Source organism: Petromyzon marinus, chromosome 17, assembly GCF_048934315.1.
Source record: "Petromyzon marinus isolate PM22_M1 ecotype Great Lakes invasive population chromosome 17, UKy_Petmar_22M1.pri1.0, whole genome shotgun sequence".
In the NCBI taxonomy this organism is placed as follows: domain Eukaryota; kingdom Metazoa; phylum Chordata; class Hyperoartia; order Petromyzontiformes; family Petromyzontidae; genus Petromyzon; species Petromyzon marinus.
Genome location: NC_133683.1, coordinates 18,377,894 through 18,954,609, shown reverse-complemented (window position 1 = coordinate 18,954,609; position 576,716 = coordinate 18,377,894). Strand labels below are relative to the sequence as shown.

Here is a 576,716-nt window from a genome sequence, read left to right as displayed (position 1 = left end):
ATACCAAACGTAAACTTTTTTGCAAGGAATCAGGTCTGCATTAACCACACGTTCTTGTGGTGAACATGCAAACAAACATGATCTGATAATATATGGCATTGTCTTCGAAACTGATTGGCCTACACCAGAGACAGCTTTCATGATGGGCTTGTCTCACCAGTGTCAGACTAGAGAATGCCAAAAAGCGAACAGCACAAAGACAATGCACGATAGCTCGGAGTTGTGCAGCTGCACCTGTGACCATAGCCTGTGTTCAATGGTCTGAGAACAAAGATGTCTCTTGACAGTCTTGAGTTTGTCTGAAAGAATCAATACGGTACTCTTTAATTGTACGTCTGAAGTAGTGTTGAATCGTAATGTGCGATTCCTGGAAAGACCCACTTCTCTATAATTACTGTCAATCTTATCTATATATGTTTTCTCCCAACTCCTTAATTCTGAAAAAATGTGGTTATCATCTTCATACTAGTTACAAACTCTAATAGGAGCTATCATCTCTCTCATTATCTCTCCCTCTTTCGCTGATGCCACACTTACCATTTATTCTCTGTTCACCGCTCGATATACCTGCGTTGAAGTCTCCCATCATGATGCCGCGGTGTTTTTTGCTCTCATTTTTAAAAAGTTTATTCACGTCTTCATACATTTATCCCACTTATTCTTCTGCCGTATGATTTTGCTGCAGAATAGCAGACATTGTAGGGGAGCAGCAAGTTGTCCAAGGGTTTGTTTGGCAGTTCTTTAGACAGTACAGGGTCTCTGGGATGAGGTTGTGGACGACTTCTATACATCCTCCGAATGAGGCGAGAGGCGCACGAATTGACGAGTTTGTAACGCTTTTCGCAGCCACAAAGAGAGGGGCTGCTTTTAATCTTCCACTTATGAAGGAGATCAGCGCACTTGCACCATAACGTCTCCATGGCATGCACGTAGTTTAATTACACACAGTGGTTTGAGAGAATTAATATTAGCCTGGTTAACGTCGTGCAAAGTTGCCCTTAAGTGCAACAATGCATTCTCCCTCTTGTACTTTGCTTTGTGCCGAGTGACACAGAGGCAGTGGCTCCGCTCCCAAGTCTCCACGTTGCCTTGCTTGGGCCATCCTCCTGCCTGAGACCCACGCTTGCCGCATCCTCCTTGGCCTTGGTCTCTCCATCTCGTCGTCGCTTGATTTTGCAGAACTCTCCTTCCCACACCCTTGTGATGTGTCCCAACCACCTCGGCCACGCACTTCTCCCGTCTTGTTATTCATTGCTGCGAACCTTCGTTGTTTCTCCAATCTTCTCGTACCTAATTATGGCACGCTCTTGTTCGTCTTGTGGGCCGCCTTAATAATTCCGTGCAGCGTCTGTTCCTCGAGGTTTTTTTTTTGTTAGGTGCACAGCGGTGCGCCGCGCAATGCATTTTCAGGTGGTGTGGTTCCCCCTTCTTCCAGTTAGTTAGTCCTCTTCATCCCCTTTGGGACAAAATGCCGCAGTAAGTTCCCTCCATTTCTTGCTGTCCTTGCCAACTTGTTGAGCCTCGCCCCTTGAGAGGTTAATCGCCGCTGCCAGCTCATCCTTCACGGTCTTGCGCCACGTGGTCTCGGGTTTTGCCAGGTTTCCTTTTTGCCTTCGTGTTGTAAGGTATTCCAGTACCGTGAGATATTATTTTGAGTACGATGGGTCCTGGTTGATTTGCACTTCCGAGGTGGCAACCGTAGCCACAACCACCACCAACCCCCCCCCAACCCCTCCTGTAAATTTGCGACCGTCATTATATATCATTCACAAACAAGTCCATGTCAGTCCATGATAGGCATGCAGTGCGTGCACGGGGAAATGGACATTGGCTTTATGTAGAAATCTCAGAAGAAAAATAAAGCATCCATTACCGAGGTTCTTGGTCGTGTGAAGTGCAGTACATGTTTCCCATGGAAGTTGTGCACAAATGTAGAAATTGTGTCCAAGCTACATATTTGTCTGCTCATTGCGTACGTATGTTGAACGTCTTTCGCACCGTATGTAGCCAAGCGCGCTAATCGGAGGTGCGGGGGAAAGACCACAGCCGACGATCTGACCACCCAAAGTTTGATTCCTTGGCTATGAAAAACGTCAGTGGAAAATTGGTATCTGACCCTGTATCGGGCTTCCCTTTGGCTGAATCAGCCTACAATGAGTTCCTCGTGTGTGTTCATGTCGGCAATACATTGGTAAAAAAAACGTAGGGCAGCCGGGCCTGGTGTGGCCATACTAACAAAAATGCTTCTCGTTAACAACGTGTGTGCATACACGTGGTTTTTTTAACGCTACATTTAGCTACATTTTACACGTCATTATTCTCGAGGAAACAGCTCTGCCTGCTACCGCGAGTTCAAGTTCCATAGCTGTTGAGAGAAAAACATATACAAACATTATTATAGGTAATTTAAAGCTTTCGTGACTGCAGGAATCCATACTCTTTGGTTCTTTCGGTAAAGTCACGTAGGTAGAAATAAAATACATCACTACGTTTCGGGTGCGACACAACCTGATGACGGCAATTTCTTTCCCACCTGATGACGGACGCTTGTGTGTGCGCCCGAAACGTCGTGATTTATTTTATTTTGTACCTACGTGACTTTACCGAAAGAACCAAAGAGTATTATTATTATACTCTTTGGTTCTATTGGGTAAAGTCACTTGACTTTACCCTATAGAACCAAAGAGTATGGATCCTTGCAGTCACGAAAGCTTTAAATCTAGAAGTATTTCGATTTAAAGCTTTCGTGACTGCAATGATTCATCTTCTTTGGTTCTTTCGGTAAAGTAAAGTCACGTAGAATGAGAATAAAATAATAAATTAATAAAATAAAATAACACAATAATATTCTCACGACGTTTTGGCCACAACACAAGCGGCCTTCATCAGGTGAAGGGACGAGACTGTCTGGTAGGACAGCGCTGGAGTGAAAGAGCCACGTTCAGATCACGGCCTTTAAGCTGTGTGAGAGGAACAAAGCGCCTTGACAAAGGAATTAGCATATAATTTAGCATTGAAATGGCTGAATGATTAGCTTGTGACTGATAACATGAAGGTAATTTATATTTTAGTTTTTATTGGTTCACTATATAGTACTGTGAATAGCTCAGATGTGTAGGCCTTGACTTCAACATAGTCATTTCTGTGACCAGTCACTAGCTAATCACTCAGTTATTTCAATGGTAAATTCGCCTAGTTATTTCAATGCTAAATTCTCCTGTTTGATTTGTACTAAGTGCCTCGGTGAATGTGTATGGTCTGACTTTAACGTAGCTATTTCTGTGAGCAGTTACAAGCTAATCACTCAGCTATTTCAATGCTAAATTCTATGCTAATTCCATTGTCAAGGGGTGCCTCTGCGGATGTGTATGCTTTAACTTAGCTATTTCAATGCTAAATTCTATGCTAATTCCATTGTCAAGGGGTGCCTCTGCGGATGTGTATGCTTTAACTTTTAACATAACTATTTCTGTGACCAGTCACAAGCTAATCATTCAGCCATTTCAATGCTAAATTATATGCTAATTCCTTTGTCAAGGCGCTTTGTTCCTCTCACACAGCTTAAAGGCCGTGATCTGAACGTGGCTCTTTCACTCCAGCGCTGTCCTACCAGACAGTCTCGTCCCTTCACCTGATGAAGGCCGCTTGTGTTGTGGCCGAAACGTCGTGAGAATATTATTGTGTTATTTTATTTTATCAATTTATTATTTTATTCTCATTCTACGTGACTTTACCGAAAGAACCAAAGAAGATCTAGAAGTATTATTATAGGTATCGCGGGAAATGGGCTGTGTTTGGTCAATGAAGCAGGCGCACTTAGAGACCATAAAGATTTCGTGGCTTAACAGGTCCCACTTGACAAAGCAATACACGGTGATATCACCGCAGTTATTTTTCTCCCGGCCAATAGTAAATGTTCACAGCCACCCGCGCATTACATCACGCACGGTAATGACTCACCCACAAGCCTCCCGCCGTACCTTTGCCAAGTACAACTCTCATCCGAATTACATCGGTTTAAACCCCACGCGTGTTATGTTTCATTTGATTCCCACGCAATTCAAATTGCCGGACGGTAAGTCGGCAAGAGCCAGCACCTTCGAATTGGTCTGAAGTCTTTTGATGGCAGTTGGCACTGCCGTCGAGTGTGCAGGCGGTGCAACTGCAACGGCAGCAACAAGGACCGGAGGGGCCTAGGTGCCGTCCAAAGCAGAGGGACCCACCAGGACTTCATGCCAACCGCAGGTTTTATGGGACAGTAGCGCAGTGGTAACGTCCGTGCCTCACAGCAAGAAGGGGGCCCTGGGGTTCGATCCCCGACTGCGGGCACCTTTCTGTGTGGAGTGTGAATGCTCTCCCTCTCTTCTGCATGGGTTTTCTCCGGGTTCTCCGATTTCTTCCCATAGATGAACAAACCCCCCCCCCCCCCCCCCCATGGCGATTTAACTGGTATTGTTAAAAATATCCCAATGCCGCACACATAACCTGCACATGGTTCAATTTGGGATCGCACCCAGCTGGACTATCCTGAAAAAAAGAGACGTGAGAATCGATTATGCTTTCCTGGGTGAACGGGCGCAATAATATTAATCATGTTTAACATATAGGCTTTGTTTTGTTTATGTTACAAACATGGCTAATTGGCTGTGTCGGTGGTGGCGGGTTTAACGACACATTTATAGATTTACGCAATCTATCCCGAAACAGCCTGTATTATCGATAATATTAATAATAAATAATAATCACGACAGCCAGAGCCACGTGTATGGTGACACCAAAATATATATATCCCTTTTGTCAAGCCACTGCTGGATGAGCATCTCCACTAGAGGTCATACCGACCATACTTCATCACGCTGATCAGTGTGGGTCAGTGAAGGTGTATTCCGGGTGATATGGTCACACGTGACACCAAAAATCCAGGCGCACTCTGAATATTATCCAGCAGCTTGGAGGTCCCGCTCCCAGCAACCCATGGGGCTTCAGACCAGACAGCAAGCAAGTAGCTAAATACATTAATAAAGAGCGTATATTTAATTGCCAATTAAAAAAAACTGTAAGAGCCAGCATCGAAAATAATTTTCGGATCAATGTATTCGAGGACACCATTTGTTTAACCTGATCAGGTAACCTGGAATCAGCTTAGATCAATTATGCCCCTAGATCTGCATGCCTTTTATGGGGGGGGGGGAGGGTGGGTAAGATATGCAATGAAATATATTCATGATAGAAAATAATGAGGTTACGCTGTGTTAACCAGAGCAATATGCGTGCGGGAGCATGAGAAGCAACGTGCCCTCGGAGTTACAGCGTCGCGTCGTGGCGCGTGTGCCCGTTGTTCGCGTCGCGCTCACCGCTACACTACCGCTCCCCAAAAACAGAGACAAAATATGCCCCGTCTCGCCTGCTGGGGCAAGTGCTGTCAGAAAGCACCGATGAAGGCCGGAACGGCATACTTGCTGTACTGCCATCTCCTGGCCACCCTTTTGCCCCACAAACCTCGAGAATCCGGTTTGCTCTCGTCGTTTACCATCCAAGCACTAACCAGGTTACCACATCTACGCCTCTATGTAAGGAGCGAAACAGGTGGACTTCTCCACAAATCTGGCTGTCGCCTGATGAAGCTAGTTGTAGTTAGTAGCGAAACGTCGTACTCAGATTGTAAATGTTGTGGCTTGGCTCTTCAACACACCGGTGTGCTGTACTCGTAACGAATTGGCCACGTTCTGTTTACGTGACAACCCTTACTCGTTGGCTGTCGGGTGGTGGCGGGTTTCAACGACACATTTATATACTTACGTGATATAACCCCCCAGCAAACTCTATTATGGATGGTATTGGTCTCGAAATCCTCCGACGTGTTAAACTGTTTTGTTTGTTGTTGAGCAAATTGAGTTGCGGTGGGATGTGACTTTGCTTTTTGGCGTTGTGCCGGCTTGTCACAGCCATGGACAACCACGCGGTCCAAGTTCACACCTTCCGCTGGAGCAGTCTTCTTCATTGTTAGAGCAGTCTTCTTTATTTTGTTAGAGCAGTCTTCTTCATTGTTAGAGCAGTCTTCTTCATTGTTAGAGCAGTCTTCTTCATTGTTAGAGCAGTCTTCTTCATTGTTAGAGCAGTCTTCTTCATTGTTAGAGCAGTCTTCTTCATTGTTAGAGAGGTCTTCTTCATTGTTAGAGCAGTCTTCTTCATTGTTAGAGCAGTCTTCTTCATTGTTAGAGCAGTCTTCTTCATTGTTACAGCAGTCTTCTTCATTGTTAGAGCAGTCTTCTTCATTGTTAGAGCAGTCTTCTTCATTGTTAGAGCAGTCTTCTTCATTGTTAGAGCAGTGTTCTTCATTGTTAGAGCAATCTTCGCAATTGTTAGAGCAGTCTTCTTCATTGTTAGAGCAGTCTTCTTCATTGTTAGAGCAGTCTTCTTCACTGTTAGAGCAGTCTTCTTCATTGTTAGAGCAGTCTTCTTCATTGTTAGAGCAGTCTTCTTCATTGTTAGAGCAGTCTTCTTCATTGTTAGAGCAGTCTTCTTCATTGTTAGAGCAGTCTTCTTCATTGTTAGAGCAGTCTTCTTCATTGTTAGAGCAGTCTTCTTCATTGTTAGAGCAGTCTTATTCATTGTTAGAGCAGTCTTCTTCATTGTTAGAGCAGTCTTCTTCATTGTTAGAGCAGTCTTATTCATTATTAGAGCAGCCTTCTTCATTGTTTGAGCAGTCTTCTTCACTGTTAGAGCAGTCTTCTTCATTGTTAGAGCAGTCTTCTTCATTGTTAGAGCAGTCTTCTTCATTGTTAGAGCAGTCTTCTTCATTGTTAGAGCAGTCTTCTTCATTGTTAGAGCAGTGTTCTTCATTGTTAGAGCAGTCTTCTTCATTGTTAGAGCAGTCTTCTTCATTGTTAGAGCAGTCTTCTTCATTGTTAGAGCAGTCTTCTTCATTGTTAGAGCAGTCTTCGTCATTGTTAGAGCAGTCTTCTTCATTGTTAGAGCAGTCTTCTTCATTGTTAGAGCAGTCTTCTTCATTGTTAGAGCAGTCTTCGTCATTGTTAGAGCAGTCTTCTTCATTGTTAGAGCAGTCTTCTTCATTGTTAGAGCAGTCTTCTTCATTGTTAGAGCAGTCTTCTTCATTGTTAGAGCAGTCTTCTTCATTGTTAGAGCAGTCTTCTTCATTGTTAGAGCAGTCTTCTTCATTGTTAGAGCAGTCTTCTTCATTGTTAGAGCAGTCTTCTTCATTGTTAGAGCAGTCTTCTTCATTGTTAGAGCAGTCTTCTTCATTGTTAGAGCAGTGTTCTTCATTGTTAGAGCAGTCTTCTTCAATGTTAGAGCAGTCTTCTTCATTGCTAGAGCAGTCTTCTTCATTGTTAGAGCAGTCTTCTTCATTGTTAGAGCAGCCTTCTTCATTGTTAGAGCAGTCTCCTTCATTGTTAGAGCAGTCTTCTTCATTGTTAGAGCAGTCTTCTTCATTATTAGAGCAGTCTTCTTCATTGTTAGAGCAGTCTTCTTCATTGTTAGAGCAGTCTTCTTCATTGTTAGAGCAGTCTTCTTCATTGTTAGAGCAGTCTTCTTCATTGTTAGAGCAGTCTTCTTCATTGTTAGAGCAGTCTTCTTCATTGTTAGAGCAGTCTTCGTCATTGTTAGAGCAGTCTTCTTCAATGTTAGAGCAGCCTTCTTCATTGTTAGAGCAGTCTTCTTCATTGTTAGAGCAGTCTTCTTCATTGTTAGAGCAGTCTTCGTCATTGTTAGAGCAGTCTTCTTCAATGTTAGAGCAGCCTTCTTCATTGTTAGAGCAGTCTTCTTCATTGTTAGAGCAGTGTTCTTCAATGTTAGAGCAGTCTTCTTCATTGTTAGAGCAGTCTTCTTCATTGTTAGAGCAGTCTTCTTCATTGTTAGAGCAGTCTTCTTAATTGTTAGAGCAGTCTTCGTCATTGTTAGAGCAGTCTTCTTCATTGGTAGAGCAGTCTTCTTCATTGTTAGAGCAGTCTTCTTTATTTTGTTAGAGCAGTCTTCGTCATTGTTAGAGCAGTATTCTTCATTGTTAGAGCAGTCTTCTTCATTGTTAGAGCAGTCTTCTTCATTGTTAGAGCAATCTTCTTCATTGTTAGAGCAGTCTCCTTCATTGTTAGAGCAGTCTTCTTCATTGTTAGAGCAGTCTTCTTCATTGTTAGAGCAGTCTTCTTCATTGTTAGAGCAGTCTTCTTCATTGCTAGAGCAGTCTTCTTCATTGTTAGAGCAGTCTTCTTCATTGTTAGAGCAGTCTTCGTCATTGTTAGAGCAGTCTTCTTCATTGTTAGAGCAGTCTTCTTCATTGTTAGAGCAGTCTTCTTCATTGTTAGAGCAGTCTTCTTCATTGTTAGAGCAGTCTTCTTCATTGTTAGAGCAGTCTTCTTCATTGTTAGAGCAGTCTTCTTCATTGTTAGAGCAGTGTTCTTCATTGTTAGAGCAGTCTTCTTCAATGTTAGAGCAGTCTTCTTCATTGCTAGAGCAGTCTTCTTCATTGTTAGAGCAGTCTTCTTCATTGTTAGAGCAGCCTTCTTCATTGTTAGAGCAGTCTCCTTCATTGTTAGAGCAGTCTTCTTCATTGTTAGAGCAGTCTTCTTCATTGTTAGAGCAGTCTTCTTCATTGTTAGAGCAGTCTTCTTCATTGTTAGAGCAGTCTTCTTCATTGTTAGAGCAGTCTTCTTCATTGTTAGAGCAGTCTTCTTCATTGTTAGAGCAGTCTTCTTCATTGTTAGAGCAGTCTTCTTCATTGTTAGAGCAGTCTTCGTCATTGTTAGAGCAGTCTTCTTCAATGTTAGAGCAGCCTTCTTCATTGTTAGAGCAGTCTTCTTCATTGTTAGAGCAGTCTTCTTCATTGTTAGAGCAGTCTTCGTCATTGTTAGAGCAGTCTTCTTCAATGTTAGAGCAGCCTTCTTCATTGTTAGAGCAGTCTTCTTCATTGTTAGAGCAGTGTTCTTCAATGTTAGAGCAGTCTTCTTCATTGTTAGAGCAGTCTTCTTCATTGTTAGAGCAGTCTTCTTCATTGTTAGAGCAGTCTTCTTAATTGTTAGAGCAGTCTTCGTCATTGTTAGAGCAGTCTTCTTCATTGTTAGAGCAGTCTTCTTCATTGTTAGAGCAGTCTTCTTTATTTTGTTAGAGCAGTCTTCGTCATTGTTAGAGCAGTATTCTTCATTGTTAGAGCAGTCTTCTTCATTGTTAGAGCAGTCTTCTTCATTGTTAGAGCAATCTTCTTCATTGTTAGAGCAGTCTCCTTCATTGTTAGAGCAGTCTTCTTCATTGTTAGAGCAGTCTTCTTCATTGTTAGAGCAGTCTTCTTCATTGTTAGAGCAGTCTCCTTCATTGTTAGAGCAGTCTTCTTCATTGTTAGAGCAGTCTTCTTCATTGTTAGAGCAGTCTTCTTCATTGTTAGAGCAGTCTTCTTCATTGTTAGAGCAGTCTTCTTCATTGTTAGAGCAGTCTTCTTCATTGTTAGAGCAGTCTTCTTCATTGTTAGAGCAGTCTTCTTCATTGTTAGAGCAGTCTTCTTCATTGTTAGAGCAGTCTTCTTCATTGTTAGAGCAGTCTTCTTCATTGTTAGAGCAGTCTTCTTCATTGCTAGAGCAGTCTTCTTCATTGTTAGAGCAGTCTTCTTCATTGTTAGAGCAGTCTTCTTCATTGTTAGAGCAGTCTTCTTTATTTTGTTAGAGCAGTCTTCTTCATTGTTAGAGCAGTCTTCTTCATTGTTAGAGCAGTCTTCTTCATTGTTAGAGCAGTCTTCTTCATTGTTAGAGCAGTCTTCTTCAATGTTAGAGCCACTGGCTGCCCCTTGTGGCCTTTAGTGCGGCCCCTGACGTGCGACCCGACAATACACAACAACAACAACACGTGACAACACCACCCCCCATCATCATCATCATCGTGCTGCTGTCAAACCCCCCCCTCCCCCCCCCCCGATGGTTTCAAATGTGTGGCGGCATTCACACACTGAAGTCTTATCGGTGAAAGGTGCTGCACTGGGGGATCGCAAATGGCATGCCACCTGCTCCACCGCTGTCCCCTCACATGTTTATGTGCGTAGCCGACCGTGCCAATCGGATGCGCGGGGGAAGGAATACAAACTGAACGTAAAAAGTGGTTCCAAAGAAGTGAGTTTCCAATTTCGATTTCAAAGCGCATAGCTCTAGTCGGCTTCCGAATATCGGAAGCAAGGGCGTTCCAGACGGACGCAGAAGCCCATTTGAAAGGCGTGCGAAGCCGTGGCCGTCTTTGTTCGATGGCTGAGCCAAACGCAGCTGCGAGGATCACCCGAGTAGGCGTGATGGACTTCACCCCGACGTTTCAAAACTTTTTTTTTTACATTGAGATATTGACTCAGGAAAACCGCAATTGAGTCGCATCTGCTTATGTGTTCGATTCCCGCTCACGGCCACCAACATCGGTGACATGTTATCCGAACCGGTCCTGGGCCTCTCTGAGGTTGACTCAGCCTCAATTGAGTACCCGGTGGGCTGTGTAAATATCGTCACTCGGGAGACAAAGGCGGTCGGGCGTGTTGCTGGTCACCCACCCCCTCATGTACCGTGCCGTTTTTCATACGTGAGAACTAAAAGCACGTGCGCTAAACGGTTATTTGAGCTATAAGGGGGGTGGGTCGTCTTTATTTGTGTACACACACACACACACATCTGGGTGGATTTATCATTCACGCGTACACACACACACACACGTGGCCCTGCTATGCACAGGCAGGAAACCCGCAGGACTGGCCAGGTGAGCTCTCTCAACACAGTTTCCGACCTCACCAACCGGGACGGACCCGCCTCAAAGCACTGGGGTCTCGGTTCAAATCCAGACTAGGGTGAGAGGTTACGGAGAAGATGGGAAGTTTCCCAGACCGCAGAGTGTCAACACACCCGTTTAGACTCCAGGATGTGGTGCATCTCGGACGTCTGCAGGTGAAGGTGACGTGAGCAGGTGAAGTGGAGAGCAGTCAACTGCGAGGTGAAGCCACGCAGATGGGAGATTTAAATACACGCGGTGCGGGGAGGCATTGCATTCAATGAAGAGCCACAGCCAGGGCCAGGCAGCTCCCTGCGTATAGCACGCAGAGACACTGCACCTGGCGCGCGGAGACCCTGCACGTGGAGCCAGGAGACCCTGCACGTGGAGCCAGGAGACCCTGCACGTGGAGCGCAGAGACCCTGCATTTGGAGCCAGGAGACCCTACACCTGGAGCCATTGAAACCTTGCACATGGAGCCTTCCGAAGCGTAAGTTGCCCCTGGTTTTGGTGATGGCTCCGTGCTAAGTGACGCTTCGATGCCGGGATGAAAATGAATGGGAGAGGAGGGGAGGATGCGTGAAGCTCTGCACTGGGTTTTCATGTTGATTCGGGAAGATTTTATTTCACCCCTTGTAGTCTGGAAGCCACGTGAATGCGCTCTCTATGTCCAGAGACAGCTCAGTAAGAGCCATGGTACCTGAATCTAGTTACTCAGTGCAGAGCAAGTGGAGGTGTTGCTGGGTATGTGTTTACGTATAGAGGGAATTCAATATACTTTCAACGTTAAACACAGGAATCTGTCTTTCATCATAATAAGTACATAATCACCCTTTTGTATCAGTCCACTTCTGGATGAGGTTCTCGCCTTAATGAGCGTTTTTTAAACCATACTTCACCAAAGCTGACCAGTGGCGGTTGGTGAAGACGCACGGAGACAAGCTTAGAGCGCAATGGATCTTCGGCCCATCAAAGCCAAGCAGCCTATAACGCCTGGTGGTCGCCCAGTCAAGGAATATCCAAGCTCGGATTCTGCCTGGATGTATCAGTGCCGATGTCGCAGGGTCTTTAAGGTCCCCCTTGGCAGCCACGCAGACCCACGGGCTCTGGCGATGAATTCCCCAGCGCGGATGAGCTGCGCCCGGGAGGGAGTGAATCCCATGAAGTTGGAAGCAGGCGCGGGCAGTGAAGAGACTCCGGGGAGGGTGAGACTCGGGTGACCACATCCGGAGTTTTGTCGCCACAGCCAGGCGACGCTGGGCTCTCAAGGCGGGCGGGCGGGCGAGGTTCGATGAGATGCAGGGCACCTCAAATCGAGAGGAGCTTCACTCGGGGTTTGGGAGAGGAAGCCACTGGCTGCAAGGGCGGAGGGCACGGCGAGGGGAGTGGAGCTAAGAGGGTTGGGAGAGAGCACGGGGAGTGGGAGTAAAGTGAGAGGAGAAAGGTTAGGAGAGGTGGGAGAGAATGCTATCTTATTGCTGGTTGCTCAATGTGATTTTAAACATTGAGATGTCACATTTCGAGTCACGTGTTCAATTGTGATTTTAAACATTGAGATGTCACATTTCTAGTCACGTGTTCAATTGTGCTCACCAATGTTTTGCTGGGAGATTGTGCTTCTAGTCATATTTTGCTGAGAAAACCACGTGACCAGTAATTGTAAATCGTGTTAAAAGATTTCCGCAGCCTAGATTTGGTCGGTTGGGTAATGTTTCCCTCTGTTTAAACCCGTGCCTGGTTGGTTGCTGCTTGTACAGCTGCTGGTCTTTTGTTAATCCACTGCTGGATGAAGGCCATTTGCAGTCTGTGCGGATTATTGGCGTAACTTGGCCATACATCAAGCACCTGATTACCGTTTTGTTGGTTTTTAAGCTTTAAACATCTATATTTAGATGGTTTCGTTATATTTCGCGGTATTTGTCGTAGATAGATCGTGTATAAGTTTGTATTTTGTCGTAAAAAAAGAAACAAAACACGTTGTTTGTCTTGAAAACAGAAATTTCATGCAAACTTCCAGCAATCAAACGTGCCCCCTGATGGACGTAAATTACTCTTTTTTCAGTTATCAACGTTATTGTTTGAGATTGTGGAAGATTTTACCGCGATTTAGCAAAAATATTAGCTTACAGCTGCAATATACTAAAAATCCTGTACAAATGTATTTATTTGCAAGGAAATGACACTTTTAATGGGTATGGCCATAGAACAACGCCCCCTACTGGTAGACCAGCGCCCCCTACTGGTAGAACAGCACCCCCTAGTGGTCACAACTGGTTTGTGTTAATGCAAAAAATATAAATGTCTTCTCTCTCTTCTTTCCCCTTCCCAGCTGGTGCACGTCTCCGTCTCTGCACCTTGGGCTCCATCTCCTCTCCCCAGCTCCGCCTGCATTTTGTACACAGAGACACACGTTAGCACATACACATACGTTGGTTAGAACATACACACATGTTGGCTAGAACATTGACATACTTTGCACTGCGTGTTTATTCAGCACTCACCTTTGCCAGGGCTCGAACCTCAGTCCTCCAGACTCCAGGGCTGCCTCTCATCCCCGTGAGCCACCGAGTGCTTACACAGATACACGGGACACCGCGTGGTGTAGTGATTGCACTGCGTGCACCTGGCTGGAGAAATACAGGCGGTGACGTCATCACACACTTTGTATATCAGCAAAAGTGTAAAGTGGGATTTGAACCCGGGTCAGCAGCTTCAGAGGCAGTCAAAACATCCCTTACACCACACGGGCTCACAATTGTTTCTCATGTCCAGGTTATTACATCTTCGACATTTTACAAACCTTTTCAGTTGCATATTTAAAAATATGAAAAAAATAAAATTAACGTTTTTTTCTCGTTTGTTGGAATAAAAAAAAATTCGTGAAAAGATGTGAACCCCACGAATTCTAAAACTTAAACCAACAAGCTCGATGATGTCCTCGTATATTTTGTAAAATAACTAAAATATAAGCCGTGATTTGAACCTGGGTTGCCAGCTTCTAGGGGTAGCCATGCTACCCTTTACACTACGAGAACCCTGTGGGAGTTTTCCCTCTTCTGGTTGTTAGATCATTGTCACTTTTATTTAAGCGTATTGTAAAAAAATACAGGATTAAACCATATTCCCACGACAGTTTTTGATCGCTATGGAATCATTGCACTACGACTTCCCAGCTACGCATGCTCGCTGCTTGACCACCAAACGGTTCTGCATGCAGCCAGTCGCCGCTTTGCAGAGTAACACCGCTTACAGACTTCGCACAAACTACCTTCGTTTTTAATGTTCACCTCTGACGGTTCGATCATGCGCCAAAGCTGCCTCCAGGCGGGAGAAGGAGGGAGTCGGCGGGTATAAAAGTGGTGTTGTTGTGTTTGTTATATATGAAACGAACCTATGTGTAGGGAGCCCACTGAGCTCTGTCGCTCTTTTTCAGAGGCGACCTGACCACACACGACAGCTCATCGAAGTGGCTTCTAACACATGTGGGTATAATAATATAAAAAAATCACATGATCTCAACGCACGTTTCTAATTTTGGAGGGCAAAACCGGAGGAACCCAGAAGGCGAAAACAAATCCATGCGGCCACCACGATGGTGCGAACTTGCAAGCCTCATGCGTCTCAGGCGAGGGAGATAATGTCTAACTTCGCCACCGTGACGCCCTCTCGTGTTGCTGGTCACCTACCCCCTCATGTACCGTGCCGTTTTTCATACGTGAGAACTAAAAGCACGTGCGCTAAACGGTTATCTGAGCTATAAGGGGGGTGGGTCGTCTTTATTTGTGTACACACACACACACACATCTGGGTGGATTTATCATTCACGCGTACACACACACACACGTGGCCCTGCCATGCACAGGCAGGAAACCCGCAGGACTGGCCAGGTGAGCTCTCTCAACACAGTTTCCGACCTCACCAACCGGGACGGACCCGCCTCAAAGCACTGGGGTCTCGGTTCAAATCCAGACTAGGGTGAGAGGTTACGGAGAAGATGGGAAGTTTCCCAGACCGCAGAGTGTCAACACACCCGTTTAGACTCCAGGATGTGGTGCATCTCGGACGTCTGCAGGTGAAGGTGACGTGAGCAGGTGAAGTGGAGAGCAGTCAACTGCGAGGTGAAGCCACGGAGATGGGAGATTTAAATACACGCGGTGCGGGGAGGCATTGCATTCAATGAAGAGCCACAGCCAGGGCCAGGCAGCTCCCTGCGTATAGCACGCAGAGACCCTGCATTTGGAGCCAGGAGACCCTACACCTGGAGCCATTGAAACCCTGCACATGGAGCCTTCCGAAGCGTAAGTTGCCCCTGGTTTTGGTGATGGCTCCGTGCTAAGTGACGCTTCGATGCCGGGATGAGAATGAATGGGAGAGGAGGGGAGGAGGCGTGAAGCTCTGCACTGGGTTTTCATGTTGATTCTGTAAGATTTAATTTCACCCCTTGTAGTCTGGAAGCCACATGAATGCGCTCTCTATGTCCAGAGACAGCTCAGTAAGAGCCATGGTACCTGAATCTAGTTACTCAGTGCAGAGCAAGTGGAGGTGTTGCTGGGTATGTGTTTACATATAGAGGGAATTCTATATACTTTCAACGTTAAACACAGGAATTTGTCTTTCATCATAATGAGTACATAATCACCCTTTTGTGTCAGTCCATTTCTAGATGAGGTTCTCCCCTTAATGAGCGTTTTTTTAAACCATACTTCACCAAAGCTGACCAGTGCCGGTTGGTGAAGATGCAAGGAGACAAGCTTAGAGCGCAATGGATCTTCTGCCCATCAAAGCCAAGCAGCTTATAACGCCTGGTGGTCGCCCAATCAAGGAATATCCAAGCTCGGATTCTGCCTGGATGTATCAGTTCCGATGTCGCAGGGTCTTTAAGGTCCCCCTTGGCAGCCACGCAGACCCACGAGCTCTGGCGATGAATTCCCCAGCGCGGATGAGCTGCGCCCGGGAGGGAGTGAATCCCATGAAGTTGGAAGCAGGCGCGGGCAGTGAAGAGACTCCGGGGAAGGTGAGACTCGGGTGACCACATCCGTAGTTTTGTCGCCACAGCCAGGCGACGCTGGGCTCTCAAGGCGGGCGGGCGAGGGCGATGAGATGCAAGGGACCTCAAATCGAGAGGAGCTTCACTCGGGGTTTGGGAGAGGAAGCCGCTGGCTGCAAGGGCGGAGGGCACGGCGAGGGGGGGTGGAGCTAAGAGGGTTGGGAGAGAGCACGGGGAGTGGGAGTAAAGTGAGTGGAGAGAAGTTAGGAGAGGTGGGAGAGAATGCTATCTTATTGCTGGTCGCTCAATGTGATTTTAAACATTGAGATGTCACATTTCGAGTCACGTGCTCAATTGTGCTCACCAATGTTTTGCTGGGAGATTGTGCTTCTAGTCATGTTTTGCTGAGAAAACCACGTGACCAGTAATTGTAAATCGTGTTAAAAGATTTCCGCAGCCTAGATTTGGTCGGTTTGGTAATGTTTCCCTCTGTTTAAACCCGTGACTGGTTGGTTGCTGCTCGTACAGCTGCAGGTCTTTTGTTAATCCACTGCTGGATGAAGGCCATTTGCAGTCTGTGCGGATTATTGGCGTAATTTGGCCATACTTCAAGCACCTGATTACGGTTTTGTTGGTTTTTAAGCTTTACACATCTAGATTTAGATGGTTTCGTTATATTTCGCGGTATTTGTCGTAGATAGATCGTGTATACGTTTGTATTTTGTCGTAAAAAAGGAACAAAACACGTTTTTTGTCTTGAAAACAGCAATTTCATGCAAACTTCCAGCAATCAAACGTGCCCCCTGATGGACGTAAATTACTCTTTTTTCAGTTATCAACGTTACTGTTTGAGATTGTGGAAGATTTTACCGCGATTTAGCCAAAATATAAGCTTACAGCTGCAATATACTAAAAATCCTGTATAAATGTATTTATTTGCAAGGAAATGACACTTTTAATGGGTATGGCCATAGAACAACGCCCCCTACTGGTAGAACAGCGCCCCCTACTGGTAGAACAGCGCCCCCTAGTGGTCACAACTGGTTAGTGTTAATGCAAAAAAATGTCTTCTCTCTCTTCTTTCCCCTTCCCAGCTGGTCCACGTCTCCCCCACGTCTACGTCTCTGCACCTTGGGCTCCATCTCCTCTCCACAGCTCCGCCTGCATTTTGTACACAGAGACACACCTTAGCACATACACACATGTTGGTTAGAACATACACACATGTTGGTTAGAACATACACACATGTTGGTGATACATTGACATACTTTGCACTGTGGTTATTCAGCACTCACCTTTGCCAGGGCTCGAACCTCAGTCCTCCAGACTCCAGGGCTGCCTCTCATCCCCGTGAGCCACCGAGTGCTTACACAGATACACGGGACTCCGCGTGGTGTAGTGATTGCACTGCGTGCACCTGGCTGGAGAAATACAGGCGGTGACGTCATCACACACTTTGTATATCAGCAAAAGTATTTAATGGGATTTGAACCCGGGTCAGCAGCTTCAGAGGCAGTCAAAACAACCATTACACCACACGGGCTCCCAATTGGTTCGCATGTCCAGGTTATTACATCTTCGACATTTTACAAACCTTTTCAGTTGCATATTTTAAAATATGAAAAAAATAAAATTAACGTTTTTTTCTCGTTTGTTTGAATAAAAAAAAATTCGTGAAAAGATGTGAACCCCACGAATTCTAAAACTTAAACCAACAAGCTCGATGATGTCCTCGTATAATTTGTAAAATAACTAAAATGTAAGCCGTGATTTGAACCTGGGTTGCCAGCTTCTAGGGATAGCCATGCTACCCTTTACACTACGAGAACCCTGTGGGAATTTTCCCTCTTCTGGTTGTTAGATCATTGTCACTTTTATTTAAGCGTATTGTAAAAAACTATAGTATTAAGCCATATTCCCACGACAGTTTTTGATCGCTATGGAATCATTGCACTACGACTTCCCAGCTACGCATGCTCGCTGCTTGACCACCAAACGGTTCTGCATGCAGCCAGTCGCCGCTTTGCAGAGTAACACCGCTTACAGACTTCGCACAAACTACCTTCGTTTTTAATGTTCACCTCTGACGGTTCGATCATGCGCCAAAGCTGCCTCCAGGCGGGACAAGGAGGGAGTCGGCGGGTATAAAAGTGGTGATTTTGTGTTTGTTATATATAAAACGAACCTATGTATAGGGAGCCCACTGAGCTCTGTCGCTCTTTTTCAGAGGCGACCTGACCACACACGACAGCTCATCGAAGTGGCTTCTATCACATGTGGGTATAATAATAAAAAAACACATGATCTCAATGCACGTTTCTAATTTTGGAGGGCAAAACCGGAGGAACCCAGAAGGAGAAAACGATGGTGCGAACTTGCAAGCCTCATGCGTCCCAGGCGAGGGAGATAATGTCTAACTTCGCCACCGTGACGCCCTCTCGTGTTGCTGGTCACCCACCCCCTCATGTACCGTGCCGTTTTTCATACGTGAGAACTAAAAGCACGTGCGCTAAACGGTTATTTGAGCTATAAGGGGGGTGGGTCCTCTTAAATCTGTGTACACACACACACACATCTGGGTGGATTTATCATTCACGCGTACACACACACACACGTGGCCCTGCCATGCACAGGCAGGGAACCCGCAGGACTGGCCAGGTGAGCTCTCTCAACACAGTTTCCGACCTCACCAACCGGGACGGACCCGCCTCAAAGCACTGGGGTCTCGGTTCAAATCCAGACTAGGGTGAGAGGTTACGGAGAAGATGGGACGTTTCCCAGACCTCAGAGTGTCAACACACCCGTTTAGACTCCAGGATGTGGTGCATCTCGGACGTCTGCAGGTGAAGGTGACGTGAGCAGGTGAAGTGGAGAGCAGTCAACTGCGAGGTGAAGCCACGCAGATGGGAGATTTAAATACACGCGGTGCGGGGAGGCATTGCATTCAATGAAGAGCCACAGCCAGGGCCAGGCAGCTCCCTGCGTATAGCACGGAGAGACACTGCACCTGGAGCCCGGAGACCCTGCACATGGAGCCCGGAGACCCTGCACCTGGAGCCCGGAGACCCTGCACGTGGAGCGCGGAGACCCTGCATTTGGAGCCAGGAGACCCTACACATGGAGCCTTCCGAAGCGTAAGTTGCCCCTGGTTTTGGTGATGGCTCCGTGCTAAGTGACGCTTCGATGCCGGGATGAGAATGAATGGGAGAGGAGGGGAGGAGGCGTGAAGCTCTGCACTGGGTTTTCATGTTGATTCGGTAAGATTTAATTTCACCCCTTGTAGTCTGGAAGCCACGTGAATGCGCTCTCTATGTCCAGAGACAGCTCAGTAAGAGCCATGGTACCTGAATCTAGTTACTCAGTGCAGAGCAAGTGGAGGTGTTGCTGGGTATGTGTTTACGTATAGAGGGAATTCAATATACTTTCAACGTTAAACACAGGAATCTGTCTTTCATCATAATAAGTACATAATCACCCTTTTGTATCAGTCCACTTCTGGATGAGGTTCTCGCCTTAATGAGCGTTTTTTAAACCATACTTCACCAAAGCTGACCAGTGGCGGTTGGTGAAGACGCACGGAGACAAGCTTAGAGCGCAATGGATCTTCGGCCCATCAAAGCCAAGCAGCCTATAACGCCTGGTGGTCGCCCAGTCAAGGAATATCCAAGCTCGGATTCTGCCTGGATGTATCAGTGCCGATGTCGCAGGGTCTTTAAGGTCCCCCTTGGCAGCCACGCAGACCCACGGGCTCTGGCGATGAATTCCCCAGCGCGGATGAGCTGCGCCCGGGAGGGAGTGAATCCCATGAAGTTGGAAGCAGGCGCGGGCAGTGAAGAGACTCCGGGGAGGGTGAGACTCGGGTGACCACATCCGGAGTTTTGTCGCCACAGCCAGGCGACGCTGGGCTCTCAAGGCGGGCGGGCGGGCGAGGTTCGATGAGATGCAGGGCACCTCAAATCGAGAGGAGCTTCACTCGGGGTTTGGGAGAGGAAGCCACTGGCTGCAAGGGCGGAGGGCACGGCGAGGGGAGTGGAGCTAAGAGGGTTGGGAGAGAGCACGGGGAGTGGGAGTAAAGTGAGAGGAGAAAGGTTAGGAGAGGTGGGAGAGAATGCTATCTTATTGCTGGTTGCTCAATGTGATTTTAAACATTGAGATGTCACATTTCGAGTCACGTGTTCAATTGTGATTTTAAACATTGAGATGTCACATTTCTAGTCACGTGTTCAATTGTGCTCACCAATGTTTTGCTGGGAGATTGTGCTTCTAGTCATATTTTGCTGAGAAAACCACGTGACCAGTAATTGTAAATCGTGTTAAAAGATTTCCGCAGCCTAGATTTGGTCGGTTGGGTAATGTTTCCCTCTGTTTAAACCCGTGCCTGGTTGGTTGCTGCTTGTACAGCTGCTGGTCTTTTGTTAATCCACTGCTGGATGAAGGCCATTTGCAGTCTGTGCGGATTATTGGCGTAACTTGGCCATACATCAAGCACCTGATTACCGTTTTGTTGGTTTTTAAGCTTTAAACATCTATATTTAGATGGTTTCGTTATATTTCGCGGTATTTGTCGTAGATAGATCGTGTATAAGTTTGTATTTTGTCGTAAAAAAAGAAACAAAACACGTTGTTTGTCTTGAAAACAGAAATTTCATGCAAACTTCCAGCAATCAAACGTGCCCCCTGATGGACGTAAATTACTCTTTTTTCAGTTATCAACGTTATTGTTTGAGATTGTGGAAGATTTTACCGCGATTTAGCAAAAATATTAGCTTACAGCTGCAATATACTAAAAATCCTGTACAAATGTATTTATTTGCAAGGAAATGACACTTTTAATGGGTATGGCCATAGAACAACGCCCCCTACTGGTAGACCAGCGCCCCCTACTGGTAGAACAGCACCCCCTAGTGGTCACAACTGGTTTGTGTTAATGCAAAAAATATAAATGTCTTCTCTCTCTTCTTTCCCCTTCCCAGCTGGTGCACGTCTCCGTCTCTGCACCTTGGGCTCCATCTCCTCTCCCCAGCTCCGCCTGCATTTTGTACACAGAGACACACGTTAGCACATACACATACGTTGGTTAGAACATACACACATGTTGGCTAGAACATTGACATACTTTGCACTGCGTGTTTATTCAGCACTCACCTTTGCCAGGGCTCGAACCTCAGTCCTCCAGACTCCAGGGCTGCCTCTCATCCCCGTGAGCCACCGAGTGCTTACACAGATACACGGGACACCGCGTGGTGTAGTGATTGCACTGCGTGCACCTGGCTGGAGAAATACAGGCGGTGACGTCATCACACACTTTGTATATCAGCAAAAGTGTAAAGTGGGATTTGAACCCGGGTCAGCAGCTTCAGAGGCAGTCAAAACATCCCTTACACCACACGGGCTCACAATTGTTTCTCATGTCCAGGTTATTACATCTTCGACATTTTACAAACCTTTTCAGTTGCATATTTAAAAATATGAAAAAAATAAAATTAACGTTTTTTTCTCGTTTGTTGGAATAAAAAAAAATTCGTGAAAAGATGTGAACCCCACGAATTCTAAAACTTAAACCAACAAGCTCGATGATGTCCTCGTATATTTTGTAAAATAACTAAAATATAAGCCGTGATTTGAACCTGGGTTGCCAGCTTCTAGGGGTAGCCATGCTACCCTTTACACTACGAGAACCCTGTGGGAGTTTTCCCTCTTCTGGTTGTTAGATCATTGTCACTTTTATTTAAGCGTATTGTAAAAAAATACAGGATTAAACCATATTCCCACGACAGTTTTTGATCGCTATGGAATCATTGCACTACGACTTCCCAGCTACGCATGCTCGCTGCTTGACCACCAAACGGTTCTGCATGCAGCCAGTCGCCGCTTTGCAGAGTAACACCGCTTACAGACTTCGCACAAACTACCTTCGTTTTTAATGTTCACCTCTGACGGTTCGATCATGCGCCAAAGCTGCCTCCAGGCGGGAGAAGGAGGGAGTCGGCGGGTATAAAAGTGGTGTTGTTGTGTTTGTTATATATGAAACGAACCTATGTGTAGGGAGCCCACTGAGCTCTGTCGCTCTTTTTCAGAGGCGACCTGACCACACACGACAGCTCATCGAAGTGGCTTCTAACACATGTGGGTATAATAATATAAAAAAATCACATGATCTCAACGCACGTTTCTAATTTTGGAGGGCAAAACCGGAGGAACCCAGAAGGCGAAAACAAATCCATGCGGCCACCACGATGGTGCGAACTTGCAAGCCTCATGCGTCTCAGGCGAGGGAGATAATGTCTAACTTCGCCACCGTGACGCCCTCTCGTGTTGCTGGTCACCTACCCCCTCATGTACCGTGCCGTTTTTCATACGTGAGAACTAAAAGCACGTGCGCTAAACGGTTATCTGAGCTATAAGGGGGGTGGGTCGTCTTTATTTGTGTACACACACACACACACATCTGGGTGGATTTATCATTCACGCGTACACACACACACACGTGGCCCTGCCATGCACAGGCAGGAAACCCGCAGGACTGGCCAGGTGAGCTCTCTCAACACAGTTTCCGACCTCACCAACCGGGACGGACCCGCCTCAAAGCACTGGGGTCTCGGTTCAAATCCAGACTAGGGTGAGAGGTTACGGAGAAGATGGGAAGTTTCCCAGACCGCAGAGTGTCAACACACCCGTTTAGACTCCAGGATGTGGTGCATCTCGGACGTCTGCAGGTGAAGGTGACGTGAGCAGGTGAAGTGGAGAGCAGTCAACTGCGAGGTGAAGCCACGGAGATGGGAGATTTAAATACACGCGGTGCGGGGAGGCATTGCATTCAATGAAGAGCCACAGCCAGGGCCAGGCAGCTCCCTGCGTATAGCACGCAGAGACCCTGCATTTGGAGCCAGGAGACCCTACACCTGGAGCCATTGAAACCCTGCACATGGAGCCTTCCGAAGCGTAAGTTGCCCCTGGTTTTGGTGATGGCTCCGTGCTAAGTGACGCTTCGATGCCGGGATGAGAATGAATGGGAGAGGAGGGGAGGAGGCGTGAAGCTCTGCACTGGGTTTTCATGTTGATTCTGTAAGATTTAATTTCACCCCTTGTAGTCTGGAAGCCACATGAATGCGCTCTCTATGTCCAGAGACAGCTCAGTAAGAGCCATGGTACCTGAATCTAGTTACTCAGTGCAGAGCAAGTGGAGGTGTTGCTGGGTATGTGTTTACATATAGAGGGAATTCTATATACTTTCAACGTTAAACACAGGAATTTGTCTTTCATCATAATGAGTACATAATCACCCTTTTGTGTCAGTCCATTTCTAGATGAGGTTCTCCCCTTAATGAGCGTTTTTTTAAACCATACTTCACCAAAGCTGACCAGTGCCGGTTGGTGAAGATGCAAGGAGACAAGCTTAGAGCGCAATGGATCTTCTGCCCATCAAAGCCAAGCAGCTTATAACGCCTGGTGGTCGCCCAATCAAGGAATATCCAAGCTCGGATTCTGCCTGGATGTATCAGTTCCGATGTCGCAGGGTCTTTAAGGTCCCCCTTGGCAGCCACGCAGACCCACGAGCTCTGGCGATGAATTCCCCAGCGCGGATGAGCTGCGCCCGGGAGGGAGTGAATCCCATGAAGTTGGAAGCAGGCGCGGGCAGTGAAGAGACTCCGGGGAAGGTGAGACTCGGGTGACCACATCCGTAGTTTTGTCGCCACAGCCAGGCGACGCTGGGCTCTCAAGGCGGGCGGGCGAGGGCGATGAGATGCAAGGGACCTCAAATCGAGAGGAGCTTCACTCGGGGTTTGGGAGAGGAAGCCGCTGGCTGCAAGGGCGGAGGGCACGGCGAGGGGGGGTGGAGCTAAGAGGGTTGGGAGAGAGCACGGGGAGTGGGAGTAAAGTGAGTGGAGAGAAGTTAGGAGAGGTGGGAGAGAATGCTATCTTATTGCTGGTCGCTCAATGTGATTTTAAACATTGAGATGTCACATTTCGAGTCACGTGCTCAATTGTGCTCACCAATGTTTTGCTGGGAGATTGTGCTTCTAGTCATGTTTTGCTGAGAAAACCACGTGACCAGTAATTGTAAATCGTGTTAAAAGATTTCCGCAGCCTAGATTTGGTCGGTTGGGTAATGTTTCCCTCTGTTTAAACCCGTGACTGGTTGGTTGCTGCTCGTACAGCTGCAGGTCTTTTGTTAATCCACTGCTGGATGAAGGCCATTTGCAGTCTGTGCGGATTATTGGCGTAACTTGGCCATACTTCAAGCACCTGATTACCGTTTTGTTGGTTTTTAAGCTTTAAACATCTAGATTTAGTTGGTTTCGTTATATTTCGCGGTATTTGTCGTAGATAGATCGTGTATAAGTTTGTATTTTGTCGTAAAAAAAGAAACAAAACACGTTGTTTGTCTTGAAAACAGAAATTTCATGCAAACTTCCAGCAATCAAACGTGCCCCCTGATGGACGTAAATTACTCTTTTTTCAGTTATCAACGTTATTGTTTGAGATTGTGGAAGATTTTACCGCGATTAAGCAAAAATATTAGCTTACAGCTGCAATATACTAAAAATCCTGTACAAATGTATTTATTTGCAAGGAAATGACACTTTTAATGGGTATGGCCATAGAACAACGCCCCCTACTGGTAGACCAGCGCCCCCTACTGGTAGAACAGCGCCCCCTAGTGGTCACAACTGGTTAGTGTTAATGCAAAAAATATAAATGTCTTCTCTCTCTTCTTTCCCCTTCCCAGCTGGTCCACGTCTCCGTCTCTGCACCTTGGGCTCCATCTCCTCTCCACAGCTCCGCCTGCATTTTGTACACAGAGACACACGTTAGCACATACACACATGTTGGTTAGAACATACACACATGTTGGTGAAACATTGACATACTTTGCACTGTGTGTTTATTCAGCACTCACCTTTGCCAAGGCTCGAACCTCAGTCCTCCAGACTCCAGGGCTGCCTTTCATCCCCGTGAGCCACCGAGTGCTTACACAGATACACGGGACTCCGCGTGGTGTAGTGATTGCACTGCGTGCACCTGGCTGGAGAAATACAGGCGGTGACGTCATCACACACTTTGTATATCAGCAAAAGTGTTAAGTGGGATTTGAACCCGGGTCAGCAGCTTCAGAGGCATTCAAAACATCCATTACACCACACGGGCTCACAATTGTTTCCCATGTCCAGGTTATTACATCTTCGACATTTTACAAACCTTTTCAGTTGCAAATTTTAAAATATGAAAAAAATAAAATTAACGTTTTTTTCTCGTTTGTTTGAATAAAAAAAAAATTCGTGAAAAGATGTGAACCCCACGAATTCTAAAACTTAAACCAACAAGCTCGATGATGTCCGCGTATAATTTGTAAAATAACTAAAATATAAGCCGTGATTTGAACCTGGGTTGCCAGCTTCTAGGGGTAGCCATGCTACCCTTTACACTACGAGAGCCATGTGGGAGTTTCAGCTCTTCTAGTTGTTAGATCATTGTCACTTTTATTTAAACGTATTGTAAAAAACTATAGTGTTAAGCCATATTCCCACGACAGTTTTTGATCGCCATGGAATCATTGCACTACGACTTCCCAGCTACGCATGCTCGCTGCTTGACCACCAAACGGTTCTGCATGCAGCCAGTCGCCGCTTTGCAGAGTAACACCGCTTACAGACATCGCACAAACTGCCTTCGTTTTTAATGTTCACCTCTGACGGTTCGATCATGCGCCAAAGCTGCCTCCAGGCGGGACAAGGAGGGAGTCGGCGGGTATAAAAGTGGTGTTTTTGTCTTTGTTATATATGAAACTACCTATGTGTAGGGAGCCCACTGAGCTCTGTCGCTCTTTTTCAGAGGCGACCTGACCACACACGACAGCTCATCGAAGTGGTTTCTATCACATGTGGGTATAATAATATAAAAAAATCACATGATCTCAACGCACGTTTCTAATTTTGGAGGGCAAAACCGGAGGAACCCAGAAGGCGAAAACAAATCCATGCGGCCACCACGATGGTGCGAACTTGCAAGCCTCATGCGTCTCAGGCGAGGGAGATAATGTCTAACTTCGCCACCGTGACGCCCTCTCGTGTTGCTGGTCACCTACCCCCTCATGTACCGTGCCGTTTTTCATACGTGAGAACTAAAAGCACGTGCGCTAAACGGTTATCTGAGCTATAAGGGGGGTGGGTCGTCTTTATTTGTGTACACACACACACACACATCTGGGTGGATTTATCATTCACGCGTACACACACACACGTGGCCCTGCCATGCACAGGCAGGAAACCCGCAGGACTGGCCAGGTGAGCTCTCTCAACACAGTTTCCGACCTCACCAACCGGGACGGACCCGCCTCAAAGCACTGGGGTCTCGGTTCAAATCCAGACTAGGGTGAGAGGTTACGGAGAAGATGGGAAGTTTCCCAGACCGCAGAGTGTCAACACACCTGTTTAGACTCCAGGATGTGGTGCATCTCGGACGTCTGCAGGTGAAGGTGACGTGAGCAGGTGAAGTGGAGAGCAGTCAACTGCGAGGTGAAGCCACGGAGATGGGAGATTTAAATACACGCGGTGCGGGGAGGCATTGCATTCAATGAAGAGCCACAGCCAAGGCCAGGCAGCTCCCTGCGTATAGCACGCAGAGACCCTGCACCGGGAGACCGGAGACCCTGCACATGGAGCCCGGAGACCCTGCACCTGGAGACCGGAGACCCTGCACATGGAGCGCAGAGACCCTGCACTTGGAGCCAGAAGACCCTGCACATGGAGCCAGGAGACCCTGCACTTGGAGCCAGGAGACCCTGCACCTGAAGCGCGGAGACCCGGCACGTGGAGCCAGGAGACCCTGCACATGGAGCCCGGAGACCCTGCACTTGGAGCCAGGAGGCCCTGCACATGGAGCCCGGAGACCCTGCACATGGAGCGCGGAGACCCTGCACGTGGAGCGCGGAGACCCTGCACCTGGAGCCAGGAGACCCTGCACCTGGAGCCAGGAGACCCTGCACTTGGAGCCTTCTGAAGCGTAAGTTGCCGCTGGTTTTGGTGATGGCTCCGTGCTAAGTGACGCTTCGATGCCGGGATGAGAATGAATGGGAGAGGAGGGGAGGAGGCGTGAAGCTCCGGACTGGGTTTTCATGTTGATTTGGGAAGATGTTATTTCACCCCTTGTAGTCTTGAAGCCACATGAATCTGCTCTATATGTCCAGAGACAGCTCAGTAAGAGCCATGGTACCTGAATCTAGTTACTCAGTGCAGAGCAAGTGGAGGTGTTGCTGGGAATGTGTTTACGTATAGAGGGAATTCTATATACTTTCAACGTTAAACACAGGAATCTGTCTTTCATCATAATAAGTACACAATCACCCTTTTGTGTCAGTCCACTTCTGGATGAGGTTCTCCCCTTAATGAGCGTTTCTTAAACCATACTTCACCAAAGCTGACCAGTGGCGGTTGATGAAGACGCACGGAGACAAGCTTAGAGCGCAATGGATCTTCTGCCCATCAAAGCCAAGCAGCCTATAACGCCTGGTGGTCACCCATTCAAGGAATATCCAAGCTCGGATTCTGCCTGGATGTATCAGTGACGATGTCGCGGGGTCTTTAAGGTCCCCCTTTCCAGCCACGCAGACCCACCGAGCTCTGGCGATGAATTCCCCAGCGCGGATGAGCTGCGCCCGGGAGGGAGTGAATCCCATGAAGTTGGAAGCAGGCGCGGGCAGTGAAGAGACTCCGGGGAGGGTGAGACTCGGGTGACCACATCCGGAGTTTTGTCGCCACAGCCAGGCGACGCCGGGCTCTCAAGGCGGGCGGGCGGGCGAGGTTCGATGAGATGCAGGGGACCTCAAATCGAGGGGAGCTTCACTCGGGGTTTGGGAGAGGAAGCCGCTGGCTGCAAGGTCTTAGGGCACGGCGAGGGGGAGTGGAGTTAATGGGTAGAGGTGCGGGAGAGAGCACGGGGAGTGGGAGTAAAGTGAGAGGAGATAGGTTAGGAGAGGTGGGAGAGAATGCTATCTTATTGCTGGTCGCTAAATGTGATTTTAAACATTGAGATGTCACATTTCGAGTCACGTGTTCAATTGTGATTTTAAACATTGAGATGTCACATTTCTAGTCACGTGTTCAATTGTGCTCACCAATGTTTTGCTGGGAGATTGTGCTTCTAGTCATATTTTGCTGAGAAAACCACGTGACCAGTAATTGTAAATCGTGTTAAAAGATTTCCGCAGCCTAGATTTGGTCGGTTGGGTAATGTTTCCCTCTGTTTAAACCCGTGACTGGTTGGTTGCTGCTCGTACAGCTGCAGGTCTTTTGTTAATCCACTGCTGGATGAAGGCCATTTGCAGTCTGTGCGGATTATTGGCGTAACTTGGCCATACTTCAAGCACCTGATTACCGTTTTGTTGGTTTATAAGCTTTAAACATCTAGATTTAGATGGTTTCGTTATATTTCGCGGTATTTGTCGTAGATAGATCGTGTGTAAGTTTGTATTTTGTCGTAAAAAAAAGAAACAAAACACGTTTTGTGTCTTGAAAACAGAAATTTCATGCAAACTTCCAGCAATCAACGTGCCCCCTGATGGACGTAAATTACTCTTTTTTCAGTTATCAACGTTACTGTTTGAGATTGTGGAAGATTTTACCGCGATTTAGCAAAAATATCAGCTTACAGCTGCAATATACTAAAAATCATGTACAAATGTATTTATTTGCAAGGAAATGACACTTTTAATGGGTATGGCCAAAGAACAACGCCCCCTACTGGTAGAACAGCGCCCCCTACTGGTAGAACAGCGCCCCCTAGTGGTCACAACTGGTTTGTGTTCATGCAAAAAATATAAATGTCTTCTCTCTCTTCTTTCCCCTTCCCAGCTGGTCCACGTCTCCGTCTCTGCACCTTTGGCTCCATCTCCTCTCCACAGCTCCGCCTGCATTTTGTACACAGAGACACACGTTAGCACATACACACATGTTGGTTAGAACATACACACATGTTGGTTAGAACATACACACATGTTGGTGATGCATTGACATACTTCGCACTGCATGTTTGTTCAGCACTCACCTTTGCCAGGGCTCGAACCTCAGTCCTCCAGGCTCCAGGGCTGCCTCTCATCCCCGTGAGCCACCGAGTGCTTACAGAGATACACGGGACTCCGCATGATGTAGTGATTGCACTGCGTGCACCTGGCTGGAGAAATACAGGCGGTGACGTCATCACACACTTTGTATATCAGCAAAAGTGTTAAGTGGGATTTGAACCCGGGTCAGCAGCTTCAGAGGCAGTCAAAACATCCATTACACCACACGGGCTCACAATTGTTTTGCATGTCCAGGTTATTACATCTTCAACATTTTACAAACCTTTTCAGTTGCATATTTTAAAATATGAAAAAAATGAACGTTTTTTTCTCGTTTGTTTGAATAAAAAAAAGATTCGTAAAAAGATGTGAACCCCACGAACTCTTAAACCAACAAGCTCGATGATGTCCTCGTATAATTTGTAAAATAACTAAAATATAAGCCGTGATTTGAACCTGGGTTGCCAGCTTCTAGGAGTAGCCATGCTACTCTTTACACTACGAGAACCCTGTGGGAGTTTTCCCTCTTCTGGTTGTTAGATAATTGTCACTTTTATTTAAGCGTATTGTAAAAAAATATAGGATTAAACCATATTCCCACGACAGTTTTTGATCGCTATGGAATCATTGCACTACGACTTCCCAGCTACGCATGCTCGCTGCTTGACCACCAAACGGTTCTGCATGCAGCCAGTCGCCGCTTTGCAGAGTAACACCGCTTACAGACTTCGCACAAACTACCTTCGTTTTTAATGTTCACCTCTGACGGTTCGATCATGCGCCAAAGCTGCCTCCAGGCGGGACAAGGAGGGAGTCGGCGGGTATAAAAGTGGTGTTTTTGTGTTTGTTATATATAAAACGAACCTATGTGTAGGGAGCCCACTGAGCTCTGTCGCTCTTTTTCAGAGGCGACCTGACCACACACGACAGCTCATCGAAGTGGCTTCTATCACATGTGGGTATAATAATAAAAAAAATCACATGATCTCAACGCACGTTTCTAATTTTGGAGGGCAAAACCGGAGGAACCCAGAAGGAGAAAACGATGGTGCGAACTTGCAAGCCTCATGCGTCCCAGGCGAGGGAGATAATGTCTAACTTCGCCACCGTGACGCCCTCTCGTGTTGCTGGTCACCCACCCCCTCATGTACCGTGCCGTTTTTCATACGTGAGAACTAAAAGCACGTGCGCTAAACGGTTATCTGAGCTATAAGGGGGGTGGGTCGTCTTTATTTGTGTACACACACACACACACATCTGGGTGGATTTATCATTCACGCGTACACACACACACACGTGGCCCTGCCATGCACAGGCAGGGAACCCGCAGGACTGGCCAGGTGAGCTCTCTCAACACAGTTTCCGACCTCAGCAACCGGGACGGACCCGCCTCAAAGCACTGGGGTCTCGGTTCAAATCCAGACTAGGGTGAGAGGTTACGGAGAAGATGGGAAGTTTCCGAGACCGCAGAGTGTCAACACACCCGTTTGGACTCCAGGATGTGGTGCATCTCGGACGTCTGCAGGTGAAGGTGACGTGAGCAGGTGAAGTGGAGAGCAGTCAACTGCGAGGTGAAGCCACGCAGATGGGAGATTTAAATACACGCGGTGCGGGGAGGCATTGCATTCAATGAAGAGCCACAGCCAAGGCCAGGCAGCTCCCTGCGTATAGCACGCAGAGACCCTGCACCTGGGGCCCGGAGACCCTGCACATGGAGCCCGGAGACCCTGCACCTGGAGCCCGGAGACCCTGCACGTGGAGCGCGGAGACCCTGCATTTGGAGCCAGGAGACCCTACACATGGAGCCTTCCGAAGCGTAAGTTGCCCCTGGTTTTGGTGATGGCTCCGTGCTAAGTGACGCTTCGATGCCGGGATGAGAATGAATGGGAGAGGAGGGGAGGAGGCGTGAAGCTCTGCACTGGGTTTTCATGTTGATTCGGTAAGATTTAATTCCACCCCTTGTAGTCTGGAAGCCACGTGAATGCGCTCTCTATGTCCAGAGACAGCTCAGTAAGAGCCATGGTACCTGAATCTAGTTACTCAGTGCAGAGCAAGTGGAGGTGTTGCTGGGTATGTGTTTACATATAGAGGGAATTCTATATACTTTCAACGTTAAACACAGGAATTTGTCTTTCATCATAATGAGTACATAATCACCCTTTTGTATCAGTCCATTTCTAGATGAGGTTCTCCCCTTAATGAGCGTTTTTTTAAACCATACTTCACCAAAGCTGACCAGTGCCGGTTGGTGAAGACGCAAGGAGACAAGCTTAGAGCGCAATGGATCTTCTGCCCATCAAAGCCAAGCAGCCTATAACGCCTGGTGGTCGCCCAATCAAGGAATATCCAAGCTCGGATTCTGCCTGGATGTATCAGTGACGATGTCGCAGGGTCTTTAAGGTCCCCCTTGGCAGCCACGCAGACCCACGAGCTCTGGCGATGAATTCCCCAGCGCGGATGAGCTGCGCCCGGGAGGGAGTGAATCCCATGAAGTTGGAAGCAGGCGCGGGCAGTGAAGAGACTCCGGGGAGGGTGAGACTCGGGTGACCACATCCGTAGTTTTGTCGCCACAGCCAGGCGACGCTGGGCTCTCAAGGCGGGCGGGCGGGCGAGGTTCGATGAGATGCAAGGGACCTCAAATCGAGGGGAGCTTCACTCGGGGTTTGGGAGAGGAAGCCGCTGGCTGCAAGGGCGGAGGGCACGGCGAGGGGGGGTGGAGCTAAGAGGGTTGGGAGAGAGCACGGGGAGTGGGAGTAAAGTGAGTGGAGAGAAGTTAGGAGAGGTGGGAGAGAATGCTATCTTATTGCTGGTCGCTCAATGTGATTTTAAACATTGAGATGTCACATTTCGAGTCACGTGCTCAATTGTGCTCACCAATGTTTTGCTGGGAGATTGTGCTTCTAGTCATATTTTGCTAAGAAAACCACGTGACCAGTAATTGTAAATCGTGTTAAAAGATTTCCGCAGCCTAGATTTGGTCGGTTGGGTAATGTTTCCCTCTGTTTAAACCCGTGACTGGTTGGTTGCTGCTCGTACAGCTGCAGGTCTTTTGTTAATCCACTGCTGGATGAAGGCCATTTGCAGTCTGTGCGGATTATTGGCGTAACTTGGCCATACTTCAAGCACCTGATTACCGTTTTGTTGGTTTTTAAGCTTTAAACATCTAGATTTAGTTGGTTTCGTTATATTTCGCGGTATTTGTCGTAGATAGATCGTGTATAAGTTTGTATTTTGTCGTAAAAAAAGAAACAAAACACGTTGTTTGTCTTGAAAACAGAAATTTCATGCAAACTTCCAGCAATCAAACGTGCCCCCTGATGGACGTAAATTACTCTTTTTTCAGTTATCAACGTTATTGTTTGAGATTGTGGAAGATTTTACCGCGATTAAGCAAAAATATTAGCTTACAGCTGCAATATACTAAAAATCCTGTACAAATGTATTTATTTGCAAGGAAATTACACTTTTAATGGGTATGGCCATAGAACAACGCCCCCTACTGGTAGACCAGCGCCCCCTACTGGTAGAACAGCGCCCCCTAGTGGTCACAACTGGTTAGTGTTAAAGCAAAAAATATAAATGTCTTCTCTCTCTTCTTTCCCCTTCCCAGCTGGTCCACGTCTCCGTCTCTGCACCTTGGGCTCCATCTCCTCTCCACAGCTCCGCCTGCATTTTGTACACAGAGACACACGTTAGCACATACACACATGTTGGTTAGAACATACACACATGTTGGCTAGAACATTCACACATGTTGGTGAAACATTGACATACTTTGCACTGCGTGTTTATTCAGCACTCACCTTTGCCAGGGCTCGAACCTCAGTCCTCCAGACTCCAGGGCTGCCTCTCATCCCCGTGAGCCACCGAGTGCTTACACAGATACACGGGACTCCGCGTGGTGTAGTGATTGCACTGCGTGCACCTGGCTGGAGAAATACAGGCGGTGACGTCATCACACACTTTGTATATCAGCAAAAGTGTTAAGTGGGATTTGAACCCGGGTCAGCAGCTTCAGAGGCAGTCAAAACATCCATTACACCACACGGGCTCACAATTGTTTCGCGTGTCCAGGTTATTACATCTTCGACATTTTACAAACCTTTTCAGTTGCATATTTTAAAATATGAAAAAAAATGAACGTTTTTTTCTCGTTTGTTTGCATAAAAAAAATTCGTGAAAAAATGTGTACCCCATGAACTCTAAAACTTAAACCAACAAGCTCGATGATGTCCTCGTATAATTTGTAAAATAACTAAAATATAAGCCGTGATTTGAACCTGGGTTGCCAGCTTCTAGGGGTAGCCATGCTACCCTTTACACTACGAGAGCCCTGTGGGAATTTTTGCTCTTCTAGTTGTTAGATCATTGTCACTTTTATCTAAACGTATTGTAAAAAACTATAGTATTAAGCCATATTCCCACGACAGTTTTTGATCGCTATGGAATCATTGCACTACGACTTCCCAGCTACGCATGCTCGCTGCTTGACCACCAAACGGTTCTGCATGCAGCCAGTCGCCGCTTTGCAGAGTAACACCGCTTACAGACTTCGCACAAACTACCTTCGTTTTTAATGTTCACCTCTGACGGTTCGATCATGCGCCAAAGATGCCTCCAGGCGGGAGAAGGAGGGAGTCGGCGGGTATAAAAGTGGTGTTTTTGTGTTTGTTATATATGAAACGAACCTATGTGTAGGGAGCCCACTGAGCTCTGTCGCTCTTTTTCAGAGGCGACCTGACCACACACGACAGCTCATCGAAGTGGCTTCTATCACATGTGGGTATAATAATAAAAAAAAATCACATGATCTCAACGCACGTTTCTAATTTTGGAGGGCAAAACCGGAGGAACCCAGAAGGAGAAAACAAATCCATGCGGCCACCACGATGGTGCGAACTTGCAAGCTTCATGCGTCCCAGGCGAGCGAGATAATGCCTAACTTTGCCACCGTGACGCCCTCTAAACACATTCCTGCGGAGGGAGCTGGTACGAACGTTGGGTTGCTCGGTCAATGGCCAGGGTCAACAACGGCGGCACCACGTGGTGTATGCAGCACAATATGCCCGAATCTGAGGGCGGGCACAAGCCGGCGTGAGTAGGTTACACGTTGAGTTTTATAAGGGCACCACGGGGTAACGAGCCCCTCCCCACCCAGCCCCACCCCTCCCACCCCCCATCCAGCCCCTCCCCACCATCCCCACCCAGCCCCTCCCCTCCCCACCCAGCCCCACCCTCCCCTCCCCAGCCTCTCCCTCCCCACCCAGCCCCTCCCCACCCTCCCCTCTCCACCCAGCCCCACCCCTCCCATTTTTGGATGCACGACAGATGGACGGACACAATAATCCCCTGTGGGCTGGTGGTGTAACCAGGAGGTTCCTGCCAGTATAATGGATTACTAATCAGAAGATCTAGGACCATCACATCAACACGGTTGAGAACCACTGAGTCACGTGTTACGTTGTTGGTCAGTCTGTGTGAAAGTGTGTACTGGACATATGCTGTCATTCACGAGCCGCAATGCACTGTTGGTGAATCCGAGACGGCTCACGTCGAGGGGCAGTCCTCTTAACAAGGCGCTTTCAGCACCGTAGAAGCAGCTTTGCCGAGTCCTTGTTATAGGCCGTCGAGGTAGCTTGCATCTTGATCGTTTTAACTGCAAACATTCCAAAACTTATTTCCTTAATGTTTCAACCCCGAATAATAATACGGCCTCGAGGCTGATTGGTTTCACTCACAGGGCAGACAAGCTCACTTAAAATGTTTTATTTATCATTCTTGCCTTCCTTAAAGGTGCTCGTTCACAACGTGGTATGACGATGTTTATTATGCACGCTACATTTAGCTACATTTTACACGTCATTATTGTCGAGGCAGCAGCTCTGCTACCGCAAAGTTCAAGTCCCAAAGCTGTTTAGAGAAATAATGATACCAACATCACGGGGTGGACACGGACCCATTATTCTAGGTATCGCGTTAAATGGGCTGCGTTTGGTCATTAAAGCATGCTGCACTTAAGAGACCCTAACAAAAATCATGGCTTAACAGGTCCCACTTGACAAAGCAATTCAGGGAAAGATCACCGCGGTCATTTTCCTCCTGGCCAATAGGAAATGTTCACATTTTTTGGGGAGTTAACGGAAACGCTCTCTGAGAAGAGTTGCGGTATTTAAAAAAACACCTCCACTCCCGCGTTACATCACGCACGGTAATGACTCACCCACCGGCCCATGTGCCATTGCCAAGTACAACTCTCATCCTAATTACATCGGTTTACTCCACGCGTGAGTAAAGCGAAATACTGAGGCATCATGCATCTTACGTTTTCTGCCACTTGAGAGAAAACAAGCACCATCCTCATGTTGAACTTCTTTCGCACCGTACGTAGCCAACCGTGCTAAATCGGAGGTGGGCAAGCAACGTGCATTTCTTCACGCAAGCACGATGATATCACGAACAACCCCCCCCAACTCCCCCCCCCCCTACTAAAGAACACGTAAACGTGTGTTTTCTTTACAAGAATAATGACCTTCCAATTACACAAATTGGCCACTCTCCATGTTATTTTTTACATTTTGTACATACGCCTATGGCAAACAGTGTCCAATATCAGCCTCCAATAACCTATACCCCCACATCCCCGCCGATTAAAGTATCCCGTCACGAAAATAAAAAATACAGCAACACCAGCTTGGCTGCAAGCCCCACGGCGCAGCCTTGCGACACACACCCTCCCTCCAAGTTGAAGTTCAAAACACAACGACTATAGCAGACAACTAAAACCCGGCAGATATATTGGCGACTATTTATAGCCACCAGTTGCTGGCGAGGAGAGAGACGACTCGTGCTCAATTTTAGTTGTGTAACGAGCTACGATTTAGGGGGTGAGCGCGACTGCAGAATTTTTTAAAGGGGCCCGCGTCACCCCGCGCGTGCGATTCATTTGTTCCACGAGCCTCTGGAGAAACAGCCGCAGCTTTGGGCGAGCGAGTTTTGATGGCGGGCTAGCGACAGCTCCAGCCAAGGGCAGGATAATCTGCACCTTCATCGGGAGAGGGGAGTGGGAGGCTTGACACGTCTTTGTCGCCGGCGATCTACTTGATGTTAACCACCTCGCCTGGTATACACGAGGTCGTGGCGTTCGATCCCACCCCCTGACTTACGCCTGCTGTATATTTGGAGTTTGCGTGTCTCTCTCTCCGGGTCCCCCCGGTTCCTTTCCCTCCACATGCGTTTAGAGTGTTGTTTCTGCTATACATTTCCACACGATGAGCGACTTCCGTTGAGCTATCATTTGTGGCCAGGTCGCTTCTGAAAAAGAGCTATATAGCTCAGTGGGCTTTCTTTACTTGGTAAAAATTAAAAATAAACATAGTTTAGATTTAGTTTACTGAAGTGGCCGCACGCAGACCCACCTGGTTGCAATTCTTATTTTTTTTCATCTTCTTAAAGCGCAGAGGTTTTAATGGCCGAGTTGCCAAGCCAAACTCCGTTTGCACAACAATACTAAACCGCCTGTGGTAATTATTCGAATCCTCACTTCTCCGAGATCAAATGCTCAATGATGTGGCTGGGCTGAGTCAAAGAGGGTCAGTTGTATTCTTGTTTCCTTTCTTTTTTGTTATAAACCACTGAAGGATGGTTAAGGAGTGGTACAAAAGCCAGAAGGCAAGCCTCTCACGAGCATACACACATTCATGGTCAAGATCTCGTGACTTGAAATAGCAACTAAAACGCGCGTTTGTTTGCGCTGTCAATGGGAAATTAAAAGTGACGAATGGATAGTTCTAATGGCACGAACCAGCAATTGTAAACTGCTGCCAAGTGAAAGATACGCGATAGGAAATGGACAATCACATGATCCATTCTAGATTTGAAGCTTTCGTGACTGCAAGGATCCATACTCTTTGGGTCTATTCGGTAAAGTCACGTAGGTAAAAAAATAAAATAAAACAATAAAAAAGTAAAAAAATAATCATATGATCGTGAGCACTTCTCAAGCAGCCATTGATCATCCACACAATCTACAGGGCTTAATGCGAAGCGATGTGCACGATGCTGATCACCCATTGGCAGAAGACGTTCGCGTAAACAGGCCGATCGTCGGAGATGGAAAAAGCGCACGAGAAAAACGAGGGGCGCTCCCGTCTGTTTAAAAAAAGATGAAATAAACACTCTTTCATTTGAGATTAACGTAGCAAATGTGAACAAATGGTTTGGGCTCTTATCACGGAGGCTATTTAAACACGTTGGGTGATGGCACCGCATGCACATTTTTTACCGAAACAAGTGGTCCGCTCCCAACCGTGTCCGTGCAACACGTCGAAGAAAAGGTTGTTGATGTCTCCTCTATAAACCAGAGATCGAGAACTCTACCAAATTGTGAATGCGACGAGGTGCAAGCCGTCAAACGCACGCCACTGATGACTACCCCAATACAGCACGCGTGCTCTGGTGGAACTAGCGGACTCCACTCAGCTACCCCAATACAGCACGTGTACTCTGGTGGAACAAGTCCACTCCACCCAGCTACCCCAATACAGCACGCGTACTCTGCTGTAACTAGCGGACTCCACTCAGCTACCCCAATACAACACGCGTACTCTGGTGGAATTAGCGGACTCCACTCAGCTACCCAAATACAGCACGCATACTCGTGGAACAAGTGGACGACTCCACTCAGCTACCACCATGGATGCTGACGTGGAATGGCTTACAACGTGAAACTTACAGTTGCAGCCCTATTGTTGTTTTTTTTTCACACGGCATACGAACAAAATTACTAAACGAAGTATTATTGAGCTTGCTAGAAGAGATAGGTCAACTAGCAAAACTAGCCGAACCAGCAAAAACGATCCGGTAACGCTTTGTAATTTAAAGCTGTGCATAAACCGATACAGAGGCAATGGCTGTGTCCGCTCAGCGCGTACTGCGTGCGGACGTTCCTTAAGATCCCTTAAACAGAATCAGCACAGACAGGCCACCATTTATTCAGAAATCGTTCAACGCCGCAGCTCCGCGCAACTGCGGGCCGGCTTGTTTACACGACGGCGCTGTTTTGCTTCACAGAACATTGCTGCGTTTATTTTAATGTGGATGTCAGCTTGACCATGGCATTACACGCCTCGCGAGATCTGCAAAGTTCCGAAGCGAATGAGGCGCAACTTCATGTTGCCTAGCCAGCATGGTGCCACTTTTTTTACTTTCCTTTTTACGAATCAAAGAACTGAAGGCTGGGGGGGGGGGATGACTTAAATGTCTTGATCGCCAGGTGTCCGGATTAGAGAGTTGTAAACTATTTAAGCGAAAATGCAGGGTGCTTAAAAAAAAAGCTAACACTTCTGAGAATTTGCAACAAGACCACGTGACATGTGCTGCTGCCTCCGGGTTCTGGAAACCACGTGGAGAAGATCCAGGCCACGTGTTGACAACGATGGTGGAGACTCTTTGACTTTGTAAAGCTATTAACATACATTTGTCAACATGTTACAGTGCTATATTATCCGTTCTCTTTCCATTAAAAACGATAGTCCCATATAAGAGTTTAAATACATTTGTGAAGCACCCTGTACAATCCTGGCCGATGACGTCCGATGCACACGTCATCGGCAAGGGAAGGGGTTTCTCGATTTCGCGCTTAATTGCCGACTTTTTCCACCGCGCTCGCATGCCGAGGAGTCGACGACGTTTCTCGCGCCGAGCGCAGTCCAGTGACCTCGAACAGATTGGCAACGTGGGCGCCGAGCATCAGCTGGGGGCAATGATGAGGGCCCCCCCCCCCCAACCGCCTCTCTCTCTTCCCCTCCCCTCCAAAGACCGGCAACGTTTCGTGGCCGGTGGAAACACAGCGCATGCCTGAGCATCCTTTGGGTGGAAAAAAAGTAAGTAATGGTAACATTCAAGAAAATAAATATCGAGGACAATTCATAGCCTGCTTGATTGATAACGACACCATGAGGCCAAGCACAGCAAGCTACAATAATGACCATGTTAAAAGCGTCCAGCACAAATTAAAACAAACTACGGCTTTTTATCATGCTCTCTCGTGGCTACAACAGATGTCAAAATATTCTGCGTAATTTCCCTCAATATGCAGCCTTTGTAAATTGTTTATCGTTCTCTTTTTAAAAGATCATTCCCCCCCCCCCGTCTACGACTCTCCCCCACAGCAATCGACAAAAGGTTACCATATATGGACCAACAATCGCTGCGCTTTGCAAAGCACGCCACACATATTGCACCAGCAAAGTCTCATTTAACCTCCCAGAAAAGCAACTTATAACGAGGGGTTTTCAATTATTCTCATACATGTACTACACACCAGCTCGGTTATGGCACGGTATTGTGCCAACAGATGTCGTTTTACTTTGGTCTAACTTTGTTTTATCAAGTGCACCGAGTGCCAACAATTAGTTTAAAAGAAGGAAAGGGTGACAGAGATATTAATTTTATGTTCATCAGATATTTTGTTAGGTTAGATCGCTAAATATAAATGCGTCGTTAAACCCACCACCACCCGACACAGCCAATTAGTAATGTTTGCAACGTAAACAAAACATGCCAATTCCTTACTCGTTCAGCACACCGGTGTGTTGGAGAGTGACTCTCATCTGATCTATACTTAGATTATTATTATTCGCAACCTCTAATGCATTTTGAAAACTTCTGTTTTCCACGTTGTTGCATGGATAAGGGGATTTGATGCATTGTCACGCGTTTTGACAAAACAAATAATCCACTGCATGCTGATTGCAAGGCATTCAACAGGAACGTTCATTCTCAAAGTACCATCGAGGTCACGTTTCCTGAGCCTCGTGCCCAGACATCCATCTGTGGATAAAAGCCGCACATGGAAGTGGTTGTTTTGCTTTGCAGGTAAAATTAGTTTCGTGACAAATAATGATTCCATCGTCCGCGTTGTTCACGACAAAACCATTTTCTGCAGGCATTATACTCACCATCATCATAATACGGGGGTCACGGGGCCACCGTTGATGCTCTGACAATCTCTCACCCTTGGCGATCTTTTGCGACGTGCACACCGTGTGCCGCTGACCTCCCTCTCTCAAGATGCTGCCTTCATTGTCCAGCCACTCCTTCGCTGGACCTCTCCTGCTCGTCGCATCGACTGGGCCATGCCGGATGGTACTATAAAAAGCCCCCTGTGCTTTTCGAGTAACCGCAGTCAAAGCACCGCAAATGATCTCTGCTACCTTCTCTTAAGCAGCGGTCCGTGTGGCTCAATCTTTTTAGTCTACTATGCACGAATTGGCTGATTTGCAATGATAGGTCTATTTATTTGCAATGTTTTTGATCAGCATTTTTGCAGAATAAAGAGGAGTCGTGCAGTAAAGTCATCCTGATTCGCGAATGTATACATTGTGTTAAATGTTGAATAATATCATTGGTCATTTTCATAGGTAATGCGGATCATACGATAGGTAATAGTGCCCCTGACATTAATGCCGATAGCAAGGCATCAACTGTATCGATACAGATTGCTTTTAATGGAAATTTCCGCGTGATGGAAAGCAACGGTTATTTCTGTCGCTTAATTTTGTGATTGTGCTGTGACCTGTCTAATATAATCTGCCCGAGCCGACCTACACGAAAGGAAATGCATTTATTCAACATGGATTTATGTTCGTGCAATATTTTTGCTTCTCACGTGACACAGTTGTTCTTGTGCTGATTTATATTTGCTTTGCTGCTGTTTATTTATGTATTTGGTTCGATTCTGTCGTTGTGGTGACCCCCCCCCCGCCGCCGCCCCGGGGTCACTCTTGCAAACGAGACGATCCGGAGGCTTTCGCGACCAATATCATCCATAATAGAGGTTTCTTTTGGATTAGATCGCGTAAATATTCACTGCTGGTTTCTCATCTGTGTAAGCATTTACGCAATTTAACCGCCCAAAAAAAACCTGTATTTTGGAGACGATCAAGCCTCCCAAGTTCTTACCTGCTCCAACAAAATAAACTTGAAACTCTTCAACACCGTGTTATGAAAATCTACACGGCGCAAAGTTTCCCACGTCCGTAAGCCCTAATAGCTAATTCATTTTTAATTGTAGGCATTTCCAAAAAATATCCACGGTAAGCTGATTCTGAGGACTGTCAACGTTCTCGTGACCCTTACCGAGATCACGTTTCCTGCACCCCACCGTGCCAAGACATTTCAAATATGCACTCTTTATTTTCTGGAATGTGTTTATATAATATCCCGAGAAATTGATCTTCGGGAAATTCGTTGTAAGCCGTGCGAGAGACCTGCGGATTGCAGTGAAGATCAGTGCTTGTTTCCCATGTGGAGACAACACAGCAGATGGATATTCCTGTTTCATCTTGTATACTGTCAGGGCAAGGGCTGCTACTGAGGGCCTATTATGGCTGTGGCGGATAGGTAGTTCAGAGGTCAGAGCACTGAGCTGGTCACACTGAGATCCTGGGTTCAAAATGCAGGCAGCCACACGTGATTAAACGGGGTTCTCAAGGGCAGTGAGTGAATGATCTCAACCTGGTCACCAATAAAAAAAAATAAGTTCCAGCTATGGTAAATACAAATATTGAACTAGCACGTGACAATCATTACTCTCAATGGTGGCAGGATAGGTAGGAAAGCGTTGTGTGTGGTCCATAGGCAACTTGAAGTGACATCTGCTTCTATGACCCAATCTCCAACGCAAAGGGTTGCACTGCTTCGATAGAGTTACAAATAGCTACTCTGTCTCATGTCGTGATGTACACATCACGCTTTGTATAAAAATAGGCATGCAAATACAAAGATCCCCCATAGAGTTTTGCAAACACTATTGGAGTAAGTGTTGATGGCGAGCACCCATGAAGGAAGCACGGCACGGCAGGGGCTGAGTGGACAACACCACGCCCAGCCGCCTTCATCTTCGCAGCGCTGATGTTTACACACTGCACCAGGTACTAATTTACACAAAAAATTCCGTGCCGAGCCGGAACCAAACCGTGCTACCTTTGGGGCTAAGCAAGGCCACGGGCAAAGTAAATGGGGTGTTTATTGTGTGCGATGTCAGTCAGCAACAATTCAAACAACACCGTCACCGCGCCACGTGCATGTGTCTTGATGTCACGCGTCGTGCATAGCGCCAGCGGCACATCTTGGCTTCTGCAGTGGTAAAAACACAACAAAAATCCAGGGCCTCCTGACCCATCACAGCCTGGCTCGGCTTTCCAGCGCGGCTCGGATGTGCCAGTGGAAAGAGGTATATGTTTCTATGGCCATGGCCTGTCTCACCATGGACACCAAGTGATCATCTTTAATCACTTTGTTATCGAGCTAGTGTTGGTGGTGCACGCCTGCGATCCAGCGAGGCGGTCAGGAGATGGCAGTACACAAAGTGGATTTGTGAACCCGTTTGTGCGATACGTTACGTATCTTGCATATGAGACATTTCTCGGAAAAACCGAAAAAAAGCACACACAACACTCCTCAGTTGAATTTTCCAAACATCCGAATGCAGGACAACTCCTTAAAAAAAGTCAGCGTTGAGATTCAGTGAAGCGTTCCCTGAATAAAAATAAGATTCCATCAATCTCAGAGTGACGAAAGACCAACTCACCTGCGGGTGATTGCGAGTTGAGCACTTTCAACAGAGCGCCGTCAGGGCCGAATATCGGAGCGAACCCATAAATAATCTACAAGCGGCGATTACATTACTTTAAAGGGAATTGCCACAGTGCCCGGTCTACGCTTTATAGCCCTTCATCACACAACCCCTTTTCAATGGTCTCCGCTCTCTCTTTTGTTGTTATCATTGTTTACTGGCACCGTAAAGCTGTCAGCATGCCGAGCCTCTGGACTGCACAGCACAAGCCACTGCTTATCAACTCGGGTCCGAGCGGGCCGTGCAAACTACGGAAAGAGCCGCGAATTGTGGAGTCTTTAAAACGACGACACAGATTTCTACAGCGTACACACGTGTGTGTTCCTCCTCCCCCCCCCTAACTTTGGAGATGTGTTTCTTGAACGAATTTGTACAGTCTCGTAACATTGCAATATCCATGATTATCTGCGAACAAAAATAAATGATACGGTTTGTTTGCATTGTATTATTTACACCAGACAAACTGAGGTTATTATCACGAGTCAGGAGCTAGACGTTATTGTGTGACACTTGGGCTACACTTTCACTACAACTTAAATAAATAACCTGTTGGCATTTAAGCATAGGCGTTTGAGATATATGAGACCATAGCAGGTAAGTCCTGTTGGTATGATTCAGTATATATAAATATATGTGCTGGGTGGAACATGTATGTATGTTGAGCTTATTTCGCACCATACGCTAGCCAAACATGCTAACGAGAGGTGCGGGGGAAGGGCAACACACTGGGACGCAGTAGTAATAGGTTTTACCCTTTTAACTGGCACAAAAACTGACACCTTTATTCAAGGCATCATGTTTGCAATAACCACAACACAAGCAGTCAAAATGCAAACAAAAGAGACAACTCTGATAATGATATGCACTGTCGTTGAATTTGATTGGTCCACACCCGAGACGGCTTTTCTTAGAGCCTAGTCTCCACTGGTGTTGGACCAGAAGACGCCACTGGGACGCTCTTCCTGCGTGTGTCCAGGATGGAGAATGGTCAGGTGCAGAGACTGGTGTCGGAGTGCTCTCCACGAGCGACCTCGGGGAAGACCTCAGGCCCAGAGTGGCGTAGTGACGACATTATAAATAACTTAGTGACGACATCAGTGGCGTAGTGACGACATTATCAGTGGCGTAGTGACGACATCAGTGGCGTAGTGACGACATTATCAGTGGCGTAGTGACGACATTATCAATGGCTTCGTGACGACATCAGTGGCGTAGTGACGACATTATCAATGGCGCAGTCACGACATTATCAGTGGTGTAGTGACGACATATCAATGGCGTAGTGACGACATTATCAGTGGCGTAGTGACGACATTATCAATGGCGTAGTCACGACATCAGTGGCGTAGTGACGACATTATCAGCTAGAGGGGGGGGGGGGGGGGCGGCGGGGAACGTTCGCACCTAGGGTCATGTAAATAAATTCAAAGCGCGTTTTAAATAAGTTATTTTACACCGTCGTTGAAACCATATCTCATGGCAGTTCCATAAACGGAAAATGAAAGATTCACCAATTTGCGACTGTGGTAAAGCCCAAACCATGAAACACATCACCGACGAGTGCACCATCCGCACACACCCTTTGTGGAATCGCTGCAATCCACACAGCATCTACTGCCGCCTTGGATTGGTCGAAGGACCTCAACATGCAACAATGACATCGTCTATACGAACTGTTGCTTACACGCCATACGAAAGAAGAAGAATAATGTTAGCCATCAAGGGGGTCCCAACTCGAAGCTTTGGCCACCATGGTGTGGTGTGGGGGGCAAGGCACCCCCTGCCCTTCACGCTCGTTACGCTACTGCTAAGGTCAGATGTTGCGATACTGTTAGGGCAGATCTTGCAGGTCGCGGCGTCGACTGTACAGCAGCTGGTCGGGACCTGGTTAAAAAGCGTGAGCGAGGCGTTGGTGGCATCAATGGCTTTGGTCGTGGTGACACCTTCACCTTGACTGAGCCGCGTTGTGCTGAGTGTTTCACGGCACCATGGCATTGTGCACAGGATGCACAAGTCTCTCCTGATGCAAATGTACCGTGGCTTTGTAAAATAATACGAATTTGGTCAAATGTTATGGTGTTTTAACGTGTTTTTTTATTTTAATGTGTCATCATGGATTTATTATCATGTGGCCTTCAAACTAAAAACTATCACAAACAGCGGAACTACATTCGTATTATAACCTTCCATACAAACAATCTTTATATATTTCAAGTTTCTACATATCGCATTATTGTATTTTCAGTACATGGGCAGTGAAAATAAATATTTCGTAGATTCTAAAACCCGATTTTTTCAGTGCTAATGTAGTATTTTCACGTAACAAAACAAATATATAAAAAATGCCTTTCAGGACTCGAACATGAACAAAATAATTTAAATTTAAGAGCAGGCAGATGTGACCAGATGCTTGTAAACCACTCCAAAGTACGAATCCTACTCACTCATTACACACAAAGTGCCTGCCACAAATGAACCACAATACCTTGCCGATCTCGTCAAGGACCATAAACCATCATCACGCGAACCCCGGTCATCCTGCCAGAGACAGCCAGGTGCTCTTCTGCGTCTGGAACGCTCTTCCTTCCGATATTAGGACGCCACTGGAGCTTTGCGCTTTTAAATAATCATCTAGTTCACAACTTATTTCTTTCGCACTCCTCTTTTGTGTTTAGTTTGTTGTCCTTCCCCCGCACCTCCGATGATCATGGTTGGCTTTGTATGGTGCGAAAGAAGTCCAACATACACGTACACACACACACGCACTCTGCTGACACCTGCCCAACCTCTCTGCGGCCGTAAGTCAAAGCGGAGCCCGAGCTCTCGACAGGGTCAGACCTCACCCCCTACCACCCCCCCCCCATCGTGGCCATGTACGTCCAGTCGCCAGGGCCGTGTGTCTCGGCGGCTTTCCAGACGAGTCCCCCCCCTCCACACCCCACCAACCCCAAGGCTCCACCGCCGTTCGGCATTGGAGCGCCGCGGCACGCGGCGCTTCTCCGCCGGCTCGCTCCACAGTATCGGTGACGCCCGGCGGAGGGGAGGGGGGTTACGGGGCCCGCACGCATGAGGGGGCCAGGTGGGGCCCCCAAATATTAACTGTGGCGGTGGCGGGGGGGGGGTGTTTACAATCTACCAAAATCAATACACGCTTTGAAGGCCTCAATTCAACCACGTCAAGCATATGGTTCACATTTGGCGTCGGGTAAATAAAGGGGTTTCTTTGTCCCGAGCCAAAGTAATTTCCCCAGCCCATGCATACGGAAAAGCCCGTAATGTCGGCACTTGACACCTGTACATTACGGTTCAGCTAATTTGCCCATATCTGCGCGTAAATGTGTGCATCACAAAGGTTCGCAGTCTTTTGCGGCAGGCTCGAGTTGTGCAGAGGGAATCGGGCCAGGGGCAAGGAGTGTGGGTCTAACGTCAAGAAAGCACGCCCATTCACGTTGCCCAAAGTATCTTTGTTTTACTTTTTCCGTGGCTAAAATTATGTCCCGGTAATACGAGCATAAATTTTGCTTGGGTGCCCCCCCTTTCTCCATACTTAGCTAAGTCATTTTTTTAAAACAAAGTATTACACCATATTTCATTTTTTTTTGCCACGGTCCAAGTAAAGCCAAGGAAGTCAACAGTTTTTCCAGCACATGCTAATCCTGCCGTGTTGCCAGTTTGGCTGTGGCTATTCACTGCGACATTCGGCTGGAGCACAGCCATCCCTTCTCTCTTCCACCCCCACCTCCCCCCCCCCGCCACAAGCCAACCCGACGGAAGAAAAAAACACAACAGGCGCGCAGCATGATGCATCAAGCGACCTTTGCTCCGTAAGCACATTTTTTTTTATATAATTCAACAATGGTCTAAAAGTCACCTAGATTATTTTGAGAAAGACAGAGGAATGGTGCAATAATGTTCGGGAAATGTTGAATCTGATGTCATTTTTAAATGAGATGTAAATCGAAGTGGATTTTATGTTTGTGGATTTTACTTTAAAGAATTCTTAATTGACGCGCACTAAACACCATGATTTATAATAAAGGGTCAAGTACATATTCAATAACATGATAGTCAGATATGGTGGTGGCTTTTGGAGGTCTTCATTCAACAGTTGATTGAACATGGCTGATGATCATTATTACTGTCATCAAGTCCAAACTAATCTGATACTTCCATTCTCCACTCATTAATCATTAAGTAACAACAATGTCTCAAATGATTAGAATCAACAGGTATTAAATATATTTTGTAAATTGCCATTTGTGATTAGCACTACAGTATCATTGGATAGAGTCCATCGCATGCCGCTGATCTAATCTCAAACGTATTCACGACATCCCGAATGCATTCTTTTTCGACAAAATATTCAGGATGTATCTTCTTGGTTCTTTCGGTAAAGTCACGAATGGGGCAAATTTTGTTAGAACAATTTCTTTGCGTCACCTATTAATTATGTAATTCGTGATCAATTAAAGCAATAAATGGTGCTTTTATAAACGGACTAATGACGTGATGAACAAGAATAGGCTTTAGCCTTTCCCGCAATAACACAGATGTTAAAACGTTCAAACACCTGCGTTATTGCCAGATATGGTAGAGCATATTATTCCTTTTCTTCATAATTTAGATTCGGGTAAAACCATATGTCCGTAGATAAACTAAGAACAATAACACGGTCCAGTGCTATACATTGTAAACCCATCCATCACCGTCAGCCGCGATCAGTCCACTGCTGGTTGAAAGCCCCCACCAAACACTTCGCCATCTCTCACAGTGCTGCAATCTAACGATATCGTGACATCAGAGGGTCAAACATGTAAATGATTACTTCAGATATCACTCGATCATTTCTGATGTTAGCCATGGCCGGGAATCGAACTGAGGTTTAGCCAGTTCTCACAGAGCCGTCAGTGATTTAACCACTGCGTCACTGCTTCACCCCTCACAAGTGCTTCCAATCGGCTACACGGTTACAAACAATGTAATGTATAAATTGTGTTTAATTTATTTTACATGTAAAATAATATACTGCAACGCAAGCAACTAGAGCAATGTATTATTGTTGTCCACTGGTAGTGATGAAAGAGATTTATAATAATAAGATTTAAGCAGAAATATTAAATGACCAACGGCGCTCTCTAGTGGCCAAGAGTGGCACGTTTTTATTGCCAAAAAATAAAAAAATTCTGAATCAAATGAACAGTGAAAATCGACTTACTCCATCTGGGAAACAGATTACCGGAAAACATAAAATATAGATTACGACAAACATAACAAACGTAATTGTTATTACTGAATAAAAAAAGAAAATACACTTTGTACAAGTTAACATTGGCTTTTAAAGATTACTCATCAGGATCCAAACTTTATCTGCCGATAGATGAGAGCCTTTCACCTACGCAACTTGCGCTGATCTCATGCAAAATTACTAGCCCAGGGTGAAACGAGGGGGCATTTTGACGCCGCGAGTCTTAATTTCACGTCTAAAAATAACCAGGCACGTTGTAGCAAACATCACTCGACTCTATTTAATTGCACTAATCGCACAAAATGGCACCGTATAAAATCCACTCACATCTCTCCGAGTAACAATAATTATTTTTGTACATATTTCAGATACGGGTTGAAGTGGGGAGTATAGCAGAGTGCACAGCACCATGAACTCGGCGATCTGAGTGCGACTCCAGGCCGTGGCGATGATATTACTGCCGAGTGATGTCTGAACCGGTCCTCGGCCACCCACCCCTCTCACCAACCCGCATTGACCAGCGTGGGGAAGTATGGTCAAGCAACCCCCCCCCCCCCCCCCCACTACTGACATGGTTTGTTGAGGCCTTCATTCAGCAGTGAATTGGGACGGTGCTGTAAATTAGTATCTGTATATCCATAATCAGAATCAAATGATGTATTTATACTGGAGGAATACGTTGAGATATAACGCCATTTTTCAAACATGTCTAGTAGGGGCATTTGAAACCACAACATCTTTTTCACCTATCAAAGTTGCAGAGGCCAGGCCCAAAACACCTAGGGACCGGAAACAAACAGCATTCTTGAATGAAACAAAAATAAACAAGTTTCTTGAACTGAGCAAGGTTACCGTACGAACTTGGCAACCGAGATGATATGAGGGAATTCCAAAGAGGAGCAGTGCCAGGGAAGTGGCAGAGAAAGAAGCGTTGCGACCTGCAGTGTGGTTGGTTGTACACAGCACTGAGAATACGAAACAGCATAGGTCTTCTTCTTCTTCTTAGGGGCAGATGCAGAGCAACAACTAGAATTTTACATTCAGGTGGTTGAGCCGGATGGATGCGTCAGGGAGTAGCGGAGTGTGTCATTGTGATGCCTCCGTCGTATTTGTGAACGGAGCATTCAGTCGTTATTTGTTCCATGGCAGACCAAGTCTTCAACTCATGAGTGGACGAATCAACATTTCCTGAGCAGCAGAGCATATTTTTTCCCTCCCTCAAACCTAAACCAAACTATAAAATATAGATATTTTTTTTATTTTACCAGGAAAGGCCCACTGAACTATATAGCTATTTTTTTTAGAAGCAACCTGCCCACAACTAATAGCTCAATGAAGTGGATTATCACGTGGGAATTTATAGCAGCCGAATACTCTAAATGCACGTTGATTCTAATTGTGCAGGGAAAAACCGGAGGACCGGTAAAAAAAAAACCCCACTCTACCACGGAGAGAGAGAGAGAGACACACGCAAACTTCAAATCGGCAGGCGTCAGTGTCGGGGATCGAACCCTACGGGCTCCTGTATCCCAGGCCAGGTAGTTCACGTCTTGTCACACGTGGCGGCCCCTGGACACGCGGGGCGGGGGGGGGGTGGCGGGCGGCTTCGAGCGTGCGTGGAGAATGAGGCGCGAGTGAAAAACATTGCCGGTCGCTGCCACGAGGAGGGAGAGGAGTCTGGAGTGGATTCGTAGTTTACACAGCGGCGTGCCTGCAGAGCCGTGGAATCCTCGGGGGGCTCCCCATTACGCGCCCAAACACAGGTTCGTGCGGCGGCTTTCCGCAGCGGCCTAATAGGAAAATGGTGTTTAACGCCTCTTTGATTTATTACGCTTAGCACCTTGTAAACATTTTTTTTCTTCTGTTGAGCATTGAGATTTAACTCAAGATGAAGCAAGGGAATGAGCGTCGTCGATACTACGCGGTGGAAAATGAGAGTGAAAGTCTAAAATCGAGGTGCTTCATTGAAGTTGTTACTGGCGACAAGTCGCGCATATCGACGGAGCGCTCAAAACAAAAACATCTCCAGCGCGTGTTGTTGCACGGAGCGTGTGTGCACACAATGCGCCCCAGCTCCAGAGATGCGGACGTGGGAGGAAATTCAGGTGGAAACAATTCTTGATTTTTTAAAGCGCATTCTTAACAACAATCATAATAACAGCCATTTCGATTTTACCAAGAGCCTTTCATATCGAAATATTTCAAAGCGCTGTAAATGAAAAATAATAGACAATCTATGTAAGTGAAATACAAACCTGATAATAACAAAAACAATAATGACATCTACGCTCGAATTACGTAGAAAATGAAGAACAATCTACGATGAAAGTGAATACTAATTACTCAGTGATCCAATCAGACAACAGGAAAAGCCAATGACTGACAATTGGTTTTCAAACTGGATTTGAAAGTGCTGCTGACAGTCGAAATTCCTGATGTTGGGAGGGGGAGGGGGCAGTGTCACAGGCTGTGGATGTATCGCAGCAGATTGACCATCACCCAGAATTCACCTCTTTAGGATCGGTATGGAGAGTAGCGGTCCAGATCTTTATTTGGATTTTCACATCAAGTACACGACGTTCTGATGTCAAATTATCTTCGTGCTCAGAGAAGTGACATTGTCTAATGCCACCACGGTGCCATCATTCTTGGCAGGGAAGAAATAGCGGATATTTTTGGTCACTCCGAAGCAAAATATATATTTTTAAACCGTCAGAAATGTTCATATCTGGTCCTGATTTTGGGGATTTTTTATTCATACAAAATCAGGAGCATGTATGTTGAACTACGTAGTTAACTGTGCCAATCGGAGGTGCGGGGAAATCGCCAGCATCACCATACAGAATTCACATCCCGAATGTGTAAGCAAGTCCAATTGCACGTGCTCTGAAGGATACGGTTACCTGAATTGACAAATGTGAATGCAATGTTACCGCTATCAATTGTGCAATGAGGAAGAAATCTTACGCGTGACTCTATTACCCGCAACTCCTATTATTCGCGGGAGCTGTGTCATCCGAAAAAGAAAAAAAAACTATTACCCGCCGCGGTTCTATTCATCACCGCCCGCGATTTATCCACGATTATTCCCTCACAGTCAAGTGGAGCAAAATGACGAATAATATGATCTGTGTAATTCGTTCCCTAATTCACCTTGATGTAGAGGGCCTTTTTGGGCGGCAGGGCGGTGCAGTGGTAACTTGTGCTTCTCACAGAGAGAACCGCCTGGCTTCAACTCCCCGACTCGGTCACCTTCCCTGTGATGTCATTTGTATGCCCTTTTCACCACGAGTTTTCTCCAGGTTCTTCTCTTTCCTCCCATATATAAATGAATAGATAAAGAGCTAAATAAATAGGTAAATAATCAAATAAGTAAACACACAAACGAACAAACAAATAAATAGATGAACAGATAAACAAATAGAGGCATAAATATATAAGCAAATACACAAATAAATAGGTAAATATATATAGACCCCTCCACAATGTAACTGGTGTTGGCCGAACATCTCAATGCTTAAAAATTCCCTTAAAATTAATCAACTGTGGTTACACATAACAACAACGTGACCCCCAACTGCAGCAAAACGCTTGACCGGACCCCCCCTCCCCCCCCCCGCAAATGAGTCCTGAGACTCTGCTTGGTCCTGCTGGGTAAACGAGCGTATTAATTAGTGTAACTACAATAGTAATATTCTTGGTTCTTTCGGTAAAGTCACGTAGAAGGGAAATAATACAATAATAACAATAAAACATAATAAAATAAAAAATATTTTTTATTATTATTTTTTATTCTTTTATTATTTCCCTTCTACGTGACTTTACCGAAAGAACCGAGAAGATGAATCTCTGCAGTCACGAAAGCTTTAAATCGAAAAACAATGGTAATCTTGACTTAAAGCTTTCGTGACTGCAGGAATTCATATTCTTGTATCTTAATATCTGAAACACAATAATAATAATAACAACGATAACAGCCTTTTGTTTTTGACTCACACAGGATATTGTAATATACCCACTGGAGAAGCACGTTCATTGAGATGATCGATGTTTATGGACACTTACATTTTTGTATTCCGTTTTCATTTTAACAAAAAATTTCTGCGCTTTGCAATAGGTTTGAAAATGTATTTGAATTCGGAATCGTTTGGACAAACACGGACAAGTGCCATGAAATATCTGTTAATAAGGCACAATATCCAATAACGTGTCTGACCTTCAGACAACTCGAACCTCCGCTAAGTAATCTGTGACCTCCGCAGCCACCGATCTGCTTTCGGTTTGTGTTTCAGATATTATGATACAAGTTGTGGTGTAAGTGTCAGAGGCACAACGGAAGCCTGGGGTCGTTTGCTTTCACATTGTACACACAACAGCATTCAATATTAAACAAATTATTCAATGATGGTGCTGCCGCTGCTGCGTTGGCAGCAGTGTACAAGCACAAATAACGAATACAAATGAACACATTCGTCAATAACACCGTGGTCTGAAATTGAAAATAAGTATATAATAGGCAACGTTTCAGCCAGTGGTGTTCCCTCACAGAATATAGGACCATTATATGCGCCATGAAGAAGGTAAATTTCTCAAAATGTCAACAATTTTATATTTTCTATCAAGGCCTCAATGTTATTGGGGAATGTGTTGATTTGTTGTTGTTGATATTTGTGCCTGTGCGCCACTGCCAAAGCGGCATCACCAAATCATGTCCAAAAGTGCATGTGGTGTTGTCAAAACTCAGAAGATTGGCAAATTTGAGGCTGGTTAGTACTCGTATGGCTAACCACTAGCGCTTGCCAAGATGTCACCCCTAATATGTGCGAGTTGTATGCATGCATATTGAACTTCTATCGCACCGTACGTAGCCAATCGTGCTAATCGGACGTGCAGGGGAAGGGAAGCAAGCTAACCACAAAAATAGTTGCATCCAGGTTATCTGGCTTCCTCTCGTTATAAAGCAAACAACAACAATAAAATATCTCATCAAAGGAACTTGTATAAAACATCCCAATGCGGGAGGATGCCCGTGACAGAGACTCCTTTCATTTAGTGTGATGAGGCCTTCTTGGGTAAATCATTTGCACGAATACTGTGACTGCGTTCATTTGAAATATTTTGGCCACAGATCGATGCCAAGGTTCGTGTTTTTTCTCATTTTAAATTCCTCAAGTAGCACAAGTCTACAGTTAAGGTGTATTTTCGAAAATAAACTATTTCTAAGTTACGCTAAAAAAGGAACGCAGCCCTTGTCGAGAGAACGTTAAAGCAACATCAGCTGCCGAGTGGAGATTTTTGCTCGATACATCAGCGTGACAACGCAACAACCGAGTGCCTCACGATTACCAAGCGCAGCCAGTTGCTCGTGCTAATTGTTATTAATGAACTAGCGTGGATTTGAAATATGCATCGGGGAAAACCTTTAAATGAATGCCTGCATTTAAAATTCTGTTTATGTTTTAAAATATTATTCTCCCTCTTCTTCTTCGGGAATGTAAATTGTTTGCAAAATATGTTTACGTAAATAAACTGCTTAGTGTATTGCGAGGTGGTTGGGGCGGCGGTGGCGCGGTGGTTAATACGCGGCACCATGGACCACATTGACCTAGGTTTGATTCCCGACCACAGCTAACATCGGTGGCGAGCGATATTTAAACTGGCTGGCATTGTGTCAGTAAGTTCGTACAACTCCCCATGACTACTGACATGGTATGGGGAGTCCCGCATACAGCAATGGCTAGACAAAAGGTTGTAAGACCATCAATATTATTATTTAAATTATCCTTCACACATCCCGTGCCACTGCTGTGCAGCTCTCCCACGTGTTTTTGGGTTTGCATCGCCTGCCGTTCGGCACGATGTCCGATGTTCTACTCGATATGCCGGGAGCACGTGGAGCGAATCTGAAGCTAGCACGCGGGGGGCGAAACGTCAGACAATCATGTCGTACAACACGTGATCCAACCCCCCCCCCCCCCCGCCACCGCCCCCTTCCCATTTTGATCCAACTCAACTGAACGCGGATGCGGAATGTCTGTTCAGATTCTGCATAAGAGTTGATGGAATGAACGCGCAGTGTTTTTTTTTTAAATCTGTTTGTTTGCACCAAACGCACAAAAAAGCCTGAACGCCGCTCTTGAGCAGTCACTGGAGAACACTGGAACCCATTCTCAGCAACCGGCTTAATTCGTATCACTTATTCACAAAGCAGGATTTTTTTTTTAGCTGTCACATTTAATCTAGAAAAAAGGGGGGGGGCAGCCTCACAGGATAGCAATGCAGAGCATGAGCTCCTGATCTCAAGGGCAACCACGAGGCAAGGAGGCGACTCCGACTGCATGCTAACGACAACACCCTTAAATGGGACGCATCGGGCACGTATAAAATGAGGAATGCAAACGATTAGCGAGACATTCACGAATAGAAATTAAGTGCGCGAATTAGCATGCTTGAGGGAGACAGGGAGGAAGGGAATACAAAGGAGCTGAACGTATACACCGCTGACGCCGCTGACGCCGCTGACGCTTTTGCAAACAAAAATGTACCGCGAAAAGCAGATTTCTCGTTTTAATAGATGCGGGCCTGGACAGGCTGGCAAACTCGAACGGATGGAGTCGTCACGACTCCTCGCGGTCCCTCGATTCCGCGAACCATCTCGCTCCCGCGCGCGAAGCTGACGGCGGAGCGACGTGAGACATCACCGCTCCATCTCCGCTATGGTGGTCTCATTCTTTCAGATGTGTTCCTTCATATGGCTGCCAGGTCAGAGGGGAGGGGGGCTGAGCCTTCAGCAGCAGCCCCTCCTCAAATTCTCACAGTCAAGTAATAATAAAACTGTTGCTACTAAATAAACATTGGGGTTGAGAGCTTGAGCAGCGAATCACATCGTTTATTCTCCCCCTCGTGACTGCCACAAATTGCTTTTCCCTCTTCATATTTTCGTGATATGGCTTTCACTCATTCCCCATTAAATTCAATCCATTCGTCATCATTTACTGGCATCAATTTCGCTTTCACCGAATTCACGCGTCATCATCATCATCATCATCACCACCACAGAATTTCCCCCATTGCTTCCTCTCATCAATTCCATTCACCTCATCTCCATTATTACATTCACATGTACCATTGTTAATTCTGTGCAAAGCGCCGTGGTTAAGGAGCTATATAAATAATTTTAAGATAATATTCTGGCACGCGTTCAACATTTTTTTAAGTGTAACATTGGCCGTTTCATGCCCCCCCCCCTGTTATGTATGTGCCCCCCTTTAAAGAAAGCCACGCTACAGGGTTGACACAGGGACATGTGACGCATTCTGAGCGGTTGTACACTTGCCATGGAAAAGTGCAGACGTTGCAGCCTTCCCCATTGCGAATAACTCGCGCGCAGTTTATACATACAGTGAGGGAAAAAAAGTATTTGATCCCCTGCTGATTTTGTACGTTTGCCCACTGACAAAGAAATGATCAGTCTATAATTTTATTGGTAGGTTTATTTGAACAGTGAGAGACAGAATAACAACAAAAAAATCCGGAAAAACGCATGTCAAAATGTCATAAATTGATTTGCATTTTAATGAGAGAAATAAGTATTCGACCCCCTCTCAATCAGAAAGATTTCTGGCTCCCAGGTGTCTTTTATACAGGTAACGAGCTGAGATTAGGAGCACACTCTTAAAGGGAGTGCTCCCAATCTCAGCTTGTTACCTGAAAGACACCTGTCCACAGAAGCAATCAATCAATCAGATTCCAAACTCTCCACCATGGCCAAGACCAAAGAGCTCTCCAAGGACGTCAGGGACAAGATTGTAGACCTACACAAGGCTGGAATGGGCTACAAGACCATTGCCAAGCAACTTGGTGAGAAGGTGACAACATTTAGTGCGATTATTCGCAAATGGAAGAAACACAAAAGAACTGTCAATCTCCCTCGGCCTGGGGCTCCATGCAAGATCTCACCTCATGGAGTTGCAATGATCATGAGAACGGTGAGGAATCTGCCCAGAACTACACGGGAAGGATCTTGTCAATGATCTCAAGGCAGCTGGGACCATAGTCACGAAGAAAACAATTGGTAACACACTACGCCGTGAAGGACTGAAATCCTGCAGCGCCCGCAAGATCCCCCTGCTTAAGAAAGCACATATACATGCCCGTCTGAAGTTTGCCAATGAACATCTGAGTGATTTAGAGGACAACTGGGTGAAAGTGTTGTGGTCAGATGAGACCAAAATGGAGCTCTTTGGCATCAACTCAACTCGCCGTGTTTGGAGAAGGAGGAATGCTGCCTATGACCCCAAGAACACCATCCCCACCGTCAAACATGGAGGTGGAAACATTATGCTTTGGGGGTGTTTTTCTGCTAAGGGGACAGGACAACATCACCGCATCAAAGGGACGATGGACGGGGTCATGTACCGTCAAATCTTGGGTGAGAACCTCCTTCCCTCAACCAGCGAATTGAAAATGGGTCGTGGATGGGTATTCCAGCATGGCAATGACCCAAAACACACGGCCAAGGCAACAAAGTAGTGGCTCAAGAAGAAGCACATTAAGGTCCTGGAGTGGCCTAGCCAGTCTCCAGACCTTAATCCCATAGAAAATCTGTGGAGGGAGCTGAAGGTCGAGTTGCCAAACGTCAGCCTCGAAACCTTAATGACTTGGAGAAGATCTGCAAAGAGGAGTGGGACAAAATCCCTCCTGAGACGTGTGCAAACCTGGTGGCCAACTACAAGAAACGTCTGACCTCTGTGATTGCCAACAAGGGGTTTGCCACCAAGTACTAAGTGATGTTTGCAGAGGGGTCAAATACTTATTTCACTCATTAAAATGCAAATCAATTTATAACATTTTTGACATGCGTTTTTCTGGATTTTGTTGTTGTTATTCTGTCTCTCACTGTTCAAATAAACTTACCATTAAAATTATAGACTGATCATTTCTTTGTCAGTGGGCAAACGTACAAAATCAGCAGGGGATCAAATACTGTTTCCCTCACTGTAGTACCATAAGGGATGCTCAAAAGTGGTTCATTAATTTTTCCTCCACGAGACACATTTTCACGTGGTGTATTTCAAACGTATCACGGCTCTTAAATCAAACCGAGCAGCAACGAACAAAGGACTCGCGTGTATTAAAATAAAAACGTGTGACGCAAACTTGAAAGGAAGGAAGAAAAAAAAAGAGCCGATGACAAATTTGGAAATGTGCTCTGTGTGTCTGAACATCTGTCTTCATGTCTTGCGCACACGCAAAGAAAAGTCATAAATAATCAATAAATAAATTTAGAGCCTTTATTCCCAAGCACCTGAGTGTGACATTTTATTTGAAAGGACCCGAATTTCCAACTCGCAGTGGACATTTTACAAACAGGAAAAGTGAAGTTGTTGACGTTGAGAAAATTAGGGGCGATAAAAATCAATATTTCAACTCCATTTTCGTTAAAAAAAATTTTTTACCACAATCACGACCTACTTTCTGAACAAGAAACGAAAGAAACAACCCTCAATGCTGTGTTTGTCACAAATTTGATCTTGGCGAGTGTGCCCGTACCGTGTAACCCCCTGACCAGGGAGGGCTTCCACCTCTGAGCCACAACATAAATGGTATTGTGAGATGTCCCTCGTCCCACGATATGCCCCCATGAAATAGCCCATGATACGTTCCATTTACATGCGGTTCAAATATTTAACAGTACATAATGCCGAAACAATTTTTTTAAAAAATAAATCGCGATAATCGTCACGTGTTTTGTTGGGACACTTTGGTAAACACACAGTTCGTGTAAAAACTGAAAAAAATCCGCACACATGCATCCAACGAACGAAACACAAAGACAAAGATCCACCGTGTAGCCTTAACAGGCCGATGAGGCAAGTGCTGTTTACGAGCACCTAATGAAGGCCAGAATGGCACACGAGGGGGTGGGTGGACAGCACCACGCCCGACCGCCTTTGCCTCCCTCGTGGCGATATTGATACACCGCACCAGGTACTCATTTGAGTCAACCTAAGGGTGGCCCAGGACCGGTTCAGACATTCGTCACTGCTGTTGCCCGTGAGCAGGATTCGGACTCGGGTCGCCGTGTCCGTAGCGCAGTGAGCACTCTCTCTGTTTGTGTTTCTTAGCGTGGTGAGTGGTTACTCACCACGCTACGAACCACAAACGCCACAAACACCGAAACGGCGGACTCCAGAAGGGGTCTCATCCGCGACGGAGCCTCCCGTGCTTTGATTTTAAACAGGCACCGTCAGCCGGGCACCCCGCTCGCCTCCGCGATGGGGGAACGATCGCGTTACGCTGCCCCTCCTTCCTCTGCGGGGCCCCTCGCCCGTCCAGAGCGGACAGCATTGATCACGGCAGACCCGCGGCCTCACGAGGCCTCCGCGTGGGCCGTCGTGAAAGCACAAACTGTGGCTGGTTTTTTTTTGTGTGTGCGGCGGCTTTGGGGTCAGGCGCGCAACGATGGCGCCGGCGGTCGTGGGCAAAGTTCGGGAACTTTTGTTTAGGGGGCGATGAACGGTTGAGGTACGGATCCTCACCACCCCCCCTCGCCGCGATCTCTTGTTCGGTTCAGGTCTCACCGGTCGGGTCCATGCAAAGGGCTTTAGGGGTTACAGCTATCGGCCACGGATTTTGAAGGGTGCCTTCCCTCCCTCCCCACACAAAGCTCGATAATGGTCGATACTCAATAGTGCGGTATTACGATAATTAAAACCATAGCATGGCTACGTGTGGGGATACCGATCGCGTGCCAAAATTAAAACAGTTGCTTTCGTTTTGACTTTTGATTTCGCTTCACAATTTGTGCAGCACATTGGGGGGGGAAAACTACTATAACTGAAATAACTCATATTCTTGGTTCTTTCGGTAAAGTCACGTAGAAGGGAAACAATAAAATAAAAAAACTATAAAATAATAAAAATATATTTATAATTTTATTGTAGAAGGGAAACAATACAATTTAAAATAATTAAAAAAAAATTAATTATTATATTATTGTTTTCCTTCTATGTGACTTTACCGAAAGAACCAAGAATATGAATCCCTGCAGTTACGAAAGCTTTAAATTGAAATAACTCAGGTTAAAGCAGCGAGGGAGTGTTTTGGTATGAGGCCATGGATTGTATTGATGAAAGCAGTCGAGAGACGGAATTAAATATACAAAGAGGAACCCCCTAAAAACTACAATAGCCTCAGGTCCCCATCAAATGCGGCCCCGCATCCCCCAGCATGTCAAACACGGCAACCCACCAGCAATAACCTTCATTAATCCAGGTGTGAGAGACCAGAGGTGAATTGTCTGTGTTTACACGCGAGATGCGTCTCTTTGGAGATATGTAGGACATCTGTTACTTTTCATAGTATTACAAGTCGCGATGTTGTATGTTGGCATTTTGGCTGAAACGCAGAATAATTTTACCGACACTCGCCAATGAAGACACGGGCTCTTTAATATCCACTATTCAGGACTGAAATGACTCCTTGCACAGATGACTCAGTGACAGACTGCCTTAGTGCTCAGTGCCCAAACCACTGGGAAAGTCAGCTGCCAGTGAGGCTTAAATCTCTGCGGCATATATATACTATATATAATATATACTATATAGTATATATAATATATATAATATATACTATATATAATATATACTATATATAGTATATATTATATATACTATATATAGTATATATTATATATACATTTTGATTTAAAGCTTTCGTGACTGCAGGGATTCATATTCTTGGTTCTTTCGGTAAAGTCACATAGAAGGGAAACAATTAAAAAACCGCCACTTTTTTCAAGTTTTCTTGCTGTGGTTTTCACACCTGATGATTGCTTGTGTTGCAGTCGAACCGTCGTGATAATGTTATTGTTTTATATTTGTATTATTTTATTGTTTCCCTTCTACGTGACTTTACCGAAAGAACCAAGAATATATATAGTTATTGTATAAAACACGGGAGGGAATGCGGCTCAGGTGGACATCCACCGCGGAGATGGAGAATTTCAATCAGGTCATGTGCAGGTGCTAGGTGGATTGACAACATCGCAGGACGTTGAGAGATGGTGACAACACGGAGAGGCCTTCATCCAGCAGTGGAGAGATCATTGCTGACGATGACGTGATTCCTCGTATGGACATTGTAACTCCCGTTTAAAATCACATGCATTCGCGTTTAGCCTCAGCAATGTTTAGCCTCAGACATTTTTAAGCGATTGAGCGTGCCAGAGTGCCAATTAATTTGGAATTAATAATCCAAAACATCTGCGGATTGGGATTGAGCGATACATCACCGTCATAATCACACACCTGGTTCACACCCAGGCCACGCACCACGGGGGCAATCATGCACAAAGGAGGCTGTTATGAATTACCCATCGCGAGCTCGGCTTAGGGGGCGGAAATTTTCCACAGCGGCACCGCAAGGACGCCGAGAGGCACGCGCAGCAAACGCGGCACAAGTGACAATGCTCAGCTTTGTCGAGGATGAGCTCATCGATCCCTGTTACCTGTTAAGAACGTTCTGCCCCACTCAGAGCCATGCCAGGGGAGTTTAAGTAATGTGGAATCAGTCAGGGCTGACCTGGTTGTGCCCTCGAAACAATGTCTCGACAACCCACTGATTGGTAATAACTCCAGAGGCCGGCAATCTTAAGTGCAGGCGTTGGACTCGGCCCTGCTCGTGTAGCACCTCGCTTGCAGCGGCCTCAAAACGAGGGTCCGGACCTTTCACCTGATGCACGAACCCTCACTAGCATTGCCACCTCTGAGGTACAAACAACCGGGGTGCATCATGGGAAAAATAATACAGAGTCCCGCAATATCGCAATAACGGACAACTACATATAAAGGATTGCGTTGAGTGGTTGATTATTATGAATAACAATATTACGAATAATAATGTAGATGCTTGCACTTATATTTCCCCATAATGTTATGGGATCTCTCAGAATGTAGTGTTATGGCCTATGGCAGCCTGTGTCTAGCAGCTGACAAAAATCTGGACCTGTAACATCCTGCGAACTTTAGAGATTTTCCAAGACAGCTTCCTCAAAAAAAAAAGAGACGATCCTGGGAAACCCAGGACAGGAGACAGATTTAACCCTCACCCAAGAGCGATGATAATAACTCCCTGCCAATTCCCGTTGGCCTTGTTGGCTAAATGCCCTCGCCGCTGCACTATAGGCCAAACTGGGCCCTCTCGTGAGACGCGACACCGAACGGCAGGGTCCTAACGGGGTGGGAGAACACGTGCGTACGTTGCCAGCGGGCGTGAAAGTAGTGCTCTTGCATTGCACACTCGGATGGCGTCGGAGCTGGTGGAGAAAATGAGAGCGGTATTGTTTGCATTCGCTGGTGTAACTTCCCAGCGAGAATTTACCCAGCGAAGATTGGTTCAAATCAAACAGGCGTTCGCTGTGCAATAGAGCGCAACTGTTTGAAATGGTACCATTTCACATTTTCAATCAGTGGTGTTTGCATAAGGTAATTTATGAAACTAGGTGCCACCGTACTAATGAGTTAAAATTATATTAAATTACTTCTATCTTCAGCTGCTATCCAATTACAATGAGAATCGTGACAGCAATTTGAAAAGTTTAACATTCGGGTTTGCCTTCTGCCTACGTAGTAATTATGGGTCCTATGACAAAGATCACCCGTACAGTCTGTACAAACTGTTGGGGAAAGTGCTGTTAGCGAGCACCTATGAAGGCGGCACGGGACACGAGGCGGTGGGTAGCCAACACCACGCCCGGCCGCCTTTGTTTCCCTAGTGGCGATGTTTACACACTGCACCAGGTACTCATTTGAGGTTGAGTCGACGTTGGGGTGATCCAGGACCGGTTCAGATAATCGTCACTGTTGTTGGCCGTGAGCGGAGAATCAAACTCGGGTCGTTGGGTTCGTAGCGCAGCGCGCTTACCGCTACACTACAGCTCCTATGAGCAGCATAATGCTCAAATATCATGTTTTGCACTGTGATGTTCCCTTGGCTTCTGCAATGTGCCACATCTATAGGGTAATCAATAGTGTTTCTAATCAAACGATTGCTCTATCAACTACAAAGGACATGTCGGACCATGACTATATTTTATGGAAAGCAATTAAATTTAAACGCGAATTTAAAAGTAATAGCCGCAATTAAACGTTGGCATGGGCTCTGGGGTGTAATCGATCCAGATTGAATGGCAAATGTACGCAAAAAGTGTGAATATTTCCCAAATGAACACGCGTGATGCACTGCACCCATCTTAAACGCCTCATCGCAATGCATATCTCAAGGAAACGAGGAGCATTGTAATTGATGTGGCTCTGTACAAGTAAACCGCTCTGTCGCGGTGTAGTGGTCCGAACACCGAACTCGCAAACCAGAGGTCGCACGGTTTGATTTTGATCTCCCAGCGGCGGCAGTTGAAACAATGGTGCAAATTTCTTTATAATTCCACCCTGGTTTGGTCCACGCGTGGGTACGCTCAGAGTTCGTCGATCGGCCGGTCACGTGTGTTTGCGATGCATTGTGGGTGCTCCCCACCTCTTCCAAGACATCTGGCCCGTGTGGAAGGGGAGGCTGAATTCCCTCTAAATAGCTCCGTGTCGATGTTGTGTGTCTCTCTCTCTCTCTGTGTCTCTGTGTTGTCTCTCTCTGCTTGTGTGTCTGTCTGTGTGTCTCCGTGTCTGTGTTTTGTCTCTCTCTCTCTCAAATTTAGTTCTACCTCATGACGATTGCTTGTGTTGCTATCTAAACGTCGTATTCTATTTAATTTATTTTCTTTCTACGTGACTTTACCGAAATAACCAAAGAGTAGCTCTCTAGAGCTCCCTATATTGGAGGCCGTTCAACCAGCCCTGGCCTGAAAATGAAATTGCAGGGCAGCTTTAGCATCCCACTTCACGGAATGGGAATTTATTTGGTTAAGTGGTGACCGGGATGGTATATTGTACTTCACACGAGAATTTAGAACTTTAGGCTGATCCTGCCCTATGCGTGGAACCAGTCGACCTCCAGAGCCATAACTTTTTGGTACCAAAATATGAAAATGTTGATTATCAAATGTTTACAGTTATGAGCATATACTCGAGTAGATATGTGCCAAATGTCAGCTGTCGAGTACCTTCTGCAGCATTGTTGCAATTTACATCAGACACCGAGTCGCGATTGTCTTCCATTCTCTGGCCAGGCTCATCATCGGTCGGCCATCATGTCGGCTCGCAATGTGCCCTGGCCAAGACCGCTTACTTTCCTTAGTTAAACAAACACACATTTTGTGATGCTGCTTTGGCAGTGGTGCACAAGCACAAATAATAATAACAAAATCAACACATTCATCAATAATACTGCCCTAAAAACAAAAACATACTGCAATCGGGCAGTGTTTTCAGGCAATGGGCCAAATGCATCGCACATCTGTTGCACGTGACATGTTTTTTGCTCACATTTGTCTTGAGCCCACTTCTGCAGCCTACTTTTTCAAGTTCTTCAATAAAATCCTGCAGTTCATTCTCCTTCGGTTGTTCTGGTAGCTATGTTGCCAAAAGGGAGTGAGCTCTCAATTCATGTCCCCCCCCCCCACCATACCTAACCACGGCCGTCAGTGCGGGTTGGTGACCCGGGAGGCTCAGTACTGGTTCAGACTTCACCACATCCCTTACGTTAGCCATACGCCGGCAATTCAACTCAGGCAACCGGCATCATAGGGTAGTGTGCTAACCAATGCGCAACTACCCTGCCTCTTTATATACATACCGTACGCTTAATGTAATCAGCAGAATATTTATTACGTTAGATTATAACATAATTTTCATAACGATGGCACTTAAAACTAAGGCTGACCTTTGGTACGTCTTTTTTCTTTCGTAATTTGTGTTCGTATAACATTTCTACCGCCTGTTGTGTGCTCCACACTACCAGTAATCGATAACAGGCGTCACGTGCTTTCTATCAGCTTTGGCGTCACATGCTTTCGTTATTGAAAATCCCCATTCACATTCGGCTTAATCAGCCTCATTTCTTCTTCCCGTCCAGCCCCCACTGGGTCCACAAACTTAGCAGCAAGCAGCAGCAGCAATATTTGTGATCATCATCACCTCCCATCTGTTGCTGACGTTTCCGTGTCATTTTTAATTTTCAGGATCCCACCATTTAAACATTCTGGCTTTCAGGTGTTTCCAATTATAAAGCACACAGATGGCTATTTTTGTGCCAACTTTCAGCTTTCCTTTACTTGGGGAACTTAATTAGAATGTGCATCACTCACTCGTTCAGTCAGTCATGATCAGTGGTAATATTATCTGTGACAGAATTATGTATGAGTGTGTGTGCGCGCATGTAAAATGCACAACAATAATTAACATAAGTAGGCATGCAATACTGTGTAAAAATGCAATCATTGCACAAAACTATATCTGGCTTTTGATTCTCAAAATGTCCATGTAATATCCATGTGCGACCGAGACGTGACACAAGGCACTTCTTATGAAAACTTGTTCCGAGAATCCTACTTAAGCTTCAAACAAAAATAATATATTTTTGGCATCGGTTGAAAACTGTACATTCGTGAATAACCGTCGAATGTAGAAGCAGAAATGCCACCATTGCCAACATGTATGCATAAATATAGCTGATTGCAAGGTCACAGGTGTGGAATTCTTCATCATAGGGTTGCCGCGGTGACGAGATGTTAACTACCTTGCCTGGTATACAGGTGGTCGGAAGTTCGATTCTGACCCTGACGCCTGTATATTAAAAGTTTATATTTGGATTTTGCGTGTCTCTTTCCCCGTGGTTGCGTGGATTTTTTTCCAGGTCCTCCGGGGTTTCCCTCCACATTTATAATTAACATAAATTTATATTTGGCTGCTATACATTTCCACATGAGCCACTTCGTTGAGATATAACATGTGGCCAGGTCGCTTCCGAAAACGAGCTACATAACTCATTTGACCTTAGCTGGTAAAATAAAACATAATTTAATAGCTTAGTTTTTAAAAGCAGCGTTGAAGATATTCGCCACGAGGCTACTCCTGAAGCCTTCCACGGGCTCACTCATCGACCCCTTACTCAATCTGCTGCTGGATGAAGGCCTCCCAACGCCGTGTCAGTCATGGAGATTGTTTGACCATACTTCACCAAGATGGTCAGTGTGGGTCGTTGAAGGAAGAGGGTTTGGGGGGGAGGGGGATAAATGGGAGCAAATATAATCAATTTGACTTCTCTTGTCCGTGGAAAGATGTGGAATAATAGGAATACATTCGAGAAACCACTTGCAGACATGATAACAGGTGTTAAGATTTTGATTTAAAGCTTTCGTGACTACAGGATTCATATTCTTGGTTCTTTCGGTAAAGTCACGTAGAAGGAAAACAATAAAATAATAAAAATATTATTTTACCGAAAGAACCAAGAATAGGTGTTAAGATGTTAAAACACCAAACTGAAACCTTTGACAAGGAATCATGTCTGCATTAACCACAATGCTTGTGGTCAAAATGCAAAAAAAAAATACTCTGATAATATATGCATTGTCCTTGAAACTGATTGGTCCACACCAGAGACAGCTTTCTTTTGAGCCTTGTCTCAAACGGTGTTAGACCAGAGGACGCCAAAAGGCAGACAATTCATACACACGGATCAATACGAATTGATTAAATTCGACACCACTTCCAGATCACTCCTCTTATCCGCAAAAAAGACGCATATAATAGGATAATTTAAAGCAGCGATAGCAGAAGTTTCTAGTAATTGTTAGGAGGCACGGATAATAGGAGTAGCATGCAATCGGGCCTCGGGACAAAAGGTGTTCCCATGTCAATAAAAAGGAAGAGGAATATAAGTGTTGCAGTACAACACTACGGCCAGCAAGTGGCGCCCTGCGTTAAGATATGCTCACGCGCTTATCACGCTTGTGTTCTTCGGGTCCAAACAAGTAACAGTTGAAGCCCAGAAGTTCAGTTAGTTCCATAGCAGCGAGAAGTGTAAACAAATAGCGCGGCTCGTAAAAACGCAGTAAACAAATCACACCAGCCCAACATGATTTCCTTCAGCAGTTTCCTCGTACGTGGCTTCATTTCAGTCGGTGCTGTCCAGGGCTGTCGGAGCTGTCTCACTCCAAGGGGTTTAGACATTTTTATTGGAGGGGGGGCTTCCGAATAATATTCCATGAAAAATGAATCCCAACTTGTACACTGTTTGTAAAGTGTGAACGGAGTGTAAATATGTAGTGGATAGAAGAGATACACGTATTGGGGTTTTTACAATTGACATGCAAGTTCGTAAGATGATAAGCGTGACCTTTGAACAAAAATATCATCAGCGGAATCAAGAACCAGTCCGCAATTATTCACCATCAGGTTTCTGCCGATCTTTTATTTAAGATTTATTAAAGTTATTTTTCCTTCTGCTCTGAGGGGAAAAAATGACATTTCTTATTTCTCAACGTTTTGATCAGGACATTCAGTGGCAGGTTTAAATAATTGCTCTGGGGATTAGGGGCCTCCGTGACAAATACAGTGTACTCAGCAGGTTAGGTTTGGCTCACCTTTAATCTGCCTTCTCAGCCAAGTGAGGTAATACGCAGTCCTCAAATGCACTGGGGCCAAGGCACACGAAACATAAAATGTGCTTCTATGCTGTAGAGTTTATTATCCGCTTTATTATTATTATTATTTTGCATCTACTTGCAGTGCACTGTCCATTACAATGCTAGTTGGTTCATTATTTTATAGTGAAGACACACACAGTGTCATTCAATAATAAATGCAATATGTAGATTTATATCGCTCGAGACGAATTGTAAAGACAAAACAGCGGCGTTGAAATTGCGTTAAGAGAGCAACAGCATTAAAATAATAATAATCTGGGTCAGACAACGAGAGCCACGCTCTCTCAACAAGGCCCTTCGCAGTGACTCAGAATGCTATTTTACAAAACAAAAAACTTACAAGCGAAAAAAAATGGACAGAGTACAAAACTCACCACCTCGTGTAAAATTATACTACGGTAACTATAACATCTCATGGAAATGAAGAGCAGGCGATGTTAGAATAACTTAATGGAGACGAAGGCTGCAATTTTGGGCTCAGGACAAATATGCTTTGTGTGTTTAGTTTGTTGTCCTTCCCCCATGTGTCCGATTAACACGTTTGGCTACGTACAGTACGAAGGAAGTTCAACACACATACTCCACGGTGACCAAATGTTAACTACCTCGCCCGGTATGCAGAAGGCATGGGTTCGATCCCGACCCTGACGCTTGTATATGTGGAAGTTGCGTGTCTCTCTCCCCGTGGTCGTGTGGATTGTTCTCCGGGTCCTCTAGTTTTTCTTTCCACATTTAGAAACATGCGTTTAGAGTATTTGGTTAAGTCACGTAGAAGGGAAACAATAAAATAATAAAAATATAAAACAATAAAATTCTCAAGACGTTTGGACTGCAACACAAGCAATCATCATCTACGTGACTTTACCGAAAGAACCAAGAATATGAATCCCTGCAGTCACGAAAGCTTTAAATCAAAATTTAGTATTTGGTTAATATACATTTCCACGTGATTAGCCATTTCTTTGAGCTATCATTTGTGGCCAGGTCGCTTCTGAAAAAGAGCTATATAGTTACGTGGGCCTTACTTGGTAAAATAAAAACAAATAATTAGTTAAAATAAATACAAATATGAGCAAGTCTAAGGTCACATGCAACTATTTTGCTAAATATTCTGGGAGATATCTATACCTCACCGATTAATATGAAGCATAATTTAATATTGTTTTCGTTTGACAAATTATTCTCTCAGTATTTTCTGCTGTCACTACTTTAATTTCCTTTATATATAACAAAAATAAATAAATCCAAGTGTTTTTATTCCTGAACTGATTTTGTATTTCTGCCTCTCTATTCGCTTTATTTTCACCCAGGTCTCCCATGAAAGAAAGAATACCACTTGCAATGGGGAGGGTCTCATATGGTTATGAACAATTCAATTCAAATTTGAAATCCTCGCACCATCCTCGCACTCGAAATAACATATGCAGACCTAAATAAACACAAGTGCCCTCGATCACGTCATGATTTCCTAAGTGTTCCAACGCACGCAACACAGCAGCCTCATTCGGCTTTCTGTTGCGGAGCGTGCAATTTGTTTACAAATCCCACCAGGGTCAATACATATCAGCAGATGCCTCGTCTATAGCACGCTGCCGCAGTGTTTAGTCCAGTGACTGGCTGGTGTCTGCACGAGCCTCCTTAAGTCAAGCACCACGTCCTGCTGTGCACGGAGAGAAACACATCTTGACATGAGGGAGGGGGGGGGGGCGATCGGAATGGGAGGAAGGGATCTGTAATAAACCACTGCAAGACAGTGATTTATTAAGAATATGTACCGCATATACTGTGTGCCAACCGTGTGTGTGTGTGAATGATTGCCCAGGCTCAATCCGGGGTCTATAGCTGCGATGCATCGGTCGCGACGGTCTTGACGCGGGATCCCGAAAGAACTAATGTCCTGAAACGTCGGTTCTTTCGTTCCACGTGAGCGTAAAGAATCTTACAGTAAACACATTCGCCGACGCGTTGTAGCGACAGACGAAGGCCCACTTCCCACGATGAACGCTAACGCGAACGCCGTCCATCGAGCAACTTCTGATGCCATCAGCAGACTCAACGCGCGGTCACGACGCTCCGCCAGTCGCCTTTTCAAATGCCACGCGAGAGATGGAAGGAGTTAGCGGCAATAGGTGTGCATTTACATCGCGGTACCAACATACACACACATATATATAAATAAAACGTGGCATCGAACGAATCGAGACACTTCATGCCATTCTAACGAAACGAAACAAGACGAGTGGAATGAAAAAAAAACACACACACAAACACACGTAAAAGGCCCAAACATTGGACGAAGCGCCGATGAACGTGGAAAAAATCAGGAGCAAATGAAAGAGTTTATTGGGAGGTCCATTGGCAGGTGAGCGAGGCTGGCAAGACGAATGGAGCTGTCGTTTAGAGACGCAGTGAGCAAGGGTAGAGACGACGACGCCCTCACACAGGGGAGGGGAGGGAGGTGGTAATTAAGTTTACTGAGGCGGGGAACCGGGGCTGAGGGGCTCCAGGAAAAGCGCAGGGGGCCCGTGGCTCCCCCTACCCCGACCCCCCCTTAACCAGCATCTCCTCCCCCTCCACCCACCCCCCTCGAGGGCCCGGCAGGCAGGCCCAGACCGGACCCTGCCATCCCAGCTCGTTATTACCTAATGATTTCCCGCCAAGAGCAAGATTAATGAGCGGCCACTGAGCCGCACGCGCGCCATCCATTCTTGCCTCCCTCAGGCTGTGAAAAAAGCATTCGCGAGATCGCTCGCGCACACACACACACACACCAGTCACACACACACACACACCCCGGTCACACACACACACACCCCGGTCACACACACACACACCCCGGTCACACACACACACACACCAGTCACACACACACACACCCCGGTCACACACACACCCCGGTCACACACACACACACCCCGGTCACACACACACACCAGTCACACACACACACACACCCCGGTCACACACACACACACCAGTCACACACACACCCCGGTCACACACACACACACACACCCCGGTCACACACACACACACACACCAGTCACACACACACCCCGGTCACACACACACACCCCGGTCACACACACACACACCAGTCACACACACACACACCCCGGTCACACACACACACCCCGGTCACAAACACACACACCGGTCACACACACACACACCCCGGTCACACACACACACACCCCGGTCACACACACACCCCGGTCACACACACACACACCCCGGTCACACACACACCCCGGTCACACACACACACACCCCGGTCACACACACACATACCCCGGTCACAAACACACACACACCCCGGTCACACACACACACACCAGTCACACACACACACACCCCGGTCACACACACACACCCCGGTCACACACACACACACCCCGGTCACACACACACACCCCGGTCACAAACACACACACCGGTCACACACACACACCCCGGTCACACACACACCAGTCACACACACACACCCAGGTCACACACACACACACACCCCGGTCACACACGCACACCCCGGTCACACACACACACCCCGGTCACACACACACACCGGTCACACACACACCCCGGTCACACACACACACACTCACACCCCGGTCACAAACACACACACACCCCGGCCACACACACACACACACCCCGGTCACAAACACACACCCCGGTCACACACACACACACACACACCCCGGTCACACACACACACACACACCCCGGTCACACACTCACACCCCGGTCACACACACACACCCAGGTCACACACACACACATACCCCGGTCACACACACACACACACACCCCGGTTACACACACACACACCCCGGTCACACACACACACACACACCCCGGTCACTCACACACACACCAGTCATACACACACACACACCCCGGTCACACACACGGACATCGATGTTGCCTGGCATCGCTGCCCGGGTTTCTTTGTCGAAGTTGTTGCGAGACTATTTTCGCCCGTCGGTCCTCGGCGCAAAGCTTAACTCGGTTTGGGTGGCGGAGAGCGCGAGTTTGTTTTGAGAATCATCGGTGGATTACCCTGGGGGGTTTGGGGGGGAGTCAATCGTGGGTCCGTCTCAACATTTTTGCCTGTTGACCTGGGGGTACCTGTGCAAGGTGAGCTGTAATGAGCATCAGCGCCAGCAGGGGACGAGCGAGGATCACGCGTGACATCGTTGCTTGACGCGTTCATTATTTTGACAGGGCGAGAGAAGAGAGAGAGGGGAGAGAGAGAGAGAGGAGATATTCCTGCAAGCTATTTACAATTAGCGTTTGTGCCACGCAATCAAAATTGAGCAAAAACATATTTTTATCACTGAGATACGCCGCAGAAGCACGCATTTCACTATGACCTCCCCCCCCCCTTTTGATCGGTCTGTTTACACGGGGGCACGCGTGTAATTTTATTCATAATGGTGTTACAGACCCCTGTAATTACATGATGCTCTGCGCCCTTTCAAGCATATCGCAAGTAATAACAGCATGTCCACTAGAGAAAGGATCCTCTCCATCCCTCCCTATCTCTCTCTCCCTCTCGCATGCAAAACAACACACACACTAAAAAAAAATCCTGCGCGGACGGACTGCGCACCGAGAGTAAACCTCGCCAAAAGCTCCGGCTCTTGTGGGTTCAAAGAATCGTCACATCCACGGTTGCCACCAGTCTCGGGTTTACCAGGACCGTCCCATTTTAGTTTTGTTTCGTGGTAGCTGTCCATGGAAATATCCCAAGAGTGCTCAGTAGGCCTGTGGCAGAGGCGAGAGAGGACTTCCAGCAGACCAAGCCAACGGGAACGGCAAGGGAGTGCTCAGCCCCCTTGGGCGAGGGTTTTGGTTAGGGGCTAGCCACCTATCCTGGTATTCTCAGGATTGTCCTCTTGTTGAGGTAGTTGCCCTGGGAAATCTGTAAGTTGACTGATTGCTTCTGTGAACAGGTGCCTTTTATACAGGTAACAAGCTGAGATTATGAGCACTCCCTTTAAGAGTGTGATCCTAATCTCAGCTCGTTACCTGTATAAAAGACACCTGGGAGCCAGAAATCTTACTGATTGAGAGGGGGTCAAATACTTATTTCCCTCATTAAAATGCAAATCAATTTATAACATTTTTGACATGCGTTTTTCTGGATTTTGTTGTTGTTATTCTGTCTCTCACTGTTCAAATAAACCTACCATTAAAATTATAGACTGATCATTTCTTTGTCAGTGGGCAAACGTACAAAATCTGCAGGGGATCAAATACTGTTTCCCTCACTCTATATGGGGTTTCTTCGCACTTCCGTGTTTTGAGATAGTCTTCTTCCCACGACACGTCCAGTTTTTTGTTTGTTTCTTTCTTTTGCACCCCCACGATTGGCAATACGAGCAGCATGCCCAACACTGGCCACCCCCTGGCATCAAAACCGTGTGCACCAGGTGCAAGCAAAACGGAGGCGGTGAGCCGGATGCGGTCGTGGCAAGGCGACGCAGCCTCAAGTCCCCACGCAGCCTCTGATGAGAACCTCTGTTTAATTGGCTCCCTCTCCAGACCAAGTGTCCGTCTCTCGAAGGGCCACACCTCACAGGGCTCTGCGCAATAACACTCGGGCCTTGTCACGTGCAGGTTTTCTTTTTGTGTGTGCCACTCACAACAAGAACGACAACTGCCATTCGATTACAAATGGGGGGGGGGGGGGGGGGGGTGATGAGTGACATTGCCAAAGGCACTTGCGCCGGGTTAGGTGCACCTCGCGGCCATGTGGGCTAAGTGGAGGCTCGCTGGCAGGAGGTGACGGGTCAGACCCAGCCGCAATGGGTCACCAGATGCGCCGCAACTGCGCTCCACGCCGCTGCGAAGCGGCCGTTTGTTTTAGCAGCCCGACGCTCCGCCCGCCGTTGTGATCGTCGCTCCCCGATTCCCGTTGTTCCTGAAGGGCAGCTGTCATCAGATGTCCGATAGCATCATTCATAAGTCTCCGACACACCGCTCACACGGGCAAGAGGCGAGATAAAAGAGCAACCCACCCAGCACCCCCGCTGCGCGTTGCTATATCACAACGGCGAGCTCCTGCAGGGACATCTCGCAATCAAGCTCGGAGAACTGAGCAAACCAATCCAAGGCTTTGTCTATTGACCTCTGCGATACTTCCCTTCGACCGGAGTTTACTGTTGACGGATCAGTTCTGACGCTGGCTTCACCACGCACATTTTGACAGTTGAAGGACCTTATGAATTCAATTCATATTCTGGGCATGTTAACCTGCATCATGAATGCGGATTTATATTGTTCTCAAGCTTTGCAGAGGTTACATTTTTTTATAGGCTATAAGAGACTATTGTGCTGTACTTCAATGCGCCCATGTATAAGCTGCCCAATTTTCACCTACTCAAACTGATCAGCTGGATGAAGTACGGGTAAATAACGTCCATGGCCCACAGAGCACGATAATGACATCATCCAGCTGTAGATAGACAAAAAGTAAGTGAGCACAGCACATGAGAGAGATCATCATATGCGTACAGTGGTGGCGAAGTAGGTTGGGCACTGCACTACAATCCTGGCCGCCTGGGTTCGATTCCCAGCAATGGTTAAGGTCGTAGCAAATTAAAATCGTAACTTGCCCTGGGCTTTTTTTTAGGTCAATTCGGCTTTAAACGAGTGTGCAAATAGAGATATCAGCTCGTGATACAGGCCACACCACATCCTTTATGAGCCACGGACTCTACGCATGCTTAATAGGTGCGCACTAATCCCCTTGTGCCGAAGGTCTGTTTTTACTAAATGGGGATCGTTGGTTTCCGTGGGCGTGATTGTACGCGTGCTGGATGAAGTGGTGGCGTGGCGGCTCGCGGGCTTCACTATAAACCCGGCAACCTGAGTTCAATTCTCGACCACACTTAGCAACGTCACGAGTGAATATCTTGAACAGGTCCTGGACCTCTGCTAGATCCACTCAGCCTTGCATGAATAATAACATGGTCGCGGTATGCAAACATCTTCGCTGAGGAGAGAGGCAGCCGGGCGTGATTTGCTGTCCACACCACTCCCTTGTGCATCACGCTGGCCTTAATAGGTCAACAACACTGCCTTAAAATAAAAAAAATGAAACCTCGTAGAATAGGCAACATTTTTGGGAATTTCTGTATATTTTTTTTCTTCATTAATTTTGCTTGTGCACGACTGCAAACGCACCAAATAATTGCCCCGAATAGGTGCTCGCGAACTGCACTTGCCCCAACAGCCTATGTAAGCTATACAGGAGGTGCGTGCTGATTCGCTGGATAGGAACAGAAGGCGAGGCGGGGAAGGAGAAGGGTAGATGGGCGAGAAGGTCGTGGGGAGCAGGGGAGGCAAGAAACAGTTTGATGTTGATTAAGCGGGACAAACTATGAAGGCCGGGGTAGTGGACTCCTCCAAGGGGAAGGATGCTGTGTGCCGGAGAGAGAAGTGAGGTAGGGGTAGGGGTCAGTGATGTGGGGTCAACCTTCCGCAGGATAAAAAAGGGTTAAGAGAGGAGAAAGGATCAGAGGGCAGGTGCTGTAAATGAATAAGTCACTATGGCATTAGGCAATCAGAAAAAACGTCTTTTGACGGGCGGCTTATTATAGGCACGGCATTGGCCAATCACAACATTACAGATACAAGCTTGTTACGGTCTACTATTAGGCAATCAGCAGGGTGTATCAAGAGGTTCCTTGTAGGTAATCACACATTACAGCAACGTTGTTTTTTGTTGTTGAGATTTTAAGAGTCAGAAGATGGACACTAATGATTGGACACGTTTGACTGCAGCTCCGCAATCGAGCTGCTAAGCGATATATGAAGCTAAATAATAAAATACCATGGTACCTTGAAAGACTATATCTTCTAATCAAAACATGGGGCAATAATTGCACGATATTTTCCTTGCTGAACATCCGTTATATGTAAGGACACAGTCTCCGTAAAGAAAGAACGACAACGTGGCCAGTGGGACGCAGGATAAACTCCAACGACGCTCGCCACGTGCGCAATTAGCGCCGCTGCCTTACGTTATAAATTACGATCACTAACTACAATCCAGTCAACCTCTCTGCGATCTCTCTCTCTCGCTCTGCTCTGCTCTGAAGCAGGGCCATTGGCCAAAACGTTGGCCTATTATATATATTTACCCCCATGATACGCCATTGTTAATGCTGAAGTGGTGAGTGTCGTTTGAGTTGTAACAATAACAATTATGCGAATGATCAATAGCTATGAGTAAATGCACTGTTCTATGAAAAGTCTCCTCATACAGTGTCAGTAATGGGGGTGGGGGGTGGGGGGGGCTGTTTAACCATGCTTCACCATGCTGGTGAGTGTGGGTTGTTAAAGGTTTGCCTTATAGGACTGATTCGCACGTAGCTTGTCAATGATTTTGGCCAGTGCTCAGTCTCACTTAGGTCCCCACGGTCATAGCTGATCACCACACCTTTTCTGGTTGAGTTGTATATCTAGGCTAGGAGTACACCGAATATATTTCTTGTTACTATTTCGCCAAATACGAAAGAAATAATTATGTTTTTGAATATAATTGAAAGCTGAATTGTATTATTTCTATATTGTTTCAATAAACTGGCAAAGTCTCTTCCAATGTTCCTCCATATGCCCCGATGTATCTGTCTGTGTGTGTCTCTCCTTATGTCTCTTTGTTTCTCTCTTGCTACTTCTCTGTCTCCCTTTTTTCTCTTTCCCTCCGTGTCTCTAAGGTCTCTCGCCCCTCTTTGTCCCTGTGCATCGCTTGCAGTCTTCCTGTTGTTTTCCTGGTGTGCCTCCCTCTGCCTCTGTGTCTATGTTTCTACTCTCTACTCTCCAACCTCACCTCTCCCTTTGTCTCGCCTCTCGTCTCGCTCTCTCTCCCGATTTCTTTCTCTTCCTTTGTCTCATCTCTCATTGTGTCTTCCCATTACCATGTTCTCGTGGTGAAGGTTGTTCTTGGCAACGAGTCTCCAACCCCCCACCCTCCTCTCCTTCCTTAATGTCCCCTCCAGCCCCCCCGCCCCCCGTCGCAACCCCCTGTGATGTGAGCTGTTCCAATGACTGGCCTTCACAATCCACAATATTGTCCGACCCCCCCCCTTCCCCCTCCGTTACAATTCGGTAAAAATACGAATCGTAAAGCCGCGGCTGGTATTCGCCCGGATTCGCGAGCGACGCGAGCACACCACGCAACGTCGGCATCTCGGCACAAACCGCACGTTCATTACATTGTACCCCCTGCAACACACACACACGCACACAATCTAAAGCGCACGAATACAAAACGGTCACAGATCACCTATGAAGGCTCATTTACTGCAAGGGGATGCTGCCGTGGTGTCACGGTTAGCACACAAGTCTTGCGACCTCAAGGTTGCCGGTTCGATCTACCGATGCGGCAGTTTAAACAATGAATCCCTTTCCCTGCCCTCACCCTCCAACCCAGCAGTGCAAATGGTTCTACCAATCGGCAGGTTGCGGTGTCTGGCCAGCTTGGGAATAGTTTGGCACGTAAGTGGGCTTTCGCGACCAATGTTATTCATAATAATGTTTTTTTTTATTTGGGGTGAGATCGCGTAAATATAAATGTGTCGTTAAACCCGCCGCCACCCAACGCAGCCAATTAGTAAGTTACGTCACGTCAACAAAACGTGCCAATTAGTTACTTTCCAACACACCGGTGTGCTGCAGTAACTAATTGGCACATTTTGTCTACGCAACAACCCTTAGTAATTGACTGTGTCAGGTGGCGGCGGGTTTAACGACACATTTATATTTACGCGATCTCACCAACCCCCCCCCCCTTATCACAGCTTAAAATAGCCGCCAAAATATTCCTCTTAGTCGAGGCACTCGGGAGCTCCCTCCTATTGGCAGTTGAATAAAAGCGAGGAATTTGCAGGGCTGCAACTTTACCAACACTGGAGGCGAATTTGCTATCAGCGTGCATCTGTTAAGCACTCCGAGTTGCATTGCATGGCCATACTCTTTCCTGGCCACCTGTAATCGCACCTCTGATTAGCACGATGATTAGCTTCGTACGGTGCGAAAGAAGTTCAACATGCGCACATACATACCCTGAGTTGCATTGTACAGCACTACCCTTGCCTGGCCACCTATAATCGCACCTCCGATTAGCACGGTGATTGGCTACGTATGGTGCGAAGGAAGTTAAACGTACAGTACATACATTTCTTCACTGTGGATGTGGACACATCTCAGAAAGTACAGTACGCATTTTAGGCTACGTTGACCTGGGGGGGGGGGGGGGGGGGCTGAACATGGCTTCAGATACAAGCAGCCATCAGTGAATGGTTTGTGCACGGCCATGGGTTGAAACTGGTTCACTGGGAATCGCCAATGCAGTGAGTGCGAACAGTCCACGGATCCGCTTCCTGCAATTGCGATTGCTTAAAGCAATGCAAAACTGAAGTGAATATTACAAAAAATCAAGGCATTCGCTTCCGACGTCCGCCCCTTTGAACTTTGAGAACGTCAGCAACCGACGACATTTCCATCAACCGCTTGAACTTTGACAACGGCGGGGAGGAATCTCAGAGCGGGAAAGATTTACGCTACTGAACGCGTTGCGTCTTAAGGTGCACAGCCACACTCGAAACTTTGCTCGTAAAGTAATGCGGTTGACGAACAATATCTGACAGTCCCGTCACATTGTGTTTTTGTAACCAAACGTTTGATTCGATGTGGTTTAATCAAATCCGATTCAACACATCATTGTAATATTGTAAGCACAGCAGGAGGCAAAACACCTCTCCCTTAGCTCAGATGAATGAAACTTTCAAAATAAATGTGTTGCTGCTCGACTTGTGGTTCTGAATTGGCATCGATGACATACGCTTTCGGGCTCCATGGGTGATGAGCAAAATCAATTCATATTATTATCTTGACATAATTTGTTTTCATATCGTTGGGGGCAGAGAGTTGGGGGGTGATACTATATTGAAGTTAGTAAGCTGGTCGATGGCTTTGGGAGTAGCCTCATAAACATCTTAAATGTTGAGAAGAAAATCCAGCCGTTTATTACAATTCAGAGGTTTCAACTGATGATGATTATGTTGGTGACGACTCATTTCCTTACATTAGTCACAGTGTCTCCCACCTGTTAAATAAAAAGGCAAGTGTGCCCTAAGTTGTTGTCATGATGATTCACGTTGAAAGCGTGGGTGTATTTGGCCAGGACACGGACTGCAAGGTGGCCAGGAGATGGGTTGCAAGGTGGCCAGGAGACGGGTTGCAAGGTGGCCAGGAGACGGGTTGCAAGGTGGCCAGGAGACGGGTTGCAAGGTGGCCAGGAGACGGGTTGCAAGGTGGCCAGGAGATGGGCTGCAAGGTGGCCAGGAGATGGGTTGCAAGGTGGCCAGGAGATGGGTTGCAAGGTGGCCAGGAGATGGGCTGCAAGGTTGCCAGGAGATGGGTTGCAAGGTGGCCAGTAGACGGGTTGCAAGGTGGCCAGGAGATGGGTTGCAAGGTGGCCAGGAGATGGGTTGCAAGGTGGCCAGGAGATGGGTTGCAAGGTGGCCAGGACACGGGCTGCAAGGTGGCCAGGAGATGGGTTGCAAGGTGGCCAGGAGATGGGTTGCAAGGTGGCCAGGAGACGGGTTGCAAGGTGGCCAGGAGATGGGTTGCAAGGTGGCCAGGAGACGGGTTGCAAGATGGTCAGGAGATGGGTTGCAAGGTGGTCAGGGAATGGAAGTACAAAAACGGGATGCTCGAATACATCTGTGCAAAGCCCTTTGAGTATCATCTCCCCTTGCATGCGTGGGTTTTCTCTCGGATCTCTGGTTTCCCAAGACACGTCAAACACTCATTCATGGAAGTGGCCAAGCATCCGAATGCCACAGGACCCTCAATGAAAAGAGTATTGGGAATAAAGGGCATTATTATTAAGAGTACTGAAGTATGGGATATCTTGCTGCTCTACGTGTAATCACGTCGATAACATTTTATGACTGCTTCTCAGATCAGCTGTCAAAAAACTGACAACATTTGTTACATATAATTGCAGTTGTGCTGAAGTAGAATACACTGAACTTTACAAGCACAAAACGTGTGATAACTTGCAAATGTGTAAAACGCAGTGTCTTAGCAATTCGGGAACTTGGCAATGCTGCTTGGGGGAAAAAATGTGCATGACTCAAGGCCCTGCGAGCGTGGCACATGACACGAAGAGCTGTGGCATGGGAACCGTATCTGTCATGCGGAGTGCGAGAAAAACCACTTAGAATATTTAATGAGGAATTGTTCAATTACTGTTCCCTCGGGAGACACCACAGCAATAAGGCAAACAACAAAGACTACGTGTGGCTTAAGCAAATTAGAGACCGGGTGCCAACGACTGCTCGCCCACTTACGATAGTTGGCTGGGAAACAAATGTCTACATTATCAGAATTTCAAAGCTGTTCAAAATCAATGTAACTGTTATCTTCATGAAGACGTTCAAAAAGCCACCACATAGGCAGCTGGCATAATGCACGTTTGTTAGCCGAATACAGTGTTCTTTATTGCAAGGCCCGCGAGCCACTGGCCGCCCCTGGTGGCCTTTTGTGCGGCCCCTTACGTACGCCCCCGCCCCCCCCCCCCCGACAATACACAGATAGTGAAAACACCCCATCGTGCTGTCAAACCCCAATGGTTTCAAATGTGTGGCGGACCCTCACACTTATCATGTCTTATCTGCGAAAGTGCCCCCCCCCCCTGTGAAAATTAGTGAAGAACACTGGCATAATATTTGCCCCCCCCCCCCCCATGGCTCTAGCCCAGGGCCACCTGGAAAGCCAGCTCGACATTGGCCTACTTGCCATGCTTTACATGCCAGCCAAACACGGACAGCATTCGCAGTTCCTTTTGCTGCAGCACTCGGCCACTGTCTCCGTGCAATCCCTGGGTTGGTCCAACCATTGTTGGCCCAACAAATGCCACCCACGGCTCTGACCCAGGGCCACCTGGAAAGCCAGCTCGACATCGCATCACCAGCCCTTGCCTTACCAACTGGCCAAATGAGGACAAATCTGCAGTTATCCGTGTGGTCTGTGCGGAGACATCTTGCGTGCAAGTGGTCAGGATTACGAGACGAAGCCTCAAGAGGGCCCATGGACGGCAGCTGTAAATGTGCTGAAACAGCGAGCGCTGTAATCCCATGAGGCGGCTCACTCTGACAGCTCGCTGTCCACACCGGTTAACAACCATCGCTCGGGCGACCCGCGTAAGTGCTTGCCTGATGTGGTGTAGTGGGAAACATTGCTCGTCTTTGGGTGGGAATATCTGCTTTATTACTATGCAATTGCTGTTACAAAGTGATTATTATTCTGCACGTTTAATCTCATTTGGCTTTAAATTAAGGATTTAAAATGGTTATTGATGTTGTTGTTTTAGTGCCTATTTTATTGTTTCCTTCGGTTATATAAACATAGTGCACTATTCATGGCGAAAACATTTTTTTTATAGTTTATGTGGAATATACACATTGCTAATAATCAAGTGAAGGTCAAAAGGTTATCCCGGCTGTAAATGCCACCACACTTTGATATCACTCGCTACCTTCCTTCCAGTCCATTATTATGACGTAATTATTAATTCACGTGACATTATACATCGGTATATTTGAATTTGAACAGCTGAGGATTTCACCACGGTGCTTGTTGTCGTCCGTATTCCGAATACGGCTGTCCTGAGCCTGCAGAGTGGCAGAGTTGGTGGAGTCGCTGTCAATGACAGCATCACCAAGCGTGACCGTGTACCTCACCGCAGCTTTCACGCATCGCTCATAACAGGTACCGCGTGTGTGCCAACACCTAAGCCTCCAAAGCACATGGCTCTAATCACTTACAGCCACTGTCCTACATGCCCAGTTGTCTGTCAGCAGTCCCTAGGTGGTCTCACAAAGACAAGTGTGATCAACCTGAAATCGTTCCAGGCAAGCCTGCACGTATTGAGCATCATATCCGGGGCCGCTTGACTCTTCCCACTGAAACAATGGCTGCGCGATGCGTGGGTTGGTGCAGCAGGTGCCCAACTTGAACGTCAGAATCAGCGCCGGTTGCTGGGACCCACAGTGCGGGTGATGTGAGTGTGATGTCACCGCAGAACGTCTGTGAATTCCCCTGATGCATCCCTGTGCCTCCAGGAAGGTGAACTGCCAACTGGCCAAAACTAAGAGGGAGCAGCTAATTACAGACTATACTGCACGTACTTTTTTTTTAAATTGGTGACTGAGCCATAAAAAAATACATAAACTCAGAAATGTAAAATAGGTTATGGTCAACTTGCAAAAAAAAGATTAATCCTGAAAGTTCCTCGGTTTTTTGTAGAGGCCAAGGGGTCATAAATGCACGGCAGATTCCAAAATAATTGTAGCAGTGGAAATTTTAATATTCATAAAGGTGAATTCTTTATTTTGTAAAAAAAAAAAACCTCTGTACTGTACAGCAGGATTCATCTGCTCAATTCAAAGGAGTGCTGCCACCGATGCTCCTGCTGCGTCACACAAATGCCAGTGGGCACATTGCAACCACCATCCCATGTGCAGCCCTTAACTCACCGACTCCAGAGATGTTTAAATATGGCATTATAATTGTGCATCTGTTCATGCTGGTGAGAGTTCTTTTTTTTATTTATTTTAGATTTTTAGGTCAAGAGCCAACAGCATTTGGTGTAGTGTACAGGGCTTAATTTACCGTGGTATATTTTCTGGGACCACCAAACCACCAACCCCCCACCTCCTGGACAGCTCTAGCTGAAATTAGACCTCCGAGTGTATACATACAATGAGGGAAAAAAGTATTTGATCCCCTGCTGATTTTGTACGTTTACCCACTGACAAAGAAATGATGAGTCTATAATTTTAATGGTAGGTTTATTTGAACAGAGAGAGACAGAATAACAACAAAAAATCCAGAAAAACGCATGTCAAAAATTTAATAAATTGATTTGCATTTTAATGAGGGAAATAAGCATTTGACCCCTCTGCAAAACATGACTTAGTACTTGGTGGCAAAACCCTTATTGGCAATTACAGAGGTCAGACGTTTCTTGTAGTTGGCGACGAGGTTTGCACACATCTCAGGAGGGATTTTGTCCCACTCCTCTTTGCAGATCTTCTCCAAGTCATTATGGTTTCGTGGCTGACGTTTGGCAACTCGAACCTTCAGCTCCCTCCACAGATTTTCTATGGGATTAAGGTCTGGAGACTGGCTAGGCCACTCCAGGACCTTAATGTGCTCCTTCTTGAGCCACTCCTTTGTTGCCTTGGCCGTGTGTTTTGGGTCATTGTCATGCTGGAATACCCATCAACGACCCATTTTAAATGCCCTGGCTGAGGGAAGGAGGTTCTCACCCAAGATTTGACGGTACATGGCCCCGTCCATCGCCCCTTTGATGCGGTGAAGTTGTCCTGTCCCCTTAGCAGAAAAACACCCCCAAAGCATCATTCCACCTCTATGTTTGACGGTGGGGATGGTGTTCTTGGGGTCATAGGCAGCATTCCTCCTTCTCCAAACACGGCGAGTTGAATTGATGCCAAAGAGCTCCATTTTGGTCTCATTTGATCACAACACTTTCACCCAGTTATCCTCTGAATCATTCAGATGTTCATTGGCAAACTTCAGACGGGCATGTATATGTGATTTCTTGAGCAGGGAGACCTTGCGGGCGCTGCAGGATTTCAGTCCTTCACGGCGGAGTGTGTTACCAAATGTTTTCTTGGTGACTATGGTCCCAGCAGCCTTGAGATAATTGACAAGATCCTCCCGTGTAGTTCTGGGCTGATTCCTCACCGTTCTCATGATCATTGCAACTCCACGAGGTGAGATCTTGCATGGAGCCCCAGGCCGAGGGAGATTGACAGTTCTTTTGTGTTTCTTCCATTTTCGAATAATCGCACCAACTGTTGTCACCTTCTCACCAAGTTGCTTGGCAATGGTCTTGTAGCCCATTCCAGCCTTGTGTAGGTCTACAATCTTGTCCCTGACATCCTTGGAGAGCTCTTTGGTCTTGGCCATGGTGGAGAGTTTGGAATCTGATTGATTGATTGCTTCTGTGACAGGTGTCTTTTATACAGGTAATAAGCTAAGATTAGGAGCACTCCCTTTAAGAATGTGCTCCTAATCTCAGCACGTTACCTGTATAAAAGACACCTGGGAGCCAGAAAACTTTCTGATTGAGAGGGGGTCAAATGCTTATTTCCCTCATTAAAATGCAAATCAATTTATAACATTTTTGACATGCGTTTTTCTGGATTTAGTTGTTGTTATTCTGTCTCTCACTGTTCAAATAAACCTACCATTAAAATTATAGACTGATCATTTCTTTGTCAGTGGGCAAACGTACAAAATCAGCAGGGGATCAAATACTTTTTTGCCTCACTGTATACACTATAGTGACGGTGGCAGTGATGCAGAGATTAGCACACTGCACTATGATTCCGCCTATACACCCGAAAATAGTTAACATCAGTGGTGAGCGATATCTGAACAAAACCCGGTCCTCACCCACTCCATCTACCCTCACTGACCAGGTGAAGTATGGTTAAACATTCCCCATGCCTGGCACAGCATTAGGAGGCCTTCATCCAGCATTGGAGTAACAAAGGCCTGCAAATTATTATACAGTTTCAACATTAATCTTGTTCATTTTATTATTTTAATTAAAATATTGTACACAATGTTGGTGGCATTCCTTTTTTCTTGCTTGCACTGCTGTTTTCTTGCTTAGAAATGACCACCGCGATGAGTTTGCAGTCTAATAATATCGGAAACAATGGTGCGGCAATGAAGGGCACAGAAATACAATTGGTACGCGTGATTTAACTTTCGGGATATGCACGTGTATTTTTTGTTCTAAGGCTATTCTAATTATCACTACACAGCATTATCGATTAAGAGCGTGGGATTCCCCCCCCCCCGCTGCCACCATCTCCCTACCATCGCACCTCACCCAGCGTCGCGATGAAGTCAAGCGCGTTCATAAAATATAAATGGCTCTTCATTAAGAATCCGTGCGATGCAGCATCGCTTCGGTCCCAATTAATGGGAATCTACTGCCTTCGAGAACTTTGTTAGCACAGCCTTGATCAACACTAAATTATTAGTGAGGCAGATTTTAGGCCACATGGTGTTCTATACATATTTCATTATAGTATGCAACCCAGAAAGCTGACTGGACTCATTCGCTTGTTGGATGTCTGGCTGAATGGCCGGCCAGCTGGTTAGAGAGTTGGCCAATTTTCCAGGCGCTTAGTTGGCTCGTAGTCTCAGTGGCCTTATGGCGGATGCCTAAGCGACACGGCAGCTGAGGGCCCAGGTCAGCTTCCCCGAGAGGCTAGGGAAAGGCGAGACACGGGCGCGCGAAAGGAGCAAAAATGCGCGCGTTTTGCAGAGTTATTGGTGACGGGGTTGTGGCCATCAACTCGCTGCACCTGAGAACCAGACTTAACCACAGCCAGGTGGTCGAAACACAGCTTTAAGAAACGCAACATTTCGTTGGCGCTGGGTGAAACGTGGAGGGCATTCCTTTATTTATTCCTGCTGGTATTTTTCACGGGCAGAAGAGTCGACCTTGAGTTTGAAATGCAATCCGAATGTTCCAAACTCTCTGTGTTCTTTGAGATATCAGTGGGGGCGGGGCGGGGAGGGAGGGTTGTACTTTTACAAGCAAATGCTTGTCATGTTGGCATTTCTCTGGAGAAGCACAAAAAGATATAAATAAGTGTCATAGAAGAGCATCGCACGGGATAAGCTCACCACAGAGCACAAACTACTGTTCACTGCAGTTTCATTTGCTAAGCATCACACGCATCTTCTGGGCATGACAAGCCCACTACATCTTACGACTGAAGGACAGGGCACTCAGCAAGGGATTTTTGTTTGTTTGTTTTAAATACTGCAGAGGCTTGCATTCAACGAGCATTTGAAATAAAACGCATGTGCTGGGGCGCTCAGCGGGGGTTGTACCCAGATGCTGACTTGTCACCCCGCTGTGGCACGGTCGAGGTGTCGGCTCAGCATGACCCAGGCACCCGGCACAGCCCGTCCGCACGAGGCTGCTTGGACCGTGGCCATCGCTGCTGCCAACACTCCGCTTGTCGCCGCTGCAACCGCGGTGGTGGGATTGGGGGCGGCCCGGGGCAGAGAAACGTCATGTAAAAGTGCAGCCCTGCAATTCCTTGCTCACGCCACCGCTGCCGGATTGGTCTCTATATTAGAGGGAGCCTTAGAGAGCACCCCGAGGTAGAGGGTATTTGGCCTACTCTTCCACACTGGACAAATGTCTTGGAAGACGTGGGAACTCTTAGAGAGGCGGGATCTCAAAATGTAGATATGTTGAACTTCTTTCGCACCTTACGTAGCCAGCCGTGCTCGTCGGAGGTGCGGCTATGTATCCTTCTCTTTCACACTGATCAGGCATTCTGAAAGAAGTGGAAGTACCCACATTTTACCCCACCACACGTGACCTGTCGATCGACCTAAGCATTGCTCGTCCTAGGTGGACAGAGGCGGGGGATTAAGAAGCAAGTCCATTGAAACTGCCGCACAAGGCAATCGAATTGATCCGGTGATCTCTGGATTACGAGTCCAGTCTGCTCACCATTTCACATCGCCAGCATCCCAGGCATGAGGGGAAACCAAATCTAAAACGTCAGCACAGCAGCTTAACAGCAGTGCTGCTTAGCCAGTACACATTAAGTGCAAACCAATAGCAATCGATGGTTGTGCCGCTGATATTTCACACACTGGGTAAGTTTTTGGAGTTTCCTGTAATTCCGCCCAGCAGCGCGTGTGATTTTCAGTGAGGATATTCAACAGGGCGTCTGAGCGTACCATCTGGTGAAACATCTGGGAGTGTTTCCACCTTTGCTCACAAACCTCAGATGTTAAGGTTACGTGCATGCGCATGACACACAGTGTACATGTGCACGTGTGTGTGTGTGTTTGTCTTTGTCGGTCTGTACCTGTTAAAGTAAATTGTTGCCACTTCAACGATTTTTACACAGGTTAATTAAGGGAAAATTAAGTGAACTTTTTTCGTGGGGGAGAGATGGAAATAGTCAATATTTCAACCAGATGGCCTTCATCAGGATGCCTCTATTTGTTTCTGCATTGTAGCCAGTTCGTTCTCTTTAACGAATACAACTTCAAGTATTCAATTGCATCTCCAAATATAACAGTTGGGTGTCTTCATTAGGAGTGGAATGATTCATCCTCCAACTCCAGAGATTCGATAAATGCTCGCGATTCGTTAAAAACGAACAGTTTCAACCACTGCGGTGGCTGGTAGCTCCGCTAGTTGGTGCAAGGGGTCACGTGAGCCAATTATATGCAACACATGCTGATAATAATATACAGACCATTGACAATCCAGTGTTGGATGGAGGTCAGTGTGGGTTGGTGAAATTAAGGGCCATATAATGAATGTCGAGGCCTGCTAGCCGTGACGGGGGTTCAGGAGAGAGAGTTTGTGTCATTTTGCAGTTTTGCGTACGAGCTCCCGAACCAGACAGGGCGTTTCTCGATTTGGTTATTTGGTATTTGAAGGCCAGGCTTCTATTTATGATAACCCCTAGATATGTTAAAGTGGAGTCGTAGCGCACTGGACCACCACAGAAGAACACATCAAGAGTGACATCTGCTGCATGATAGTTCAAGTGGAAAGCACTCGTTGTGGTTTTGGAGGGATCTGTTCGGTGTCTCTGGCGACGGAATAATAAAGTTAGATTAGCTGTTGAGAGCATTGACAATGTTCTCGAGGTTTGTAACCTGTGTAGCAAGGGTTACGTTACCTGCATATATTGAATATGTGAGACGATGTATATGGCAGGTCACCTATATATACATTAAATAGTGGCGGTGCTCATACCAAGCCTTGAGGGACGTCATTGTTCATAATTCTCTTGCGACCGTGTTCACCAGCGAGGAGTTCACCCTGAGAGGTGCTGAGCCTCGCGTCGAATCTGATGATTTTGGCCAACTTCAGCAGCAGGCCATGATGCCAAACAGTGTCATAGTGAGCAGCAGAGAGGTCAATCATTGCGGTGCCAGTTTTCTGTGGGCGCTGGACAACAGCTTCTATGAGGGTGGTGAAGGCAACGATCTGCCCGCATCAGCTACGGCCAGTTCGAAATCCGGCTCGTTCGGGAGGCAGTTGTGGGTCGATAATGGGGGAAAGTCTGGCAAGCATGCCACATTGCATCAGCTTCGAGGTGGAGCACCAGAGGGACATCGGGGAGAGAGTCTCGCAGTTTTCTGCGTTCCAGAATGGCAATAACTTGAGTTGGCTTTAATTCTTTAGGGAGTTTGCCTGTGCTGTGCATGACAGTGAAGAGGTTTGCAAGCCAACGTTGTCCTTTTATCCCCAGGGTATTTAGGAATTCAGAACATAGTCCATCATATCCCCATGCCTCGTTGGACTCAGTGGCCCTGATGGTTACTTCCACCTCAACGACAGCGTATGGTCTGGTTAGATCTGTTGCTTTCGGTGGTTGGCTCAAGGCGACTGTTGATTCAGGGTATCAAGGTGATAGGTGTTTCACGACAGCTTGGTGCGCCGCGTTGGTGGGATCTTAACTACCTCACCTGGTATACAGTAAGTTGTGGGTTCGATCCCGACCCTGATACCTACTGTATATTTGGATTTTGCGTGTCTCTTTCCCCGTGGTCGCGTGGATTTTTCTCCGGGTCCTCCGGGTTTTCCCTCCACATTTAGAATCAAAATGCGTTTAGAGTATTTGGCTCCTGCTATACATTTCCACGTGATAAACCGCTTCGTTGAGCTATCATTGTGTGGCCAGATCGCTTCTGAAAAAGAGCCACAGAGCTCAGTGCACCTTACTTAAAAATAAAAGCACTTTAGGTTTATTTAAAAGCACAGTCGACACTTCTGCATCGCGGGGGTTAGGGGCGCAGGCCTCCGGCGATCTGGAAAAACCGTGTAACATGTGCTGGTCCCCTTGGTCCCCTTGGAGAGCGAAGCAAGCACCTCCAGTTACTAAACTTTTTAAGTTATCTCTACATTTCCAGCCTTTGCGTGTCGTCTGCTGGCTTTCGCAAAACTCCCAAAACCCCCCAAAAATTCCCATTCAATTTCTTATGCCGACCCCGCGATATAGTGAAACCGCGATGGGGAAAGTCGCGATTCAGAAGGGTCAACTGTCGTCTGTTTCGTGAGCTTGCTTCATTGGTGCCTTTTCGACGGGACGGCAACGTGTGGGAATCCACAGCACTCGCCGTGGCTGTTGGCGTTCCGTGTTCTGTTGGTTTAAGGGCACCTACGATATGTTCCGGAAGGGCTGCCAGGCTTCACGGCCCAAGTGAGTGAAGTCCAAGCCTACAGTGCCACCTTCCCAATGTTTCCTTCGTGCCCAGTTCAGGGACTCTAGCGGTTGCGGTTCCTTGATCTCGGTCTCCAGTTCTGAAGCACGCTGTTCTGTTTCTGGCTGCCAACATGGCGTATCGCTTTTTTCCGATACCCCCACGGGATGTTGTTTTTTTCAGCAGATGTCAGAATTTTAATTAATTTATCGAAGTTTTCAGGCTTTGCCTCCAGGTTTTTCAATTAGACTTCAATTTCATTGTTGTAGCCGGGACAGTTGGCCTCTGAACGTCCCAATGTGGCCGTGATTTTGAGGTTGTGACCGGTATCGGTAATTCAAAGTGCATCACTGCCGGTCATTGTTGGCTCGATCGACAATTGCCTGCAATTGTTCGTGAAGGAATCAGTGGCTTTCCATTCTTGTCCTTTGCGATGAAGCATAAGTCTGGGTTATAGTTATTTTTTTCAATCGGGCTGATTCAAATGTACTCTTGTGCCGACGACTATTCCTGAAGTTTCTCTTCGGCTTCATAATTTTTTGAGTAGCCTCATTGTGTCGTGGCTATTGAAGTCACATATATATATAGCCGGGTGAGTGGCTTTTGGCATACGTGGCGATGGTCATTCCTTATTCAGGGGCTTATATGCATTGATGGCAGTCACGTGACCAACTGTGACAGTGATTGTCGGCGTGCCTTCCCTTGTGGTGGTGAACTTTCTGACCCCCACCCCTGTACCTCTCTCACCCCCACCCCGGTCACTCTCTGACCTGCCTCTACTTGGACATCCGTGACTAACAGTGGTGTAGCTCATCGCTGTCCTCCTGCAGTGTTAACAACTCGAAAGCGTTGCAGCGTTTTGGGCCTTGCCTGATGAAGGTGGCGAGGTGGCCACGTTGAGAGCGGTCGATGGCAGCCATAATAAAGCAGAGGCCATCTTCATCCGTAGCTTTGCCATCTGAGTGCTGCCCTGAGCGTGCGTCTCCCGTGAGGCATCGATGTTATTTGTTTTTTATCGTCGTCCGTGACAATGGGTTTTTCTCCAACCCCTCAGGTTTCTGGCCAGGCAGTCACGTCCAGGTCACGAGAGTCCTTCAACGTTCAGTTGGTACACTCAGTTGGTACACTCAATGGTCTGGTCTGTTTGGTTTCTTGCCCGTAACAGGGCCTTCACCCCCCTCCCCCCCCCCCCCCCAAAGCATTTAGATCTACAGATCATACGTGGATTGTAACGATCACCTAGGTGACGGTATCAGTTGTGTTTAAGGTAACATGAAAACGCATAACAGGCGGTCGCGCGAGAAGGCTCCCATCTCCCACTCTCGCTTCACCCCTACTATAGGCATATTGACGGCCAGTGCATGCAATCAATGATATACGTGCGGCAACTTAAATATATACGTCCACGCGCTATCCGCACACACACAGCTCACACTGTACATAACTGGGGTTATGATGATTATTATTCTTTAAACATACAACTGAAAACCCTATCCCAAATGGAAAGGGCTGTTGCCATGGGGAAATCTGATGTCAGGGGGAGACTTCTCACAAAAACAAGACAGAGGACCTAATTCTCACTCAGTGCCCCCCCCCCCACACACACATACAATCTGTACCTGTGCACACAAACAGCGCATGCCGAGGGAGGGAGCCACACTGTGTCCGGCACACATTAATTCGTACGAAGCAGGCCCTTTCTGCATGTTTTATGCATCTCTTTTCTCTTCATATCGACCCCCCCGCCGCCCCCTGCCATAAGCAGAAAGACCAACACCACCAACACCAACACCACCACCACCAAAAGACCACGCCGCAAAATAAAGTGCCCAGAAGCCACTCTGGGCCGCGAAGCCAACGGTGCGTACCGCTGCATCAGGACGAAATGAGTAAATGGATAATTAGTATGCAATATTAACTACATTTACCACGAGACGCATGAAAATGTGGCGGAGAGGAAGGGGGGCGGGGGCAGTGTGATGTAATATTGATTTGTGTCAAGGAGCACTCCTTTGGTTTATGAATCTTTAACGGCCGTTTCTGCGTTCCCGGTGCACCAATGTTTAATGAACGCAATAATAATAATAAAAACATCTCGCTTGTTCGTTCTGTTTTGGATGCGAAAACCGTTGGACGAAGCAACAAACAATATTCACGGCCAAGCTGATAATGCCTGCTGTGTGTGAATGGGTTTGTAAACATCGCCACGAGGGAGACAAAGGCGGCCGGGCGTGGGTGCTGGTCACCCACCCCGTCGTGTGTCGTGCCGGCCTTCATAGGTGCTAGCGAACAGCACTTGCCCCAACAGTCGGTTAAGGCTATATGTGTGTGTCGGGGGGGGGGATCATTGTCTCTTGTAAGCACGTCTACAATGCACTTCACTCGCGAAGCTACGCGAGATTGGATCCGCTGCAAGGTTCGGTGAGCTCGTGCCAGCTCGCGCGGCCGGATAATCACGCGCGAATGTTTACAACGGTGCAGGTCCGCAACGTCGGTGCCGGCCCGACACGTCGGTGTCGGCCCGCAACGTTGGTGCCGGCCCGCAACGACGGTGCAGGCCCGCAACGTCGGTGCCGGCCCGACACGTCGGTGCCGGCCCGTAACGTCGGTGCCGGCCCGTAACGTCGTCGAGCAGCAGGGATGGGGCCCAGCCAGAGGTGGGAGATGGGCATCAGCAAAGTAAATAAAACGCGTATGGCAGCCCAAGGGGGCACATGATAGTTGGTCCCCCCTGCAACCAAATATCAGCTCGAGTTCAGAGCCTAATAAACATAAAAAGTCAATTGATGTAACAAAGTGATTTGGTCGCCATCATCAATGCTTTTTTCTCCTCTCACTGACATGAATGCCGCTTGTCTCTATCGCTCTCTCGTTTTGTTATATTTCCGTCTCATGCGTATCTCCCTTCCTTCATCCGATTACATTTTGTACATATTTCTCAAGTTTCGCGACATCCGCATCTCTAGCTCATCTCTATATCTCTTCTGTCATCACACTGAGAGTTTACAAATGCAGAGACGGGGTCCCTCAATCGGTCAGAACCACCACCGGGCATAACAGAGCCTAATAATAATAATAAAAAAGCTTTCTATCTTTCGAGACAATTATGGTGTTCATCTTTCTTGACTGGTAAACCTCCAGCGCTGTCCTCCAGACAGTCTCGTCCCCTTCACCTGATGAAGGCCGCTTGTGTTGTGGCCGAAACGTCGTGAGAATATGATTGTGTTATTTTATTTTATCAATTTATTATTTTATTCTCATTCCACGTGACTTTACCGAAAGAACCAAAGAAGATGGTAAACCGTATTTTGGTGTTTTTACACGTAAAGAAAAACAGTTTTCACCACTTTATTGCATCGTATTTTCTGGCGGTCCTGAGTCCCGTGCCTGGTGAGTTTGTTGTTTTTTTGGCTCTGCGTTTCTGGCTGCCTGGCACGGATCCTTCGCTCGGCACCCTGCTGGTGGTGCACAACAGAAAGTTTCCGGCTTCACCTGTGGTGAAACGAAAGTAACGCAAATGACCACAATTTTCGTCTCGAAAGTAATGAATAGACTCGTGAATTAATCACTCAATGAATCGTGGTTTGAGTTATTCAGTCAGTAGATGAGTGACTAATTATAATTGTATCGATGATAACAGGGACCGAAGTGTAATAAGAATGGTCGGTAACCCGGCGTACCCGTTGGGGTGGGGGGGCATGGACGATGTCTGCGATTTTGATTGAGATCTCGCCCTGGCTCGTGAGAAGACGTGGACTGGATATCACGCCCCATGTGGAATCAAAGTAAAGACAATGGTGACAAAAGCACTTGTTTTCTTTACGATCTTCCTGAAAACATATATACTTCTGGTTTCATTAAGCTCTGGTTATAAAGGACATGTACAATGCATTTGTATTGGCTGTTGTATTCATAAGATATAATAATAACTGCTCTTTTAATTCGTCCAAATTTTCTGAACGGACATTCAACGTTTGAGTGCAGCCTGGAAGTGCTTTCCCCGGGTCAGATAACCTCAGAAAGCTCCAAAAACCCTAAAAAGGCTCTTGGAAAAAAACACAAACAGGTGCCACATTCACGTGCTTCCTGATGGCAGGCGACTGGATGCTACCGTATCTGTGAATTTAGCTAGGCGCATCTGTGATTCAGCACCGGGGAGGTGTAGGCGTCGAGGTGTCATACGCTGGCTTGCCAGGAGAAGGCTGTACAGCACAAATGTGGACTCCACGTGTTCTCTCTGGGGATAGCGTGTTTCTCCCTCGCACTCGTGGGGTTTCTCCATGTGCTCTGGTTTCCTCCCACATATGGACACTCATTAATCGACCAATAACACCTTAATATATAGAGGACTGCAGAGTTTGGGCAATTGTTCAATTGTTGGTGCCGGATCATCGCATGGCTGCCTTCCCACTTACATCTGTAATTCCTTGTGCCTCTCAGTCGTTCTCTCTCTACGAGAGCGAGCGAATGCTGTGCGCGTTACGAGTTCAAATAATTTTTAGTGGAGGTAGAGGCCCACATGGCGGGAGCTGCTGCGGATAATCGACGACAGGCTGAAAAATGTCCTTGACTTTGTGATAACCAACAGGTTGAGGATACGAGCTGTGTGAGAATGGGGTGGTTTCAGAGGGCAGAATGTTGAGCAGGTTGATCCGAGCTAGTACTTGGATGGGTGGCCACCGTGCATAAGAGGTGCTATAGGCTCTGAGGTTCGGGGCTACATTGAGCAGCAGAGGGGAATGAAAAAAAATACATTGTTGTACTGTATCTCTTTGCTCCCCTGTCTATGCTCCCCACCTTCACAAACCGACACTGACTAGCACGGTGAAGTATAGTCAAATAACCCCAATGACCCACACAGCACGGGGAGGCATTAATCCGTCCAGTGAATTGATGACATGGGCTGTGTGTGTACATGTCATGGAAAGCATTTGTGTGCATGGGTAAATTTATACAATTACTAGCGGAATATTAAAAAAATTGTGATAGAGTGTACGTAACACGAGCATATATACGGTCATTATGCGGTGACAACAATATGAAATGAGGTAACATTTACAAACTGTGTTGAACGGCTGCAAAGAGGCAAACATGCATTGACTTCACGTAGGAGTCTGGCCGATAAGGCACGACAAGCATGAATCCTCTTTGCTTTATGGTTTACCATTAACATTTTTTGGCACCCAACAGGTACACACTTTCCGGAAATTCAACTTGTCATGGAATTATTGAATGAACTGGTCCCGCACTTATCCCTACAACCGCTGATGTGTGCTTAACTCCGACGTTGCCTGCCATCCGGTTTGCTCCTCTCACTGCGAGCCACGGTGGCTGGAGTTGAAGGTTCCAACTTGCCCCTCCAGTTCAGCCACCATCACGAGCTGATCGCAGCCTTCTCGCCCATTTGTAAACGTTGTCTAAATTCGTACAAGTGTTACAACGCTGTAGGTTATTTCTTTGATAATTGCACTTGGCTTTCCCCCCTCCTCCGGGAGGAGCGAAAACAAAACAGATATTCGCTTGCCGCTCTTCCGACATGCGATGGCGTGATACATCTGTTATTGCGCAGCAGAATCTGTCACATTAACTATGCGATAAAAAAAAATGTATACTCATATATGTGACAGATTTAGTCGAAGGCTCTCGTCATGTAAGCACGCCTACATTGATACGGTTAATTTCAGAAATTGCACAGAAAGCATATTTCGTGTACACACGGTATACATACACGCCGCTTTTGATTTACTGTGTTGTGTGTGTATATATAGAAAAATATTATTTTACAACTTTCAATTGTCACTTAATCTTTAAAGAGGGGAAAAACAATAAAGATAGTCCTTTCATATGACAAATTATGCTTACAAGGACACCCTACCAATGCAGTTACTCATTACACCAATGTCTCCCGCTGAATGTGCTATCTGACAGCATTCCATCCACCCCACTCCCCCACTCATAAATCCACTGCTCGCAGAGCAAAGCAAATGTACGCGCGCATTATCTGACGTGAACTTCAAACAGGATCTACGCTCACTTCGGATTGCATTGTCCTGCTGTGTGTTTGGAGAAAAATAAATAAATACAGTTTTCACTGACATCTGAATTTGCGTACACCCAGCACAGCACCGCGTGTTATTTGCGGGCAATTGGTGAAGGTGTGGGGTGACACCCGACACAGTAGTCATGAAAAATAGCAGTCTGTATTTCTTCCAGCACGAAACACGGTCTTCAAAGATTCCCTTCACTCGAAACGTCCCAAACTCTCTCGCCCCCCCCCCGCCCCCCTTTCTAAATCCCTCAAGTCCCTTTCCCGAAGGTTCCTTGACCTTCCGCTTTCCCTCCAGCCATTAACCTTCCCACTTTTCCTAAGGGATTCCAATCGTCCCTTCCTGTCAATCATCCTCCGTTTCCCGCTCTTTTCACTTTTGTATTTCTCTTCCAATCCCTTTGCCTCTAACCAATCACCCTTTCAGGCCCGTTAAGTACCCATCAGATGGGGCCATGTTTTTTCCTTCCCGACTGTCCGCGTCGTGCACGCCGTGTCCAGAACGTCGGGTTGAGTCTTTTCGGTTGCCATTTTAATCCCTACAGGTGGACGATCGCATTGCCGGATTGGTGATAGGTGGTGGCGACTTGTGTAGGCCTTCAGCCAGCAGTGGATCAACCATGGCTAATGCTGATGGTGGTGGTGGTGGAGGCACGGGACACATCAGCGTGGTGTTGTGTCAGAAGCCTACTACGAGCACCCGCAATCACAGGTTTAAGAGCAATGGGCAACAATGTTACCCTTCATTTAAAAAGAGCCCCATTGCATCCCAATCCATATGTTGTGGCATGTTCTTGCAATGGATACTAATATAATATGGCAGCCCCCAGTCACAAACCCACAACTAGGTTACATCAGACGGGAGCTGTCATTTTTTTATCACTGAACATTAGGAGAGGAATGTGAAGTTTAAATATTGTACTTTCATTTGCCGAGCAAATTAGACGTAAAAATATCATTTTAAGGAAATATCAAATGTGCATAAATATTTAATCTTGAAAAAATGCTTTCAACTTTTTATATTAAATAATTGAATATATAACATTTCTCATACCAAGGATAACGAGTTTTTGCATACAACAAAACACTACATTTGCCCATGTTTCAAATGTTGATGATTTTTAGCCGAATTCAAATGTTAAAATATGAATGCTTGACTCCATCGCTAAGACCTCGCTAATCTTTGACGCTCTCCCCAAAAGTAAATCACTGCTTATATGTCCCCCCCCCCCCCCCCTTTAACTTTGCAACCCACCTCCAAATGTATCTTTTTTAAATATAGCTGGCACCCTTTACTGGACGAAAATGATGAAAAAATGTGTTTATCATTGTAACTGTTGACATTGACAAAATGCAATTTGTCACAAATCTGAATACTTGTGGAACTTTACAATGTGTACAAAAACAACAGCAACAAAAGCTTTAAAGAAATCGCCCACCGTGTGTTGCCTCGATCGTGCAGCACCTGCCACCCTTTTACCGGACACCTGTGAAAAAGAGCTTCATAGCTCATCAGATTAATCCAGAATAAATACAATATTCTGATTCTGATCGGCCACACTCCTTCCCCTTCTCATGATAGCCACCCCGAGCTTTCGAAAAGTGGATCTCGGTGTGCGCACACAGCAATCCATAATAGAAGTCCGATCGAAAGTACAGTGGTATAAGCCGCGGTATAATAATACCAGATGCTGATGCAGTGGGCCCCTCGCCCTCCACACTCCAGATGATCCAAACTGCCATAGTAGCTGACTCCCTGCTGCCCCTGTTCAAGTCCAAGCTCAACACCTCCCAGCCTCTCTCGGATACGCCCCATGTTGCCGTGCTGTGGCGAGACACGTGGCCACATTTTCACCGCGATGTAAATATGGCCCGTTGCATTGTAATTACTGGACCGAGTGAGGCTCGTTATCCCGTTCTGCAGATCGCACTGCTGCGTTTTCTGACATTAATTCATGAAGTTCACGTGAGCATGCGATACAAACAAAGTTCTCGATCTCTTTAACTCGGTTTTATGTACGTAACACATCTTGCTATTAAAGTCATCCAGCCCCCCCCCCCCCCCATGCATTCTAAATTCACGTTCAAGACGGAAATAGCTTCTCCATGCTACATTTCCTATTCGGAGGCGTACTTTCACAACACATCGTACCGTAGCATCACCATTCTCTGGGACACATAAACACAACGCTTAACATTTCAGCATTGCTTATGCGGCTGAAATCAGGATTTGCGATTGCTTTTAAGAGTACAATTTCACACGCAATAGGGTATTCATTAGGCCCCGTCCACTAAGGGAGCGGTTTATGGATAATTCTCAGAGCGCCTCCCTTGGCGGAGCAGATCCCCAATAAAATCCTGGGCTCCTTCTCAGGAGGAATCATGGCTGATATTGCCACTGATAAAGGCTGGAAGACTCATCGGTGTCTGTAAACAGAAACATATAAACCCCTAAATCTTCCCAATGAAGCAATTATAGAGTACAGTGTCGGGTTTCACTGTTGTGCTATCGAGGAAAAGTAGTGTAGCGGTTGGTGCACGGTGCTACGAACCGGCAACCCGAGTTCGATTTCCAATCACAGCAAACGCAAGAGACCGATTATCCTCCCCTAGGTCGACTCAGCCTCAAATGAATGCGTTGTGCGATGTGTAAACATCGCCAAAAGCAGCCGGGTGTGTTGCTGGCATCCTACTTACTCGTGTGCCGTACCGGTCTCCACGTGTTTCCTAACAGCATTTGACTTAATAGTCTTTTAAAGGTTATATAGGCGGATATTTGTCTTTGCTGTACAGCTCTCCAATGTGTTTAAGAGTCGGCACCATGTCCGACATTCACTTCCTGACGAGGCTCTCAGCACTGAAGCGAAACGTCGGACATCCTGCTTAGCATTGCTAAATGAAGCCTCCCCACACGATGGTGATCGTGGGGGGGGGGGGGGTTGTCCATACTTCACCACGCTGGTTAGTACGGGTTGGTGGAGGAACCCAGGGACTGCTTCCTACACGGTTCACTGCTTGATGTTGGTTGTGGCCAGGAATTGAAATCAGGTCGCTGGGCTCACAGCGCAGTGCGCTAACCATTTGCACCATCGCTTCAGCCCATTAATAATATAGCCATGCAAGATGTAGACAAAAAAAACCGAGCAGGGTTTGATGTACTGTCATGATTATGGTGACAGGGATAATTTTGCTGCCAAAATAGAAATTCAGTGCAAATGACTTCACGGAAGCCATCTTCCCTTTGCCATCTTCCCTTTCTCTTCCTCCTCCTCCTCCTCCTCGCCAAAGCATCAATGTAGTTGCGACTAATGCTTTTCCTTTCAGCGTCAACCTAATTCCACTGCACTTTTCCGATTGCCAAGAGTCTCGCTGTGCTGGTGCAGCAACTCGAAATATCAGCATTTTTTGGGGGGGGGGATTTGCGAAAGGTTTTGGCTGCTGCCACGTGCGCGTCCACCACCCCCCCCCCCCCACCACCACCTTCCCCCGCTGGCTTTCCTCTCGGTGGGTGAACGCAGCCGGGGGAGATCATCGCTGTGCGAAAACACGAAGCTTACGATGGGTTTCGTTTTGTTTCAGCGACTCACGCCTCAACGTTGGGCCACACACAAACAATTAAAACAAATATCTGTGCACGGTTTTCGTGATGCTCGGCGAGAGCCCGTCACAGTCGTTACCAAGAGAAAAATATGATGAGGTGGCATCAAAGTATGCATTAACCACACACGCTTGTGGTCGAACATGCAAATAAACATGCTATGATAATAGCAACAATAATAATAATAATAAATGCATTGTCCGTGAAACGGACTGGCCTACACCGGAGACATCCTACTTGATGGCGTTGTCTCAGCAGCGTTCGACCAAAGAACACAAAAAGGCGAACGGCACAAAAACAAGGCAAGTATCAAAGCCTTAACAGCTGGGGTTCAGCAGTTACCACAAGCACGTGTGGTTCATGCGAACCTGACGCCTTGTGATGAGTGTCTCTATGCGGTGTTAGAACACCTCAACGTCTGTGTTCTTGACACTGGCAAACAAAAAAGGGTCCCATAGAAATGGATGAGGGTTGCACGGAACCCTTGGTCAGATCGACCACTGATGGACAGAACTAACAGCGGCGCGACAGTTCAAAAGAGAAGAACGCACGTGGAGGTATGACCAAGTGTGCGTCATGGTGGTGAGGTCAGGCCAAATTGTAACAACTACGTAGGACCAATGGAGACGGTCTTCAGCCAGACATATATTTAGAATGGTGGATGACGCTGAACGTGATACAATTCACAATATCCATGACTTTTGGGAGTTTATTGTGAATAAAATGAATGACATGGTCAATCTACTGCTGGATGAAGGCCTCCCCCTGCCAATTGGAGGCGCAGGGGAAGGGCAACAAACTAAACAGAAAAAAAAAACATCACAATGTATTCACCCTTTACTGTTGTGCAGCCCGAACGAAGAACTGTCAGGTCACATTCTCATGCGGACGGAAAAGTCATATGGGATGGACCTCCAACGCAAGGTTAGGTTGGAAATATAGATTGTAGATTTGACCTCCATGAAAGCCAATTTGGCTTGCTATCTGTTGCGTTCTCATTCAGCTCGGCCGCATTATTACCAGAGGTGACCGCCGGTCAGCTCATTAGGTCAGCTCACAGGCCAACATATATATTTTAACCTTGATCTTCTTTCACGAGGCTCTGGGAGCAAATATGCAGTCGAGGGATGCCCTAACCCTTAATAAGGAAACCGAGGAAGCTACGGCAAGATAAACTTTACTTTGTCAGCACGATGTCCTTTTTTCTCCTCCCAGGCATAATTTGTCACGTGGCTGGCCACGCTTGATTAATGACGTAGCGTAATTCATATCGTACGTTGTACGCATAATTGTGCACAATAAGGCAGTTTTTTTCTTGGTAATTGTTTTCGAGGGTGTGCAGGTTCCCCTATGTGTTAGCATCGCGCATCCGCACCAGACAATTACAGCACCCCCGCAGGCGATGCGGCTGCAAGCACCAAATGCATAATTTAAGAACGTGTGCGTAGATGCACAGAGACAAACGCACACAGCGACAAACGGACGGGGTTTGGAATGTTCAGCCGGCTGGTGGACTCATGTGTGCCCGCGTAGCTGCAGGTAGGCGAGGGACGACTCCCTTCAGCTGCCCCCCTCCCCCCGCCCACGGTTCAGGATCGGAATCAGCGGCGTCTCCCACCTCACTACTCTACGGGCTCCAGCCCCGCTCTGTGCGCCCATCGTTTGACTGCGACACCGCGCACGCACGCGCAGGCCCAGGCATGCAGAGTTCAGGATTCATCTTGCTACGTACCACCCACGAGGGTGGGCCGTGTAGCAGGGCTGGAGATATTTTAAACTTAGGCGTGCAAAGCTTCGCAGCTTCGAGCAATAATTAGGAATTAAGTTTATTTTTTGTTGAGATCACGGTTTGACTTGTTTTTGGTCCAACCACCCCTTGCTCGTCGTAGGTAAATTCCGACAATGCACTTAGCAACCGCAGTCAGATGCGCTCAGCAGTCACTCACCACCCCTCACCAACAAACACCGTCCGTAACCACCTCCTCCGCACTTAAATAATTGTACTGCACAGATCCACGTTTGTTTAACACTCGCGGCAACCCTTAACCTCCCAATTCCTCTCGCACCGTCCTGCCCTCTCTTCGTCTGCGCTAATTAAAGCATCAGCCGATTTCAACATCAGAGGGAAAATGTTGTGATGAATTACTCAGCAGGTATCATGCGGGGTGCACCCAAGAGCTCTACCATGACATGGGGTCACCGTTTATCTCGATCTGACTGCCAAAAAAAACCCCCAACCGATCACGTGTGAAGCTCGCTCCGTGATTCCAATGATGCCTGCATCCAACCTGGCCGTTGCATAGAACGACAGAGCTGGTACTGGAGCAAACACTGTGGGATGGCAGGAGTTGAATAAAGTGTACTTCCATCAAGGGCCCTCTCTGGCCCACGGTAAGCCATGCAGACACACACGGCAGTCACGTAAGAAAGTCGCTCGCGCTTGGTTAATAACAACAATAAGACAGCGTTGCAAGTGACGCCGTATTGTACTCAATTTGGTCACAGGCACCCTGTCCCGACAGATCTCAGGCGCTAGTAGGAAGGAGCCCAGATCGCGCTTGGATGGATGCCCGCCACGCGTACAATCGGTGACATCGCCAGTTGTGGTGCTATGTCCTGAGCAGCAGAGGGACATTGCAGAAATATCCACTGTGGCGCTGTATTTATACGCTCCCACATCTACGCAGCCCACCTTCACCAACCCACACTGAGCAGCATGGTGAAGTATGGTCAAATAGCCCCTGTGACCCGCATGGCGTAAGGAGGCCCTCACCCAGCAGCGGACTGATAAAAGGGCCGTGAATTTAAAAGCGCATGGACTCAAGGCAATTATGGCACAGCTCAATGTTGGCAAACCAATTGTGCCCCCGATTCACGTGTTACTTAATGCTTTTCATGAATTAACATGACCATATGCGACACAAGAACACCTCTTCGCGGCCACAAGCAATCCAAATTTTTCCGCATGACGCAGGATGGGCTGGTTAATGGAGCCAACAGAGCTCCCGCTGTTTTTTTCCCCGATGCCTCTGCCTGCACACAGTCACCAGAGAACCACGCCCGACAACATCGCGAAAAACCACGCGCCACATTGTTCCCCTCCCAAATCTATAGCAGAATCAGAATCTTTATTTAGACCGCCTGAGGAATCCGATGAGCTGTGAAGCTCTTCACAAATGTCCAGTATCGGCGGATCAGCGAGTTACAACAGCAAACAATACAAGAAAACGATAGGAGTGCGAAATAGAGATGGTTAGAAAGTCACTAAATATAAATTTAAAAAAATATTTTTTTTTACATAAGTCCGATTTATCAAGCTTGGGCAATGCGGCAAAAACAACAACAAACCAGTCCCAGACCACACCAAGATAACACCACACAGCAGTAGCAGTCATTCAATAGAATGGCACATTAACATTGAACCATCGATACACAGGTAAGGATCAACGTTACAAATCAGGTGTGGCTAACAAGTCAACCCCCCCCCACTCCCCAACGCTCCTCTCCACTTCGACAGAGGGCGAGGACATTTCTTTTCATGGAGCTCAGGCCCGGGACACCTCTGAATGAAAATAATAATCGACTCTCTTTGTTCGACTTGATTTTAATGTCTCAGTCGCAATGTTTCGCAAGTGCTCTCTTTCCGTGTGTCGAGAGCTGCATTCACCAAATTAACGTGAATGTTATATTTTTTACATTCTGCTAAGCCACCAAAGGTAAATGGTAAAATAAAATGTTGTTGATACGGTTACCGCCGTGATTTATAAACCACGCATATTTCAAAGTATAATTCATTGTTTTGTTAACAGGGTCATTTATTGAATTTCTGTATTTCGCATATGTACTTGTAATGTTTATCCGTGCGTTATTTTTCCCACCGATATATCACACTTGCCAAACAGATGTAACGTTACAGTGTGGTCTTACCAGCTTGTAAACATAGCAATATGCCGACTGCATAATAGTTTGTTTACGTACGGAAAAGTTAATGAAAAAATACAAAAAAGCATCATGTCTGCCAGGAAAGCTAATGGACTGTTCAGTGGTGAGAATTACTTTTGGTAGAGCCATGCTGAAGTGAAATATTTTAAAATTGCACCTTTTTTTGTCAACAACACCTTTAAAGGGTTACGAATATTTAATTTGTAGAGATTAAGTGCCACCCCATCGAGATGTATCCCAGTGGGCCTTAACTAATATTGTGCTGACTACACAAACCTGCTTAATAACGTCGACAAATCCACAATTGTAAAATATACCAAAAGAAAAGAGCGTGTGACATAATGTAGAATCGATTGCGTGACCATGCCGATTCTAAATTTGTTTTTAAACGCAAGCATGACTCTCCGCAGCATTGCAATGAGCATTGAGAATGTTTATTTTCCACCTAATACTGCGCATGCTCTTACGTGCATCGTCACTGAAGCAGCCCATCATATATAATGTATGTATATACATTTATTTTATTGCATACCAGCTGTGTTGAGGAATGGCTCATTGGACTTGCGAGCAGAGTGCTGGGCTCCTCATCATACATTCATGAGTTGGAATCCTGCTCAGGATCAACTAAGCTTAACATTCTTATGCAGTGGCAGAGTAACCACTGCATGCTGAGACGCAACTGCGGTAATGTGAACTAAATCGTACACCGCGCGGTACTTGGTTCTCCAATTCAAAGCTGAACCCTATTGTCAAAATGTGGATATTTATAGGTGGCCGGGTTGCTCAATGATCAGGGACGTGGATACGGCTTTCTGCCACACGGTGATTCCACTGTGTTCTCAAGCGTAGCGAGTCGATCATTCCAGGCTCGTCCAATATAAACTGAACAGAAAACACGTGTCAAATTAAATTAGTTTTCCACATTCATTTAGCAGATTTCCAGTTCTTACATAAAAATATATAGAATGGAAGGTATAGTGCTTCGAGTTTGTATGAGAGATAAATGAAACGGATTTCGTAAGTCGCTCCGTGATATTTTCTTCCACAGGCCGTTCTGCAACCTGGGCTAAGGAAGTGTTCCGTGAAAGTTCCAAATGCGCACTTTGTCTTATGACGCACGCTTGTGTTGCATGCGAAACGTCGTGATTTAATTTAATTTACGTGACTTTACCGAAAGAGCCAAAGAGTGCACCCTGTCTCAGGCCATTCGTTTTGTATACAGTGCAATTGAATTAAAATTGGGAAACCAACAAAGGCATAAAACAAAAGAGACTGTGATCTTTCAATGAATGATGAGGCTCAGCACCACCAACTGGGGTGAGCTATACCCGATGTTCATTTGCACATTGACAAACTGTATTTGCTATGCACACGTTAATGCAATGAGTACAGTAAAAAGATAACATATACTGGACTTTAAAAAAATATATATTGTATCTTATGGACTAATAAAGAATAAGGTCATTTTCTGCATGAAATATCCAAATATTTTTTTTACAGTCTAATATTCATGCAGAGAAGCCTCAGTAATTCGTCAAGACCATTTGTTTTTTTATGAAAGGGGGTTTAGCAGTTTTGCAAGTGGGAGAAAACCCACGCATAGAGGAAAACTCCTCGAACTCCGCACAGATCATTTTCACCAACCTACTAGCTGTACTGGATATTGCTGCTCTTGCAAGAGCTCAACTTGATCAGCCAAACCTGATCCTCAAGTAACCACATTGACTGAGAAGGGGCGGCTTTTATACAACATTGGTGCCAATATTATTCACCACTGATGTTAGCCGTGGCCGACAATCTAACTCAGGTCACAGTATTGATAGTACACCACGCTGCACTAACCCATTACATTATAAGGTCGCACTCATTACACGCAAAGTGCTTGCCACAAATGAACCACAATGCCTTGCCGATCTCGTCAAAGACCACAAACCGTCACGTGAACTCCGGTCATCATCGCAGCAGCGGCTTTTGGCTCAACCATCGAAACAAAGACGGTCACCGCATCGCACGCTTGCAGATGAACTTCTGTGGTCGTCTGGAACGCTCTTCCTTCCGATATCAGAAGTCACTGGAGCTATGCACTTTTCAATCTAGATTGAAAACTCACTTATTTAGAACTGCTTATTGTGTTTAGTTTGTGGTCCTTCCCCCCGCACCTCTGATTAGCGCGGTTGGCTGTATACGGTGCGAAATACTTTTTTTTTTAAATATCCCACCTTCACCTCCTCAAATACTGCACACACACAGGTGTATGTACAGTACACATGATCTCACAGGTGTATGTACAGTACGCATGATCTCGACGCGGATCTCAATTTCCTGCGGCTCGTCGCTGGCGGCAACGTCGCTGCATAAGTGATGACATCAAATTCATCATCGTCGCTTCGAGGAAATATTTCAGTGCCCCCCCGGCAAAATGATGAAAAAAAAAACAGAGCTGTAAATCGCGTGCAACTTATCCGGGGTACGATTTGTCTGGGCAGCGGTGGGGGAGGGGATGTGAACACCAAATGGAGAAATTGTGAAAACGCGAATGTCCAAAAGACAGAATGTTTTGTTTCTGTAATTGTGGATGGGTCGTGTTGTGGCCGCGTATTGCTAACAAAACCCATAGGGCAGTCGTAGTGATTCATTACTTACCCATCTGAGCTTAATACTTTTTTTAAAAAGAAAGATGCTATAGTGCTTTTGAATGAAATATTTGTGCAATTATTATTTTTCATTTTTTTTGAGCGTGCAAGAAAAACAAGTGCCCCCGAAAAACCTCCCCATGTGTATGAGGCTAAATCACTCAGCCTATACTTGACAGATAACTTTACTTAAATCCAGATGAGAGTCCATTCTTTTTTCCAAGTGAGACCCAGGTCAAACAAAGCAATGCAGTATACCTGTTAACAAATAAAGAACGATTGTATTTTAATATACAACAAATATTTTTTCACTGCCTTCTTTGTTAACTCCACTGCTGGATGACGTCCTCCACCATGCCGTATCAGTCCTAGAGGTTGTGTGACGACCAACGGGGACGTCTGCTAGAGAGACGGAGCGATGCGATCATCTCACGTGTAGGGACTGAATGCACCGCTGCATCACAATCCCGTGAGTGATGGCAATAGCTTGGCAGGGCCTTCACCCCGCGGGTGGATTAATTATGGCTGATGTTGATAATAATGATTTCCCATCCTCTCCTTTGCTGATTACATCTCGCCCAATACTGCACGATCTTCCTCTCTCCATCTCCAATACAGGAGATTTGCTGTATGCCCTCCCTGGGGCGGGCGAAGAGGCTGCAGGCAAAAGTCACATCACCTGGGGAGTGACCTCTGCCCTCCGTGCCCGACGCCGTTTAGTTCACAGTGATCAGTGGACAATCGGCTGCATAAATGGTGACACCCATTTAAACATCACACGCAGAGCTAAAAATCCGTATGGACCCGATAACGATCGATGCAACGGCGACGTCAATACGCTTTTTTCCCCCGCTTTGTAATTGTTTTCTGGCAGGGTCGAACGGAGGGCGATGGTGACCTTTCACAACTTAACTTTCAACATGCAGCTCATGAATTATGGAACAAAGTGAAACTCCGAGCCACTGTACAAGAGGGTTAGGAAAAACAAGTGGACCTGGTAAAGCAAAATCAATGCGAACTCGTGGTGTGGTAACCAAGCCTCTGAAGCTCCTTGCCTCGATCTGAGCGTGATACCTTCTCATCCGGTGTGCAATCATGCACAAAGTGATTAGGCTGTGCTTGCAAAAATAGCACAACAAATACGAGCCTCCATAATTACTGTAAGCTTCAATTGGCCAATGATGAAATTGTTCCTTGTTGGGTAAAGCCACTCAAACATAGGCAGTGTTTCCCTATAAAAGTAAAAAAAGTAAAAGTAGAGCTCTGAAATATCTTCTTCATGCCACTGCAGGTGGGCATCCACTAGAGAGAGCTGTAGAACCCTTGAATAAGGTATATTTGGCCTACTCTTCCACGATGGCCAGACGTCTTGTAAGAGGTGAAAGTACCGGCCCTTTACCCAACCACACGTGACCTGTCAATCGACCCTGCAAAGAAAACCCCATCACATTCTTTTTTTTTGCAATTTGGCCAATTTCCAGCTCAGTTTGAACATCATGCGATGAATGTTGTAGTGCAGGTTGCCAAGTGCTGTCCTCTGCTATGTGGACCAGAGGCCAATTGAAGGGCACTCAGAAGTAGTTCTGCGATATCCGCTTCCACATTCTTTGATATCCGCTTCTGTGGACCGTTCTCGAGCACGGAGTGGCCATACCGCTCTTCTGCGCACTGTTCTGCTCCGTGAGAGATCGGGAAAAGATTCGTACTCTCGTAAAATTACTCCGATAGCACAATCTGGATGGGTAAAATATAGGGTGGGGGGGGGGGGGAGATGCAAAAAATGAAAACACAAAAACTGCTTGAAGCTCCAAAGAACATGATTGTATGCATGAAAACCCAGGCACGGTGACTTTGGGGCCAAAATTCACACGCTCGCCCAACAGAGGTCGCCGCAGACTGTGACTCGTGGCGTCACGCACCGGCACACACGCCCCGGGGGGGGGGGGGGTCCTGTGTGCTGGTTGTGGTGCACGGGTGGGGGGGAGAACAGGAGGAGATAGGTGGGGGTTGTTGGCGAGGATGAGATGAAGGGTAGCGGGGGTGGGGTGGGTGTTATCACCGATGCTTGAGCCTCAATCTTGCCCCGAGCGCTCGCCTTTAATTTGGAAACGATTTATTAAGAGGGTCAGCAGTAATAAAAGGGCCCAACGATTATTTTGCTCAGAACGATGGGATTGATTGCGATTGCCGAGCAACGGGGGGGCTGGGAAGGTGTGGCTGATGACACGTGGAGAGGACACTGCTTCTCCATCCATTCCTTGTTGCTCCTCTTCCATCCACCCGTTTCCCTTCGCCTCTCCCCCTCTCCATCCCTCCCTCCCTCATCCACTGCTGGCTCACCACCGAACCCCGGGCATGCTCTGGTAATGGTAATAACTGTCCCCATGGTGCAGGACTAAATAATTAAGCGCATCTGTCTGGTGCGCCGAATGGCCTGCGTGGGGGAGGCTGATGTATAATATCGGTGGGGTTTGGAAGGCTGGAGAGATCGACACGAGAGAGAGAGAGAGATGGTGTTTACAAGACTCGCGGTTGGGCGACGGGCTCACTAAGGCTCCATACATGTACGTATGTTGAACTTCTTTCACACCGTACGTAGCCAACCGTGCTCATCGGAGGTGCGGGGGAAGGACGACAAACGAAACGCAAAAAGCAGATCGAGAGAAGTGCAAAGCTCCAGGGGCTTTCTAATATAGGAGGAAAGAGCGTTCCAGACGGCTGCGGAAGCGCATCTGAAAGAGCGTGGTGCAGTAGCCGTCCTCGTGATGCTTTAAAGACGCAATTAAATAACAAACAATTAGAATTATGTCTGGATGTTGAACTTATTTCGCACCGTACACAACCAAGTGCGCTAATCGGAGGTGCGAAAAAAACCTAGACCACTTGTTCTCAGCTGATGGACACAAATGATGGCACGCTAATGAGGAGAGAAAAACAAACCGCTTAAATTTACAGGCAAGCACGTTGCTAGAAACTGGTATAGGTTTCAACACACCGCGAATGCAGCCTCTCTGTTTCATATGGTGTTTGAAGAGCAACTGACAAAATATTACAGCTGTGTGTTGGGTTTGGCGATGAGAAGGGGAAGGCATTGGGAGTTCGCTCGGGTTCATCGCATCTGTAGCTCATGTGCAAGCTTGTACACAGCAATGGGACAGTGGTCGGTTATGTGATGAACAGATTGCACTTCACCGTAATCGCAATTATAACGCTATGTTACACATAGACGATGCAGCCGCGCGGCGTCATCCAAAAAAATAAGTAAAATTGGAGATGAGCTTCAAATTTGGACCATGGTGCAGGCACACAATGGCCTACTGAGGATTGTTAACGTCCACCGTGCAGCAGATGGCGCGTATATTACGGTTAATGATACACTCGCGGTATTAACCTGGGTGGCCTGCCAGGATCGAACCACGAACCTCTGCCGTATCTGGCTCATGCGCTCTACCCCATAAGAGCGACCCTTTAATTTCCCAACGCAGTGATATTTAACTACAGTGCTACAGCCACGCGCCTGGGCCTAATTTTAAAGGCCCTTTTCTCATTAATGAGCATTCAAAATTGTGTTAAATAGCTCAGGACACAGAGCCCAGATACGCATCTACAAGATAAGGACCACTTTGTTGTTGTTTTCCCTTCGGGTTGCACCTCCTTTAACATTGAGCTCACGTGCGGCGCTGCCACGCGGGGAGAACCTATACCACGGCTTTAACATATCAAAGTTCTACCCCGACGAAAAATAAAATGTCAAGAAAATAAATGCTCACTTAAGCAACATAAGGCTGCGGTGAGTCACAGCAGCATTGGCAACACAAAAGGTATCGAGGGTTTATTTTTCTGCGGAGAGCGAGAGAGCGCAGTGGTTTTGAGACGCTTGCCCGCTGGCATAAATACCGCATCAAAGCTGGCAGATCCATTTTGAGAGCCAGACTTACACACACACAGATCATGTCTGTGCAGCCACACAGACTGTTGGGGACAAGTGTGGTTATCGAACACCTATTAATTCTGGCAAGGTGTGCGATGGTGTGTGTGTGTGTCCCAATTGCTGATTATTACGTACCACACCAGATACTCATTTTAAGGATGAGATGACCTTGGGGTAGGACAAGCTCTGAAATCATTTTTCAATGACGATCATTCTCCGCCCCCCCCCCCCCCCCAGCATTTCAACGATGATTGATACCAAAAACAATTCCGGGTCAAGATTTGATTCATTAATTGTGTTTTGGTCAAATGTGTTTTATTTTTGTGAAGACAATTTAGTTTACTGCCATTGTCCTACATTCACCACGACCATTAATTAGCAAAAAATAATAATCATGAAGCATTTCTCATGGGTACGATTTGATGCATATATTGCGAGGGTCATTATCAACATCACTGCCTGATGAAAGCCTTGCCACACCATCACCAACTATCACGGTCCTGCGATGTAACAATTGTGAGCGTTAAAAAATGAATCGGGCTTTAATCGATGATTCGGTCAATCATTACGTGCCTAGCCACGGATATTACGAACGGTTGCAAATCAACCCCAAGATGCCGGAATTATAGGTCGACTACTAAAATTACTGTGCCACTGTTCTTCCCAAACACATACACGCACACACGTACACAAATATGTCACCCCCCCCTAGCCTTAACATACTGACTGCCATTGTCTCCCCAGTGGCAATGTTTAAAACACACCGCCCCAGGTACTCATTAAGGCTGAGTCGACCCACAGGAGTCCCAGGACCGGTTCAGATAATCGCCACCTCGCGTTGGCCATGCGCTGGAATCGAACTCGCGTGGCCGGGTGCCCATCGCAGCGCGCTAACCGCTGCACTACCGCTCCCCGCACGTACACACACGCTGACACACACACACAAATCTGGTCACTGGCGGTCCCATGTGGATAATGTGCGCAGACCCGAATAATATTGCATGCTGCCCGCGCCGCACTGCACAACCCACGTTTCCCTCTGCCCGCCTATCCACAAGCACTCGTCGACAGCACCCGACAGCGCCCCGCCCCGCCCCGCGATGCCACTCCACGGCACCCACTCTCGTCCTCCCCCCTCCCCTCGGCACCCGACCTTCCTCCCATAGCACCCACCAGCTCCCGATGTGCACCTCCGTCTGTCACACCTTGCGAACATGGTAAATTGCCATGGCGACAGTCCATCCAACTTAACTACCCCCCCCCCCATAACACGTAATTGCGCACGCCCGCACACACACCTACACGATGTGGAGAATTGTCATCATTATTAACGCCATTATCGTCTTCTTCATCAAAAGCTCCGCGCGTTTACCGGTGGCGGCGGCACCTTCAGCGGCATTAGCATCCAAGCGAGTGGCCTCACCGACGTGATTGTGGCGATGGTAACTCGGGCGGTGACCGACGCATAAAAAAAAAACCTGACACCTCCGTCCCACCGGGCACGTTCTCAGGCTTTGGCCAGAGCTGGTCCCTGCTTCCGGCCTGAAGTGAACATGCCCCAGTTAACGTAGGTTCTTTTCGTTTTATAATCACGTGCTTTTTTTTTAGTCATCTGCCTACCCTTGAGTACTGTCCGATCTTGTGGTCGATCTTGTGGTCGATCTTGTCGAATGTTGAGCGAGCATCGTGCTGATCATCGCCCCCCCGCCCCCCCCTTTCTTCAAGTCATCGAGTGGCACCTCACCTTGTCTTACTAATGTATTGCCTCAAACATTCTTCCTTGTCAGAGTTTCCTGAAGGTTCCTTCGGCAAGCCTTCCTCCTCCTCCTCCTCTGACAATATTCCCAATCCAGATCGTTTGCCATCTGTGCATTGCTTGAATCAAGACTTATCTGCCTCCGAAGCCTGTTTGTTCTAACACTTCCCCGTCACTTTTTCTTTCCATACAACTGACGTTCTCTCTTTGACGCCATACCTACATCTTAAAGCAAAATCTTATCTTCCAACATATTCTCTCAGTGCCCATGTTACATAAAGGATACATTTTTTTGTGTTTGGTAAAAAGTATACATTTCAGTGGATGTAAAGATGCATTGCTTAACCCATTAAAATAGATCCTTTGTGCTCACGATATATGCATTGAATAATGCGTGCAAGAATGAATTATTTGTAAAAAGTCATAATTAGCCAAATTACATGCAATTGTTACAATTAGGCGAATGGTGCAAAAAAACGGGACAAACAGGGATAAAACAATACCAATGAGAAAGCAAGGACTAAATAAAAAATATAATTTACTTTTTAAAATTAGAATCACTTCCACGTAACTGTGACTCTTCACTGCAACATGGCAGCAGGTGGGCGGGATGGGGGAAATAATTACAAGTCTAAATATTACCCAACCGATCGATTGAAGTAAAATCAGATTTTTGTTCAAATATATATTTCAAAAAATACATTTAGGAAAATAGTCCCCGTGGCTTATCTCAAGCGTTCTCTTCTCTCTCTCGATGGTAAACGAATGAAAGTGAGAGATGAAACATTGTCAAGAGATGCACTGTGCGCCTGGACTAGCTATCCCACGGCTAGAAGCATGTCTTCCCAGAAACATCCGATTCATGCCGTGTGGGGGGAAAAAAATCCAAGTATAATTAATGATGTATCAAACATTACTCAGCACTTTGTGAGGTCGTGATCCTGAGAGGTGGTAGAAAAATGTAATGTTCTTGTTATTATTACATCGCAAAAGTTATCTTGCTCAAAGATGTGGCTAAAATTAATCAATTTTTCAAACAATGGATTTAGTCTGCTTTGACTATAGCAAAGAAAATCATTTTTAAACACTGAAAATATCTCCCTACCTCCCTCGTCTGTGATGTTTGATATTATACATATTATCATTAAAGCTGGTCTTGGCATACAGTGAGGGAAAAAAGTATTTGATCCCCTGCTGATGTTGTACGTTTGCCCACTGACAAAGAAATGATCAATATATAATTTTAATGGTAGGTTTATTTGAACAGTGAGAGACAGAATAACAACAAAAAAATCCAGAAAAACGCATGTTAAAAATGTTATAAATTGATTTGCATTTTAATGAGGGAAATAAGTATTTGACCCCCTCTCAATCAGAAAGATTTCTAGCTCCCTGGTGTCTTTTATACAGGTAACGAGCTGAGATTAGGAGCACACTCTTAAAGGGAGTGTTCCTAATCTCAGCTTGTTATCTGTATAAAAGACACCTGTCCACAGAAGCAATCAATCAATCAGATTCCAAACTCTCCACCATGGCCAAGACCAAAGAGCTCTCCAAGGATGTCAGGGACAAGATTGTAGACCTACACAAGGCTGGAATGGGCTACAAGACCATTGCCAGGCAGCTTGGTGAGAAGGTGACAACAGTTGGTGCGATTATTCGCAAATGGAAGAAACACAAAATAACTGTCAATCTCCCTCGGCCTGGGGCTCCATGCAAGATCTCACCTCGTGGAGTTGCAATGATCATGAAAACGGTGAGGAATCAGCCCAGAACTACACGGGAGGATCTTGTCAATGATCTCAAGGCAGCTGGGACCATAGTCACCAAGAAAACAATTGGTAACACACTACGCCGTGAAGGACTGAAATTCTGCAGCGCCCGCAAGGTCTCCCTGCTCAAGAAAGCACATATACATGCCCGTCTGAAGTTTTCCAATGAACATCTGAATGATTCAGAGGACAACTGGGTGAAAGTGTTGTGATCAGATGAGACCAAAATAGAGCTCTTTGGCATCAACTCAACTCGCCGTGTTTGGAGGAGGAGGAGGAGGAATGCTGCCTATGACCCCAAGAACACCATCCCCACCGTCAAACATGGAGGTGGAAACATTATGCTTTGGGGATGTTTTTCTGCTAAGGGGACAGGACAACTTCACCGCATCAAAGGGACGATTGACGGGGCCATGTACCGTCAAATCTTGGGTGAGAACCTCTTTCCCTCAGCCAGGGCATTGAAAATGGGTCGTGGATGGGTATTTCAGCATGAAAATAACCCAAAACACACGACCAAGGTAACAAAGGAGTGGCTCAAGAAGGAGCACATTAAGGTCCTGGAGTGGCCTAGCCAGTCTCCAGACCTTAATCCCATAGAAAATCTGTGGAGAGAGCTGAAGGTTCGAGTTGCCAAACGTCAGTCTCGAAACCTTAATGACTTGGAGAAGATCTGCAAAGAGGAGTGGGACAAAATCCCTCCTGAGATGTGTGCAAACCTGGTGGCCAACTACAAGAAACGTCTGACCTCTGTGATTGCCAACAATGGTTTTGCCACCAAGTACTAAGTCATGTTTTGCAGAGGGGTCGAATACTTATTTCCCTCATTAAAATGTAAATCAATTTATAACATTTTTGACATGCGTTTTTCTGGATTTAATTGTTGTTATAAACCTACCATTAAAATTATAGACTGATCATTTCTTTGTCAGTGGGCAAACGTACAAAATCAGCAGGGGATCAAATACTTTTTTCCCTCACTGTACATAGCGGCCTGGGCGAAAATATATATATGTATATGCTGCACCCCAAAGAGCTGCTTCCCGGCAATGGGATGGGGAGGTGGCGGTAGCCGAAATCTGTGTCAAGCTACAAACATTTATCCCTCTATTTAAGACCGAAAAAGGAGGATTTCTCCACAACTCTGACTGTCGCCTGATGGTGCTGGTTGTAATTCCTGGCGAAACGTCGTACTCCTATTGTACATTTCGTGGGTTTACTCTCCAACACACCGGTGTGCAGTACTAGTAACGAATTGGCACGTTCTGTTTACGTGACAAATCTTGCCAACTAGCTGCGTCGGGTGGTGACGGGTTTAACGACACATTTATATTTACGTGATCTAACCCCCAAAAAACGATTTCATGGATAATATTAGTCGCGAAAGCCCTACGTGTTATAAAAAAAATTCTAGCGGGGGGCCATCCACGCCACACACACCGTGGCGACGTTTCTGCAATCCACACAGCGTCTACTGTCGCATTGAACATGTATGAAGGACCTTAAACATTCAACCATGACATCATCTAAACAAACTGTAGCAAACATGCCATGCGAAAAACGAAGAAGAATGTAGGCATGGCATTCACGTCGGTTGTTTCGCCCGTCTCGTATAATAATTCCCGCATGCCATAGCCCGCATTTACGCTGAAATTAATCATCAATTAGACCCTGTGAACAAGGATCTGGCTCTAATAATAAGATAATAACAAGATGCCTTGTTGGAATGATTTGGCTTTTTGATGTTCATTGTTACAAAAAAATAAGTTATGAATTTGGTGGAGCCGTTTCACGTTTGCTGTTATGTATTTTTAAAGGGCAGCCGACTTTTCCATGGAAATACAATTTAGATGCACTGGCTGGACGCAAATAACTCACGTGGCGAGCATAATAAGTCCACGGTGGTTGGGACCTTGTCGTGTGCACGTGTGCGTGTAACTCCTGCAGAGAAGTGTGTATGGGTGGGTGGTGGCGAGATGGTTAGCGCACTCAACTACGAAACTCGTAACTCCTGCAGAGTAGTGTGTATGGGTGGGTGGTGGCGAGATGGTTAGCGCACTCAACTACGAAACTCTGCGACCTATTCCCGCTCACGACCAAACACAGTGGTGGATATTTGAACCCGTCCTGGGCCTCCCCTAGGTCGACTCAGCCTTAAATAAGTACGCGATGTCGTGAGTACACATAAGCAGCCGGGCATGGTGTTGCCCACCCACACCACCTCGTGTGCCGTGTCGTTCTTCGAAAATGCTCACTCACAGCACTTGCCCCAACAGTCTGTTAACGGCATAACGGGCGGGGGGGGGGGGAATCTATGTTTTTAAGTACTGCAGCAGTGGCGTAAAGCGGTTAGCATACTGCGCTTTCAACCCGTTGACCCGAGTTTGACTCTCAGGCATGGCTAACATCAAGAGGGAAATATCTGAACCAGTCCTAAGCCTCCCCTAGGTCAAATCAGCATCGATTGGTGAGGTGGGTATGCACTTTAGCACTGGGGAGACAAGGGCAGCTGTGCGTCAAGCTAGCCACATCACCCCCTTGAGTGCTGTGCCAGCCCTCGTAATTGTTCACTAACAGCACTTTCCCCAATCGTCTGTGTCGGCTATATGAAAATCTTTTTTCGTAACGGAGGTTTTTCAGTTGATTGGACTTGCTGACGGCTGGTATCATTTGTGTCAAAATCGGCCTCTCTTCACTTGATTAACTGGGCTTGTGAAGGATTCTGTAAGGCAGCTGACGTCAGCCAACCTTCCACAACAACGGACGGCAGATGAGCCATGCTCACAACAACAGGTGGATTGTCGGAAGCCTAAAATGCAGCAATTTGACAGAGCGGGCATTGCGCGCGATGCATCTGCCAGTGACTATGGCGGTACCTGCCCTGCCGCGCCGTGTGAGACGTAACTTACATCCCAGGCTCACCAGCAGCGAAATTGCATTATCAGTGAAAAAAAATAAACAGCAAAACCCCAAGCGGTGGCCTTTGCAGTGGGTGCTTCAAGATATACATCACTCTGTGGGGTCACCCGCTTAAGAGATGGACTTATCAGGGACGGCCACCAGCTAGCTCTATGCTGTGTGTACGCCACTGCCCCCGTCGTTCTCCCTCCCCAATCCCTCGCACCGACACAAACGAAAGTGCGGAGTGGAGTGCAGCCGGTGCCACAGGCGCCTTCGCAAACCGCAGGCGACGCACTGCCGGACATCGTGCGGACAAACATTGCCTTCCCTTCACCACTCGCCCCTCCCTCCCTCCCCGGCCTCCCAACCACCCGCCCACCCTCCTTGTGGTCCACGAACACAGGGCAAGCTGTTAAGCTAGCTCCGACAGGGAGTTATCTCCGTCGCGCACATGAATGAGTCTGCATAAACCGCTCCATTCAGCCGCGCGGCGTGCACGCGTCTTTTTTTTTTTACATTCGGGATGGGGCAGAACCCGAACGCAATCCACCACCTCGTTCCTTTGGTCGAGTAAGTAAAAAAAAAAAACTGCCGAGACTTTTATCCTTAAAATAATATATATGTGTATTAATTACGCAGCATAAAATCGAAACAACGGGGAATCTCTTTGGTTCAGCGCAGCGGGTAATTATTTATGAAAAAGGTCATTTCCATGCAAACTAATGAACGCCACGATCAGATGTGGCCACATGCAGAAATGCCAAACTCATTTGCACGCTCTCTTTCTCCTTTCCCCACCCTCTCTCACTTCCATCTCCCTTCTCTCTCCCTCTCTGTCTCCTCTCTCTCTTCATCTTCCACGTCTTGGTCCCAAGTCTGCGCGTGCATGCGCGCACAAGCGAGCTTTTTTCGGTGGTGAAAATGTAAAACCAGGGGCTAATTAATTCGCGCTAATTAACGCAAACGCCGTGGCACGGTGGCTGCTACTTGGGGTCAGTCCACATCACACTGGTCGTTATCTGTGACTAACGATGGCGATGCTTCATCGCAAGAGTTAGACGTAGGAGGGCGGTGTTTGCGGGATGCTCAAACAAAGTGACTGACGTTTCCCGCAGGGAGACCCAAGGGACGGCTTACATGTTCATAGGCCAGGGCCAAGAAAATCCAAAGTACAGGCCAGGTGCAATGACGAGAATTGATAGCAGTATATGACGAACTGGTGAGAAAACTATAGTTTGGTCGCTTTACTTCATGACACACTATAAACATCCTTATTATGGTTGTAATAAACTAAACTTTAAACTAAACTGGTTTTTTTTTATTTTACCAAGCTCCACTGAGCTGTAGAGCTATTTTTCTGAAGCGACTTGACCACAAATGAAAGCTCAACGAAGTGGCTTATCACGTGGAAATGTATAGCAGCCACATACTCTAAACGCACGCTGATTCTAAATGTGGAGGGAAAAACCAGAGGACCCGGAGACAAATCCACTCGACCACAGGGATAGAGATACGCAAACTCCAAATATACAAACGACGCGGTCGGGGTCGAACTTACGACCTTCTGTGAGCCAGGCGAGGGAGTTAACATCTCGCCCCCGCGGCGCCCGTAATGGTTCGCACACTGCACTTAGCGCTGCAATAGTAATTATCAATCCGCCGGTCGACGGTTCAATTCACGCTCCCAGCGCAACAGGTCAACCAATGGTGAAAGTGTATTACAATCCGCCCCCGTTACCTCCACCCCACCTCTGTCCAGCGAGCAGTATAATAATGAGCACACCACAGACAGTAGATGGGCAGGTCGTGTGTGTGGTGCAGTGGAGTGTGAGAGCTGTCAGCTGTTCCAATACGTTTGACCAGCGTCGAGGAAGAGGCTAAATGCTCTCTACGATGGCTCTCTCGTGGAGGCGCTTCCCAACAGCAGTTGTTAGGAATAAATGTACCTGTTAATTATTATTATTATACTGTAAACATTTTACACCAAAATTGACAACCGACCAAAAAGTGAAAAGAGGGACAGACGTCGCGATAAATAGTTAGGGACAAGGACACAAGCTGGCCGACTCGATTTTTTTAAAATGATATGTTAGGAATAGTGTTGGGTTAGCTGGCCCAGTCACCAACGACTGTACAAAGGACCACGGCCGTGTAACATTTGGGTTGTCGTCACTTTATGTCATAATATAGCTCCGACGATGAAAATGTAAAGTTTGACTGACGTGCGAAAACATTCCGCACGGCATAGAATAGGCGTGCTCCGAGTGTGCATAAATACAACTAACTTCACCGGCTTCAGAAATGATTCCGTGACATCATCTGTCAGAGCCGTTCTCTCACTCAAGGTCACTGCGCTCGCTGCGAGCATTAAGACGTGGAGGTCCTTCATCTAGTGGCACGATGCCTACAGCGCAATTAAATACAAACTGTGGGGTGAGGTGTGGGGGGGGAGTAGCATTCTCAATCGAGGAGGAGGAGAAGGAGGTTGGGAGAAGGTGCGCAGGTGAGAGACGGAATTCGAACTGTTGAGGATAAGTACGTGGCCTTGTGTAGGATGTGTCGTGGCTAGAAGGGGTTTGATGGACGACGGTTAAGAATAGCAACGGACTGGCAGCCAAGGAATGCTACGCATCCAAGAGGGCCATAAAACGAGGAGACGGAGCGATGACATCAGCTGGGGTGTGCAGACGCTAGGTGGATTGTTGTTATATGACAGGACCGTGAGAGATGGCGGCAACGTCGTGAGATATGGCCAATAACCACCCAGAATCACACATGATGGGGGCCGACCTTCATCCAGCAGTGGATTTAGAAAGAGTTGTACATATGTCACTGGAAACACTCCTTACAGCTTCCGTTACCGATAATCGAGAGGGGGGAGGGGGGGGGGGGGGTGAAATGCCCCAGCAGGAGCACAGTTGCAGCTTGTTGCAAAGATTCGCGGTTGAAGTCCAGCGGCTACCCTGGTTAACACTGCGGGCAAATTAATAAAAAAAATATAGTACGTACAATCTGCGTCACAGCGTGTTCGTCAAAAATCAGTGCACCGGTCGTCACGGGCCTAATTTGCCAAAATAGAAAATGACTCGCAGATTACCAAATTGGAACGAGCCGCAAAGCAGTATCGTCCCTTACTGTGAAACAACTGCAGACGAAAGTCACCTGAGAAATATAGCGTCTATGAGATCGCCTTGCGCTGTTAGAAAAATGAAAGGGGAGGACAAGAGGAGGGATATTCAGAGTCGTTTCCTCCAGAATGCGAACCCCTTGCAAGTGAAACGCGAAAGGGAGAGAGAGAGAGCCAAACGTGGCGACAAATTGGCCGCGCTGTTGCCACAAAAGAGGCTGCGGCGAAAACTAACTTGAGTTTTTTTTTGTGGGCATCAACTTTGCACCTACGCCTAAGTGAACTGGACGCTGCAGGTTGGCGGCACGGACCCCCTCGCACACACAAACACACAGAGTGATACACACACAGAGTGACACACACAGAGTGACACACACAGAGTGATACACACACAGAGTGACACACACACAGAGTGATACACACACAGAGTGACACACACAGAGTGACACACACACAGAGTGATACACATACACACAGAGTGACACACACACACAGAGTGATACACACACACAGAGTGACACACACAGAGTGACACACACAGAGTGATACACACACACAGAGAGTGATACACACACTGACACACACACAGAGTGACACACACAGAGTAACACACACAGAGTGATACACACACACAGAGTGACACACACACAGAGTGACACACACACAGAGTGATACACATACACACAGAGTGACACACACACACAGAGTGATACACACACACAGAGTGACACACACACACAGAGTGACACACACACAGAGTGATACACACACACAGAGTGATACACACACAGTGACACACACACAGAGTGACACACACAGAGTGACACACACACAGAGTGATACATACACACACAGAGTGACACACACCTACACACAGAGTGATACACACACACACAGAGTGATACACACACACAGAGTGACACACACACAGAGTGATACACACAGAGTGATACACACACACAGAGTGATACACACACACACACACAGAGTGACACACACACAGAGTGACACACACACAGAGTGACACACACACACAGAGTGACACACACACAGAGTGACACACACAGAGTGACACACACACACAGAGTGACACACACACACAGAGTGATACATGATAAGGCGACCAAAGGGAACACGAACCATCCCATCGCGGAAGACCCCGGGTGCAGGTGTCGCCATGAAACGCACAGAGGACATCCGACCGCGTCTCCCAAGCAACAAGCCTCACATGGATTCAGGGCAGCATCCGCACGGGGATGTATTTTTTGTTTAGCGGAGGGGGCAGGGGGTGAGAGGAAGGGGAGGGTGGGGAGGGGGCGAGAGGAGGCCACGTGGGAGGAGAGAAGAGTGGGGAACGTCGCACGAGAGGCTGATGGGCAACAAAATATCGAGCGGGCGTCTCGCCATGTGCTCATTAGGCAGATTGCGTCGCCATGGCGACTGGGCGGCGCGGTGATGATGAATGTGCGCTACATGAGCCTCGCAGATTTCGTGAGGGGAGCCGGCTTGGAATGGGGGAAGTAGTGGGAGATAGGGGGGGGGGGGTGGGTCGAGCGAAGCACGGAGGGACTGTGGATAAATGAGAGATGTGTGTATTTTAAATAGAGACGTGTTTTTTTGTTGTTGTTGTTGCATTCGGAAAAAACGAGGGAGCGAGTGGATGAGTGGCGGAGAAGGGGCAGAAAGGTGCGTCGGGGTGTGCCAATGGTGACAACTGGCACGCACGCACGCGCGCGCGCGCGCGCGTCAGCAGCACGGGAACACGCGGGGCTTACTCAAAAAATAAATTGCAGCCAACAAACCCCGCATCCCCCCCCCCCTCTCCACCAGCGTGCATTTTGAGGATTTCCTAACGTTGGGAGATGTGTTTTTGTTTTTAATCGGCGCACGATTTTGCGGCGATAAATGATGCACGGCGCATCCGCGAGCCCCGCGCGCAATATCGTCGGGTGCGGATACAAATAAAGCGAGAGTCGGTTCTCGTTTGCTCACCACAAGCGCACCGCACCGCACAAAACGCGACCTTGGGCGGAGCACCTCACCGGCTGATTGACGTCATCGCAAAGAATTCCCCAGGGAGCTCGCAGAGACAGAGAGAGAGAGAGGCCAGTGCCACTGTATGCTGCTGCTGCTGCTGCCGCTACTGCGTGCATCAAACATGTCAGAGATGATACGCAGCGTGCGCTGTAGGGTGCAAAGGGAGGGAGGGGGGGGGGAGGTGGTGGGAGGGAGGCGTCCTACGATAGATTGTTAAATAATGTGCACCCGCCGCCTTGGACACGAGTTAATTGCTTAACCCTTTTGTTAAGTTGGCGCCAATCACGCACCCCCTCGTCAACTGAATGAGCGCATGGATCCTTCATCAGTCTTAATGGATCCCTCCTGCACGCTCTCCCTTTTTTCCACCTCCTCCCCCCCCCCCCCCCCAAATGTCCACCGATACCGCAGCTGCTCATTCCTTTCCTCGGGAAAATGGGTGTGGATATGCAGAGGTCGGAGAGTGCAGCTCCGTGGTTAATTAATTTGGCGCTCGTTCCATTCCTGCCCCACAGTGTTCAAGATCTTTTCTCTACCCCCCCCCATCGCCCCGCCCCCTTCCCTCTCCCTTCGACCAAGCCCTCCATCCCCAACACCCAACATCACCGCCCACCACCATCAAGCATCACCCGTCCAGCCCCACGCCGCACTGCCTCCCTCCCTCCCTCGCCAACTTCGCGCCTCTGCGCTTTAATTATAACTTTGCATTAAAGTGGCATTTTGCGCAACCCACGCCACGTGCGGGCAGATCGATGGTTTCCACTTCTGAAAAATAATGTTGGTGAACCGCCAGGCAGCCAACGCGCTCTCCCTCCCTCCCTCCCGGCTCACCTCAAAGACAAAGATCTTCCCGCAGAGCCACTGAAGTTGGTGAGGCAGGGAGGTGATAGCCAACCACGATTATGGTTCGCATGGCCCAGCGAGGAGTTGGTGTGGCCAGCGCTATGCCAGGCCACCTTGGTGTCTCCAATGACGATGTTTAAGCATGGTACCTGTTAAGGTTTGAGTTCACCTCGGGTAGGCCCAGTTGGCCGGTTCGTTAATCACTTGCTACTGATTTTATCCGTGGCCAGGAATCGTACTCGGGATGCCAGGTTTGCAGTGTGGTGCATGAAGGCGCTGCAGCGCTTCTCCCATTGCACACAACGATAATGATACCCGTACGGGGTTGACTGTTGGGGAAAGTGCTGTTAGCGAGTAACTATTAAGGCCGACACAGTGCACAGGGAGGTGGTGCGGCCAACACTGCGCTCGGCTGCCTTTGTCTCCCCAGTGGTGGTGAGTACACACTGCTGCAGGTACTCATTGCAGGTGCAGCCCACCAAGGTTTGAGACCCATTACCAGGAACGGAGCCAGGGTCACCGGTCTCACAGCGCAGTGCCGCTAACAAATGCGCCACTGCTCCCTGTATGTTCACACCTAGATATACGAACATGTATAACGGAGTATGGTACAACAATGCTTTTTAATGCGCTGCCCTCTGCTGACAATGCAGACCCGCGGCAGCCTATGGCAACCTATTGTATGTTTGTAGTCATCCAAGCACTATCCAGGCTCATTTATGCATAGCCACTGATATCCGATGAGATCAGGCGCATTGTGGGTGATTTGGTCATAGGCACTTCATTTTTATGCGCATACATTTAATGTTAACGAGTTTCTGTACATAAAAGCAAACACGTGACCCCATAATTTTTGTCAAATAATGCTTGTCAAAATTTTATTATCCCATAACAGCTAATTTGATTCGCTGTGTCAATGTGAGAACATAGCAATAGATCAAGAGGCTCCCGTTCCTCTGGAGTAGTACATTATATCTCCATAGGGCATCCACATATATAATAATTGCAATTATATGTATCCATAAAGTAAGGAAACGACTCAGAACGCATTTTTCTTTTTGCCTAGGCCCCCCTTAATGACAGTTTGTCCCTATGCGGAACAAGATGCCTAATTTTTCTCAAATTCGGTAAATTTGGACCATGACATCAGCACACAATTGGCTTAATTTTTTTGAATGATGTCCCAGGATCTTTAACATCCATTGCTGACGGAGTGTTTCTTCTTATTATTTTCTTCAGCTAATACACCCGCAGTATTAACTAGGACAGCCTGCCGGATTTGAATCGCGAACCTCTAGAACCGGAGGCGAACGTACTTCCGCTGGGCCATGTCACCGCCGCAAGCCAAATGTGGTCGAAAGGTGTAATTGGTGAGCAGTAGTATATACATATATGTCTCATTATCATGATCAACCATGGTCAGTCCACTGCTGGATAAAGACCTCCCTAAGCTGTCGCCACCAGTGCGTGTCTATATGGTAACAATAGCCCGATAACCGCGCAAACGTGAGGCTTTTGGGATCACATCACTGATAGGCGATGGTGAGATGTTAACTACCTCGCCTGGTATACAGGAGGTCGTGGGTTCAATGCCGACCCTGACGCCTGTATATTTGGAGTTTGTATGTTCTCCCCGTAGTAGCGTGGATTTTTCTCCGGGTCCTCCGATTTTTTCCCTTCACTTTTAGAACATGCGTGTTGATTATTTGGCTGATGTCAATTTCCACACGATAAGTCACCTCGTTGAGCTATCATCTGTGGCCAGGTGGTTTCTTTTTTTTTTTTTAAAAGAGCTACATAGCTCAGTGGGCCTTACCTGGTAAAATAAAAAAATAGTAGCTATCGTAGTAGCAACTGCTCTAAAAGAGAAGACATCTTTTTGGCAGACAAGTATTTCGGTAGGAGACGCACGCCTCTTTGTTTTACCACCGGGTTAAGGCCGGCATTCGAGTTCGCAGACTCTGCGGACATCTCCACCTCCCCACGGCCCAACTTTCCGTGATTACCGATCAACATCCGCGAGGTGCACGGGAGCGATGCGCTGAATCTTGATCACACCTCGTTCGCATTTGGATTGAGAATATTGATGAGCGTGGCGATTGTGGTGACGCCGGGGGGTGCTTTTCGCGAGCACAACTGACGACGACGCCGCCGCGTTACACGGGAGCCGAAAACGCAACAAAAGTACGAAGGCGTTTAACGAGACTCTCACAGGAAGAAGGTGCTGGGGTAGTGGTGGTCGTGGTGGTCGTGGTGGTGGGGAGGTCTCGCACTAGCCCGGAATGGGCCGACCTCATGCGTTTTTTTTCGTGTGTTTTACCCGGGGACTGCGTTGAGTGTATCTAGGAAGGAGGAAGGGGGGGGGGAGGGAATCGTCACGCTACACGCGGGGTCTCGGCTGCGCTCCCAGATGACTCGTTTATGCATATTAATACACGCGAGTGTCAACAGACACCGACAGCACCGGCCGGGCGGGCGGGCGGGGGTCTAGCGCCGGAGCAGGCGCACGATTCAGTCGGGAGACACTTACAAAAAAAACAACACTAAGTAAAACAAATAGCGACGCGATAATAAACACATAAACCATCTATATTTACGCACGCTATAGTGCCCGCGTGTCTCTCTCTCTGCAGCCTCGCGGCGCGCCTCCCGCGGGGGGCATTCGGCTCCCCTAGATGGAAATGAGAGCGGGGACACAGGGAGGCTGTGGCGGGGTAACTTTCAAACGCAGCCAAGCATCGACTAAGTGCGTGCGCTCCGTCCATAATCATTTTAGTCCATGGGCCACGGTATAAGTTGGTACGGACGATGGTGGAAAATATTTACGAGTACCAGATTGTTTTCTTTGTATACCATGGATTTTTACGGGTCCCCCGATTTTTGTCTCCACATTTAGAATCAACGTGCGTTTCGGGTATTTGACTGCTGCTTTCAATTTCCACGTGATAAGCCACTTCGTTGAGCTATCTCTGTGGGGCATGTCGCTTCTAAAAAACTGCTATATAGCTCAGTAGGCTTTGCTTGGTTATTTTTTTAGCTTTTTATCGTTTATAAACGTAAATTATGTGATAACAGATATGTTATATTGCACAAGATTACTGTATTATTCGCATTTATTGGCGAATTTAAATATGTTAAAAGAAGACATGACGTCGTACGTGGTACAGTAACAACACGTGGAATATTTGGTCTGGACTAAAGGGCTGGTGCTTGCGGCCTTAACGGAGCTATGATCATAAAAATAATGAGAATAGTATTTATTAATTCAGGACAAAAAACCTTTCCCAGTCTCGAGACTACATTGGGATGTCTGGCCGATTCCATTTTAACGAGTCAGAGAATACCCAGCACACATACACACAGCTGAGATATAACACTTCACGGTCCACAAGCTTGAAACTCACGGATGAACCCACTTGCTGTACTAGCCCCTCCACCCACGCCCCACCAGCCACCTCGCATCCAAGCAGGGTTGGGAGTTTCACAGCCTGTCTGATGTAACACCCAAACTCGCATCCATAGCTGGTGGATCGCAGGCGTGGGAAACCACTCCAGGCGACTGCGATGGCGGGCGTACATGTATGTGAAGACGTACACTGTTGTACAGCCGCATCGGGGCTGCGCGGGGGATAGCCCCCGGCGCTGTTTACTGCCTAACGACCCGGCGCTTTTTGCTGTAATGCAACGCCAGTTGATGGGCAAACGTGGAGTTGTGGCTTTTTTTTTTGCCGACGCGAGAGAGCACGAACGTCTCGACGGGCATCGCTCGGGACAGCTGCAGCGCACAGACGCCCGGGCAACGTACATCACAGAGCGGAGGCGGCGAAATCGAAGGCAATAAAAATTAAACTTTTAAGGTCTCAGGAACCACATAGGATCAGATAGCTCCAGCTCTTAATTGTCCACATATATAGCAAAAGGTGGGGGGGGGGGGGGGGGGGGGTGAGGAGCGGTGGGGCAGTGGTTAGCGCACAGTGCTTTGAACCCGGCAACTTGAGTCGTATTCTCGGCCACGGCTGACATCAGCGGCGAGTAATATCTCAACAATCCGTGCTGACCGGCGTGGGGAAGTATGATCAAACAGCCCCTATGACCAACAAGGTGGAGGACACCATCATCCAGCAGTGGATTGAAAATGTTATTACTGTACAGTATAGAGAAGTGTTACCATTTCATACATGACACTGTTCAGTTTTTATGATATATTATTAAAGAATGCCATCTATCGACATGGACAAAATGCCATGGATTTATTTTTTACCCATGGCAACACCAAACATATTTGTTTTTTTATGTAAATCACGTACAGGTGATACAATGTCCGCTGTCACCTGACACGTATAGTAAGCCAATGCGTATCTAGTACATACATCCGTGATTGCGACTTAATGGATGACCGATGTATATTCTCATAATGTTCGGAAAGCCTACAAATATGACATTTCTCACATATAGGCAAGCTATGCTTCTAACTAGAAACAAAAACACCCAAAACGTTCAAATGTGGGAGAATCAAACTACAGTACATATCTACGTTGCTTTATGTATCCTGCTTAAATACTTACAAATCTGTGATCTCCATCAATAACCTAGGGTTATGAGGGTTGTGCATTCATAAACAGACTGACTTCAGTTATGTGATTTGACTCTCATGACGCCAAAGCAGATAGAAAGTGGTAAAATATATCTCTTGGTTTACTCGGAGGGTATATAGCCACATCTGTAGACCTCCCTACATCTCGTCGTGTTACTATTAAAGACAAGCCACAGTGCAAATTGTGGCAATGCAACACAAGCTATGGACCAATATAGCAAACAAACCACTGAAGTCTGCGTTCCTTCAATGGAGGAACAGCAAAAAAACGATACAAACTCTCTCCCGAAATCCTCCCGTCGTGGCTAACCGACCTCGACATTGGCATTTAGCGCCTGAACGTATTTGCCAACATACGTGAGAATATAAAAGTGCAGTACTGTACCAGATTGTCTAAATGAACATCTCTTTAGAAACACTTTCTCCAGAGCTGAGCCAGAGGATCACCTTCTTATGCAAAACTGCCACGCATGCGCCACATCCACTTTTGTAAGAAGACAAAAAAAAATCCAATCCTGAGTGAAGTGGATCTGTGATATTGCGTGTAAATAAATGGCAAACATTAGATAATCCGCTGCCTCATGGCAAATTTGTCATGTGCGGTGCGATACAAGAGAGAGGGGGGTGGGACTATGCATACGTATCGACCTATTCTTTGGGTCTTTCGGTAAACTCAGGTAGATAGCTTCAAATAAAATAAACAAAAAACTACGACGTTTCGATCACAACACAAGCGACCGTCATCAGGAGGAAGAAAGAGGGGGACAGCTGCTGAGGCAGACTGTTTTACGTATTGACCTTCCACCAATCTAAAAAGCAATTCAAAGCCAATGGAGGCGCGGCCGATTTCTGATTCTTGAATCCTAAGGGCGACGTATTTGAGTGGTTGTGGTGATTATGATGGTGGTGGTGCTTGTGGTGGTAGTCGTGCTGGTGTTCGCATAGCTGTCAACCCCTTATCAGTGCCCTACCTTATTACAGACCAATTCTGATCTCATTGGTCACCCCGTGCCGCTTATAAATCTCAACGTTCATCCTACAAAGTCCCATAAAGGGAGAAACACAAACAAATAGACCAAACATATTTTGTGACCTTATTGAAACGGCTGTACGCCGTATGGACCTGAAAACTAAATTTCCCTGTACAAGAATACGGGGTAAACCCTATGGGTTGCCAGATATGTGTTCGTGGTGTAGTCGTGGTCGCATCAGCCTTGAATGAGTACATTGTGCGATGTGCAAACATCAGCACGGCGAACAAACAAGTGGCCGTGCGCAATGCGGGCAACCCCATCGCCGTGTGCATCGTTCTCCCACGAATCCGAGCTCGCAAACAGCCTACACAGCGTCGACTATTGGAGGCTGTACGGGAGATATGTCTTTGGTTTTTTTCGTGTGGCAGCGGTTACCGGTGATGGTAGCGATACCGGTGGTTGATTATGGTAGTTTTGCTGGTGGTGGTGTTTACCGCAGTGGTTGTGGTGGTGGTGCTGATGGTGCAAACAGTGATAGCAGCGATGTTTATGTAGAAGCTGGTGCTCGTGGGTTGTGATGGCGGTCATTGTGATGGTGATCACGTTCACAGTGATGATGGAGCGGCAGTGGCACCAGTGGTGACGGCTGTTCTGAGAGTGTGCCTCCGGTGGTAACCGTGGTGATCGTAGTGGTGCTGGCCCCGGCGTTTATGTCGCTGGCGGTGGCAGCGACGCTGCTCAGGACGCTGCTGCTGCTGCTGCTGCACGTGTGATACTGCGTGCAGCCGAATAGCGATTGCGGAAGCGACACACATCAGCGGGACGTCTCCTACGGGTGACAGCTTAACAGCGGACTTCAAATGTCCAGCACGGAGGAGGCAGACACGGGGAGGCGAGACTTATGCCCCGCTGCCCTGGCGCTGTGTGCACCCTTGGGCATATCCGACTGGTGGAGGACGGGAGTGGCTGTTACACCGCACAGGCGAACACAACGTCAGCGCCGTCTTTGTGGGGCCGTGGCCATTTGGGCTGCCCGGGTGGCAAGTCTCGACACGACCCTCTCCTGGCGCTTAGACAACAATAATAGCCGGCGCCTCGGGTCGTAATGGGACTCGTCGCGGGTTGGGGTAGAAGAGAGGGGGGGAGGTTAGTGCAGAAGAGGAGAGATGACTCGTTATGGATGGGACAATTAGCCCTATTGAATGCTCTTTGCACATTGCAGTTTGACTGTAGACGTGGCGCGCATCGCCTTTTGACATTCTTGTCATAATGCACCTCACGGTACAATCGAGTCCAGCGCATTCTAATGATTATTTAATCGCATGCGCGTTGATGTTGTTCACGGTCATTATGCGTGATAAATGATGATGGCGAGTCCGTGATGACTTTTGGTGCCCCATTGTCACGATTGTGAGCATTAGTAATATTATAACGATGAGAGATGCACAGCATCAATATATCAAGTTTAAACCATAGCAAGTGAAATCACAGTGATTTTTTAGTCGTTTTATTTTTTACCTACGTGACTTTACCGAATAGAACCAAAGAGTATGGATCCTTGCAGTCACGAAAGCTTCAAATCTAGCAAGATAATTCTAACTCGGCTGTGTGAAGCAAAGCGGAGAAATAGTTCAGACTGCAGTTGCATTTTTGCCACGTGAAACATTTTGCAAGCAAAACAGATTTTCTCCTTTGCTTATTTGTGCATTATTTAAGCAGGTGAATGTGAAAGGACTTTATAAGCTTTTTTGACAGGAAGGATAACATGATTTGTTACATATATACAATGCACCTAACCTCCCAGTTAGGTGTATAGACTTTGTACAGACTGTATGTAAAATAGACCTCCGGCAAAATGATGTAAGCGAGCACCTATCAAGTCAAGAACGGTGGTGTACAGCCAGCACCACGCCTGTCCACCTTTCTTTCGACAATGATGTTGACACAGGCCACCTAAGGGAGGCCCAGAACCGGTTGAGATATCACTCGCCACTGACGTTAGCCGCGCGAGTAGTGCCATGCAACTAAGTTACCGCTCAAAACGCGCACATTCAAGACAAAGATCCCCCGTGTATTCCTAACGGACTATTGGGACAATAGCTGTTAACGAGCACCTATGAAGGCTGACCACTGCACACGAGGGGGTGGGTGGCCAGCACCACGCCCGGCCACCTTTGTCTCCCCAGTGGCGATGTTTACACACACCACCAACATCAACAACAGCCGCAATTCGCGGTGATGGTGACGTTCCCACGGCGCCTGTGCCAGGCCAGGTGCACTTTGAGGACACGTGAAGTGTCGAAGGTTCACTTCCAGGAAGTCACGGGACAGACCTCGGTGTCATGGGTTTACTTACTCAGAGGATTCAGTCGGTTAACCCAGCTACACATCACACACATTCACACGAAGACAGAGATCCCCCTTATGGCCTTCACAGACTGCAGGAGCAAGTGCTGTTAGCGAGCGCCTACGAAGACCGGCATGGCACACCAGGGAGTGGGTGGCCAGCACCACGCCCAGCCGCCTTTGTCTCCCCAGTAGCGGTGCTTAACACACCGCGCCAGGTACTCATTTGAGGCTAAGTCGACCTAGGGGAAACCCAGGACTGGTTCAGATAATTGTCACTAGTGTCGGCCGTGCGCGGGAATCGAACTCGGGTAAGCGGGTTTATAGTGCAGCGTGCTAACACGTTGCACTACCGTTCCCCACATTTACACACATACACACATTCACACACACATACACACACGCCTACATGATAACGTCGCACTGAAACCACGCACGCTTATAACGGATAATGGCAGCCTCAGCATGCCATCGACATTCATTCACGGTGTCTTATTTGGCCTTTCATATAACTCGATCATGTAAAATAGACCTACAGCAAACGACAAATCACTTTGGGAAAATCAAATCACGTGCTGAGCGGGATTATCCCGCACAGCGTTTGCACGTACGAGAAATCAGTATTTGAATAACGGTAATTCGCAAAGCCCTACGAAATAATAATAATATATATAGTGCTCATGTGCACAGCCTTAAAACTTATGTCACCGCGTAGGACGCCATTAAAACATTATATCACAGACTCAGGACCTGCTCTTGCTCAGACAATCCTCTCTCCGACACAACAATACGCCAATTTCAAGTGTAACAGCTCGTTTGGAATCATCTACCCCGCTTCACCTACAGGGCACTCTGGGGTCAATAAATGTTTCCATACCCATACTACATGTGTACATACATCGGGCAGACACATACACAATGTCTAGCACACACAGGGCACTGGGCAAATAGACAAACGCAGAGATACATTGCATACACTCAAAGTCACGGAGGGGTATTTACCCTGCATAGCGCATTAAACAACAGCAGCAGAAGACACCATTTCCCACCAAGTAGTGGTGACCTCCCCGTGGCATTTGTGCAAGACTAAGTGAATTCTGGAGCACACATAAACGTGGCAGAAAGGGCACGACTATCGAGTGTTCGGGGGATGCAGTGGCATAGTTGGCGAGTGTGCAGGCGGTGCAACTGCACGCTCTGCCTTCGGGAGAAGGGGTGGGGGGGGAGCAGGGTGCAGATATACTAAAAAAAGAAGGGACATTTTACAGGGAGAGGAGCCCGTTTAATTTATTGCAGCAGGCCCTATGCCAACCATGAGTTGGAAAATTGTGCATACATATCCATTGAATGCACAAGACACACATACAAATACGGGGCAAAGGCCGTGCATGTATTAGACAGTTATACATAAATACATGTGGCACGCAACGGGCTTATGTAGCCTACACAAAACATGCACGTACAGCATACATAGCCTGCATAGGACATACATAAGCAGGTATTTACAATTCAATTTTCCATACGTACTAGGCTAGGTACAACCTGGACTATGCATCGGATATCACGTTACATCTAAGAAAGTATATACAGAGGTTATACCCAAAGTGCATATACATATGTACAAAACATAGAGGTGTGTAAATCTGTGCAAAGAGTGAACATTAGAGTTGTCACAATTCACTGCCCAGAGATATGACGGCTGGTCAGAACCCATAGTCACAATTTGATTCAAGAATGTATTACCTTTTTTCACTTTGCTGTTATAGTTTTATTAGCATCTCTTGTGGCTGCAGGGGAGACATGAATCCATTACAGACAACTGAAATATATTGGGGAAAACCCATTGATTCTTAAACAATGCGTGTAGCGTGAGAATGCGGATCAATATTAAACAATGAATCAATGCTTAGATCCAAAGCCTGCCTCGAACAAGAGTAGCCTACACCGAGATATACGCAAAACATGTATGTTGTTGAACTTCTTTCGCACCGTACGTAGAAAACCGTGCTAATCGTACTTGTGACAGTTTAGGTGCGCTCCGAGACATCCCTACATACTACAGCACAAATGGCATACACACACGCACACAGGAGGCATCACGCCTGCAAATAGAGAGCCCACAAAAAACCTATATTATAGTGTACACGGACATACACAAAGGACATGCATACGTACATAGAGGCGTACGCACATCTGCAACAGACATAGTCTGCATAGGACATACACAACGCTTTGCATACGTACAGACATAAAACACTAATGTGCGTACATTATCGCATTGGCCCAGACATCAACGCAGCATGGAAAATGGCATTCCTTCGACAAGAAGTAGCCTACATATGACATTCAGCGGACACACGTGTAAATAGCCTACGTAGGACACCGCGCAACAACAGCGGCCACCATTCGGTGATGTCACCGAAACACTTGTGCCAGGCTAGGTGCACCCTGAAACATACAGCCCAAGGGGCGCACAACACACACGCACACACACGCACGGAGTGCAGACATCAAGTCCGCCTAGAACACACGTGCACAAGGCGTGTCGATACAGAGAAAAAGACGTGGTGTGTGTTGCATACAGAGGACATGCATAGGGTGTACATAGCACAACGCGTGCACAGCGCGTAGCGTATACGGCTGCCAGTGAAGCGCTCTCTGTGCCTGGGGCCCCGTGATACGAGTCAGCTGCAAACCGTCCCCACGGCTGACTGTGCCGCTCCCACGTGCTCACTTGGTGCGACGTTATCGTGAGACGTATCGCAAGGAAATCGTGATTTCCATCCCAATACAAAAAAAAACGTGAAGCACCACCCCTCTCCCATCTCCCGCCACCACCCCCCCCTCCTCCCCACAGCACCCGGACACAATAGCTCGGAGGATAACACAATGCAACCACCGTCCCTTGACCACCCAAGCCCCTTGCGACTGGCGATTTATATTTATTTATGTGTTGCCCGAAGCGCCACTGAAATGATACTTTCTCGGCGTCGCGAATGGACGAATCGCCCTCGATAAACCCCGCCATGACGGCTCGAGGGGCCCAGGAGCCGCGATCAAAATGTGTCCCTCTCTCGTCTACCCGCCATCCCGCCTCTCTTCTATACCCAGTGCCCGATTATCCTCATAGCAAAAGTATCTACATTTATAGCTACGCACTTTCAAGGGCCCCGCTCTAAATAATTTCAAGCTATCAATTCCGGTTCAGTGATTCTGCACTTGCTCTATTACGATAGTACTATACTGCCTTCAACTTTTATGAACAACTGGGTGTTTAAGGAAAGCGATTTGTCGTATTATCTGGCTGTATAGCAAATGAAAAAATACAATTACTTTACGATGCAAGTTAAAAATGTCTTTTAATATTTGTGTTTTTTTTAGGGCCTCTTTATAACATGCTAGAAACCCCGCACGAGCTTAATCCGGCACTGTCTCTACGCCCATCCCGCCTCTCTTCTCTACCCTCCATCCCGTCTTTCGTCTCTAGCAATGGGTGTGAAAACAAATAAAAAAAAGTATAAGGGGGGGGGAGTCAATTAATGGGGGGTCCCAGGAAGTTTGGACCATCCAGTGCCATATTACTGAGACCACGACTGGATTTAGGAACGCAAGTCCGGCAGATGTTGTCTTTTAAAACAAAGTCCCCGCATCGTTAACAGCGGTGGCAATGCTATAGAGGTGGCTGGGGGGACACATGCCCCCCCCCCTCACCGAGTGAGCATAAGTAACCACTCCCAATCATAGGCAGCTCTTCAGAGTGGCCGGAGATAAGTTCCAGAGTTCATCATGGCCAATGCCATTGATATCGCCACACTTAGACATCGCTTGCTTACTTTCTTCTGCAGGATCTTGCACAGTCAACACCTAACCGCCAAGATATGTCCTGACAGCCTCCTAGTTCAGGAACGTTCTACAGGGGATGCGGATACGTGTGCCATCTCGCCCCCAATCGTTAGGTGGTGCTCTACTTACTGACGTCGGTTCACTGCGTTTTAGAATCGACAGCACATCACAGTTTCTATTAACTACCAGGTAAGGCCCACTGAGCTATATAGCTCGTTTTCAGAAACGAAGTGGTGTATCGCGTGGGAATGTATAGCGGCCAAATTTTACTCTAAACGCGCGTTCTCTACGTGGTGCTCTGCCAACGTCGGTTTTGCTGTGGCACCTCCACTCCAAATGTACCATTGGTGTCACGTGCCACGAGACGGTGTCACGAGACGGCGTGCGAAGTCTACACATGGGCAGCGGACCGCCTTGTGATATCGTGCAACCAATGCCGGAGGTCCTCTCCCCATGCCACGACGCTGAAAGAACAAACTGGGATAAATGGGAATTCCCCAAAGGAACAAAAATAAAACGACGTGAAAAATCAACTCGAGCGAGGAGGTGATCACGGGAGGAGAGGCGGCGCGGAAGGCGAGCGAGCGAGCAGGCCTCTCGCCGGAGTCTTATCGTTCGCACGAGGCTCCCCACGCTCATTAAATCGCGTGCTTAATTTAATTTAAACCCCTTTCCCTCAAAATAAATGTAATTCGGTTGTGCGCTCCGAGCGGGACACTGCGGTACGAGGTTGCCCCGATGTGAATAAACGATAAGCAGATGTGTAATGTGTTTGTGCTGTGGCGCTATTTTATTCACCCCCCCCCCCCCCCCGCTCAATGATAATTATCAATATTGCCCTGTACAAGGCATAACAGCGCTGTCACACAGCTTACAAAGGACTTGATCAATACAACAGGTTCAAACCATTCGTTAAACCCCAGGTCAGGGTTCATCATCTGCCCTGGATCAATACAACTGGATCAGCTTGGTGGGGGAAATCCAACAAGGATTTATTTATTTTATTCGATATAGATATAAACATGCCCTCACCACAGGAACGTGGAATCTCCAGCTAGTCAAAGCCTTCAGATGTATTATTGTATAAACCATGAGTTGCCTCTTGGACGTATGCCAATGACTGCCCACGGAGCCAGACTTATTTTCTGTCAATCGGATGTAGAGTAATTGAATGATAAATCGGTGGAAGACTTCATCATTTACCGAGCACTCATTAAGTCTGCCTGTCTCATCCCTTCCATAGCTAAGACCAAGCGAGCCCTGTACACAATAGACCTATGCCCAAACCCTCCAGACAATTCCAGGCAGGAACTCTAAGCCCGACCTTTCTTTAATCTCTCTACTTGCCCCGCAGTCTGACTCTCATTACTAATCTACACCGATAATTTAATGAAACGATGTGAGCGTATACAGCGCGCATGGATCGCAGGGTGGCGAGGGCGTGCGTCTCGCAACTGAAAAGTCGCGAGTCCAAATCCCCGCAGTGGGGTACAACTCAGTCCTTCACTTTGACGCGTAGCAGGATTTCGCGTCCAATATTCACAATCGCGGGACAGCATGAATCTAAATGCTTCGTTATACCCGCCACCACCCGACACAGCCAATAAGTAAGGTGTTTGTCACGCAAACAAAACATGCCAATTCTTTACTTGTTCAGCACACCGGTGTGTTGGAGAGTAAAACCCACTCGAAGTGTAAATGTCGTGGGTTTTACTCTCCAACACAACGGTGTGCTGTACGAGTTACGAATCGGAATGTTTGTTTACGTAACAAACCTTACCAATCGGCTGTGTCGGGTGGTGGCGGGTTTAACGACATATTCACACGATCTAACCCAAACAACTCAGTCCTTATTCTTTGGGGCTTTCGGTAAAGTCACGTAGATATTTTTTTGTTATTTTCTTTGAACCTATCTACGTGTGACTTTACCGAAATACCCAAAGAATATGAATTCCTGCAGTCACGAAAGCTTTAAGTCAAGATTTAACTTAGTCCTTCATCCCTTAGGAGGGTCAATAAAACATGTATCACCTTGTGGGGAAGTCAAGTTTGGTTGTCCGATGGATATGCTCACCCCTGTCGTAGGAATGTGGAATTTCTACTCCTCTGAGTGGCAAATCGCTCTTGTTTTTGTTTAGGTGGGCAGCAGAGGGCTGTGTAGCTAAATGGTTGTCCTGTACTTCTTTGCTCCTACGTCTATGCTCCCCACCTTGGTCAACCCGCACTGAGCAGGGTGGTGATGTTTGGACAAATAACTTCACACAATTCTCATTCGCCAGTGGATTGACCAAGAGTGATGTGGATGTGCGGGATTGACCATGCAACCTCGCATCTTCATATTCTTGCAGGCAACACAGATTTAAAGGATTTCAATTACAAAAAAACACGGTTGTCTGGACCTTGCTTTATGGAACGATAATTAATCTTCTAGTTAAAATCAGTCAACGATCATAAGTGTGAGAGAGACATCATTACATTGACATCGTGTTAAAACGTAGACGTAATGACGTGGTAGAGTTTTTTTCTTCTCCGATTATGAAGTTGTGAACTCGCGTCACGCAATTCTTGGAAACAGAGCCTAGACCAGGAGTGGTTCTTAACCTGGGGTGCACCACGAACCCCTAGGGGTTGCGAGATGCCCTTTCTCGGGGTGCGAGACACGGCCAGATTTTTGTTCTCGAAAGTAAATAATCGAAACACAAATTATGCACGGGCACGCAAGTACAACTACTTTGTTTCGTCAAACCTATGTATTTATTAACATTCTACATTTTGTTTTCCAATTGAGATCCAAAGGGGTGCAAGGTTGCAGTCAATATTAAGAACCACTGGCTTAGATAAGAACAGGTTTTTTCCCCCTTTTTTTGGCAACAAAACTGAAACCTTTTTACAAGGTTCCGATTTTGATTTAAAGCTTTCGTGACAGCAGGGATTCATATTATTGGTTCTTTCGGTAAAGTCACGTAGAAGGGAAACAATAAAATAATAAAAAAATATAAAACAATTAAATTATCACGACGTTTCGACTGCAATACAAGCAATCATCATCAGGTGTGAAAACCACATCAAGAAAACTTTTTTAAAATTTTCTTACCGTGGTTTTCACACCTTATGATGATTGCTTGTGTTGCAGTCGAAACGTCGTGATAATTGTATTGTTTTTTTATTTTATTGTTTCCCTTCTACGTGACTTTACCGAAAGAACCAAGAATATAAGGTTCCTATTCTTATATTTTGGGTACTGGCAAAGGAAGTCCCATAATGCACCGGCTTAGATGCATGTCTACGCGTGGACACGTACATCCCTTTCTTCAACCCACCGGTGGCTAGGCTTCCGCAAGCCGTGTGCGTCATGAAGATTGTCTGACCGTACTTCTCACGACGCCGGCTTATTGAGGGTAGGTAACAGTGAGCTGGCATAGCCGTTGGAGAAGAGTACAGCACAACACCAGACTTCACTGGGCTGCCCTCTGCTGACAACGTATCCCCGCTACAGCCAACGACCACTGCCATATTAATTTGCGTTGTTTGGTGATGCTGCTGCTGCTGCTGCTCCTGCCACAACGCGTGCACAAGCACAGTAAACAACACGAAATGGTCGTTGCCCGAAATGCCGCCTATTACGTTTTTCATTTAAAGGCCACAACACCTTGCTTATCTCTCGTCGAGGAGCATAAGACCATCGCGCAAACTCCGATCATCTTCGCAGCCGTTTTTTGGCTGCCTATAGAACAAAGACGGTCACGGCGCCGCGCGCTTTCAGATTCCTCATCCCACACTCCCAACTGCAATAAACCACAATACATTAGTCAACGAGTGTAGTTATTGTTAATTGTGCCCGCGCAGCGCCACTGCAGTTGACGCATCAACATAATCTGCACCCCGCAAGAGCTGGTTGTGCGCGTGTGCGCCTTAGCGCGTATCTCCATATTTGGTGAGGTCAACTGACACATCGTGGGGGTTCACATAGTTGCCGATTTGTCCGCTTGTTTGTTTGGCCAATCTCTGCGGAACATCCTAAACTCCCGGTGGCCGCAGCAGTGCATTAGGCGCGCGCGTGGGCATTGATTTCAGCTCAACGTGGACATTTTAGGGAGGAGGAGGGGGTGGGGGAGTAAAAAAGAATCCCGAGTCCACGAGGGACTCTCCCTAAAGGGGCATGACCGTAACAGAACATTAAAGAGACGCAGCTCTTTAATGTTTCATCCGTTGTGCGCACAAGTTCAGTGGCAAACGTGCTGTTAGCGAGCACCTATCATATGGCATCTGTAACCCACATAGGACCGTGTGTCGGGGCATGTGCTGCTGTTCATGAAACTGCCTCCCTGAAACACATTGTCGGCGAAATCACCGATTCTGGTCTCCAGGCCTTCAAATGCCGAGCACGTGGTCATCTTCTAGCTTCACCACACGCCTTGTCGGAGTGAGTCTTTAAGCTGCAGTGGACCAATGATTATGCCGATTAGTTGCGTTCATGTCTGATGTGGCTTTTGTTCACAATTGCGCCAAAAAAAAAAGGGCCAGCATCCTTGACTCGGCAAGTTGGCGTTTTGCAGATTGCGTTACAGGTACTAATTTAGAGGAGACCCAAGACTAGTTAAGATAACGATCACCCCACTGATGGTTCGTTATCCATGGCTGGGGTTCGAATCCAGGCGATCGGGAATCGTTGCGCAATACGCGACACAGTGTGCCACTGCTCATGAAACAGGCACACGTATACACCATATACATTGTGTATACACCATATAAATTGTGTATACACCATATACATTGTGTATATTGTGTATACACCATATACATTGTGTATACACCATATACATTGTGTATATTGTGTATACACCATATACATTGTGTATACACCATATACATTGTGTATACACCATATAAATTGTGTATACACCATATACATTGTGTATATTGTACATACACAATATACATTGTGTATACACCATATACATTGTGTATATTGTGTATACACCATATACATTGTGTATACACCATATGCATTGTGTATATTGTGTATACACCATATACATTGTGTATATTGTGTATACACCATATACATTGTGTATACACCATATACATTGTGTATATTGTGTATACACCATATACATTGTGTATATTGTGTATACACCATATACATTGTGTAGGCACCATACACATTGTGTATATTGTGTATAAACCATATACATTGTGTATACACCATATACATTGTGTATACACAATATACATTGCGTATATTGTGTATACACCATATACATTGTGTATACACCATATACATTGTGTATATTGTGTATACACCATATACATTGTGTATATTGTGTATACATCATATAAATTGTGTATATTGTGTGTACACCATATACATCGTGTATACACAATATACATTGTGTATACACCATATACATTGTGTATATTGTGTATACACCATATACATTGTGTATATTGTGCATACACCATATACATTGTGTAGGCACCATACACATTGTGTATATTGTGTATACACCATATACATTGTGTATACACCATATACATTGTGTATACACCATATACATTGTGTATATTGTGTATACACCTTATACATTGTATATACACCATATACATTGTGTATACAGCATATACATTGTGTATATTGTGTATACACCGTATACGTTGTGTTTACATCATATACATTGTGTATATTGTGCATACACCATATACATTGTGTATATTGTGTATACACCATATACATTGTGTATACACCATATACATTGTGTATACACCATATGCATTGTGTATATTGTGTATACACCATATACATTGTGTATATTGTGTATACACCATAAACATTGTGTAGGCACCATATACATTGTGTATATTGTGTATACACCTTATACATTGTGTATACACCATATACATTGTGTATACAGCATATACATTGTGTATATTGTGTATACACCATATACATAGTGTATACACCATATACATTGTGTTTACATCATATACATTGTGTATATATTGTGTTTACATCATATACATTGTGTATATATTGTGTATACACCATATACATTGTGTCTACACCATATCCATTGTGTATACACCATATACATTGTGTATATACATTGTGTATACACCATACACATTGTGTATACACCATATACATTGTGTATACACCATATACATTGTGTATATATTGTGTATACACCATATACATTGTATATACATTGTGTATACACCATATACTTTTTGTATACTCTATACACATTCTGTATACACCATTTAAATTGTGTATACACCAAATAAATTGTATATACATTGTGTATACACCATATACATTGTATATACATTGTGTATACACCATATACATTCTGTATACACCATATACATTCTGTATACACCATATACATTGTATATATTGTGTATACACCATACACATTATGTATACACCATATACATTGTGTATATTGTGTATACACCATATACATTTTGTATACACCATATACATTGTGTATACACATATACATTGTGTATATTGTGTATACACATATACATTGTGTGTACACCATATACATTGTGTATACACCATATACATTGTGTATACACCATCTCTCCGTCTACTCGGCGAATGTCATCTGGTACACGTTGTCATCCGGTACACGCCGTCATCTGGCACACGGTGTCATCTGGTACATATTGCCATCTGGTACACGTCGTCTGGTACACGTTGTCATCCAGTACACGTCATCTCGTACACGACGTCATCCGGTACATGTCGTCCGGTACACGACGTCATCTGGTACACGTTATCACCTGCTACACGTTTCCATTCCTTGACTGCCAACCCGTCATTATTCTTGACCAGCGGCCAAATTTGCTGCTTCCGAAGATCGGAGTAGATGTACACGACTAACCGATCCGTCGTTTGTCATCAGTTGAAAATGCTGCGTGGAATCGCGTGTTTAAGAGTCGACGCTGTTTCGATTCATGTAAACTGTATGCAAATGAAGGTGATGTTATGAGTAGTCAATAATCAATCGAAACAAAACTGTGAAAGGGGCGCAGGATTTATATACACAAGATGGACAAAAACTGTACAAAAAACTTCTCGATTATTTCATAGAATCACCACCACCAGCAGCAGCTGTTTTCAATCCACTGATGGATGAAGGCCTCCCAACATCGTCGCCATCCCTCACGGTCCCGATCTGCTACCATCCATCTCGCTCGAGCATGTGAACTGATCTCATGGCTCCATATAGTGTAACATACACAAATGAAAATGTATTCTCTGAAATGAGACAATCATGACCCCCAAGGTTGAAAGGTCTTCAAGGACATTGGCATTCGTAAACCTCAATCGAATTGCACCACTTTTTTTTGCTGTTGTTGCTCCGAGCTACACTCATCAGCGAGCCACGTGGGGTTGTGTGGATTATTGACCATACGATGACTAACCTTATAAATAAAACCGGGTGTCTATAGCATTCGTTCTCTATTGGCTTCATCCACAAGTTGGTATTAATGTAAAAAGGAATCGAACTTTCTTTACACTGAGCAAGGAAATTAAGCACGCATTCAAGACCATTACACCCCCAAGGTATTATGAGCATGCTGTGAATGGTATCCTTCGTATCCGTCATCCAAGGCCGCGTGGAGGGCTTTTGTCGATACACACCTTGACTAGGAACTGCATGTCCCGCAGGCCGTCCGGGTTAGTTTACCGTAATCGAGAAGCACAGCCGTTGTTGGATCATAGTACAGTACAACAATAGATTTTGCCGCAATGCACTCTGGCGCCAAAGTAGCACCGCAGCAGCCTACAAAACCAGTTCTGTGCACAGGTTTCTTTAATGGGTTATGAAGAAGGGCCATTGCCCGAAATGTCACCTGTTGCATATTGTTCTGGTTATTTGTGCACCACTGCCAACGCAGCATCGTAAAATAATGTGTTTTATACACTATTTGTTTCGAATCACGATCATTTGTTTTTTTATTTCACCAGGTAAGGCCCACTGAGCTATGTAGCTCTTTTTCAGGAGCCAGCTGGTCACAAACGATAGCCCAACGAAGTGGCTTCTCACGTGGACATTTAAAGCAGCCAAATACTGTAACAGTACGTTTCTATACGTGGAGGGACAAACCGGAGGACCGGAGAAAAATCCATGCGAGCACGGAAAGAGAGACACCGCAAACTCCAAATATACAGCTGGCGCCAGGGCCGCGATGGTCACCCATCCACACACTGGCCAGGTGTAAAACATTCCTGCTGAGCTTCCGAGATCTGATGAGGACGTGTGGCATGCCGAGTGATTGGTTCGGGAGGCATACATGCACACAAGAGCAACGGTGAATGTCATGCATCGTCGTCACGCGAGTAGAGCCGGTGTCTTCCACCACATATTACACCAGTCCCCGAGAATCCTTGCACGTAGTCTGTCACACACAGCGCATCTATAGCAGCAATGATGGAAAAGCTTTAAGAAGCGAGACCCGATATCTATAAACTTTACCACCCCTTCACGGAAAACCTACCTCCCATAAGCCGACACATGCACAACCCGTAATCACTGCATCACGCACGGACCTAGCATCCATGCTGCAGACAAACTGCATTCATCTTCTGGAGTAGTAGCACTCACGCAAACATAGAAACCACATTCAACTATGAACATTTTTTTTTATTTTACCAGGTAAGTCCCACTGATCTTTTTTCAGAAGCGACCTGGCCACAAATGATAGCTCAACGAAGTGGCTTATCATGTGGAAATTTATATCAGCCGAATGCTCGAACGCATGTTTCTAAATGTGGAGGAAAAAAACCGGAAGACCCGGAGAAAAATCCACGTGACACTGGGTCAGCATACAAACTCCAAATATACAGCAGGCGTCTGGGTCGGGATCAAACCCACGAATCTCCTGTATAACAAGCAAGGTTGTTAACACCTCGCCACCGCAGCATCCATAAATTAAACAATGCGCATATGTTGTGTGTATATATACACAACACAATACATAAATTGCAGGCATTCATACATCATAATTGAATTAAGACCTCCCCACACCACGTCGATCTTGGGGGATTGTTGACCATACTTCACCACGCTGGTCAGTGCTTGTTGGGTATATAAAGTGCATGTAAAACATATGTATACTCGAGGAGCCAGGAGGAATTAGCTGTGTGTGGTGCATTGCCTCTATGTGGGTGTTTCTACATGTCACAACAAATTAATAGGTCCTTGCTAATTACGTTCGTCTATAATATCTAAGCCAACTGTAATATTCATTCACGCTCCTTTGTTTCAAGCAGGTGAGAGCGCATTGAGACCACAGGGTTATTTATAAAGGAAGGCTGAGGTTACAGTACAATACCGCGGTAAAAATGATATTTGTTAACATTGTAAATGATGCCTAAATTACGATAACCAAAACTCTGGAGTTTGTAAAACAAAACAATAGCTTAGGCGAAATTGTAACGCAAAGCAAAATGCAATGTACTGGCTAAATGAGATCAGAAACAAATGTATCACAATCATTTTCACGAAAAATTTTAAACCAATGAATGATGCAGCTTATCATAGAACAACACCCATTGAGATGGAACAGATGTTAGATACAAAATACACTCCATACTGTTACAGGTTCGTAGGTGATTGTGTGTGTATGTATGTGTGTGTATGTGTGCTTAATTTCATCCAGACGAGTCCGGAACGCTGTCCCGGGAATTATTTTGTTTGGCATGGAACATCCATCTCGCTGTACATTGTCCTCATTTTACCCTATATTCCTATAAACCTGTTCGTAGGAATATGCAATATGCAGTATATGTACAAAATAGGGTAGACTAATATAGGCTTATAACACATAGCCGTGGTGCTGGCCATCCACACTTTCGTGTGCCATGCCGGCCTTCATAGGTGCTCGCTAACAGCACTTGTCCCAACAGTCTAAGGCTATACGGGGAATCTTTGTCTTTCTAGTGTGTGTAACATGTGTACATGTGTCTGTACGCTCCAGTTCCCCGAGCCCGACGACCGCTGATTGCTTGCTGCGGATCAATTTGCGCGCCGCCCTGAAATCTTCTGTGGGTGGGGGGGCATAAGGCGATCCGTAAAACCACGGCAAGCCGCCAATTAAAAAACACAAACTGTAATTGGCCTATACCTTCAAAGCACGCCAATATGTAATTGCTAATTGCGCTTACAATGCAGCACCTGCGTGTGGTCTAGATCACCTTCCAGCAAACGTGTGCGGAAACTGTGTAACAGTTTCTCTTCAAATGATAATAAAATACGTAATAATAAAATGTTGGCTATGCGTGTGGGTTCAAAGGGAGTTCGTAGCCGCGATGCAATATGCATGTTCTTGTGTGTGTGTGTATATATGCAGTGCCATTATTTTGCTTAGTTCTTGGTCATTGGGTTCTTTCTACTCGAGTGGCTGAATTAAGTTGATGAAGCTGATGGCTCGCTTCTTGCCATGGTCTTCACATTTCACGAATTCACGTTTGAGCGCTCTGGGCCAAGGGATTAAAGAGCATTAGTGTCTCTCGCGCGATCAGCACCACGGACAGCTCCCACTTATATTTACCGCACCGACTTGAACGCACCTCGCCGAACGAAACGCCCGCACTGCACGTTGCCAGTTATCATGGTCTGAAAAAAAATACATTATTTACTCATGACCGCGGGTGGTGGTCAGCGCCTGGGGTTTGTGGATCACGCTGAGATGATGAATCTAAGACACCCACCTGCAGGGCAGCTAGATGGTTTAAAGAAGTACAGCAAGTAGGTCAATGACCTATCAATGTGAACTTTGCGTGCCATTGCCAGCGAATGATTTTTTTTCTCTCTCTCTCTCTACAGGCACTCCGGTTTCCTCCCACGTGAAATATATTTTTTCTAGAAAGATATTGACCAAATACGTCAAGTAAGACCTTAAAAAGACAGGAGTTTTGAGACTCAGTGATACATTTGTTGTCATACCACATTGCTATCTCAACATAGTCTGCACTGTGTGTTTCGCATCATAGCCCACTTGATACGCTGATAAATCTCCCACGTTTGGCTGAAATCGGCTCAGTGGGTTCTGCACGGAGATCTATTTTTAAACGTAACGTGGAGACAAACAGAAAGTAATCGCCGATAGATGTGGTGGGAATGAAGGCAAACAGATGCCTCCGTGGGACAATGAGCGAGTGGGGGACCTGAGGAGGTGGCCAAAGCAGCGACAGGCGGCATTTCTCGTTGGCTCTTGTCTCCCACGACGAAGGCAACTGACGTGGAATTGACGACGGTCAAAAATCTTAAAAGGAAAAGCGTTTCCATAATAGAACGAGTGTGAGACAAGTGCTCATGCCTGTCATTGGCGCTAAACTAACCATGAAAAATCCACAGTTCTATCAGTGGAGTCATTATCGCCAAAGGATAACCACTGGCGTTTTCCTAAAACAGCTATGCGTTTGATCAACCCCATACATTTGATGCAACTAAGCCGAGCCCCTGGCTCGGAATTAAATTCTAGATTTTAAAATAGAGTCCAGTGCACCGTAGCAGCATATTCCTCTATAATATAATAATTTAAGTACCTGCCATAAATATACTGTCGAGGTATCGCAGTCACAGTGCAAATTGCATCTCTGCGGTACATCCCCAACCCATCTTAGGTGGCAAACCAGATTACAAAGCAAAGGTGCGAAACATAACAACCAGAAACTTTGCTCACTCCTCAAGAGACAGCAGTGTCACAGAAAAGTGCAGCTCAATATCGCAGATTGAACGATGGCCATGAGGACTCTGCATTGTGTAAAGGCAGCTGGATCTCATGAACTCATCACACAGTTTTGGATGAGAGCACCAGAAGTGGGCACTTGACTTCTTCAGACAGCGCGGGAGGCAATGCAGAAACCGAGGCAGTGGAGACAGACCCAAGTGGTTGCACTACTCGAACCACAGAGATCCAAACTGTGCCAAGAGTCACCACCAAACATCTTGACTGCTTAACCTGCAAAGCTATATGAGTGGATAATAAAGTGAAAAACAGCACCTTGAGTGGATGAACGTTTGACGAAGTCGGCTTCTGCCGGGGACTCTTGTATTATGGCCAAGTGAAATCTGACCCAATACATTGATGAATATGGCTTAAAATATTGTCAGGTCTTCTGTAATAATTTTGAGGGAAGCAATTGTATATCTAGGGAAATTATTAAAGGCAGACTGGGGGTAAAACCGATGACAAACAAACAGTGAGAGCAAGATGGATTCGTTTTGGGAAGTAAAATTGGATCGTGAAAGCCACACATCAATATTTCTGAAGTTTTAAAGCAAGACATTACCTGCAATGACATATGGATCGCAAATATAAAGTCTGACAAAGTATATGGACGTAAAGCTAACAAATACACAAATAAGCATGGTGAGATGCATGCTGGGGATTACGAAGAGGCACAATAAATGGAGAACAAGCACAAAACGGAAAAAAAACATATTGTCAGCTAACAAACTTAAGTGGGCTTGGGAAGGGCACGTTGCAGTAAGGGATGACAACAGACGGACAAGATTGGTGATGGAATGGCAGGCTAAGGAGGGAATGTACCCAAAAGCACGTCCATCGTGGAGAGTGGACAACTACAGTGGAGTTGAAGTAATGAGTGAGATGTATTGTGGCCCTATATGGCCGTGGTTGATAATGATTAAACGTTTTGCCAAGATAAAGTGAAAGGACATTTAAAATATTCCATCCATCCACAACACCTTTGCGCAAGACCAATGCTGCTATAGCCATTTTTATGCTCATGAGCGAATCCGTTTTCGGCTGAGAATAGTTATTTTCAGTTTCCAAATGTAAACGCAAGCGACACTCTCCAGAAAGTGGAAATGATTTAATGTCAAACGTTTTCGTGTGCGGGCACTGTGTGTAAGATGACAGTTAAAAAAATCTGCAAGCATACTGCAATTTTTTAAAAAACGTTTCAAACATTAGTCTGTGAAAAGCTGCTCTTGAGATGTAAACTCGAAAGTGCTGCTTCCAACAAAGATGTGTAGCTCCGATCAATTGAAGGGAGAGGATCTGCTTTTGCTGTTTTAACTTTTTTTCAGTTTTTAACCTCTGGCGCCATGGACGTGGCAGATATATTCTACTGAAGCAGGGCTGAAAAAACCCACAACCTATGGCTGTGGGCTGGATACGACTCGTGACTTCATTCCATGAGACCCGGGACTTAATTGAAGGTAAGGCCCACTGAACTATTAGTTGTTTTTTTGTTATTTTTTAGAAGCGACCTGGCCACAAAGTATACTCTAAACGCAAATTAATCAATGTGGAGGGGAAACCCAGAAAACCCAGATAAAAATCCATGCGACCACGGGGAGAACAAACAACCTCCAAATATACAGGCGTCAGGTCAGGATCGAACCCACGACCTTCCTGTATACCAGGTGAGAGAGTTAACATCTCGCAACCGCGGCCCGTGACTTCATTCCGTACGGCTCGTGACTGCATGCCATGCGACCCATAACTTCCTTTTATTCAGCTCTCTAAGAAACTAAGCTGTACTCATCGGGTACGAGAAGGTAATGTTTTCGATTTGGTAACAACACTGTGCTATATAATTGTAACGAACTGTCACTTCAGCCACTACAAGGGCCTCTTGCTGTGACTAAAGTGACAGAGGCGTGTGTGTGTGTTCATGTGTAGTTAACCACGAAATATGTGAAAGTCACCTTCGTACGTATATATGTACCTTGGACTTCTTTCGCCCCGTACGTGGCCAACCATGCTAATCAGATGTGCAGTGGAAGGACAACAGCCCCATTTAAATAAAAGTTGACCCATCCCGACACAAGAGGACTCTCCTCACTTGCTACTGAGACACCGAGGTGAGAGAGCTGTAGCTGCTTAGCTCACGGCATTCATTACACGTGTCAACCCATCCTCGCGATCACTGCTGTGCTCTAATGGTCTTCCACCATTGCATTTGGCAGTGGCACGGTCGAAATGATACCTGTCATTCAGGCGGTGTGTAGAGGATGCAAGGCAAGTAAAGGTTGTTTGTTACGCTGCCGAGTTAAAAAAAAAGATGCCACGCACGGAAGAAATTTGTAACGTTGTAAAGTCGCGTAACCCACTCCACTGCTGGATGATGGCGACGCCACACCACGTGGATCGTGGCCGATATTTAGTCACTAGCCTTTTGCCCCTCCAAGGACGGGTGTATTGCAGTAAATCTGAAACTTGCAAGCGAAAAGCAGACCGCGACGTGATATTCATTGCATTTATTCGTGTGCAATTTCTAAGGACGCGGTGACACAGAGCTATTTCATTTAAAGGTTATAATCCCTTGTTCATCATGACGTCCTTTTTAGTTCGATGTCTCAACAATAGCGTGACGGAGATCACGTGACGTGAGGGTTCTGCCTTTGAAGTGAGGGTTGTAAGTTGACGCCGAGGAGGGGGGAGGAGGCGCCTCGCCCCCCATGTGGAGTGACGTCACCCGCTAATTATTATGAATGGAGGGAGGTGTCCATTTGGAGGACGTCACCTTATAATGATTATTAATGAGGGGAGCTGTTCTATGTGGAGTGACGTCACCTGTTCATGATTATTGATGAGGGGGGAGGGTGCTCCATGTGGAGTAACGTCACCTGCTTTTGACTATTAATGAGGGGGAGGGGTCCATGTGGAGGACGTAACCTGTTCATGATTATTAATGAGGGTGCTGTTCGATGTGGTGTGACGTCACTTGCGCATGATTATTAGTGAGGGGGGAGTACTCCATATTGAGTGACGTCACCCGCTCATGATTATTAATGAGGGGTGGGGGCGGGGGTGTCCATTCTGAGGACGTCACCTGCTCATGGATATTAATGAGGGGGGCTGGTCTATGTGGTCGACGTCACGAGCGTTAAGGACAGACATTCCTGGGTGATTATAGTAGGTATACTTCACCGCGCTGGTCAATATGGGTTGAAGGCGATGGACCAAGAAATATAAGTTCAAGAATTGATTTTGTCCGCAGTGCCCTCTCCTGTTCACCACGTTGCCGCACAGCAGCCTATAGCAACCTGCCATGCACTGTGCTCGCCCTGAGCAGCACCGTCCATGCACAGCTCCGCTTATTTTCTGAGACCTGACGAGACAGGGCACATTCTGGCTTTTTTTTTATCATGTTTACCCGTGACGAAACCTGCGTTTGAGATGGCGTTGATTACTCTAGGTGTGTACATCATTCGTGTCCCCTGGCATTCTCCCACCCTCACGAATCAATATCGATAAATTTTTGGTATAGTGGTTAGTGGCCTCTCATGGATGGAGGGAATATTGTGAAACCTTATACACACATTCGACCGACGCTCACGGCATCGCTAATCTAAGACACTATTTTACTGTGTAACATCACTTATATCCATCACTGACATCATCACCACCACCGTCATCATCATCATCACCACCGTCGTATGCTGCTATTACTGCAAGGGTGGAACGGGTGATACATCGATTAATCAATTCACATCGATTTTTAACTCTCACGGCAACACGCGTGTAATCCGCGTGCGTTTCAATAAAAGATTTCTCCGTTCGTGCAAATTGAATTGCACTGAGAAACGGGGAGAGAGCAAAACATCGATGAAAGAATATACTACACAAGACGTCATATTGGCCGTAACGAAAAGTGAGCTTGGGCAGGACGCGTCGTGAGAAGCGACGACGGCCGATGACGAAGACTGCGCCCTTGATTGGACAGCCACCACGTGTGGGTGCTAGATCCACGGGTCGGCAACCGGAAGTCGCAATGCACTGTGGTTAAATACGAGACGGCGGTCCTATGATAAAGAACTGTCACGAAGCGGTCCTTGAGGAGCCGCATGCTGCTCCAGAGCTGCAGGTTGCCGACTCCTGCCAATGGTAAACTGGGCTCACGTGGTAAACTGGACTCCCGTGGTAAACTGGACTCCCGTGGTAAACTGGACTCCCACGGTAAACTGGACTCCCACGGTAAACTGGACTCCCGTGGTAAACTGGACTCCCGTGGTAAACTGGACTCCCGTGGTAAACTGGACTCCCATGTTAAACTGGACTTCCATGGTAAACTGAACTCCCATGTTAAACTGGACTTCCATGGTAAACTGGACTTCCATGGTAAACTGGACTTCCATGGTAAACTGGACTCCCATGGTAAACTTGGCTCCCGTGGTAAACTGGACTCCCATGGTAAACTGGGCTCCCATAGTAAACTTGGCTCTCGTGGTAAACTGAACTCCCATGGTAAACTGGACTCCCATGGTAAACTGGACTCCCATGGTAAACTGAACTCACATGGTAAACTGGGCTCCCATAGTAAACTTGGCTCCCATGGTAAACTGGACCCCCATGGTAAACTGGGCTCCCATGGTAAACTTGGCTCCCGTGGTAAACTGAACTCCCATGGTAATCTGGACTCCCATGGTAAACTGAACTCCCATGGTAAACTGGACTCCCGTGGTAAACTGGACTTCCATGGTAAACTGAACTCCCATGTTAAACTGGACTTCCATGTTAAACTGGACTCCCATGGTAAACTGGACTTCCATGGTAAACTGGACTCCCACGGTAAACTGGACTCCCATGGTAAACTGGACTCCCGTGGTAAACTGGACTCCCACGGTAAACTGAACTCCCACGGTAAACTGGACTTCCATGGTAAACTGGACTTCCATGGTAAACTGGACTCCCATGGTAAACTTGGCTCCCGTGGTAAACTGGACTCCCATGGTAAACTGGGCTCCCATAGTAAACTTGGCTCCCGTGGTAAACTGAACTCCCATGGTAAACTGGACTCCCATGGTAAACTGGACTCCCATGGTAAACTGAACTCACATGGTAAACTGGGCTCCCATAGTAAACTTGGCTCCCATGGTAAACTGGACTCCCATGGTAAACTGGGCTCCCATGGTAAACTGAACTCACGTGGTAAACTGGACTCCCATGGTAAACTGGACTCCCATGGTAAACTTGGCTCCCGTGGTAAACTGGACTCCCGTGGTAAACTGGACTTCCATGGTAAACTGAACTCCCATGTTAAACTGGACTTCCATGTTAAACTGGACTCCCATGGTAAACTGGACTTCCATGGTAAACTGGACTTCCATGGTAAACTGGACTCCTATGGTAAACTTGGCTCCCGTGGTAAACTGGACTCCCATGGTAAACGGGACTCCCATGGTAAACTGGACTCCCATGGTAAACTGAACTCACATGGTAAACTGGGCTCCCATAGTAAACTTGGCTCCCATGGTAAACTGGACTCCTATGGTAAACTGGGCTCCCATGGTAAACTTGGCTCCCGTGGTAAACTGGACTCCCATGGTAAACTGGACTCCAATGGTAAACTGAACTCCCACGGTAAACTGGACTCCCATGGTAAACTGGACTCCCATGGTAAACTGAACTCACATGGTAAACTTGGTTCCCGTGGTAAACTGAACTCCCATGGTAAACTGGACTCACATGGTAAACGTGGCTCCCGTGGTAAACTGAACTCCCATGGTAAACTGGACTCCCATGGTAAACTGAACTCCCACGGTAAACTGGACTCCCGTTGTAAACTGGACTCCCGTGGTAAACTGTACTTCCATGCTAAACTGAACTCCCATGTTAAACTAGACTTCCATGTTAAACTGGACTCCCATGGTAAACTGGACTTCCATGGTAAACTGGACTTCCATGGAAAACTGGACTTCCATAGTAAACTTGGCTCCCGTGGTAAACTGGACTCCCATGGTAAACTGGGCTCCCATGGTAAACTGGACTCACGTGGTAAACTTGGCTCCCGTGGTAAACTGAACTCCCATGGTAAACTGGGCTCCCATGGTAAACTTGGCTCCCGTGGTAAACTGAACTCCCAAGGTAAACTTGGCTCCCGTGGTACACTGGACTTCCATGTTAAACTGGACTCCCATGGTAAACTGGACTTCCATGGTAAACTGGTCTTCCATGGAAAACTCGACTCCCATGGTAAACTTGGCTCCCGTGGTAAACTGGACTCCCATGGTAAACAAGGCTCCCATGGTAAACTGAACTCACGTGGTAAACTGGACTCCCATGGTAAACTGGACTCCCATGGTAAACTTGGCTCCCGTGGTAAACTGGACTCCCGTGGAAAACTGGACTTCCATGGTAAACTGAACTCCCATGTTAAACTGGACTTCCATGTTAAACTGGACTCCCATGGTAAACTGGACTTCCATGGTAAACTGGACTTCCATGGTAAACTGGACTCCTATGGTAAACTTGGCTCCCGTGGTAAACTGGACTCCCATGGTAAACTGGGCTCCCATGGTAAACTTGGCTCCCGTGGTAAACTGGACTCCCATGGTAAACGGGACTCCCATGGTAAACTGGACTCCCATGGTAAACTGACCTCACATGGTAAACTGGGGTCCCATAGTAAACTTGGCTCCCATGGTAAACTGGACTCCTATGGTAAACTGGGCTCCCATGGTAAACTTGGCTCCCGTGGTAAACTGGACTCCCATGGTAAACTGGACTCCAATGGTAAACTGAACTCCCACGGTAAACTGGACTCCCATGGTAAACTGGACTCCCATGGTAAACTTGGCTCCCGTGGTAAACTGAACTCCCATGGTAAACTGGACTCCCATGGTAAACTGAACTCCCATGGTAAACTGGACTCCCGTTGTAAACTGGACTCCCGTGGTAAACTGTACTTCCATGGTAAACTGAACTCCCATGGTAAACTTGGCTCCCGTGGTAAACTGAACTCCCATGGTAAACTGGACTCCCATGGTAAACTGTACTCCCATGGTAAACTGAACTCCCACGGTAAACTGGACTCCCATGGTAAACTGGACTCCCATGGTAAATTGAACTCACATGGTAAACTTGGCTCCCGTGGCAAACTGAACTCCCATGGTAAACTGGACTCCCATGGTAAACTGGACTCCCATGGTAAACTGAACTCCCACGGTAAACTGGACTCCCGTTGTAAACTGGACTCCCGTGGTAAACTGGACTTCCATGGTAAACTGGACTTCCATGGAAAACTGGACTCCCATGGTAAACTGGGCTCCCATGGTAAACTGGACTCACGTGGTAAACTGGACTCCGATGGTAAACTTGGCTCCCGTGGTAAACTGAACTCCCATGGTAAACTGGGCTCCCATGGTAAACTTGGCTCCCGTGGTAAACTGAACTCCCAAGGTAAACTTGGCTCCCGTGGTAAACTGGACTCCCATGGTAAACTTTCGCTCCTATGGTAAACTTCGCTCCCAACTGCTATGGTAAATTGGACTCCCATGGTAAACTGGGCTCCCATGGTCAGGGGTCGGCAACAAAAAACAAGTAGAAGAGCCGTTTTTTTTTTTCGAATTCGGTAAAAAGGACACAATATTCAAGAGCCGCAATGCAGTCCTTAAAGACCGCTGTGCTAGACGAACGATCGCATTGCAAGACCGTGAGAGGTAGCGACCCACTTTGACGAGAGGCCTTCATCCACTAGTGGGCAGATCACGGCTGAAGTTGACGAAATGCAAAATGGGAGTGCCTATCGGACTGGAAACAACTGCGCAACGAAACATCGGGGAGAAAAATCTCCACAACAACAACAACTACAATTCTCGTCCAGTCGAATCGCCGACAATTCATGGTAACACCACCGTGGACTGCTGTTGCTGGCTGGCTGGCTGGCTGACTGGAGCAGAGCAGCAGCAATAGCCGTAAGCAGGAGCGAGCCAACGCCGCTTGCCCATTTAGGCAGCGCTGTCTTCAAAGCCACCGTGGCGAAGCGCATTAAGCGGGAGCTTCGCCGCACATCAAACAGGGCTTGCCCGGGGAATTACACACAGCCACGTCTTATCGTGGAGATGCAGCGCGCGAAATAGCGCCCATAGGTGAAGACCCGAGCACTCGCGCGCGCGCGCCATGCAAATGACGGTGGCAATAATGGGGCGCCGCTCGCCCGAGTCACGTTTTTGATCACGGAAGCGTGCACGAGACGGCCACGTCGTGAAGAGTACAAGCCGCGACCCACCAGCACACCCATACACGCGCGACCGTGTTATATCAGTCGGTTCCTCGGGATTTATTTCCGATAGTGTGCAGTATTTCTGGACCCCCCCCCCCCATGCCCCCCCCCCCCCCCCAGCTCGCGACACTCACCTGCCACTAACCCGTAGGGACATCCACAACAGGGTTTGGTGGGAGGATATTATCCGGGGCTCAGCAGTAGACAGCTCCAAGTGAAATAACACTGCTTTTCCTAGATTTGAAGCTTTCGTGACTGCAAGGATCCATACTCTTTGGTTCAGTTTCTTGGCTTTGCCCCCCCCCGCACCTCCGATGAGCACGGTTTGGCAACGCAGGGTGCGAAGTAAGTCCAACGTACACACACACACACATTAAACGCGGGTCAGTACAGCCGACTTTTCAACACGCTGCTGGATACGCAGGTCGAGGTGGACATTTGACCACGCTGGACGGTGCGGGTTGCAATCAGAGGAGCATAGAACGCTGGAGCATGGTAGAGTACAATAGATTTAGCTGCATGGCCCTCTGCTGGCAACGTGAACATTGGCCATTACACGATTTGAGATCCGTACACAGCGGATATTCCACGCGAATTATTTCTTGTTGATATGAGTAGGTCCCCCATGGGGGTTTTGAGGATGGCTTTCTCTTACTATGACAGCCGGAGTACTCAGCGTTACAAAAAAAAGCCATGGTTTTATCATATTATTAAAATCGATACCGATGAATGTAGGCCGCCCCATTGGGGCTGTTTGACCAAAACGTTACTCCGCTGGGCAGTGCATGTTGGTTAAGACGGGGGGCATAGAAGGTGGTGGGAGCATTGTGGTCACAGTCCTGTACAACAATTGAGTTTGATCTCACTCGGATATACTACTACTGTATTAGTTCCAGCCACAGTTACAAACCAAGATCAACGGTATGGCAATAGGCGGCCAGCTTTGTGGCCAACAAAAGACAAAGACCCCCCGTGTAGCCTACAGAGACTGTTGAGGTAAGTGCTGTTAGCGAGTACCTACAGAGGGCAAGCCACACGAGGGGATGGGTAAGCCAACAACACCGCACGGTCGCCTTTATCTCCCAAGTGCTGATGTTTACACACCACACCAGGTACTCATTTAAGACCTGGTCGACCAAAGACCCGTTCAGATATTCGTCACGGATGTTGACCGTGAGCGGGAATCGAACTCGGGTGGCCAGGTTCGTAGCGCAGTGCGCTAACCCCTACAGGATGACTCCCTCCCCGCATACTCACAGAGCCCAACACACATTAGCGTAAACTTTGAGCGAAAAATAATAATACATCTTCAATTGCTAATCCCGTTTTGTCTCAGGTATGTTTTGTTTTCCATACGGGTGGGCGATAGCAAAACGCCAAACGAACCTGTGAATAATGCAGAATAATTTAGCGGAATTAATGTGAAAAATATGCAAATAGTGTAAAATTACACAGAGTTACCACCTGCGGTTTTTTGTTCACGCATACATTTCACAGGCGGCGCAGCTGTAAGACGATAACATCAATGCACTGACAAAAATCACCGATCAGAGATTTGCCCATATATGGTCATTGTTGACCGTTAATCGAGATCAATTGTATCGATTCCGCTGAAGTAGATCCATTATAAACAAACATCAAAAATAAATGTTGACTTAAAGCTTTCGTGACTGCAGGAATTCATATTCTTTGGGTCTTTCGGTAAAGTCACGTCGATAGGTTCAAAATAAAAAACAAAAAACTACGACGTTTCGATCGCAACACAAGCGTTCGTCATCAGGATGATCAGGATGATTACGTAGTTTTATTGTTCTTTTCTTTGAACCCATCTACGTGACTTTACCGAAAGACCCAAAGAATATAAACATCAAAAATTACCGGGGTTAATCATAATTTGCGGGTTAATCGCTGCGTCGATTGATTGCCAATAGATCCACGGATCGAGTAATGATGTCACCCCCCACCCCCCACACTTAATTTGATTGGCTAATATCAGAAATATCGATGATTCCGTGGCGGCAGTCCGCTGTTATTGTATCGTGCAGGCTCACGACTGCTCCCAGAGAGCACACGGCGTTTCATCCGCGAGGATTTAATTTTCTCACCTTCAAAGTTGCTTAAGTCTATGCAGGGCGACGCCTTTAACCATTCCGTACGTGCACACTCAAAATAGAACGCACACACGCACACACACCACAGACGACGCAGCGACGCCGCGCTTATCCGCAGTATGTACAGGGAGCTTTGAAAAAAAATCTTAACACTTCTGAGAATTTGCAACAATTCCACGAGAAATGTGCCTCCAGGCTCTGGAGACCACCTGGAGAATATTCCAGGCATGCGTCGACAATGATCGCGAACAAGTGGAGACTCTTTGACTTTTCCAAGCTATTAACATACATTTGTTACCATGTTACAGTGCATTCGTTATTTTTCCCATTAAAAACGATAGTCCCATATAAGTGTTAAAACATTTTGAAGCAGCCTGTATCTACACACAAATCACGGCAACTGTGTTTTTAGCGAGCAAATATGGCTTGACTAACACCTAGTTGCTGCGCTACCTACCTCTGGCTCCATCTGTACGCAATTTTACCAATTTTTTTTAAGGTACCGGTCTCCACAAAAGAATCACACAACCGTGTTCCCATTGATTTAAAACACGATTATACCACGCAACGCATTCCATTGCATTTTAAATACATGCTACACTACATGGTGTAGTGAATGTAATACGCGGTACATACTGAATAGCAGCATTGTAATGTATGCATTACACATGTTACTGGTAGGAAGCTCCTGGTTACACCACCAGCCCACAGGGGATTATTGTGTCCGTCCGTCGTGCATCCAAAAATGGGAGGGGTGGGGCTGGGTGGAGAGGGGAGGGTGGGGAGGGGCTGGGTGGGGAGGGTGGGGAGGGTGGGGAGGGGAGGGTGGGGAGGGGCTGGGTGGGGAGGGGCTGGGTGGGGAGGGTGGGGTGGGGCTGGGTGGGAGGGGTAGGGCTGGGTGGGGGGTGGGAGGGGTGGGGCTTGGTGGGGAGGGGCTGGTCACCCCGTGGTGCCCTTATAAAACTCAATGTTTAACCTACTCACGCCGGCTTGTGCCCGCCCTCACAGTCGGGCATATTTGCGGAATACACCACGAGGTGCCGCCGTTGACCCTGGCCATTGACGGAGCAACCCAACGTTCCTACCAGCTCCCTCCGCAGGAATGTGTTAAACGTAATACTCAACTTCACCGATATACCGGAGTTACGTCTCAGTTTTCCCGGTACGTCATATTCCGCATAGGTATGCATGTTGCCCCACTTAAACAATTTTCCTGACGCGATCCACTAACCCCGCCTGAAGCTCGTTGGATTACAGTACTCGTTACGTGACAAACCTTACTGGCTGTGTCGGCTGTGTCGGTGGTGGAGGGTGACGGCACATTTACACTTACACGACCTAACCTCAAAAACCTTCATTGTGAATACTCACGCGCCACACTGAAGTCTCAAAACTAGGAGCTGGAACGATTCGTTTGATTAACCAACGACAATTTGGAATTAACTAATGCACTCATTTTGTCAATAACACATCCTTATAAAAAGAATAGTATGCAACGTCAAGTACTCTGAGGAAGGATCATTGCCCGACACGTCATGTGTGTGTGTTTTTAAAGGCAGCGTTTAAAAAAAACACGTGTCTATTTTTTTGTTACATTTTGATCGTGCACCACTGCCAACGCAGAATCACTAATTATTGTACTTACACTACAAGTACTCATAGTTTCGTAAAATGTATTGGGCTCCTTTTATGTATCTCTCTACACACCGTATGCCGGTCACCTCCACTTCCCGTCTCGCGAAGGTGGGAAACCCCCTCTCCACACCCCCTCCCAGCGGCACACGTGGGCATCGAGGCGACATATGTATTTCCTTCCCATATTATTGTGTTATCCGAATAATTTAATGGGATAATCAGTATCCATGATAAAGTTGTGTTTTTTTTTTGCATTCGAGCATGTCAGTGTGTCGTAACACCCACCTCCACCCGACACAGCCAATCAGTAAGGTTTGTCACGGGAAACAAAACGTGCCAATTTGTTGTGATTTCAGTGCGCCGGTTTGCGTGTCAGAGAGCAAACCCACAACATTTACAACTGAATACAACGCTGCGTTGATAGATTACAAACAGCATCGTCAGGCGATTGAAGAATAGCCAATATATCTTCGTGTTTTTTTTCCAGGAGGGGTAGGGATATATTAATATAAATAGTAGTAAATGATGTTAATATGAAATGATACACTTTTTTTCCGGCTAGGTTAGTCACAGTTAAACCACATACTGTGCTGAAGTGATTAATTACATTGAATGGTGGGCAGTGTTGCATAAAGGGTGTTTGTGTTGCGTGCAGCAACTGCAGTGTGCCTGTTGGTGTGGTGCTGGGTGCTGGGCACGGTATTCCGTCTGGGTTTTGTGCGCGTGTTTATTTCAGTGTAGTCGATAAACAAATAATCGGATTTCTCACCTCTGCTGCAAAACCGCAATTCGCTGGAAGTCGTCTTTTAAGCGCCCATTTGCCGTAACTTTGGCGTTAAAAGACCAAGCGACGAAGACGCATCTGTCGCTCGTGTATAACTCACTGAACCACCGACAAAGCCCGTAACGTGAGCGTCCGTAATAGGCGCATAGTATCAACAGACCATCACTCATCTGGGGCCAATAACACCGACACCACTGTAAAGTCAACGGTGGTCGTCCTACCCTAATACTGATGTAAATGTCCCCCTCCCCCCATAGGAATATGACATGTGGTATAATGCACCACAGTATAAGCGAAATCAAGCCCAAAGCTTGGTTGACTGTTTCGGAAATAAAGTAAATAAATACAAACGGGTTTTTGTTCGCCTCCGATTGGATTCCAATTGCGTTCGAGGTATCGTGCACCTGCTTCTTATCAATTATTATCAAAGAAAGGCCCCTGGCAAGGATGTAACATTTAATTCACATCAGTCGGCCTCTTTATCCCCAATAGTTTCACACATTTAATATTAATTGCAGGCTAATCAAACAGATATTTTTTTCTCCTTTTCTCAAAAATTACTTCAAAAAACATTTGTACCGTGATTGGTGAGTGCGCCGAGACCATTAACGCGCTCGTGAGAAGCCCCGGCTTAATCACTGGTGGAGTGTCAGCGGTGCCCCATCCGTGTTTACTGACCTGGTCGTTAGTCCACTGAGTCAACAGCTGAAGTCAACTATGAAGATGCGCATTGACTTACAAGCGAAATTGTCCACGTTGTAAGAAGCGCGTGTTGAGTTTATCCGCGGGCTCTAGACACGTTTGTGTACACGTACACATTTACGGCAGGCCCGTGTCCACTGCTCGATGATTCGCGAGGGTTATTTTGACCATACTTCACCACACGATGGGCAGTGCCGGTTGGTGAATGTGGGGGAAAGGACCGGTTCAGCCACCACTCGCCTACTGATATTAGCAGTGGGGCGAGAATCGAACTCGGATTACCTACCAGATGTAAGTAACCCGGGTGCAACGCGCTAGCCACCGCGCCACCGCTCCACACCCATCATTAACAGTGAACTGCGTTGCGCTGCGTGAGTCGCTGACGGGTCTCGCTGCGATAGCGAGGGTCTCGGGATCTTTCGCGGGGGGGTTTGGGGGGGGGGGAGACCCGGCAAGCGGAGAGGAGCGGCAGGCAAAGGTGAGGGGCAGACTCGGGAGATGTCACGCTGCGGGGAGCACGGGACCAACCCACGACACCATTAACGTCATGATACACGGAGCCTGCCTTGTCCGCTCGGCGGGGGTGTGGGTGGGGAACGGCAGGTCCGGCGTGAACGACTCCCACCACCCCCCCTCCCCCCCCGTCATCCCCTTGTGTGTGCAGCCCAAGAGTTTTTGACCCGCGCATGAAACGCGCGACAAAGTTGTTCCACCAACGGCATCGCACGCGCCAAAGCACGCGCCCACCCACGCGCGTACACACAGATCCGCGTGTACACACAGATCCGCGTGTACACACAGATCCGCGCGTACACACAGATCCGCGCGTACACACAGATCCGCGCGTACACACAGATCCGCGCGTACACACAGATCCGCGCGTACACACAGATCCGCGCGTACACACAGATCCGCACAAACACCCCACCGCCCACCGCATGGAATTTAACAGACTGTTGGGGCAAGTGCTGTTAGCGAAAGTCATAACCCGGTCAAAGCCATGACCTGACCATGGATATTTAAGGTATAAGCGCGAATGTTCGACCAATTCCACGAACGGGTGGTGCTTTGACGTGTGGGAGACAAACCGGAGTAATTCATAAAACAATTAAATGCAAGAGAATTTCGTGACACTCAAATAGACATTGCCGGTTGCACATGCATTCAATAGGACATTCGTAATATGAGTTTACCTTGCGGGCCCAGCGGCCTTGCGAGTTTCACAGATCTGCGTATGAATGACCAAACCCACCACACTCTTCGCATCCGCGTCCTTTAGTCAATGCCACCGCGGTATAACTCACACACACACACACGTGGTGGCAGAGTGGTCAGAACGCCGCACTTTGAACTCGCCAATCTGAGTTCGATTCCCAATCACAGCTAATTACAGCGGAGAGTGATATCCGAAACAAACGCGGGGGAAACTCCACCCGTCCCTGGAACCCTTTGCGAAACCCGCACTGACTACTGGAAATGTGTGGGGAAAAAAGAGCTTCAGGATAGGATGGTGGTCAATGCGTTATACTCAATTACGAAGTGGCAGCTAAGGGAAGAAACCCATCCGAACGGAAATGGAGCAATGAAGTCATCTTGCGCGCAGATTTCTATGTGGATGATTGCATCACGCGCAGTGCCGGAGTCCTGAATCGAGTAGTGGATTTAAATTACAATTATCCGTATTATTAATGTGAATCTCAAGATAAAGTGTACGATATGTTAAGCGTGGCCGCTTAACATATCGCACATGAATGGCGTGGTTGAATTCGGATGAAGGAAAACAAAATACGTGCCAGATGATGATGATGATGTATTAACAGCTTTCACTCGAGCCGTATCGTAACCGTGTGCATGCCGCACGCGTAGCCAGCTCTTGGTAGTCCGCGCTGTTATCTATTTACACGGCAGACGAATTTCGAGTGTTGCATACACAGCGTGTGGCCACCACCACCACCACCACGCACTCTCTCTATAATTACGTCCTCTATAATCAGTACGTGTTTTGTCAATCCACTGCTGGACGAGCGCCTCCCCGTGGCGTGCGTGTCGTGCGGGCTGATTGAACATACTTCACCACTCACGGGTCATTGCGGGTTGGCGAAGGAGGAGGTCGCATAGACGTGCGTTCACCGGCATAGACAAATTACGGTACAACAATGAGAGACTTTTGCTCCACTGCCCTCTGTGCTTTCCACGACGAAAACCGAAAATAGCCTCGTTGTTGAATGGTGGTCGCCCATCCAAGTACTAGCCTGGCTCAAACCTGCTTAGCTGGCATGAGCCTGCATTTCTTCATAGGCGTAATAATTAATAGCGCAGTACTGTATGTATTGCCCTTTGCCTGAAATGGCTTCATTGACCATCTGTGAACAAGAGCTTTATAGCTCATCGGATTCCACAGGTATATACATGCGATATTCTGATGATGAGTGTCAGTACACTCCATTGTCAAACATCGCCATCTTCGTTCGGCAGCTCATGACAACCACCCGATGGCTTTGCACACTCGGATGGCGAGTATTGGACCTCGAGGCTTCGCGGTGAGCGGTCCACCGGCCTGGAACTCATCTATCCACTAACTCACCTACTCACCCACCCACTCACCTACTCAGCGGTCCATCGGCCTGGAACTCATCTACCCACCCACTCACCTACTCACCCACCAACTCACCGGTCCGTCGGCCTGGAACTCACCTACCCACATACTTACTAACTCACCCACCCACTGACCTACTCAGCGGTCCAACGGCCTGGAACTCACCCACCCACCCACTCACCTATTCACCCACCCACTCACCTACTCAGCGGTCCATTGGCCTGGAACTCACATAACCACTAACTCACATACTCACTCACCTACTCACCCACCCACTCACCTACTCAGCGGTCAATCGGCGTGGAACTTACCTACCCACCCACTCACCCACCCGCTCACCTACTCAGTAGTCCATCGGCCTGGAACTCACCTGCCCACCCACTCACCTACTCACCTACCCGCTCACCTACTCAGCGGTCAATTGGCCTGGAACTCACATAACCACTCACTCACCTACTTACCCACCCACTCACCTACTCACCCACCCACTCACCTACTCAGCGGTCCATCGGCCTAGAACTTACCTGCCCACCTACTTACCTACTCACCCACCCGCTCACCTACTCAGCGGTCTATCGGACTGGAACTCACATAACCACTCACTCACATACTCACCCACCCGCTCACCTACTCACCCACCTACTCATATACTCAGCGGTCTATTGGCCTGGAACTCACCTACCCACCAACTCACCTACTCAGCGGTCCATCAGCTTGAAACTCAATGCAGCTACGCGATGTTCGAGACTGTTCACAGAAATGTAACAAATTCAGTAGAAAAAGCGAGACTGAAATGTTAAATAGAGCTCACAATGTTCTTTGGGTCTTTCGGTAAAGTCACGTAGATAGGTTAAAAAAACTACGACGTTTCGATCACAACACAAGCGATCGTCATCTTTTTTTCCTCCTGATGACGATCGCTTGTGTTGTGATCGAAACGCCGTAGTTTTATTTTTTATTTTAACCTATCTACGTGACTTTACAGAAATACCCAAAGAATATGAATTCCTGCAGTCACGAAAGCTTTAAGTCAAGAGCCCACAATGCATGAATATTGCGCACGTGTGATAACCTAGGCTAGAGGAGTCTCGGCGTTTGTAAATGTACATCGTTCTGGAGGACATGGATTTCGATGTTTGGCCGGTTCCATTCGTGAGTGTTTGGCTTGTGAGAGGAAAACGTGTCCTTAGGGAAAACACACTACGCGCATAGCTCGCAGCCCAAGGCTGTGGCACAGCTGGTATTCATAGATCGTCTCCTATCCAACCAAGTGCTTATAATGCTCAACTATACTTAACTTCAAACTTGATTTGAAGCTTTCGTGACTGCAGGATTTGCTCTTTGGTTCTATCGGTAAAGTCACGTAGAAAGAAAATAAATGTGAATAATAGAATTCGACGTTTCGATTGCAACACAAGCAATCGTCATCAGGTAGAAAACAAACCTAGTGAACTTATAAATACAATGCAACCTAACAAAAAGAGTCGGCTAACACAACTACTTAACTTCCAACTTAGCTTCTACTTCACTTCCAAAATCTGACGCATTTATGGTGGTTTTGGCCTTCAAGAAAATGTTGTCTCTGTACGAACTGTAACACAGATTACGTACAAAAAACTTTACTTACAGTCGGATGAGAGGCAATTGATATAAAACAAATCTTTAGACAGGTCCTGCGGTGCAAAGAAATAAAACGTACTCTACAATTAGCAGTACGGGGACACTAACAGGGCAATCGCAAAAATAAAGATTTAAAAAACGTGGAAGTTTGAATTTTTTTTTTCATTTATTTTAAATCTAGGCTGAAAACTCTTTTCTTTAAAACAGTTTTTTTTTTGGTGTTCAGTTTGTTGTTTAGATTCTGGCCTTTCACTCGCACCTCCCTTTAGCACGGTTGGTTACGTACGGTGTGAAAGAAGTTCAACATAACACATACTCGTTGCAGAGGTTCGTGGTTCGAATCGAAGCAGCCGCCCCGATTAATACCGCCGGCGTTGTCTGTAAACATTTATAAACCGTCTGCGCCGCTTCGCAGTGGGGCGTCAATAGATCCCCTTGATGTCGTTCGCGAGACGACGCCAATGTGTGCGTCGCGTCTGGGTTGACGTTGTCTAAATAAACAACAAAAATGACAACGCACTCGACTCATTTGAGATTATACGTAGCAACCATCGCCCCCCACCCCCCACCACTGGTTAAGACATTCCCCAGGTCACGCCCGCCAATGACACTCCCTCGACTTCACACCTGCTCATACAAAAATCAACTTCGCGATTGCTCAAAAGGGTCACGTCATCTGATAAAAGTCAACCCACCATGAGTGAATCGGACACCCTACACACTCAACAGGGTACGCAGTGCTCAACCATTCATTCTGTGGCTATCAAATCAACTTCCTTGAGGTCATGGAGGAAGCGTGCTCGTTACAGATCTTGCCAGATTAGCCGTAATCTACAATTCTTCTAATGCCGTCATCAATACCAAGAGCAACTGTCACTGTAATACTGCAATTTCAGTATTACAATGGCAGTATTACATAATATGCATGGGGATGATCCATTAGATTTCAATGCCTCGACATGTCGCCCACCAATCTAAATACGCTAATAACATCTTTGAAACACTCCGCTTTGTAATACGGGGAGCCGACACTCTTTTTTTTCCCTTCACAAAATTCAATCACCTGTTGAGATGAATGTAAGAGTGTCATTAGAAATCAGTGGGGTGTCTATGAATTGATCACCTTGTATTATAACACATGTCGACTTTAGCCTGATTTCAGTGCAACGTTGCTGCTTAAAATGCCGCCGATGATGTTGGTTGGTCTCGAGTCTAGATTGTATTGCATGCTCATTTTTCTTTTTGATAGGATATTTCACATCAATCGTTCACTATTCCCTGCGCACATGCACACTGTTGTGATGGCTTTTGTTTGCTTCTTTTAATTTCATGTGTTTCTCCCCACCCACCCCTACACCGACCCACGATAATTATCCCACAAGACAAATGATCCACTCGAAGGCAGTGAGCAGTGTAACACATTCGTGTTAGAGAATGGCCCACGGAATAGGATATCACAGCGCTACCTCTGATATCCCTACTGGACATCTGTGAAACTACTGGACATCTGTGAAACTACTGGACATGTGAAACTACTGGACATCTGTGAAACTACTGGACATCTGTGAAACTACTGGACATGTGAAACTACTGGACATATGTGAAACTACTGGACATCTGTGAAACTACTGGACATCTGTGAAACTACTGGACATATGTGAAAAAATGCTTTATAGGTAATCGGATTCCTCCAGTATAAGTATATATTCTTCTTCGTCAAGTGATCTCTGGTCCACACAAAAGTGGGTAGAACTTTCCCTCTAACCCGCTCTGCATATGAGAGTAATGCTCGTCGCATAATAGTCGATGGGTATTAAAATTTATAGAGATTGAATTTAGGCAAAATGAAATTACAAATTTTAATGTGATTAGTTGTTGTGTAGTTAGTCATTTGGTGACCGGGTAAAGACCGTCGGACTCGCTACAATTGAAGCAGAATATGTATTTATACTGGAGGAATCTGATGAGCTATGAAGCTCTTTTACACAGATGTCTAGTAGGGTCGGGTCATAATGTTACTACAACAACAAACAATTCACGATAGGAGTGCTCAGTATAGGAAAGGTAAACAAATCACGTAAAAAAAGATACAAATTAAACTAAACAATTTTTTTCATCTTGCCGGGTAAAGGCCATTGAGCTATTAGCTTCTTTTTCAGAAGCGACATGGCCACAAATGAGAGCTCAACAAAGTGGCTTATCACGTGGACATTTATAGCAGCCAACTAATCCAGTTCAAACACAGCGGGCTGCATGGATCGATCCAAGGATTCCAGCGGTGCCAGCTCAGCGCTCTGACCTCCAAAGCCACCGCGTCAACCCTCTCTGACGCGTGGCTCTATGCCGTCACGTCTCTCTCTCTCTCTCTTTTAACATCTCGCGATGAACTCGAACCCGAAGCCAAGGGGCCCTTGGGCGCTATGCTCGAGTCGGGGACCCTTGCTCGGCAATCATAGCATATCGAGGGGCGGGTGGAGGAGGTTTAAGGGTGAGAGGGGATGGAGGTTGAAGCATTGTGGCCGGTGACTGATCTTTTATTCCGATAAAAAAAATGGTTCTGCTCAGGTGTTTGTGCTTGCGTGTTGTGTTTCCTCAAAGTCTACAGAAGCCTCGCGCCGTGGTGACGTCACCGCCGCTTAGTGCTTGAAGGCGACAAACAAAAACACGTATTTTTATTTTAGCAGGTAAGGCCCACTGATCTCTATTGCTCTTTTTCAGAAGCGACCTGGCCACAACTGATAGCTCAACGAAGTGGCTTATCACGTGGACATGTATGTCAGCCCAGTACTCTAACGCATGTGTTTGTAAATGTGGAGGGAAAAACCAGAGGAGCCGGAGAAGAATCCACGCGACCACCGGGAGAGAGAGAGACACGCAAACTCCAAAAAAAAACCCAGCAGGCGTCAGGGTCGGGTTCGAACCCACCACCTCCTGCATACCGGACGAGGTAGTTATTTATCATATCACTGCACTATGAACATAGCGGGCACAGTTCCGATTCCTGATCATGGCAAATACCAGTGGCATGTGAACATAGGTCGACCTTAGCTTGAAATGCGGTGTAAAAAAATACACACACATCAATGGGGATACAAAAAGGCGCCCCGGGAGTGGTTCTCGCCACATCACTCCCTTGTGCGTCCAGCACTGGTTTAATATTTGCTCGCTAGCATCAATTGCCGCGACCCACTGAGTGGCTAAATGGGTTATCTTTGTGGCCTTTTTCTTTCTTAATACTGCACGACCACGGCGTCTCTGGCATTGGAGCTGCGTGTCCGCCATTGAAAGCTAATTTAAAAGTCATACACTACGAGATCAATCTCAACTACGGTTCCAGGAAAGCATTGCTGAGCCTTAAGACGTTCTCTTTTATTTTCAGGAGGGTGCCGTATTGGGATGTTTGACCGAATTCCCTTTGAAACATACCAACAAAGTCCGTAGAGACGTGTCCATGAACCCTAGCTTATGTGCAGTGCAGGCTCCTATGCCATCTCCTGGCTACCTCGCAGTCCAGAGGGGGCAACGAGAACTTCACACAAAATAAACCTGTGCGGGGTTTTCGTTTTTATTTTTTTGGTGAGGTTCGCGCGTTTCAACGCAGAATTTACATGTGATCCACCAACCCTTGCCTGCCGAAGCGCCGGATCACAGGTTGTGCACAACCACCACGCCCCGACCCGACAAAACAACTACATTGAGTCTTGACTTAAAGCTTTCGTGACTGCAGGAATTCATACTCTTTGGGTCTTTCGGAAAAGTCACGTAGGTAGAAAAATAATAAAGTAATAAAAAAACACGACGTTTCGATCGCTATATTTATTCCTGCCTTAGCAGTCCGCCTGCTCTATTTCTTCATCTGAAGTCGATCGCTCGCTTTATTATTTTTCTATCTACGTGACTTTAACGAAAGACCCAAAGAGTAATTACATCGAGTTCAATTAATGTACACAGCACGCTGTACGTAATCCATACGGTTAGTGGTGGCGATGATGATGATGATGATGACGATGATGCTCGAGGGACACATTAACAACTCTTCTTTGTTTCACACCAGGCGCCACCTCGAGGCGAACATAATGCGTTCACGTCGTCAGCACCCACGGAGCTGATGGGAGAGGGTACGGCGAGCACGAAAGAAGAAGAAGACTGGGACAGAATCGCGCCGGGGCGAACAAGAGCAGACGGCGCGCCCCAAAGCGTGGACGGGTAGATGGACGCGTGGGTCACAGGGGCTGCATTGCCTGGCCTGCGGTTAGCGAGTGAGAGGAGGGAGGGAGGAGGGCACCGGGTATGGGTGAATGGAGAGATCCGAGTGTAGATGGATAGATGGATGGGAAGAATTGGGTCTGGTTGACAAGGGAAAGAGGGATGGATGAATGGGAGGGAGGATTTGCGGAGTGTATGTGGGGGGGGGGGGGCTGGGGGTACGGGCGGGACGGGCTGGAGGTAGAGAGAGGGAGGGTGGGAGGAGGAATATAGTCTTAATAATTCATGAGCGCTTTTTGACGTCACTACAAGCGCTGCAGCGCAGAGGCGCTCGGCGTGCTGACAACATCGAGGGCTGTGGAGCGAGCTCAAGAGTGGGAGTGAGGGAGGGAGGGAGGAGAGAGAGGGGGAGAGAGCGAGGACTAAAGGAGAGAGAGGGAGACTCCGGACATCTGCCTCACCGCAAACGCTCTCGTAGTCGGGCAGCCTCGCCGCTGCTCCCCTTCCTCCACTGACGCCCGCGTCTCGCAGATGTCGCTCCAGTCAGAAGCGGGGCTTTTCCTCCTCTGCCCCCTTTGTTCGCCGAATTGATATCCTGTTGTTTTGCTATCCGAGTGTATATTTATTAGTTTGATTATTATTGTTTAGACGTCCCTTCTTCATATTGGGGGGGGGGGGGGGCGAGGGGGGGGCAGCTGTAGTGGGGTTGGCGAGGAGAGGAGGTGAAACGCACGCGGGAGCGACGGAGAAAACGAGAGGATCTCTGACCCCAAGGTGAGATGATTTAATGGCAGCAGTCAATTAAAGGCACGCAACAGTACTTAAGTGTGAATATTGATCAATGCGCGAATGTACTTCTGAGTTTTGTGAATGAAACACACACAAAAAGCACGCACGAGGCTGTCGTTGAGAGCAGCTGTTGATGTGTTACAATGCGCGCGGATTTCTCATTTCTCACGTTGCTGTTATTTATTTCGTCAAACGAAGAAAGTGAATATTGTACCGCCTTTATGTAAATAAGCATTGGTTGCGAACGACTAATTCGCGGTGTTTCGGCGCACTCTTTGGCAGTAAAATAACATTTCGAGGTTTTAAGCTTCGCGTTCGGGAAGAATATGCGTAAAAGGGGACATTATTTGCGTAAAACCACGGGGAGAGTGCGCGAGAGAGGTCGAGAGAGAGATGCGGCTCCGTACGTGTGAACCTGTGAGACCATTCCCTGGCGTGGTTCTCGCCACTCCCGGTGCGAAAGGCGTGAATAACTCAAACCCCACACGCGGGGTAAGTGTACTCTGCCTACAAGTGTATACTTGTAGGCAGAGTATACTTGTAGGCAGAGTACACTTACCCCACACGCGGGGTAAGTGTACTCTGCCTACAAGTGTATACTTGTGCCGCCGTAGCGCAAGACGGTGGGCACGAGTTCTGAAACGGCGAGCATACGCGCCACTCACACCCTGTGTCTCACCACACCACCAGCAGGCATACGCGCCACTCACACCCTGTGTCTCACACCACACCACCAGCAGGCATACGCGCCACTCACACCCTGTGTCTCACCACACCACCAGCAGGCATACGCGCCACTCACACCCTGTGTCTCACCACACCACCAGCAGGCATACGCGCCACTCACACCCTGTGTCTCACCACACCACCAGCAGGCATACGCGCCACTCAAACCCTGTGTCAGTGGGCCACGCACGGGAAAACGAGACGCGAGCGAGGTGGCCGGCTGAGTGATTTGTGGACACGAGTTCAGTGCCGTCTCGCCCCACCCGCAGATGGTGACGAGCGCGACAGGTCCAGTGGTTGGTGTTTGAATGTTCGTTCGAATGTCGGTTCGAGCATATTTGCCAGAAGTGTCCCTTGTTGTTTACACATCGTGCGCAGACATTGAGAGCAAGTGAAGCTTCAGCCTACTGCTACAATAGCGGTGCGTAATTTAAGTCGAGGGTAGCGACAAACTATCACCGTTTCTTGGTATCTTCTCGCTCGCTTTCCCCCTCTCGCTGGGAGTGACAGCTGCCTGTCACAGCTGCCTGTCACTCCCTGCACCGCTCTCCACAAATACCATAAAGTGATCCTATTGTATACACACAATGCATAGGCACGATTACGGCAACTGTGCGTTTCGGACAAAGATTCCCCATATTGCGTTCAACAGACTGTTGGGGCGAGTGCTGTTAGTGAACACCACGGAACAAGAGTAAGTGGGTGGCCAGCACCACGGCCAGCTGCCTTTGTCTCCCCGGTGCTGATGTTTACACACCGCACAAGAAACAGGGCTCATTCAAGGATAAGTCCACCTAGAGGAGTCCCAGGCACAGTTCGGGTTAGCGGGAATCAAACTCTTGCGACTAGGCCACACACAATCACACCCCAGTTGTATTCTCCGTGCTTCCTTCAACTCATTATTTTCACAGTAAATGTACAGGTGTTCGCACTAACCTTCATACAGTACTCCATTAAAACAAGCAGCGAGCACGTAACACCGCGGGGATATGGAAGCGATGGAATCAGCTCCCTGTACAGGGGTTGTAGATTGAGTGGATTGTGAACATCGTTATCACTGACGGTTGATCATGGCCGATGAAGATGAAAGAACAGCATATGCACTCGGCGGCAGAGAAGTGGATGTTCTAGCCCCATCGTGTGCCGTGCCGGACTTCATAGGTGCTCGCTAACAGCACTATTGAGGCTATCGGTGGTGGGTGGGTCGGGCTGTGTGTCGAGTGAGGAGGGTGTTGCGCCGTGCGTGCTGGACTATGGGGGTCTCTGCATCTCGTGCCAGGCACTCCATCACGGCAGTAATTTTCGAGTTGTCACCGTCGCCTTTCCCTTGCGCGAACATTTTTCGTCTTTGTCCCCAGCAAGAGCCTCGCGCATTATTCCTGGCTGATGTTGTGGGGCGGGTTTTTTTTTTTCCCTTTCACGGGTCTGCCTGTATTGGCGTTAGGCTGGACAAGATGCACAAAGATCCCCCCGTATAGCCTGAAAATACTGTTAGGGCAAATGCTATAAAGGTGCTCGCACACGCGGGGGTGGGTGGCCAACATCATGCCCGGCCGCCTTTGTCTCCCCAGTGACCCCAGTGGCGGTGTTAACACACCGTACCAGGTACTAATAGGGATGCCCAGGACCGGTTCAGATAATCGCCACTGGTGTTGGCCGTGAGCGGGAATCGAACTCGGGACGCCGGGTTCGTAGCGCAGCACGCTAACTGCTACACTACCGCTCCCCACAATATGCACAGACACACACACATATATGTGTACACATATATTTACAAATGCAATGCATGCATACACATACAAAAAATCCCCCCCCCCGCCCTCCCCCGTATAGCCTACACAGCAAACTACATAGACCGCTGTTAGGGGAGCTTCTGTTAAAAGGCCAGAACGTGTTGGCATCACCGCGTCTGGCCGCCTTTGTCTCCCTCTCCCTCCACACACACCACACACCAGCTAGCTGCTCATTTGCAACTTGAGTCCACCTGGAGGAGATGCGGGAATTGTTCCGTGGCAGGGACGAGGCACGGGGTTTTGTTGCCAGTGGACTAAACAGTACAAAGACAAAGATCCCCCGTAAAGCTTGTGACAGACTGTTGCTGTGAGCGAGTATCTACGAGAGGCCGCCACGGCACACGAGGGTGTGGTAGGTGGGCCAGCATCACACACGGCCGCCTTTGTCTCCCCTAGTAACGATGTTTACACATTCGCACCAGGCACTAATTTGAGGCTGAGTCAACCTAGGGTAAGCGCAGGATTGGTTCGGATATTCGTCACTTGTGTTGACCGCGAGCGGGAATCGAACTCGGGTGAGCAGGGTTCGTAGCGCAATGCACTAACCACTGCGCCACCGCTCCCCATAGAGCTACAGTATACACTCACACACGCGAACTATATGATGCAGGCTTTCGCCGACTTGTATAGCGTGATACTTTCTCTTTAATATTTTATTTGCTACATTCACAGGCAACATACACTTAGCTTTCAGTTGTACGTTGTCTCAGCCGAGCTATAAATTGTGATATAAACCTCACTGGTCCTCCACGCGGACAGCCCAAATTGTGAGACCGTGTCGGGAAATTGTTATTGGCGAGCACCTATTAAGGTGGAGGGGATGCGATCACCACCACCACGCCAACTCGACCTGTGTCTGCCTTACTCGCAATAAGCCGTTCACACCAACCCACTAGTTCATAATTTAAGGCTGAGTCGACTTAGGGCGGAGACGCAGAACAAATACAGATGCCATGGCAGGGAGTCGAACTTAGGTTACAGGCATCCTAGAGCATATCACTCAGCCACCACTGTACGTGTGTAAACTCACACACACATATATAGTGCAAAAACAAATTTTTCAAGTCGGGTATTGCAGACTGTGAGCGAACATCCATTGAGGTCGGCAACGTCGCACGAGGTTGGTGTCGCTACCATAACGCCCGGCCGCCTTTGTCTCACCAGTGCTGGTGTCTAACACGTCGCACCAGGTACTGTCCTCATTCGAGGCTCAGTCGATCGCTTTTAAAAATGATCACTCGCCACCGACGCCGAGTGATAATTTAACTCGGCCTTTTTTTCTCCGGGTTTCGTAGTGGTTAGTGCGCGAACCGCTGCGCCACCGCTCCCCACTATAAAACACGCACACTGGTATATGACGAGTTATCTGTTCGTTCAGTCACACGGACGCGGCACACAGCCTCAAGGTAACACGCTCCATTCATTTGACAAGTGGCGCGCACACACGCACACACACCGCGCGCGTGATGTCGCCGTCTTTGTGTTGCTTCGCCACGGAGACCGGGCAACTGCCGCAACCCCCAGGCCAGGTCATCATCCTTCTGCCACGCAGCATCCCTCGAACGTCAATTAATACCGCTCTCTGTTCTCGCAAACAACCCAGGCAGACGCCGCCGCACCAGTGGCGGCCTTAAGCGTGGTTGGCACCACGGGGACCCCGGTGCAACAATTGGGAATGAAATGGGGGTCAACTTTTCAGTGCACCACCCCCCAACCCCCACCCAACCACCACCTCTTCGTAGCCTCGTGGATCCCGTTGCAATTGCACCGCCTGCACACTCGACAATACAGCCACCGGCTACCACAAATTTATTAGCTAAACGAGGTGTAGGTCACAACGAGTGCGTTGCAGCCAGCGATGAATTTACTCGAGCCGACCTTATTTATTGCTTCACGTTGGTTCAGCGTGTGCGTCTTGCATAGCGACGCACACGCGCCGTGTAATGAAAGGTTATGGGGCTATGCTCATGGGCTACGTGACCCTGACCAAGGAATAACGTGAGGCCTTCACATCTCTCATCACCACCGGACGGTAATGATCATCCCCTCGCTTCTCGTGCTCCCCACCCCCCTTGCGCCCTTCATATCATGGCCACGGAAGACAGAGGTGGCTTACCCCCTGTAAACCCAATAGTGCTGTGAAATACCATAACGAAAGATCACCGAAGGGGTGATACACTGTTGTATTGTGAGCAGAGCACACTCGCCAACCAAACGCTCGCTCTAACCTACCCAACACGCACTTTGGTTCACGCATTGATCCTAAATAATGAGCCAACCAGCCACTCGTGTTAGAACTCTCACTGATGTAATCTTAACCAAATGACCAACAAGCCTCGAGTACGAGCCTAATCAGTGACCCCAATGCTAACAAACTAGCCAGCCAAACACGAGTGCCGCCTATCACTCACCCGAACAATAATAAATGAGCCAAACCAGCCGCCTAGTACGGTCCTAGCCCTTCGTCCCCGCTGACCCTAAGCCTGTCTCTAACCCTATCTCCAAGACTTCGCGAGGGCTCTCTTTCATTTAGCGTCTGCCTTTCAGTTTTGTGTTTTCAGCCGCCTGGGTAAATGGAGCGAATGCTCAAATGTCCTGGGTTGCCCCCATGGACAGACCCAGGGGACCCACAGGGCACGAGAGAAAGGGCCCTCTCTGATACAAGCGTGTATGAAAACCGATGTTTTTTTAATATACTTTCACAGACAGTTATTTCAAGTTATGAATTCCTTTCATTTAGAACCAGGCAAAAGACCATTACACTGAATGATAACTGCTCTTCATATGGTATGTGTACTGTATATGCATATAATTATGCTCACACCAGAAATATGTTTTTGGTATCAGTGATATAGAGCGTAAAAACAAATGTTGCTGGTGCAATGAGCTAAAACAATGCATACCAGTTCTAGATTTGAAGCTTTCGTGGCTGCAAGGATCCATACTCTTTGGTTCTATTCGGTAAAGTCACGTAGGTGAAAAATAAAACAACAAAAATCACGACGTTTCGGCCACAACACAAGCGGCCTTCATCAGGGGAAGGGACCAGACTGTCTCGAGGACAGTCTGGTCCCTTCAAAGGTGCACACAGACAGCGCTGTCCTCGAGACAGCCTGGTCCCTTCACCTGATGAAGGCCGCTTGTTGTGGCCGAAACGTCGTGATTTTTGTTGTTTTATTTTTTACCTACGTGACTTTACCGAATAGAACCAAAGAGAATGCATACCAGCATACGTTATCATCAAATGATTTCTTACCACCACTGGGAGATAAAGAACATCTCTACCTTTCTGGCTACTGGCCTATTTCAGAAATAATTGTTTGTGTAATCGCTAACAGCACTTGCTCCAACAGTCAGTTTAGGCAATGTTGGGGATCTCTGTCTTGGGGAGCGGTAGTGTAGTGGTTTGCACGCTGCGCTACGAACCCAGCGACCCGAGTTCGATTCCCGCTAATGGCCACCAACAGTCACGATTATCTGAACCTGTCCTGGGCCTCCTCCCCTAGGTCGACTCAGCCTCAAATGAGTACCTGGTGCGATGTGCAAACATCGCCACTGGGGAGACGAAGGCGGTCGGGCGTGGTGCTGGCCACCCACCCCCTCGTGTGCCGTGCCGGCCGTCATAGGTGCTCGCTAACAGCACTTGCCCCAACAGCCTGTTAAGGCTACACGGGGGATCTTTGTCTTTGAATCCACCCACAATTCATCTTTGCTTTTCGACTGTGTTGACATGAAACGTCAATGGCAATTAAGATTAGGCAAAGGAAGAGAAAAAAAACAGGGCATTTAAGCCATCACACCACCCAAAACAATAAGCATATTTCACAACGCTTTATCGCCAGTCACACCAGATGAGGCCTGTACGACGCCCACGGCCAAATATGCGGGTTCGATAAGAACAGGATTTGATCATAAAAGCCTGAGAGAGTATCAAAACTTCCTTTCTGCGGGATTACGCAATTAACAATGTTTGCCAACTTGTTATAAAATTTATATTTGTTTTTCGTAATGTGCGTGTCACCCAGACAACGCATGGGAAGGGATATCGCTCAAAGGTGCACACAGACAGATTCGCAAATCCATTGGCTGTGCTACCATCTCCTGGCCACCTCACGGCACCAGAGGGTTTTGGGAGAAAAAAAACAATTCCACTTGATCCACCATCCCTTGCCTGGGAGAAAAACAATTCCACTTGATCCACCATCGCTTGCCTCCAAATGCAAGTGCTGTATGTTGCGAACTTCTTTTTACGCCACACGTAGCCAACCGCGCTAATCGGAGGTGCGTGAAGTCAAAGGCATGCGCAGCCACCACGCCCGGCTTCCGTCACTGCGCCAGCGGACACACACGAGGGCGAGCATCTCGCAGCGTCCCAAAAACATCCATGGGGGCCCACGATCGCAATCCGCCGTGCCACCGCGCGATCGGGCACCGGTGCCCTTCGCCCTCGGACCCTCGTACTCGTAAACCTTTGCCAGCACTATCTGACCCCGTCTGCGACTCGTGACTCACATAAAGCTGTGGAAATCGCATTAAACTAGGGAGGCGCTTAAGTGGAAAGTGAACTCCGGGCATCATCATCGCAGCAGCAGCAGCAGCGGGTTTTGGCTGGCCATCGAAGAAGGTCGCTGCATCGCGCACTTTCAAATGCGCTTCTGCGGCCGTCTGGAACGCTCCTTGTTCCAATATTAGGAAGCCACAGGAGCTATGCACTTTGAAATCTAGATTGAAAACTCACTTATTTAGAACTGCTTTCTGTGTTTAGTTTGTTGTCCTTCCCGCGCACCTCTGATGAGCACGGTTGGCAACGTACGGTGCAAAAGAAGTTCAACATACAGACACGTCGTCGGAAGCGCCACGTGTCTGTGTGCATGGTCCTCGAAATTGCATTTTCCTACATGCCATTGAAAACTGCCTCAGCAAATAAACCTGCAGAAAGTCACAGCCCGACAATTTGCTCTTGATAACAGCAAACCAGAGATGAAAAACGTGAAGGACAAAACAAAAGTTGCACACTGTGTAACCAAAGTGTGCTCTTTTCACGTACCATTCTTTTTGATCATGTTACGATACGCTTTTTTTTGCGGGCATTCTTTTCTTAGCAGATGAGAATATGCTCATTGAATCTCGACATACAGCATCGCGAACACATCAAGGTGCCACACTGATTGTACATTTAAAGGTTGTTGTGATCACGATTGCTCCAATGATGCTCGTCCACAAACTATCTTCTTAAAAGAGGAATGGGAACGTTGTCATTTTTGTTCCCCCTACCGTAAAGAATATTTGGCAATGATACATGTTGAAAAGTCTACAGCGATTTCGAGCGTACGAGAACTGGTGAAATAAATGTTTAGGCGTCTTTAAATAAACACAAAACACCGTGTACTACCAGTTGCATATGAATTAACACGTCACCATCGTTAGGCGATGTAAGGAAATGGCTGTAAAGGTCAGAGTTGCCTCGCTGAGGCCTATGCAGGTTTATGTAGAATTCACAGGCTGGTCCGAGATGTTAACCCTTAATATCCGACACATTCTGATGTTTTTGCAGCATTGCACGCAACCTCGCCGGATGTGTGGCAAGATGCCAAATACACAAATACATAGAAAATGTTCAATTTGGAAATAATGTTTTACAAAAAAAGGGTGCTTTTTTGTAAGTGAAGCTCTTTGTATCACTTGGTATGATAACGTAACATCTCCCGCAATTCTTTTGTGCGGTCGAGGGGATTTTTTTTCTTCATAATCAGATCACAATAACGCTAATATGAACTTGACATTTGTTTGTTAATGCTGAGAGTAAACTCATTAATTAAAGTGATTCAAACATCCCTACTGTGGTTCAATGTAACTTCACTGCATAATTACTTTTCTTTGGCTGGTTCTGAATACAATTCGAAAATGGAAGGAGCAATGTCACATTCAAATGAATGTACGTATGTGTTGAACTTCTTTTGCACCGTACGTAGCCAACCGTGCTCATCGGAGATGCGGGGGGAAAGACAACAAACTAAACACAAAAAGCAGTCCTAAACAAATGAGTTTTCAATCTATATTTAAAAGTTCATGGCTCCAGTGGATTCCTGCCTGATGGTTTATGGTCCTTGGCGAGATCGGCAAGGTATTGTGGCTTATTTGTGTCAAGCACTGTGTGTGTAATGAGTGTAACCTTAGAATGCATTCGTTCGGCAATGCAGCTCAGCGAGCACTGGACGAACATTGTCAAATCTTGCAGTACCCATCGCGACATGTGCCAAATAATTGTGTATATGCTGCGGCTTGCTGATATATATTTTTTATTTTTTTGCCAGATATCCCGCAGAGAAGCGAGTTGCAATAACCGAGCCCTGTCGACACTATGCTACATAAGATAGGATGATTGTAAATCATCTTGTGGCTTTTCCATTATTTAGGCAGAATATGCATTTGCGGTGCCCTAAGTGGGCATGGGCAGTGACATATGTGACGCAGGTGAGCTTTGCCCAGGTTTTAAATAAACAAATAAACCCTGCGTCTTCCCGCAATGTCAGGTCGCAAAATGTGACGCGTGCACTCGCATTTAGAAACCTTGCAGCGTAATTGTGCAACGGATCGCAAGGGCGTATTCGAAACAGGGTATATACATACAGTGAGGGAAAAAAAGTATTTGATCCCCTGCTGATTTTGTACGTTTGCCCACTGACGAAGAAATGATCAGTCTATAATTTTAATGGTAGGTTTATTTGAACAGTGAGAGACAGAATAACAAGAAAATCCAGAAAAAAGCATGTCAAAAATGTTATAAATTGATTTGCATTTTAATGCGGGAAATAAGTATTTGACCCCCTCTCAATCAGAAAGATTTCTGGCTCCCAGGTGTCTTTTATACAGGTAACGAGCTGAGATGAGGAACACACTCTTAAAGGGAGTGCTCCTAATCTCAGCTTGTTACCTGTATAAAAGACACCTGTCCACAGAAGCAATCAATCAGATTCCAAACTCTCCACCATGGCCAAGACCACAGAGCTCTCCAAGGATGTCAGGGACAAGATTGTAGACCTACACAAGGCTGGAATGGGCTACAAGACCATTGCCAAGCAGCTTGGTGAGGTGACAACAGTTGGTGCGATTATTCGCAAATGGAAGAAACACAAAAGAACTGTCAATCTCCCTCGGCCTGGGGCTCCATGCAAGATCTCACCTCGTGGAGTTGCAATGATCATGAGAACGGTGAGGAATCAGCCCAGAACTACACGGGAGGATCTTGTCAATGATCTTAAGGCAGCTGGGACCATAGTCACCAAGAAAACAATTGGTAACACACTACGCCGTGAAGGACTGAAATCCTGCAGCGCCCGCAAGGTCCCCCTGCTCAAGAAAGCACATATACATGCCCGTCTGAAGTTTGCCAATGAACATCTGAATGATTCAGAGAACAACTGGGTGAAAGTGTTGTGGTCAGATGAGACCAAAATGGAGCTCTTTGGCATCAACTCCACTCGCCGTGTTTGGAGAAGGAGGAATGCTGCCTATTACCCCAAGAACACCATCCCCACCGTCAAACATGGAGGTGGAAACATTATGCTTTGGGGATATTCTTCTGCTAAGGAGACAGGACAACTTTACTGCATCAAAGGGACGATGGACGGGGCCATGTACCGTCAAATCTTGGGTGAAAACCTCCTTCCCTCAGCCAGGGCATTGAAAATGGGTCGTGGATGACAATGACCCAAAACACACGGCCAAGGCAACAAAGGAGTGGCTCAAGAAGAAGCACATTAAGGTTCTGGAGTGGCCTATCCAGTCCCCAGACCTTAATCCCATATAAAATCTGTGGAGGGAGCTGAAGATTCGAGTTGCCAAACGTCAGCCTCGAAACCTTAATTACTTGGAGAAGACCTGCAAAGAGGAGTGGGACAAAATCCCTCCTGAGATGTGTGCAAACCTGGTGGCCAACTACAAGAAACGTCTGACCTCTGTGATTGCCAACAATGGTTTTGCCACCAAGTACTAGGTCATGTTTTGCAGAGGGGTCAAATACTTATTTCCCTCATTAAAATGCAAATCAATTTTTAACATTTTTGACATGCGTTTTTCTGGATTTTTGTTGTTGTTGTTATTCTGTCTCTCACTGTTCAAATAAACCTACCATTAAAATTATAGACTGATCATTTCTTTGTCAGTGGGCAAACGTACAAAATCAGCAGGGGATCAAATACTTTTTTCCCTCACTGTATGTATCATTGCTAGAGTTCGATGGCAATTGCCTCATGAAAACGGTGCTTGCGAATTGGCCTTCCTTTAAGTCACTGTTGTCTGTCCATCACGTAGGATTTTCTTCATAAGTGAAAGAACACAGATCAGTAGACAACCAAATGAGATAGAATATTTTTTCTCACATTGAAGAGCGATAAGCAAAATCATTTCTGGTGGTGTCTTAAGTGGATAAAATTTTTTAGCTGACACTGGTATTGCATTTCAATAGGTGAACGGGCAGTTAAGGGATCTTGCTATGAATAACCTTTCATAAACCTGGGAGTTTGTAATGCATGTGGGAAATTAAAAATAGCATTTGCTCATAACAAAAATAGCTGTAGCTAAATATGGAGAGAGAGAAAAACGTACCTTGAGATGGGCCGACATTAAGTGGCAAGGTAACGTCACAAGCCACGGGATATTTTGCTCTTCTCCAGCGTACATCTCATCGGATGTCAGTGACCAGCAGAGCTGAGGATGTTTCAGTAAAATCTTATGGCTAGTCCAATGCAGAATTTGTAAAATGGAGAAATACAAAACATATTACGGATAGACATGTTCGTAGTGATGGCATATGTGCACACAGCTCATAAGTTTGCTACTAAATCATTTAAAGGTTCAAACGTGAAGAGGCATGTGAAGAAATACAATCATCACAGTTGTATTTTGAATCTACAAAGAAAACTTACTTCAATATTTCATCATGTTTTGGTCTGTGAAAGTCCAGATATACCACAGCAGAAAAAAATCAGTCAGAAAATGTCATTTAAGGGGATGAAATTAATGTGTACGAATTGATCATACAAAATGCTTTAAATATATGTGCATTCGTTTAAATCGTGGCTCATGATCCGTGAGACAACACAACACGATTCCAAGTGATTTGTAATAATTTCAAACCACGTAATCCATGAATGGCACAAAACACACTGCAATTAAATTTAGATTTAAAGCTTTCGTGACTGCAGGGATTCATATTCTTGGTTCTTTCGGTAAAGTCACCGCGTAGAAGGGAAACAATAAAATAATAAAAAATATAAAACAATAAAATTATCACGACGTTTCGACTGCAACACAAGCAATCATCATCAGGTGTGAAAACCACAACAAGAAAATTTGAAAAAAAGTGGCGGTTATTTTTAACGTCAGCACCAGGGAGAGCGATTTGACAGTTTGTTCAGATGGACGAGTCCATCTATTTTGATTTAAAGCGTTCGTGACTGCAGGGATTCATATTCTTGGTTCTTTCGGTAAAATCACCGCGTAGAAGGGAAACAATAAACTAATAAAAAATATAAAACAATAAAATTATCACGACGTTTCGACTGCGACACAAGCAATCATCATCATCAGGTGTGAAAGCCACAACAAGAAAATGTAACGTTAAAAATAACCGCCGCTTTTTTCAAATGTTCTTGTTGTGGTTTTCACACCTGATGATGATTGCTTGTGTTGCACGTCGTGAGAATTGTATTGTTTTATATTTTTATTATTTTATTGTTTCCCTTCTACGTGACTTTACTGATAGAACCAAGAATACACTGCAATTAAATAATAATAATGTTCACATTGCTGATATCACTCTCTGGCACCTGCAGAAGCAGGGTACATGACAGAAGTTTGCCTTTTTAGTTTGATCAAATCACTTTTCTCCTTCTTTGCCATTGCTTTAGGCTGATTTTGATCAAACGAGTTATTTTTTGTCTTTGTGTGGCAGGCCGAGATGCAGATCAAAGAAATAAAACGTCTCTCCACAATTTTAAATGCAATTCCCAACCGAAACATTGCATTTATCGATTGACATTTTTAAAACGGAGACGACGAAGCTCCTTTCCCGAAACAGTCTCGGGAATTAACGACGCCAAGGTGTGAGGATTGGGTGCCAGATGGACGTGCGAAGAATTTACATAATTCCGGGCCGTGACCAACGCTGCCGGTATCTCAATGCGCTTCGGAAACCAGTTGCAGGTTTATCCCCCGTAGCATCTCCCGCAGAATGCGCCGGCCAAGGCAGCGCCGTTGAAGAGTTTCCAGTTTCAGGGAGGTGGCCAGGTTGCTCAGGGGGCCCAGAGCACCTGAGCCGACACCCGTTGAGATCCTGCGTCCGAATCCGGGCTTCAGATCCTCCTTCCGACATTGGGAAGTCTACCGTAGCTGAAGCGAATTCAAGTCTCGGTTGAAAACTCATTTCTTGAGAATCGATTTTTTTTGTGTCCTTCCCTCCACCGCGCACCTCCGATCAGCACAGTTGGCTGTATACGATGCGAAAAAAGTTAAACGTACATACGTGCAAACAGTGATTAAACTGCGTTGGAAAATTGGTGGTCTTTATCTGGTTACCAATGACTGCGCCAAAAAAAAAACACACACCCATCGCATTAATTATTTTTATTAATTTAAATTGGAAAGAAGTCCGACGAAAACGTTGGTTTGTGACCGGTGCGTGGGAAAGTCCAGCGCACCCAGTGAGGAGAAACGCTGCGTTGCGTTGTCGGCAATGCACGCGGCCGGTAATCCAGCGACTGGGCAGGCAGCGAGAGTTGGCGCATCACCGCACAAATGTTTGCGAAACTCCTTTCTCGTGCACGTCGAGGTGCCATCCCCCGGTTTGTCTGGAGAGGGCAGTACAGCGAGTGGACCGATCGCTATCCGACTCCATCCGTAGGGGGGTAGAGCGTTGCCTCCTCGCGCGTGTGGGTTTTCTCCGGGTGCTTGCGTTTCCTCCCACTCGTATAATAAACACGTATCATTGTCTCAAAACATTTTAGGACGAAAGGGCAGTGCTGGACCCTCCTGAAAGAGAGTCCTACAATTCCTGATGGCTCTTCTGTATGCAATAATGCGTAAATATTTGCTTGAAGAGCTCTCAACAATAGTTCTGTGATATCCACCTCCACAGGCTGCTCGCAAACCGCAAGAATCATGCACTTCTCTGCGAAAGTTCCGAACGCATATTTTGTCACGTGTCTCCACACCGAGAGTACGATTGGAATAAGAAAAAAAAAGGTGCTCAGTTTGTTGCACCACATCAAAGTACACGCATTGTCCCACGGCTGCCGTGGAGAATTTGTAAAACTGGAGGACATTCGGCACGCCTTGGAGCCAGAGTGATGCTCGTGTCTGCCCGTCGTTGAGTTTGTCTCTTTCCCTCCTTGTTGGGACGGCTCCTTTCAGGGCTGCCGGAGCCAGCAGGTGCTCGTGAAAGAGGAGGCCTGTGACCAGCCACTCAGCGAGTGCATTGTCCACGCTGAGTGGCTGAAATGCGCCTTTGTGTGCGTCTTGTACTTTAGGAGCAATCGGGTGGTTCTCGGTAATTAGATGAAGTCCACTCCATGGGCTGTCATTTTCTAAATGAATGGTAGAACACACAATAGTCCAAACGAAAATTTTATAGTATTAAAAAGATAATTCTTCATTCCGACCAACGTTTCATGCACCGTGGCGGCAAACGTACGGCAATCGACGAATGAGATCTTGGAGCGATGACGAAAGGTAAATTGCTCCTTGCCGTTTTCTGCTTGAGCAAAACTTTGGACGGAAGCCCCAGACGTGAACCCAGGGGAAGGCTCTGACTGGAATCGTACAGTCATACAACCGACATGACAAGCAATAATTTTCGTCTCTCGCGCGTACGGCGGGTGAGGCAAGCGATTTTCTGACATTCTACAATCTCTTCGCACACCCGCGGGGAGAATACGCCAAGTCTTAACACGGGCCGGTAAAAGCTGCAGTCTATTGCCACGTTAAATTTGTCCCGGACTGGTTCACAAGTGATCCAAAGCCCGAATCTGGTCACATTATGGAGCACGGGCTTAACCAATTGGAAATAAATGTAAGCTCTCTCCCAGGCGCTTGTGAGAGTCAGAGCCATTTCACGGAGATGAGATATAGATTAAGGTGAACAATCATCTTTTCAGGAAGAAAAAAATACCCCAACACAAATACAGGTAACCCTGCCTCAGCATGGCAGAAGAATATAGCAGCTTTCTCATCTCTATCACCTCCACCTCCACGCCACCACAATCCAGTCAGTCCCATCATATTCACTGTATGTGAATGACGTTTAAATAATCAGTTAATTCATGTATGTATGTTGAACTTCTTTCGCACCGTACACAGCCATCCGTGCTGATCGGAGGTGCGGATTGATGGGGTAATGACAAGCTATTGCTGTCCTGCCCCCCACCCCCGCACTCCCGACTAAATCCCAGGCAGGTGCATGTGGTCCTTATGTTGACACCTTTTCCTCCATCCACCATCCCTGGTGACGAAAACATTATTACCCTGCTACAAGCAGGGCCCAGTCTGAGATTGATGTGAGCCCAGGGCTGTTACAATGTTTTGGGGCGATCCTGTCTATTCAATCTCATCCCTTTACCATTTTACCAGCATCCATAACCGATGCCAAACACGTTATTTATTTTTGGGTCATTTAAGTTCAAGTTTGTTGTTGTTGTTAATGCAATACACAAATGGTAAAGGTAAGCCCAAGTTATGATGAGTGAAATTATTTTTTTCCAGCTCGTAACTGCTAGTAAAGGCAACAAAACAACGCTACGGCTTTTATGATCAAATTGCCTGTTGGATTTATCATGGACATTTCGGTCATTATGAAGCAGTGCAGGAAAACCACACACATACACAGCTCCTAAAATTAGTGAAAGCTTCTATATTCCGTATAGGCATAACTAATTTATCCAAAAATGGGCAAATTTTTGCACGAATTTGAGCAGCTGCATGGCTAAAAAACGCCTCTCCTTTATTATTTTCCTTTAAAATGTTTTGCTTTGTTTTTCGTGAACGAGAATAGCCTCGGCCCTGACCACAAGCCTCCATTTCACATCCTGCATTGGGCCTGCGCGCTCCGCGGTGTGAACTAGAAGAGGCGTTGTTCTCTATCCGCGTCCGAGTTGTGAACGTGCGATGTTGAACTCTTCATTTGAGGCCCTGTATGCAGTGCCCATAACATCCTCGTAGCAAAAGTAGCACATGCTACGGGCCCCGCACTTTCAAGGGCCCCACGCTAAATGCTTTCAAGCTATCAATTCCGGTTCAGTGATTCTGCACTTGCTCTATTACTATAGTACTATACCGCCTTCAACTTTTATGAATGACTGGGTGTTTAAGGTTAGCGATTTGTCGTATTATCTGGCTGTATAGCAAGTAAAAAAATACAAATACTTTACATTTCAAGTAAAACATTTGCGTTTTAATATTAATGTGTTTTGTTTTTATTTAGGACCCCTTTATAATATCACATGCTACAGGCCCCGCACTAGCTTAATCCGACACTGCCTGTATGTATGTTGAAGAGGGTAAAATAGGAGTTGGCGGTGGGCGATGGTGGGACTGGTGGGATAGGGTGGCGGTCGCAGCAGAGCCTGGGAGAGATGAGAGGTTCGGAGGCTTTGGGCAGTTGGCAGCTCAGCTATGTGTGCATGTTGAACTTCTTTCGCACCGTACGTGGCCAACCGTGCTAATCTGAGGTGCGGGGAAAGGAGAACAAACTCAGCACTAAAAGCAGTTCTAAAGAAATGAGTTTTCAATCGAGATGATTTAAAAGTACACTGCTCCAGTGGCTCCCTGATATCGGAAGGAAGAGCGTTCCAGACGGCCGCAGAAGCGCATCTGAAGGCGCGGCACAATGATGCGGTGACCGCCGTCTTTGTTCGATGTGCCTCGAGTGAGGCCGCGCAGCAGTGGCCGATCATCGACTGAGACGCCGGGTTGGCTGCCTCGTCCGTTCGTGCCGTGAACAAAAAAAAAGATTCGCGAACGCTTCCTAGGAATTACAGCGCAATAGGTTTGTCGTCGCCACCGCTTGCACCGACAGAGCACGGGAGGGTAAAGCGTCGGCCGTATATCCCCGCTCTTCAATAGCATTATCTTGGGTTATGGGGAAAAAAACGCCAGGCATGCATTGAACAAAGTGTTTTGTATAGTTTAAAATAAAATCCTGAATAAACATTCACCCGAGGAATGAGATAGATTCCTTGCAAAACCTGCAATTAATTGCACATTTTCCAATAAAAGCTTGGATTTAAAAAAACGTGTAAAGTGCAGCTGTAGTGTAAACGATTACGCAATATATATTTTCGTAACTACATTTCCACCGACGTTAATGCGGCGTAGCGGCACTTATTTATTTAATAATAAAAAAAACTAATACCTTCGTAAATTATACGCGACGTAAACGGCGTCGTCGCGTGGCACGCCGTGGCGCTTCTGCAGCAGGGCACAGAAGCGGTGCCGAGTTCAACGAGAGTGCCGGGAACACGACACCCAGGTGTGGCCTCGGGGCGCGCCCTGGTCTGAGAGGGGGCTCACAGAGATCAACTTCTCCACACGACGGATTCACAAAAGGACTTTCTACCGCAGCAGCAGCAGCAGCAGTAGCAGAAACTCGGAGGATTTTCTCAGCTTTTTTTTTGCTCGATGCAAGCGTGCTCTCTCGGTGGTTATTTTGTATGTATATGTTGCCACATCAGGAGGCAGAGGTTGTGCATCGGCCAGTCATCTCAGTCAGTCAACCCATGGCACTTGGGTCTGTCCCTGTGACCTCCTGCCAGCCGGCGTTCGACACTTCACACGGCCTTAAAGTGCACATAGCTTGGCACGAGCGCCGTGGTGACATCACCGCCACTTAGTGGCGAATGGCGGTTGTTTTGTTGCTATGTATGTTGTACTTATTTTGCACCGTAGGTAGCCAGCCATGATAATCGGAAATGCGGAGGAAAGACAACAGAGTCAGGCCAGTTCTAAATAGACCTGATTATTATTGTTTTTTTTAAATGTTGCGTGCAAGTAGAGCCATTTTCTCAATCCACTGCGGAGATGAGGGAGGGCTTCGCTATGCCGTGCGGGTCACGATGGGGTTATTTGGAGGAGGGGAGTAGCATAAGTTGGAGCACGGAGGTAGAGTACAGCAATGGATTTGTGGTACAAGCCCTTTGCTGCCCATCATATAGCCCTACGGGGACCGTCTGTCTGTGCATGGGTGGTCACCCATCCAAGTACTATCCAGGGTCAAGCCTGCTTAGATCCCTATCTCTGACAAGATCGGGTACACACGGAATGATTTGGTCATTGCCTTTCGTAATATTCTTAAACCAAATATGTAATAATAAAAACACACACATTGTGCAGCTGTATCGGCCCGTCTTTTCTCCCTCTTTTATTCTTTTGACTCTTTACAGGGGTTTCCGGGTCCATAAACTTCCGGTGTCAGTCGGAGCACCCATTAGCCGATGAGAATTGCACAGGCCACTGTCTAAACTGTCAAAAATGTAATGGGTCCCTACCTGGTTGAGCAAATGAAATTATCTTTGAAGTTCAATGGGTTGGTGTTGGACACTGCGCGAGTGGAGTGGGGTAGCGACGTCCTATCAAAGGACCATTGCAAACAATGGGGACTTGTGGTATATGAAGTTGCCTTTGTCGTGGTGGGAGGTGTTTCGCACTCGTTCCTGTGTGGAGCTCTGCCAGTTTCACTTCTCCATAGCTACGGAGGCTGAATTACTAATTGGGCTTCTATTGCATTATGCCCCTCTCTTTATCTCTCTCTCTCTCTGTGCCTCTCTTTGTCTCTTGTCCTCCACAGAAGTTGTCTACGGCGGTCGAGTCAGAATTTTATGACAAGTCTACTTGCGAGGGAGAAAAATCCTACATGTGCTTGGAAACATCACAAATCAATCTGTTCTGGCTCGGTACTTTATGCCTCGTGGGATCGTGACAACTCTAGCTGTCTGGGATATTCCCAATTCCTAACAAGAAGCCTTCTGCAGGACATAAATCAGAAAGAATATTTTTTTTCCGCGAGCATCTAATCTCATCTGTGGCTCTCTTCCTCCCAAACTGGGCGGTTAAACTATCACATTTTTTCAACCCTGCAATCCTTCAACTGCTTTAAGGTCTCCGATCGTGTGCACTTTTTTTTCATGGGAGCTTACATTAAATGCATTTCTACCAGTCCAAAATAAGGAGAAGATAATCTTTTTTTGCGGATTAGAATTTCACCAACAGCTCCCATTACTGATTTTGTCAGTACCTTGTTAAAGCCTGTCCTTGCAGTTTCACCGTAATGGGTCATACTCTTTAGTGATGGTATCAAATGACTCGTCTGCCAGATCGATCCGCAAAACACCGAGCAGCCGGCGATTACAACAAGACAAAAACCTATGCAACTAATTAATGAAACGACCACTGCTGTCTCGGCTAAGGCAACGGCAGAGCCGCGCCGCAAACAATCGCGCAAACTGCATTGACATTCTCCTCTATGGAAGATAGCAACGCCGAGTGGAGCTGTACCAATGAACGCCGGGCTCATAAGATTAAAGCACGCTGAGACTCCTAGAGAAGCTCAACTGCCGAAAAGCGAGCACAAGTGAGGTGGTCAATATCCCCGGCCAACAATTCTGAAGCACAAACCGGCTGGCAGCGGGCAAGGAAGGTCAGTGTTTGTTTCACCCGCTGCTCCGGCGACGATGGGTTCGGCTTCGGTGACACTGCAACTCCTGCTGGCAACGCTGGCGGCCTCCCGGAGTCACGGCCTGGAGTTTAGCGGCTCAAGCGGACAGTGGGCCCGCTTTGAGCGCTGGGAATCCGGCTCCGCGGGGGCGTCGTCCAAAACGGCCCCCGCTGGCGGAGAGCTGAGCTTCCAGATGCGCACCAACCAGAGCCGGGGCATGGTGCTGTACCAAGACGATGGCGGCGGCGGCGGCAGAGACCGGGGAGCGTGCGGCTTCCTGGCGACGTCCCTCTCCGACGGCCGCCTGCGGCTGCGCGCGGGCCTCTCGTGCAGCGTGGAGGCGCTGGTGCTGAGCGGAAGCCGCGTGGACGACGGCCGCTGGCACCGGGTACAGGTGCGGCGCGACGGGCGGCGCGTCGAGCTCTCTGTGGATGGGGAAAACCAGGTGGCGCGGGCCGTGTCGCTCGACCGCGCGCAGCTCGGCCACAGCTTTGGCCACGGGCACGGCCACGGGCACGGGCAGGGCCACGGGCAGGGCCACGGCTTGGTCGCCTCTACCGGCAGGCGCCGGCCTCCTAGCGACCTGTTCGTGGGCGGCGTCCCCGCGGACGTCCCCGCGCACGCGGCGGCCGACAGGGAGTTCCCGTTCAGCGGCACGCTGCTGGACCTGCGCTACAGCGCCGATGAGGGCCACTGGCCGGGTGGCGGCGGCGGCGGCTTCTTTTCGGTGCCGGAGCTGGTGGGGAGCCAGGGAGTGGGCACGGAGGCGGAGAGGGTGTGCACCGAGCGCAACCCGTGCGAGAACGGAGGCCTTTGCTCCGTGCTGGACGGCGAGGCCTTCTGCGACTGCGCCGGCACGGGATTCGAGGGGCGGTACTGCGACGAAGGTAACGAAGCAGTGGTGGCCGCCGTGTGATGATTATCGGCTTGGTGATTTAACTGCCGATTCTACGGATGGCACGTTGAACTTCTTTCGCACCGTAAAGAGCCGACCGGGAAGGACAACAAACTCAATACAAAATGCAGTTCTTAATAAATGAGTTTTCAATATAGATTTAAAAATGTATATTCTCTACCCACGTGTCCCCCCCAAACTGATCCCCCTACAGCTCCCAAAACTCCCATCCCCCCCCCCCCCCCCGCTCTAACCCATACCCATTCCTCACCCATTAATTAAGCAGACTGAAATCCACTAAACATTGTAATTATACCCATTTATAATCTGTTATAATCACAGTACGGTCGGATTTAGCCTGACTCTGCGCCCGTTTAATAACGTTTGCCGTTTGTTTTCGGTATAAATGTATCATCCAGTGCCCTTATCTGGATTGGAGGCCAGGCCGTGCGTGCCTGTGCTTGTCAAATTTCAAAAATCATCTGCTGGAAAGAGCTCATTAATCTCTGTCCACTCGTCGCTGTTTAGGGGATTGTTTTCCACACGTCCATTTTTATTCAGCGGCGAGTCGGCCCCAGCGTGGTTTATTCCGCGCGGAAATCTCAAATCCGTGGACGGTGCGAAAGGTGGCGTCAACGTTGCAGAATAAGCCAGACAGAATATTAACATGCTGGCCTCTTCAGTCGACGTCTCGAGAAAATCGAAGCGTACAAATGGCACCTCGTCACCCCTGCTATCGGACTCCTGGCCAGTGGCTGCCATGGGGAGTCGAGCCCGTTTTGTCTAATTTAACGAGGGTGATTTTATAGACATACTTCAAGAAGAGTAGTGCTGAGTGTGTGCGTGTGTGCTCTCTGAAAATTTGGAACGCCGTTCCTTCCGATGTTAGGAAGCCACTGGAGCTATGCACTTGTAAATCTAGATTGAAAACTAATTTGTTTAGAACTGCTTTTTGTTGCTAGTTTGTTGTCCTTCCCCACGCATCCGATTATCGCGGTTGGCTATGTACGATGAGAAAGAAGTCCAACATGCATGCATACATTATGACCTGTCTGTGTCACTGGTTGTGTTCATGATGTCATTTGTTTCGTGTGTCTGTGGATACCGCGTGTCATCGTCGTCGTGTTCACGTTCACCAGAAACCCTGCAACTTGCCCGACCCGTTCACGTTGCCAAAGGCGTCGCGTTGAACTGACCTTCTTCCATTACACGTCACCCGATCGCTTGCTTTATCAAATAATATACACGTCTCCAAATGTGAAATTGTACATTTATTTTCAAGCATATTTATTTACGTAAGACTTTGAAGTGCGCTTTATTGCACGCACACGTCCCCTAAGGCAACAGCATGCAGTTGTACAAGTTGTACTTGTAATGTAAACAAATATAAGGTAATAACTCCCTTTATTAAAGACCTATTGTACAAACCCATCACCACCATCACCGGCCACCACCACCACCACCACAACCTCCAACCAGCACCCACAACAACGTCTCACCCCTCCCAACCAACCCCACAGGGTTCCATGAAACCGAGTGGACAAACTGTTAGAACGGAGGCCAAGCCCAGCCGGGCTTCGTCTGAGCGTGGCCCACCCCACGTGCTCCAGTTCCATGAAGCGGCTTTTCCAGAGCTGTTTTTTCTTTTCTTGACGTCGCTGAGCGGCAGTAAAACGACGCCTTTGCGCAGCCGTGTAACAAATACGCGTGGTGAGACGGCACAGCAGTCGGTGGTGCGAGAGCGCTCGCGGTGTATTATTAATGTCCCCAACAGCTCCGCCGGTCCCCGTCTAGCCAACTGCCTGCCTGCCTCCCTCCCTCGGAGCGATTCCCTTTCTTCCCAGCGTCTGTCCCTCGCTCCGCCTAGACAGTGATATTTATTTAATTTAAGAGCTTAAAAAAAAGAGTCGTTCTCTATTTGTTTAGAAGGAACGGTAAAATATTTGCTTTCTCTTTCGGTGTTGAATTATTGTTTGATTTTTATTGTTGGTTGTGATTTGTTGGTTTGCTTCCCCCCCCCCCGCCGCCGCCCACAAATATGTTTTTGTTTACTTACATCTGTGGATCTCGAAAAGAAATGTCGTCTACTTCTGTGGCTTGGGAATACTATTCGATAGTTTGTGTTCATATTGCTGATAACGTGACATTGCTGGGTCAAGAAGATGTTGGTAAATTCTGCGGATAGCCTGCAGAACATGCCCGCAAATGTTGTGTGTGTGTGTGTGTTAAAAGGTTGATATTAACAGTGTTTTCACACTCATCATTGAGCACATAATTATGGATTTTGCACGGCTGCCTTTTTGATTTACCACTCCACCAAGAAAAATCCACTCACAGGTGAAAGTGGTTAACGCTGGCATTCGGAAATGAAATTGCCTCTTTACGCATTTCTTTTATTTATATATATAAAAAGAGTTTGGCCAAACTACAAGTGTGTTTTACAATTGTTCACATATAACATTTCTCTCTCTCTGTTTTCATTGCAGACGCTCTAATGTCACGGTGATTTTTTTTTCCAAAACTGTATTTGATGTTTAAAGATGAAACGATGAACACGCAGAAGAGAGTCCTAATTAAGTTTGAGATAACGCTGGTGACTGCTTTAGCCTCGCCGTCATGTTCACTGGTCGCAGGTTGCACACGTGCGCACGTATGCACTCGTCCTGTTACATGCACGACATAAAAGTATACAATGCCTCGGGTTTGGTGAAAATGCTACGGTGATTTTATCGATAACTTTTATGGCGTTTCCCTCCCCCTCCCCCCACTTGGTGGCATACGTGGTGAGAGTGATTTTCGCTACGCCATGCAGACGACTTTTAAAAATGTATTTACTCATTCACCGACCGCCTAATATTGCGATGCGTCAGTGCTCATTCTCAGATTAACGGGACGATCCTAATTTTAATATCAGCCCTTTAAGTAATGGACACATTACTCGGAGTAAATGGAATTGAGTAGTTAATTTGGCAATAACGCGGCACACAGAGGCCCACAATTGCTAATAGTGTCACGATCTTTAACTTCGGCAAGTCAATGGAACCGACGTTAATGTTTCCACCATGTGGGTAAGTGGTGTCAATTTTACTGCTGGTTCCACTGCAGCACTTTACACGTGTTAAATGTGGCTAACGAAAAAAAAGGTTAAGTCTTTTTTTTGTTTCGGGCCTGCGCCAAACGTATAAATAAATATATTTTTTTCCCACTTTGTCCGTTGATTGAAATGCACAAATCTGACGAGTACACTCCATCCGCAGCTTTAGCCGCTGTCGTTTACTGCATCCCATTCACCCCTTTTTTTTACAGCGGGGATGCACAAAACTGTGCAGCGGCGATTTCAATCAAGCGGTGATTCACTGCCTCTCGCTGTGCGACGGTGCCATTACGATGTCACCAGGAGGAATTGCACTTCCATTATCCACGATGTTTGTTGTGATATCAAACCGAAGAAATATCGCCCAGTCTTAAAAGCACGCAATCATATAAGTTCACGCCGGATCTAATGAAATTGGATTGGCAAATACCTTCGAAAAAATTGGACTGCAATGTACAGAATGGCAATTCAGTATTATTACGAGCATATGTTCCATCGTACGTTTATTTAACGTGCGGCGTTATATAAAAGTAATGTCATGCTAATCCTCGTAATTAATAGTTTTCAGTGGTATAGCCTTGCACCGGAGGCCCTGGTGCAAAGAGTTAAATGAGGTCCCCATGTTTTATTTCCCTGTGCTTTGCAGCTTAGCAACTGGGCCCCTCCAGCCTATACGAGCCCCGGTCCAGTTGCACAGCCTGCGCACGGGGTAGCTACGCCACCACGCTATACCTTCGCCTAACAGTGTCACTTGAAACTCTAAAAAAAACCCAACTCCATTCACCATAGAAATACGACTCAAGCAAAGACGCTGATAACTATGCGCTGGTTAGAAGGCGGTTGGGGGAATAGATTGGGGGACAGGGCTTGGCCCCCCTGAAAACATCGCTTATGTGTGGAAATTAAATATTCATAATTTAATTTCCAAAGTGGTTTGCCATTTCATTTGTTTGCGAAAATCCAAAAGCATTGCAAGCAGTGAAATGACATCGGTGCCCCCTTCAGCATAACGGGCATATCTGCAGCTATGTAGATGATGTTGCGGGGAAGTGATGCATTGTGCAAATGTACGCTTATCTCAAGAGTAACAGCGGCAGAGCAATGAGGGAAGGCAGATGGCTGTGGCAGCGCATGACACGTCGCGTGAAACTGCATTCCTTAAAAAAATACATACATTTAAATAAAGAAGCATATGGATTCTGTGACAACTGAATAATTAGCAGCGTTTAAGCAGCGACTCCTATAGGATAATTTTTATATAGAAAATACACTCTAGTATTCACGGTGTATTTAATTAAAAGTAATAATTTACAATACAGGAGAACCCCTCTTAACGACCACCCCTGTTAACAACTAATCACCTAACGACGGGCCTCCATAAAGCCCAATATGTAGTATATAGTAGTGTAGTGTATAGTGTAGTGTATAGTGCAGTGTATAGTAGTGTATAGTAGTAGTGTATAGTAGTGTATAGTAGTGTGTAGTAGTGTAGTGTATAGTGTAGTGTATAGTGTAGTGCATAGTGTAGTGCATAGTAGTGTAAAGTAGTGTATAGTAGTGTAGTGTATAGTAGTGTATAGTGTAGTGTATAGTAGTGTAGTGTATAGTAGTGTATAGTAGTGTAGTGTATAGTGTAGTGTATAGTGTAGTGTATAGTGTAGTGTATAGTGGTGTATAGTAGTGTACAGTGTAGTGTATAGTAGTGTAGTGTATAGTAGTGTAGTGTATAGTATAGTCTATAGTAGTGTAGTGTATAGTAGTGTAGTGTATCGTGTAGTGTATAGTAGTGTAGTGTATAGTAGTGTATAGTAGTGTATAGTGCAGTGTATAGTAGTGTATAGTGTAGTGTATAGTGTAGTGTATAGTAGTGTAGTGTATAGTAGTGTATAGTGTAGTGTATAGTAGTGTATAGTGTAGTGTATAGTAGTGTTGTGCATAGTAGTGTAGTGTATAGTGTAGTGTATAGTAGTGTAGTGTATAGTAGTGTATAGTAGTGCAGTGTATAGTAGTGTATAGTAGTGTAGTGTATAGTAGTGTAGTGAATAGTAGTGTAGTGTATAATAGTGTAGTGTATAGTAGTATAGTGTGGTGTATAGTAGTGGTGTATAGTAGTGTAGTGTATAGTAGTGTAGTGTATAGTAGTGTAGTGTATAGTGTAGTGTATAGTAGTGTATGGTAGTGTATAGTAGTGTTGTGTATAGTAGTGTAGTGTATAGTGTAGTGTATAGTAGTGTAGTGTATAGTAGTGTAGTGTATAGTAGTGTAGTGTATCGTGTAGTGTATAGTAGTGTAGTGTATAGTAGTGCAGTGTATAGTAGTGTAGTGTATAGTAGTGTAGTGTATAGTAGTGTATAGTAGTGTAGTGTATAGTAGTGTAGTGTATAGTAGTGTAGTGTAAAGTGTAGTGTATAGTAGTGTAGTGTATAGTAGTGTAGTGTATAGTATACTGTATAGTAGTGTATAGTGTAGTGTATAGTGTAGTGTATAGTAGTGTAGTGTATAGTAGTGTAGTGTATAGTAGTATAGTCTATAGTAGTGTATAGTGTAGTGTAGTGTATAGTAGTGTAGTGTATAGTAATGTAGTGTATACGGTAGTGTATAGTAGTGTATAGTAGTGTAGTGTATAGTAGTGTAGTGTATAGTAGTGTAGTGTATAGTGTACTGTATAGTAGTGTATAGTATAGTGTATAGTGTAGTGTATAGTAGTGTAGTGTATAGTAGTGTAGTGTATAGTAGTGTAGTGTATAGTAGTGTAGTGTATAGTAGTGTATTGTATAGTGTACTGTATAGTAGTGTATAGTGTAGTGTATAGTGTAGTGTATAGTAGTGTAGTGTATAGTAGTGTAGTGTATAGTAGTGTAGTGTATAGTAGTGTAGTGTATAGTAGTGTATAGTAGTGTAGTGTATAGTAGTGTAGTGTATAGTAGTGTAGTGTATAGTAGTGTATAGTAGTGTAGTGTATAGTGTACTGTATAGTAGTGTAGTGCCTCCATAGAGCCCAATGTGTTCACTTAGCGACCATTCCTCTGTTAAAGACAGGCTGTTGTAGGTACAGTGAATATTAATGCATGCATTGATTAACCATGTTTCTTTTAATATTGTGTTTTTAACGTTGTTAGTATCTTTATGTATTTATATCCATTGTTTAAGTATTATAAAGTACGTTTATTGGGTGAAAAAGGGTACCTTTTGATGCTATGGGAACGAATTAAGCCTGTAACGTGCATTTCCTATAATCACTTGACGGCCGGCTTCGCGGAACCAAATTACCGTCATCAAGAGGGGTTTCTACTGTATAATAATTCCCAAATCATACAAAAGGAAACATCTGAAGATTCTGCACACGCCATGGGAGGGGGGGGGGGGGTGAACACCATATGTGGTGGCAAAAGCTGAATGAAAGCAAGAACGGACAGGGCGATGTGAATGAAACAAACGCGAGGCGAGAAGGCCACAGTGGCGACGTGAATGTCGAAGAGAGGCCTCTTGAACGGGCGAGCAGTCAATCACGAGGTAGCCCGTGGTCAAGGGACTTGAACAGGGGTGGAGGTGACGAGAGTCAACAATGCAGACGGTCTTAAAGGAGTGACTCCAACAGTGACCAGGGGGTTGGCTGGATATGGGATGTGGGCTGAGGGTGTAAGGGAGCAAGCTAAAGGGGTTTGGTCGAGGTGGGGCACTCTTCACAACAAAGGGTTTTTTTATTTTTTTGTGGGTTAGATCGTGTCAATATAATAACCCACGTGAACAAAACGTGACAATTAGTTGCCACTTCGCCCCACCGGTGTATCGGAGAGTAAATCCACAACGTTTACAATGTGAGTATCTTGATATTTCGCTGGAATAATTACATCAAGCAGCATCGGGCGATTTTTTTTTTCCCAACAAAAAATGAATATTGGTCGCGAAAGGCGACGTGTTAGGGGTGCTGGGGGCCTCTGTTTAACGGGAAAAAAAAATTGTTGGTGGGAGGGGGGTGTTCGTGAGTCACGGGCCCGTAAGTCTCACTAACCGTGGGTCGATGGAGCACCCAGAGTGTAGAGTGGACGCCCTGATAAAAAAAAAAAAGATTTAGCCGTGCAAGCGAGCCGGTGCGACCAGATTGTCGCCCTCCCCCCCACGTCCGCCGGGCCTCCGTCGTTGTAGTTGTTCTTAAAGTGTCGGCCAGACCAAGAGAAATCGCTCTTAATCGAAAGCCCAGCGCGGAGGTCAAACCAGCCTCCTGATGGATTCTTTCATCGCTTTGCTTTGACAGATTCCTGTCAAAAGTTTGTCTGGGGCGTGGAGGCTCGAGCTGAGCACCAATCACATTGTCAAAAGGTGTGACGTCGAGTCCGGGCCCCTCGGGAAGAACAAATAAAGTGAGCGGAGCTTCGAGTTGGTCGGGCTGCCAATGCAACCCCCTCCCACATCACTTCCGATGAAGAGCGCACGTATAAAGGAAATCAATAAATAGATGCCTCGCAAATTAAAATTAAGCGCCATTCCAGAACATTAAAACCGTCCTATAAGTCTGGACAGATTCATAGGATTGTGTCGCTTTGTCCATGAGCATTTACCTCCATCTATCAATAGACCCTAACATTGAAGAAACTAAGGCTTACAATGGCCATAAATTGAAGAAACAGCTTAAGGCAAAACATTGCCGGTCCACAAATAGATTCACAGAGTAGGCGCTGTGTTCTGCACTGCATTTAACACTTTTCTTTACTTCACTAACATGATACGTAGCTTTGTGTGCGTGTTTAACACGCACAAAAAAACCTAGAAAAAAATCAGCATTTGATAAACACCTATGCCACTTAGGGAGAGGGTCCAGCTCTCCAAACACGTAGAGTATGTGTTCGTTTGAGAGTGATAATTGATGTGAATTCATAATTGCAGTCGAAAACAGAGACTGGTAAAGATTTTTGCTCGCATTAACGTTCGCTCCAGCCTTTCGCTCCTACAAATCTGGATTAATTGGGAATGGACTCCGTCTGGAGTTGTGAAAGATTTGGACCACTGAGAGCAACATAACAAGTTGAGATTTCAAATGTAAGCGATGTTTATTCCCTTGGAAGAGCATGCAATAATGAAAATGAAGCTGCCAGTTTCTGCAGCATTTTTTACCCTGGCCCACACAACAACTATTCTAACGGAGGAGTATTCATGCATGCATTAAAGAAACGTATTATTGAGGTGGTGTTTAAATTCTTTACAACTCACAGGAGGGTTTTTTTTGCTCATTCCCAAAATGTTACAGCCGAATGCTCATGTTGCACAGTTGTCCTGAAGCGAGTGATGATTTTTGGAAGCCTTGCAAATTTCGATTTAAAGCTTTTGTGACTGCAAGGATTCATCTTCTTTGGTTCTTTCGGTAAAGTCACGTAGAATGAGAATAAAATAATAAATTGATAACATAAAATAACACAATAAAATTCTCACGACGTTTCGGCCACAACACAAGCGACCTTCATCAGGTGAAGGGACGAGACTGGAGCGAGCGCTGTCCTCCAGACAGTCTCGTCCCTTCACCTGATGAAAGCCGCTTGTGTTGTGGCCGAAACGTCGTGAGAATTTTATTGTGTTATTTTATTTTATCAATGTATTATTTTATTCTCATTCTACGTGACTTTACCGAAAGAACCAAAGAAGATGAAGCCTTGCAAACCTTGACTTAAAGCTTTCGTGACTTGCAGGAATTCATATTATTTGGGTCTTTCGGTAAAGTCACGTAGATAGGTTCAAAGGAAATAACAAAAAACGTGTTTTTGTTACGAGTCTCTTCAGCTTGCTTACTCGCGGCAAGATAATTGGAAGAAATGCGGTCGCAGTGAAGAGCAATGTACCGTCGGCTCACGAGGTGCACGAAATTGCCCACGTGGATTACCTCACTAATTTGTTATTTACTCTCAAGAAGCTTGTTCCACGGTGGTCAACAGTCGTGCTCGCGATCAAGAATGACGACAAAGTGTCAGCCAACTACTAATGGGACGCGTCTCACAGTCAGTTCACATCACAGAGTCGGTGCAATGAAATCGGCTCGCTCATAAGCTGCTTTGCGGGTTTGGCGAGGCATGGCGACGACTTGGGTAGGCCTTTATCCTAGCAGTGCACTGATCATGACTGATGATGATGAAGACATTTCTTCTCAACCGTGCACTGGAGCATCACGTTTGAAAAAAAGAATAATCATTGTGGGAGCTGTAGTGGCTTTTTTGGTGGGTAAGGGAGAGGGGGGGGTCATGGCGAAAGTGCAGTGGCACGCACCTACGAGGCGTTCCGTGGGGGTCATGCATTGTCCGCAAATCAAAAGATTGGAGACAGCAGGATGGGCGGACTCAACAGTGGCGGCCTGGCCCACTTTTTACATTTTACGTATGAACGTTTTTCGCACCGTATGCAGCCAACCGTGCTAATTGGAGATGCGGGGGATGGACAACAAACTAAACACAAAAATAAGTTCTAAACAAATTAGTTTTAAATCTACACTTGAAAGTGCGCATAGCTCCGGTGGCTTCTTAATATCGGAAGGAAGATCGTTCCAGACGGCCGCAGAAGCGCAATGATGATGATGATCGAATTGAGAATGATGATGACATTGGAACTTCGGAAAAATATACCAATGCTGATTTGTGACGAGGAGGACTTTCGCAATGACGATGTTGATGGCATTTAACAAAAAAAAGTTGCCCACATTGAAACGGAGCCACAGCAGCCGGTTGCAGGTGCAAACGAGTCGAGATTGCGCTAAATGACAAGCGCAGTGCTAACGACTACACAGCGCTTACATCAAAGGGCCTGATTGTGCCTATTAATGTGTGACGTACACACGAAAGAGATTTAATTTTTTCCACGGTCTATTATTTATTCAGGTGACGCTTTAAAGTGTTTTTCCACGGTGGCTGTGCGCACGAAACTTTTTTTTCGCCTGAGCTGCTAACAAAAATACAAATGTAGCCGCACGTTAAAACAATAAAGAAAATCCAGACGTGCACATGTACACCGCGAGATAAAAAAAAACAAAACAGACATGGAGAAAAGAAAATGCTTAAAATTGACGACCAAAAAAAAATGGTAAAAATGTATTTATGCGCACAATTCATTATTTATTTACTAGAATCTCTGGTGCTATTCATTTAAAATCAAAGGAGAATTGGTTTGCGAATTTCAGATATGTTTTTTGAAAAAAAAATGCAAAAAAAGACAAAAAGAAAAGAAAAGGGAGGTTTGACTGGCGACCTCATTAATTCGGCGTTCTCCATATCAGAGCTAATCTCCTATCATCGCTGTGGAATAAACTATTAATGCCGCGCGCGCTCACGGTGTAATGTGTTTGCGGACGTGAATTATGCATGAGTCCAATGACCGAGCCTCGGACGAGGGTCATTCGATATAAAACAGGCAAAGCGCAACTCGCAGTGGATGCTGGCAGCAGCGTGGGAGGAGGGAGCTGGGGGTGGGTGGTGGGGGGGCTGGCCAGGCCACCTTTTTCTGATGGCTTTGCTTGCTCAAGACTTAACATTATTAAGTAGTAAAAAAAAACCTCAAACATTAGCCCAAGATAAACAAGTGACCCCCGCCACCCACCCACCCACCCGGATTTAGATTTCACAAGCGTGCGTTCGTGCATTAGTGCCGGCTAGTGATACAGACGCACGCGTATTTATTTTTTGAGGGTGGTAGAGGTGACTGCGATCGGGGGAGTGGAGAAGGCTGCACAAACGCTGTTGTATTTGCTCTGACACCCTTTTAATACCCATTACGTTTGCTTTGCTTTAGTGGGCTGACAAAAGCCCCCAAGCCACGTGGGTTCAAACCATTTTAAATGAGTTTCAAGCCTAAATTCATTTTGATGGAGCATTAACTTTTATTTTGTGTGTGAAGAGCCATTTCTTCATCTCATTTTTTAATTCTTGTTTAATTTGTTTTCTCCCTTCTATGCAATTGTTTCTTTATTTTTTAGATTCTAATTGGTAGCAAACAGATTGGAATTGTTTGCATCTATGTTGAATTGTATTTCGCATCGTACGTAGCCAACCGTGATAATCGTATCCCTCATTGGGTGCCAGTGCACTTGTTCAACTGTGATTGGCTCGAGTAGAGTTTTGACAGAACCCGTTTAATTGGACTCTTGTCCTGCAAACGCTGCCAGTCTCAAACTTGCCCGTGAACTAATCTGCGAGGTAATGAGACACGATGGACTTTCTTCAAGACTGCACCTACAAACCAGCCGTTTTAGAAGAAGTAATTTGGAATGCCATTACAGCTGCTTGCGTGAGAATACAGATTGATGAAACATTTATTGAGAGATAATGCCCACCTTTGTAAGAGTCTGCAATGGGGCCAGAGAGCACAAATGCTTGCAACTGACGATTCATGAATGTGGCCGAAGAGATATGCAGGACCAACACTGTTATTATACATATTTTAAAACAAATTTAATACAGGCTGGAACACAAAATGCTATTTTCAATGACCAAGAGATAACTGCCGGCCTACGTTGCTCACTCGTGTAGATATGGAGGTGCAGTCAATGAATTGTGATTGGTGAGGAACAGTCTTAGTTAAATTTGCTTCTGCCCTCAGCCGTGCCTCCCTCCTCCTGGATCGATGCATCGCCGGCCTCCTTTCAATGTACACACATTGAACTGACATTTGAGGTTACGCAGAGGCATTTAATTAATTTAGGCATTAATTTGTTTTGTTTATTTATTTATAGGTATCTATTCAAATATTGATTCAACGACTTTCTTGAAAACATTTAAATGGAATCACTTTGCGATCACATTTCCATGCCCGGGTATATATTTCTATAGCTATGCATATACAGTGAGGGAAAAAAGTATTTGATCCCCTGCTGATTTTGTACGTTTGCCCACTGACAAAGAAATGATCAGTCTATAATTTTAATGGTAGGTTTATTTGAACAGTGAGAGACAGAATAACAACAACAAAATCCAGAAAAACGCATGTCAAAAATGTTATAAATTGATTTGCATTTTAATGAGGGAAATAAGTATTTGACCCCTCTGCAAAACATGACTTAGTACTTGGTGGCAAAACCATTGTTGGCAATCACAGAGGTCAGACGTTTCTTGTAGTTGGCCACCAGGTTTGCACACATCTCAGGAGGGATTTTGTCCCACTCCTCTCTGCAGATCTTCTCCAAGTCATTAAGGTTTCGAGGCTGACGTTTGGCAACTCGAACCTTCAGCTCCCTCCACAGATTTACTATGGGATTAAGGTCTGGGGACTGGCTAGGCCACTCCAGGACCTTAATGTGCTTCTTCTTGATCCACTCTTTTATTGCCTTGGCCGTGTGTTTTGGGTCATTGTCGTGCTGGAATACACATCCACGACCCATTTTCAATGCCCTGGCTGAGAGAAGGAGGTTCTCACCCAAGATTTGACGGTACATGGCCCCGTCCATCGTCCCTTTGATGCGGTGAAGTTGTCCTGTCCCCTTAGCAGAAAAATACCCCAAAGCATAATGTTTCCACCCCCATGTTTGACGGTGGGGATGGTGTTCTTGGGGTCATAGGCAGCGTTCCTCCTCCTCCAAACACGGCGAGTTGAGTTGATGCCAAAGAGCTCCATTTTGGTCTCATCTGACCACAACACTTTCACCCAGTTGTCCTCTGAATCATTCAGATATTCATTGGCAAACTTCAGGCGGGCATGTAAATGTGCTTTCTTGAGCAGGGGGACCTTGCGGGCGCTGCAGGATTTCAGTCCTTCACGGCGTAGTGTGTTACCAATTGTTTTCTTGGTGACTATGGTCCCAGCTGCCTTGAGATCATTGACAAGATCCTCCCGTGTAGTTCTGGGCTGATTCCTCACCGTTCTCATGATCATTGCAACTCCACGAGGTGAGATCTTGCATGGAGCCCCAGGCCGAGGGAGATTGACAGTTATTTTGTGTTTCTTCCATTTGCGAATAATCGCACCAACTGTTGTCACCTTCTGACCAAGCTGCTTGGCAATGGTCTTGTAGCCCATTCCAGCCTTGTGTAGGTCTACAATCTTGTCCCTGACATCCTTGGAGAGCTCTTTGGTCTTGGCGATGGTGGAGAGTTTGGAATCTGATTGATTGCTTCTGTGGACAGGTGTCTTTTATACAGGTAACAAGCTGAGATTAGGAGCACTCCCTTTAAGAGTGTGCTCCTCATCTCAGCTCGTTACCTGTATTAAAGACACCTGGGAGCCAGAAATCTTTCTGATTGAGAGGGGGTCAAGTGCTTATATCCCTCATTAAAATGCAAATCAATTTATAACATTTTTGACATGCCTTTTTTCTGGATTTTCTTGTTGTTATTCTGTCTCTCACTGTTTAAATAAACCTACCATTAAAATTATAGACTGATCATTTTTTTGTCAGTGGGCAAACGTACAAAATCAGCAGGGGATCAAATGCTTTTTTTCCCTCACTGTATGTACACGCACGTTTTCAGGAAGCCACAGCATGAATTCGGCATTGAAAGTAAAAACTTACTTTTGTTACGTTATTAAAAAAAACGTTTTACTCAACACAGTCAGCTGCAAGCCAAAAACAAATTCAGGCTGCCCCACAAAAGTATTTTGATACGATTCAACACGCACATGCAATATAATATAATAAATATCCCCGAGCATTTATCATGCTGCACATTTCTTCGTACGTAGGTGCTTGTTACCGGTAACTGATAGAAAAATATTACTTACAGAGCAAAGGTCTTGGCAGTTGATGTGGTTTCACATGATCCACAGCGCCTAAATTAAAAATATTATGATGTTAATAGCTCCTAACGTGTGAACAACGAATCGGCTTTACCTGGGCTAATGACCATTTGTCATTAGATTGATTATCACGCAAGAGGGCTCTTTCACTTTAATTAGCATTCAGCCCGTTCGGGCTGGCACGCCGCTCTACACCGGCAAATTTTCCCGAGCATCAGTCACTGTCAAGGGGTGCTAATTTGTAACGGACGAAGAAAATAAATGAATGACGAAGAACTTTATATTTTTTTCCACGGCGTTCACCTTAATGGCGGTTGAGGTGGCCGCCAATGGTGGGAGATTCATTCATCACGAGCCCGTCTGTCACGTTCTGTGGAGTTGACGCAAATCTCGCGGCTCAAAATCGAGCGGCCAAGGACTCTCTCTTCTGCGTGTTAGCGTCGCTCCAGAGCTAGGACGTCGAGGGCTACGGAACCTATTCTATACATTTCTGTATGGTTTGTGATGTTTTTTTTTTAAAGATATACGATTGTTATTATGTTATAAATGTGTTCATTATTGCCAGCTTGTACTCGTTAGAAATGGTGAACGGCGGTAACAAAGTAAGAAAAAGAGTAATGTTCACAATTACCACAAGACTGCGAGTCTCTGCAATGAAAGCAATGAATATTAACATGAATCTTTTCATTACTGTGCTGCGTGCTGTTTGGCTTTTGTCCAGGACGGGAAGGCGATTTGTGCTATAGTATTACTTACTGGATATGGAGGATTTTTGTAAACATCAGCATTGCCTCACTCGGCAAAATGCTAACAAAAATTCAAATATGCTTTAGTACATTCCCAATATCCGGTGAGCAATTACTGGAAATCTTCACACGCGTAAATAACAAAAGAAAGTAAAGCAATTCATGAATAAACCTGTGAAGAAGATTCGTGTGACATTGTAACCCAAGCAGAAATATCAGTGTACCAATGCTGATCGGTTTGCGATGTCACGAGATAGCGCGATGACTTTTAGAGTTACGAGAGGACGTTACAGGATCCCATGACAACGGGAGTCAAGGTTGTGCATCGCAAGATGCAACGGTTGTGTTTGAACGGTTGTTTTTGCATGACTTGCCATGCAAAGTGGATATACAACAGCATGCCTCACGTAATGATGGGTGCGTGTGTGTTTCTCTCTCCTTCCTATTGTCTTCTACTCTACTGTTTCCCATTCCTTTCCCTGTCCATCTTCAAACCAATTGCCATCTTCATGACTTTCTATTTTTCTTATTTATTATTTTTGATTCCCACTTCCCATCGCAACTCATCTCTCCCCTACGTCCACTGTATTCATTTTCTGCCCTTTTCTTGCTCTTATTCCCATCTTTTCTGACCTTTCACCTCCTCAAATGCCTCTCTCTGTCTCCAGAGGAAAACACCATGCCAGGTAAGGTGTTCTCGTGCCTTGCATGCCGTCTGTCATTGGCCTTAACACTTGGAGCTTTGCATGCATCGCCAGGCTTGAGTATGCTGTGTTTTTTTGTAATTGCTGAGAGATATTGCATGAACTGGTTTCGTAAATTGCCATACATAGGTTACTCAAAGAATTGCTCGCATGTGCTATTATACGTAAGGCTAACTGATGTGTGGAAAAAAATGAAAATAAATTGGCGGATTTTAATTTAAGCTGATGCGAAGAACGTTTTTTTTGGGAGCACTTGACTGTCGCAATTATTACGGAATTAATTAGATGCTGTCAAGGCATTCCCCTCCACGTGTCTTTGTTCGACCTAGTAATGCCTACATTATTTTACATTTGCACAAGCATGGATGTGCAGAACCATTACATTCGTTAAAATAATTCACCCTATTTTAATGTGGTGCAAACTAACTATGAAGAAATATATAATTGCTACGAATCAATATACAGTATTTTAAATCTCCAATTAAATGGTTACTCTACACACGTCTATTTCTGTTATTTCCCAGCCATATAATCCACAAGCGTATTTTTTTCTGCCAATAAACCCATATAGGGAAGGAAGTATTCACGCTGACAAACAGATGTTCTTTTTGTACACGGCCGCAAAGGGTCATTCGTTTGCAGGCTGATTGCCATCTGCTGCGTTACAGTTGCATATCAAAAGAAAATATAACACAAACACACACTGCTTTCGCTCATGCATAGTTTCGCCTCCCTTTTAGTTTCACGCTCGCCAGACCGAATGCCCATGCATCGCTATTCCCATAATGGACATTTGATGGATGCTGCCCTGTTCATTCATTAATGGCGCGGCTTCGTGAAATCCAGCCAAGTTGCATTCTTGAGCGCAACAACAAAAAATGACGCGACGATAATGGAGATGAATCAAACGTCTGGCGTGCCGCTTTTTCGCAAACCAGGGCTCTTTGCGAGATTTCAAAGCGTGGAAGGAAAGTCAACAGCGTCGGCCACGCACTTTCGTAAAATACGCCTATTAGGGCACTCCACACGGCTTAACGCTGCCGCAACCTTTCACTAAGAGCTAACGCCCCCCATTAGCCAAAGCGTTTAAGTGGGCCTGCGGGCCATGTGACACTGCAAAATTGGCCAAAAGATTTCTAAGGGTAAGAGAAAGGGAGATTTATATTTTAAATCACACAAGAGGGAACTGTCTCAGATGCACCAGGTGGCTTTAATGCTTGGAGAGTAGGAATCAAGGCACCGTGGTAAAGCCGGTTCTACCCACATAGAGCTTCGAGGATGTGATCTCTTATTTAGGCAGCCCAAAGTCTAGGCCAGGGGTGGGTGGCTGCTGGCTAGGGCAAGGGAATTACCTCCATAGTCCAAGCCAGTAAGAAGCTTTTCCCCAGCTGAGCTGATATATTAACAAGTGCCCTGTAATCGCTGGGGCGCTCCCAGGTGGGATTGATGTTGGCTGGGCCAGGGGGAGGGATGGAACCTTTTTCGAGGGGGGGGGGGGGGTGAAGGCAGCACTCGGAAACCATAATATTTACAAAAGCTGTGGATTCTCACTTCCAATCTCCGTTTTTTTTCTTTTAAATTATTTGTTTTATTGACCTCCCCCCCAAAAAAAAACTTGGAAGGAGCTTATTTTGTGAGATAAAAAAATACCACGCACATGTGACGTGTAGCGCCATGTAATATTGCCATTTCTAAAATTATTTTCTTTTTATTCCCACAACCTTAAGACTGTCTCACCTGCACCACCTACACACATTTTCACTCATTTTAAAATAAATCAATATTTTTCATAATAAAGGTTTTTGGGTTAGATCGCGTTTATTTATAAATGTGTCGTAACCCTCCACCACCCGACACGGCCAATCAGCAAAAAAAAAAGTGTCACGTTGACAAAAGACAAATAATTCACTACTTCAGCCCACCGGTGTGTTGAAGAGTTAATCCACATTTACAGTTTGAGTACGACGTTTCGCTGGTAAATACATTCAGCATCATCGGGCAATTCGCCAGAATTGCCCGAATTGCCCAGAATTGCCCGATGATGCTGGATGTATTTACCAGCGAAACGTCGTACTCAAACTGTAAATGTGGATTCACTCTTCAACACACCGGTGGGCTGAAGTAGTGAATTATTTGTCTTTTGTCAACGTGACACTTTTTTTTTGCTGATTGGCCGTGTCGGGTGGTGGAGGGTTACAACACATTTATAAATAAACGCGATCTAACCCAAAAACCTTTATTATGAATAATATTGGTCGCGAAAGCCTACGTGTTAAATCAATATTTGTTTTCTTTTAATACATTTTACTACAATTGTGTTATAAGTCTTGAGAGGAAAAATTGTCCACTCTCACAGAGCTGTGAATCACACGCAGTGTTGGAGAATGACATGCAAAAGTATGTATCACAGAACTGATTCTGAGATCCCTTCAAGTGACCTCTCAATAACACACCAGGGGCACTGCACTCCCCCACACACCCTGCAGTAGCGATCTTCATTGCAAGGTTGCCCAACTTTTGTTTGCCATTTTCAGCGCCAGTTTTTTTTTCGTTCATTCGTTCGTTCGTTTCTCAGTCCGCTTATCCTGGTGAGGGTCACGGTGGCAGCATTTAGGGCGGTCCAGACCTCCATTTCCCTGGCGACAGACTCTAGCTCTTCCTGGGGAATTCCCAGACCAGCCGAGCGACGTCGGCCCACCGCCAGCAGCAGCATGGTCCTGGGCCGGCCCCAGGGTCTTCGCCCAGTGAGACGCTGCTGCTGCTGCTGCCCGATAGAGTTCCTGGGGGAGTCTATACCGAGGGGCATCCTTCCACGGTGCCGAACCACCTCAACTAGCCGAGCTGTGACCAACAACTCGCTGCACTTGAGAACCCAGTTTGGCCATGGGTGGCTGAAACCTGCATTCGAACCTCGTTTTATCCCAACGGTGCCGGCTCAGCGCTTTGACCTCAGGGCCCCAAAGAAACCCACCTTCACGTTTAAATTCCCAAAATACGTCGCACAAAGTATTTTTCAACCTTCAAGCAGAGCGCGTAATTACGGCCGGCAGCTTTAAAATGCAAATATTTGTCGAGGTATGGAATAGACCCTCCTTGAAATATTAATTGCTCTTAATAATAAATAACCATGTTCCGTCAGCATTTACGGAGCCCTTGTAAAGAATAAGCATCATGATATACGATGAATTATGCAGCATGGCAATACAGAGGAATATGGGAGCCCAGTTGATAATTGACCCCGCAGTTTCTCTGTTACACTGGGATCCAGGACTCTCCCGAAGTTGGCGGCGCATGCAGGACAATATTTACAAAGGTCCTCCGTTTTATAAGAGTCAAAGGAACGACAAATAATATTTCTAAGAAAGATGCAAGGGCAATAAACGCATGGGGCGGTGTGAGCGGCACGCGTGAAATTTCCCATATCTGTGCGCAACCGATTAGCTTGGAGAGACTTCACTGACGTCGCAGCTGTCAGGCAAAAGTGGTCGGCAAAAAACTCCCTACTTCCACACACACACACAAAAACAGGCAGCTTAAAATCATCCTAATGAACACAAATCAGTGCGATGATGAATGACAATGACACTGAGTAATTTTCTTTGGGGGGGGGGAGGGGGGACGACGACGACAAGCTATTCTGTCAAGCGTGAGAATGAAGTGTGACGCACCGCAGTTAAACAGGAATCGCCGTTCTTTTTTCTTCTTTGGTTCTTTCGGTAAAGTCACGTAGAATGGAAATAAAATAATAAAAATGAAACATAATAAAATACAATTCTCACGACGTTTCGGCCACAACACAAGTAGCCTTCTTCAGGTGAAGGAACAGAACTGTCGGGACGACAGAACTTCAATGAACGCTGCTAAGATTCGTAGCGTCTTTTAAGCTGGGTGAGAGAAGTGAGGCACCTTGACAAAGGGGTTTACATATCAAACAGGAGAATTTAGCATTGAAATAGCTGAGGGATTAGCTTGTGACTGGTCACAGAAATAGCTATGTTAAAGTCAAAGTTTACACATCAGCAGATGAATCCTTGCAGTCACGAAAACTTTAAGCCGTTCTTTTTCTTTCAGTGAAACTTGACGCAAATTATCGCACGTAAAAAAAAGGATGAAGCATCATAAAAGTTAGAAATTAACGTTTTTTTTACACTATCCATTTTTATTAGCTCATATTAACTTCATGAAATACTCTAGGCTCAAACTGGAGTGTTTCATATTCAGCAGTCCTCTAATTAGCAGTTCGACATAGCCACTATTACTGCAGCACACTTGCACCAAACTCCCTCACAGACTACGGAAACTTTCAAAAAACACTAATTTCAGTGCAAGGTCACGTGCTGCACTTGGCCAGCATGGACGTGCGTGCACACCTGATTTTTTTCCACAAACCTGCTTTCCAATGTCTCTTAACTGCAAATTGGACCTTGTTAAATCACCCCCCCCCCCTCCATCCCACCCCACCTGGGCATCTCCTTTCAAAGCATACCAATTGCTCGTGCCCACGCTATAATCACCTTGAGCCACAAACCACAAAGTCTGCTATAATTATTACAAATCACGTATTTTAAATGTCCTTGTTTTATACAGAGTAAACCCAAAAGAACGAGTCAGTTAAAGTCACAAACTGTTGATGTATACACATCATACAGTTTTTGGTATCCATCATCAGCAGCCTTGGGTCAATCCACGAGCCACCAGCATCTTTCACGATTCTGCCAAGTAATAATCTACCTGAAACACAGCTGCACGCCAGCTGATTCCATCGCCCCGTCGCCTTGGTTGGAGGTCTTCTCTGTTTTGGCATATTGGACCGTCTGCCACTGCAAATCTGCAGAAATTGTTTTTCTGCCAAAGCGGGTCCACTGCCTTACATCATCTGCAATGAGTAAGATGAGCAACGGGCAATAAATAGACGTTTACAAACCAGGGCAAGGGCCATAATATTTAAGGAAATGCAATGAAATGGATGTGTGTTATTAGACAAAGTCTCAACAGCGTTTCAGCACAGAAGCTGAAATCATCTTCCGACAAGCCTAATGATCGTCTACGACGAAAGGGAATAAAAGAAACACTCTCAGTTCATTTTTCACACCTCTTCTCCGATGCTGGTATCGCAGCCAAGCAGATGGGGCGGCTTTGTGGACTGGGAGGGAGGGTGGGGGAGAGGAAGAGAAAACGCGCCCGTGGGTGGTAGTGACGGGGAGAGAGAGAGGATATGATTTTTTGTAAAGGAGGATGGAGGGGGGGGCACCAGGAGATGTGGAGGGGGCGGTGGCGAGATGTTGGGTGGAGGAGGCCACGAGAGAAGGAGCTGGCAAGCGAATTCCGCAGACAGGGCCCGGCATTAGCAAACAACAACACGGCTCCCTCATCATCCCGAGAGAGAAACGCCTATTGGGCATCAGTCGCCCCCCCGCAAAGAATGGAATAAAATGGTCCTTTAACCCTGCCAAAAGGCGGTGTGCATGCCGTGCCTCATTACACCTCACGCCAGACATGTCCACATCCATCCTTGCCACAACACCTGTTTTTATGCTGCAATAATATCACGTTGGAGATATCACATTGGAGTCCTGTGCAGACTAGGGCAAAACCTCCCTATTTTTTATATATATGCTTTTATTTTATTTGATCAGTTATGATATATACGCAGTCACAACAACAACATCATAATATTTGTATTTGAAGGAAACCATTTAAATGAATAACATCTGAAGAAGGAAAAAAAACCCGCAATCTATCGGACCACATGGGATCTCTTTGGGGGATATTGGCAGCAACGTGAATGTGGGAGGATTTATTTACGGATAAGATTTCTTCATGCGCAACAGACACTGACCCATTTTTATCTGTTCCTTCATTGTTTTAGTCTTATTAGCATCGTTGCAAATTGTGCCCCGATCCAGCTCCGTCTAAAAGCTATGTTGATGTTTCTGCATTCACCCATGCTTAATGACCTCCTTTAATGTCAATGTCAGGTGTCCTCCTGCATTTTATCGAGATTGCGACAGCCTGGTTGATATCGAGCGAACACCGCTGTGCTGAGTGATTAATTGAGAGAACGTTTCTTGATAAATTACACTGTTGTTTCAATAATATGGCCAGGCATGGGTGCAAGACACGCCCATACCGATTGAAATTTTGGTGGAAAATAGAGGAGGCAATGTGTGCGTCTCTAAATCTTTCTCTTTATACACGTGAGCCATCGCTGTTGTTTTGGAAGCCGAGTAAAAACGGAAGAGCACATGGATAACTATAGCAAATTACACTGCTGCCATTAAATATTTCACTTTTGAGCTAGCATCATTAAGCATGCTTTCCGAACGAAAAACATCCTTGCCATCATTTACCTAACACATGGTAATAAATTTGGCCACGGAAGATCAGAATTATTCCAAATGTCGGAAGCAAATCATTTGCCTGCCCTGTTATGTTTTCATTGTGATCTCCTCCAGAATGATTCTGACAAGCGCCCCCAAAACACCTGTGATGGGCCACGTGATAAATGCTAATGAAAGAGACACGCATTGCTTCAGCGGCAAACAGAATGCCGCAAAATGTCGAGCTGTTAAACATTCAGGTCCAGTAGCGTGCGAGCGATGTCAGAATGAATGAGCACAAATAAGTGGAACTGAATTTTCCTCCTGATTATGGCCTTGAGCAATGGAATTTCAATGTGGCAGGTGGGCCCCTTATGTCCCCGCTTAATGTGAAGATATTCTCTTACCTGCTCGGCACATTTACCATATTGTTGATACAATAATAATACTAAAATTATAATGGTCATTCATCCAAGAAAAACTGAACTTTGAGATATAAAGCAGAGTTCCTCGAGGGATGTTTGGCCAATAGCTTTACAATCCTTTGATGAATAGCCAGAATCCACCAAAATTACGATCTACTGCCTGTCACAATACACTACAGCAGTTATTGTGATGATGTTCTTGACGATTGTGGTGCTATGACCCTGTTTTTGTTCTCTTTACCAACTTCTCTTCTGCACTCACCAACGCACAGGCCTCGCACATCTGATGTTGTCCGATCAAGGTAAACCCTCTTAATTATTTAAGCAACAGTTTTTTTTTACATTCGTGAAGATGTCCATCAAGACTGTGCGTGATTCGTTGCAATAATTGCGACGGGTCACGCGTGATACCGAGCCAACACGTGTTGCGTGGTTGAAGGTGCCGACTGGGCTCAGCGTAAGTTTTCTTACCGAAGGGAACGAGCGCGCTTAGATTCGATCCCGGGATGCCTGAAGATGAGCTGGCTGTGGCCTAGAAATGATTGCATTAGCCGGAAACGCAGAGGAAATTGCTCACCATCACGCACGCAGTCTGGCAGAGCTAAGTGGCTCTGTATGGAGGCTGTAATGCATCGAAAGGCCCTGCTGTAGATAATAGGAATGCTTGGAAGCCAACAGCCAACAGGTGTGCAGCTTTAATAAAGGCAACACTGTGCACTCAAGAGTTGTAGCTCACCCTCTGAATAGCAACGGACACGAAGCTTAACAACCCCGACATGCCACCCACTGTCCCTGGCTGAAGCCTGCACCAGTCCCCTGTCTCTTTGCTCACCTCCAGAGATCCCAATTTTTCGCAGGAGACGGCGGAGGGTAAAGAATGTGCGACAGCTCGCAGAAAGCGCGAAAATTCACGCCGCCGATTTTGCGAGTTGATTATTCGAGTTGAGCGCCGAGGCACGGGCGGGGGTGGGGGTGTTAACTCCGGCACCTGCGCGATGTCAAAGTTTGGCTGGGTGCCAAGTGATGTCCTCACGAGCGGCCCCAGTACTCCGAGTGACGTGCCGTGCGCTTACAGAGAACGGGCTCCCGTAGGATGGTCCTTCCCTTATGCCCGCTTGCACGCGCAAACGGTTACCTTGACTTAAGGCGTTCGTGACTGCAGGAATTCATATTTTCTTTGAACCTATCCACGTGACTTTACCGAAAGACCCAAAGAATACAACATTCAAGTGTTATTTATTTATTTACTCACTCTCCACACATTGCAGTCCAAAAAAGCACGTTTTCCCCCACCGGCTCCTACCACCGTCCTCCCACTGAGTGCATAGCCAGACACGTGGTCGCAAAAATAAAATTCCACACCACCACCACCACCGGTGAGAAGGGAGCAAAAAATAAATAAATACAGGACAGTCGTGCTGGGTTTTCTGATGATCCACATGCACTTATTACACTCGATCACATTTTTAATTTATTTTGCATTTAGAGGACGTGTAATACTCGGGCTTTAATAATTAATCGCCCGCAATTTTGGGGCGTGTTTCACCGCGCGGTGCTTCGGGGTTTTGCGGGCAGCAGGATGCCAACGACGAGGTAGCGGTGGATGGGCTGCGTCGCCGCGCCTATGCACGACCCCAAATACGCAGAGCACCGGTGAAAATATTGAACAGCACTGAAAAATGTACGGCGGGCTATTGGTTTCATAACTAATTGATGATGGTTAAAAGTAGGGGGTGGGGGGGGGGGTTAAGCAAGCGTGCACTCGAAATGGTTCACGTTTGTAGGAGCATCTGGTACAGCGTACGCGGGTAATTCACCGTCAAATTGCAGCGCCGGGAAATAGTGGAAACACTACCTTCAGAGTGGGGCCGGGGGAAAAAAAATAACAACAACGTACAGTATATACACGATCTGGAGATATATACGTGAGAAAAATACAGCGCAAAATATCCCATTGCAATGTTAACCGACGCTGAATAAGAAAAGGGATGCATTCCCCTACAGCTCTGCTCCCGAGTGTCCTTACACCCCCCCCCACCAACAAAGAACGATGTTTTTTTTCCCGTTCTGTGTGCAAAGCACGCGGCTGGCCTGGTAGTTCACCGCTGTCCCTGCCGCCGCCCCGTCTCGTACGGAGCGGTGGCACTTTAGACGGTGCATCACGTGCCTTTCCACACCAACGGTCCCGCGTGTTGATTGCGATTACCGTGTCATGAATGTTTGATGGAGCATGGATCCCTAGCCCTATTGACACAAAGGGGGCTGCGGCAAGGGGCGGGTCAGCCGGGGGAAGCTGGGACTATAAATAATTCACGCCGTTATGAGCGAAAAACAAATAACACGAATCCAATTTGTTTCCAGGAATCGGGGGAATTAATAGCAATGGCGATTACGATTTAATTCATCCAAATTGGACGGTAATAGCGCGTTAAAGTGAAATACAATGGCTTCGCAGTGCTTTGTATGCATGTCTGTATATCACTCATTAACTTATTTTTCTTCCAAATATTTACTCATCACATCCTAAATAACGCTCACCGTGCATCATCATTCCTGTCGAACGTTGCAAAATTCAGTGCAGCAAAACATCACGAACCACACGCTAGAAAATAAAAGCCACTTTAGCGCATGAATTATGAAGATGGTTGAAAATTGCTTGTGTTATTATAGTTTAGATATTTTAACATTAAGCCGGAGTGGTTTCCACTCTGGTATATCTTTGGTAATGTAATTAAATTAATTTGAACGGGCATTCAAATACAAATTTGCCACTTAAATATTTACACGTCTGGCAGAGCCGCTTTCCTTCTGTCTCCTATGTCCCCTGTTAGCTTTTCACGAATGTCCTTAAATAAAATATATGCCAATAAACACAGTAGGGAAAAGATATCTGCTGGATTTTTTTTTTTTACATTGGGCCAAATAATGCCAGTGACAAATTATTCTGAACAAGACGAAATTGACAACACCAGGGGGACCTCCGGTGCTTTCAGACCGGAAAGTCGTGACACTTTTTTTTATTCAAAACTACAAAATGACATGAGGACATAAAAAAGGTGTTAATTCACGTCGGAACTTCACAAGGTAAAAAAAAACCCCGAGTAAGCGGCTTGACTCCCAGAGGCCATCAGGAATTATTTTGCATCCGACAGGGCCAATACTGAACCCAAGTGGCAAACGATTGTCGGAAATTATTGATAGCAGGTGAAGCAAAAAAAAACAGAAGGCCGAGTTCACATCTGAATTCCCCAACGAGTAGAACCCACACCTCTGCATCAGGATTTGTGGTCACGGTTGAAGCATCGCGCTGGTTATTAACGGGAGATGCAAATCGAAGAACAAAAGCCATCGTTCTTATTTCACGGAAACGCAAAGGCTAGCTGTGAAAATACAACAAATGCAAGAGTTATTATTTCACAGCGACGCATCCAGGCTTTTTGTTCTGAGTTGTCAAGCATAAGTTTGAATCTTTTCCAATGAATTTTTTTAAAGTCACCTAAGAGTGCAGAAATCACAGGGAATGCTTTCTGTTTTTGTGACATCAGAATTGTTTTACCAAAATTGTGCTCTGGTGTCATGGGACAACGTTTACATTTGGATCTCTCGCGGGCCATGCAAACTTTTCTGTTGGAGAATAACCCACAGAATTTGATATTTGAGATCCCTTCAAGTGACTTCTGGTCCACATATTCGCACTTTACCACCCACTCTGCCAAATGAGGGTAATGCTTGTCAAATTACTGTCAAAATTATATTGATGTTTGAATTCCCAGAGCTGGAAATGATCCAGATTAAGTGTAGAACAATATTTAGTGCAAATTTTGTTTGGTGTGCATTCATTGTTAAAATCGGGTAGAGACCATCACTTGGCTACACTCGAGAACCCGGTTTAAATCACAGGCAGGTGGCTGCCAGCATTCAAACCAGAGACCTCAGCGGTGCCAGCCCAGTGCTCTGACCTCTGCGCCACCTGAACCACCTCAGTTGTCACAGATTTTAAAGTATTTATTTCGTCAAACTTGAGTCGGACCATCTGCCACACAAAAAAAACTAATTCTGTGAAATAAGAGCTATTATTTTTGGGAGTAAACTGTTCCTTTAATAACAAAAAAAAGCAGGATGTCCAGGAAGCATGCATGATTGTTGATGTTTAAGGCCATGAACTGATTAGAACAAGTGTTCACTGAATCAAGTAATCAACGGACCCTTTGCAATAATTTGTTAAGCCATTTTCTAACCATGGTGTTTAATCAGAGGTGCACAGCGGATGCATTTAATGTGCTAATTTCTGATTTATTTGTACAAACATGCGCGTGGAGTTTTAAAACACGTCTTTGTCATTTCTTTTCTTCTCTCCCATTTTTGTTAAAACATGCTCGCTATGGATTGTTGCCATCCTTCATTTACCATAGGCAGAAAAGGTATAGTGTCACATCTTTTTTCTTACTCCTTGTGTGTGCGTCGCTCATGCCATTGTCTGCGTGCGCTTTTTTGTTTGTTTGTTGAGTTGAGCAACACCGACTTGAAAAAGAGAGCTTACTCTTGAGCTCTCGGACGTGGGCTACGTGAGACGTTGGTGGACCCCACAAATGGGCCGTGATCAACGGTCAAGTGAGTGGCTCGCTATCGGAAGGTTGCAAGTTTAAATTCTGGTTGGGGGGGGGGGGGCGGGGTGCTGGAGAGTGGACTCGGGCGATCGTCTCTCCTGGGTCAATGAAATGAGTATTACTTTGTGATGAGGTCAGCGGTGGTTTTCATATGGTTAGACTCGTCCCCCACTATAGGAATGAGGAATTTCCACCACTGGCTCAGGGCTGTAAATGGAAGATGAGCAACACCTGGGTGCTCACTTCAGCATAAAATTGCCAAAGAAATTCCACATCACGTGTGAACGTAAAAAAATTCAAGGAAAGAAACATTACAGGAGCAGCTGTTTAGGTGTATGTGGCAGCCATCAGGTTGGTGGTGTGTCTGTCCTCGGGGCTTCTGATCTATTTTTGAAGACCAAATCCATGCTGTTTAAAAGCAAGACCATCTGCCTGCTGCGCCACACTCCCCATGTTAACACTTTCTTTTTGGGACAATAAAGGAACCTCGACCCGGTAGCAACCATGTGCCCCACATGGTGCACACAATATTCTGAAAGTGCAATTAATTATCTTAAAATGGCACGCAAGAGCATTTCATTAACGTTACTTCCAACTTTTTTTTTTACAAGGGACAAGCCAGTTACACCAAAGCGATATTGACGATGGCGTAACAGTTATGGTCCACGATTCTAATAAGTACAAATAGTTTGCAAGAGCACTAACATAATGTGCACTGATGAACAATTATGATAATGATTTAAAGTCCTCTGTGAATCCACTGCTGGATGAGGCCTCCTCTTGCGATGTCGGTCATGGGGGGTTGTTTGGCAAATACTTCGCAGCGATCAGTACGGGCGTGCCACTGGTTCATACGTCACTCAGCTCATGTTAACCGTGGCCAGGAATTAAATTGAGATCGCCGGGTTTGTGTTTAGTTTTGTTGTCCTTCACCCCGCAATTCCGATCAGCACGGTTGGCTACGTACGGTGTTGCGAGAGAAGTTCAACGTACGTACTTCACTACGGCTGCACCCATATACTGTGTGTGCTCACACACTGGGAAACAGGATGCCACCGTGGTGTACTGGTTAGGCTACTGGCCTTACAATTACAATTCAGAGGTCGCCGATTCGTCTCGATCTCCCAGAGCGGCAGTTGAGATAATGGTTTCAAGTTTTTTTTTTAAATCGCCCCCCACCCCCCCTCTCCAAACTAACGCTTCTGCCCACCCAGCAGTATAAATGTACGCGCCACAGTTAGCCGGTCGGCAGGTCGCGTGCGTATGTATGCATGCATGTTTGAACGTCTTTCGCGCCGTACGTAGCCAACCGTGCTAATCGGAGCGTGGTGGGGTAGAGTGTGAGAGCTGCCGCCTCCCCCCAAATCATCTGGCCCGTGCAGAAGAGTAGGCCAAATACAATTCTAAGGGGCACCTAATGGGAGGTGATATTTCCACCCATCAGTGGCATGAGCAAGCAATTGCAGAGCCACACCATTACGCTGGTAAATACAGGGAACGCTCTTGTATCAGGTGAGCTTGCGAATGTGTGCTACAACATTGCCATAGAAACGTGACCCTCCCCCCCCCACACAGACATCACCATTCACACCACAAGATCCTCGGTTGCGCATCCTGGTTTGAAATATTATTACCCTACATGCATAAATCATCTGAAAAAAAAACTTTACATGTACACCGTGTGTGTGTTTGAGTGCGCGTGTGTGTGGTGACATCCCTGAAGCGAAAAATAAAGAGGTTGAAAATAATCCGAGCCTCTCAGCTGAGAATTACGCCCATGGGTCTAATTGATGATAATTTGTTAAAATCCTTAAGTAAGCAGTGCATATTCCAGTGCTTTGATCAATTTGAACAACCGTGGTGCTGCCCACAATGAATCACCGTGTACCGTTTGCCACCCTTACGAGTGGAGTTCAGAGATTGATCATTACCTGGCAGCTGATACAACAATGGTACCTCATAGTTGAGAAATGTGTACAGATCGGCCTCCCAGTAGCTGTTTGTATAATCTTTGGTACAACGTATTCCAAAACAAAACTGTGTTGGTTCGATCATCATCACACCGTCACGATCCATGGGCAGGTAGCCCGTAGGTGTCCACTGCACATTTCGTAATTTGTTTCAACTTTCCTCTCCGTCCTGTGACAATATTCTCAAGTTAGTGCCACATCTTTCTGGCACCAATCTCTTGTGATGTCGTCGTCAAACTATCCTCTGTTAGGTCTTCCTCTCTTTCCGGTTCCTTTCATGAATGTTTTTTGTTTGTTATGTGTGTGTTCGATAGAATCGGCAATATACTGCATGTATATACACCTTGGCTCGGAGTCAAAGCCTTTAACTTCATTGCACCCTGCAGTCTACAAATGTATTCTATGTATATGCAGTACACCAACAAATCCATCCTCCATATACATTGTTGGGGCAAGTACTGTTAGCGAGTACTTATGAAGTCCAGCATGGCACATGAGGCAGTGGTCTGGCTTCGTTTGTCTCCCCAGTGCTCCTGTGTACACACCACATCAGGTACACATTTAAGGCTGAGTCGACGTAGGGGAGGCCAATGACCAGCTCGGATAATCTCCGCCGATGTTTGCCGTAGCCGATAATCAATCCTGGGTCTCCGAATTAGTGCCGCATTGCACTAACCACTGTACCACCTTTTTGTCCAAACAAAGGCAAAGATCCCCCCTGTAGCTTTCAGCAGATTGTTGGGGCAAGTGCCGTTTGCGATCACCCTTGAAGGCTGGCACGGCACGTGAGGAGTGGGTGGCGAGCACCATATCTGTCCGCCTTGGTCTCCACAGGGTCGTTGTTTACACACCAAACGAGGTATTCATTTAAGGCTGAGTCGACCGCGGGGAGGACCAAACCCTGCTCAGACATTTGTCACCAATGTTGGCCATGAGCCGGCGTCTAGCTCGCTTCGCCAGGTCCGTAGCGCAGTGCGCTAACAACGGCGCCACCGCTCGCAAAAGACACGCGCACGCCACGCACACAATCACACGTGCGTGCGTGCGTGAGTGCATTTGCTCGAGTAAGTGGAGTAAATCTTTGTACTTGACCTCGAGATGCTCCAACTGGAAGGTGACACGAGGAAGGCTCTGTCAGCTTTGACAGCCTGGCCTGCCCTGCTGGGAGTTCACCACAACCCTGAGCCACTCTGGATGAAGTTGTCCCTAAGATGAGGGATTTTGCAAATCGGGATGGCTCTCAAATGGCGTAATCCTGTGGATTTACCTGCTTTAATCGCGAGCTAAGCTCTGTGGCTTAAAAACCTGCAATGCAATCTTCTCATAATAGCTTAGATGCTTGCTCCTGGCAACAATAACAATAATAAAAGTAAAATATAAATAATATATTATTCATGAAAATAAAATAAGACTAAATGGGAACCCACAGATATTGGCAAAGTCGTTGCTTTACTTTTGTGTTTTGGAGGAAGTGGGCAATAATAGCTCCTGTTCTGTACTTCATTCCATATTAATCAAAAGCAAATTTAACCAGAGTCTTTAGGGATGTAATCTTTAATATTAGACATCATCCAGACGGACACTCATTATAGTGTGTTCTGTTGTCGGTGCTTGTAATCATGTCGGCTCAGGCCCAATTCTGATTGCTTGGGAAATATCTCTGGGCAAATTCTAATTTTATTTCAGTCACCGGTTTGTGTGTGTATATATGCAGTGTAGCGGATTCACATTCTGCATACGTTTCTGCAGTGCACATTGAATTTTGTCTCTCTATGTGTGTTGTATGTGTGTGTATATATAATTGCCTATGACCAAATCACCCAGAATTTGCCCGATTCTGTCATACCTCAAGCTAAGCAGGCTTAAGCCCACATAGTGCTTGGATTGGTGACCTCCACACACAACACAGGCGTAGTGGGTGTTGTAGGTAGCCCTTATCCAGCAGTGAATTGCCAAATTGGCCGTGCACATATGTATAGCGATGCAGGAAGTGCAGCATCCAATTATCAGAGGGTCACAAGGTCAAATCCTGGTCGGAGGTTGCCTCGGCCCATTATCCTACGGGGTCTTTGGTTCTTTCGGTAAAGTCACGTAGGTAATAAATAAATAAATATAACAAAAATGAAAACAACTAAATTAAATCACAACGTTTTGGAGGCAACACAAGCGTCCTTCATCAGATGTAAAAAGCACAGCAAATTTACTGTAGACAAGGCTATTTTATTTTATAATTTTTTATTAATTTGTTTACATTTTTGTTTTATTGATTTTTTTATTTAATTTTTACCTACGTGATTTTACCGAAAGAACCAAAGAGTATGGATCCTTGCAGTCACAAAAACTTCAAATCTAGAATCATCCTACGGGGCTCCACAAAATGGGTACCACTTTGTGTTGGAAGTTATCAATGACATTCTTATGGAAATGTCTCGTGACTGCCATAGGAATGCAGAATTTCCACGAAGGACTTAGTGCTGTCAACATGAGATGAGCGCCACTCCACGTGCCACTGAGTGGGAAGCACCTTGTGACGTTTTTGAGGATATGGATATTATTTATGTGTGCTGTGAGCACACGATGTTATCTCGTCCCTCTATATAATGATAATAATAGTAGTAAAAAGTCATAGCCCTTTGTACATGCACGGCTGGACCAATGCCTCTCCATGCAGTGTTGATCATGCTGGCTGTTCAACCGTACGTCACCACACGAGCCGATGCGTGTTGGTGAAAGGATGGTGCGCAGGAACAGCTAAGATACTCACCACTGATGTTAACCGTGACCCAGGATTTGAACTCGGATCGCCGGGTTTGTGGCGCAAAAACCACTGCACCACCACTCCACTTCCATTATGTATACAGTGAGGGAAAACAGTATTTGATCCCCTGCTGATTTTGCACGTTTGCCCACTGACAAAGAAATGATTTAGTCTATAATTTTTATAGTCGGTTTATTTGAACAGTGAGAGACGGAAAAACAACAACAAAAATCTAGAAAAACGCGTGTCAAAAATGTTATAAATTGATTTGCATTTTAATGAGGGAAATAAGTATTTGACTCCTCTACAAAACATGACTTAGTATTTGGTGGCAAAACCCTTGTTGGCAATCACAGAGGTCAGACGTTTCTTGTAGTTGGCCACCAGGTTTGCACACATCTCAGGAGGGATTTTGTCCCACTCCTCTTTGCAGATCTTCTCCAAGTCATTAAGGTTTCGAGGCTGACGTTTGGCAACTCGAACCTTCAGTTCCCTCCACAGATTTTCTATGGGATTAAGGTCTGGAGACTGGCTAGGCCACTCCAGGACCTTAATCTTGAGCCACTCCTTTGTTGCATTGGCCGTGTGTTTTGGGTCATTGTCATGCCGGAATACCCATCCACGACCCATGTTCAATGCCCTGGCTGAGGGAAGGAGGTTCTCACCCAAGATTTGACGGTACATGGCTCCGTCCATCGTCCCTTTGATGCGGTGAAGTTGTCCTGTCCCCTTAGCAGAAAAACACCCCCAAAGCATAATGTTTCCACCTCCATGTTTGACGGTGGGGATGGTGTTCTTGGGGTCATAGGCAGCATTCCTCCTCCTCCAAACACGGCGAGTTGAGTTGATGCCAAAGAACTCCATTTTGGTCTCATCTGACTACATCACTTTCACCCAGTTGTCCTCTGAATCATTCAGATGTTCATTGGCAAACTTCAGACGGGCATGTATATGTGCTTTCTTGAGCACATATAGTCCTTCACGGCGTAGTGTGTTACCAATTGTTTTCTTCGTTACTATGGTCCCAGCTGCCTTGAGATCATTGACAAGATCCTTCCCGTGTGTAGTTCTGGGCTGATTCCTCACCGTTCTCATGACCATTGCAACTCCACGAGGTGAGGTCTTGCATGGAGCTCCAGGCCGAGGGAGATTGACAGTTCTTTTGTGTTTCTTACATTTGCGAATAATCGCACCAACTGTTGTCACCTTCTCACAAAGCTGCTTGGCAATGGTCTTGTAGCGCATTACAGCCTTGTGTAGGTATAGAATCTTGTCCGTGACATCCTTGGAGAGCTCTTTGGTCTTGCCCATGGTGGAGAGTTTGGAATCTGATTGATTGATTGCTTCTGTGGACAGGTGTCTTTTATACAGGTAACGAGCTGAGATTAGGAGCACTCCCTCTAAGAGTGTGCTCCTAACCTCAGCTCGTTACCTGTATAAAAGACACCTGGGAGCCAGAAATCTTTCTGATTGAGAGGGGGTCAAATACTTATTTCCCTCATTAAAAAACAAATCAATTTATAACATTTTTGACATGAGTTTTTCTGGATTTTTTGGTTGTTATTCTGTCTCTCACTGTTCACATAAACGTACCATTAAAATTAGAGACTGATCATTTCTTTGTCAGTGGGAAAACGTACAAAATCTGCAGGGGATCAAATACTTTTTTCCCTCACTGTATATATACGTATATCCATATACAAAGCTATTTTTACCAGCCACTACTGGCCTTATCCACACTGCGGTACTTTACCTGAAATATATATACATACATATGTAACAAAGATTCCTCCCTATAGCCTGAACAGACTGTTGGGGCAAGTGCTGGTTAGCGAGCACCTGTGAAGGCCGGCACAGCACACGAGAGGGAGGGTGGCCAACACCACGCCCAGCCGCCTTCTCTCCCCAGTAGCGATGTTTACACACCGCACCAGGTGCTTATTTGAGGCTGAGTCGACCTAGGGGAGGCTCATTACCGGTTCAGATAATCCTCACTGGTGTTGGCCGTGAGCAGGAACCAAACTCGGGTCGCAGGATTCGTAGCGCAGCGTGCTGACCGCTACACTACCGCTCCCCATAAATGCATATATGCACATACATACGTGTATTTATTTTCTCTTTGCCTTGCCAAGTGGAGTTTTGGCTGCTGTCAGGCAAAAACCTGCACTTCAATTCCCACTGCTCGGTGAGTGACACGAGGAACTGGGGACCTTCTGTCAGATGCTAACAATCTGTTTGTTCGAATTCTCCCCGGTGATTGTTGTTGTCGTTGTTCAAGGTGGGAGTTTCCTGCCGCTTCCATTTGCCCCCTCTCGCTATTGAAACGCACACACGGCTGTGGGCAGCGATGGGATCGTGTCGGCTGCACGAGTTCAATGAACGAAAGAGCCACGGCTTTCAGAAAAGGTTTCCCCACGCCACTTTATCCGGCGATCTTTCCCACACCAAGTTGCCACTGATAAGCTATACGGTACGAAGGTTTAAAAGCCTACGATCAAATCACCCGGATTTTGCCCGATCTGTATGTTTGTACGTTGAGCATCTTCTCTTGCACCGTACGTAGCCAACCGTGCTAATCCGGAGGTGCGATCTCATAAGGTCTAGGAAGCTAAGTAGATTTTAGCCTGGATAGAGCCTGCATCGTTGACCAACATGCATGCCAGGTTGTCACAAAGGCAAGCCACGGGGCTGTGCCAGCTGGTGGCAAACGGAGAGCAGCAGTAAAATGCACTGTTGTGCTGTAATTGTTCCCTCCCAAGTCGACGCTCCACTACCTTCACCAACCCGCATTGGCCAGCACGGGGGAAGTAGGGCTAAACAACCCCCATTAAATTTTGACTGAAAGCTTTCGTGGCTGCAGGAATTCATATCCTTTGGGTCTTTCGGTAAAGTCACGGAGATAGGTTCAAAGAAAATAACAAAACAATAACAAAAAACTACGACGTTTCGATCGCAACGCAAGCGGTCGTCATCAGGAAGAAAATTAAATAAAAATGAAAGTCGTAGTTTTTTTTATACTTTTCGTTATTTTCTTTGAACCTTTCTACGTGACTTTACCGAAAGAACCAAAGACTATAACCCCCATTACTAATATGGTGTGGGGGCATCCCTCATCCTGCAGTGGATTTACAAAAGGTGACATCATAATTAAGCATCATTGGTGGAATGCCATAGGCTATATATAGATAGCATTTAAAGAGCCGATGTCCTCCCGGGTCTCATCAGCAGTCACGCCTGTTGAACACTTTATTGTTGCGTTCACCTCTAATGGTTATCATCGTACGTGGTGCATTCAGAAGTGGCACCGAAGCCAAAAAATGTATACGAACAAAATTCGGTGGTAGACGTATCCATTAATTCACACCCTGAGCCTAAACATTTACTGCAATACTCTTGACCGTCTGCCTTTAACTGCCAGTTCCTCTTTGCCTCCGTGCGTCTGTGTGATAGTTCCGTTCTGCATCGCGACTTGGAATGAAGGGAAGTTTACATCCCGTGCCCTTTATTTTAACCCCCCCCCCCCCCCTACAGGTTCACCGCTCTCTTTATTTTAGCCTCTCTCGACGTTCGTGTGCCCACGACGTGGGTTGCAATGGGCCGGAGCAACGGAGCGCTGACAGCGGGGCAGGCAAAACATTGGAAAGCGAGCGTAATGAGAGACCCACGGCAAGGAGGGCATTTCACTCCTTTTTTTTCCCTTTCCCCCGAGCACATGGGCCTCATTTCAGAGTGGTGCTTCACTGTCGCGGCGTTAAATTATGCACCAAATGTTGTTACCATTAAGGAGGCCGCAGATTGCCGATCCAAAATAACCTCGTGAAGCAAAAGAGGACGAGGCAGAGGGCGGCTTGGGGGGGGGGGGGGGTTGGGGAGGAGAACCGAGCCATTGCCATCAACAGCCGGTAAACGAATCGGAGCGCTGTTACGTCGCAGCCGGTTTGAAATCCTGGACTTACACGGAGGGGAGAATTTTCCACGCCGTTCGTTACGTGTCATTATTGCCTGCCCTCCGTTGTGCTCACGCGTTTGTTGCCTTCGTGGGTGAAACACTCGGGGGGGGGTGGGGGGGGTGGTGCGTTGGAAACCCACGAAATACGTGCGCACACATTCCGTTTTTATTGTTTTACTGGACATTTTAAGGGGGTGCTGGTAATTGTTAACAATTATATCCCAAGTACCCATTAAGCAAAGGTCAAGTGTGAAACGCCATGGATTTTTTTTGGTTTGTTTGTGCTTGTTTCCTTTTTTTATCAAAAGACGCCACTCCTCTGAAAGACACACACACACACAGATATATAAAAACACACACCGCTGTTTAGAGAGGATCAGTTAATGTGATCAAATGCGATGCTCAAACCCGGCGGATTGCATTGTGTTTCAAAATAATGAGGGTGACCGTACATAATAGCTGCTGCCAAACATGATGAATAGCAGAGGTTTGCGTGAGACTTCGTGTTAGAATTATTTATGTTTGTACACGTTATGCATAAACACACATTATTTTAATTATTCACCTCCGTGTGAAATACTCTGCCGTGCACGCTGAGCGTATGTTATACTAATTATAATATTTTTAAGAGACACCTCTAAGATAATGCTTGAAGATTTACTTGCTTCGGTTTGTGAGCAAGTGTGGCCATGCATCCGACACACAAAGGCATAAAATACGTGTTAAAACCAGCGGCATTACAGTCCAAATATATCGTTGGGTACCGATTGATACTCCGAAACTTGCCACCGAAAAAAAAGTTGATGCCCCTAAACATTTGCCACCTCCCCACTCTGGCCAATGGACTAAAAGCCGTCATCTGGAAATAGCGCAACTCAGTCCTGGAGTAGTCATCAAGACCATTCCACCATGCACGGCCACTTGTTTCTATCCACTCCTCCTGTCTCTCATAGTCGCCGCGTCAAGGCAAAAGTGCACTTCATCCTAAGAGCCGTCATATTTTACTCTGTTCCTGACTTATACGAGCAAAGACAAAATTGAAGGTGCTCAGCTCACTAAACAATGGCAGACGTGTTAAAAAATAAACCCACACACACACACGTGCGGAGCAGGGGAGGGGGGCTTGCAATATGAGAATAGTCAAGCAGCAGTGGTCTTACCTCTGAGGAATAAACCTGTGGCCACACGGAGATGTTGTGGCTACAAGGGGCCCCATGAGTGATGTTCAAGGCCACTCGCTACTGAAAACACCGTTCTGCCATTACCGCCAGCTGAACTCACTCGTAACTGTGTTCAACAACCGTATTATATAATGGGGCAGATATCTTTGTTCCCTTCTGCTGCCCCACCTTAGGAACGTCTCTCCCAATGGGGCGCCCCAGTGGCGAGATGTTAACTACCTCACCTGGTGTACATGAGGTCGTGGTTCGATCCCGACCCTGATGGCTGCTGTATATTTGGAGTTTGCATGTTCTCCCGGTGGTCGCGTGGATTTTTGCTCAGTGCCCTCCGATTTTCCCCTCCACATTTAGAATCAACATGCGTATCGAGTATTTGGTTGCTATAAATTTCCACGTGATAAGCCACTTCGTTGAGCTATCATTTGTGGCCAGGCCACTTCTGAAAAAGAGCTATATAGCTCAGTAGGCCTTACCTGGTAAAATAAATTCATAGTTTAGTTTGGATTGTCTCTTTGCCCAAGTGCCTATAATCGCACTGAATTATCTGCACAATTGAATTACTCTTGGGGTGGAGTAAGCGCCACTACACTACGAGTCCAGCAGCTTGAGTTCGATTCGTGGTAATGGCTCAAGTAATCAGTGGCGATAGATATCTGAATTAATTACATTTGATTATTTGACAATCAGTGCTCTCTGTTGCTGACCCTTTGGGCCTGTGCTAAGCATCTCTGAAAAAAACACAGTGAGACTGCAATAACACGCAATAGCCCTTTGTCCATCAACTACTGGATGAAGGCCTGTCTGCATACTGTCAGTTATTGGGGGCTGCCTAAACCACACTTCACCACGCTGGCCAATACAAGTTGGTGCAGGAGTGGTTCCAATATCACTCCCCACTGATGCGGATTGTGGCTGGGTATGAAACTACAGTTCGTTAGGCTCACAGTGCAGTGTGCTATAAGCATTGCACTACCACTGATCCCCCCAACGTGCCAAATATTTTTCTCTCTACGTATAAAATAGTAATTAATTATTCGAATGATCCAAGACTTCACTTTTTTATTATCGCGGCACAATATAAGGGTACAGGCAGGTAGTTTTGTGTGAACCCTGCACGAGTTCCATAACCCTGTATCTCCAAGTACTCATGCCAAAGCCTTCTCAAGTTAGGATCACGATGTTGGGTGAGATTATTTGTAAACTTCCTGTGTTCAACTGGCTTAAGCCCACCCTTTCCCTGCTTGGCTGGCACTCAGGAATTCCACGCAGCTGGGCTATGGAGCCTCCACCCCTTCAATCTGTGCTTTATATTGATTGATCAGCATGGTGAAGTATGTTCAAATAACCCCCCGTGATGCGCAAGGCGTGGGGAAGTCCTTGCCCAGTGGTCAATTGTAGAAATGGCTTTGCATGTACGTATAACAGGGGAGTGGTGATTCACCCATTAGGTGGCTTCATGAATTGTCAGAATTTGATTCAAGAAGCAAATTTATTTTTCACATTGGATTGAATGCCTTGGCCACTGGTGGCTGCAGGGGGTCACATGAACTCATTACGTACAACATACAAATCGAAAAAAACATACAGAGTTCAAATATATCCGTGGGGCTCAAATATTTTAGGGCTATCCCTCATGAAGGCGGGGGGGGGGGCTGTTGAGAAGATTCTAGTGCTATAGTGGATGAAAGGGCAAGCATAATACTTGCCTTAGCTGCTCTAATATTAACTAAAATATTACGCAAAATTTCGCGAAATCATATGCATGCAAGATGTAAATTCTGTAATGAATCAAGCGGTCATAGTGTTGTGCACACACTTAACAAAACATATTTTTGCATATATATACACAGCGATTTCTTAACTTATGTATTTGTGTGTTTGCCTGCCACTGACTACATGCCGGCACAAATTATGGCCACAACTGATCCGGCAAAAACCACAAGCGGGCTATAAAATGTGGACCGCAGCGAGGCATTTCAACCGGAAATTTATCTTACGGCATTTGTCGCTGTCGGTTTGTGCCCCGTAACCCAAAAGGTTTGTGTTGCTCTTTGCATCACGGGAAAATAGGTTTTTGGGGCAAACATTTTCTTCGATCAATTTTTTGCCACTTAACAGCATAATGCAAGAGACAAGGTCCAAGAGAAATCATTCATCTGTGCCAAAGTGCCATCTAGACATACTCTCTTGCATTTAAATCCTGAAGCAAACAAACGTCACGTAATCTGTTGGACGCTCTTCTAACTATTCCAGGAATGTTTTTTTACATTTGTTTGTTAAAATTACAAGTTATTACATTTACCAGGTGCCCACCCCCTTCTGTTGTCAGCTTCTAACAAAGGAAGGAAATATATCCACATCATGGAAAAGAAATTGCATCGGTCGATCATTAATCACCAGCAGCATGCCAGTCATCAGTTCACTCCCCACATTTGGGAGGACGAAAGAAAAGATGTACGAGGCAAATAAAGCGGGAGAGATGCGCAATATGCCAATTGTGCACAGGCTATCACATGAGTGGTAATTACCGCATCGAACGAGGGGACATTTATTTTTTACGCATGGCTTGCCAGGTATTCACACTTAAACACGAAGACGGCCTTCCGTTAACAAAACCCACAAAGACCCCCCCCCCCCCCCAGCACACCCACCCCTTTTACTTCCGTCCACTTCCTATCCCTTAATGAATCATAATGGAATTTTTGCCACAGAATTAACATTGATCTCGTCGGAGGTGGGGGTTGATAAATCATTGTTGGGCCCGGAACTTGGGCTTTTAGAAGCCAGACTAATTTTTGATTCGATTTCAATCTAAGCCCAGTAGCTGCCATTAGTAACTAGTAAAGGAGCAGAAATATATTGACGGGCCATCAGCACAGGATGGTCCGATAAAATAAAATAAAAATCACTTTTTTTTTCTTTCACAGCACATTGCTTTATCTTTTTGACAAGATTTTAATGAGCATGTAATGCCTCCTTTTAAATCATGCAATTAATTATTTTCCCAGTCATTATTACATAACTGGACACTTGTTTCATTTGGGTTAAAATTAAGATTCATCACTGCCGCAGCTGATGAAAGCAGTATGACCAATTATTATAATTAGTATGATTAGAAATAAAAATCATTACGAAAATGAATTCCATGAGTCCGACTATGTTTGCACAATGTAATTGTTTGGATGGCATCTGGATTAATCACCTTCCATTAATAGTTTGAATACAATGCAACAAAAACTATAACATGTTGTACAAACCTGGTCCACTCTGCAAAGGGAAGTAGCATTTTAATTCCCTATATCAAATTATCTACTAACAATGAATATCCAATTAGGGAATAACGAACTGTGATGTAATAGGAATTGACTGAAAGCATAAAATAAAACGAGTTCAGTGCCATTTCAAAACATTTCCGCATCTCTTCAATCTTTTACCGTAATGAGCAACATGCTTTCCGGTAATGTAGCAAAAAGGGCACGATATAGATTAGGGTTTTGTATTGATTGTGACGGCTCCTAGTGTCTCGTGCAGTTGACGTCCTTCCACAGATAGTGTACGTATTGTATCATCTGAGACAGCGCTGGTGTTTGCTACTCTGATTGCCACAAGATTTGACGACCTTTTACCCAGATGTGAAACATTTTTATAGCTACGGAATTCTAACAAGAGCCATGACAAGGAAGGCATATGAAAAATAATCCAGAATGAAAAATAATCTAGAATGAAAAATAATCTGCTAAAACTGTGACCTGGTGCATCTAGAAGTTGTTTTTTTAAGCGGTGTCATCTTTGATACTGATAAGATGATTTGAAAGAACAGCAAGTTCTAGATTTAAAGCTTTCGTGACTGCTAGGATCCATACTCTTTGTTTCTATTGGGTAAAGTCACGTAGTCAAAAAATAAAATAACAAAAATCACGACGTTTCGGCCACAACACAAGCGGCCTTCATCAGGTGAAGGGACGAGACTGTCTAAAGGTCGTGATCTGAGCGTGGCTTTTTTCACTCCAGTGCTGTCCTCCAGACAGTCTCGTCCCTTCACCTGATGAAGGCCGCTTGTGTTGTGGCTGAAACGTCGTGATTTTTGTTATTTTATTTTTTACCTACGTGACTTTACCCAATAGAACCAAAGAGAACAGCAAGTGCCTTGTTTTCCACTTGCTACAATATGACTTTGATATTGTAACATGACAGAGACATATTAAAATCTATCAGCTCAAAATTAACCCCATGCCAACGTCCTGATTGGCAGTTCTACATAAGTGTGGCAAATAAAGTTGCATGTGGGTTCAACGAAAAATATTCCGTGGGCTCGAGGTGGAAACATTTTTTTTTGTCAGCTGATGTGATGTCGCAGAGTGGAATGTAGTGTAATAAAAAGTAAAACTAACAATTTTTAAATGTTTGTAAATCCAATGCTGGATGAAGTGCCCCCCGCTGCATGCCGTGTCGGTCATGGGGGTTGTTTAACCATACTTCACCACACTGGTCAGTGTGATTTGTTGAGTGGTGTAGAGCAGAACTGGTTTAGATGTCTCACATTGCTGACGTTTGCAGTGGTCGGGCATTGAACCCAGATGATCAGGTTTATATAGTGCAGTTCACTCAGCGTCGCATGCCCCCTTACAATATAAATATACGTTTAAAATGATCAAACAGGAATAATGCATTATTATTTTCATAATTCTAGACACAACTTGGATATAATTGTTTTAAGTCGGCATGTACATTTGCCCGTGGAAAGTTTAATATGTAATATAATTTTAATGTCACGTTTAAATAACAATGTGAAAATACTCTTTGGTTCTTTTGGTAAAGTCACGTAGGTATAAAATAAAATCAATCACGACGTTTCGATCGCAACACAAGCAATCATCATCAGGTGGGAAACCACAGCAATAATTAGTTTTTGCTGAAGTGGGAGAGAGATGCCGTGGTAAGAGGTTATATAGGTGAGGAACGGGGGAGGGGCAAGGGGAGAGAGAGAATGTAAAAATAGCCAAGGCCAAACAATCAACGGAACACTTGCTTACACACCAGGCCGATATCTATAAGCTACGGCCTCTTATGCGCAGTAAATTTCACAACATTCAATTAGTGCGGATGAGAACAACAGTTGGAACGACAAAATAATAAACCCTCATTAAAAAATAAAATTAATAAACACTGCAATTATTTAAAAGAGTGCAGACAGCTCAGTCGCACCTCTAAGCGCTGCTTTGACGGCAATGCGGCTGGCGTACAACCGCGCGGCGCTTCCGGCTTGCCACGGACGAGAAGTTCAACCAAACGTCCTCCGCGTCGTGTGGCAGCGAGACGGTGGTCTGAAAGGCCACCCAGCGGGACGCCGTTCCCGGTCCACGTGTGTGCGCGTGGCCCGACACTCGGGGCGGTGTGTAATTTCCGCAGTCAGATGGGGTCCGCAGGCATAGGGCCCAGCGCTAATGAGCATGATTTGCTCGGGTCGTTCCGCATGACTTTCCCTGCCTTGGCCAGCGATGGGACTCCACCTCGTTAGCGAGACAAGGCAAAAAGGAGAATGGAATACGCTGCTAATTTAATTGATCGACAGCCGTGCGCCTAACGAGCTTGCGGGGTAAAATGAGCAGTGGGTCGGGCAGAGATCGGAATATACATTCGCAGGGCCTCAAATTGGCCAAAATCTTCAGTCATTTCAATTGAACTTAGATTCTGGTTACCAAGGCGAAGGGAGTGCACGTGAACATGTTTGAATTTGTCTCATTTATCCTTATCCAGAAATGTTAATAATAATTCCCACATCACATCAAAAATCCCAACACAACAATTGTTTTTTTTCTCAACTCTTAGAGGCCCAATCCAGATTTGAAGAAATCTAGATTTGAAGAGTCTCTCTCTCTCTACCCTGCAGGGTAGAGAGAGAGAGAGAGACTCTTCAAATCTACGTGTCAAAAAGAAAATCAAAGAAATCCCCCTGCGTACAGGAGTGGCACGCTATAGTTCATGCAACCAGAAAAAAAATTCATCTTCTCACATCAGTTGAAGCTGAAGTTGAGCAAGCCACAAGGTTTAGCCACCCCAAGGGGGAGAGCGAGAGTGAGAACTCACTGCCTGCGCAGCGCCACAATTGACCTGCAGCAGATGAGACGCACGCGCACAGCGCGCCACGACATGCTGTGCGCATGTATGGGGACATAATCCCCACCTGCAATGTCATTTGTAGTAGAGCAAGGATATGTATATATGAAGGTATATTTATACTGTGCATATATCTATTTTATTTCAATTCCCATTACGGTCTGGGTGAGAGCCCCACGAAATGCAATGTCGCTTTTTGCTAGAGACGTCATGGACAGCGGACTGGTGGCATAGTTCCACTGAGTCATCAGCAATCACAGTGGGCTTACAGTCCAGAGCAAAATGCGTTTGATTCCTGCTCACAAGATCATCGTAGGCTTGGGTAACGTTTATCAGCCACCACTATTGCTGCCCATCCAACAGTGGAAAGGCATCTTGTTGTTTGGAGATGGTTGGGTATCATGTGGGTATGCTTAATATCTTCCAACGCACATGAGCACCAAAGGATGGCGAAATATAATTTTGAGAAAGTAGGTGCATTGTGTGTTATACGTTAAAGTAGTGTCCACGCAATGCAACAATGCATTGATTCTCAGAATATATGTATCGAATCACATGTGTAAGGAAGAATTATTTTCATTTTGTATATGTTGTATGCAATAAGTTAACATTATCCCTGCAGCCATTAGGGGCACCATCAGTCACTACATATAAAAACATGATTTAACTGTATTTAATATAATCACGACCAATTGCCGTATTTCCAGTGAAGCGAACTTCTCCGCCCTTACAATATACGCACGGTATTGCATTAAATCCAATGCATATATGCCACGTGTTTTTTTTTCATTTAAATAAATTACCAACTTCCTGTAGAGCCTTCAAGGATCGGATTTGTCCTCGAGGATTAGGAGCCCCACCGCAGGCAAAGCTGCCACGGTGGCTAGGATATGTTAACTACCTCACCTGGTGTACAGGTGATCGTGGGTTCGATCCCGACCTTGGCACCTGCTGGATATTTGGAGTTTGCATGTCTCTCCCCTTCCGTGGTCATGTTGTTTGTTTTTTCTCCAGGTCCTTCGGTTTTCTTCCCTCCACATTTAAAATGATGCGTTTCCAGTATTTGGCTGCTACACATTTCCTCATGATAAGCCACTTCGTTGAGCTATCATTTATGGGCAGCTCACTTCTGAAAAAAGAGCTACATAGCTCAGTGGGCCTTCCCTGGTGAAATAAAAAAAATAGTAACAGTTAAGTTATGCTGCCGATTTATTAACATTTGAGGAAAGATTTCGATACACTAATGAGAATTGTAAAAAAAGCAAGATTAGTCATGAGTCCTGTTCCGATGGCAATGTACACCTACTGAGAGCGTCGATACTTTTACGTCTGAAAATGTTGATTAATTGTTATTCTGTGTTTAGGCAAGGGTCGTATGACGCAGCAGTGTGCATATGGGACGTGCAAAGTCTGCCCGTACGCCAAATATAATTGACTGAATATTGGGAGGTAAGGCAACGATTCAGTGTGCAAACTATTTTAAGAAAAGCCCGACTCATTATCCCTGAAAGGATTTTGATGAAGAGAAGAGACCGGGATAATTTGTGAAAAAGGACATCCGAAAAAAAATAAAAGTCTTTCAAAAGGTCGTGCAATCGTAGGATTTTCTTTTAAGTCAAACTGTTGGACCATAGTCGCAAATGAAACACTCTTATAATAAATCAAAGCGGACACCACTTAGTGTAATAATTTCCAAAGAAACACTCAGCTGGGTTAGTCATTTCTTTGAATTAGCAGATCTCCAAGGTCACGGAAGCTAGCACACGAGAAGGAAGTCAATGTAGGCATCAGCGTTGCCGCGTGTGGGAAAACATCTTGGCTCAGGCGTGGTGGGAAAGCTACCCTGGTGTGTGCAGTGACCATGCAAGAGGATATGCAAACAATGACTAAAATCGGTAAAGTGGAGAACTATTCACCAATGGAGTTCATGATCGGTAAGCACCAAGCTGCACGAAGATGCAAACTTTACAAGCATTACTGTGGTATTAAAAAGGCGATGCTGATACTTATACATAAAGATCACATGTAAAGCGCTTTGCCTGATTGATGTTCCTTTGCCGGTACCAAAATGTAATAATAGGGTTTTTCCCCTTTTTTTTGGGCGATGACGCCAAAAGGCGTATGCCAGAAGGCGTACGCCAGAAGGCGTCATCTGGTCGTGCACCAATTGGGTCGAGGCTCAAAAGAAAGCCGTCTCTTGGTGTGGACCAATCAGTTTCAAGGACAATGTCACATATATTATCATAGTATGTTTTTTATGTTTGCATTTTGACTGCAGGTATTGTGGTTAATGCAGACATTAATCCTTGTAAAAAGGTTTCAGTTTTGTTGCCAGAAAAAAGGGGAAAACCCTATAATTATATTTTGGTACTGGCAAAGGAGGTCTAATGATGTAGATGCTCACTCCGAGCCCTCATTACTTTGATAGTGCATTGTCTTTGAGCTGTACGCCTTTTGGCGTCATCTGGTCGAGCACCAATTGGGTCGAGGCTCAAAAGAAAGTCGTCCCTTGGTGTGGATCAATCAGTTTCAAGGACAATGCATATATTATCATAGTATGTTTTTTGTTTGCATTTTGACTGCAGGTATTGTGGTTAATGCAGACATGAATCCTTGTAAAAAGGTTTCAGTTTTGTTGCCAGAAAAAAGGGGAAACCCCTATTATTGTTCCTACGCTCATTTACGAATTCAAATCACTCTCACGGCATCGTTCAGTCACTCGCTTGTCAATATTTTATTGTTACTGTCATACATACATACCACGGCCATAGTTTCCATGAGCTTCATGTCTTGACACCTCAGCCAATGATAAGACTCCTCCTACCAGACTGGCTCTATCCTCTCATTCGATGACAATGCCGCAGGAGACAAAAAACATTTACCCCCTAAACTTTCGTTTCACGCAACTGGTCAGCTTCGGAACTCCCTCCCACCGTTTCATGTTCCAAGTTCCTATTACAGAACAGGTAACGCTTTCATCGGCTATCCGGTCATGAATTCACCTTGTTGCTTGCTTGCTTTGGAACTCCATCCCATAATGTTTCCCCCCCCAGCGTTTCTCCAACCTTGCTCACTAAAATAAATGTGTTCGATGTCATCTGCCACACTGTCATTAGTGCTCCCTCTTCCTGGATAATTTTCCACTCTGTATTATAGGCCTTTGGAGCCGTGCTCAGCAACTGTGATTTTAAAATATGTATATATATCCACGCATACATTCAGTACGTACATTTGCATTTACGCCAGCAACTTCAGTCAAACAAAACTGCTCAAGGTAAAAAAAAGACAGCCGCCCACATTGGTATAATTGATCAACCTTTCCCAGTACAAGGGTACTTGATGCAGCAAGAGAGGCACAGGACTAGGACACTCATCTTTAAGTGCAGTAGTCAAAGGTTCAAGCTCTTATCTTGGCCACTGTGTTCCACTTTGTACACAACACGCAGCACCCCCACGTTCTCTTGAGAGGCCGTAAAGATTAAGGCTCTGCCCTTTCCTCTGTGCTAAAGATCTCTCCTTGCAGTCCTCGCAAAATCTGGCCACAGCGTGCTGCTATAATACATGTCAAATTACATGCCTCCAACAACATTTCAACAATTGCACAGAAGCAAACTGGCTATCTGTTTAAAAACATACAGAGGCTGTGAGAATTGGGACTAGAGCAAAATAATGTGTAGATGAATGACTGCCTCCCCACGCCGTTGCGGTAATGGGGGAGGCTTGACCAAACTTCACCAGCCTGGTGAGTGCGGGGTTGGTGAAAGGAGGGGGGGTCACTGGAGATTGAGCAATGAAATCAGCACGCGTGCAGGAGCTAGACGGAGTGTTGTATAATCGCAGGACTGTGAGAGATGGCGATGGCCCCGGCACGCCGTTATCCGGCAGTGGACTGATGATCGTGGCTGATGATGAGGATGGTGACGGAAGTGCCATTACTGAATGGGTGCGGTGTGTCTGTTTGTGCCAGAGCTACAAGTAATCAGGGCAACGCAGTGCGTGGTTGTTTACAGTGAAGGTGAAGTAAGGATGTGATTTGGAGTGGGTATAATGTGCCTGGGGAGAGTCCTTCAAAGCCGAGTATTACTTGGGCCACAGCATTGTCCCCCTGTGTTTGCCCAATGCCTCTCAAGCATAAGAGACTACTCGGACAGCAGGGTGTAATGAAACAATGCATTGAACTGAGACAGCTCCGGCTATTGACTCTACGATGCATTGTGCCGTGCTGCATTAGAATGTCGAACGAGGCAGTTTCCCCCGCTGCGTGTGAAAATCGGTTAATTTACTTCATTGATTTATTCCCTTTAAGCATTCGGCCACGGAACATTTCTCGCAAGTAAAAAAAAAAGACCGCATTGTAGCGCTATCCATTTCGATGGTAAGGGCATGCTTCGTGGGCTTGGAGGCTCCTCATCCGAGCAGTAACGGAATCGCTTAAAAATCACCGACGGACACGCGAGTGGGAATGCAGCGAGCACCGCTCGACGCGATAACCGGGAACGACGCAACGCGCATCGACGTTGGCGAACACCTCGCCGCTGGCGCAGAGAAAGATCGGTCACACCGGATTTGTTTAAATCGCTTTGGGAATGGGAGTCGGCAGGTTAACGGCCAGCTTGAGGGAGTGGGGGCTACTCCTAACGACGCTGATACGTGTGACTGCAGTGAAACAAGGACCGCGGAGTATCTATTGATCCGACGGCTCCTAGAGAAGCCGTGCACCGCAGAGGACCTCGCTAGGGCTACAGACTGGGCCACGTCATCGTCATGATCATCAATCATCATCATCATCGTCATCATTATCAATCATCTTCATCATTGTCGTCATTTGCCCGATAATGGATAAACATATGAAGTGGGAGTTAGGACACGAGAAGAAGAAGATTCAGCAGTAGACTGACAAAGGGCTGTGCGTGGCCATGGTATGGGTTTTTTTTTTAATTATCCCTGAGGTGTGATGGGTAGCAGAGAGGTTAGCGCAATGAGCTGGCATAGCTTATTAGATCCTCGGTTCACATCAGCTCCCTGTGAATAAACTGGGTTTTATCGCTTAGTCAGTTGATGGATTCAGCCCGGTCACCAATTAATGAACCAAAACAAAACAAACATGTTACACGTGTTTATTTTTGCCGTATTACAGCTCTCAGAATTTAAAATATTCGCTTAACTGTCACATGTGTCAAGCACGAAACTCACAGCAGAGTGAATAAAAACGTGTGCCCCCTGCTGTGCAGAGGATAACATTGATACTTAATGGATTTTTCTGGATCTCTGTGTAAAAAAAAAGTACATTTTCAGCCATTCTGTGAAACATGAGGTGCGCTGCTCTGAGAGATTTTCCAAATAGATTCTTCACCTTGTGACATAATGCCGATAGCATAATTGGAATAAATTGGAGAAAGATATATCTGAATTATCCCCGAGCAGTCTCGATCCTCGTAAAAATCAAATACACCACGTGTTCATCATGGCTGTATTTAATGGTAACCACTGGAAAACGAATGACAAATATGTTTTAATAGTACAAATAATTAATTACAGCCGTTTGTCAATCCATTGCTGGATTAAGGCCTCACACCCATGCCTTGTCATTAACGGGGTTTATTTGGCCATACTGCACCATGCTGGTCAGTGCGAATCTGTGAAGGGGACGCCCAGGACTGGTTCAGTTTTCACTTTTCACTCAATTTAGCCTTGGCCGCGACTTCAACTCAAATCACGAGGTACACAGCGAAGTGTGGTAACCACTGTTCGTGCCAACGCTCCGTCCCAAACCTGCTTCGCCAAGAAGAGCGATGCCTTAATTCACCACCCACCACAACTGAATACTGTCGAGCGCCGAGGAGGTGTGGGTGTGGGGTTTCATGTGTATTGACGTACGTACACGGGAAATGTAACTTCATGACTGTCATGCCAACAAGAATAGAAATGTCCACCTATTCTTGTCAATGCATTTTTAAGGCAGCGTTCTACAGATATTCTTGACTGCAATACTCAATTGAGACTATACACATAGCGATCATCGCCCTCTACTGGCAGACTTATACCCTAGGTGACTCTCGCAAATGAGACTCATCCCGGTCTCTTGAGTTCTCACCTGGTTAAACAAATTAACTTGACTTGATGATAATGAGGATGATGTTGAATCTCCCAACTTAAGCTCCAACCCAATCGCATGTTCGTAATGCAGCGGGGGTTACCATTGCACCACCGTTCTCCCGCTCCCAGTTTTTGTTGTTGTTATTGCAACTCAACGCGAGCCCGATACAAAGCGCCGTTCACAGAACGGAGGGGGGGGGGGGACAACATTTCCGTGAACAGCAGCCCGAGTTCGGCACGACAGGGCCCATTTAAAGGGGGAAACTGAGGTCACTACCCCATCCAAGTGGGGACCACTAGCGGGGTACGTGAAGGTTTATACGAGGAGAGGAAAACGGTTCGGGGGAGAGATAGCTCACATAATGGGAAAAAGAAAGGGACAGGGGAGGGTAAGGGGGGAAAAGGGGAGGGAGGGCCTCCTATTTTATACTTGAATTAAATCAGCAACCATGCCATTATCCGCATGCGGGGTTTAACAGTCCGCACCAGCACACACAAAAAACGACTCAATCAAGGAAGTCCACGGCAACCAAACGGGGCGCTGCACAAAGGTCGCTCGGAGCGTGTAAACTGGCACCGGCGAACCAGCCCAGAGGCGTCTGGTGCGACCGGGGGTAGGTCCCGTTGAGATTTTGCGGGCACGTTGAGATCGCTAGCCCCGCAAGTAATTAGTGGAGTGCGGGTATTAACGGCGGCAACTGGATACGATGTACTTTGTGTTGAGCAGCAGGTGGGAGCCAGTAAAGCGTTGGTGCGCAAGTGGCGGCAGTAAGCAGAAAGACACTGCAGCAGCATTTCAACGTACGCCTAATAGCTCCGTTAGTGCCACAGTCAGCTGATGTAGGAGATGTAAGTATTTGATTTCACTTCTTACAAACAATATGATTATAAGCTTTGTCCTTTATTCATCATCATCAGTCACCACGATCTATTCACTGCTGGATGAATGCCTTCCCAAGTCATTGACAACCGTCACGATGCAAAAATATATCCAGCCATTTGGAGGTGGGGGTTGGTGGGTCACAAAGATATGTGACACTCCCAAATGTGCTGAAATGCAAGGAGGCTGTTATGTATGTTGAACTTCTTTCGCACCGTGCATAGCCAACTGTGCTAATCGGAGGGCTAGGATATGGCAGAACAAGGAATTGAATCCATCTGTACGGATCTTTGAGTGATATTCCTTCAAACACATGTCTTTCCCCTGGGACTCTGGTTTCCTTCCACATTCCAACCGTTCATAAATTAAATGTGGCCAAACATCTCCCATGCAGGACCCTCCTGAAAAAAATATTCTTGAGATTGGTAGAGGTTCTCCTGAATAAATAAAGGGCCTTGTCATATACGTAGCCGTGAACAAAACGCATGTCAAATAAATAACCCTCGACAATTGAATATAATAATTTAACATAGTAATCGAACATAATGATTTTAAATAATAATTGCCGAACATTTTTGTTCCGGAATGAAAGGAAAAAAGGAATGGAATAAGAGGGCACAGAAAGGAATTATATTGAAAAATAAAATAAATACATGGGCAGCTTCTTTTTAATGAGAATTTTACAGCTGGATTCAGATGTGTGAATTTCATCTTTTACCAGATGAGGTCTCAATCCAAGCGACGAGTGCTTTTGGAGGTAAGGAATTATTACTGCCAAGGTTAAAGGAATACAGAGACAAAATAGTGTGCATTATGTTGCTGGCCAGGGGTGAAAGGCGGGATGTGAGGGCGAAGGCAGTGGAAAGGTTACATTTGGGGGTCCGAGTAACTGGAGGTGATTTAGAGATTTCGTGCACGAACTGTGGAATGGTGCTAGATGTCACGCTTGGTTTGAGAGACTGAAGATAAGCCTTATCATGGTCCATAATAATGATTAACACGGGTGGTAAATTCACGTAATTGAATTTTTGTTTAATTATGAGTCGTCTATCTACTGTCGTCATGTACTCATTTTATTACGTATTGTTCCCAAGATAGTTTTTTTTTAAATATATGTCGTTCGGGAGAAAAAAAAACCCCACCCTTCACCAACCCGCACTGAACAGCGTGGTGAAGTATGGTCATGGCGTGGGCAGGCCTTTGATGCAGTCGAAAAGAGGCATGGGCGTGCAGAGGTACAGATTAATGTACTCACCATGATTCTAGAATGTTCGGCTGATGATAACGATATCAATAGAGGCATTTGCGACTGCCTGTTAGAGTCGAGATGACGGATGGGGGGTCTGGCAGTTGGTGTCAGTATGACTCACTCCCAGTTGCCGCTTTCTCATCTTTGTTGGTATTGACGTGAGCAACCACGTGAGCAGGAAGGACCACTATACACACAGCAACCGCCGTCAACATGCGCGACTTGCACTTGAATACAAGTCACCAAGCTCATCATTATAACCATCAGCCATGATCTACACACTGCTGGATGAAGGCCGCCCCAAGCCGTCACCATATCCGCATGGTCACGTGACGCTACAATCCATATAGCCCCCGCGCATGAGCTGATCTTGACGTTCCATCTCTGCAGTAGATGTCTTCTTAGGCATGTCCCCTTCTTTCGACGCCACTCCATTGTTAGTCTCAACCACTCGACGTTATTTTTTCTCGTAACGCATTCTGCCCAAGCCCACTCACTTCTCCAACATGATGTGTCTATGGGACCTTTTGCCGGTATCCAAAGTGATGGAAAAATAAAAATAGGTTTTACCCTTTGCTGGCAGTAATACAGGAGGTGTTAGAATGTTCAAACACCACATAGATACCTTTTGCAAGGCATCAGATCTGCATTCACCACACGTACTTGTGGCAAAACACGCAAAACAAACGTGCTCTCATAATTATATATGCGTTGTCTTTGAAACTGATTGGCCCTGCACCAGAGACAGCCTTTTTTATGGCTTAGGCTCACCAAGTGTTAGACCAGAGAATGCCAAAAGGTGAACAGTAGAAAAGCAATGCAAGTATCAGATCACTTATAGCTCGGGTCGAGCAGTTTAAATCCACGGTGTGCCTCTAACATACAATTGCTCTCTGATCCATGTGTTCATCTGTCCGCCTCTCGGCATAATTCTAAGCATGCACCTCGACTTGACTCACTTTTCAAATGTTGTTCCGATTCCGTTTGCCAATGCCCATGTTTGTGATCTCACGTCGCACCAAGCAGAACCCTCTTGAGGCACACAAGTAGATTGTTTTTCATGACCAAGTTAAATTTTCCAAAAGCATCCTAAGCTGCTCTCGTTCCTCTTCCTTATTTCCTCCCTGAGCTCAAAGTGCGACTCAATAACCACAATGCCAACACTCAGGCACACACGCTGATTCAGGCGCGCGTACAACGTAACAAAATCAATCACCGTACGATCTATTATTCCAGCCGTAGAAATGAAGGCGTTTTAAAACTACGCGTTTTGGTGACGTGCGGCAGCTTTCGCGGAATTTGCCCCCCCCCCCTCCCCCCGCTGCACAAAAACTGTGATTTACGCGTGGCTTTATCCGTACTGAATTTTGGTGGAAGAAGAACTGGTTGCTGGGCAACAGTCACCGCAGCTTATTTCATCTACGGAAGGATACTCAGCAGTGTCTCCACGGCGGGAACAGAGACAAAAGTAAAACACCTTCGACATTAATTCGAAGGGAAACATCTTTGTCACGCTGATTAAAGGATGGCAGGCATGGCTGTGACGGTTAGCATACGGCACTAGCAAATCCAGGTGTCACTGGTATGATATCCTCACGTGGAAGTTGAAACAATGGTGCAAGTTTATTAAACCCCCCGTCCCTGTCTACCCAGCAGTATAAATGAGTTGATCGGCAGATCGCGTGTGGTGGGGTATTGTGTGGGTGCTCTACATTCTTCCTCGAAGACGCCTGGCCAGTGTGGAAGAGTAGGCCAAATACCCCTTTTTGAGGGGCTGTCTCGACCTCGCTCTGGTGTAAGCCCTTCGGCCAGCGGTGGTGTGAGCAAGCAACTGCTGGGCTGCATCTTTACCCTTCTTTAGCGGTGGGTGAGTTGCAAGCCACAATCAGTGGTGATTAACATGTCACAGATAAATTCATGCATCAGTTGCGACGGTGTTCAGCAGTTTAAGTAAATCACGTTCATGCTTAAAAGTAGTTTCTTAGAGAAACTGCTGTTTTGTGTTTATGTTGTTTTAACCCCCCCCCGCCCCATCGGCTCCGATTAGCACGGTTGGCTACGTACGGTGCGAAAGAAGTTCAAAGGGCATACTTAAGCAAAAAGCAAAAAAATAATGAATGTCATTTAAGGAGTAAAGAAATAACTACCCCACAAGTGTTGAAAAATTATTCATATGTCACAGGAGTCAAACGATATTGAGGCAGTGCACCACAGTGGATAGGATTCAAGAGAGAGAGAGCGTTGAAAAAATGGTAGATGAACCTCAAATTCTTTTGTGGTTTGCATTACAATTTAGTTATTGTCACGAAACAAGTTTTATTTTTTAACAAAATTAATAAATACAGAACAGGGTTTTCGAGTGTGGATTTTAACATATTTATATAAACAGCCCACATGAAAGCAAGTCCATTACATGTATTGTAAAAGTAAATGCTCTCTCATTGCTTGTTCTTATCGATACAGGAATTAATGAGGGGAGAAATTACTTGTGTGCACACAATTTGCAGAGTTACTTGCTTTGCGTTTTTAATGTAGATCTTACGGGGGAATGTGGGTTGTGTGCAAAGGCAATTCCGTCTTTATTATTTTTTCCCCCTTTGTATTTTAGCAATGCAGACCAATTTCACTTGAGCGTCATTTAAAATTTGGAGCTGCTCACGTAAAAAAAAATGTAACACATTTTAAAAGGATCTTTGAGCAGAGAATTTCCATCCAGATTTGTTTTTTTTTTCATCCATTTTAATGTACGAGTACGAATATAGTTTACTTCAGCAAAAGAAAAATGATTTAAACTACGCACAGCGAGTCATTTGTTCTTGCCATTCCTGTAACCGTAATGATTTCCACGTAACCCAACGGTATGTGGTAGGCAAGTAATAATTCGTCGGTGCATCGATTAAAATGGGTTAATGCGCGCACAATACACGCACCGAATCACGTGCATCACGTGATGTGAAATTTAAACTTGTAAAGTGCGTAGTATTCGCCCGCTCTTGTAGAGAGACAACCACGATCAAGCAAGAAGGCAGCCACACGATAACGCGGCGCCAATGATTGCCCAGGCTCTGCGGTTCTCTCTCTCGTTATATATTCAAATAATAAATAAGAATTGTTTATTTTTAAAATTCAGAAAATTATATGCTGATAATATACCAGTGTTATAGTTAGATTAAAGGCTTGAAGAATTAAAAAAAAACTATAAATACGAGAACAAAAAAAGATAAACTATTCAAACGAGATGATTCTTGAATCGAATCACGGCCTCAAATTGCAATAATTCATCGAATCGCTCGTGAGTGAATTTTGACAGCGCCTAGCCATGAGGCTCTATTTTTACAGGAGGGCCTTGCACCTGTATTTTTTCAAAGATGATTTCAACCACGTTATGGGTGTTTATGGATGTGGGAGAAAACCAGAGCGTCCGGAGAAAATCCACACGTGACATATATAGTACGGAATACATATGTAATGACAGGGTGACACCTGCCGCCTGTATGGGTAATTACAGTTATAGGGACATTACATAATGCCTTGTTACAAAGGGGCGTATCTGGGGTAAGGGTCAAGGGCGGTGTCAGTCGAGAAGCTCCGGGAACCATCTCGAAGGGTCTAGTAGGTTCTAGAAAGGGGGCGTGGCCAGAGGTGGAGCTTGGCCACGCCGAGCGAGAAAATAGGAGCACCGAACCCTTGGGTCGGGGCTGTTAGCGTGGGGGGGTCTGGGTCCTGAGTGCGTCGCTGCTCGCCGTCATCTTCGCCTTCGACCACGTGGCTGTGCTTCTGTGGGACCCGCTCTGTCTTCGCCGCTACGTCCGTCGACCAGCCAGCGTAGCGCAGGACGGAGAGGGGCCGTGGCGTTAGAGCAGCCTGGGTGTAGCTGTGTTACTAGGTGTATCGCTTGTGTGCTCAATAAACAAGAAGCCTTCTTCATCATTAGACTTCCTTTGCCAGTACCAAAATGTAATAATAGGGGTTTTCCCCCTTTTTTTTCTGGCAACAAAACTGAAACCTTTTTTTACAAGGATTCATGTCTGCATTAACCACAATACCTGCAGTCAAAATGCAAACAAAAAACATACTATGATAATGGTGCTCGACCAGATGACGCCAAAAGGCGTACGCCTGGTCGAGCACCAATTGGGTCGAGGCTCAAAAGAAAGCCGTCCCTTGGTGTGGACCAATGCATTTGACTGCAGGTATTGTGGTTAATGCAGACATGAATCCTTGCAAAAAGGTTTCAGTTTTGTTGCCAGAAAAAAGGGGAAAAACCCTATGATTACAAGAAGCCTTCTACTAGGACGTGTGTAGGGAGTCGCACACTACACACATATATAGTATGGAATAGGTATATCAGGATATCACGAATAGACCAACTCCTAAAGTGGCCGGATGGCTCAGAGGTCAAAGCACTGAGGGGTTGGAATCTGGCTTTCAGCCAAACTTGATTGAACCAGGTTGTCAAGTGCAGTGAGTTGGAAGTCTCAGCCCAGTCAACCGTGACTGCACAAATAACAATCACGTTACAATTTGGATATTCACTTTATTCACCTAAATTGCATCCTTGACATTTACAAATATCCACTTGACATGTGGCAAATGCAATTTTGCAGATGTTTCAAAGGTGCGCTCCTGGTGTGGTTAAAACGTCTATTGAAGCGACTTCAGACGTCGTTCTTTGATGTAATCTTCCAGGGGCATTCTCGAACACAGAGCGATGACATAATGCCGATCGTACAGTATGAATATTTGGGAAAAGAAAAAAAATCTCACATTGGTAAGAGGTCTGCTATTTGTGGTATTTATGGCAAGCGGAATATGCTTCACACATCAAGCGCAGTGGAAATTCAGACGCTAAATTAAGATCCTCCATCTAATAAGCTTACGAGTCAATGGCGGAGAAACACTTTCGGATTTCTGAGATTTTCTGCAAATAAATGGATGTCTCCGGGTAATCCCGCAGGCACTGGAAAGTATCACTGTGACTAAATATTCGAATGCCATTGCTTGACGTTCCTTAACGCACGGATTCCCTCGGCAGGAACATGCGTATTAATCATCGGCCGTGCTTCGGCGGCTGTCCCAGATTAACACGGAAAGCAGGGGGGGTGGGGGTGTGGCCGGGTGGCAGAGAGAACCACGCGGCTCTCTCTCTCCGTGGATAGCGCGGGTCGCGGCGTTGTACCGTCCGCACGCGACGTGCTGCACGGTACATCACCCCCCCCCCCGTCCTTCCGCGGACACGCTGCCGTAGGCCCCGTTCATGACAACATCATCCGCGGCCCCGCGATCGACGCCACGCAGATACCCAGTGGACTAATTGGGAAAAGACCGCTTATAAGTGATCAGAAAACCAAGGCTCAGTGAGTGAATGAATGCTAACCTGTGCGTGCAGACGCGGGAGCATTTTTCAAAATCCACGGCTGGATGAGGGGCCTCCCCCGCGCCGTGCGTGGTCGTAGGATTGTTTGGATCGGATTTCCTCGACACTGGTCGCTACGCGTTGGCGAAAGTGGGATGCGTATATGGCAGTCGCAGGCCACGTAACCGTACTTCACACCGACTAAGTGCTCGTTGGTGGAGGGAAGACACAGACGTGAGAGCAGAGTACAAAGCAACAATGGGGTTGCAGTAGCCGATAACACTTGTTGTCTGTGCATGTTGGTAGCCAATGTTAAGTTATCTTTAGGCTCAACCCTGCTCAGCTTTTAAGATCTCATGAAATCAAATAAATTCTGGGTGATTAGGTCTTTGGAAAATCTGTACATTATTAAATGACATAAGCGTCGAGAGACACTTTTTAAACAGAAGCAGCTTGTCCAACGGTTACACATGTCCTAATTGATGCTTACGGTGTAGATATATTAAAAAAAAAACGTTTTGGATGTTGCTCGAGTGTCATCTTGCCGATATAAAGCAAAACGGTTTTGATAATGGAATCATATGCAATTCAGAATCTCATTAATTATAATTGCACATGTTTAGATACCCTATTTTCGATTCGACTCATGATTACTCTTTGAAATTAATGCATTACTTTAACGTAAGCAAGCTACAGGGGTGAGAAAATAGTGTTGTCGCTTAATCACAAACGAGCGTGAATTTCACCGTTCATCTTTTGTTTCTGCAAAACGTTTATTTGGTTGCTGCGGAAGAACTGCTGTTTACCCCACCAGTCACCAATACAACGATATCAATACACCCCATACGCGTTTTTCACCAGACTACCCTGAGAATCGTTGAACGTAATTGGCCATCAGGTAACAGCAGCAGGTACTACAAATCAAATCATAATGTAGAGAAAATTTGGAAATTTAGAAAATGGCATTTTACTGGCACAGCGTTTGCACCATTCGCCACTCGCTCTCGCGCAGATTGAGGGTTTCCTGGGAAGGCAATTTTGCGCCGTACAATTAGGGAGGCCACGGGGGCATCTGTTTTTATTGCGTGTCCTGCAGAGATGTGGAGATTGGAGCAGCGCAACATTTTCTGCCCGATGCCAGGTGTGTCGGAGAAATAAATAATCAATCCCATACATGCGCTGCCCCCCTCCCTCCTCCTCCCACCAGCCCAGCCTAACTCTGGGTGTCGTCTTCCTATTGACGCAACGACCACCGCCGCCATCGCCGCATGCAAATGCAGAGCAGATGCCACCGCTGTGCTTTAGAGCGCAACCGGCATCTGGCCGCAGGTGCTCTGCACGTGAAAATGTGTGACAAGATAAAGAGGGGGACCCAGAGGCCCGCGCGCAAACGGCAAAGACATTCTCGCATTGCGCTCGCTTAATGCTTGAAAATGTTCACAAAACAGGGATTGGCTTTTGGCGAGCCCACGCAAGGAGCTTAAGGGGCCCACACGTGCATCACGCGTGATACGCTTGCTCGGGGAGGTGGAGAAGAGAAGCGATGGAAAGCCGTGCGTGAGTAGAAGCTGGCTGTGAGCGCGCGCGTGCGTGCACGTGTGCGTAGAGGTGTGGTCACGTGGCAACGCGTTTCGGCGAGCTCCTCTGGACGTTGATGCGCAAGGTGGCCCGCGTGTCGGTACAGCAAAGCAAAGAGTGGCCTCCGCAGCAGCACCACGCAACAAAAAAGAAGCCGCACGCGTTTTTGTTAGCGCAAGCTGTGCACAAGATGTCAGTTTTTTTTTACAAATTAGAGACGCCTTTATACTTTTTCTCAACCCTTTTGCCCTTGCCGACGGACGATTTATCTTCCTGGGAAGGTTTATTTATTTCAGCTGAATTTTATCTCTCTTTATCTTGTGAGGGAGGGGAAAGGGAAAAAAAAATATCAGGCTGCTTCATTTCCCCGGAGTGTGGTACGTTATCTCATGCGTGAGACGTTCTTAAGCGGGAGAAAGACAACGGCTACTCTTCTGCTGAACAGAAACAAGGCAGCGCGCCCCGCAACACGCCTGGGCCAGCCCCTGCAGCGCCACCGTTTAGCGCTCGCATATTTGAGTAGCGTCAATGTATTTATTTTCTGGTAAAACAATAATTATTACCAAACGTGATATTTTTACATGAATATGGGGGAAAGGGAAAAAAAGACGTAAAAATACCAACCCCGCCCACTCAATTTTACGTTTTTTTACGGTTTTTAAACACAATTTCGTATCTCCATTCATAAAATAACGTGTTTGTTTCTACCTGCTTTTTTTTTTAAAGCACGATCGTTTTAATAATCAATCGATCGTAATTTACGTCTTTAAACAGCACTTGTCAGGTCGATACAAATTTACACGAATGACCATCGCCCGTGTAAAATGACCATCACCTATATAATAAAATAGGTCAAAATAACAAAGCCCAATGTGTCACGTTTCGAGACACGTGGAAGCACACTACACAGGCGGGGCTTGTGGCCTTGTTTACAAACTAAAATGAAGACGATGCTTTAAACGTACGGTTCGCCTCTACGACGTTCACCTCACATTGCACTCGGCATCTCATTAACAAACATTAAAAGAACATGCGCGGTCTGTAACAAACAACGACAAAAAAAAACCCATGTTTCTTTTGTTTCATTAAAAGCTACGCGCTAAAGGGGTCAAGCCACATACTCAGGTGCTAAAGAAATTGGATTTTCATGCACAATGCCTGAATTTTTGGTTTCAGTCAAAATGGCTTACCAGAAGGTTGATGTTGGGCAGAGGAGACCCCCAAGTCAATAGATTTCTCCATCCGGGATTAGCCCAGATTCCCTTCCAGCGCGTGGTGTCCCTGTGTCAACAATGCATCTCCCTCCCGCCCCTTTCCTCTGTCCATCACGGTGCTATTTTGATTCCATTACTCGAACATATATTTGTTTGTTCCCCTCTGCGCATCTTTTACTTCGCCGCCCGAGTTTTAAGTTATTTGCCTTTGAACTTTGCAGTTTGAGGCAAGCCCGCTATCAGCGCTTGCAGTCACATAAACATTCAGACTTTTAAATCGCTGAGGGTTTTTTTTTTTTTCCTTCCAGGAAGATTCTTGTAATTTGGATGTTGCAACGTGAATTGAATGTGAGCTATCTATTATCTCTTGGGCTTTAAGGATAGCTAGAGGATTAAAGGTACCTCGTGTTTAATACTCGTCCATCTTGCCAGTTCAGCGGAATAGGAGTAAACTCTTTCAATTATCAGGACCATTTAACTGGAAAACTACAACAAAGAGGGCCATTCCCTCTGCAAGCTACACTACAGGGGCCGACTATAAATCTATAATGCACGTGTAGTTTTAAAATATGTGGAGAAGAGACTTGAGATTGTTTATGCAGGATTTTTATTCTCAAGGCAACTCACACCGTACTTCCACTCATCATCGAAAACCAACCCCGAACCCTCCAAATCGTCTCTCTTATATAGCCCGTCTCCCGCCATTTTTTAAACATTCATTCTCTTCTCGGGCTTACCCCTCTACTACTAATCATCCTGGGGGCCAATCCGATCAGAGTGTCCTCCACTCAATAATCGGATTGGGTGGCGTACACGGCAGCGCCCCCGTGACCCTTAACCCACGCTCACGTGACCCTTAACCTGCGCTCGTGTGACCGTTGATCCATGGTTGTGTGTGAGGATGTCCCAACATCCTCTACGTTCCCCTCCCCCCTTCTGTGAAGAAGGAGCCGTTCTCGGCTTGGATAATTCCCCGACTAGGCGAACAAAACACAACCCGGCGTAGTACCCGAACGCACGCGTAACAATAACTTCCACGGTGATAACAGGGCACTATCAAGAAGAAGAGAAAACATTTTTCTCAGCAGTCAGGCCGAAAGCAGCCTCTGTCCGCGATAATGTCCAGGATCCATGACCGAGACCCAACACAAGCGAGTCCCAGGAATGCCTTGGGCCGGTACTGCGGCTAGACGGCATGACTGAGAGCAGGTGCACGGACCCCCAGCCTTGGACGGGTGACCAGTCGGGGTTGTAGTCGCGTCCCCGGCTACTTCCGCTGCCGGAGTCCGAGCAGGCACACTGGTCACTCGTATCCCTGTAGGAGCAGGAGCCAGTTCATGTGTCAACCGATCCGCCATCCGCGAATGCGTCGACCTCTTATCACCCAGCCAGAGCGATGATGAAGGAGGGGAACATGAACGTGCGTGAGGGGGTGGCTCGTCCACAACGTAGCGCTTCAGTCTAGAGGGGTGGACGTACCACCGACGTTTACCCAACTGAATGCGGACACACTGGGGTTGAAGGACTTGCACTCTCGTGACTGGGCCCTGCCACGGCCAATGCAGCTTCACGGAGGTTCGTATTGGCACCCGTAGGCAGTGCAGCCAGGCCAGGTCACCCACTGCAAATGGGACTACCATTGCTGCCTTAGCCCGCAGATGTTTGTTCATCGCCTGCGCCTCGGCGGACACCGCTGAGGCCACCTCTCGAGCCTCGCGCAAATATTCTAGCGAGTGGCGAAATGGGGCTGGCAAATCGCCTGTTCGTGGCAGAATGGGGTTCAGCTGAGCCTCTATCGGAAGGTTAGGTTCCCGCCCATACATACAAAATAATGGCTAGTACCCCGTGGATGCATGCGTCAGAACCCTGGGGATGTGCATATCCCAGTTCGTCTGCTGGGTGTTCACCAAGTGGCATAACATTCTCGTGCTGTTAAAGCGCTCAACCATGCCATCCGTTTGCGGATGGTACAGGAAAGTCCACACCTTCTTGACACATAACGTGTCACACACCTCCTGCAACAGCTTGGAGGATAATTTACTCCCCTGGTCTGTTAACAGCCGTTTCGGGGCCCCCTTGTCCACCACATAGCCGTTCACAAAAGCGTTAGTTATGGACGCCGCAGTATTATCCACTAAGGGGCACACGAAGGGCCAGCGGGCAAAATGTTCCATGCCCACCAGCAGGTATTTATTTCCCCAAAGGGTAGCTGGAGAGGGCCGAAAAATATCGAGAGCTACAAGCTCGTTGATCCTGGAGACTTTGATCGACTGCAGGGGAGCGTGTAGCGTGGTGGCCGGAAGCTTCCTGTGGCCACAGTCCAAGCAGCCCGCCACCCAATGACGAACATCGGCGGACATCCCTGGCCTCCATCTTCCTGCTACCCAAATGGATCAGCTGTCGAATGTGAATGTCCACGCACAGCTGACTCCACAGAGAAGAGGGAACAACCAACACCCTGTGTCCCACCATGGCGTCCCAGTGCATCAATAGGCCCTTCCACATGATGAAATTTTTTCCAGATTTGGGCAGCTCGGTATCGCTTCCTGCCTCCGCCAGTCGCCGGAGTGGCGCTAATGCAGCGTCCCTTCGCTGCCGGTTCTTCCATTCACCAAGGGTCAGCCCTATATCAAGTCAACGGATGCTGACTCTTCCCCCTGGTTCGAGACTTTGCCATAAATCAGCGCAATGACATCGAGTACCGATACGACTGCAGGTTTACATTGCGGGGACCCATCCCCACGGGTACATAGAACGGGGGCGGGCAACCGGGACAAAGCATCGGCGTTCATGTGTTTCGACCCTTTATGGTGAACTACACGGTATGAGTATTTCTGCAGTTGCTCGAGCCATCGAGCCATCTGACCCACAGGCTGGTCAATGCGCAGTGAATACTGGAGCGCCGCATGATCCGTTCAAACAGTAAACTCGCGGCCATACAGATAAGGGTGGAACTGCTGGACAAAGTGGGCAATGGCTAGCAGTCCACGGTGAGTAACGGAATACCGCTGTTCGGCCGGTGACAATATGTGGCTCCCATAGGCGATCACGACCTCCCTACCCCCTGAACCTTAGAAAGGATGGCCCCAATGCCTAAGTCACTAGCGTCCATGTCCAACACGAACGGGAGCGAAAAATCAGGGTACGCTAGGGGCAGTGCCTCTGTGAGATGCTGGCGCAGTGTCAGGAATGCATTGGTTTCAGCCTGGCCCCAATAGAACATCTGTCCTTTCGCAGTAAGTGCGTGCAAGGGCTTAGCAATGGTCGCAACATTTTCAACAAAGTGGCGGTAGTAGGACACGAACCCCACGAGTCTGCGGACCTTGGTCACGGACGTGGGGATGGCCCAGTTCCGTACGCACGCTGTCTTATTGGGATCTGTCGCGACCCCGGATGCACTGACGAGGAGGAAACCAGGTGACATTTAGAGGGCTTCAGTTTAAGGTTTGCAGCCCAAACTTTCGCAAAGACCTGGCGCAGCCGACCCAAGTGTTCCTCAAATGTGCGACCAAAAACGATAATGTCATCTAAGTAGATAAGACAGGCTTCCCACTGTTACCCTGCAAGCACAAACTCCATTAACTGCTGGAATGTGGCAGGGCCGTCAGCAATCCCATCGGGAGGCAGTTCAAATGAAGAAGACCCTGTGGCGTTCTGAATGCCTTTTTCAGTTTGGATTCCACATCCAGCGGAAGCTGCTAGAATCCCGCCAACAGGTCCAGAGTGGGGAAAAATGTAGCTCCCGCAAGTGCATCTAACAAATCGTCAATGCACGGGAGCGGGTAAGCATCAGCCAAGGAGACCTTGTTCAGGCATCTGAAGTCGATGCAAAACCGCAGTGCCATCAGATTTCTTAAACAACATGACTGGTGCCCCCCCACGGACTCGTCGATGGTGATATGATGTCCGTCTGTAACATATCCTGCACTGCCCGCTGAACATGCGCCTTCTCTGTAGGACTCATCCTATAGGCGTTCTGCCAAACGGGCAGCGCATCTCCCATATCGATGTGGTGTTCCATTAATGTAATGCGGCCACATTGTAGGGAACTTTGCTGAACATTTCAATGAAATCATACAGCAATGCCCTGAGCTCCACTGCCTCCTTTTCTCAGAGATCAGTGTTCTGCTCTAGGATCTCATCTACCAAGGACGCGTCTTCCACTCTGGCTGACAGCTCACCCACCAGCATGCTATTTACTCCTCACACCTCAGGTCACGCTATCATAGGGCTGACATGCATGAACAGCGTCCCTTCCTGTAGCGTCATGGGGCTGTCGACCATGTTGAGGACTTGCAAAAAGAGTATCTGATTATTCCGGACAATCATATCGGTCGCTCCCAAGCAATGGTGCCCTGCCACCAATGGCACCCCGGACACTATGAGTGGCGAATCCGTCCGGGAAGTGACAAGTGGTGTCTGGTAACACAACGGCACCAGGACCTGAGCACCCGGCGGAATTGAGACCGTGGTTTGCACCAGCGCCTGAACCTGACGGGGTTTCCACACAGCCTTCCTCCGTCAGGATGTGCAGAGGCATGCGACCCAAGAAATCCGTGCCCAGCAAACAGGGCACTGACAATATACTGGAGACCAGTACCGGTCCCCATATCTCCAGCTCCCCGATGCGGACCGGCACGACAACTTGGCCAATGATTCCCATGCTTCCCCCATTTGAGGCAATGTATCTAGCCTTAAGCGGCTCTAGATGATGCTGTCCCTCTGGCAATAGGTCGAATAATCACAGGGATATGATGGTAGCTGACGCACCCATATCGACCAGCAATGCGCATGCTAACCCCCGCAACCGAGCCTACCAGCACTGACATCCCGGCCATGGCTGCCACTACCCTCCTGGCTAACCGATGCCACTTCGTGACCATCTCCGGCCAACGGGCCGGAGTGACTATGGGAACAAGCAACGCGCCCTCCATCCCCTGAGATGCGTGAAGGGGTGAGCATGAGGGGGATGATTCCAGCCGGGTGTTGAGGTGTTCGCACTTGCCTGAGGAGGAGTGGCCACTGGTAAGACCCGACGGTCTTGATTGGTCGTCCTTGTCGCCACCGTCCTGCTGCGGAACCCATGGGCGATGTGCCCCTCGCGACGGTAGCAATGGCAGATGACCTCGTCCCCGCCCGAGGGCGTTGCCCCCGCCTCCCTAGGTGCCCAACGTCGGCGTTGTTGCTCGGCCACTCGGGGACTCCTCGTAGGTCATTGCAAGGCCACCACCGCTTCTCCTTCCTGAACTTCTGTCGGCTGTGCGTGCCCCACCATTGCTTCCAGTGTCTCGGCCACTATGGATACCGCAATGCCGTCAACTTGCTGGCCGACTTGCGCGACAACTCGTGCCGTCCCATCATTTCCTCATACGCATGGAGGTGTCTTGCGACCCAGAGGGAGGTACAGGCCTCTTCCTCCACCACCGGCAGCATTACCCCTGCCTTCTGTGCCATGGTGAGTAGACGCTCCGCCACCAGCGAGTCCAGGGCCTCATCATCGAGCTGCGGAAACGCCGCTTTCGCCAGCATCAATAGTTCCGTTCTAAAAACCAGGAGCGACTAGGACACGTACCGCTGCCGGTTTTTGAACTTGTGACGATCCCCGGATGGAGGACATAACACTTCAGTCATCTCCTTGAAGACCGCTTTCAGGGATCCCCTCTTTATGAGTGGGATCCGGCAGAACACCACCAGCGCCGGGTCATCCAGGGTGATGGGTAGTGCCTCCAGCACCTCCTCCTCTGTCCATCTCCGTGCCCAGCACAAAGGCATGCCATTCTCTGGTTCTGGACGAGAATTTCTCTGCCAGGTCCAACTGGTGGCCCCACCCCCGTCCACTTTCTTCGGGTCGCTCGGTCGGTTGAGTACGCAGCTCGGTTCCTGGCCCCGTCTCTATCTGCTGCCCCCTGCTCACTCGGCTGCTCCGCTGTTGGCAGGGTCGCACAAGACGGGACAGCACTCACTCCCTGCTCCTGCGCTGGATGCACCGTCGGCAGCGTCGATGGAGATTCGCCCGCCCCTGGCTGCTGGGGTGGGCCAGGTCTTCCACCGCCTCGCCGGGGTGGTGCGACTTCCGCAACTCCCCCCGGTCGTCCCCCCTCAGCCTCCAGCTGGTGAAGCAGCAATGTCACTGTGCCCAGTAGTTGATTCACCCTCCGTTCCCTGGAGGATGATCTACTGAGGCGGCAATTAAATGGCTCCACCGGGTCGGTGGATGAAGGCGCCCACCTCGGGGGAGCGGCTGCTTCGGTTCCTGTCGAGGAGCCAGGAGACGAGTCCGTCGCAGGGCAGTGCTCATCCTGGGCGCCTCGAGAGTCCTCGGCTTGAGTCTCCCCTTGTGGGAGTTTGCGTCGACTGAGTCGAGACATCCCACCGCTGCCACCAGATGAAGAGGAGACTTGAGATGGTTTAAGCAAGATCTATATTCTCAAGGCAACTCACACCGTACTTCCACTCATCATCGAAAACCAACCCCGAACCCTCCAAATCGTCTCTCTTATATAGCCCGTCTCCGACCATTTGTTAACTTTCATTCCTTTCTCGGGCTTACCCCTATTCTACTCATCCTCCTGGGGGCCAATCCGATCAGAGTGTCCTCCACTCAATAATTGGATTGGGTGGCATCCACGGCAGCGCTCCCATGACCCTTACCCCACGCTCCTATGACCCTTAACCCGTGGTTGTGTGTGAGGATGTCCCGAACATCCTCTACATATGTAACGGCTATATCTTGCGAATGTACATGCAGTGTTATAGAGACAGATTATGTTTACGTACATTAATTCACACACGACAGTACGTACGACTCTTTCGTAGGACAGTCAATAAATATATCATTGTATGCACATGCCATACGTAATTAATGTTATTTGCAGAGGTGGCGCAATCATATCGACACATATGCAGAGTTAACATATGCGTGTATGTGCTGAATGCGTACAGCAATTCATATGAACAATACATTTCCCACATGCAAAACTGCATTGTTTGCAATTATAACTAACTTTCCATTGCAAGATGGGAAAATTTACGTAATTTTTACGATAATTATGGTGATGAATTGCATATTGAATCCTTAATTGGCAACAATCATTATAATTGTCGTACACAATATCTTCTAAAAAAATGTACGTATGGAGTAATGTTAGACGCCACTCTTCTTACTGTAACCACATTTTCACCAAAGAAACAATATACAATCTACACCTTCATTCGGTGCTAATTGGTCTGAATTTACATACACTGATTGGATGAACACTTGCAAAAATTAGTAATGTTTTATCTCTTGGGAATACATTTTAAGGTTATGTATTATATTCTGTCAAGATAAGTATTAGCCGGAATGGATTGTCTAAGATTTGCATAAATGGAAAATTATTTAATTGGCAAAGAAATCAATTACAGCAGTTAGGACGTATGCATATTCTAAATATTATCACTTTAGTTTAAAAGCCGGTGACACATTCCCACGAACACAGATTAGACACACCACACACACAATGCCAAGATCACCAGCAGTGGTTATAAACAGTCAGACGGAGAACTGAGAGGGGAGAGAGACATCTGAAACTGAGCCTCTCTGAATTTTATAATGGCCCTTATTTTGGTCTATTCAGTGGTGGCCTGTTGTCCCTCTCCACAAGTCATTCATTGCTAAAACAAACAAAAAAAACTAAGGTGAGAGTAAATTGCCCCATCATTAGTTTCGTGATGGCATGATGTGCAATGGAGAATGTTATTGAAGGTGATTTAAATTGCACTGGAGCAGCCAAGGAAGAGAAAGGGAGGAACAGGGGTGTATAGGGGGCGGGAAATGGAGGGCAGAAGGGAGGGAGGTATGTAGGGAAGACTTGGTGTGGAGGAGAGGGGTGATGTATGAACGTACGTTGAGCTTCTTTCGCACCGTACTGTACATAGCCAACCATGCGATTATCAAGAGGTGTACTGGAGAGAAGCCTTAACGCATTTGGGGAAATTGCCGGGGAAGGCAAAGATCTACTATGGAAAGCGAGAGATCCCACGCAAATTTCTCATCCCCCCCGGCATCTGTCTGTTCTCCCCCTTGATCGATAACTACGAGTTGCGAGTTTGGGCTCGGCACCGATTGAAGCTGCTCACATTCACCCTGAATGTTTTGAAGCCTCTACAAATGTGGGCAGATGTTCCACTCACCAGTCAGTTTGAACGCAAACTGTAGTTACTTTTTTCGTAAACAAAAATTATTTACATCTTGCTTCGTTTTTTTTTACGGTTGGAGGCAGGTTATAAAATATTTATTTTAACTTGATCCCAGCTTAAGGTTGGTCCATTAAATGTTTAGATGTTTTTGTTTGTTTAAAAAACCGCAATTTCTGTAACTTAGCAGAATATGGTAATGATAGTCATTACACTGAGGGCTTTTTAATCTTGATTTGCATGTGAAGCATAAGCTGCTTGAGGAAAGGTGCCCGTGACCTCACCTCTAAAAGCAATGAAAAGCTTTGAACACACACTGCATTGTACGAGATCAGAAATTAATGGCACTCACTCGTATATATTTTGAACTTCTTTCGCACCGTACGTAGCCAAACGTGTAAATCTCATGAATATTGTTATTGTTTAAATGCTATAGATTCTGTAAATATATATTGAAGAGTGGCGGAGCAGTGGGGAACGCACTGCACTCTTTAAATGCTATAGATTCTGTAAATATATATTGAAGAGTGGCGGAGCAGTGGGGAACGCACTGCACTCTTTAAATGCTATATATTCTGTAAATATATATTGAAGAGTGGCGGAGCAGTGGGGAACGCACTGCACTCTTAACTCAGCGGCCTGAGTTCGACTCTTGGCCACGGCTAACATTAGTGGCGCCCCTGTCACCAATCCAAACTTACCCGAGTGGTGAAGTATGGTCAAACAACCCCAATTTCTGACAGTACGAGGAGGCCTTCATCCAGATGTGGATTCACAAACGGGTCTAAATGATTCATTAATGAGTGTACACTCTATGTAAATAAATATAAAACAACTGCGTGCAGGAAACTGCAAACCACTTTTTAAAAGCACCATTCGTTGAAATATTCCGAAAGGCAACGGCATCTTACGTGCAAGAGCATCGGGGCCGCTGCATTTTTGTCATCCGCAACATTATGGAATTTCAAATTAAATACCCCCCCCCCCCCCTCAAAAAGGAAACAGGGAGATGAACATCGTCACCTCACCCTTTGTGCAGTACAAATACCGCAGGATGGCCATGCGCACAGTAGAAAGTTTAGATCACATCAAGCCGCTCCTCACTTAAGTGCATCGGCCCCGACATTTTAAAACGATTTCCTAATTGCTTTCAGGCCAGTCGATTGCTAACCCGATTTTTTTTTGCTTGCCATGTAAAATGAACACTCCATTAGTGCTGTGCTTGGGAAATAAAAAAATATATAAAAACACACATTTCCGTGTGTTAGACTTTGTGTAAGCTGCTTTTCCCCGACCAAAAAAAATAAATCAGTGAGGGGGGGGGGTTTGGAAAGTTAATTTTGTTCGGTACACCATTACCATCATCATAATCAGCAATCATCCACAACCATGTGTGTGGTTATACCCCTGAGAAATGCATGTGCATTTGCAATTATTGTGCTTTATTTAACCGAGTAATATCTGGACAGCACTGGTATTGCTTTTTTAAAAGGCAACAGGAGTAAGTAACCGCTGCACCTGGCGCTAACGCGCAGCCTCCATACCAGGGCGACATTTCCCATTCGATGTTTTCCGGAACGCTGACTTGGAGTAGTATGGGTCATCGGCGTAAGGCACGACCACTAAAATACACACAGGTTAACTCGACTCACGAGGATTTGTTATTACGTTCGTCATCAATTACATTTTTCCATTCATGCCTCTTTTGTTTCACGATAACGTTTTCTTAAGATTCTACATTCATTTTTGAGGGTAGAAAAAAAGTGTTCACCACTTGTTTACAAGACAAACCGTGGACTTCAAACTACGGTGCCTTCCAACATGCTTTGGACTGTACGAACCCTCCTCTTGTCCATACCCCGCACCTCTGATTAGCACGGTTGGCTACGTATGGTGCAAATCTCAGGTTACGTACTGGCACCTGATGGGATAGCACGTTTCGAAAATACGGTACGATTTTTCACTTTTCGTCTCGTTTTTTTAGGACCGCAACCCAAACGTATAGAGGTACTCCAGTATGCCTATTCATTATAATCCTATATTATTGAACCTTATTAATCATATGATCCAATGACAAACAGGTTTAGGACGAAATAAGTCGAGATGGATGTGGCCACGTGGCAACATTATTCCCGGAGCAGCGTTCAGCGAGGACTTTCCTGGCTGAAATTAAGCACTGGATCACGCGTGCCGGCACGTTTGGGTCCCGCTGCATTGTACGTCGCCTTCCTTAAGAACGGGCAGAACGGCACCACCGCTCGTACCAGCGCTGCAAGCAATCCTCAACGATCGCCGTGATGGGCACGAGTTAGCAGAGCTCTTCCGTCCTCAACCAGGGCGAGATTCATCCGTGGTTGCTCTCAGGAGGCCAAGAGCGGAAAGGACCCCTGTTAAGGTTGCTCACCTGTTCCGCTGGTCTTACCAGGACATCAGGTTTATTTTTTCGTTGAAATCTGTCATGATGGGAAATCTTTAAGCCTTAATAATAAGTAATACACCACTCAAGACACGTAGCGTTCTCTTACAGTATTGTGAGATATTCTTCTACCCATGATGTGCCCCGGTTGTGTGTACCTTCGGGGTGGCAACCTCCCCACCTTACACATACACCCCATATACGTAACTTAAAATACATAATTTTTTTAATCTTCCTCGATGGGAGTTTTGGACTCTGGACAAATGTCCAGTTTGCCTCACTCACCCCCACCTAAATCTGGCCCTGCCACCCGTCACTGCGAGCCATCACTGCCGCCATCAGTGGCAATACCACCACGACCTGTAGTGGTGCTCTGTGTTCCCGAGCAGGCTGGTGGAGGTATGTGCCTGACATTGAGAACGCGCAAGAACTTGAGAGCAGATTGTAGTGATAAATGAATGGACTGAAATAAATTCAGGAAGGCAAATAAATTCAAGGGCTGGTCAGTCCCATTCCTCTGCACAATCCAGGCATTTCCTCGTCCGCATTTTCACACTTGCAAAATCAGAATCAGAATCCTTATTTAGACTGGAGGAGGAAGATGTGTTTTTCACAGATGTCCAGTATGGGCGGGTCAGCAAATTACAACAGCAAACAAACAAAAGCGATCGGAGTGAAAAATAGAGAAAATGCTCAGCAAGTCAAAACATTTAAATAAACATCTGAAAAAAGGAAGACGCATGCCTTCATGAACCATCAGAAGTGCGTGCGCGTTTTGTAAGCTTGGCTTCATTTAAACGCCGTCCAGAACATGAATTTGTTTGAATGAATTTGTTTGTATAGCTGCTCAGGTGTTCGAAATAATATGCTCGGCGCTAAAACTAACCCTGAATATTAACGAGCGAGCGCTCTGCTCCGTAAGTGTGCCACCGAACCCTGCCACCCCCCCTCCCCGCCCCCTTCCTGGCCCTCACATCCTCCCCCGCCGCTCACAGGTTTAAATTTGCTCACGCCGATGACTGGGATCGGAGGTCATCACAAGCCCGTGCGAACGCCACACTCGTTCGATCTTGCTGATCGTTAATTGCAGCCAAGTTATTTAAAAGCACTGGGATCTCGATGTAATTTAGCCTTGCTCCCCACCCCCACCCCACCTCCTTTATAGAGTAATTGATCGCACACATCCAGCCGCGTGCAACACCCAGGTGCCCATACAACCGCGGTGCTATAGTGTGTGTGTGTGTGCGCGTGTTTTTTCCCCTCCCATTTCACTTTGAATAGTCAACGTGATTTCCTGCTCAAATCAGCATTGAGGCGGTGCTCATCTTCCCCTGTTTATAGCCCAGAGCTATTGGTGAAAAATGCCACATTCTAAGGCAGAGCAGCAAGTCGAGATATACAGGGTGCTTCAAAAAAAAGTGTTAACACGTCTGAGAATTTGCAGAAATGTACCTCCGGGCTCTGGAGACCACCTGGAGAAGATTCCAGGCCACGTGTTGACAATGATGGCGAACAAGTGGAGAGACTCTTTCACTTTTTGAAGCTATTAACGTACATTTGTTATCATGTTACCGTCTATTATCCGTTCTATTTCCATAAAAAACTATAGTAACCATGCAAGTGTTAACATTTTTTGAAGCACCCTGTAGCTATAAATAGGAAAACCACCGTTGACCTCACAAAGTGGCACTCATTTTATTGGCCCTGGAGGGATGATGAGCCGAGTCAACCGCCAGCCGGGATTTGAACTGGCAAACCGGCCCATTTACGAGATGCTCGCTCGCTCACTCTGCTGCCACGCAGTCACGCGACCGGTGTAAAAAAACAACCACAAATGGCTACATGTATGCACGCGGCGTTCTCACTCTATAGATACGCTATTACTCCTTTCTTGTGTCCAGAAACCATTCATCAAGCCTTCACGCATTACACTACAGCGAGCTATCATGTGCTTTTGTTTGTCCGGAAAATTAAATTGCTACATTGTCAATGGGCACAAAGTCATCCCGCTGATAAGGATTGCAGTATATCTGCGTTTAGCAATGCACGCGCGCTATTCTTTGAAGGAGAGTACAAATTCATGATACGGACGATTTCTGTGTTTGTTTTTTGAAAGCTAATTATGAGCTGATAAATTGTGCCCTCGCAATATGCTCAATAGAGGGGAGCACAGTGGCGTAGTGGTTATCGGAATGCACAATGAAGCAGAGAACAAGAGTTTGATGCCAAGCCAGAGCAAACATTGGTGGCGAGTAATATCTGAAGCAGTCCGTAGCTCACGTATTAACAAACCCCCACTTACCAGTGTGGTGAAGTATGGGAAAATAACTCCCATGAATGACAAGACAAATGGAGGCCCTCATCGAACACTGTATGTACAGTGAGGGAAATAAGTATTTGATCCCGTGCTGATTTTGTACGTTTGCCCACTGACAAAGAAATGTTCAGTCTATAGTTGTAATTGTAGGTTTATTTGAACAGTGAGAGACAGAATAACAAGAAAATCCAGAAAAACGCACGTCAAAAATGTTATAAATTGATTTGCATTTTAATGAGGGAAATAAATATTTGACCCTCTCTCAATCAGAAAGATTTCTGGCTCCCAGGTGTCTTTTATACAGGTAACGAGCTGAGATTAGGAGCACTCCCTCTAAGAGTGTGCTCCTAATCTCAGCTCGTTACCTGTATAAAAGACACCTGTCCACAGAAGCAATCAATCAATCAATCAGATTCCAAACTCTCCACCATGGGCAAGACCAAAGAGCTCTCCAAGGATGTCACGGACAAGATTGTAGACCTACACAAGGCTGGAATGGGCTACAAGACCATTGCCAAGCAGCTTGGTGAGAAGGTGACAACAGTTGGTGCGATTATTCGCAAATGGAAGAAACACAAAAGAACTGTCAATATCCCTCGGCCTGGGGCTCCATGCAAGATCTCACCTCGTGGAGTTGCAATGATCATGAGAACGGTGAGGAATCAGCCCGGAACTACACGGGAGGATCTTGTCAATGATCTCAAAGCAGCTGGGACCATAGTCACCAAGAAAACAATTGGTAACACACTACGCCGTGAAGGACTGAAATCCTGCAGCGCCTGCAAGGTCCCCCTGCTCAAGAAAGCACATATACATGCCCACCCGAAGTTTGCCAATGAACATCTGAATGATTCAGAGGGCAACTCGGTGAAAGTGTTGTGGTCAGATGAGACCAAAATGGAGCTCTTTGGCATCAACTCAACTCGCTGTGTTTGGAGGAGGAGGAATGCTGCCTATGACCCCAAGAACACCATCCCCACCGTCAAACATGGAGGTGGAAACATTATGCTTTGGGGGTGTTTTTCTGCTAAGGGGACAGGACAACTTCACCGCATCAAAGGGACGATGGACGGGGCCATGTACCATCAAATCTTGGGTGAGAACCTCCTTCCCTCAGCCAGGGCATTGAAAATGGGTCGATGGGCATTCCAGCATGACAATAACCCAAAACAAACGGTCAAGGCAACAAAGGAGTGGCTCAAGAAGAGGCACATTAAGGTCCTGGAGTGGCCTAGCCAGTATCCAGACCTTAATCCTATAGCAAATCTGTGGAGGGAGCTGAAGGTTCGAGTTGCCAAAAGTCAGCCTCGAAGCCTTAATGACTTGGAGAAGATCTGCAAAGAGGAGTGGGACAAAATCCCTCCTGAGATGTGTGCAAAGCTGGTGGCCAACTACAAGAAACGTCTGACCTCTGTGATTGCCAACAAGGGTTTTGCCACCAAGTACTAAGTCATGTTTTGCAGAGGGGTCAAATACTTATTTCCCTCATTAAAATGCAAATCAATTTATAACATTTTTGACATGCGTTTTTCTGGATTTTTGTTGTTGTTGTTATTCTGTCTCTCACTGTTCAAATAAACCTACCATTAAAATTTTAGACTGACCATTTCTTTGTCAGTCGGTAAACGTACAAAATCACGAGGGGATCAAATACTTTTTTCCCTCACTGTATGTGTTAAATATTCTTATAAAAAGCACACTACCACAAATTACAGGTATACATACTTTGATAAATCTAATATTTTTTTAAATTTGAGAAAGTGAAAAAAGTGATATGTATAACCCAGAAAATAAGGGTTACAGGCTTGGTCTGAAAGGTAATGTGGTAGTCTATGGTAATGTGGTAGTCTATAGTAATGTGGTAGTCTATGGTAATATGTGGTAGTCTATGCTAATATGTGGTACTCTATTGTAATATGTGGTAGTCTATGGTCCTGCAACACCCTCTCATCCCCTTGACTTCCCCATGTTTGGTGCATCTTTTGGAACTATGTCTGGCCACTGGGTGGAAGGACAGGAACAATCTGCCCGCTATGCAGGAGCAGATGTATCGCTGTCCCTCCACAAGAGTGACCACTGCACCTATAGACAGAAGGAAGATCTACAAGTCAAAGGGGTGTTCTCTAATCCCAGAGCAGCGGCGGAGATATTTTCAAAGCTCGTCAACGCGGGCTGGAGGATGGCTTATGCGCGCTAGGCTGGCCGTGATGAAGGCTTTAACGCACGCGGCCGTTTATGATGAAAATTCTCCCCGGCCTTGACAAAGCTGCTAGCGCAGCTCCGCTTCCCCCGAAGCAAAAGCGGCTCTGGCAAAAAATAATCAAACAACTCCGAAACGTCCGACAGTGACTCACTGATATTTAACCAAAGATTTTCATTATTCGACGTGCCAAGCAACGCCAGTTTAATATATAAAAAAAGAGAAATCTCATTTGTCACAGCCAAGTGCAAGTGTTGGAAGGAGTTTTTTTTTTGTTAAAGGAGGAGGTGAAAAAAAGACAAAGACAAAGAGCCAGCTCTTTGTCAAGGGGTTTGATTCGCAATTGATTTTGGCATTTTTTTCCCCCTTCCGCCGTCATCACTTCCCGGGATCCATCAGTGGCCGCTGCCGAGCTCTTAAAGCCCATGTCACATTAACGCACCCATTAGTGGTGGAGAGGAGGGGACAGCGTTGCACGGTTGTCGGGAGGGGGCACCCCCACCAAGATGACAAATGCACTGGGACCTTCACATAGTGCACGGTCATTCGCTCGTCAGCTCCCCCTCCGCTTTGCCCTCCAATTTCCTCACCACCGACTCTCTTTTTTTCTCTTTGCGCGCGTGCGCTTAGTTCTTGTTGTGATTTTTTATCTTGCAGTTTCTCATGAGTTAAAACAAAGTTTTGGCACTTTGTGATTTTATTTGCCTTTCCATCCCCTGTGCTGCACCATCACTTATCGGCCTTTTTGCCCACCTCAAGCGCCTGCCCTGGTCTGGGTGGGAGTGGCCTCAGTATTTTACAGGCTTAAGTGCAGGCTCAGTTTCCTAACGCCGGACAGATTTACACATGAACGGAGGCTCATCAGTGTATCCTCTACCACCCCAATGATTAACAGCCTCATAAATATATTTTTAATGAGAGGAATCAGGACACTGCGTTTAAATAATGACCATTAGAATGCAAGAATGAAGGCATGGACATTCCTAAACAATGGATTTCTGGGACATTAAAGGTACCATTTTTTTCTGGGTTTTTTTTTAAACATCATTATTGTTCAAAAACATCAGTGAAAACGGTACAATATTAAACAGTAACCATAACTAATGACAACTCTACTGTAATCTGATAATTTATGGTTATTCTTTTTTTTCTAAATCTGCCACATTACTCATGTGGGGCAATAATAGACCACAGAGGCAAAAACATCACGAGTGACTGGGGGGGGAAATTCAATATACACAGCGTGTGTGTAATAGTGAGCGTGCATGCTTATTTCTGTGTGCGTGTCTGTTATTATGGGGAGCGGGGGAATGATGGCGCAGTGGTTAGCCTGCTGCGAAAACTCAGAGAGTTCAATTCCCGCTCACGACCAACACCAGTGATGATTACCTGAACCAGTCCTAAGCCTCCCCTAGGTTGTCTCAACCTCAAATGAGTTCCTCATGTGATGTGTAAACATTGCCACTGGGGAGGCAAAGGCGGCCGGGTATGGTGTAGACCACACACCCCCTGGTGTGCTGTGCCAGCCTTCATAGATGCTCACATACAGCACTTGCCACAAAAGTTTTAGAAGGCTATATGGGGGATCTTTGTCTTCGTGTGTGTTATTGCGTGCATCTTGTGTTTCAAGTGACTTAATCGTGAGTTCCGGATGCCTTAGACCCCACGCAGCATTTGTGGGAACAGAAATGATTTTCCCATTAAAATCAATTTGGTTAAATAAATACGAAAATTGTAAAACAAATAGAAATCAAAATAATTGATAGAGATATAAAACCAAACCGAACGCAAGTTTATTGTCGCGTGGCAATGAACAAGGCGTATCAATTAATCAATCTAATGTCATCAAACATGAATCAAATCGCGCGTGTAAAAATCGATGATTGTCAAGTTGTATATGCCGTATAGTCGTATACGGTGAGTTCACAACCCACTAGATATTATTCAACACAATTGTTCAACGATTCTGCATCAAGACAATTCATCGAATTTCAAGGTGAAACGTACATTGTTCCACCCTTAACACAGAGGCTTTAGAGGGCCATTGAGTCACTAAGTAATGGCTCGTGTTAAACACTGACACGGGACCATAGATTCAAGTGTTTATGTCCTATGGCAGACACACACACAGAAGTAAAATGGAGAGAAGCAATTGCTGGGTTCGGGGTAAGGACACGGCTTCACAGCAAATACAGGATGTAATATTTTTACAGCACAACAAGGTAATAATACTATTTACGTAAAATGTACATTACTTTGTCAATCCACTGCTGATGCGTGTCAGCCAAAGGATATGATTGGGCCACACCTCTCCGTACCGGTCAGTGCGAGCTGGAGAAATGAAGGGAGGTTTGGGGATGGGGGGGTGGTGAGGACCTGCCCATGTTGAAGTCTCACTCGCCGTGGCTGTTAATCAAAGTAGGGCACTACCCACTGTGCCATTACGTCTCAGTTCCAGAGGCGGGGGTAGGGCCGTAAAGAGTGTCTGCGGAAGATGGTTGCTATGCAACAGTTGCAAATAAAATGTATCGCTTTTGAACGATTTTGTTGATACGAGCAAAAACAAATATAGTGTTCACGTTTTACTTCCACAGAATACCAATCACCCCAAGGCTTGAGTCCCTGAAACCAGTTAGTTTCAACGTACTGCGCGCACACAAAATCATTGTCATCACGACTCTTCGCCATCGGCCCACCATCCCTGCCCGCCAACGTGTCCCGGCACAGACGCGGCTCCTCTTTGATGGTCAAAATCACGCGCGCCACGCTAACCTGCGTGCGTTCACCAATCCACGCGTTGTTCCCGTCCATCCCGTACTCGCACAACGTACGCAAACCTTTCAGTGGAACTGTCACGGTACTGTATATTACGTAAAATAAGTAAGACAACTTTCACGCGAATGAATGCCTTACCTTACATTTTATACATGCGCGAAACCAACGGGAACGGGGGGAAAAGAGGGGGGCTTAATCTTTCATGGGCCGCCACGATTAATGGTGGTCCACGCAGGAAAATATTACATGGGCAGTGTGAGACTCATGTCCAATATTTTCGACCGGCCAGAAGGCCCCCGAGAAGTGATCCGTCTTGCAGTTAGTGTTATTTCTCTTTCGCAGATTTTTCGGAGCGTGCATCGATTTTTATTTTCCGTTCTTATTCCGCCCACCGAGTCCCTCCCCACCACCACACCACCACCCGCCTCCCGGCCCATCAGCGCTCTCCATGGCGAACTACATTGGTGCTTAGCTGAGTGGTGGGGTGGGATGCTGTCTGGAGGAGTGTGGGGGAAAAGGCTGTTTCACTGTGCCTTGCTTGAGCCATTCATTGAAGGAAATAGGAGCGGGGGAGGGGGGAACTACACATTGATGAGGAGTAAAGGTTGTGTCATTGTTGTTTTCGCTGCGGGGGAGGGGGGGGTTATTTGTCGATATAGTATCCGTGCAATTTCTAAGAATTCACGCGAAAAATTATTAAATAAGTAATATAAAAAACTTTTTTTAAACACGCTTTAATGAAATGTACCGTACTAGTAATGGAAGAACTCCACGACTCCAGGAAGTGTCTCCGAAGCTTGCCATGACGTAAGGGGACCGTGGTGATTTACAGCCAACGTCAGTTGAGCGTGGACAATTAGACCCAAGCCGAAACATAACATATAAAAAAGATTGTTTAAAAATATATTTTTTCATGATATAATATAGTATTGTCATCAGTATGACATAAGTATAGCAAGTTTGCAGTCGATACCACATTGGGAAGTGGGGTAAAATTGAGTTACAAGATTTGAGGATACAACAACAGACAGAGTCAGTTAAATAAAAGCGTGTAAAATACATGGCGCACGTGATATTTTCCCGGAAGCGATTCATTTCATTGACATACGCGTCGGTCACCGTCCCTTTACTCAAAAGCAGGCATCGTCACGTCTAATAAAACTGTCACCAGGAGCTAATTTTCATATTAATCTATTTGAAACCTTATTTAACATTAAAAAACATAGTTTTCATACAAAATCTCAAGTTTGTTGTATCAACTTTATGTTTTGGGTGTTACGTTTATATCAATTATGCTTTTTCGGTATATATATTTCAACACCAGGACAACATCGGGTATTAAATCTTTACAAATTGCTGCCATGGTGGCATGATCAGCACACTGGGCTTGCAATCCAGAGGTCACCGGTTTGACCTTTAGGCACAGCATTTGAAACAATGATGCAAGTTTCTTGAATCCCTCTAGCTCTGCCCACCCAGCAGTATAAATGGATAACACCACATCTAAGACGATCGCCAGGTCCAGCATTAAAGAGTAGGCAAAAATATCCCCACCAAAGAGATCTCTCGAGCTACATTTAGTGGAGGCGCCCTGCTGCCGGCAGCGGCCCGAGCAGGCAATTGCAGGACTGCCCCTTTACCTGTTACATTGCATTGCAAGAACGGTGCTGCGGATGTTACCACTGCACAAGAGTATTGTTGCCACAAGCCATGACCAGAGGGGGATTAAAGTGCAGCATAAAGCCCACTGCTGCACAAGAAGCAACAGCACTCCAGCTGCAGCCTCTGCTCCCAAGGCTGACCCACCCCCCTCCCCCGTAATGGGATTCGCGCGAGCCCGCCACTGCATCTCGGCTGTGCCTCCGAGCGAAATGCATACATAAATGGATGAATGCAAGTGGAGGTTCTCGAAACGTGTGGTGGGCAGGGAGATGGGGGGAGCCACATGTGACTATTGGAAATTGCTAATCGGAAGGAAAAAAAATCTCCCCTCGTGTGTACAAGTCTCTCTGGGCGTCGCAACAGACGTGCACGTTTCAGTCTGAATGGAGTCATCTCTTTCTTTTTTGTCCGTGAAACTCGGATTGAACGCACGCTCTGTGGCCGCCAGGGGCACGCCATGGCCTCATTAAACGACCGCATTTGTTTATTTCATTTGGAACGCCCGGCAAAGGCCCATCGAGGTGCAATTGTAACACACCTGTTTCCCTATGTGCTCAGAAGGTCTATTTATGTCCGTTTCCTTCGTGGAAAATGCGACTGTCATAAACGGTTGCTGTTCAAACGTTTCATTGTTTTAACAAAATAGTAATTAGGTCACCCAGATTTCTGTCAAGGTTAGAGAGGGCCTGGGCAATCTCATGGGTTTCTAAAATGAATGACTTTTTTTGCCGGGAAATGATCAGTTGGGGGAGGTGGGGGGGCGCACTTGAGAACCCGGTGATATTCTCAACCAATCCTGTGACCCTCCCCTTCACCAAACCACACTGAGCAATTGTGGTGAAGTACGGTCGAACAACCCCCATGACTGATCTAGTATGGGGAGACCTTCATTCAGCAGTGGATTGATAAAAAAGTTGTTAATTATTTGAATTATTTCCACAACAACAATTAAACAATGGTGAAACACGAAGAGGGGTTCTTGTTTTGGCCATTCTACCCAGACCCAGGGTAAGCACAGGTTCAAGAATGTCGTGAAGTTCCTTTATTAAAAACGGCTTGTTGATTTCCAATTTAAGTTAAATTACACAATGACTCTTGAATATGTGAATATTAAAAAAATGAAAGTTTTCATGCCGAGAATGTGAAGCATAAATCTTTCTGAAAGCAATTACAAGAACTGTAGTTTAATTTAATTTAAATATCAGTAATAACATTGCAGAAATACTTTGAATCATTCCTTAATGTCACAAATTTGTGAATCATAAATCATAATAATAGGTTATTTACAACATTAATATTGGAACATAGTTGTAAATCGAATATACATTTCGTTTAACTTTTGTAATGTAAGCACACAAAAACATGAAAATAAAATCTGATTTGTTGCTCAAGTGAGCATCGTGGCAATGGTCATCTGTTTCATTCCCGCAGCTAGTGGTGGAAATTCTCCATTTCTATGGCAGGGAATACCCTCTCTATGGTCACACTGTTGAATTACCCGAAATATGTGCCACTCAGCCGCTGACACATATTTTGTCGACCACGGAGTAATGATCGGCTGAGCCATCCCCCCCAGCTAGGATTTGAACTCCCAAACATTCCAATTGCCAGCCCGCTCGATCTGGTCTCAGCATTGTGGTCTACATTTTTGCAACGTACAAAATATATATCAGCACAGAATACACTTTACATTTACATTGCACCGTAAACATCGTGGTTTTATAGAAGCACAAGATAGGAAACAAATAAACTTGTTTTTATATATATTGATTATTTAAGCGCCTGCATTAAACACTGCCCATATTCATCAATGTCAGGCAACAACAAAGCACACAAAACAATGGTGGAGACAGGAGAGTGATAAGAAGAAGAGCAGCTATCGTGGAAAGGCGCAGGGAAAGCCGGGACAAACATTAGTCGGGACTTATTGGAAACTTAAGTGGATGCTGCCCACGATGTAAGTAATGGCGAGCTGCACACTGGACCAGCAATCCAGAGGTCGCGGGTTAATTCCATCGGCTAGCACGGTGGTTGAAAAAATGCTGTAGCTTTCTTTAATCCCTTCCCCCCCGCCTCCTCCTTCTTCTGCCTATATCCACCCAGCAGCATGAACGGGAACACCACGGTTCGTGGAGTGGTGGGGTAAAGTGTGGGTACTCCCACCCTGTTTGCAACACGTCTGGTCGTGACGGAAGAGTAGATCGAAGTTACCTCCTAGAGCAGGGGTGGGGAACCTTTTTTATGCCAAGGGCCATTTGGATATGTATAACATCATTCGCGGGCCATACAAATTATCAACTTAAAAATTAGCCTGTTATATTTGGTCAAACATTTAATTAACTCACCCTTAATGCGATGGCTGGAACTGCGTCTCTTTGGCGAGGCGTGTGGTGATGTTAGCTGGTATTGATGATGTTGCTACTCGCAACTGCTTTTCCAGGTTTGCTCCTAGATTTATTGAATTTAGAGTCCTGCCTGCGGTTGCCTTGGCAGGGCCAGAGACCAAATGATCACTGGGATTTTTGCACACAGCGTTGGTGCACGGTGCTATTTCAGGAATATTTTGATGTTTTTTCCTGGATTTTCTGTTTGCACATGCACAAAGTCACTTTAAGATGTTTTCTTGTTCGTGTTTTTGTTTTTTTGTTTGTTGCGGTTGCACCCGATTCAAGAGCCGAATGGCTCACAGGGCTATACCAAATAAATGAAACTATGAAACTATGATTTCGGACTTTGCCCACCCCTGTCCTAGACCATGCATTAGTGGGGGCCCTTCTGTATGTATGTATGCTGAAATTCTTTCGCACCGTACATAGCCAACCGTGCTAATCGGAGGTGCGGGAAGAGGTAATTGCAGGGTTGCACCTTTCTCTTTTGAGGGGGCCAGGGTGAGGTGGTGGGGGGGGGCAAAGAGATCTTGCGAGGCAAGAGCCGGGGAGACAGGCGAATGGAGCTGCATTAGAAGAGAGCACAGAACTGCAAAGGTTTAGAGTATGAGGTCTCGTTGATCAATGGCGGGCAATTTCTGGGGCTCCCCACGGCTCTAATGCAGAGCAACAAGGTGTGCCACTGTGGCTGGGTGTCGGTCAAAGAGAATTGTGAGATAGCACAGAAAACAGACGACATTTGTAGGATCAGGAGAAGAAGGGGAAAAAAAACTGTCAAGTGACGAGACAGAGGAGAATGACAGTGTAGAAGAAGAATATTTTTTTAAGAGCCATTGATGCCATCAGACGAAGTGACAGGCCAAAACAATAAATAACCAACAATTTTGTTTATGGCCGGCTGGGGCTGCGAAGTGGACAGTGTGCTCCCCACTGAGCCGGTTTGGATCGAGTTGACGTATCCATCCTCAATAGCCACCTGGTAATTTCTACAGGGAGTCACCAACGTGTGCTATCCGTTGCAAAATGACAGGTTAATTACAACAAAATACCAAAAATGTTTTACTGTCTCCCAGAGGGAAACAATTACGAGACGTTTCAGCTCACCGACCTCCATTAGGATGTACTGAGGTTTACAGAAAGATAGAAGTCACACATCATCTTGTTAGAAGATGTTTGGTGACCAGTGATGCCATATTGTAGAATGGGGGGCATTTAAATGCTTTGAATGCATTTCAAGGGTAAATATGTAGATTGTCTGAGTGAAGCGTAATGAGTTTTTTTTCAATGTGTGAAAAGCCATTTTGGGGTTTTCACAGTTGGCCCAATGTGACTGTTTAATTAACCTTATTGTAACAAATAGGTGTGTGAATGTGAATAGGCCTTCCGGTAACAACAAAAAATCCTGCATTCCCACTTGGGTGAATGGGGCGATGTCAAATGCTGAATAGCCTTTTCATAACAATAAATATATTTTGCTAAATTTGTACATGCGAAAATGTTTCATCTGTTGTAAATTGAATGTTTAAAATTATCCGACATCATTCACAATAGTACTCCATTGCACTCTGTGTTAAAGTAAAAATTCTAAATTTTGAATTTCGCTGTAACCTCCAAATAGTGTTAATTAGGTGATCCTTCACAAATTATACAGCAAAATGAGCGTCTTTAAGTTCACATATAGGCAGAGAAATGGAAATAAATCCTCTGCCACATTCTCACCACCACCACCGCCGCTTGATGATGATGATGTGAAAGAGGAAGCGATTTGACCAGACACACGGATGCACTTTATTTTGCGCGCAGTTGCAATTTACTTTGCTCAGTCGCTGTTAGTCGCTGAGGGCATAACGGGCTTATTTTCTCATTCCTGTTGCTGTACGCCCCCTGTATCGTTCCCATTCCATTCCAACGTACGTGTGTACGTATGTTGAACTTGTGTGCGCCGTACGTCGGTGAGGTAGTGTGCACTGATGCCCACTTTATTGAGGGCGATAGTGGCACGTAAAATAAAGATCGATGTATTGATTTATTTGATTGACACACGGTGAAGGCACTTGACGGAGGTGCGACTCTGAGCAGCACACCGGGCCCCTAGTAGGGCCCGGTCGAAAGTGAGTTTGACTTCCCAGCAGGACACATGCGCGGGTTGGGATGGACAGGAATAGAAGTGCAACGCCACGGAGCAGGACGCATTGCGGGAGCAGTAAAGATCGAGAGGGAATTGGGGTGAGATGAGGAGAGACGGAAGGGTCAGAACGAAGAGAAAGAGAATTATGAGAGAATTATGGTCTGACCTTTTGATGCTAAGTGGTCATGACTTTTCACCCTTAATTCCCACCCTTTGAGATACAGCCTACCAATCAATAAAGCCGCCTGGCAGCTAGAGAGAGACACCGAGAGAGAAAGGGCTATGGGCAGACACACGCACGCGCACGAGCAGAGAAGGGGGCAAAAGTGAAGGCTCGGTCCTGCAGTGGAATTTAGGCGGTGCAAGGAAGCCGACGGGAGGGAGGCTGCAGAAAAGGAACAGACAAAGGCTTTGCTGTAGCGAGACATAAGAAAAATGTTGAGAGATAAAGCGCCACGGGGAGGCAATGGAACCGTTCGAGCTGTGTATCTCCTGTAACATCGCATCCTTACCTTTTTTTGTTATAGCGCCCGCACAGATACCAACACTTGTGTAAATAATAATAATAAATACTCCATCAATTCAAGTGTGTGGTGTTCTGTGCATTATACATCATCTCCCAAGTACTGTAATGTTTACAGATTGCATATGCTGTGTAGGTGTGTTCACAAATTTTATAATATATCGCAAGATGAGCACAAGTTACCGTTGTCGTTAAATAGAGAGAGGTGACTGAGAGTAGATCATGCAGAGCCGTGTGAAACCACAGATGAGCAGGAAAACGGCCAGAACCTGTGCCAACAATTGAACACGCTCGGTGGCCCTAAACATCGGGACATTTGGCCAACTCAATTAATGAGTGTTGTACGCACCGATCGTTAAAATACCTTTGCCTTGCACTCAAAAAATATGTTACAATGAAGGCATCGAGGAAAGCCACTTCTTAAAACGATTAGCTCATTATATGCATAATCTTTAAATCATCAGGCAGTGTTTATTAATGACAGATTGAGAACAGTGAGGAAGTAATGGTCAAGCCGCACTTCTAACCACTGACAAATGCTAACACAGTCGCTGAAGTGCGAATTGAAGTTAGACTGCAATCTAGTATCTACGAGATTCTGGTTTCATAAGAATCCAATTTTCACAAGAGCAGTCATAGTTCAACTGTTTGTGACATCAGGGCCACAATTGTGGATTAATATTGCATTTCATATATATATCAGTAGCATGAGTTATTCAGCACTATATCATCCACCACCACTGCGATCATTGCAACTACCATCACCACCATGTCCTTTATTTAGGGCCATGTTCGTTTCGTAATAATATTGACAGTGGCCCTTCCTGCAGGTGTTAATCTGCCTCTTTTACCTCCAAATATGCTTTCACCACGTCGTGGATGCGCGTTTTGTATCGTTATCGTGCCAGAGGATGAATCGGCATCCAATGGGAGACTTCCCTATGGGAATGGCAAGCGGGATCAATATTTCACAGTGGTCAAGGCACCATTGATTTTCACTAAATCTCCAATTCTGTTGCAGGAACACAGGCCCAAATCTGCTCCAAAACTGAACCCCCAACCTGCCCCCCCCCCACACTCCCCCCCACCCTCTCCCTCGCCCCCTCCCCACCACCACAACCCATTGCTTCACCGTTGCCTTTGCATGCTGTTGGCATCTGTTCAATTTCCAAGAAAACTGCTGACTTGTCAATTCCCAACAATTTTAACTTCAACTCATGGCAGGAGAGTACCTTTAGGCAACTCCACAAAACAAACACTGCCTGTGCTCATATTATACTTATTTTGCTTGGACTTGGGAATGGGTTCTCATCAGCTGCACTATTGGGATGGTGCCCAATCAATGTGTTAAAATGTTGACCACATTTCATGGATTTGAGGTGCAGTGGTGGTGCAGTGGTTTTAATGGGTCCTCGTGAACAGCGCTTGTCCCAAAAGCCTAATGACACTATACGGATGACATTTGTCTTGAAATAACTTAATGTTAACTTGACCATTTGTGTGCATATGAGCTTTAGTTCTGGTTTAGGAGTTTGCAATGCTTACAGCAGGGCACTGGGACAATAAGAAAGTAAACGTGGGTTCAGCTCAATTGATCGTGGGCCATCAATCATCTCCATATTTCAGCCTTGAGCCAGTAGTAGAAATTCCACATTCCTATGGTGGGGAGCAGTCTAACGTTGGAACAACCACGCTTAACTTCCCTACAGAGTGGTGTTCATTTCATTCACCCTGAAGGATATAACGAACTCTAAAACTAAACTATTTTATTTTACCACCTAAGGCCCACTGAGCTATATAGCTCTTTTACAGAAGTCAGCGGCCCACAAATGATAGCTCAACAAAGTGGCTTATTTGTGTAGAAATTTAAAGCAGCCAAATACTGGAAACGCATGATTCAAAATGTGGAGTGAAAAAACGGAAGGACCCGGAGAAAAATCAACATGACCACGGGGAGAGACACATGCAAACTTCAAATATACAGCAGTCGTCAAGGACGGGATCGAACCCACGACCTCCTGTCTACCATGCGAGGCAGTTAACATCTCACCACCGTAGCGCCCATTCGGGCCTTGATCAGGCTTTGAATTCACAACCTCTTCATAGCAAGCCGCCTCACTCTCATTGCTGTGCCACCCAGCCGGTTGAGAGATAATAATAATAATAAAGATTTAAATAAAATGCAATACGTTATCTCTGGGTAATTACTGGGCCCCAGCAGAGTGAGAGCTAGTGCAGTGATTGCAATGGTGCAGTGCGCCTTATATCATTGACCTGCGCGTGAAAGATTCCGTGCCTCTGCTACCATAACTTGCATTCATATAACAAATTACTGATGTGGTGATCGAGAGGGAAGAGGAGAGAGCCTGCGAGAGACAGAGAGCCTAGATAAAGGCTAAGTACTCCATCTCCCAGCGCTGATATCTGATTTGGCCAGAATCGCCCCCAAATAGAAAAATGGTGAGAGTGAACGATTGGGAGAGAGAGAGAGAAAGAAAGAGTAAGGCAGAGGCATATCGTGAGCTAGATGCTTTAAAATAACATTTGGGGAGAAAGAAACGTCGTTTTCAGGGGCAACAACTTTAATAAATATTCCGAAATACTTTGATGAATTCGACATGACCCAGGTAACATACACCACGATATAAATTCGTATACAGCAAAGGCATCTCAAGGCGATGTGCCAAATGCAGGATGTGCCCACCGAATATGGGAGAAGCTTTTTTTTTTTTAAAGGTGTGGTTGAAATATATTAATAGGTGGCAGAGAGTCCATCACAGGCAGATGAAAGAAGGGGAGTGCCTTGATCTTGGACACAGATGGCATTTGAGTCTGGAGTGCACGGGGAGTCGGGTGGCTTGTACGATCACCTTCGAGCCGTTTTGCACAGAGCCTGAAACTCGAAACTCACATTAGAGCTCTACCAAAGGGTGCTGTCTGCTGTAAGTGGACGACTTTAAAGACAATTGGACGTAATATTCTTGGTTCTTTCGGTAAAGTCACGTAAATAGAAAACAAAAAAATGTAAAAATATAAAACATTAATTAAAATTAATATTTCAAATTTAAATAATAAAAATAATATAAAAATAATATTAAAATTTTTAACTTACATTTTTTGTTATTGTATTTGTTTTGTATGTACATGACTTTACCGAAAGAACCAAGAATATGAATTCCTGCAGTCACGAAAGTTTTCAGTCAAAATTTAATTGGACGTCATTCACACTCAAGTGGCGGTGGTCACAGCCCAAATGTAACATTTGAAAAAAATATCAACCCTTAAGATGAAAGGTCATCATGCTAATACATCGCAAGTGGTCGTCGCGATATCGCCATTGTTATATCACTGTGCTCTGAACCTGAATACATGAGTTTGATTCCTGGCCAGGATTTACATCAGTGGTGAATGATATCCGAACCAGCCATGAGCTCCCGTCAACCCGCACTGAGCAGCATGGTGATGGACGATCAAACGATCGCCATGGCCTACAGAGTGTGGGCAGGACTTCAGCAAGCAGTATATCGACAAAGGGATGCAAACAAATAAATAAACACCCATGGTTACCCACACCTCCCTGGTTTAGGCGATACTGTTTCTCCGTGAGCTCCCATCGAATTAAGTAACGGACATTAATGCGTAATTATTAACGTCCAATGTGTCACTTGCGCCGAGACTTTCCCATTTCCTGCAGCGAGAATCGATCCGATCGATCGGCTGCAGAGATTGGCTCAAAGTGAACAAATCGGTAAGATCCGGCAAGCGGCTGGGGGATTGGCCTCCCATCGGAGCTGCGTGCACATCGCGGTTCAACGCAGGCACCGGGAAGGAACCCCTCGCGGTGCCAGTGGCGGTCGCTAAGTGTCTAACAGTGTGCAAAACAGAACAAGTATTGCTCTCAAGCAATTGCAGATTTAATGGGATTCCGTTGCGTTTGGCACGCCCGAGATGCGGAGGCATCCGCACGTGGTCGCGCGTGAGTGTAGATTCTGTACAAACAGTTGTGGGCGCATTACACCCGACAGAGCAAACACGGCTGCAGCTTAAGCGAACATATTCTCAGCAAAGTGAGGCATATACAAATATCAGAATATATATATTCTGTAGGAGCAGGTGTATGTATGCATGTTGGACTACCTTCGCACCGTACGTAGCCAACCGTGCTAATCGCAGGTGGGCAGAGACGCAGTGGTTTAGGGCCCTGCGCGGTAGACTTTGACGACCGCAGTTGTATTCCGAGCCATGTCTAACATCAGCGGTGGGTTACATCAGAACGAGTCTCTGCACCAACCTGCACCGACCAGTGTGGTGAGCTATGGTCATACAGCCCCCTCCATAACCGACAAGGCAAGCGTCGGCCTTCATCCAGCAGCGGATTGATAAAGGGTTGTAAGTTATTTCTACCACAACTGGTCGTGCCCACCATTCCCCTTTCACTAATCCACATTGACCAGTACGGTGAAGTACTGTGAAGTACTGTCCAACAACCCTCATGAACTGTCGTGGCGTGGGGGAAGCCCATCATCCAACAGCGGATGGACAAACAATTGTGAACGAATAATAATACGTATATCATTCTAACGCAGACCTCATTACGTCAACATCTGCTTTACCTTTCATTTTATATTCGTCTGAAAAGTCCGCGGAACAAACAAGCGAAGGGCAGTTAAAAACAGTGAAACGGCTCGAACTGTGCAAGTCAAGATCTAAAACAGACGCGTGAAAAACCAACAATGCGAGCCAGGAGCGTATTCATTCAATTGATCTGATGAGAAATTTGGTGGCGATGTTTTGTGTCACGATTTAATAATGCCCCAGAAGTGCCCTGTCGAGACCGTGATTCCCACGCCGATGTTTTGATTATTGCAAGTTGCGCGTCGCTTATGAAAGTCTCATAATAACGACCGCAAAACGCGCACTCCGGCAGGTGCCAGTGTCATCAGCCAGTGTCATCATTACGATGACACTGGCTGATTAATAATTATTAATCATCGCACGTACGCCGCCGCCTGTGCGTACACCCGTGGAAGAAGGCGCACGCACGTAATCATTAACGTGCTCTCCTCAATTCCGCACACGCTCCACAATTTTTTGTCAAACCGGTTATTAGTTGCGGGGGGAAAAAAAAAAACACATACACAGCATTCACTATTTTTGGTCTTTCTTTTATTTTCCAATCCCTTAAATATTCCCCGCTGTGAACGAGCACGAGAACCGGTAACTACCTGTAAATCTTGCTTTCATGTTGAAATAAGCCATTCCCTACTGTGCGGCCGTATTGCTGTAACTAAGGCCCTCTGCCTGGGAGGCAAACACTTCTAAAATCGACTCGGTGCATGCCTCTCCTCCTCCCTTTCCTCTCTCTCAACCTGCGCTCGGAAAGTCAACCCTACCCCACTCTGCTCTCTCTCTCTCGTGTCACTTCTCCGCCCGAGCCCCGTGCCAACTGCATCGCAACCGAACAGCGGCAGATGAATGCAACGGAGTGGCCGTTGTGGACAGCTGCTGCGCCGCTCTCCCCATCTCGCAGCGTTTGATTTGCAACCTGCTCTGATCTCCTGTCTTTTAATTGGCCCCTGCAAAGGTGAGCACCTTTCCCCACTCTGCCTCTAGTTCGCCTCGATGCATGGGGCAATGGTGAGAAGTGTACACTCCTGTCCACACAAGAGCCTGTCGCAGACCTGGGGGGCTCTTGCTGGCACCGCTTGACACCGACAGGCAAATTGGGCAATGGGATTTGTTACCAGCTGCAGCCCCATCCCCCACGAGACCGTGCCTTATCTCACACCCCCCCCCCCGACCACTCTCTATACACCCCCCCCCACCGCCCCCACTTTTACCAGCCACTGGCCTTATCGACGCTCCGGTACTTTACCTGAAATTGATAAATACAGGGTGCTTAAAAAAATGTTTTAACACTTCTGAGAATTCGCAACAACACCACGTGACATGTGCTGCTGCCTCCGGGCTCCGGAGACCGCCTGAAGAAGATTCCAGGCCACGCGTTGACAACGATGGCGAGCAAGTGGGAGACTCTTTGATTTGTTGAAGCTATTAACATACATTTGTTATCATGTAACGGTGTAGTATCCGTTCTTTTCCGATTAAAAACGATAGTCCCATGTAAGTGTTAACATTTTTTTGAAGCACCCTGTATCTAACAACGACAAAGATCCCCCATATAGCCTTAACAGACCGTTGGGGCAAGTGCTGTTAGCGAGCACCTATGAAGGCCGGCACGGCACACGAAGGGGTGGGTGGCCAGCACCACGCCCGGCCGCCTTTGTCTCCCCAGGGGTGATGTTTTACACACCGCACCGGTACTAATTTGAGGCTGAGTCGACCTAGACGAGACCCACGATCGGTTCAGGAAATCACCACTGGTGTTGGCCATGAGCGTGACTCGAACTCGGTTCGCGGGTTCGTAGGACAGAACGCTAGCCGCGACACTACCGCTCCCCATACTATAGATATCACCACATGCACACACAAGTACAGATCAATATTGCCCATCTAGCCATATGAACTATGGGGAGTAAGTGTTGTTTGCGGGAAACTAGTCAGGCAAATGGGGAGGGCAGTGAGGCGAAAATCACATGCAGCCCAAGGCAGTGGACCTCGTGAGGCACAGGGAAGGTTTAGACACAACTCCCCACAAGGATTACTGATCGTCCTGGTTTTCCAGGAATGTCCCCTTTTTGAAGTAGCTGTCCCAGAAAATCTGTAAGTCTTCCAGGATGCTGGAATCCCGGTGTTTGTCACGTGCGTAACGCCATACCCACTCGAGACAATGCGTTGACAAGCTCTGACAGTATTGTGAGATCTTCCTCTTACCATTGTGTCGCAACGGTGATAAACCGCACGCACTCGCCACTGTCCTTCCAGCCGTAGCTGGGAATCGTTCTCTTCAGGTGGACGAGTTTCGTAGCTGTGGGTTGTGCTCACCAATGTGTCGTCGCAACTACCACCCCCCCCACCCACACACACAGATAGAGATGCATGTGCGTGCACTCGTGCAGAGACACGCACGATGCATGCACGCCAAGCTCAAATGCAGGCACGTGCAGAATGAGCTCAGGCGTAAGGGCTGGTCCGTGGGTAATTGAGCTTGAAGGACGAAGGGCTGGACTCTCTTCCAGCGGAGCAGCCAATTGGACGAGGCCACCGCGACTGTCTACATTATGGATCTCAGGTGTGCCCGTGGTGAGCACGCCAATTGTTGGGGGGGTGAGGAGGACGTGAAGGCGTCGAGCTGTGACACCGCGCGGCCACTGGTAGCAGCCACAATAAATGTGTGTTTTGGGCTGCAACAAGCTGCCGCGTCGGTACCTTTAGACAGAGGGACTTGTTCACGACACAAAAAAAAAGCAAATACGAACCGGGCCTGCATTTTCACAAACAAATTTAAGGGTAGGCCAAGCCTGTAAATCATTGGGTTTTGGGCAGAAATCCTCTTTGGAGTCGGCCTCCTGTGCCTCCTCGTCTCGCCGTGGCACCGAGCGAGCGGGGCAGGTGCCCACCTCTTGCCACCCCCCCTCCTCTCTCGTCCTTAGCTCGTTATCACATTCGCCGTTGCCGTGGAAACTCGCGTGATGGGCTCCGTCACCACGGCTCTCCTGCCTCTGGTGATGATTGCTTACGGTAACGGGCAAGGGCGGCAGTGTGAGACAGCCACTTGGGGCTCCTTTCGGACCGTGATTGATTAACTTGCAGAGCGCCGATGTTGTGAAATACATTGCAAAGGGGTATCATTTGCCAGGATATGTTAGAGGGTGCAATTTCACCCTCTGCCTTTAATATACTCAAAGAGGAGGGAAGACAAAATGAAATATAGTTCGCTACTGAGTGTTTATTGGATGATTTTTTTTTACATGGCTATATTGTTTTATACAAATGCAAGTGGCAATTGTTTGGCAGTTATAATTCATTTTTTTGGATGCCTCATGAAAATATCCAAGATACCTTCCAGGGCTGCCTCTGTCTTATAATTTATTATGAATAAATTAAAACCACCATAAGGTAGTTGTCCCCATGTGGCAATTTCTTATTGATTACAACGCTTGCTTTGACACAAATATACGTGAAAAAACTTGGGTGCATAAGTAAAAATCCATGCCCTTCTTAATTCCTTAACATTATCTTCATGCAGTGCCAGTGAATGCATTTTCCGTCTTATTAATTAGACAATTAAGTCGTAATCACTTCAAGAACGTCCGCCAATCACCTGTCTAACAGTTGACGTTTCGGTCTGGAGCGCTATCAACGTACACACGTGCCTAACGGCAGCGGTTGTTGTCATTATGCTCGATCACATCTGGAGGCACGTGATGAACAATCTTGTCCGTTCATTCGGGCCGCATTTCTACAGAGAATGACTCTGAAGGTGATTCAATGTTTTGTTTTCCTCCTCGTGCGCAGACTTTCATCTCCGAACAAAAAAAGCAAAGAGGCGGTTGTTTGGGATCATGCGATATTACGGCATTATATATTTTATATATATATTTATATTTGTTCCATCCCTCCCTTCCCCCTCCTTCCTGCAGCAACCCTAAACCGCCTGCTTGAAAAATGACGGCCGTCAGCGCCGGAGAAGCGTCTCTTTATTCACAAGGAATGCTCTCATTTTGGGAACACCTGCAGGCAGTGCATGCGTGTGGGGGTGGGGGGGAGAGAATAACAATTGATTATAACAAAACAGCTCTTACAGACATTCACGGGAAATGCTCACAAAGCCCACGGAGCGCATAGAGTTGCCGATAATTTGGGGATTTGTCACGAAGCAGAAACGCACGTTTGCAAACAAAAAAAACAATTAAATAATTACGCAATTAAAAGAGGAGCTGGTGCTCCACTCGGCATGCGTTGCGCGTCGGCCTCGGCGTTTGTCGCGTTATTTTTTTCCTTTAGATTTTTCTCATTTACGCGAGCTGTTTGGGACCACAGCACAATGTGCTCGTTTCTGCTCCATTGTGGCTAGAGGCATGTAAGCCACCGCAGAATGGAGTGGACAAAGAGATGAATATACATTTGGAGATGGAGCCGTGGGGTGTAATGGTGAGCTCACTGCACTGGCAATGGCCGGTTCTGTCCCATCTCCCAGAGCGGCAGTCTGAAACGATGGGCACCACAGTTAGTCGATTACCTGCGGTGGGGTAAAGTGTGGGCACTCCCACTTCTCCCAGGTCGTCTGAAGAAGCTCTCCAGTGCCCCCCCCCACCCCTCGTGGAGACACTTCTGGCGGGAGTGGTGTGAGCCAGCATTTGTAGGGCTGCGCCTTTAAGTTGTTTTAGCTCGAACACGGAGCATTTGTAAAATCAATGTCTTTCGACGATGTGAGAATTGTTTTAAAAGGGGCTTTAAACTAAATCTTTTTTCAAATCAATAAACAAAGAGCCAGAAGTGATAGTTCACACAGACTGCAAAATACTAATCAAATCCAATATATATGTGTATTTGGGAGGTATCTGCACTCCTTGGGTGTGGTGCTAATGAAAATGACATAAGCCTGTAGAAGTGAAACATCGCCATTAGAGGCTTTGCATTACAGACACACGTAACAAGGACACCATTACAGCCAGTGACCTGCTTATAGTTTAGACCATGAATTTAAGGGTCCTGCTTTGAAATTGAATGAATTGTAGAGAATCAAATGAAAAGACATCGGGGGACGAGGAGGGGGCGGGGGTGGGGAGGGGGTGAAACTACGGATAAAAAACGAGATGGATGACGTTGTAATAAAGGAACGAATCCATTTACAGGTTTGGAATAAATAAATATATAAATATATAAATAAGGGCGCCAAAAAAAGTGCTTCTTTTTGTTCAGCAAAAATTAACGACGCTGATGGCGTGGGTGACAGCAAAATATAGTGGTTTAAAATATGAAAAATGAGAAGAAGAAGAAGAATGAAAATAACGTGTAGCCCTTTGTCAATCCTCTGCAGAACGAAGATGCCTTTACACCCTGGGAGTCGTTTGACCATACTTCGCCGTGCTGGTCACTGCGGGTTGGTGACCGGTTAGAGCCCAGGACTGATTCAGACATCACTTACCACTGATGGTACCTACCACCAGGATCCTAACTCAGGAATCTAACGTAGGTTGCTGTATTGATGGCAGAGTGGACTAACCACTTGAGCTACGGCTGCTCCATCAATCTACAATGATAGCAGACTGATTTTAGGCAAAGCACAACATTGGAAATAAATCCAAGTAGGACTGAGGAAACATATGTCCAATGGTCACCAATGCCAATGAAAGGAAATCTAAAATTTTAAAAAGGGAATTATAGTGCCAAGAAATACTGCCCTTGTGGGAAAGTCGTTACGTTGATAAACCGCAAAAAATATCAAACATGACACACATAAAAGAAGTGTTGCATTTCAGTTCCCTAAAATAGCACACGTATATATATATCAACCGCCTTATTTCAATTGAAATATAAGAAAATGTTGGGAGCACTATGTGATAATAAAGTATGACTGAAGTGATAGTAAAAGCACAGCTCTATTAACAACACTTTTGAAATGTCCCCCGTCTATTCAGCACGAGTAATAGAGATGGGATAAAGAGAATAAATATTGTATTTTCTAAATGGAATATGTACATTTGAATTCGTGCAGCTTTGCACAGCGGTCTTACGTTAAACTATTGGATAATCTGGGAAAGGTCGGCTTATACTTTCTTAGGCGAGCATTGCACATCACGACACATCAGTGCACAGCAAGCTGGACTCGAAAACACATCAGACAAGGGCATGATATGTGTGTGTGTGTGTGCGTGTATGTGTGTGCATGTTGAGCGGTAGTATAGCGGTCAGCGCCCTGCGCTACGAACCCGGCGACCCGAGTCTGATTCCCGCTCACGGCCAATACCAGTGACGATTATCTGAACCGATCCAGGGCCTCTCCTAGGTCGACTCAGCCTCAAATGAATACCTGGTGCGGTGTGTAAACATCGCCACTGGGGAGACAAAGGCGGCCGGGCATGGCACTGGCCACCCACCTCCTCGTGGGCTGTGCCGGCCTTCATACAGTAGGTGCTTGCTAACAGCACTTGCCCCAACAACCTGTTTAATCCTTTACGGGGGCTCTTTGTCTTTGTGTTTTTTTAAAAGTGTTTCACGGTGGTCCCCGTTCCCCCGCTCAGCTCCCACCTCTGGCCGACACCATCTGCAGGGGCTCTTCAAAAGTCCCTCGAGTTGGAGGCTTCTGCCAGCAGTGGCATGACAAATAAAATATTCGCCTTCACCTCTATTTTATTACGAAAGACAAATGAAGTTTTTTTTTTATTATCATCTATGTATATTGGACCAAAAAAGCAGCTCTAAAGAAATTAGTTTTCGAACAAGATTTCGACGTGCATAGCTCCAATGGCTTCCTAATATCGGAAGGAAGGGCGTCCCAGACGGCCGTAGAAGCGCGCCTGAGAGCGCGCGATGCAAGTTGACCGTCGTCTTTGTTCGATGGCTATAAATACGTGTAACAGATGCTCCCGACTTAAGAGGCATCTCATGGCTATTAAAATGTCACTTGGGAAAGTCGCGCTGTGCCACTGCACGACACTGAGGTGGTGTCCACGTCGTGTCACAGAGGCGCGTGAGTGCCAACGGTGGAGAATGCAGCCACGTTTACACTTTCATTGATGCCCTCGTAGCTGTCAAATAATTACGACATTAACTGTGAGTGCAAAAATACCCCCCAAAGTGATTTGTGGAGACATTTTACTTTTATGAAATGGGTATAATATTGCCCTCTGGAAAAAAAACAACATTTGGTATGGACATGCCAATTGTTTAGATATAGAAAAATGTCCCACAAAACAATATCGTTGACAATTAAGAGATGCAAGTGAAAACAATCGAGTGTTTTTTGCATCAAAAACTGCTATTTTTGAATCTACGGTGTCAAGAAAATTATCTCTCAAGGTCATTTACAGGACAAAACACCAGCAAGTGGGTCGTGGAAACAGCACCACACCCGGTTAGACGGTAAACGTGTTGTGGTGGTAGAGGCGCAGCCCTACGATTGCTCGCTCGTACCACTGCTCGCCAAAGGACCTCCCACTAGACAGAGCTCTAAAGAGCATCCTCTTCTCGAGTGCATTTTGGCCCACTCTTCCACCCTGATCATACGTCTCGGAAGAGGTGGGAGTTACCCACGCTTTATCCCACCACATGCTACCTCCCCTATCGACTAACTATGGTGTACCAATTCATACTGCTGGGTGGGAATAAAGGATGGGGGGAATTTGAGAAACTTGCGCCATTGTTTCAACTTCTGTGTGCATGGAGATTGTACCCGGCGACTTCTGGATTGCGAGCTCAATGCGCTCACCATCTTATCTCCATTAGACAGGTATTCAACAATAAATACATTGCCAGTAATCCCTGCACCACCCATTACCATTTCACGCGCCTCTCCTGAGATTAAAGCATCTGCTCTGGCCACGGACGCTGCGCGGCTCCCCGACCACGTGGTGTCGCGAACCAGATGCCACGGGTCAACCCTGGAGCCACCGCAGCCGCCGATGACGAGAAGAGAGACTCTTCCCCGCGCGGAGATACCGCAGAGTGCGGTGCGACGACCAGGATGTGCAACTGCTACCCCGACGGTCGTCCGCAGTCCCAGCAGAGGGCAGAGCGTCCGGAATGTGTCAGGCGACTCGGCACGTCACAAAGAGGCAAAAGGGTCAAGCGCGCATCTCGGGATTGCCACGAGAGAGTTGCGAATATTTGGCGACCATATTCCGAACGCGTCCTGTTTCCGCCACTGAAATCCCCCAAAATCGATATGTATAGGCCGGCACGGCACACGAGGGCGTGGGTGCTCAGCACCACGCCCAACTGCCTTTGACTCCCCACACCACCACCAAGTACTGATTTTAGGCTGAGTCGACCCAGGGGAAGCCCAGCACCGGTTCAGATAACCGTCTCTGGTGTTGGCCGTGACCGCAAATCGAGCGTGGGTCGCCGGGTTCCTAGGGCAGCGCGTTAAACTCTACACTACCGCTCCCCATAAATGCACACACACAGACACACACACACGCGCACACACGTGCGTGTGCGTGTGTGCGTGCTCAATCGCTTGAGGGAGTGTAGCCGCTAAGTAATATGACTCTCTCGTGGCTAACGCCCGTGGTTGAGCTTGCTTTTAATTTCTCATTTAATTGAAAACTAATTGGAAATTAGTGACTGTCCTGTAATGGCCGGGCATATTTCGAGTGGATTCTCTACCTCTGATCCACCCAATATCGGTCCCAACCCTACCGCCTCCCCCACTGTCCACCCAACCAAGACCTCTCCTCCCCCTCCCTTCTCATGTCCCCAGCCTCGCCGCGCTTCCAAGCCCTTACATCCCCCACTTCAGTAATCTCTTTTAATGTCCACCAACTCGCTTTATCTCTGCTTCTGCCGTTATCTATCCCTTTTCATCTTTCGCTCTCGTGCTTTCCAATTTACATTAGTTTCACCACACCCCGCCATAGTTTGCCATCCTTTCATATATATATTTTCCCCCTCCGATATTGATCGAGACAAAATATCACCTTAAATGAAAGAGGTTTTTACAGGAGCGGGGAAAAAAATTAAGCCAGAGAAAAGGTCGAATACTGGAAACTAACACAATCAATTTCATTTAGCAAATAGTGGAAATACCTTGCGGTGTAAAGGTTACAATAAAAGATATCGGCGGAGGTGAAAAGTCAGAAGTGTTAGGATGGAATGAAGAGCTAGAGTGGAATCAAAGAGAGGAGGGGAACAAACGTCAGTTAGTGAGTTATTGTCCCAGTGTCCCGGTGGACGCGACATCAATAACTGGTCAGGAAGAGATGGAGGGGGAAAGAGGCAAGAGACGGGATGTTAATATACTGCCTTCTGCCAGGCAGACAGGATAACTCTTACGTCTTCCTAAATCACCAGCAGATGTGAAAGAAGAAGAAGAAAGTGACTTCACAGGTTGAACATCATGACACTAACGCACCGCGACTTTTCGTCCCATAAAACTCGGCACTCCGAAAATGCGGGCGGCAAATCAATGGAGCGGAAAGCGAGCGGGAGAGAGAGGGACAGACACAGACAGTGAGGACGGTGGAGCGGTGCGCAGCAGAAGGACAGGCGCTCGTCGTTGGGGGGTTGTCTAATTGTGTTTGCGCTGGCGCTCGTGGTCTAGGTGTCAATCATCATCATCATCACCATCACGATCCGTGGGCAGATAGCCCGTAGGTGTCCACTACACATTTCGTCATTTGTTTCCACTTTCCTCCGTCTTGTGCCAATGTGCTCAAGTCGTGCCTCATCTTTCCGGCACCGATCTCTTGCGATGTCGTCGCCAAGCCGTTTCCCTGCAAGGGTTTCCTCTATTTCCGGCGCCTTCTCCATTTGGTGTCAATACACACGTTACACGCAAGCAATATTTGGTGCGCAGGCCAAAGCAGCCAGCGAACGCTCACGTTGTGCGAGCCGCATTCGCAACGGGGTGCAACTCCGTGCCTCCAAAGGGAAGCGTGCCTTCGTCGTGTGCACCGCGTGCAGCCTTTTGTGACGGCGTCTGCACGTTTCACACTCGCGCGTGCGTGCGTGCGCGCGCGTGCAATATGCTCACGCATCGCTGGCAAAGGCAATGGGAGGGCATTTGAGGGCACGCCAGGTGCACTTACCGGCATGTATGTTTGTGTGTGTGTGTCAGCATTGAGTGGTTTAGAGCCAGGATTTATTGAGGAGGGATGCTGATGTATTGAGAAATGATGGAAGGACCTTTTAATCTTGAAGGATGATACATGGTCAGCCTGCAGTCAGGCTGCGTCCATCCGAGAGCCTCAGCTTCAAGCTGTGTAATGTGCATCTCTGGGTGTTGGCAGCGTGCATACGCGCACGCGCGTGCGTGTGTGTGTGTCTATAATTGGTTGCAGCAAACACATGAACCTAAAAGGGAGCGAAAGTAGAAGAGACAGTGTGGACAGGGTGAGAACTTCAAAATTGCCTGAGATTGAAATGGGGACAGAGAGAGAAAAAAAGACGAGTACAGTATCGCAGGAGCAGATGCTTCAGCGAGTTTCAAGGTTGGAAATCATGAAAATAAAAACCCGACAGATGGGAAAATGAAAGTGACACAAAAATGGGAATAGTAATTGAAGCAATTGTGCAGCTTTATGCTGGTTTGTTCTCTGTCAAAGAGACTGCACCGAGAAGATGCTGTTGACAATTTGATTTTTTGTTATGGCCCCAATGTCTTCGACTGACTCCGGCGTGCCACGGATATGTCAGCCACGGAACCAGGTACAGAGTGTGACGCCCCAGATCGCTGTGACTCTGGCATGACGACTAATCTCACTGGCACCGCGCAGGATAAATAGCAGGCAAAATTATTGCGCTGCGCTTTGTCGTGATAATAGAACACGTTGAAAAGTTGGGCAACGTTGACAAGGCGGGCTTGCCTTCTATTTTCTTTGTAAGCTCCTTAAAAAAAAACTTAGCAGAGTTAAATAGTTAACTCTGCTGTTGCCATGATATTGTTCAAAGCAACCAAATTGAATTTATAGACAAAAACAGGGGGGTAATTCTAATAAGTGTCAACCAGTATCTGGGGACACTTAAGAATCAGAAAAATAATGGAAAATTTTCCCTGCGCCCTAGAAATTTTCACTCGAGAATCAGGGCATGGTGATGCCCCCCCCCACCTTACCGTTGTCCTTGGTAGTTCTCTTTCTAATGGCATCAAAGAGCCTCTACATAATTAGAAATTTGGCTTTTATGTTTGCCTGCTTTGCCCATTCTTTAAAGGTGCCTTCTCACCGTGAAAACGAACTCCCGTTCTTCAGACACAAAGCGCTTGTGGACATTGCCTTGGCACCCCCCCGCCGCCCCCCCCCAGGATGACAATTCGCCGAGTGTTGGTACCAACAGCCCCCCCCCCCCGCACGTCGGTGTGTTCAATGCACCCATCCTGCCTTCACCCATACTCGAGCCACGGTCACCCTCTTACCCACAAGCCCCCTCCTCTCTCTCTTTGGGTGCTATTTTTCCATCAATCCGCTCATGGCCACTGTACATGGGCTGGCAGGTCTGGGACAGCTCAAAGGGCCTGAGTGAATTTTCTCGACGTGCTTAAGCATATTTGGGGTGCGCGAAGCGTGCGCCGTGCACCATTGCCTGCTTGACACTGATTGGCTACGACCACCACCATAACGCTGTCACATCGGGGGCGGGGGGAGACTTTCGCCCAGCCATGCCTCCTTCCTACTCTCGTTCATCATGACAACACAAACCATTTTCTTATACATTTCATTTAAATTTATAAACGCTGCATTTCAACCGTGGAAAAAAAAAATATATACATTAATACTCATCTTTTCAACGTACCTTTTTTATGTGTGTGGCATATATACGGAGGTTTTAATTTGCTCTGTTACTTGTGGGGTCAGGGGTGTGGTGGGGAGTGACTCTTTAAGACGATAAAGAGCTCGCCTACGAGAGCTTGGTTGGGGGCGGCAAGGTTGTGGGACTATGCCAGATGGAAAGTGGGGTGGGAGGTGAGCGGAGGAGGATTTGAAGGTTGGGAACACAGTGTAAAAAAAGAATATTTTGGGTATCTTTTGGAGCCCCAGTGGTGAACACGTCAAACAATTACATGGACTGACAGGCTTCGTAACGGCACCACTGTCCACTTGAAATCTCACCATCAGACAGAGAAATCATCCCCCCCCCCTTTTTAAAAGGTCTCAACCTTGAGCAGTGTGGTTGCCTTGACAACTGCTAGCTCTTAAATCCCAGCTAAAATTATTTTTTTCTTTTAAGCTAGACCATAATCTCTGTTATAATATTTGTTTCCACACAGAAAGCCAAGCTTGTAATGTGCAAGATTGCGCGAAGAATAATGTGCATCAATATTTGCAAAAGCCTCAAAGACCAAATACAATGAGCATGATGAAAACAAACTCAAATATCTCTCTGGCCAGAACTTCCATTTCAGTCTCAATTTGTTTGCAAAACATCATTAAGCGTTTCATAAATACAGCGAACACTGATCTTGAAAGCCGAACTATAGCAGGCTTACAATACCACTTAGTATTTGCCCTATCTTTGGCCAGGAAATGCAAATAGGACATTGACAGATGGGAAACGAAACATGTCATGGACTGACTAACGGTTCCATTCTCTAAAATATATATTTTAAATATGAGCCACACACCCCTCCTCCCACTCCCACAGTCTCACCGACCCCCATTCTCCCACCACCAAACAAACAAAAAAGAAAATAGGTTGAAATGCATTACTTGAAGACAAAAAAACAAATCCCATCGCAGCGTCAACAGGAGGATTTTGCACAGATGCTCTCTGAGATACGAAACAATGCAATTTGCATCCATCTCTTTGAAGGCCTAAAAATGGTACGATTTGGAATTTTTTTTTAAATGGTCACGAATAGCAAAATAAAATAATAGGGCAAAAAACAAACAAAAAAAACCATTAATCGTTGCTGCAAGGCCATGTCCTGCATTTTTTTTCTTTGGCAAGGAGCCTCGCCTTTATTTGCATGGAAATTGCTTCACGTGAAAAACTTTTTTTTTGTCTCTTTTCGCAGCTCGGTGCAGCGGGCGAACTGAAAACAGTCGATAAACAAATCTCATTATCCTCCTTGAGCAGTAAAATAAATAAATAACGGCAAATAAAATACAAAACCTACCACCTTTTGTTTTACAACTCTACCCAAACCATTTCACCTATCTATGATAATTTTTAATTACTGTATTGTCTCCGAGACTATGCTTTGTGTGTGTGAAAGTGTGTGTGTGTGTTGCATGAGAATGTGTGTATTTTAACAACCTTGCGATTTTGATAATTTTATTTTCGTCCTGTCGGAGTGATAAATGTGGCCCTCGCACTGCTAGTTAAGGACATTTATTTTCACGCTCCGGGGCGATTCGAGCGATGAGACAGAGGACCTCAACCCCATGCTGCGATCACATCTCAGAGTGAACTATTTATTTTTCCCTCTCCCCCGCTTTCCTTGCTACATATTCCAGTGCAGTCAACTTATTCGCTTGCAAAACTCAACACCGAACAATTGCAAAGGCTGCCTGCATTATTCAAGCCCCCATGATAATTTTTAGTCGTTCCTGAACATTTACAGTTAAACATTATTTTTTTGTATCATCACAGTTTTTAAAGGAATGTAAGATGAGCAAAAGCAGACATTTGGAAAGCATTCATATTTCTATGTTTTGTATACTTCGATTTTTTTCTTTCATTTCTGGTAAAGTTTTATTTTAATCTTTTACTGTTCAATATTTTCTGGCAATGTGGCTCAAACTCACGTTTATAAATACGCATATATTGGAAAGAGTGCTCAGGAATTTTTGTACAAGTGAATGGACTCGTTTGAAAGCCTGAGCATGTACAAGAACTCTGAGAAACAAGAATAAAATAGGTGTCACTATTTTAACATAAATTTTCAACTCAGTGATTTAAGGTACTACATATAATTCATATAATTCCTGTCCCATAACTATGGAGTAAAAGGAATAAAACTGAACTGAACCATAAAATAGCATTGCAGGGACCAGCAAGCCAACATCTGACAAATAGTAATATTTTAGTTTGTATTCATTTCAAGTAGGGTTGAAAATATGCATAGGGTACATACAAGAATTCCACAGGTCAGCCAAAGCTAGCTCTTCCCAAAAATGTATAATAATACCAATAACTGGTAGCAAGCTTTGCCTGCTTGCTATCAACTTTAGTATTACATGGGGGGGAAAGACACCTTCAAAATTTACAGATGCATATTTTCATTGGCTCTTGAATTTAAAAACAATTTAGTTTTATAATGTTGCCCTGCCTCACATCTTTTAAGGAGGAAACAAAATAACCATTTTGGATTGATAATTCAACATCTGTCAAATTTTGATCCACCACCCTTCAAAACCGCTCGAAGTTGTCAGCCTCAGTTATAAAATGAGACGGTTCAACACTTCTGCCCTCAAATTTCCCGAGGCCTAAAGTTGAAAAATCATCTGCATATTTTTGTTCAGTTGTATCTGTAGACTTGACAATTTTTTTCAGAAATTGTAGTGTCTAGCCCTTCTATAAAACGTATTTGAATTATATCACACACACGTTGACCTTTTATATAAGAATTCGTATTACTCTTCTATCACTACTAACCATGGTTACCTTTCCCCATGAAATTCACTTATTAATCCCTCCACCCATATTGAGGATTCAATCTAGGAGAACCGACTTTCTTTCTCACACATGCTGTGTTCAACCACCACACAGCAGGTCAAAACACTTCTCTCTCTGCTTCTTTTCTTGCACTGCTCTTCGTTGAAATGACCTCGCATCATCTCTTTTCTCAAGTCCTTAAAATCTTGCCCGATTCAGGAAATGTGTTCAATCTCATCCATCACCCCTTCAATAGTGCCGCATGTTGTTGCCCGCTGGGTGCTTTGGGCCTTTAAGGCTGGGGCTTCAGTTACCGTTATTGTTGTTTAAATATTAAATGCAATTTATTACACGTTTCCCGATCCTTAATTTTCACAATAATTGGTATTGTTTTTTGAACACAGAGGCTGTACCCTCTTTCTTGTGACAAACACACGCGTGGGAAGACGACGCAGGTGAGGCGGGGAGGTCTCTGTAGGGCAAAGAAAGTGTCAATTTTCCAGCCAAGTTGTTTTTTCTACCAGAAGACACTTTGTATTATTATTATACGTGTATGCGCATGGCAGCAAAGTGCGAGAGGTGGTGGAAGAGTGTCGGCGATGGATACTTGGCTGACTAATTAACAAACACCGATCATTACTGTACACCAATTTAGCCACTGGGGTGGTTCGGCTCGAACACAGAGCGCTTTGTTGCCTGCACTTTCTGTGCATCTCACAAGGTCATATCATCCCAGAGTCCCCAAGCAGGCAATTATTTCAAGAATTACGTGTACTAACTGTTTCTGCCAAGTGTGTGTTTTTTCCCATTCAAACTTTTAAAAATGCGTGACTTAACCACACTTGCAATTACGTGAAGTAATTTTTTTGGTATCTTACATTGGTCGCAAATATGCATGCACCGTAGGTTTAACGAAATATCTGCAATGTGATACTTTGGACTGAGGTACACTTGAAATGTATTATTATTATTACACTTGGTTACCCAAGAAAGAGTCTGCGTCTCGTGACTCATTGTCAGGAGAGTCCTGCCAAGTGTTTGCAGTAGAGGGCATTGACAGATTCCAAGTGAGTGAATTGTGGGTTGTTTTTTTTATAATTGGGCAAATGGGCCAGCTATCTGGCAATGTAGTTGTGCCGTGCAAAGTCGCTTAATTTTGAGTCAAATAGGCAGGCATGGATGGGATGCCATGTCATTATGTTCCACCCTTATTCGATGGACCAGAGTTTAGTACCAATTGCTGGTATCCAGTCTGTATCCTGGCCGGTGTGATGGTGCATTCTAATAAAATACATCATCAGCCCTAGCAGGGGGGTGACAATGTAAAGGAGCTCAGGCTTGGTGCTCAACTAATTTACACCAAGAACACAGAGATAAGAAGCCACATCCAGGAAGGGCCTTCTTGATAAATGTAAAATGGGTACCCCCTTAAAACTTAAAAATAACGGAAGGCATGCAAGACAAACACTTTGGGAAAGGCAGAAGGCGAAGGAAGTGCATGCGAGGACAGAGAATGGCAGGGAGTGCAAGACAGATATGGGCACGCAGACGACCGCCAACAAATAGAGACACGAGGAGAAAAGATGGGGGCCGGGAAACAGGTGGTCGGAAGGAGTAGGAGAGAATGAAAATTAATTATAAGAAACAGAGAAGGGTAAAGAGAGGCGAGTGGAAGAGACAAATGGAGCCCTGCTTGTGAGAGGAACAGTTGAGACGCAGTCAAGACAAACGGCCCGATGGAGTTTGAGATTAAGGGGAAGTGTGGAGGGTTTGCCACATCCATCACAGCCCACGGACCCTGCCGCCACCAGATCCAACTAATAACAGCCGCGTTAACCCTTGCCTGAAAAAGGGCCCTTCACCCAGAGCACCTTCTGTGCGCCGAGTTCACATTGTGATAATATATTTTAATACATCCCACACACAAGATTCTCCGGGTGTATAAATCCAACGACATCTGCGGTTGTACAGAGTATCTTCGAACGGTACAATTAATTAACTTGTTTAATAAGAACCGAAAACCTCATCTGGATCTGAACTAATTGGTATGCATGTTGAACTTCGTTTGCATCGTACGTAGCCATTTTTGATTGCGTGCATTGTGCAGTTTAGAAAAAAATGTGTTAAGTTTTATTGTATTCTTTTGGTGATGTTGTACGCACATCCGTGTTTCATTATTGGCATCGTAAATGCGGTGTCGTGAATGACTTGACTTCAAAGTTATTCCCCGTGTCCATGTTTTATAAACGTATACACAGCCAGATGGCTCGGCGATGGAGCAAACGGCTCGCGATCGAAAGGTTGCGAATTGAAATCCTGGATGTTGGTTGACTCGGCCCTTCATTCCTTCGGGGTCGATAAAATTATTCACAATTTTGGATGGGTGCCAACAGCGGTTGTCCTATAGATATACTTATCCCCTACATAGAAATGTGGAATTTCCACCACTGGCTCAGGGCTGTAAACAGGCAATGAGCACCGATCTCCCAATGCTCATTAGAGCAGGAGATACATGACGTTGCCTTTTTTTGATACAAATGTATTTTTTTTACAAATGTAAAGTTAGCTTGAGCTGGGAAAAATATTGTCTTTGGAAAGCGACTGAGACTCGCATGTAATCCTTTCGGTGTAATAGGCAGCCAGAGACACGAGTATAATGGAACACTTCCATCTGGTTTGGTTGTACACAGGTATATGTGCATGCATTCCAGGAGAAAAAGGGGGAAAATATCGAAATAATAACAACACAAAGAAAACGAACAGGAGGAAAAATAGGAATTCAATTGAATGTGTGCGCCTATTTTGCTGTAGCATTGCGACCTGACCAGACTAATGGGAGCCTCACTCGATAACGGCGCTCGCTGAAATGTTACATCTTTATTTTGGGGGGGGGGGGGGAGGAGAGGTTGGGACGGGTGGGGAGTGATGCACAGCATGTGAACATGCGTTTTGAGAGTTTTGTTTATTCATTTCAGTTTGTTCCTCTCCCGTCAGTGTCTGTGAAGATACATGTGCCTTGCTGCCGAGCACCCTTGCATGTGAATGCTCTCCTTTTTCATGCCGCGTGTAGGCGTCCGACGGACAATCGTGTGTATGGGACACATCTGCGCGCTCGAACACAAACGTAGACCCCTCCCCCCACCCCCCCCCCCCCCCCCCGTGTAATAGTTTTCCATTTCGCCGCCGCGTCTATGAACCATGCCGAGTATCTAAAGCCGCCCTGTAGCGGTGACCTTGCTTACAGTTGGAGGGGGTTGCAGGAGCACATCCAGAAACTTAGAGGGTGGCCACGATTTAAAAAAAAAAAATACTGACAAATGTCCAACGCAAAACGGAATGAACGACAACTTGTTCTGCTTTCAATTATTTCGCGTTCCTCTCAACCCCCTACATCGACGATGAGAGGCTGACGAAAAGCCGCCCCAACGGTGTTAAATGTTGCGCCCGCGTTTCTTCTTCAGCAAGAGTGTGGGGGGGACGGGGTGTGCTCTCAGCATCCCAACTCCTCCTCCAAAACACACACACACACACAATATATATCCCAAGAGCCACGGGCTCCTTGCACGTTTGCAGGTGTGGAAAGCCACAGCGAGACCATTGATCATGAGCGGGCAGCAACGCACACGGTCACGCGGCCCTCGCGCTGCTGCCGAGGTGAAGAATCATCGGGCGCGAGGTCTTTGTGATGTTGCCGTGAGGGGTGCCCGTCGTCCCGCTGACCGGAAATGAAGCTGTAACAGGCAAGCAACAACAACAAAACAAAGCCGACAAGCGGCTCCCGCCAAAATCAAATTTGTGTAATCTTTTAACGCGGGCAGCTTTATGGTCGATCCATTGTTCGCTGTCAAAGCGTCCCGTGGGGCCGCTCAGTGTTAAAGTAAAATAATAATAATAAATCACGGCCGAGGTGAGGTCCCCCCCCCCCCGCACCCCATGCCATGCTGTGCTAGCCCAGTGGTTCTCAGTGTGGTCCGCGACGGTCCTCCAGGTGGTCTGCAGTGGCTGTGATGTAAATGCACGGGTCGATCCGGACTACAATGACAACCTTTTGTTTTCGAAGATTAATGAATATTTAACTCATATATATTTTTTTAAATGAAGTTAGGTAAACTACCCTAACATCTAAATGCCACCGCAAAAAAATGTAAGTTAGGTAAACTACCCTAATTAAACTACCCCAATCCTAACATCTGTATGCCACCCTTAAAACACACACACACACACTGCATGGATGTTGAACTTCTTTCACACCGTACGTAGCCAACCGCGCTAATCGGAGGTGTGCGCAGGGGGTAGAGGGGCAAGAAACGAAACACAAAAGGCAGTTCTAAAGAAATGAGTTTTCAATGACGACTTATGTTCCGGTAATATTAATCATTTAGTATGGATGTTATTTAGAGAGATAAGTGAATTTGTTTTGTCAGCAGGGGTAGGGCGCGGATGGAGGGGGGGTCTGGGTGGCCTGCGGGCCAAAAAAGTTCGAAAAACACTGATTAGCACAGCTACGTACGGTGTGAAAGAAGTTCAACATACACACAACATACTAACAACATACATATAACATACACACTACGTACAACATGCATACAACATACATACACACAACATACATGCAAAATATACATTGAACATACTTACTACTTACTTACCACATACATATAACACACAACATACGTACAGAGGCATTGCATCGTCGTGGCAAAAGCGCAGCTCAGCCCAGGCCAGGACCGCTTCGTAGGGAAGGGTAAAGCGAAGAAGGATGGCTTCAGTGATACAAGAGCGATCTTCAAAGCGTTACCAGACGTGCGTCAAATCACACACGTGTGCAAAGCCATTCGTGTTTTCTAAATTTCGCGCGCGTTAAGTTGATTTCCATCGCATCATCTCAGCGCTGGTCGTCTTTCTAAGGCGCATTCTCTGCGTTAGCTTCCGTGCCGTAATCAATCCTCTCCTTCATTATCGTCATAGTCGTCATTGTTACTTCGAGCGATATGTCATGCCCAAGCTGACTTACTTTCCTCAGATATTACTCGCCACTGATGTCAGCCGTGGCCATAAATTAAATTCTAAGTGGCCATGCTCATGGGCCACCACTCCACACCACTCAGGCACGCACGCACACACGTGCGTCAGCCACCACCACGTCTCGATCTTACAGAGTACTTTTCCATCCCTCCCAACATCCCCGCTCGCCCTCTCCTCATGCCTTCTCGCATAGCGCTCAATCACAACATAAACACAGCACTTCAATCCAACAATAACGACGTTTGTTTAAGCTCATGGTGCAAGCGTCAGACCACATGTGTAAGAGTCACTGCTTTTAGATTAATAGACGTTGTACGTCATGTGTTCGTGTGACCCCTCCAGTCACTAGAGGCCGCTAAAATTCACCTCAAAGCTACAACACAAACACTGAATGAAATTGCAACGCCGATTCATAATAATTTATTCAATTCTAGATTTGAAGTTTTCGTGACTGCAAGGATCCATATTCTTTGGTTCTTTCGGTAAAGTCACGTAGATGAAAAATACAATTAATAATAATGAAAATAATAAAATGAAAATAACTAGTTATTTTGAGTTTATTATTTTCATTATTAAAATAAAAAAAATCACTAGTTATTTTCATTTTATTATTTTCATTATTATTAATTTAATTTTGCATCTACGTGACTTTACCGAAAGAACCAAAGTAATTCATTCACTTGTTATTATTCGTGTATGCATTTTATTCACAAAATAAGGTAATGACGTTTACAACAAAAACAACAACGAAAAAATAATCTTTCTACCGGTATGAAAAGGCACGCAGCCCTCGAGGGCCCCGTGAGACACCGAAATTGACGAGTGTAGTGTCAGCAGATGACCCTGAAAGGTCAAATGTCTTTTTACATCCAGCATCGTGATGACATTTCTCGACATAATGCCCCCCCCCCCCCCGCCCGCACCTTGTTAGGAAGGAAAGACGCGAGGGCTGTGCTGAAAATCAATGAACGTGTGCATTGTACGGTACGCAATGTACAAGGGGAAACAGGCCACTATGGTATACAGCTACTGTGTTCATGCCAAAATTAAATTAAGGCAGCGTAGAGAGCAGCGGAGAGACACGGAACAAAAAGTTAAAACGAGTCAAAGTGTCTCATTGTAAATAAGAACTTGGCTGAGCTTATCTCTATGATTGTGTCCCCGAGTCAGTGATATAAATTCCTATTCCTATGGCAGGACCCGGTCTATTTCAGAGGACAATGACTTTTGACTTCATCATGAAGTGCTACTCATTTCACTGCTTTCATAGGAACAATGAATGAACACCATACCGAAATTGGTTGCAATTCCTCCATAAGTCATCATTGTCATAGGGACGATTGGCTGAGTCGGTCACCATGCAGGATTTGAACTTGTACCGTTGTGATTGTGAGTTGAGTGTTCTGCCGAAATGTCACACGGGCATCATCATAAAAACAGTGTGCAGAGACAAACCCAAAAATACAGGGCGGCTGAAGCGACTTTGCTCCCTGCACAGCAAGTAACAACAACAAAAAACAAAAAGATCCACCGTATAGCCTGTAACAGACTGTTGGAGCAAGTGCTGTTCACGGGCACTTATGAAGGCTGGAACGGCACACGAGAGGATGGGTGGCCAGCATTACGCCCGGCCGCCTTTGTCTCCCCAGTGGCGATGTTTACCCGCCGCACCAGGCACTCATTTGAGGCATACGCAGACTACCCACAGCGAGACAAACATTATGCAAATTTAAAAGACAAAGTTCCAGCACTGCTAATTGCTTTCTGACATCATGGCCGGGGGAACGTCTTCCAGTGGAGGGAATTACCGTATTTTCCCGCATATAACCCGCGGGGTATACCACTTTTTACAAACAAAACAAGACCCTGCAGGGTATATGGAGGTGCGGGCTATCCCAAAAAATATTTTACACGTGTGACATGTCATAACTCGGTAAATTTTTTCATGGTAGGACTATCCACTAAGCAACACTTACCTTTGACTAAAGCACTGCTGAATAAACCACTCACACTCAAATTGCACATGTCATCCCGTTTTAAATTATTCGAATTGTTTGTACAGTTAAACGACAATGTTTGAAGTGGGCGCACTTTGCTTACCGGCGACGGGAGAGCTCGGGGGAGGGAGAGATGGGAGTTGGGAGCGAGGCGACCGCGTTACCGTAGTGCCGCTATTGTCTGCGCAGTGCGCAATCTACCAGTGCTAAAACTGTACTTGCTTATCTACCAGTTATGTGTTACTTATTTATAGAATATTTATTTTGTTACTTTTTTACTGTTTTAAGTTCACTCCTTTCCGGTTAGTTTGTTTTCTTTATGCATGTTATGATTTAAAGGTTAACAATTGATAGTGGAATGTATTACAAATGTAAACTTCGTATTAATATGATGGAATTAAGCTGCGGTAACGACGTTAAAGATATGAATGCATGCGGGGTACATGGAGGTGCGGGCTATCTGAAATTTGTTTTACACAAAACGCTCTTTTTGCGGGGTATATTCGTCTGCGGGTTATATGCGTATGCGGGCTTTATGCGGGGAAATACGGTAATTTGTTTACCCTTCCACGGCAAGTCACCACACGCGACTTGCCGATGAACTAAATGTGATGCGCCCATATGTGCAGCTGCTGGGTGTACAGAGATGGGGGGGGGGGGGTTTAAGAAACTATAACCATTGTGAGAACTGCCACGCCAGGAGATCGAATCGACCCAGCGACCTCTGGGGTGGCAATTACAGTGCACGATTAGCACCTCGGATTAGCACCTCGGATTAGCACGGTTAGCTACGTACGGCGTGAAAGAAAATTCAACACACATCACGTACATGACGCCACAGCAGCGGCGTTTTCAATGCTGTACGTCTTTGTGTATACAGGGGACTCCTCTACTTATGAACGTGTTAGGTTCCTGGCCTGTTGGTCAGCCGATTTGTTCGTGAGTACAACTTTACTCCTGTCGATTCCAAAAATGTTGTACTGCATGTAAACTAAACGCGGAGAATGGCTTTAAAAGTTGTATAATCTCCTGTAGATGTCCCTGGTTCTTCGTGTTCTGCAGATGTAGATGCCACCACCACAGTCAACTGGACATATGGACCAGATTTGTTCGTATCTCTGAAATGTCGTAACTTGAGTGTTCGTAAGTAGAGGAGTCTCTGTATATACAGTGAGGGAAAACATTATTTGATCCCCTGCTGATTTTGTACGTTTGCCTACTGACAAAGAAATGATCAGTCTATAATTTTAATGGTAGGTTTATTTCAACAGTGAGAGACAGAATAACAACAACAAAATCCATAAAAAGGCATGTCAAAAATGTTATAAATTAATTTGCATTTTAATGAGGGAAATAGGTATTTGACCCCTCTGTAAAACATGACTTAGTACTTGGTGGCAAAACCCTTGTTGGCAATCACAGAGGTCAGACGTTTCTTGTAGTTGGCCACCAGGTTTGCACACATCTCAGGAGAGATTTTGTCCCACTCCTCTTTGCAGATCTTCTTCAAGTCATTGAGGTTTCGAGGCTGAGGTTTGGCAACTCGAACCTTCAGCTCCCTCCACAGATTTTCTATGGGATTAAGGTCTGGAGACTGGCTAGGCCACTCCAGGACCTTAATGTGCTTCTTCTTAAGCCACTCCTTTGTTGCCTTGGCCGTGTGTTTTGGGTCATTGTCATGCTGGAATACCCATCCACGACCCATTTTCAATGCCCTGGCTGAGGGAAGGAGGTTGTCACCCAAGATTTGACGGTACATGGCCCCGTCCATCGTCCCTTTGATGCGGTGAAGTTGTCCTGTCCCCTTAGCAGAAAAACACCCCCAAAGCATAATGTTTCCACCTCCATGTTTGACGGTGGGGATGGTGTTCTTGGAGTCATAGGCAGCATTCCTCCTCCTCCAAACACGGCGAGTTGAGTTGATGACCACAACACTTTCACCCAGTTGTCCTCTGGATCATTCAGATGTTCATTGGCAAACTTCAGACGGGCATGTATGTGCTTTCTTGAGCAGGATTTCCGTCCTTCACGGCGTAGTGTGTTACCAATTGTTTTCTTGGTGACTATGGTCCCAGCTGCCTTGAGATCATTGACAAAATTCTCCCGTATAGTTCTGGGCTGATTCCTCACCGTTTTCATGATCATTGCAATTTCACGAGGTGAGATCTTGCATGGAGCCCCAGGCCGAGGGAGATTGACAGTTCTTTTGTGTTTCTTCCATTTGCGAATAATCGCACTAAATGTTGTCACCTTCTCACCAAGTTGCTTGGCAATGGTCTTGTAGCCCATTCCAGCCTTGTGTAAGTCTACAATCTTGTCCCTGACATCCTTGTATGTTAAAAAGTATAAAAATACACGTCTGTAAGAAAAGTTTGTTTTCTCAAACTTCCAATTTCTCTCCCCCTGCCGCTCTCATTGACATGCTAATTTCTCTCCTCCACCCCCCCTCTCTCTATATATAAATGCCTCGTCACAAAGGCGTTGTTTCTCTGTGTGTGTCTCTTTCTGCGTGTGTGTCTCTCTACGTGTCTCTCCCCCATGTGTGTGTCTCTCTCTCTCTGTGTTTGTCTCTCTGTGTGTTTGTCTCTCTCTCCTCTCTCTCTCTGTATACGTGTCTCTCTCCGACCTTGCATTCATTCACACCTGAGGACGGTTGTGTTGCAATCGAAAAGTCGTATTCTATTATTTATTTTATTTTATTTCTACGTGACTTTACCCAAAGAACCAAAGAGAAATCCCTTCTTCGGGCACCTCGGAGCGCCGTGAGGGACGGCGCCGAAGGCGAGCGCGCTTTCGCCGCGGCCACAAGCGGCCACAAGCGGCCGCGTAACGAGAGCTATTTGACTTCGTTAGCGCAAAGAAATAACCCCCCGGACAGGCATGTCTGGCCGAATTAAACAGCTAACATGTCCTGCGAAAATTTGCCACGGAGGTAAATGAGACGCTACAACATTTCACTTTAATTGTGCATTCCGGGTCGGTTTGTGTCCTAGAAGGGTTGGGTTTGTTTTTTGTGTCCTTTCCTTCCCGCCCAACGAAACTCGTCACGGTAACCTGTGGGGCGAGGAGGGGAACTTCCGCACAGACTCAGTCTCTGCAACGCTGCATCACTTTCCATTACCTAAGGACTCTCCTTGGAGACGTTGCTGAAAAACAATATGGGATGTGTAAATTCCCACGCGAGAGTAGCGGGCGCACTTCACGCGGTGATAACGTTCTGCGCGGATGACCATTCCGTTCCGCGAGCTCATTAACCCCTTAAATCTCGCTGTGTGACAACAGAATTGGCTCCCCCTGAATTGCAAGTTTCATAATTTTTTGCTTTTCTCTTGTTTGTAATAATTTGTGAATCGGCTTATTTAAATCTATTCTATGCATTCATATTTATACGTGTGTGTATTTTGCCGCTCGTTTGTTTAAAAAAATAAAAGATCACATTCCTGTGGCAGTTGATTTCATAACAATATTTTATTTATCATGAGAATCATATTTTAACATCAATTGTCACTAGTTACTAATTACACGTTAAATCGAGTTGTTGCACTAAATTAATTTTGGTGATTAATGTGACTGCGTGCAGTGTTTTATATTTAAAATGCGTAAATGAATTTAAAAGTAATGACATTATATTCCGCGTATCTATGCATGCCAAAGACTGAGACTGAATGCCATAAAATTCGAGTCATGTTCTAGAGCAGTGGTTCTTCTTTACCTGGGGTGCACGCATCCTATGAGGGTGCGAGATGCCCTTTCTGGGCGTGTGCGACATGGCATTTTTTTTTTAGAAGGTAAACCATCGAACACAAATGAAGCAAACGACTAATTTGTTTCATCTTTGGGTCTGTCGGTAAAGTCACGTAGATAATTCAAAGAAAATAACAAAAAACGACGACGTTTCTATCACAACACAAGTGATCGTCATCACAAGCGATCGAAACGTCGTAGTTTTTTGTTATTTTCTTTGAACCACCTACGTGACTTTACCGAAAGACCCAAAGAATATGAATTCCTGCAGTAACGACAACTTAAAGTCAAGATCAAACCCATGTATTTATTAACATTATACAATTTTTAACGATTGAGAAACTAAAAGGGGTGCAAGGCTACAAGTAAAGGTTTTGAACCACTGTTCTAAAGGGACTAGAAAACTGGACATTCAATACAAGTATAGTCAAGTTAGTTCTTAAAACCGAAAATATCTGAACACCGTCATTTGTTTAAAGATTTGGGCCTACAAAAGTTGCGGCCGGGAGGTTGATTAGTTTCATTCATAGGGAATGGTCAACCCTGAAGTTGCACATCAGTTTAAGCAATATGCTAAACACCGCCACATATTCAATACACTCACTCGTCAGTGAACTTCATATTTGACCTCACTTGCAGTGTGATGCTGAAGTCGACAGGAAGCAGACAAATCCCACCACTAATTACTTGATTCAAATACAAATGTGATGTAAAATACTCTTGAAAAAAGAGTCACAAGATCATATTCACTTATTAATCTTTTTATATATCAATCAGGACACAGGTCAAAATGTGAGCAATCATAATGACTTACAAATGTTGACCTTTTTACATCAGCGTGCGACTTGTAAGTTTGCATATTCTCCCCGTGGTCGCGTGAATTTTTCCGCGGGTCGTTCGGTTTTTCCCTCAACATTTATAAACATGCATTTAGAGTATTTGGCTGTTACAATTTTCCACGTGATAAGCCACTTCGTTGAGCTATCATTCGTGGCAAGGTCGCTTCTGAAAAGGAGCGGCATAGCTCAGTGGCCCTTACCTGGTAAAATGTTTTTGTTGTTGTTGTTGTTTAAATGCATGATGCGCACCATCCCTGCTTGCACCCGCCGCTCGTAACGCCGTGTAACTAAACCGAGGGGGCTTTGAAGTGGAATTAGCCACGGACGTGGCGGGCGCTATAATCATCTATTTGCATCAACATGTGTTACGCATTTCAACTGCGAGCCTACACGCGTGTATGGAGCGTGTTGCTACGGAGCGTAAAACAGTCTCTTTGCTGTTTAACACGTAGGCTTTCGCGACCAATAGTATTCATAATAATAAAGGTTTTTGGGTTAGATCGCGTTATTTATAAATGTGTCGTAACCCTTCCACCACACGGCCAATCAGCAAAATAAAATGTCACGTTGACAAAAGACAATTAGTTCACTACTTTAGCCCACCGGTGTGTTGAAGAGTGAATCCAACAACATTTACAGTTTGAATACGACGTTTCGCTGGTAATTACATCCAGCATCATCGGGCAATTCGCCCGATGATGCTGGATGATGATGGATGTAATTACCGGCGAAAACGTCGTATTCAAACTGTAAATGTTGTGGATTCGCTCTTCAACACACCGGTGGGCTAAAGTAGTGAACTAATTGTCTTTTGTCAACGTGACACTTTCTTTTGCTGATTGGCTGTGTCAGGTAGTGGAGGGTTACGACACATTTATAAATAACGCGATCTAACCCAAAAACCTTTATTATAGTCTCTTTGCTTTATGATGAAACAGAAAATCTCAAAAGTTGGTGACAATGGCAAGATGACGAGAAATTCCATGCTTGAGCTGAAGCTGTAGATGAGTGCAGTTAGTAGTAATTACTTAAATATTAGTGCGTTCCATGGGAATTTGGGAAGCTAATGGGGGTGTGACTTCTAAGTTTGATCTTTCACATCACCAGCAGACCCAAACTACCCCCTCTGGGTTTGAACTAGGAATATTCTTACAGCAACATCATGCTTTTCGTTTTGTGCAGATTTAGCCGCTGGGTATTTTTGCGTGGTTATTTCAATGTGTTGCATCTTCTTGAATTCTGGCCTCTGCACTCTGCCCCGTCTCTCCCCGAAGGCGCCCGTTGCATTATACGACAATAAATTTATTAGCGAGTCGATTTAAAAACTCCTGCCCATTATCCCTCCATTTATCAATCGACAAACTGCCACGTTGTTTTCTTCCTCCCTCCTCCTTCACCTTCGCTCTCTTTCTCCCCACTACGCGTCGCCGCGCCTCCTGCCGCAGACGCCGCCGTGCCCGCCCGCCCGCCGTTGCCCAACTCTGCACACCTCCCTCCCTCGTGCTTGCTCGCCACCTCTGCTCGTCTCCCCCCACTTTATCAATCGACGATGCGTCATGTGGCCCCCGCCGAGACGTGTACTTATTACCTGCTGGATTTCTATTCCATTTGCGGCCGCAAAGATCGTGGCAGATTTTTTTTTTTGTGTACACACGAGGCGTGTCCCTCCGCCCCGCTCCCAATTCCTAAATAAATATATAAGTCTAAACGGACCACTCCATCCGTCCGATGACTGTCTTGATTTAATGGCAGGGGAATTAACAGCTGAACAGCGCCAATATGGTAAATCCTTTTTTTATATCTTGTTGGATTAGTTCTGAGTAGAAGGCGGTGGCAACCTGACGGATATTTTTTTGTTAGTGGGTTTTGCTATATCATAAGAGGTTCTGGCTACTTAATTGAACAGCAAACACAGTATTGCGTAGGGCTTTATCTCCGAGGGTAGGATGGGACAAAAAGCAAAAACATCAGGGTCCTATAATCTGATCATTTAATAGACAATAACAGAAAAGCATCCTGCACAACGAACAACAACGTTCAAGAGGAACCAATTGCACACGAGACGAGAGCGAGGAAAGACGTGCACACCATTCCTTCCGTGCCAAAAGGTCACGGGTTAAAAAAAAAAATCAGCACTCAAAGCGCTGGACCCAAATTAAATTGAACGCATTGACAAATCTAAACAGTCAGATATTTATGTAGTCGTTGGCAACAAGGTTGAATGCGTACAAATAAATAAAAAATACTCCGTTTACCTTTTATAGAATCCTAGTGTCCGCTCCCATAATCTCAGTGACACTGAATCACTCCTCTCACACACAAACAAAAAAACCTCATCGCATTAGTCCCATAAGCCACTTAGCCACCTCCTGGCCCTCACCTTTTTAATGCCACCAAAGCTCACTCTCCAGCACCTCAGATGCACTGCCCGCCCCATTAAGCGAACTCTGATTTACTCTGAGTGCGGTAATGTAAATAAGGCACTCCAACTGAGGATTTCACGAGAGAATTAGGCGCAGACGTGGCGAGTAAGCCACGGGCACGTGGAGAAATGTATGATAGCTTGTGCGTCATGTGGCCAAAACACCCAGTGTTCATAACATAAAATAAATAAGCTGACAATGCCTCCTTCCCATATCTGTCTCTCCACATGAAAAATAACCCCCCCCCCCCCCCAATAAAATGTTGTACACATTCCATCAGCCACGTGACTCTCTGAGATTGGATCATTTTAACAGCGTTGGTTCAACACAGGCAAAAATCTGGATCGGTTACAACATTTATTGTCTCATCAGCAGTCAGGTTTGATTGAACCAATGCTGGCGAACTGGCTTATGTTTATCGGCAAGGACACCTCCTCTGTTAGATATGGGTAATAGTTAAACACACAGATCTCCGGATCACTTTTTCCTAAAGGCAGCTCTCGCGCACTGCAAAAACTTAATCCAGGCATCACAGTCTCTTCTCCGAACTCGTCTTCTATGCCTGAAATGTGGCCAGGAGGTAGTAGGAAAGCGATGGGTTAATGAATCTATCTGTGTGGAGCTTTGAATGTTACCCCCTCGTATGCCTGTTGGGTTTTTGTCCAGGTACGACCGGAAACCACATGATTAAAGGAACAAATGCAAGAGAGAGATTGTGTTGACTGTTAAAAACTATTCAGTAAGTGGCTTGGGCAGGACACACTGCTGTAATGGATTATGGCTGATGGATAAACCTCTTGACGGAATAGCAGCCAAAAGAGGTGATGTGCCTGAGATCATGACCTCGAGTGGAAATGGAACAATGAGATAAGCTCTAGTGCTAGGAAAGAGAAGAATTGTAGCACACTGCAAGACCAGGGCAATGGGCTGGGGAAGTCTTCATTCAGCAGAGGACGCACAATGAAAAATGATGATGATGATGATAATGAAGACAACTCCGGTATCTTCCTCCGCTCATTAATGGAAAATATTCCAACGTCACAATGTAAGACCCTCCTGAACGACAGCAATCGAGATTCAGTGACGATTTTTTTTTTGCTGTGTAAACAAAAGGTTACCATCACTAATTAAAAAATGCATAGGTGCATGGCGAAGCCTACAGCAATTATGCAGGTTAAGTGGAAAACAAAACTTGTATAATTAGCAAAGATTCGGTGATGATATCCTGTGTCCCAGCATAGCGCATGCTGCTGTCACCTTAGAAATTGAGGCACTCAACTGAAACGTGCATTAAATCCCCGTGTTGGTTCGAAAGCGCAGTTGAGTGAATTGAAATATTTTAAGAAATATAATTTTAGAAAAAAACCTTGTTAAGATGTACGGTATGAATCGGATAAGGCCATCACACTCGCGTGCGTGTGTGTGTGTGTTGCGAGGAGCGGTAGTGTAGCGGTTAGCGCCCTGTGCTACAAACCTGGCGGCCCGAGTTCAATTCCCGCTCACGGTCAACACCAGCGCCGGTTATCTGAACCGGTCCTGGGTCTCCCCTAGGTCGACTCAGCCTCAAATGCGTACCTGGTGCGATGTGTAAACATCGCCAATAGGGAGACAAAGGCGGTCGGGCGTGATTTTCGCCACCCACCCCCTCGTGTACCGTAACAGGACTTGCCCCAACAGTGCGTTAAGTCTATACGGGGGATCTTTGTCCTTGTTGTGCAAGTCAATTGTAAAATACCTGACTGCAGATTGCAGCCTTGGCTTCTCATGGCACACACGCGGTGGTTCCTCCCAGCAGCCGTACCGTATATTTCGTAGCTGCCCAGTAGGAGTCCCCGGTGTCCAATAGGATGACCACTCATTGCAGGGACGATGTCAGGAGCAGTGCCTTGGCAGCCTTTCATTAGGGTGACAGGATGAAAATATATGGATTATCTCCACCACCGTGCCATGATCACTCATTCTACAGCCACCACTGGACAGAGGTCGCCTCACCACCCCTTCACGCTGACGGGTCCAGGGCCTGAACGCCTGAGATCGCATTACAGCCAAATATGCCCTAGAAATGCATCACTCCATCTCTCCTCTTGGGTGTCCTCTAATGATGATCTCTGCATTGCTGCTTTGTCACAGTGCTAGCTTTGTCTGTCATTTTACCAACGCTTAAAGTGGCAAGTACGCGACCTTTATTTTCAGTGGGCATGATGCCGTAGGTCATTATTCTCCCCCAGGACGCTGTACGCATTTTCATCGGAATCCTTCCAAGCACGCGTTTTGACATAAACCACGTAAGTCATTCAATAAGACGTGTATTATTTAATAAATAGATTATTAATTTTGCGCGATGTTTTTTCACATGCAAACTTTGATCAAACAGGCAGTGCATTGGGATCGAAAAATATTATATTAGAGATTACGATATTACTTTACTTCCTGCCTACATTTCCCATTAATACTTTATGCATAGCTTAAAAGCCTTTTATATACACATATATTTTTCTACACCGAATTCCATTCAAACCCCAATATAGCATTAATAAATGTGAGCGCTTTTCAAACAAAGTTACTCGCCGGAATTATATTTAGAGTGTTAGAACCTATACTTATGCAAATATTAGCCGAGGCAAAATACAATCAAAGCAGTATTAGAATAAGCAATTTATGGCTTCGCACAAGCCGGACGGTGGTGAGTAGAGAGGCGCATGCTCATTTGTGTCCCTTCACTTGTTATTGGACACCAGAGCGAAGGAGATACGAAGGAGCCATCTAATGAACAGGCGAAATATCTGCGCCTGGCCAAATGCACGGCAGGCAGCAGGGCCTCTCATCCGCGCTGACCGTTACCAGAGGGATGGATTGGCCACCACAGTGTTAGGAGCGGCGACACTTTGAGCCGAATTATTAACAAAAAATCCCCATGCTGACACTCGCTGGGTAATTTCGTGCAAATTGTGGCTTAATGGAGTTACATTTTTAGGATGGAAAGCAAAGCCGTTCACGGGATCACACTGATGCACATTTGCCAAGATTAAATTGTGCGTTAACTAAATTGCTTATAAATGACATTTATCTGGAAGTCATTTTTAATATTTCACAGCCAGCCTTCTTTGTAGGATTATACTTTAAAAAAATTATACTATTCGTGCCGAAAAAGTGAGGCAGCATTGCAATCTGTGGCTACAGATTCAGAACAAACAAAATATCCCTCTGAAACCTGTTTATTTTAAGGATATAAATTGTTGCAGTCTGAAATAATAATGAGAACCAGGTGTAATTAATTCGTAAATGCTTTCAACTCATAAGACCAAAACAGTCCCTTTCAAAGAACCGGTTTTGAGAAAATGACTCAAGGTGCGTTACATATTACAAAAAAACAGCAGATGAACATAACATTACAGCTTCGCCAATTACTTATCTTAACAAATTTGAATTGCAGTCCATTGCTAGGTGAAATAAAGCCATCACTTATCATTTAACATTTTCGAAGCTCTGTTGTTTAATGGCAGACGAAAAAAAGAGTGCACAACCTGGATTAATGGCAAATTCTGCATGACTGAAGCTTTTCTTATTTGGAGTATAAAGAACCAGCCTAAGGCAAGCTTGAGCCATTAAAACTAACCTCTCAGCACAAACCGAGAGTGAACAAGAAAAATAAAGTTGTAAAGCTGGCATGAGCGCCTGTAGATGTAGTTTAGCATAAGACATATCCTACCCTTTCATAAGAATATATAGCAATATAATACACACTAGTGCCCATTCCATTAGGGTGATGATAAGCAGAATGAACTTGAAAATAAAATGTAAGATATTTCAAAGAAAAAGTGCTTTACGAAACCTAAAAAAATCGGCATATTGAGATGAGACAAATTTTCTATGTTGCAAAATAAATAAGGAATGTTTTTTTGTGTGGTTACTTCAAATCTAGATTGGTTAGATTGGTTTCATCCAGTGACCGTTGAAGGTCATGGGGGTTGCTTGACCATACTTCACCGCGCTGGTCGTTGAAGGGGAGAAAGCAATGCCGGTATCACTCGCCACTCCCTCGTGCTGGCCAGGGGTGCACATTTAATTCAGGTCCATGAGGTTCGTAGTGCAATACGCTCACAACTGTGCCGCCATTCCATCCTCACTCCCTCATTTCCTTACAATAAATTTCCCTAAAAATAGTGAGACAAATCTTTATGGGAATTTTCTTTACGGGAATGGCTCCGACAAAAGTGTCATAATTATCTCTAAACGAGCCTAACAGATGCCTTGAAATAGCTTAGTGCTATTAACCAATCAAGCTGAAATTTCAGACTAATTAATAGGTGCATAAAACAACAACGAGACCTGCACACACTAAGTTTGTGGGCAATGTTAAGCACCACCTGACCGCCCCCCTCCCCCCTACATTGCCCAACCACTGATCTAATAATTATTTCTTGTGCAGACGACGCAATTTCATAACACGTGCAACCCAGTAAACAGCTGTCAGCAGCCACACGTTAATTACTGGCACCGGAGCGGAGGGAGATAAGCTCGGATATATCATTAGGGTGGATGTGGCGGGGGGGGGGGGGCGAAAGAGGGAAGATAGATAGACCTACCTCCGCCCATACGCCACCGTCACAACCACCACTACCGCTGCAGAAAAAATAATATTGCAAATGTAATGCAATTTAAATAGAGCCCCCCGCAACCCCCCCCCCCTCACCACAACAAAATGTGACGAGCATGCGGAATGCAATCTGAGGAGCAGGTGGCTGTCATTGGCCCTACCATCACGCATGCACAAATGGAAATGTACAAACGCTGCTCGTACACAGCCTGGTGGCAGGAGTGTCTCACTCTCTTTGGCTCATTTAAACGACAATAAATGCCCCCTCCCACGACCCACAAAAGAGAAAGATTCCCCATGTAGTTATACATGCTGTTGGGACAAGTGCTGTTACTAAGCACCTAGGATAGCCCGGCACAGCGCACGACATAGTGGTGTGGCCAGCACCATGCCCAGCCGACTTTGTTTCACTAGTGGCGATGTTTACACGATGCGCCAGGTGTTTGCACGTTCAAGGCTGACTGAACCTATGTAAGGCCCAAAACTGGCTCAAATGTTTGCCACTGATGTTTGCCGTTAGCGTTAATCGAACTCAGGTTACCGAGTTTGGAGCCCTATGCGCTAACACCCTCCCCACACACACACGTAAAATCGTGCTGAATCATACTTTGTTTATTGCTTGCGCAGTATGTTCTGACCTTGCTAAGTGTGCTGCTCGGCAAGCTCACTGCGAAAAAAGAAAACACCTTTAAATGCCAAACCTACCGGTGACCGGCTTAAAAAAAAGGCAATGACAATCATAATAGTCAAAATAGTAATAATATCTACATCGCCCGTTCAAATAGTGAAGGAATTGTGCTCTGGTAGCGTTAATACAGCATATCGTCCGTGCAGATTTGTTTTTAATGGAAACCTACCATGGCTGCAGCGATTATGACAGACCAGTGAGCGGGAGGCCCTGCACACACGGCTGAGATCAGATTGCGTCGGTGGCAGGTGGAGTTCTGGAAAAGTCGAATCTAGCAGGCGAGAAAAAAAACCACGCACATTTTTCAGGCTTTCCGCTTGTAATCCCTCCCGCTGTCCGCCCACACCGGGAATAATTGGCGCCGGCACGGACGTCCTGCCGCCTCTTTTGATCACCCGAGCAGAGCGGATGCTTCACCTCTCGTTATCATTAATTTGTTTAATTAATTGCTCGTCTGGCCATCGTTCAATTAAGGGTGTCGGGGACGACGTGGAAACTCAACGCCGGGCCGTCGTTGTTGACAGCTGCCAGGTGCGCAAACTTTCAGCCGAGCATCAGATAAAACTCCGTCGCGAGAGCAACGATCTTCACGAGTCGGTGTTTTTTTCTCTCTCTTTTGTTCGGAAACCTGAAACGTTGGCAACCCGCGCCGCACGCGAGGAGCATTCGTGAGTGTGGCATCTCGTTTGTGAGCTCCCAAGAGGTTCGGGCACAATGTGGCACATGTAAGAAGAAAAAATAAACGTGAACTTAAAAGTGATTCCGTCACACAAAAGAGACCAACGTCTGATGTTTCAGAGCAGAAACGCAAATGGGGGGGGGGGGGGGGAAATGTGCATGCACAACGAATTAAGTGTCATTTCTCAGCAACGTTTTCTCTTTCTTTCCATAAACAGCCAGGTGGGCTTTAACTATGACGGGGCATGAGGCACATGAGCCGTGCAACATGTATTAAATATAAGGGCAAAAAGCCACATGATGGAAAATGACGGCTATATTTATTGGAATTTTATATTTATTGTATTCTTATTTCGAATAAACAACATTCATTATCGGAGAGAAAAATTCTGCGATGTTTTTGTCGTGTGTGCACACACTGGAATTCGGGTCATGCAAAAAAAAACCACAACGGCAAGCTCTACGGGGATAAAATATCAGCAGTTAATTATAAAATCGCAACAGATAAAAAATAAAACATATCCAAATAAGAGAGAACATTGCCGCCAGCAACATAAACCGCCGAGGACAAATATTGTCTAGCTAAAGTTCACACGTTTTTATTTATTCGACGTAATAGGAACGCAATTTCGAATGTGACGCATCGTACGTTTTTTTTTTTTGACGCAACTGCCATCAAAACGACGGGCAATGTTGCCGATGGAAGTGGACGAGGGTTAGCTGGAATGTTCGGCGCTGTCCCAGCGTCAGCACGAGAACCTGCCGAACGAGCCATGTGGGGGGTGGGGGGGGGAGAGCCAAAATAATCGCTAGTCTCTATTAGTGCATTGATTCCCTAAATGCTCATCGCACACGCGCAAGTGACCAAATTTGTGATCCTGCCGGCCGGGCCACTTTCTCCCGTGCGAAATGGCCCGGCCGTGCCGTGCATTGCGTGACGGCATACAATTGGGGTTACAGATGGCACTGGGCAAAGATAAAAACTATTTCCATTTTGTGTAGATGTAACAGATGGTAGCGCATTGTCTTCAGCAATGTGCAGCGGTGGCTGAAAGCTTGCATGTGCATGCTAAGTGTATTTTCCAAAGCATTCTTACAAAACAAGCACATTCTCTGGTGGGGCTTCGTGGAGAGTTGTGGGTACCTGGGTTTGTGCCCAAACGTGACCACATACATTAATCTCCATGCAGATCCCATTGATCCACACGGCGAACCCTTCTGGAGTACGAGTGAGTGACATGCCAGTGTTGGCGCCTGTATGCAAAACCCACGCAATTGTGCGAGTACACTGATCGTGCAGCACATCAGAGCGAATACTGCCCCTGTGTTGCAAGTGTGCGTCTACAATACTGAGGGTAGCCACTGAATTATAAAAATACTGACCGTGCCCTCGGCTTAGGGATAAAGAGAAACCCAACAACCCGTTCCCATCTCCCACCATTCAAACGCGCTACCCTCAATGCACAAATATAGGCAATTACATTTTGCGTGCAGATTTTAGACGTCTGTTGCCTTTTATCCGTGTATAGAGCTAACTTGTCTCGCGACCGTATCTTGTACTGGTGGCTGTGAATTTAAGCAGAATACACAGGGTTGGAGCGGTGGGGCAGTGGATGGTGCAATTGTGCCGTGAACCTGGTCACCTCAGTTGGATTCCCAGTCATCACTAGCATGTGGCAAATATAATTACTGGTCTCCATAACCTTCACCAACCTGCAATAAATAGCACATAGCCAACACGGTTTGGTCAACCATGGCAGGGAATCAAACCCAGGCACAGAATTAATAGCAGAGTGTGTTACCCTATGCGACATAACTTTTATTCTTTGAAGAAAACACGATTGAAAACTCCACTTGCCATGAAACGCATTGCTATATCGATGGTTGAGTATGCACAACAACTCTTTAACGAGTCCTGAGCATCCTCCCTTCACCAGCGTGGTGAAGTATAATCAACAACCCCCACGACCGACAACAGCTTGGGGAAGCCTTCATCGTGCAGTCGATTGACAACAGGCTGCATTATTAATATGGTTAATTACACAGCAGTCTCGGTGAGATTAAAATTCCATAGTTATGCAACAGTGCTATAATTAACGGTGAAAATATAACAGTTAACATATATATGTAAAAATTATATAGTCAGCATTATTGGCTCATAAAACAAAACTTACTGAAAAGTTTTAACTCCTTGTAAGTCTTTTACACAGATTCTAACATTTTAAAGGGCCTCTAATCATAGTAATGATGTGCCAACACCTAATGGCAAGTGAAAAAAAAATTAGAGAAAATCGCAGAAGGGGGGAACAACGGAAATGCAAGAAAGGAGGATAAATTAAACTCAGGGAGTGTAAAAAAAAGATACAGATGTAAACACGGCTAATCTGTATAATTGCCTGCCAACACCAGGCACGGAATATGTTGCGGTGCGAGGTAGAAAGTAGAAATAAAGTGAGAAACATCCATTGTTTTATTATTTTTCAATGAAATTAATAAAAACGAATTCGCCGGGAACTCACAGGCACGCACGCACGCATATAAGCGTGACATTTATGAAGTACAGTATCTAAACGTAATAATGATTAAGCAAGTGCAGAGATTATATATGTTTCTCCTTAAAACAGATAATGATGGCTGTAACGCTTAGGAAAACCATCGCTGGGGAACGATTACCCAGTGCACCGCATAACGCAAACAGAAATCAGAGGGCATGTGCAGCGAGTAGGCAGTGCAGACAGAGATGACTCAATAACGCACTAAATTAGTCAGGGAAACCGCATTCTGCGCTGCCTGTTAGCCAATTAGGAGATCCAGTGTGGGTATGCGTGGCCAGACACAGTGATCAGTCCACACAGCGTAATGAAGATGAAACTGCTGCCGGCTTCGAGAGCTGCCGGGATGAGGACATGGCCTCGTTACGAAGGGCCCCATCATACCCGCGCGCACATCGAACCCTACGAACGGTGAGTACAGCTGACAAAACCGTAGCCGGTCACCAACGTTTCTGGAGGACCGGCAGGTGGGGTGGGGGGCAGGTGGGGTGGGGTGGGGGCAGGGAAAAATGGCAAATGGTTTATTTACGCTATCGATACTGGGAGGGGAAGAGCACAATTCCCTGATAATTAATGTGACACCGTGGGTTTAAGCGCAATCAGGCAGCCAGCGCACAGTGGCGAGGATATTGACCCGGTGCAAGCAATGTAATTGAACACGACATGACATGACAAAATAAAGAGGCCCTCCAATCACCCTTGTGAAGGCAGCCGTGTGGTGCCGTCAAGGTTGGGAGTGCCACGTGTGCACGCACAATAGCCTGTGCCCAGCATATTTTTTTTTTTGGGAAACGCGTACGCGCTGGATAAAAAGAGCGCTTCCAGCCCAACAAAGTCATGATCTTTTCGAATTTGTCATAATTAAAAAAGAAGCACTGCTTCCCTCCGAACTACCCGCGTGCCACATACGCCGCTGGAAGCCACGTGAATTATACAGAATGTGGGAACGCCGCATCGCAGTGTTTGAACGCGACCGTCCCTGTGAAATCACAAACTGCAAACAATGCAGGAGGCAATCGGGGTAGCAGTGGCACAGTGCCCTTGTCCGTCAAATAAACTTGGCATCTGGGACTGTGAATTGTAGAATGATTCAAGTGAGCTTCACACTTCATCTGATAATTTATTTATCTATTATGCCGCGGTGTGTACTTCATTTGCATGTTTTGCTGTTCATTACCAAGTTTGTTTTTCTAATACAAGGAGCAAAGGCGCAGCCCTGCAATTGCTTGATAACGTCACTGCTGGCAGAATGGCCTCCAATACAGGGAGGGAGCTCTAGAGAGCTCCTCTTGAGGGTATTTTTGGCCTACCCTTCCATGCTGGCCAGACGTCTTAAATAGGTGGGAGTACCCGCATTGTAGCTCACCATACGTGACCTACCGAGCAAGGAACTGTGGTATGTACCCAATTATACTGCTGGGTGGATGGGACGGAGGCGATTTGAGAAACGCCGCTCTTTCATCTGTTGCGTTAAAATCAGGCTCTTAGAACGCACATTTAAATGTGCTAACAATTACACGGTGGTAGCATTCAGATATATACGTTGGATTTATATTTTCCAACAATGATTAAAGAAAAGGCATCCGTTCGACCAGCATAAATGTCCATAACAATCGGTACCCGCGAATGGGATCTATGAAACAATAGAACAAGAAAAAACTGAAAAAGTAAGAATGGAAAGAGAATCCACAGATTTTTTTTTAAATGTTAGTATTAGGTTAATGTCGAATGAAACAAGTACTATAAATGTATCAACTAACCCCAATACCACGGCGAGAGTTAACATTGCGTCGGCGCTGTGCCTTTGTTCAATATTACGCAAGAGGGAGTTAGCAAAAGATATAGATTAGTGGCGTGACATGGAAAGCCTGAAGGTTGGAAGATGGGCCGTAGGGGCCTCACTAACATTGCCAGCGGTTGCCGGCGTCAGCTTCAGCTGACGCTCACACGGACGGAATAAACCACGCTGATGTAGAACAGCTTATATGGCAAGGGACAACTGTGGCGTCAAATAATAGAGGGGGGGGGGGGGGGGGCGGTGTTAGCAAAGATTTTAAAAGTAGTGTGGCTGACAGATTCAAGATGCCATGGATCGTGAAACGGATATTAATGAATACAGGTGAACTTCGTCAACACACGCCCACAGGAACAGACAGCCTTTAGATGTCCGTGGTGCTGAAGACGCGCGGTTGTCAGTGACTGTTAGCAAACCACTCCCACCCGCCACAAATAACCACAATGCACACCAGGAAAAAAAATCTGTCATCCGTGTCGTCGACTTCACACGATGTGAAATGCCGAAGGTTTTTTTTTTTTAACGAACATTTCATGCGCTCTTTTGACGGAAGAGAAGAGAGTTCTCCTCCACGGTAAAAAAAAACGAATTACTGGTGGCGTGGTTAAAGGAAATTGTCAAATTAAATTTGCAAAATGCCCAGTTGTTTCTCATCAGTCTAAAGAATCAAACGCATTGTTATTTAAATGCGTGTATTCTAAGATTTAGCCCCCTCCCCCCCTCCCACACACAACCACCATCGCCTGTAGGCTTCTACAAAGCGAGTTGGGTTATTTTAAGCACACGGCTTTCGCGACCAATATTATCCATAATAGAAGGTTTTTGTTATTATTAATTGTAAATGGTGTGGGTTTACTCTCCAACACACCGGCGTGCTGTACTCGTAACGAACTGTCACGCTTTGTTTAAGTGAAAAACCTTATTAATTGGCTGTGTCGGGTGGTGGCGGGTTTAACGACACATTCATATTTACGAGATCTAACCCCAAAGCATCTTATGTGGGTTTTTTTTGCAATTTAAATGTATAAACATGTTACGTTTTAGATTAACTTCACACTCGATACAATGAGCTATGCTAATGACATTTTTTCCGGATAGTTAGTGACCAGGTAAAGTTGTTATCCTAGGAAGGATGAATGATAGTTACATTCTCATAATAATGCCCTTAACCCAGGAAAGCCTCGCACAATTTGAACATACAGTGGGTCCCACTTTTTGGATGTATTGGCCAGTTTCGTTACCGACTGTTTTTAGTGGAGATTTTAAACCAGAGTACCCAAAGACATCCAACACTTACTTATGGGATAACACTCAAAACTTCACCACAGACGGATTCAAGAACCCACAAGCTGTACTAACATCTCTCTCGGTCATCCCATAGCCCAGCGTGGTTGGGAGTTTCACACATTTGCACCATCCGCCAGCCTTTACCTCCAACGCGCTGGGCGACAGCTGCATACCACCCATGCATTAGCTGAAATTTCGTTGAAATGAAACGCATGTAAGCTAGCCCCTGTGATTTAATTGAACCTTACACGGAAACATTGACAACTAAGCCTCACGATGGTTTTTGTTTTGTTTGCATGAATGTACTCCGAGTATTCACAATACACGTTTATCAAATTTCCTAGCTGTGAAATTGAAAATTCTCTTCTGCAAAATGAAATAACTTCTGTGGTCCAAACATTGTCGACTCGCTCGCTCAGCTGGTATGAATGTCATTTGTATCAATTTATTTATTTCCTTTGTCATTTTTACATTTGGTGTTTCCTTTGAGAAGGCTGGGATAATGGCTAGACTTCCTCGGGAGCTCGCCTGCGTTGGAACGAACTGGCAGAGTTTTAACGGCAAACGAAAGCAACACAACTGTTCTCTTCATTTAAGACCGGGAGCAAGTGAGTGCTTTACCATTCTGGCGAATTGCCCGATGATGCTAGATGTAATTACCAGCGAAACGTCGTACTCAAACTGTAAATGTTGTGGATTCACTCTTCAACACACCGGTGGGCTAAAGTAGTGAACTATTTGTCTTTTATATTCTTGATTCTTTCGGTAAAGTCACTTAGAAGGGAAACAATAAAATAATAAAATATAAAATTCTCATGACGTTTCGACTGCAACACAAGTAATCATCATCAGGTGTGAAAACCACAGCATGAAAATTTGAAAAAAATGGCGGTTATTTTTAACGTTAGCACCACGGAGAGCGATTTGACAGTTTGTTCAGATGGACGAGTCCATCTATGTTCGAAAAGAGGAGGGGTGAGACGAAAATGATGGATGCGGTCTGAAAGCCACCGTAAGCGTGAACAATCAATTAAGAGCCGAAATGATTTATCAAATCCTTCCAATAATTGCTAAGCCAGAATCCATCTTCTCGGTTGAAATTGTCTCTGTGTTTGTATATGTGGATAGCCTCATGAACGAATCTCTCATGGAAGCCAGATGGCTTGCAAAGAACCTCTGTCTTGGCGAAGTCAATGTCATGTGAGCCTACTGAATAATAACAGTGATCTGCCACGGCCGAGGTGTTGGTTCTACCGTGTTTTAGGTCTGCTTTGTGTTCACGGATGCGGTCCGAGATATGTCGTTTGGTTTCTCCAATGTAACTACTACCACAGAGGCAACTTAGTTTGTAGACGCCAGGGTACTGTATGTCTGGAGTCACATCTTTTACAGACGGAACCAGATAACGGATTTTATGTAATGTGTTGAATCGGACCTGGATCTTGTGCTTATTCAAGATTTTGGAGATCTTTTTTGTGATTCCCACAATGTAGGGTAAAGTGATGGTTTTGAAAGGCTCCTCAAGAGGGTCCTTCTTCATGATTGGAGTGATAGCATTGCGGATTGTGTAGCTATCTTTTGTCAACGTGACACTTTTTTTGCTGATTGGCCGTGTCGGTTGGTGGAGGGTTACGACACATTTATAAATAACGCGATCTAACCCAAAAACCTTCATTATGAATTATATTGGTCGCGAAAGCCTCCCAGGTGTTAAACTAAAACAACTGTTCTACAAAAAAATAAATGAGAACTCCCAGTGCGGAACAGCGAAGCAAAGCAAAGCAGGGATGGGCCTTGCCTGGAGAATGGTCAAAGAGTATTTAGATTCGGCTGCTATAAATTCCCACATGATAAGCCACATTTCGTTGAGCTATCTTTGTGGCCAGGTCGCTTCTGAAAAATAAGTCAATAGCTCAGTGGGCTTTACCTGCTAAGACAAACATAGAATTTGTTTTTAGTGATTTGTTTACCTTTCCTATACTTTTGCACGCCCATCGTGTTTTTGTATTGTTTTTGTTGTTGTTGTAACTGACCCGCCCCTACTGTGGAAAAAAAAAACTTCATAGCTCATCGGGTTCCTCCAGTATAAATACATATTCTGAATCCCCCTATCCGTCTCTATTACTCAATCTGACTTCCCCAACTCATCCACTCGAACTTCCCACGCTGCATTGCCAGCAGACCCGCTTTCTCAAATCTAATTTACTGCCTTGCAATGTGTCCAACTTCGAGACTCTTGTTCCCTTCTGCGATACATTTAGACTGTCACTCCGAACGAATTATCCATAAAATACACATTGTCTCCAGCCACACTTTCTTTCAAACCTGTAAGCTCTCTTCATTAAAAAAAATGTAACTGTCTTGTTTGGTCGATTTACAAAATTCTTCACGTGTCACCTCACGTGGGACTTCTCTCCGGCTGACTTTGTTTGGTTCATTTTCACCTTAAACTTCCCTTCAAATTTTAAATTGTGCGCATTGTTACTTTAAATCCGGTCTTGAAAGTATATCAATCATGCAATCAATGAATCGATGGGCCCGTGTTTAACCAGGTGAAACCCATTAGGGTGTATTGTCTCTCTTGCAGGGGCAGACACCAAGTAAGACATTTTATCGCTAACCCACCAGAATCCCAATAACACATTCCTGCGGAGGGAGCTGGTAGGAACGTTGGGTTGCTCGGTCAATGGCCAGGGTCAACGGCGGCACCACGTGGTGCATTCCCCACCCAGCCCCACTCCTCCCACCCCCCACCCAGCCCCTCCCCACCCTCCCTACCCAGCCCCTCCCCACCCTCCCCACCCAGCCCCTCCCCACCCTCCCCTCCCCACCCAGCCCCTCCCCACCCTCCCCTCCCCACCCATCCCCTCCTCACCCAGCCCCTCCCCACCCTCCCCACCCAGCCCCACCCCACCCTCCCCTCCCCACCCTCCCCTCCCCACCCAGCCCCTCCCCACCCTCACCTCCCCACCCAGTCCCTCCCCACCCAGCCCCTCCCCACCCCGCCCCTCCCTCCCACCCAGCCCCTCCCCACCCTCCCCTCTTCACCCAGCCCCACCCCTCCCATTTTTGGATGCACGACGGACGGACGGACACAATAATCCCCTGTGGGCTGGTGGTCTAACCAGGAGGCTCCTACCAGTAAAACTGCTCAAGTCCCCTATCGCGGTGGGGGGGGGGGGGTCCTTCACGTCTGCCTGTCCTACTACCTTACAGTCCTACTACCTTACAGTCCTACTACCTTACAGTCCTACTACCTTACAGTCCTACTACCTTGCAGTCCTACTACCTTACTGTCCTACTACCTTACAGTCCTACTACCTTACAGTCCTACTACCTTACAGTCCTACTACCTTACTGTCCTACTACCTTACAGTCCTACTACCTTACAGTCCTACCACCTTACAGTCCTACCACCTTACTGTCCTACCACCTTACAGTCCTACCACCTTACAGTCCTACCACCTTACAGTCCTACTACCTTACAGTCCTACTACCTTACTGTCCTACTACCTTACAGTCCTACTACCTTACTGTCCTACTACCTTACTGTCCTACTACCTTACTGTCCTACTACCTTACAGTCCTACTACCTTACTGTCCTACTACCTTACAGTCCTACTACCTTACAGTCCTACTACCTTACAGTCCTACTACCTTACAGTCCTACTACAGTCCTACTGCCTTACAGTCCTACTACCTTACAGTCCTACTACCTTACAGTCCTACTGCCTTACAGTCCTACTACCTTACAGTCCTACTACCTTACAGTCCTACTACCTTACAGTCCTACTACCTTACAGTCCTACTACCTTACAGTCCTACTACCTTACAGTCCTACTACCTTACTGTCCTACTACCTTACAGTCCTACTACCTTACTGTCCTACTACCTTACAGTCCTACTACCTTACAGTCCTACTACCTTACAGTCCTACTACCTTACTGTCCTACTACCTTACAGTCCTACTACCTTACTGTCCTACTACCTTACAGTCCTACTACCTTACAGTCCTACTACCTTACTGTCCTACTATCTTACAGTCCTACTACCTTACAGTCCTACTACCTTACTGTCCTACTATCTTACAGTCCTACTACCTTACAGTCCTACTACCTTACAGTCCTACTACCTTACAGTCCTACTACCTTACAGTCCTACTACCTTACTGTCCTACTACCTTACAGTCCTACTACCTTACAGTCCTACTACCTTACAGTCCTACTACCTTACCGTCCTACTACCTTACCGTCCTACTACCTTACAGTCCTACTACCTTACAGTCCTACTACCTTACAGTCCTACTACCTTACAGTCCTACTACCTTACTGTCCTACTACCTTACAGTCCTACTACCTTACTGTCCTACTACCTTACAGTCCTACTACCTTACAGTCCTACTACCTTACAGTCCTACTACCTTACTGTCCTACTACCTTACAGTCCTACTACCTTACTGTCCTACTACCTTACAGTCCTACTACCTTACAGTCCTACTACCTTACTGTCCTACTATCTTACAGTCCTACTACCTTACAGTCCTACTACCTTACTGTCCTACTATCTTACAGTCCTACTACCTTACAGTCCTACTACCTTACAGTCCTACTACCTTACAGTCCTACTACCTTACAGTCCTACTACCTTACAGTCCTACTACCTTACTGTCCTACTACCTTACAGTCCTACTACCTTACTGTCCTACTACCTTACAGTCCTACTACCTTACAGTCCTACTACCTTACAGTCCTACTACCTTACTGTCCTACTACCTTACAGTCCTACTACCTTACTGTCCTACTACCTTACAGTCCTACTACCTTACAGTCCTACTACCTTACTGTCCTACTATCTTACAGTCCTACTACCTTACAGTCCTACTACCTTACAGTCCTACTACCTTACAGTCCTACTACCTTACAGTCCCTTCCACGTCTCCGCCCAATTGCCCTTCACACCACGTATCTGTGTTGGCTTGCTCGGCTAGGGGCGACTCCAAGGCATCCGTGCGCAGAGACGGCAGAAATTTCGCGATTAAGGGGCCGTCCATAAATGACGTCACGCACCTAGGGGGGGGGGGGTTCAGACATTTGTGACGATGTGTGACGAGGGGGGGGGGTGAGAAATGTGACGTCACATCAAAATGCGCAACTTTAAATACATATAGACAACAAATTCTACTTGATTAGATAGACTTTTTAATAATTGTTTTCTCCTACAACATCAGAGTGCAGCGCCACATTAAATACGCACTACAATGCCAATAGTTTAAAGCGATTTGAAGCAGATTTTATTTTTATTTTTTTTGGGGGGGGGCAGAGCTTTGTGACCTCATTTTTGAGGGGGAGTCTGACTTTTTGTGACGTCGTGTGACGATTGGGGGGGGGTCAAAAATCGTGTGACGTCATTTATGGACGGCCCCGAACAACGAACACACAAACTGTACCGCACCGTCCTTGCTTCCGGTGTTCCACGACATAACTTTGTTGTTGTTGTTATTGTTGTTGTTATTGTTGTTGTTATTGTTGTTGTTGTTATTGTTGTTCGCTTGTTTGGTTTTATTTCCCCGAGTAAATTTGACCGTCGGTTATTCGACAACTCTCGCAGAATTCCGCCCAGTGGACTCTGTGAAGCCGCCGCCGTTGTTGCGTTAAACACAGTCGCAGTGTGCAGCCCCACCACCTTGCTCCCTCCACCTTCCTCCACCTCCCTCCACCTTGCTCCCTCCACCTTGCTCCACCTTGCTTCCTCCACCTCCCTCCACCTCGCTCCACCTCCCTCCACCTCGCTCCCTCCACCTTGCTCCCTCCACCGCGATCCGCACTCGGGAATCTCCGATATCGCGGTCCATTTCCGGCGCGCGCAAGCGACCTCCCGCACCCCCCCCCACCCCGACTTTTCTTTGGCTGGCGGGGCCGGAATGGTTGTGAAGGGTTAATGATGGGGAAAGTGTTACCCGCAGCTTCGCAGATTGAAAAACCTGTCAGGGGGTCGCTGGCCTGTGTCCACGCGTCTGCTTAACCCCCCCCCACCCCACTTGTCCTCCATCCCTCCGTCTGTCAATGTCCATTTCTGCCCCTCTTCAAAGGCGTCTCTTCTAACAGCTACGAGCATGATGCTAGATCACTCTTTTCCCTTCTTAAGTGCATTTCGCTCTCTCCAAACCCAAATCGCCCGTCCAATCCGCTTGTGCCCCCCCACACACCCCACCTCTTCTTCGCTCACCTCTCTCTCCTCTCTTCCCCTATTACTCCCTCGGCTCACCCAACCACCCCATTTCTCAAAACACACAGCTTACTCATAAAACACCGGCGCGGCAAGACGCGTTGCGAAAAGAGAGCGCAGGCGATTTCCTCCCCCACCACTCCCAATAACCACCCCACCCCGTTCCAGACAGCACCACAGGCACGCTCGCCTGCCTCTCCTCTCTCTCGCTTGCCTCTCTCATGCCTCTCTCTCCCCTGCCTCTCTCCTGCCCCTCTCTCCCCTGCCTCTCTCCTGCCCCTCTCTCCCCTGCCTCTCTCCCCTGCCTCTCTCCTGCCTCTCTCCCCTGCCTCTCTCCTGACCCTCTCTCCTCTCTCCCCTCTCCCCTGCCTCTCTCTTGCCCCTCTCTCCCCTGACTCTCTCCCCTGCCTCTCTCCTGCCTCTCTCGCTTGCCTCTCTCCTCTCCCCCCTGCCTCTCCCCTGCCTCTCCCCTGCCTCTCCCCTGCCTCTCTCCTCTCTCCCCTGCCTCTCTCCTGCCTCTCTCTCCCCTGACTCTCTCCTCTCTCCCCTGCCTCTCTCCTGCCTCTCTCGCTTGCCTCTCTCCTCTCTCCCCTGCCTCTCTCCTGCCCCTCTCTCCCATGCCTCTCTCTCCCCTGACTCTCTCCTCTCTCCCCTGCCTCTCTCCTGCCTCTCTCGCTTGCCTCTCTCCTCTCTCCCCTGCCTCTCTCCTGCCCCTCTCTCCCATGCCTCTCTCTCCCATGCCTCTCTCCTCTCTCCTCTGCCTCTCTCCTGCCTCTCTCGCTTGCCTCTCTCCTGTCTCCCCTGCCTCTCCCCTGCCTCTCTCCTGCCTCTCTCGCTTGCCTCTCTCCTCTTTCCTGCCTCTCTCCTCTGCCTCTCTTTCTCCCCTGCCTCTCCACTGCCTATCTCTCCCCTGCCTCTCCCCTGCCTCTCTCTCGCCTCTCTCTCTCGCCCCACTAAATCCCACTTGAAGATTTGTCATCACACAAACTAAACAGGGCGCCGACGATCAATCAATGAAACCCGCATTATCTAATGTGTCCCAATTCATTCCGAACGCCTTCGCGGCTCTGCGCCAGCCACCGTGCGCTGTACCCTCGCATGGCCCAACCAGCTGTGCATTCTCTTTTCCTGTTCGAATGCTCACGCAAGTTTTAAAATGGAGAAATACTGCATCACTTACATAATGGAGACAACCCTACGTTTTTTTCTGTATTGTTTCTTCCCGTGGCAGTGTCGCTCTTCGTCATGACTTGCAGGCATTGATGTCGAGTCATTATAATAATTCCGCCTTGTAATCCGGTGGTATTAGAGTCGTGTGAGTGTGTAACACCACAGTGAGTCGATCCGTCAGGTCGCGTGCCGTGGCGTTAGGGACCGTCCATAAATGACGTCACGCGATTTTGGACGATTTTTTTGACCCCCCCCCCCCCCCTCGTCACACGGCGTCACAAAAAGTCAGACCCCCCTAAAATATGACGTCACAAAGCTCTGCCCCCCCCAAAAAAAATTGTTTAAACATGCTTCAAATCGCTTTAAACTATTGTCATTGTAGTGCGTATTTAATGTGGCGCCGCACTCTGATGTTATAGGAGAAAACATTTATTAAAAAATCTATTTAATTAACTAGACCGTGTTGTCTATATTTATTTAAAGTTGCGCATTTTGATGCGACGTCACATTTCTCAAACCCCCCCCCCCCCCTCGTCACATATCGTCACAAATGTCTGACACCCCCCCCCCCACTAGGTGCGTGACGTCATTTATGGACGGCCCCTTAAACTGTGGGTACTTCCCACCTCTTCTCTAAGATACCCAGAAGAGTAGGCCAAGTATCCTCGACAAAGGAACCGCCTTGACCTCCCTCAAATGGCAGCCCTTTCGACCAGTAGCGGGATGAGGAAGCAAAGTGTTGCAGAATCCTCAAGTTTGACTTTTTAGATCTTCAGGCGGTTACAATGAAGTCTTAGAATAACATCAACCGTATGCCTTGTTCTGGCTCTGTGACGATTGCGTGAACCGGTTCTGGGCCTCCCTGAGCTCGACTCGACCTTAACACGAGCACCCGGTGCGACGCGTAAGCATCGCCACTGGGGAGACAAAGGCGGCCGGGGAGTGGCGATGACCACCCACCCACGCCGTGCCGGCCTTTAAAGTGCTCGCTGGCAGCACTTTCTCCAACAGTCTGTTAAAGGCTATACAGTACGGGGATCTTTGTATTTGGCTTCATAAAAAACGATTCTGTCGGTACAGACGTTATTATTGTTTATGTGATATTATTGCAACACGAAGCAATCATACGCATGAATACTATTGAGAGCGTAATAATACTACAAATGATATCTGCCAAATGTTGTAATGTCACGTGCCGTTGACTTATTTTTGGCGACAGAGCTACTTGCTGCAGAGGTCACTTGACTCGTGACTCAACATTCGGCTCCGAGGAGGGGGGCGGGAAGTAAAATAATTTGAGGCACGCGGTCCTGGGACTACATTTCAAGCCTCAGAGTGGCCTTGCATTGCAGTGGCTTTACACCACCACCACCACCACAAAAACACAAGCAACACATTTTCAAAGCATTTACCTAGCATGGGGGAACGAAAAGCCCTCTATCTTGCTAGATGTCATCCAACATTTGTCACTTAAGAAGTAAGTGGCAGGCAATCAGCCATGCTGCTTGATTTCTCTTTAATATCAGTCCCACTTATTGTCACACATTTTCCAGATCGAAGGAGTGTGATATTAAGCACACTGGAACTATGCTTAGCAGCAGGTGCACACGTGAAGAGTCCCCTTAGGGCTCCTGACTTTATTTATTTCGCCAACTCCCAAGCACTCATTCCCAGTGGCCAATAACAGCTACCTCTCCCAGACTCCTATTCACTCCGTCTCTGTCTGCAGCTCTCCGGCCATCTGGAGATGTGATCCGGGGAGGCTGGAAACCGCATCGAACTCACATAAATCCTGCTCACCCCCCCACCCACTATCCCCCAGCCCTGCCTCCCATTTGTTACCCATTTTAATCACGAGCTCTAAACTGGCCACGGTGTGGCTATAAAATACACGCAATGGATTTTTCCAGCATCCTCCAAATTTGGATTGTATTTAAGAAAATGTGACCCAGGTTTTTCAAAACCAATTTCCCAGAGGAGGGTTAATTGGATGTAATTAGTTCGCAGATGGAAGCCGTGTTTAATCTGTCCCCGATGGGACAAGCAATAAACTTTATGCTTGGTGTTTCTCCAGTCTATGTAGACATGAGCTTCAGACACAAATGTGCAAGGATAACAAACATATTTGTAAAAAAGGCGAGCAAATGGATACGCGCGGAGCGTATTTTGCGAACACAAAAGAGGAGGTGATGGAGGATTGTGCACGAGGTCTGTATATGGAGCACACAAGTACGTGATGATATGTGTCCGTGTTTGAATGCTGCTGCTTTTTGATTTAAGAAAACATAAACTATGGTTGCCACCTGTTCTGGTTTTTCCCAGGATCACGGTAACTGCCCTGTGAGGTATTTAAGTCTTCTGAGGACATTAAAAGTCCTGCCTTTCGTCGGTTGCATAACAATGCAGCGTTCGAGACAATGCATTTATAATGTAGTTCTACTCTCTTTCGGCGGCGTTGTGAGCTATTAATTATCCCCATGCTACGTCCCGGCTTTTTTGTACATCAAAGGAGCCAACAACTGTAGCCTACGCACAATTTGGGTGTTCGTAAAGGGACGGAGTCGCCCCTAAATTAGGCTCACTTTTGACTTGCTTGTTATTTTTGCTATGTTATTTTCCACAATTAACGTGTAAATAGCCCGTATTTGAAAGGCTTTGATATACGAGCGTTTCGAGAGCGCTGCCGCGCCTCACGCATCGGGAGGGGGGTGGGCAAGACGTAGCAGTTTTAGAAGTGAACGTGACAGGTGACAAGCAGTTGGGGAAGTACAAAGTTACTGGGTGTGGAGAAATTTTTTTTTTAAATGTTAATTGATGTTTCGGTCGACATTTTCCCGCCCGCTAGAGAAGTTACTCCAAGGCATTCTCTCTACGGCGCGGTGAATAATTTCAGTTGGTCGGAAACAATGGAAAGCGCGACTCGAGTTTAAATTACAGCTTTAGACTACTTTTAACTAAAGGAAACACACACACATTTTTTTAAAAAAAATTCATGTGATAGATACCACCCCCCTTTGGGTCTGTCTCTATATATACAATATTCCTACAGTAATTTGGTGTATAAGTGGCAGTGTTGATGTTAGCAATGATCTGTATTCGAAGATTCATAGCCTGATTCTCCCCCTTAACTTCCCTTCTCACAACCATTCCCGTGTAGCATAAAGGGTGTTTATTCATGAGATGAAAATCTTGGTCATTCATTATTTGCTTAGGTTTAAAACAAAATTATCTGTCCCGCAAAAAAGCTATAGATTCATTGGCTGTGTAACCGACAGCCTCTGATTGGGCCTGCAACAGACGTGGGAGGGTACACAACTGGCAAAATCAGCCCCTTGATTCTGAGTTTCTTCACTTCTTCTCAAGAGGTTCCTTCATTGGGATGTTTGGTCAGTTAATTTTCATAACTATTGTAAAAAAAAGCTGACGGTGAATGTGCAACCCTGACGTTTCTAGCTTACATTACAGACAGCAGTATGTCCGTCTACCCAGTAATTATATTTCTGGGTGACCAGGGGCAATGTAAATCAAGAAACTCGTCCAAATCAGAGATCACCGGTTCGAAACCAGAGTACCTGGAGAAAAACACGCGGATGGCTTCACGAACTCAACTGCCGTACTGCGTTGTCCTGGTAATCCAACAGCGCCCGTGGGTTCGGCTTTACAAATCTATGCATGATCAACCAACCGTTACCTCTGAAGCACTGGACCATAAGTGTGTGTGTGTGCCACCATTCGTGGCTGCTGAACAATCGTCCGTAAAGCAGGAGGTGTTGTGATGTGAATTAATAAAGCAAGGTTAGTGTGTATAGAAGTAAAGCCACATTGTCCTGCGCACAATACAAGTTGTACTTGTATAGCGTCTAAATGGTGTGTAGGGAGTGGCAACGCAGTGGTTAGCCTGCCATGCTATGGAATCAGTCACCTTTGTTTGACTCCTGGTACTGATTAATGTGAGTAGCTAGAAATATCCGAACTGATCACAGGCGCTCCATTCACCAGCCCGTATTGACCAGTACAGTGAAGTGTGGGGAAAACATTCCTCATGACTGACACTGGCATTGGAATCCTTCATCCAGCAGTTGATTTAACACCATTGTTATTATTATTATTATTAAATACATTTGCAGCTCAAGATGTTGTGCAGAAAGTAGGTCAGGCACTTCGTGTTGTAGATCGCAGCTGCTAAATTATGTGCAGCACAAATGGTATTCAAATCTGAGGCATTGTCTTTTGGCGTCCTCTGGTCTAAAACCCCTTTGAGACGAGGCTCAAAAGAAAGCTGTCTCTGGTGTGGACCAATCAGTTTCAAGGACAATGCATATGTTATCAGAGTGTGTTTTTTGTTTGCATTCTGACCACAAGTATTGTGCTTAATGCACACATGATTCCTTGTAAAAGGTTTCAGTTTGGTGTCTTAACATCGTAACACCTGTTTTGTTGCCAGAAAAAAAGAGGAAAACCTATTATCAAAATACAAATGTCACAGTCGCAATTTGAACAATAAAAAATACAGAAAATGCGCCGGCGTGAGAGCTTCACGGACAGGACACGTTTGCAGTGGGAGCGAAAGATGTGTTCTGCAGACAGGTCAAGATGTAGCTCTCTAACTTCGAGAGAAAATTGCAGGAAAATTGGTGTTACTGCCACGGAGAGTTTCGACTGAGAGCAAATTCGAGGGAAGCAAAGTGGACGTTTGCCCATTTCGTTGCCACACCGGAACTAAACGAAGTTGCACACAAATGGATGAGTAACACGCACGCTTAGAGCCAACCCCATTGCAACAAGCTACTTGCCATCACCCGTTTTCCAACTGGGCTTTCACCAGCTGAGAATAAATAAATCAACACTCTCGCATTAACAAATCTCCTCTGGAAGAAGAAGGAGCTTTTAAAAAGGTTTGACAATTCGCGTTGGCCGGACATTAACGTGATTGTACTCCCGGAATGCAATACCACCGCTTGGGACTATTAACGCATTGTCTGTACACAGCAGGGATGGCTGCAGTGATGTAATGGCGAGCATACTCGGCATGCAATCCAGACATCGCTTCTTTTATTCGTTCTTCGGGCGTGGCAGTCGAAACAACGCAGCAAGTTTCTTAAATACCACCACCTCTGCCCACCCAGCAGTATAATTGGGTACACCAGGGTTGGCCGTCCGGCAGGTTGCATGTGGCGGGGGTCAAGTATGGGTACCCCCATTTCTTCCGGGATGCATGGCCAGTGTGGAAGAGCAGGGCAAGCTACCTTCTAGAGAGGTTTTGCAGAGGTCACTCTTTTGGGTGCCCTTCCACCAGCAGCAGTGTTAACAAGCAATTTACAGGACTGCACCCTCACCGTCACTTTATCTATACATTACAGTGTACGCTGCGATGGAACAAGAGAAAATTCAACATTCAGAAAATTGAGCCGCACACACATATTCATATTTCGAGAAACATCGACGAAGAGCTAGCTTTTACCATGAAATTGATTGCACAGAAGGGTACGTAGAAATGACAAAATATCTGCAAGCTCCTGCAGAGAAATCATGTAAGTGCCCTTTCATATATATATCAACCTTCATTGGTCCATCTCATTCCAGATACAACAAAAAAAATCCCCATTTGAGCTACAACACTGGAACGCCAAAGAGGCAAAAGAACATCAACATTCTCTTTTATATGGATGACCTAAAAACTGTATTGGGGAAAAATTATGAAGTGTCAGGATCAACATGCATCTTATGGAATGTGCTGAATATTAGCCAATAAAACAGCTTGGCAAGAGCGAACTACTTGCCTCTGTTTATAGGGGTTACAAATCTTGCACAGCAGTTAACTGAAGACATGAGGGATAAATAACTATACATTTTATTATTATTAATAATCAACTTTAAGCTGATTATGAGCAGCAGGGTAACTGTCATTTTCATCATCATCAGTAGACAAAAATTGGAAAGAGGCACAAAAAGGACACGTGACAGGGTAATTTTGATGTTCTATCATTTTACTGAGTAAGTGCACTGTTAATTATGTGTCGCTATTGCTTAAAAATTAAGGGTTACATCACTATAATTGAACACTGACCATATTTTATGGTGGGTTTGTACACCGTGTTTTATTTTTTTATTGCTGGTATTTAAACGAACGAAAGTTTATTTGTTGGGTGTATTTTTACTTGATGAGCACAAGAGGTGGTCAGAGCGCTGAACCGACGACACCACTGAGATTCTGGGTTCAAAGCTGAAAACCGCAGATGTGAAAAAAAGTTAAACGTTTAGTTGAGCCAAAATGACTTATTTTCCTCTGCACTCTTGAAATAAAAGCGGAAAATGACATTTTCTTAAAACGTGCAACATGAGGAATTATTTATTGAGCCGAACATGCCACGTGTGTCCCAGTCCTTCCACCCTAAGTACCCCACAAACAGAGAGCTATCGAAAAAGATACCTTCTTTTGTCATTACCCCCTGCAAATTGTCCAGCTCTGTCCTCCATCCAACTATTGACACAAGTAACAAATTAAATGTTCTCAGCTACGTCTCCAACGATTTTCTTTCTCTCTTACATATTGTCCACTCCATTACATACACACAGCCAGTGCTATCCCCATGTATAATTTAGTTCACGCTTTACCACGACTGTTACATAGATAGTGCCACATAAATACTTCATAAGAATTTGTAAACGTATTACAATACTTGGACCACCTTAGCTCTGTCTTACAGTGTAATCCTCCACTGAGTTGAATACAAAATTGGTTTTGCACCCACAAATGTCAGTACTCCTATTATTGCCAACACAGTTGGGTGGACTGGTGGCACAATGGTTTCGTACGCCACACCATGAACTCAGCAACATGAATTTGATTCCTGGCCATGGCTAATAACGGTGTCACATCGTAGAAATTGTGCTATTATGTTTTGGCCAATGTACATCTGACTGAAACTGGGTAAAATATCACATATAAACAGATTTCATCAGCTAATTCACCCTGTTATCCGTGGTTATCTGCATTCGTTTTTTTATGGATCCGTGCAATAAATCGGTAATAATTTTGCAAATAATAAAATTCACGATGTGTATACGAGTGGGCCAGCGTCGCCTCCTGTAGAATGGATACGATTTGTTTGCATCCATCCTTTACCAAAATCCCTGATAAATAAGGCTCATCATAGTATCAGTGAGATCCTAAAGACACTCTCATAGGTCTGCATCAATCCTTCCCATCATGAGAATATTCAGAATTATCAGGATTCAGGCTCACGATTTTATGCCATTACTATATATATTTTTTACATTATGGTATGCACCGTAGTGCCTCCAATGGCTGCAGGAATTAGGTGATATACTGTAATTGAATGTGGTGCATGTGAATCGAATGTAATAATTTCCCACGCACGCAATTGTCGTGCCCGTATCGTGAGCGTGAGAATCAATTTTAATTCATGAATCGATGCATCATTGCACCCCTTGCTCTCGATACAATCTTAGCCTGACATGGAGTGTATTAACTTATTACCCATATTCTTGGTTCTTTCAGTAAAGTCACGTAGAAGGGAAACAATAAAATAATATTAAAAATTCTTGCTGTGGTTTTCACACCTGATGATGATTGCTTGTGTTGCAGTCGAAACGTCGTGATAATTTTATTGTTTTATATTTTTATTATTTTATTGTTTCCCTTCTACGTGACTTTACCGAAAGAACCAAGAATATGAATCCCTGCAGTCACGAAAGCTTTAAATCAAAACTTATTACCTAATAAGAATCCATCCATCAATGAAAGGGAAGAGGCACTGTGCGTACATAAACAACGTTCACACAGCATTGCTGAGCGGTATACTTGTTGAAGGAAACAGGATGGCAGTCCCATGTAAGCAGTTTATGCATAATACATCTAAATGTTGGTATGCAGCTGCATTTATATGCTCTGTAAACCCAAAATCGCATCGTATGTTTGCTGTAGCAATAACCAGCACTACTACAAGTCATCGCACTCTAAATGTAAAACAAAATCCACCAGCAAATTGGAATTTGAATGGAAACAAGTGACATGCTTAAATCCAAATATGTGTGTACTTTGCAATAAAGATGATGTCATTGGTGTTATGCTAAACTCAGATGCAACCTGCCACCGTCCTCATGACAAAGCCAGCCTCCCATTGTGTCTGACATTGGCCTGTCTAAGAACTGCTCTTAGAGCGTTTTAGTTGCTCTGCCTTGTATCCTACACCCGACAATTGAGAGTATTTACGGTACAAGGCAATGATGGAAGTGTAACTCCTGTATGCAATGTCTTTGCTCGCAGAAAGAGCAACTGCTAGACGGATGGAGTAAGCACAATTATTTATTTACCTGGGAAATTTCTCACTCATTCTGATACTTTTACGGAGCATACAGCGTGGACATTTTTAGACAATTCCCATCTAGACATATATATATATAAAATGCTACGTGAGGAGGAGTGGTGGCGCATTGGTGTGCACGCTGCACTCTACACCTCGCAACGTGAGTTTGATTTCCGGCCACGGCTTGCATCAGTGGTGAGTGACATCTGAACCAGGCCTGAGCACCCCTCCCCCCACTTCACCATCCCTCACTGACCGGCCTTGTGAAGCGTGTCAAAAATGACTGTTTCACTGACAAGGTGCGGGAGAGGCCTTCATCCAGCAGTGGATTGATGATAAAGGGCTGTAAAATATGTTTTAGAGATATCGTAGAATATTTGGGAGAATAGCATACTGTCCAGAGAAAAGCCGCACACGCACTCGAGAATAACACACATGCCGCATAGATAGGGCTGAGGCCTACTTGCTGTACTGCTTCACGCTGCTCTGCTTGTGGAATGTCTCACAGACGCAATGATCTTCTGACCGTCATACCTCCAAGCTGCTGGATTAGAGGCATGCACTGTCAAGCACCGCTGACCCAATGTCATCATCAATATAAATCAATGGCACACATTATTTAGATTAACAGTCATAATCGCCGAGAGACCAACCGGCTGCTGAAATGATGGGCACTGTTTTTATATGTTCCCATGGGGTCAAGTCTCTTGCCCGTTTATCCATTTCCTCTTCCAATGCCATACTGCTCTTCCCTTAAAATACTATCAACACAATAATAACAGTAATCACAAAAAAAATCACAAGTCATCAAACTCTATTTCGAATCCACGTGGTTGGATCTCCAGAGGACACGGCCACCTGTTATGGGTAGAACACGCAAAATCTGGGCTCGCATCCAAAATAAGAGAAACGCAACGTATAAAACTAAAGATCCGTGTTTAGGATCGTCCCATTATATATGTCCTGGGACAGCTACATATAAGTCATGGCTGAGATCTTACAAGGTGTCTCACGCATGGCAGCAGACTGTACCCCTTACGGTTCCCGTGGAGCCCAGCAGGCATCGACTGATGTTAATTATACTGAGAGCGGGAAAAATAGAGACTCGTTTCCAATCAACCTCTCTCCCTCTCTCTCTCCCCAAACCCCACTGAACCACCTATAAACATTCACAGCCCTCTGGAATTTCTCGCGCCAAGCGCAGCTGCAACCCGGCAGAAGGTCTGTTAGTTTCACACCTGATTAATATTCAGCATAGAAAAAAAATTATATGGTAAAGGCATTCATTCTTCGCTGTGATTTTTTTTTCTCTCTCTCTCTACTTCAAAAGCCCAGGAGCTATTTCATTTAAAGAGCTGCTGTTTGCGTCAGAGAGCTTAGGCCTGACTTTGAGCCAGGGCCTCTCTCTCCCCACCCCCCAACCTCCCAGCAACCGCTACGGACTCCACTCCACAGGCCCCCTCCCTATCAAACACGCTCAAAATTAGATTTATAAAAAAAATAATTGCATTGACTGCCCGGACTAACAAGTTTTCAGCTCCTTATAACATTCTGTAATGGGATTTTTTTCAACGAGCCTTGCTTAAGCCCAACAAACCCAACAATCCAGAGCAGAAGTGGAAATAGTGTGTGGGCGAAAAAAAATGTTATTTGTAGCTAAAAAGGAGGCTGCAATATGTCACGCGAATTGTAATTTATTTCACAATGGCCTCTTGAACAGTTCGACTTTGGGTGTGCTTGGCAAACAAGGACCAAACACTTGGTGAAATGGAGGATAGGACGTTTTAATCCATTCTGGTCACACAAGGTCGACTTTTTCCCTTTTCAGATGTTTTTTTTGCACAACACATTTTGCGCAACTGCGTGCGCTATTAGGCACCACCCTCCCCCCACCACGACCCCCTCCACCCACGACTTTCATTTATATAAAAAAACAATAACCACGAAGCAAACGGCGCATAAGCAAAAGCACATTACAAAGTGTACGGAGCATTCCTACTGCGACTATCTTGTGGCTCGGCGGTTGCTGTATGGGACCGAGGGACGTTTAGCCGACGGGAGACGGCGCGGGTGGAATTTCTCGGGAAGAGCAGCGTCTTAGCGACGTCTTAGCGGGGACTTAGCGGGGTCTTAGCGGCTCCCCCCGCCTCCTCCTCCTCTACCCCCTCCTCGCGCCCTCCTCTCCTCCTCCCCCCTCCCCCGTCCTCTCACCCTCCCCCGTCCTCCTCCCCCTGCTGCGCCAAGCCGCGCACGCGTCTCGGCGGCGCTTCGCGAGTCGCACCTCGGCGCAGGTGAAGGCGACTGGGAGCCCACCGGGGAGCAGGCGCGTGGAGGAGGCGGGGAAATCAAAGCGTGCCCAGGGAAAAAGCTGCGAAGTGGATGGGGCGATGGATTCGCTGCGTTTTAGCCGTTAGCGTTGCATTCCTCGTGTGGGGCAGGTTTGGGCTGCGTGTGGTTGCGGTGGCAGTGACGGTTTTTATTATCTACCTACGTGACTTTATCGAAAGAACCAAAGAGTACGGTTTGTATTGCTATTGGCATTCACGTGCCCGCTCTTGAGTGGCGTTTACTCACTGGGCGTCGAGCGATGCGTTGGCTCATTGACTGGAATTGATTAATGCGCTCTGAATGTATGCATCGAACCTTGCCCACAAGGATTTATTTGATAATTATTTATGCAAATCACTTGCTAATGCTATGCTAATGATGCATTTAGGCTAATAGGGGCAAATACAACTTTACATCCAGGATCAACAAAACACACATTAGAAACAATACAAACGAGAAAAGTAAGAAGTGAGTCAAAAAAACAAGATAAGATTGTGTGATAAAATTCGAACAATTCGTTGAATCACTATAGGGTGAGTAATTACATGGCTGGTTATTACATTTCACAGTCGTTGTGATGGGCGAGGTGGCTCAGTGGTCGAGCAAAGCCACTCGCAATAAGGTTGTGAGTTCAAATGCCAGTGAGGAGGGGGTTGCCGCTCAGCCCATCATTCCTCCTGGGTCAGTAAAATATCTACCACTTTTAAGGGAAATCCAACGGTGGTATTCCGATAAAAAAAACTCACCAATGCCAGAGGAATGTGGAATTCCAGCCACTGGAGCACGGTCGGTTGCGTACGGTGCAAAAGAAGTTAAATATGCACATGGACGGATAAGCACCACCTCAATTCTCTGAGTAAGAAATCACCATGGAGAGTGACTGGTGCCAGCCAAGCGAGTGGCGTTATGACATTTAGTGGCTCAGGACCAGCCGATGCTTGTTTAAACATGGGGACACTCAGACTTATTGACGTGTCGTGATTTTCGTCCTCCAACACGCTCCCAATAAGCATCATCTCTCAATGTACTGCCTTGCAGACATACTTATGTGTGGGTAGGTTAATTGGAGGGGGCTCAGCATCGCTTCTGACCCGCCTCTAATTGTTGTCTGTGAAAGAGCTTCATAGCTCATCGGATTCCTCCAGTCTAAATATATATTCTGATTCTGCTTCAGGTATCACTTGCCACTCATGTTGGCGATGACCGGGAATTGATCTTGGTTTGACGGGTTTATATTAGCATCGCGCGAATCATCTCTCAACGCCACTACACAATTACGTTTCTATTTGATTAAACGTGTGTTTGGCACACTTAAAATCGAATTCGAGACGAGTTACATGGGGTAAAAATAATAATGATTACTTTACGTAATAATAAGTTGCGAGTAGAAATTAATGCCGGGAGCAGTGGCGTCGATACATGCGCACTGCGTTATGAACCTGGCAACCTGAGTTTGATTATCGACTATGGCTAACATCAATGACGGTTCATATTTGAAATCGTCTCGGGCTCCCTCTTCACAAAGCCACACTGAAAAACATCGTCAAATATGGTCACACAAAAGCCCTTCCTTGTCTGGCGTGGCATGGGGAGGTTTTCTTTCGCAAGTGGATTGACAAAGGGATTTTTTTATTCATAATAATTATGACTAGCGTTATTGGTGGAGGAATGGATCAAAGTCAACTTAATTAAATTTACAAAGAAAATGTGAGTTTTGTGGCATTCAAATTAAAATACAATCAGCCAAAAAAGACAAATCGGCCAATTTTGTTGAAGCTTACGCAATTACATAACTACGATTGCATACTAAAAGGCATCGTCCGCCATGGAAAGTGACACTTTTAAATGGTGCATCCTGGCAGGCGATAATGATTCGAAGAGCAACCATGAGAAATGCAGAAAGTGTGGGAAGTTGAAGTTTTCGAATTTTGACTCGGCACACTTTTGGGGGTATATGGGCCCGGTGCCGTCTGGCTGATCAGTCGAAGGTCACGTCACCACCGCAAGTATATTGAGCGCGGCTCTCTCGCACGCAGTGGTCTGCAGACAAACTCTTTTTTGCTGTGTAAACGCCCAGCTCTATTGAGCGGCCAGGGATCAATGGTCTTGAACCGAGTTCCCCTTCAATCTGGCCCGAAACTCTGGCTCTGCTCTCTCGCACGCCATTCCGGTCTTGTTCGCCACGCAGTAGATATCAAATACGGTCAAATAAATGGCCCTGGTTTCCAGTCGAAATCAGATGGCAGCGTGCATGTAAATGCCGCAGATGTTTTCCACCAACTGCCGGAGAATGAGATCGGTCCCCCCCCCCCGTCACCCTCCCCCCCACACAAAAATATAAAAGGCGCAGACAGCGATATGGAAATGAAGGAAATGCGTTCGGTTTGGTTGATGGAAATGAGGCCGATGGGAAGTCGGACGGAAAGTTGCAGCCGGTGCCTTCAAGCTGACGCACGCCAACAACATTACAAGCCGGACAAAAATGAGGCTGTCAGGCAAGAAAGGCGTGGGAGGAAAGGGAAGAATAAATGAAATGGGAAAATATTCCGCATGTGGGACAGGCAGTGATTGGCACGCATGGACGGTGGAAGAAAAGACTCGGGGAATAAAAAAAGAGCGTGGGATTCATCCAAGAAGTAAATGAAGCAAGTTGGGGTTATTTGTTGTTGTTGTTGTTATGAACACGAGACTGTTGTGCTCTTCGTTTGCAATTTGTCGAGGCCAATGGGAGCATCAGATAATCTTGGTGTTGCATCTGAATCTGCAGCACATCAAGCTGGATATTAAATAAAGAGTCATTTCAAACGGATCACATTAGACACAATGCATCTTGGCCACTAACAAAAAGCTGGCGATATTACCTCTCTGCACTGCAGTGCTAGGAATCCCTTTCAAAGACGCAATTGCCTTAGCACTCTTTATTTTTGATCCGAGAGAGGCACACAATCCTTTATTTTTTTCTTACATCCACGCCTTTCAGAAAGCATTAAAATAATGACTTCAGAGTGATCAAGCGTCGCCTCCAAGAAGACCATAATGGACTTGGAGAAATAGAGGTTTAGTGGCGCATGGGGGGGGGGGTGGGGGGGGGGCTTGAAAAATATATCTGAAGAAGTAAACGTCAATGTCATGTAATTGGACAACTCGGTTGCCCTCGGGTCTGCAGGTACGGGACCCCTCATTACTGTTCTGTCTTCGCGTCAATTTACGTCCCCCCACTTGTATAACTGGCGAGCCTACTCCCGCTCTCCCAGTGAACATGTCGATATTAACACGGTTCTCACCGCCACACCAATCATCACCGGGTGCACCCGTGGCGTTTAAAAGGGGCGCCGCGTTTTTTGACGTTTGCGAGCAAGCGCGACGTTTAAAACGGCGATGGGCGCGTAAGCGTTGTTTTTTTCCTTTCATTCAATCGATCAGTTTGTTTGCTTGTCTGTCTGTCGTGTCTTTATTTACGGGGGTACGTTTTTACCGGGCGCCACGTTGTGTTTCCGCCACGCAGCGACGGGCGCGCGTCAATTAACTTCTTAATATTTCTCCTTCGGATACTCTGACCGTGTAATGGTATATGCGCACTCGACTTGCGATCCAGAGGCCGCCGGATTGATCTCCTGGTCGTGAAAAGTCAACATACTAAACGAGTTTTTGTAACCCCTCCCCCTCCCCCAACCATCCCTGTCCACCCAGCAACATCAATGGATTCACCACGGTTTGTCGACCGGCAGGTAGTGTGTGATGGGGTAAAATCTTGGCACTGACACCTCTACCAACACGTCTGGCTAGCGTGGAGGAGTAGCCCACAAGACCCTCCAGATGAGCTCGCTGGAGCTTCCTCTAGCAACGGAACACAACCACCGTCGTTCAGCACTAAGCGGCGGTGATGTCACCAGGGCGCGTGTGCCATGCAAGGTGCGCTTTGAGGCCCCGTGAAGTGTCGAAGGCCCCCTGGCAGGATTTGCCGGACTACAGACCCAGGTGCCATGGGATGACTGACTGAGATGACTGGCAGATGCACCATAAGCTGTGCTCCCCCCACTGTGGCTCTAGCAAAAAGCCCTCCCACCAGCAGTGGCTTCGAGCCAAATGGTTTAAGGGTACCACCCTTACTTTAATTTTCCTGATGTCCAAGTAAACGCTGTACTTAATACAAATAAAGTTGGTGCAAGTGATTGCAGTTTTATTGACATGTTTCCTGACCTTTAACACCGAGCATTGAACAACAGAAATGTTGTCACGTGAAGTCAACCTTCACGTGACATTTCGACACATCTCGGGCTTTTGTGCTCCCTTGTGTTTTACTAATCACGTATACGTGTGTTTTAAAGTAAATTGCTTCCGACTTATTTCACGGGATATTTTACCCTTGCACCGCATAAACTAAACCCAGACAGTTTCAAATGCAAACGTTGATGGATCTTGGAGGAATCCATCTGGAAAATATAATTATACTTGAAGCAAGAGCAACGTATTTGTTTTTGTTATTATTATATTCACGTACTTTGTTGTAGTTATAGTCATCTCGGAATAGGATTGCCCAATGCCACCATCTAGCATGGTGGAAAGTAACATTTTCACAACCTACATTGAATGTGTGGGCGTGTATACAGAAGTTCTGTATACCCTGATGACATTGCTTTGAAAAAGTATCGATATCCTTGCACAGACGGGAGGGGGTGGCGGAAGGGAGGGGGTGGAACACACACACACAAAAAAGCTAAATCGATCACCTGTGCTACTTTGCAAGGTGTGCGTCAGTGAGCGGCCCTGGCTGTTGCTCAGTTGTGCAATGTTGTGGAACACGTCCCAGTTAACAAAACACTCCTGATCCAGGTTTGCGAAAATATCCAGAAACTGAGCACACGTGTATGTGCAGTTGGCGAGCCTGAGAAATGGCACCGTGGTAGAAATCTGTGCGTTGCACATTTGCACATAGACGCACACGGGTAATGGATTCCCTTTGCTGGCAATAACCAACCGCCGGCGTGCTCTCACAACCGCCGAGAACGCGGGGCTGGCCCGCTATTGCCTTGGAGCAAGTGCTGTAACTAATGCAATCTGTCTGAAGTGGGAAAACAATTTATAATTGGGTGACGTTCCCCGCCTCCCACCTGCCCACCCCAGCATTTTCATCAGCACCCCTCTTCCCCCCCCCCCCCGTCACCCCATCCTAACTCCAATTCCTCACGCCGTCCCAGCTCCATCGCCCATCCATCCCCGCCACCCTTGCATCACCTGGCAGCCACGGCACGACAAGGATCGCAACAGCACCATCATGTCCTCGGTGGACAACAGCAGGCCTCAGAAAGGTTCTGGGTTAGGGGCCACCGTTTGTATAGCCGTGCTACGGAACGAATGTGGGGGGCCACGTGGGAAATTTGGGGCACCGCAGTGGCGAGATGTTATCTCCCTCGCCTGGTATGCAAGAGGTCGTGGGTTCAATGCCGACCCTGACGCCTGTATATTTGCCGGCTTGCATGTTCACCCCCCCCCCCCCCCTGGTCGCGTGGATTTGTCTACGGGTACTCCAGGTTTTTGCCTCATTTGTGGCCAGGTTGCTTCTGAAAAAGAGCTAATAGCTCAGTGCCCTTAACCTGGTCAATAAAATCGTTTATAGTTTAATTTCAACGGCAAGCCAATAATTCGTGCCAGCCATGGAAGATATTACGTGGATGTGACAATTAAAATTAAAAAAAGGTGGGCTCTTTGCATGGAAGAGGTGCGATCCTTCGAATCCCTTCGTCCCTCCAGTGTTCACGGGCCCAGAGGCTGCGGGCAACCTTCATTTGGCCTTGTTTATTATGCATATTATGCTAAATGTGAGCAGACTCCCCATTAGCAAACCTGACCATCATTTTGATTCCAATTTACTTCTCTTTTTTTAAACACAGTTAAGCCTGCAAGAACGTACTCAAATTTTAAAAGCTGTTTGGTGGATTAGTTAGTGCGCTTTATTAGACCACACGAGGCCTGAAGCAACATTACATTGTGATTACACTCTCGCTTAATTTAAGTCCAGTGCTTTCAACAACATTTTTTAACTCCTCTGATAACAATTTTTCTAATCTTAATCAGAACTTGTTGCTTCGTTTTGCATCGGGGAGGCAATTTTTTTATTTACCGCTTAACTTTTTTTTGCCGAGGTGCACATCGCCGTGTATTTGATTTGCGCGAAATGTAAACGTATATGCAGTCAACATTGCGTTCAGGGTACAAATATGAAGCGAATGTAAATCTGCAACAGATTCCCTGTCTTGCAATGTATTCCATTAGCTTAATATTTGTAAATGGGGCATCAACAAACAAGTACGTGCACACACCTGTGCGCACCCAACACACACACAAAGACACACACCGTATAAATGATCTACACAAGTATGAGCCAGTTATGGGGTACGTGCAGCTTGGCTAAACATGATAAACGCCAGTGCTCTAATTTAATATTACTTTCATTTCAACTTATTTCATGCTCCATTGCCTGATTGTTTTTACCCTTAGCTGTAATAGAGAGGGGCCTGCCGTTGTTTTTACAAGTGGTGAGCTGGAAATCTTAAAATAGGTACCGTCGTTTCACCCCCCCCCCCCACCGCGTGCGCCCCCCAAAAAAACTCCGTTAAACCAAGCTCATTAACCTTCAGCTCATTTCCAACGCGTGCTGCTACGGCAAATGGGTAGAAAATTCAACCGCCTCGGCACAGCAGGGCCACTGACTTACACGGTTCCGTCCGCGACGTGAACGCGAGGGTGAGCGGACGAAATAAAATTAGCAGCGGTAAGAATGTTGAGGGGGCGCTGGGGGGCGGGCACGCTGGCCCTCGTACATGAGGGATGTCCTGACTCCCCCCCCCCCCGCTCTTTGTGACCCCCCGCCCCCCCTTCGAATGTTCCCTTACATTAAATTCCACCCCCAAATTCCTCGTCGTGCTGTGCAGCGCTCTGTGTGAGGAGCGTGTCTTCCGTTGAAATGCTTTACCAGTCCAGGTGGTGCTCTTCTTATCCCACTGTGTGCGGTCAGATCGCAAAGTCGTGTTTTAGTCTGAGGGTGTGGAAAATATCACAGCGTATGTGTGAGGTACTTTGGACAGAATGTGATTGGAGGCTCCAATAATAATCAAGACGAGCGGAGGACCATCCAAATATTGAGGAGAGTTGAAGGCGAAGGTTCAATTTCGACCAATACAACTACTAGGTCCATTGATGTGAGCAAATACTATGAATTATTGTGTGAAGTATGGACAGTCCTAACGATATTTGTTATTTATAATGTTTAAGTCTGCTTCTGTGTTGCACTAGAACCTTTGTGGTTATGAAGTATTTTTTTTTTTTACCCATGTCTTCATTGCAAAAGTGGCGTCTGATCACGTTGGACTTTTAAATAAAAGGATTCGAATCGAAGAGTGCAATTCTTGTCACATCAACTTGCGCCACCGTCACCACCATCACCATCACTACCACCACCAACAGCATCATCGCCACGACCACTGCCACCACCCGAACGCCCTCGCCTCTTCACTGCGATCAAACGAGCTGTATGTACGTTACGTTGAACGTCTTTCGCTCCGTACGTAGCCGACCGTGCTAATCGGAGACGCGGGGCGAAGGACAATGAACACAAAAAGCAGCTCTGAAAGGAGTGCGTACACTAACCAGGGCGCACGCATGCACGCACCTCTCCCATCTCGCCCGACAGCCAAGGAGGAGAGCGTGGCCACGTTCCGGGGCAGCGAGTACTTCTGCTACGACCTCTCCGAGAGCCCCATCCAGAGCAGCAGCGACGAGATTACGCTCTCCTTCTGCACGCTGCAGCGCAACGGCCTCATCCTGCACACGGGCAAGTCGGCCGACTACGTGAACCTGTCCCTGCGCGACGGCGCCGTGGCGCTCGTCATCAACCTGGGCTCGGGGGCCTTCGAGGCGCTCGTGGAGCCCGTCAACGGCAAGTTCAACGACAACAGCTGGCACGACGTGCGGGTCACGCGGAACCTCCGCCAGGTACGGGGGCGAGCGGGGCGGCTGCGGAGAGGAGTCGCGATCGGGGGCAGCGGGGGGAGGGTGGGGGATGCGTCGACGCGCCGAAGCGGCGGTGGTGGGTGCGGCGGGGTGGGGGGGGGGGTTAGGGGTGAGTTGGGAGGACATCGAGGATGGAGTACTGTTGTTGTTGTTGCTGTTGTGGAGGTTGTCGTGAATGTGCTGACGATGTGTTTCTCGGGGTTGCGCCGCTTCTGGTTCGGTGCGAAGTCCGATGTTCGGCTCCACGTGCCGCGGGCAGCTTTTGTCGGGAACTAAAATGTGTCAAAAAAATGAAAATCGGTTCCCTTTGAAGGACTGCTGTTTTATCTCCACGTTTCGTGGGCCACCCCTTTGACAAATTCAGCTGGTTTTGTGTCCAGCAAGTCCCTAACAGTAACACAACCCTGGACTATAAGATGTCATTCGCACGGGATCATCGTCACGAGAGTTACCGTGCCGCCCGAAGAGCTCCCCTGCACGTGGAGCTGAAACATCGGACATCGCCCTGCACAACATTGCGGCAAGACCCCAAATAAACATGCGAGAGCTAAGCCAGGAGGGTGAAGGGCGGGGAAGGACGGGGAGGGGGCTCGGCATGTGACATATGCCTGGCTGGGGAATTTGTACGCAGTGCTGAATGTGCGGATCATCCACTCGGGCCGCATTAGCATTGTGACCACCCCTTTGTGCGGCTCCGTGGCGTGGAAGGCGACGTCGCGACGCGGAGCCTCGCCCCGGCGTCCGCCCTGGCATCCCGCGCAGCCCGTTACTTAAATCGGCGTCGTGTGCGGCAGCCGGTTCTGTCGACGTCGAAACGGCGGAGGAACGATGCCGGCCTTGGAGCGGCGCGCTCCTGCAAGAGAGCGCGCCGTCAGAATTTTGAGCGGAGGACTCCTCGGTTGACGCTGGTGTGCCAACAATGCGGGGCTTTAGTTTCTTCGCCAAATGTGTTGTTCTTGTTGTTGTTGTTGTTGTTTTAATAGGGGGGGAAAAAAACGAAGGGTACATGCGGGTTTTTTTTTCTTTTTTTCTCGCGGCTTTGCTGAAATAAGGAAAAGTTCAAGATGATATTCAAAATCACGCGTTCGAGTTAAAAGCTCGGTTACTCTGTGTTACTCTTTTTTTCCCGGGTCATTGCAATGCCCACGCATTTATGTTTTAATCAAAGAACTTTAGGTCATTATCTTGCAGAGGGTGGCTTCATGAGTTATCGAGCAACATTTTCTGTTATTTCTACGTTTTTTAAAGAAATGTATCGAGTGTTAAAACTTTGTTTAAAGTTAATGCTTATGTAAACTGAACTAGAGCGTTAAGGTGCTGGTCTGAAAAAGTTCCTCAATCCCTTCAATAATCGATACATTGAGAACCTTCAGTGTATTAGGAAGCCTCATGAAGATGCATAAAAAAAACTAAGTTTGTTGATTCTTTTCCCCTTCATTTACCACTTTAACAAGCTGGCACCAGTTCATTGGTGACTCTGTGTTCTCATTATTCGACTGTTAAAATGATTCTGTGAGCGAGTTACCAAATTGAAATGGCCGTGTAACTTGTCGCATGGATGTCTAACGTGTGCCCCCCCCCCCCCCTCCCGCAGATTGAAAAGCGATTCACTGTTGATTTTACTCTCCGACGAAACTGTTATTTTTGGTTATCCAATGTAGCGGTTTCCTGGCAGCAAAACCCACCGAGCTATGCGGTGTTTGCGGCTGAGCGGTTAGGATTTCAAAACGCGTCTTCCCCCCCCCCCCACCCCGCTGGCGTGTGTCTTTCGCCCACCGAATTCGCTCCGTCTCACACGCGCTTCGAGTGGTTTTTGTTAATCCTTCGCGGGCACAAACTTAGCGGCCTCTCGCTGCCTGGGCCACACACCAGTCCGGTCTCGGTTGCTTCCCAGATTTTACAGCTTTAAAAAAATATATATATAAGAACTCACTCAGAGGTAGTGGTCCTCGATCCCGATTGGGTAAATGGCCCTGAGCTTTGTGTACATCATCAGCAGCCTTCATCTTACATCAAGAAGCTTAAAACGTAAATCCCCATGGGGGAGAACTCTTCAGATGTGCGCGAGAAAAGTGGACGCCCAAGTTTCCCGAGACGTTCAAGCTTTCTTTGCGCTGGTGTTCATGCGAGGGGGATGCGTTGAGTGTGCCGATGTCTGTTACAGCATCCTCCGAGGAGGAAATGTCTTCGATTTAGAATCACGGAGCAAGGAAGAAGAAAGGGGAAGAGACAACACACCGATCGAGATGCTGTGCCATACAAATTGGCAATGGATCTGTCATGTTTACTAATTAATGTGTACCACCTTTGAAAAGGCCAGAGTTCCTACACCAAATTGACCTTTCATCACACAACCACTTGCAGACAAAGTGTGCCTTTCAAAGCCCACGCTTATTGAGATGTTTGATCCAGTGTGTGGGGTATTTCAACAAGAAAAGGAGTTTATGCATTTAGAAAATTAATTTGATTACTTAATTGCTTTACTAATAATAGGGCATTAGTGCCTGAGGAAACAGGTTAACCCATAATCACAGTGAGGTAGCTTTGGTAAGTACAAGACACATCTCTTTTTATTTTGCAGACTTAGCAAACACTAACCAAGCGTAGCTGTGTTCACCTGGCTTGAGTGCTATCCTGTCACATTACATGCTTTACTAACCGAGGGTGACTTACTCAAGCTCTGCTTGTTTAACAAACTAACAACTCATGGAATGTCTCATTTTGTATGTTGTACTTCTACTAACATAACGACTCTAACCGAGCGATTGTTACTGCACTAACTGCATTACGTACTAACCAGCAGTCGGATGGCTGCCAAATACATTTACTAACCGAATGTGAAATACCTTCGCCGCTAACATCTTTGATTTTTCGTTCCAGTGACGTTTTCACCGTTTTATTTTTTTGTGCTCCCTCTTTGTCTCTCTCTCTTTCTCTCTCAACCCTCCTGTTTCCCCTCCCCACTCCTCTCACCCCAACCCACCCTCCCCAACCTTCAAAACACCACCGAATTCTGATGCAAAGCATTCGGGCATCGGACATGCTATGGTAAACAAACTCCACTGTATGGTAGATATCATTCCAATTTGTCTCCGTTTGCAGTGGCCTCTTTGGGCATTATTTTCAGCTTCTTCCCCACCTCCTCTCCCAACCCCCAAGTTATTATTATTATGATTAATTATGAGTTGAAGACTATCTCTTTTTCTTTTATTGACATACCTCTATTGATGATCGACCACATTTTTTTTTAAGATTCGGTTCTTATTTTGGCAGACTGTTTGTTTATATTGTGTTAACCTCACATCCTCCGTGAGCCTCCTAGTCCTCCCCCGGACTCCCCTCCCTCTTCTCTTCTCTTCCCTCCATTCTAGCGGCCACTCCCCATCTACACCCCCCCACCCAGACCCCTCCTCCCTCCCCCACTCTTCCTCCCACTCCTCCCCCTGCTCACCTGTGTATATGCGATGGCTTCACGTTTGCTTTCAACACTCGGGTGTGCCAACCTCCACATGCCGTGCCATCTCCTCGTCACTCTCCTGTCTGTTGTGCAGCTCTGTTGAGTCATCACCTCCACTGCCACCCACCTCTTTCCATCCCCAGCACAGTCCTGCCAACCTTGTAGGCTGAGACAAAACGATTAATTTGGAATTATACGCCACCTGCAATCCATGGTTAAAGTGATATAAACATCTATACTTAAACCTTGAAGGCTACAATAGCAGGGTAAAATATATATAGCAATTGCATTATAACGGCTTACGTTATTAAATAAATTACCCCAACGTGAAGTTAACAATTTTAAGACCTAGCAATGAAGCTTAAAACAATTATCTTAAACATCTCAACAACCGTTCTCGCCTAATAGCATTTTAAAACGCGCAATGTGTATAAGCGCTGCGATTATTCTCAGTCCCCTTTCAAGCACTCTCTCTGAAATGGCTGAGCTGCCAGTCATTCTCCTTCTACCTACGATTTGACTTTCTCTTGCATCGTCCCAAATCCGAGCTCGCAAGCTCTTGAAGCTCTTTAACACCACCACCACCACCACCGCCCCTCTCCTTTTCAACAACCCAAGGCTCTCATTCACCGTCACTGTTTGTCGCGTGCCCTCCCACTTACATCCGAGGCGCATCCCCTCCGGACACCAACTCCCCCCCCCCCCCCCCCCCCCATTGCAGCTGCCCTGTTGCAATGCATCTGTGCTTGGGTAGAAACGAGAATTCCGTCACCGGTAACGTGCCGTTATTTTACGAGAGAGAACATTTTGAGGGAAGAAGCGCGCCAAAATGAAGCGCCAATCCGCACGCCAAGTGTCCGTGCCGCACAATGTGGTCGCAAGAGCCCGTTCCCGCCCCCCCCCCCCCCCAACTGCAATTAAATGCTCCGGGCAGTGCATTTAAGCGGTGGTTCGTATGCACGATGGTAAATGTGATTCTCATCGTGCAAGTTATGTTTGTCTCCTAAGGCTCTGCGGGGAGGTGGGGTTGGGGGACGTTAGAGGCACCGCAGCAGCAGCAGCAGCAGCACGTGCAGCACACACTTGGGGTAACGTCTTCCAGGTTGTAAATTTTAACGACCGATATTTTATAGGGCGTTGTTTTAAAACGCGAAAACTTAAAACCCCGTGTGAAAATCGGCGGAAACGTCAACATCAAAAAATAGTGACCGTAAAAACAAAAAAACGGCCGTAAAAAAAAACGAGACACGAGGAACCTACACACGCTCTCTTTCTCTCTCTCTCGTTAGTCCGTTACCACAGCGAGCTTCTTACAGCTCTCAGATAACTTTTATTTCTCCCATTGCCGGCGCAAAGCCAACACGTCCGATGAACGCTTGCCCTCCCCCCCCTCTCCCCCCAAGCACAGCTGCCTCTGTGACAGCCGGCCCTCCCCTGACGTGCTGTCCTGCATGCTTGCTGTGCTGCGTGGCCTCACCTAGCGCCGGGTTGCGCGTGTCTGACTCTCCCTGTGAGGTTCAACCTGAGCGATCGTGTGTGCGTGTGGTGTGGTGTGTGTATGTGTCTGCGAGCGTCTTGCTTCGTGCGATGCAATTAATTTGTTTCGCAAAGTTTCGTACGGTGCCGTCTGGTCGCAACTCCACGCACGGTTTATTTTTATTTTTTTTTGCTCCGATTCGTCTTAATTCTTATTGCCGTATGCAGCTCGAGTGTGAGCGTGTCTCTCGCCGCCTACTGAAAAGCCATCGCAATTATAATAATGAGATCCTGCGCCCCCTTATTAGAGGCGCGCGAGAGGTGGAGCGGGGAGGGCAACATTGTGATGCATCCAAAATCAATTTATTAAATTTTTTGATCAAGACAAAAATGTAAGAATATCCGAACGAAACTCTAATTTAGTTTTTGAATGCTATGAAGTTAAAGAAACACAGCGCACAGGCTGACGTGAGGGCGATAGACGCTTGCTAATGAAGGCCTGACGTTTTCACGGAGTTCAAGGTTTGTAGACCGCAGCCATAACCTTAGCTTGTTAACGCGAATCCTGCATCTCGCGAATGCAACGCAATTTTCGGACAACCTGGTTTTTTTTTCATGCCGTAAAGTTGAATATTATAACAAGTTTATAAATTGGCCATTCCAATAATATATCGAGTCCGCATGCGGTAAAGGTACTCGTCATTCCGGACATCGAAGAATGATGTGAAGAAATGTTCTCACTCTGAAAATCCTGCACAAGCCTGTAGATTTATTTAAATAATGTTTACTTTCAACGAACACAATTTGCACGGATGTTAATGTAGAGATGAGTAGTAACCGGTTGATATTGCTGTTACGTATTTTTGCTTAATTATGCTGCATGCAAATAATAAAATATCAGCTGAAGCTTTATCAAAATTGAAAATTACTTGGTTTTATTTTATAAACAGCATAACACCGCCTTTTTTATCATAGATCCCACTCTCACTTCCCAGACATAATTTTGTAGCGTTTTGTTTTTTGGGTTAATTTCAAAATAAAACAACGAAATCCAGATGTTTCATTTCATTTTAGTTCGAGCTGTTATCAGTGCGCATACAACTTAAGTAAAAAAATGTTGCCAGTAAAAAAAAATCAATTAATAACTCGTCACATGCGTCCTAAAACAAATGTGACATCATATACAAAACAACTGCTAACTTAGTGGCCTTGAGAGTGGAACGTTTTCTTTTGAATCTGGAAGCACCAACTCTCGTCTCAACGTTGTATGATTATTTTTTTAGAATGCCACATACCAAACACAGTCACCGTTACCAAATTGTGGGCTAAATAAGGCTCCGTGACAAAACTTAAATCTAAATTTGCTATTTTTCTCAACTGTAGAATCGCCCGAGGGAACATGGGAACGTGTTTATATTAAATGATGTAAAAAAATAACTTATCTCGAATCGCTGAGGTTTTTCGGCCTTGGGAGCAACACCAAACCTCCCCAAGAAGACAGAGGACAGACGGACCGCAATATCTTGACGAGAGCACATTAGCGCATATTGGGCAAATGTGCCATCTGTCTGCGATCGGGAATACCGATTATATGCCACTTGTGGCAAATGTAGCCAACCCATGATTACAATATGCACACGGACATTCCAGAAAAGGGAACTTGAGTCGATTTCAGTCATAGCTGGAGACTGTCGGCTTTAAAAACAAAATCGTTTCATCTATTGTCGAAGTCGCCTTCAGTTGTCTTAGGAATTATTCTCTGAGAGTTCCAGATGGAGGACACATAGGACGTGCACATTTTGTGTACGTGTGCGTTTTTTTCAAAGATGATTACATAATAAGATCCAGGCTGGAAGAATATAAATTTTCCGAGGTTGGAGATATGTTATCGTTACAGTCAGCATAACGATTTTTTTTTACGTTTAACTTACATTTTTGTCTTTTCATTCAGAAGCCACCATTAGCTTCAGTATTGCCAAGAGTAAAAAAATTCAAAGCATTTCTTAAAATACGCAAGATTTGCTCTTGAACGGAAATGTGAATTCTACCACGCAGCCTAGGTCAAGTTATTCTTCTACAAATAAAGCTAAATTAAATTACTACTTCGTTTTTTTCCGAGCATGTTTAATACGTGACATTTAAAGTAGAGTGTAAGCGATGAGCAAAGAAGATAACGGCCCTTAAATTGAAGATATTACTTTTGGTTCCAAGTAAAGAGTCATGTTTCAGGCAAAGAAAAGAAAAAAACATAATTGGAGTATTTTCGCACTGGATAAAATCAACTAATACATAAGCACAACAAGAAAAGCTCAAATGATATATAATAATAATAGTAATAATAAACGATAATATGTAATAATGAAAAGCATACAACTTTTTCCGTGAAATTATTTCACTCCAAGCAATGATACCAATTCTCTTATGTCCGCAAGAAAACATATCTGCGCAAACTGTCTGACGTATTTTCGCTAAAATTGTAGATGCCAGAGTCACATGGCACGCGCTTAAATGTTTCCAGTTTATTTTTCTTTTACGCTCAATATTTGACGTCATCCATCTTTCACTTCGTCTTTTTTGTAATCAGATGTATTGCTTTGCACAAGTATATTTGCGCTGAGTACCGCTATTCTTTTGTTTTTAATCATTCTGGGAAATTAAGTTGTCGCCATTTTTCTGGAACAAAAATGCTGCTGATCTCATTTTCATATCATGCATGGCCTCTCCTGTCAGAAGCATGCGTGGCGGCCGCGTGTGTGTGTGTGTGCAAGCGCGCGATTGTTTTCTGTGTGTGGGAGTGTTTAGTTGTCTTTTTTAGAAATACGGTACGGTATGTGCATATGGTGCGCGTGCGATATCATTACGTTTCTAACAATATTAACCCCTCACTGTGCACGTGTCTGTCTCGCAACAAGTCTGCACTAAAAAGAGTGTATTTAAATCGAGAGAGCAGCAGGGAATATTGAGGAGTGTACATTCACATCCCTCTGTTATTTTATTCCTGTTCTCGACCAAGAGCAATTGAAACTGCCTCATTTAATGAGCAATTTTAGCTCCACATTCCAGTGAGCCAGCATTCAGATACCAGTCATTAGCATTATTTAGTCTACATATATATTTATTCGGGTGAAACTATATTTCTGTAACCTCCTGACCAGATGGAATTATTTATTAGAACAAACGGAAGTGTAGTTCTGTGAGGTTTAAAATATATATTAATTAGGAGACTTTTTTCCTCGCATCACCCCTCCTGTGGTGCTTTTGATGTAACGCCATGCTTGGGTATAATAAAAAAAATTTATCGGAGAAGATGGCAAAGTCTGTAACAGATCAAATAAATTCACGCACATACAGGAATGCGAAATCACTCGAGCACGCATATAAATACGCGTCAAGTCGACAATTACAGCAGTGAGATTCATCTTAAAAGTAATTTCTTTTTTTCTCTTCACCTAATTTATGGTTGATTCGTGTCATGCCAACTCAATCCCTTTTTACTCTTCGCAAGAAATGCTTTTTGCACCATTATGGAATTGTGATGCATTTTATCTCGTGAAAAAAACCCCTCAATATACAAAACCATTGCACCACCCAAATTTATCCATGTTCCATATGTAATGCCTTTTTTTGCGGGAAAAAAAGAAAATTCTGTACACATATGCGTAAGGCCCATTTAAGCTCACAGACCAATTTATGAACGAATATTAATTCCGGTGTTGAGAATGTTTCAAAACCTTCTTGTTCATGAATCTATTTCTTGCCTTTTTTTTGCTGATGGATTTGTTTAGATTAAACAAAATATATATGCAAAAAAATCAGCTGACCATCGAAATCATCTTCTAAGCAGGTGTCAGGACCCATCGAAAACCTATTTTTGACGAGTGTCTTTTTTCCCTCCCTTTTTTTCTGTGACAATGCTATTTAATATAAGAAATGCTTTATTAGATAACTAGATCACACTCCTAGGAGACATTCCTCGATTTGACATTCAGAGGAAACGAACACTCTCGAAGAAGTGGACATTTCGTGTTCAAACTAAAAAAAAATCTCCCACTATCACTCAGTGATCATGCTCAGTAACATAAGGGTGATTACGTTTATTGTAATCCCTCCCACCCCCCCCTCCCCGTCTTCTTTGGTTCGCCTTGATTTTGTTTTCACGATCCACTGCTGCGTCAGGTCACCATCTCAGTGGATGGGATCCTGACGACGACGGGCTACACCCAGGAGGACTACACCATGCTCGGCTCCGATGACTTCTTCTACGTTGGCGGTAGCCAGAACACGGCCGACCTGCCCGGATCCCCTGTCAGCAACAACTTCCGCGGATGTCTCAAAGAGGTGAGGCGCGCGGTGGGTGGGTGGAGGGTTTGCTGGCTTCTCGTGCTTGCAAACGCACGCGCGCTCATCCGTGCGACATCAACGATGTGGCCGCAGCGCTCGCATGCCAGTCCACGTGAGCTATCGAGGCCACGTCAAGTCTCAAAGGCTCCCTGCTGGCGAGAGGTCACGGGACAAACCCGATTGTTATGGGTTAACTGACCGAGATTCTTGTGCACGCTCATAAAGACAAAGGTAAAGATCCCCTTGAGATCGAATCAAGCTTATTTGTGCAACCAGGTGAGAGCCCAAGACACCAATATGGTCTCATTTGTTGGAGAAGGTTACCACCTGTCGTGGGCTTTCCCAAGATCGTCCTCTTTTTGAGGTAGCTGCCCTGGGAAATCTATGTCTTCCCAGAACATAAACAAGCGTTGAAAGTTTTGGTTTTTTGTCAGTTATATGCGGTCCTCCCTTATTCCCATGATGCGTAGCAGAGCTTTGTACCTCAGAAATGGCAGCCCCCACGCGTACAGCCTTACAGACAATTGGGGAAATGTCGCTAGCGAGCACTGACAGCTGGCACGGTGCACGAGCGGTGATGTAGCCAGCACCATGGCCAGCGACCTTTGTATATCCAGTGTCAACATTTACACTCGAATTGTAAATGTTGTGGGTTTAGTCTCCAACACACTGGTGTGCTGAACTAGTAACGAATTGGCATGTTTTGTTTCCGTGACGAACCTTACTAATTGGCTGTGTCAGGTGGTGGCGGGTTTAACGACGCATTTGTATTTACGCGAGCTAACCAAAAAACCGTTCTTGTAGATTTACACCAGACAGTCATTTAAGGCGGAGTCAAATTCTGGAGGCCTAGGACCAGTTCAAATATCACTTGTCAAGGACCAGTTCGAATATCACTTGTCACTGATGTTAGCCATGGCCAGGAATCAACCCCAGGTTATATGGTTTGTCGCGCAGTGTGCAAAACATCATGCCATCACTCATGCACAAAGACACAGATCTCCCGTATAGCCTTAACAGACAGTTGGAGCAAGTTCTGTTAGCGAGCACATATGAAGGCCATCATGGCACATGAGAGGGTGGGTGGCCAGCACCACATTTGTCTCCCTAATGTTGATGTTAACCAGGTGCTCAGTTGACTACCTTGTTTGAGGTTGAGTCGACCTAGAGGAGGCCCAGAACCGGTTCAAATGATTGTCACTGATGTTGGCAGTGAGCTGGAATTGAACTCGGATCGCCGGGTTTTTCGTGCAGCACTACCAACACACATTCACACTGCCTCCATGTGCGTAAGCTTGCATCAAAACTCACTCCGCAAGGTGTGTTTACTTGAGAAATAATTTCGTAATTTTTGCTTGAAAACAGATCCAGTTGTATCAAATCTCTCATGACCAACTCCAGTTTATGTCTATGGTGTAATCTAATGTCTTTAATCATCCTGAGTTTCTAATATGATTAGAGTTCCCCCGTGCTTGAAATTATTATCCGCTGTGCCAATCAAAGTCTCTCACTGTTTAATTATGCCACTAAACAATGTTGGACCTGCTGTTGTACCTGGAGTTGTGAGCTGGATACACCGCCGTGTCGATGCATACAAAATATCACGGAGTTCATTCACGCGTTATTGGTGAATTTTTACTTTCATCCTACATTTTTTTGTAAAAATACACCGACACATCTCCATGACCAGCAATCACGCAAATCTTCAAGCCAATGCGCTCTAGCCGTTTCATTGATATGTGATTCTGGCCTGCAGCGTTTTGCGCTCTCAAAATGAACGCCTTTGTTTTGATTTAAAGCTTTCGTGACTACAGGGATTCATATTCTTGGTTCTTTCAGTAAAGTCACTTAGAAGGGAAACAATAAAATAATAAAAATATAAAACAATAAAATTCTCACGACGTTTCGACTGCAACACAAGCAATCATCATCAGGTGTGAAAACCACAACAAGAAAATTCGAAAAAAGTGGCGGTTTTTTTAACGTTAGCACCAGGGAGAGCGATTTGACAGTTTGTTCAGATGGACGAGTCCATCTATGTTCGGAAAAGAGGAGGGGGGAGACGAAAAATAATGGATGCGGTCTGAAAGCCACCTTAAGCGTGATCAATCAATTAAGACCCGAAATGATTTATCAAATCCTTCCAATGATTGCTAAGCCAGAATCCATCTTCTCGGTTGAAATTGTCTGTGTTTGTATATGTGGATTGCCTCATGAACGAATCTCTCATGGTAGCCAGATGGCTTGCAAAGAACCTCTGTCTTGGAGAAGTCAATGTCATGTGAACCCACTAAATTATAAAAGTGATCTGCCACGGCCGAGGTGTTGGTCCTACCGTGTTTCAGGTCTGCTTTGTGTTCACGAATGCGGTCCGAGACATGTCGTTTGGTTTCTCCAATGTAACTACTACCACAGAGGCAACTTAGTTTGTAGACGCCAGGGTACTGTATGTCCGGAATCACATCTTTTACAGATGGAACCAGATCACAGATTTTATGTAATGTGTTGAATTCAGTAGGTTCACATGACATTGACTTCTCCAAGATAGAGGTTCTTTGCAAGCCATCTGGCTACGATGAGAGATTCGTTCATGAGGCTATCCACATATACAAACACAGAGACAATTTCAACCGAGAAGATGGATTCTGGCTTAGCAATCATTGGAAGGATTTGATAAACCATTTCGGGTCTTAAATGATTGATCACGCTTAAGGTGGCTTTCAGACCACCTCCATTATTTTTCGTCTCCCCCCTCCTCTTTTCCGAACATAGATGGACTCATATTCTTGGTTCTTTCGGTAAAGTCACGTAGAAGTGAAACAATAAAATAATAAAAATATAAAACAATAAAATGATCACGACGTTTCGAATGCAACACAAGCAATCATCATCAGGTGTGAAAACCACAGCAAGAAAATTTGAAAAAAATTGGATTTTTTTTTGCATTCGAAACGTCGTGAGAATTTTATTGTTTTATATTTTTATTATTTTATTGTTTCCCTTCTACGTGACTTTACCGAAAGAACCAAGAATATGAATCCCTGCAGTCACGAAAGCTTTAAATCAAAATAGATGGACTCGTCCATCTGAACAAACTGTCAAATCTCTCCGTGGTGCTAACGTTAAAAAACCGCCACTTTTTTCAAATTTTCTTGTTGTGGTTTTCACACCTGATGATGATTGCTTGTGTTGCAGTCGAAACGTCGTAAGCATTTTATTGTTTTATATTTTTATTATTTTATTGTTTCCCTTCTACGTGACTTCACCGAAAGAACCAAGAATATAAAAAAACGCCTTTGTCTTGGGTCTTCAGAATCAACATTTTCCCCGTTGATCGTACTCGTGGAATCAATGCATTTTTTGGTTCAAATCCAACGTTCGTCCGATTGCATAATCGGTGAACCCCTTGGGCAATTAAGTCCCACGCCGAGTTAATTATGGTATGTTTCAGCAATTGTTTAATAAATCGTGCCAAAAGGAGCAGGTGGACAAGTGCCGTCAGACGTAAGCTGCAACATCAACACGTTCGCGTGCATGAACTATCAGGCTTGGAAATGAATGCGTTCATCTTTGAAACTATGTTCAATTATGTTTGCTTTGGAACATTGTGTCGATATTTAAATCTGGCGCCTTCATCGTGCACATTCAAACAAACATCGTAAATTAATGAAACTGCCTTAAATTGCACGCAAATAAAAACCTGCCGAGGACAATATCTGGTCGACACAAGCCATGCAGAATTTAATCTTGTTCTCGCTTTAGGACATCAATAGCGTTGCGTTAAGGAACCATAATACATAGAAGGTCCTGTGGACTTGATGCTAAGCTTAAATCCGTGATTGGTCTTACACGGACTGTGATGACATTTTCTCAGAATTACATACCTTGTACTGCTCAGCACTCTCATCGGGTATGCCCTAGCATGAAATGTGGCTGCTGAAAATGTATTTTCCACCTAGAGTGTCATAGCCCGGTTGTACCATTATAATGCCTGACACGTTTCCAATTCTTAAGCTAGTTATTTGGTTGCGTTTTTCACCTTGTTGAGTAGTAAAGAGGAGAGGTGATAATGGTGCGCTGAAGCATCATTACTCTATACCGCAATGCAAGCTCTTTGCTTTGCTTCGGCTGAAAATGTTTGCTTCCCGTACATATGTTTGAGCGTAATAAAAAATAAAATTCTCACGACATTTCGGCCACAACACAAGTAGCCTTCTTCAGGTGAAGGAACAGAACTGTCGGGACGACAGAGCTTCAATGACTGCTGCTAAGATTCGCAGCGTCTTTTAAGCTAGGTGGGAGAAGTTAAAGCGCCTTGACAAATGAGTTTACATATCAAGGCGCTTTACCTCTACCACCTAGCTTAAAGACGCTGCGAATCTTAGCAGCAGTCATTGAAGCGCTGTCGTCCCGACAGTTTTGTTCCTTCACCTGAAGAAGGCTACTTGTGTTGTGGCCGTAACGTCGTGAGAATTTTATTTTGTATTATGTCTTATTTTTATTATTTTATTTCCATTCTACGTGACTTTACCGAAAGAACCAAGAAGATGAATTCCTGCAGTGACGAAAGCTTTAAATCGAAATTTATGTTTGAGCGTGTTTGTTCATAATTGTCAGGTATTTTAAAGCACTTCTTGTTAGCACCTCTTTGCTTGTTATTGTTTTTCTCGATAGTGAGAAGTGTATCTCCTTCTTCGACTCGCACGATGCCCCTGTTTGCATTTTTATAATGAACGGCCCATCTAAGCAGCAGCCACTGAAATGAATCTGGACTCAAATCAGCGTCGTTGCCGTGATGTTTAGCGGTTGACATTGAATTAATTCACCAACCTTTTTTTTGTTTAAAAACACATGCATTTATATGCTATCCTGAATAAAGGCAAATATTTAGATCCCCCCCCGTATAGGTTTTAACTGTTGAGTCAAGTGCTGTTAGTGAGCACAAATGAAGGCCGGGACGGAACAAAGGAGGCGGTGGTCAACACCACGCCCGGCCACCTTTGTCTCCCGAAGTGGCAATGTTTACACATAGCACCAGATACTCATCTGAGGCTGAGTCGCCCTAGTGGAGGCCCTGGACCGGTTCAGATAATTGCTACTGGTGTTGGCCTTGAGCATGAATGGGTTGCAGAACGATAACCACTACACCACCGCTAACCACGTTATTTTATGCATATAGACAAATATAAATTATCCCCCGTATAGCTTTTTAAGAGACTGCTAGAGCAAGTGCTGTTAGTGAGCACCTATGAAGGCCGGCACAGCACAAGAGGGGGTGAGTGGCCAACACCACACCCGGTTAATGTTGTCTCCCCAGTGACGATGTTTACCAGGTGCTCATTTGAGGCTGATTCGACCTAGGGGAGGCCCAGGAACCTGTTTAGATAATCGTCACTGGTGATGGTCGTGAGTGGGAATCAAACTCGGGTCGCTGGGTTCGTAGCGCGGCACGCTAACCATTGCACCACCGCTCCCCACAATGCATACACATAGACTGTGTCCACACATTTAGTCCATCGGCAGTTTGCGTGCGGTGGGGTGAAGTATGGGTACACTTGGACAGCGTGGGAAACTACGACAGAATATCCTCTAGAGGGGCTCTCAAGAGCTATCTCCAGTGGAGGCTATTCCATCAGCAGGGGCGTGAGCCAGCCACTGCAGGGCTGCACCTTTGTGGAGGCTATTCCATCAGCAGGGGCGTGAGCCAGCACTTGCAGGGCTGCACCTTTAAGTTTTTTAACTGTACCATCTTATACACATGCAGTGTATTTATGCACACGTAGCGCTTTGTTTTCCGAAAGTGTAACACCACACGCGGTATTGTCAGAGAGGTGGAGCGGATAAAATGTCACGTGTTTCCTCACACGTTGGGGCAATTGCTATTGGTGAGAACGATTTGATGAATTTATAAATAAAGATTTGTTTTCCACTGCATGAAGATAGTAGCTCCCATAGCGGCTGGAGGATTCACGTGAACATACAACACATCTCAACGAAATTTTTTTATCACATGACACATGACTCAATCCACGTTTCATGTAATAATGTTATGCATAATTCCACCCCTAAATCAATGACTTGCTCAATAAAGGTAACCTTAAACAATAACCTTAACTCGGGTACGGTCTGACACTTTTAATATTTTTCTCATATTCTTGGTTCTTTCGGTATTCTTTCCCTTCTACGTGACTTTACCGAAAGAACCAAGAATATGAATCCCTGCAGTCACGAAAGCTTTAAATCAATATTTTTCTCACCTCTTCCACTGCGTCCTATGGTTGTGTGCACCACACTATTGTAAGAACAAATAGTTTGTTTCTGCTCCATAATTTATGCTGTTAGACTGATCAAATTACCCAATTTTACTGATTAGTGGCCTTTACATAATGGCACCCTCACATTTTGCTATCGCGCTTGCATTAGTGTCTCGTAGCTTTCTCTTAATCCTCCACATTCCCCTCATAACTCTAACATTATTAATTCTCCCCCCCCGCACCACTGATTGTAATGCCTTGTTTTGTCCTATCTCTCCTGTGGCATTAGCAAAAGGGCTTCATTAAAGCTTACACAGAGTGTTCCCTTCTTAGGTCTACCTAGCTCATTGTGCGAGGATATTCACCTAGAATCAGCAGCGTCGGCCGCCCATGGGTTTATCTTGGTACCACACTTGTATCCACGTGACCACGTGGGAATTATCTTGTTGCCAGGCTCGTATTCACGTGACCACGTGGGTTTATCTTGGTGCCACGCTCGTATCCACGTGACCACGTGGGTTTATCTTGGTGCCACGCTGGTATCCACGTGACCACGTGGGTTTATCTTGGTGCCACGCTCGTATCCACGTGACCACGTGGGCTTATCTTGGTGCCACGCTCGTATCCGGGGAGAAAGTTTTAAAATGAGCGTCCGAGCCAAATGGATGCCAGTGTTATGCCGGCGTGCGCGCGCACGCTTCCACCCACACGCTTCCACCCACACGCTTCCACCCACACGCTTCCACCCACACGCTTCCGCCCACATGCTCACATTTGAGAGAGCACGCATGCAAATCGTGCAATCGAGCAGTGTAACGTTAACGTTATACAAATAGGCGTTCAATGTACGTCATCGCCAATCGTGTCCAAAAACCAAACAGATTCTGGGCATTGGTTTTGGTGAGCTGTGTGGTGAGGTTCACGGCGACTGCATTGGAAGATTCTGCAGTTTCCGTTCAAACACGAGAAGTGCTTTCGAACAGACGGATGGATGGACGAACAAGTTAGAGATGTCACAATCATTGTGAACGGCTTCAGACGCGTCACTGGGAGGGATCACGGGTCGGTGGTGGAGAATAGCGACGGGATGGCAGCCAAAGGAGGGAGCACGTCCGCTGTGGAGGCGAAGCTAGATCGGCTCGTGTTCAGGAGCTGGATGGATCGTCGCATCGCAGCTCCGTGACGGATGGCGACAGCTCAGGGAAGGCTTTAATCTAGCAGTTGATAGGCCACCGTTGTTGCGGTTTGACTCGGTGGGATCTCGTACAAACCGTGTACATTTACAGCCGAGACCAAGCAGTTATGGAAGGGGGGCAATTTAATGCCAAAGTAATTGCTAGTGATTTTAAAACTTTGGGTCATTGCAATCTGTTGTTACGTAGGTTTTTCGTTCCAACACAAATCATCAGAAGATATAATAATGGCATAATGTTCACGGAGCAGTACCATGAAGAATTATTTATACAGAATATTTTAAATATATACTTAAAGATTTTCTGCAGGGGTCCAATCACATTAAAAATCATTGCCTTAATTGATCAGAAATATTAGTAATGTACCAATTAATTTGTCTGTGAATGCAAAATGATATTCAGTTTCCTGAGCAGAACCCTGTGGAGGAGTTTAAATAGACTTATTTCGTTTTTTTTAAGCCTCAACCGCATTTTCACCGACGTTTCTCAGATTCTCCGTTAGGTCCAATATTGTAAGCGTACACTCGTGAAATACATTGCGTATGTTCCATGACGTTAAACATGTGCGAGTGGCAGGCAATTTTTCACAAGCCCGTTGCCAAAGGCAACATCATGATACGTCACATTTTTGGACCAGTGTTCAAGAACAAATAAAGTAGCAATTTTTTGTGTGTTATTTATACAAACAATAGAGCGGATTTGTGCGTGTTACGAGCGAATGTATTTGCTCAATAACAGCACTCGCCTAGTCTATGAAGAGCCTATAAATCTAAAATAAGCACCTTTGTCTTCTGTTTACATGAGCATCTGTGCAGCGGTCTTACAGTGGTTGACGCATTACGCTACAAATCTCGTGACCTGGGTTCGATTCCAGGTCATTGGGTGCCACGGTGGCTAGGAGATGTTAACTACCTTGCCTGGTATTCAGGAGGTCGTGCGTTCGATCCCGACCCTGAAGCCTGTATATTTGGAGTTTACAAGTTATCCCCATGGTCGCGTGGATTTTTCTCCGGGTCCTCCGGTTTTCCCCTACATATTTATGAACGTGCGTTTAGAGTATTTGGCTGATATACATTTACACGTGATAAGCCACTTCGTTGAGCTATCATTTGTGGCCAGGTCGCTTCTGAAAAAGAGCTACATAGCTCAGTGGGCCTTACCTGGTAAGAAAAACATCGTTTATAGTTGAAAAAAGTTTTAATGTACACAAGTGACCGGTGGCATCTGATTGTGTTAACAAGTGCTGTAACTGGCGCGGCCTTAAACATGAACACAGGGGAGATGAACGAGGGCATGGCTCTGGCTACTCCACCCCTTTGTTTTACTCTTGTCAGTTGCATAGGCGCTTTCTGACAGCACCTGTCTCAGCATAAGGTTAGACAGTGAATGCCTGGGTATTTTGTGTATGCATGTATGTGCGCCTATATCTGTGGGTTAGCAGTGATGCAGCAATCGGCACAGTGTCCTGTGAACTCAGAAACCTAGGTTTGCTTCATGGGCAAGGATTCCAGCAATGGAAAGTGATATTAAAACGTGTTCTGGACCTCTCCCCTAAGTTGACTTAGCCTTATATCAGTACCTGGTGTGGTGTGTGAACATCAGCACTTGGGAAAGAAAGGGGGAAGATGTGAGGCTGGTCACAGCATCACTTCCAGCCATAATAGGTTCTCACCAATAGCCATTGCCCCAACAGGCTACACAGGCTTTGCGGGAGATCTTTGTCTGCAGTGGTTATCACACTGTGCTGCAAACCAATAGTTTGATCCATGGCATTGAATAATATCAGTAGCAAGCGGTACATCTAGAGACGTCCTTCCCATCAAATTGGTCAACCCAGCCTTAAAGGTGTGCCTGGTGTGGTATACAAACATCACCACTGGAGAGTCAAAAGTGGTCTGCTTTCTCGGTCTCACTAGGCATACCTTTACAGCGCCGTCTCATGCAAACAGTCTTTATTGGCTATGCGGGGGTAATATTTTTCTTTTTTTTGTACCTGTAAAACACGAAGGGTAATTTTTTACTCAATGATGCTCCGCATGGCTCTGCACAGCGTGGCACTTACGAGCAAGACGACAGGTGTCAGTGTCACAGCGTGCGAGTGCCAAACTCATTTACGGCGGAGAGACAAGGAGGAGGTGTGGCGAGTTTACCATAGGCGCTCGTCGGGGTTTCAGCTGTTTCCGTTGAGGCTTGAGCGAATCCACAAAGCCCTTGATCAGCGCTGGAGCAGAAAAACAAATCTGAGCCATTTGTGCAAATTCTTGCGTTTGTTTCGTAATAAAATGCGTAGTTGCATGGTTGATATTTTACAGCGCTTTGTCGATGTGCTGCACGAAGAATGCCTTGCCCACACCATATCGGTCGTGGGGGTTGTTTAACCATACTTCACCTTACTAGTCAAGCGCTAATTGGGTGAAGGGCTGGTTCATATATTATTTGCCACTTTAAGTTTTTTTTTTTTACATTTTACCAGGTAAGGCACACTGAGCTATACAGCTCTCTTTCAGAAGCGACCTGGTCACAAACGATAGCTCAGCGAAGTGGCTTATCGCGTGTTAATGTATAGCAGCCACATACTTTAAACGCATATTTCTAAATGTGGAGGGGAAAACCTGAGGACCCGGAGAAAAGCCCATGCGACCACGGGGAAACAGACCACGCAGCCTCCAAATATACAGCAGGCGTCGGGATCGAATCCACGACCTCCTGTATACCAGGCAAGGTAATTAACATCTCGGCAGCGTGGTACCCTTAGGTTTACCATCGCCGAGTATTGAACCCATGGCACCGGATTCATATTGGAGATTGCTGCCCTATGGGACACAAAGTTTTATTAAACGAGATAATTCAGATGAAAACCCTAACTGCTGCAAAACGCAATTACCGCCCGCGTACGTGAGCGAGTATGCACAACACTCTTTAACCAGTCTGGGGAAACCCTAGCTCCCTACACCAGCCTGCACTGACCAGCGTGGTGAAGTATGGTCAAACAAACCCCGTACGATCGACACAGCATGGGGAAGCCCTCGTCCAGCAGTGAAATGACAGTGGGCTGTAAATGAACGCGATTATTTTACTTAAAAGTATTCGTCACCTCTTTGCATGTTTTGGTTGCATTGGCCATTGGTTTTTTTGTCATGTCGGGCACGACCAAGCTATGAAGGCATATCTAGCAAATAAATAATTCGGGCACTGCAATTAAGAAACTGGTAAAGATGCATTGGCGGCAAGGAGCAAAAAGGGAAGAGCAAGGCTGGAATTTTAATCAGGAGTCGTGCAACTCCCCAACCCCCCTCCTCTTCCTTGCGTTGATTTGGGTTCTTTTTTGGTTGGTGGGTCGTTAGCTGAATTCTGATGCACATTTTAAATCTGTAGGATGTCTGGGCTGCCCGCTGTGTCAAAAGGCTGTATGCAGCACTATGTGTGACCATTATAATTTTTGTGTGCCCACGATTAGCATACAAGCCACGATGAAAACCTTTAACCCTTTTGAACACACTGACTTTGAGCACGAGGTACAACACGGTCCCCTGATCTATGTTTTTATTTTATAAAGCCTTATTTCCCTTTGCTTCATTATCTTGGCTTTATTGGTTTTATGCGATTGATTTTCTGCTTTACGTTACTCTATGGAGTTAAAAATAAGTTATTATTACTATTGGGAGGGAAAAATGTATACAGATAATTGACATTATACACAGCCTCTTATGCATTATGGGTTAAATAGGGTATATGTGAAACAAAACAAACGCAATATAAGGATTGTGCGCATGTGTACGTGTGTTTTTTATGTTTTGTAAATGACATTCCACTCAATGCAATGGTTTAGTCTTGGTTGTGACAGCTTTGGCAATTCATAAGCTTTAGGGTTCTTGCTGACACAATAATTTGGCCATCATGGCAAGTTACAGCAGTGCTGTCCATCAGCATTAAGAAACGGTCATGCTAAAAACCTGACTTTGCGAAATAAACCTGTATGAAATAGGTCAATATTTATATATTTTTTTATCTTGTCAAGTCAGAGTCAAAGTAATTTCTCCAATCGAAAGATCAATGGTGCCCATCTCCATTTAGTGCTCTGAGCCAGTGCTGGAATTCATACATTCCTATGACAAGTTCCAGTCGACCACAGCACAACCACAAAACTCCAGAACAACGTAATTTCATTCCGGTGGCTGGATAATGTCCGAAAGAGAGAAACTATAGCAGCCGACAGAAATTCCACATTACCACGGCAAGATTTCAGGCACGTCACAGGAGAAATCGCAGGACCAGGGCGCGCAATGTCATGTAAGACCAGTGGCCGGAGGAGGTAGTCTTGAAGACAGAGACTGCAAACGTCTGTGGTCATTTCCCAGCCTCCCTGTACGCTTGACAAGGACACGATGAACAGTTAATTTTCATCCGTCACAAAATGTCGATGCGTTGCGAAGAAGGAAAGGACACGCGCTGACATTTTTCAAGGAAAAAAAAACAAAAACCTGCCTCATTGCAGTCTGTCTCAAAGATGTATTGGGCGGTCGCTGCGAAGTACAAAGCCAAAACAAAAAGTAAGAAGCTTCTCTTTTCTCCTGCTGTTTAAAGCTAAACACAATGGGCTCTGCAGTGAATCATATACGGTCCTGTAGCTTTTTCTTCCAGAACTGCAGAGGGCCCCTGTCTCGTGTACAAACTCATTAAGCGTGTGGAGCATTACAGGTAAAGGCATACGGAAAAAGAGTTCCGTTCTGTCTCAACACGCATACGTACAGTGAGGGGAAAAAAAGTATTTGATCCCCTGCTGATTTTGTACGTTTGCCCACTGACAAAGAAATGATCAGTCTATAATTTTAATGGTAGGTTTATTTTAACAGTGAGAGACAGAATAACAACAAAAAAAGCCAGAAAAACGCATGTCAAAAATGTTATAAATTGATTTGCATTTTAATGAGGGAAATAAGTATTTGACCCCTCTGCAAAACATGACTTAGTACTTGGTGGCAAAACCCTTGTTGGCAATCACAGAGGTCAGACGTTTCTTGTAGTTGGCCACCAGGTTTGCACACATCACAGGAGGGATTCTGTCCCACTCCTCTTTGCAGATCTTCTCCAAGTCATTAAGGTTTCGAGGCTGACATTTGGCAACTCGAACCTTCAGCTCCCTCCACAGATTTTTTTTTATGGGATTAAGGTCTGGAGACTGGCTAGGCCACTCCAGGACCTTAATGTGCTTCTTCTTGAGCCACTCCTTTGTTGCCTTGGCCGTGTGTTTTGGGTCATTGTCATGCTGGAATACCCATCCACGACCCATTTTCAATGCCCTGGCTGAGGGAAGGAGGTTCTCACCCAAGATTTGACGGTACATGGCCCCGTCCATCGTCCCTTTGATGCGGTGAAGTTATCCTGTCCCGTTAGCAGAAAAACACCCCCAACGCATAATGTTTCCACCTCCATGTTTGATGGTGGGGATGGTGTTCTTGGGGTCATAGGCAGAATTCCTCCTCCTCCAAACACGGCGAGTTGAGTTGATGCCAAAGAGCTCCATTTTGGTCTCATCTGACCACAACACTTTTACTGAGTTGTCCTCTGAATCATTCAGATGTTCATTGGCAAACTTCAGACGGGCATGTGTATGTGCTTTCTTGAGCAGGGGGACCTTGCGGGCACTGCAGGATTTCAGTCCTTCACGGCATAGTGTGTTACCTTGAGATCATTGACAAGATCCTCCCGTGTAGTTCTGGGCTGATTCCTCACCGTTCTCAGGATCATTGCAACTCGACGAGGTGAGATCTTGCATGGAGCCCCAGGCCGAGGGAGATTGATGGTTATTGTGTTTCTTCCATTTGCGAATAATCCCACCAACTGTTGTCACCTTCTCACCAAGCTGCTTGGCAATGGTCTTGTAGCCCATTCCAGCCTTGTGTAGGCCTACAATCTTGTCCCTGACATCCTTGGAGAGCTCTATGGTCTTGGCCATAGTGGAGAGTTTGGAATCTGATTGATTGCTTCTGTGGACAGGTGTCTTTTATACAGGTAACAAGCTGAGATTAGGAGCACTCCCTTTAAGAGTGTGCTCCTAATCTCAGCTCGTTACCTGTATAAAAGACACCTGGGAGCCAGAAATCTTTCTGATTGAGAGGGGGTCAAATACTTATTTCCCTCATTAAAATGCAAATCAATTTATAACATTTTTGACATGCGTTTTTCTGGATTTTCTTGTTGTTATTCTGTTTCTTACTGTTCAAATAAACCTACCATTAAAATTATAGACTGATAATTTCTTTTTCAGTGGGCAAACGTACAAAATCAGCAGGGGATCAAATACTTTTTTCCCTCACTGTATGTGTGTGTCTGATTGTATGTGACGCGTTTTAACTTAAACATTGCCAGCAATATGAATTAAAATACAGCACCGGCTCAGGCTGTCCCCTCAGCTATTCAATAATATCGGAGTAGTCGTACAGGCCGCCTCGGCAGCTTATATCTTGCACCCGTGATTACCGAGTGCACTTGGTAATGTAAACAGCAAGGACAGAGCTGTTAGCAGGAAAAATGAGGCAGCCTGCCAGAATTCGTAATTATGAGGGTAGAGATGGCCGGAGCGATGCTCCGCAGGCCTTTGCTAAGCTGCCAGAGCCTTTGATATTTCCTCTGAACCCCCAAAATATTGATTTGTCTCTCTGCTCGCCGAGCACAAAGTGGCAGACAGAGACATGACGGATTTCAAAAGGTTCATTAGGAGCTGAATAAAAAAGGTTGTAGTTTGGCCGCGTGGCGCACAGCGCTTGGCACACGATTTGTGGCCAGCGCCGCTTGGCTCTGTCGCTTTAGCGTCGAGCACGAGGCTCTTTAGCGCGCCGCTGGCACACTCGAAGCCTCCGTGCCCAGTGCTCACACCACGGTTCATCGCGCATCTGAGCAGCAAGCGAACGGCAGACGACGGATCAGCTGTGACCCACATAAAGCGAATGCAATTCCCATCCCCCGTTGTACGAGAATAAATAAACAGCTTATCCTTGCCATTTAGAAAACCAGGATAAACCTACAGCAAACCGAGCGCTTAATGAACGGTTTGATTAGAGCTTTAATGTTGCGTGCAAATCGTGCGGACAGGACACATTGTTGGGGCACGGAACACAAGACCTAATTAGATGGGAGTGTGTACATCCATCAATGGACAGAAACAGAATGTCAGAATGAGAAGACTTTATATATATTGTGAAGGATTGACGAGAAGAAAAACAATCTCAAAGGGTTACAGGCAATGGGAGAAGACAAGAACAGGAGAAGACAGATGGGATGGGGATTGCAGAGGCCGGGGAAGACAAGGGAGAGAGGCAGACGGACAGACACTCTGGGACCATCCCATCATTGCCTATTCACATTATAAGCCATTTAACGCTTGCAAATTGGGAGAAATCTACAGATGTTTGTGCTTCCCATAGCCGTCGCCAATTAGCGGGCTCTTAACAGAGTCTGGGGCTGCCTCACACCTAACCGCATGAGATAAAACACATTTGCCGAGAGCTGGTTTGTTGGGCACACACACGCGGTTTCTAACTGTGTTGCGGGTTACTGCCTCTGCGTGGAGATCCATTTCTGGACAGCACCTTAAGCACCGCGTAAAAATAAACAGGAACCCTCCCCGGTCACCTGTGCGTCCCCATCGCAGGTGCAGCGGTGAGGTGGTGCATCAGAATCACAATCTTAATTTAGACGCGAGGAGGAATCTGATGAGCTATGAGGATCTTCTTCACAGATTGTTCAGTCAGGGCGGGTCAAGAAGTGACGACAGTGATAACATCATCTTGCTATATTTACGATCGGAAGCAGGAAGACTTCTTCACAATTCCAGAAAATCGCCTGATGAAGTCGGTTGTAATCGCCAGCGAAACGTCGTACTCAGTTGTAATTGTTGTGGGTTTACTCGCCGTCACACTGATGTGCTTAAGTAATAGCGAATTGGCACGTTTTGTTCACGTGACAAACCTTACTATTTGGCTGTGTCGGGTGGTTGGTGGGTTAACGACACATTTATATTCACGCGATCTAAGCCAAAAATCATTTATTATGAATTCACACCAGTCATGTAAGGCTGAGTCAAATTGAGGAGGCCTTGGGTCGGTTAAAATATCACTCGTCACTGCACTCGTCACTGCAAACCCAGGTTGTGTGGTTTGTAGCAAAGTGTCTGAAACATCATGCCACCACCGCCGCTTGATTAGTCTCTGATTTTCACACACGCACAGAAATATTAATGTAACGCTAAGCTGACCAAGCCGAGGCCCAGAAGAGGTTCAGACCACTTGCCGCTGATGTGAGCCAATAAAACGAGAGTCGCCAGCCAGGATCCGCACAGTAACCACCGGCGGCACTGCTCCGCTACGGCACAGGCACGCGTGTAACCAGACACACACACACGTACCCACACAGTGTGCGTAAGTGCGTGTGTGTAGCGGTTATCGCGCTGCGCTACGAACCGAACTACCCGAGTTCGATTCCCGCTCACGGGCAAAATCAGTGACGATTATCTGAACCAGTCCTGGGCCTCCCCTAGGTCGACTCAGCCTCAAATGACTACCTGGTGCGGTGTGTCAACATCGCCACTGGGGAGACAAAGGCGGCCCGGGCGCAGTTCTGACCACCCACCCCCTCGTGTGCCGTCCTGGCCTTCATAGGTGCACGCTAACAGCACTTGCCCCAACGGTCTGTCAAGGCTATACGGGGAATCTTTGTCTTGCTGTATTGTCACACAGGAGAGGAGCAGTGGTGTAGCGGTCAGTGCACTGCGTGAGAAACGGAGTGATCCAATTCAATATCTGCTCACGGCCGACGTCGGCGGTGAATGTCAGACCTGGTTCTGCACCTCCCCTAGGTCGACTCAGCCTAAAATTCGCGCCCATTGCAGTGTGTATACATCAGCGCTGGGGAGACAAAAAGGTGGCTTGGCCATAATGCTTGCCGCACCACCCCTTCCCTGTGCCGTGCCAGCCACGATTGGTGCTCGTCGACAGGACTTGCCCCAGCCATATGTTAAACGCTATACGGGGGACCTTTGTCTTTGTCACATGTACACGCAGCCCTGGTCGCGCACCAAAAGCCACCCCACCTGTTTGATTATCTTAACGTGCGCGGCTCACATCCCCGCAGTACTGAGAGCTACCACTTGTCCGGGCAAGTGATGGCTCGGGACCCCTCCTTTGAGGCTCGGCAGCGAGAGATGTCTTGATCTCCGCCCCGCTTGCGAAACATTAGTCAGCCGCCCTTTGTAGCAGATGCTCTGACAGCTGGCCTAGCCGCTTGGTGACATGCCCTGTGGTAGAACGTGCAGTCTGACACAGAACAAACCGGTCAGCAGGAGAGGGCGGTCCGCTCTAGGTCATTCAGAGACAGTTCCTCTCGATGTCATGCTGCGGACGCTCACAGCTTGTCAAATATCTACAGGGAGCCTGCACTCGAACGCGGTCGGCCAATTTTTGTATAGCAAGGCGAAAAAGACCCCGTTGTGTTGGTGTGGGGGCCTCTTACGCAACGGAGGCCCGTGGTGAAATTTTAATACGAAAAAAAAACGCGGCTGGCAAGGACACAAATGAGTCCTTAAAACACGATACGAAAAAAGGAGGAACCATATGAAAACTCAAGTCAAAATTGCCACGCAATTATAATCATACGTATTTTATAAATTGACACAAACGAAAATTAGTGGATTTTTTTTAAAGTGCGTGAACAAGCATGGGGAGGTCATGCGCTTGGATTTACATTGAGATCCAGAAAGAGGAACACGATCAATCAATTTTATAATGTATTTAATGTGCCAATATCGCCCTCAATAGAGTAGACATCGGTTCACAGTAAAGCAGAACGGGGACGGTACAAGGGGCATAGAGCGGCTAACACCGACCGAGCAAAGTAAAGCGCGAACACGCGGATAATTGTAGGACATGCACGCATTAATGGCATTGTTCAAGGTGTTGAATTAAAGTAAGCGGACTTGGGCAGGGATGTGTCACCGGAAGTGATGATGGTTGACGATTGAGAATAATCACGGAGTGGCGGGCAAGGAATACCCGTCATCCGCGAGGACGTCCAACCATTCATGGAGATGAAGCAATGAAACACACTCGTGTGCAGGCGCGATGTGGATTATTACATCGCATTTTCTTGAGAGATGGCGATGGCTTGCCGAGGCCTATATCCAGCAGTATATCGATCACGTCTGGTTATTTGTTTTTCTTCCGAAAGCATTCCTCAATGCAAGGTGTCCATAAGAAAAGTCAAAACAACAACCACTGTGAATGCTTTTTCTTTGGTTCTTTCGGTAAAGTGACGTAGAATGAGAATAAAATAATAAAATAACACAATAAAATTCTCACGACGTTTCGGCCACAACGCAAGCGGCCGTCTTCAGGTGAAAGGTACAGACCTGTCGGGACGACAGAGCTTCAATGAACGATTTTAAGATTTGTAGCGACTTTTAAAGTGAGGCACCTTGACAAAGGGATTTACATATCAAATAGCTGAGGGATTACCTTGTGACTGGTCACAGGAATGGCTATGTTAAAGTCAAAACCTACACATCCACAGAGGCAACTAGTAATTTAGCATTGTGAATGCGTCAATTCAATCTCTACGGCAACTGAGCAAAATTGGGCCGGGCCGTGCTGGATTACAAAGCAACAAAATACAAACAAAACCTGTTCCAGCTGCTCTTTGGTTCTTTCGGTAAACTCACGTAGAAATACATTTAATTAAATAATAATAGAATACGATGTTTCGATTGTTGCTTGTGTTGCAATCGAAACGTCGTATTCTATTATTTAATTTAATTTCTTTCTACGTGACTTTACCGAAAGAACCAAAGAGTAATTCTAGATTTAAAGCTTTCGTGACTGCAAGGATCCATACTCTTTGGTTCTATTCGGTAAAGTCACGTAGGTAAAAAATAAAACAACAAAAATCACGACGTTTTGGCCACAACACAAGCGGCCTTCATCAGGTGAAGGGACCAGACTGTCTCGAAGACTGCGCTGGAGTGAAACACAGCCAAGCTCAGACCACGACCTTTAAGCTGTGTGAGAGGGATTAGGGTGCCTTTACAAAGGAATTAGCATAAAAATTAGCATTTTATTGGCGGACTTAGCATGATGAAAGGTGCAGCTCAGTGATCGGCGACGGCAATGCACCCGCCTGTGCTGCGAAAGTTTGGGTACCATTACTTGAAAAAATGTACTGTACCAATGAAAATTAGTTTAATGTTTGGTTCAATTTAGAACATCTTTCCAATGGTTGCTTAATTTGAAACCATCTTCTCGGTTGAAATTGTGTCTGTGTTTGTAGATCTGAATTGCCTCGTGAACAAATCTCTGATAAAAACCTGTGGGTTTGCAAAAAACCTTGGTATCGGAGAAAATTATATCGTGGTCACCCACAGCGTTGTAACAGTGATCAGCCACGGCAGAAGAATTCGTTCTGCCGTGTTTCAAATCTGATTTGTGCTCGCGAATTCGGTCAGAGACATGTCGCTTCGTCTCCCCGATATAGCAATCACCGCAGATACAACTCAATTTGCCTACAGGAAACCCACCCACACAGATTCCTACTTGAAGCCTGATTCCCACCACCACCCAGCCCAAAAGAATTCTCTCATCAAAACTTTATACCATAGGGCTCATTGCATTTCAGACCAACACCACCTGACCAGTGAATTAAAACATGTACACCTGGCCCTCAAAAGGAATGGATACTCTGACCATACCATCCGCCAAGCTGTTTCTCCCTCCATACAGAAACAACCACTGGATACTCCGGTCAAAACCATCACACTACCATATATAGCAGGCGTTACTAAAACGATTTCCAAAATTCTAAACAAACACAAGATCCAGATCCGGTTCAATACAGTACACAAAATTCGTGATCTGATCCCATCCGTGAAGGATGTCATTCCTGACTTACAGTACCCCGGGGTTTACAAATTGGGGTTGTACCTGCGGTGATTGCTATATCGGGGAGACGAAGCGACATGTCTCTGACCGAATTCGCGAGCACAAATCAGATTTGAAACACGGCAGAACGAATTCTTCTGCCGTGGCTGATCACTGTTACAACGCTGTGGGTGATCACGATATAATTTTCTCCGATACCAAGGTTCTTTGCAAACCCACGGGTTTTTATCAGAGATTTGTTCACGAGGCAATTCAGATCTACAAACACAGACACAATTTCAACCGAGAAGATGGTTTCAAATTAAGCAACCATTGGAAAGATGTTCTAAATCGAACCAAACATTAAACTAATTTTCATTGGTACAGTATTTTTTTTCAAGTAGTGGTACCCCAAACTTTCGCAGCACAGGCGGGTGCATTGCCGTCACCGATCACTGAGCTGCACCTTTCATCATGCTAAGTCCGCCAATTAAATGCTAATTTTTATGCTAATTCCTTTGTCAAGGCACCCTAATCCCTCTCACACAGCTTAAAGGTCGTGGTCTGAGCTTGGCTGTGTTTCACTCCAGCGCAGTCTTCGAGACAGCGCTGGTCCCTTCACCTGATGAAGGCCGCTTGTGTTGTGGCCGAAACGTCGTGAGTTTTGTTGTTTCATTTTTTTACCTACGTGACTTTACCGAATAGAACTAAAGAGTGCAAAGAGTAATTCCTGCAGTCACGAAAGCTTCAAATCTAGTTTGTTCCAACTCATTTAGGTGCCATTTCCCGAGGTATTTCTCGACTTTTGGGTCTGGTTGTGTTATGCGAGCGTCGTTCCGTTGGTGCTGTGCCAAGGGATTGGCCCCTTAGGCGCTGGTGCGAAAGCAGCGAAGCTTCCTTAAGTATTCTCTGAATTAAGTGAGCACTTTCAGCCAGTGCAAAAGAATGGACGACCTCTTTTGGCTTTGCTCATTTAACACCGCTCGGCGTGGCAAGTGGATACGTGCGCGTACATTCAGGAAACACGAGATCGGGTGCAAATATCCTTAGGTGACAGCTCGAAAATGTGACCCGCCCCCCCCCCCCAAAAAAAAGATTAAAACTTGTGTGGAAATCCTTCGTACCCTGGTGAGTTAAACGTCGCCATAAGCTGCCTTTCAATTCCGCTTGCGTGGCTGAGCCATTGCTTAAATGTACGGCAACGACGCTGCAGTGCACTAATTACGTCTGCAGCAGGGCGAGCTGTTTGTTTACACAACTTTGGTCAGATGTGCCTTAGTGTATGATAATCTTGCCACGCGGACATCATCGGCACTATCTCGCGGCGACGAACAGTAGCACGAGACGCCGCCAAGGAAACAAAATTCAGCAAAGTATCGCCGACTAATCGCGCGACATTTCCCCTTCGTATTCATGCCCACTGACTCAAACCACCAGAAGCGAGTGGCGTTTTAATCACAAGTGTATGTATGTATGCCTTACTTGTGCTGTTTGTGCACGGAATACCGCACCCGCTAACGCGTGTGAAACATCTTCGGAGCTGTAATTTTCCACCTTATTAAATCTGCTGCTCTGGTGAAATAGCCTAGAGCTCGCTGGTGCCAATTAGCAGCTGCAATAAAAGCTGCTGCCCTCTAACAAGTGTTCTGCAGTGGCTAGAGTGGTGTCCAAAGTGTGGACAATGGATAGTGCTCTCCGCAGTGTGTCTCGTTGCGTGCGATCAGGGCAGTAGACGGGTGAGCGCGGCACGGTCCAATGTCGAGTTAAGTCACGTTGTTGCCAGTGCAGCTGTTAATGCCATTGGATTTCATTCCAAGGAACAAATAACTCACACTCATTAGCTTTTATTCATGATTTAGTGATGGCAATATATAAGTTTTATTTCCACAATTACATTTATTTGTAGAGGCGTCTGATTAACTCCTCAACCCAGCGTCTTTGATGAATTGTTGGATGTGTTTATTTCCATTTTTACTGGGGATATTTTTTTTATGAGTGCAAATGAAAATATTAAGATTTTTTTTTACTTTGATTTAATATTACCTTGACAGATAATACAAATCTTAACTCCTGGCAGACACACATGTTTGTCTTCATGCAATTTGTTTCAAGTTTATGCATTTTGCTTCAATTCACATGTAAATCTCTGTGCAATTGATTTGAGCATAATTGGGTGGCCAATTCTGCAAATAATTTCAATGTTTTGGTTACAATTACGTCCTTCCAGATGGGGAAAATACAATAGAGTAATTTCAGAGGAGGCACAACACATGTGTACACGGGATATCTTACACTCACACAATTTTATATTATTTTATATAAGCTTTTAACCAGCCAAGCCTGATTAGCACGGTTGGCTACATAACAGTGCAAAAGAAGTTAAATATAAATCGAATTCCTGCAACTGTTAACTACAAATATTTAAATTTACCAAGTTTTGCTTTAAAGATTAGACGTGTATTGGTCGATACAACAATAATAACAATCTTTCATAAATTTTACTGTTTAAAAAAATGCCTGGGAACAGCAGCTGTCAACAAAAGGTGGTGATCTGTGTTCCAACATTTAATTAATAAGAGACGATGAACGCTCGCTTTATCCCAATTAGGAATGTGACTGGTTTGACGTGTCTTTAAAATTGTTTTAATATCAAGCCAATTACACGTACAAATGTGTGCATTACCTATTACACAGCAGTGGCTAATATAGGTTGCCTGCAATAATTTAGGGTGATTTAATTGTTTGCGAATACACATGCACCAGGTGTAGCAGAGCAGCAAAGCAAATGAGAACATTTTCTCACTTAATAAGACCATATATGAGATTACTGGCTTTTCATTCACCAGCACAATTAATTACATTTTCCCTCTTAAGCTGTGCAACGCAACATTAATAATGACAAACAAATCTGGGCCCTTAACCTATGCATCACAAGCAACAGGGTTCAAAAAAATGCTTCCAATACAAAGAGGAAGAATGTCACGGCTTGAAAAATGTGGTTGTTTTTTTTCCCTGCCAAAATGTCATAAGCAAAATAAAGCAAAACAATGAGAAAAAATCAAAGATTTAACAAAAATCCAGCGGAGGCCAGTGAGATGGAATTTAATTTAGCGAGAGCCTTGTGTAAACGGCCACCCTTGGGGGTGGGAATCCAGCATTTCTTTGTGTATTTGTTCAAGCCTAAGAGAAATAAGGCATGTCTGTTTGGATTCTTTCCAGAGACGAGATAACAGCTGAGCTGAATCGAGATATTGTGTTTATTACCACATAACCATTGCCACATATAACCACAGCTTGAAGAGTAAAAAATATATAGGATTTGTTTTATGTGTCATTAAATCCATGCCACATTAAATACAATTTAATCCATGAGCCTTAATTGCTTTGTGGAAAATTACTTGTGGTGGGTATTTTTATATATTTTTATCACTGGGCACTAAATATGTTTTATGAACATGACAATATTTTACGTCTTGACTTCAGCTAGTCTTCACATACTTGACTTTAACATCAAGAAAGTGTGTAAAAAAACAATAATGAACTTAATATTTAAGAACATTACACCAATTCGTAGGAATAGGTTAAAACTGTAAGACGCTTGAGAACTACTAGCTCTCTTGTCACAATTAAACAAAACATTTTAGTGCCGCAATGTTATTGTTTAATTAATCACCAGATCTGTAGCAGCTCCGACATCTGTTTAGCTTTAAAATGGGATAGGCACGCCTCCTTGCACACAATCGTGTTAAATCGACAAACAGAAGGCACAACAATTCAAGGCATTATCTCGACATTTTTTTATTTTTCTGACGTTCCCCATGAAAATGCAAGGCTAAGTTCGAAAACTGCCTTCAAATTCATAGCCAAAATGTTTCACCATCGACCTGTGAGATTATGTATGCACCGAGCACACGACGGGGACATTTAATGTGTCCCGCGTTGTACCTGGCGGGTGGAGTATTGAACAAAGCGCAAACAAACTTTCCACTGGAAATGTGTCCGGTTCCTCGTCAAAGTCAATGTCCACACCCCCCCCCCTCCTCCCATAAAAAACTAAAGGGCGCCCAGAACTGCACTGCGACACTTTCAAATTAGGGTGCTTTCCACACAGATCATAATAATAATTGAGATTACGACGGTTTTCGTGAAAAGGTCGGAGTACACATCGTCCCCATTCATATTCTCCACCTTTTCCCAGCTAACCGTATCTTTTATTCAAATGCAATCTTTGAAACTAAATGAAATGTAAATTTAGAAAGCCGACCTTTTGTAAAAATGATGTTGCGGGCACAAAGAGTGGAGTGTGTGCAGTGTTGAACGTTTGGCGCAAGTGAACGTGCGGGTGTCGAAAATTCTGATGCAAACACAACGTAACGGCTCGGATTCGATTGCCCATTAGATTGGGGATGAAGCGGGATCGATTGACATCACATGACCAAACAAACACTCGCATGGCAGGAGTTGCTGATGCTTCTGCTCAAGCAATTAGGTATCCCAGGTATTCCACAATGCCGCGCACCAGGCGATGTTGTTAATGTCCATCCTCTGGTGACTTTTAATCTGTCACCTGTCACACAATGCACTGTTGTAAGTTAATGTAATTCAATATTTTGTCACGGACATTTTTATTATTTGTTGAAGGGATGTTATTCGAACAATCTTGATATACAGTGAGGGAAAAAAGTATTCGATCCCCTGCTGATTTTGTACGTTTGCCTACTGACAAAGAAATGATCAGTCTATAATTTTAATGGTAGGTTTATTTGAACAGTGAGAGAAAGAATAACAACAAAATCCAGAAAAACGCATGTCAAACATGTTATAAATTGATTTGCATTTTAATGAGGGAAATAAGTATTTGACCCCCTCTCAATCAGAAAGATTTCTGGCTCCCAGGTGTCTTTTATACAGGTAACGAGCTGAGATTAGGAGTCACTCTTACCTGTATAAAAGACACCTGTCCACAGAAGCAATCAATCAATCAGATTCCAAACTCTCCACCATGGCCAAAACCAAAGAGCTCTCCAAGGATGTCAGGGACAAGATTGTAGACCTACACAAGGATGGAAAGGGCTACAAGACCATTGCCAAACAGCTTGGTGAGAAGGTGACAACAGTTGGTGCGATTATTCGCAAATGGAAGAAACAAAAAAGAACTGTCAATCTCCCTCGCCCTGGGACTCCATGCAAGATCTCACCTCGTGGAGTTGCAATGATCATGAGAACGGTGAGGAATAAGCCCAGAACTACACGGGAGGATCTTGTCAATGATCTCAAGGCAGCTGGGACCATAGTCACCAAGAAAACAATTGGTAACACACTACGCCGTGAAGGACTGAAATCCTGCAGCGCCCGCAAGGTCCCCCTGCTCAAGAAAGCACATATACATGCCCGTCTGAAGTTTGCCAATGAACATCTGAATGATTCAGAGGACAACTCAGTAAAAGTGTTGTGGTCAGATGAGACCAAAATGGAGCTCTTTGGCATCAACTCAACTCGCTGTGTTTGGAGGAGGAGGAATGCTGCCTATGACCCCAAGAACACCATCCCCACCGTCAAACATGGAGGTGGAAACATTATGCTTTGGGGGTGTTTTTCTGCTAAGGGGACAGGACAACTTCACCGCATAAAAGGGACGATGGACGGGGCCATGTACCGTCAAATCTTGGGTGAGAACCTCCTTCCCTCAGCCAGGGCATTGAAAATGGGTCGTGGATGGGTATTCCAGCATGACAATGACCCAAAACACACGGCCAAGGCACAAAGGAGTGGCTCAAGAAGAAGCACATTACGGTCCTGGAGTGGCCTAGCCAGTCTCCAGACCTTAATCCCATAGAAAATCTGTGGAGGGAGCTGAAGGTTCGAGTTGCCAAACGTCAGCCTCGAAACCTTAATGACTTGGAGAAGATCTGCAAAGAGGAGTGGGACAAAATCCCTCCTGAGATGTGTGCAAACCTGGTGGCCAACTACAAGAAACGTCTGACCTCTGTGATTGCCAACAAAGGTTTTGCCACCAAGTACTAAGTCATGTTGTGCAGAGGGGTCAAACACTTATTTCCCTCATTAAAATGCAAATCAATTTATAACATTTTTGACATGCGTTTTTCTGGATTTTTTTGTTATTTTGTCTCTCACTGTTCATATAAACCTACCATTAAAATTATAGACTGATCATTTCTTCGTCAGTGGGCAAACGTACAAAATCAGCAGGGGATCAAATACTTTTTCCCTCACTGTACAAGGAACACGCGCGTTGATTAAAAACGTTATTTGTCTAAAAGGGAAACATGAAACACTACTGAAATAACCGTGCTTACAACGTGTAAATGCGAGTATATTGAGTGTAATTTGGCACTAAAAAAATGGAGTTCATCTTGTATCGTTATCCCATTTAAAATAGGGAAACATAAAGCAAGCGCTGAACTAGCAGACACATGTGGTACATCAGCTAACAGGTTTAAGATAGAGGTGTGAGTTCAGCACATTTATAACAATTTATTTTACAATAAATAGATTGCATAATTAAGCTTTAAAAAACAGCCTACATTAAACATGTATTAAAAAATAACCACGGTCTTTTGTGCCTTTCAATACCCTTCCAAAGATTCCTCTATGCTAGTTCTCACGTGCAAAGTTTGAGATTCATATATATACAGCAATAATTAAGGTGGTAAAATTAAAGGTGTGAAATATGTGAGAAATTAAGCAGATTGGAGCATTTACTCCAATTCAACCCACTGGCAGCGTAGCTCCCAAAGCATTGAATATTCTATTAAATGAAGCCAATGGAACGTTTAATTGGCCTACATATACCGACTGCAAATGTCCCATCCTGCTTCTAAACTACAGATGGCTACATTGGTGAATTTACTATTTAACTTATTACAAATGGCGACTCTCCAAAATCTGAGGATGCGCACACTGTAACCATTAAGTATTTTTTGCTGCTGTTAAAAAAAATCAGCCTCGGGTTTCGTGCCCAACTTCTGTTCAGAGCCCTGTGCCAGTGGTGGAAATTCTACATACCATGGTAGGACAGGGTCAGATCGATGTACAGAACACCTGCTTTTGCCTTTCCACAAAGCGGTACTCATTTCATCAGCCTCACGACGGATGAATTGCAAAGCAATTCTAATCACTTTCTTTTTGTTATATATATAAAAAAAACTCATCAGACAGAAAAGTGAGTGCAGGCTGGAAACAAATAAGATCAATGATACACACAAACATGTTGTCCATAATCCATACTCTTTGGTTCTTTCGGAAAAGTTCACGTAGTTAGAAATAAAATAAAATAAATCACGACGTTTCGATCGCAACACAAGCGGTCGTCAACAGACGAATGATGACGACCGCTTGTGCTGTGATCGAAACGTCGTGGTTTTATTTTATTTTATTTCTAACTATGTGAACTTTACCGAAATAACCAAAGAATATTTTGTTCATAGAAAGCAACAGGCACAATGGTCACCATTGAATCAAGTTCTCCCATTGTGCCTTGCATGCTACTACCTTTTGTGCCTTACAGCTGGTTGCACATAAACTTTATTTATGCTTTTCTAGGATAGCGGCACTGTCGAACTTTATTGTGGATAACAGCGGGAAATATTGGTCAAGTATCCATTAATATTTTATTACAATGCAGCAAAGCCCATTGTGTTGCTGTACAGATCATCATATACAATACTAGGCTCATCGATATATGTATCTCCTTACCTACTATACTAGTGACCTCAAAGTCCACCAATGACTAAAGCTGTCATCTAGGAGAATCATAGAGGAATTTGTTTGTGCCGTGCGTAAGTGTTTGCCGTTGGATCCAGAAACAATGCAACTTTACGCGTTGTTTTGCTTTTTCCCGAATTTTATTCCAATCGTGCTGTAAGTGCCATGGTAGGAGATGGAGTATCCATTCGAAGCTCTCAAAGAGAAGTGCATCACTCCATCAAAGGGAAAACGACCCATGGGAGGCGATATTACAGGACTTCTTCCAGAGAGTCGATGTGTAAGGTTTGGCCCCATGCTTCTGGTGGAGTGACCCTGAGAAGGGCCTTTCTGAGCATTTAAGTTACTACTCTGCCGAGTTTATGAAATTTGTTTGCATTTCGAAAACACTTGACAGGTGACCACGTGACGGTTGTTATCTCCCACCCAGAACTATTTCTGATATCCCTGCAGTTGACCTCTTATCCACACTCGGGACATTGCACTTTGGCAAGACGCGACAGGGATGTTAGTTGCATGGCAGTCAAATTCACATTTTTAATTGCCGTACTGAAATTGTATCAAATTAACCTGCAAACTCAAATGGACCTTTTTTTTTTACCAGTCATCGGTAACTGTGCCTGAGGATCATCCACTTATCAAACTTGAAAACCCAGTTTGATTCTGGGTTGTTTGAATCCTGGATTTGACCTCGGGATCTCAGCAGCACAACGTCTCTCTTTGTCTCCGACCCCCTCAGAGCCACCCTACCAGGGCCTTTTTTTTAATGCATTCATGAAGCAGTAAATTATGAAACGCGGAGAAACGGCAGTGCATTATAAATGGCCAGTGCAGTGTTTGACAGAGGACTCACGGCACAGATGACTGATTACTGTGCGAGTCTTGGGGAGAGGGGTCGGGGGGGGGGCTCACAGAGGGGTCTCACCCAGTGCCGCCTACACACACGTGACGTATGCACGTGCATGCATTCCCCCCCCCCATATTACCGCGTCCTTCTGTGTCGATCCAATGATGAGCTTTGCCACCATCCAGTGGGCAAGCTCATCGTTATAGAGGGGGCCCGCTGGGTCATGGCCCCACTAATGAAACATTTTTTAGACAAAAAAACACCCTTACCAATACTTACCTGCTCATTATAATGATTATAAATTGGATACACCACCCTCCCCCACTGGTTTCTGTACCCCACCAATATATTTCTCCACCGGCCGCCACTGGTCTCCCTCGAAGTATATTTAATTATTTAAAACATTTTCCAAGTAAGGCCCACTATAGAGCTCTTTTTCAGAAGCGACCTGGCCTCAAATGATAGCTCAACGAAGTGGCTTATCACGTGTACATTTATTGCAGCCAAATACTCTAAATGCATGTTTATACATGTGGGGGGAAGACCGGACGACCTGGAGAAAAATCCACACGACAACGGGGAAAGAGACACGCAAACTCCAAATATACAGCAGGTGTCAGGGTCGGGATTGAACCCACAACCTCCTGTATAACAGGCGAGGAAGTTAACATCTCCATAAAACATGTTTTTTCGGTAAGATCGCGTAAATGTGTCGTTAAGCCCGCCACCACCCAACACATATATACATATATATTTAACGACACATTTATATATTTACGCGATCTAATCCAAAAAAACCCGCATTACAGATGATATTGGTCTCGAAAGCCTACGTGTTAAACTAGTTAACATCTCGCCACCGTGGCGCTCCGCGTGCATGCTAAACAGGCGAGCGAAGCGATCTAATTGTTTGTTGTAGCAGCTCCGCAATCTCTCTCCTCCGGGGAATGTCTCGCTCGCTTCGCAGGTCGTGTACAAAAACAACGACGTCCGCCTGGAGCTGTCGCGCCTCGCCCAGGCGAACGACCCCAAGATGAAGGTCCACGGAAACGTGGTGTTCCGCTGCGAGGAAGTGGCCACGCTCGACCCCATCTCCTTCGAGACGCCCGAGTCGCACGTGTCCCTGCCGCGCTGGAACGCCAAGAAGATCGGCTCCATGGCCTTCGACTTCCGCTCCACTGAGCCCAATGGGCTGCTGCTCTACACGCACGGGCGGCCCAAGGGAGCCACGGGGGTTCTCCTATCGGCGCGCGAAAGGTCAGGGAAACACCTCGCGCGAGCAAAGGTCACCGAGAGAGCGCCGCTTACACGATGATAACGATGGTTTTTCTGAGTCTTCCTTGGGACGCGCTGCACACTTACCAGCGCAGCGCTTTGTCAGGTCAGCGCAGAGTGAGGCCCTCCCCGTGCCGTGTGGGTCACGGGGAGTTATTTTCGCCGTACTTCACCACGCTGGTCAGCGTAGGTTGATGAAGGCAGGGGAGCACATGCAGGGAGTATAGAAGTGCAGTACAGTGATGGATTCGGCACTGCCTTCTGCTGCCTGCAACATAGCCATGCAGTCTATGAAGCCTGTTGTGTGTGGCACAGTCAGTAGAAATGGGCAGCCCCTAATTCTTTATTTTTTGTAGCAAAAGAGTCATTTGTGTTGGTTTACAAACAAGGGTTGGCAACCAAAATAACAAGAAGATACATTTTTTTTCTATTCGATAAAAAAAACTAAAATTTTCAAGAGCCGCAATGCTTGTGAATAGGAGGCGATCCTGAATAAACAACGTCTCGAAGCAGTCCTTAAAGAGCAACATGCAGTTCCGGAGCCGCAGGCTGCCCAATCCTGGATTACAAGGTCCCTATTTGCTATTAGTTTCAAGAGTACATGCTCTACACGGCCGTGCGTGTAGAGCAGCAGCCCATTGGGCTCATTGGAGTGGAAGTCGAAGGCCATGGAGCCGATCTTCTTGGCGTTCCATGTATATATATGTACAGGGGCGCTCAATAATGGTTCTGGCCCAGTTGGTGGCTGGGTGAACTCTTGAGTTACCTTGTATGCACACCAGCCACGTGCCTCTTGGAGGCCTGGTACAGACCTGCCTGGGTGTAAAATACATTTTGTGGCATTTTACAGGTATTTCAAGACTAAATGTGTTGCCATCGATCTGGAGCGCCTCGTATCTTCGTGTCGAATGTGCGATGCACGTACGGCGGTCGCCTATTCAAGCTCATCTCTGCTTAGCTTCCGAGATCTGACGAGATTGGACGCATTCCCAGTGACTTGGTTACAGGCAATCTATATTTAGTTGTTGTTATACCACCGCTGGAAAAGCAGATATGGTGTGATTGTCCACTGGGAAGACAAAATACTCTCAATTTAATGAGTTGACAAGTCTAAAAAGTATATATATACGAACACACGTAGTTTTGCTTCTCTGTAGACATTAACGACAAGCCGATTCATCCTTTTCTTCTCTTGCTTGACACACAATAGTGAATAACACATCTCAGCAGTGTTGAAATCGCACCGACATTTAAATAATATCACAAACTTCACTGCCACCTCTTCAACAATGAAACCCTTCGCAATTCTCCAACACCACCAACTTTTTCTATTTCCAGATCCCAACGACACCTCCTTAGGGGGTGCATCACTCATCCTCCTCCTACCGCCTTCCAACGATGATCAACATCCAAACATTCACCCTCTGAACCCTCAGGCCTCCTCACCGATTTCCCCCTTTTTGCCTCTTTGTGGCCCCCGCGCAGCATGAACAACCCTCGCAAGGTGGACTTCTTTGCCATGGAGCTCTTGGAGGGTCACCTGCACCTGCTGCTGGACATGGGCTCGGGCACCATCAAGCTGCGAGCGTCGCCGCGCAAGGTCAACGATGGCGACTGGCACCACGTCGACTTCCAGAGGGATGGGCGATCAGGTCGGGCAACTCTTTCAAGTGCTCATACACCCATCCGTCCGTCCGATGATTTACTAACTGCTTGGTGTTCGCATTCTTTGGCTCCAGTGGGTGTACGGTGATGCCTGTTGTAAGGTGTTCAGCGGTGGTGAACTCGAGAGCTAAGATTGTAATAGACATTTACGTAGAATTGAATATAACGTGACTGCGTGGTGGATCGGTGGTGCCATGGTTAGCATTCTCCGCTTTGAATCTGTTCACCTGACGAGTTACATTCTAAGATGTGGCTTGCATCAGCGGCAAGATACATCAGAGGCAGTGCTGGGCCATCCCAATGACCAACTTGAACTGACCGGCGTGGTGTAGGATGGTTCAACAATCGCCGTGACCGACAAAGTGTGGGGAGGCATTTTGTCTAGCAGTCATTTAAATAATGACATAATTTTTCATTAAAATCACCTATAATTTTATCCTAAATTATTTCCTAACAATGTTTAGCTAAATTCATTTTCACGTAATGTGTAGAGTTAAGTAACAACACGCAAAAGTCCACAGAGATAAGTTTAATGACCCACTTGCTATACTGCCACATCCCAGGCACCGCATAGTCCAGGAGGATTGGGGCTGCGTCTTTATTTATTTTCCCAACATTATAGAGCTAAATTTTAATACCGATCTATGAATAGCACCACGAATATGAAAGAAAAAAACACGTGTCATTAACACAAAACCATCGGTTTCATAACAGGGACGGTTTGGTCTTCTCGAATGGCCAGAGACCATTAGAACTGCATAGGCAGTGACACCCAGGTGTTCAAAATTGGCTATGATAGGTATGGGGGGGGGGGGCGGTTGGAAGGAGCCCGCTGAAGCCCCTCATCTATGTTCAGTCTTCTTTCTATTCCTCATTGCCCTTTGATAACCGTCTTAGTTTCCCTTTGTGTGGTTCCAGGCTCACACATTTGAACAATTACCGCCATTTGAAAGCACATCAATTCACGGGAAGAAAAGAGATAGAGGAGTGATCACTCAACACGCGGACATCAAGTGGCACGGTTAGGTGTTCTATTCACGCGTGGCAACTCCGTGGTCGGTAGGGACTTCGGAGAGAGAGAGAGAGAAAGAAAACGCGCAGCCGCAGCCCCAACAAAGTCAGCAAAGCCATTATTGTGCGCAGATTATTTATGGATTATGAGGTCACTGCTATTAATCACAACCGGTGACCACGGTGGAATACAACGCTGGGGTATGATACCAGCGTGCTCAGTGTGAGCATGAAGGGAAAGACAATGATACCAATGAGCCACATGAGTGCATGCTGAATTAAGTGCTCTTTTAAAACGATTGAATTTCCAACAATATCATTTTGCACGTGCAAAAACATACAAATTGGTGTTTTCAATTAGATGAAGATAAAGTTAAGATTTTTTTTTACTTAGGAATAATCTTCACTTTCATGGGGGCTTTTTATCAGGAAGAGAAAAAGAAAAAAATCAATGTTTTGATTGTACAAAGTGCTTTCCAAAGCTTTAAGTGGTGCTTCAATAATAAATTGTGAGAGAAAATATATAAATAGAAGGTTGGGAAGTATAGGATTTGTATAAATCAAAGACCTGTGGATCACTGCGGTAGAGTGGAAGTTGTTTTATATTGGCACTTTCTGCCACATTATTCACTCAGCAGTCGGATATTTCCCTTGCAGATTTGGAGTTTTAACTCATTACACAGTTGCGGAATTCAAAATGGGAAATAGCGCTGTTATGTACGTATGTATTTTGAACTTTTCACACCTTACGTAGCCACACGTGCACAATGAGGTAACACGTTTTGGGGGAAACATTTAACGTAAATTGAATGAAGACTGCACGTGCAGTCAAACAACAGTTTAGTCACTGTTGACATTAATGCACTCTGGTAATCTACGGTTACTATTTGAAAATTGCCCTAGCATTTTCTGTTCAGTGTTTCATTTCAAATAAATGAATAAAACTAAAACCATTCCTCAGCATATGAATGCATGTATAAGCATTGTGCGGGGCGATAATGAACTTCAGATGAGAGCGGGAATAAACGTCGACCGTTTTTCCACCTACGAATGCATTTTTGCGGAAAATTATAGCGAAGCAAAAAAAACAGTGGGCACCAAACAACCAAAGTAAAAAAAATATCAGCTCTGCACAGCAGCGGCAATGGAGACATAATTTAGCGTTGAACTATGAGGTCTGTCCTCAGGGAGTTTGTGTAGAGAAAGACCCACCGGTGAAATATGGTCGAGTAAATTTCAGTCGATAAGAGACTCAGACGGTGATGGCTGGAGTCTTAAACCACCGACCTTAAAGACAACGAGCAGCAGGATTTTCACCTGCAGATGAGGCTCGCACTGTGTGCATGTGAGCAGTCTTATGTTACGCATCATGGTTATTTTTTTTTTACTTTTTGGCCATTTATGTGTAAAACACATGGATAAGTGACCTTGTTAGTTAGTGCACCCACTTCCTTTTCCATTGCTGCTCATGTTTCATCACCTACATCGCAACCCATGTAATATATTTCCAATCCCCTGGGTGGTCTTATCTTCCGTGAACACAAAAGCATATATTAAACTCCAAATTGCAACGTACATGTATATATTCCCACTAAATTGGGGACACTCTCTAGGCAATGCATCCATTTCACGAATTGGAACCCAAGTGCGTTATTCTGCACAGTGGAGCATTACTCAATTCCCGGAGCAAACAACAGAATACAAAACAAAACGAACACAATTTTGTCAAACACAAGAACAGGATCACCGTGCCCCCAGCTGGTTTAGGAGGCTAAAGCGTCGCAAGGCTTGGTCACAATAGGGAAGGGGACGGCAAATTCAACCGTGGTGCCGTGCAATCTTATCCACCTACCGAGGCGTTTGCCAGGACGTCTGGAAGTGCTTGTTGCCGCGAGAGCAATTTTTTTTTTATTTTAGCACTGGTCGCAAAGCATTGCTGCCCACGACCGGTTGCGTCGCGAGGTTTACACTTTCCACGGTGTCATTTGGCGAGACTCTGTTTTGCAATGCGACACCGCGACGTTGCATCGCACGTGTCAATGTCATGCCGTCGTGCTACAAGCCGTAACGTGAACGCGAGTGGTTTTACATATGCGTGCATATAAATCCACATTAAAACGTGTACGCCATGCTGAATATGTTGGCATTATGTGGCGCCCGGTGATTTGCATCGTTCCTTCTGCACCGTGCAATGTTCTAATTAAAATACATGCTGCCATGCCCGGCAATTGATCATCACACACCAGTGCTCAAGGGTACAGTCATTTATGAGCAACGTGATTGGTTAGAAACAACACAATCCTTCTTGTTGGAGGAGGGGAAAAAACACCCATTTTCGCAGAAGCTGCATGTAGCGGGTTTATAAGAAAGGCTGATGTTGCTCTTGTCGGAATACGTCATATTTCTTAACCATGAGCATTATAGCCGTGGAGTCAAGACCAAACAGCCTCCTTTCGTCAGGAAAATGTATTGCCGTTGCATATTTTATATATATATGTAAAACTAAACAAAAAAACAGCTGAACATCGAATCACCTCAGAAATATATAATGTCTTTAATGAAGATGTGGAGACGGGATCAAACCTACACAGACTTTTTTTTCTCCGAATATATTTTTTAAAAAAACATCTCTTGTTGCTTTTTCCCTTCCCCTAAGTCCTGGAAAAGCCACGAAGTTTTACACTCGTTTATTTATGAAACGGGCTAAAAAAGAAAGAAAAAATAAACATTTCACTGGCAACATAACTGTGAGGATTTCTGAAAATCAATTCCTGCATCGCAATAGAAGTGACAAAAAGTGTGGCACCGAAGAATGCGGAGCTGGTTTCAGCGCTCCACACGGTTTGCCACAATAGACATCAGCCAGCTGCATGAATATTGCGAACGTTTGCGCCGCAGAGACAAATTAGGTTTCGGGGGAAATTTTCGGCATCATGAAGAGGATGTTCTAATGTGTCAGCTGGGGATACGGACACAGTTTACCCAAACAATAAATGAAAATAACACAAACACGTATTGAAGGAGCTGGAGAGTCGACGTTCGTGGCAATACCGATACGTTTTGAAAAATAACGTGACATTATTTTGCAAGGGTGAAGGTTGATCATTAATTTACTAAATACCACTGGAAAGTAATTCCTCAAAAATATAATTACAAATTCTTCCCTCGTTCTGCACCATAAGAGCCATCTAATTTTCAAGCAATATCACGAAGAAATAAGCCTAAATTCCACGCTAGTCGGGACCGATTTGGCACCCCTGACATCCTCTCTAAATTAATGCGGCCTTACCACCATAAATTAAACCAAAAACATTTTTTCACATCAGACTGTAACTTTCAGGGGCAAATTCCAGTAAACAACTCAAATAAATCTGGTGGTAAATTGCAAAGCGGACAGTGATGCATTATGCAGACAATGCTGGCACTGTGGTTTTAATAATGATTACATCCTGAGGGCATCACACTTTCTTTCTTTTACTACTCCCAGTCGGTGAATATTTTATGCCTATTTATATCAGGTTTCCTTTTTTCGTTGGCTGCCATTAGCTATAAGTGTGCATCAAGTTTGTGACAATTACCCGATCAACTTTGGTGACAGATTTTCGGATTGATGGGAGAAGATGCGTCAATACAATCAGCCTTTTAGGCTTCCCGTCGCCAAATGCACACATCCCAAATTACCAGATTACTTGGAGGGAAACCGCACAATAAGTGTGCCCAAGATTTCAATTTGAGTTCATTTTACAGTATCGGCTTACAGTGCCTGGGACGTTTATTTAGACAAATCGCTCACGACATACCATTAGGGAGCGATGTTGCCGGAGCATAATAACGCTTGCTGCCAGTATTATTTAGCATTTGCTCCATTAACAGAGGATATAAAAGTAAACAGATAGTCACTGAATATGCAATTTCGCGTTGCTGCTGTTATTTGGTACAGCTCCGAGTGCATAGAATTAGCAGGAGCAGGAATGGTTTGAAGGCAATCAGCGTTGGTTCGGAAGGCCAAGACTCCGTCGTATTGAAACCCAGTCTTGACCTTGGTGTATGCCCTCTGGTGGGCAAGGCCTCATAAAAGCGTGGTGTCTCTTGGACAACATGTGTCATTGTCAGACATGCCATTGTAAGCCTTCCCATCCATTAGCTTGTGATTTTACGGACCGGAATGGTTTGTACCAGTGATGTAGCCAAATTGCCGTCTGCAAGCAAAAGGTGATAGATATTGCAGTGCCTAAAAGAGCATTCTTCAAATTAGTGATGTACTCACTGCCCTTTTCAGCGTTCCCACAGCTATGGAACACTGCGTGATTGAAATGCCAGCAAATGCAACTTAAGCTGGTTAAGTCCGTTGTTGAAGGTAGTCAGTTCCTTTATTTAATTTAGCATATGTACATCTCTGTGATTTATAATTAAAAATGTGGGTTGAAAAAACTCACCCTTTGCTGTCTCCCCCGCCCCCACGCCCCCCTCCCCATTCCTTCCCAATGATTCTATAAATTGTTATGATTCATGGTCGGGATTCAATTCAAGGATCAATCATTATGGTGAATATAGTGACCATTATCGGATGCAGGGGTCTTGTGAACCCATGACAGTAGAAGATAGATATAAGCACACCCATTATATAGTTTTGATATAAGGAACACATGCTTACATTGCACTGGTGGGGGTAAGCCGAGGGGCAACATCTATTACAAATAAACTACTTTGTAAATAAGCATAGCTGGCGTCGCTCCAAATCGGTGTGCTTACATCTAGCTTCTGCTCTACAAAGAACAAACATAAACTGAAAATATACCATCGATTCTTACGCATGTAATTAAATGCGTTTACCGTGAGCTTTAATTGACGAGCCTATGCATCGTAAACTATAGTACTGGCAGAATACATTTGCGTACGTTTGCAAATCTTGATGTTCGAGGCATTTAACGTCACAATTTACCGCGGACTTCGCTGAATTCGCGCCATAGAGTCTCCCAAGAAATGGTCTTAAATCAAGACTCCAAATATTCCTCATCATCTTGCTAACTCGCCTTCTCATTCCATTGTGCCCTTTTAATGCGCTTGCATGGTTTTTTTTTATTCCTCCGGCTATTAAGAAATGCTGATGCAGCAACTTGAAACGCGAGCCGTAATTGCCTGACCTGTAACGTATACAAGGCGGGGGGGGGGGGGGGGGCAGCAGTCACCTCAAACAATGGGGGTTGTCCCCCCTGTAATCCATAGGTGGCCAGAAAGGTAAGGAGGGTAACACGCTGCTGTTTTGTCGTGCTGAATGAGGGCACCCAGGAGCAAGGAATACAGTGAGATGAGAGGGATTAACGGCCGTTTATAATTACAACGTTCGTCTCCTTCATGTCGTTATTCTCAATCGTGTGTGGGTGGGTTGCCTCAACCCTCTTTCCCTGCTGGGACCACCTCCACACGTACACTCCACAGTCCTTCACATCCCGGTTCACAACTTATAACCCACCATCTTTCTAGGCCTGCCTCTCAATTTCCATCTGAGTGCTCCCATTGTCACCGTTCTTCCGACGTGGATTTCCTCGCTTCTCACGATACGTCCTCGCCACAGCAGCTGACTTTTTTTCAGTTTCTCTTGACATGGGTGCCACTCTTGCCAAATGACAGCAGAGCTAGGACTCCGCTGTGGCGAGATGTTAACTACCTCACTTGGTATGCAGAAGATCGTGGGTTCGATGCCGACCCTGACGCCTGTATATTTGGAGTTTGCATGTCTCTCTCGCACATGGTCGTGTGGATTTTTGTCAGGGTCCTCCGGTTTTTCGCTCCACATTTAGAATCAGCACGCGTTTAGAGTATTTGGCTGCAATACATTTCCACGTGATAAACCACTTCGTTGAGCTTTCATTTGTGGTCAAGTCGCTTCAGAAAAATAGCTATAAAGCTCAGTCGGCCTTACCTGGTAAAATAAAAAAAAGAGTTTAGTTTTTAAATAAATGATAGTTGAGATTTGGAAATATAAACTATACACACACGAACACACTTCCAAGAGAACAGCCGTGGGTTGGTAAAGAGATATAATTGCTCCGACTCATTTTTGCTTTCTCTGTCAATTTGGAAGAGGAATACAAATGTACGTGTGCACATTCGTAGGCATGTATCGACTCACACCCCTCACCTCGGCGATTTGATGAATTATCACGATTCGGGGGTGGAAATTTTATTCCAAAATTATAAAAAAATGTTGCCTCACTTTTGTCGTCTCGAAGGTATCGTTTCGCACTTTTTTCTGACCATATACTACGGTTTTGTTTAGCCCGTGAGCATCAATGTAACATCAGCATATGCTTTGCATAATTTGTAATTGCTTCTCAAGAGCACGATTCAATGCATGTATCGTAAAGCGCAGGAATCACAAGAATCAATTTGGAATGCAAACGTTACGCTTGTTACATTTAGGCTAATGGGGGTGAAAAAAAAGTATATAAACGAGGCAGAGCAAACAATATACCGTGCAAATTAGACAGCAAAATAAACTAAACAAAGAAGAATCTATTTTTGGATTGATTCATGAATCTCAATTATGACAATTCATTGAATCGCTGGTGGGGGAAGAAATAAATCATGATATGCCTAATGTGTATTGGGCGACAGCAAAAGCAGTATACATACATTCATACGCATACATGAAAAATACAAAGCCTTCCCGTATAGCCTGAACAGACTGTTAGGGCAAATGCTGTGAGCAAGCAGCTATAAAGGCCGGCACGCCACACGACGGGGTGGGTAGCCAACACCACGCCCGGCCGTCTTTGTCTCCCCAGTGGCGATGCTTACACACCACACCAGGAACCCATTTGAGGCTGAGTCGACCTAGGGGATGCCCATGACCGGTTCAGATAATCGTCACTGGTGTTGGCCGTGAGCGAGAATCGAACTCGGGTCACCGGGTTCTTAGCGCAGCGCGGTAACCGCTACACTACCGCTCCCCATACGCATACATTAAAAGAGACACATTTTCATATGCAAGTGCATACCTTTGACATATATGCACATTGTACATAAATGCATTACATACTGGCGTACGTACATACATACATGGGAAATGACTCCCTCCTCTTCACCAAACGTGGCCAGCTGGGAGACAAATGTTTATCATATGCATGGTTACATACTGCCTGGTGTGGCTTCAGGGATGTCCGCTATTTTAATGTTGGGATTTACCATTTCCGACTCCTACTACAGGGTTGGCAAAAGAAATCCAAAGCCCTTCCCCTCCACAGACAGCCCCCACCTCTGCCACCTTCCCTGATTGCCAGCGAGTGGCCTCCGCCGTGGCAGGGAGGCATTGATTTACTATGCAGTACTTCACTTACACCTCCTAGAGCGGGACTGCCAGCATATTTTATATCCATAATATGTGCCATTGTTTTGATGGGGAGATGAAGATTGTGCGCGGTGCTAATCCCATTCCACGCAGCCTCCGGGCACTGCAAACTCGCCTATACACTCTCCAAAAGAGCTTCAATCAAACTACAGCCAGCCGCCTTGCCCAACCCCAAGCCAAACATGCGCCCCCACCCTCTTTTCCCAGATCACCATTCCTGAAGTGGCTCGATGAGACTGCAAAAGAAGAAACTAAGACAGTATCTAATTACAGCATGCAAATATACAAATATCATCAGTGGCGTGGATGATTAATTGAACATGTCCCAAACTTAACACATTGGGGTTTTATTCATCTATTGTTTTCACTGTTCTTGCTTTTGCTCCCCATTAAGCGAGCAATCAGGCAGTTTGAGGACAATTAGCTTCTGATTGCACGCGTGAAATTTCCGAATGTAAAGTTTTATCACGGAGTTTTGTATACGACTGCCCGTGAAACATTAACTGTTAAAAAAAAAAGTTCTAACACTCAACTTGTGTTAAATACTGCCCGTTGGTCTCAGCCAGTCAATGACACTATTATTTTTTCGCGTTTGTTCTTTTTAAATCTTCCTTGGGCGTATATATATATCTTTACTCTCAAGTTTATTGTCGCCGTGATGAGAATTGCCGGGACGACTTGCCACTGAAAGTGACTTGCCATTCAGGTGACAAGCAATGCCAATCAAAAGCGGTCGCTCGGCACCTTGATATTAAAGTGCCTTGCTAACGCAAAATGAAATGCGGTAGTGATCGCTCATCACTGGTAATAAAGAGGCTGCAGATAGGAGTCTGGCAAGCCAACCAAGAAATTAATACAAATTTCGACGCCCCAGAGCACCCGCTATTTTCTCTCTGTGTGGAGGCCTCGGGCCCTGCTGTGTGTGCTTATATTACCACCTCTCTCCCTTATTTGTTTTTTTTTTGCTCCCCCCCCCCCTCCTGACAGCCGACCTTCCCTGGGGATATTTTTCTTCGTATGTGCCTGGCAGGTGGCGTAAAAGTTAATCACATGCAAGGGTATGGCCTGCACTCAATGTATTGCAGTCTGCCAAACTAATTTCAGGGCACCGGCAAACAAAAAAAACATATGAAGCATTTAAATAAAATGCTCTCCGTACGCCGTCTAATATGTAATGCATTTTTATTTATTGTCGTAATTATTTTTCATAACAAATCCATTATTGGTTGATATATTGAACTGGATGTGTGGGGAGGGTGAATGTTTTTTTATCCAATGCTATATTTATCAGTGTTATAGTTGGTGTCATTGCTCTGTAATAAAGCACCGCTGGCAGTTAATGAAAAAAAATAGAAGATATTTTTTTTTAATGAGCAAGCAAGTTGGCAAATGGCTTTTCTGGAAAGACTTAATCTGATGCTATCCAACTACACCGTCCATATTTACCTGTGCTGAGGTGAGTCACCTGATTTGTCATAATTGCAAAGAATGCCCCAAAAAATGTAATCATACTCTATACATCAAGAACAATTGTAATTAAAATGTGTGCATGTACATATAAAGTGTATCATTGCCATTTACTGAGTGTCTGACCCCAAGTAACCACCTCACTTGCAGTGTATACGCATACGAAACTGACTGAAAATTTAAAAATGTCAAACAATGAGGGCAAACCTTGCTAAAGCAAACCAGTGCGTCATTATATTTTTCCTCCCAGCATGTTTGTTAAAATAATGAAATAACCCCGATTACATTCAGGAAAGAGGGTGGGGAGGAGAGGGGAAAAAATACGCATGACTTTAGACTGCGACATTTCGGCACATTTTAACATGGTTCAGAGCATATCAGAGCTGACATTTTCACAGGAATCAAAGGCATGCCATCTGGCACCAGCCAAGTCTGCTAGAGAGAGGGAAAGAGACAGACTTTGTGCGTGCGCGTGTGTGTGTGTATGTATGTGTGAATGTGAGATAGACAGCGAGAGAGAACTGGTGAGAGAGTGAGAGAAACAGGCCGACTCCCCAATCAACAGAGAAAAAAAATAAAAAATAAAGCAGAAAGGATAAGCTTACCGAGAGAGGCAAGACATCTTACTTGCAAACCTAAGTGCTAGTGTTCTTACCTTATAGGTTTGTAATTCTTATTGCAAGCAGCACGTCTCTGCCAAATGTTCTGAGCCTAAAACTCTCAGACCCTCCCACATACATTAAGCTGTACAAGCAGATTATTGGCTGTCAAAAGGGTTTTTACATGAATCTGAGGGGGAATTTTATTTTTAAATTAGACTAAAAGCATATTCTGCCATAAGCCTAAAATTAAATACAGTGTGACCGTATCCTTTCAAATCTAAAAAAGGTTAGCTTGCCATGTGACATTGTCCTCTACAATCGTTTGTTAATTCACATCCATAATTTCAGATTTTATACATTAATGGTTACGCTTAAAAACAGCTTCCAAAATGTATTTGAAAGTTTAAAAACACTCCCAATCGGCATGTTTTAGTTGTAAATTAAAAATAAACGCAAGACGTTTTCAATGTTACAGTAGATGGAGGCCTCTTCAACACCATGTAAGTATTGTTTTTGTTGTTGTTGCATACTTCACCGCACTGATCAGTGCTGGTAGATTTCACTGGGGATGGGGGCTGGTGTCAGTGGCTTGGCAGGATCAGTTCTGATATCACTTGTCCACTGGTCGCAGCTGCCGCTGCCACTTGAACTTTGGTTTTCCGTTTCAGAGCCGCGGCGCGCTAACCACTGCCCCCCTCCCCCTCTCCCATTTTCATCGTACACATGCATACACGACACCAGCGATGGTGTGGCATGGCTCCATAGTGCACACTCAATTCGCCTACCGCATTCACCGCCTTTCGCGGCAATCCGTGAACGTGCAGGGAACACCCCGACATATACGGATAAACAAATGGCCCATTCACTACCAAGGGCACAGCAGTCCATGGCTTGCCAAGCTGGCACATCTGCCCCAAACCGAATAATGCGAAGCTGCTTTTCACTCACCCCAGGCCTCACTCAAAGCGCCATCATATAGCGCGATGTGCGCCGCGCTCGTTTATGACTGCGGGAATCGACCTGCGACGGGACGAGGGACATCTCCGGATGAAACTGTTGGGCTCAGTGAAATTGACGGCAAGTGGTGGCACAAGCCGCCTGCTTTTATATTGGCTCAGCAGCATTTGGTATAAAGCCAGAGGGATAAAGATTTGGGGACTTCATTTTTATATTTTTTTGATCCAACACGAAGGGCTTTGAATCCACACAAGTCGGCTTGTGTGCAGCTCTCAGTATAATGCTATTAATGCTCCGGATTTGGAGCTCTTTCTGCCTATTTTTCCCCTTAACAATAACTGAACAATACAAACGCAAGCATGAGGTGCATATGAACACGTAAGCGCACGGCAGGCATATTCATAGTTCTATTAAAGGCACTTGCTACAAGGTCAAGTGATAATGTGTGAGGAGAGGCTTTTCATGTGTACATCTCCACTCCTCACGAGTGAAGCGACGTGAATGGAATGTTTTTACTGGGCGAACAGGCTCGCCGCCTGGTACTGCATGTCAACAGCGGCAGTGCTCAGGAGACAGACATCTGGTTGTCATGAGCAGCCACACCTCTACTTTGTGTTACCATGCAGGCCTTTATAGGGGCTCGCTGACAAGACTGGCACTGTCTCACCCACAAACACAAACGTGGGATTAAAATTTTAATTGGCGGCTATGGAAATCATCATCCTCATCGTCAGGCAGTGATCAATCCACTAATGGATTAAGGCTTTTCCCAAGCTGCTGCCATCTATAGCATCTGACTTCATCACGTCATCTGCATAGTAGACATTCACTTGAGTAAATCCCCTTATTTAGCTGCCACTCCGATGTTAGCATTCACGAACAGCCATCATCCTGTCCAGTGATGTGTTCTGACTAAGATCACAAACATATCCTAGCCGTCACAAGGATGCGTCTAACTTTTGACAGCTCTTGCTAAGAGCGGGGCTATGGCTCTTTGCAAGTACTGTATGTATGTTGAACTTCTTCCACACCGCATGTAGCCAACTGTGCTAATCGGAGTGGTGGAAATGCCACATTGCTTTGGTATAATCCAGTATATCTCTATCGGATGACCACAGACTATCGCAAGAGAAAACGTCCCGTTTTTTGCACCGAACCTGTGCATGCATGTGTGCCACATCGCGACCTGCACCTCACGTGTCTACATTCTCGTCCACCCCCCCCCCCTACCTACCTTACTCCCAGGCCTGGTGAGCGTCGACGGCCGCCGGACCCAATTCACGGCGAGCGGCGAGAGCGAGATCCTGGATCTGGATGGGGAAATGTACCTGGGCGGGTTGCCCGGCTGGCGCCTGGACATGCCAGCTCTCCCGCCGGAGCTGTGGACGGCGTCGCTGGGCCTGGGCTACGTGGGCTGTGTGCGCGACCTCTACCTGGACGGCCAGGCCAAGGACGTGCGGCGCATCGCCGAGAGCCAGCTGGCCACCGGGGTGAAACCGGCGTGCGTGCGCGAGACGGGGCGCCACTGCGTGTCGCGGCCGTGCGCCAACGCCGGGCTGTGCCGCGAGGGATGGAACCGCTACGTGTGCGACTGTGCCTCCACCGGCTACATCGGCAGCACCTGCGAGAGAGGTGGGAGAGAGAGAGCGAGAGAGAGCGGTCACGGAGCGCGGCGGCGTTTTTTGCGTCGTCCGTTGCCGTTATCGCCATCACTCAATGCCTCGGCGCGCGGGTGCGTCCCAAGGTGCCCCGCGGCGACAGCTGTCCCTGTGCGGCACGCGGCGGACGGCGCCGCGCTGGCCTGCGAGTGGGCATTAGGCTTACAGCAGAGGGGCTGTGATGTTAAATGTTTTGAGGGCGGCAAGGGTGGGGAGGGGGCTTTCGAATTTAGTCATTTGTAAAAAAAATGGCTCAAAATTGGACCATGACGCCGGTGCACATGGCCGACTCATTTTCGAATCGGCTCTCAGGATCTTTCAAGTCCACTGAAGAAGATGGCACGTACATCGGTGGTTAATGCATGCGCATTATTAACTGGGGCAGCCGCTTCCAAGCTCCTGTGCTCGTTGGCAAACATGATTATTTTTCCAGCACGAATCACCACACTGCCAGCGATCGCGTGACTGACACAACGTGTGTTCGTCGTAACGTTCCGATATTTTTTGGAATGTGAGATAAGTCACTTGTGCTCAAAATAAGAATGTGAATGTGTGAGTGCACAATGCGCTGGATGAGTGTGTTTACCTTGTTCTGAATCAAATTTGATCAGGTCGGTATTTTCCAACGCCTTTTAACAAATGTATCCAAGGTCACTTTTTTAAAGTTACATTTTTTTATTGTTGCATGCCCCATGTTGTTGCCATGTAACACAGTGCGTTCATATTCTTGGTTCTTTCGGTAAAGTCACGTAGAAGGGAAACAATAAAATAATAAAAATATAAAACAATAAAATTCTCACGACGTTTCGACTGCAACACAAGCAATCATCATCAGGTGTGAAAACCACAGCAAGAAAATTGGAAAAAAAGTGGCGGTTATTTTTAACGTGAGAATTTTATTGTTTCATATTTTTTATTATTTTATTGTTTCCCTTCTACGTGACTTTCCCGAAAGAACCAAGAATATGAATCCCTGCAGTCACGAAAGCTTTAAATCTAAATTTAACAGTGCGTTCGCTTCACACTTTTGCTTTCAATAAAAATAAACATCACATCTAATCTATACATATAAATACACACACATACGACACATTTTTCTTTGAGATTATCCGTTTCTCTACATTTATAAATCATCATACGCATTTGCACATGAAAAATATTTCACTTTGAACCGATTACTTTCAGACAGCTACCCAAAGTGACAATGTAACACTCTGAGTATTACCTAATCCTTAGCACAAATAAATAAGTAAAACGTATCGTTTAGACTGGAGAGAGGTGTTCTTCGCCTACATGGGAAATTAAAAGGGTTCTTTCTTGCCTCATAGGCAACATTCACACCTGTTTTGCACAACAGCAACAACAAAAATAATCCCCAACATTAACAAGTGTTTTGTTTTGATTTAAAGCTTTCGTGACTGCAGTAATTCATATTCTTGGTTTTTTCGGTAAAGTCACGTTGAACGTGACTTTACCGAAAAAAAATATAAGTGTTTTGTTGTTGTAAGATCAAACAAGTAAAAAAAACCAGCGATAATAAACGATAACGTCTGACAGACATTCAGCAAGCCCCTTGACTTCGTAATATATTTTTATTTAGTTATTTATTTCCCCATATATTAATTTATTTTATAAGAGGCATTTTATAAAAGTGAGTTAGTGTTTTCAGTGGGGGGGGGGGGGGGGCAGTGCGGAGGGGGAGGGGTTAAGCAAGGACAGCATTACTCTCCCTTAAGTGAGCCATCACTGACCCAACTTCCCAACGTGGCCTTTGCAACCTAAAAATATCCCCCCCCTCACTTTTACCCCACGACAGTCGAAGATTAATGCATCCAAGGTCAGGAGAAAAATAACATTTTAATGTGCTTTTAAGTGGCGCCAGGATAGGACGAACTCACCGTGCAGGTGCTTGGAAGGGATGGTTGTGACGTGGTTGCGCGGGTGGAATGGAATGGGCTGCGGGAGGAGTGGGAAAGGAGGAGAGTGTGGCGGGAATGGATTATGAAGGAATCTTTGTCCCCAGAGACGGGTAATCGTGGACGGAATGGTATGATCCGGAGTGCGCTGCTAATTGAGTGTGCATGTTGTAGATATTGTTAGCGGAATTTTATCTCAGTTTGACCCAAAGAACCCACATAATGAGGGTCGCGTATCGAGCCAGGTGAGGGGGAAAAAATGAAACCGGGAGAATGTCTGATTGAATTAATTACTATGCCAGAGGCTATTCGTTTGTACTCCTTATTTGTCTGGGTGTTATTTACAGGGATGATTGTGCTTCAAAACCACAGTATTTGTCCTTGGTTTTTGATGTACAATTATACGAATATAAATTGAGCATTGTTACGCAAAGAGGAGACCTGCGGGTTTCTCTTTTTAGTTTTTTTTATCTTGAATGTATTTTGGCAGATTAATGTGCATGCGCGCACGATTGCTCTCGTACGATCTCTGCGAATCTCCGCACGTGCTTGTGTAACCCGTATGGCCCACATACACCATGAAAATTTGGCATTATTCGTGGCCCGCTATTACCCCATTATGATGAATTGCATATGTAATCAGTCATGCCCATTGCACGAATGGTTTTTATTTTAAATTGCAGCCACAAGCCTCCGTGCACAGCGTTGAACTTGGCTGAACCACGATGCTCCACCGTGTTGAGAGCTGAAATTCACGCAGCTTCACAACCACCTGAGAGCCATCGCTCGCCCCCCGGTGGAAAATAAAGTTTTGGAGAGGGCCTTGCCGCGACGCCTGTCGCCCCTCGCTCACGGCGATTCGATGAATTCGTCACGTTGAGGCAACGTCCCACACACGTTGAAGGTTAATTCATTCGTGAAAAAATCTTGAGCTGCCTGGTCAGAATTTGATCAATACGTTGGCGCGTATTGATACTAACTTTACAAAACGTGACGATATTTGCTGGGCGGTGGACGATTAATGACAAGAACTTTTGCATGAAAGCTACCATCGTGACATTATACAAAGGCGAATATGGATTGTCACAATTTCTTATCGCAATTCGATTCAACATTGAATAATTTTTGTCTCGTTTTAACACATTCCTGCGGAGGGAGCTGGTAGGAACGTTGGGTTGCTCCGTCAATGGCCAGGGTCAACGGCGGCACCACGTGGTGTATTCCGGAAATATGCCCGACTGTGAGGGCGGGCACAAGCCGGCGTGAGTAGGTTAAACGTTGAGTTTTATAAGGGCACCACGGGGTGACCAGCCCCTCCCCACCCAGCCCCACCCCTACCACCCCCCACCCAGCCCTACCCCCCACCGAGCCCCACCTTCCCCACTCAGCCCCTCCCCACCCTCCCCATCCAGCCCCTCCCCACCATCCCCTCCCCACCCGGCCCCACCCTCCCCACCCAGCCCCTCCCCACCCAGCCCCACCCCTCCCACCCAGCCCCACCCTCCTCACCCAGCCCCTCTCTCCCCACCCAACCCCACCCTCCCAACCCAGCCCCTCCCCACCCTCCCCTCTCCACCCAGCCCCACCCCTCCCATTTTTGGATGCACGACGGACGGACGGACACAATAATCCCCTGTGGGCTGCTGGTGTAACCAGGAGGCTCCTACCAGTATTACACCATTTAGTTTCGTTTCTTATCTCTGTCTCTATTGCTTGTACGATTTAGTTCAATCTCGTTGGCCTAAATGTAACGTCAGCATGCCATTTTGAGGCTTTGCACCAAATGTAAATGCACGTATGTTGATCTTATTTCGCACCGTACGTAGCCACCCGACTAATCTAAGGACAACAAACTAAACACAAAAAGCATTTCTAAAGAAATTAGTTCTGAATCGAGATTTAAAAGCGCATAGCTCCAGTGGCTTCCTAATATCAGATGAAAGAGCATTCTGAAGGAACAACTGCCCCTCACGTGTATGATATTGCCACGGTTATCACGAGCATGAGAATAGATTTTTAGCGATTTAATTGATTCTTTGTCGTTGCATACCTACTTATCACGCAGCCAAACCATTGTAAATGCACGAGGCACTCAAGAGGCATATCACTCACTCGGGTGCAATGCCACCTCCACCAGCCGGGCGTCGCCATGAATGGAACATTGTCATCTATGAATCTTGTAAAAGGCAGGGCACCAATTAATTTATTTTGTTGGGGCAGTCGGGCTATTAAGGGCCAACTGGCTGGCTCTTCCTTGGAGCTAAGTTTAATCACAGAGCACTTGGACACATACAAAGTCACGAGCACTATAGCAGCATGCCAAGGACTGGCAGTAAGGAGGACGAGGGAAAGCTATGCAACTCTTTTACAAATGGGTATGTGGCTGTGATTTATTATACATCTAATTACTGTGGTTGTTTTTCATACTGCCTTTATTGTTTCTCAAAAAAACATATTTTGACAAATGTTTCCAAGTGCATTAATACAATATGCAGTACATGGTATAACCATCTGGTATGGAGCGTTGGATAATGGTTTTACAATTTAAATGTACTTGTCATTTATCAAGTTTTAAATGTGGCCTAATAACCAGCCAAACTTTGTTAGATTCAGCATACGTAATTAAATACATTAATCATACCAAAAAGGGCATTTTGAAGTACCAATTGTAAATGTGGTTGATGCGTGAAATTTAAATACTGAAAAATATATGTAATAAGCTGTCCATGATATTCAAATCAAACATGACAAATAAATACAGTAATAGGGACATGTGTGGCTCATACACAAACAGGGTTCCATTCCATGGCAACAGTTCCAAAGCAACTCATATAGGGCCCTCTCACTATTGTCTCAGTTGCAGCACCAATGTTAAAAACTGTATTCATTAATACAACATAACAACACATTTTAACATAATGTGACTGCACAATGTCTCACAATAATGCTGGTCTTGAACGCGTTTTTGTTATTCTAGTTTTAGTGGCCCTCGGTAATGGACTTTAACGGTTAATAATTTTGGGTGGGGATGGAAGGAAATTAACACAACAGTTTCTGCATAGGTTTTCACGGTTGTGCTGTAGAAACACAATCTCTGGATCTAATTGAGTTCATAAAGAAGCTCCCAGCACGTGGAGCGAAACGTCGGACATCGTGCCGAACAATGCATGATACACCCCGAAAGCACGCCCGAGAGCTATGCAGCAGCTTTATGTATATAGAGCATTAAGTATGCTAAAAATATAAAATAAAAATTGTAAGGAATCAAGTTGGACTTAACTTTTCCTGAAAGTCTCTCTGGCAACCGCAGCTGTGACACACAGCACAGACAGCAGTCACATTTGGAAGACTCAAAGGACAGCTAACAGAATGATTCTTAAAAGCCTCAATGAGGACCGTAGCAAACTTACCTATTTATGGTGTCAATCATTCCCAGAGGAAAGCCAATTAGCACTGTGCATTTCCACTCATCACATGGCCAAGGCCGTCGCATTAGCCTGCAGATACCATGTGCAATCACACACAATTATAAGGATAATCATTTGTCAGCTGAGAGTAGACCGGTGCGCTTTTGTGGCCCTTAACACTAACACGCGGCACGTAGAAAACCAGTGGAGCAAACACGCAGGGCTATACAAGTGCCATTCCCCAAGCCAAAATCTGTCCACGAGTATTACTTGAGATGGCTAAATGCACGATATTCCCTGAAAGTTGAAAGCAGCCAGGATCCTCCAAGGTGCTTGCCAGGCTAAGTGAGGCAAGTTGGCAGGCCGCAGATAATTTTAATTGTGACACGCACACCCACAAAACATCTAAATTGTGTATGATATGGTTTTGGCCACAATATAATCTATCTCAATTGGCTGAGCAACTCGCAGGCTCTCTGTTCATAATAAAAATAAAAGTAGGTGAAGGCGCAGCCCTTCAAGTGTTTGTTCACTCCACTGCTGAAATAGGGGCCTCCATTAGAGGGAGATCAATGGAACCCCTCGGGAGGGCATTTGGTCAACTATTCCATGCTGACGTCTTGGAAGAGGTGGGAACAATCACGATTTACCCCACCACACACGACTTGCCTCTTGACTAATCTGTGATTTACCCATGTAGACTGTTGGATGGATTGTTTCAACTGCCGTGTGGGCAAATCAAACCGGCTGCGTCTGGTGTGAACGTCCAGTAGGCCAAGCATTACCACACCATGGCATCATTGATAAGATAATGAGTTTAAAATTAAACCATGATCAACGATCACTGTGAAGTGAGTATCACCGGCAGTTGTTATGCCAAAACTCTGACCTTTCTTTGCGGTGCCGTGGGATTTTGACAACTTGGTCTCATGCAAAATCAATTACATTTGTGTTCCTAGCTGCATTTGAAAAAGTGAGCGTGTAATTAATATTTTATCAGACACTCGGTTAGTTTCCTGCAATATTGACTCCATGCCTGCTTCTCATAATAGAAATGGAATTGGGTTGCTTTGTTTCAGTGAGTCTGGGTTTGCTCGGATACTGCTTTTCAGGGCAGTTATGCATTTTGCATATGCCTGACATTCTACTTGACTGACAAATTGCCCGATAGTAAAATTAATTCTCGGAGATATTATGACATTCCTGCAATATAATGGAGCAAAAAAAATCAACATTTTGAATCTTGCATTTTGGAAATGAAAATGTATTTACATTTATTTTCAATGGTTACCCATTTTGTATATGTTTAATCACACCAGGATTCTAGGGCCCGTGCCTTGAAATGGAGATTAACAAATTGCATCTGTCATGTGCCACACCTCTGCACTTATATCCAGTTTGATTTACACTTATTGCCAGGCAGCTTTCCACGTGAAGCAGAGCTCATTAACTTTCTCCTAAATCAGTTGCTACAGATTCTGTGTCAAGATTTGGCAGTTTTTCTTTGCTTCATTCAGACCAATCTTACCAGCCTATATCCTCCAACCCCCACAAACCCCCCCCCCCAAATTTACCCTTATCTACAGCATTCACCTCAACCTTTAATCTTCCCCATTAAAGCTTCTCAGGATTAAAACAATACACATAACACTCAGATGGCAAATGGGATTTATGCAACGTCGACATAATAAAAATACGCGTTAAAAGATGGGCATTAGAAAGTGACACTGCAAGCTCATTATAATAATTCAAATGTATAATGCGCATTCCATCCTAGGATCCCAATGCGCAATGCGTGAAAAGCAGGAAACAGAAACAAAAACAGAATCAGTGCAACCGACCAAACTAAAGTGGGAAGGCCACTTTAAAGAGGTGGGGTTTTCAAAGTAGACTTTACTATATCTACCGACTCTGATTCCCTGATTTCAAGGGCAAGGAGTCCCATAGCTTGGGTGCCAAGCTGAAAAAATCTCGATCACTAAAAGAGCGCAACCTGTAGACCTGGGAGTGCTGAGCAGTTGGAGATCAGAATATCTTAAGGACCTTGATGAAATAGAAACATGTATTAGTTCCTGCAAGTAATGTGGGGAACAGCACACGGGATAAATGAAGCCAGTTTTCCATGGGATTAAAATAACACTTTAGAAGCATATGTTTATGGTGAGCTGAAATTTGATGGATCAATGAAAAATTGCTCTCCCGTTTTTTTTTTAATCTTTCCTCGTTTCTTTTCCTTTTCGTGAAACACACGACAGCGTTTCACGAAACACACGACAGCGTTTCACGAAACACACGACACCTTTTCACGAAACACACGACACCATTTCACGAAACACACGACACCTTTTCACGAAACACACGACACCTTTTCACGAAACACACGACACCATTTCACGAAACACACGACAGCGTTTCACGAAACACACGACACCTTTTCACGAAACACACGACACCTTTTCACGAAACACACGACACCTTTTCACGAAACACACGACACCATTTCACGAAACACACGACACCTTTTCACGAAACACACGACACCTTTTCACGAAACACACGACAGCGTTTCACGAAACACACGACACCTTTTCACGAAACACACGACAGCGTTTCACGAAACACACGACACCTTTTCACGAAACACACGACACCTTTTCACGAAACACACGACACCATTTCACGAAACACACGACACCTTTTCACGAAACACACGACACCTTTTCACGAAACACACGACACCTTTTCACGAAACACACGACACCTTTTCACGAAACACACGACAGCGTTTCACGAAACACATGACACCTTTTCACGAAACACACGACAGCGTTTCACGAAACACACGACACCTTTTCACGAAACACACGACACCTTGGCCTCCTTCAGACGGCTTACAGCGCCACATAGCCAAACGGCGACAAAAATGGCCCCCGACAAAATCTCACGAACGTTTGAAGAATATTTGTTCGTTTTTGTAAAAAATGTGTACATTGCATTTCTAGCCCACGATTCATTGACACAATGTATAGAATTGTTTAACAACATGTAGAGGAGAAGGAAAAAACGCGCTGATTTGTTTAGGGTTATTTCAGTAATTTTCCTTCTACTAACACAATGCATCATCCTAATTTGGCAGTAACTGCGACATGTGAAATATGGTATTGCAATAAATAAGGTTTAGTTACCAAAAACAGAGACAAAACTGTCCCATCACATAATTGACGACACGTTTATTTTTAGTTATTACTTTAAAATTGAGATTGCTGAATGTTTGTACAACTCGCACATAACGGTAAAAAAGAATAGTTTTGCTACAGACGTTATTTTTGTTTTGAGCCAAAGATTGAAAGGGTTTCAGTTGTGTTTCATTTCTCAAAACATAACATTTTATTTTTTATTTGTACCATACAATGGAAGGTTTAATAACGTAATGATTTGCTTTGATAACATGACATCATGATAAAATGCTGCTTATAAAATATGTAGTATCGCCTCTTAATTCTTCACAAAGATCCGCCCTCACTGTCATGACAATTTAATGAATGGGCTTGGCCAAACATTCCCATCAAAGTGCATTAAGACCAACTTCACCCACTTCAGATGGGTGCAAACACTCAAAGCCAACGAGCATATTCATAATGAACGTTTCTGCCGCAAATTTCCAAAGTAAAAACATGAAACTAAAATAAATAAATAAAGGGCCCATAATATTCAAATCGAACATCAAAACGGGCTTCATGCCGTCTGATCCATTTGGTGCGTCACGGCACACAAGCCAAATGGGGCAGGCATTTATCAGATTGTGCAACCTCCAATCCCGCAATCACACCAGCAGCACCACCTGTGCGGGATTTAAGACAAGCCTGTATCGGTCCCCAAACGCATTTATGGGACACTTATAGATTCGGGTGGGTGGGTGCTTGATGTTAAAAGACGACATGAGGCAACTTAATCACACTCACCTCCCAAAGCTGACATTCAGATTACCCTTGTGATCTAAAGAAAACACTGTGAAGGCAAGCATACCAACTGCTGGGTTAGGAGAGGGGTAAATACAATGCAGAGAAATAATTAGTTAACCTTCACCAGGCCCTGTAGAATCACAGATGGCCCACACCGATGTAGTAGTCTTAGCATGCCCTCTGCTGTCAGCCGTCTTGAAAAATAAGTCATATTTCACAAACACACTGCCCACATAACACTGCATCCACATTGCACATAAATTAATGCCTATGCACACGTTATTGCATATGTATATATACACACCACATTTTCTTTCACAATACAATTCCATCGTGTGCAAAACTTCTGGCAGTGTTTGAAATCCTTGTATTTCAGCAGTGTGTGCCAAAAGGGTTGCAGTGAAATGCTTTAAATGTTTTCTCAGTGGCATTCATTTGCATGTTTTATTTGAGACAAGTTTCAGATTAAATGGTTTCCAATTGAGCAAAAAGATCCAGCCTTTCATAGACACACGTCACAAATTTAAACACAATCTCAAAATGTTTCATGGAAGACAGGACGATTTTTTGACGTTACTTCTAAAGGCTTATTGAAATGTCTGTGCTCCATTCCACAGTGACGGAGGAGTTACAGCACGGAACATCTGGGCTTTTATCGTTTCTCAATGTTACCACGGAGCAAGTCAATGCCATACATAATAAGTAATGTTTAAAAGCACTTTTGAAATGAAATGTACCATACTAATAATGGAAGAGCTCCATGAAGTGGCCCCGAAGCTTGCCATAACGTAAGGGACCGTGGTCATTTACAGCCAACGTCAGTTGACCGTGGGACAATTAGACCCAAGCCGAAACGTAACATATAAAAAATAATGTTTAAAAATATATATTTTTTTTATGATAGAATATAGTATTGCCATCAGTATGACAGAAGTATACCAAGTTTGCAGTCGATACCACATTGGGAAGTGGGTAACAATTGAGTAACAATATTTGAGGATACAACAACAGACAGAGTGAGTTAAATGAAAGCGTGTAATAAAATAAAAAAAATACTATTTCCCTGCTGTGTCAAATGTTCCTGTGTTGCTCTTGTAATTCCTTGACTGTAGAATCAATGAGATACACGAAGTAATAATTTTAAAAGTAGGTAAACGTCAATGATACTTTACACATGGCATGTTTTTTTTGCTACAGATGGATACACCATCAATAGTTGGAAACAATCGGTCGGAAAAGATCTCCCACGAAGAGCATTAAATATTGATGTCCTTAACATAGAAATGTTTTCATCATGTAACTTTAATAAAGAAACGATTTTATTTTCCCTTTTGCCATTAACATGCAACGCAATACCAACCCAGACGAATTTGTAAAAACGATATTGTGCAATGGCCAGAAACGGAAGTCACATGTAGCGAGCCTTTACACTCTCATATTAAAAAAAAAACGCAGAACTCAATTCATATGATGTATGATATTTATTCTTATTTACAGAATGTATTTACACTTTACGATAATTATAAAGAATGCTGTTTCAAATTTAATACATTCCTTGCCTGGGAATTAGAAGGCCAGCCTTGAGAAATGCATCTCACAAATGTGAAAGCAACTACAGAAATATTTATGGAATGAAGAATCCCTACCCCCACCTGACAGCGGGTACAATTTGGATAACTGTAGGCTAATTTTAAGAGCAAATTTGACCTCGACATTCGCAAATAATGGCATACCCTTGAGATCTGTGCCATGGGATCTTTTACCCTTCACAGGCAAGCATATTCTACTCCTAAGGATGATTAAACACTTATTTGAAGGTTCCCCACGCTGCTTTTGCACGTAATTAATTAGCTTTTATAGTTACGTAAGCATAAAGGTAAATATGGTAGTTTGTTAGGTAGGCATATCATTTGGTGAATCGACAATATTTACCATCACAGATAGTATTCGTTGCTAGTTTTGTCTTCGTAACTTCCAATATAGAAAGTATTTACAAAAGTCACATTTAATTAACCACAGCACACCGTGCAGTCGATTTCAAGTTAGAACGGTAGTACATTTGACATTCCAAATCCTGTTCTTACATCACGCGGAACTGTCAAAGTGATGCTGCTAGACTACTTAACTACTTATTATCGGTTATACGTGATTTTTTTTCTTGTAATCCAAAACTGTAAGCATGTAAAACATTAACCGTTATTTCACCGGGCCACAACATACTGAGATATATCGTCTCTTTTATAAAACAGGGTTTACATCTATTTTAATACAGTCTAGGTATAGATAAAGCTCACGTGGGATTATACGTAGGAGCCAGTGGGTCTGTGAAAGCTCCGATTGTACGTGGCTTTTTTCCTCCTATTATCTACAATTACTTTTGTGTTTGTTTGCCCAGCGGATAAGTGGAGTAAAATCACAGATAACCCGTGGGTAATAGGATCTGTGATACCGATCCCCCGACACTGCCTTCGGTAAGAGGAGTTGTACTGCATTTGGGGGGTTTTGGCTGTGAGAGCAATCGCATGTAATATTACAAAGGGTGGTGGTGCATTCATAACGTACAGAATAAATCATTACCATGCAGCATCGAACCGTCGGGCATCTGTGAAAACTACCGGACGTCTGTGAAAATAGCTTCATAGCTCATCGGATTCTTCCAGTCGAAAAAAATATTCCGATTACGATCGGCTTCGTTGCAAACCGGTGCAGCCAGCCCCAATTAATGGAGCCATGCAAGCCGCTCCTGTTATCACAGCCGTGTATCTGGTAAAGCAACTTATTCAGGCTGTAAGATAAAACACGATCCTTGCATATTTTAAAAGCCGTGACATTTAGTCATTAGCATCAGGTCCACCTTGTAATGAGTCGCTCGCGATGTTATCGCGTGAAACTTAGTTTTACGCGATGTTATCGCGTAAAACTAAGTTTTGCAGGCAAACCGGGGCGGCATATAGATGCGCGGCACAGAGAGCCTCACAGACAAACGACCCCAATTTTGGTCGTCCCACCAGCACCTCCATCTCCGTGGGAAAGGTCGAGCCTGTGTGAATTAAGTGCGTTATCTGCGGGTCACAGAATTCTCTCCTACTTGGAAAGAATAATTGCTTTTTCTTTTATTTTGACTCATTATCATTTTTTTTACTTTTCTTCAGAAACCGAATTCAATGGACACGGGCAGTGGCCGAATTATACATTCTGCGAATGTACAGCAATTTATAAGCCAGTGGTTTTGTTTGCAATATGAGCGTGGGTTTTTTGTATTGTTGCAAAGAGCTTTGTATTCTGCAGTTCCACGCTTTTGATCTTTCTGATTGCTCCATTTGCATCCTGTTAGCAAACTGACATTAACTGCTGTTTTATCTGTATTTAATCGTGATGAATTTGTAACTTACTTTATTTATTTAAATGCAACCGCTTTTCCTTCTGCACTGCTCATTGTAAATCATGTCGCTTGTTCTTTATTTTGAAACATTTTAATTGCGGTGGTTTTCGAGTATGTAAACAAAGAATAAATGTATTCTTGGTTCTTTCGGTAAAGTCACGTAGAAGGGAAACAATAACATAATAAAAATATAAAACAATAACATTCTCACGACGTTTCGACTGCAACACAAGCAATCATTGTCAGGTGTGAAAACCACAGCAAATTTGAAAAAAATAGAAAAAAATATTGCTGTGGTTTTCACACCTGATGATGATTGCTTGTGTTGCAGTCGAAACGTCGTGAGAATTGTATTGTTTTATATTTTTATTATTTTATTGTTTCCCTTCTACGTGACTTTACCGAAAGAACCAATAATATGAATCCCTGCAGTCACGAAAGCTTTAAATCTAAAAGAATAAATGTTTAAAAGTATGCGTTTAAAGTAGTGACTATCATCATACTCCAACATGTCCACAGATGTAAAACCGTGAATGTGACGTTAATGAAGAAAAAATAAACAGTCTCACATACTCTTGAAATATGAAACTCACCAGTGAGGTGGCCGGGTACTTCAGAGTCCTGGCCACAGAGCCGGTACGACTTAGGACCTGAGTTCAAAACCGGGGTTTTAAGTGTGGAGAGTTTGTGGTCTCAGTCCGGTCACCAAAGACTGCACATGAAAAAAAAATAGTCACGTTAAATTTGGCTCTACAGTCATTCATTCCAGCTCTGAGAATGTAAATATCGGTTTGGTTGTTATGCAATGGAAATTACTCTCTAGCAGGACGGGCGGAGGGTCACTTGAAAGTACCTCTATGATATTCGCTTCTGCAAAACGTTCTCTAACGCGAGGGGGTTGCACTGCTCTGTTAGAGATCCGAATGGGCACTGTGGCACGACATAACTCTCAGCAAACGTGGAATAAACCGGGGGAAAAGACGCAAAATTTTGAAAGGGAAAAAAACCCCTCAAACCCCACTTGTCCTAGACACTGCTCGCTATTGACCCCACGGCACACCGCCACGCAGCTTTAGCCTGACTCCACCTCGACAACTGCACGCTGAGCCTCAGCCTCGACTGGGCACCCCCCCACCTCCGATATGGAAGCCACAACATTCCTGCCCTTTTCTCTTGCCATTTACAGGTCCTCAGCCAACCGCCTGGTGGCAAGGACAGAAACCTAAGGGTCAATATAACAAATTTAAGTTGGGGGGGCGGCGGCGGCGGGGGGGGGGGGGTTTCTGCTGCTGTTGTTTGTTTGTGCCGTGAAGTAACTGTTCCAATGCTGCTGGAACAAAGTTGTAAAAAGTGGCTTCCGTACATGCGACAGAGGACCCCCGCCCCCCAGGGTGCAGTGGGCCCTGGCGAGCCCTCCTCGCTCGCTCTCTCTCTCTCTCATGTGCAGGTTTAAACTCGCATCTCTGGGGAATGCATGGACTGCAGTCTTTCATGTTGGTTAAGTGGCCCTGTGAGCGGCTGGACATTGCAGTAACTTTTCTTATATCGTATTCAGTGATTATTTAAAAAGATGAGGTTTGGGTTGGCTGGCTGGGTGGGTGGGTTTGTGGCTCAATGGTTAAAGTGCTTGGCGGGTGCCACATAATCTGGATTTGAATCCGGTTACTCGGCTGCTAGCGATTACATCGGGCTCTCAAGTGTATGGCGAGTTGATTGCATCAGGCCAGTTAACAATATATACACCCCAAAAAAATAACATCATTTGTATTATTCCAGGGATGAGACTTTCACTCGTGTCAGTTTGATTGAGATGCGAAAAACACTCGTTAAAAGGTGTCGCCACTAGTGTGGATATAAAAGTTATTCTGAAGAGAGCTGTTCTATCACATGGGGTGATGCACTTCCAGCTACAGAGGTACGAATGGATATCTATTCGTTTCATGGGTGCAATGACGTTAGCACAATTGTAATACAATTGGGAAAAGTGTATGTTTTTCTTTTAATAAAAAGGATGAGGTTTTTGGAGAAAGAAAATAGATGACGAATACACAAACCAAAAAGTTATTCTCTGGTCCATAAAATTATCTTTAAAATATGATGTTATACCTACAGTAAAGTAACATATCATTTGGCGATGCTGCACAAGTAACAAAATAGTCACTGATGCTGCTTTAAAACAAAACATTTTATAATCCGTGACATTTTGGGAGATAAATAAGGGCCATTGCCCAAAACGTTGCCGGCTATGTATTATTTTAAGGCAGTGCTGTTGACGAGTTATGCTGCGTGGTATTTTTTTTACCGCAGTAAAGTACAGAAGACATTTTTTTCTCACAATGCATTAATGCTCACTTTCCCAAAAGCATGTGGGTAAGCAAATTGCCTTGAGGAAATGTTGCCGTTAACAATTAGGGTTCTCCTCCACCTTGTCGAAGTTGCCCTGTGGTAGTGTTTATTTCCAGGTTTTCCTGTTACCCACATGAGAATTTGCTTGTGGACAAGTTTTTGTTGCCAAGAGAGCTGTGACTCAGCGCAGCTGGGGGCCAACTGAATAATGCTGGAACCGTTGAGGCCAGGTTGTCTTGCCGGAGAGTTTGTAGGATGAAGGGGGGCGGAGGTGGGGTGGTTGCGGGGGGGGAGGGGGGCTTGCGTTGAGAGTGTATGAATTGTGATTCCACGTCACCTCCAGCCTGTGAAAAAGAGATAAAGGGAGTTGAAAAACGCCGCCCAATGCCTCCACATCGCTCTTCTCTCCTGGGGAATGGGACTCTGCGATTGCCAGTAACAAAAAACATTTGTTTTCCCAGTGACACTACAATGCTGAGATGTGCCTGCAAGATATGTGCACAATGAAATAAATAAATAAGCAAATAAATACAGAAATAGGAGGTATTGGTGGGAAGCCGAGTTAAAGAACTAATTTTTTTTTTCAAACGGAGCCTTCTCAAGGTGACTTTGCAAATGAATGGCTCTTAACATGCGTTTTTGTTAATTGGCAAGGATGTGTTATCATTTACCTAGTTGGTGACTGTTTTGACATTTGCATCTAACTGAAGACAATGGTGACTCTCTCCCGTTACACTGTCACAGAATCTGCCTCACTCTTCACAGTGCCAAACTTGCAATTCATTAGCTAAATACAACTCATTATTTTAAATTGTGACTACATGGCATATGTTTTATTCAAGCAATTACTGCTAAAAAAAGAACTGTGATTTTGTTTTAAGCTTGATGAAATACACAGTGTGGTAAGTTATAAAAATATTAACTGCACCCTACAGTTTGGTTTTACACAATGGCGAAATTACAGGGGTAGTTTTATCTATTTATAGAGGTATTCGAAAGGGCCGGTTGTAACGCTGCAGCGACAAGTGTACTGCACTATGAACCTGGAGATCCGAGTTCGATTCTGCTAACATCAGTGGCGAAGTGATACCTGCATCGATCCTGGACACCTCCATTCACCAACCCGAACTGACCATAACGGTGAAATATGATCCAACGGCCCTCATCACGTGTGCCGAGTGGGGAAGCCTTCATTTATCTATCAGCAGTGGGTTGGCAAAATGTGTACCTTTATTATTATTATTATTATCATAGACACTGCTCATTTACGACAGAGAAGCATTTCGTCCACATTCGGAAAGGAAAGGGGCAATTGTCATGCAAATTGCAGTTTCTAGAAAAAAATGTCTTACAATATATAACCCAGTTATGAATTATCGTAACTTTACGCTAAGGCACACATACTGTATACTTATCAAGGACAGGATATCCCAATGCCAGAAATTATGCCATTGATATTATCATGGCGTGTGTATTTTTCATGCACAAAAACATATATTTTTGCCTCAACGAGACGTATAGACAATGAGCTTCAAAAATTCCCAGCGTTTGGAATGGTATATTTTAATGAGCTATGTATGCACTTTACCATCACGGACTTGCCCCATTTACATCTGCGCTCTCATCTCACTCCACCACTTTCCCCCCTTCCGTGCGCTCTCCACTCCAACACTCCAGCTACCAAGGGGCCTCTCCCATCAAATCTCCCAAGTCGACCCCCACTCGGCGGAAGGTCACTCCCCTATTTTTTTTTGCTACTGCTACTCTTGATGATCTGTGACTTACTCTCTGAGACCTCCACGCAGCTGACTCCACATCTCTCTGTTCCAAGTCCAGGCTTAAGACCTTCCACTTCTTCTTCTTCTTCTGTTGCTATAACTGAACATTCTCGCTGATTGAAATGTCTTTTTTCAGTGCAGGATTCCTCTTCTTCAGTGCCCTCCTTGATCTCGTAATGCGTATGTATTTCTTCATGTATAGCATCGAGAGATGATGTTACATTTGGACACTCAACAGACAAATAAACATTTTATCGTGTTGTAAAGTATTACAACATGGCTATACATGGTCGACCCAAACCTGCATAAGCCACCCAGACAAGACAAAAACGGATTGGACGATCGCCAAATTAACGAGTGACCTTAAAACGTAATGTCCTCGTTAAATATGGTAATTCGCAGACACTAACATGCTTGTGCTACCAGCAGACATAAATTTCCCAGACCTATCAAATCACTTTTAAAAAAAACACAGCCGTATAAACAAATTCACGAAGCACATCGAAACAACAGGAAACACAATACCTCTTTCTTAAATGAAAAACAATGCCATGACATTGGCGTGTTCTGTTAAATATAATTTGTCGTGGCCCGCTATTCTGTTACCATGATTAAGCAGGTCAATTACAAGGTAACGAGTCAGATACTAATGGGTAATGCGATCTTATATGCCACGAGTAAGGTGATGGGTGACGGGTAAGCGATGGGACTTCTGCCAGCGAGCGCATAAACAGTCCCCGAGCTCAATGCTCAGCACAAATGAGTGCACTTTGGGGTCACAGTCTTACGGTGGCGTGGGCGGCTGGCCATCTGCATCCAGAGTTGGGGGGGGGGGGGTACTTCCGTGAGAGATTCACTCGTGCCAATGCGCACCACTGCCACCACAAGGACCCGGGAAGGACTTTTGCCTGGTGCCTTGCCACGAGCGTTTAGCGGCGCCGTGACGCATCAGACATTGGAAAGCCACAAGCGGCGCCTGCTTTACAAATCACAGAGGGAGGGCGGCGGCGGCGGCGGAGGGTGGAAGAGAATATAAAATTCAATTTGATGCATGGACCAGAGCGTCACGTTATTTTGTAGGTCATGTGGATCGGAGTCAATTGATCCTTAGTGGTGCGGTGAGCATGGGTAGACTGGTGTTTAGCTTTCTGCGCTTGTGCATTCATTCATTATTTATTTTAAAATCTCACGCTTGGCTGAACAGCTGGAGAGCGGCATCTCGTTAGCAGTTTGCTCACCGCGTTCGAAGGATTCGTACGTGCCCTTACGCGGGGCTCACGCAAGGACCGCTCTATGCCTTGCAATTAAACGGCGACGCTGTGCCACTGGGCGGCGTGGTGCTTTAAGGGCGTGCGGCTTTCAATCGGGAGGCTGTGGAGTTCAAATCCTGGTCGGGATTCAGCCCAGCCCTTCATCCCACCGAGGGTCAATAAAACTGGCTTGATTACTTGCATAGCATGGAAGGACTCAACCCCACTATAGGAATGCATAATTTCCACGAGTGATGAGTGATGCAGCGCTGTATGCAGCAGTGTACGAGCACCATCCCTTGCTCAATTGAGCAGGAAACCACTCTTTGAATGAATGTCCTTTTATAAACATTTTAGTGTTGTTTTAAATAAGGAGAAGTGCTCTGGCTGACTTTGATGCAGGTTAATGTGCGGGATTTTATTCCGCCTAATGTATTCAATTACCCACATACCGAACACAATTTTGTTAAATGAAGTTAATGTGCCTTACGGAAATCCATTAGACCTGCTGAGCTGCCACTAAATGTGTACTGTATATGACATTTTTGAACTATGGTTTAACAGGACCTCCCTCCTTTCCTCTTCGCTTATAGGTCTTACCGTGGTAAGCGCGCATACAACTTCTTCACAATGACTCCGGTTTGTGTCGCAGTCTCCAGGGAATTCCGCCAAACCAATGGCAGTCCCAAGTGAATCTCTTAAGCAGTCTTATTGCCCAGAGAATGCATTCAACCAGTGCTGTTCTGAGTAAATTTACTTGGCAGTGTTGGATCTTAATGAATACCCTAATCAATATACTAAGCAAGTAAAGAATGTTGGTCCTTAATGAATTTACAAAAAAGTCAATCATTAGTGACTCTACTAATCAACATTGGGGCCTTAGTGAAATATACAAAGCAATGTTGGTTCAAGTGAAACAAAAATCGATGGGTGTTTTTTTTACTTGTTTAGCTGATTACACAGGTTCGACATTGATACATCTACAACGTATAATTTATTTACATATATCCATATACGCCATGGTAGAATGGTTAGCACAACTGGACTTACAATCCAAAGGTTGCCCGGCATGGCATCTGAGACAATCGCGCAAGTCTTTTTTAAATCGTCTGTGCATCCAGCAGTGTGCGTGGGCACACCCCAATTACTTCAGTGGCAGGACACACACGTGCGAGTGAGCTAAAGTGTGTGTGTGTTTTTTCCCCCCCCCCCACATCTGGAAATCGTGAAAAAAAGTAGGACAAAATACCCTTTTAGAGTGGTTCTCTAGGGTTCCCTTTAGCGGAGGGGCTCTTCTGTCAACAGTGGCACGAGCAAAGAAATTGCAGCTTTGTAGCCTGAGCTCACTCTCTTACACGTTTCCCTGTGCAGCGTAAAATAACAGTATCCACACAAAAAAAAACTGATGCTGCACACCTGATAACAATGCGGCTGGAAGGAGACGTGTAATTAAAGTCTGGTGAATATTTTTGTTTAACCCGCAGGATGCAGATGATATGAAAAAAAATATTATACATTTTTTTATTGTATTAACACTCTTCAACCAGGCTTGTGGGTTACAGAGCTTACATGCTGGCCCGGTAATTTTTACATGCCCCAGGCAAACAGGGCAAAGGCTTTGTGTGTGTGTGTGTACGCCATGACTCCTGGTGAATATACCAAGCAACGTTCAGACTGGTGAATTCACTTACAATGTTGGGCCGCAGCCAAATATTTCCTTTTGAAAAAAATCGCACATTTTAGTGTAAGCCTCTTACATTCTCTCGCGGAGTAGCAAACTGTTGCAGTGATTTTGTTTCACAGACGCACAGAGATTTACCTCTCTCTTTGTAAACGAAACAAAGAGGCACTAAAGAAACTCAGGGGGTGAAGTTGTGTTTTTAAGCGTTTAATATTTTAACGTATAATAATCTGCATAATTTATCTCCAAAACAAGTGTGTTTCCATTATCAGAAACGCATTCACTCAAGATTACCGTGAAATAGACGTGTGCATTTAAATGTTCCCATTATTGCAAATACAAACCGATGTGTGCAAGCACACCCACACCCAACACAACATTGGTGTTCAACCCCACCAAATATCCATCTTAGACAGCGGAATTGCATACAATGTACGACTGTAACCCAATTTATTCATGGCTTAAGCCGGCTTCGATTAATGCAGTAAATGTATATGTTTATTTGGTAATTAAGGGTATTGACTGCGTGCATCTTACCGACACCAGTAATAGAAAGGGGAGTGTTTTATATATTTTTTTTGCCACATCACTGGCCCCTCTGGCAAAACGTATTGCTAAATGGTATGTTCTATATCAATGTGGCAGCCAATCACGTGAAAGGTTAGAATGTCGCTCCCAGTCAAATGTGAAGCTTGCAACTTCATTGAGTCTCTGCTGCATAAATCGTTTTATCGACTCTTTAAAATACGCATACTCCTTTAAGGTCACTGCAAAATGCAATTATAGAATGCAGAAAAATAAAACACATCTTTATCCCAAAGGGGTATGCAAATATAAAAAAATAAAATTGCACAAAACTCCCTCGATTATCCCAAAAGTATTACTCATCAGCAGGATTCAATTTAAGCCCACTTCACAACTTTCTTAAACAACATGAAAAATGAAAATATATTTCTTCAAATATGTGAAATTTGTGCATTTATATTTCATTTTGATCAGCTCACGTATGCCGTCATATATCCAGCAATATTATATATTCATGGGGGTCGTGACCTTTGCAGCAAAAGAGAGCATTCCCCGTGGTTTGTGTGAATCTTTAATGTATTTTCTGCCTCTTTCGGGAGAGACCAGGTTTCATCATTCTTCCAAACAAAAATAAAAAAAATAAAAACACACAGCAGAAGCTGTAGTCGCGGAAGTAGCAGAAGCATGAAGCAGAGGCTGTTGTTTCATTCCGGAGGAATCCCATGAGATTTAAAAAAGACGGTGACAGACGTTACATCAAGAAACTCATTCAGAATTGAATTCCTGTGAAATTCCCCTGTGGATTGCCTTCACATTTTTGCCTCACATTCCCTCACAGTATTTGAGAGAAAAAAAAAATAGTTTTTTTTTCCTTTTCTCCTTTCATGTGTATAATCGCCTAAGGTTAAATTAATTCTAATATACATCAAATGCAGCTTTACCGAAACACAATACAAAAAAATGTATTTTTTTTAAATGAGCAAGATTGAGAGATAAAGGCGTGGAATAAATTTGTACGTATTGAGAAATTATACAATTCTTTTTTTTTCCCCCTCAGCTTGCAGAATAATGTTACAATACTAACTTCCCATCGCCATGTTCGTGTCATGTTTCTCTCTCTCAGCCTCTTTTCTCCAACTCGCTCTCCCTCTCTTGCTCGCTCACTCACCCTGCTGTCCCACATCTCACTCTCCCTGACAGTCCCTGAGGAGGATAATTAATCATTCCGTGGCCCAAGGCATACCAAAGCCTAAAACGCTACCCGTTTTCCAATCCACTGCCTCAGCCACGGATTAAAATCCCAGCGTGTGGTACACCGGCAGAAAAGAGGAGAGAGGGGGGGAGGGGGTGCAGATAGGAATAGAGGAATTAATAAAATAAGAGGCAGTGAGAAAAAAGAGGATACGGAGGTTAAAAACAGAGAGGGGAAGAGCTGAGATCTCCACGCAGAGTTCAAATTCCGCTAGTTATTTCGAGAATGTTTCCCCAACAATTGCTTTGCCAGCAATCCTATAAACACAAATCACAGCAAAAACAGCACTGAGTGCAACACCAGTCAATAACGTAATAATTGCCCTTTACAGTAAAATAGATTAACTGGCAGTAAACTGCCTGAAGTCACATTAGGGCCTGCAATATAAAGTTTCCCTCGGTTTTAATGCATAACAAATTTCGCCCGGAGTGAATGAGTGACTGTAAGGTCGGTGCGATATTACGTGCGCGCATGTTCGTGAGTCTGTGCGCACAGCCTCATCCAAACAATTTCAAATGCGAGGACAGCGGAGAATGTGTGCGGCAAACACGAAACATGATCAAGGTATTTGCACGTGCACAGAGAGCATCGTGGCACCTCCTAATGCAATAAAGCCCCATAACAAATTATGTCAGATCACTTCAGGCACTGCCATGCCACATAATATAATGCCATATTAGTGGGGTCCATTACATTATCAACAATAAATCCTGTAATATTTCAAAATGTGTTATACTGTGGCTAATTTTGTTACGTGAAAGGGAGTAATTTTTTTTAATGACACGGATAATTTAATAGAAAATGGACACTGTAAATATCTTGACGTGTCCAAACGGTACTGTTTTAAGGTCAATCAAACTGAAAGCACTTTCTTCATAAAAGCCAACCCTCCTGTGTTACCAGACCAAATCAATAGCTTTACCTTTGCTAAGTAGTGCAATTTATGGGTAAGGATTTTATATTTGGGTGGTGTTAATTTAGAGGTTTTCAATCCAGATGGAAATATTTATTTAAACGAGCCTGCTAAAGTATAATTGTATATCATCACAGGATATTGTGTGAACCCATTTGGTTTCATTTTACAAACATACAGTATCTAGAAAAAACATATAATGGCCAGCATCTTAATTGCCTCCTTTTAAAATACACTCAAACTTCAGAATGTGTATCACTAATATCGAAGTTTCATGTGTGATACTTAACCGCACATACCTTAGAAATTATATTTGTGACACTTACATTTTACGTGTCAAACATATCGATATTACTCTTGTCAAATTGCAATCGTGTCTTTGTGAAACTTTAATTAATCTTGTGCGTGGGTTTTCTCCGGGTATTTCTGGTTTCCTCCCACATAAATCACCGTTTTAAAAATAAAGTAGGCAAAAATGTCAGAATTTAAGATGCCCCTGAAAATGTTTTGAGATGCAAAGAGGCTTTCCTGCATTGATCAATGACAGATTAGTTGCACCACATCACTTGTACCAATCATCGGATTCATGAAATGTGCATTCAACTGCAGATGATTGGTAAACATGGAAAGGTGGGCCATATTGGTTGTGAAGACTATTGGGTTGAGTAATGTGATTTGAGAGGTCTTAAGGTAAAATTAATTTATTCTAATAATACACCAAATACAGTTTCATAAGATGAGTGCATATTATTTGTATTTTTTATGTAAACAATATTTGGAGAATAAATATGTGCTTAGTTGAGAAATCATGCATTTTCTCTCCCCACAGATCGAAAAATAATGTTACAATACCAACTTCAGATCGCCACATTCTCATCTTGTTTCTCTCTCAGCCTTTTCTCTTGAGGCTTCACTGGATTCGTCAGTAAAATGATTAATTTAATTTATCTCCTACCACCTCGCATATGTTCATGCAATCATACAATTTCTAAAAATACATATTCGACTGCAGAAAATTAATATTTCAATACCTATTTGTGACACTGAACATTTGTAAGTTTTTTGGTTATTTTGACAGAGACACCTAACAAACCGTCCATTACAATTTTCTCTAATCATGTTTGTTAAAATAATATCTGATGGGTGCAGCATGATAGTTTCGCATTATATGCAAGTGATGTAGCGTTACATAACATTTTTGTTGTTTCTCATTTGAGTTAAAAACAAATTCAAGGCAAGACCACTAAACACGAAAAGGTGGCCCACGAGTGTTGGGAAGGAGTATGGAGTGTGAGGAATACCATTGGAGAGACCCGGATCGCGCTCCAGATTTTTGTCTTGACTCATCCGCCCGCCACTCCACAGCTCTCCATCGCTAGTGGAGCAGAACCCCCCCCCCCCCCCACCATCACTAATCCCGTCACTGCGGAGTCAACGCGAGTGCCTTTAAAGCTTGATGGTAATAAGGGTTAGGCACACGGGTTGGGGAGGAGGAGGGCTTTCGCCTGCAGGGATCCGGCTCTCCCTCGCACGTCAATTTCATTAATTTTACTCTTCCCTTCTGTTGCGGGGTGGCAGCACAAATCGCACCTCCATCGCACGAACCAAACCCCTCGCTCGGTCCTGCAAGCCACCTGCGCTCATCTTAAAAGAAGCCGAGGACAAATCCTCAAAGCTATTTCCCCCACCACCTCCCCCCCCCCCCTCTTGTGTGCGTCCACTCACAAACGTGAGCTTGCACACCTCTGCGTTTGTAAGAGCACCGGCAAGTATTGTGCATTCCCTAAAGTTTTTAATTCAAAGATGCAGTTAGAAAATATCGGGAGGTTCCCCCCCCCCCCCCCCCAACCCTCATCGCACACTGCAGCACAACGCCGGCGACGATATATTATTTTGATCGGGCACCGTTGCAGTAAATATCTACAACGTGTGCAGCTCCAGTTTATTTAGAGATCCAATTAAAGCAGCTGGGCCAAATTGTATTTTTACGATTTTTTTGCCAAAATGTAAATACAGCTTGAAGCAGGAGAGATGCAATATTCCGCTTTTGTGGGGCAGCAAAATCAATAAAGGCACAAAGGCTCCGTGACACTCGAGCAGTGCTCAAGTCAGGAGGAATTCAACAGATCATTATGAGATGAAGGAAGCGGCAAATGAAGGCCAGCGGATGCAGCCGACGATGCTGAAAACAATCAGCACCCACTTGCAGCTAGAAAAACGTGCACATGTTCCGTGAGTGTATATATGTATATATATATATTTTTTTAAAATATATATATACACCAGTTCTGAGCATCCCCAAGCTTGACTCGGCCTTAAATGAGTACCCGGTACGAATGTGTAAATATCAGCACTGCAGGGACAAAGGGTGTGGGTGTTAGCCACCCACACCCTTTGTGTGCCGTGCCGGCCTTCATAGGAGCTTGCTAACAGCACGTGCCCCAACCGCTTGTTGAAGGCTTCATGGGGGACCTTTGTCTTGATATATTTGAGCGTGGCATCACGGGAGTGAGCAGACAACGTTACAAAATCACAGCGACCCGGGTCGAATAACTGGCGGTGGGTGAAGGAAATTGAAACAAGAACTTCACGTCGAATTTCCGTAGGTCAGCTCAGCCTAAAGTGAACAAACAGTGTTGCAACTGCTGCGGCGGTGTGCTCATAGGGACGATCAAAACTGTCGCTGTAAAGGTGACCTCAGGGTGATCCTACCAACCAACTAGCCTCACGTGTTTCACGGTGGCCCGAAATAAGTGCTCGCAAACATTAACTAGGGACACTGTAATTGTGTCCATGAATTCGTACCCGTAGATTTGTGTGGCTCCCAGCCGCTCTGTAATCCAAAGAGGGCATGCACACACACACACATATATATAAAGACAAATATCCCCCGTGTAGCCTTTAAAAGACTATTGGGGGTAAGTGCTCTTCACGATTACCAATGAAGGCCGGCATAGCACACAAGGAGCTGAGAGGTGGCCAACACTCACACCCGGCCACTTTTGTATCCCCACTGCTAACGTTTACACGCTGCACCGGTACTCATTTGAGGCTTAGACAACCTAGGGGAGGCCCAAGGCCGGTTCAAATATTCGCCACCGGTATGTGCACGAGTGGAACGCCAAATGGCTCATAGCGCAGTGTGCTAACCACTACACCGTCGCTCCATACACAAACACACTCACTCACTCACAAAGCACTAGTGGAGAACATTCACGTTCAAGGGTGAACGTATGGGTCGGGAACACGTGTGAGAATGGCCAAGTCAGAGAATGCGTGTCGTCGGAATGTTATGTTCGTGCGCAATCGGGACAGGTAACGGGTCCAACTTGATGCCACTTCATACCCTTTCAGTGAGACCAACACAGCCAGCTGCTGCGATATTTCCCTGGGGCACGGCAATTTCTCAGTAAATAAATAAGTGCCTCAATGTCTCGTCCCCTTCTTCCAACCCAATGGCACCACGTGCAGCCTGTGATCCATCAGGGTAATATCTAAAACAGCGAAAATACAATTTAAATGAAGAGGATCAACTTAGAAATAAAAAAAATAATCAAGTTAGTGAGGGGGGGGGCAGTATGCTATGTTGAATCTGCAATGAATCAGCAACATGAGCGTTAAGTGACAAACTGATAAATAAATCAGTGCCACACATCGTTTTACAATTCAGAACCCAGCGTTCGTTTTACTACCGCATTGTGCCTGTGTGTGGATCAAATTGTGATTCGTAAATATGTATTTTATTCCCGCAATCTTTCCCACAATCTTAGGATTACGTGAAACGCGCCAAAAAAAAATTTCCAAAAAGCAAATTGAATACGCAGTGTCACATAAAAAAAAAAACCACACACACTTACAGCCAAGCAGAATTTGTATATTTCCGAGGGTGGTTGTTGCAGCGAGCAGCACTGAAAAGGTTAACAAATTAAAGGCCGTTAATGAGCTGGAGCCGTTTCATAGTTAATCGTAACGGAGCCAGGCTTCGTAATTAAAACGCTTCATTGCAAAGCGGGTCGCGCAATTTGGCGCGACTGCTGCGCGACATCCCCGGAATGTCGGTGGAATTATTGGGATTTAAAGCGTGTGTATATCGCCGCATGATTTACGAGACCTAGAGCACGGTTTTGGACGTTCGAAGTGGCATTTATCGACTTTACTTCCACATAATGAATTATTAAAATGGGCCCCCGAGTGATGGAGCGGAATTAACGAGGTTTTATGGGCGTTCTTTTGGCACGTGTGCGCCCCCTGCCGTCCAACAGGAACCCGCTCTGCTGCAATTGCGTTGCAGGGTTTTCGAATAAAATGTTCAGATCGGGGCACATTGCTTTGGCATTAAGTTGCAGAAGCCGCAGGAGGAGAGGGAGAAAAAACATCGTCTCCATTAACAGACTCCGCCGTTGCTTCATATCAACCAAAAAGTTCGAATCCAACATTTCAAACGAGCTACGCTCTCTTGTTTTCTCATGCAGAAGAGCCACGATCCAAAACACCGGCTTACGTGACACATTCGGTACAGCTATGTCAGTATTGGCAAATAAAACAAAAACTGCTCGTGCACTTTCGTCGTCCCGTATTTGCGTGGTAGTTGGTAGGACGGCACCCACCTCTACGAGACTTAAGACCCCGGTTTTTTCCGCCGTTCTTTGTTATGCACGACACGAACATTATTCGCCACACACTGCATTAGGAGACCCCCCCCCCCCCCCCCAAGAGGCCTTTTAAAACAAAACCGAGCATTCGATTGGGGTAGGGGTGACGTGGCGGCTCAGTGGTTAGAGCGCTTTGCTTTTAACGATGCAACCCCGAGTTTCATTCTCAGTCACGGGCCAGCACTGGGTCCAGGGGTGGTGTAAATTGACAGCTTGCGCATTATAAGCGATATAGATTCTAATGATTATACAGGATCGAGTTTGAGTGACCTGCAGTTTAAGAACGTTTAAGCCATTTTATTCGTGGTGTAAGTACAGCAAAAAAATTTAAAAACTGCACAAATAAAAATGTGAAATACAATTACAAAAATATGGGAAATTGATATCGCATTAATCATCATGCTGTTGAACTTGATATTGTATTATTTTGTTAAAAAAGCTATATCATGGCACTCCTGCATGATCCATTCATTATCTTGCACAGCTGCATGTGTGCTTGCGTTGGAATTTCTCTTTATGCGTGATTTACTGGTGGTGTAAATGGACCATGTGTTCCTTTCTGCACACCCTTTTGCTCATGCCTTCATTTATTGTACCAAAAGTAATTAAGGCAGGTCAACATGTTCGCAATAATTCCATCATACATAATCGTCATATCACGAAAATTAATATGTAATCATGAAAAATGATATCGTTACAACTATAGTTGAAACACATTTTTGCCCGTGTCTGTCTGTCTGTGCATATCCGTCTGTGCCTGCGTGCGTGCGTGCAGTGCAGCCGCCGGCACGCTGCGCTACGAACCAAGCGATCCGGGTTCAATTCGTGCTCACGGCCAACACCAATGACGATTATAAAAACCGATCCTGGGCCTTTACTAGGTCAACTCAGTCTCAAATGAGTGCCTGGTGCACTGTGCAATGTGTAAACATCGCCACTGGGGAGACAAAAGCGGCCGGGCGTGGTGCTGGCCACCTACCCCCCTCACGTGCCCTGCCGGCCTTCATAGGTTGCTCCCTAGCAGCACTTGCCCCAACAGTCTGTTCAAGGCTATAATATGGAAATATCTTTGTCTTTGTCTCCGTGTGCTCGCGTCCTCGGTACTCACGGCTCAGAGGCGACGGTGCTGAGCTACGACGGCTCCATGTTCGTGAAGGTGGTGATGCCGACGGTGATGCACACGGAGGCGGAGGACGTGTCCCTGCGCTTCATGTCGCAGCGCGCCTACGGCCTGCTGCTGGCCACGACGTCGCGCGACTCGGCCGACACGCTGAGGCTGGAGCTCGACGCCGGGCAGGTCAAGCTCACCGTGAACCTCGGTACGTCCCTCCCCGGCCCTCTTTTCTCCTCTACGCCGGCGATGTCTCAGAGCAGAGCCCCCCCCCCCTGTCCCCCTCGGACTCCCCCTGCCCCCCCCCCCGCCTTCTACAAAGACGTCAGGGGGCTTGCAGCAAATGCAAACCATTCGACGACTCATTTTGGGCCACTTGAGATATTCGTATTATTACCCAGAATTGACAGCTTCTCATCAGTTTAGCAGAGCAGGATGATGAGCTACGTGACAATGGCCCAGAGTCCAACAGTAAACTCCATCATAGGTCAGAGCAGATGCCATTTTGGCTGATAATTTATAGAAATGGACTCGCTGTGTTGATCTATATTCTGAACGCGAGAGATGAGCGTTATACTCAGCTTGGAACACTGGAAGTGACGCAAAAAATATAAAATTATTATCGTGATTCAAACCAGGTTTGGCTGTGAATGACCTTGAAACTCTTAAGATCAAAGCAAAGCTGATTATAAAATTAGTTGTTGGCCTCAGGCAGCGTGGAGGGAGCAATGAGCCGATTATTGATTGATGATGATGACTGATGATGACGAGGAGGATGATGATGAATAAATGATGGCGAAAGGGTGGTGGTAATGACGACAATGACGATGAAGATTGAGATTATCAATATAAAACGAAATCTATGAACCTCACACAAATACATTTCAGACTATTATATGAAAAATAATTAGAAATCTAAAAATAAACACTGAACATTAATACAAATATCCAGCATTAGTGGAATTGTTTAAAATTGAAAAGCACATTTTTTTCACTTTTATATAAAATTGTAAAGTGTTATTTTGTATTAACCCATTTACAGTGAGGGAAAAAAGTATTTGATCCCCTGCTGATTTTGTACGTTTGCCCACTGACAAAGAAATGATCAGTCTGTAATTTAATGGTAGGTTGATTTGAACAGTGAGAGACAGAATAACAACAACAAAAATCCAGAAAAACGCATGTCAAAAATGTTAAAAATTGATTTGCATTTTAATGAGGGAAATAAGTATTTGACCCCTCTGCAAAACATGACTTAGTTCTTGGTGGCAAAACCCTTGTTGGCAATCACAGAGGTCAGACGTTTCTTGTAGTTGGCCACCAGGTTTGCACACATCTCAGGAGGGATTTTGTCCCACTCCTCTTTGCAGATCTTCTCCAAGTCATTAAGGTTTCGAGGCTGACGTTTGGCAACTCGAACCTTCAGCTCCCTCCACAGATTCTCTATGGGATTAAGGTCTGGAAACTGGCTAGGCCACTCCAGGACCTTAATGTGCTTCTTCTTGAGCCACTCCTTTGTTGCCTTGGCCGTGTGTTTTGGGTCATTGTCATGCTGGAATACCCATCCACGACCCATTTTCAATGCCCTGGCTTAGGGAAGGAGGTTCGCACCCAAGATTTGATGGTACATGGCCCCGTCCATCGTCTCTTTGATGCGGTGAAGTTGTCCTGTCCCCTTAGCAGAAAAAAACACCCCCAAAGCATAATGTTTCCACCTGCATGTTTGACGGTGGGGATGGTGTTCTTGGGGTCATAGGCAGCATTCCTCCTCCTCCAAACACGGCGAGTTGAGTTGATGCCAAAGAGCTCCATTTTGGTCTCATAGGACCACAACATTTTCATCCAGTTGTCCTCTGAATCATTGAGATGTTCATTGGCAAACTTCAGACGGGCATGTATATGTGCTTCCTTGAGCAGGGGGACCTTGCGGGCGCTGCAGGATTTCAGTCTTTCACGGCGTAGTGTGTTACCAATTGTTTTCTTGGTGACTATGGTCCCACCTGCCTTGAGATCATTGATAAAATCCTCCCGTGTAGTTCTGGGCTGATTTCCTCACCGTTCTCATGATAATTGCAACTCCACGAGGTGAGATCTTGCATGGAGCCCCAGGCCGAGGGAGATTGACAGTTCTTTTGTGTTTCTTCCATTTGCGAATAATCGCACCAACTGTTGTCACCTTCTCACCAAGCTGCTTGGCAATGGTCTTGTAGCCCATTCCAGCCTTGTGTAGGTCTACAATCTTGTCCCTCACATCCTTGGTGAGCTCTTTGGTCTTCGCCATGGTGGAGAGTTTGGAATCGGATTGATTGATTGCTTCTGTGGACAGGTGTCTTTTATACAGGTAACAAGCTGAGATTAGGAGCACTCCCTCGTTACCTGCATAAAAGACACTTGGGAGCCAGAAATCTGATTGAGAGGGGGTCAAATACTTATTTCCCTCATTAAAATGCAAATCAATTTACAACATTTTTGACATGCGTTTTCCAGATTTTGTTGTTGTTATTCTGTTTCTCACTGTTCAAATAAACCTACCATTAAAATTATAGACTGATCATTTCTTTGTCAGTGGGCAAACGTACAAAATTAGCAGGGGATCAAATACTTTTTTACCTCACTGTACCTCTTTACAGTGGTGGCTGCAATGTATCCTTTGTCTTTGTATGACTTTACCAATACCTTTGACATTGCTGAATTAAACTAAAACTTCTCCAATGTTGTGAACGATTGTTGCTCTAACAGCTATGAATCCAGCAGTTTTCTTCCTTCAGTTTCGAAGATCGATCTACTTATACAATTATTTTCAACCTTGTTTTTATTTTAGTTCATCCCCCGTGCCCTCCCCTCTTTCTCCCGGTTCCCTCCCTCCCTCCCTCTCTCTAAGTTTTCCAATTTCCCTTCAAAGGCCCTAAAAGCCTGCGACCAGCGTGTGAAAAGCCAAGTGAATTTCGCTTTGTGATACCCCCAGTCATGGGACTGCCGCCCAGCCCTGAGCTAGCCTGGGTGGGAGCCGAGTAACAACCCACACGAGACCCTCCGCAGCGGAGAGACGTGGTCCCAGTGCATGCGCCCACAGCTTAGCCCGTGGCAGTTTTGCTGAGGTCTTGTGCACAGGGACCAAGCCTCAAAAGGCCCGGTGTCTCATAATTGGCCACAGGTGGGATTGAACCAGTCTCCAACCCAGACTAGATCAAGCGTGCACATTCATTAACCCTCCTAAAGCCAGTGGCCTGAGGTAGACCCCCCCACCCCCCTTACTAATTGCATTGCTTGGGACTAACCTGGGCTAGCACCGTCAAGGTGTGCTAGCGTCAAGGTTAGTGTCTCAAGGGCTCTACCTCAGACCTGGCTATGGGGTATAATTGCACAAATTAAGCAAGAGCAGATACTTACATACAAACACTTTTACACGCGAACATCCACACACAGACACTCGTTGCTACATATACTGTATACATGAATCCCCTTGCTGATTTTACACTCAAAAAACACAACAGTGCACGAGTACAGCCTGAACATTTCAATACGAACAGAGCATACATTATTCAAAGGAAGGTTACGTTAGGAAAAAATCCAAACATTCTGGCATGGACCTGCTGTCTAAATGGTAGGGCTAACAGCTGAAACACAACAGCCTCGGTATATCACGCTGGGCTTCTGAATAATATTTCTCATGTCACATCTTGGGAATGTTGAAAAGCATTAAGAAAGTAATGGGTGAATGTGACTTTGTAACTTACAATTAAAATGAGAAAAAACATTTGTGCCTCCAAGGAATAAAATATTTAATGGTATAAATCAGTTTTACGTAACTGTCAAGCTCAGATTTATTTTTTTTAAATAAACACTCATCCTTTCCACACTTACACCGGCCTGTAAAGTGAGTTTAAATTGATTGACATTGAATTATCTTTTTTTTTGCTCTCATACCTCGTGAATGTCGAAAAAAATCTTGATTAAGATATTCATCCTGGATGACCCACAAAATCTGGTCAAAAGCAGGATTATCCCAGCAGATGGACCGAACGTAAATATATGGTGAAGCAATTCACGGAATCCTGATGAACAGAAACACATTTATTCAAAATTCAAGTTGAAAGGATCTCTATAGCACAGCGGAGATTATTGGACAGGAATGGGGAGGAGGGTGGGTAGGAAGGAAATCAATAGCAGCAAAAGGTCAGAATTCATACTGCATTTGTTTTTTGTTTAGACGCTTAGATCCGTGTTAAGGAGGCACGAGTTGAAACCAAAGCAGCCGAGCCCACAACAGACATCCTTCTCTACCACGATGCAGCACTAATTTAAATGAGCTCGTTCATTATTAAATTTCACAGCATTTTTCGTAATTACGTATTTTTGGAAATGTGAATGAAAGTAAATGAATAAATAAATCGCAGCGTGCGTATGAGGCAGGACATTATTTCCAGTCCTCTTTTAACCTCCTTTAAAGCTCAATAAATTATATAAGGGGCAAATCGACATGCGCGCGTGTGCGTGCCAGATTAAATATGCGGAGAGGGAGTCTTTGGGGGGTTAATTATTGAGTCTGCTTTGCAAGGCAGAAAGCGATGAGAGGTTAAAGCATTTGCTGCGATTCATTCGTCCCGTTCCATTAGTAGCACGGCGTAGTGGGGGGGGGGGGGCAGCGGAAGAGATGGGGGAGGGAATGCATTTGGGAGAATTATCGTGTGCGAGCGCAGGATAAACTGGTCTGCTCTCTGTCTGCCGACATGATCTGTCACTCTTGTTCAACGCTCCTCACGAAGAAATGTGCACGTGGGGTTGTCCGTCTGCAATTTTATTTTTTACCCTCATTATTGTGTGCATGTGCCGGCTTGTAATGTCACACTCTGCAAACAAATGCACACTTCTTTCAAATTATTCCCTCCCCTCAATAAAAAAAAAAACATGATTTAATAATATCCGCGCCCAAGATTATGAATTCATAACCGTGCATTTTTCATTGTCGTTCACTGCCGCTTGTGCAGGTCGTACATCCATAAGTCAGCGATGATAATGGCGGACAATTGAACAGGGTTCCCACGTAGCGGAAGGCACCAAAGAGTGCAAGATGGGTATTTTTCAAAGTACACTGCCTCACTGAGGTAATATCTATGGGGGGAGATTGGGGGGGGGGGGGGCACTCTTTGTGCAATTTGACACGGAACTAAAAAAAAACGGCGGTACATTTTGACGCTCACCAAAACACTTCTTTGAAAACAATCCCGAAATCTTTCGTTGTTTCATTTCGTGCGTGTGTTGGGAACTCACTGTGGTCATCCTCGACAGCTCGTTCACCTATGTACTCTATGCTGAACCTCTTTCGTACCGTTATGTAGCCGTCCGCGCTAATTGGAGGTGCATGGGGAAGGACAAACTAAACACAAAAAGCAGTTTGAAGGACACAATTTTGCCCATTAAATGTGCTATTCGCATTTTTAACGAAAACAAATTAGCTTTTGGCTGGTGACATTGCGATTCGTGCATCTATACCGGTTATCAATGTGCACGTACACGTTTGTTATTGTTTACCCATCTCCAGAGGTTGGAAATTAGCGTACGTGTCTTGAAGGGACTTACAATAAAGAGGCAAATTTTTCTAGAAAATTTCACCGCACCAACTTATGTTGAGATTAAGACGAGAAATCGCGGGGGAAAAGGATTTGAAGCAGAACGTGAACAATATTTGAAAAAGAGGAAACGGTTTTCGAGGAAAATAACTGTGCTATCTGTTACAAATCCCTCTTAATACCTTTAATGATTCAGGTTGGAAATGAAATAGAAACCTGAACCTTGAACTAGAATGCACGAAAGAGGTGAAAAAAAATGCTACAAAGGAATGCCATTGGACTGGCGAGCCCAATTGGAGGTCTTTGTTAACCGTAGTCTTGGAAAAAAATAAATTTAATACTCAGCCCACCAACCGAAACAGAGTAAGGCCCCATGTTGACAAATAACAAAACCTCCCGTGTATTTACAATTCAATTTTAGCGTGTGACCGTATACAGACACACACGCGCAAGACTAATTCATGGGCACGGATGGCGAGCTAGTGCAAGCTAACATGAGAATAGACACACACACATATATATACTGGGTAAATGAACACTCCCAAAACACTAGCAGTCAGTCAATATCTTGTCAAAATGGTCAGAGCAGAACCCTGACAAAATAAGAGTCCCAACGGGACGGGCTGCATTTAATGAACCATTGTAGTGGAAACCACCTCCACCCGGTGGGACCTTCATTAGGCCATGTGCTCTATCGCCCCCACTTACAAAAGCAGCGATGCCACATTGAGCCCCAACAGGCTGCGAGGGCTGCATCGGTCACTGCATCGTGCACTTTCAGATATGCTTCTGCGGCCGTATGGAACGCTCTTCCTTCCGATATGGGGAAGCCGGTGCCGCTACGCTAGTTCAACACGTAGGCTTTCGCGACCAATATCACCCATAATACAGGTTGTTTTGGGTTAGATCACGTAAATATATAAACGTAGCATATAATCACAATAACACACATTACAGCTAATTACTAATCTCCAACTCATTACTAATCATAACCATTGACTGATTACCAAATCGATTATATAATTACTGCACCTGAAATGAGTTAAATGATGGCGTCACCCTGCTGCTCTATAAATAAAGATCGGGAGCAAGCGAGGGCTTTACCATTATGGCGAATTGCCCGATGATGCTGGATGTAATTACCAGCGAAACGTCGTACTCAAACTGTAAATGTTGTGGATTCACTCTTCAACACACCGGTGGGCTAAAGTAGTGAACTATTTGTCTTTTGTCAACGTGACACTTTTTTTGCTGATTGGCCGTGTCGGCTAGTGGAGGGTTACGACACATTTATAAATAACGCGATCTAACCCAAAAAACTTTATTATGAATAATATTGGTCGCGAAAGCCTCCGTGTTAAACTGTATAAACGTGTCGTTAAACCCGCCACCACCCAACACAGCCAATTAGTAAGGTTTGTCACGTAAACAGAACATGCCAATTCGTTACTAGTACAGCACACCGGTGTGTTGGAGAGCAAATCCACAACATTTACAAAGAGCTATGTACTTTTAAATCCTCTATATGAAAAAATAATTTCTTTATAACTGCTTTTTGTGTTTAGTTTGTTGTCCTTCCCCGTGCACATCCCATTAGCATAGTTGGCTACGTACGGTGTGAAAGAAGTTCAAGATACATGCATACATAGAAGCAGGGCATGTACCATCGAGTTAGATGTGGCCCAGAACTATGCCTGATGTTTACGTATCGCATCAGGTTCTCAGTTTAAGAACAGTAGGAGTTTTTATTATTATTTAAATACCCTTTGTTAATCCAGGGAAGCTTCAGTGAGTCTCAACACTTTTTCAAGAGATTCCTCATTTTGGATGTTGGGACAAATATTCGTGTAAGGCCGAGTTGACCGAGGGGAAGACTCAAAATCAGTTAGGGTATCGTTCAACGCTGACGTTAGCTATGGCTAGAAATAAAACTCAAGTTGTCTGGCTCATAGCACAATTCAATCAACCATCGTGCCACAGCTAACCACTATTCTGTATACAAAAACAACAACAGTGGCCATTCATCAGAAAAGTGGCGGTGATTCACCACCACAATAGTTATGACATTCTAGGTGCGCTTTGAGGCCATGCGCAGTATCGAAGGCTCACTGGGCACAATCACCCAAAGACAGGCACAAAAACATGAGCACGCACCACAGCATTTGTGCCATGCCGGGTGCACTTCGCGGCCACGTGAAGTGTCGACGGTTCGCTGTGTGCACACGCACGTGCACAATAACCCACGCACGCATGAGAGCACACACACGAGCACGATTACACACACACACACGCACGTGCACAATAACCCACGCACGCATGAGAGCACAAACACGAGCACGATTACACACACACACACGCACGAGCAAATACACGGGCGCACGCACGCACGGGCACCACGAGCACATGAGCGCGCGCACACACAAACGTACGGGCTACCCCACACCCCTGGGCGAACGAGCGTCACCTGGCTTTTCACACCCACTTTTCTGCGGCGGTTGACGACACACGGAGAACCCCAGCGCCATGACCCCCCCCTGACCCCACGTGAAAAATCTACTGCAGGACGACACTAACGGGGGAGAACTGCCTCAGTGTGTTTTGTCAATATTACCGAAGCCTCTGCGTGGCGTTTGCTGTCGTTGCAATCTTCCCCGTGACGTCCGATTCTAATTTAGTTGTCTGGCTTATGTATGCCAGATGTCTGATAATTGTTAACCTGCTGTATGCCATTTTCTCTTAGCCTAAGCACGATCGCGCAATTAAAACTCATATGTTGTGAACGTCGCGGCGAACAAGCTGCAGCAAATCAAAACAAATGAATCCTGATTTATTATTTAAAGTGGAAAATCAGCATTCAGACTGATCGTCAAAATCTTGCTTAATTTCATTGCGTAACGTCAACGCTTCTTCCGAGGCCTGACAAGTGCCATGCATTGAGTACGCCAGAAAACGGCGCTGCTTAATAATAATAATATATACACGCACACACACATTCGGCAAAAAAAAACTTGCGCATTCAAACATTTATATCCATTGGCTATTGGCGTAGAGTCAAACCTATTCATTTTTAAAGAAGAAGAAGACTTCTCAAGTGGGGTCAGGATGTCATGTGGAGCTGTCGTGTGCACACGGCCATTTTGCATCGGTAAAGCACTGCGGGCTCAATGCGTCCAAAAGTTCCAACCAAAACAACGAATCCGGCCCGCAGAAAACCGCTCTGGCAAAGCCCGCAACCCGTCTACCAATCGGTAAACGTTTGCAGAGTCTGCGTTATTAAATTAACAGTAAGTATGAAACAAAAATGATCCCTGGAACAAATCCTCACGTCGAATTAATTGCTGGTGAAACCGCACCAATGTGAGTGAGCAATTTTGAATTGGATGCTGAGTCTAGGAACCTTTTTTTTTTACGGCCGAGCAGCCCGGACACATCCCTGCAGCAGCCCCGCAGATGCGTCCACTATTTCTCACAAATATTTGAGTAATTACAAATCGACAAAATTGCTATTAGCCGATGTGGAATGGTCGATTGAGCGTTGCGTGTGTCTGTCCCCGGAAGGTGGCATTAATGATTTGTGGTTGTCCAGCAGCTGTAACCTTGAAGGATGCAATTTTCATCTTTTTTTCATCCCTCCTGCCCTCCCCCCATCTAGACTGTATCAGGATAAAGTGTAACTCCAGTAAGTTTGTTTGCACTCACATTTGAATATGCCGCATACAATGTCTGTGAACTTTACAACACCGTGTTAATCAACTGGGCACGGGCAGTAATGAAGAATTTAAACAAATATTTTATTTTAAGTTGTTGGTTTTTTTTAAAAGAAGCAAAAGTTTTACTCCATGAATGTGCTGCTTTGTTGTTACATTGTTGCTTGTTTTGCTGTGCAATACCCGGCCTCTTGATATAGGATGTGTCACACCTGCATTAACTACATTTCACTCCAACATAACTCTTAGTCTCAGGCTCTATATTCGGAGCAAATATATTGTGGTAATGTATACCGGCGCGGTGTACATTAACGTGCTTGCGTGTCGTGATAAACGACTTCCAAATAAAACTCGCACACTGTGCCGAATGGAACCTTAAACAGATTCACAAAAGAGCCGACCGCTGCTTAAGTAAAAAAAACATCAGCTCATGTGTCGTTTTCAGAGGAAGCTATTACACAGTGCACCCGCCGAATGTTTGAACAATCTGAGATGCCAGTCAAAGCCCGCGCAACCAGCGAGTATTAAAAAAAACACAAATGAAAAAGCATCTTAAGTAAAAGTTTCTCGAACAAAAAACATCGAGCAAAGCGGCCCAATGGGATGGTGCGCGCATGGCCCGTGCAATCATCCCATTTCCTTGTCCCAGTGGGGAAAACAACACGGCGTTTGATGAAGGAATTGACAAAATCACCTTTAAATTAAGCGAAAGCCAGCGACGCTAGAGCGAGGAGCATTTCCATCACGTGACCCTTGCGACGCCACGGCATTCGAATCCCAAATCAGCGCTCGCCTCCGGGGTGGGGGTTGGTGGATCGCTGCACCAGCTGCACCTCTCGAGTTATTTCCAAGCCGACACCAGCATTTACCATTACATTTAATTATAACCTAATATAATTTTATTGTAACTTCAAAAGTGTTAATATACTTACACAGTGCGTTGGATTTTATTGGCCTAATTAAGCCGTTTCGAACCCTGCATTTTTCGAGCACGATTTTTTTTTGAAACCCTTATGCATTAAACATTCATGTCCCCTTTCCTTTACCTGATTCTGGCCAAGTCATCACAATGACACCACCGGGGTGGGGCGAGAGAGCGGGGCCATCGTATCTCTTTAAACACAGCAATCCCAATTTAAGCTTTATCGAGCGTTAACGTATTTCGAAGTAGTATCACCACCGAAAGGCTGAAATTATACGGGTTTTAATAGCCGCGGCAATTAGCGGTAATTATCTCTCCCGTCTAATCGCGGGCGGCTCAGCGGAGGCTGTGGTTTGGGCGATAAACCCGGCTAGCTAGGGTGGCAGTGAGCGCGAGTTTGCACTCATTTGCATCGCCAGCAGAACGATGCCGTTTTATATTAATTTCTTTATTCATTCCACCCCCACTATTTTTTGTTGTTGAGTTAACGAGATAAGTAAATTACAAGAGCAGCTGATGACATCCAAAGGGGACATAAATTAAAAAAAAGATCCCCCTCATCTCAGAAAATTAATAACTGTGGGCAGCGTTGATGAGGATATTCGTCAAATTATTCCATTTATAAAATTGACTCCTATTGTTTATTTGCACCCAACAAATGCTTACTTTGCTTATTATCCTAATAGGCTTCTACCATGCTGTAGCCATTAAAGCGCATATAATTACAGTGAGCAATACAATCCCTGTGAATGTGTCACGAGCAGCTCGTAAATGCACAAACACAACGAGAGACCACCATCAGGATGGCGGCCTTATTGTTGAATGCAACACTTAAAAGTGCGCGCGTGCTTATTTTGGACATATATACACGAACACACGCCCGTAGCAAAAACATGCTAATGTCGTACAGTGCCGCTGTAACACTGTGTATGAAATGAAACACATCGAGGTTACACAGCAGATTTGCCAGGGCGCGTGCGTTCGCACACGTATAATAACCGCATATATTTATATGTTTTTTGTTTATCAAAGGGTCGTATGGCATTTTGTTTGATACACAGTCGTCGACCCAAAATCTACCCACCGAACCGAGCTATAGTCACCTTATACTCTTTGGTTCTACTCGGTAAAGTCCGGCCAAAACAGCACGAACGCTTCAAATCTAGAATTGAATTATAGTCATCTTCCTATGTGCAATTTGAAGTCGTCACACTGATGCAGCATTACACAAAAAAACGTAAACAAAAATTTCAACTCACATACAATTATTTCGACCGTGCAAATAATGCAAAACCCGCACCGTGCGGTCACCCAGAAAATCCATTCATTCTCGTTACGAGAAATTACCCCAAGGCGGATCCATTATTGTGGACGCTAGCGCCGGTGCACAGGGGTTGGCAGTCAAGGGATCATTAAATAAAATAAAGAAATTCCCGACCATCGTTACACAACGAATGGAACACTTCCTGACAAAACAGCATATTTATCCAGCATGGCTCTAAAACTGCCGGAAATGTACGCGTCACTGCGAGGCCACGCAGCCCGTCTTCTTGGCCTCGTTCGCAGCAACGGCCGAATTTATTTTCTTCCAAAATCCGTGTTTGAAAGTAAAAAAAAAACACGAAAGTTTGCGTTTTGCGCAGAGGTTGTCCGTTTGTATCTGAGCCACCCTGCACTCCCCATGGTCACCTGCACAAAACACCCCCTGAGGTGGGAATTTTTTTTTAGTAGCCTGTCGTTCAGAGAGAGAGAGATATACGTCAGAAGGGGCGGGACGGGGGGAATAAATCGCTTATAGTGCTCTATACCGGCGGCCACTTTCCACGAGGCATGGAACTGGAGGGCCTTTGTTCCAGCATCAAAGGCCAAATCTCATTTGTTAAATGTATATAGGTCTCCCATTGCAAGTGAGTGCGAAACGCAGAGTGGGTAGGGTTGGGCAGCTGCCCGGCCAACTGTTGACAGGGGCTTCAAGCCATTTGCTATGACCCCACAATTGATATATTTAATAGGACCATCCCTGGTAACAAGACATGGGCGCCCCATGGCTCTTTGCTCCCCTCGCTCGCACTTCCAAATAATGCAATGCCCCCTTGTCTAGGTAAGGAATGTCATCCGCATGTCCACCACAAATCATACCATGAATCTCAACGGACCTTCGCCTGCTTAAATGAAGGACACTGAATTTAATTAACTGAGCATGAATGAATTTTATCCGAAATGTTTTTTCTGCAACAACATCAACAAAAAAACAGGCGACATCTTGGCACTGTTTGAGTTGCATTTCAACAAGTAAGTACATTGTCGACTAAAGTGTAACCTCGATCTCATTTGTCGGGAGATAGGGTTTACCTTTTTTTTTTAAAGAGTGCTGCGTGGCACGTTAAAAAATGACTTTCCAGCATTTTGTGAGCGTTATTAAATGCCGATAATAATTGTTCCAGCACCAGTCTGTGCACTGGCCAGGCGTTGAGTCCATCTGTGCGCAAAACGTCATCTTGCGAGTAACATCACGGAGCCAAGTGATTCTATCACGGCTCGTATAGATTTTACGCAACAGTAAATGTCACCACACAAATTACCATATCCCGTTTTCTTGGCACAATTTTGACCCGATTTGCATAAGGTAATTACGTCCAATTAATGGTAATTAAAAGTCATCTTAGCATGTAAACTTAATGAACCAAAACACGGGGCTCTGGTTAAACCTGGCAACTCTCGTGTCGGATGAGCATATGTTGAGTTGACCCATTTACAGCTATCTTAATATCAACTTAGCATCAAAGATAATGCAGCTTAACACCAATTAATCATGTTTTAAAATTAATCCTTGGCCATAGAGTTGCATGCTATTGATTATTCTTAAATGTATTTATTACAGCTCTTCTGAACTCGAGATCATAAAAGTAGTTTCACATTTGTGTATTGTGCACTCGTGCACACACACACTGTTGCTCACCGTGGGATGTTGTACATTCAAATTCACCTTTTATGAATATTGTGCTTATCATTCCACAATACGTATACCCATTTTACACAGCTATTAATAGGAAAGTACAGATTATTATGCAACACTCACAATCGTAAGATTATTTCAAAAGGCAGATCCACACACACACATCACGGAATTGCTGTAATCGAAAAGAAACAGTTTACATTTAAGGGAGACTGCACGTTTTACCCATGACACAGAATCAGCAAGACTTACATCCAAACCAAACGGAAACCCAGTAAAGAGGATTCAAACTTTCAAAGTTTACAGCGCCACTGAGCAAGCATACAATCTCGATGGCCATACAGAGTTTTTCGATTGCCATCAACAAACCCCATTTCCTCTTCCTCTCCTCGTATGTAGCACAACTTGTGTGGCGGATCACGCAACACGACCATGTGTGACCCTGTCAGCGTTCAGCATGAGAATCTTGAATAGAACTTCTTCCACTCGGAATCTGTTTCCTTACTCAGCACCTTGCCAAATTGTATGGGCAGAACCAGAATCTTTATTTATCCTGGAGAAATCCGATGAGTTATTAAGCTCTTTTTCACGGATGTCCAACAAGTAGGGTTGGGTCAAAGGCGATCACACTCAGGTTGATCTCGTAAACAGTGTTTTTATATTAAAACGTTGGAACAATTGTAAAACAACACAGCTTTCCAGGAGCACACCGTGGCTCCGTCTGCACTGTCCCAAAAAATGGCGGGGAAATTGTAGAGCCCCCCCCCCCCCCGTCAATAATGAGTTTCCCTCAAAATCCAGGAAGAATGCCCCCAACGTTTGGCACTTGTAATTCCACAACATTTCAACAGCAGCTCACAATGTTTAAATTAAACGATGAACGGAGTGCAATGTTAAGGCCTGAAATGAAACATTTGAAATACGTCAGACGGGTCAATAGCTGATCTATGCCGATTTCAGCGTTTCATATTCATCCTATTGAGAAGAAAATCAATGATCAACAATCTCGTGTGGGGAACTCGTGACAGCCAATGGTCCTTTTGCTCACAACAAAAGCTGTCATCTGTTTCACAACAGTGGGCCCTTTTGGCACGATGCACGCCTCATGTTTTGCGTCACCGGTCACTGGTCAATGACCCAGAGAGGTTCTGCCTTCAGCCTAATGGGAAAAAGGCCACAACCTCAATTCACCGTTGCTCTTTAAGGATTTTTTTTTCAAAAACCTACTGACCATGACGGTAGCCATGCAGATAAATTGCTTTGAGTAATCCAGAGCCATCGTAAGGCAAGGTCGACTCCACTCCAATGTTCCAACGAAAGATATGACAAATCTCTCGCAGCCCTCTCAGCGTTTTGCCATCTGTGTTGCATAGTAAAGGAGGGCGCTCACACCTGGTGCTGTACATCGTTTTCAGACTGGTAGTAACCACCAGAGAGATGTGTCATGCTCTGTGAGGATATGTGGCTTCAAAGGGAAATTGCATTTTAATTTGGAGTACTGCATTTCAGCTTTTACGAGTTTGAAAACAACTGCGGATTATTTACATGTGCATTTATTTTGATTTAAAAAAGACCAGGGGAAAACATTACAATGAAAGTTCAGTACATGATTTTGGATTAATAAAAGCATTATATTAACATAGCTTTGTCCAAAATAACATCCTCTTACTATTAAATGTTAATGACGATGCATTTAAGTTTGCACTTTACGCATGGAGCTGTGAAAAAAGCGTTCATCACCTGCGCATACTAAGGGGAGCACGTACTGAGAGAGAAAGGTGCAGAACAAATGTCCACGTCGTATATTTTAATAGCCCACGTTTTATTTTTATTTGGACCAAATAATTAGAAATATGACGTGATTATTTAAATAAAAGTCAAAATCTATCAAACATAATGTGAAAACGCCGAAGAATAAATATTTATTTCAAATAGTTTTTGGGGGTTGAAGTCGACAATAAACCAAAATTATATCCGCAACCTCACACCGTAAAACCAACTGCAAGAAAAAATGTGTTTGGGTCAAAGCATAATAGATAGTTTTTTTTTTAAATGTAGAGCCAATCACAACACACAACACATTCCACAACTTAACCAGAGGCGAACATGGCTCAAGAGGCCCTGCCACCACAAGACACCGCCATCCTTGCACCCACGACCGGCCCATCTGGAAGAGTCACTCCGTAACCACGAGAGCACATCAGCGGAATTCATTATGTACCCCCGTTGACGCGACGAACGCCCCATTTAATATTCCGGCTCTGACAGATGACGGCTAACCCTGTGGTCGAGCCCGCCGACGATAGGGCCCCGTGGATGTTTGCCTTCCCACCGCCCCACTCGGTTGTTGCAAGGGAAGATGGAGATCATCTGGGGGCTTGGGTGGATGTCAAAAAGGGCATTAAAGGTCAAGAACAATTCTCGCAGGTTATGACATGCACTGATAAAATTACATCAACACCACGTATCGATCAAGACCAAGGTCGCCCGTGCGAATGTGTTACATATTCAAGACTGGCCCATGCAATATAGAATAATTATGACCTTAAAATATTTAGGAAAGCCTCAAAAGGGGCCTTGCTTAATTCATTTGAATAATTCCTCTGTTGAGTATTTTTGTGTTGCGAGAGGAAGGCAGAGTACGTGATGAAAACTCATAAGTACAAATGTGGAATGAGATTTGTCAACTACCTACTTTCCGCACTGTCACACACTGGCCACCTTGCAGGTTAGGTGTCTAACGCACATAAGATCATTGAGCCAGGTACCTGGCCATCGCGTTCTCATTAAAATCGAATACAAAACAGTAGGAGGCTTTGTTGGTCGAGCCTTTATTTATTGTTAGACCACATTTCGCATCTGGCTATAACAACAACTGACGATGTTTCTCACGGGCCCTTTAAGCAGACCCTGAAAAACCTTCTGCCCGAGGGCAGTAACTGTGGCAGGCAAAGTTAAACAAACAAATTGGCGATCTCAATTCTCCTACAGCTACCTCACGGGCGTGGAATTAGTGTTCAGGTGGCTGCCAGAATTTCCCAGATTTCTATCGTGAACCATTCTAAGCCACCTTAGCACCAGCATAAATCTCTAGCCCAATAAACAGTGGCCTTGTTATCCAGCGTATATTTTATTCTCACTTTACTGGCAGTGCCGTGTTGCTGGCTGCAGCAAAAAGAATAATGTGAAAGTCTGAAAATGCTGCAGCCCAATGGGAATAACATATTGCAATTCAAATAAACCTTACGAGGGCATGTCCAACATTTCTGTATTACCAATCGCCCACAATCTATGAACAGAACAGCTGTCTGATCTGCAGGTGCTCGAAAAAAATTGGCATGCATGATGATGATGATGACCTTTTCGTCCAGTAGGCTAAAGATTTAGCATGCAGGTGTGCACCGGCGCTGGGATATCTGCATTTCGCATGCTTCTTACAGGAGAATGACAAATGGGACATGGTACAAGAACGTGGCCCCACAAAAACCCCACACCTATTAGGCACCAGGCCTGGAAGACAAAGCTGGCAAATTAGGAAGGGGCCAGCCATTAAACCCAGCTGGGTGTCCATGTCCAACTTGTGTTGTACATAAAAAAAATAACATTCAATTTCAGTGCCGTAGTGGTGTTCGGTTGTACGTAGCACAGCCCTTTGCCAATCCATTGCGGTATGAAGGCCTCCCCCCCCCACCCAAGCTGGTTGCAGGTCATGCAGGCTATTTGGCCACGTTTCACCACGCTGATCAATGGTGTTTGGTAAAGACGGTGAGCACAGGTGTAGGAACGTAAAAGTGTGGGGCAACAATTGATTTTGCTGCACTTCCCCTCTGCTGCCCGAAATGTAGCTCCGCAAGCATAAAAACACCTGGCGCGTGGGCCACTAGTCCAGGCGCGTGGGCCACCAGTTCAGGCGCGTGGGCCACTAGTCCAGGCGCGTGGGCCACTAGTCCAGGCGCGTGGGCCACCAGTTCAGGCACTATGCAGGCTCAATCGTACTTGCCTGCTAAGCTTCAGAGAACTGATGATATCAGGTCCATTCCAAGTTATTTTCTGATTGGTTTCAACGAAGTATGTTGTTATCCTGGTTCTATTGAATAATAGCTGTCAAAGAAGAGTGGTGAATAGTGCATAGATGGAGCCTTAAAGTGTGAAAGACCCACCTTGCAAAGCTAAGAGGTGCCTGCAAGAGGCAGTACAACAAGTAGGGTTTTTACAAACTATCGATGCAAATATTGAGAGCCATCCACTCGTATGTGTGGCTCGAAGCAAGCTATTCTGAATTCCTCTCACGTGGAAAAATACTCAAAGAATTGGCCAGTTATCACAAGCAGTATCCTTATGAAAACGTCTTAAAATGGATTCATTTGGGAATATATATATTATTATTAGAATAAAAAAATAATTCATAGATAGACCTTGGTCAATGCACCGCTGGACGAAAGCTTTCCCACGCTGTGTCGAAAATGGGATTTATTTGACCATACTGCTCAGTGAGAGTTGGTGAATGGGAGCCCCAAGGCCAGTTCAGATATATCACTCGTCACTGATGTTAGCAATGGCCGGGAATCCAACTCAGGTTGGCGGGCTTATAATGCAGTGCATAGATCACCTTTTGTCAACCTTTTATTATTGCAATAATACAAGAGAAAATGTACACAAACCCATGCGCAACTCTATCAGATGGACTTAAAGTGGACCTTCCCAGAAACGGCACCTGTCTGGCAGCAGGGCTTTGTCAGCATCAGCAACTGTGTGCGCCTGGAAGCTTTCATGACAGGGACTTAGCATTTGTAACTGGCACATTAAAAGTGAGAGAGAGAAAAAAGTCTCGTTACCTGTAATCCTAGAAGAAAACTAAATCCACATTTCACTCTTCAGCCAATGCCGCTGGCCCCAACTGCCCCGGAACTGACCCTGGCCCTGTTCCTTTCATAGCTGCATTTGTTAGCGTCAAGAGCCACCTTGCTGAACACAGCCACAATTGCATACCCGTGTCACGTTGCGTGAGGAGGAGCGAACGTGGAAATCAATTAATTGGGACACTGCAATTTTTTCCCATTCTATTTTGAAATGCGCCGATTCAATGCATGTGAAGGCAGCGGCTGAGAAATAAGTTGTGACGGTCGCCTTGTTTGAACAAAACCCTGGCAAATTTGCATGTTAAATATGGACGCGGCTACCAGCAACATCAGTTCTTCACCATGGTCGGCGTTGAATGACAAGCACGTGGGACTCGAAGCCTCGGGCAAAATCCTGTGTCTGTGGTCAAAAGCGACAGATAACACACTGCAAAATCTTTGCTCAATTTGGACCGACATGTCAGCGTAGCCCTCGCTTCAAATCCTCTTACCCAAATGTCGCAGCGGCGAGCTACGTGGGGGGGGGGGGGGGGGTGGCGTTGTAGGCAGATTTAATGACAATGGGTTGGAAAATTGAGCCGGCAAAAATATGACTGCCACAACGCCTTTATGCAATTTATCAATTACTCCTCCACATCTAAGCGCACCAGCTGTCCTGGTGAGAATTCCGTCCACGGCTAAGTCTGCCCTTGGAAGTGGCTCACAGGCTGGCATGATGCCTACCCGAACTGCTAGGGCATAAAAAAACTGCTGGTTAACAAACAACGCTGACACTGTTGGGTCAAGGTCTCATCGTCTGATCACAGAAGTGGGGAACTTTTTTTTTATTTCTGGCCAGGACATTCTGCAGGCATTCAGTAAGGTTCCCTGAGTACTCACATGGTTTCCTGGCTATTATCAGAACCCCCGACTGTAATATTCCTCTTAGACCCAGCGGCTCATATGTTACACAACGAAAGCACCAGCTCTCCCACACAAAGGACATCATGAATAGCTACTGAAAGGAGCCGATTATGAGGCAGTTTCCAAAGAGAAAACTGGAGCACACACTCCAGCTTTGTGAGCAAAGTAGCTTCACAAAGATGACTGGTACTGGTGCCAAAGTGTGAACGAGTTTTTCCCTGGAACATTGAGCCATTGGTGCGCTGGGCCATTGGGACGTCACGTGGATGATCTTTTTTTTCTCTGCACCAAATGAGTTTGCTGTACCCCCTGGGTACAAAGCAGCGTGCGAAGATATCGCCTCCGACACCGCCGGTCAGGGACTATGGTTCAAGTTTCGTCGAGCTGGGCCACAACCATCCAGGGATCCACATCGTCACAAATTGGAAATCAATGTACCCCCTCCCCTTTCACTGGCACATCAGTGATAACCCCCTCGCCGTATGGAGTGGTCCTTCCCCTCGATATTCGCTGTGTGAAGCCACAACCAAAACCGTGAATACGTTCGCCTCACAAGACGTCTCGAAGTTTGGCTCGGAGCCAGGCAAAGACCCAGGGCTAATCGCGCATTCACTGCGTGTGTGGCATCACTCTGGGGTGCCGCGTGGACAGTCGCCGCATCGTCTTGCGCGCCTCTCGACTCTCGCGCATTGTGCGCGACACCGGCGGCACGGCTCGGTTTCTGCGAATGGAAAAAACCGAGCGCCTCATCGGAGCCGCGCCAGCTTTGGCATAGCCTCGATCAACGTTGATTGACTTGAAAGTAAATGAACACATCTCAAGTACACACCTCCCATTATAGACCCGAATGTGCCATTTTCCCCCCCTTCCTCTTGGTAGCAAGTGGTTGAAGCCGACAGGAGTACAAATCCCCATTGCCCATCATCGACGGGACCCTTTGTTTGACTTGCGCTTGCGTCGCCAGCTCCAACAAGGCTGACATGAGTAAATGAAGAGTTGAAATTGGGGGCAATCCCATCTTTGGTGAACCCGTTCTATTTGAGAATGATGAGGTGAATGAGAATGCCTCGGTAGGGGCCCCGTCAAGGTATTTCGCTCGCTCCCTTGGTGCGCCACGGGAGAAGAGGCAGACTTCAGATATCTTCGTTAATTATATTCTCATTTACGGCAATAAGTTCACGAGCTAAATGCCAATGTCGAGGTCTACTCGGCACGAGAGGGCCTCAGGACAGAGTTCGTGCAGCTTTGCGATTCCTCTGTTGAGGGAGCGCAGACCGCAGCAGTTTACCGTGCGGGCCTCAATTTTGGGTTGCGCAGCCAAAATTGTGCTGTGGCTGGTCTTTGTCAATGCTTACAATAATAGGGATTTGCAGCAACACTGCACTCAATGCAAAGCACTCCACACCATCGACAGAAATACACAGAACACCGAGACCAAAAAGGGAAAAAGTGGGAAAACGAAAAAAAAAGGACCAACACGTTTAGGAGAAAACTGGACACAGAGAGTGAGGATCAAATCTAATTTTAGAATATTGGCTGAAAAGGCCATTCAAGTCCACCATTTCCCTTCCTGGCAACATCAACCACCCTCCCAAATCAGTCACCATGAGGACAAAATGCTTTAAAATCTGTGAAATCAGACATTCAAACCTTGCTAGGTCAGAATAAATCAGTAACACATACTAGCTACACTAAAAAATACTTGTCGAGGGAACTCGTATAAAAAAATATAATAATTTACACCCCTTGGTGAATCTGCTTCTGGTTTAAAGCCTCACCATATTGTTTGGTCATGGAAGTTTGCTTAACCATATTTCACCATGCTGTTCCGTATCAATTGGTAAATGACTGGTTCAAATTTCACCCACTACTGGCACGGTTTGCTGCGTACGGTGGGAATAAGAAGTTCAACGTACACACATATCAGTGGCCTGGAATTAAATTCAGGTGGCCGGGTTTATTGTGCAGTGCGCTAATCACTCCGCCCCCACTCCAACCCACTCATACATACATGCATATAAATATGTTGTGTCTATAATTGTGCAAGAATTCAACATTAACTTCACAGAACAGTTATATTTATTTGTAAGTGCTTAAATAAATTATGCAATTGCACGTAGGCACATATTTTCATAACAATAATTTGAATTTATGCGGCATCTACATACTAAAAGCATCGCAATAAGCGTAATGATATTTTTGCCAGAATATAATAAAAAAAACTGTTGGACTTTGGGGCAGCAGCAGCAGTATTCACTGCATACCAAACACTTCGATTTTTCTATCCAATTATCGAGCGACACTATTATGTGGGGTATTATATAATTACGTGTAACTTAATTAACATCTATCATTTGACCTACCATATGACTTACCCCAAAATCTTGCGCTGACCAATTTATTATAAAAAAAAATGTACCCAGGCAAAAGAACATTGAGACAAATGCGTAGCCCATTTAATTTTGATGTAACATTCTCCAAATGCCTATCATTTCGTAACGACAAAACATTCCGCTCATTTTTTATTACATTTAACGTAATGGAACGGAGCTAAATATGGTGTGTTTCTTTCACGTACGGCGATTACAAAAAGCGTTACCTTTCCTCACATTTTTGTGAAACGTCATATAACATTGTCCAGTTCGACTCAATAGGAAGCTTACTGCTGCTTATTTTGTGTATATGAAAAAAAAAGTTTAAAACATGGACGGCATTCAAAGTGCCCATATCATTCACCCCACTGACAACTAAGGTGTGGCACAAGAGTGTACCGCCCCCCCCCGCCCCCCAAAAGTACCCCCTCTTACAAAAAGTGCACCAAAATACCCGACCGCATGACAGGCGTGAGAACGGCACGCTATATGCTCGTGCGTGTGCCGTCCTCGCGGTCGCGTTCTCGTGCAATACGCATTGAGTGTGCCGTGACAGTAAAACAAAAATGGAAGAAAAGAACGCAAGCTATAACGCACTTACATTTAAATGTTTTAATTGCAAAATAACCAATTAAAGATTTGATGACGATTGCCAGCCCGAGTTGATTTAGCAGAAACTAAATCTGGATCCAGCAAATTTCACCGGCTGAAGCCATCCCCACTTCATTGTGTGAAGAAGGAGAAGAAGGAATCCCCATTTTCAAATGCGCTGCCCCAGCCCACAGGCTAAGCCACTTGCCTGGCCCAGGAGAAGAAATACAAATCGTTAGCTGCTCTCCGCGATTGGATGACAAGGGCATGGCCGTGCCTGCCCTTGGAGTACACCGAACCATCGCAACGCCTCAGCGGCAAAAAGTGTTTGCACGATCGGATTACCGCGCACGATGAACCGTGGCAGAATTTTAGCCGAGACAATAAAAAAAAAACATTTTCGCAGAGCCATCAACACAAAACAGCAAGGCAGTTTGCGGCAGCCACTGGAGACGATACAGTCTGTTTGTTTGTTTCGGTTTTTTTAATCGTTTCCAGAACAAATTATGAAATTTGGGATCGATTGCGTCAATTTTGTAAGGGTCATTTTTGACTGTGAAAACAAGATTAAAATAATACATCATGCGATGCCTTCGCAGCGTTATGGCACACTGACAACGAGAGCCAACCAGGACAATTTAGCTTCAGTGAGGAAAACCAAGTTTCCTGGGAATAGGTCTGTTCCGCATCATTGCAAATTTCAAGCCGAGCAGTGATGATCGTATAATTACTGTGCCTCTCCTTTAGGGCAACTTCTACAAATCTTGCCAGTTAACAGTTCCATTTTTCCTCGAATATAGAATCAAACACAGCATATTATACTGTTTTTTTCGAGGTGCCGTGCTATCTCTGTGGATTTATGTCGGTAATATCCCAGCATAGTTTGTTTTCTTAACTTAAAACAACAAATGCCAAACGTGCAACGCCGAAAGAGAGTCACAAAATATCCAAGCTGCAAGATTTTGAAAAATGACATTCATGCTGCTAAAAGGGGTTTGAAAATTGCCCCCAGATGTATAAAATATTGTCAGTTTCATGAAAATATCACGCCGTTTTAAATGCAATTATATTTCTCGGCCACACGTATCTCTCATCTCCATGCCGTGTGTATGAATTTCTTTGAACTCTTTCAAGAAGCTGCACCTCCAAATTGGGTTTTTTTTCCTCTCTATCTCTCTCTCTCCAAGATCATAAAAGGGCTTATCCAGAAAAGACTTACTGAAATATATATCTGTGTAAAATATTAATTTTAATAACTAATGTAGTATCATTTTGTCATTTATGATTAGGAATGTTACGATGCATTAGTTCATCAATTAAAAATGGTTTGTTACACGTGCATTGAATCACAAATTACAATTGATTATTTACGATGGATGCAAATCCCATGCAAAATAAATGATCTCATGTTATTTCCGGGGTAGCGAAAACAAAAGCCGTTATGTGAACGAAAAAACAAGAGTTGATGTAAAAAATTAGTCCGTTTAACACGTAGGAGGATTTCGCGACCAATATCATCCATAAGAGGTTTGTTTGGGTTAGATCGCGTAAATATATAAATGTGTCATCAAAACCCGCCACCACCCGACACAGCCAACGACGTGACAACGCTTACGAGTTGGCTGTGTCAGGTGGTGGTGGGTTTTTACGACACATTTATATCATAATGGGACCTCCTTTGCCAGTACCAACATATGTGAATAGGTTTTCCCCTTTTTTTCTGGCAACAAAACAGGTGTTAAGATGTTATAAAAACAAACTGAAACCTTTTATATATTTACGCGATCTAACCCAAAAAAAACCTCTATTATGGTTGATGTAAAAATTTGACAAAAAATAATCAGTTCTTGCATAGATTAGTGACCTGTAATTACAACCATTAATGTATTTTATTATTAATAATCACAGAACCAGGCCAATAACACAATACGGAGTAGAATATTACCTCGTTATTGACGAACTTGCTATCCGCGATTTTAGCTATCCACGAATCGCATCTGGAAGTCTAGACGACTGCATCGAGAGCGATAGAGAGAACGAAAGTGGTGAGATAAAGTGATGAGATCATATGTATTTAATAGCTTATTTGTGCATTCAAATTTGCCATTCACGAATAACAACTGCACGCATCGAGCGGCAGGTGTGGTCGTACAGATGGGCCATGAACGCGAGAGTGAGAGACAGAGGCAAAAGGCCACGCGAACATGCACGGAAACTCGGAGCCACATGGCTGGCAAGTGGGCCAAGCGGTGGCCCTGCTGAGCCTGGCACAGAGCCCGAAGGCTGACGCATGCCCCTGCCTTTCACTCATCCGTGTTGCTCGCAAGCAGAGGTGGCGCTCACCGTCCGATGGGCACGTGCAGGCGACACGTGGCTTTACCGCTGTGGGGATGCGGGTGGGATGGGGGTCTAGATAATGAGAAGGGAGCCTCACTCCCTTGATGGCCCTGAACACATGCCTCACACCTCGCGCATGAACACGTGTTGCGAAGTGCTGTCGAGCATCAAAAGGCTCACCGTGACTATTGGAAATTTAGTTTTATTTGTATTGAGCCTGGGGGTGGCGGGGATTGTATTGCCAGAAACAATGGATATATTTTTTTGATTATATGATTGATAAGTACCCTTCATATTTTTTTTTTTACCTCCCATTTTCGAAGTGATGGTTTCAGTGTTAGGCCCTCTTAACAGCAGCAGCCCGGATTTCGGTGCATACCTGCAGTGGCCTAATGATGAAGTTAACCGATTTAATGAGCATTCACCTACCCCCAATTATAGCCACGGCACAGAGTAGGGGCCACGAGGTGTCTCACAAACAATAATCTGGATTCACGTGCAGTGCGGCAAAACGCGGATTTAAAAGGTCCTCCGCGCCCCCGAATTGACATCATCGTCAAAAAAAACCTCCGATCCCTTGGCACAGGGTGCCACCTTGAGCGGAACGCGCATGCAGTCCAAACCGTACCAATTAAACACGCCTGCTTATAATAGTAAATACGGTCACCAATAGGTGACTGCACGCTCACAGCTTCGCAAATACAGCTCGGCGGTAGGGGGTGGGGCGGGCAGGGATGTATTTTGAGCGAGTCGGATGGGTTGACGAGCTACTGCACAACGAGGCCTAACCCCCTCCTACTAAGTCTTTGACATTGCTCAGAAGTCCCAAATCAGACTTTTCGTAAGGACCTCACACAATCACACCCCGGATTCCAATGTGCAGTGTATTGCACAGACGATCCCCGTGAGGACGACACCAGAGGCTCAAGACCAGCGTTCTCCAACAGGGACCAACAATTGAGCAGTCAACCGGCATCACACCTTTGTGCTCAAACGGCGAAGGCCGAGTGGCACAACCCTACGCACAGCAGGCGCCGACGAGCGGTGCTGGATTTGGTGTGACGGGTCCAATTTGACATGGACTTCAACTAAAAACATCAAGGAGAAATTCGTCATAACAAAAGTGATTTTCCACATTGAAGCCCGCGCAATGCAAGAATGGAGCAAGAAATGACGACGCTCCGTGGAAGCTGGCGTTTCCCGCGAAAGGAGCATCAGGCACACACCGCCAGTCTGACAGATTAGTTGCGACGCGGCTATCCCACCAATAGAATCGTCATCATCCTTTGCGTACCACAAATATCCCCCAAACAAAGGCTGGCGAGTCAGTTTTGGGGTCGCGCCAGGTATCGTTCGGCGTCTCGCTCCGCGTGCCGGGAGTGAAACGTGCCGAACGAGAGACGTGGCACAACTCTTAAAAGACATCAGAGCGCTGTACGGCACAACACCGTAAATCGTCCAATATCGATGCGTTTACCAGAGGGTGAGAGCCCGCAAAGAACGTGAAGCAAGATCGCCACACAGTGGCAGGAGTGCGTAGCTCAGCCGCACCGCGACGAGCCATTGCACAAGTGCTGAGGGGCGGTAGCACCGGTGCAAAGACATACGCCGGCCGTCACAATTCCCTTTTTTAATTCAGAGACGACAAGAGTTTCTCTAATTCGGCCGAGACCCACCCACCGCTCACCGATAAACTGCAGGTGCAATATAAAAATGGGATTTGTGGCTGACGCCCCCAAAATTCGCAGCAGCAGCAGCAGCAGCGGCCACTGCCTCTTCCGCTTTGAATTTTTATTTCATTTTAAAAAGCATCGATAAGCCTCAATAATTCAGCACGTTCCACACCTCCTGGTCGGAAAGGGTGTGGGGACGGAGGAAAAGGGGGTAAGGATGCAACGCGGAGAGAGAGAGGAGATCACGACACAAAGTCCGACGATGCCAAGAAACATCAACGGATGCAATTACAGCAGAGCTGTGCGTAACACACCGGCAGAATTCCACTGAAAATCCACCGCGAATGCAAAAGAAACCAGACAAGACTAATATTTCCACGTTCATATTTAAAACATGTAAGGCTGGGAATTTCTCTTAAATAGATTAAACCTCTTGTCAAAGCTCATGGGATTCAATTGCCATGTTCCTTCATTACAGCAAATAAAAAGCATTAATAAAACGCCATTGGTGACGACCGAGAAAACCCCTAGACAGACGTTTAAATAATTGAAACTCATGAGAGTAAAACATTGAAATTAATCTAATTTTTGAAATCTGGTAGATAACAGTGCCAAATAGATTTTTTGTTGTGCCTTTAGAGAAATTAAAAGTTTTAACTATGTACTTTAGCTTCTCCAACACTCCGCGTCTATTAAATTAAATTTGTGGAAAAAAGCCGATGTCTAACATAACTATACAACGTGCAAACGGACCAACTTGAGATTGAAAAATAACCTCTTTCATATAATTATAAAAAATTAAGTGTAATACACAGGCCTCTTATTCCAACAATTTTATGGAATATTTGTTCCCTTGGTTGCGTATTATTCAGAGATGATTCCAACTTTAATTATGTTGTCGTTTCAACACTGCAGAGCACAACCTTAACTAAAAAACATACGGAAGCCTTCGTGAGCATTTGTCAATCCCAAGTAAAAGTGGGATTTTTGGTTAACCAAAATACCCAGATAAGCAAAGAGGCTATATCCGACCATGTCCACCCAGTGCTCGTCGAGCTGCATCGGCTTCCGACACTGCCTCTCCCGCTTTGAACACATTATAAGGTCTGACTTGTTATAGACAAAGTACTTGCCACAAATGAACCACATCACCTTGCTGATCTCGTCAAGGAGCGTGAACCATCACGTGAACTCCGATCATCCTCAAAGCGGCTTTTGGCTCAGCCATCGAACAAAGACGGTCACCGCATCGCGCGCTTTCAGGTGCGCTTCTGCGGCCGTCTGGAATGCTCTTCCGATATTAGGAAGCCACTGGAGCTATGCACTTTTAAATCTAGATTGCAAATTCATTTCTTTATAACTGCTTTCTGTGTTTCGTTTGTGGTCCTTTCCCGCACTTCCGATTAGCATGGTTGGCTACGTACTGTGCGAAATAAGTTCAACATACGTACAAGCTGTTATCTTTCTCAAGCAGTGCAATGGACGAGTCTTGACATTGTATCTGCGCTGCTAACGCACCCTGCAAACAAGAGCAGTGACAGGCACTTCAATTTAAATTTAATTCTGATACAAATCACAACCTCTGGTCAGGTTGATTAACAAGAATTTTTTTATATAATTAACATTCACCAAATAACATAAATGTATGTTTACTGTTGCAAAATAATATTCTGCGATACAGTTGGCGGTAAAAACACATGGGTGCGCATTCCAAATCTGTGTAAAAAGTAAGGTGGCGAACAATTAGTGGGGATTTATCCATAATAAGGCTGAACCAAATGGAAGTTTCCATCTCTCCCAAGAGTTCAGTAAACTCACATGGCGAGAACAAAGCACTGCCCTACTTACCCGGCTCTAGTCTACCAATTCCACGTTGATTAGAAACACAACTTGCCCCATGCATGGGGAAAAAGCACTGAAAGTGCACCGTGGGGAACTGTTTCTCCTAGCGAAGGGTCTCACCTGTTGACGGCACCTGCCCAGAGCCTTGCGCCGAAGTGTGTGCGTGTTCTCTTCCACTCCCCCACTGCCGCCTTTCATTGCCCCCTTCTCTCCGTGCCCGCGGCGCAGGCAAGGGGCCGGAGGTTTTGCACGCAGGCCAGAAGCTCAACGACAACGAGTGGCACACCGTGCGCGTCTCCCGGCGCGGAAAGCTCCTCAAACTGTCCGTTGACGAGGTTTCCAAAGAAGGTAACGGCGACGCGCAGCCACAACCGCTCCATGCCAAAGCCGTGTTGTTCCATTTTGCATGCCCGTTACACGACATTGAAAGCATGACGAGATTAAATATTCACCGCACACTGCTGTAGGTAATGTTGTGTCCATGCGCACGCTAAAAGTTGACCATATTTCAAATCCTTTGCGCTCTTTTGTTGTTACAATTATTCGACAATCGGTCACTATCGGCGCTTTGTGAGAAAGTGCACCACTGCACGGCCACAATACCGCAATCACGCCGAAACTACGTTGCAATGCGAGGGCGACTTAGCCACCTGTCGAGAGAGGGTGGAGCGGGGGGGGGCCATCTGATCCGAATCTCTGCGTCACGTGCCGCGCCGCAGATGAGATGGCGGGCGACCACACCCGCCTCGAGTTCCACAACATCGAGACGGGCATCATGACGGAGCGGCGCTACACCTCAGTGGTGCCGTCCAACTTCATCGGCCACCTGCAGTCGCTCGTCTTCAACGGGCTGCCCTACCTGGACCTGTGCAAGAATGGCGACGTGGCGCTCTGCGAGATCAACGCGCGCTTCGGGCTACGCACCATCATCGCGGACCCCGTTACCTTCCGCACGCGCAGCTCGTACCTGACGCTGGCGACGCTCCAGGCGTACGCGGCCATGCACCTCTTCTTCCAGTTCAAGACGATGTCGCCCGACGGCCTCCTGCTCTACAACGGCGGCGACGGCACCGACTTCATCGCGCTGGAGCTCGTGCAAGGGTGAGCCTAAAGAGAAAGGGCAACGGAAAAAGAGGGGGGGGGAAATGAAATAGAGAAAAGAAAAAAAGCAATCTCCTCGTGTACGGCTGTGGGCGTTCGGAGACAAATGTTCAATGATCAGCAGCGGCAAGGACACGTTTACCAAAGTACATTTTCTTTCATTAGCGACATCTGTATCGGAATGCCGAGCCTGCGATCCCTGGGGTCCTGATACCAAATCTTGGCCCTGCAAGGAACAATTGAAACTCATTCCGCTCGCGTGGCTGTTCGACCCTGTTCAGCAGAACTGAAAATCTGATGGCCTCTGGCCCGTAGGCTGTGGACATTAGCCCACCGACCTTAAAGGAAAAAAGTCCCCGCTCCTAAATGCGTGGTATTGACGAGCGATTTCGTGGAGCTTTCTCCAGCAATAAAGTGGCATCCTGAGTATCGTGCAGTGCGCACAAAGCCTGTCCGATCCAGGGGAGGGCGCATGTAAGCAGTTGGGGGTCACGCTGCAAGACGGTTTAGCAAAGGCAAACATTCGCTGCCAAAACCCCTTGACATTTTAACGTTTCTATAGAGCCCAACAAAAAAACGATCCCTACTTTGCAGGCGTCGCTAATGACCCCCTGCAGAAAGTGCTGTGAGTGACTGCTATTACACGTGGATTGTGGCATCGCAGGACATAGAGATGGCATTGAGGGAAGAGGTCTTCATCCAGCAGTGGCTAGATAACGGTCGTAATGATCATGATGAACATAACGAGAAGACACAAATGATCAATGGAATCCAATAATTTTACACTTTTGCTACCCTCTGCCTGCTTGTCGAAATAAACAATATTATACAATGGCATTATTAACGGGGAGGACTAGAGAACATAAAAAGTTATGTGTGAATAGGAATATTAGAATATAATATGTGCATGCAATTACAATATAGAGCCAGATGCATCTATTTAAATGTGGGTTGTATTGAGCAATTTACAGCCATTTGTCAATCCGTTACTGGATTAACATCTTCCCACGTTCTGCCAACTGTGGGAATTGATTGACGACACTTCACCATGCTGGTAGGTGCAGATTTAGACATCACTTGCCGTGATATTAGCCATGGCTAGGAATCGAATTAAGGGTGGCCAGGCTAATGGTATAGTGCGCCAACAGTTTTGCTATGCGAGCGCAACCCCTACCTGAAAATGCTATAATTGAAGAAAACTAGAGACACACTTTTTGTTTAAAGTACCTTCGTAGCAATTGCAAGGTTTACACAGATAAGTCTATTCAAGCATCGCCGTACTGTGATGCATTTCATATTGAAGGAGGAAGGAGTCGGTGGGGGTCTGGCATTATCAATATTTTCACGAAGCTCGCAGGACTACGCTAGAGGGATGACCTCATCTGGCGTTTATGATTTACAATATAAAATGTTTCTCAATGCCAACCTCCCCCCCGCCCCCGTCTCTCGCTCAATGCCGTGGCATCCAGAGCTCTAGGGCATTTAAATATTTCTCACACCACGGCGAGGAACTCGAGTGATTTCTCAGTCGATTGATGTTGCTTTACAGTCCATTAAATGGAAGTTATGCGTGCATCTACCGAGGCGGTCGCAATGTTGCGTGGCGAAGCAGTGGCGTTGTACCTCATCCACCGTGTCCCACTGTTGCACGTGGTCGCACAGAGTGAACCTTCCCGAAGCCATAAAAAGAGGTTTCATGACTTTTGGCACCGCTATATTCACAATTTACTCCCTTCCCAAAGAACGAAGATTCATGCAAGTGTAACTAAAAACAATTTATAGCCGCGTTGGGCATCCCGAATATTCATCACCTAAATACTGTTCGTAAAATGTATTAATGGTATGTCACGAAACAACAGCGGATATAGTGTTAATAAAGAAGCCATAAATTAGCACCTTTATATCCACACCCATATTTATGCGGTTGTATTTTTTTATTCAAAAGTTTTCAAGTTCTCCGTAAAGCTTTTATTAGTATTATTATCATTAAATGTGGTGCAGCTTTTGGATTAAGAAAGGCCCACTTTGCTATTCGGGAATATTTATCGCCAATGCTTTATGCATCCTTGACACCAAGGCACAATGGCCTCTTGTACAGCTCCCACAAGTAAGCAGGCCGTGGGGCGGTTTAAATTCTGCAACGAACACTGTGATCACAAACTCATTCAAGTTATGGTGAGATTTGGAGTGGGGGGAGAGGGGGGAGGAAGGGGGAGAGGAAGAGGCCTGCATCAGCGCATCTTTTACTTTGGATGTGAATGTCTTAGAACCTCTTAAGAATTCAGATCATTCAACCGTACCGGTTTAGTGCCTGGTATTTGCCGCAGTTTGATGACAACATTTCGTTCGTGCTGCAGGCAAAGTAATCGTCAGCGTCTTCGTGGAGAAGACAGGTAACACAAATTTAAAAAAAAACACATCGGCGCAAGAAATATATGAAGTAGATATCTGACACACGGTAGCCGTTACTGATTTAAGGCCGAGTCTACCTAGGAAATGGCCAGACCTGGTTCATATTTTTACGACCAATATTGGCTGTGAGCAGGAACAGAACTCAGACGGCTGGGTTCAAAGCGCGGCGCGTTAACCACTGCGCCACCGCTCCCCACAAATGTATTCCAACAACCCCCCCCCCCCCCCCACCATGACAAAGCATGGCGTTTCGAAAGCCTTCATCCAGCAGTGGACTAACCGAAAACCACTGGAATTTTTCCCTCCACAGTTCGATTCACGTTAGCCACACGACCGTAAATGGGCTGCGTTTCCCGCGAGCACGCGCGTGGCTCATAATGCGCGCTCGCCTCCCCTCGAATGTCCTCCATCGCTGCCCTGACCCAGCCATGTGCCCGCCTTACAGGTACCTGCACTACGCCTTTGACCTGGGCAAGGGGCCCAGCGTGATCAAGGGCAAGTCGGAGGGGCAGCTCAACGACAACCAGTGGCACAGCGTGATCGTCATGCGCGACGCCAACAACCTGCACACGCTCAAGGTGGACAGGGACATGGCGACCCAGAACGGCAACGAGGCACGCAACCTCGACCTCAAGGGTAAGAGTCCCGAGGGGCTCGCGCTGACCTCCGGAGCTGCTGCTGCTGATGCTACCGCTTGACGTACGTCGGTTCGTCCGGGGGAAGGGCGGCGAGGGCGATTTCAGCGGCGTGTGATCAGCATGCGATGCTAATGGGCCACAGGATAGCTTTGACCACATCTGAGTTAAGAAAAGAAAAACAACCCAGGGATATCACGGGTAAAGAAGAATATCTCACAATGTCACAAGAGGCGGGAGAATATTTAAATGCATCGCCTCGATCGCTGCATTATTATGATGCTAATGACAAAAGCTGGTAACGTTTAATGTCCCGGGAAGATTTACAGATTTTTTTTCTCAAGCTGCATTACAAAAGGGATACATCTGGGGAAAAAAAACAGGACTAGTGGTAGAGAGCATCAACGGGCACGTACCGACTGTGAGAAACAATGGTAAGCAATGACGACGTCTGCCCGTGCAGGCAGTACAGGCAAATTAATGTTCAATTCGTTTTAGTCCACTCGGTTCACTTCACCACTTAATTGCCACACCGACGCAGGGTCCTCTTGGCCTGTACGAACTCACGCTGGGTTACATTGATCAGAAGCCGATGTATAACTCTGCTTTCTCCACTGCTCAGTGTTCAGACTATAATCGAACCGTGTTCCCAAGTGTTAAGTAACCTTACCTGGCGCCACACTCCAATTAGCTTGTTAGCTGCCGGTCACCACCCGCACAATCAGACATTCTGCCATTTGTGAAAATGCGGTCCTATGTTGTAACCAAGATTAGATTTTAATTCTGCCTGCACCCCCCAAATAATAATCTAACTTATAATGACTTCCACCGGAAACAATAATTCATTATTCGTGACAATTCGGTCCACTGCAGCATATAATTTAGAATTTATATAATTAGCTGGTGATGATGGTGCTGCCACTGCATTGGCACAATTAAAAACAACAATATGAACACACTAGTCAATAACACTATGGCCTTAAAAAATAAATAAAATAAACAACAGGCGTCGTTTCGGGCAATAACCCTTCCTCACAGCACATAGAGGGGCCACAGAAGTCGAGTTATAGAACTAAATTATTTAATTTGTGTACCTGGAAAAAGTTTGTGCTCGCTTGAACTTTTTTGAGTGCGGTGACTCACGCCTTGCGCGATTGTAAATGAAGGAAAGCATTGTGAAACTTTTAACACGTGAACACGCTGTTACAATGCACGTCAGTCATTCCATGGGGTAAGAGAGCAAAATGTAACAGGCACTTAACATTTTTATTCTATGAACCTAGAGGTATGCACGGTATGTGCATTTGTATCCTGGTGCGTGTGTGTGTATTATTGCTCTTGCCGTGCACACAATACAATCACAACTGTTATTCGTATGCTGAGAGCTGTGGTAGAGTGATTAAAGACAACCCATAAATGTACACGCACAGCCCTTTTGTCGATCCCCAACTGGATGAGAGTCTCCGCATGCCATGCCGTGCAGGTTTTAAGGAGGTTACTTGACCATACTTCACCATGCTGGTCAGCGCGGATTGGTGGAGGCCGGGAAGGCAAACGTGGGAGCACTGGAGCACAGTGCAACATTCGATGTTTCTGCAATGCCTTCTGCCGCCCAACGAGTAACCTCGAAGCAGAATATAACAACCCGGACATGCACGATGCTCGCCAATAGAAGCCCTGTCCCGGCTCAACCCTGCTCAGAGCTCCCGATCTCTGATGAGATCCGGGCGCGTTCCGGGTGATTTGTGTCAGCAGGCCACCCCACGAATGGTTATTAAAACCCACAAACCAGTTGACAGCCGGATTATTGCAATCGCCAACCGCCACCAGCAGGTGGAGACAAACTCTTGTAGAGACTTGAAAGACCCAAGAGCATCAAGAATTTGATCAATTATTTTTTAAGAATATTTAGAAGCAATGGTAGACCAGCCGTCCCATATCCATGCCATCAAAATTTTTACCAATTGTTTTTTTTGGGATATTTACAAGCAATGGTAGAACAGCCTTCCCATATCCATGACATCAAGAATTTGACCAATTGTTTTTTTTGGGATATTTACAAGCAATGGTAGAACAGCCTTCCCATATCCATGCCATCGCTTCTCAGTAAAACAGCTGCTTCATTTCAAACACGAATAAAACTGCAGTCTCTCTATAGCAGGGGTCCCCAACCCCTGGGCCGCGGACCTATACCGGTCCGTGGCCTGTTAGGAACCGGGCCGCACAGCAGGAGGTGAGCGGTGGGCGAGCGAGCGAAGCTTCATCATCTGTATTGATAGATGAAGCTTCATCATCATCTGTTATTGACAGCCGCTCCCCATCGCTCGCATTACCGTCTGAGCTCCGCCTCCTGTCAGATCAGCGGCGGCATTAGATTCTCATAGGAGTGCGAACCCTACTGTAAATTGCGCGTGCGAGGGATCTAGGTTGCGTGCTCCTTATGTGAAGTCAGAATCCGACACTTATTTTAGTCCGGGTGTGGTCCGCCCATTATATTATTATTTACCACTTCCATCCGCGCCTCTTTCCCGCACTGTGCACTTGTCTCAGTCACAGCTAACCCCTAGTAGCCAAAATGAGTCAAAAACAAACGTCGCTGGAGAGTTTCTTTGAAAAGGGGGAAAGACCCAATGATGACCCCCCACCCCCCGGTCCGTAAAAAATTTGTCTTCCACAAAACTGCTCCCTGGTGCCAAAAAGGTTGGGGACCGCTGCTCTATAGGACAACTACTGTTGCCTCCAGCATCAATAAACCGTGCTTAAAGATACCTGCGACAATCTACACAGAATCTATCAACACATAGCCGGGGCGGCGGTCGCCTGTAATCCAGCACTGTTTGGAGAGACGAGGGCTGGTGGATCACACGAAAGTTGTGAAACTCCCTTCCCCTGGACGTCTAGGTTGTGCCAGGCCCTGGATCGCCAGAAGGCAGTAACATCTGACCGTGTTGCCCCTCTCATTTTCTCCGGGTGCTCCAGTTTCCTCCCACGTGCAGTTGCATTAATTGGCTGAACTCAATGTATAGAGGACCACAGAGCTTGGGCAAGTGTTGTCCCGGGGCTCATCACCTGGCTACTGTCCCACGTGTGAGGGTGAGACGCAATTTGCATGAACGGCGCAATATAAAACTAACAACAAACATTGTGCAGCTATCCTTAATAAATGTAATAATTATGTTTATTTCCACAATAATGCATCGGTGAGTCTCAGGGCTCGTTTTCAAGCAGGAGAGTCAGGCATCGGGATGTTCGGCAACGTCCATTCATGGATTGTTTGACGCGGGGGAGGAAACCGGAGAACCTGGGGGGACAACATTCAAAGCTTCTCAGATTAATCAAATCTACGGCTCTTTTATGCACTTTCTGGTTGTACCGCGCCTTGTTCGGCATGACGTCCGACGTTTTACTCCAAGTGCTGACAGCTTCTTCAATCATCATCACGACCCATGGGCTGATAGCCCGTAGTAGGTTTCCACTGCATATTTCGTCATTTGTTTCCACTTTCCTCTGCCTCGTGCCAATCTGCTCAAGATAGTGCCTGGTCCTTTTGGCACCGATCTCTTACGTTGTCAACAAGCCGTTCTGTGCTAGGTCTTCTTCTCTGTCCGGTTCCTTCCCAACAAAACACACACTTTTAATTTTCCTGCTGTTGTCAGTGCCGGATTAAGCTAGTGCGGGGCCTGTAGCATATGGTATAAAGGGGCCCTAAATAAAAAAACACATAAATATAAAAACACAAATGTTTAACTTGCATAGTAAAGTTATTGTATTTTTTCATTTTCTAAACAGCCAGATAATACGACAAATCGCTAGCCTTAAACACCCAGTTGTTCATAAAAGTTGAAGGCAGTATAGTACTATGGTAATAGAGAAAGTGCAGAATCACTGAACCTGAATTGATAGCTTGAAAGCATTTAGCGTGGGGCCCTTGAAAGTGCTGGTCCCGTAGCTACTACTACATATGTAGCTACTTGTGCTACTACAATAATCCGCCACTGGTTGTTGTCCATCCTACACGTCCAACTAGTGCCGATTTCCTTCTCACACAGTTGTTTTTATTCCGATTTGCATTTGCTTTGCGGTCATCATTTGGTGACCCAAGCCAGCGTTGCAAAAATGAGACTCTCACGCTCGCTTTTGGGTTTTCGCCTGGGTAGACAAAATAAACTTGGGACTTCTTCAGGAAGGAGACGTCAGGCCGGGGACAACCCGAAAACACATCGTGGAGCCATTCGGCACAACCGCTACGCCACCTTTGCAGTGGTATTAATCCACGTGTGTGCTACCATCTCAAAGCAACCTCGCAGCTAAAATCTATAATCCTCCAACTGCTAACCAGACACTTGCATCACAACACAACAGCACCATCCCACCAGATGGGACCATTCCGACATCGAGCACCGGTATGAGTCGATTAAACAAGTGTCCTACAGGTGCGAGAGACCCGCTTGCCCGTTCTGTGCCGTCGCATGTGACAGGCGATCTGTTTGTGGGCGGGCTGCCCCGGGAACACTACTCGGGCCTCCACAAGCTGGTGGTGTCACGGGACGGCTTCCAGGGCTGCCTGGCCTCCGTCGACCTCAACGGCCGCCTGCCCGACCTGCTGGACGACGCCCTGCGCCGCTCGGGGCAAATTGAGCGCGGATGCGAAGGTACCGGACACGCGCGTACGCACAACAACAAGGACAGCGACAAAGATAGCCCGTAACGGACTGCTGGGGCAAGTGCTGTTAGCGAGTAGCACCCATGAACGCCGGGACGGCACACGAGGGGCCAGGTGGCCAGCACCACGCCCGACCACCTTTGTCTCCCGAGTGGCGACGTTTACACGCCACGCCAGGTCCTCATTTTAGGCTGCGTCGAGGCCCAGGACAGGTTCAAATGATCATCACTGGTGTTGGCCGTGAGTGGGATTCGAACTGGGGTCGTCGGGTTCGTGGCGCAGCGTGGCGCTAACCGCTCCCCTACTGCACCGACGTGCACGTGCCCACAATATTGAGCAAAAGGACTGCAGGTGTTAATGACCCACTGCGGCACGGTGACGTCGCCTGTGGCAGATGATCCTTTGGACAAAGCGAGCTCTTTCAGATGCACAGCGATGCGGGTTGTCCTCATCGTGATTATCACCATCGTCATCATCAACAGCCGTGAGCTATCCACTCCTGGATTAAGGCGTCACCAAATCGTAGCCAGCTCTCACTCTTATGATACAACATTCCTCGTCGAGCTCCAGCACACCAGATGATTTGCAAGTGCCCTATGATGTTAAAATAACTGCATAGGAGGCGCTTTGGTACACGGTAACCCATCATATGTATGGGGTAATATGACACTTAACGCTCACCTGTCCATCATCTGACACTCACCAGACACACAATACTCACTTGATAGCACTCACTACTCACACTCAACAGACACTCACACCCACCAGCTAACTCACCACCCAATACCAATAACCCGCCGTCACGGTGACGTCACCACGACGCCTGTGCCAGGCCAGGTGCACTTTGAGGCTACGTGAAGTGTCGAAGGCTCGCTGCTGACAGGAGGAGGTTTCGGGACAGACCCAGCAGGTGCCATGGGTTGGCTGACTGAGATGACTGGTAGATGCATCAGCTGAACCCCCTAGTGTGCCAACTCACCACCCACCACTTACCAGAAGCTCACTTTGACCAGACACTCGCACTCACCTCATACTTTGGGTCACACTCAGAGCTCCACATAGAAGGGATAACAAAAATTACATACCATATTGCAAACCTACAACACCTGATATTCACAGGCAGTTTCCCATTCAAGTGCTAACCAGGCTTAACCCTCTCAGCTTCTAACAATCGGATAAGATGAGGCATAGTCAGGTGATTTTAACGTGATATCTTCTTAAAAGAATGTTCAACAGAAGTACTGAAATGTATTACATATTCGCAGTATATTTTTTTTTAGGTACAGTATATGTTTTTTATATATGTAATATATTCACCATGCTTCATGACTTATTTACTCAGATAAAGATACTGAAATACTGTTGGGAAATACTGAGACGCATAAAAACACGGAGACATTAAATTATTTGTATGCAGAGTCAAGCTTCATAAGGTTTAGCGCTATGCAATCTTTAAACAATTGTGCTTGAATTTGTGAGTGAATAGTAAAACCAATCGCATGCAAATCAATCAGTTTAAATACAGATGCACGTACACCACTCTCAAACTGCATGCCCCGTATTTCTTATTATACAAGAACAGTAGTTCTTACCACAAAATCATAATATCAAAAATAGATACAGGGGGTCCATGTCTCTGTGTAAAATAACATGTAATGTAGTCCCATCAGCTTTTTCCAGCATAATTTGTTTAAGCATGCAATCTATTTACTGTAATATCGGTTTTTGGAGGGGGGGTTAGTTCGCGTATATAAATAATCTCGTTAAAACCGCCACCACCCGACACAGCCTATTATTAATGTTTGTCACTTAAACAGAACATGCCAATATTATGAATGATATTGGTCGCGAAAGCCTACGTGTTAAACTGAATCTCTTTACTGGTTTTGGCTTTCTGTGACCTGTCCATTTATTTTAATGTGAGAGAAGGCCGTGTACTCGGCTATCATGTCTACAATTTTTTTGTTAGGGGGCACCAGATGGGGAAAGCGCCTTAATCCAGTAGTGCATTGATCATAGCCGATGCTGACAATGAAGAAGTCTTTCTTTAATGTACATGAACAGGTCATTGGACATGGACCGAGAGAAATGGTCAAACAGTACTCACTCTGGACAGATACATCCAGGCAGACATGCAAGGCGGGTTCTGCGATTGTAAAAGCGAATGGCTTGGCACCTGACAGCACAAAATAATATATTTTAAGCTGCTTGGAAACAGAGCGACGGTGCCCATTGCCGCACTCACACTTTGTTCTCGCTCTCCCTTCAACTCTAATCTCATTCCCTGTCGTTCGACACAGACCTCTTCCTTACTTTCTGTCATATATGTGCCCAACCTTTTATCAACTGATCAACAGCGAAGTGCTCTTTGGAGTCATCCAAGGAAAGTAACTTTGCACTGCGCCTTTGTGATCTGTGAATCAGCCCTTCACACCACACACTTAATCACCGTCTCCTTACGTGCAGGAAGGGTTGTTAAAAACTACCTTCCCCTCCGCCAGAGCAACGCTTTCATGCCAGACTCGGCGGGTCTTGCCCAGCATGTGCAGAGTCCAGGCAGTAAAAGGTAAAGGGGCAGCCCTGCAATTGCTTGCTCACACCATATCTGGCCGAAGGGCCTCCACCGAATCCCTCGGAGTATTTGGCCTACTCTTCCACGATGGCCACATACATCTTCACCTTGAGAGAGGTGGAAGTACACCCAAACTTTGCCGCACCACACGCGGCCTCCTGATTGGCCAGCTGTGGTGTATCCAATTATTCTGCTGGCTCAACAAAAATTTTCTTGCTGTGGTTTTCACACCTGATGATGATTGCTTGTGTTGCAGTCGAAACGTCGTGAGAATTTTATTGTTTTTATATTTTTATTATTTTATTGTTTCCCTTCTACGTGACTTTACCGATAGAACCAAGAATATAGAGGTCAGGGATTTAAGAAGCTTGCGCCATTGTTTTAGCTGTCGCACCGGGGTATCGAATCGAACCGGCGACCTCTGGAGAGGGGCATAGCAATCAGAAAAGTCACAGGACATGTTCATCGTTGCTTTGTGAATCAAAGCTCATTCCGACCAAGAATTATCTCTGTAAACTTAAGCTGCAGTTGCAATTCAGCGGAATGTCGACAACGATGCACTTTCACCCTTCCCTTTATCATGCACGAATACAATTATTGTGAGCATCTTCACCTGCCGTTCTTTACGACTTTTTGGCGCAGTAAATGAATGCACAAAGAGCGCAGAAAAGAGCACACGGTGCATTTCTCGCACCAGTAATTCGCGGCTAAAGAGGCTGTCACGCGCAAGCGAATCATTCACATCAGAAGAACACGCAGCAGCAGCAGTAGCACCAGCTGCTGCGGATGAACATGGACGTGTCGCGTGGAGAGCCAAGTTGCCCTTGGAAATAAGGATCTCCACAAGATGGCAGTGTTTGCTGATGTTTACCCATCGTTTGGGTCTCCGATGAGCTGTTTTTTCGCGACTAATTGCCAGGTAGTTTGTGTCTTTCTCCAGAATTCGTGTAACTTCAAAGCTCATAAAAAAAAAGAATGTGTGGTATGAAACACACTTGGGGGGAGGGGGGGCATGGAAAATCATACAAATTGAATTATATAGACAAAAAATTAAAATCAATCTTACAGAAAGTGGGTTAAAAAATCAATGCTATATGATTTAATTTGGAAGGGAAAGGTTTGAGATGCATTAAATTCAGAATAAAATATAATCAATGCGCACAATTTAAACTGCCAATCAATGACATCGCTGAGATTCCTCACGAAATATTGTATCTTGTACTACATGCATGAGGCATTTCATTAACGAGGATTATTTGTCCATAATTCAAAAGGTCACCGTGCCTAAAATGCAATATTTCGTGATGAATTGCTGACAAAAAATTGCACACAGGATTGGCATTATAGAAATGCAAAAAAAAGCCCGATCTATCAGGTGAAAGCCAATGAAAGACAAATGTACTCCAAACAGCAGCGTCCCCGAATCCGCACGTATTTTTTTTTATGAGTTATCGATTGTCTTTTCTTATGATAACATTTAAACACGGGGAAATAAATCAGTGGCCGTGTTTTCATAACGTAATAATGTACAAAACATATATCAATGACATAACTACCTTGCCTGAGCGGGGGGCTCTGTTCGCGGTATGCGTCTTCGCCTGCCAGTTCAAACGCAACATCAACAATGGCACCAGCTGTGAAATATTGCTTTACGTCCTACATCATCCAGATTTGTAACTGAGGATGCATGCAATTATTATCATCTGGGGCAGCGACATGGCTTAGCAGAAGGGGTTTTTATTTCAGAGGTTCACGGTTTTAAAACCGGCTGCTGCCCCCTTAGCCACAATGCCGGTGTATTACCGGTAAACATACACACCATCTGCTTCACGGTGGATGTTAAAGATCCCGTGATACCATTCGCAAGCGTAGGCCATCGTGTAAACCGGCATTACGGTCCAAATTACCCAAATGGAAAAGACGCAGCAACCAACACGCGCGACTGCTGAAACAGAGCCATGTGACTCAGTGACACTTTCTATTGGTAATGGAACAGAATAATAATAATAATCAACAGTTATGATCGATCCACTGCTGGATGTCGGCATGTCCACAGTTTCCATATAACATGGCTCCACGATGTCACAATTCATCTGCCTCCTGCATTAGCTGATGTATGTATGTTGAATTTCTTTCACACCGTACGTAGCCAACCCGTAATCTCATCGCTCCATCTCATTCATCGCCTCCCGCCCCCCACCCCAGTATGGTGAAGTATGGTTAAACATCACCCAAGCCTTCATCCCGCTGCGTATTGACAAAGGCTGTGCCTCTAATTAGCCACGGTTGGCAAAGTACGGCGTGAAATAAGTTCGACGTACATACACGTATGTACATTACATTTTATATATAATTAGAGGACATTTCTGACAAAGACCCTTCTTAAAAGCAAAGAGAGAGGACAGATGATAGTGGGGGTTTTCATCACCACCTCTCTGGTGTAAATAATGGCCATTACATCAAGTGTTAGTTCACAACATTTTAGATTTCTGCACATGAGGCATTATTTGATAATGATGATGAGAGTTAAGTATTTCCAGCCTAAACATTATAATTAAATGGAATGCCTTAAATAACCACAAAGCAAGCAGATGTAGATTTCCACCAGCTCTGATCCTTCCATTCCAGCAGCAGCTTGGGGTAACCCAAGGAAAAAGAAAAACACAATTAACGCTAATACGCTTTAATTCATCATTTAATTTCACAATTAAATTAGCTTCGACATGAAAGTTAATTATGCAGAGGAAGATACAAGACCCAATATAACGTAAATTATGTTTACAATATATTTTAATGAAAGTATCATTGGATTTTTTTTTTACGACCGTCGACATTGTTCAAAATAAAATGTAAAAATATTTATTTTCTTAAACTCGAATACGAATCTTGACATTTCCATTGTGTGTGTGTGCGTGCGTACATCACTAAAACAACTGCTTCACACAACGTGGCACAACTGTACCGAACGTGTTTGGTGCGATCGTTATGAAGCGCATTCAACACGAAACGTTAACGTAAACCTTGGAACTATATTCATCACACGGTGAAATATTTAAAATGTAATTCATGGACGTTCTTATCCCCCCCCCACCACCTCTCCACCTTTCCTCCCATGCACCATCTGGTAGCTGCCAAAGCGATGTGACAAAAATATATAAGTAAAAAGAAGAGGCACTTCATGCGTATATTTCGTCATTCCGAGTTACCACATCCCGGGATATTACATCAGTGTTTCATTTCACATTTTTGTCACTTATGCTTCATAAGGCATTCTCTGTAGCGGAGTGACAATTATCCGGCTTTGACTGCACAGCGAGAGCGTGTCACGGGTTCGTGTGGCCGATAATGTGTTAGTACCCGCGAAATCATGGCGTTTTTTTATAGACAAACGAGGGGGTAGGTGGCCAGCACCACGCCCGGCCGCCTTTGTCCCCCCAGTGGCGATGTTCACACAGCAGAGCAGTTACTCGTTTGATGCTGAGTCGACCTAGGGGAGAGCCAGGACCGGTAAAAATAATCGTCACCGGTGGTGGCCGTGAGCAGGAATCGAACTCGGGTCGTCGGGTTCGTAGCGCGGCGCGCTAACCACTACACTACAATGCGTTACGCTTCCACATGCGCGGGTCACGTGACAGATTTGACGTCACAGCTCACTTGCCGTGCTAAAAAAATATGCATTATTGAGCTCCCCCCCCCCCCCCCCAAAAAAAAGTGTATTTTTATAATGGTTGTATGGTGTACAGTCTGGAAAGTACCCACATGGCAAATTTCAAGTTCGTTGCATGTCGGGAAGTACGCTAAACATTTCGAACAGACACATAATCACAACTTTGCCTTTTATATATATGGAGATATGAATTAACGGTAAGCAGTTTGTACACCTATTACGCCTGTTTCGAATAGGTGGCTTCTGTAAAAAGAGCGGTATGTTTTTTTTCGTTACTCCCATTCTAGGATTGTTGGATGCACACATGAGAATAAAATCTTACTTAAGTGCCAAAGACAAATGCTTAAGTAACGTATGTTTGCTGCATGTGAACCGACAGATGTTGCAAAATAGCCACTGGTAGTATATTAATTTAGATAATTCCTCATCTTATTTTATCCCATCTCCACAAATTAAGTCCAGATAAGACGCTGGAGAAATAATCTGTACTTTTTCAGGCTTTTCAGATTTATAGGTTCTCAGGAAATATTCTACCATGTTAATTTTTGTGTTTATTTAAAAAGAGAAATTCACTTCGGTGTGGCATTGAAGGGATGTTTTGTTTTCCCGAGCGTGTACATGGCACGTTTGAAGGGAATTTGTACTAATTTTAACACTTTACTGGGGAAACTCACAAGCACGTTGCAACAGTATAAGAGAGCTGCAAGGTTTGTGCCAAGCGTACTCCGAGGTGAATAACGCTCTGAAGGAGATGCATGTCACCATTAAATTTGTTTTCGCCCCAAACTTAAACGGAGTTAAGTTAATATCTCAGTGGGCCTTGCCTGGTAGGATGGGGATGGTTTAGTGTTGTATTTGTTTGTGTTTGGGGGCTTTGTTTACCTTTCTTGTACTTTGCACTACTATCACGTGTTGTTGTTGTTGTAACGTTCTTACCAGCCCCGACTGGACATCTTTAAAAGAGAGCTTAATAGCTCATCGGATTCCTCCAGTATAAATAATCTGATTCTTAGTTTTGGAGAATTGCACTGACTGCAGCCAATGCTGATGGTTTTTTGTTACCTCTATTTTTTTTTAAATAAAATACTTTTATTTTCTTCAAATTATATTCCCGGGTGTGCTATTGCAGTCGTGTTCATTCGACAAAGCGTCAATTTGCAACTTTGCAGATATAAAGGTATCAACGCGTTGTCGGACAACAGCCCTGAAAAATTACGTGAAATAACTACTTCTGAAGTAACTATCAATGGGGCCTCTTTATCCACAGTAGAGGCATACATATGAATGCTCTGCAAAGAGTGTTCATTGTATATCAAGCACACCAAATGTGTTTTATTTTTACTCTCAAAGCTGGCATGAGCCAAATGAAGCAAAAAAACAAACCGATTATGAAAAGGGCGTTTTATGCAATCCATGTTGATTGTGCTCAGACCATAAATGCGTTGCAATTGAGGACCCGGTTTATGCACGGATGGCTGCCCAAATTCAGAATTTAAAAAATCTCAAGTCGTCTCGGCTCGGTGCTATGACGCCTGAGCCTCCTCATCACAGGCACATATTTTTACGATACGTTTCTTAATCATTTTTGTACCACAAAATAATGGCATGTTCTCACTAACCTTTAACCCCCGTGTCACCAACGAGAATGTCAGCCATATCTCGCATGACACTTTGGCTTTGTTGTTAGAAACGGATGAAGAACTGGGAACAAATTTTGACGACTAAAAAAAAACCTCACAGCTCAGAGACAGGACAAAGGCAGTCGATTTTTGGCAGCATCCATTGAGTGGGGGAAATGCAGCGATGTCCAGAAAAAAATAAATTACAAGTTTTTCCAGGTCAAAATCAATGGTTGGCCGCATGACTGACCTCCATCCCATAACTGCCAGGTTCACGGAGAATGGCGCCCCCCCCCCTCCCTGCAGCCCTGTACATCAGGAGAGGTCGCGACCTCTGCCTTTTTAAAGCTCGTGCGGCTGTGCTTAGCGGCGCGTGTAGCTCGATGGGTGGCGGCAATGCTTGAAAATCCAGGGTCAGGTAGTGTTGCCATCACGCTAATGGAGAGGCAGCTTGGGGAGGTGTCTTCACAGAAACGGAGTTCACCTTCAGGGCAAAAATAAATCTGTGTATCTGCCGGCCACCCACACAGGTGTGGAGTTCACACGTTGTGGAGGAAGCAACCGTTCTTGTGATGGCAAACTAAACTAAAAACTACTTTTTATTTTAGCAGGTAAGGCCCACTGAGCTATATAGCTATTTTTTAAGAAGCGACCTGGTTATCACAGATTGATAGCTCAACGAAGTGGCTTATCGCGTGGAAATTTACAGCAGACAAATACTCTTAAACGCACGTTTCTAAATTGTGGAGAGAAAAAACCGGGGGACCCGGAGAAAAATCCTCACGACCACGGGGAGAACATGCAAACTCCAAATGTACATGAATCAATGTAGGAATTTAACCCATGACCTCCTGAAAACCAGGCGAAGTAGTTAACATCTCGCCATGGTGAGCACCCCAAAACAAGGACCGCACTCGCACAGCCCACACACCATTGCTTACAATGTCTGCTTTGCCCCCCCGCCCACGGCCGGGATTGTAGGATTTTATTATTCTATGTTACATTTGCTCGGGAACTCTCCGTGCACACTTCCGACTCCCTCATTTCCTAAAACAATTAACAAAAGTTCCATTCCGTTGTCGCTCCACTGTAATCAGAGATCACATTTTTTCATTATTGGATATATATAATATATATAATAAAAATTGCTAATTAGCTTCAGTCTGGAAGAAACATGTTTTGGTGGGAGTTATAACTGCCGCACAATTCCTGCATGACAGCAATTAAAATCAGATGTTACACTTTTCACCACAGCAGCCTACAACACCTGTTTTATGCATGATTGTCACCCATCCAAGCAATACCGAGACTCAATTCTACTTAGCTTCTGGAATCTTGACGAGATCGGCCCCATTCTGGGCGAATTGTTCAGAGGCTACAGTTGCCAACATAGCGCGCGGCTCTCCGAATTAAACAAAACTATTTTTTATTTCACCAGGTGAGGCCCACTGAGCTATACGGCTCATTTTCAAAAGCGACCTGGCCACAAATGATAGCTCAACGAAGTGGCTTATCGTGTGCAAATGTATAGCAGCCAAACAATATAAATGCATGTTGATTCTAAAATGTGGAGGGCAAATACAGAGGGGGCCAGGAGAAAAATCCACGCGACGACAGGGAGAACATGCAAACTTCAAAGATACAGCATGCGTCAGGGTTTGGATCGAACCCACGGCCTCCTGTATACTGGGCGACATAGTTAACATCTTGCCACAATCACGCTCCCGCATCCCTGCTTACTGCCTTGGCTAACCCACACGGTCCAGTGGGTGCTGAAGTATGGTCAAATCCCCGGGACACGCACGGCATGATGAGGTCCTCATCCAATATTGGGCGGACAAAAAAAACAGGGCTGTACGTCCACGTGGGTGCTCCTTGGGCATCGTCACAGCCCGGACTTGCCTGGGAGTCATGGGAGTGCAGCAGGACACCCGCCTCACCGGCCAGAGGTAGAATATAAGCAGCCAAGGTCACCCCGTTACATCCGCCACCACCCGACACAGCCAATCAGTGAGGTTTGCCACGTAAACAAAACGTGCCAATTTAGTTACTGCTTCAGCACACCGGTGTGGTGGACAATAAACCCACAAACATTTACAATGCGAGTACGACGTTTCGGCTGGTAAATTACAACCAGCTCAATCAGGCGATTTGCCAAAATTATGCAGAAGTCGCCCTGTTTCGGTCTTAAATAACGACACATTTATATTTACGCGATCTAACCCAAGGCAAAACTTTATTATGGATATTATTGGTCGCAAAAGCCTCCGTGTTAAACTCGCCCCACCCAGTGGATGCCACTTGGTGGGAAAGTTCCTCTACCACGGAGACTTGGGGGGGATCTTTAGGGGGAGGACCTTTATGCAATTATATCCCTATCGTGCCATTGGCAATCGTGTCACAAGACGAAGAATCCATTCGGATTCTGCGCAGAGCAGCGCAAACTTTCTGTGATCGAGAACAGCCTGCCTGGGAAGCAAATATCACAGAGCTAACGCTGAGGTATATTCAAGTGATCCCTGATCCCACACAGTAGAGGGAAGCACTTTCCCACCCACCCTGTTACAGAGTGTTGTTTGTTGCGTGATAGTCAAACTGATATTTTTCATTCTCAGAGCTGGAATTTAGACAAATTAAATGCAAGCTAAATGTAATGAAGTCGTGTATTTTTTAGACAATTATTGCTTTGCTAGTTGAGAGCATGAAACACATATTCTTTGGTTCTTTTCGGTAAAGTCACGTAGGTAAAAAATAAAAAAAATAGTTGTTTTCATGACTTTACCGAAAGAACCAAAGAATATGGATCCTTGCAGTCACGAAAACTTAAAATCTAGCATAAAACTCACTACAACTCTTGCTTGAATCATATATGACCGTTCGAATTTGATCCCAGGATCTCAGCGTTGCCAGCTCAGCACTCTGACCCCAGAGCCACCTGGCCTACATCCAATTTTTCCTCGACTTAATAACAAGGAAAATCCACCGTCGGCTCAGGCCTACCAGGGCACGTGTTTACCTGCCAGTGCTCATTTCAGCTTTGGGAAACTTTGACTTCTTTTGGCATATCGTGAGACACATTTTTGATAACTTGCTCGTCTCTCAGTCGGGTAGGAAAAGTTTTTTTTTAAATAGAATCGGTCAAACTACAACGTAATGCCCAAGTGGGACCCCCCCCCCCCCCCACACACACACACAACTCGTGTCTGTGTACCCTGGAAAATAAAACATTTGCTGACAAAATACCTAAACTGTTTTCAAGCTCAGCCCGAGACTTACAAATTCCATTCTCTCGAAAAATTGCCACTGAAGGATTTACACCGCAGAGCTTTCATGCCCCTTCCTATAGGCTTAAAAAAAGAGTCTCTTTACGGCCCTTTTTTGTTTGTCGCAATGAATTCATCCTTCTGGCTGAAAATAATCCGAGACAATACACATATGCACAGGTGGCAGGGGACATGGTCGACGCAAGGGCACAGCACATCGCGGCTCTCGCCTATGATGATTGCATTGCAATCTGGGCTACGAGATGTCTCACCGTGGCTTCTGAGAAAACAGGAACGGGACACGACTATGACAACGAAAACAACAGCAATACGTACGATCGACACTGCACTCAAACCGCTGTACCGTGAAGGCAAACGGCCCGGCATTTGAACCTCCTCATCAACATTCTACGCGGTACAACCACTCTTTTCCTCTCTCTGCCAGTTTATTCAGGACAAATTACGTGTATAGATAAAAAAACACATTTTCCTCCCACACTACAAACTCATGTTGGAGATTGCTGCGAATTCACCGATCCTGTGGTACGACTTGTTCAAAAAAAGTGAGAGAGAGAGAAAAAAAACACAATCGCGAAATAAAGAGTTTGGCGTCGAATCGGTGATAACATTAGAATGTTTGCCATTCGTCGCACCGTGCCCACCTTCTGCAGGGCCCAGCACCGTCTGCCAGGATGACTCATGCTCCAACCAGGGCCTGTGCGTCCAGCAGTGGGAGGAGTTCACCTGCGACTGCACCATGACCTCCTACACGGGCGCCTTCTGCAATGACCGTGAGTGGTTTATGCATCACAAAGGCAAAGATTCCCCCGTACAGCCTGAGCAGACTTTTGGGGCAAGTGCTGTTAGCGAGCACCTATGAAGGCCGAGGGGTGGTGCTTGGTCCGGAACCACGCTCGGCCGCCTTTGTCTCCCTCGTGGCTATGTATAACATCACACCAGGTACTCATTTTGAGGCTGAGTCGACCTAGGGGAGGCCCAGGACCGGTTCGACTAATCGTCACTTCTGTTGGTGGTCGTTAGCGGGAATCGAACTCGGGTTGTTGGGTTATTATGCGCAGTGCGCGAACCGCTATACTACCCCATTACATCAACTGCACACACACACGTATGTGAATCAAAACTAGATTATCACGTCCATGATGTGCACACTCAATTTTTGTTCATATGTTCATGCTTATAGACACATACACACTTTCGATTTAAAGCTTTCGTGACTGCAGGGATTCACATTCTGGGTTCTTTCGGTAAAGTCACGTAGAAGGGAAATAATAATAAAATAATAAAAATAATAACATTTTCTTGCTGTGGTTTTTCACACCTGATGATGGTTGCTTGTGTTGCAATCGAAACGTCGTGAGAATTTAATTGTTTTATTTTTATTATTTTATTACTTCCCTTCTACGTGACTTTACCGAAAGAACCAAGAATATACACACATACTTGTATATAATCATTTACACACACACACGTACAAAGATCCCCCATGTAGCCTACAGACTGTTGGGGCAAGTGCTGTTAGCCAGCAAATATGAAGGCCGACATTAGATGTGGGTGGTGTGGCCGGGATGACGACAGGCCGCCTTTGTCTCCTTAGTGTTTATAAACTGCACCAGGCACTTATTTAAGACTGAGTTGACCTCAGGAAGCCCAGACCTCAGATGTTGACAAAAAGCGGGAAATCGAACTCGGATCGCAGGGTTTCGTAGCGTAGTGTGCTAACCACTTCACACAAACTCGCACAAGCGCACACAAACACACACTAACGAACGCAAGGACAAAAAGCCCATTTACCGTAAGGACAATAACCTATCAGCAAACACCAGACTGCACAAGGAGGCGATGTACCCAGCAAGGCCTGTCCATCATTGTCTCCCCATTGCTGATGCTGACATACCGTACCGAGTACTAATTTAAGTTTAGGTTGACCTAGCGGGGGTGGGGGGACTGACCAGACTGGTTTATCAAGAGCCAATGGCTTTGCATGACCAGTAATTGAACCCAAGATGCAAGAATCGCGGCGCAGTGCGCACACCACTATAATATCGCGTCTTGCAGTTAGGCCATCAATTTTACATGTCGATGTGCTATGAAGTATGGCTATTGCCCAAAACGTCACGGGTTTTATATTTATTTTTTCTTGTAAGGTATTGATGGATGTGTGCTTTTTATTAGTGTTAAAAGTATAAAGGCTGCATTGCCCACGTGTCAATGTATCATAATAACACATGCACCAGCATGACAGTCAAGACCAAGCATTGGCAACTTCTTAGCAGCAATTACTCTGAAATTAACCGGTAAACTGAATCAAACGTCCCTTGTATTGTTGTGCTCATGATACATGCATCTGGTCGCGCACGTGTGCGTGAGGATCATCTACGCTTTATGCAAATGGAATTCTGTTACATTTAAGCTAATGGAATAAAGCTGTGCACGCGAGAGATTAAAAAAACGACAAACAAACGTGGAACCATACAAACGAGACAGTAATAATTTGACGAAAATTTTCATATGAGCCAAACTCAGTGCCGTCTCCAGCTGTAAATAATAATAAACAAAACTGTTTTGAAGTCCATCGGTCTGTTGGCTTTACAGACCAATGTCATCCAGCAGCAATTGTGTCTGCAAAGCAAACTCTGGATCGGCTCCGACATTCCGAGGCCCATCGGCAGTCAGACTTCTGATGTAATTGCTGCTGTGTTAGAATCTATTTTTTAAAAAAAAATGTATTCAATCGTGACGCTGAATCGTGAACATTCATAGAATTCGTGGCATATTTAATTGTTACACGGCTAACGTTCAGCGTCGGACACACAGGGACTAATCAGAAATTGCTCAATGGGCTTTAAACGCCCGTCTGTAATAAGGGAAGGAATAATTTTTATACCGTGTGCTTTTCAATTACTTTGCTCTTATATATTTAATTGCATAATGTGGTCACTTTTCTCTACACCCGACCTGTTAAATATGAATTGTACGCTAAACGGAACTGATGTCGTGGCTTTCCCAGGTTGACAGCTCGCACATTGCCCAGTGATTAGTTGCCATGACGATGGCACGCTCAGCCAAGTTAATTAAAATAAAATGCATCACCAACTTGTAGCGGATCACCGCTTGGTCAGCGTTAATTTTATTTAATAGCTCTGAGCTGCTTCCAGAGCCCCCCCCCCCTGCGCACCCACCCATATCCCCACTCAGCCCCTCCCCCCCTTAACAGTTAGCCACAATTAAATTATTATTTTTAAACATCTGCACCAAGGCTCACAGACGCTGCATGTAATGCTCTACATGTGTAATGGGGCCTCTCGTGTGGTGTTGCATCCGTGCTTTCCATCGACGACCATTATAGCATATTTATAAAGCTCTTGACAGCTGGCAGACGAGCGGCAGAGGGTATAAATGAGAATACAAAAACGTCGAGTGGGTGGGCACGAACGCACATCACTCGCAAATCGCGCCTCTTTGAATAAACAGGCATCGCCATCGCGTCGCGGCATGCCCACGGCACTCGACGGTGGAATTGCACCGCATATGATTTCAACGTCAAACGTATGATCATCATCGTCGTCGTCATCGGCTTTGGCCCAAAACTCTCCTTCTGAGATTTAGGAGGGTCTTGCTTTTTGGGATGGCTGGCACTATTTTTCTGCTCGCCGGAGGGAATTGTAGGCCGTTCTTGAAAACGAAGCGATGCATTTTTACAAACCTAGGTGGTAGACTGTTTTCCTCATTATAATACAGAGTCAGGTGATGAGTCACACGCTCCATCTCTGCACGATCCACCAACCCCACTTCGAAGTCACTATACTACTGGGTGTGTATGCCACCACACCAAGATATATTTTATTTGGATCGAAAATATAGTCAATAATAAAGGGGAAATATCTGAAAAAATTCAAAAATTCTACAGTAAATTGGTAACTTTTTTAATGTGAAATACATAACACTTGCTTTTAGATTCCTAATGTTTTTTTTACTGCAACAACGTATTCTGGATATTCATATTTGTTGCCGTGTCGACGTCAGTTCTCATTTATGAATAAAATTCAACCTTTTGCTTTCTATTAAATTTTTTGTAATTATATGGTCCCAAGGTACTGAAAATTATAGTTTTTTTGGTCCTGTGAAAGAGCGATAATGAAGCCTCGTGGGAATTGCCATGGCAACTGTTTCTCTGCTACAGTCATTGTACATTTTTCATTTGTTCCACACTGGCATTTGTAGTCATATTTTCGCGCAAATTTATACAGATTTTTTTTTTTACATTTGTTCTTTAACATGAAAACTTCGCTCCTAGGCATATCCATCCAGCCTTCCGTAAAATGTTCGTGTTACGTAAGTCACCTCGAGGTGCTCACTGATCCCTTGTACTGTATTCTTGCATAGTTAATAAAGAACGTCACCGTTTTGTTTCCTGTGCTGCTACTGGAACAGTTTCCCGGCTGTACGTCTTCAGGGAACCGTTCATATCCTCTCGTTTCTTACCTCAATACATATTTCTTCCCAGCCCTCACTATATTTTACTTAGCAACTTAGCGTCAGCACAAAAGTCACCACCAATTACTTATTTACATCAACACACTTTCACAAATTACTTTCATATTTAATCGTTTTTTATATATATTATACTGTGAAGACATAACGCTGCCTGGGGTGATGCTGCGGTAGACAGCGCGGCCTGCAATCCCGAGAGTGGGAGGCTCAAATCCGAGTCGAGTGTTTACTCGACCAAATATTCCTACGTGGCCAATAAATCGAGTGTCACTTTGTCTGGAATTCCGTTCGCAGTTGTGTCATGGAAACACTCATCCCGTACCATGGGAATGTGGAATTTCCACCACTGGCTCGGGGCTTACTCAGGAGATGGGCATTGCCGCCATGCTTATTTGAGCAAGACACCACTTTTGTTTTTAATGTTAAGATTAATTTACGGTGTGGAATTTTTCCTAGTTGTTTTTTTTTTAGATTAAATCGCACTGCGATATGAATCCAGCAATCTGAGATCGATTCGTTGCCACGGGTTAAAGTCGGTGACGAGTGATATCTGAACCAGTCCCGGGGCCACCCAACATCGCCGACCCACTTTCACCAGCGTAGCGAAGTATGGTCAAACGATCTCCATAAGCCCACACAGCATGGAAATGGTTCATCTCGCAGTGGATTGACAAAGGGCTGTGAATTATTATCACATTATTTATGCTTGCACAATATAATCATTGGTCTTTACGAACATGAAAGTTTCTTGCATAAAACTTGCACTTGGCATCTACGAAAGTTTGTGTATGTACAAATGTATTTGTTTTATGGTTTATTTACGTCTCGTCTAATCATTGTAGTAATACATTCAACAAAGAAGTCACGAGTGCTGTAACATCTTTCAAAAATGACATCGTATTTTACGAGATATTTAAACCTGTTTATGGAAACAATCACTTTTTTTCAGCAAGGCTGCTTCCCCTGTTTTGACAACCTATTCAAATGTGCCCAGATATATTACGTGCGAAAAAAAAACTTTCACATACAGATAAATATTAATTAACTGCAAACTTTGCCACCTATTGCTGACAAATTCCTAAATCTGCCCCCAAGGTAACAAAACACTGTCGAGTCGGCGTTGTTCTTCCCTACTGCAGTATTGGATTTTCTTTTTTTTACTTTTGAGAAAGACCAAAGTCAAATGTAACCAATGTGGCCCTTTTTTTACTCAAATTGCTGACAGAAACAGTAAGATAAGCATCCAAGCGCTTTGGTACCCATAGTTATTGTGAGAAGGCAGAAACAAAATATTAATTATACTGACAAAAGACGTTGCCACACGGATCTTGGTAATTAACAGCTGTGCTGGAATTGTGGGAGCCTAACATTTGTTCATTGTGCATTTTCTGCATTCGAATGCATGCCCATTGCCCTTTAAATGTTTTAATTGGAACACATTCAGGTGTTTATGGTTTTCTACAAGGACAGATTGTGTCTAATTGCTAACTGCCATAATTAGCACTCCAAAAAGAACCCACAAGGGTAATTATCCATAAAAGCAGCCATCACCGTTTGACCAACTAAAAATACATAACATTGAATGTAAAAAAAAACAATTTAAACACTTCAACACACGGCAACATATTTACGAACAAAAGTTCAGCATATGCTGCACAGCAGCTGTGCGGAGAGAGGCCGTAATGCGTTCCAGGATTCCAATTATAACAACCGCCCATCAACATCGTGGGAGTGAAACAAAGCGATGTTTTAAACACGTCCTCACTTTTTGGAGAATGCCACCGCCACTACATCGCCCCGCCGTGTTCATCGTCATTAGCAGGTGGACAACAGCGAGCGCATCCCTAGCCCACAGCTGCATACACACACCCACTCCGGATCACCTCCAAAATCGAAAGGCTGTCACTTTTGACGGACGACGCTCTTTATGTCTCATTACCGGTCATTAACCCCTTTTGAGTCTCGGGCCTGTGCGTCCTTGCCTCTCCTTCACTTACCAAAACTGTTCGCTTGTGCGCAAGTGTGTTAGTGGAGAGAAACAAAAATAAAAAATATATCTTTTTTTTTAAGGTGAGGGGGGAAACGGAGGGGTCGGGAGAGGGCGGCAGGGGGTTGGCAGCGTCGATGGGAGTGTGATAGAGCGGCGGCGCTCTGTAGAAGTTGCCGAGCGATGGAGTGCAAGGGAATCACACCCAGAGGGAAGCGATGATGCACTACTGTTGTCGGAAAATGAATCTTCCAGTGGAAGGACAGAAACACTTTGTTCAGCGGTGCTCGCAGAAGGTACAAAGACAAAGAAGCGTAGCAGGAAAATGGGTTCAACGTCAAATAACGTAAATTATATGGTGTAACGACGTATTGATTAATGTCTATTTTGAAGCTCACGATACATGCATCGAATTGCATGTGTAAGAATCAATGTGTTTTTTTTATAGTCTTGCACGTACGGAACAAGGAATGGTGGAGTGCCACGGTGGAAAGATGTTAACTACCTTGCCTGGTCTGCAGGGGTCGTGGGTTCGATCCCAACCCTGACGCCTGCTGTATATTTGGAGTTTGCATGTTCTCCCCGTGGTCGTGTGGATTTTTCTCCTGGTTCTCCAGATTTTCCCTCTGCATTTACAAACATACGTTTCGATTATTTGACTGATGTAAATGTTGTACGTGATAAGCCAGTTTGTTGAGCTATCCTTTGTGGCCAGGTCGCTTCTGAACAGGAGCTAATATATACATATTTTTTTGAAGAATTTATTTTTAGTGGTTAGCGCTTTGCACGATGAACATTGATTCTCAGCCAAGGATAATCAGTCCTAGGCTCTCCCGCTGCACCAACCTGTTCTGACCAATGTGGTCAATTATGATCAAACAACCTCAGTGACTGACACGGTTTGGGGGAGACCTTGTTAATTATTATTTTTACATTGTTTATGTCAAGGGTTCACGTGACCCTTGCAGCTACTGCATTCCCGGCAATGGTAATAACAAGAATCTGTTATTCAGATGAATGTTGGACATTAATCATGGCAAATTCATCAAACTGCCAGGGGAGTGAATCGTTACACCTGTAATAGGGTAATATGAATAGTGCATTGAATATGAACACATATTTTGGATGCTGCCGTTGTGCAATAGTTAGCACTCTGGACCTTCAAGTGTGTTAACAAATCCAGAGGTTGCTGGTTCAATCTCCCAGTAACGGCAATTTAAATAATGGGCAAGTTTATACAAACCACCTCCCACCTCTGTCACCCCCAGCAGTAGAAATTGCTACACCACAGTCAGACGATCTGCCGGTCACGCGCGGTGGGGTTTAGTGTGGGTGCTCCCATCGCTTCTAAGACGTCTTCCCAGCGTACAAGATTAGGCCAAGATGCCCTCTAAAATGACTCCCTCGAGCTCCCTCGAAAGGAGGCCCTTCTTCTCCCGGCAGTGACATGAGCAAGATATTGCAGGGCTGCACCTTTTAGGAATAAATTTGTCCTCAAATTAAGCAGCTAGTAGAATCCCAATGTTGGCAAGGGGAGGTGATGACCAGAGGCATCTTCTAGAGAGAAAAAAACTACATTAAATGGTACAAAAGTAGGCATTTATTGAAATATGATTTAATGTTAGACAATGGTATCTGACTCCAGATAGAAGGGGAATGTTAGCCCTCTATGTACATGCAATTCATTATCATATCAATGATTAATAGTAAAGGTAAAAAAATCACCGTTAATGGGTTTCCCGAATGTTCTTGACCTGGCATCAAAATTTAGACTGGCAGGTTTAATTTTTCCTGAAGAAATTACACTGCCATTTATGGAAATGCATACACGATTATTATTATTTTTAATCTTCTTTAACCACATTTTTTTCCTACATCGTCAATTCTGGTGGTTTCTTTTTTTTCTTTTCCGTCAAAATTTGTAAAATGAAGCTGTGGTCTTCTCACTTTATTCCCTTTTTTAAGCATGGATTTTCTTTTGCACTACCAAAGGTGGTGGTGGTGGTGGTGGTGATAGAGGAGCCATATTGGCAAAAATATCACTTTCATATTCTTTGGGTCTTTCGGTAAAGTCACGTACGTAGGTTCCAAAAAAATCACAAAAAAAACAAAAAAACGACGACGTTTCGATCGCAACACAAGCGGTCGTCTTCCTGAAGTCGTAGTTTTAGTTTTATGTTATTTTCTTTGAACCTATCTCCGTGATTTTACCGAAAGACCCAAAAAATATGAATTCCTGCAGTCACGAAAGCTTTAAGTCAAGATTCACTTTCATATTAGTTCTACATTTTTGCTGAAATAATAATATCCCTTCAAAAACGAATCCCACACAGTTAGTTTCTGCCTGCTCCTGTAATATACAATCCCTCAATGGATTGTTTTATCACGTGAACTCCAACCCTTTTCAACTGCTCTGTGATTGGCTAATCTTAATTTATATTCTGTAACAGCAATCAATAACTGGATGAATGATTTTATATATCTATATGAGGCTATGAAAAGCGATTTGAGAAAATAACATGAAAGAACATACTTAATTATGATTTTATCTAGGAAGTCATCCAGAGCAGCAATACACATAACAGATTCAGATTTCTGTAAATAGTTGCTGCAGCTAATCGAGTCTCTCACCTTTCTAAAGAGATGCCGCGACTTTAAGGTAATACCAACCGCATTTACACTAACCTCTGCTGCTGTAACTTCTTTTAATGCAAAACGAATTCTATCTAGAACTAGCTTAGCTCTTATCTCAGAAAAAATCAGACTTACGCGCACCGAACTAGATCAGTTAGACAAGACACTCTACAAATCACACTTATCATTGACGGCAACAATCGGATTGGGAACATGTAGACAATATGACTGCCTCTTCAGCTGCCACTATGTCGACCAAATGTAAGGACAACTTGATTTCCAAATTCAACCGCCTCTCCAACAAGAAATTGGACCCACAAACCGAAAAGCTAGATGTTAACAAAGTCGTAATTAATCGCAGTAACAGTTCTATTTCTGATAGTCTGAAAAACGTTTCAGCTAAAGGACTAAACTTTGCAGTCACACCTAGACACATACCAGTTAATGATATCATTGCCCATGTCGACGTAGCACTCAAGGGCCTGAGTCACATCGCTGCAGACATAGCAAGATCTGAAATCGCTGCAACCCTCAAAAACGCTAAGCTGCCAGCTAGCAACATCAGCAAAGATGAGCGCTTTGAATTATCTCAATTAAAAAAGAGGGATGACATTGTCATCCTCTCAGCCGACAAGGGCAATGCCACTGTCATCATGGACAAAATAGAATATAACAAAAAAATTCCATACACCCAGCCATCAGATTTACCATGGAAGTCGAAAAAGATAGCATGCTACTCTTTTTGGATGTCCTAATTAAAATGAGACCTAATGGTTCAATGAGCCACTCTGTCTACAGGAAAGCTACCCATGCGGATGCTTACTTAAAACCGAATTCCCACCACCATCCATCCCAGAAGAATTCCCTCATCAAGACTCTTTACCATAGAGCCCAATGCATCGCCGACCAGGAACACATTGCCAGTGAACTCAAGCACGTACACCAAGCTCTCAAGGCTAATGGTTACTCCGACTACACAATCCGCAAAGCCATCACTCCAACCATGAAGAAGGATCCTCTTGAGGAGCCATTCAAAACCATTACCTTACCCTATATTGCGGGGGTCACAAAAAAGATCTACAAAATCCTGAATAAACACAAGATCCAGGTCCGATTCAACACAGTACATAAAATCCGTGATCTGGTTCCGTCGGTAAAATATGTGGTTCCAGACATATATTACCCGGGCGTCTACAAACTAAGTTGCCTCTGTGGTAGCAGCTACATTGGAGAAACCAAACGACATATCTCGGACCGCATCCATGAACATAAAGCAGACTTGAAACACGGTAGGACTAACACCTCAGCCGTGGCAGATCACTGTTATAATTCAGTGGGCTCACATAACATTGATTTCTCCAAGACGGAGGTTCTCTGCAAGCCATCCGGCTACCATGAGAGATTCGTTCATGAGGCCATCCACATATACAAACACAGAGACAATTTCAACAGAGAAGATGGATTCTGGCTTAGTAACCATTGGAAAGACGTTATACACCATTTCGGTTCTTGATTGATTTTATTTTACAGTGACTTTCAGACCGCAGTCCATTCGCTGGCACTGCCTCTTAGTACCTTTCAGACGACGGTCAATGGTATGGTTTATAGCATGTTGTATAATAATGAATAGTATAACAGTGTAATGTTTAACATAATTCATAAGGCAATATATAGTATCGTAATTGTATAGTGAATATACAACAGTGTGGTATACAGTAGGGTTGGTAGAATAATACAAAGTGTAATATAACAAGTCTAATATTTTATAGTCTAAAGCAGGGGTCACCAAACTTTTTTCACAGTGGGCCGGATAACTGAAAGAATGACGAGTGTGGGCCGCATAATAAATAAATATTTCTGGAGCGTCGGACCTGTGTTGACAGCTGGAAAATCTGGAGGCGGGAAAGATGCGTGTTTGTGTGTGTTGCCATGGAAACCATGGTAACGTGTTGCCATGACGTTGCCATGGAAACCATGGTAACGTCAGAGCGTAGGCGGAGCTACCACGAGCCGGGGAAGTACTTGGGATGGCACGAAATAAGCAAACATTACAATAAACAAGAAAATCTAGATACAATAATTTAAAATTTAAAATAGTAAATTTAAGGCACATAGCAGTCAGGAGGTCTCCGCACGCGTGAAGATCTCCTAGTATTCTAAACATAATATTTAAATTTAAATTGTATCACAACGTCTCGTGTTCCATACATTTTATCAACCAAATTCAAGTACCGTCGGCGGGCCTGATGGACTGACGTCGCGGGCCGGATCCAGCCCGCGGGCCGTAGTTGGGTGACCCCTGGTCTAAAGTATAGGGCAGTGTATAGTAACGCATTGTATAATTCAAGTGTGGGGTTTGTCTATAGCAGTGTATATTATGGTGCATAGTCGTGTAATTTAGAAACATTTTAGTTGGAGGCATATCAATATAATGCATAATGTTAGAGCTTACATTGGGCTGTGTATACGATATTATACAATGTAGTTTAGATTGGAAGGTATAACATTGTAATGTATAGTAGTCTAGTTTATAGCATAGTTGTAACGCAACACAGGACAGAGCAGCGCATCGTGGCCGTTTCCTCCTCTTCCCCCTCCTCCGTTCCGAACATAGATGGACTCGTCCGTCTGAACAAAGCTCGTCGCTTTCCGTGGTGATAACGTTGAAAAGAAAAAAGAAACCGACATGCTAATCCCTCACTAACATTCTGACTTTAACATCCTGCTAATCCAACACATTAACACAGCTATTTCAATGTTTCTGTTGATATGTAAACTTCTGTTGATATGTGAACTCCTTCGTCAAGGCGCTCTGCTCCTCCCACCCAGCTTAAAAGACGCTGCCAAGCTTGGCAGTGTTCACTCAAGCACTGTCTTCCCGACAGTTCTGTTTCTTCACCTGAGGAAGGCTACTAGGGTTGTGGCCGAAACGTCGTGAGAATTTGATTTTATTATGTTTTATTTTTATTATTTTATTTCCATTCTATGTGACTTTACCGAAAGAACCAAGAAGTTGCTGGGCACTTTAAATTAGGTTGGACGTGAGGCTGGCACGGCTCATTTTAGCATTTTTCTTTCAAAATCTTTGAAACGGCACTCACAATTGTATACCGCTCCAGTAAATCTCACCAGGAGCATCGCTGCTGTGCAACATATGCATTCATATTTTACGTCAGGAAGTTGTGAACATTGGCAAATTTGTTTTTAAGTGTGTGGAGCACATCTAAAATTGACAAGTAGTTACCATGGAAACTGTAAATTATTCAATTTGGTTGCATGAAGTCAAAATTTCGACAGAATCTTGACAAGGCAATCTGTGTGCATCGTGTATAAAAAAAACACAAATCATGTGGACCAACATTATAACGTAATATTTTATGAAATACCTGTGTTACAATGCACGCGAGACACGGTGTAATTCACTCCGCAGAATGAACGGGTGGTACATTATAACGTAACATTTTAAGAAGTAACTTAGTTACAGTGCGCACGAGCTACGGTGTAATTCACGCCGCATAATGAACGGGTGGTTGTATCAATGGAAATAGCCAGGTAGTGGTAAGCAGTGGCTAAATGAACGCAGTCTCCTTGCGCTCGAAAGTCGTCACGAGCATCAATGTGGACGGCGCCTTCTTGGCATCGTCGCCAAAAGTTTCTCCAAATGACTCCCTCTCCGGTATATTCGCACTTCTCTACCGATTGGGCAGGGGCAGCAGAATGAAGGATACTTTTTTTTTTATATAAACACAGATGACAATTTACAAAAAAATGCCAAAAGTGATACCCTAAGTTAAGAGAGCACGGAATGGTGTTCGTTGCTTGTTTATCTTATCGTACTCTTTGGTTCTTTCGGTAAAGTCACGTAGGTAGAAGCAATACTAGATCACGACGTTTCGATCGCAACACAAGCAATCGTCATCAGGTGTGAAACAAACACAGCAGGAGGACTGCTATCTTATTTAATATTTATCAAGATTAAGATATCACCTTGGCCGAAGCCACTGACGCCACCCCACCTCTCCGATGCTTCCTTACCCTCGCGTCAGATCCCCACAGGCTGCTGAACAACAGCTTGTTTATGGCCCTGAGCCAATGGTAAAAGTCCGCATTCACAAAGTGGTGCTTGTTTTAATTAAAATAAGTGGTACTTGTTTTAATGACCATCAGTGGTACTTGTTTTAATGACCAGCAGTGGTACTTGTGTTAATGACTATCAGTGGATATTGTGTTAATGACCATCAGTGGTACTTGTTTTAATGACCATCAGTGGTACTTGTTTTAATGACCATCAGTGGTACTTGTTTTAATGACCATCAGAGATACTTGTTTTAATGACCAGCAGTGGTACTTGTTTTAATGACCATCAGAGGTACTTGTTTTAATGACCATCAGAGGTACTTGTTTTAATGACCATCAGAGGTACTTGTTTTAATGACCATCAGTGGTACTTGTTTTAATGACCATCAGTGGTACTTGTTTTAATGACCATCAGAGGTACTTGTTTTAATGACCATCAGAGGTACTTGTTTTAATGACCAGCAGTGGTACTTGTTTTAATGACCATCAGAGGTACTTGTTTTAATGACCATCAGAGGCACTTGTTTTAATGACCATCAGAGGTACTTGTTTTAATGACCATCAGAGGTACTTGTTTTAATGACCAGCAGTGGTACTTGTTTTAATGACCATCAGTGGTACTTGTTTTAATGACCATCAGAGGTACTTGTTTTAATGACCATCAGCGGTACTTGTTTTAATGACCATCAGTGGTACTTGTTTTAATGGCCATCAGCGGTACTTGTTTAATGACCAGCAGTGGTACCTGTTTTAATGACCATCAGTGGTACTTGTTTTAATGACCATCAGTGGTACTTGTTTTAATGGCCATCAGCGGTACTTGTTTTAATGACCAGCAGTGGTACTTGTTTTAATGACCAGCAGTGGTACTTGTTTGACCCTCAGTGTGAAGGGCCGAGTCGACCTATGACCCCGTCGTATTTGAACGAGTGGTCTCGCGATTGCTCGCCGCGTTTCTCCGGCTAACTACACTACCCGGATTGGGTGACCGTTAAAAATAACCTCGGTTCACTGATTAAAAGTTGAACGATGTACGTATGTTGAACTTATTTCGCGCAGTATATCGCCATCCGTGTGAATCGTAGGTGCAAGCGATGTCATTACACGTCAACGTTTCGGAGATGCTCGTGCATAAGAGACGGGCTTGCTAATGCGATTTGGGCTGCCAACGTGGGAACACTCCAAATACAGTGGATAATTAAATAAGTATACAATAATTATATGCGGACCTTTGTCAATCTACTGCTGGATGAAGTTCTCCCCAAGCCATGCCAATCATGGAGGTTGTTGGACCATACTTCACCGCACTGGTCAGTGTTGGTTGGCGAGGGTATGACGCCAGTATGGTTCAGATATCACTCGCCACTGACGTTCGTCATGGTCGGGTATCTAACTCGGGTTTCCACATCATAGCAGGATATACACGAACCACTGCGCCACAATTACCACTCACCAAATGTTAGCCACGTGTATTTCTTTTTAACTTGCAAAGCTACCTTCAGACACGCATAAATAATAATTGGCATTTATCCAAAGTTGGCGATTTCATAAAATGTATTTTCGTCGCATATAGTTGTAAACAAACAGTGTAGGAAATCATCTCACCACGTTTCGTCATGACGGAACAATGTATAAGAGGCTGAGGTTTCAGGCTATGCCCTTTGTTCAGAGCAGAGAATGCCACACAATCTGTTCTTTTCTTTGCGGTTGTAAGGCAGCGTCGATGGTTAAAGTTGTTTGACTTGTTTTGTGTTTGTGCGCCACTGGAAACACAGCTGTTTATATTTTGATTCAATAAATAATTGCGGTTGGGTTCAAAACATTGCGTTAAATCCTCAGCTTTCAAGAAAGGTTGCATTCATACAAACCCTTTTAATCTCATGTAAATAATGATAATTACGCGTACAAAAAAAATCCAATATGTATTTAGATCAACTTAACTGCGCTAAATTACAAGTTCCACATCTGTACTGTACAGCAATCGGCCGTTCACGTGTGGTGGGCTAAAGTGTGGGTAGTCCCACCTCTTTCAAAATCTGGTCAGCGTGGTAGAAAAGGCCAATTTCCCTCTCGAGGGGGCCTCTCGCAGAGGCCATTTGGCCACGGTGGCTGGGGGATGTTAATTTCCTCGCCACATGTACAGAAGGTCGTGGGTTCTATCCCAACCCTGATGCCTGTGTGTGTCCCTTTCTCCCCGTGGTCGCATGGATTTTTCTCCAGGTCCTCCGGGTTTTCCCTCCACATTTATAAACGTGTGTTTAGAGTATTTGGCTGCTATAAATATCCACGTGATAAGCCATTTCGTAGGGCTATCATTTGTGGCCAAGTGGCTTCTGAAAAAGAGCTGTATTTGTAAAATAAAAATAGATAAATAGTTAATAGTTCAGTGGTGTTTGAAAGGAATTGCAGGGCTGCGACTTTATATTTTACTGTACAACACAAGTCACCTCTCTTGACACGCCTGTCAACATGACCCCGATTCCATGCTTCGGGGGTGCACTCACTCTCATACCGCGCATTTCCCAATTATCGCCGTATTTTCACACCTTCAATACAACGGGTTTGCGAGTGAGAATTACAACGGTTGTCAATGAACCCACGCATTTCATTACGGTTTTTTTGTGTTTGAACACCCAGGGGGCCCTCACGGGTGGGTACCTTCTGCGATGAATACCATCTGCATTGGTAGTCCTCTGATATAAAAAAAAGGTAACAGTGCAGCCCCACAATAAACTTGCTCATGTGACCGCTGGCAGCGGTGTGCTGGGTTCTGCCACCCCTTGCGGTAACTTGGCCTTCTCTTCAACGCTGGCCAGATGTCTCAGAAAAGAGTTGGGGGGGGGGGGGGAGTGAGTACTCACACTTTACTCCACCACCACCACCACCACAAGAGACATCGCCGATCGACTGATTCTAACAGCGGTGTAACCATTGCGACTGCTCTGGTGAGCAGAGGTGGTGGAGGGTGCGGAATTACCAAGAAACCCGTGCCATCGTTTCAACTGCGGCGCTGGGGGACCGAGCCGGGCGACCTCTGGAGCTCAAGTCCGTGGCACGATGGGCTAGCCTCCCGGTCTGCCAAATAGTGGGGGAAAGAAAGGGTGCCCACCACGTGCCATGTACCCTATCCTGCCCTTTTAGTCACAGTCATTAAATTATGGCACTTCGACAGGGAATTCCCAGGACGGCGCCTATGATGACGGTAATTAATCCGCAGCACAAAGGGATTTATCAGACAGGAGAGCCTAGGGTAGCCCCGTAACATTACACCAATCACCAACATCCCCACAGCACCGTAGGAATCCTATTGTGTTACAATAAAGCGGAATTATGAAATGTCTGAGCCGATCAAAACGCCACCATTATGTTCCATCCCTCAGATAAATCCCCTCACTGAACAATACAATTCGGATTTATGGAGCACATTCATGCAACTGCTTCGCCAGACGCTGAGCAGAAACATTGGGTATAGCAATATTATAGAGAGATAGAGGCAGTCAGTCAGAGGCAAAGGTAAAAAAACAGAAAGGTCTTGAGCCTAGACTTGAACGGGGGGCAGGAGGTCAACAGCGTGGATGTTTGGCGGAAGGGAGAATATCCCTCCACCATGACCTGAGATGTTCAATTATGAGCTTCGGAACAAAGCTGTCTATCAAACTGCACAATCATTTTGTGTTCGACTCGCGAGCATATTGCTCGTGTGTGTTTGCAAAAGTCCTTTTATAACGCGTATGCGCCGACGCCGTCCTTCCAATGTTGAGTCGCAAGCTGAGCGAATCGGTAGTGTTGGGCCACGTGGGCATGCGCCTGCCAAGACGTATCGAGGGTGTGTGCTTGATTGATAGAAGGGTGGGTCCCCTGGAATTACGGAGTTATTTACGTCTTTATTTTACCATGCTCCGTTAACCGAAATGGTCCAGCGACTCCGAATCATTAAACGGCGTCTGGCCGTGAATTTTTTTTTCCCAAAACCTACGATTTTGCAGGTGAAGGGAGGGATCTAATTAACGCTGCCACCTCAGCAGCTTAACGGCTGTGCCGTAAACATCCTAGGCGGAGGCGCACAGGAAGAGTGCAAGTCGGCCTTGTAGTGTCAAATATAAACCAGCGAAACGCCTACGAACCTATCACTAAAGGGGGGAGGGGTGGGAGGGGTGCAAATAAATGAACAAGTGCAGGAACGGCTCTCTAATCATCCATCAAAATGTTAACATGGAAACAAGCCACACACACAACATGATGCGTTTCCACTCCCCCTCCTCCCTCCTTTTAAACCCGCCGCGCGGCGCTGTAATAGACGCGGGTAATGAAAAAAGATCGCTCAACTTACAAACTGCATATCAAAAAATTGATCGGCCGTGTCAAGCGCTCGTAATTTTTCTGACCGCCTGCTTTATCTTGCACACACTGCAGACTTGAACGACAGTTTAATATCCCTCCGCAGCTCCGTGCCGCGCCTATTCCCCAGGACGATCACCTTGTAAGGAGCGATATCGCTCCAGCTTCGGCGAGAGGAGATCCCAAAAAAAAAGAACGCGCGCACGACCGACGTCTCCTGCAAACGGCCCCGGGTCGACGCAGAGCGCCGCGCGACAGGACAGCGGGCCGCGCTGCGGCGCACATTCCATCGCGAACGGAAAATGTTGAACGCTCAAAGCCACCTTGCGATGATATAATTAGATAAACGATAAAAGAAGAGGCGGCCCTCTCCCCCCGCAATCCCCACCTCCTACCCACCCCCCACCCCCCCCCCCAAAAAAAAAGGTTTGCTTCAACCCCCGTGGCCCTTCAACCGAAAATTAAATCATTCAAGGCAGGGGGCGGGGTTATGCTGCAACATGATGGGATGAGATGGCAGGGTGGTGACATTCGCTCCGGCTCAGCAGAGAAATTGATTGGTCTGTTTTTGACGAGCACACTGCGCTGATGGAACCATCAGCAGGGAAAAGACCCCGTGAGCTGCTGTGGACTTACTCTTAAGAGGGACAGCCACCCTGCCACCCGTAACAGCTCCATCCACACTCAAATTATTCTTGCTTCCCCTTTGGTGGATTGTGGTTTTTATCTCTTCAAATCCTTTCATTCTATTATAGATACAGCACAAATGACAGCTTAGATTCTTCATTTTTTGTACAAAAGGTCCCCAGAAGGCCTGCAATATTAATTTATCAGCGTTCGATATCGTGTAAATATTTTAAAGCCCTTTGATTTTCTGAGGGGATTTTTATCAAGGACGACACAAAGGTAGCCAAAAGAAATCACCCAACCCATGGTGGCGAGATGGATGTTAACGCTGTTTATGAAAATTAGCGGCACAACATAAAATTCTGCTCGAGTTAAAAAAAAGAAAAATTAATGTAGGTTCTGCCATCACGATTCCAACGTTTTTTTTCATACAAGTATTTTAAAATATGGTCCGAATGTGTGCCTTACCCTACTGTAGTTTCACACCACTTCATTCTGAAAAAAAATCGGTGGAATCTCTTAACGATTTCCTGACAACTAGAGGAATAGATGAAAGCCGAGAGGGGGCGGGATAAAAACTACAAAGCCAGTGGTGGTCTAATCAATTGCTTTTACAGTTCTCTCTCTCCGTGTGGACCATGATGCACTTCCACACAAAGCCCAAAGGCCCTCTTCATTTTCGGCTCTATGATTTTTTATTTATTATACCTTTGGCAGATTAGGTTGAGGGAAAAAAAGTATTCAACAGCTTGCGGTTACTTTACGTGAGAGCCCACGGCACCAGGGAAGGTCAGGTACAGGAGAGAGGCCTGCGTAATTTGCAATAAACAAGATAAATGCCCGGGAAACTTAGACCAGCTTGGCACTTGTCATAGACGGTCGACAAATAGCCCACAATGGATAGCATCTCCGACCGAACAGATTAGCCAGTTGGCTGTGTATGTCTTTTTTTTGCTGCTGCTTAAAGGTGCTCCACAAAGGCAAACGCATAGTAAATTATACCAGCCTGCCACACGCCTAAAGTAAGCAGGACGAAGAAGAAAAAACACACATCAACAAATAAAAAGACAACATCAGTGACAAAAACAGATTATCCAATCGTAATAGGTGTCAATTTCTGCACTTGTTCAAAGGCATCACAAAGACAAACTTCTCTTGCCCATGGCACCTGAACTCAATTACTCTATATATTTCTGACGTGTAAGGCGCAGATTGCCAAACTTTTTAAAGAAGTTATCCGCAGAAGGCAGCACTGCTCTTTTGCAAGTTCCTTGAACGGTTGAATTAATTTAAAATCCAATCAACATCATTGGGTGTTCTACTAATAGGCTAAACACACAAGCTAAACACTGGCTAAAAGGCAAACGTGGAAGCAGGTGGGATAGCCAGGCCGGATTGCGCGAGCGAACGCGAGTGGGCACTTGAATAAGTGACAAGCGGTAGGCATCTTTGAATCGGCAATGCCCTTTCCAAATCCCACTCGGGTGCAAAGGCTTTCCCCAGCTCCACTTGACGTGACGAGCGCAGCGGTTGGAGGGGGCACCAGCCGTTTGCGAGGTGTGGTGCATCATTCTGCTTCCTGTATTAAAAAAAAAAATTCCATCAGCTCCAATCTACTTGAGACTTGAGAGAGGAAGGAGCAACGGGCGATGCTTAAAGAGGCGTTTCCGTCCCCGTGTCATCTCGCGGCAATGCGCGGTCGTCAATAATGATTTTTCCCATCAGCGCCGGCTTTCGCAGACGTAGATTTACACGATAGCAAAACAGTCAAACAAAAACAAAGAATAATAAATAAAGGGCTAAAGTGGCAATAAAAAACTGTTTTTTATTATTTATAAATCCGCCATTATAGAACCTTGAAAACGTGTGTTAACCTTGAAATTTATCATTTTAACATAAAACATCAGCATTGTCGTTAGCGATTTTCTATCCACTGCTAGATGAAGGCAGTGGTCGTCATCGTCATCATCTTGTGATGCAACAATCCATCTAGCACCTGCACACGAGCCAATTGTCACCACTCCATCTCCACGATAGACGTACTCTCTCTGAAGCGTTGCCTCGTTTGGCTGACATTCCGTCACCAGTCGAATCAATCAGCCATCGTTGCATCTCGCGACATCTCCTGTGCAGGGGTTTACATAATTCTAGATTTGAAGTTTTCGTGACTGCAAGGATCCATACTCTTTGGTTCTTTCGGTAAAGTCACGTGGCTGTCCCCACCCGATGACGGACGCTTGTGTCGCGCCCGAAACGTCGTGATTTTATTTAGTTGTTTTCATTTTTGCTTTATTTTATTCAATTTTATTTAATTTTTACCTACGTGACTTTACCGAAAGAACTAAAGAGTATGGTCTACGTACTCTTCTCAAAAGTCAATAGGATGAAAATAACTTTACAAATGCCTTAATTGAAACTACAGTGAAAATCTTTTTTAGCACAGGTCAGTTAGCCGAGGTTAATTAGGTACAGATATCGATCAATTAAATCAATTTGTGTTGTGTCAGAGCTATGACTGCTTTGCTTAAATACTCTCTTCATATGGCGGGACAGATGTTGCTTAAAATTGAGAAGTGAATAAACCTTGGGGCCAGACAATTATAACTTAAATATGAAGTTGAGTATACAAAATTAATGTGCACTCAAACTAAAATCGAGCTGAATATTTATATAGATTTTTTTGCCTTAAAAAAACTAAAGCGATTACCTCTGCCTCTCGCATCAATTTCAGAGCAATGCTTTTTCCACGAATGCACGGCTGCAGAAATGCAGTATTTACACGAGCATTCGTGCTCGCGCCCCGCAGAGATATGACAGCGTTGACACGCCGTTGTGTCTCTGAGTAAATTGCAACAATCTGGACGCACTCGACGCGCATTTCTCAGAGGCAGGCTGCCTCGTTCTCTCGCTCGCTCGCTTCGATCCCCGCTGCGTGGCTCGGCTTCCCCTTTAGCCCCTCGCCTCCCCTCGGAACGCGAACAGTGGAATGTTCCACTGCAGGCTGCAGCCCATTGGTTGTTTGAAGGGATCAGGATTTTTTTTTCTCTCTCTCTCAACCCTCTCACCATTTGCAGTTTCCCACTTTTCTTCGTCTGATCGCTGCGGTGACCCAACAAAAATTAGCGTTGTCGAAGTGGCCCCCCTTTCCCCCCCCCCCCACCAACAACGGAAGGGTAAATGAATGAAAGGACGAAGAGAATGAGGCGAGCGAAGTTGTGAGTGTCGTACGCGGCGAGCGGAGCTGCGGTGGCTGCTTCGTGCCTGTAAAGTGGAAGGGATCAACTTGGCGTTGACAAGTAAGAGTGCAGAAATACAGCGGCAAACCGCGGCTGCTTTGAGCACCGTTCTGCCTTTCAAAAGTCTGTTGTCGTTTTACTTAGCGTGCCGTAACATCGGGGAAGAAGCATACCATTGTGAAGAAATATATACCGTCTCCATCGTGGATTTTTTTTTATTTGGGGGGGGGGTAATGTGGTGGGGGGGCATATCGTCTAAAAGTGTTACTGCTCTGAAGAATACAGCTATTGTCGTTTTGCTTGGGCACATTTCGGAGAAGACAATGCAACTGGACATGATGTACGCCGTGCATCATCCCGATGTCAGCGTCGTTGTTACTGGATCTTATGAGTGAACTCTGCAATTGCTTTGGACATGTAATTGGAAATGGATTTCATAGGGACGGCGCTGTGCTGAATGCATACGCGTAAGCATCTTAATTGCAGCTCAAATTTATTCCTTCAATTTCACCTCGGAGCCGGAGTCGTTTAGGGTATCATGACGGCACTCTGACCTCGTGCTTGCGACGAAGGGGGGAATTTTACGGCGCCCTACTTGAGAAGCACTCGCGTCCTCGCCATCATCATGCAGATACAATTCCCCTTCTCGACGTTTGTCCCGGGGGGGCTTCGGTCTGCGAGTCGCCTCCTGCAGTTAATTACGCTGTCACAGGCTCTCTTCCTCACCATGCCGAGCTACATGTCTCAGCACCATGCGTCCGGCCCGCAGCAGCAGCGGCAGCAGCATCACAGCCAAGATCATCACGAGAGTGAGCAGCAATCATCTCATGTCGGCGCACGGCACGTTAATTACAATGCTCCAGCCTCCCTGCGCTCCCATTGTAAGTCCGCGTTTTTGGCGCTTTTCACACTAACAGTAACAAAAAAAACGGAAACGCTTAAAATTAAGGGTGCACATTTTTGAAAAATATATATTTGCTCCGGCGTGCGTACACTGACTGTTATTTGTTGGTAACGTTCCTTTCATGTTGGGCGATAGAACGAACCTCCCCGGGAGTGCCGAGGTTCAGTCGATTATAACCTTCCGATTCTCTTTTGTGAGCAACCTATTGTTTCAAGGTAATCAGTGATAACCGGATGCCCTGGAGCTAAGCCCTCAAAAGACACCACGTGCCATCCAGAGCAAGCGGCGACATAGCTGATCGCCGCAATATGAACGTCCGAGAACGAATGTTATTAATGTTATTAACTTTTGATTTAAAGCTTTCGTGACTGCAGGGATTCATATTCTTGGTTCTTTCGGTAAAGTCACGTAGAAGGGAAACAATTAAAATAGTATAATGTTATTAACGTCAAATGACTGCAGGGATTCATATTCTTGGTTCTTTCGGTAAAGTCACGTAGAAGGGAAACAATAAAAAATAATATGTTATTAACGTCAAATGACTGCAGGGATTCATATTCTTGGTTCTTTCGGTAAAGTCACGAAGAATGGAAACATTACAATTATATATTGTTATTAACGTCAAATGTTTACCTTGTGCCGTCACAAACACAGGCTCGTATGCTACGATACACGAGGCAATTTGTGAACATGCGAGACGCTTTAAATGCACTTTCTTTTTTTACAACTTCTTACTGGTCGGTGAAGCATTTGTCAACGTTAGATAGTCAGGTTCCAAAAAGGCATATACTTGCATTAAGGCTCCCATAGCTCAATGATATAAATCCATGCTAAACTTACGTGTTCATCATGAATGTCCATACAGAACTGCCGATTTACGCCAACACTATTGATAATCAATGCTGAGAGTGAAAACACACGTATGCCCACAACGTCCGCTGTTGTCGGGGTGTATATATATACTTTTTGTTTTCTCAGCCCTTAACTCGCCTCCAACGAAAAGAACGCTCACGTTTGTAGAGAGCCGAGATCCCGGGAGCCCGGGCTAAAGGTCAATGGCTAGGAGGAGCATCGCTGCGGCCCTTTCGAGAAAACATGCTAGCCCAGGAAGATGAATGGTACCCGCTCACTCGATCATCTTGTCGACTGAACCGCAATTTATTTATTTCTTTGTTTTCACGCAAGGTGCACTCGGCGAGCAAAAACACCGCAGCATTTCACGAGCAGAGGCTTTACAAAGTAGTCATCTTTTTTTTCTCTCGCCGAAATATTCTTGCAAGGCGGCGAAGCCTTCGCAGACGGGTCAATATGTTGCGACAAAATGCTGGCCACTTGTTTTCCATGATTAAATTCAATTATGCATTGTGATTTATAATTTACTTCGTTTAAGAGCATTTCTATTCGTGCGGGCACACTATGACGCGCGCGCAACGCGTTTCCATCTGCCTCCGCTCTTTGCAGCCCTATGTCAAACTTCCAGCCTCTGAAAAATGCATTTAAATGCATCTAAAATGCATTACGCGCATTCAATAATTAAAACACATTCCAGCAGATACCTGCGTGAGGACGCGGACGTGAATGGCACCGACCGCGGACTGTTCGCCAACTACATGAACTACTTCGCGGAGACGTGCAAACATAAATAAATGAACAACAGTGTTGGTCCTCTCTTAAATATTATAAGGCCCCCCCTCCCCCGCCCGCCCCCATCTCTGCACCTTATGGGAATGAACACCCTCGCTATGCATTACAGCAGAACAAAAAAACAACAACTCCACAGCACTGACTACAGTGACTGTCAGCAATAGAGCGAATCCCGGTACAATACCGAGTATAAATGCATTATAAATGGTCTGGTCCTTGTGATAACATTTTCATAAGCTCATTCGGCGCACCGTTGCTCGCCGACAAAGGGAAGCTGTGCTCCTCGTTTGCCAAGCCTTTTCTAGAGCCGTTTTATTTGTTTTCTCTATTTCTGGCATCGTAACAGAGAGCGGCACGACGCTTTTGTTTGTTTGTTGTTGTTGTTGTTTTTGTACGTGCTCTCGTTTATTCAAATCGTATAACGAACGTTGCCAGCTTCATGTCCCGGAGGACTTTGGTCACCGTGGCCACTTGCGATAGCGACGACTGCGGCTCTCGTCCGGTGTCAATACGCGCCGATTGTCTCACCGCTTAAATGCGCTTCTCAGACGGCCCGTAACAAGGGTTAGATGGACTGTCCCGTCCGCCAGCCCAGTCCGCTTTTGTTTGCTGAGCACACAAAACCACCAGGTAATTTGCTTGCAGCATGATAAATGGCTTACTCGGCCCAATTAAAACCCGCTCACTGAGTAATGCGCAGCCCTTGAAGGCAGACGTATGTACTCACCCGTGTGCAAATAACGCGTGTGAGTGCTGCATACGCAGCCTGTGTGTGTGTCCATACACATACATGGGGGAGGGGGGGGTATCTGTTTGGTGAGTGAAATGCGCCTCAAAAACCCAGCGACATGAGTGCGATTCCCGATTCGTGGCCAAGATCAGCGATAAATATCCAAAACCGGTCCTGACACTCCCCCCTCCCCTAGGTTGACTCGGCATTAAAATGGGTATATGGTGTGGTGTATAAACGTCAGCAATGGCTACCCTCTTGCGTACCGTGCTGCCCTTCATAGGTGCTAGGTGCTCTCTCACAACACTTTCCCCTGTGTAGGCTTTAGCGGGGGAGGGAGGGGAATATTTGTATTTACACATCAACCTTTAGGGCATTGTGCGGTCGGTATGAATTCCTCAGAACACCCGACCATGTATATATTTTTTTCCTCGTCTGCCCATCTCGCGAGGCAAGCCGGTATTGGTAAATTGCCAGCCGAAGAGATCTGATCAGATTTTCCTGTAAAATCTGTGCACCTGCTCCCGTGAGACCCAAAGCCACAATTGAGCAGACGAGATTTAACCTGTTTCCTGCCTGACAAACACCTGGCTGGCTGTAATTATCCACCCAAAGGCATATAAGCAAGGCAGAGATATTGACAGGCCATTGATCACAGTGTGTACCCTGAGGTTTTAGATTTCAAAGGCGTGACGCACTGAGACAAAAATTTGATTTTAGTCCAATCTTAGCAGATATTACCCAGCGCAAAATGCAATAAATAATCCAAGACTCAATAGGCTCACTTACAGAAATGATTACCAAATGATGGTAATTGTAACATTTGCCTTTTTTACTGAAGGTGATGAATTATTTCATCATCGTAACAATAATCACAATAAAAAATTGTAACGATAAATAATTATTTGGATGCAGGGAAATCAATACGTAAAGATGCTGGCTATATTTTCCGATATTCGGGAGGTGAAGGCATCCATTGTGTGTACGTGTGTGTATGCAGGTACATTCATATTTAATTACATTTAATACAAAATCGCAAGATAATGGTTGTAATCAGACATACATTTTACATATGAACGCTTCAGGAACATCCGCATTAATTTAAATTTCGCTAACTATGTTGGATTTTTTTTTACATTACTAAATTTTGCATGACCAGTGCATCATCTATTTAACTTTTTTAACGATGAAAGGTCGAGTGCAGAATCAACGGAGGAACACGTGCTAGAAAAGGAGGCCAGTAAACTGGGTTGTGGCGGGGGGGGGAAAAAAACTGGCTCATGTTACCCCAGCTGCACGTGAACTATATGCGTTCATTTTTCCACCTCCACTCCCCCACGATTTGGAAGCTCACGGAGTGGTTGGTGAAAGTCGGGAGAGAGAGAGACACACAAAGAGAGTGGTGACATATACATATACACATCCCCATCCCTTGATGCCAGTGTCCCTTGCTGGCCTCCCTCACACCGTGCAGGTCTTGGGGGTTATTTTACCACGTGGGTCAGTGCGGGTCAGTGAAGACAGAGGGCATTATATGTAGCAACGTAGTACAATACAACAATGGATTTCGCGCGCTGCTGACGACATATTCCAGTGACAGTCTACGACACCTGTTCTATGCGGGGTGGTCACCCGTCCTAGCTTCCGAGATCGAGAGCATGCTGAACAGTTTTCCATAGGCGGTTGAGAAATAAGGCACGCAATGAAAAAAAGAAAAACAACACTCGGCCAGCTATATAAGACATCGTAAAGGCGATATTCACATGAGCCAAAACCTTGAACACATAACAATTGGAAGGTTTGAGAAATATAGGATTTGTAATGTAACTCATGAGTGAGCAGAAATGAATCAAGTGGCGATATTGAGCCAGGGAAACTGTTTAACGGTGTGGGTTTATGCCCATTGAATAACAGTCATTTAATCTTACGGTGACAAAACACCACCATCATCTTTTGTGAGTTTTTTTGTATAATGATACATTTGAAACTCTTATCGCTCGCCGCCGATTGAGAGATATTGCACAAGGCTGGAGGGTAAGTAAACAAAAAAACTCCACCCTAATTCTTAGAGAATGAAGATTGAAGGTGCAGAATATTTTTGAGGAACAGCTCGTGTTTGGCGAGCACTTCACACTGTGAATACATCCAGCGAATACGGAATTGAGAGTTGCGATGAATACAAACTGGGTTTTCAATTTGTGCAGATGCCAAACTGATGTACAGTGCAAGCTGATGCCAAAATCATACTTCGTGGGTCTGGCACAACACTGTATATTGTTTTTCCATCGTGAATTGGTAAATAAGTAAGTACTGTAAATATAAACTGCAGGATTTGCCAGCGCTATTTCATATATACACCTATATACACATGTAGCCTCCACTATGTGTACAGTCTTTGAACTAAATATATCAAGCGAAGACCCGTGGCCCTTATGTTAGCGAAGTCAAAATATTGCCCCTAAACTTCCACTTTGTTTCTGAGGATTGGAACTATTTCCCCGGTAGACATAATAATGGGGGAGTGGTGGTGCAGGGGTTCGCGTGGTACATTATGAACCCGGCGGCTGCAATGAGTTTCTTGGCTACGGCTAACATCAGTGGTGAGTGCTATTTGAACAGATTCCACCCCATTCGCCAACCCGCACTGACCAGCATGGTGAAGTATGGTCAAACAATCTCCGTGACTGACATGTGTGGGGGACCTCTACAGCCATTGTATTTGCATATGGCTCTGCATAAGTGAGACGACACATATGTTATAATAATAGGGTTTTTCCACTTTTTTCTGGCAACAAAACTGAAACCTTTTTTTTACAAGGATTCATGTCTGCATTAACCACAATACCTGCAGTCAAAATGCAAACAAAAAACACACTATGATAATATATGCATTGTCCTTGAAACTGATTGGTCCACACCAAGGGACGGCTTTCTTTTGCATTTTGACTGCAGGTATTGTGGTTAATGCAGACATGAATCCTTGTAAAAAGGTTTCAGTTTTGTTGCCAAAAAAAACAGGAAAAACCCTATTATTACATTTTGGTACTGGAAAAGGAGGTCTAATGATGATACACATATCTTATACATATAAACATATGCTATAGGTGTAATGATTCTCTCACGCAGCGATTTGATTAATTGTCGCTATCCAATTCAACATTATTATTTTTTTACTATTTGATTACTGTAGTGGCCTCTAGTGCCTGCAATGGCCATGTAATAATAGGGTTTTCCCCCCGTTGCATACAACGGGTTCACATTTATAACCTCACACAGGCGATTCGATTCATTTTATTGCGAGCTTAAGAATCAATGTGAATCGATTAATCGATGCATCATTGCGTCGGCCAAAAACAATGCCGAAATTGATCAAATATCAAATCAATGTAAACTATTTGTGACAACGCGCAGCCCTTCTTTCAGTTCACGACCGCAAGAAGTGCCTCCCACGCCATTGTCGGTCATGGAGGTTGTTTGTCCATACTTCGCCATACTTGAGTTTGAGTTAATTTGATTTGTTGCTCGGATGGTCTTCGTCGAGCCCGTCGCTATTTTCCCAGGGAGATCCGCGGTGCCGTGAGCACCACCGCAACAATAAACAACAAAACAACAACGAAAACAAGAGACAAAAACAAACCATCGACGTTGCAGAGAACGAGTACCGGCTCCTTAAGGAATATTGCACGACTAAAAAAAATACCCGAAGCACTGTATTTGACAGTCGTAAATGAAACGCACGTGAATCAAAACGAACAGTGCAAACAATATAGCATGTGAGATAAATGCACAAAGGTCGAAAATAAAACTGCGCAAACATCATGGGAGCAAGAATGCTCAGTGCAAACATGGTCAGTACGGGCTGGGTTGGTAGAGAGGATGATGTATAGTACTGCTTCAGACACTACTTGCCACTGATGTCAGCTGTGGCTGGGAATCAAACTTAGGTCAGAATCAGAATATTTATTTATACCGGAGGAATCCGATGATCTAGAAAGCTCCTTTTCACAGACACCGAATAGGGGCGGGTAAGAACGTTACAACAAACAAAACACAACAACACGATAGGAGTGCAAAGTTCAAGAAAGTTGAACAAATCACCCAAACACAAACAAATACAACACTGAACCATCCCCATCCTACCAGACAAAGCCCACTGAGATATTAACATATTTTTCAGAAGCGACCTGGCCGCAAATGATCGCTCAACAAAAGTGGCTATCACGTGGACATTTAGAGACAGCAAAATAATCTAAATAGTCTAAACGCTGCGTGGTGAATGCAGTGCACTCACCACGGTGCCATCCGCAACGATGGACATTAGCACGTGGTGTGAAATGACTGGCAGTGTCACTTAGAATCGTGTTGATTTAAAGGTGACCATGTATAGGCACCTAACCACCGATGAAATCCCGGACTTTTGCGCCTGTGGACACAAACGAGCTGCTTAGCAGCCAGCACGAGGAGTAATATTTGGCTCCTCGCCTCACTTGCTAAAGATGTTTCACGGAACTCTTGTTCGTTTTCAATCAAAATCACAACCTGAATATTTATTCATCACTGGAGGAATCCGATGAGCTATAAAGCTCTTTTGTCGCAGATGTACAGAGTAGGGGCAGGTCAGAACGCTACACCAACAAACAATACCCAAAACACGATAGAAGTGCAAAGGATATGAGAGCTAAACAAATAACGTTAAAATATATATAAATAAAACTAAACAATTTATTTTTCTTACCAGGTAAAGCCCAGAGGTAATAACTTATTTAATGCGGAAGAGGGGGGACTCTCAGTGTTCAAACCTCATTGCGCTTCTTAGTGGAAACACTGAACATTTGATTTAAAGCTTTCGTGACTGCAGGGATTCATATTCTTGGTTCTTTCGGTAAAGTCACGTAGAAGGGAAACAATAAAATAATAAAAATATAAAACAATACAATTTCATTGTTTTTTTTATAAAATGTTATTGTTTTATATTTTTATTCTTTTATTGTTTCCCTTCTACGTGACTTTACCGAAAGAACCAAGAATACTGAACATTTGCTTAAGTTTTCCAAGAAGAAAACAACTGAAACCTCCGCGGAGGATTATCAAAATTAAATCGCAATCCCTTGGAAAACAGGCAAAAGAGAGCAATTAAAGACGGACTACCACAAGCAAAGGGCATTACCACGTTTGTGGTTGAGCCAATTTAAGCAGCCATATAAGGGTCATTACTCTACTCGAACATGTGCACAGCCCACTCACCGCACTTGTGAGCACTCATCAGCACGCACACGCCGACGCTGACAAATTGCCACAAGGCCTACAGAGCGACCAGGTGCAAGTGTAATAACAGTTGCAACTAACTAACGAACGCATGCGAACGCATTTTGACAACGTTAATTGTTGTGTTACCAACAATTTTCTACGCGCTCACTGCGTCCGTTGGCATATAAAACTTACGACGTGAGGAAGTGGGTCTCACTCGGGAAAGAAGCTGATAATGGGTGTCAGATTGCAAGAGATATTGCACGTATCCATCTGGAAATAATGCTCTTCATTTACAATATTTGCCACGGAATAACTATGAATTATTTGCAACATGCAGAGCAGTCTGTTCAATAATCGTGAAATAAATCAATCCAAAATAGTAATTTACTTCCAATTGTTAATCCACTGCTGGATGAAGACCTACTCACACAGTGTTAGGTGCTGACCAAGTTGGTTAGTGCAGGTTGGTGAAGTTTGGTGGCTTCGGGACCTGTTCAGGTATCGCTCGCCACTGACGTTAGCCGTGGCCGAGAAATGAAACTGATATTTCAGGACTGGTAATGTAGTTCGTGAACCGCTGTACAATGTCCCCGCCAGATTCACATTGTACAAGAGAGTAAATTCATCAATGCTCGGTGTTATTATGCTCAAAACAAAAAAAGTGGAGAAACGAACGGGATTCATTACATTTTTAACTGTATAAAAAATATAGTGTGATATTAAATTTTTAACCGTATGAAAAATATAGTGTGATATGGCAGTACCTTATATATATCCCACGTTATTTAAAACATTATTGCACAGAGTTCACTGTACAGGCGATTCTTTTTCTTCTTTGGTTCTTTCGGTAAAGTCACGTAGAATGAGAATAAAATAATAAATTGATAAAATAAAATAACACAATAATAATTTATTTTATCAATTTATTATTTTATTCTCATTCTACGTGACTTTACCGAAAGAACCAAAGAAGATGAATCCTTGCAGTCACGAAAGCTTTAAATCGAGGCCATTATTTTTTTTGTGGCGACACACCCAAAGTTGTTTTCGTACAAATCTGGAGGAAGCATAAACTGCAATTACCGTCAAATAAATTAGCACATTATGAGACCTCCTTTGCCAGTAACAAGATATAGTAATAGGTTTTACCCTTTTAAATGGCACAAAAACTGACACCTTTTTTCAAGGCATCATGTTTGCAATAACCACAACACAAGCAGTCAAAATGCAAACAAAAGAGACAACTCTGATAATAATATGCACTGTCCTGGAATTTGATTGGTCCACACCCGAGACAGCTTTTCTTAGAGCCTAGTCTCCACTGGTGTTGGACCAGAAGACGCCAAAAGGCGTACAACTCAAAAACCAGTGGAGACTAGGCTCTAAGAAAAGCTGTCTCGGGTGTGGACCAATCAAATTCAAGGACGGTGCATATTATTACCAGAGTTGTCTCTTTTGTTTGCATTTTGACTGCTTGTGTTGTGGTTATTGCAAACATGATGCCTTGAATAAAGGTGTCAGTTTTTTGTGCCAGTTAAAAGGGTAAAGCCTATTACTAAATTAGCACATTCTACAACGCGCGGCAGCATGACGAACCGCAAGCGTTGTGCGTCGGTCCTGCTGCACACCCACCGCTGGTGTTAGTGGCAAAGTTCCCCGTGCAGAATTTTAAATGCCGTGCCCGGATTTATACATGAACCACTTGGGTGAAAATTAGTCAAATAAAAATGTTATCTAGGTAAAGAATTTATCTTCGAATCAAAGGCAGGGCAAACAAGTATGGTGCAGCTTCCTCCATTCTCTCTGTCTAAGCCTCGCGAAATGCAAGCTAAGCGACGCACGCTCTCCTCCCCGGGACCCGTGCCAACGGTCCTCCGTGCCTCCGCTTCTCTCGGCACCGAATCGAGGCATTGTTCCCGTTTTCCCTGTCAGACGTTAAAGCTTCCTAGGCTCCTGTCTTCAGCGCGTGATTTTATTTTATTAACTACGTCTTAACATCTTTCCACGCGCCGGTACAAGCACATTATTTCTACCTGCATACACCTTCAATTCCCCCCCCCCCCAAGCACCCGCAATATCTTCTTCTTTCATCCAAAATTAATTTCCTTAGTTACATCTGCCCACTTTAATATAATGAGCCAAAGATTATCCGAACCTGCTGATTAATACGTGAATTAGTAATCAACTGAAATATCATCATAATTATTCATGCTCTAAGAAGACTATAATTATACCGGGCATATTTCACTTGCAGATGCTCTGAAGCCGAGTGCATGCATTTAAGATTATATACTTCGAAGCAAATCTGAAACAAATCCTTTTCAGAAACTTCACCGAGTGTGCCTGTGACCAAAATTTCAGAATCCCATTAACGTAATGTTATCCAATAAACGTTGATAATGACCAGGTGACTCAGCAGTTGGGACACTAAACCAGGAACGCTGAGTTCCCGGGTTCCAATCTGTGTCACCACCCATTAAAAGAGTGAATATTATCATTGCTGAGCGGGTTTAGACGATCAACTCACTACGCTTGAGAACCTCCAATTAGCACGGTTGGCTACGTACAACCTGGTTGAATGACGGGTGACTAAAACCTTTATTGGGGTCCAGGATCTCAGCAGTGCCAGCTTGGTTCTCCAACGTGGTATTAGCCTCCTGAGAGACCCAGTCACCTGCATAGCAAGATCCAATTTGAAAGCAACATCAATTTTAAGAAAGTAAAATTATGTTATTACGTTACCGAATCACAAAGCATACATGAAAATGTACAGCCATTTTGTCAATCCATTGCTGGATAAAGGCATCTTCATGCTGTGCTGGTCATGGGGGTTGTTTGACCATAATTCACGAGGGGTGGGCGGTATTGGCTGGTGAAGAGCGAAGCCCAGGACCAATTCAGATAATACTTTACACCAATGCTAGCAAGGTCATCAGGTTCAGACCGCGCTGCACTAACCACTACACCTCCACTTCCCACCCCCCCCCCCCCCCCAGATATGAACACTAAACTTTAAATCCTCAACTAGCATTTAATACAAAAACCAGCACATCTGACGTAAGGCACCAAGATAAACAAACCACCGTGCTGCATGTGTGCAATGTTTTTGAGCAATGTCATTATTTGAAGATGTCTCTATAGTCTATATCCTTCATCATGAAAGGCACGGGTTTAATTGGACTCTGAGGAATTTCTCTTGGCTATGACATATCAGCCAATCTCAGTCCTCTGTTAAAGCACATCACGTCTGGGTGTTTGGTGAAACAAACCAATCATTCAGGAGAGCGTGGGTGTATTTGATATAATTTCATATGTCGCTTAGTCATGTTTCCTGTTAACCACACTAAATTTCCATCATTGCTCATCTCGTTGCTGCATACAATCATGACCATCATCACATGGGCAGTATTTACATTACACAGTATTTAATATGAACATATGTTGAACATGCATGTACATTTAGCCCATGCGTATTCTGTGTATACTCCATCAGGATTATGTATTGGCATTAATCTGCAATCATTCATGTCACCCAAACACGTACGCAGGGTGTTATGCAGTGAAACGTTACATAGGCTTTCAGAATGTTGTTGTTACCTTTCATAGCGAGTCAAGGTATGTGAAAGTGCCTAATTATGATGTGAATATATGCTTTATAGAGAAGCTGCCATGGTGCAATGGTTAGCACTGTGAACTCGCAATCCAGCGGTGGTCTGGTCGATCTCCTCCTGGCACTTAAGTTGAAACAATGGGGCAAGTTTATTTTTTTTATTTCACCAGGTGAGGCCCACTAAGCTATATAGATCATTTTCAGAAGAAACCTGGCCACAAATAATAGCTCAATGAAGTGGCTTATGCCAACATTTATAGCAGCCAAATACCAGTGGTCCCGGGGATAAATCCACACGACCATGGGGAAAGCATACAAACTCCAAATATACAGGCGTCGGGGTTGGGATCGAACACACGACCTCCTGCATACTAGGCGAGGTAGTTAACATCTCACCACCACCTCGTGGTGAATGCCGCTGTTGTTGTTGTCACATGCAACATATGCACTTGCATGGGAGCAGCAGAAAAAATGCACCAGGTCAACCAAATAGTCTCAACGCATGTCGTCGATTCTAAATGTGGAGGGAAAAACCGGAGGTCCCGGAGAAAAATCCACGCGACCACGGGGAGAACATGCACACTCCAAATATACAGGCGTCAAGGTCAGGATCGAACCCACGACCTCTTAAATACCCCCACGTCTGTCGACCCAGCAGTATAATTGGGTACAACACGATTAGTCTCACAGCAGGCCAAGTGTGGTGGGAAACAAAAAACTGTGGTTACTCCCACTTATTTCAAAACGTCCGGTCAGCGTGCTCGCGTGTCCGCGTGTCCGCTCCCCTCTCTTTACCCCCTGCTCTCTACAAGCGGGTTAACTCGCGTCGCCGGTTCGAGCACACAACACAACATGATGGAACGGTGCCGGCGTATTGTCTCAGTAAAAAAAAATAAAGTCCGGTCTGCGTGGAAAACGAGGCCCAAAGGAAAAAAAGCCCTCTGGAGGGGTTCTCTCGGGCTGCATGTAGTGGAGGCCCTTACTCCAGCAGTGGCTCAAGCGATGAACGTGAGGGTTGTGCCTTCATCCTTAGCGTTCATATGCATTGCAGCAGAACTGCTCTGATCCGTTCTTTCTATATTAACTGCACCCCCCCGAAACTGATCGGTAGAAATCTTGTACCCTCTCATCGATTACTTACGGTTATCTGTGCTTATCTGCTGATAAGAGTAATCCAGAAGTGGAAACAAGTTAGTCGGATTCCCACTTATCCGTAGATAAGGACTCACCAGAATTGGTCTCTCAGAAGGATCAAGTTCATCCTATTACCTGAGGCTGAGGATTAGAGGAATCACTCGTCGTAAGTCGTGGTACATTTCTCCTATTATCCATATTTACCTGTGGATAGCTGTGAGAAATACAGGAGAAGTTCCACAGATAAACGTGCATATCAGTACCTGCCAAGAGTGCTGCCCCCACACCACCACACCACCACAGATAGGAGGAATACATCTCTACAATGAATAATAATAAGTGTGTTATTTACTGTTAGCAACAGGACAGAAATATTAGGAAACTGCATCGGCAGTGGTGCATATTATTTACGTGTATACATGTATATTTCCCTTCAGGGCTGTGTTATTGACTAATTTATAAAGAAAGACATTTCATATTCTTGGTTCATTTCAGTTTGTGTGGCCTTGGTCATGGCATTTGTCAGGAAAATCCTGATAAATGCCAATCCTTCTACTAACGGTAAAAGAAAACACCTCTTCTAGATTTGAAGTTTTCGTGACTGCAAGGATCCATACTCTTTGGTTCTTTCGGTAGTTGCTTTCATTTTTTATTTTATTTTTTACCTACGTGACTTTACCGAAAGAACCAAAGAGTATAAAACGCCTCTTTTTATTTTCATGAACCTGTTGTATGTATGCTGAACTTCCTTCGTACCATACTTAGCCAACCGTGCAATAATAGTACATATAATTATATACAGTAGATAAATATCTACGTAATAGTACATTTCATTTCAGTTTGTACGAATATTGTATGACAATATATTTGCGTTGCAAGTAGTTTCATTCGGTGCATTATTATTAGTTTATATAGGATACCATACCTCTGCCAAGACATCCAGCCAGCATGGAAGCATAGGCCAAATATCTTGGCCGATGCCAAGGGTGCTTTGAACCTGATGACCTTACTAGCATCAGTGAAAAGTGTTATTTGAATTGGTCCTGGGGCTTTGCTCTTCACCAACCAATCCTGCCCAGCATCGTGAATTATAGTCAAACAACCCCCATACCCAGTATAGCATGGAGATGCTTTCATCCAGCAATGGATTTACAAAATGACTGTACATTATCATTGATGCGTTGTGATTCAGTAACGTAACAACATTTTGCTTTCTTAAAATTGATGTTGCTTTTGAATTGGATCTTGCTACGCAGGTGACTGTGTCGCTGAGGAGGCTAATACGAAATATAAACTGACTCTCCAGAGTCCTCTCTAGTGGAGGCAGTTTCCGACAGCAGTGGCATGAGCAAAGCAATTGCAGTGCTGCACCTTTACCCTTTATAGTGCAGAGAGTCCTCTACTTATGAACGAGTTAGGTTCCAAGGGGCTATTCTTAAGTCGATTTGTATAATTTCCTGTAGATGTAGATGCCACTGGTTCTTTATGTTCTGCAGATGTAGATGCCACCACCGCCATCTATTGCGCGGTGGTTGAACTTACGACTCTCAGTCCCAACAGGTAACTGGACATACGAACAGGTTTGTTCATATTTCTGAAAGTTCTTAAGTCGAATGTTCGTGAGTAGAGGAGTTCCCGTGCATATTCCCGAAGTTATGCACGAACTTGATATCCGCGATATTTTGGCTACCCGCGAATCTCATCTGGAACTCTGCACGACCGCTGTATCGAGAGAGAGGAAGAACGTTAGGAGGTAAAGCGATGAGATAACTTTTATGTATTCACGGCTTACTGTACTGCAATGCAGTGTACTTTACGAGACGTGTTTTGAATGCAATTGATTAACCAATTACAATTGGTCGATTCTTAAACTCATTCCACGTGCATCGAATCATTCGAGTGAGAATTGATTAATTACGCTTCTTGCAAATTGAATGCAAATGTTATATGCCGTGCTCCATTTAGGGTATTAGAGAAATCATTACTGCACAAACGAGACGGAGAATTGAGACAAGCAATACAGTAAAAGTGAATCGATTCTTGAATTGAATCGTCATGCCAAATCATGAAAATTCGTCAGATCGCTTTGGTAAAAGGGGCATGGGGGTGAATTGTCACGTGCCTAACAGTCAGTCCACTGAATCGCCCGTTACGTTGCATTCACATCTAATCTAAGGCCATTAAATCAAGACTTGACTGTACAACGATGGCTCCACCACCGCCGCACGCCTTCCATCGACTTGCGTGGGGGTGTTCAGGGAAAGCTCTATGATAGTTTGCTGCTCCTAACCCAATATGAGACCCGGCTGTCCTTCTCGCCAGAAACTTTTCCAGTACTGGCATTTTCAAAGCACAGAGAGAGCCCCTGGCCATCGCATACTGCCATCGGGGGTCTTGAAATGTATCCGCACAGTAACAAGAGCTACATGCCACCCTTCGTTTACATCAGCCTCACTGTCAACCTGGTTATTGGAAAGGTTGCTGAGTAATGGCATACTGATGATGTTGAGTAAAATGGCATGATTTCTGGCCCCCAAAAAAGTGGCAAGCGGAGGGGGGGGGATATCTTTACTCTTGAAAAACATTTCAGATATATTCCAAGCGCATATTAAAGTGCGTCAAATAAAACAGAAATATTGGTATGCGAAGCAGTAATTCAACATTTTTGCAGAGAAAGGGAGGATAGAAAGGAGAGGGGTTATTATCTACTGACATTTCATCCTTTTCAAATATACTACATATAATGGCACCTCTGGGGAATCGGGCTCGACGCATTGCCAAATCGGACTGAGACAAGCCCTTTTTTGCAAGTAATAATAATATAAATTGCGAATGAGATAAAATAGTGGTTACTTATGGCCTTAATTATGGTGAAACGCTTGCAAGCGTTGATTAAGGATAACATTTAAAATTTCAAGTGGAGCATCGTGGACGTGGGCTCAGCATGTACAAGTTCGCAAATCATTACCCACAGGGAGATGAAGCACAGTGTTGTGCCTTGTTAGCCAGGATCCATTACAAAGGTCTTCAACGTGCTTTTCTCCAAGACATGTCAGCAGTGAGTTGACTTAAATCTGAAATATTGCGATATGAATAAGAACGTACAACCCTTTGTCAATCCACAGCTCGATGAATGCCGCCCATTGCCTTTTCGATTATTGGCAGGGGTGCAAGGGGTGGGGTTGATTGACCCTACTGTACTTTCATATACCGGTCAGAGTGGGTTGGTTGGCTTGAGTTATCGCTCCGGAGACTGGGGAAACTGTTGATCGTTGATCGGTCGCCAGGGTCGATGATGGAATCGAGTCGTGATCTCTCACGTAACAGAGTGGGGCCCGCGTAAAGGCTGCCGCCATCTTCCACTCCGGCGCGGGTTTTGGTGAGAAAGCCAGCACCCGGTTCAGACGCCGCTCACAGCTGATGTTAGCCGTGGCCAAGAATCAAACTCGGATGACCGGTTTCACAGAAACCATGACCCGTTACTCAAAAATATTAATACTGCCATAATTATGCAGATTAGTGCTGACTCAGGAAGGCCTTCATCCAGCCATGGATAGACCAAGGCTTATTGATGACACATTTTCAGAAAACATGGTCCTACCAACCTCTTTTTGACAGCAGTAACCAAACAAAGGCCAGTGTGTTTTGACATTACTAATTCTAAGATGCTTTAGTTGCATATCGTCTCATTCATACAAATTGCAAACCGCAATTTTCTGAGGAACCATAGACAAACTGGAGGGCAGTCAGGTGGTGACCCAACGCCAACAATTGCCAAAGCTCTACAGTACTAATTAAATATTAAGATATGTACAGCAAATTCAGAAGTGTTTCTACATGTTTTCATAATATATACAAGCCTCTCCAGACGAATATATATTTTTTGATGGCACCAATATCAAAATCCAACCGGTAAGATTTGCAAAAATAAGTGCCCTATATTTTTTATTTAAGAATCCATAACATGTTGTGGTAACACCCTGGTTCTTTAATGTCACTTCCTCCAGAATGTGCCCACCTGTCCAAAGTCAACATTAAGGCCATTGACTTAAATGAGGTTGTGAAGTGCACACGGAGCAGAGGAGCTGCCGCCAGTCAAAATGATAAAAACAACAGTGGATCCTCACAGCGACTCGGATATTCTCTCTCCGGCATGATGTAAGGCACAGCAACGGCAGCAGAGGGTGGAGGAAAATTGGGAAGGAAGGGCTGGATTTAAGGCATTATGGATGATGTATCGCTAGGCTCCGCGCTTGCTTGCCGCAGCCTGGCTAGAAATTGCACTGGTTTATCTACGAAGAACAGCCACTGCGCCGGTCGGGTTCATTTAATGGCCCAATCTAATTATCGCGCCGGCCGTCCATCACTACTGGATCCCAGCTCAGCACAAGCACACTGACTGCGTGGCCCCAAAAAGGCCAGTACCTTCCTCAGACGGGAGACGGCAAAGCAAAAGAAACAGGAGGACACGGGAGAAAATGCAGCAACAAGGATGACGAAATCACGTGTCGAGAAACAAACGTTGAGAAAAAATTATTAAGAAAACAATCGAGTAAACTCGAAATTGAGAAGACCCACTTCTTTTATTTGATTTGCCACCGTGGCTGGACAATACCCCAGAACACTCGGAAAGGTAAAATTTGAATGGGACCTCTTCTCTGTCGATGCTAACCGAGGTAGCAACCCATTACCGCCATAGCAATGTTGTTGTATTATCTATTTTGGCAGGAGAATGCATTTCCGTGCTCTTAGCACAAGAACAGTAAATATTTCAGGGTCAGACACGCTTTGCTGGGCTGACTTTTTTCTTTGGAACGCAATAGTTTCTAGGCTTCACACGTGATATGTTGTTTTTTACTTGAACGTTGCAATTCATTAGTAATCAAATGAGGCCACGAGCACAAGCGCCGGATTCAATATAACCAAAATACCAGCAAACGTGACGCACGTTTCACTCTGGGCCATTACAATTTTAGATGCTCAGACTGCATGTGCGGAGGTCATGTGTGGGGGGGTATTGTGGTTTACTCCCACATGAAGCCAAATGTTAAGGAATTTAATTGGCCAAACATCCAAATGGAGCAAGACCCTCCTGAGAGTCTTGAGACTCAATGAGTCTGTCCTGCCAAAAAGGAGAGATAATGTCCATCCAGGACAACTACTCAAGAAATAATAGAAAAGCATTAGTAGATAATGGCATGGTCTTTCCAAAACTCTATAACTTTTAACTATTATGAGCAGCAAAATGCCCACATATCATATACGATTTGAAAAAAAGTTTTGCTGGCTGGTGTACGGGCAGGGAAGTGCATGTTAATGACGTCACCAAGCACATCTGGATTAAGACGTTACCTGCATCCCACAGCGTTGAGCCGGGTTCGTGCTGACGTCATGCCCCCCCCCTACTCCAGCCGTGCATCGTGCGCAATTGCTCAGGCAATGCTCGTGTAAGTGATACAAAAAAATATTCAACAAAACACTCGAGGCACTGGCTGGATTGCGCTTGCATATGGAACAACTGAGACACAAGCCTAATGGACAGAACAGCAGCAAACATAGGAGGCTACGCTTGGAGGGAATAACCAGGGGGAGAGGTGGAATGAGTTGACTGAATATATTGTCACTCTATACGTACGCATGTGTGTGGAACTTATTTCGCACCATACGTAGCCAACCGTGCTAATCACGCTTTTTTTTAATCCTCAAGCTTGTGGCTAACAGCAGATTTTTTTTTGAGTTGGCGATAATTACAGCCATCTGCTTTTTGTGTTGTTGTTGTTGCAAGAAGCGACGTTCAGAATATCACTGCTGGATGACCCCCACCACTTCTTCCCTTTGTGTCCCAGCCAACACCACCAGAGCCGAAGAAACGACTCGCGACGTTTAGCACCACGGCAGAAAATGCGACGCTGACTTTTTTTTGTTGGAAAAATCTTTTTTTTTCCCACCCTCGACACGAACAAACGCAAAGCTGCCGCGATTTGTCAGCGACAACCGCTACCAATTTACCGCTTATTGCCAACGTGCTTAATAGAGCTCAACCCATTTAGTATAAAAAAGCATTATTAACGACTACATTTTTTGGTTCGGCAAAACAACACATTACGCATTTGGCAGCAGGAGTGCTCCAATAAGGTTAGCATTAGCATATCACTCGACTTCATGGCGATTATCTACCGCATACACCATGTGTTTATTTTAATCGTTCGCACGTTCATCATTCATCCCATTATAAAGCACCTGCGGGAAAAAAAAATCACCCCTGGAGCGTTTAAACAGCCGCGATATACAACACGTGCTTAACAAGGCAGGCGGCCGTGGGTTTGCCTTGCGAACTCGCCGATAAGCCCAAGCCCTGCTTCTGCCTGCGGGTTTTCTTGGTCTCCGGTCCAGCTCGTCACATTCGCCAAACGCCCCGACAACATCAAAAGATCCCGCGTGACGCCGACAGCACAAAGAGATCCCCGCTCGCCATTGTCACAGCCAAATAACCCCAAATTTCCCCCAAAATGACCCTGAGAGACGGAGAGGGGGGGGGGGAGCTCTGTGTGAAAGGGGTCTGCCCACTAATGAGTCGTTGCCACGCGTTCTTCAACTCATCTCTGCTAAATGTGACCAAATAATGTCAATTATTAAACTGCAACCTTTCTGTTGCTGTCATCACATGGAATAAAGAAAAGATGGTGGGGTTTTTTTTTAAGACGTAAAAAACTGTAAGCATTGTACAATGACTATCCGACCTTTAATTAACCCCTTTTTGAAATGTTTTGCGTAATAAGATACAAACAGGCCAAGTGCCACTGGAGGTCTGGAGTGCTTCACTCGCTCAATCAAAAGGCTGCAATTTCAAAACACCTGGCCAGGAGGTCTACTTAGCCCATCACACTCGTCGGCGCAGATAAAAAGTGGTACCACTTTGCCCTCCATCTACAGCGTGCATTCCATGGCGACTGCTTTCAAAGTACGTCTGCGACACACAGCTGCAGCTTGATCGTTTCGAGGTTCACAATCGTGTGGGCTCGAGATCCTTTCACGCCTATTTTCTGCCGATTTTATTTTCCAATAATTGTTATATATTTTTTTGCTTCAACATTGATAATGCGAATGCATTTGCTTTTTTTTATAAGTCAAAGGATAATCTCTATAGAGGAGAAAAGTCATCATTCACGATTATTGGCAGACTTCATCTTGAAAACCATTTCTGTTCAATTCCGACCATTACTATCAGTCTACATTTGTTTTGTATACCGTGTACGATTACTGTATTGGAAATGTAATCACTCAAGTGGCCATTGAAATGCGGTACAAGTCTATTTAGCAGGTGACTTTGTGGGCCGACGCCAGTGAAAATCTGAGTTTGAATCCATGCATAAGCCATGGAAGTTTAATTTGGGTTTCCATTAACCGCTCTTCTCCCCTGCCTATGGCGAACTGCTTCTCTATATGACTATAAAAACCCATTGTTTTTGTACGGCGTCTTGCGACACACTCGCATTTCAACGCTATATAAATCCACGGCGTAATTTTATTGTACAGACTCACACACGTGAGATGCAAACACCACCATAGAGGCCCATACATATTTAGATAGAGGCTCAACAACTCACATAGAGACCAATGATTTCCTCCTCCTATAAAGATGAAAAAAATGCGCCCACTCCTCCTGCACGGCATTGTGAGATGCAGCCGCATTTTGACGCTGCTGCTACGTAAATCCAAATGCGATCGTATTCCACGGTGGGTGGGATTTCTTCGGCTAGCTCCAGGGCCGCCCACAGAGACGAACATCGCTCACGCCGGGCAGGCGAGCCGGCAAGGCAGACCCCGGCGGCTTTGACTCGCGCGGTGAAAATCCATGGGGGGGGGGGGGCGGTGGTAGGGGGCGAGATGGGATCCAGCCGACCGATGATCTGACGCACCGCTCCCCCCCTGTCTCTGCCGTTTCCCCGCCCCCCCAGCGGGCACCACGTACATATTTGGCCGCACGGGCGGTCAGATCACGTACGTGTGGCCGCCCAACAACCGGCCGAGCACGCGGGCCGACCGTCTGGCGCTGGGATTCAGCACGCAGAACAAGGACGCCATCCTGGTGCACGTGGAGAGCGGCGAGACGCTCGGAGACTACCTGCGGCTGCACATCGTGAGTGGTGGCGGTCGCATGCTGCAAACCCCCGTTCCCCCCCCCGCAGCGCGTGACCTTGTCACAAGAGGGGGGGGGGGGGGCACGTGACGCCGGTCAATGTAAACCAAGCATACGCTGAACAAACTGAGTCACAATGTGATCTGCTGAGTCTATCACGCATCCCCCCCACCACCACCACCTACTGCGTAAAAAATTGCACGAATTTTTTTTGGCTTGATGATAATAATTCAGAAGGGGGATTTGGGGGGGATTTGGGGGGGGGGGCGAGTCTTCCAGCATGGGTGTTCTCCCCATTCGAGCCCCCCGCTGAAGCCGCGGCGCTAGCGGAGCAACGCCGCCACGGCACGGCGCAACCACAGCACCGGTTGTGTTTACGAGCACGTGATTTCGCTGCGACGGCGGTTAACTTGTTCGCCCATTTTGTTTGGTAAAAATGAGCATGATAATGTTTTTTTTACTGGGCAGCCCTATGATTGGTGGAAAAACCCACCACCATCGCGGTCGCTGCCCACCACTGACACTATCATTGGCTGCTGACATTTGGGCTACGCCCATGTCAAACCTTTATAAACAGTTTGCCTTTAGAAGCTAACCCCCTCTTCCTGATGACGAACGCTTGTGTTGCGATCAAAACATCGTAGTTTTTTGTTATTTTCTTTGAAGCTATCTACGTGACTTTACCGAAAGGCCCAAAGAATATGAATTCCTGCAGTCATGAAAGCTTTAAGTCAACATTTAATTGCAGGACCGTACCTTTACCTGTAAGACAAAAGTCCAACATGACTCCAAGCAAAAACAAAAATGTTTTTCATGCATTGGCTCTTTAGCCTTCTGAACTGTTTCACAGCGTCATTAGTTTACTTAGGCAAACTCCAGAATGGTTTTGACCTACTGGGTCCTATGATCCGGATCTGGCCATGCCTAGTTTGTTTTTGTTTGCTAAATGCAGTTGCTCTTGCCAGATATTACTGACAAGAGCATAGATTGAGCTATAAAATAACGTGTATTTACCTTTTCTTTTTGACGCATTGTTAAATTTGAGCAGCTATCACATTGTACACTGCGAATAAAATTTTAACAATGAAAGCAGTTGATTTTTTTTTCAGGCAAGCCTGCAGAAGTTGTTATTTCAGCAGCAGTCTTGTTCACCATATTTGGCCAAGGTCTCTCTAAGTACAGTATTCTTTCTGGCAAAATGTGTCTTTTTAGTATAAGTAATAGACACTGAAATTCATGAATAAAATAATTTATTTTGAAAATACTGATGCAATATGTCAAAGATTCTCAAATTATTAAAAAAATAACTTATAACTGAGCGCATTTGACACGTTCCACTCGCTTTTTAAAATAGAGAAACGTATTCGTACATCTGAATGACTGTCAAAACTCTTTCAAAAAGCGTTTGTGGAAAATGCCATGCTTAAAAAAAGGTCTTTGGCAAAAGTGGTTCAATTAGCATAACGATCGTGGGTCTTTTGTGTGTGTGTATTAATCCCCAATAATTCCAACGAAATCCTGTCGCGTTTAATGAGTCTCATTTATGCACAGCACCATTCCCAATGTGTCAACAATTTGCTAATTACATATTTCGACAGCATTACGCAACAATAAGCGAACATTTGAACGGCAGTGAGGAAACACCATGAAGAACACCGATTTGCGAAGGGGGAGAAACTAATTTGAACTCGTTAATTATTTTCTAAAATGAAAAATTTACCAACCAGCAGTAAACCCTTGACAGCGTCAGAATATTTGTACCGACGCTAATTAAACAGATTAAAATGAACTAATTAATCAGCTTAAGCAGACACTCCCCCATTCCCATGTAGTATCTTTTACAAGCGGCAATGTTATAGGACCCTCGTGCCTGCCCTTCCTAACCAGTACACAGAGCGTAGACAATTGTCTGCACAGTGGCGCATCTGTGACTTAAACTCCTTTATTGTGCTGCCCACTCCACTGCAGATCGTTCACGCCGGGGTTAGTCCCATTGAAGTGCTTCACAGGCTGACGAATGAAATACACCTCATGCAAGCGGTTTTTTTTTTAATATCCTTGCAGACCCTGAAATGTCCTTGAATAAAAGCGACGTTTCTTCCCAACATCGCCAGCCCCTCCCCCCACCCCCCACCAGGGGCCGAGTCAGGATTTTGACTTTGGCGGGGCTGACTTCAATATTCTGAGATATCTCAGTGTTTATGTTTTCCAATGGGCGCCACAAATGTATAAAACACATTTTATTGGATTTGAACGTGGAGTTTATTAATAGGTCGGAGCCGCTGATGTGGCTAATAAGTTTGATAAGTTCGATAGGCTGCCGCTCAAGCAGCCTGCAGGGCAGCACACAAGGTGGCAGCCTGCAGGGCAGCACAAGGTGGCAGCCTGCAGGGCAGCACACGAGGTGGCAGCACGAGGTGGCAGCCTGCAGGGCAGCACGAGGTGGCAGCCTGCAGCATTTTGCAGCAGCCGGATATCCGGTTATCCCGATTACCGACTTTCCCAAAATTTCAGGGGGGTCTAAGCCCCCCCAGGCCCCCCTGTGGCTCCGCCCCTGCCCCCCCCCCCACCATTGGCTGAGAAAAATCAGCTGCTTTCAAAAGATATTTATTTTCCCTACATCATGAAAATGAAATGTCTTTGTTGTTTAAAGCGAGAGAGGAGGGGGGGGGTTCGCAAAAGGAGCCAAACATTGCTTTTGTTTCGTACATGACGCCGAAAACAATTCGGCCAAGCAGGTAAAGTAAAATAATAAAGTTTGTGTAAAACGTCTCTCATTGAACACATTTTGCTTTGAATACAAACAAGGGCACAAATTAAGTACAATTCATTCCCAAAAATGTTTTAGCTTCATACTAACATGCACAACATATACCCAGTTTCACAATATTCGCAATACATCAGCATTTCAAAGTGCCGCCCATCATTATTACCAATGTTGAACTTCGTAGCGGCAGAAACTGAGTTGAAGAGACAACGCACCTGAGTGGATCACCTGAGCCTAACCCCCATGTTTTTAGCGCCATCGAACCCATACTTACGTCTCCCCCCGCACCCCCCGCACCCCCCACCGCCCCCCCCTCCGCCCCCCCCCCTCCGCCCCCCACCACGCACCCCCCCGCACCCCCCCACCCCGCACCCCCCACCGCCTCCTCCATTCCCCAGCCAGTTTGGCCCCAATTTTCTCATTATAATTGCAGGCGGCTGCAAAAAAAAATTGCAAGTAATTTGCTGAGAGGGCAGCCGCCACTGGGAATTTGTGACCCCCATCTTTAACGTGCCCAGCCTCAATTACTCTACTCCGTTGCATGTTTTTCAATAGAGCTGTAAGTGCCTTCCTCTCTCACATGTCCACATAACTATTGCCTTGATTGGTTAATAGTTTTTCTGTTTTTATTGCCCAAAAGAAAAACCCAGCCATCTGCCCGCTCCTTCACATTTCCAGCTGTTAAATTGGCAATTTCAAATCATTTCCGAGTTGCGGGTTTATTTCTTTTCACTTGTCATCTAAGTGGCGTTGTTTTTTTTATTAAATGGAATTACGTAATACACTTGCAGCAGCAGTATTTATTTGGTGAAATGCAGTCAAAAGATTTGTCTATATGAGATCTGAAGACTTTGGCCTTAAGATAGTCAGACGTTTGTTGTGTGTTGCTGGACAAGATAGACAACAAGTTGCTGTTGAGTGGCATTACAGTATTCCTAGCTTGTTCACTCCTCAAATAAAGCACCATCTCTGACCTTTGTTAACACGACATAATTAGTATGTTTTCATTATATTTTAATAATATAGATGCTAGTAATTTCTCAAAAAGAGTTCCCAGCAGAAGTACACAATTTTTTGTATAATTAGTTTCATATTCATGACCAAGACAGGAGGATTTCTCCACATTCTGGCTGTCGCCTAATGGTTGTAATAAACCGGCAAAACGTTGTGCTCAAATTGTAAATGTTGTGGGCGTTTACCCTCCAACACTAGTAACTAATTGGCATGTTTTGTTTACGGAACAAACCTTACTAATTGACTGTGCCGGGTGTTGGCGGGTTTACCGTCACATTTTAAATTTACACGATCTAACACGAAAAAAACCAATCTGGATAATGTTGGTCGCGAAAGCCTACTACGTGTTCAACTTACGTGCCCCAGTTGCGTTTCGACATCCGGCCACTTGTTCGCGAGTGCAGAGTGCAGAGCCAGTACACGGCAATGTTCTGGGACACCCGGCGCTCACCGGCTACTCGAAGGGCTCTGGGACGATGTCAAAACCGCACGATCAATGCCGTTCTCACATGGAGCAGGTCACCGCCGGCTCACGTGGCAACGTGACGTGGTCACGCATGAACCGCCAAGCGACTGGACCCCCGCCTTGGCTTTAGACTTATCTGAAATCCCGGTCGATCTGTGTCACCCAGCACTCAAGAGGTAGGCGAGACCACGGATCCATGATCTCAGGCTCTGGGCTTCTCTGTGGGGGCTCTAGGAGCTTACCATGTGTAACGCAAGTGGTGTATAATCACGCTCTTCTATGCGGCACTTTTTTTTACTTAATTCGGCTTTCATCAACCACTGAGCTAATCTGCATCAAACTCGCTGCTCATGTGAAACCTTCACGATCTGCGAGGTGCCATTCTTCCCCCCCCCCCCCCCCACTCTGTCATCGTCGCTAGGGCCCTACACCCGGAATTTCCTTGACTCGACCAGAGTACCCCAAACGCAGTCTTCATGCACGTTTAGCCATCCAACCACTCATAAACAAGTGTGTTTGCTGCTAGAGTGAGTTCTCTAATGGGTTCATCAGTAAATGAAGCGTAGTTTTTTTTTTGCCTTTTCCATTCATGGGCCCGCTTCACTTTTAAGAAGATAATTAAACGTCCATTGATCTGGATGTGCTACTTCTTCTCTTAACGCAGGGCTTGTGAAGCAATTACACATGCACGTAAATGTTAAGCTCCTGTTAATGCAGATTAGCTCTGAATTATCACTGCTGCTATTTGTTATTATCATCACTGCAGTACCAGCAATAATGTGATTGCTAATTAAGTTATTATTGCGTTATTACGATAAGGTTAAAAAACAATGAAGACAATATGTTAGTTTCTGCAATATATGACTCGGCTTTAATGTTTACATTTCCCAATTATTTTAATTCAAGAACATCTCATATGAGTCATCTGAAAAATCACCACCGTCACTTTGATCATGACATGGCATCCAATTTCGTAAAATCTTGTGGCAAATATTTACACACTTTTAAAACATCTCAGCCGAAACGTGCACACATACACGTCTGTTTTTTCAATTTGCTCTTGGTACCAATATTTTAATTTGCATATTTTAGTTTTAAGTTATATTTCTAGAAGAATCCTGAAAGTAATGTAAATTATAAGCTTATTCTTGTCATGTCAAGGTTAAAGGGGCGCCGCAGTGGCGAGATACTCACTACTTCACCTGGTATACAGGAGGTCGTGGGTTTGATGCCAACCCGTGTGGATTTCTCTCCAGGTCCTCTGGTTTCCCCCTCCACATTTAGAAACATGCGTTTAGGAGCATTTGCCTGCTATATATTTCCACATGATAAGCCACTTAATTGAGCGATCATTTGTGGCCAGGTCGCTTCTGAAAAAGAGCTATAGAGCTCAGTGAGCCTTATCTGGTCAAATAAAAGGTTTAGTTAAGTTTTTAGTTCACGTCAGCCATGAGAGTTGCTTGACCCATACCTCACCACACTTGTCAATACAGGTAGGTGAAGGAGTCAACAGGACTAGTTCAGATATCAGTCGCCACCAATGTTACCCATGACTGGGAGTCAAATTCAGGTAACCAGGTTCTCATAACACACTGTGCTAACCATCGTGTCACTGCAAACCCCCCCCCCCCCCCACCCCATAAAGAGAAACGCAGAAACAAATCTAGTGCACGTAATTATACTGGGGTGGAGGACAACACGGCACATGACATGAAAACAGAGGAAACGCACAGATGTCAAATGAAACTCACTACGATTGAAACGGGAATTTTGAGCATCCTTACAATCGTGCGGGTGCCTTGAGGTTGTGGAGTTTGTGAAAGAGCTGATTGGGCACAGCCTGTACCACTGCTAGCAGGTAGAGCATCCCAGCCTCGGGAGAATGACCGTGGCTATGACAGGAAAATGATTATCGCCCGGTGCAAGATTCAAATTTCAGGACGGAAAGTGCTGCCCCGTGTGAGATGACCCGAGGGGTAGCGGGAAACCAGGGGCATTTCAGAACTGCCTCCGAAAAGGCGGGGAGGCAATGTTGTCCGAGACATTTGTGAATCGCCGCTGACAAGTGCAGCAATTTCCGCGAGCAAAGCGCTCATCAGGGGTGGCGTGGCGAACACGGCGGCTGTGAAGCCAAGCAACCTATGCTTCCAGTGCTCCGATGCTGACACGACGTACCGCGTATTCATTTGAGGCCAAGTTGACCTTACGGTAGGCCCGTACCAGGTACAGATAGACCCAAAATGCCAGCCACGCACGTGGACAGAATTCGAAATGGGGTCACCCCGGCGTTATAGCACAGTGCCGCTAACCGCCGCATCACCACTCAACGCATTGCGGACGGAACGTATTTTAATGTTGTTCTGGGGTTAAATTTGTTGCTCAAGTTGGCCTATAATGATGCCATTTTTTGCATTTGAAGGCTAATCACAAACCATCGTCTGATTTATGACGTTACACATCTCTGTGTGGTTATCTAACGAGGTCATGCCTACCTCTCGTAGTGTTGCCATGGACAACAATTACAGTAATTTATATTTCCATTTGCGTGCCATTATAAAATAAGACATTTCCGCTCGAGTATAGCAGCCTGCAAACTGCACTCATTAATATGCACGGCCTTTATATGTTACTGATTCATTATACATTTGATTATCGAGTGACAAACTTAAAATATACTTCTCTTTGCTATCAGCTCGTAATTGAATGGTGAAATATATATTATATATCCATTATGGGACCAAAGGATAGGGGGCCAGTTGGGGAGGAGTGGGTGGACATTAACTACAAAACCAAATTGAGCCCAAAATAAATATCGCTACCTCTGAGCAGGAGAAATAAATGCCACTGCCGCTGTCGCCTTGTGAATGCTCGTGGCCCTTGATGTACATAAATTACGTGGAGTTTTGACGTTAATAACACGCCGAAATGAGTGCAATAAAACACCGGCTAGCCCGAGGAAGGCGGGAGAGCACTTGACATTTGGGCACCGGGCTCCACAATGATTTGTCTTTGCACTGCAACTGATTAACAGGCGGTGGGAAACGGCATGCTAGGGGAGTCACAGTGGGGGAATGTTCCTCTCATTCTGACCCTTCCCCGCCTTAACAACTCGGAGCCTGATGAGTGATGGCAAAACCGCGCGGCGTTTAGGCACGAGTTTGCTTATCGGAAATGTGCGTTTCCTCCCAGAGCAGCTCGTGTAATAAAATGCTCCAATTGACGACAAATCTTAAATGCACAAATTCCGGTGTAAATAATTATTGCGCGGGTGGGAGAAAATAATGAAGGAAATAATAAATATTTAATGGGCCCTCTGAACCAAAAAACTGCAGTATATTATGCTAATTAATTTAAAACTTTAATGCCAAAGCCATAATCATGGCAACACTATAGAGCCAAAACCATTTTCCGGTCTTTTAAGGAAGGCCATGAGATTTGAATTGAAACCCACGATTATAATGCTACAGGCTGAGTATAAGACTGCCGCAAATGAAAAAAAATTCGGGGAAATGAAATTTTTTGGCAAAAATATCCCCAGAATTTCTAGGACACAAACCTTGCACGCCTTTACAGTCTCATACTCTCCTGCCAAATTAACTGCCTTCGATTCACCAATCCCAAGCTTTCTTTCTTCAATGATTACCTAGAAACAGAAAGGCAAAAGGCAATTTAAAAAAAAAAACTTTAATCCACCTTATGTTTGGGTCGCAGACAAAAAAAAGGATCATTACCAGGACTCATTAGTTCTACTCGAATGCAACTGCACAGCCACCGCAGAGTGAGAATTATGACTTCCATGGCATCGAAGTCACTTTTGTTGCATTGTAAGCTTGTGGTGATAAAAGAGTTTTACTAAAATAATCCGCCGTGTGAATGTGGATGCACATTATGGATGCACATGTAAAGAGACTTGTATAGAGAATTCCCTTAATACAAAATAGGTCCATCTTCCAGCATATATTAAACATTTAAAGACCATTTATTTTGCTTGCGTTCTGTATGCTGGCACGAAAGTAAACTTGTTATTTGAAAGCTGACATGTACAGCAAAATCTTATACACTCTGGCACTTCTATCCTACCTCGATACAATGTAACGCCTTCATACACATAAACAGAACATAGAGCCAAAAAGGACCATTTTCAGCACTTAACTGGCCCATTTAATGGACAGCCTTGCCCAGTTGTGTTTCGCTGCCGGCAATGACAGCTAAAAACTGCTTCCCCAACCTTTCACTTTTTCTGCTTCTATTGACTCGCATCATGCTCTGCCAGAGGCAAGTCTATTACTCGGCGGTTAATTAGCGCCACGATTATAATGAAGTAGGTTGGGCAACGGGAAGAACATGTGTTATTCACTTCTGCCCACTTGCAAATCCTCCATTGCCCGAGTCCCATTGTTAAAACCTGCCAGGAGCAGAGGAAGGTGGCAGTGGGCACTGGCGGCTACGGTGCGTTGAAAAAAGCGTGATTTGCTCACCCGTTGCTGAGCGTAAAGAGGGAGACAGAAAAAAACCACGGTTGAGCTCTTTTTTCGGTAATGTCACGTAGGTAAAATAAAATAAATGAAAACTCAATTAAATCACGACGTTTCAGAACAGTCACAGCAAAATAGCTGTATCAAGTGATACAGCTTGATGGAGCTATCTTGCAGTGACTGTTCCACCTGAAGACGGAAGCTTGTGTTGCCTCCGAAACGTCGTGATTTAATTTAGTTTTCATATATTTTATTTTACCTACGTGACTTTACCGAAAAAAACTCAAGAGTATGAATCCTTGCAGTCACGAAAGCTTCAAATCTAGAGCGGTTGAGCTCGTCGTCAGAGCGAGCTGCCAATGGCGTTCACCCGCGAGCGTTAAATACCCCACGACAATTTCTTCGAAAAATCGGACCAAGGGCGCGTGTGGGGGTCACGGCCAAACGAGCCCCTTCGTACAAGGCGCGGAAGTAATGTACTTCTCGTGATATTTAGAATGGCACTCCAACAATGGATGTTCTGCGGCTTAGTCGAACGGCCTACAATCACAGCGTACCTTGTGTACAACTAGGATTCCACGTTTTGCTCATTTTCATTCATAATTCTTTGGAAATGTATCCTCTATCCCACATTTAGGGATTCAGATGATTCAAATGTTCTCACCTTGAATTTGGCAGCCTTTATTGCAACATAATGTAGTATTTATCTGATTTTTCACCTTGGGTTTTGGTTTTTCGCATTGGAAAATATGATAGCAATAAAAGCGCAGGCTATTAACATTACAGCAATGTCGGCTACAAGCATGCACTTTTATTACCAATGCGGAGTGGAATATTTTTCATGGGACGCGTTTTATTCACCACCGTACACAAAGTCGCTACTTATATGCATGATGCACTGCCCGTATCATTTACTCTGCTCTACAGATACACACCCGGACTATATAAAACCAAACGTGCACACACTACGGATGCAATGAACGCAAATGCTTTGCATATTTGATGTGACTTTCATGACAATGACACAAATTGTGCAGCCAAGCCTAACACTGCCATTTCAACACACTTTTTTTAAGCCAATAAATCCCAGCATATTTTCAGTCTATTCATTGGAATGTGGTTGCATAGAGAATACCAAAAAAAGCTATTCTTTTCAAGGAAATTTATTAGACGTTCAAAAGTAGCCTTTCAGTCAATAAAGCATTTTAAAGCAAAGTAATGCATCACAACATACTGTCATTTTTTAAGGTAATGAAAAAAATCCCCCTTTCAAGTGGCCCAGAGGTCAGGGAACTGAGGTGGCATCGATATCATTGTTTCGACACCTGGTTCTCAAGTGCAGTGAAATAATGGTCTCAGCCTGGCAAACAATGACTGCACTCAATTTGGCCACATTCCAGCATTTGGAATTAATTAAATATCGGTTTGACCATCAAGTGCAAAACAGTATTCCCACATGGAGTATAGGTGGGAAAGTGCTTCCCTCTGCTGTGTGGACCAGATGTCACTTGTGAAGGGATGTCAGAGGTAGCTCTGTAATGTCAGCTTCCGTGGGCCATTCTCGAACACAAACGCTCTTCCTTCCGATATTAGGACGTCACTGGAGCTAAGCACTTTTAAATCGTCTATATTGAAAAGTATTTCTTTAGAACTGCTTTTTGTGTTTAGTTTATTGTCCTTAACCAGCACCTCCGATAAGCACGGTTGGCTACGATCGGTGCGAAAGAAGTTCAACATGCGTACGTGCGAACAATTTGGGGATGGGGAGGAAAAAATATATATTCCTCTTCAAATTATCCTGATGCGTTCTGGAGTGCAGTCATCTTTAATATGCGGTCGCATTTTGACGCTCTCCAAATCCAAACGGTTTTCACGTTACGTAAGCAAGTGCCCGATCGGACACGATTGTTGCTATTTGATGGACCAGCACGTTAGCCGTCACACCCCGTCGCACAAAGGCGAGCACCGCTCCTCCGACAGGAGATTGCGCTGATTGCTTCCCCCGGCGGATTGAGGCAAGCTCCCCCGTGCAGGTGCAGCACTGGTCGAGAGTTGTGCGTTGAGGCAGTGTGCTCGCTGCCCCCCCTGCCCCACTGGGCAGTTGCATCAATTTGAATTACAGTCACGCAATCCGTTTTTGTTCCATGTTATTTGGCCCTGTCCCTTCATTTCACCTTTCTCGTAGCACTAAATGCATTTGAGTAATCGTCCTCATCGAGCCCTCGCAGCCCCCCCCACACCAACCCACAAATTCAAGCAACTAAGAAATGGTTACCGGTGCCGCGTTGCCACGCATGATGGATAACCCGGTTTGAGCGCGAAAAGAAACTGCCCCGTCCCACCCAGCCCTCTTCTTTAAATACGTACCCGGCGGCAGGCAGACATCTGTTAGGACGGCTGCAATGTCAAGTGTAAATAAATTAGCTAAATCGCCGGGTCTCGCGAACGTCTTTCACAACAGTTCCAATTTTCACGTAAAGGCCTGCGAAACAGCCAGCTGCCATTGTGACACCTTGCCGGTGATAAACTTTGAAACACGCAGCGCCCTAAAGGATACAAACATGAGCCAAACACTTAAGTGCTCGGAACAATACAATACGATATCATTTTGTATTTTATGGCGTCTCAATACACGAGTGTTTCTGGACCCTGAAATGTCACCGATAATCAATCGCAATGATTTTCTTCTCCAGCTCTCTCTTCAGTCAATTATATTTATTTGTTGCAAGCACTGCTTTGGGGTGGTACGACGGATAACAGGTCGTCCTCTCAGAGCTCGCCCGCTTTTGTGTTCTCGCATCGTCGCCACAGGACATATTACCAACACAGCCAGCGGGTTTTTTTTTTGTCCTCATGAATCAAAACCTCCGTCGACTGGAAAATATCTCCGTCTGTTATGATACTTTCCCGATGTTTTTTTTTATATTTAAAGCCGCACTTTTTGAAGGCCAGGTGCCAGAGCAGACGTCTACATGTACTCACAAAGGGCATTGCAAGGAATTGGGGTGGAGACGGGATTTTGCGTTGATGCCTTTTGATCAAAACATTTCATTTTCCCACGTGCTTTACTTGAAATTTTGCCAACACCGGAGGGCTTCTTTCTCCGTGTTAAGCCCAACACGGTGCTTATGCCATTGCGGTGTTTCAAGAGTAGGTGTTCATTTTAACATAATCCTGAAGACAGAACCTTTTCTTCAAACTTAGGATAAATAAATAGCATCCGTGAGATTTTACAATGATTGGTGCTTTCTCAAGACTGACAGGAAATCATTTTATATTGCTTTAGAATTGAATTCCCGTTATTCCTTGTATTTGTGCAAATGTCAGCGTGGGAGCAAAGAAAATTATGAAGGGGACAATTATTTTTTATTATATATACGAAATAGGCGCCGAGAATATCAAATACGCAAGAAATTACTAACATTTCCGTGATTATTTGTTCGTGAGATCACTTAAAGCACAGAAGTAAAACGTTCCATTACAGCACATAATGACACATTTTAAAATGGAACGTCTATTGAACAGCTTCCTACATTGCCATTACCCTAATAATTAAGGCGGCACTGTTGGGGTTTTTTTTGCCTGCAACCAGTCATGACGAAAAACCCAATTCTCCCAGTGGCCATAACCATTGATTTACCTTGAGGCAGTATTGTTGTGCAGCCAGAGGCAGGGGGGGGGCAGCGGGGGGCTCAACGTCACGACGTCTGGCTTAAAATCAAATTTTCCAATTCTTCCGAGTTGTGGCTTTTTTACCAAGCAAAGCTGCCGCTGGTAATTACCTCCAGATGTGAGCCTACTTCCATTTCAAGAACACACACTACGGAAGTGCAGGTGACGGTAAAGGTCTGCCCAGCAGCGCTGGGTGCTCGCACACCAAATATGATGGTGAACTGGCCTCCAATATTGATAGGAAAAGGTCAGCCTCGCGTTTCCCCGCTTTATCGCCACTGCATGCAAAATACTGCTGCCTCTGTCCACCGCCATTAAGCCCCCCCCCCCCCCCTTCTGTGCTCGACAAACAAAAAGAGGCGAAGCTACCCATGTCTTGTCTCCCGCTAACGGTTAGAGAAACGTAATTTTTTTAAAAAATATATATTTTTCCCACAACTCTTACGTAGACAGCGATTAAAATTTAAAGTCGGAAAGAATGCAAAAATATGTCGAAAGCTGCACTTTCCAAAAATATATGTCTGGATGAAACCTCGTGTTCTATCGTTTTAATCATTTCAATGCAGCGATGCAAGTGTGTATTCCGCAGCTTAAAAAGAGACAATTTGGTGGTTATGTAAAGCTCCGTGTTCTGTGTGCACTGAGTGACACAGCTGACAGTGTGTTGTGTCTAACAAATGAGCAGCTCCTTCATCGTAAATCGTTGCTTGCAGGTGAAAGGTAAATCTGGTGGGCAATAGTTGGTATAGCGACTGCGCATGGGAAATGATGCTCAAGGCCGCATCCCCCATTTATTTTCCGGTCTTTTTATATATTTTTTTCCCTCATCATCATTTCTTCCAATTGTCACGTCATGAGAAGGTGTATCGCAGAACTACTGCCGAGATCCCTTCGAGTGACCTCTTGCATCCACACCAGGGGGGGGAGGGGGGAGCGGGTGCAACACTTTTCGACCTGCCGTGTAAAAGAGATGTCAGTAAAATAAAACTGACATTCATGGGGTTTTTTTTAATTCTCACATCTTTAATTTTTGTTAAGTTAAATGTCAAAAAATAACATGTCAAGAACGCGGTTTAATCATGGTTGGCGACCTCGATTCTAAATTAAATGAAAAAAATATTATTTTAATTTTACCAGGTAAGGCTCACCGAGCTATATAACTTTTTTTTCGGAAGCGACCTGGCTATCGCAAATGATAGCCCAACGGAGTGGCTTATCACGTCGAAATTTCTAGCATCCAAATACTCTAAACACATGTTCATAAATGTGGAGGGAGAAACCGGAGGACCTGGAGAAAGATCCACACGACCACGGGGAGAACACGCAGACTCCAAATATACAGACGTCAGGGTCAGGATCAAACCCACGAGATCCTGTATACCGGGCAAGGTAGTTAACACCTCGCCAGGTTCTCAGTAGTGCTAGCTCAGTGCTCTGGTCCTCGAAACACCTGACCACTCTCTTGGTTGCTGCCCTTGAAAGACCAATATAATACAGTACTGTGGGCAAATGGCTTTTGGTTTACTCTGCTATGTACAATTGCACGTCGTATCTGCAATCAGCCTAAATCATCTTCTTTGGTTCTTTCGGTAAAGTCACGTAGAATGAGAATAAAATAATAAATTGATAAAATAAAATAACACAATAAAATTCTCACGACGTTTCGGCCACAACACAAGCGGCCTTCATCAGGTGAAGGGACGAGACTGTCTGGAGGACAGCGCTAGAGCGAAAAAACCACGCTCAGATCGCGACCTTTAAGCTGTGTGAGAAGAAACAAAGCGCCTTGACAAAGGAATTAGCATAGAATTTAGCATTGAAATAGCTGAGTGATTAGCTTGTGACTGGTCACAGAAATGGCTATGTTAAAGTTAAAGCATACACATCCGCAGAGGCACCACTTGACAAAGGAATTAGCATAGAATTTAGCATTGAAATAGCTGAGTGATTAGCTTGTGACTGGTCACAGAAATAGCTATGTTAAAGTCAGAGCATATACATTCACAGATGCATCTAGTACAAATCAAACAGGAGAATTTAGCATTGAAATAACTAGGAGAATTTAGCATTGAAATAACTGAGTGATTGGCTTGTGACTGGTCACAGAAATGGCTATGTTGAAGTCAAAGCCTACACATCTGAACTATTCACAGTAACCGGGTATACACTACAATATATAATGAATACTACATAGTGAACCAATAAAAAACTAAAATATAAATTACCTCAATGTTATCAATAAACTCTATATATTCTCCAATCAGCTAAGCTACCAACAATACGTCGTTATATATCACAATGCTATATGGCGAAAAAATGGGTGGATTCTTACCCTCAACTTTAGCAACACGGATAGCTACGGGCCCCGTGTTGATGAATCCTTGCAGTCACGAAAGCTTTAAATCGAAATTCAGCCTAAATCAGTGACAAACCATGCACGAAAACTTCCATTTGTCGGGGGTTACTGTCTGCGCCAGTTTATAAACAGGAGGCAACACCGTCTCTCTAAAATGTTAAAGATGAGACTTAAAATCGCAGGCAGCCAGTGGTGTAAAAACATTTATCCTGCGAGGGCAGATGGACCATCATCTCCCCATCTGTGAGAGTCTTGCACTAGACCGCTGAGGTTCTATGCTGCTGGAATTGTATGCAGTAATGTACCCTGTAGAACAGCATTTGGCCTCACACTGTTCATATTCTTGGTTCTGATGCTTACATTTTTTTTTACCCAACTGGCATGTATTTTCTAAATGCAGTTGAATGATCCGCATTGTGAAAACAGACGAATGCATCGAATGTTTTGTTATTTTTACATTGAGAAATTAAAGAGGTGGCGCAGCTGTTAGCGCTGTGCGCTGTAAACGCGATGGGCTAGCCATGGTTAACACCAGTAGCAAGTGACATTTACAATCAGAATATTTATTTATAGTGAAGGAATCCGATGAGCTATTAAGCTCTTTTTCACAAATGTGCAGTAGGACATTTAAACCGGTCCGCCCCCCCCCCCCTTCACCAACCCACACTGACCAATACTCATGAATGACATAATGTGGAGAGGCCTTCCTTCATCCAACAGTGGATCAATAAAAGCTGAACATTATTATTCTTGAAAACGATGGCCGATTCCACGGAAACATAATTACAGCAGCAACGCGGACAAATTACTAACGGTCCCCTTTATGCATCACACCAACCTGCTGTAGAGGAACAGAACCTCTAAAAGCCCACATGCTGCCTATGGTAAACGCGGTCATTATCAGGCTCCGTGTCCCATGCTATAAATCCATTACCGAAAAATTAACCGCGTGCATGGAGTACAGATTGTGCGATATGTACTTTAAGCAGCTCGCATACCAAGTAAATATTGAAATCTTTCAAGGCCCACGTGAGCGTAATATATGCTTTGTGTACACACGAATGTGGGGTAGTACACGTGTGCACAAACATTGCTGCAGCAAACTGTCTATTGTGTGATAGGACGTGCAATGCGCTTCAGTGAACCCGCTCCTGCACAGAGCCACTTTGACCATGCTAAACTAATTCACTTGACCCGAGCAATGCCCCGTCCACCTCCCCCATTTCCACCCACAGCCATAAAACATTTAAATCATTCATGCCCCAGACTGCAATAAAGAGGCAAATGTCTGCACGGAAACTCGCGCTGTGATTTGTCACACAGAGGCAGCGGTTTAAAGCGTTCAAGTCGGCCGTTCCCCTATTTACTTCGCAAGCGAAACATGAACGTGTGTATTTTGTTTTAATGCGCACACACAACGCGTGCGTATTGCCGGTAACCGAGAGTCAACGCTACGTACGTCTCGCGGTTACAGCCTGGCGGAAGCGAACCCAGCAACCGCGTGCCATGGAGCGGCACTTTCCAGGTGATCGTCATTAGCGCTCGTGCAAATTTGACCTCTCCTGACCCCAAAGCTCTGGGAGCAATGCATCAACCCATTTAGTACATTTGGTATCCGTGTAATTCTTGCTATAGGGCAAGGCAATCACAAAGGCGCTATGTTCAAAGACGATTATAGTTTGCAGTCGTTTCACAGCGGGGGGGGGGGGGGGGGCGGGGAGATTTTGCTGCGTGGCTTCACCCAATTAAGCAATTTGCAAAGCAATTTACAAAAATTAAAAAAAATTTGGACGCTCATGTGAGCACACTTGACCTTCTCTTTTTCAAATAACGTCACAGGATCTTCAGCGCCCACCGTGAATCAGACGGCACGTACCTTTGGCTAATCGCGCCTGTGGTATTAACCAGGGCGGCCACCGGGCTTAACAAGCGCGGGGCTCCGTAGCGAGTCGCGAACGCGCTGCCACTCGGCCACGTCACCGTGCCCTCCAAAGCGCGGCATCGACATCACTTAAATGCACAAGGCACCATTACCATGGGAAAGAGCAATATACCTTAAACTGTTCAAGCAGACGTGGGAATGGAGCAACTCAACACATTTGATTCAGACGTCAATTTTTCTTCTTCTTTTTTTCTCTCTCTCTCTCTCGCGGTACAATTCCACTAATCTGTTGCTCAAGTGGGCTTTGATAGCCAACGACAGGCTCTAACTCACCATATTGGCTATTGATCGGCTGAAGAAGGGCTCGGAGGTGGATCTGCGGGATGCCTTGCTATTCTGTGCTGCAGGATTATGGTAAGCAATAAGCCGTAACGATCGGGAGTGAGTACTTGGTGGAGGATTACCTCCGGATCCCTGGACAGTGAGAAATTCCAATTAATGGTGGCAAATGGAGTGTCTCGGAGCCACGGCAATCGTTACATGACCAGGTTTTTTGTGCGTTACAAACTCGGGTTTTCATTGTGTCCAATCTGTTTTTAGAACAAAACCCACACAAAGGACGCTCGTGCGTTATGTGCGTTTAATCTGGCGAGTTGTTAAGATCGTGACTCTGTGTGTCTTGTTGTTTTGCGTCTTTGCCAGATGTGGGTGTTGAGCGAGGGTGGGGGGTAACAGGCCCAGGAGCGAGAGCATTGATGACAGCTGTTGAGAAAAGATTTGGTTTTTATTGCAGGGTTTCTGAGGGTTTGCTAAGAGCGTTCTTTCACCACGCTATAATCGAGTGTCTGTTATGACACGCCACACCCACATGTCGGATTTGTGAGAAACGCATAGCCTATTGAGATCTGACACTCAAAGATATGTGTTTGTAGAGCGTTGCCTATTGCCACAATAGGGAAGCAGGCAGCGTGGTGGTTAGTGTGGCGGTTCGCGCGCTGCGCTATGAACCCGGCGAGTTCAATTCCCGCTCACGGCCACCAACACCAGTGACGATTTATCTGAACCCGGCCTGAGCCTCCCTTAGGTCGACTCAGCCTCAAATGAGTATCTAGTGGGATGTGTAAACATCGCCACTGAGGAGACAAAGGTGTTCGGGCGTGGTTTTGGCCACCCACCCCCTCGTGTGCCGTGCCGGCCTTCATAGATGCTCGCGAACAGCACTTGCCCCAACAATCTGTTAAGGCTATACGGGGGAGCTTTGTCGTTTTTGTCTTTTGCCTCTTGACAACACTAGTGACGATTATCTGAACCGTGTTTGGTTCCTACAATAGGTCGACTCAGCCATAAATGAGTGCCTGGTGCGGTGTTTAAACATCGCCACTGTGGAGACAAGGATGACATGGCTCGTACAATTCTCAGGCCAGTCGTGAGAGATTGCTGACAGCTCTTGAGAAGAGACAAACAGCATTACACTGTAGTGAATAAACTGTACATGGCAATGAACTAAATTATACATTAACAGACAGCCTCGACAGCCGAGCAGAGGTGGAATGGTATAGGCACCTGGATAGAGTGTGTGCCTGAGTTTGACATTTTTATTTCTGCCAAAACTCAATAATTTCTGGTAGAAAAAAAATACAAAAGTGTACCAATAGATGTAAAATTCACATTATAACCCTTGCAACATCATTTGTTTCACCAATCTATTGAATTTTGCCTTCTATACAGACTTCCATGGGCTTGAGGCATGAGATAATTCACCCTCTGCCAGCAATACGATGATTTGTCTTGAATCTAGAATCCATTTGATGTTCGTCTTGTTCATTCCATTCTGTTTCGTGTATCAATCCTCATTATTTTCGTTGCCTAATTTGCACAATTCTGTTCACTCCATTACCCTAATCGCTCCTCCGATTAGCACGGCTGGCTACGTACGGTGTGAAAGAAGTTCAACATACGTACATAATTTGCATTAATTTGCCTAAAATATAAATAACTGCTTCGAAAGTGCACGATTCAGTGCATGTGTCGCGAGCATAAGGAACGATCTGAGTTGATGAATCGATGAATCATCGCAAGCCTAATAGGCTCTCCCCTGGTTAAATGAAGGACACTGGCTAATTAATTGATTCACCAATGCCAGTAGATTCATTTCTCCATTGATTAGCTTGCCTCGTTAGGGATTTAATATCCGATTACCCTGCTCTGGGCAGGTGGCACAGAGGTCAGAGCGCTAAGCCGTTACTCCTCAAATCCTGGGCTTGAATCCAGGCAGGCGCCCGTGATTAAAGCAGTCTCTGAAGTAGGGCAGTGAGTTGATGGTCTCAGCCCAGTCGCCAATGATGGCAGATAAACAAATAACAATTTTTTTAAAATAATAAATATACAAAATTTGGCTTTTAAATTAATATTGCAAAATTCCAGCTCGCAAAAATATTTTTAAAAATATTGCGTTCACTGTCCCGCAACAAATAATTTACGTACGTGGGAAAGAAGTTCAATGTACATGCATAATTGCAGAGGGTGAAGAAATGTACAATACCAACTGTGAAGAGGCTAAGTATTTATAAATTTGAAGCTTTCGTGACTGCAAGATTCATACTCTTTGGTTACAACAACTTAGTTGTTTTATTTTATTTTACCTACGTTGACTTTACCGAAAAAACTGAAGAGTAGGCTAAGTATTGTTCAGGAGAGATGCTGTGAAATTATCTCTCAAGACCAGCCTCTGACACACAGGCTTGCACACTGCTCTCCAAGATTTCCAAATTTATTATTTTACTAGACATTGCCAAGAACACAGTTGGCAGAAAAATGAGACCCAAAATATATTTAAACATTTAGAGTATATATCCAAATTTCTTTCCCAAGTCCTTTACACAATGGCAGGTCTCAAACTTCTCCATCCTCTGTCCTCTGATCTTGACCTTTCTTCTTCATTTGCCTGTACCCTTTCTTCAGGTCGTCAAGCATCAGTTTTATTTATCCACCTCTTGCGGCTACATCCCGACATCCTTCCTTCCAGGACTTGCTCCATCAAGTTCCCACCTCTGAGAATGTGCCCAAATCCAAACTCTACGCCATTTCTGGATCGTTGGGACTAGGCTCCTGCGCCCAAATTACCGCGGAAAACTCTATCCCCTTGCAGGAGCAAGGCAAGGTCGGCGTGATTTTTAACGTGGGCACGGACGACATGGTGATAACGGAGGACGACGCCCTGGTAAACGATGGCCGATACCACGTGGTGAAGTTCACCCGCAGCGGAGGCAACGCCACCTTACAGCTCGACCAGCTTCCCGTCAAAGAGCGCTTCCCCTCAGGTACGTGGGACAACAATCGCCTCGAGCTGCTCGCCCCACTCTCGCCACTTTAGCCATTCCAGGGCCCAGTAGGCGCCACCCACGCAAACGCACACGCGCACGGCGAGTTACTAGGCAATGGTGCAGGCTGGCCTGGGACATTTCGCCCGATATTCACATTCGAGGGCATATGGTGCACACGACGGCGACAACCGCCGGCGCCGCCGCCACTCGCCACTAAGTGATGGCGAGATGTTAACTCCCTCGCCTGGTATGCAGAAGGTCGTGGGTTTGATCGCGATCCCTGACGCCTGCTGTATATTTGAAGTTTGTATGTTCTCGTGGCCGTGTGGATTTTTCTCCAGGTCCTCTGGTTTTTCCCTCCACATTTAGAATCCATGTGCGTTTAGAGTAGTTGTCTGCTATAAATGTCCACATGATAAGCCACTTCGTTGCGCTATCATTTGTGGCCAGGTCGCTTCTGAAAAATTGGCTGTATAGCTCAGTGAGCCTTACCTAGTAAAATAAAAAAAGGTTTGAGTGACGGTGACGTCTCCACAGCACTTGTGCCAAGCTAAGGTGCCCTTTGAGGCCATGTTGCGTGTCGTAGGCTTGCTGGCAAGAGGTCTCAGGACAGGCCCAGATTGACTAAGATGACTGCCAAACACACCACCTGTGCTCTGACCTGTTCCAACGAGCATTGTTGTGAGCATTGCTCTTCTGACCTGTTGTTGTGGGAGGGTGGCTACCCTCCAATTGCCCAGCAGCATCTTTCACGAGTCTCCTCTATGGCACACACACGCTGTGTGCTTTAAAACGCAGAGGGTTTTATCAAGAGCCAGGTAGCTTACTCACGATTGTGTGTAAAAATGATAACGTGGAGAATTTCCAATGGATGTGTCTTAATGTCGGTACGGTATAACGATGTGATTTTTCGGGATATACAGCTAGATGTTATTTGCTCTGTGCGTCTGTGTATGTTGAACTTCTTTCACACCGTACGCAGCCAACCGAGCTAATCGGAGGTGCGGGGGGAAGGGACAAACTAAACACAAAAAGCAATTATAAACAAATGAGTTTTCAATCTCGATTTCAAACTGATGTCAAATTCGCTGCCATTTGGTGCCATGGTTATTGTGGAAGACCTGATCACTTGGGAACTGGTGTGAGAGAGACCAACCCAAAAAAAACAAATAAACTTTGTCTGACAGAATGCCAAGAATAGAGGCGCAAAGGGAGCCACTTACTCAAATGCGCGCTGTGCGGAGCGCGCACGTGTGGCTCATTATCCGTGGGTTATACAACCTCCCAACGGGCTGTCACCCTGAGCTCACCCTTCATGCAGACAAGCCACCGTCTTGAGTGCTTTAAATAGCGGGAATATGCTCGTTTGTGGCGCTGTAAATTACCCAACGAACCGTAGCGGTGAACGATGGTGTTGGCTATGGCACACCGTTGGTTATAGACAACAGTGACATGGCGATTGAAGTCGATGCTTACCGCTTGCGACAGTGCGCAGAATACGGCACTGGGAAATTATTACACGATTTATATGAGCAAAGAGAAAGTCAAAGTGATTTTCTGCTCATATGAGCACTTGAGGCAGTGCTCATCTTGCTGCTTACAGCCCTGAGCCAGTGGTGGAAATTACAAATTCCTATGATGGCGCGAGTCTCTTCATAGGACAACCGCTGCAGACTCCTCCGCAACGTGGTACGTATTTTATCGACCCAGGGAGGGATGACGGGCTGAGTCAACCTCCAACCAGGACTTGAACTTGCAACCCCCCGGGTTGAGATTCCGCTCGCTCTACCACTGAGCCACCGGGCAGGATGCTTGGATTCGTATTCCTTGCACGTAATTAGTCCACGTGACCGCTTGCAATCACTGTTGGCAGTAAAATTGCACCGAAGTGTAACCAAAGTTATACATTCCCGAATCGAAATTACAACCCGGAGTTGTGACAAATCAGCAAATCTCGAGAGCGATGAAGTCATTTCAGGACTAGTTTACAACACACTTTCCATAGTGTTGCCGCACACGAACAGTCATTGGTCGGTTAATAAAAAAAACACAAACCCTTATTACAATCATTCTGTGCACTTGTGAGTACCTTGACCCATGCCCCAAATTATATCAAAGTACATCCAATTGCAGCTGTGTGGAGTGGACACTATTTCCCGTGCTATAATTCACCATGCCAGCAACGGCTCATAAATCTGAATGCGCAAAAGAAATTTACTTTCAAGCCTTGTGCGAGGGTAATTCGATAGATATATCAATGCAGCCAAAAAGGATTATGGTGAACGTGATGATCAAATGGTGAGGAGGAGCAATGCAACCGGGGCACGCACGCAAGGAGAGATGGATTTCAGCTCTGCAGTGGCAGAAGTGATGACACAAGCAGAGTGAAGGCTCTTCATTCACCGGCGGAAGGAGAATGGCAGATGATGGTCTATCAAAAGACAGCACGCTCTGCGTCTCGTCTACGCGTACGGATATTGAGTTGTGCGAAATGAAATGTAGCACAACATCAAACTGTAATGTCCCAACGCAATTAATCCTTGTGTGTGAGAAATTATGAGGCATATCAAGACCAATACGACTATTAAGTACGTTTTGGCATCCGTCCAAAATTATTTTTTTAACAATGGTAATAATAATGCCCACTAGAAATTAAATGAAAACAAATAGCTCTCCCGCTATATTTCTCCTGCCTCAGCAGTTCTCCTGCTGTATTTTTTCACCTGAAGACGATTGCTTGTGTTGTGATCGAAACGTCGTGATTTTTTTCTATCTACGTGACTTTACCGAAAGACCCAAAGAGTATAAAGTACAGCTGCTAAATCCTATATGTATTTGTTTTAATTGGCTTACACAGTGCAAAACAGCAGACATGAACATCCCAACTCCACTTATAACACGAGAGATAAAAGGGAAGGGGGAGGTACAGCACAAATGAGGGCAGGGAAAGGGAGGAGGAAACAGGATAACCGCAGAGATTTCTGCAGAGACTACATGAATAGATCACTATTCCTTCGAGCAAAAGAAAATACATTAAACTGCCCAAGTCAATTTGTTTCTCGCTTGTTTCGCTGCAGCAACAAACACACACAAATGGTGGAGGCTGGAGCTTGCAGGGTGCAGCCCAGGACGGGGAAAATATGGAGGACTGGTGCTGCTACCAACAACCACGACTCTTTTTTTTCCTATTCCTCTTGCCCGAAGCTCACGCATATCCAGTGCTTAATTACGCAGCATTCCTGACATAATGTGGCAGCAGGGCAGAGTAATACCGATACAATATGCTCCCAGAACGGAGGTAACGGAAAAAAAATAGAATATGGCTCAGCTGAAACACGCCAATATCCCCGTATTGAACACAAGGGGTGCTTTATCATTCGCCCGATATTATTCCATTACAGTCCTTAAAAAAATACGGTTTAATCTCAGAGATGTGAACGTGCAACAAAGACGCACATAGTGGGCCAAGAAGAAAAGAAAGATAGAGAGGAAGAATAAACTGGGAGACTGGTTTATTTTCCCCGTACAGATACAAAAATTCTCGTGGCCTACATTGGATAAATGCCTTGGGCAAAATAAAAAAAAATAAAGAGCTGGAGGAAAAGTTTCAATCTGATAGCTCTCCCAACAGAAAAGTGCACGGAGTTTTTTTTTTATTTAAACCCGGTCCTTTCTGCCGTAGGATTTGCCACAGGCCAACGCTCACAAACACGGGGACTGGAGCCGGCTGATAAGACCACGGACGCTCCGTTAACCCCTTGTTCTCCTACATTTTATCGGCAGCTTCGCAATCAGGCTATGGCCGCCGTTACTGGTGAATGTGCCTCTTCATTAACACTCTCCCTGGGATTGGGTTTACGAGGACCTGAGACGCTTCACCGAGAAAAATTACAATAAAAGCTCATGGTGCGGGAGAATATTCCTCAGACTAGGTTTGTATGCTGCAGTGCATCCTCTAGAAACTATAAAAGAAACTTTTTTTTTTACCAGGTAAGGCACACTGAGCTATATATATCGCTCTTTTTCAGAAGCGACCTGGCCACACATGTTAGCTCAATCAAGTGGCCTATCATGTGCAAATTTATAGCAGCCAAATACTCTAAACGCATGTTGACTCTAAATGTGGAGGGAAAATTCAGAGGGGAGCCAGGAGAAAATCCACGTGACAACGGGGAGAACACGCAAACTCCAACGATACAGCAGCCGTCAGGGTCTGGATCGAACCGACGGCCTCCTGTATACCAGGCGAGGTAGTTAACATCTCAGCACTGTGGCGCTCCAACCCCGTGAAAGTTGTGTTGTAGGCAAGTGAATGCAAAGGGCTGATAAAGATGTATCCGCAAACAGCAGCTCACATACACTGTAGGCGATGGCGATTTGGTAAAACAACACTGATAAATCTCATCCATACGATGTTCAAACTCCACACTGCAGGTCACAATGCTTCCTTTATGCTTTCTCCTATCTTTGCTCAACTCTGGAATTCTTTCCTATCAGCTATTATTTTTGCAAGTTATTATAGCCTTGCTCGTAAAAAAAGACTCGTTCATACATTTTGATTACACATTCAATATCAGTAAGCGCTGTTTGTTAGTTTGACACATAGGCTTTCGCGACCAATATTATTCTGGCAAAAATCGCCCGATGATGCTGGATGTAATTACCAGCAAAAAACCATTGTACTCAAATTGTAAACGTTGTGGATTTACTCTCCAACACACCGGTGGGCTGAAGTAGTAACTAATTGGCACGTTTTGTTTACGTTACAAACCTTACTGATTGGCTCTGTCGGGTGGTGGGTTAACGACACATTTATACTCAAGCGATTTAACCCAAAAATAACTTTCAAATTAATAGTGCCGTTTGTTGCTGACCGCTTGCCATTTTTGGGCCTGTGCTCATCGACCACGATCTCTTTTTTTAAGCATGTGCATAACTTTTTTAACCACATGTGCAGCAGCCGCTTAAGGGGCTGGGCGGCCCAATTTCAATGCCAAGGCTTCATCCATTCAATAGGGTTCACTCAGTGGGGGGGGGGGGGGGCTTTGAGAAAAGTAATTTCGTTTTTTTTAAATTGGCAAATCATTTATAAACCAATTCACTCTCCAAGTTGACTTATTTTGTGCTGAATGATTTTATTTCTTTAAAATTTTTAAAATATTCATGAGCCCGTTTTATACTTTTGGCATGACTTATAAACGCCTGGGTGTTAGCATTTCTAAATCCACGCTAATTTGTGTGGCTTTCCCCCCCCCCCCCCCCCAGTCACATTATTTTGACACACTATCAAATCCGAGCAAGTTGTGCGCGATTAAAGAGCGCGACATTGTCTTGTTAAATTGAAAGTTCAAACAGTCAAATTATAAAAATGGCTTGTAAACAAAAGATGGAAACAAATTATTTTCAAAATGGGACGTTAGCTTTGAAAGCCCAATTCCAAATGACACATCAACCTCAATATGAAAATAACTGCGGTAAGGTACAAAGTACCACATTAAGTAACACAACGATGTGAACACAAGTATGTATTTTCATGTAATTTGATTCAAACATTTCCCAAAGATTTCCTCAAAGTTAACGCCACGAAGCTACCATCGGCAGCAAATGCTCATAAGACAAAATAGTAGCTCGTAAGTAGTGATGAAACGGCACCCTGAATAATTAAAAATAAAAATATTATTTTTACGGTCCTCTATTTGTGTTGTTTTTATAAATGGAGGTGTCGCGGGTTTAGAATGAGAGGTCAGCAGGACATGGGCAGAAACGGAGCTGATAGCATTGACAAGGTCCTGCATGAAAGGAATCGAATGGCAGGGTTTATCTCTTCTTTACACTTACAAAGCATTTAATGGAGAGATAAGGGAACAGATACACTTGCAGATTCTGCACGGTGACTGATTATTATTTTTGTACAAAGCGCCAGACTATCGTCGTTGATAATCTGCCTTCTTAGGCTTTTCAAAAAGCAAACACAGTGTGTACAATTCATTGACCGATTCATACCTTGGCCATAGCAAATGGTGTAAAAAGATGATCCCCCCCAGATAATATAGCAGTTTTACTAAAATCCAAAGATCTGAATTTTCCTCAGGCAAAATTGTCCAGTGTGCCTCACAGCAACACTGTTGTAATTTCTGTTGAATATTTTGTTTTGAAGAGGTCACGTATCAATTTATTTTAAGACCCCGTGTAAGTAGGTGGCTTTGTGGATCGTGCCCTGTCCTATACCACTGCTGTACATTTTAAATTAAGCCGATGTTCAGGTGATGACTTTTACCCCAGATTGCAATGAGTTAATGGCACTGAATTTACTTTAGCCCAGTACACACAGCGGGCTAATGCCAAGGAACAAGCACCAGCTAGCACCACTCACCATGACGATCTGTCATCCATCATTCACTCAAGAATCTTTCATCATGAGTCAATTCGCAAATATTAAATTGTCTTTGAGGACTATGACCAATCCACCATTTATCCTTCAAAATTATGCCAGATTTGACTTTTCCTTTCCTTTCCTTGTGACGAGGCTCTGAACAAAAGGTCACCACAAGAGATTATGGATCTCCCAAAAAAAGCCCCCTTCATCCCACTGATGGACGTGGAATAAAAATGATTGTGCTAGGTTCATTGTTTGGTGTCACAGAGATGTACCGTCCACTAAGCACACATCCTGCCAAACCATGCCAATGCCTGTGTTGGTGTGCGCGCGTGTGCACGCATGTGTACGGACGTGTGCGCTAAATGTGCGCGTGCATTCTTGCCTTCGTGAAATATGTAATCTGTATTTGAATGTTAAGCAATAAATTATACAAATGGCTTGGGACAAATTAGGCTTTCTGTAATGCATGCAACTCTCTCAATGCATTAGTTAGGTACCGTTGACCTTACAAATGTGTGCAAAAAAAATTCGATAGATATATATAAAAAATAAAATATCTTGTTACATGATAACTAAAGCCATTTAGTGCACTAACACTTTAAAAGCAAATACAAATGTTAGCTCATTAAAAATGTTTTAATGTCTAACGCTATGTCTTTTAAGCCAAATCTAATTTGCACAGTCATTTAAAAGTGTGAGGTTTAACATATATCTTCAATGAATTAAGAGTACTGTTAAAAAAATCAATGAGCACCTCTCACCTAAATGTTTAAACCTGTGTGGATTGGTAGGTCGGTGTGCGAATTGAAAACATTAACAAGATTAAGTTCGTTTAAAAAAAACATAAGTTCCGAGTCCTAAAATAGTGGTCTGTTGCTTCACTAACCTTTAACGTGTTACATGTTTTTTTTTAAAGAGTCTGTTTTAAATGGTGTAACTCAATCTAATTGTCTCTTTATTAAACCTGAAGGGAACAGTGATAGCGATCGGCTGACGATCGCTAGGTCTCGCATTCCACCCAGACTTGGTCGAGTGGTGGACGATTGGCTGCTTGATAAAGGTAACATCTGCAATTAAAATGGAACAACAACAAACAAAAAAACTGTCCACTCAAAAACCTGCTAACCATCCTCTAAACATTAAACCACCCCGTTTTTTTGTATTTCAACTCAAACATGAACGCATCTCCTTTGTTTATATAATTATACAATGTTCCTTTCTTTTCCAACATATGTTTTTTTTGTCCAGCATCTGCGAGCGAGGCATGAAATATTAACAGCTTCACGACTTTAAATTCATTCGGCATGGATAAATCACCGTCGGTTTGAAATCAAACTGTAGATGTTGTGGTTTTTTTGGGGAGGCTTTTTCTTTTTGACCATTGAATTCACTTTTTTCATATCATGCATTAATTTTTGAATGTAACCATTACAAAACAACTTGTGAAGTAAAACATTGTGTTAAAGGGACTAAATTAAATTAATTTTACAAAACTAAATGAATCTAAATTTTACATAAAAGAAAGAAATTGCATTTAAATTATTTTAGTTTACAATAAATTAGGTAAACTTTTTCCGCTTCGACTTTTAATTAAACAAACTTTGTTTAGAAAAGGTAAAAAAATATGATAAAAATATATGAAAGCTAACATGATAAACCATTTAAAAGTCCCTTTAACAAAAACATAAATGTCATCGCATGTTTTATGCACCATAAAAAAATCTTTTAGTTGCAGCGTAATGTCATGTTTAACCCATACTCGTAAATTTTTCAACCGATAATCAGAAACATTAAATGTAAAAAACCATTGGTTTTTTGTCACAAATACTGGTTATCCAGTAAATAAAGCATGTTCATTAACTTCATAGTTCTTTGTATACAGCTTTGAGCTTCATAACATTGCGTACACACGTGCATGCATACATACATATAAACATGCATTACATACATACAATGCACTATGCAATGCAGCTACAATAAAACCTTGGATTGCGAGTAACTTGGTCTGCGAGTGTTTTGCAAGACGAGCAATTTTTTTAAAATAAATATAAATTTGATAAACGGGCGAGGTCTTGCAATACGAGTAGTATGTATACGCTTTGTCTGCCAAGCGTCACGTGATCACAACTGATATACGAGTGCTTTGATATACGAGTGCTTTGGATTACAAACACGTTTCCGGAACAAATTATGCTCGCAATCCAAGGTTTTACTGTAATACAAAATTACTGCCAGCTTTCCTGTGCTTTCGAGTTGTACCACGTGTTGTTTTAGCATGATGTCCAATTCTTCTGTCCGCGTGCTGGGGGCTTCTTCAAGAACCAAGTTCAGATCCTGAGGAAGCTCCCAGCATGTGGGTTACACTGAAGAAACGCAAAAGCAGGTGGTTCAAAACGTTGGACATCATGCCCCGGAACGACACGTGGTACAACCAGAATACGCATCGGAGAGCTACACAGGCACAACTGCAAAAAAAACTACACTGTCATTTATTTTTGACTGCCATCATTACAATCTTGGCAGATTTATCTGCCGCTGACTCTACGCTCTCAAAGCCTGTGAGTCCTTAAGTGGGATTCACCGTTTTCCTCTTGCAGGGCGGCAGCTGACGATATTCAACAGCCAGGCTGCGATATCCATCGGAAGCAAAGAGGGCGAGCGGCCCTTCCAGGGCCAGCTCTCGGGCCTCTACTACAATGGCCTCAAGGTGCTCAACATGGCGGCGGAGGGGGACCCCAACGTGCGGGTGCAGGGTAACGTGCGCATGGTGGGCGAGCTGCCCTCGCTCGCGTCCACCGAGACTGCCGTCACGGCCATGCCCACCGAGATGTCCACCACCATCATGGAGACGACCACCACGCTGTCCACCACCACGACGCGCAAGGCCCGCTCCACCACGCGTGACACCCCGCTCATAGTGAGTGAACGTGCAAGCGAACAGCGCCGTCTTCCCCCCGGCCCCCGCCCCATCTTCCGTCTCCTTTTGTCTTCTCCCCTTGCCCGTCCTTCTCCATCATCGTCTCCTCCCCCGTGGGCACGCTGATGTCTGAGCAGTCTTGAGCTGGTGCCTGTCATCTGCTGTTAGATTCTTGTTTAGGTAAATTGTACGATTTGTGGCGCTGTCGTTTGAGTGCAGCTCTGCCCGCCGGGCTTAAAAACGAATTATAAAATTAAGGTCCGGCCAAATGGTGGCTCACTTATATTGCTTTCCCTTTTATTGCTTTGCTGGAGACAAACAGATGAAGCTTCTGATGAAAGGTGGCCCAGGAATGCTCTCTAATCCTTTAAATATTAATAAGCATCTCCTTGACCCCCAACAGGCAAGGCCGCATAATTTAATTACAACTCATAAAAATATTTGTTACACAGATACCTGGCCCCCTAACAAAAATAATGTATTACAAATCCTTATCGGAGCAATGCAAATAGAAGCGTAATGATTTCATTTTCGGCATAATTAATGCATCGTGTTAAATCGTGGCCAAGGTGACCTTAAGATCAGTCAGTTTTTAATTGGTTTAAGATTTGTGCAGAATAAAAGTTAATGGAAAAGCAGACAAGGCACGATGACAATCACCAGGGATACAATTTTAAATTTCAATAAACTGCATTACCTACCAAATTACAAACACTTTGTCTTCTCCTGTAGAGCAATAATAATATTACTTTACCAAATACGCTTTAGCGGGTTTCAATTAACGTAAATAAATAATTTTCCAAAAAATACCATAAACTAACGGACCTAATCAGCTCTGGAGGCTGTTCAGCTGAAACCAAGCGCCGACATTCAGGCTGAAATGTCATGTGGGAACACAAAACTAATTGTTCCCATGGAAGAAACAGCGAGAGAGTGTAGAAACCGCTGGACGTGACCGTTTCCAAGCTGGAAACATGCAGATGGACTTAGGCGTCTTGTCACGACCGTCCGCGGAGAGGAAATTCAAGTCGCTCCTTCGTTTGTCTCCGAGACAACGGGACGGCTGACCCCGAAACCATTCCGGGCCAATTAACTTCATGGCAGAAATGTCTGTCGAGTCTTATTACATCCCCTATTCGACGTTTACTTCTAAAGAGTTCTACTTCTACAACCAACGTAAACCCCCACGGGTTGTCTTGTCTCTGTTCACCTATTCCGGCCGTGACCTTCAATACAAAACGATCCGCCCCCCCCCCCTTTCACTGCATGATGCCACACCCTAGCCCCCCAGTCGCCAGAACATTGCTCCCTCGACAGAAGCTCCCTTAACTCCGCTGTCCAGATATATAGGAACTGCCTCCCTGAAACACATTGTCGGCGAAATCACCGATTCTGGTCTTCAGGCCTGCAAATGCCGAGCACGTGGACATCTCTGAACTTCACCACACGCCTTGTAGGGACTGAGTCTTTGAACTGCAGTGAACCAATGAGTATGCCGATTAGACGTACTCATGTCTGATATGGCTCTTGTTCACAATTGCACCCAATATATATATTTTTAATTGAATATAAAAAATGCGTTTTTGATTGAAAATTCCAAGGTGAGAATTCGATTTCTTGATGAGCACCGCTGGGCATGCGACCACATGCACGAGGACTCGGCCAGCGTTGCATTACGATATTAGACAAGATGATGAAATGCCTCCAAGCAGTAAAGTTCAGATTTGTATTTATTGACACGGAGGTAACCTCCACGAAATTTAGTCAGGGCAAAAAATAAGTTTCACGTACTCGCTACCAATTATTAGTTTTTCAAGAGCCAGTGGGCTTCTTTATACTCACTAATTGGTAACATAGCCCAATGGTAAATCAATGGGCCTTGGCATTTTAGTGACAAAATACTGCTCAAAACCATTACAAACACTCCGTTAATCAGTCAGTGTAGGGTTTGTGTTTTCACAGTTATTTTACAAAGCACGAGAAAGTTCACTTACCGATTTAAAACATGAAAAACACAAGGTGTATATATATAATAAAAAAAACCTTTACCATTGTATTTGCTATGCCATCGATAATCTGTGGCAATAAAATTACTGCTATTATCAATAATATTTCCATAGCATTTCTATGCTTTGATGCTGTCTTTATGGAAAAATAAAATCTATATTACATGCAGTTGCGTTAAAACTAACCTCAACTAGACCTCGAAGAAATAAGCTATCAAATTTCTGGAGGGGGCATAAAGAGATCATTTGACAATGTCTGTCCACACAAATAAAACTTCACACAGAGATGCAGGGCTGCATTAAAATTTCAGCTAGATGATCTGCACAAGCTGAGTTTTTTTAATAAAAATAATTATAAAAACATTTACATCCCAAATGTTGTTCCTCTGATTGCTAAGATTTGGACGTATTGCAATTCTTTAACACATCCATCCTTCATGACAACAATTCACTGACTACCAATGTTTGTGTTGGCAACAAATAAAGTATTGGGTTGTTGAAATAAAATAAAAATGAATACAGAGTGCATTCAGAGTGTATTCATCCACCCTGAATTAATGAATAACAATTACCAAATATGGCACAATTATATCATACTTGCCATTATTATTATTGTTTTGCAAGACATTTTTTCTAGGGAAACAAAAATGTAAATATTTTAGAACGAAATATATATTTACACCTCCCTTTACTTGCTCATTTTTGTTCTTACATTCGCCTCGTTGGTTTTCTTTTTGTGCTGAAGCCATCGCCAGTTGTGTCGGGGCGGTTTAAAACGTGAGGATATGGTTAAACGGAAAGTCGCCAGCAGGCTCAGAGGGGCCGCCAGGCGCCACGACGCGAGATAATGAGGGGCCGTCATGTTGCGGCAATGTCACCGTAATTGGACGTGACGGGCCCAGGCACTGCCCAGCACCCTGGAAATAATAACGTGGCCGCCGTGGCCAAACCATCGCCAAAACACACTCCCCAATTTGCAGAATCCAACATGAAAATCACGTGCCAATTGTGGTCATGGTACAGACCACAGTCTCCATCCCCCTCCACCATCTCTCTCCACGCCTGCGACTGGCAAACAGCATTGCAATTTACAATATAGCTGTAGCACTTCTACCCAAAGATTAGTTGCGGTACTATAAATTGCACACGGTGTCATTTCCATAATTTTTCTTTTATTTAAAATACCTTTAAACGTAATGTGCATTTGTATTATTTTTATGTTGCAATGTGCTGCAAATAATCGGATGACATTTTTTTTTTTAGCCAATTGCCCAGGCTGCTGTGTTTTCCAATTACATTTTATATTGACTCCCAATTATTTTAATACCCGCTGCCACAATCTGCTATACGCCCCCCCCCAACCATCCGCCCCCCCCCCCCCCCCCCCCCCACAGGAACATCGCGAGCCATAAAAAAGCAGCAGTGTTTTTCTCCGAGCCCTCACCGTTCCTGCGTATTCTATAACATTCCTGAAGACCCTGCTGCTGCATCAATGTTTAATGGCATCAAGTGCAGAGAGTAAAATGCCTTTCAACGAAATGTAACCTTTGTGTAGTGAACATCAACAAAGTATCACCCCATTGTTATTGTATCACTCGCACCGCAACCTAAAATGTATTTCAATCATATTCGGTTACAAAACATTAACTCAAAAATGTATCTAATATACTGAAAAATGCAAATATAGGCAATGTAGGTAACAAACGATTTCAGTCTCCTCCTCTGATGAGCATGTGGATGGTGCTCTTCTCTACTGGCGATTGATGGAAATTCAACATTCCTATGACAGGGCCAATTTGATCCACAGCAAAGCATAACGACATTGTTATTACAAAGCACGTTCGGAAGACTTTTCATAAAAACACAATGAAGATGACACTTTGACAGGTACACTGCGAGTGGCGCAATTTATAAACATATCCACCGCGCAGCCCGAGTACCTGTTCTGGTTGAATAAATGTTTTCAATTAATTTTCTGCTCAGTGCGAACATCTATGAAAATGACAATCATGTCTAATGGTAAACTAATGACACCTCAAAGCTCTTCATTGTCTTCCTTCCTCATGATGTGACCCTAATTTTATATTTTAAATCAAACTCATCTGTTCCCTTCAACCCCCCCTCCCCCCATTATATTCATAACCTTCCAGCCGATCGCTTATTTCTACGACACGCTCTTTCTTTTCCCACACGATTTCGAGAGAAAAGAAAACAAAGTTGCTTCAATGCGAGACATATTCCAGTAATTTTTCAGCAATTTAATATCAAAGGATGCAACATGTTAATTTTTTTAAATTGCCGATAGGGTCAAACGAGATCCTACAACAAAGGGAAGATGAAAAGATCTCGCCTCAAACGGAGTCCTCTCAGTTTCCCAACTCGAGCTATGTTTATTCAAAATAGAATGGCATCAACACATTTAACTATTAATCATCGAAATATAATGTCTTTAACACGTGTTTAACTATTAACTATTTTTTTTATTTATCCAGGTAAGGCCCACTGAGCTATACAGCTCTTTTTCACAAGCAACCTGACCACAAATGATAGCGCAATGATGTGGCTTATAATTTTGAAATTTATCGCAGTCAAATACTCGTGTACCTAAATGTGGAGGGAAAAACCGGAGGACTCGGAGAGAAATCCATGCTACCGTGGGGAGAGAGAGACACGCAAACTCCAAACATATTATAGGCTTAAAGGTCAGGATAGAACCCACAACCTCCTGCATACCAGGCGAGGAGGTTAACATCCTTACTCTTTTGCCCATTTCAGCAATTTATTTATTGCTGGGGTTGTTTCCACCTGATGACGGCACTTGTGTTGCGCCCAAAACGTCGTGATTTTATTTAGTTAAAAAAAAAATGTAAAATCTTTTTCATTATTTTTTTTACCTATGTGACTTTACCAAAAGAACCAAAGAGTATGTATTCCTTGCAGTCACGAAAACTTCAAATCTAGAATTAGAGTTAATATCTTGCCACCACGGTGCCCCTGTCTCCAATTATGTTTAATGGCAATAATCCTAAATACTTTAACCCGTGTACTGCCTGGCTCCCTTTGTCATGATGTATTGTTTGCTATTCTCAAATCACAGCCAAATCAACCTGAATGCACCTGATCTTGTCCGAAGCTGAGCAGAGTTAAGCCTGGTTATTACTTGGATGAGGGATTGCAAGGTTAGCCAGGATATGGCACGACAACAAATGGAGCCTTGAGTGTCTCAACTCCCCCTGCATGCGTGGTGGGTTTCCTCCGGATTCTGAAGCTTCCTGCCACATGAAGCCAAAAGGCCATTACTGGACTCGCCAAATGTCCCAATGCAGGACCCTCCTGAAAACGAGGCTTGAGACTCAGCCTTTTGCCCGGGTAAATTAATAAAAAAAATGCTATTTCCTTTTTGTTGTTAGATGAATTTAGCGAGTAATATTTAGCCGTGCGAAGGTTACTGACATTTAATGTAATTGTATATTTAAATTGGATTTTCCTCTCTCGCATTGTATAATTTTTTTATGTAATACACATCTTAAATAATTAAAACCAAATCAAGAGACCTGGGAAACCTGAGAACTGCATCGGGAAGTTGCAGGCGAGTTCAAATTTAGAATCTGGGTGCACAACAATTGGGACTCTTCCAAACAACAGAGCAGGGTCTTCGATGTCCAATTTGCTGAGGTAGCATGTCTGTGATGCTCCACAACGTTACACTGGTCAATGACAGCAGTGGACCCAATGCTGAATTGTCACCGCATATATTGAGATCACCGTCACCCACCTTTTAGTTCCTCATTATCTTATCATTTGATTTAGCTATACGACAGCTTTAAAGGGCGATGCACGTAAACACAATGCATTGTGTTTGATAATTGTATATATCTTTTAGGTGTGCTTTTACTACCGTCATTCATCGAAAGAAAAATACGTGCATCATTTTTATTTATTTTTTTATCAGGAAGCTAGCGCGGAAATTCATCTTTAAGTCGCTTAATATTTGGTCACGTAGCTCAGCAGGCGGCATAAATATACATAGCGTGTTTTTCCCTCCAGTCACGATGGAGCGAGGGTTACAGCTCACACCACCAGTGGTGGACGGTTCAAAGAACCAACATTCCATATTTGTTCTCAAGCAATTATATTTCTGTGTGGGCTCTTGCTGTGCGACTGCCAACAATACAAACCACTGCGATGGCAAACCAATCATTTATCGTGCAAACAACATTGGGGCAAACATCAATGTCACGTCATCGCAGTCGGCGGACTTGCCGGCATATTTGCAATCGCCAGCCTCTCTCAATCTCAACCGCATGGTTGAGATTCTTTTTTTTTTAAGTGTGCCGGCCGTGCCGTGTCAAATACAGCGGCTGCCCACGTTGACTTGCAGCGGGTAGCTGACAACTATTGCCTCAAATTAACAACGACCCTGTGTTGGACACACACACACACAGCCTGCTGTAAGACATTCTCGGTGAATAATTTACTACCTTGTGTTCCTATTTCCACCCGCCTCCGAGTTTATTTCGGTTTTTTTCTTTGTTTTGGCCCCACAGAGAAATAGAAACTCGAATGCTTGTTAGAGTATGTGTGCAGACCTTGTGTGTGTGTATATATATAGTGGAGCCGTGGCTCAGTGGTTAGTTCACTGTGTTATGAACCCTAGCCAATGGCGAACATAAGGGCCGAGTGATATCTGAACTGGACCTGTACCTCCCCTCGGTCAAATCAGCCTTAAATGAGTACCTGTTGCAGTGGGTAAAAATCGATACTGTGGATGCAAAGACAAAAGTGTGGTGTATGTATGTAGAACTTATTTCGCACCATACGTAGACAACCACGCTAATTGGACGTTTGGTGTCGTATCAGCCTTAATAGGTGCTTGCTAACAGGACTTGCCCCCAACAACATGTAACAGGCTATACGAGGTATCTTTGTCTTTGTGGGTCTGTATCTAAAAATATATATTGGCATTGGCATGGTGATCATATGGCTCTGCTCCACAATCCTGGCTCCCTTGATATGGATTCCTGGCCAAGGGCACACCATTGGCTCTTCGTATCTGCACGGCTATATCCAAATTGTGTTGTATTGTGTTTATGCTTTGTGATTCGGCAGCCTAATTACAAAAAAACCTCACATTTGACTCAAAATTAATGACAAAAGAAAGCAACCCTTCATCTAGCTCCCCCCCACCCACACACACTTGCTCTCCGCTCCAGCAGCCATGGCCTTCTGTCGAAGCCCCCAGTCATTCTTCGCTCAGTGGGAGGTCGCTCCTTTTCCTCTGCTGCCACCATTATTTTGAACTCTCTCCCCACGGCTGTTCGTGCTGTTGACTCCCTCGCCCTGTTCAAGTCCAGGCTCAAGACCTCTGTCTTCTCATTTGCCTTTGACTGCCTCATCTCTGTGAATAATATATACAGTCTAGACACATACATACACTCCTCCTTCTCCGTCACGAATGTGCCGGACCTCTATCGCACGGAATCTTGAGATAACGGTTACATTTTAGGCTCTATATAAATCCAAACTGTAATGTATTGTAACCTGCAAATGGGTCTCCCCTTGGAAATACTTGTCCTAAAATTCCGTGGCTAAACACCGGCACTGCCAAAACAGAGGCAGTCCAGAGTTTATAACGGTGGCAACATAAAGCCTCTTTGTGTGCAATGGTAGCCTTAATAGATGCCCACTAGCAGCACTTGGCCTGGTGATCCAGATTGATACATGGGGCCTCTGAAACTCAAGAGCAAAAAATGTAATGCAAAAGATAAAAAAAAAGATTTTGCCTTCCCATGAGAGTTTTGCGTTTCTGAATATAACGCACAGGAGTAGCTCCTGCATTGTTAAACGTTCGCGAGAGAGATACATAAAAAACTAAACGGAACGTCGTATAATTATCAGCCATGGTCAATCTCACTGCTGGATGACTGCCTTCTAGCACCCACACACAGGATGAATTCCTCGCTCCATCTCCTCGGTCAACATCCTCTCTGAGAGTTTCAACCGCACACAAAAACGAGCACTCGTCGTGTGCACGAAAATGTCTCGGCCTCATACAGCAAACCACCAGTTCAGAAGAACTGCATTCTGGTCATTTTGTCTTTGACCACTATCCATAAACTTGAGAATATGTAATCAATTGGCAGGCAGCATTGAGACAAGGATACAACTGTTGACCGGTTTTGTCCTGATTCGGACTCATCAGTACAATACAGTAATCCATGTTCACTGCTGCCATCTTCCACTGGGAGTCTCATAGAGGGTGAACCCCAAAGAGGGCAAACCCCAACCCTAGACACCCATTATATTGCCCAAATGCACGTTTTCTAAATTCGATGGAGATTGGTGGTTTCCTATATAAGGCCAAGAGGCTTTTGTACCCATAAATGCACAGTTTTGTGTGTCGTTGCAATTCTTTGTTTTTGCAAACTGCACAAATATTACTGATGCGACAGGTTTCATCATTCACAGACTTGAATTAGTTCTCTCTGACGCATTCAAATCCTTGAACGCCACTCGGTTATTATTCCCGGTCACCGGTCATCACACCATCTAGCGACGTGTCCTGCCCAAGCCCACGAAACTCACCGAAACGTTGCGCACTTCACAAAACGGTCGTTAACTCGTCAACTTTTGTACCGCCTGTCAAATCCAGAACACGGACGACATCCTGGTGGCGTCGGCCGAGTGCCCGAGCGACGACGAGGACCTGGAGGAGTGTGACACGAGCTCAGGTGGGACAGACTTTACACCACCACAACCACCACGACCACCACCACCTCTCGTACCGCACCACAATACTCAGCCCGACTTAGCTGCTGTTTCAACCGCGGCAATGTCTCTGGCTAACCTGCAACACAGCTTTTTAGCTGTCTGCGGTGCTCATGATCACACGACGAAGGTGTCCTTTGAGTGACCTCCCCAACTGCGCCCTTTCTCGCCGGTGAACATGTACGACGCTGCACGGCACACGGCGATTAGCATTCAAGGGGGCCGCGGCCGTCCCGCGGGAGCGACAGCAGGTGCCGTAGCCCATCTTCGCAGAAATAAGTCCGATGCTTCACAGCGCATTAAATCATTCATGGGGAGTGGATGAAACAAAATGCTCGTGTTTATAAACATTATTTCGTGATCAAACTGCGGGAGGCGAAAATGCAACGTGTCACATTTTACGCGCCCGCTTTTGCTGCCGATGAAAATGTACCTTTTTTTTTCAAAACAGATGTTCAAAATAAGGTAAGCGAGTGAAAACAAACTGTCGGTCCCTGCAAACTCCTGCGTTTCCATTGCACTCTGGAGGCGTTACTGGTGCTTGGTAAAAAAAAAAAGCCGCCGTGCGGAGCTTTTGTGTCGGCGGTTGTTTTGCGCGTCAAACGCTGACCAACAGTGACCGCATGAATGGGCCCCGCCCATTTCGCGAGTCGCGTTCCTGGGCCCTTCCCCCAGTAAGATCGCTTTTGGGTGGAATTGCCGACTGCCGTTTCCTCCAAGCGTATCAGTAATGAAGAAAATCTCAACGAACCAAAAGCGTTGTCATCCTTCACCCTCCTCCATAAATCCGCCTCTGCAAATCCTTCCAGCCGGCCTTGTTTGGCGAACGGTAGTGGTTGTTGGAGCGTCCCTTTTTCACATAATATCACACGTAACAAAATACGGATGTTTTTGTCACTTAAAAAAAAGGTATTCAATTGTAGGTCAAATGTTATTTTATATATTTAGGATATGCTGGACTGGACTGGTCAGGACATGGGTATATTTAGCAAGGGCCCTGTGAAAGGCTAAACTCAAGTTCAAATATTTTGACTCGAATAACAAAATTAGAGCCCCGTAAAAATCTGTGACTTCAGCTGAATGCGAGTCATGTACCCATACCATGGCCGAATGATTATGCAGGAACAAAGTGTTAGCATTAAGTCACTGTCAGACAAGATAAAATATGAATTTGTCGCCAGTCTCGTTTTTTATAATTCTATCATGTTGGCTTTTTTAATTAAACACTTAACACAAGTGAGAGACACGCAGAGAGAGCAAAGAAACCTCAACTATGCATCGAACCCAAGTCTCGCATTCAGTCATAGCAGGCTCCCGTGAAAACCCGCAATGATCGCGCTACAGTCTTGCCGTTTTGAATGTCGCAACGGAATACCTGTTCAATGTGGGCGTGTACGGGACAGTCTCAGTGATTAACAGAGCCAAACGAAATAACACAGTACAGTACCACCTCGTAAGCGGGATCCTCCTCAGGCCTGCAGCTACCAAAATCCACAAGCGCCGCGATCCACGGTTCAAAGTTCCACCTTCGAGCTGAACCACAAGTGGCCGAGGTCTCCAGCGCCAAACGGCGCACGATCAGCAAGTCAAAGCCAACGCGACTTGACAGCCAGCTAAAGCCTTAGCACCAAAATACAGATGTTTACTTTGAAAGGATCAATTGTGAGGTCGGTTAAAGGAGTAAGAAAAAAAAGGTCCACGCAAGCCCCACCACAAACCGTGCATTCCATTTAGCGGTGCTCAATCCCTCCAGGGGTGGGATGGCAGACTGCTCCCGGCTGAACCCTGTCTCTGAACGTTAATGAAATTGTGGGTCAATCAGCGCTCGAGTTGAATTAACACCTCCCCCCCCCGCCCCCCACCCCACCCCCTGGCTCTTCAACCCCATCAGCATGACGGTTTCCCTAATTGACTCCACGTTCGAGTCTTAAAACATCCTCAAAGGCCCGTTTCTGCACTTCACGAGGCTGCACTGCCATTGCAATCACACGCACACAGTGCCCCTCCCCCCTCCCCCTTTGATTATAACTGACTGCTTTCTTCGTGTCTTAGCTGGCACAAGCAAAGATTTCACCAACGAAAGACTGCCAAAACAGACTAAACAAAGAACGTGATTTTCGCCACGAAAAAAGTCTGTTGGCGGCAACTGCGGCCTAATCAAAGGAGGCAATTTTCCCTGACTGAACGAAATTCCAATCATAATTACAATGCACCGCGATTAAAAGCCAAGGCATCCTTCACAAAAAAAGTTGCTCCTTTGAGATGCAACAAAACTATTATAACCATTGCATAAAATGTTTCAGGACTGGGTTATTCCACAGATGCCGCACAGCACAATCATTGGCACATTGCCGCTGCAAAGACACACGCACACACATCACATGCACCCAATGGAGCACCAGTCAGTTTCTGTCTTTTATTTTCTACTTTAATGTCTGTGCTTTGTGACACATCTTATTGGTTCTGTGTTGTTGGGCATGCTTTATGCTCACGGATTATGTTTTTCCCCTTTCGTACCCCATCCCTCCCGCCCCCCAACTCCCCACCTCCCCCTTCATCTTCATCATTCTCTCTCTCTCTCTGTCACCCCTAGTGCAGCCCCTCATGTCAGTCCTGCACAGCCACTGCATGTCAGACACAGACAGCCGGTCCTGCTTCGCCATGCCATCATCGCCGCCATTTTAATTCCCCACGCTCAACTATCCTTGGCTGATTAGCGGTGACCTCGAAATAACGTCTCTTCAATCCACAGTGTGCAGTTCGTGCTCTCACTCTCTCTTCTTCGTTCTTACACGGATGTGTCTGCCCGCGCGCATTCCTCGTTCGCGTTATTAGCGAAGGATTTTATAGTCGGTTCTACATAGCACTGCAATTTATTTTGTTATAGTAACGTCTGTCTGTTGCAAATTTGGGAGTTGATTTTAATTCATCAGTTGTGCAAGAAGACTTATTTGAACACAATTAGGTTCGTTGTAAAAAAAAATTGATTTCTTTTTAGTTTGTATTGCTCATCAAATACCTCAAAAATTTGATCGGGTGAGATGTAGTGATCCTACTTAATACGGTTGCCCAATGAGCCCTGCTAGTGGCACCTGGTTGAATATCTCTCTCTCCCAAACCCAAACGCATCAACAAGCAGCCACAGAGTAAAGATTCTTGATGTCTCTCCATGTTTTCTTTCCTTTTACATGAGACCCACTCACCTTGCCATCACAGCAGCATACAACAACAAACATACATACGTTCACTCATGCAAAACGTGGCCAACAAAAATAACAAAAGACCCAAAGGACGCTTTAAGGTCAAACTCTCTCTCGCCTACGCTGGCTACGGAGAGCCTCACCCGAAGCGCCTCGCGACACCAGCTCCTGTGTAAAAAAGTTCCCCGAGCTACTCTGCCACCAGCGCCGACATGAAGGCACCGGCATCGGAGGGCCCCCTCCGCCGCTGTGGTCGACACCGAGGCAGAATTAAAGTGGCAAAGGCCACCAGACACGCCGTGAATGCAAGAGAAAACATGTCCGCGCGTCGTAGCTAATTGCGCCGGGGGGCAACGACTGACCGTCCTGGCTCACGTACTCTCCCTAGCTCACGAACTCTCCCCTGGCTCACGTACTCTCCCTGGCTCACGTACTCTCCCCTGGCTCACGAAGTCTTCCCCTGGCTCACGTACTCTCCCCTGGCTCACGAACTCTCCCCTGGCTCACGCACTCTCCCCTGGCTCACGTACTCTCCCCTGGCTCACGAACTCTTCTGCTGGCTCACGAACTCTCCCCTGGCTCACGCACTCTCCCCTGGCTCACGAACTCTTCCGCTGGCTCACGTACTCTTCTGCTGGCTCACGAACTCTCCCCTGGCTCACGTACTCTTCCCCTGGCTCACGAACTCTTCCGCTGGCTCACGTACTCTTCTGCTGGCTCACGAACTCTCCCCTGGCTCACGAACTCTTCCCCTGGCTCACGTACTCTCCCCTGGCTCACGTACTCTCCCTGGCTCATGTACTCTTCTGCTGGCTCACGTACCCTTCCCCTGGCTCACGTACTCTCCCTGGCTCACGTACTCTCCCCTGGCTCACGTACTCTTCCCCTGGCTCACGAACTCTTCCGCTGACTCATGTACTCTTCTGCTGGCTCACGAACTCTTCCGCTGGCTCACGAACTCTCCCCGGGCTCACGTACTCTCCCCTGGCTCACGAACTCTTCCCCTGGCTTACGTACTCTTCCGCTGGCTCACATACTCTTCCCCTGGCTCACATACTATTCCCCTGGCTCACGTACTCTTCCCCTGGCTCACGTACTCTTCCCCTGGCTCACGTACTCTCCCTGGCTCACGTACTCTTCTGCTGCATCGTGCGCTCCCCACACCCGATACTTCCATTTCACCCATGCGGGTGAAATGCCTAAGCGGAAGCTCGTCCTCGGAAAGTTGGCTGTCAGATGCGCTGTGGCGAGCCCTAATTGTGGATAGTCTTGAATCAATTATCAGGCAATCTCCATTTCAAGGTTAAGGGAGGTTTTTTTTGCCTCAAAGAAATATATTAATTGTTGCGTCCAATAGATGTGAAACTTTTTAATAAAAATAATCCAGAAATCAGGATTAATAGTAACACTTATTACAAATTACACGAGTCATGTGTATGTATATTTAATCATGGGCTGTTTTTCTTGTACTGTAATATTATTATAGAAGTTTTTTTTATCCATGAATATTTTGATCGTGAAATGACAATGGTGTAAATATCTCTCAGTCTGTTGTAATTATATGACCTCCAAAGATTTCTTAATTCTCGTTTTAACTTCATGGTATTTCATGCAATACCCTTTGGGAGCACACTGCAAACGTAAGTAAAGTTTACTCTTTCTTGACCGACAATTACACGCTGCACGCTTTTCATTTCATAAGCCAACTGGTTTTCTAAGCATTACAATCTAGCCACTCTGTCAACCTTGCATTAGTGAATTGATACATTCTGTAAATTCTATTTGCTCTTGTTACCATCTTTGTCATACCAGCTGCTATCGTTAAAAAAAATGATACGTAGAGATATATACACATTATATAATTCACCAGAGCAGCACACTGCTTTTATATGTTGGTGACGTATTCATGGTTAAGTGGCATACCCTTCAAATGTTCCTGGGGTGGGATGAATAGTGGTCAGGGTAGTAGGGTAGTTCAGAGCCAAATACTGGAGTATTGGGTCATATGGGTGTGATAATCAATTCGAAACAGATTCATTATGATTATCAAGCTCTCAATGTGTGCAATAAAAACGAATTCAGGAACTGATGGGTTTATTTATTTATATATTTCATACAATGGGTTCACATCGATGCCTCTAATCGCTCGAGGCATTATAAAATGTCAAAAAAGATAGTTTTTTTTATATATATAGAACCTCGACCCTCAATTGTGACAAGTAATCACATTCCGGTGGTTCGTTGGTTGGCGGTGGCGGTTAAATTGCTCTACTGTTATCGGGTACGTACGGTAGCTGATAGTGAACTTGTCAAACGAGTCATTTCAGTTGACAGATTAATTGCTGCAGATGCCCGGAACGGCGCAGAATCACCAAAGAGGACCCGACCCCCTTACGTTGTCGACACTGAAAGCCACGACGTCGTTCGCAAGAGTAAATTAAAATGTGCCAATGTCATAACTCCAGCCCTAAACGTCAAAAATTACAAACAGCTGAAAAAAAAATGTCCTTGCAAAACGAAGGTCGTTGCAAGTGTTACCTGCACAATTAATGAATCTCGATGCACTCTCACTTGGCCATAGAAGAAAGGCTGAATTAGATTTAACAAGTAAATAATTAAAGGCTGCACTAATGCCATTGGTCCTGCATACACAATATGATGGACTAATATTGCATTAGGTTCTGTCGTACTGAATAGTTTTCAGCGCTGTAAATAGTTTATTTTCTCTTACCAACTACGAACTAGAAGTTGTCCCTTTAACCTTACCGAGTTCTACAATGTTTTAGGGTGCTATGAACGAGAAAATGTGCCTCCTGGGTATGCCACAGTTACTGTATTTCATAAAAAAACAAGTATGATAGATTTTAAAAAGTATATAGTACGTATTTATTGCAAATGATCAATTACAATGTATACAAACAATGCGTGAACATCACAGTATTTTCGTCCTTGTCGTTTTGTTGTCTCTCTCGCTTCGCAGGGGTAACAGTAGTAACGGCAAAACCAGCTTCCTCTGGGCGCAGTCCCACCAAAGCACGCACGTCGACCACCAACCGGAGGAGAACGCCCGGCAAACCCTCCCCATGCCTCCTCACCTTTGCTCTTCCCATCCAAAAAGCCCTCTCCGCGAAACCCCGACCCGACTCCCAGCCAAACCCACACGGCTTCCGTGTGACCCCCCCTTACCTGCCCTGACCCACGCCGACAAAAGAAACCCCTTCGGGGGGACTTTCCACCTTCTTCAAGGCGGCCTTGCAACCGTCTCTACCTAGCAGCAGAAGAGTACTCACCTCCCTCCCTCCTCCTCCTCCGTGTTGCTTGGTAACGGCAGATCCCGACAAGGGCCTCACGACTTTTGAAAGTGGCGCGACGGGTGGCGGGGGCGGCTACAACAAAGCGCAGGCGCGGCAGTGGGAGGCCAAGGACTTCGGGCCCAACCTGGCCTTCGGCATTGACGGCCGCAGCCACTCAGCTTTTGTCTCCACCACAACCACCACCTTGGCCCCCGGCTACGTTTCCACCGCGGCCGCCTCGACCGCCAGGCACACCGGCAGCAGCGCGACCGCGGCCGGTGGCGCGGTGCTGACCACCGCGGCCCAGCCGGAAGGCAGCGGACACAAGTTTCCCGCCGGCAAAATGAACACGCGTCAGAGCGGAGGAGCGCAGTTTCCCGACGTGGTGCTGGTGCCACCCACCGTGCCCGAGTCGGACAGCACCAAAATGCGGGGGGTCCCAGCGGTAGTAACTTCACCAATGTCTTTGCCCACAGCTCGGCCGGGGCCCGGCGGAGGTGGGAGGCAGGCGGGCAGCGGGGGGCCGGGGCTCGGCCCGGGCCTCGGATCGGCAGGCGGGGTCTCGGAGATCACCGTGCGCGAGTCTGGCAGCACGACGGGCATGGTGGTGGGGATCGTGGCGGCCGCGGCCCTCTGCATCGTCATCCTGCTCTACGCCATGTACAAGTACCGCAACCGCGACGAGGGCTCGTACCACGTCGACGAGACCCGCAACTACATCAGCAGCAGCGCCACCTCGACCGCCCACGCCGGCCCGGCGCAGGCCAACGGCTCGGCCAGCAAGGCCGACAAGCAGGCCGGCGCAGGCGCGATGGGGAAGGGGAAGCCGCCGCCGGCGCCCGGCAAGGGCAAGAAAAACAAGGACAAAGAGTACTACGTGTGAGCGAGCCTCTCTCCATCGACGGGCACCCGCTCCGCTGCTATTTTGCCAACATGAAATGTTTTTTTTTTCTCCCACCCGTTCAACTGCTTTCTTATCCACGTGTTGGCAAATGTGTCAACTGTCCAAGAGGATGCTCCAAAAAAATAAGTTTTTTTTTTCAAAAAAATGGGGGGGGGGGGGGGTGGGAACCAAAAAAAATGAGAAAAAATATAACGGAAGAAACCATAAACTTTACAACCTTGGTTTTTTACGGCACAAACTCCTTTACAATGTTTGCTGAAAACGTTATAATGCTAAGTCTAAGATGTGCTTTTACGCCACAGAGGCAACAAATACTATGTGATCATTTTCCCAATGAGTTGTGACTTCAAACCTTGCGGAAGACCACTGTGTGAATATTATATATGTACTGTACGCTGTGAGAAAAGAGAAAATAAAATGATGACCGGTTTTACTTATTTTCTCCGATACTCTAAAACATAACACTCCTAAAAAAATGTCCACATCTGGATACCCCAGTTGTGTTAAGGGATGCATGTTAAAAAAATAAAACTGGTTTGTTTAATGGAAGAAAAAAAAAAACCTATTGTAAACTTGCCTTTTAAAGCACAGCATTGATGTGTGGCCACCAAGTGGACCTCATGCCGGTCATTTGTGTTTTGGATGGGGCTTCAAATGAAACAAAAGTGGCATACATATTTACGTCCACGGAGCGTGCAAACAAATTGCATTCTTGATTATGGTGACACGCATGCACACATATGTTTGGTGGTTCCGAGAACAAAAATATATAATTTGTATTAATTTATATTATTCTGCCTGTGACTAGGATCTCGGGTGTTATTTTCCTTCATGGGTATTTTGAGTTTTTTTTGTCTTTCATTGTAAGCTTGTTTATAAAAGTAAACAAAATAGGATAAATGAATGGGCTATGTGAAGAATGTATTTTTCAATGTGCTCATTGAATTTTTTTTCCCCAAGGCTAATGAATGCTACAGTGAAATGCTAGCACACGCGCTATGTCTCACATTCCATCCTGTTCACAGCTGGCGAAACAATAAAGAATGTTACATCTAGCTGTACCATCGTTCCAAGGACAGACAGACTCGGCACATTAATACAGTGCTGTACTTATTCTCAAAAAGTAATATCGTCCTCTATGAATAATACAAAAATTATACAAAAAAACTGCACAAAATATCCCAAGAGAAAGTTTCCTTCGGCAGGTCGAAAGCACAACAACAAATGGCACACAGATGCAATGGTGCAGCACATGTAACTCTTAAAGACTAATTTTATATATATGTACTCTGCAACTAAAATTAATTGACTTCACACGAGGGGACGCTGTAAAAGCTCTCTTTGGCACACTGCCGCGATTCGGTGCGATCGCTGCAAACCTTTTGCGTCATTTAAAAACTCTACCTTTTAAAAGTCTATTTCAAAAAACCTGGTTTACCAAAACGGCGGAGTGGTGGTGGGGGTGAATAAAATACAAACTGTGCGAAATAGCGCTTGTATACGGTAGCAAGTGTGTATGTGTAATGTATTTTTCAGTTGCTGTTGTGTCCAATTGCTGCGCCCATATTTACCGAGAGATTCCCTTATATGCCATGTACAGTGAAGGTGGCTTAAGGTAGAAGTCATGTACATAAATAGTTTAGCTGTAAAATTATAATGAATATCATGGTTTTCTGATATTTGTTGAGTTTATGGGGAGGGGGGGGGAGAGTTAAAATATGCATCGTGGCATATAATATAAAAGTTAACTGTTTCATACCGGTTTTAAGTTGACTATGGAATTTGCTCTTTGTTTTTTGTTTGCAACACCGACTCATCATCTTCCTTCTTGTTGGCTTGTACCCAGTTGACGGTAAATCCGATGTTTCTTTGTCCATTCTTGCATACCTCAGCTCCCCTTTGCTCAGTGTTTTTCTGCTTTTACGATTCATGGTTGTCAATGATGCATTGATTTTAAGAATTAAAAAGAGAAAACGATTTGTGTTTTTTTTTATGCAAACGATGTCATCGGGTCCCATATCTCGACATTTAAATTTTGTTATTTGTAACCTTGTGCTGCTTAGCAATAAATGCTTTCTTTTATTTCAAGACAGCTTGTGTTGGCAGCCTCACAGCTTTTGCACAACCCCAAAGGGCATTTCGCCAACGGTAATTTTTGAACAAATTACACTGCTGCAGGTGGTGCCCTGGTATTATGGTTAGAAAGCTGTACTTGACATCCAGAGGACACCAAATCGAACTCCCGTATCGGCAGGGGAAACAACGGGCAAGTTTTCCACGCAAAAGTATCTTTGGGCACTCCGCAGGTCATACAGTGATGGAAAAAAGTATTTGATCCCCCCTGCTGATTTTGTACGTTTGCCCACTGACAAAGAAATGATCAGTCTATAATTTTAACGGTAGGTTTATTTGAACAGTGAGAGAGAATAACAACAAAATCCAGAAAAAACGCATGTCAAAAATGTTAAAAATTGATTTGCATTTTAATGAGGGAAATAAGTATTTGACCCCTCTGCAAAACATGACTTAGTACTTGGTGGCAAAACCCTTGTTGGGAATCACAGAGGTCAGACGTTTCTTGTAGTCGGCCACCAGGTTTGCACACATCTCAGGAGGGATTTTGTCCCACTCCTCTTTGCAGATCTTCTCCAAGTCATTAAGGTTTCGAGGCTAACGTTTGGAAACTCGAACCTTCAGCTCGCTCCACAGATTTTCTATGGGATTAAGGTCTGGAGACTGGCTAGGCCACTCCAGGACCTTAATGTGCTTCTTCTTGAGCCACTCCTTTGTTGCCTTGGCCATGTGTTTTGGGTCATTGTCATGCTGGAATACTCATCCACGACCCATTTTCAATGCCCTGGCTGAGGGAAGGAGGTTCTCATCCAAGATTTGACGGTACATGGCCCCGTCCATCGTCCCTTTGATGCGGTGAAGTTGTCCTGTCCCCTTAGCAGAAAAACACCCCCCAGGCATAATGTTTCCACCTCCATGTTTGACGGTGGGGATGGTGTTCTTGGGGTCATAGGCAGCATTCCTCCTCCTCCAAACACGGCGAGTTGAGTTGATGCCAAAGAGCTCAATTTTGGTCTCATCTGACCACAACACTTTCACCCAGTTGTCCTTTGAATCATTAAGATGTTCATTGGCAAACTTCAAACGGGCATGTATATGTGCTTTCTTGAGCAGGGGGACCTTGCGGGCGCTGCAGGATTTCAGTCCTTCACGGCGTAGTATGTTACCAATTGTTTTCTTGGTGACTATGGTCCCAGCTGCCTTGAGTTGAAAAGATCCTCCCGTGTAGTTCTGGGATGATTCCTCACTGTTCTCATGATTTTTGCAACTCCACGAGGTGAGATCTTGCATGGAGCCCCAGGCCGAGGGAGATTGACAGTTCTTTTGTGTTTCTTCCATTTGCGAATAATCGCACCAACTGTTGTGACCAGCTCACCAAGCTGCTTGGCAATGGTCTTGTAGCCCATTCCAGCCTTGTGTAGGTCTACAATCGCGTCCCTGACATCCTTAGAGAGCTCTTTGGTCTTGGCCATGGTGGAGAGTTTGGAATCTGATTGATTGATTGCTTCTGTGGACAGGTGTCTTTTATACAGGTAACAAGCTGAGATTAGGAGCACACTCTTAAAGGGAGTGCTCCTAATCTCAGCTTGTTACCTGTATAAAAGACACCTGGGAGCCAGAAATCTTTCTGATTGAGAGGGGGTCAAATACTTATTTCCCTCATTAAAATGCAAATCAATTTATAACATTTTTGACATGCGTTTTTCTGGATTTTTTTGTTGTTATTCTGTCTCTCACTGTTCAAATAAACCTAGCATTAAAATTATAGACTGATCATTTCTTTGTCAGTGGGCAAACGTACAAAATCAGCAGGGGATCAAATACTTTTTTCCCTCACTGTATGTGCTGGGGTAAAGCGTGGTTTGGGGTGACACAGTGTCGAGATGTTAACTACCTCGCCTGACATGGTCGTGGGTTCGATCCCGACCCTGACGCCTGTATACTTGGGAGTTTGCATGTTCTCCCCGTGGTCACGTGGATTCAGACTCAACATGCGCTTGGACTATTTGGCTGCAATACATTTCCAAGTGGTAAGCCACTTCGTTGAGCTATCACTTATGGCCAGGTCGCGTCTGAAACAAGAGTTATGTAGCTAAGTGGGCTTTAGCTGGTAAAATAAATCGTTTAATAGTTTAGTTCACTCCCACATCTCCCTCTGGCTGAGGCCCTTCGGCCAGCAGTGGGCGTGAGTGGATAAATGCAGGGCTGTGCCTGACTCTGCAGTGTCCGCCTGACTTTCCCCATGAACTCAAGCGAACCGTGATGGCGCAGACTCTGCCAACCTATGGGAGTCGCCCCCCCCCCAAAGGCGCACATTTACACGCAGACAAAGTAGCACGCTTTTTTTGCGGAGAAGTTATTGATTGCTTTTAAATTTTCTTCCAAATTTTTTTTTACGACAAAGTATATTTTAAGCCGTTTATAAAGGTTTGACGCATGAGACATATCACGAGACTAATTGCAAGTTGGAGGGAGCAGAGGAGTCGTTGTTAATGCACTGCACTATGAATCTGGTGGAGTTTCAGCCGGTAACCGACGTCTGAACTACCCCACTTCTTCAATCAGCAGTGACCGTCAATGGTGAAGTAGGGTTAAACAATGTCCATGACCGAAACAGTATTGGAAGGGCCTTCATCCAGCGGTGGATTGACAAAGCATTCCTGTCAAGTTTCAAGAATCATCACGTGTGTACGTATGCATGTATGAATGTTGAACCCTTGAGACTCGCAGTGTTTCACATTGTTGAGTGTCTCACAACCAGGCAATTGATTATCAGATGTGATGTCGTTGTTTACCTGAAAATAATTCGCTCGACCCTATTTTTATCTGTGCAACCAGCAGCAGTTGCCGATGGGTCAGCTCTGACGTGTATGGACGGATAAGCTGGTCTCTTCAGCCACTTCATGAGGAAACAGCAGGAAAACCAAACACATATTCACTAAGTGGTATATACATGCAGCCTATTTCTACAAAGTAACCTCAGTCGGCTTGCCCTTGCTTGCATGACGGTGAAATTTTGTGTCTCAGTTTTCTGGGCTTCTGCCACAGTTTCTTGGGTTTTAATCATCAAGGTTATTCAAAGAGAGGCTCACAGTTTTGAACTCTTTGGGGTTGACATGTATGGACAATTGGTTGTAAAAAAGAAAATTATAACACTTAACAAAAAAAGTTACTTATAAATGAATGGGGGAAATGTTGCAATGGTAAAATACTTTGGTAAAGTGTGCCCATTCAATGCTTAACGCACGGGAAAATGCATACAAGTTGTCATTTGTACAAGCAGTGGTAAACACAGTGTTCACTGGGACACACTGTGCTCTGGGTTTGAAAATAAAATCCGCGAGCATTTACAATGGGCACACCTACAACAAACTTTCAGGTCATAAATGTTAGTAACCCTCATTTATCATCTCATACCTTAAACTATAAAACTAAAAAGCCTTGCAGAAGCACTGAAGTACGTGAATTACATGTTCTTTCTTTTAAGTACGCAAACATGTCTCCTAAGAATTTAAAGCAAAACATGTTTAAACATTACACGCAAAAATGATATTCAGATTAGATTTATTTTTTCTCAAATAACTTCAAGGAAGTCGTGCCAATGTCACAGAGGTCACTTTGATAGCTTCAACCTTGGTAACACATTTACCCCAAGGAGGCCACAGATGGCTCACCGAGCTTAACACTGTCAAATCTCCAAACTGGGCAGCTCAGAGATCATGGGTTTGAATCCAAGTTTCAGCGACCCGTAATTAAACTCGCGTATCTTGAGTCAAAGGTCTCAAACTAGTCACCAGTGGCTGCACAAAAGCCCCACCGAATTCAATTTGGTTTTTCACTTCATTAGGCTCAATTCCAGCTCCGAGAATTCTAATATACAGTATGTTGGATTGACATGATATGAATAATCTTTTCAGTGCTTAAAAAATACATTTCCCGGTTTCGATAAAGAAGCTTATTAAAGTGGCTTTAGAAACTGTTACGTGACACCATATAACAATCTCATGACTATTTTTCTGGAGGATCCTGTCAAGTTTTCGCAGTTGACTACGATTATTGCTACGTATCATCCCAATTGTGTGATTTTTCAAATTTGTCAAGTTTTGGACCATGATGCCCGCACACAATAGCCTTCTTCCGCGAATGGTGTTGTAGCATCTTTAATGTCCGCTGTATGTATGTTGAACTTCTTTCGCACCGTACATAGCCAACCGTGCCAAATCGGAGATGCGCCGTGGGGCAGACGACGTGTATGTTTTGGTTAGAACATCCACGGCAAAAACCAGGGCCGCCGCTGGATTCGAACCACGAATCTAAAGTATTTGGAGTCATTTGGCTGCTGTACATTTACACGTGATAGGACACTTTATTGCGCGATCATTTGTGGCCAGGTCGCGTCTAAAAAAAGAGCACTATAGCTCAGTGGGCCTTACCTGGTAAAAGTAAATAAAAAGTTTAACCTCTGCAACGTGCGACGAATGCGCGAAGGCTCGGCAAATGTGGTGCACTGCTCGCTGAGCGGGTTTCTAATTGAAGATGCCATCGTGTGACAAAGGTGCCAATGGCACCACCACTGGAATAAAATAGGTGGGATATAAATATATTCGACAAAAAAGTTTTGCTGGCTGGCGCACTGGTGGGCAAGTGCGTGCTGACGTCACGCCTCCCCCCACCCCATCCTCCACTCGGGCCATGTATCCCACACAAATACGCGGGCAGTGCTCGTTAATTAAAAAAAATAATGTGTTGATCCATCATTCAATGAGTTCAAGCTTACTACTGACAGTTAAACAATCCGAAGTGTTGCCTATGTGCTCACAAATCTCGCTAAAAACTTAAATAATTTCCCAAACAAAATCCAGATCTCACAACAACTCCAGTTTAAAGTGTGGGGAGAGGAAATCCCTTTGAGGCAGCCGTACACTACTTACTATTAAATTATGTATGCCCTTACATGGTTTTCAACTTAATATTCAACAGCAGCTGATTTTTAGTTTGTTCATCAGCAACTTAAATAAGCAATTCCATCAACCAGAGCCCACTCCAGTCTGTACCAGAGCACACGCTGATAAATAAATGTAGGCCTGCTTTCAATACCTGCACCACCTTCACCAGCACATAATGCACCGACTCATGACCGAAATTATAATTTAATTAACTTCAAGAACCCAACACTAATAAAGTATTAACCCAACACTAATTTAGTTTTTTTTCTTTACCATCCCTTTATACATGCTTCCACCTCAAACTGCAAAAAAAAGTGCCAATGCCGTACTATTAATATTTAAAAAGGCAGTGGTTCAAATAACTGTAGTCTGCTGATATGTGAGACCTGTAATGTTTATATTCTTGGTTCTTTCGGTAAAGTCACGTAGAAGGGAAACAATAAAATAATAAAAATATAAAACAATACAATTCTCACGACGTTTCGACTGCAACACAAGCAATCATCATCAGGTGTGAAAACCACAACAAGAAAATTTGAAAAAAGTGGCGTTTTTTTATTATTTTAATGTTTCCCTTCTACGTGACTTTACCGAAAGAACCAAGAAAAAGAATCCCCGCAGTCACGAAAGCTTTAAATCTGTAATGTTTAATTTAGTTTTTATTTTAATTTGGTATAGCCCTGTGAGCCAATGTGGGCTTCGGTACTTTAATTATGCATGCTGCTTCTATTCGTTCATACATCTGCGCGCCCACCACAAACGTGCATTATGGAGTTATTTCAAAAATTAATGCATTACAACGCCACTCGCATTGCGAGTCGGGCCTGCAAGAAAGCCCTCTTTGGAAAATTGGAGAGACTGTTTATGGGACGATCAATTTTGACACAACACAACTCCGCAGAAAGATGGCTTGCGTTGGAGCCTTAACGGCCTATAACGGCGATAAGAGATTACGTTTGCACGTATATATCGAGTGTATATGTTTTAACAAATATATTTAAAAGGACAGAATTTTTTTTTTAACAGAGGAACAGTGCTGTTGCACCGATTCTCTAAAAAGCTTTGCTTTTAAGGAAACGGGCAGCCTGCAGCGATTGGGGAGTCAGCGGCCACGCCGAATTGAAAAGCATCCCTCTCTCTCGTCGAGGTTGATGAAGCACAAGGAACTTGTCGCCTCGCAGACCTATTTTGCAAACATGATGACCCGCAATTGCAATCGCTGCTCGGGGGGGCACGCGCCCGCTTTATTTCCTTTGACAAGCCACCAAAGAGCCGCCATCACCCAAACACCCACTACCATCCAACCACCCACTACCACCACCCAACCACCCACTACCACCACCCAACCACCCACCACCACCCAAGCACCCACTACCATCCAACCACCACCCAACCACCCACCACCACCCAAGCACCCACTACCATCCAACCACCCACCACCATCCAACCACCCACTACCATCCAACCACCCACTACCACCACCCAACCACCCACCACCACCCAACCACCCACTACCACCACCCAACCACCCACCACCCACCACCATCCAACCACCCACTACCATCCAACCACCCACCACCAACACCCAACCACCCACCACCACCCAACCACCCACCACCATCCAACCACCCACTACCACCACCCAAACACCCACCACCACCCAACCACCCACCACCACGCAACCACCCACTACCACCACCCAACCACCCACCACCATCCAACCACCCACTACCATCCAACCACCCACTACCACCCAACCACCCACCACCATCCAACCACCCACTACCACCACCCAAACACCCACCACCACCCAACCACCCACCACCATCCAACCACCCACTACCACCACCCAAACACCCACCACCCTACCACCAACCACCACCACCCAACCACCAACCACCACCACCAAACCACCCACCACACAGACACGCACCACCACCCAACCACCCACCACCATCCAACCACCCACTACCAACCACCCACTACCACCCAACCACCCACCACCATCCAACCACCTACCACCCATTACCACCACCCAACCACCCACCACCATCCAACCACCCACTACCACCCAACCACCCACCACCCACCACCAACAGCGACGAGCGCGGGCACTGGACGATTTGACTCGATCCCCCCGCTCCTACCACCGCCCCCCAACTTGCTGCGGTCGTTTTGTTTTGCTTGCGTGCGCCGTGGGTGATGGATGGGTTCCCTATTTGAACAAGGAAGTTTTCCCGAATTATGCCTATTGAAAAAGACAGACTTTACAAAAAGAAAAGATGACCCGCTGACTGACTGAAGAGAATTGTCATTTTACGTTTAAGAGGAGGTCTTTTCACAAAACCGGGCTTTCTCTTTTCCCTTCTTCGCCACCCCCCACCCCCTCAATCCCTCCTTTCACGAAACACAGCGACGCGAAAATGTATTGACAGGTGACGTGATTCAGCATCGTGCCCGAGGGTCAAGAGAGGGCGATGGGCTCAAAAAGATCACGGCACGAGGCAATGCACGGCACTGCACGGCACGAGACAATTCCCAACACGAGACAATGCACGGCACGAGGCAATGCACGGCACGAGGCAATGCACGGCACGAGACAATGCACGGCACGAGACAATGCACGGCACGAGGCAATGCACGGCACGAGACAATGCACGGCACGAGGCAATGCACGGCACGAGACAATGCACGGCACGAGACAATGCACGGCACGAGGCAATGCACGGCACGAGACAATGCACGGCACGAGACAATTCCCAACACGAGGCTGGCTGGCTACGCGCTGCGAGGGCCACAGTGGGGCAAACGAAATGCGAGCGGTGCCTGCCGCAGCGGGCCCAGCTGCACATTCGAGCGACGGGCGAAGCAAAAAAACAAAACAAAACCAACCTAAACGTTACATTCACACGACCGGCATCCGCTCTGGAATTTCCTCATCCATTCAAGATGGGAACGTTAATTAATCAATAATGCCAGAAGGCGTCTATTTAATTTATGTTGTTGTTGTAATCATTTTTTAATTCCTTTAAGCAGGAATGCATCCTTTATGCAGATGACGCCTGCATCGCCTACATTACAGGAGGGTCCAGGGACACCATGCAATTCGGTTTCCCCCCCCCCCACGCTTTACAAATTCAAATTACACCTCTCTGGTAACAGGTCAACGCACCGTAAAAAACACAAGCGTAATAAAAGGCAAACTTCTAATGCCTAATTGCTAGCATTTCCTCGCGGTTTGAGGCGTATTGCAAAAAAACAATCCGTCGACGCGTCCCAAATCACCGTTTTCCCCTCCCACGTGGCAACGGAGGGATAGGCCACGTGACTCGCAGTGCACGCCATGGCTCGACGCATTTGGTATTTTAACATCGTGTATAAGAAAGCAAATTGCGTGTCGGGGGGCACGGTCAAAACGTTTTGAGAGCGGCTGAGCGAGCCGGTGGGAGGATTGAAAAAAAATACATCCGACGAGGTAATGCTGGGGTTATTTTTGAAACCCTGCCGTCACACGGTTATCTGTCGTCCGTAATGTGCGGTGTACATGCACGGTACAATCGAGAGCAAGCACGAAACCCGACATCGCAAGCCAGGGAGTATAAAGGCCCCATGTATGCATGCAAGTGAATGCAGCACATTGGCAAAAAGTAGAATTTTAAAAAAAAAATTGCCCTCCTGGTTTTTTTTTGTTATTACAAATGACAAATTTAAATCGGAGAAAATCCACAGTATTTCATCGTAATTGTCTGATAAATGAACTCTAATTAAATTCACTATAATGGAATCCATTAAGATTACCTGATTACATGAATGGTAGTGAACACGATGATGCTGGCTGTAAATTTCGCTCCAGCACCGCAAAAGCATGATGATGATGATGAATCGCTGCAAGTGGCCGCACGCATGTAATATTACGCATAAATACCCTAAATAACTCGTGCCATCTCATTTATCAGTTTCATACAGAATACCAATGTCAAGAGGTGGAGCTGTTGGGCCAACGGTTATCGCAATGTGCTTTGAATCTGACGACGCGTGTTAAAATCCCGACCGCAGCTATTAGCAGTGGCGAGTAATAATATCTGAACTCGTCCCGGGCCTCCATCTCTTCCACTTTTAACAACCCACATTGACCCGTGCGGTGAAGTATGGTCAAACAACCACCCTCCAACCAGCAGTAGACTTGCAAAGGGATGAAAATAAGACTGAGGCTCACGACGGCATGCCCGTAAAAATAACGTTTCGCGGTTTGTAGGGTCCACTTTATAGGGCACTGGTAATTATAAAAAAAAAATCTACTTTGGTAGTTCAATACATAAACTCGATGGACAACGGGCCGTACACGTGTAACATTGTCATTGACTTAAAGCTTTCGTAACTGCAGGAATGAATTCATTTGGGTCTTTCGGTAACCTATCTACGTGACTTTACCAAAAGACCCAAAGGGAGGAAAAAAAACATTGTAATTGTCAAAGACAGGGATTTCCCAAAGCCCATTCCTCGTAACCCAGCCCAGGACTTATTCTGATGCTTGCCAGTCTCCACCTTCCATTGCAGAGTTAGCCATCACATGCTGCACACGCTTGATTAGTAAAATGGGTCTCACATAACAACCTGGAAAGTGATGATTCACATTATAATAACTTGTGTGTGTGTGTGTGCGTTCGCCTGTTGTCATGTCATGTGACTAATAGTGTGCCGATTCGAATTAAGATAGAGTGAGATATTGGTTGTGTGTGTGCGTTATGTACGTATGAATGCATCAACATGATTCGGAAAATGCCGATTCCAATTAAGATAGGGCCCATGAGCTTGATTCATGAAGAGTTTGTTTTCACGATTTTGTGAAATTCCTACATTAGCCGAATCAAAGACAGTGGATGGAATAAGGGTTGAAAGTAAATACTACGAAGACAGCATGCCCAGAATACAACAACGCCTTGATCGCTGTCAACACACTGACAACCCAAGGATTAATATTCTTGGTTATTTCGGTAAAGTCACGTAGAAGGGAAACAATAAAATAAAAAATCTTGCTGTGGTTTTCACACCTGATGATGATTGCTTGTGTTACAGTCGAAACGTCGTTAGAATTTTGTTTTATATTTTTATTATTTTATTGTTTCCCTTCTACGTGACTTTACCGAAAGAACCAAGAATATGAATCCCTGCAGTCACGAAAGCTTTAAATAAAAAAAACCCAAGGATTTTGTACCACTGGTTATAAATGTAACGTCATTAAAGCCCTCTATTAATCCACTGCTGGATGATGGCTGTTGTTAGTCGAGGGAGGACTGGAACAAAACTCGGTTTGCCAGGCTTGCAGTGCAGTGCTGTCCATTCCATATCTCTCCCCCACTCACCCCTTCCCAATACCCAACACCCACCACCTTCTGAATAATGGCAGTGGCCTCGAAGCGACATGGGAAATCACTGTCTTCCCAAGTGTGTGTGTACGTGTATGTGCATGGGGGAGAGGTAGTGTAGCGGTTAGCGTGCTGCGCTACGAACCCAAATACCCGAGTTCGATTCCCACTCACGGTCAACACCAGTGACGATTATCGGAACCTGTCCGGGGCCTCCCCTAGGTCGACTCAGCCTCAAATGAGTACCTGGTGCGGTGTGTAAACATCGCCACTAGGGCGACAAAGGTGGCCAGGCGTGGTGCTGACCACTCACCTCCTCATGTTCCAACCTTCATAGGTTCTCACTAACAGCACTTGTCCCAACAGTATGTTAAGGCTACAGGAGGATCTTTGTCTTTGTATATATGTGTAAACATGCGCATTTACACATTTACACATACACACATTCGTGTGAATGTTTGAACATGTGGATGTGTGAATGTGTGCATGAGTGCACGTGTCTGTATGAAACTGCACATGCGTGTAAGTACGTGTGTTCATGTGTGATGTTAGGAGCACTGGTTAATGAAGGAGTTATCATCCTCTGGAACGTCAACTTTGACTTATAAATGCTGTGGTGTATGCATGGTGCTTTGATTCCATCACTTTGGAGGCATGGGTTGGTGGATCGGGTAGAGTTTTATCAGAATCCCAACTCACTCGACTGTGGATTATTTAATCAATCTGTGTCGATCTTTGGTTGCTATGTTTTGGTATGCGTGGGTTTTCACCGGGAACTCCAGCTTCCTCCTGAATATAAATGCAGTCAAGATCACTCTTAGGACTCAGTGTAATAAGATCTTTCCTGGAAACGCTAGCTCTTCTGCATCATTTGAAAATTTTATATTTCTCAGCAGCAGCAGCAGAAGCAATATCAACAGTAGCAACACTCACAATATATACAGCAGCATAATAGCAGTGACAATAACTTTCCACAACAGCCATCATCGCAATCATCACCAAATTATTCAACATCGTAATCGTCATTTCATCATCACATGTCATCCTTTCTGGTGCTGGTTCGCAGATTTCGGAGCAAAGCAAAAAAAACCGTGATCTTAAAATTTGCGACGCAAATAAAAAAAAATTGGGCATAGTGATCGTTGTGAAATTGGCAGTACCAAACGCACACGTGAGTTTGTGCGGAATGGGGCTGCCACAGTTTTGCAAGCGCTCGGATGAATGCGTCAACTTTCAACCGGGTCAAATGCGCTTGTCATACGAAGTCTACCAAAAGTTTGGGGCACAAATGGTATTTGGCTCGGTGGAAATTGACGCGGTCACCCGTGCAGTCGCCAAGCACCGAAGGCCCCCAGAATAAAAACAAATAGTTAGAAACACTCAGTTTTAACACGTTGCAGGCTTTCGCGACCAATATCATCCATAATATATAGGGTTTGTTTTGGTTAGATTTCGTAAATATAAATGTGCTGTGAAACCCGCCACCACCATACACAGCCAACTAGTAATATATTTACGCGATCGAACCCAAAACACCTGTGTTATGGATTTTAAAACGTTGCAAACCCATTTACGATAATGGAACAGCCACATTCTTGGGATTGCATGAAGAAAGTAACAAACATGCATATTAGAAGGAAACTCAGACAAGGTGACATACTTGCACCAGAATCAATTTCAGCAAGAACTACATGATTATAACAATAGGGGTTTTTCCCCTTTTTTCTGGCGACAAAATTGAAACCTTTTGCAAGGAATTATGTTTACATTAACCACATTACTTGCAGTCAAAATGCAAACCAGATGACGCCAAAAGACGCCTTTTGGTGTCATCTGGTCGAACACCGTATGAGACTACACTCTAAGGAAAGCTGTCTCTGGTGTGGACCATATAAGTTTCAAGGACAATGCATAAATTATCAGAGTTTGTTTTTTGTTTGCATTTTGACTGCAAGTATTGTGGTGAATGTAAACATGATTCCTTGCAAAAGGTGTTAGTTTTGTTGCCAGAAAAAAAAGTGGAAAAACCCTATTATTACATTTTGGTACTGGCAAAGGAGGCCTCACGATCTACATGATTATGTTTTCCAAAATTGATCGAAAAAAACAAAGGTACCGATGACAGGCATTACTACATCCGATTCTAAATGAACAACAGGAAATTATAAACGAACTTAATGTTGGCTACAAAGTGGGGTTCACTACACATGGGCAAAACAAAAGTCACAAAACACAAAGTTTGCCAAAACAATAGATGATGTTTGTGAGGGACACAAAGAACACACTTGTCCTGCATTATATATATATTTTAAATTGTAATTGATAAAAGGATAACAAAACCATGAACTCCAAACTTCTGAGACAGTCCAATCGTCGTTCTGACGGGCAGCTAGCAGGAAGAGACACAACCAGAATTGACTTCAGCTCTGTGTTGGGCAGTTATTTAAAGCAGATCGGGATCAAAATTACGAAACAAAGAAGCCAGAAGAGCACAGGCTTGAGTGCTTTTAGGAAAATGAAATAATTATGATTAGTGGCATTCCAGTCGGCCTATAGAAGAACGTCCTTGATGAATGCATGGACAAGAAAATGGAACAAAGGCTGCAAAATGTGCAAAGAAGCGTAGGGAAGTGAATGTGAATGTTTGGAATTACACTGAGAGAAAGATACAAACATGGATGAGGTATATGCACAAGTTAGAGACATCGTAAAGAAATGTACAGAATGTGAGTTTGGGCAAGCCACTCGCAAGAAGAGATGATGATGGCCAGTGGTCGAAACTAACATGGACGTATGTTGAACTTCTTTCGCACCGTATGTAGGCAACCGTGCTAATCGAGGTGCGGAGTGGTAGCAATAAACGACCGCCGTGGCAGATGGAGCAACAGATTAATTTGTATTTGAACGGAGAGTATTGGTAAACGTTCCTGGAGGACATAAGTTTGAGATACCCTGTTCATGCAAGTGGAAAATAAAGATCTAAAACAATTAAAACAAAGGTATAAATGTTTTTTTTTTCCCTCTCGAATCCACAAACACGTGGCAAATAGCATTAACAATTTGCGGTTATACAAATAGAGCCGTTTGGATGGATGGGTGGGTGGTTAATAAAAATTTGGTTTTAAAACTACAGTGTAACGAATTCGCTAAATACATAATCCATATTTACAACAAAAAAATCCCAATTCAATCCATTGCTTTGTCCAGAACGTACACTGTATGTGTGCTTAATTGCTACAAAGTTGAGGCACACACGTTCAGATTTAACGCAATACGTTTTTGGCGTGTTTTTTTTAGCTCCACACCAATGCATTTGACTCGGGCTTCAAAAGTTAAATCCGCATTGCCAGACATTAAAATAAACGCGTAGAATAAGGCTGCGGTACACAAACTCTGGTGCAGATTATAATTAATTAAAATTCTAAGCAAATCGTGATTTAAAAACGAAATGGAACACGCGGCACGGATGTACCGAACGCCACGCTCCCACAACCGGGCCGTCATCACGAATCGCGCCCTCTGCCGGCTGAATAATGAGCGATGCCTCAAATCCATGGATGGAGCCTCCGGAAAATTCGTGGAGAAACACCACCCACACCTCCCGTACGTAGAACTTCTTTCGCGCCGTACGTAGCCAACCGTGCTAATCGGAGGTGCGAGTGAAGGACAACAAACTAAACACAACAAAGCAGTTCTCAAGAAATGAGTTTTTCAATCTCGATATTTGAAAGCGCGCAGCTCCAGGGTACTTCCTAATATCGGAAGGGAGAGCGTTCCAGACGGCCGCCGAAGCGCATCTGAAAGCGTCGCGCGATGCAGTGACCACTTTCTTTGTTCGATGGCTAAATTCATAAGTCATTGCTATTATTTTTAAGCCCCTTTTATTGAATACAAATATTCGTCACGATGAAGACAAAACGATGCTGCTGCTGCTTGTTACAGCTTTGGCAGTAATGCACAGGCACAATGAGCAACAAAAAATCAGCACACTCGTCAACGCCAACAAGTGTGTAGGTCCTGAAAAGAATGAATATATAATCGGCGACGTTTCGGGCAATGGCCCGTATTCATAGCACATAGATAAGCCCGAGAGATCGAGTCGAATTAAAGGAGTTGGGAGGCTGCACATTGCACCATGGGGCCTGATAAGGATACATTTTTTCGTACACATTTCTGATGGCCAATTTTTAAAATAGCCATACGCTCAGTTACCTATAAAGACCGCATTGAGTCACGTCGCTCCCCAATGTGAACGAGTTCCCAGCACGTGCATGTATGCACCCTATGCGTTTCGTGGAGCGAAACGTCGGACAACGCGGTACGACGCGAAGGCGCAGTCGGGGGAGAGCCGTGTTCACGGCACGGTCGCGAAAACCTCGCGCGCCATTCGTTTGACAACAAGTGGCAAAATACCAACAACTTAAATTACAACTTGCACCCGCCTCCTTCGTTTCAGCAGTTTTACGTAAACTTCACCAATACGTACTGTACAGGGTGGGCCAGACGTCTCGTGACCACCAATCGAGTCGTAAAAAAAAATCATCTCCATATTAATGAATATTTTAAATGAACCCACCTCTTAAAATATGAAGGTTCAAATTATTTAATTGGTGGAGGGGGGGGGTCACAAGACATCTGTAGTGCGCGTTAACATTCACCATGGCTGAACTCACCTCCACGCCCGTTGGTTGCCAGAAACAATCCTTCGGCGCATTCTTCACCTGCTGCAGTTACCTTGATTGTCTCCACTGCGGTGGCAAATGCCAACCCCGCTGTGTGTTGGGTGGCTTGTGTCGTGGGGGCGTCAGTCATCACGTTCAACGTCGCCGATGAGCAAAATCTCAAAAGAGACGCCACCCGAAGTGGAAAGTTCGCCCAACTACGGTGGCGTTTTTAAAACTAAAAACGCGACCTGGCGTATGGTGCACGTTTCTTCATGCGGAGAGTCAAGGGCTGCTGCCTCCTAGCCTCAAGTTCATTTTGTTTTGGATCAAGGCCTTCGTTGCGGTGCGTTGTCTGTGTATCCTCCCGATTATCCTTTAGCCCCGATCCTCGAGACGTGCCAGCGATTAAACGCTGCCAATCATGACAATTATTATCATTGTCTCACACAGGCAGATGATAAAGCTTGTTGGGGCAAAAAAAGGTGGGGGAAACCCCCCAATAAATGGCAGCGATCTCTGTAGCTTTGTACAATACAAAGTTTTGGTGGGCGGCGGCGGGGGGATGGTAATAAGAGTTTACTCTGCGATTCCGCATGAAGTGGGGCAGACGAGCAGCATGGACGAACGGAACCGCTTGCTGAAGCAAAAGTGAGTCTGGCAACTTTGTTATTGCCTCTCTCCAGGCCGGCCACGCGCGTGTCCACGGCGTGCAGACGACGCTCGCCCACGTGGCTCGTTCGTGCAGCCCAGCGGAGTGCGGCGGCTGAACTTCAACATCGGGAGGGGTGGGGGGTCGCGCTTGTTCATCATCGCCGCCGCCGTGAACAGAAATACGGCGGCCGATCAAGCGAAGTGTGGCATTGATGCATCAACGCCTCTCGTGAAATGCAGAAACGTGACGGCTGCAATCACTTCGCGCCTTCTTCCGTTAACTTTTCTCGTTTCCTTTTTTTCCCGTTTAAAGCCGAGGTTTACCAAAAGAGGGACGGGGTTGGGGGAAGGAGGCCCTTCGTCTTTATTTCGGAATGCCTTAATCGAGCAGTGGATTGACCATGGATGCATAGGTAGAGTTTGACTTCTATATTTGGGGGAGAGAGGGGGGGGGGTGCAGGGGTTCGCTTTGCCCCTCATTTGGAATCGCGGGGTGCATATAATAACTTTTTTTTACTCAATTGTAAACTCGTGAAATTACATTGATAAAGATTCCCAGTTTAACACGTAGACTTTCGCGACCAATATTATCCAAGAGGTTTTTTTTGGGTTAGATCGCGTAAATATGGATGTGTCGTTCAAACCGCCACCACCCGACACAGACACTGAGTAAGGTTTGTCACGTAAATAAAAAGTGCCAATTCGTGACTAGTACAGCACACCGGTGTGTGGGAGACGAAACCAACCAACATTTACAATTCGGGTACGACGTTTCGCCAGTAATTACTACAACCAGCGACAGCCAAAGTTGTGGAGAAATCCTCTTGTTTCGGTCTTATATAATTAATGGGATTCGTGTGACGTCGTCACTTGAA

The 576,716-nt window shown here is 45.5% G+C and overlaps 1 protein-coding gene and 3 long non-coding RNA genes across 16 annotated transcripts in view; 1 reads left to right on the top strand and 3 right to left on the bottom strand.

Annotated features, from left to right (window-relative positions):
- Positions 1-2,816, bottom strand: part of LOC116943215 (uncharacterized) — a 4,426-nt gene extending 1,610 nt beyond the window's left edge. Inside the window, exon 1 of the long non-coding RNA XR_004402900.2 lies at positions 538-2,816. This is a non-coding gene — a long non-coding RNA (uncharacterized LOC116943215). The remainder of the gene's footprint in view (positions 1-537) is intronic.
- Positions 2,817-13,032: 10,216 nt separating this feature from the next.
- On the bottom strand, positions 13,033-14,895 carry LOC142924839 (uncharacterized). Its single transcript, XR_012941941.1, has 2 exons — positions 14,774-14,895; positions 13,033-13,370 (listed from the first exon to the last, which is right to left on the bottom strand). It is a non-coding gene; the product is annotated as an uncharacterized LOC142924839 (long non-coding RNA).
- A 700-nt stretch (positions 14,896-15,595) lies between these two features.
- LOC116943214 (uncharacterized) lies at positions 15,596-119,451 on the bottom strand. Of its 7 annotated transcripts, none has more exons than XR_012941935.1 (8): positions 119,343-119,451; positions 32,595-32,720; positions 30,275-32,457; positions 28,776-28,901; positions 27,347-28,638; positions 18,533-24,759; positions 17,027-17,152; positions 15,596-16,891 (listed from the first exon to the last, which is right to left on the bottom strand). It is a non-coding gene; the product is annotated as an uncharacterized LOC116943214 (long non-coding RNA). The 7 variants fall into 7 exon arrangements; XR_012941937.1 differs by lacking the exon at positions 119,343-119,451 and adding an exon at positions 84,241-88,243; XR_012941936.1 differs by lacking the exon at positions 119,343-119,451 and adding an exon at positions 50,826-51,271.
- Positions 119,452-165,889: 46,438 nt separating this feature from the next.
- LOC116943217 (neurexin-1-like) lies at positions 165,890-560,229 on the top strand. 7 transcript variants are annotated; one of them, XM_076067701.1, is made up of 23 exons: positions 165,891-166,364; positions 184,737-186,490; positions 201,708-201,725; positions 208,761-208,790; positions 340,556-340,857; positions 343,900-343,923; positions 349,985-350,146; positions 379,039-379,328; positions 380,832-380,998; positions 393,645-394,031; positions 422,237-422,440; positions 431,455-431,481; positions 450,193-450,312; positions 450,684-451,065; positions 453,923-454,113; positions 458,591-458,764; positions 470,568-470,687; positions 512,538-512,719; positions 532,500-532,671; positions 540,024-540,113; positions 541,651-541,970; positions 550,629-550,707; positions 557,714-560,229. In XM_076067701.1, exons 2-23 carry the CDS (start codon positions 185,620-185,622, stop codon positions 558,118-558,120), a joined length of 4,719 nt encoding a protein of 1,572 aa, XP_075923816.1. In that variant the 5' UTR covers positions 165,891-166,364; positions 184,737-185,619; the 3' UTR covers positions 558,121-560,229. The 7 variants fall into 7 exon arrangements, with proteins under 7 accessions (XP_075923815.1, XP_032811786.2, XP_075923816.1 ...); XM_032955889.2 differs by having other exon boundaries at positions 557,276-560,229; XM_076067702.1 differs by lacking the exon at positions 557,714-560,229 and adding an exon at positions 556,925-557,416.
- The last annotated feature ends 16,487 nt before the right edge of the window (positions 560,230-576,716 follow it).

Excerpts from the sequence above, each read along its gene's own strand:
- LOC116943217 (XM_032955889.2), top strand. The coding sequence starts at position 185,620 with ATGGGTTCGGCTTCGGTGACACTGCAACTCCTGCTGGCAACGCTGGCG. Across the intron at positions 532,672-540,023 it reads CAAAGAGCGCTTCCCCTCAG|GGAACAGTGATAGCGATCGG; the intron begins GTACGTGGGACA and ends TTAAACCTGAAG. Across the intron at positions 541,971-550,628 it reads CGCGTGACACCCCGCTCATA|AACACGGACGACATCCTGGT; the intron begins GTGAGTGAACGT and ends TGTCAAATCCAG.